At 50.5% G+C, this 522,216-nt stretch overlaps 7 protein-coding genes, 3 long non-coding RNA genes and 2 pseudogenes across 16 annotated transcripts; 6 read left to right on the top strand and 6 right to left on the bottom strand.

The window, feature by feature from the left end:
- The first annotated feature begins 5,317 nt into the window (after positions 1-5,317).
- Positions 5,318-29,613, top strand: Ciroz (ciliated left-right organizer protein containing ZP-N domains). The gene is made up of 13 exons (XM_078027575.1): positions 5,318-5,343; positions 9,087-9,187; positions 11,951-12,070; positions 14,469-14,593; positions 16,360-16,503; positions 20,851-20,889; positions 21,410-21,547; positions 22,052-22,136; positions 23,694-23,890; positions 24,110-24,233; positions 27,072-27,262; positions 27,714-27,923; positions 27,956-29,613. Exons 1-13 carry the CDS (start codon positions 5,318-5,320, stop codon positions 28,739-28,741), a joined length of 2,286 nt encoding a protein of 761 aa, XP_077883701.1. The 3' UTR covers positions 28,742-29,613.
- Positions 29,614-139,942: 110,329 nt separating this feature from the next.
- On the top strand, positions 139,943-282,815 carry Casz1 (castor zinc finger 1). Of its 4 annotated transcripts, XM_078025275.1 has the most exons (21): positions 139,943-140,097; positions 171,369-171,517; positions 218,310-218,361; positions 229,744-229,782; positions 257,042-257,527; positions 260,652-261,486; positions 262,430-262,498; positions 264,022-264,112; positions 264,841-265,005; positions 265,916-266,088; positions 266,236-267,077; positions 269,267-269,402; positions 269,589-269,652; positions 270,808-270,962; positions 271,066-271,188; positions 272,060-272,398; positions 273,858-274,056; positions 274,820-274,991; positions 276,543-276,694; positions 276,802-276,943; positions 279,478-282,815. In XM_078025275.1, the coding sequence occupies exons 4-21, from the start codon at positions 229,767-229,769 to the stop codon at positions 280,578-280,580; spliced, it is 5,262 nt and encodes a 1,753-aa protein (XP_077881401.1). In that variant the 5' UTR covers positions 139,943-140,097; positions 171,369-171,517; positions 218,310-218,361; positions 229,744-229,766; the 3' UTR covers positions 280,581-282,815. The 4 variants fall into 4 exon arrangements, with proteins under 4 accessions (XP_077881401.1, XP_077881400.1, XP_077881399.1 ...); XM_078025274.1 differs by lacking the exons at positions 139,943-140,097; positions 171,369-171,517; positions 218,310-218,361 and adding exons at positions 229,110-229,372; positions 255,013-255,034; XM_078025273.1 differs by lacking the exons at positions 139,943-140,097; positions 171,369-171,517; positions 218,310-218,361 and adding an exon at positions 229,111-229,372.
- LOC110599062 (uncharacterized) lies at positions 175,827-182,180 on the bottom strand. 2 transcript variants are annotated; one of them, XR_013427401.1, is made up of 3 exons: positions 176,733-182,180; positions 176,361-176,523; positions 175,827-176,109 (listed from the first exon to the last, which is right to left on the bottom strand). It is a non-coding gene; the product is annotated as an uncharacterized LOC110599062 (long non-coding RNA). The 2 variants fall into 2 exon arrangements; XR_013427402.1 differs by having other exon boundaries at positions 176,419-176,523.
- Positions 282,816-288,015: 5,200 nt separating the features above from the next.
- Positions 288,016-433,669, bottom strand: Pex14 (peroxisomal biogenesis factor 14). 2 transcript variants are annotated; one of them, XM_005334774.5, is made up of 9 exons: positions 433,520-433,669; positions 409,357-409,404; positions 374,824-374,908; positions 316,489-316,617; positions 299,754-299,839; positions 295,122-295,224; positions 293,851-293,948; positions 290,944-291,035; positions 288,016-289,270 (listed from the first exon to the last, which is right to left on the bottom strand). In XM_005334774.5, exons 1-9 carry the CDS (start codon positions 433,553-433,555, stop codon positions 288,814-288,816), a joined length of 1,134 nt encoding a protein of 377 aa, XP_005334831.1. In that variant the 5' UTR covers positions 433,556-433,669; the 3' UTR covers positions 288,016-288,813. The 2 variants fall into 2 exon arrangements, with proteins under 2 accessions (XP_005334831.1, XP_077881396.1); XM_078025270.1 differs by lacking the exon at positions 316,489-316,617.
- LOC120890622 (uncharacterized) lies at positions 291,629-294,967 on the top strand. The gene is made up of 2 exons (XR_005734941.2): positions 291,629-293,842; positions 294,056-294,967. It is a non-coding gene; the product is annotated as an uncharacterized LOC120890622 (long non-coding RNA).
- Positions 433,670-436,583: 2,914 nt separating the features above from the next.
- Positions 436,584-438,814, bottom strand: LOC101965954 (T-cell immunomodulatory protein-like; annotated as a pseudogene).
- A 1,098-nt stretch (positions 438,815-439,912) lies between these two features.
- On the top strand, positions 439,913-449,666 carry Dffa (DNA fragmentation factor subunit alpha). The gene is made up of 6 exons (XM_005334773.5): positions 439,913-440,144; positions 441,866-442,027; positions 443,499-443,641; positions 447,885-448,074; positions 448,253-448,404; positions 449,091-449,666. Exons 1-6 carry the CDS (start codon positions 440,015-440,017, stop codon positions 449,301-449,303), a joined length of 990 nt encoding a protein of 329 aa, XP_005334830.1. The 5' UTR covers positions 439,913-440,014; the 3' UTR covers positions 449,304-449,666.
- Positions 449,667-457,846: 8,180 nt separating this feature from the next.
- Cort (cortistatin) lies at positions 457,847-461,737 on the bottom strand. The gene is made up of 2 exons (XM_005334772.5): positions 459,308-461,737; positions 457,847-458,131 (listed from the first exon to the last, which is right to left on the bottom strand). Exons 1-2 carry the CDS (start codon positions 459,428-459,430, stop codon positions 457,913-457,915), a joined length of 342 nt encoding a protein of 113 aa, XP_005334829.4. The 5' UTR covers positions 459,431-461,737; the 3' UTR covers positions 457,847-457,912.
- Positions 457,916-479,799, bottom strand: Cenps (centromere protein S). Of its 2 annotated transcripts, none has more exons than XM_005334771.5 (6): positions 479,641-479,799; positions 473,878-474,001; positions 473,027-473,060; positions 468,141-468,207; positions 465,922-466,091; positions 457,916-458,131 (listed from the first exon to the last, which is right to left on the bottom strand). In XM_005334771.5, exons 1-5 carry the CDS (start codon positions 479,689-479,691, stop codon positions 465,951-465,953), a joined length of 417 nt encoding a protein of 138 aa, XP_005334828.1. In that variant the 5' UTR covers positions 479,692-479,799; the 3' UTR covers positions 457,916-458,131; positions 465,922-465,950. The 2 variants fall into 2 exon arrangements, with proteins under 2 accessions (XP_005334828.1, XP_077881397.1); XM_078025271.1 differs by having other exon boundaries at positions 458,089-458,211.
- Positions 475,255-477,227, top strand: LOC101960801 (dnaJ homolog subfamily B member 6 pseudogene; annotated as a pseudogene).
- A 14,085-nt stretch (positions 479,800-493,884) lies between the features above and the next one.
- Positions 493,885-510,740, bottom strand: Pgd (phosphogluconate dehydrogenase). The gene is made up of 13 exons (XM_005334770.5): positions 510,593-510,740; positions 510,046-510,121; positions 508,569-508,748; positions 505,615-505,680; positions 504,666-504,784; positions 503,149-503,218; positions 500,822-500,956; positions 498,868-499,057; positions 496,221-496,351; positions 495,922-496,055; positions 495,116-495,215; positions 494,840-494,962; positions 493,885-494,743 (listed from the first exon to the last, which is right to left on the bottom strand). Exons 1-13 carry the CDS (start codon positions 510,598-510,600, stop codon positions 494,624-494,626), a joined length of 1,452 nt encoding a protein of 483 aa, XP_005334827.1. The 5' UTR covers positions 510,601-510,740; the 3' UTR covers positions 493,885-494,623.
- Positions 510,741-510,802: 62 nt separating this feature from the next.
- On the top strand, positions 510,803-520,573 carry LOC120890621 (uncharacterized). The gene is made up of 2 exons (XR_005734937.2): positions 510,803-515,285; positions 520,178-520,573. It is a non-coding gene; the product is annotated as an uncharacterized LOC120890621 (long non-coding RNA).
- Positions 520,574-522,216: the final 1,643 nt, after the last annotated feature.

Raw genomic sequence — 522,216 nt, 5'->3', positions numbered from 1 at the left:
GTTCAATCCCTAGCGCCAAACAATAAATAAGAAGACACTCTGACCTGACAGAATGCTATGATAAGCCTGAACCTTGAGGACACTGTGCTCAGTGAAATAAACTGGTCACAAAAGGACGAATACTGTGCGAGTCCACTTACTTGAGATAACTCAGAGTCCAATTCGTAGACAGAACGTGGAGTGGCAGTTGACAGGAGCCTGGGTGGGGAGGTGTGGGGAGTCACTGTGGAATGGGGACAGAATCTTAAGTTTCATAAGATGAAAAAAGCTCTGGGGAGGGGCAGAGGGGAGGTTGCAGGACTCAGTGACTGGATCTAAAGCCGCTGCTTAAAAATAGGCACCCATGGGCTGGGGTGGTGGCTCAGTGGTAGAGCACTCAACTAGCATGTGTGGGGTCCTGGGTTCGATCCCCAGCACCACATAAAAATAAATAAAAATAAAAGTGTGTCCAACTACAAAATTTTTTTTTTAATGGGCTCCAGTGAGGATGATCTTGATATGTATTTTACCACCCAAATATTAAAATAATTCTTAAAAAGTGTCTACAGAAAATAAAACAATGATAACAAAACTCAGGTATTAAAATACTTAGCAAAATGCCAATGATGTCACACAAATCCTTCTCTTTTTTTAATTTTAGATGGACACAATACTTTTATTTATTTATTTTTATGTGGTGCTGAGGATCAAACCCAGTGCCTCACACATGCAAGGCAAGTGCTTTGCCACTGAGCCACAATCCCAGCCCAACACAAGCCCTTTTTTTTTTTTTTTGGTGGTGCTGGGGATTGACTATGCATGCAAGGCAAGCACTCTACCAACTGGCTGTATCCCCAGCCTGCAAGCCCTTCTTGATTATGGATAAATTGCAACAGGTTGGTTCACTACCTTAATTCAAAAGTAGAGATGAATGGAAAAGTTATCTGAGGTCGCCATGACGACTGTCACGTGACATGAACATATCTGGGATTTTACTGGGAACAGAGTCACAGTAATGCTGTTGCTTCTTGATGACCTTCACAGAAGCAAATGCTGAATCTCAGTTTGCAGTTAGTGGAAACAGAGAGGTGATTTCCCTCCTCCATCCTAGTTCCAGAACTCCCTAAATTCTGTACGTGTGTTCTTGAGGGTGGGCCCCAGGTAAACTGGCTGTGAATCAAGTGCACAGAACTCTGACTCAGAGGAAGCTCTCAGCAGATCTTAGCAGCAGAAAAACTGGCTCCACTCCTTTAGAGCAAAGATAGTCAAAGATTTGCATCTGCATCCAAGACAGACAACTTACTCCTTAGAATGGATTCAACTATGCTACTTGAGAAAAGGGGAAAAAATGTGTTTTTCTATCACAGTGTATTCATTTCTTGCTTCCCAAGCCAAGAAAGGTTTATTGCTTTATTTATTTTATTATTATTTTGAGCCACATCTCCAGCCCTATTTTTGTATTTTACTTAGAGACAGGGTCTCACTGAGTTGCTTAGTGCTTCACTTTTTTTTTTAAATGTTAAAAATGCTTTTAATTTGTATAAAGTGCAAAGAAACACTACTGAGAAACATAAGAAAGCATATAAAATGGCCAAAGCTAATGTTCATGCACAGGGACACAGCTATATATTTGTTACTGCCTAGACTCAGACACCCAGGAGAGAAGCTTGCTTTTCCTAACTTATTTTGTGTCTCTCCAAAAACTGAAGAGTTGATAGTAGCTTACTGTTGCCACCCTCTGAGTTTGGCAAGAGGTTATACACAGGGAGGGTTCATAGCTGCCATTTCCTATTGCTTTCCTAGTGACACAGCACGGGAGGTTAAGTTACTTCAGGAGACTCATAGTGCTTCACTTTTGCTGAGGCTGGCTTTGAACTCAAGATCCTCCTGCCTCAGCCTCCCGAGCTGCTGGGATTATGGGCATGTGACACCGCATCTGGCTGCTTTATATTTTTATAACTGAATAACTTAGTAGACCTTAAGCCAGACTGGCCATCTCTTGGTCAACCCTCACCATAAAGTGGTAATAATGATTCTGAATCCCACAGAGCAGGATCCACTCAGAATGCCTGGCGATGGGAGCTATTGTGTTTTTAGTTAACTTAGACCTCTGGGTATCAAAGGAGACCAGCAGGCAGATCAGTGATTTCTGATTTTTGAAAAACCGGCTTGGTGGGTAAAAGAGCCTTCAGTTTAAAAAGGGTTTCACAAGTTTTCATTTGCAAGAGAGGAAGGGTGTTCATAAATAAAACCAAAGTGAACACCGTGAGGGGGCTGCGACTGGGCTGATTCTCAGTGGCCGTTGAGTAAAAGCAGTTTTGAAAATGTGATTTTCCCCAAAAGGGGAGATGAAATAGGAGCTCAACTGAAATGTCCTCGGTGAAAAGTGACTTTTTAAAGCATACTCAAGACAGGAGGCCCCACTGTGTGTGCACAAGCAGAGGGTGTTCTGGAGAGTGCGTGTAGGGGCCTAGGTGCAAGGGCTTGGGATGGTGTGTGGGGGTGGGGGGAGGGGAAGGGCGCGTGTGGCCGTGTTTGTTGGTGTGCGTGTGTGCAGGAGAAAAGGGGTTTCAGCGGTCTCCTGGGGCCCCCTCTTGAGTCCCTGTGAAAGTTGAACCAGCTGTTGCTCTGCTTGTTTGCTTCTGTTTGGTGCCATGAGGGCCTTCCTTCCGTCCAGGTGGGCGCAGGCCCTGGGACCACCCGCTTCCACACACCCTCCTGGGGCCCAAGTCCCAGGTCCATGTTTTCTCAGGTGGCTCACAGTCGGTTTGGGGTAAGGAGGATTAAAAAAAGCAGTGGTCAACAGAAAGATGAATTAAAAGAGAGACAACCTCCAGGCTGGGGTGTAGCTTAGTGGTGGAGCGTGTGCTTAGCATGTGCAGGGCCTTGGGTTCAGCCCCCAACACACACAAACTAATAAATGGCTTAAAATGGACGGAGGCGTAGATGAACCATGTAGAGTCCAGGTGTTGGGTACGAGCGTTCGCTCTACATTTCTAACTTTCCATTCTGGGGGCAGTACTAAGGATGGAACCCAGGCAAATGTTCTTTCACTGAGCCACATCCCCAGCCCTTTTTATTTTTTATTTTGAGACAGACTCTCGCTAAATTGCTGAGGCTAACCTCGAACTTGGATCCTCCTGCCTCAGTCTCCTGAGAAGCTGGGAGCACAGACAAATGCCAGCACAACTGGCTACTTCTAGCTTTTGTGTATGTTTGGAATTTTCATATCAACTTGCTGGAGAAGGTGAGGTATCCAATCAAAAACAGGTTGCTGTCCCAAGACCCCCACATTTTGAGGTAACTGGGATAACTTTCCTCTACCTTAGTTAAAAAATACGTATATTAAAACATAACTAAGATAATTGATTAGATTCTAAGAACATAATGGGAGAGGTATATTCCTGACCTTTAAATCTAACTTGTTCTGAGCAGGTAAAGCAAGAAAGTGGCTAATGCCGGGCACCATGGTGTATGCCTATAATCCCAGTGGCTCAGGAGGCTGAGATAGGAGGATTGCAAGTTAGAGGTCAGGCACTGCAATTTAACAAAAACTCTGTCTTGAAGTTAAAAAAAAAAAAAAGACTGGGAATATAATTAAGTGGTACAGTGTCCTTGGGTTTAATCCCAGCACTAAAAAAGAAGAGAGAGAGAGAGAGAGAGAGAGAGAGAGAGAGAGAGAGAGAGAGAGAGAACATTACCATATACCAGTACTAGCTGGGGGTTTGAGATTCCTTGAATTTCAATAATGGCAAGTTTTTGGAGGGGACAAAAAGGGCTCAGATAAAATGGAACAGTTAAAAATCAAGACAGTTGGGGCTGGTGATATAGCTGAGTGGGTAGAGTACTTGCCTCACATGTACAAGGCCCTGGGTTGTTCAATCCCCAGCACCAAAATAAATAAATAAATAAATAAAGATTCTTTTTCCCTTGCAAGGGATTTTAGGAGCCATTGGGTCCTAAGCCCGCATTCGACGGGTGTATTAGTTTGCTAGGGCTGCCGTAGCAAAGTAACGCAGACTGGGTGTCCAGCGCCAGCCTGTTGTCTCTTCTGGATGTGCGAGTCCAGGATCCGTGTCAACAGGGTCAGCTGCAGAGGCCTGTGTCCCTGGCTTGTAGATGGCCTCTGTCTTCTCCCTGGGCCCTGACTTGGTCATCCCTCTGACACCAACCAGATTGGATTAGGGCCACCCTAATGACTTCATTCTGACTCTGTTACGTCTTGAGAGACCCTTTCTCCAGTTTTAGTCCCATTCTAAAGTGCCAGGGGGTCAGGACCTCAATGTGAACATGGAGGACACAGCTCAGCCCATGGCGTGGCGTGTCGTGTGGGAAGGAGCATCCAGGACAGCCAGGGGTCCTCCCCAGCTGGGGAGCCGCGGGACTGGGGCTGGCTGGATCTCCTGACTCTCCTCCCGCCCCATGTGTGGCCTGCTTTGTGGCACTTAGTCATCTTTAAATCTGACAAGATGCCTTCCAGCCATGTGATGACACCAGTGCTGGGGCCTGGAGCAGGCCAGCCCAGCCAGCCTCCAAGGGGCCTGGGAGCCAACTCCAGCCAAGGTGAGGCCGGGAGGCGGGAAGGGCCTGGTGAGGGGGCCGCCTGCCTCTGGAACAGCTGCTCTTCCTGCTCCTTCCTTTGCCCCTTCTAGACCATTCTCAACCCAGCAGCTTAGAGAGGGCCTTCCAGAGCCCCAAGGCAGTGTGGCCTTTCCTTCCTCCTTCGCACTTCCTCCCCCTCGACTGATCCGTTCAGAGGTTCTCCATTCATTCTCCCGAAACTCACCAGGGCTGGGGCTCAGGGACATGGCCGCCCTCCCCGCTCCCTGTGACCTCTGCAGGAGGGCCCTGGTGGGTCTCTGGGAAGCCAGGGCAAGAGAACATGAGTGGGGCTGAGGCCATAGCTCTGTCGCTTGCCTAGCACCTGTGAGGCCCTGGGTTCCACCCCCCGCAGAGAGAGAGAGAGAGATGCCAGCTCCTCCTGCAAAGCCAGGCTCCTCAGTTTCTTCCCGTGTGGCCCCTGGACTGCCTTCTTCACCAAGGCTGAGGCCCTGTCATCCCCGCCCCTTCCACTCAGCCAGGCTAAGGTCGCTCAGTGGGTCCCTCTGCTCTACCCTTCGGATCTGCCTTTTTTTTTTTTTTTTTAACATTGAGCTGGGGCGGGGTAAAGAAATTAACCTCCCAGCAGGTGACAGTGGGTGGGAGGGAGCTCAGAAGCCTAGAGCCTGCCTGTGCTTTCTGGCACCTGGGTGACCCCTGAGTGGAGAGGAAGGGATCAGGCCGAGCTTGGAACCGTGGATACTTTCCTCCAGAGCAGGAAGCCCTGGGAAGCCCGAGCATGTGGGGGTCCCCAGCAGTTGTCTGGTAAGTAAGTAACCCTCAGCCAGGCCCGCCAAAGGGGCCTTATCTGGTCACCGTGGGACTTGGGAGACCAGGGGAGTGCTGAGCAGCCCCAGGCTTCTTAGAGCAGAATCCAAATATTTCCCACTAGAATCCTGAAACCTGTGTCTTAAGAGGGTTGAAGGGTCAAGTGGGGGAGGCCCCACTGGGTCCTAGCGTTGGCGGGGACTGGCCTTCCCAGGGGAGGTCTGGCGGAAGTCACGTCCACCTTTCCCAGGTTCCACGTCATCCCTTGTCCTGGAATTTGAGTCATTCTATCTTAAAAAGGATTTCCAGAATGCTGGGAGGAAGCGGAACACTCTTTGTCCTAAGGGGTCCTTAGAAGAGATTAGAATTCCAGGGAGATGCTAATTTCAAGGGGTTTCCAAACGCCAGGAGCCCTGGTCACTTGCTGTCCAGTCGTAAGGATAAGGAGAAAGTCCTTGCCCGGCTGATAGATATGCACTGATATACTTTTAAACCTCGGAGAGTGGGAAGCCAGCCTCGAACCATCTGGAATGTCAAGATTGTCAACAACAGTTGGCTATTGTCCTCGAGCCCTGCACAGCGGGGCTTTTGTTTAGCATTTTGTGAGGTTTCTAAGTCTGGGGACAAAGAAAGCCCGAGAAGCTGAGTGGTGGGTGGGTGAGGTGCCAGGGTCCCACCCACTTCTCACGGATGCCCAGCTTAGGAATCTGATTGGGGGTGGGAGTGAGGTGGCACATCTACCCAAGGCGGGAAGGGCGAGTTCAGGCAGCCTCAGCTGGCCTGCAGGAGCCCGTAGGCAGAACCCCTGTGAACCCGGGGGAGGGGAACCGGAGCAAGTGCTGAAGGGGGTACCTCTGCCGACCGCACCAGCGGGGATTCCCTGCCAGGACAGTGCTGAGTGCCAGGCAACCACTTCTCCTTTCCTAGGTTCCTTCCCCTGCTCTAGTTTCATATTTACTTGATCTTGAAGATTCTTACTTTAAACCCAACAGTCCCAACCTGGTCTGGGTTTTGCAAATTAATCAAATGATCATCAGGAGACGCCCTGCTGGGAGCCAAAGGAAGCTGGGCATAGGGCGGGTTCAGCATCCAGTAGGGGAGCGGGAGGAGCAGGGGCGCAGCTTGTGGGGGGTCTCCGAGGCGGTCCTCCTGCTTGCTTTGGGAGCGGCCAAATGGAGTCCAGGGGCGGAGCGACCTCCTGCTCCTCTCCACTGTAAGGTTGCGGGCTTAGTCCGGACTCCAGGTTGGGGACATGGACCTGTCATTCTTTCCCAACCCATTCTAGGGAACTTGGTGATTGACCTGCCTGGATTGATCTTAAGCCCTGGCCCTCATCCCACCACAGAATTGATATCAGCCTTGGGTGGAAGCACAGAGTCTCTTTAAAACACAATTTGTGGGGCTAGGGCTGGGGCTCAGTGGTAAAGCGCTCGCCTTGCATGTGGTGAGGCACTGGGTTCGACCCTCAGCACCACGCAAAAATAAGTAAAGATACTATGTTTTCATCCGCAAGTGAATAAATATTTTTTAAAAAATCTAGAGACTAGTATCAACATTATTAAAAAAGAAAACAAAAACGTATGTGGGGGGGTACTGGGGACTGTACCACAGAGCTACCCCCCTTTTTTGGTACCAGGGATTGAACCCAGGGGTGCTTAACCACTGAGCTACTTTCTGGCCCTTTTAACTTTTTTGTTTTGAGACAGAGTCTTGCTAAGGGGCTTAGGATCTTGCTAAGTTGCTGAGGCTAGCCTTGAACTTGTAATTCTCCTACCTCAGCCTCCCGAGCCGCTGTGATTACAGGTGTGATCCACCGTGCCTGGCATCCTCAGCCCTTTTTATTTTATTTTGAGACAGGGTCACACAGAGTTGCCCAGGCTGCCCTGGAACTAGCCATCCTCCTGCCTCAGTGTCCTGAGTGGTTGGAATTATAGGCATGTGGCCCCACACCTGTCCAGTTGAAAGTATTTCGAATTTTTTTCCTTCAGTTCATGAGCACATCTCAATTTATTATTCCAAAGCAAACAGCCATATGCCTACTACTCAGGGCATCTTCTGAGTCTTCCGATATTGCTGTCTACCTCGCTGACAGGAAGCACTATCTGGATTTCCAAACCTAAAGTTCTGTCTACTTTTAAACTTTCTCTAATGTAACCAGAGAGTATGAGCTCTTCTGTGTCTGGTGGGTTCACGGAGCAAATTGCAGTTGAGATCCTTCTTGTAGAGTAGCCAACTCCTTTCCTTGCAGTCAAGTGTTCCGTGGGTGAGTGGACACAAGGCGGCCATTCTTCTATTGGGTGTTTTCCGTTTGGAAAATAACAGTGCTGCTGTGAACGAGGAGGCCCAGGACCTTCTTGTACTTGTCTCTCGGTGCCCTGGGCCCGCATTTCTCTTGGAGTGGAATTGCTGGGGCTCAGGCTGGAGGTGTGATCAGCTTTAGGGGCTCTCCCAGTTTCTGAAAGTGCTCGGACCCCCTCACTGCCCTGGGAGGCAGGAGTCTTCTCTGTGCTCCCTGTTGCTGGCAGTCCTTCCGCCCCAGCTTCCAGGACTATTCCCCCCTCCCTCCTGCCCTTCCCCTCCCTCCCTCCCTCCCTCCCTTCCATCCCTTCCCCCTCCCTCCCTCCCTCCCTTTTCCCTCCCTCCCTCCCTCCCTCCTCCCTCCCTCCCTCCCTCCCTCCCTCCCTCCTCCCTCCCTCCCTCCCTCCCTCCCTCCCTCCCTCTTCCCTCCCTCCCTCCCTCCCTTCCTTCCCTCATTCCCTCCCTCCCTTCTTTCACTCCTTCCTTCCCTCCTTCCCTCCCTTCCTTTCCTCCCTCCCTCCCTCCCTTCCTTCCCTCCTTCCCTCCTTCCTTCCCTCCCTTCCCTCCCTTCCCTCCCTTCCTTTCCTCCCTCCCTCCCTCCCTCCCTTCCTTCCCTCCTTCCCTCCTTCCTTCCCTCCCTCCCTCCCTCCCTTCCTTGCCTCCTTCCCTCCCTTCCTTCCTTCCCTCCTTCCTTCCCTCCTTTCCTCCCTCCCTCCCTCCCTCCCTTCCTTCCTTGATATTGGGGATTGAACCCAGGGTCCCTTTACCACTGAGCTGCATCTCCAGTCTTGCTTTTTTTCCTTCTGGTCCTGGAGATTAAAATGAGGGGGTGCTTTACCACTCAACTATATCTCCATCCTTTTTTAATTTTTAAATTTTGAAACAGGGTGCTGAATGCTGGCCTCAAATTTACAATCCTTTTCCCTCAGCCTCCCCAGTTCCTGGGATTACAGGTGTGCACCACCATGCCTGTCTTGAAAGTTTTTGTCTAATACTGACCTTTACTTTTTCCTCCCCCCAACTCAGGCTTTCTGTATCTCATCCCTCTGTTTTGTTTTCTTTAGAGCTTGATTATCATCTAAGAATACTGGCAGTGCAGCTCAGTGGTAGAGTGCTTGCCTAGCATGGGCGAAGCCCTGGGTTCCATCCCCAGCATTGCACACACACTATACAGATACACACACACACACACACACACACAAACACACACACACACTTCAAGTCAGGAATGTTGAAATTACTTTGCAAATAGATTCAGAACTGGCTTCTTTCACAGTGGGAGAGGGGAGTCTGATTGAACCTCCTGGATGCAATCTATATCAATCAATCTATATCTATTGATTGTACGTATATATATGATTGAATTTAATTGACGGACTGAGGACAGCAGACCTGCAGAGCCTGGCTACACACTTCCCCCCACCCTCTCCTCTTCCCTGCAGGGCCATCTGTCTCATCTGTGTTCAGCCTGCAGTGTTCCCACAGATCCTCACCTTCTGGTCAAACAGGGACAGGCCACGCCCTGCACTTGAAGTTTCCACAGGTAACTCGGTCATGCTTGGTGTTGGAATCAGGCTGGGGCACCTCCCAGGGGTACAGACTGATAAGCAGCCCCGGCATGAAGTGACACCTGCTGGGGAACTGGGAGTAAGAGAGCCCTTTGAGTCTTGCATTCACCCAACAAGGAAGCAGAGGCCAAGTGCTGGAGTACCCCACCCCCACCCCCGCCATTGGTGCCAGGACTAAGGCTGGGCCTGGCATCCTCTGACTCAGAGTTCAGGGCTTGTTTCTTTTTTTTCCCTCCACATTTTTTGTTGGTGCACTATAGCTGTACATAATGATGTAATTTGACCAATCTTGCTCCCTAGCGCCTCCACCCCCCCACCACCTCTAGTGCTTGTTTCTTTAATACAAACCAGCATGTAGCATGGTGTCGCAGCTGGCCTGGCTTGGGGGATTTGTGTCTGTCAGTTCATCCTTACAGCAGTGTGACCAGCAGCTGAGGTCCACAGGAGTGAGTGACTTGTCCATGGTCCCATGAGCAGTAGAGCCAGGACTTCAACACAGGCAGTTGAGTCCCAGGTCTCTGCCCTTAGCCCGTTCAGCAAACAGGACACTGTGATGCCACACACATTTGTAGGACATTTATTCTGGAGCAGGCCCTCTGCTGTGGCTTTTCCATTTGTCAAATCATTTCATCTTTGAGAGAGGAGTTGTCATTGTACTATAAGATTCAGGCATCCCAAGACCCCCCTTGCTTCTGACACTACTTTAAGTCCTTAGACCACCTTTGGATTTATTAATTCTCTAGAAGGACACACAGATTTCAGAACAGCAGATATACTCATGCTTATGGTTCATTACAGTGAAAGGACTCAGATTAAAGTCAGCACAGGGATGGTGCACGGGGAGAGACCCAGGAGCAAGTTCTAGGTGTCCTTCTCCAGTGGATATAGAAGGTCAGCACTGACTTCTAGCAGCAATGTGTGACCATACAGAGCGTGCCAACCAGGGAAGCGCCTCTGAGCCTTGGTATCCAGAAATTTTGCTGGGATCAGTTAGTAGGCAGAGCTGCACGGCTCACCTTGTTTCCAGCCCTCAAGAGACTGAGCTAAGACCACACTGACAAAGGTCCCGTATAGATCAAGTGGCTAGCATAGCTTTCCGGAATGGCCCACTGCCTCCAGGTAAACAAAGTTATTCTGATTAAGTCCAACATTCAGAGGGCTCAGAATTTCCTTCCCGGGTGCTGGGGAGGGACGAGGGTGGCAAAGGGCCAGACTTTTCCATGAGCCAAGCATAATTCTTCCCTGCACACTGTCCATTTTGCAGAAAAGGAAATGGGGTTTCAGGGAGGTTAAATGACTTGTTCCAGGTCACATGGTTAGGGCCCTGATAGTCCAACTCCAAGGCTTGTGTCTTTCTGACAGCTTATATGTCTCTGTTGAGAGAAAAATTAGCCCAGGAGATAAAAACTTACCCATCTTCCCGTCTGATTGTTCATGTCTAGAGTGCATTTAATTTAAACCTCTGTCCAGTCTTTACCATGAGGGAGGCCCAGGCAGGGCTCTGCTTGGGGAAATGCGTCACATGCAATAAGATTACACTTCCTGTGGCCAGACTGTACATTCCACCACTAGCAACACCAACACCACCACTACCATCATTATCGCCCATCACCACCCCCATCGCTACCACCACCACCACCAGTCATGACCACCACAATCATCAGCACCATCCCTACCACCGCCACTACCACCATCTTCACCATTACAACTACCACCACCACCATCATCACCATCATCGTTACCACCACCATCCCCATCATCATCCCTACTCCATCATCATCCTCACCCCCATCACAACCACCACCATTAATACCACTACCCTCATCACTATCACCATCTCTACCACCATCACAATCACCATCACCACCACCATCAACACCATCACCACCATCACCACCATCACCATCACCATCATCACCATCACCATCACCATCACCATCACCATCACCATCACCATCACCATCACCATCACCATCATCACCACCATCACCATCACCATCACCATCATCACCATCACCATCACCACCATTACCATTACCATCACCATCACTACCACCATCACCACCTCCATCACCATCACTACCACCATCACCACCATTATCATTACCATTACCATCACCATCACTACCACCATCACCACCATTACCAACACCATCACTACCACCATCACCACCATTTCCATCACCACCATCACCATCACTACCACCATCACCACCATCACCATCACCATCACCATCACTACCACCATTACCATTACCATCACCATCACTACCTCCATCACCATCACTACCACCATCACCACCGTTACCATCACCACCATCACCATCATCATCATGCTGTTAATTCATGGGAAGAAAATGAGACTAAGCAAGAGGCCCACACAGAGCAGGTGGGATTCGAGCTCAGGTGCTCTGACTGCAGTGTCCACACTCTTACTGTTAAGTCACATTGCCGCCTGTGAAACACAGTGGTTAGATTTAATGAGCTCTGGGAACTTGCTCCTCAAGGTGTGATCTCTGGACCAGCAGCACCGGTGTCACCTGGGGCTTCTTAGAACTGCTGGGCCGCAAGCCCTGCCTCATACCTGCTGAATCTGTGTTTAACAAGTGCCCAGATGATTTGTGAGGCAGACGGATATCTGAGAAGTCTTACCCTAAAGTTCATTCTTCTTGGATGATCTGTGAACTCAACCTTTGCCTGGTAAAGGGTCCTCCCTCCCTTCCTTCCTTCCCTCCCAGAATTATCTCCTTGTCTGACAGCCGAGGTGGAGTGCTTCTCAGACTACATGACCCTGCAGATCCCAAGCAGCCAGGTGCAGGCCTTGAGGCGGTGGCTGGGCAGAATCCTGCACTTGCCAGGTAAGGGGCTGGGCAGGGCTGTGGCTGGGGAAGAAACCCCACGCGTGCCTCACCCAGGGCTTTGGTGCTGCCTTTCTCTGCCTGGAACCTTCCTCTCCTTTTGCTGTCACTCAAATCAGCTGAAATGCCCCTCCCCAGGGCCTCCCTGTCTCTGAAGCAGCCCCCTCCCTTGCTATTGCCATCTTTGTGCTCAGCTCTAGAACCATCCTCATGTGCCCCTTGCAGGGGCCCCCAGCAGAAGGAGGTGCAGCTCACTCGCCCCTTCTGAGTAGCTGCAGCTTCAGGAGAGTGGGAGCTGCCTGTGCTGAGGACACTTGCAAGATGGATGAACAAACAGCCCCAAACTGGGAAGAAGTGCCCACCCTATGCTCCAAGACCCACACTGCCCCGGAAAAGAAAAGGATGTGATTCTAACAGGGCAGTTCTTACCCACTGGAAGCCATCTCCTACTTGGTGGGCGAGTAGTGCACCTAAAGTAGCCAAAACCAAAGGCAAGGCATTACTTTCAGAGACACTTTTGCCATGAGCTTGCCAACAGAAAAAAATGGGAATGGGGGTGAGGACCATAAGGAGATTACCTGGGACCTTCTGGAAACTTCTGGAAGGAACAAGAATAGAGAGATGGGCCCATTGCCCACTTCCTGCTGTGTTTTCCATCTCAGGGGCGGAAAAGTGAGTCCTCAGAATCCTCCTCTCTTTCGCACAAAAAGGGAGCCATTGAGGAGAGGGGCTTTCCCATCACTCCCAGAATTTAGGGGAAACTCCCAGGGGCCCTGTTCATTCCAGAAATTCTTCAAACCCCCTGTGGAACTGGTGTGGCCTAAATCTGTCCTGGGCGGGTTGGCTGCCCGATGGCCACCAGCCCACGAGTCTTGGGAGCGGCATTTGGTATTAAAAGGCCACTTTTCCAGGAGAAATGCTGTGGATACATTAAGCTGTCGCCTGTTCTTTGGAGAGCCATTATTAATGGAAAACAATAGATTAATAGTTTTAAAACGCTTGTTCAATAAGTAATTTTTATGGCTCTGGATAGAGCCCATTAAACATTTCTGTGTGTTATTATAAAGAAGTTTTAAGCGTAAAATCATAAAGTCAATAGTCAGAGAATTAGTCACAGCGGCCAGCCACAGGCCATTAGTTTTAGGCGCTGTCAGAGACACCTGTGGCTTTCGGCGGCGGAGAGTTTTTATTTCCAGCGGCAGCCCGGCAGCGCCAGGTGGGATGCAGAAATGACGGGTGCCTGCTGCCTTCCATAAACTTGAGGGGACAGCAGGCAGGTGCGATCAGCGGGACGCCAGGCAAATATTTACAAAGTGCAAACGTGAATGCAAAACTAAAGCATCCAGGTCAATTTGCACATCCAGGCGGAGACACTTTATTTCCCCAGCGATCTGCCTTCCAGAGCCTGCTCAGGGCCTGGATCTCTTGCTAAAGATAGCGGTGGAAGCTGCGCTTTTAAAAGGAAAGCGTCACCAGAGAGGCTCCCCGCACAAAGGGCTGTTCTCCCCAAGGTGCTCTCCTCTCCCCTCGACAGCTCAGCTCTGCTGAGTCGAGGACCGAGGACCGTTTAAAACACCAGGACAAAAGCGGTAGGATTATGGAAACTAGAGGAAATCCAAGGAAGAGGATAGAACGGCGGCCCTCATTCCTCTCCCCAAGGAGATCCACCCCCCCCCTTTTTTTTTTTTTTTTTTTTTTGCTGTGGAGCTGACATTTGAGTGAGGGCCATGAGCAGTCACTGTGATCCCAAGCCATTTAGACAGTAGGTGAGGAGATGACAAGTGGCGCAGACAGGAGGCAGGAAGTAGAATAGGCTGGTTAAAGGGTCAGGGTGAGCTTCACTGAGAAGGTGACTTTTGCACAGACTTGAAGGAGATAAAGTGAGCTGTGCAGACCTTTAGAAGAGTTCCAGGCAGAGGACACGGCTGTGCAAAGGCCCGGAGGCAGGAGTGTGCCTGGGATGCTTGAGAAACCACGGGGAGACGTGGCAGGAACAGAGGTAGGGAGTTGCACAGAAGTGAGAGAAGAGGTCAGAGAGGTCAGGGGCACCTCACATGGGGCTCCTGGCTGAAAAATGGAGAGGTCTGACAGAGGAGGGACGTGACAGTCTGCTGGCGGCTGTCAGGAGTAGAGCAGGGGGTGAGGGAGGACGCCAGGAGGCAGCTGCACTCCCCAGACTGGGCCCAGGGGTGGGAGACCGGCCAAGTCTGGATATTTTGAGGGTGGCACCATGCTTTCCTGTTGGTGTTCACCTTCCCGGGACCTCGGTCCTGCGTTCCGTCCTCTCCAGGTAACGTGCTTCCTGCAGAACAGGCCTCTGGTCCGTGTCTGGTGTCCATGCTCCTCACCTTCCAGAGAAGCGGGCTCCACCCACACCCGTGTTCCTTTCTCTCCGCAGGCAGCTGGAGGACCCCTGAGCGCCAGGATTCTCTTTTGGTTAAATGCGGCTACTCCCTGCACCCCGCTTCTGGCGGCGACTTTGTTTTCCGAGCTCAGTACTCGGCCTGCTCCGTGCGGAAGGAGGTGGGTTTGGGCCAGATCTGTTCGTTTATTTATTTTTGCAGGGCTGCCCAGGAGGGAAGCCGGGCTAGGCAAGGGCTGGGCCACTGGGCCGCACCCCAGCCTTCAGCGAGACTTGGTGACGTCTCTTGGGAAGAGGCACCATTCTGGGAGACAAGAGGAACTAAACCTGAGCCCAGATGTCAAGGAAGGGGACCCTGTGGCATTTTTCCTCTGTAGAAACAGACTGAGGGAGAGCAGGAGGCTCAGGCCTCGGTGGAGCTGCTGATGGAAAGATGGAGAGGTCTGAGCAGAGGGGGGCCATCACAGTTTTGAACAGGAGCCTGCTGGCGGCTGTCAGGAGTAGAGCAGAGGGTGAGGGAGGACGCCAGGAGGCAGGCAGCTGCACTCCCCAGACTGGTGTGTGGCATAGACGGCAACCACCACGGCCGCCTCCACCCAGGTTAGAAGCCGCCTCCCAGGCAGCGTCCCACGGTCCCTCCTCCGTGCGACAGACCTGTTCTGTCATTGAACTGCCACCCTGACAACAACACCCTGCTCACACAGACCAGGCTGGACCCTCTGAGGGGAGGGGAGCCACTCCCCCAGTGCTTGCCTCAGGTCCTGGCACAGTAGGCACTCAATAAGTGCTTAGTGATGTGAACACACGGTGCTGAGGCGTTGCAGAGGCTGGTGGGCCAGGCTCACTTGCACAGGCCCTGAAGGTGCTCACAAGACCGTGGGATTCTGTTAGTTTTGCAAAAAGTAAGGCGTCGTTGCCCCCACCCCCCCCTCCATGTGCAGGAGCTTCAGGGCCCCCAGGAGGCTCAGATGGGGCGGTAGGAGCTGGAGAGCGGGGTGGGAGGGTCAACTACAGGCCGGAGGGTGAGGGATGACCTGATGGCGGCAGATGGCCGGGAGTGGGGGTGCGGCACCCCAGTCACTTAACTCCTCCCTGCCCCCACCCCGTTCCCATGGGTGCAGACCACCCTGGGACCCTCGTATTTTCCTTTCCTCTTCTCCCCATGTCCTCTGTCTGTCTTCCTCCCTTGCTGGCCAAGCCCAGGGAACTTCCCAAGGGACTGAGGTCCCCCGCAGGGGAGGACTTCAGGAAAGGCCTTACCACTCCTCCTCCTGCTCTGTCCCCTCCCCTTCCACAGCCCCTGACAGCACCCCAACACATGCCACCTCAGGCCCCTGCAGAGCTCAGACGTGGCTTCTTCCTAAGGCTGGTGGGGGTCGGCCTGGCACCCCGGGGGGCCCACTGTGGAGCTCTGTGAGCTCCCCCTTGCACACAGAGAGTGCGGAGCAAGGGCATCAGGCCCTGTGTCCAGCTGCGGGGAAGGCCCCCTGCCTTTCCCTTGGTCACTCTCCTCCACTAAGCCTCAGTGACCTCGTCTGTAAGATGGGAATGAGAAAGTCCCTTGTGAGACATGGGGGAGGGTCAAGGGAGCCAGGGTACGAGCAGGTGTTTGTCCCTGGGAAGACACATGCAGGTGTAGACCCCTGTCTGTCTGACCAAGGGGGACTTCACGAAACCCCCGACCATCCCCAGCCCCAAGGGCTTCCTGGTCGGGCTGTGCCACTGCTGGGGCCCGGACACTGGACCCAGGTCCCCAGTCCCTGGTGGCCTTGGTCTTGCTTCTGTCCCTTTTCCCTGGGACCCCCCGGCGTCCAGGCAGTTGGGCTCGTGTTAGCCATGTTCGCTGTGAGCGGCCCCTGATCTGGGCTCGTGGCCTATTAACTATTTTCTTCTTTCATTTGAACATGCGCATTCGCCCCACTTCCAGAAAGCAAATTACAGGTTGGAAATCAGACTATCTCAAAAAGGGGTGAAAGGGTCGAAGTGGAGTGACGGCTACATAATGAAGTGTCCAGTGGTCGTGTCAGGGCTGAGCCAACAGAGCGTCCACTGCGGCCCCACGTTTATTCAGGTAATGGGTTTAGAGAGCCTGGGAGGGGACCATCACAGGCTGGGCTGCTCTCCAAGGCCCAGGCAGAGGGCCGTGGCTCCTGAGCCTCAGGACAGACTGGGCAGCAGTGGCAGCTGGAGATGCAGAGTGGCATCGTCCTCGGAGGTGTGCGCAGGTCCTGGCTGGGCGCTGGATCCACTGGGCTTTTGTCTGAGCAATAAGGAATGAGATGGGATGAGAGCGCGGAGGGTGTTATCGGTCTCTGAATGGGCTTTCTCAGTTTCCCATTGACGCTGGCATGAGGGAGCCAAACCAGCAAAAGTATGTTGTGTCTTACTCTCTGTATTGAGAGAAGGTGCTGGAAAGATGCTCCTTCCCCCCCCTCCCCCCGCCTTTGAGTTCTGGGGATTGAACCCAGGACTTTTGCACATGCAAGGCAAATACTCTATCACTGAATCATATCTCCAGCCCCTTTTAGTTTGAGTCAGGATCTCACTAAGTTGCCTAGGCTGGCCTCAAACTTGAGATCCTCCTGCCTCAGCCTCCCAGGTTTCTGGGATTACAGGCAGGTGCCACTGCACCCAGTTTAGAATACTCCTTTTTAACCTGGGTCATATCAGGGAATTTTAGACCTCAGGGCTGGGCTGTAGCTCAGTGGTAGAGTTTACTTAACTTGCATGAGGACTGGTTCAATCCCCAGCACTGGAGGGGGGGGTTCTCTTTTAGGTGTAATGCCTCCATTTGAAAGATCAGGGAATGGCGCTTGTCCTAAGAGCTGTGAGCAACTTCACTGCCTGTGTGTTTCTTGAAGTCGGGTTTCTCTCTAGCCCTGAGAGACTTGGGTGGGAGGCAAAGAGTTGCAAACACAAGTCCACAGGGGCCAAACCAGCAGCAGAAGTATGTGCTGAACTGAGGGGTGGGGGGGCGGTCAGGACTTGAGCTCGCCTGCGTTGGTTTACCAGCAGACACTTCCACACCCCACTCCCTGCCAGCATCAGCCCCTCTCACCTGCAGTAGCTTCCTAGGTGGTGTGCTGATGTGAGGACTGAGCGGAGATTAGACTTGCCTGAGGTCCTGCAGCTGGTAAGTGGCCGACCTGTGCTCCCAACTGGGCAGGGCAGTGGGAGCCATGGCAAGCTGCAGCAAGCACAGCAGCCTCCAACCCTGGCCCCCCGCAAGGAGCAGCCAACACAACTCCTGGCTTATCTGCCAGAGTTTCCATATATATATATATATATATCAATACCCCTGTCCCCCAAAATAGAAAGAAAAGAAAAAAACTGTTGGTTTGGGGTTTGGGGTGTAGCTTGGTGGTAGAGCAGTTGCTTTTTACATGGGTTTGATCCCCAGCACTGAAAACCAAATTGCCTTTAACTTTATAAACAATGTGTAGTCCAAAAAAAATGCTGATTTTGGCCTTAGGGTATCAGGAAGGAAGGCGGAGAGGAAGAGGGAAGGGAGGAAAGAGAAAGGAAGAAGTGAGAGGAGAAGGTTGGCATGAAAAGCTGCTAAAAACAACCATTATTCAATAAGTGTTTATTAATCACCCACTGTATGTTGGACACTGCACTGGTGCTAAAGGGGCAGATTTGAATAGTACCTAGACGCCTCAGGAAGCATACACTTTTAATCTCATCGGGTCTGGTTTTTAAAACAAGGGTGCTGTGCCTGGAAGAGCCCAGGGAACTATGGCTCAGAAGAGCTGAGCCCTGGATTTTTTTTTTTTTTTTTTTTTATACCGGGGATTGAACCCAGGGTGCTTGGCCACTGAGCCACATCCCCAGTCTTTTTTTTACATATATATTTTATTTAAAGACAGGGTCTCACTGAGTTGCTTCGGGCCTCACTAAGTTGCTGAGACTGGCTTTGAACTTGGGATCCTCCTGCCTCAGCCTCTTGAGCTGCTGGGCTTACAAGCATGAGCCATTGCACCTGGCTCACCTGCAATTTTTTTTTTAAGTTCATTCTTTAAAATTTTTTTTTTCTTGGTTGTAGTTGGACACAATATCTTTATTTCATTTATGTGGTGCTGAGGATGGAACCCAGCGCCTTGCACGTGCTAGGAGAGCGCTCTACCGCTAAGCCACAACCCCAGCCCTCACCTGCATTTTTAAAAAAAGACGTTGCTTAGTTGTCATTTGACCTTTACTTTATTTATAAGGCATGCTGAGAATTGAATCCAGTGCCTCACACGGGCTAGGCAAGCGCTCTACCACTGAGCCACAACGGAGCACTTTTAATGGCTCCTTGTGGCCACCCCAAGCCTCCTGTGGTGCTCCTAAGAATCACAAAGCCTCGTTCTGGGAGCTCTAGGCTTTGCCGCGGGGCACCACTTTGACTGACATTCTGGGGATGGTCACTCCTTCCTGTGCACTGGGCCTGTAATTTTGGGAGCTGCCGCCAGGGGGACGGTGTTGCCGGTGTCATTTACACTGGGCGGAATTGCAGAGAAGCGCAGGAGCTCCTCGCGGTCCGGCGCCTACAGAGTCTCTAAGAACCTGCCGCTGAAGCCCAGAGGCCCCAGCGAGGTGTGGGAGCCTGCATGTCCCCACCTCCCTGCAGAGTGGCAGAGAAGCGGACGCACACCAGAGACGGAAGACGGGTCTTCTCTGCTTCAGCCCCCCTGCCCGCTACCCCTCCGCCATCCGAGAACCTCATCGAATTGACTGATTCATTCCTGGTGACTTCTGCAGCCGCCGCTTCCGTGGCTGCACCTTGAACTTGCATTAAGTTTTAATTAAAGCCGTTTCACCGGCCTTGCCCTTGGCTAAATGCAGCTGTGGGCACAGGGCACATAGATATTTAATACTTTGCCTCTCCCCGCTGATGGCGCAGGGTGCCCAAGGGTGTACCCGAGCCGTGCCCTGCTCGCAGCGATCCGCCAGCTCGCTTAAGTGTGCCCACAGGCCCCGAGCGGGAGGCCGCGCAATAACTATTCATTGCCCTGGGTTAAGTGTGCCCAGGGGCACCCGTAAACTCAATGCAGTGATTAGCGATTGCTCCCAGTGAAGGCTGCCCGAGGTCCCGCGGAATGTCCGCGGGCCCTAAATATAGCCTGTGCGCGGCAACTTAAAGGGCACGGTGCTTTTTGCCTGTGATCGCATCTCCCCTTCCTTCTTTTAGCAGGACTATTGCCTCTTTCTTCAAGCCTGGCCTCCAGGGGTGCGCTGCCTTCCTGCAGGGCGCAGTAGAGGGAAGGCAGGGGGACCTGGGCCAGCTTTGGTGGTTAACCCGGAAATGCCCAATTCTCCAACCCTCTCATCCAGCCGCAGCCTCTTCCCCATCCATCTCCTCCGCTCTCCAAGAGAAGCGGGCACCTCCAAGGACAAGGAAATTGCAGGGTCCACCCAAGGGGTTCCCTGTGGGCCGCCCTGAGCCTGTTGGCTGAGCCGGGTGGATGCTCTCCGTTCCAGGGGGCAGCTGAGCTGGGGCACTATAAGTGGCTGGGGGTCTCCTCTGGCTACTCCTTTCTGCCCCTGGGACCCCCTTCTCTGTCCCTGTGGGGAGTTGTCCTGGCCAATCAGTCCTCTTTGCCCTCAGTGTCCCCAGCTTGTAGAGGTGGGGGGAGGGGCTCAAATGATCTGCTGGTCTGTAACTTTCTCCTGGTCGCAGACCTCCCTGCCCAGGTCTGCTGCAGAGGCAAGGGGAGCTTTGGAGAATGTAGAAAGAGGAGGTGACAGCTGGGTGGAGGCCATGTTTTGCAGCAGGGGCCGGGTAGACCCTCTGCCCACACCTTGGTCCTCACCTGGGAGAGGGGAGAGTGATGTCACTGTAGAGACGGCTGCAAGGCACCACATGAGACCAACTTTCCCAGTTTGCCTGGGCCTGTTCTGGTTTAACACTGCAAGTCCCACACTAGGGGACACTCAGTCCCAGGAGACCTGGTGTGGTGCCATTGGTGAGGACTGACCACTCTGGCCCTAGAAGTACTCTATCTACCTTTGCTTATTGGATCCCACCTGGAAAGCAACAGGGTCAGGAAACAGTAGGTGAACTCTGGAGCAGGAGGAGGTGGGATGACCTGGCGGGGTCCTGAGGACAGTTCTGCAGGAGAGCTGGCTCTGAACAGCAGTGTCTGGACGCGCACAGCCACTCTGAGCCTCGCCAGCTGCGCCCAGCGCCCCAGCTGCCCCCCTGGCTCAGCCCCGGGCAGCAGCTGAGGCTGCAACATTTCCCTGGGTCTGTTGACACTCGAGTCCCAGAACATAAATGATTTTCTTGTCTTAATGAGCAAACAGCCTCCCGCCTGGCTCTCTTGCTGGCCTCCTGCTGGGGTAACCGTCAGTGCTCTGAGCAGGGGAGGACAGTTGGCTTGCTCCCCTTAGCTAGCCACTTGCCAGGAGCTGTTGCTTCCTCTCTGTTCTGCAGGTCTCCCGGCCCTTGCCTCTGAGGAGCAACAGTGGACAGGTAGGTGAGGCAGGCGTGACCTTCTGGAAGGTTCTTCCAGGCCCTGTGCTCAGGGATGCTCTAAGCATTGTCCTGTGAGAGTCCCCGTGGGCATCACCCACCCTTCTGGGCCTGGGTCTTGGAAGCAGGAACTCCAAGCTTCCTCTGGTGCCCTCCAGGCAGAGGCCGGAGGCATCTGAGAGGAAACTGGAGGAGGGGACCCAGCTCAGGGTGGGAGGCTGGGTTGGAGGCCTCTGGGGTCCTTCCCTGCTGAGATTCTCTCTGCAGTTTCCAGGGGAGGAGGTAGTGCCTTAGCAAGACCCTGGGTTTCTGTACCACACCTCGCCTTCTGCTGGTCCCAGGGGTTTCTACAGCCTCTCAGGAGGGGCCAGGGCCCTTCTCCATCCACTTCACATCCCTTTGAAAATTCGGAGAACACACGTGCCCTGCCTGGAGTCCTCCCCCAACTACTCATTCTCCTCAACCTCTAGTGACTGTGTCTCCCTGGTCAGATGTTTGTGAGTGTGTCCTGTTCCTCCAGACCCCCTGGCTGCTGTCTCTTCGAGGGGAGTTGGTGGCTTCCCTGGAGGATGCCAACTTGATGGGATTGTATGTGGACATCAATGCCACCTCAGTCACCGTCCAAAGCCCAAGACAAGACGTTCTTCAGAGGCAGGAGGTCAGTGGTGGGCAACAGGCCCTGCCAGGCCCTGCTAGGGTGGGGGCCACAGCAGCGTGGCACCCAGATGAGCACTTTGCCACTCCTCCGGTGCCAATTCAAATGTCCACCTGCGAGACTGGACAGATTTAGGCAGGCAGCTTTGAAAATTGGGCCCCATTAGTGTAAAGTGCTCGACTCGGCAGATGAGGGGCTCCTGCAATCATGTATTCAGTGCGTCCTGATCATGGTGGCAGGAGTGTAATTACCATCTCTTTAAATAGCCCAAAGTTGCCGTGTAAGAGAAGACGGCTCACATGACATTTGCTCCGAGCTCGCTTCCTGCTAAAAATATCCCGGCTAAATAATATTTCCTGGTTGCAATGGAGCAATGGTCCCTGACCTGGGCTCTGTAACTCCTGGGGGCTTAGTCCGAGACCAGTTGGAAGGTGGGGGTATGGAGAGAGTTGGCCTCTGGAAGGAGGCGTTTTAGAGGCCACAGGGAGGACCCTTCTGTCTCCCCAGGTGCTGAACACCTCCTTGGAGGTACTGCCGCTCTGGCTGGTGAGCGGTCACTATGCCTACTCCTTAGAGGCCGCTTGCCCAGTGGGTAAGACTCAGGAGCACCCTGAAGGCCCATCTCTCTGACTCCGCTTCTATCCCCCGACACACCTCATTTCCCTGTCTCCCACTCTACCTCCTCTCTTCTTAGTCCCAACCTTGGCCACACACTTCTGAAATGCTTGGGACAAAGAGAAGTTTGCTCTTGCTGGAAGGCGTGGGTACGCAAGCCACCAACTCCCCTCGAAAAGGAGGCAGCCAGGGGGTCTGGAGGAACAGGACACACTCACAAACCATCTGACCAGGGAGACACAGTCGCTAGAGATTGAGGAGAATGGGTAGTTGGGGGAACTCTGGGGAAGAGGACAGGGCCAGGGGTAGATGAGCTGGCACAGGGGACGGGTTGGGGGCCACTTGGCATCCTACAACCCAGACCCTGCACCCACAGGCTTTGCAGGTCCCTTGCAAGGAAGCGTGGCATGCAGTAGGCACAATGTGGGGGGACGCGCTGGCTCCCCTGACGGCAATGCCAGCCAGAGGGTCCACATGCCGCCCAGGGCAGGAACCTGGGGTCCTGTCCTGGGTTCTGGTTGCCATCCTTTAGTGGGACATTGGCTATCGAGGTCTGGAACAAAAGTGGGTTCTTGATGGTGGGAGAGGGTCCCTCAACCCCCATTCTAGAGCCAGAAGGAGGCATTGAGGAGGACTCCGGTCTGGGTGGCGCATGGTGTGGACGAAGGTGGCCGACTGAGGTCTGGGAGCTCCCAGGAGCCTCCCACGATGGGCTCCAGGGGCCCCGAGGACAAGATGGGAGAGGTCTGCAGCCTTCATCAGATCCCTCGGGGTCGTGATTCAGTGGCAGTGGGAGCCTGGTCTAGACCTAGCGCAGGAGAACAATTTTGTTCAGCTCGGGCTGCTGCCCTTAGGGAGTGCCTTATGTGATGCAAAGAGGCCAGGAGCTTAAGTTCTGAAGAAGTCCACATGCAAAGGCAGGTGGGTCAAAGGCTTCATCCCGCGTGGGCAGATCAGTGACGACTAACACTCACACTCGTACAGAATTTTATCACTGACTAGGTCTCAGGCTCCGGGCTCTGGGGCATTCTGGGCTTTGGGGATGGCCTTGCCAGGCTCTCAATCGTCGCCGTCCACTGCTCTGTGATATTTGAAATCCCTTTATTTGGAGACAAATGCTTTCATTTAGCTGTGCCGAGCCAGCTGAAAATGGACCCGTGAGAGAGCTGACGCGGGGAAACTCTTGCTCAAGTGTAAACGACTGATGTGAGCCGTGCGGCCTAAGAGCAGCTTTGATGCTGCAAGGCCCTCCAGGCTGGGTCCCCGAAGCTGAAGGCGGTGTTGGCAGGATATTCCGGCAGCTTCCTAGAGGCAGCCCTGTTCCTAGAGTCCTTTCTCATGGGTCTTGTCGAATGACTTGAGTCCCCTGGGGGTTTGACACTGTCACCAACCCCAGTGGTGTGCAGTGCTGGCCACTGGCATGGCCCCTGGCTACTGTCCTTGAGGGAAGGCATTTGACTCCAGAGCCGGGGAGCCTGGGACCTGTGTGCCCACCCTCATGCCCATGGGCTTGCCTGTGTCCTTCCTGTCCCAGTTTCATCCCAGCCAGAGACAGACGTCTCCGTCCACATCCCCAAGCAGAGGCTGGGTCTGGTCAAGAGAGGTTCCCGCATCGAGGACAGCCTGAACCTGAAACTCCTCCGTGTCCACCAGTCTGACACCTTCACGGTGACTGAGAGCAGGGATTTCGTGATGGTCAGCATCCCGGCGGCCACGCTGCTTCAAGTCCAGGTCCGTGACACCCCTTCTGAGACCCTTCTTTGAGCTACTGACACCATGAGGAGTCAGAAACCTGGAGAGCAGATCTGTGGGTCCAGCGTGGAAAGGACTTCACTTAGCCTCCCCCCACCCCCAGGGCCAGCACCCTTGCTGAGGCGGCCATGTGGGAGGAGAGCCAGAGGACACTGACTGTACCCCTGTCCCATGCCCTAATTCCTCCTGGTCCCACAGCCATGCCAGCAGGCCCGAGGAGCCCCAGGGACACAAGCTTTCTATAAGGTGGACCTGAACCTGCAATTTGCCGAGGTGACTGCCCCGGTCCTCTGGACGGTGGAGAACGTCTTCCAGTGCACGGGTGAGTGAGGGACAGCAGCCAGGGGCCATGCCAGTGTGCCTGCTGGTGACAGACACTTGCCACATGCGTCCTCTTCCCCCAGCCCCATTCTTCTTTTCCTGTGACAGTTACGGCCCTGGGCTGCAGAGGTCGGCTGGCGGGAACTGGCATGAGGACAGGAGTGGCGTGGGGATAAGTGGTCACCAGGTCCCTGGCTCTGGGGTCCATCTGGGATGGGGGGTGGAGGAGGCAGGGGCAGGGGCCCATCAACTTCCCAAACAGCAGAACCTCAGTGAGTTACTTAGTCCCGTTCAGCCCCAGTTTTCTCACCTGGAGAAGGGGAACACAGGCGCCTGTCGGGAGGTGGCGTGGCTCACCAGGCTGCCCCACACAGGACGAGCCATCGCCCTTGGAGCTATTCGGCGAGCTCTGTGTGGATTCCCGTTCCTCGGGTCACTTAGTAGACCTTGGCAAACAGCCATACGCGTCGCAACTCATTTCTTAACCCGAGGAGACCTCCCTCTAAACATGGTGTGTGTGCTCGACACCGGGACACTGTGTCTTGAAAGGGGTTTTCGGTGAAAGCCCAGCTCCCAGACAACCTGGTATTCACACATGCAAAACCACCAGGAGCAAAACCCATTCAAATACAGCATAAGGAAATACACATAATTCACAAATGATGTCGATCACTTTCATCTTAAACTTCCTAACTGTCCTCAATAGAAGACAGACGCGAAGGAGATTTAATTCAGATGTTAATAGCGCAAGAATGCCCGTTACCAGGATATGATGTTTCGGTGCTGCATAAAAATGTAATTATATTCAGAACTATATTTAAAGATTAAAAGGGGTTCTGCCTACCACATCTAGCCCCAAATTCAGAATTAGAAACAAAGAAAAAGGCAGGACGGGGGGGTGGGGGTGGGCGAGTTCTAACCGTCTGCTAAAAATGGAAATATTTCTTGAAAGTTTTTACACATTTCGGCTGTTTTTATTTGAACGGTTTCCTGCAGCGGTGACATTGATTTTGGAAAGGGAGAGCTAGAACTTTAGCCAATAAGTATTCAGTAAGCATTTGCCACATGAGGCTCAGGCCTCAGAGGCCACCAGATTGGGTCCCCCTACTCCATCAGTGTCTAGACTGGAAGGGGAGATAAGAAATGTCCAGGGATTCCAAAGGAGGGCAGGTGGACTCCAGGGGAGACGCCAACGATGGGATAATTTTTATCCTGGGCTTTGAAGAGCAAGTGGGGAGATAATGAAGAAAATTCAAAATTCAAAAATAGCAATAGCAATAAAAACATTTTAAGAAAAGTTTTGGGCCTCCCTGGAAAGATTTACACGGGGAAAGAATGTTCTCTCTCTCATTTTATTAATTTAAAATCAGCAGTCGGAATGAATCTCCCCGCTCCCCGGTTCCCAGAGCACCTTCCCTGTACCTCCCCTGAAGCTTCTAGGCCTTTCTGTTCTTATTATAGTTCGCGGTGCATGCTCCTGTCTCTCCCTCTCGTCGGAATGCCTGGAGATCAAGGACTCTGTCTTATGCAGTTTTTATTCTTTACAACCTTTATTGTACCTCTTTGCCCTTGATAAGCACTTGATAAGTGATGCTTGGACTGAATTTTCACTAGGACTTTTTACAAAATGTTTTAGACAAAGAACATTTTTTTTCCCTTTTGTAAATATGTGACTAATGAGTGGATAGCCTAAGCGCTCTGTGGTTACAGAGTTCTTCTTTATCTCCCTCCTGCCCCCCCTGCGCCCCCCCCAAGCGATTAGAACCTATAGGATGCATCCTAATTGCTTCAGAGGGCGGCTGTTAGAAACAGAGGGAGGAATGGAGAAGAGCTTCAGCCCAGAAGAAAGACCTGGGGAAGGGGGCCACTTACCTCTAGTTGCATTCACAGTTTAAAACGGGTCCGGATAAAAGTGCCTCTAGGAGGCAGGCATGTAAATGGGTGCAGGTGAAGACACCCAGGGCCCAGGTGGGGGGTGATAAGGTGGCAAGGTCAAGTATAGAGCTCTTGGGGAGTGGTGGGAGCTCCTGAGAATTGGCAGTTGCCAGACCTGGCCTGGCTTGCCGGAGCCCCTGCCTGGCTTGTGGGCTTCTGTCTGGTGCCAAGGCGGGCCAGAGTGGCCCAGCGTGGCCCAGCCTTCTGATTTCCCGTGAGAAACTGGTACCTACAACTTGTTCTCAAGTATTGTCAGTTAATTTAAAAAATATTTTAAAATCCCTGCAGTCGAGATCTGTCCAAGGGCTCCAGGGCTGCTCTTTGCAGGCTGTAACCCAGGTGTTCTCACAGCGGGTAGTTTTGGCCTCTCAGGGGACAGTGAGCAATGTCCAGACATTTATGTTTGTCACAAGGCAGAGGATGCTACAGGCATTGAATGGGCAGAGGCCAGGGGAGACGCCCTTCCCACACACAACAAAGAAAGATCTAACCCCAGACATCAGTGGTGTCCAGCCTGAGGGTGGCAGGGCAGGGAGAGCTGCCCAGATCTATTTGGTCCCTGGGGTGGGACTGATGTATTGGACCTCAAAGTAGGAAACGGCTCAAAGACGAAACGGGCTTGTGGCGTTCCAGCTGGGGCAGTGAGTCGGGACCAGATGGTCTTTGCAGAAACCTAAATTTCTGGGTTTCAAGTGTAAAAATGTGTCTTGAGGCCCACGCAGCCTCTCCAGCTCGGAGGTCTGGGAAACTCAGCAGAAGACCCTCCTAACTCAGGCTTGAACTGACCTCCCAAGCTTTTGCTCCTCCACCCCTGGAAAAGGGGTGGCTCCTGGTCCTACAGCAGGGTTTCAGGGGGATTCTGCCTCCTTAGGAGGAAGGCTGACCCCTGCCTCCTTTCTGGAAGGTTCAGGAACAGAATTGCCTGCCTCAACCGCTACGCCGAGGTCTCCTCCATCTTCCCCATCCCCAGGACTGGACACCCCTCCAGCAAGAGTGCCGCTGGCTGCCTCCTCCCCGTTCCAAGGTACAGGACCTGCTGCCCAGGAGCGGCCTTTGCAGGGGCCTGTGCGCTGGTCTTCTGGAGAGCTGACCAAGGTGAGTCCATGGCTGTGTCCTCTGCCCACAACTTCCTCCTGAGGCTTTGTCTCCTTGAGACCTTGGTGAGCCCTGCTGGGCTTGAGGTCTCTCTTTCCCTGCGGTTCTTCCAAGGAGTGGCCCACTCTGACCCCTAGCTGTGTCGCGTCAAACTCAGAAGGTTACCCAGAGAAGCCAGGGTGCCTGAGAGCGCCCTCCATGGGGAGACTCCTGTGTGTCCTGCCTGGCTCAGCTCCCTGTGCCTTGAGACAGGGCAAAAGGTGGTGGCCGGTAGCATCAGCAGCTGTGCCCACAAGTGAGGGGAGGGAAACTGAGGCACCCCCCAAGGCCTTGTGGTGGGAGCCCTGGAGCCAGGCCTGGAAAGCCAGCCCGAGGTCACCGCTCCCACAGGGCCTTCTCTGGGTGAACCCACGGGCGGCCAGGGCCACTTGGTTTTGCTTCTCATGCTCAGGAGGACCCTGGACTGATCCTGCGCACAGCCAGACCTGCAGGAGGAAGCTGGGCGTCCACCATCTCGCCTGTCCCCACAGCAAGGCCAGGTCAGCATGGCCCCCAAGTTCCGCCCCGGGGGAGCCCAGTCACCTCTCCCGACTTCAGCCACCGTCTCCTCAGGGCCCAGGGGGCTGTCCTGGCTGTCCCGGGGCCCTCAGGCCCAGTCTTCCCGGCTCTGACATGACTTGGTCCTCAGCAGTCTCTCCTCGATGGCCTCCTGGGAGGTCCAACCCACCCAAAGTGTCCCTGGGCTCCGAACAATCTGTCACTGAAGATCCAGGACCTACGAGGCCTAAGCAGGACCCCACGCAGCCATTGGGAAGTCCCCTCCTGCTAGGAGGGCATGTGGCTTCACCAGAGCCCCTGCGGGGGGGGCCTCCCCAGGCCAGCAGAGCGCCGCAGCCTTTGACGAGGCACTTGGAGGCCAGGCTGGCCCAAGGGACCCTCAAGGAAAGGTCCTCTGTAACAGGGTCCAAAGAACCACCCCGGAGTGGCCGCGGCCTCTCGCAGGAGGGGGCCGGAGGGAACCCGGGCCCATTATCCCCGGAACCAAGTCAGGACACGGAGGGGCAGGGACCAAGAGAGCAGCAGACAGCCCCCAGGGGCCCTCTGGGGGCCTCAGAACCCGAGTCCTCTAAGGGGCACGAAGTGGACCCAACAGCCCCCCGGGCAGCTCTTGGGGAGAGTCCTCTGGCCTCTTCCTCTGAGGAGCCTGCAGTGAGGGCCCCAGACCCGGAGTCAACCCCCAAGTGGCCCGTGAGCTGGCGTGGGTCAGGGGCTGCTCACACGCCCAGCCCCTCGCCTCTGCAAGCCCTGAGCCCTCGGGCTCCCGCGGAGACCACGTCACCCCCCTCGCTTGAGCCTGGAAAGCCTTCCTCCGCCAATCCGGGGGCCTCGCTGCAGCGGGAGCCGACAGAGCCCACGCCGGCCACCAGCCCTGAGAGTCACGGGACTCCTGGACTCCGGCACGTGGGGAGGGCTCTCTGAGAGCCCCGGGAGGGCCTCCTTGGAGATGCCAGGGGTGAGTCTTGGGAGGCCCCGAGAAGGGGGTGCAGCGGGGTGTGAGGACTGTTTGGGCCGCCTCCGGTCTGCTTGGTCCTCCCAGGGGGAAGGGCAGCTGAGTGCAGGACAAGGCCCTGGGCCTCTCCTGGGCTCTCCTGGCCCAAACCCGTTTCTATGCTTGCTCTTGCAGTTAAAGGGGTGCGACATTGAGGCCAGGTGCAGGCTCCCCGGCTAGGCCTGCTGGAGTCCAGTGCCTCCACGCCGGCTGTGTGACCTTGGCTAGGACCAGCCTCTCTGAGCCTCACTTTGGGATCAGCCAAATTGGGAAGGTTCTAGATCTTCCCTGATGGAGCTGTTGAGGGATGATGAGGAACTGACCTAAGACGGGAATGCAGAGCCCTGCGCACAGTGTGGCCTCAGAACCCCAGCACCCTCTGTGCTGTCCCCCAGGCCCAGGAGGGCAAGGGAGGGCTTCAGCCACAGTCAGACATCTGTGTTGGGGCACGGTTCCGTGGCATGTGACCTCCTGGCATGTGACCCCAGCTGTGGGCAGGACCCCATGGGGGAAGTGGGGGTGGCCCTGCTGTGCTCTCTCAGTGCTCCCTGGCTCCGGTTTCCTGGTGCCATGCTGGTGTGGACAGCCCCATGACCTCTGATGACCCAGTGCCCTCCGGCTGCCTGCCCAGAAGCCCCGCTGTGGCCGGAACCATACTCGGTGCTTCCCTGGAAGGGTGGAGCCCCCTCCCGCTAGGGCTGACCCACGGCTGGAAGTGGGATTTGAATCGGGGCCAAGGAGAGGAGCCATTGGCGACGCCCTCCCGGAACGAGGACTAAATAAATAAATAAATAAATAATCAGGGTTGTCTCGGCTGATAAACGGTCCCTACCTCGAGGACGACTTCTCCCTGCGCTCCCCCTCCCCCGGGCAGACCCATCCCCGGCAAAAGCTTAATAGCCCCATTTAAGGCTTTTCCTTTTCACCACGGAATTGAGCCGCTCTTGCCATTACGAGGTTTTCAGCTTCTCTCTGAAATCAAATTACTGACTCCATTTAATTTTTTAAAAGCTCAGATGATTTCCCTTCTTGAATCTGAGCCGTGACTCCAAGGCCAGGCCTCCAGCCCCACCCCCACCCTGCCAGGCAGCGGGTGCCGGGGATGGGGCCCCCACACAGGGCAAGCCTGACACCCAGAGGGAAGCCAGCAGGAGAGGCCCAGGCCTCCGGACACCCCTGGACGCCTGGCTGTGTGGCCGGCCTCCCTGGGGCCTGCATCAGCTCACAGGAGCCTGGGTTTCTGGGGTCAGCAAGTCTGCAGGCGCTGGGGGGGCCAGTGGTTAGAGCCCAAGGGGAAGCAGGGGCGCGTGTTGGTGGCTCCCCGTTGCCCTCCACGGTGCGTGCCCGGGACCCCATCTCTCAACACGCGTTTCCAGAGCAGCTCCTCTGCCAGGCGCCTTTCCAGCTGTGGGGAGGGAATGTTGTCCGACAGGGAATGTTCTAGTGTGTGCGTGCGGGGGACTGGAGACCAGCGATAAATACATGTGGACAGTTCCAGATAATGCTGAGTGCTCCGGAGAGAACCAGGCGGGCGGCTGCTTGGGTGGGAAGGTCAGAGCGGCCCCCGGGAGGAGGTAAGGAGGCAACCTCAGAAGAGCCGGGGCGGGCATCCGGGCAGCGCCAGGGCCTGGAGGAGGAGGGACAGAAAGAGAGCCAGCAAAGCAGAGCGCGCTGGGGGACAGGAGCACGGGTTTCGTGCTGGCCCCGTGGCAGTCTAACAGGGAGGGGACTTTGGGCAGAGCAGCAGCCTTGGGAGGACGCTTTGCAGAGCCAGCTGTGGCTGGAGAGTGGCATCAGAGGGACAAGAGCAGCAGCAGGGGGGCTGGGGAGTGGGGCTGGTTCAGGGCCCACCTGCCCCAGTGGAAGGGAAGGTGACTCACGGCCCCCTCTTTACACTCTGAGCCTCTCACTCCTGCGTCCTGATGACGTCAGGGAGGTCTGCTGTGCACGCTGGGGCAGATGCGTCTTCCACCTGAACCTTGGCCCTGTCTCTCCATCTCCTCCTCCACCCACCCCTTGCCCATCCCCGCAGGGCCACCACCTTTGGGGCATTATCAAGCAGCGGTGCATGCACACAAGGAAGTCTTGTAAAGCACGGCCGGTCCTTTCCAAAGTCCTCCCTGTGTTCGGCCATGCTGAGTCTCCGTAACAGGAGTGGAGTTCATGAATTCACCGGCTCTTCCTGGCCTTACCAGGGCGGTGATGTGCGAGGCGGGGAAGGTCTGGGCACTCTTACGGGCAGGAATGAGCAGCTGGAATAAGCACCCTTATGTCTCTTCCTTCCCTTTGCTTGGCTCTGTGCCTCTCAGAAGTGGGACAGTCATGTTTAATTAGAAAGTGCTCTGGGGAGGGCTCCCGATCTTCCCCACGATGGGACAACCCCACCTCTGTGACTTGGGCGGCACCTGTGCCCCATTCCCGGGCTGTGCAGCCATGTGCACAAATGTTGTCTCTGCCTTGGGGGTGTCCAGTTTCCTCTCGAGCCCTCCCAGGATGCTGCTGTGAACAGTGCAAGCCCGCAGTGCTGCTCTCTCTCTGCTTTAGCAGCCGCTAGGTGGGATCTCAGGCAGCCTGGGCTGTGATTGGACTCCACCCTCAGCCGCTGGGAGACAAGGATGCGTCCAGTGATCTGTCCTGCCCTGCTAGGTTTAGTACCTCCAGAGCACCAAGCCTGCTTTCATTCCCCAGGACATCAGGTTCACTGTTCTTTCTTGGTCGAAGGACTGAATCCCCTGATTTTAGATGTTTCCCACGACAGACTTCACATCACAGCGTACCCTTTCAGCCTCAGCTGGAAGTCTCTGTTGGGTATTTGAATCTTACTTAAACTGGAATTGTAGTTATCAACTCAGTAATTCTCCAAATTACTGTGTAACCAGAGAGGCGGCATGGAGGGAAGAGCTTCTTGCGGGTGTCAGGAGACCAGACCTGCCTTGCCCATGCCAAGTGACCTTGAGCAAGTGGGTTCTCTTTCTGAGCCTGGATTCATCCTCAGGATGCTTGGAAACAGGATGGCCAGGGACCAGGACCTAGGATATGTGGCATCACCCCTTGGGGACAGCCTGAAGCCTCACTGCGACTCAGGGAGGACACCTCGCTCCTAAGGAACCACATCCCTCCCCAGTGCAGCCTTTCCCACCTCCCCACGCCTCTGCTCCTCGTGAGTCTTGTCCCTGGGGCTGGGGGCTTCCAGAGACACTAGACCAGGGCAGTGGAGAGGACGACATGGGACAGTAGTGTGGACATAAGCCAGGAGGAACCCACCCCTGCTTTGCTCCTCTGTCCTCTGTCCTCTTCCTGGTTCCTCTCCCACGGTGTAGGCTGGGCCGTCCTACAGCTCAGATCTTAAAGCCCCAACAATAGTAGTCCTCATAGTGGAGACCCCCACCCCAACCAGACCAGCAGCCTTAGCAGCCCCTGAGAACTTGTTAGAAATGCAAACTCTTGAGCTGGTCATGGAGCTCAGTCATGGAGTGCTTGCCTGGTGTTCTGGGGGTGGTCACTTCAAAAATGCAAATTCTTGGGCCCCAACCCAGTCCAGAAACTCAGGGGAAGGGACCTGGTGATCTGCACTTTAGTAAGCCCTCCAGGGGCTTCTGATGCAGCATTGCAGAAAGCTAAGAATCTCTGCCTGGGAAAGTGGGATGAGCACCCGCCCCCCCCCCCCCCGCAGTCAGAGAAGTCCCCTGTGTTCATGTGAAGGCAGTGCTTGGCATTCATTCAGCTTCCAAGGAATCGCCACGCGATGTGTTCACTGCATCTAGCATGATCCCATTGAGGAAGAAAGGAATTGCTCTTCCCATTTTACAGATGAGAAGGCTGAGGCTCAGGGCCTTGCCCAGGTCACACAGCTCAAACCCTGGCCTTCTCATTCTCAGGTGAGGGATCTCTCCCAGACACCCAAGGTTTCAGGGGCTCCTTAGGTCAAAGGCATAAATGAATACTGGCCAGAGGGAAGTCCCCCTCCCAGCTCTCTGTTCCCTCCCTGGTTTCTGGTTGTAATCATAGGAAAGAGCATCCTGGAATAATCAATCTTGCCTGGCAGTTGAGTAAGAGCTCTGAAAGGAGTTACACGTCAGGGAGATGGGACTTTATTTCTCAATGAAATAGTCTTTTTATGGCTGGAATAAAAGTGCCAGGGGGAGCCTAATGCCAGGAAGTAGCAAGCACGTTTGATAAACTCCTTCAGCCAGGGCGGGGCCGCTTGGGAGGTGACGGCCAGCCACAACCCCTGCATTTCCACATGCATGGTTCTCTGCAGGTTAGAGCCATGGAAGATCCTGGGGTCCTCAATTAGGGTCACCCAGCTGTGAAAGGACCTACAGCCTGTAGGGCCAACAGGTCCTAGGAGCAGAGCTGCAGTGCAACGAGTGGGCAGCAGGGGGCAGCATAACACATAGTTCCAGCCTGTCCAGTGGGCACTGTTGGGGGGCTTTGGAGTGGGGGTCTCTGGGGTGCAACCCTCAGAGAATCTCAGCAATAACGCCTTCCCTAGGACCTTTTCTTCCTCCCTTCAGCCCTTCCCATCCCCAACCCCTGCACGGCAGGGGACAGTCTGCCATCTTTAGTCTAGTGGCAGCTTCTGCCCAATCCAAACCATAATGCGGATGGGGAATGAGGGGCTGGGGGCTTCTCTATCCTTGGCCACCCTCTGGCCATTTTCTCAAGTTACTCCAGCCTTTGCTTCGTACCTGATTAAAAACTTGGTTTCCTCTTGAGGGGCCTCTTGAGGGGTCTCGGGGAGCATGATGTGTGTGGGGGTGGTTTTTTGGGGTGGGGGGCCACAGCCTTCGTGGCCACTTGGGGCAGGAGAAAATCCTGAAGGACAAAGAGAAAGCGAGGAAACCTCCTCATTTGAGGATGTGCGTGATTGGCAGGTTTACGGCCTCGGGAAGGTGCGTGGTATTCTGCACAATCAAGTCATTTTTAAAAATAATCTCCTGCTTAAGTCGTACACGCTGCTAATTGCATTTTAATAAGTCTCTTAAAATCTTGCCATATTTTTTAATATCCTAATATTAGGTAAGTGATTGCAGGGGACACTGGAGGGCATGGCGAGTTTATATAACGGAGGGAGGGCTGTAATGAAGCTGGGGGTGGGGGTGGCCACCAAGTGGCCGGTGGCGCGTGTGTGTGTGTATGTGTGTGTGTGTTTGTAAGCCTGTCCGTGTTTGTGTGACACGTGTGGGATGTGGGGGTGTGATGTGTGTCCATGTGGCCGTGTGCACGGGGTGTGTGTTCATGGACAGGGCCTCCCGTGTCCACTGCCCTGGACCGTGGTCCACAGGATCCTCCTCCTGAGTCATAGCAGCAAGCGCCACTTAACACTTCGAAGGTCTTCTGGCTGTGACTTCTCTTGACTCCCCTGGCCCCAAACTGGAGCGTCTGAGCCAGAGGGTTCTCTGATGCAGCCCGTCCTCTCTTCCCTTCCCAAAAACCAAGGTCCTGAGCCTGGACAGGGGTTGTGACTTGGGCAAAGACACGGAGCAAGATGGATCCCTGGGGAGAACTCAGACCGCAGTCTTGAGAGAGCAGAGAAAGGGCTACCTTCCTCTTCCTCTTTCTCCAGCTTGGATGCTGGCTTCAGTGTCCCTGTCTTACACATGTGGGGCAGATGGTGGCAGCTGCCACTCACTGAGCCCCATCAGGTGCTTTGCGGGTGCTTCCCCCAGGCCCCTCGTGGAGCGGGTGTTTAGGTTCCTGGAGGGGGACCCACCGTTGGGAAGTGGCCACGCTGGGATTTGAACCCCAGGCTGCTGAGCTGGCTGGGGAGGCTCTGAGCCACAGGGAGCTGGGGAGCTCCAGGAGCTTCCCGTCTCTCCAGCATCCAGGACCCGAGAGGACCGTGTTGGGGGCACAGCGACTGGCAGAGGTGGCAGAGGAAGGTGTCGGTGGCTGTGGCCTCTTGCCCTCCTGACCCATCTGTACTACAGGGCGGGGTCCCAAGGCCAAGGTCAACATCCAACCTTCTCCTTTGAGCCTCCAGAGGTCAGAGGCCTCGGAGGGCCATGCTCAGGGTGGCCGGGCCAGGCACTCTGGCCACGCTCTGGACTTCCGGAGGCCCCCAGGGCCTGGCTGGCCCCGGCCTTCCTCCTGCCTCCTCCTCCTCGCGCCAGCCCCCAGCCCGGGTGGGAGGCACATGTTGAGCGAACTTCTGAACAGGAAGTCAGCGTCCAGGTCGTCCCGAGTGCTTTTCATGTGGTCTCTTTAATCCCCCGGGCTGGGTTTCAGAAGCGTTTTACAGTTTCAGTTTTACAAAGCTGGGCTCCCTTTAATGTCGGCGTTTCGGGAGGTGCGGGAGCGCTTCAGTCAAAACATGTGTGTTTTACACCAGCCAGCTGTGGGCTGCGGGCTGCGGCGGCGGGAGGCGGCAATGTGGCCTCCAGGCTCGGCAGCGGCCCTGGTGGACAGGACGGCCTCCCTCTCCTCCCTCCTGCGTCCGGCACGCGGGCTCCGAGCTCGCCTGGGCCAGCCCCCGGCGGCACCCCGATTCCAGGCCTTCCCTCGGTGGCCCCTGGCAGATGGTGGGTGGTCTTTGCCCCCACTGTGCCCCTCAGACACCCGCAGGCTGAGGTTCCAGCCACTCCTCCTGGCCTGTGCCATCTGCTTGGTATTTCTTCTTCCCTTGCAGAGACACGACGGAAGCAGAGATACCCATGGCATTGTGAGCCGTCCCCTCTGCCTGGCCTCCTAAAAACAAAACAGACCTGGGGCCATTCAAAGAAGAAAAGGCTGACGTCCTGGGTTACTGGGTCCCCCTTCCCTGGTTGACAAGACCAGGGTGGAGAGGTCCCGGGGTTGGTGAGATCCCACCCATCCATCCGTCTCCGAGGCCACTGTTCCTCCGGCTCACGGACCTCCCCGAGGACAGGCTTCTTGGCCCGACAACTCCAGACTTTGGGGGAAACGGCCGGGGCTGCTGGGAGCCCCGAGGCACAGCCCTGGCTGTGCTGTCTCTGACTCCTGGGACCATGGGCGAGTGTGCCCTTGGCTCTGAGCCCCACTCTCCCCATCTATGAAATGGGGACAAGGCCCTGACCTGAACTCAGTGGTGCAAGGGACAGAGACACACCTGGAGAGAGCCCAGTCGCAAGCCCTTTGCCTCTGTCACCGATCCTGGCTTTGCCATCTGTCCCCCTTCTCTCTGGGAGGCAGCACGAGGTCCACAGGGAGAGGTCCTGGGTACAGAGCCGCCTTTGCGTGCCCCCCGACCCTCCCTCCCCGCATCCTGAGTGGCCCCGGGGGTAGAACAAGGCTGTTTGGTCAGGGCTCTGGGGTCGCAAGGCCTTGCCCCAGTGAAGCAGCTGCCCTCACCCCTGCTGGCCAATGCTTTGCAGCCACTCCTCCATCTCCAGTGGCTTATGGCTTGGGGCCCCAAGCATGCCACCTCTGAAAGTGGTAGCTCAGGCTGTAGAGGTCAGCGGTCTGACCTTTCCCAACCCCCTGCCCATGTCAGGGCAGGCCTCTGAGGGACAGGTCCTGGGGTGGGCCGCGTTGCAGCAGCGGCTCTGTTTCCTCCCAGCCTGGGAGCGGTTAAGAGACCAGAGGTCGCCATGAAGATGGTGCAGGGGGCGTGACACGGGCTGAGGTGGCCTCTGTCCTACCCTGCCAGGCCGCACACTGGCGGGCCTCTAGAACAGGGCCTGGCACGCAGCAGGCCCTCGTTGGAGATCAGCCCAGGTGAAGAGGCTCAGAGAGGGGAGGGTCCCCCACCGTGCCACCACACTCCGACATGGAGTGGCGGAGCTCAGGCGTTGGCCGGAGGGCCATGGGCCGGCTTCCTCCCAGGCTCACACGTCACACCTGCCCCTCTTTGGTCCCTTTTGGGTGTGTCTGGGGGAAGGCCGAAACTCTGGGCCCAGGGTGCTTCCTCCACTTACCCACAGCCACCCAGGGGAGAAACGCCCTTGGCCTAGGGCCGCTTCAGCCCCCCGGGCAGTGCAGGCTGGGCGCTGGCCGGCTGCAGCTGTGCGGGGCCCAGGGAGGAGAGAATCAAAGGCAGGCCATGTGGGCCCGGCTTTCATCTCCCAGCTTCAAAGAGGTGCAAACAAACCCTGTCCCCGTGCCAGGCGGCAGCTCCCTCCTCGGCCCCAGCCTGCTCTTCCCCTCTCCTCCTCCCCCCAGAAAACCAGCGGCGCCTCATCCTGGTCCCAGGGGCCCCAAGGGCCCTGACTCCTGGCTGCGCAGGAGATTTTTTTTTTAATTCAAGTTCGGCTACTTGGAATAATATGGTTTTTCCCTCTGGAGAGATGCATATTTTTTTCTTTTTTTCAGTGCACAGGAGACTCTTGGTGGGACTGAGAGGAAGGATGGGAGGGGGCTGAGACCCCCTCGGGGCCACCCTTCCCACTCACACTCCCCTGACGGAGCCTTCCAGCCTGCAGCCACACTGCAGGTACCAGGGCCACACGTGGCCACGGAGCGGGCAGGGCCGGTCGCGGGATGAGGGTAAACACGCGTGGATTTCTCAGACTCCGTACCAATCGAGGGAACCTAGCGCGTTCACTGTTTTTGCATTGATGACACGATGAGATGATCTCATTTGGGTGCTATTGGGTTAAAAAAGAACATCATTAAAATGAATTCCACCTGTTTTTTAATCCCTTTAAATGTCACTGCAAAGAAGTTTAAGATGACGTACGTGCGTGGCCTGCTCTATTTCTGTGGGTCTTCTCTTCCAGACAACGTCCCCACTTTGCGGATGAGGAGCCTGAGGCTCAGAGCGCACGGCTCCCAGGAGGTGCTCCACCGAAACCTGTGGGCTGATGCGTGAAGGAATGTCCAGTGCTGGCCGCCAGCGAGACACAGGAGAACCCTGTCCCTGTTCCCACCTTCAAGGGGTTCCCAGCCCAGAGTGTAGTCCAATGCTGGGGAGAGGAATGATGGAATCAGAGACCCCAGATACCCAGAGGACGAGGACAGCAGGCGTTGGGGATGCCAAGAGGCTCCTGGGCCCAGATCCTGGCCTCATCCCTCACCAGCTGTGAGACCTTGGGTTTCTCTTTACGCCTCATTTTTCTCACCTGTAAAAGGGGGACGATGGTAACAAGCTCACCCTGACCGAGCGGCTGCTCACAGGCGTGCCGTGAGGGTCACAGGAGTGGACACACTTCACTGCAGTAGAATGGGCTTGGTCTGGCTAAGGGGCCCCTGGGAAGGAGCAGTGGCCATGCCAGGTCAGTGCTGGAGAGTGCGTGTCACCGCGTCTGGCTGTGGCTGTCCGCAGGGCTGAGGGCGCCATCCTGGGCTGGAGAGAGCCGCCCCTGCACCCAGCGGCTCCCAAGCCCCTGCACCCAGACAGGAGCACAGGCGACGCTCTTCCCTTCCAAGTCATTCCTCTGGGTCTGTCTGGGAGACAGACACCTGGGCTCGGACTCTCCCCTCTCCTCCATCGTCTCTCCGTCCCCTGCCATCTCCACCCCACCCTATTCCGGCTTGGTCCCTGAGGTCCTGTAAACCCTGGAAGTGGCTTTGGGACCTTCTTCTTTGAAGAGACACACCCTCTGGGTAAGCCCCCCACCTCCTCCCGCCCCCAATCCCTCCCGTCTCCCAGGGCACAGCTTCCTGGCCTGCTCTTACCAAGGACCTGGGGGGCAGGGTTGGTGGGAGGCAGAGCCCAGCACAGATCCTGATGCACAAAAGTGCCCTTCCAAGGAACTGGGGACAGGGCCGAGGGGACAGTGGGGTTCCTGAAAGTCTGGGCAGGGTCTAGATGGGATCTGGAACGCGATGGTAGGCACCCGCAGTGAAGATCTGCAGACACATTGGGGGGCAGGGAGATGACCCATCACATTCATGGGGGGCTGTGGGGAGGCCCACAAGGCTCTCGGGGGTCTGCTGGGCAGGACCTGCTGGAGGCTGAGGGTGGGGCCTGTTCCCACAGCTGGGGGCTGTTTGGGGCGCCCAGAGGTGGCAGCAGGAAGTGGGACGATTGAGACCAAACAGGGCCAATGGGAACCAGATGCGAGGAGGGTCGGGCGCTTGCAGGGGAGATGTTTTCCTTCCCCTTGGAAGCTGGGCCGGTGGGCGGAGGAGAGGCAGCTGAGGCCGTCTGTTCCCTGCTCCCCAACCCCCACCCCGCCCAGTGTGGCATCCGGAGGTTCTGCAGCCACCAGTCCCTGAAAGGTAAGGACAGCCACCGGGAAGGTGACTCAGAACTGCTCCCAAAGTGCAATAGATGGTCGGGGTGGGGGCAGGGCAGGAGCCACAGGGTGCTGGGATCAGCCCCCACCCAGCCCGACTCTCCCTCCTGCACCTGCAGCCCTGGGGGAGCTCGGGGGTCCAGGCTCTGGCAGCAGAGGGGGCCTGGTCCTCCCGGCAGCAGGCGTTGAGGCCGGGGCTGCTCAGCCTCCTGCCCAGCCTCCTGCTCACGTTCCACACCCCGCTCTAGCCGCTTCTTCCAGGAAGCCTCCTGGGTGCTCTGGTGGGATGAGTCACCTTCCCTGGGTTCCCAGAGCTGCCGCGTTCACTGCAGAGGACCACAGCACCCCGCCCAGTGGGCTACTAAGACCCCCACCCCTACCCTGCGGCACTGGACCCAGCGGGTAGCACAGAGCCACAGGCCCTGTCCCCCCAGACCTAACCCCTCCCTCACCCACCTTCCAATGCTCTTTACTCCTGGGGCCATTTTGAACCCCCCACACCCACATACTCACACACACTCACATACACACACTCATACACGCACACACACAAAAACACATATACACACACACTCATACACACACATACACACACACTCACACACATATACACTCACACACACACACTCATACACACACACACTCAAACACACACACACACTCATACACACATACACATACACACACATACACATACACACATACACACACACATACACATACACACACACTCATACACATACACTCACACACACATACACACACACTCACACACATATACACACACACACACTCATACACACACACACTCAAACACACACACACACTCATACACACACACATACACATACACACATACACATACACACACACATGCACATACACACACACTCATACACATACACACTCACACACACATACACACACATACATACACATATAAAATTTTTAAGTCAGGTTTTAAAACTCATGTCAGTCATTTGAGAATAAGTGCTCATTGCAAAAACTCTAATCCATACAGAAACATAAGACAGCAGAATGTGAAACCCCCCTTTATCTGCCCTGACCCCTAATTCCTTCCCTTGCCATGGCCAGCACTTTCAAGTTTGCAGTAGGCTGCCTAAATCGTGTGTGCATGTGTGCGTGTGTGTGTGTGTTTACACTAAAATACATATAACATAAAATAAATATACGCACACATATAACATAGTGGTGTGATGGCACATGTTCATAATCCCAGGTATTTAGGAGGCTGAGGCAGGAGGATTGAAAGTTCGAGGCCAGCCTGACCTACTTAATAAGACCCTGTTTCAAAATAAACGAAAAGGGCTGGGGCTGGGGCTGGGGCTGAGCAGTGGAGCACTTGCCTGCCCTGTGTGAGGCCCTGGGTTCCGCCCCCAGTACCGCAAAACAGACACTCAGGACAAGGAAGGCAGCTTGGTGGCCTTAGCATCTTCACCCTGCTGCGCGGCCATAGCCACCGCCCACCTCCAGGACTTCCTCATGACACGAAAGTACGGGAAGGTGAGTTTTATCCAAGACTGAAGGGAACCGCACGTCTGGCCCTGGCCTTGATCTTGTCTCCCCTCCCAGTGCCCCTGAGATGTCTCCCAAACAGAGCCCAAGTCCGTTCTTTTGAAGATGCTTGGGGCTGCACACTGAGTTGCTCTGATTTTTCCAGGAAGAGCAGTGCCGGGCAGATGTCCCCCTCGGGCCCCTCCGAGCTGGAATCTCTCTGGGCCACATCCCTGGAACAGCTGGGTCAAAGCGCACTTTAAATATTGATAAATGGCACCTGTCAGGCCTTTCAGATCACCACTCCACGGTGGCCTCTGGACTCGGGAACCCACAGGGCAAGGCCCCGCCCGGCAGTCGGTGGTCAAGGCCCCCCAGAGCCACCTCGGATTCTCATCCCATGGCTCTAACCCTGGAATCCGAGAATTTCAAAGTGTGGGCTGTGACCCGCTGACAGGTCACAAAATCGATAGATGGCTGATGGCTGACAGCCAATACGGAAGACAGAGTAAAATAGGGAGAATGGAACAGAAGACACCACATTTCCTGTGTGGGCCGAGCGTTGCTTTCTGCAGCATGAGTTCACACAGGCGTGTGTATAGTGGGCGTCGTTCCTTCTTCCTAGATTTGAGGCATCTCCCACATGGGGAGCCCCCTCCCCTAAGGTGGGAATCAGAAACTCACTTGCGCAGCCTCCCTTGCAGCTATAGTGCCCATGTGACCTTTTCTCCACCAATCAGGTAGAGACCCAGGATTTAGACTGGGCAGAGGCACTGGGCAGGCTCAGGGCTGGGGAGATGGCCAGAGGCCACAGTGGTGGGGTCCCAGCATGGGCCTCCCTGGCAACTGTGGTGGGTGGAGCCGTCTTGCCTGTGCTCAGTGACCACAGCAGAAGCCCTTCCATGAGGGCAGCCCTGGGTTCCAGTCCAGCCTCCAAGTCTGAGACTGGGGTGGGTTGTCTTTCCATTGCTATGACAAAATGCCTGAGGCAAACAACCTGAAAGGAGGAAAGGTTTATTTTGGCTCAGGGTTTCAGAGGTTTCAGTCCATGGTTGGCTGGCTCCATTGTCTTAGACCTGAGATGGAGCAAAGCTTCTTACCTCTTGGTGGCCAGGAAACAGAGAGAGCACACCTTGATAACAAAACCCCTCCTCCAACCCTCCCAGCTACGACTTCATTACTGGATCATTCCACGTAGGAGGTCAGAGCGCTCCCGCTCCATCCCCTCTGGATATGGCTGCCTGGGGGACTTTGGGGGAATATTTGAGATCCAAGCCAAAACATATGGTGACCAGAGAGTTTGCAAGTTACCCAATGCCCTCTCTCTCTCTTTTTTTTTTGCCAGTTTATTGAAGTAAAATTTATATACAGTAATACCATTTTATATGCTTAGTTTTATAGTCTGACAAATTTATATAGTCTACCACCAGGTTTAAAACACAGAACACTTCTGTCACCCCCAAAAGTCTCCAAGCAGGACTGTGTAGTCAATCCCGATGGTGTGCTAGAGCGAGGGGGTCAGCTGGTGAGGGCTGGTCCTCACGTTTCCACACATTTGCAAGCTGGTCATTAAGCAGATCTGTCATTAAGTATTAAAGCATATACACTGACAAATAAGGTATGTTAAAAGCAACAGCAATAGACTCTCACTCCTGACTTATTTTTCTACCTTACACGGTGTGTTCCTGCTCTTGGGATCAGCGGTCCATCGTACTGTCTGATAGGAAGGGGACCCAGTGATGTGTCATCTCTACGCTGAGTTCAGCGACCTCGTGTTTGTAATTCGGAATTGGCCACCGGAGGAATATTTACACCAGAGAAATTGGCGATGCTACAGATCAGGGTTTGATTGATTGCTTTGCTGATTGTCTAGACGCAAGAAAGCAATTGGGACGCGGCTGATAATGCAGATTAAACTTCCAAGTGTGCTGTGCCCACTGCTGTTACACTGGAAGGAGCCCGAAAACTTAAGGAAAGATCCTGCCAGGATTTGAAAACCATCTCCTGACTCAGCAAAGTGTCACTTACATCCGTGATGAACTCATGAAGTTCTGACCTACATCTTTGTGGTTTTATTTTTGTTTTAACTCTTGTTGAGTGACAGCCAGGCCACCCGTAGACCAGGCAGACCTGAGCTGCGGCTGACCACGCTGTGTCTCCAGGTGGGAAGGCACAGTGAGACTGGCATCTTGGTTTAAGGAGGGTCTTTCCAGGCAGAAGTTTGGTTAGGATTGGGTTAGGGTCCAATATCGCAATCCAGGCGGGGACAGCAGAGTGTGGTTTTCTGAGGCAAAGAAGTCTAAGGGTGCAAACCGCCAGGCGATTCTTCCCGTTGAAGAGCGGATGGGGGGGTCTTGAGGATATTCCTACGACCCATCATCAAGTCATCTGCAAGAGTCTCTCGGAACCGCATCAAGATGCTTGAGAGTAGAAACTTGTTAGTGTAGCCTGTGACTTGGGTGGAGGGGGACAGCTTTGGTCTCCAGGGTCCCAGGTGTGTGTCTCACCTCCTGTTCTTTCACGTTGAGGAGAATATCAACGACGTTCGTGCTGGATCCACACCTGTTGTTGGTGACAGCCACAGGTTGGCTCCAGAGAGGGGAGTTTAGCGCAATTAACTAAAGCATTCTGTGGGAATCCGTTGGCTATATGAAATTTATAATTTTATTGCTTGTAGATTGTGTGTTATGAATTCAGCAAAGTTTCAGGGGATGAGATCAACGCACAGAAATTGGTCGCGTTGCTATACATCAGCAACGAGGAATCTGAAAGGGAAATCAAGAAAACAATCCCATTTCCGACGACATCCCGACACCTGGGGGAAAAAATTTAGCCAAGGAGACAAAAGACTTTTCTACTGAAAACTACAAAACATTATGAAAAAAATTACTTAAGTGGGAAAAACAGCCAGGCACGGTGGCGCACGCGTGGAATCCCAACGGCTCAGGAGGCTGAGACAGGAGGATCTCAAGTTCAAAGCCAGCCTCAGCAACGGTGAGGTGCTACGCAGCTCAGTGACACCCTGTCTCTAAATAAAATACAAAATAGGGCTGGGGATGGGACTCAGTGGCCGAGTACCTCTGAGTTCAGTCCCTAGTAGGGGGTGGGGGGGAGTGGAAAAACATCTCATGATCACAGATGGGAAGACAATATTGTTAAGATGCCTGTACTCCCCAAAGCAACCCAGAGACTCAGGGCAATCCCAATGGCCTGGGGCAGGGGTGTGGCTTAGAGGTAGAGCACATGCTGAGCATGATCCAGGCTCTGGCTTCCCCCAGTGACCATGACAACAACAAAATCTAAAGGTCTTTTGGGGCACAGGAAAGAAATGCTAACTTTTTTAGGGGGGGCAGGGGGCACAATTGAACTCAGAGGCACTTGACCACTGAGCCCCATTCCTGGCCCTATTTTTTTGTATTTTGTTAGAGACAGGGTCTCACTGAGTTGCTTAGCGCCTCACTTTTGCTGAGGCTGGCTTTGAACTCACGATCGTCCTGACTTAGCCTCCCAGGCTGCTGGGATTACTGACGTGAGCCACTGCATGCGCTCGCGGCAGAAACGCTAACTCTTATGTGGCATTGAAGGGGACTCAAATAGCCAAAATGACATTGGAAAAGAGAAGCAAAGACGCAGGGATGAATTCGTGGGTCAGGGTTCCCTCAACGAAGTGCCAAAGATGGAGGGGTTTGAACAAGAAGTCTTTTCTCAAGGCTCTGGAAGTTGGAGGTACAAGGTCAGGGCTGGGGCAGGTTTGGTCTCTTCCAGGTCTCTCTCCTCGACTTGAAGATGCCACCTTCTCCTCCTTGCGCCATGGTCATCCCCCAGTGTGTGTCTGTGTCCAAATTTCCTCTTCTTTGTAAGAACACCAATCATATTGGATCCGGGCTGACTGTAGCGACTTCACTGTAATTTAATTGCTCATTTAAAGCCCTGGCCCCAAGGCCGGGGGTATAGCTCAGTTGGTAGAGCTCCTGCCTCACATGCACAAGGCCCCGGGTTCAGTCCCCAGCACCCCATGCCCATGTACAAAAAGCTTTACCTCCAAATAGAGTCACATGCTGAGTTTCTGAGGGCCAGGACTATCAACCTGTGAGTTTTTGGAGGGACCAATTTAGCTCACCACAAAAGGTTACATTTTTTGTTTTCAAGACTTACTACAAGTGACAGTAATCAAAACAGTGTAAACAGGGCGCGGTGGTGCACACCTCTCATCCCAGCAACTTGGGAGGCAACTTAGGGAGAACTTGTCTCAAAATTAAAAAAAAAAAGCAAAAAAGGGCTGGGGATGTGGCTCAGTGGCTCAGCACCCCTGGGTCCAATTCCCAGTACAGAGGGAAAAAATTAAGGCAGGGGGTTAGCAAGGATGGTGGAATGAGATGGACATCATTATCCAAAGCACATTGGTGTGAACATACTTTATATACAACCAGAGATATGAAAAATCGTGCTCTATGTGTGTAACAAGAACTGTAATGCATTCCGCTGTTGTTTACTTTAAAAAAATCAATAAAAAAATAAAATTAAAAAAAAACACCCGACACCACTTCATACTCATTAGGATGGCTGTAGTTTTTTAAAAATAGAAAATCAGAGCCCTCATACACTGCTGGTGAGAGTGGAGAAACAGGAATCCTTGTCTCCTGTTGGGGAATGTCAAACGGGGTGGCCATGGTGGAAACAGCTTGGTAAACAGGCCCTCCAAATGCCAAACAGAACTACGAGATGACCCGGCATTTTCAATCCTAGGGACATCCCAAACAGAAATGAGAACTGTGTCTGCACAGAAACTTGTGTGTGGATGTTTAAGGCCCCATTATTCTTCTAGCTGGCAACAACCCACATGTCCGTCAATGGATGAGTGGATAAAGCAACTGGAATATTCATAGACTGGAATATCATTCAGCCTTAAAAAAGGAACGAAGTACTGATAGATGCTATACCTTGGGTGAACCTTGAGAATCTGTGATCATTAAAGAAGCCAGGCTTAAAAGGTGACGGATTGAATTATCCCATTTATATGAAATATCTAGAATTGGCAGATCCAGAGAGACAGGAAGAAGAACAGCAGTTGCTGGGGGAGGGGGAGGGAGAGAACAGGATGGTGCCTGCAGTAGGGAGGAAGAGTTTTGAAACAAGAAGGAGGAGGTACAACATTGTAGATGCACTAAGTACCACTGAGTTCTAGACTTCAAAAGGGTTTATTATGCTAACGAGAATTTCGACTTCAATAAAACATTGTGCGGTGCATCTACTACATCAATAAAAGGCAGGAGGATCACAGGATCAGGTGGTGCACACCTCTAATCCCAGCAACTTGGGAGGCAACTTAGGGAGAACTGTCTCAAAAATTAAAAAAAAGCAAAAAGGGCTAGGGATGTGGCTCAGTGGCTCAGCACCCGTGGGTCCAATTCCCAGTACAGAGGGAAAAAACTAAGGCAGGGAGTTAGCAAGGATGGTGGAATGAGATATGTGCATGCGTGTACACACACGCACACTCGTACGCACAGCCCAGCTGCAGGGACCTGGTTGTTAGAGGTTGGCCGCCCACTGCTCATGTTATCAAACCTCTGCCTTCACACTCGGCCTCTGGAAACCACTCATCTGATTTCTGTCCCTATAAGTTTCCTTTTCCGGGATGTCACACAGCCTTTTGAATCTGACTTCTCAAGTTAGCATGATGCTTTTGAGATTCATGCACGTTATATTGGGAGTGTGTCACTTATTATTGTTGAGTAGTATTCCATTGAACAGACAGACCGTAACTTGTTTATCCACTCACCAGTCAATGGACATTTGTTTTTTTTTTTCCAATTTTTGGTGATAATGAAGTTAGATGCTGTAAAATATTCCCATACAGATTCTCGTGTGTGTGTGTGTGTGTGTGTGTGTGTGTGTGTGGTGTGTTGTTGTTGTTGTTGTTGCTGAGGATCAAACCCAGGGCTTCATGGTGGCCCACATTCTATACAAATGTTTGCAAAGACACATATCTTCATTTCCCTTTGGTAACCACCTAGGAGGGGTAGGACTGGTGAATCACACGTTAAATGTATAACTTTATAAAAAACTGACAAACAGCTCTCCAAAGTGGCTGTGGCACTTCGCATCCCCACCAGCCATGTGCCAGAGCTCCTGTCACCATGTGGGCTCAGCAACTTGCCAACTTCTGGTATTGGCAGGTTTTTTTTTTTTTTAATTTTTGTTTGAACCATTCTGATAGGTACATAGTGGCATGTCACTGTGGTTTTAACCTTCATTATCATGGTGACCATGATGTGGCTTATTTCCTATCCATAGATCTTCTTTGGTAAAATGTCTATTTAAGTCTCTAACATCCATCCATCTATCTATCCATCCATCCATCCATCTATCTATCTATCTATTTTTTTTTCTTCTTTGTCATCCTGGGCATTGAACTCAGGGCCCCGCACGTACATGACAAGTGTTCTACCACTGAAGTACAAGCCCTTCTCAAATTTGGTGAGACGGGGGCCTTGCAAAATTGTTAAGGCTGGCCTTGAACTTGTGATCCTCCTGCCTCAGCCTCCCAAGTTGCTGGGATTACAGGTACACATCACCATACGTGGCATTAGCCCATATTTTTATTTATTTATTTTTTCTTATTTTGAGTTTCAAGAGCTCTTTATATACCAGCCCTTTTCTATATGGCAGTCCTGTATCAGACATGCATTTGGTAAGTATTTCCTCCCAACACATGGCTTACATTTAATATTTCTTTTCTGTCTCTTCAAAGAACAAAAGTGTTAAATTTTGGTGATGTTTAATTTATCAGTTTTTTTTTTTTTCTCTTACCATCTGTGCCTTTGTGTTCTAGGGAATCTTGGTCTAATGCAAGGTCTTAATTTCTCCTACGTTTTTCCTAGGTATCTTGTAGTTTTCGACTCTACACTTAGGTGTATGCCCAACACGCCTTCCCCCTCAACCTGAGTGGGCTCTGTCACCTGAGAACACTGACAGACGGGAGGGATGGTGGTGGCAGTGATGACATTGGTGCCATCCGGTGGAGAGGATGGAAATGAGGGGGGTGGTGCTGGCCACCTCCTACTTGTGGTCTGTCTTGCTGAGGCAGTCCTGCTTGTCACCAACTTGTCCCTTCTCATTTAAGATCCATGCACATCACAGACTCCAGCTTGTCAAAATCTCCATAAGCCAGGTGCGGTGACGCATGCCTCTAATCCCACTGGCTCAGGAGGCTGAGGCAGGAGGATTGCAAGTTTAGAGCCAGCCTTAGCGATTTAGTGAAGCCCTAAGCAAGTTAGTGGGACCCTATCTCTAAATTAAAAAAAAGAAAATTTAAAGGGCTGAGGATGGGGCTCAGTGGTTAAGTGCCCCTGGGTTCAATCCCTGGTACAAGAAAAAAAAAAAACAAACATAAAATGAGAAGTGGGGTGAGCCTTGATCCACTTCCAGGAATGTGCCTGTGGATACACTGGTTGAAGTGTCCCAGTATCCGTGGGGCGTCTGTGAGGGTGTTCATTGCCACACTGTGCATGGTGGGAAAACGTGAGCACCACCCGAATGTCCATCAACAGGAGCAAGACGCGCTCTCTCCTTGCTGAGAAGTTGCAGGCAGACTTCAAATAAAGCGAGGGCGCTCTTCATGGAGCTCCACGGAGGTCCGCAGAGCATCTCGCTAAGTGTAAAAAGCACACATTGGGGTGATGGAGACAATCCCAGCTCTCAGACAGCATGTGCAGATCTTTGTTTGTGCCTGCGAAGAAGAGACCGTCTGGAGCCACACACCAGGAACAATTAGCAATGGAGTCTCCCGGAGACCTCTCATTGAGCATGCTTCTGATCTGTTGGAGTTCTTTGCCTTGAGCAGTGACTTTCATCTAAAAATAACACACACACACACACACACACACACACACATCACACACACAAGGTGAGGTGGGGTGAAATCTCTTTATTTCAGAATCAGGCGATGGAGGCAGAGAGCGAGGCGCCGTCCCGACTTGCCCAGGTGGGTGGCCCGGGCAGCCGTGGGAGGAGCTGGCTTCCCAGGACTCCTCTGGTCTGGTTTCTGGTTTCTGCCCCACCCACCCTCCTGGGAAGCCACCTCCCTGCCTGTCCCAGGGCAAAGCTGGACTGGGCCCTGCTCAGCCACAGAGGTGGTGATGGAGGCTGTGGCCTGGGCCGGGCCCTCACTCTGTCTCCCTCACCTCCCACAAGCCCAGGGGAAGTCCCCACCGACTGGGGACGCGGGCGAGGAGACTGCAGGACCTTCTCTTGACGTGTGGGCTGAGGTCCAGCTGCCTCGGTATCCCCTGACTCCTGGCCGCCTCCAAGGCCCGCTGCGTCTGAGCCCCCGGAGACGGACCCCGAGGCCTGGGTTTTGAGAACTCTGGCTACAGCGGGAACCATGCCAGGCGCAGTTCAAAGCCGACCCCAGCAGAGTCACCCAGGGTGCTTCAAAAAATACGGGTGCCCTGCTGCCACCCCGGCATCCTGATCTAATTGGTCTGGGATGGACGAGGCTCAGACTTTGGCATTTTTTTTTTCTTTTTCTTTCTCAAAGCTCCTGCAGTGTTCCCAACGTGCCACGGGCTGGGCCTGAAACCACTGGTCTTCCACTGCCCGTGGATGCCTTGTCTGGGTGGGGACCCGGCCTCTGTGGTTTTCAGACTCCACAGATGGTGGTGAGGTGCTGCCAGCCAGGAGCCCCCCTGCTCAAAGGGTGGTTTGGGCCAACAGGAGCAGCATCGCCCTGGAGCTTGGTAAAATGCAGAACCCAGGTTTCGACCTACCCAGCCCCGCCTTGCCCGCAGGTTGACAGGTGTTGGCTGGACGCGGTCTTTTCACAGTAAGGCCATTCTCCTGCGTGCTCAGCCTGGATTTCATTCCATTATGTGTCTTGAGTCTGGGGGCAATTATTTAATCCTGTAGCTTCCTCATCAGTGAAATAGAGAGAATAATAGTCCATCCCTCCGAGGTTGTTGAGAAGGTAAGGCAGGGTCGACCAGGCCTAGGCTGTGCGTGTCTGGCCCGCAAAAAAGCACCTCCTGTCAGCGGCTGCTCTTGCTCCTGCCAGGCAGAGTCTCCAGGTGTGGTCGGCAGGGTGCAGAGGGTCAGGAGCCCTCTGGACTAGGCACGGAGCCCGCTTAGCCTCTCAGAGGCTCGCTCTGTTGCCAGTGCCATCTGGTTGTGTCCACCTCTCCAGGAGCCATCAGTTCATGCCCCCAGCCCCCTGGAAGTCACGCATCCCAGACAGGCACAACTCCACGACATGAGACAGAGAGAAGGGGATCTTTCATGAAGAGTGTCTTAGGGATCAGGGACGATCATTTGGATCACACCTCCCACATGCCAAACTGTCCTCTGCAAGTCTGTTCTTGAACTCCATGTCCCTTGTCCTACCAGCTGCCCATGGCTCCTGACACAGCCTCTGGAAACCATCCAAGGAACCATAGTACAAGGCCCCCTCCACCTCCCTGGGCCAGGTGAGAGCTACCTGCCAGGCCTGTGTGGGTGCTTTATGTGGAGTCCCTCCCTCAGAACTCCCAGCCATCCTGGGAGGTGGATCCAGTCTTATGCCCATTTTACAGCTGAGGAAACTGAGGCAAAGTCTTGGTGACTGTCCTGGGGTCACAGTGCATGTAAGTGTGGAGCTGACATTCTATTCCAGGCCCTGTGCCTGTCCCCGATCTCGCCCATGTCCCCTGCGTCTTTCCTCAAGAGGTGAGGGTTGGGCTGGGGACGTGGCTCAAGCGGTAGCGCGCTCGCCTGGCATGCGTGTGGCCCGGGTTCGATCCTCAGCACCACATACCAACAAAGATGTTGTGTCCGCCGAGAACTAAAAAATAAATATTAAAAATTCTCTTTCTCTCTCTCTCCTCTCACTCTCTCTTTAAAAAAAAAAAAAAAGAGGTGGGGGTAGGTCTCACTCCACCCACCCAGGCTCTGGGGAAGAGCGTTCTGCATACATTTCACAAATATTTATTGAGCACCTACTGTGTGCCAGGTGCTGGGGATACAAAGGGAAGCTCGTAAAATGTGGTCCCTGTCCTTACAGAAAGAGCTCGTCAAGTTATCTGCAAATAGAAGGAAAAAGCCCCATCTAAGCCCAGATGGGCCCCGGTACAGTTCCCAGACCCCCTGAGCCTTCTAGAGCTGCTTGGCCTGGAGCCAAACGGGCCCCTTCCCCACAATTCATCCTCAGAGTCAAGGGGGACAAGCCTCTCCTCCCTGGCCCAGGACTCTGAACCAGGAAGGGTCTCCGGTGACAGGGAGCAGAGTGGGGTCACCTGGCAGCAGGACATCAGCCCCGCAGGTGGGCTCCCTCCCCACCTCTCACCTCCCAACTTCTCAGGCAGGATCCGGGTGCCCCCCGCCCACTTCCTCCCTGGCTGTCTCCCCCCAGATACTGGTAATTGGTAGACAAAGGCGTTTCAGACAGTTGGGGACCTGCGTCCTTTGAGTCCCTGAAAACATGCTATTATTAATTAAAGACTTTGGCTTCGGTGGGGCCGGGCCTGCCTTTTTCTGGCTGGGCCTCAGACTCACGTCTCTCCAGTCGTCTCTTCTTGCTAAATTTTTCAGTGTTTTTAACATCAGACTGATGTTACGTATAATTACCAACTTTGCACCCAAATTATATTTGACATGGCTTGTGTGGGAAATTAGACCATTTCAGCGCCTACAAATTCACCTGGGGAGCCGAGGCGGGGTGCGGGCGTGCCGAGGGGAGCGATTTAAATATTACATGTGCCCTCGCGAAAATGCCAGCGCTCTTGAAGTGCCAGGAAGAGTGCTGCCTTCCCTCTCCTTGCCCCCACAACTGAGGGCACCGGGGGTGGGGAAGAGGGTCCTGGGGGTGGGGAAGAGGGTCCTGCGGGCGAGCCCTTTCCGCTGGTGGCCTGGTTGGCAGGGGTGGGGCCTCCAGAGATGCTGATGGGCCCTGGTGCCAGCTGGGTAGGAACCGGGGGTGACAGTGCTCTCGGTCCTCCACCTGCTCCTCCCTCCCACCTCTGACCCACCCATTCTGTACCTGGGGGAGGAGGCTCCGCCCTCTCTGGGACGGGGAGGGTGTGGCCACAGCAGCACTCCTGGGCCACCGGGCCCAGGGCTCGTGGGCCAGACTAAGCCGTCACCCGTCACGGAAGTCAAGTCCCCTTTGGACCCACACAGCCTTCAGAGTTTTGCTTTTTGTCTTTTCAGTTCCACAGGCCGTGGTCCCCTACCAGGAGCCCGATGTTCCGCTGGGCACGGGGGATCTGGAGCAAAATGAAGCCCATTCGTTCATTCATTCATTCACTCGCTCACTCCAATGTGTATTGATCACAGTTTTCTCCCCAGCTCGGGTGATGCCGTGAGAGTTAAAAGGTTCATTCAGTTTTCCGTTCATTCAACAGCGCCGACCAAGCTCCGTGCTGGACGCGGCAGGCCTGCAGCCCTCGGTGGCTCACGGTGCACCCCGGGACACAGGCTTCCAGGCCAACAGTGAGTCACTGGGTCCCGGGAGCTGGAAGGCCACCCCCTGCCTCAGCCGCTCCCTGCTGATGGAAGCCGGAGACCCATTGGCTGCCGCGCATTGCCGCCTGGACCTCTGGGTCTGAGAGACAAGGCAGGGGCCCACCCCTGTCCTGGCCCTGATGTGCCTAACGCAGTGGGGACATGAGGGGGCCTAGGAGAGAAGCCTTCTTTTCCTTCTGCTTCTTGCCCCCCGACCCTCATCCGGGGCTCCAGAGGGAGAGGGGTGAGCGTGAGAGCCAGGGTCAGGGAGCTGAGGCCACACGCTGCGGCCCCGCAGAGAAGAGGGGCTGCAGGGAGACCCTGCGGGCCTCAGAAGAGCCTGTGGGGGCCCTGACCCTGCCCTGTGAGGGCGCAGGGAGGGACGAGGAAGGGCAGCATCCTTCCTGGCTCACCCAGGGGTCCTCAGGGGACATCAGCTCTGTCCCTGGACTTGTGGTGGTGACCCAGGCTTTCCTGGTCTTTTCCTGTTCCCTGGTTTCCTTGTTTCCCCCTCAGGCTGGGAGAAGCCAGCCCGAGTCCAGCACTCACAGGTGGCCGTGGCCTGTGTGGCCCTTGCTCCTTCCAAAGGGGCCGCAGCATCGCCAGGAGTTCTTCTAGAATCCTCCTCTCCAGTGGTGGGGTCTGTGTCCCCTCCCCTGGCATCTGGGCAGAGCTTTGTGAATGCCCTCACCAGTGGTGCCCGACAGCAGGGACACTGTGACCCCTGAGGCTAGACCTTAAAAGCCACACCCTTCGCCTCGGTCTCTTGAAACCCAGGCACCGGGCGGGCCCAAGTGGAGAGCCACCTGCTGAGGTCAGGCCAGGGTTCCAGCCCAAAGTCCAGCCGAGGTTCCAGCCAGCAGCCAGAGCCGTGAGCCAGGGGGCCTTGAGCGGCCCAGCCCTGGCTACCCAGTCACTCGGGCCTTCCGAAGCCTGAGCCTTCCCAGGTGAGCCCCGGGCTGCTGGTGCACACGGTCGTCCCACCACACCGTCCACACTCCTGACCCTGGGCATGATAAAATGGTTAGTTTACACCCCCAGGTTTGGGCTTGGTGTGACCGCGGTGGTGGAGCACTGTCTCCTGGGCCTCCCTCCTCCTGCTTTCCCTCCGGGGAGGGCTTTGGCGGTCCCTGCGCGGGTGCTGATCTCTGCATTCCCCACCTTTGATGGACCGTGCTCCTCCCGGAGGTTCCGTCCTTCGGCAAAGGTCCGGTCCACCCTGTAAGACTGGGCTCCGACAGGCTGGGAGCCAGGAGGGCTTCTCCTCCTCCTCCAGGAAGCCTCCCCTGACTTCCTGTGGCCAACTTAGGGGCCCCTCTGCATCCCTAGCCGTGAGGCTCACCTCACTCATTTCCGCGGCTGGTCTGTCCCCACAGGCTGTGGGACCCTGGGTTCTTTGCTTCCTGTCCTGTTGAGCACTCAGGAAGTGTCGGGGGGCTTGTTGAAGGTCCAGAGAATGTCCCCTCTTCCCTGAGCCTGGGCAGCCGTCCCTCGAGCTGGGATCCCTCCCCCCTGTAGCCCTTGAGCCCTCACTGCAGGGATCTGGACTCAGGATGCCTCAGTTTACCCACCTGTGAAATGAGCGTGTTGGATGAGGAGGAGACTGGGGGCTCCTTCAGCTCAGTTGCTCAGAGATCTTCCAAGAGACCCAGGGCAGCCTCTGGGTCAGCTTCCCAGGCTGCCCAGACCAGCAGGGGGGAGGCAGGGTGCAGGGGGGCGTCCGTCCAGGATCCCAGCGCCCTCCCTAGTCCTTGTCTAACCTGGGGAAGCCCAGCCCTGGGCTCGGGCCTGGGGCCTGATGTGGGGTCCACCCTAGAGCAGGGCCAGGCCCCCAGATGGGCAAGAATGTGGACAAGCCTCCTCCCTGTCTGTCTCCTGCTCTCCTCGCTCATGGAACGACTCAGAGAGGTCACTCCCTGCCCCACTCCTGGCGTCCTCACGCGAAGCTGACACATGGCAAGGAGGCAGTCACCAAGGAGCACTGGTGGCAGGACTTGAGGACTGAGATGTGGCACACAGCTCCTCCACACGGAAGGCGTTCCACGAATGTACCTATTCTCTCAGCAGAAGCCACCATAACAAGAACCTGCCAGACGCAAAGGCCAAGTGTTGTCTGTTCTGGTGACTCGGTTCCCACCAGAAATCCCCAGTTAAGTACCTTTTTTTTTTTTTTTTTTTGCTGTTTTATGAGGGGGAAGGAATGAGACTCAGAGAGGTTACATGAATTGTCCAAGGCCACACAGCCATGAAAAGTCAACACTGGAAATTAGAATTCAGGTCTGTCTGACCCCAGAGATCTTATAGCCTCCTCTCCCTGGGACCTCCAAGTAGGGCCAGGCCCAGGACTGTGGCACCAAATGCCACTGCCAGAGCCCATCTCAGCTGTGCCCTGATCATGACAGCAGGGACGTGGGGGCATGCAGTCTTTCTGGACTCTGTTCCCCACCCCAGATCAGAGCAGATCTCAGACCCCAGGACTTTTGAAGCATGAGAGGATCCAGAGAGGGCACTGGGTAGACCCTGAGCCTGCCCTGGGAATGGCCTTGACTTGACGGGCAGCAGCTGGGGTGACCCCACCAGGCTGGGGATGGGCTGAACGAAGCGGGTGAGAGAGATCTCCGCTGCAAAGACCCCTGTGGTCCGTGGCAGTGACTTCCCCGTGGGGCCCTGCACACCCCTGCTCCGGAAACCTCCACCCCATCCCCAGACAGCCACAGCCACGGGTGGCCACGCACAGCTGCTCCCGAGCAGGGCATCTGTGGACACACATGGCCTGCACACCTGTCCAGGCCCAGCCCCGGCTCCTGAGACCACCTGGGCATGCAACACGGCCCCGGTGTGTGTGTGTGTGTGTGTGTGTGTGTGTGTGTGTGTGTGTGTGAAGACAGGACAGGGTCTCGCCCACTCACTTGGCCAGAGGGTCCTGGAGCTGAGGTTACTCTAAACACCACTGACCCTCCCTGGGTCCGAGCCTCGTCCACTCCTGGGGATAAGTCCAGGAGAGAGGATCCTTCGTTCCTCATTTTATCAATGAGCTAACGGAGGCACAGAGAGGTAAAATAGCTCATCCAAAGTCACACAGCTAGATGAGAGTCAGCGTGGCAGCTCAGAACCCAAGGCCTCAGCCAGCGGCAACCCTGCCTCAGAGGGGCGGGCTCCAGCTGCCCGGTCCTGCTCCCTGCTGTGTGTCCCGCAGCACTCTACCACCTAAACACCCTGAATTTCAGCCATTGCTTTTCTGCCCCTCGATGCCCCCAGCAATGTAAGCCACGTGCTGTAGACTTTTGCCCTTTGCCCTCTGTGTCCCCGGGGTCTGGCACATGCTAGGGGCTGGGGGGGGACATGTGCTGAATGAAAGGCTGTGAATGGAATCCCCAGGCCAGGAGTGGGGCAGGAGGCCCGGCCACTAGGGGCTGCAGGACTGTCACCAGCTCCTTCCAGCCTCGCAGGGGCTCCCTCTCTCTGGTGGAGGGCAGGCGTCTGGGCTGTGGCCTGGTGGGGCTGGTGGGGGCTTTTGAGTGGGCACAGGGTAAGCCGGAAGCGGCCCTTTCCTGTCGTGTTCTTCCACGTCTCCAGGCTGGTGGGGGCACCTCTTGGGGGAGGCAGGTAGAGGCTCCTCCTGGGCCCTTCCCAGCTCTCTGTATCAGGCCTCCAGCATCTGGCCCCACCCCTCCTGTGCCTGCTGCCCCTGCCCCACCCACCACTAGGTGGCGCCAAGTTCCCTCTGACAGTGGGAAGCTGCCCCAGGGCTGGGTGGGAGCCAGGCTGGCCCCAGCACCCTGCCTTCTGGCTCTGGCGGGGCCTCCTGCAGCCCTCAACAGTGTATGCTGAAAGGTTTCCATCCATTACCTGACAGTCCCTTCAAAGTCTCACAAGGGCCGATGAGGCCGACACCACTTCTGTCCCCATTTTATAGATGAAGAAACTGAGGCACAGAGAAATTGGAGCCACACGGCTAAGAGGCAGCATATTCAGAACGCCACCCTGGGTTCCATTCGGAACTACTGCTTCCCGAGAGCTTGCCCAGGAGGGTCTGGGGCCCCCTGAGTGAACCAGGAGGCCCCAGAGCTGGCCAGAGACTCCAAGGGGAAGCCTCCGGACAGGAGACTGTTGGCAGAGTCCCCGTGGGGGGGAGGGGAGGAGCCAGGCCTGGGAGCAGGATGGAGGATGCCAGGGAGCTGCCTGATGGGGTGCCCAGGAAAAGAAGGAAGGAGTGGGGGGGAGTCGGGGCCTGGAGGGACCCCCCCCCCAGAGCACTGAGAACAGCTGGGAGAAGCTTGGACACAGGCGCCGGATGGGAGGACTTGTCCCAGATGTTCCAGGCAGCGCTGGGCCCAGATGGCACTGAGGTGGGGAGCCCCCTCTTCCGGCGTCCAGGCTTGGGAGGGTGGGCCCAGACGGGATCCTGGGTCCAGTGGGGTTGTAGACCCCCAGACAAGGGAAGATCTGGGGACCCAGGGAGGCCACGGGGCCCGAGGTCCCTGGGGCTCAGATGTGCTCCAGCTGCTGCCCACAGCGACAGCCGCGTAGCAGGGCCTCCCACTGTCCATCAAACACGTGGATCGTGCCAGGTGCCGGGACACTGCAGGGAACTGGACCAGGCAGGTCCCTGCTGTCCCTGGTGCAGGACAAGCACAGTAAGCATGTGAGTGGAGAAGAGAGGGGTGAGACTGAACGCCAGGGGTCTCGTTTAAGTGGGGTGGTGTGGGCAGGGGGACCTTGGAGGCAGCAGGATTCACTGAAAATGGCCAGGAATGACTTTCTGGGCAGAGGGAGCAGCAGGAGCCTGGGCCCGAGGCCAGGGCCAGCTGAGTGGGCTGGAGGGATGGAGGAGGGGTCAGCAGACCCCAGAGAGTGGCCAGGGTGCAGGTGGGAGAGGAGGCAGCCGGAGGGCAGGGCCAGGCTGAGGGGGACCTGTTGGGGTGCAGGTGAGCTCCTGGGGACGGCACATGCTCCCCTGGGCACGGGAGAAACCAGCTGGCATTTTGGAAGAAGACACTTGTTCGGGGGGATGTGCCAGAGGAGGCCACAGGGGGAAGGGGTGAGCTCAGCGGCCACCCCAGGGCCCTGCCTAGGAGGGTCAAGCCCCGGGCAGCTCGGCACTGCAGAGGCGCTGAACTGGGACCCTGATCTGCGGCCACAGTTTCAGTTCTGGCCACACCACTCACTGGCTCTGACCACATTCTGAGCTGTGATGTCTTTATCGGCCAAATGAGGACGGAGGCCGCCTGCTCCTTCCCTGGGATTCATGACAGTCAAGACCGGGAAGTGACAAAGGGCCAGAGCTTGACCGACGAGATCAAGGGGGAGGCTGGGCGTGAGAGGACCCTGTGCCTGGGGTTACTCTGGGGACAGAATGTTCTGGGGGGAGCGGATGGAGTGGTGACATTGTGGTTGAAATCACCACTGGGCTTCAGTCCCTCCCCTACGCGGCTCTGGGCTCCCCAGTCCTCAGAGTCTGGGGTCCAGGAGGCCACCCACCCCTCCCCCACCTTCTGTCCTCCATCTTTTTTTTTTTTTTTTGCATCTTCTTTTTAAAATAAAAACGCCGGCCGCTCGCGGCTCGCTGATGTTTATGCCTCAGTAATACATTATGTATTATTTTGTTTTAAGCACAGCTTTTGCATCCTGACAGTAACAATAAAATGTGACTATGGGATTGCTAACACAGACAGACTAATGTTCCCACCGCCCGCCTCTTTTTTTTTGCGTCCTAAGCACTTTTGAAAAGGCTCCTTTTATATTCCTAATAAAATTATAGCAAAATACATCGATTTACTGGAAAAGAGTTTAGGGTCGGGTTGGGTTCTTCTCCCCCTCCCCCCGAGTGGGCTGCCGCTTCCCCCAAAGCCTGATGGACCTTCCCAAGCTCCCGTCTAAGTGCTGTTTGACCCCCGACCCCGGGTGGCGTCCACCTGGAGGGGCTGCGCCTACCCTGGGTGGGGCAGGGGCCCAGGACTGTGGGTGTGGAGAAGGGGTCCCTCTGTGTTGGGTGTCCCTGGGTGGTGTCAGGTGTCCATGCGTAGGTCGGGATGTCTGTGTGTAGAGGGGTATCCTGCATCGCTAGGCGTGCCTGTGGGTCACAGTGTCCCTGCCCGCGTTGGGGTGTCCGTGTGTAAGTCAGGGTGCCTGTGTGAGTGTCGGGGTGCTCCTGTGTTGAGATGTGGGGCTGTGTGAAGGTGACATCTGAGCTATGTTGGAGGGTGTGCCCGGTGACACTGTCCTGAGGAGGTGTCCTGTGGTGGGAAGCGTGTGCCTGGGTGTGACGCGCTGGTGGGGGCGCAGGGCAGGCACACGAGTGCTGGGCAGTGGGGTGTTTGTGGGTGCAGGGATGTGGGGGTCAGGGGTCTGTCTGGAGTAGGGGGGCCACTGAAGGTCAGGATCCCTGGCGAGCAGCTCTCTGGTTCTTCCCGGTGCGGAGGCAGGTGGTTTGCTTAGGAAGACGACATAATCAGCGAGTTCTCCCCATCTGAAAAACCGGGTCCCGTCCCAGCTGGCCACTGCCTCCATTTCACGCTGGCCGTGTGTGCGCAGGCGGGCGTCTGTCCCTGTACACACAGGGCTGCGAGATCTGGGGGCAGAGGAGGGATGAGGAGCGTGACAGGTGGATCCTCCTGGTGGAGGCCCCTCAGGCCGGGTGGCCATGCTGGGCTCAGAGCTGCCCTGGCCAGTGGAGGGACATTGGGTCTCTGGGATGACCCTCAGCACAGGTGGCCCAGGGGCAGCAGGCAGGGGAAGGGTCCCAGCCATGCACAGAAGCCATGAATGGAGACAAGGACCGGCTCCTTCCTCCCGCCCAGGGCCCACTCCTCATCCTCACCAAGACTGGTGCCAGAGGCTGGGCAGCAGGGCCTCGGGCACTGGGTGTCCTTCAGGGGTGGGCACCTGCTGGCCTGCCGTGGGCTCTGAGACCAGGACACTCTTTCCCGCTATTTCTGCCTTGGTTCCCTGCAGAATCCGGAGTCTAGGAAGGAAAGACTCATCAGACTCCCCCACCCCAGTGTGTCCCCCTCTGGGGAGCCTGAGTCCTCTGAGACCCCCCAGGCCAGAGGGGGCCCCTTCTGGGGCTGGAGCTGGGGGAACCTGGCCGAGAACCCCGATTCCCTGCACCCCAGCCTCCTAGGAGCTGAGTGCCCGAGGATCCGCCTGCCACCGGCACACAGCCTGGCTTCCACCCCCACCCTCCGCAGCCCGCCTTCTCCGGAGTGTATGTGGGTTTGCACGATTCAGAAACAGAGAGGAAAAAAAAAAAAAAAAAAGAATTGGGTTTTGTATACTAAGCACTTTTGAGGGCAATCTGGGGCCCCCTAATCCAGAGGTTTATAACCTCCCCAGCTAATGCTCCCTGTCACTGTGTTTTGATATCATTACTACATTATCCTCACAATTTTTGAGTGAAAAAATACAGTACTTAGAAAGTCGAAATTCATAAATAAATTCATGTCAAACCGCACTTAATATTGATTTTGTTAGTGTTCAGATTCAATAATAAGGTACTGCGTGCATGAATATTTAAATATAATCATCGTTTCTGCATCTCCTAATGGCCTCTGCTCCTCTACACTCAATTTAAACACAATTTAAAAACTATAATGTATTGAAAAATACTAGGATTTAGCAATAAATCATCATCGGGAGATTCCAGGCCTCTTATAGGGTGGCTCGATATGGGTTTCTCTGGGGACCGTACAATTAGATTCATGTTTTTAAACTTCTCAATTATCCATATACCATAATTTTATGTGAAAGTTTGTTTCGCTTCCCCCCCCCTCGCCCCCACCGCCCCCACCCGCTCCTTGGGTAGGAAGCGGTGGGCGCTTAAGTGTCCTCTTAGCCGGAGTAGAGTGGGGTCAAAGGTGGCCGTCCTCAAACTGAATTAGAGGCCGGGCCTGCCAGAGGCAGCCGGCGCTGAGTCACTTAATCACATTATTTGGGGAAAATATAGGGGGGAAAGAGATAAAATGACTTAAAATGAACTTGCCAAGGAGGAAGCGGAGTTTTTTAGATTTATTTAAAAAGCAATCCTTGGCCTGAGGAAATGCACGCAGGGCTGCGGCAGGATGTGGTAGGTCCCCGTGGAGGGAGGGGAGCGGGCGGCCATGCTCTGGGAGCCCAGGGGTTTCCAGCCTGCTCCCCGGGGGGCCCCAGGGCTTTGTGAGGAGCCCCTGGGGTGCAGTAGGCCCAGCCCTGAGGATAAAGGGGTGCCCTAGGTCGGGGATGGGGAGCTGCTGGAGCCCTCTCCTCTGGGAGCCTGAAGGCAGGAGGGCAGGCTGTGGCGGGGCGTGGCAAGGCCCTGGGGCATCTCCCGGTGCCCCGGTGGTGGCAAGTGGCAGCCGATGCAGACAGATGGCAGAGGTGGCACAGCAGTCGGGGTTGATGACAAGAGTGGATGGGTCTAGGGGGACTGGAAGGTGGGCATGCATTGACTCGGGGCAGCCAACTGCACACCTAGTCTATGGGGTCACCCACCCAACTTACCAAGGACCTACTGGGTGGCGGGCGCTTCATGTTCAGCCCAAGGAGCCCCAGAACCACTGTGTGATGTAAGACATAGTCCTGCTCATCTCACAACTGAGAAAACTGAAGCTCAGAGAAGGGAAGCAGTTTGTCCAAGGTCACACAGCTGGTAAGGGATAACGTGGGGATTTGAACCCAGCTCCCTGTAGAACGGATGTTCTTTTTGTCTGGCTTCCTCTTTTGCTTGGGCAGGTGCACTTGGAGGGTGGGTAAGATGTTGGCTCCGAGCCTTGGGCTCTGGATGCTCCAGAATTCTGCTCAGCTGCTCTTGTCCCAGGGAGACATCTGCTCCTAGGAGGGAAGGGGCAGGGACTCAGCACATTTGGATTCTGGAAACTTCTCTGGTCCCTGGTCAATGGGCAGGGTCGGTGTGAGGGTCAGTCGAGTGGGTCCAGGGCTAGACCCTGGACTAGTTGCTAGGGGAAACCCAAGTGTTAGCCTGAGAGTGGGGGGTGCCTTTGGAGCCCTGGGACAGATGGGTGGGTGGGCAGCGGTCAGAAGCGGGGGGCTGGCTTTCTAGACTTGAGACTTCCACATGGGACAGGAACTCTAACTGGGGAGAGGCCTCACGGGGGTGGCCCAAAAAGGGAGGAGCACAGCAGAGGCCAAGCCTTCACTAGGAGGCTGTCAGGTGCGCAGGTGAGATCCAGGCCAGCTCACCGCTGGGTCCAACTCCCACCCTTTTTCTGATCAGCGTTACCCAGGACCCTCGGCGGGGCTGCGGCTGGGGCTGGGTGTCGTGAACGTGGGCTCTGGTTGGGTGAGAGCCAGGTTTTTGCCCTGGTCCTCACGCAGGCTTGCAGCAGGGTCACCCACAGGGCTGTGTGTTGCCTGTTCCAGAACAGGCTCAGGGCGACAGGGAGGTCCGGAGAAGGAGCTCGGGGGGCTCAGCCTCTGGAGCAGCCCACAGGTTCCGCGACCCCAAGGCTGTGGCTCCTTCCTTCATTCAGATTCACCCGTTTGCCCTCCGAGCAGGTGCCTGGCCCAGGGTTGCAGGGAATGAACGCAGCAGAGCCCCGAGCTGAGGACGGAGCCTCAGGTCAGTCTCCTCAGGGTGACGAGGGGATTAGCATCACCTATTTCCCCTCCTTCTGCCTGAATTTTGTGAAGCCACAGAGATGAAAAGGTGCCAGGTAAAGTGGCCCCAGGTGGGCTATTCTCCTTTTTCCAGTGAACAGGCCTGAGGAGCTCCCCGAATGGAATAGGAATAAAATTTGGGAAACTGGGAAATTGGGAGCCATTGTGAGCTTCTTGAGCCGCAGGTCACCGAGGAGGCCTACCCAGTCTCAGCTGTTCCTAAAGGCCGGGGGACACTGGCTCTTTGAAAAGCTGAGATCTCCAGCTATTTCCTGGGTCCCAGTCACTCTCTTTGTCCCCATCAGAGTTAGTGTCTCAGACACCAGGGACTCCAGAGCCTGGGCAGACAGCAGCTCTGGATCCCTGGGGCTGCTCCTCATCCCTTGCTCCCCTTCCAACTGACCACCCAGTGACCTCCCAGACCTTCCCCTCAGGAACTCTCGGCACCTTGGCCCCTGCTCCTCTCTCCAGTCCCCCTCCAGCCCACACACGTTCATCAGCTTTCCCTTGGCCGCAGGGCTGTCACAAGGACCCCGTGGAACAGGAGCATGGAGGGCTTGGTGGCCAGGATAGGGATCCCCCGCACACCGTGGGACCCTGAGGACTGCCAGGCATCAAGTTCTGTGGCCACAGAGGCTGCTGGCTCAGATCCTCAGATGGGCAGGGCTGGTGCCTCCTGAGGCCCTGTCACTCTACATCCAGGGCCTGTTTTTTTCTGGAAAACAAGCGACATTCATCACAAGTGACAGCCAGGCCCTAATGCAATCTCTGCCGGAGCCATGAATTGCAAATGCATGGCAGTGAGGAGGTGCTCCATTAGGACCCCCCGGGGGTCACACGCCTGGGTCCAGGGGGTGCAGGTCACTGATAGGGACACCTCCTATGATCCACAGCTTCCTGATGCCACCCTGGACCAGGCCCCAGCTGCCTCTGGCCCCAGGTCCTCAGTCCTTGGGGTGGGGTGGGGCAAGGCTTCAGAGTGGGTGGAAGCAGGGGCCGGTTCCTGGTGACGAAACCTGATTTTGTCCCTCGTGAGATTCACAGAAGAAAAATAAAACACCAGGGCAATTACTTGGAGCAAGTTGGGTGAGTGTGGGGGGGATGTCTCCAGGCTCCAACTCTGACACCTCACCCGCCTGGCCACCGGCAGGATGGGATGGGGAGTGGGTAGGGGACAGGAGCAGGTAGGTGACCAGGAGGTGCAGGTGGCCCTGAGGCTCTGTGCCTCCCCAAGTAGCCCCTGCCCTCCTGCCCCCCCCCCCAGCAGCCCTCCACTCCACGTTCGCCCACGCCCGCTGTCCTCAGCCTCCCAGCTGGGCCCTGCTCCACCCAGGACTGGTGCCACCTCCGCATGCATGTGCCCAGCTTCCAGCTCTGCACATAGGTATGTGCTGCTTCTCTCTACTCCACAAGTGTGCCCAGGCCTCACGTGTGTGCCCAGCCCACTGCCAGCCCAGCCCTGAGTCAGGGTGCGCCGCCAGCCTCTGGCACCCAGGGTAGACGGGTGGGTTTGTTTTTCTCTGGGTGTTTGGGGTTCAGGGGGAAAATAAAACCTCCAAATGAGCTCTCCCTGGGGCGCTTTCCCCTTCATTTTTTCTGCCCAGGTGTCTCTGAAGGGAACCTCATTGTCTGTTTCAAATTCATTTGCACTTAACTCATCTAGAAGTTTTGCAAGAGCCGTTTGATGTCCAAGGAGCCTCCAAGCACCCCTCCCCCTCCCCACCCTCGTCAGGAGCCTTTTAACCCTTGGAGACCCAGAGCCGCCTTTGGACCCACGTCAAGGGCCGGCTGCCCGCTCAGCTCCTGGGTGTGGGAGGGGACACTCAGCAAGAGCAGGCGGGGGTCGGGGGAGGTTCTGTCCAGCTGGCCCCCTCCCTTGGCACATGTACCCAGCTGGGCATCTCAGCGCCCCCTATCCAGTGGCTCCAGCCCCGCTGGGTGCCGGGCCCAGCTGTTGGAGCTCTGAGCCTCCTTCACTAATTAATGGGTGCCTGCAAGGGCTGACCCAATTGGCCCCCAAATTAATCTCAATTACAGCGATTTGGTAACTGCAGTACCAGCCAGCCCTACCGAGCTGGGATTTCATCACCTGAGAATGGGGAGCCCGGCTGGCCGGACAGCTCAGCTCCCTGGATGTTATCGGCGGGGGCGGAGCGGGGGTGCTGGGTGGCGCTCAGGGGCCCCAGGCGGCACAGCCTTTATCAGCACCATCAAATTAGTTCACACCGGCTAATACGCACATTGGCAGCCTGGCCTGCCCGCCCCTTCCCAGTCCTGGCGGGGTGGGGCCTCTGGTGATCTTGGGCTGCCCGGCCCTGTCCCCGGGTCCCACGGGCTCACAGCCTGGCTCACCATGGGGCCCAGAGCTGTGTGGCTCTGGAGCTCTGAGTCCGGCAGGGTGCCAGGTTCTAGACCCAGGGTCCAGCCGGGCTGCCTCTTCCTGGGCTGGCACGGAGTTGTCTCGCTGCAGGGCAGACGTGGGCTGGTGACGCCTGGTCCCTGGCAGCTCCCTGCAGTTTCCAAAGCCTGCTCCCAACCAGTAGCCCTGGTTTGCTCCCCGCAACACCCCTGCGGGGCAGGGCAAGGGTGGTTACCTCCATTTTACAGACTGGGAAGTAGAGGCCCAGGAGAGCAGAGCTGGCTTCGAAGGCCCATCAGGGGCCAGGGTCTGCCAGGCTGCAGGGCTCCTGGGGCAGTGCTCTACCCAGGACATCCCGGAGACCTTGCAGCTCCCACCACATGCCCAGCGCCTACCCGGGGCACCTCTAACTGCCTCAGCCTGTGGCTGTTTGCTTATTGGTTCAAACAGGCCAAATTTTCTCAACTTCGGTATCTTCATCTGTCCAATGGCGGTGAAGATGATAAAGCCTGGGGCTGGGGATGTGGCTCAAGCGGTAGCGCGCTCGCCTGGCATGCGTGCGGCCCGGGTTCGATCCTCAGCACCACATACAAACATGGATGTTGTGTCCGCCGAAAACTAAGAAATAAATATTAAAAAAAACCTCTCTCTCTCTTTAAAAAAAAAAAAAAAAGATGATAAAGCCTGCATGTTCCCAGCCCACACTCATGGGCAGATTTTCCCTGCTAAAGCCCCGTGCAAATATGAGGCCTTAGCTGTCATTATCGACAGTGCGCGGGGCGGAGGGTGTAGGAGGCCCTCTGCGGGGGAGGGGTGGCTCTAATGGTGGAAGCCAGGCAGTGGCCGCCAACCAGGAAGGTCTGGGGGCTCTTCCTCATGGCCCAGCCCACCCACACCCACAGTCACAGCCCCGGGTCCTAGCACTCCACTGTCTGGCAGGACGTGGGGAGGTTCTTGGATCAGCGAATGACTGGGCGGAGTCCACCCTTCTGCTCCAGAGACACTTAACACAACGTGGGCTGGTTACTCCCACCCTTCACCACGGCCCCCAGGGGCTGCTCTGCATCCAGGGCTGGGTCTGCCCCACCCTTGGCAGCACCCCCGGGAACTCCCACCACCCCACCCTCCCACCCCTGGGCCTGGTTTAGCCAACTGGGAAGGGATCCAGAGCTCGAGGTGGGGGTCCTCTGGGAGCGCTGTGACAGGTGCCCATCCACACCAGCCACCCGGGCCACCACCCTGCACGGGAGCCAGCGCCCTGAGAGCCCTCCTGCCTGCCCCCCACTTCCCGCAAACCCAGTGGCAGGATGATTGATTTTGCGGGAAGAGCAGCCCCGAGGGTGGGGGTGGGGAGCCGGGCGCCAGGGGCTCCTCACTCCATTTGCGCGTGGCTGTGAGTCAAAGCTGGGTCCCTCTGGGCACCGTGCGGGGTGTTCCCCGGCTGCTTGGCCTGGCTAAGGGGGCTCAGGAAGAGCTGTGAATCAGGGCCCTGGGGGTGCCCAGCAGCACTGAGGGGCTCTGACGCCTCGGGCTGTGGCAGTCCCTTAGAGGGTGACTGGCAGCTCACCTGGAGGGGAGAGAGTGTCCGAAGGGGCCTCAGTCCTCCTTGGTCTGAGTTTTGCAGAGCCCCTGGGCAGGGAGTGGAGCAGCCCCCGACTGGGCCGGAACCCTGTTGTGTCAGGCCCAGAGGTCCAGAGAGCTCACTAGGGACTCAGGGGACACAGGAGCTCTGAGCCATGCGACATATAGCCCAGGTGTGTCCAGGATCTGCTCAGGTGCATGCCTGTGCTCTCTCTCATAGGCACCCAGGACCCAGTCTTCCAGGCCCAAAGCCACACAAGTGAGCAGCTCACCCGGAGCGCCGCGCCGTGTGGCCTCGGTGCCTCAGTCAGCTCAGGGCACCAGGAAATACCTCCCAGGACAGCCCCAGGGCGGCTCAGGCAGCAGCAGCTCCAGCAGGACAGGAGACTACAGGACCATTTTCCGGTCCCTCCTGGAGTCGTGGGCAGCCCAAGACCCAGGAAAGGGAATAACTCAGGGAGGACCCCAGCACCCTGGAGTCAGGAGGCCGCAGAAGAACAGGTCCCGGCATCTGTGGATCACATCTGTCCCTGCACTTTGGGGCGTGGCATGTGAGGGGGTGCAGCTCTTTCTGGCAATGCCGGACAAGGGGATTGCCTCAGCCCTGACCCAGAGTCGGGGGGCTTCCTGGAGGAGGGGACCAGCAGGTCACCAAAGAAGCAGAACTTCCTGGGGTAGGGGAGACCAGAAATTTGGGGGTGGGATCCTGTGAGGAGTCTGGGGAAGCTGGGGCCTGGGCTTGGGTGAGGGAGGGAGGAGCCTCTGGAGCAGGAACGGGGTCCTGAGCGTGGGTTTCAGATGAAGACTTTGCACTAGTTCAGGCTGTGCTGGGTGCTGTGGGAGAGCCAAGGAAGTCCCCAAAGCCAGCCTCTTTTCCAGGGACCTTACAGGTCAGCTGGGAGGACAGATCACCCACACAGAGAGGCATCCAAAACAATCTGCTCTCACGGTGTGTCATGGGCGGTCCTGGGAGGCCCCCCATCCCCGGCTCGTCTGAAGACTCCGTGCACGTGACTGGAGCTCAACAGAGCGCCCAGCGTCCTTCCAGCAGTCCTGAGGATACGTGGGGTTGGGGTCAGTGCAGAGGGCGGGCTTCCTGGATGGACAGAGCTTGCAGAGGGGACCCAAGAGAGAATTGCAGGCCTACGCTCCAGTGCTGTCCAAAGAAGGCGGGAGAGACCAGGGCAGCCCCTGGCGGCCGCTTCCTTGGAAAGGGTGGGACCCAAGCATCCCCAGCCACTTAACTCCCAGAACCCCCATGAGCTATTCTGCAGCAGGGGACGGGGCCTCCCTGTGCTCAGGAGAAACACGGTCTTCTGGGAGCCACAGTGGATGCTGCAGTGATGGATCAGAGCAGCCCACAGACCCAACTTCTGGGCCTCTCTCCTCTCTTCCTAGTTTAGGCGTCACTGGTTTCTTATAACAGGGGACGTGGGAATCAGTGACCTGTCGATAGGCTTCAGAACGCCCGTGGCAGGGCCAGCTTCAGAGGGGGCTATTTCAACAGTGATCACTTCAACCTACAAACTTTCCTAGAACGTCACCATCTCTAAGACATACCCAGGGTCCTCTAGGACTCCTCTAGTGTCTCCAAATTCTGGAAGGAGAATTTTGTCTTGAACTTTTCCACCAACTGGCTGAACCTCTCCACCCTTCTCTTTAGAGCTGGTTCCGATGGCTACTACTGCTGCTGGGGATTCTCTTTCCAGAGAGCTTTCTGGAAGCGTGAGTCTCCCTGGGTCACTGTCTCCACTGCGCTGCTCTCAGGCAATATTCCGGAAAAGTGGGAGAAGGAGGTCTCTAACGGCCTGGCTTTGCTCTGGCTCACATCCTCACCCCACTGTGGCCAAGCGTCCCTGTCCCCTGGGAATCTTGTTAACGCACTGGGGGACTAGTGTTTGGAAAATGCTGACCTAAGTCCTTAAAATCTCCCTTTTCCTTGGAGATTTCATGTTCATTTTAACAAATCTGGGAAATGATGGAAAGAAAAGAAGGGTTCAGTCTTTCGAGATCATTTCTCAGGAAGACTCGCTGTCAGCGCCGCTCCACTTCTCAGTCCTTCTCTTCTGCGGTGCTGGGGGTGGAACCCAGGGCCTCATGCACCAGGCAAGCGCCCCACCACGGAGCTGCACCCCAGGCCCCAGTCTTTCTTCCTATGAACGTGCAAGAGGAATACCTGAATGCGCGTAAGTCTGAACTGGGATCACACAGTGCTCTGTCTTGCTTTCTCCTGCATTGTTATGAATGACTTGTTCCACGCAGAAGAATATATGTGCAACCTAAAGAATAACCGTAAAACAAGCAGCCAGGTGTGCACTGCTTGATTTAAGAATTATACTCCACTTTTCTACTTAGTAGTATGCTCTGGACATTTTCTCAGGCCATTAAATATTCTTTGAGAACTTGAATTTTAATGACTGTCTGTCAGGTGTTCCTTCAAAGGGTGGACCATATTTTATTTAACAAATCCCTTCTTCTCAGAAATTTAGATTCCTTCCAACTTTTTACTCTTAAAAGGACACCAGGAAGAACACTATTATATGTAAATTTTTGCCCATCATCAGAACCATCTCTATTTCTTTACTAAAAATGGAAAGAAGCAGCACTATAGAGTCAATGTTATAAAATAGCGATAGGGAATGTGTGTACTTCACACACCTGGCCAGCTCTGGTGACAGCAGAGCTGTGGTTGAGATTTACAAGTCCACGGGATACGTACTGATCTAATTTCCATTATACAGATGGACAAACGGAAGGTCAAGGAAGTTAAGTGAATTGCCCCAATGGTGTCTTCATTCACTCAATGATATTTACTGAGAACCTAACATAGCCCCGGGCACAGCTGCAGAGGACAGGGATATAGCTGTGAGCCGGACAGATACAAAGCTCTGCCCACCTTCTAGCGGAGGTGACAGAAAACTCAACCAGGCAGATCTTCAGACTGTTTAAAAGTCTTCCAGCAAAAAAAGCAACAGAAAAGAGGCAGAGGAATGCAGGAGTACCTGGGTGTCGCTTTAAAACAGGGAGACAGGGGCTGGGGTTGTGGCTCAATGGTAGCTCGCCTAGCATGTACGAGGCACCTGGGTTTGATCCTCAGCAACACATAAAAGTAAAATAAAGATATTGTGTCCATCTAACACTTAAGAATAAATATTTAAAAATAAAAATAAAATAGGGAGGCATAAAGGGCCCCCTGCAAAGAAGACAACATAAGGAAATAATAAGAGAGCACTCAGCTCTGCAGAGACAGCACTCCAAGCAGAGAGGCTGTAAGTGCAGAGGCCCTGAGGCAGCAATGGCTGACTGTCTAAGGAACAGCAAGGAGGCTAGTGGGGCAGGAGAGAGTGAAAGGGAGGGAGTATGAGGAGGTGAAGCCAGAGAGACGGTGGAGGAGGTGCACACAGAAGGGCTCTGTGGCCACTGGAAGGACTTGAGCCTTTCTCTGAGGCAGGTGGGAGCCATGGAGGCAGAGCAGTGATGTGATCCAGCTTCTGCTGTCAGGATCCCTGATAGACTTCCATGGACGGTTGCACAGGTTATGGATTGCACAAGGGCAGCACAAGTGTGTTTCTTTCTGCTCATAGACCTGAGTAGCTTCCAGATCCTGCACCCCTGTGAAGGACTGTGTTCTGCTGCGGTCACACTCAAGGGTCCCCTGAGGTTGCTCCTCTGGCTCGCCAGCCTCTCTTGGGAGCCTGATTTCCACTCTGACCCATCTCTAATCCTGCCACAGCATCTCCCAGGAAGTGTTTGGAGCGTGACCGTCGACTTAGAGCCTGGGTATAAGTGAGCACGAATGTGCATGAGATGAGTCTGGCCAGGCTGCCCCCCACAGGAAGCTCTCCAGGCCCAGGCGAGGCTCAGCAGCGGGGGCCAGCCATGCTCGGCAGTCTGGCTGCTTCTGGTGGGGTGGATGCTCTGGCCTGGGACTTAACAAGAAGCTGATTGATGGAACTGTCATTCTGCGGGGTTTAGCCTGGAGGCCGCTGATCAAACCCCAGAGCCAGGGCCCCGCCCACTTCACACGAGGGCTGGCCTGGGCCGCCAGCTTGCCGGGCAGCCCATGGGGCTCTCTGCTTATTCCCGGCCATCTGCCTAAGGCTGGGCACAGTGAAACGCAGTACCACGCTTTAAAAACTGCTTTGGCTCCACTTAAGGAAGTCACTTTGTCCCAGCCAGCGAGGGGCTGCTGAGCTGGAGCAGCCCTGCCTCCTGTCCCAGAGGGGATGCCCATCAGCCCGGGCGCCAGCAGGAGTTGCAGCGCCAGATGTGAATTTGGGAACTGTCAACAGATACTGGTGTTTAGAGAGCGGAGGCTCTGGGGGCCAGGGGAGGGCTGCAGACTCCCAAGGATGAAGACTCCCGAGGCCTCTGGTGTTTATGGGGGACTAGGAAGAGGAGGTGCAGGGGAGACTGGAAAGGGGCAGCTGGGAGATGAGGAAGGAAGGTCCCCAGGAGGACGGAGTGGCCCCTGGGCCCAGCGTGCTGATGGGGGGTGAACCAAGGGCTGGGAACTGACCCTGTTTGCAGCTGTGTGGAAACATGGGACATGGGTGTCACAGTGGGCAGCTGTGTGGTGCCTGCTCCAGGGCGGGAGGACCTGTGGTTCCCGGGAAGCAGGCGCAGGCACTGTTTTCCAGGGGTTGACCACGGAGGTGGCAGAGGCCAGGTGGGAGCTGGGGGGGGGGGCAGGGAGGAAAATGGAGCTGAGGGCCTGGAGATGGGGACAGTCCCCACCGCCTGAGGTGAGCCGGGGGCTGTTCAGGAGGAGAGGAGGGGGAGGGTCTGGCATCAGGGGAGGTGCCCACATGAGATGGCAGTACTAAAGACCCGCTTCCAGGAACCCACCCAAGGGGCAGCACCTAAGGAAGGGCTGTTTCCTGTACCCACCCCCCACTGGAGACTGGGGGTCCTTTGCAGCCCTGGGGTCTCCTGCAGGGGCAGGAACTCGGATACAGCCAGGACTTCATGAAGCTGCAGATGAGGAAACAGAGGCCCGGCGAGGTTGCACGGTCAGTCCTCGGTCACACAGCTATTAATTCAACCCGATTTTGCCCAACACTCTCTTGCTACCCAAGGAGAAGGGAGGCTGAAGAGCTCCCGGTCCAGAGATCTGCTGGGCTCCGCAGATTTGGCCTCCTGACCAGTTTGGTGTTCATTTCCTCGTCGCAGGCGCCGGTGGCCAGGAAGATTGAGGCAGGAGCAGCCCTTCGGGGCTCCCGGACCACTTAGGGCGGTCAGTCTGTGATCCCCGGGACACACGGGGAGCCAAAGGCTTCCACAGGGGGTGGGGGGACTGCTGGGGGTCGACCGGGAGGTGCAGAGGCAGGCGAGAGTGAAGGGGCTGGAGGGGACCCCAGGCCACCGAGGGGCTGCAGCCTCTCCGCCTCGCCGGAGCCAGCCGGCCCGGGCCGCGGGTGGTCGCAGGGCAGCGCGGGCGTCTAATGGGCCGCCGGCCGCGTCCGTCTGGGGAGGCCCCGCGCTAATGCGCCGGCAGCGCTGCCCCGCGCCATCGATCCAGGCGCAGCCCGCGACCCCGCAGGGCGGTCCTGGGACCTCAGCAGAGCCCGGGAGTCCCGGACTGGGACAAGGCCACGGTCGCTGGCCCTGTCACCAGGGCTAGGACCCGAGGAGAGCACGAATGAATCCCTCCCAAACTTCAGGGGGCGCGGGGGGAACCAACTCGGAAATCAAGATAAGTACCTAAGAATTTCAAAACTGCTGAGCTGAGCCCTGTTGGAGCAAGGACAAAGCCAGGAACACGCGTTCTGGCTTCTCGGAATTCGAGGTATTTTGCTGCTCATGGAGGGTTCACCCTAGGGTTTAAAGGAGGGTGTTGGCGGGTGCTAGGATCCCACTCCCCACTGTGATCGACCACAGGGACACATGAGATGTCAGCATCTTAATGCTCCTTTTTTAAAAAATAACTTTGTTGGGATATGATTTACACACTATCAGTTCACCTGTACAAAGTGCGCAATTCCGTGGTTTTTGGTGTATTGGGAGTTGTGGGATCATCCTGGCCACACACAGATGTTAGGACATTTTCATCACCCGTCACAGAATCCCCAGGACGGCTTCCCATGGCCTTTGTTGTCCCGGGCAACGGCACACCCATCCTGTCCCTGGGGACTTGCCTGCTCGGTGCATTTCCTGTAGATGGACTGTGCACAGTGCAGTCTTGACCTGGCTTTTGCACTTGAGTGTGGTGTTTTCCAGGTTCCCCATGTTGAAGCACGTGTCCATGTTCCAGTGTTGACGCTGCCAAATCCTGTCGGCTCCTTTTTTTGTTTTTGGTACTAGAGATTGAACTGAGCCGCATCCCTAGCCCTTTTTAAGATTTTATTTTGAGACAGGATCTCATTAAGTTGCTTAGGGCCTTGCCAAGTTGCGGAGGCTGGCTTTGAATTCGTGATCCTCCTGCCTCAGCCTCCCAAGCTGCTGGGATTACAGGTGGGCGCCACCGCCCCCAGTCCTACCCAGCCCTGTCCACTCTGTGGATGCACTGCATTTATCCATGTCCCTGTCAGTGGGTGTTTGGGTCATCCCCAAACTTTGGCGATTAGAAGCAATGCTTTTATGAACATGTATATAAGGAAAACATTTATTATATTTTTAGGTGTAGATGGACATAACACAATGCCTTTATTTTTATGTGGTGCTGAGGATCGAACCCGGGTCCTGCCCATGCTGGGCGAGTGCTCTACCGCTGAGCCACAATCCCAGCCCTACGAATACTTAATGTTTTAAGGACCACTAGGCAGGCTGTTTTCCAAAGTGGTTGTACCTCCTTCAATCCCACAAGCATTGCATGACGGTCCCATGTCCCTCTCCACCCCGCACTTGCTGTTATAGTTTTTTTGATTTGAGTTCTTCGAGTGGGTATGAAGTGGCGTCTCGCTGTGGTTTTGCTGTGCGTTTCCCCGATGGCTAATGAATGATGTCGAACATATCTCCGTGTGCTTATTGGACATCCGTACATCTTCTTTGGAGAAGTGTTCAAATCTTTTGCCCGTTTTTCAGATACCTTAATTATGTTTTATATAAGTGGTAACAGCACATTTAATGTTCTGCCCTGCGTCTTTGCACTTGCCAGGTGCTCTAGAGGTCTTTCTGAGTTTTATAGATCTACCTCGCTATTCTTAAGTAGCTATTCAAGGTTTCACAGTGTGGCTTTGCTCTCTTTATCCAAGCTTTGATTGATGGACATTTGTGTGTGTGTGTGTGTGTGTTTTTAAACATTTTCCATTACAAAAAGACAAGGTAATAAATAATAAACATCCTTACACACATCTCTGTGCACCCAGATGAGTCTTTCTGGAAAAGAGAGCCCTAGGAGTAGAATTCCTGGATCAAAAATTGAATTTTGATAAGCTATGAACAGGGCTGGGGCCTACACGTACAAGGCCCTGGCTTCAGTCCCAGCACCACACACACACACACACACACACACACACACACACACACACGTATTAGTAAACTATTCTAAAAAAGTTTAACTCACATACCTTCACCAACGTTGTGGAAGAGTGGCCCCTCCTTTGGGAGTCCTTGTTTATTTTTTCTGCACTGGGAACAGAACCCAGGGCCTCAAAGGCTGCTACCCAGTTCTCTACCACCGAGCTACAGCCCCAGCCCAAGAGGGCCCCCCCTTTTTTTGAATTTTTTTCACAATACCTTTATTCTATTTATTTATTTTTATGTGGTGCTGAGTATTGAACCCAGGGCCTCACACATGATGGGCAAGTGCTCTACTACTGAACCACAACCCCAGTCCCAGAGCGTCCTTTCAATTCAGTCTTTACCAATACTAGATACGATACATCCTCCCTCCCTCCCTCCCTCTCTCCCTCCCTCCCTCCCTCCCTCTCTCTCTCTCTCTCTCTCTTTCACATGGCTATGCAGTGAACCTCACACATGCTAGGCAAGTGCTCTACCACTAAGCCATGCTCCCATCACATTTTTCGTTAGTCAAAAAGACAGATAGATAGATAGACAGATAGATAGACAGACTCCATTGTTTTAATATTTGTTCACCTGATGGCTCCTGAGTGTAGATTTTTTCCTCGTGAGCATTGGCCATTTTTATTTCAATTTCCGTGAGATTTCCCTCTTTTCACCTTTAGTCCATCTTCTCGTGTTTTTATATATGCTAGAGAAGAATAATTTTCCCATGGCCTGTTGCTACATAGTTTTGATGTTGTAAAAAATAGCATGACTCTCTTTTCCTATTTGACTCCTGGGTTGTAGCTTAGTTTTCCTGCTTAATATTGCAAATTATTTTACTTGGATGGTCTTTTTGGGGAGTCAAGGGTACCAGGAATTGATCCCAGGGGTGCTTAACCACGGAGCCACAACCCTTGTCCTTTTTATTTTTTATTTTGAGACAGGGACTCACTAAATTGCTGAGGCTGGCCTCAAACCTGCAATCCTCCTGCCACAGCCTTCGGAGCCACTGGGGTTCCAGGTGTGCCCACCATACCTGGCTCTAATGTTTTTTTTTAATATTTATTTGTAGTTGTAGTTGGACACAATACCTTTATTTTATTTCTTTTTTGTGGTGCTGAGGATCAAATTCAGGGCCTCACATGTGCTAGGCAAATGCTCTACCACTGAGCCACAGCTCCAGCCCTCTAATGTTTTTATGTTAAAAAAGAAATGAATTCCAGGCCAGCCTCAGCAACTTAGCGAGGCCCTACGCAGCTTGGTGAGACCTTGTCTCAAAATAAAAAAATAGAAAGGGTTGGAGATGAACTCAGGGTAAAGAACCCCTGGGTTCAATCCCCAGTACCAAAAAAGAATAAAAAGAAAAGAACTGGAGAGATTATTTTAGGATGCAATAACAATATTAAGATAGAACAACTAATTTTTTTCCTTCCTTTCTTTTACACTAGAGATTGAATCCAGGGCCACTTTACCACTAAGATGCACCCCCCGTTCTTTTTTATTTTGAGACAGGGCCTTACTAAGTTGTTGAGACTGGCCTTGAACTTATGATCCTCCTTTCTCGGCCTCCCAAGTTCCTGGAATTACAGGTGTGTCTCATCATGCCTGGCAAGTTAATTTTTCTTAAACTAACAAGTCAAATGCAATTTTTTGTGAATTTCCCCACATAAATGTTTCTCAAATGTGATAGTCCGCTTGTAGATCCTACGAAAAAGAAGCAATGAAAAATTCTGTCAAAGGAGAATACTCCTTGCAGTTGGACGTAAGTACGAGGGAGCCGATGTCAGGGAGATGGTGGAACCTGTGTTTGGGGCTAGATGAATCCATCGGTGGGCAGGAAGAGGCCGGTGTTGATATCAAAGTTTAGTTTATGACAAAGATGACCTTGCAGTTCAGAAGAATTCGATAAATGGTCTTGGTTCAAATGGCTATCCACTTGAGAGAGAGAAAATGTGTATTCATTTATCTATCAAATATTTATGGCGGCCTCACACATGGCAGGCACCACGCATGAGGACCTGGGATGCATCAGCGGACAAAGCAGACAAAAGAGCAAGTTCCTGGCCTCATGGAGCTCAGTGCTGGCTGCCGAGGCAGTAGGTCCTCCAGGCCCAGGAGGTATGTGGCTGAGTTATGTGACATTTGCAAGTTCTGAGCACTACCCAGGGCCATGGAGGAGCCGTCGGGAGACAGGGAGAGAAACGGCCACTTTAAATAGTCAGAAAAAGTGACATTTCAGCAAAAACTCGAGGGCGAAGGGGCAGCTGGCCTGTGGCTAGAAGTGGGAGGGCTCTCTGGGGCCCAGAGCAGACAGTGCAGGGCCAGAGGAGGGAGGTGTTTGTGTGGCTGTGTTTTGCGCTCTAACATGTGCACTTGTGGGTGCGGTTGGCTAGCATGTGGGCTGTGGCCTGGGCGGCCACCCCTCTGTTTGTTTGGAGGCCACCCCTCTGCGGCGGCTGTGCAGGGCCACCAGAGGCAGTGGAGTCTGTCACGCTGATGGTGGGAGCATCACCTGGTATAGACCGTCCCCCAGCTGACCAGAACCCAGGTGCCTGTATCAAGGCCTTCAGCACAACCATGCGATTTTGGATTCTGTGGTGCTTTGGGCATGACCAGATGCTCTGCGGGGTCACCTTCCATATCCCAGTCCCTCCGAGTGGACAGAGGAACAGTTAGGTTCCCCCGGAGGAAGGGCTGAAAGCGTGGACTCAACTGTCCATGACAACCAGGTGAGACATATTGTGCCTTAAAGTCGCCAATCAAAGTGGTTTGGTCAAGAACAGGAGGGGGGGGGAAGCACTTGGGCTTGAACTTGAACTTTGACCCTGAGGGTCACAGGAAGGTCCTGAGCAGAGGTGTGATGGGAGTCAGTTTCTGCTTTCACTGGACCAGTCTGGGATCTGGGTGGAGCCGAGGGCAAGAGGGCATGTGTGTGTGGAGGCCCAGGAGGAGGTCAAGGTGGGAGGTGGAGGGCAGTGGAGGAGGCAGGAAGTGGGCGGGCCCTGGGTGGTTTTGAAGGCGGAACTGCACTAGGGGTGACTGGATTTGGGGAAAAGTAAGGAGTCCTCAGGAGCCCAGCTCTGTAACTGGGGGTTGAGCGGCCCAGGAGACTTCCGAAAGGGCAGGAGGTCGGACACTGATGGCAGCAGAGGCCCAGCAGGGCTGCAGATCTGCTTTGGAAAGGGTCACTCTAGTCACATTTCCTGCCCCATAAGGCAGCTGTGAGCCACGTGTGGCTTCTGAGCACTTGAAATGCAGCCAGTCTGGTGGTGGAGATGTCTCGCTGAGTGTAAGACACACCTCGGATTTCACAGGCTTAGGATGGAAAAAAGTGCAGTGGCTCGAAAGTGATTTTTTATGTTGATCACAAGTCGATAATATTTTGGATGCATTTGGCAAGATGAAATTCAGTATTTAAATTAGTTTCACTTTTTAAAATGTGTCTACCAAAAAAAAAAAAAAATCTAATTGCCTAAGCGGCTCGCACTGAGTGTGCGTTGGGTGGTGATTGAAGCTCTGAGCTGGGTGAGGTCGCCCTGGGAGTGAGTGGCCAGACACCCAGGGGCAAGTCCTCCAAACCCCAGAGGGTGAGGAGGAAAAGGCGGGGGAGGGGGAGGGCGGGGGAGGGCAGGGGCCTGGCGGCCAGGAGACCAGCCAGGAGAGGTCTCCCGCAGGAGCCAGGGGCGGCTGGAGGGCTGAGGACTGGAGCGAGCCGTTCTCAGGGAAGCAGGTCCTGCGGCCCTCCACTGCCAGGTTCAACAACAGGGAGCAAGGACAGGGGACCCCTGCCCCGCTCCAGGGCTCTTGGGGTAAGGGGAGAGGAGGGTCCCCTGAGTTCTGAGCTCCCAGTCACCCGAGGGGAAGGGGCAGAGGAGCAATAGGAAAGCCAGGGGGCGAGGTTTGGAGGCCCAGCTTAGAGGGCTCAGGAGAAATCCCTACTCACGTTTGAAAACCCACATCCCGAGTCCTAACCCTCCACGCACCCCCAATGCCCCGGGCACAGGGATGGCAGACGGGGGAGGAGCAAAAATAACAAGGGGTGGGGGGGTGGGGAGGGCTTCAGGGTCCAACTGCTGCTAGAAGGGTCAGGATTGGAGCCCAGGGCTGTCTGGCTCCCAGTCTGTTCTTGCAACACAGCTCTCGGTCCCGATGTGCCCAGGGACAAGCATAGGGACGTGGGTGGCTGCCACAGGCTCTTTGTGGCTCCCGGCACTGCAGCGCTTTGTCACCCAGTCTCCTTCGCTGGCGCATCTGTGAAATGGAGCAGTCGTGCCTTAGTGGCCTCGGCACACTGCCTATGAGGGGCACACGAGTCTGGCTGGGGGGCGCGAGCCAGACCGCGCTCTGCATCTGCAGCGGACGCTCGCTCCCCAGGGAGGGTGGTGGAGAAGCTGGCCTCCAGCTCACCAGAGCGGAGGGAGGGCACTAGGGCGGACGGCCTCGAGTGTCCCTCGGCCTGTGCCCTCCAGAGCTCTGAGGCCGGTTTCCAGTGCCCCTGAAGGTCAGGCACTCCTTCTGGCTCTGCTGTCCCTTCCTGCCTCTGACTGTCCCCTCCGCCCTGGATAAATAGTGCCTCCGCCCGCCCGCCTCCTCATTCCCTCACGCTTCACCAGAATTAAATTCATCATTCATTTTTTATGGTTTATACATAGTGTAATTTATGTTTTCAAATATATTGAGGTCATACTTTAGCAGAAAAAAAGTATTTCACATTGAAATTGAAGGCATGTGTGTCCCATTAAATGGGGATGTTTGGGATAATTTTAAAAGGCTAAAAGTAGTAGAAAGTAACATTAAAATAAAATTTGAGAGATGTAATTACCCCTAATCGCACCATAAAATAATCAATACTGCATTCCATTATTTCTGACTTCCCTAGTTATAGCTTTTTTTGTTAAGCTCTTGAATATTGATGAGGTGAAAGGGTCGTGTCTCCTGGTGGAGGTCTGATGGAGGTGGAATTAAGGTGGAGTCCTCTCCGATTGTCCCAGGGAGACCACGGGCACTGGGCGCTGCTGCTTCTGGCGGCGGATCCCAGGGGGCAGCACCGGGCTCCCTGATCTCTGGTAAGGAGGGATCCTGCTCTTCCCACCTAGGGCTGGAGAGGAGGCCGGGGGTGGAGGCTCAGTATGTGTGTGTCCTTGTAGTTTTTGGAGCGCTCGCTGCTTATGGACCTCCATGCTGACCTCATAGACAAGGTCCTTCGACTTTCTTTCTTTATTTTTGGTCTGGGGATTGAACCCCGGGCGCTTTACTACTGAACTACATCCGCAGCCCTTTTGACTAATTTATTTATTTTGAGACAGGGTCTCGCCTTGCTAAGTTGTCGAGGCTGGACTGGAACTTTCGATCCTCCTGCCTCAGCCTCCCCAGTTGTTGGGATTACGGGCGTGAGCTACGGCGCCCCGCATTCATTTGACTCTCAGGCCAGTCCTCCAGTCGGTGTTCGCAGGACTTCCCTTTTTACAGATGGGCACGCGGTGGGGGGATAGTTACCAAGGAGCAAGGCCTGGGCACTTGTCATGGCGTGTGCACCTTCCCAGCCAGCTGGGCCTCGCTCCGTATCATTACCATAAATAATAAACAGGGTAGAGGCGGCGAGGGCTGGAGAATCCAGCAAGAGAGTGCAGGGGTGCTGACCCCCAGGAGAGGATAACCAGCGTTGACCTTGAGGACAGCTGTCACTGGCTACAATGGTGCCGGCCGAGCCGTGAAAGTCTCCGATTCCCTTTGTTGAGGTCTGAGAGCGTCCGCGTCTCTCCGGCACTGTATACAAAGGGTCCACTTCTGAGCCGCCAGGTTCTGTAAGTGGGGGTAACAATAGAGCACCCCCCCCCCCCCGTAGTGTCACCTGCGGAGCCCATACCGAGCACACTGCCGGGCACCTGGGGAGCGCCAGTCATCGGCGGCCGTGAAGCCGCAGTGCTGCTAAGACGAGTTCTCCTCCTGGGCCTCAGCTTCCCCAGCTCTGGAACGCTCCTGGGTGGGGACCGAGCTGGACAGCAGCAAGGCCTTGGGCCTCTCTGCTGATCTGCGCAGGTCCTGCCGTGTGCCTTTGTGATCGCCCACCGGAGCAGAGTCCCTGGGCCGTCATCCCGCCCAGCCTTTGCCCTCCAAGCAGGCGGCCAGTCTGGGGGTGCTCCTCAGCCCCTCTTGTTCCCATCTTGAGGAGTCTGCACCTTTCAAGCTGCAGATGGTTTCCCTGGGGCTCAGGTCTGTGTCCCAGAGAAGGGTCCTTGGGAGCCCACCTGGGCAGGGAGAGTGGCCAGGGGGTCCTCCAGGCCCTGAGCTGGGAGGTCTGGAGTCTGGACACCTCATGCCAGAATACATGGGTGTCCTCATGCCCGCTGCTTCCCCAGGATCCAAACCCCTGCCCAGAGTCCAGGAGGCCCTAGGCTTATTAATTACAGTCGCCAAAATATGGCAACACCCCAAAGCCCACACCGAGTGAGCCTCCGAGGCGGAAGGCTGTGAAGGAGGCCAGACACCAAAGACACGGCCTGGTAGGCTCCATTTGTGTGAAGTCTCCACAACACGCAAATCCACCGAGACAGAAAGCAGATCAGCGGCTGCCGGGGGCTGGAGGAGGGGAAGGTGGGGAACGAGTGCTTCGTGGGCACGAGGTTTCCTTTTGGGGCGATGAAAAGCCTCTGGAACGAGGTGGTTGCATAACATCGTGGATGCACTCGGTGCCACCGAGACGGACACTTTCAAATGGTCCCGCTGGCGCACTTGATCCGTGTGTTGTTCTGTGTGTTTTTCCACAATAGAAATCATTTTTTTTTTTTTTAAGTCAGGACACCCTGGGGTCAGTGACGTGCCAGGAGCTAGACTCAGCCTCCACTCCGGGCCTTGGGGCGGCTGCTCAGTCCCAGCACATCACAAGCCCGGGATACGGGGAGCTGACGGCCAGCCTCGCTCCGTGTCATTACCATGAATAATAAACAACAACAGAGTGTATTTTTAAATCTTTCCCTAATGGAGATTCCCAAGCAGCAACCAAAACACTCAGATGACCCTCCACTCCCTGAAGATACTGACACACAGAAGCCGTGTCACTCCCGCAGGAGCGTACCGAGGGCTGCGCACACCCCGGTCCTGGGCGGTGCCCTCACTCCCCGCGGCCGCCCACCCTGGCTTTCCCCAGAGCCACCAGGGGCAGGGGGACAGGAGGGTCTTCTGCATCCTCAGGGTCCCAGCCAGTGCCCTGGCCCCCTGACATGGTCTCCCCACAAGCTCCCTCTCCTGCCCTCTCACCAGGGCCTGTGCTTGGGTGTTGGGAGGGGACACGGGCTGTAGTTGTCTGGAAACGGCAGTGCCGACATGTCTCTGGTGACACCTGAGGCCCGAGGCACAGGGTCATGCTGGAGGTCTCCTGGCAGGGACGTGGCCCACCAGGACTGGCTCCCGGCAGCTCCTCTACGCTTGTTCTTATGTTCTTATGCTCAGCAGAGGCAGAGCAGAGCAGTTGCCCCAGGCCAGGCCAGCCACCGACCTCAGGAGGCCTCAGTTTCCCCATCTGTAAGAGAGGCAGGGACAGCGGGTGCCTGTTGGATTATGGAAACGATGCACGTGATGTTTCGGGGCTGTGCAGAGCAAAAGGTGACCATTTTCCCTAGGATGAGGCTGAGCCCAGGCCATGCGGCCTTACCGGCTCCCACCCTTCCAGGGTCCACCTGGTAGGCTGGCTGAGGACTGGCCAGAGTGCCTCTGCCCACTGAATTAGAAGTCAGCTATTGTGACAAGGCCCATCCTGGGGTCCTCCATGCATTTTGGATAACTTACATGCTTTGCCAGGTGATCCTCTGGGCAGCTCTGGGAAAGACAGACTGCTGTCCCCATTTTCCAGATGAGGAGACTGAGGTCCAGAGAGGCCGAGAACTTGCTGACTGTGGGATTCAAAAACCACATTTTTGGATCCAAGAAGCATGGCTTCCAAACGCTATGCAGTGACCAAATTGTAGTAGGGGCTCCCTATGGCTGAGAACAGGGGCCTTGCAATGATGCACTTGTCTGGAGTGAGGAGACACAGCTCATCATATTTTTGAAAGAGATCAGAGGCAGTCCTAAAGTCTCTAACCACCTCCTCCTCCTCCTGTGCCTTAGTGTCCCCATTTTTGAAAAGCTGGGTTGGACGGGAACATCTCCAAGGCCTCTCTGAGCACTGATACTCACTCCTTCTCCCATCGTCCTGTGATTCTGTCCTCCCCCACCTCCCCACCCTAGCCTGGCCCCCCTGACACAGCCCTGCAACTAGCCACGGGCCCAGGCCAGCAGCCATGTCAGAGGTAAGAAGAAAGTGCGTCCCTGACGAGGGTGTGTCAGGGAGACGCAGCTGCTGCCAGGCTGGGGCTCTGCTGTTCCCTCCCCAGCTTCCCTGGGTCCCCATTCTCCCCTGCGGTCCAGAAAGGTCCCAGCCAGACCCTGTCCAGAGGCCCCATCCCCTCCAGACCCAGTGACCCTGGCACCGGCCACAACCCAGCACTGGGTGAGATGTAATTGACAACCATAACTAGAAAGCTCTTTTAGGAAACTTGGGAAATGGAAGGGAGGCCATTAGGAAATTTACATTTGCGAATATGATGTTTAATTAGCAATACCAATAAATTAATAGGAGAATCTTGCTGCGGTTCTAGGTTCATAAAACACCAGCTCAGCCTGCGGAGGAGAAGGGAGCAGCTCCTGGCTGCCTGCGGGTAAAGAAGGGAGTCGGGCACCACGGAGGCCCTGCCCGGCCATGCCCGCCCCTCCTCCCTGCCTCTGCCCATCTTCTGATGGACAGCAGGGCGGAACGAGGCAGCACTGACCACAGAGGCAGGAGGGTCTGAGCTCGTAGCCTGCTGCAGCCACTTGTTCCTTGGAGAAGCCAATCAGCGTCTGAGCCTCCATGTCCTTCTCTGTCAAATGGGGATAAGGATCCTAACAGCCACCTCCTAAGGCCATCGTGACCATGAAGGGAATTAATGTGGCTAAAAGCACACGGAACAGAAAGAAGCTGGCACAAAATAAGCGTTGGTTATTAAGCGGCCGCTGCTCCTGCTATTGCCGTTATTAATGGGATAGCGCAGGCTGAGCACCTGGAGAGGCAGGACTTGATAAATACGAGGCCTTGTTGGCTTTTAATTTTTCTTTCCCAAACCCAACCTGCTCTCCCAGCCTCCAAGACACCTGGGGTGGCCGCCCTGATGACCCTTACCACTGGGTCTGGCCCCAGGGCCCTTCTGCCTCCCTCCTGGTTACTGGTTCTGGCTCATTGCGCAGTCCCCGCAATGCATCTGTGAACGATGACAGGCGCTGGATTCTGACGGTGCCTCCGCAGCTTGCAGACCCTCCATGGCTCCCAGCTGCTTTCGGATTTCGCTCAGGCTCCTCCTCTGCTGCGGCCCCACAGTGATCTGGCCGCCTCATTTCTCACCCCGGGGGCCTAAGGCACCACATCCTGCCAGATGCCAGCTTCTCCTGCTCCCGGGCACGCTGGCTCCCTCCTGCCCCGACACATGCGGGCTCATCTCAGAGTGCCCCCCTCTAGCCGATGAACTTCTGCTCTTTTACCAAGCACCAGCCCTAGCAGGCGAGAACCAGAGGCTGAGTCACTAGCTCTTGTCATCTTCCTCCGCCCACCACTGTGGCCAGCACCTGTGACAGGCCGGGGTAGGGCCTGAGTCTGTCCTCGGGGACACTCAGATTGTTCGCCTTAGTGGGTCCTAGAAGATCTGCTCCACGCATCCTCTGCAGAAAAACCTCCCTGGACATTCCTCCAGCCTCAGTGCTCCCACCTGCCTTGGGTCATCTCTCCACCAGTTGTGATCCCGTGGCTGCTGGGTGTTTTGTTCCTAGGTCTCGACTCCTTGGGACCCAGCCTTTCATCTTGTGTCCTTTCCTACTCCTGCTCTGCTCAATGGATGAATAAACATACATCTAGATCGCCTCCCCCAAGAAGTCCTCCCTGACTGCCCCAGCTCTATTGTAACCATTGCCTGTGTTTTTGTCTGTCTTCTCCACCAGATGGTCAGACCTTGTCCTTTTGTTTATTACTGCTTCCTAGCACCTGTCCTTGAGCCGGTCGCATTGGTTTGCTGATAAATATTCCCTGGGTAAGTGAATAAATGAATGGATGAGTAAATGATTATCTGGATGAATGAGGAACCGAGTGAATGGATCAGTGACTCACGGGACAAGCGAATGAATGAACAAAGAAGGGGCAAATGAAGGGACGCGCCCACGATGGCCAGGCGAGGGTGCTTCCCTGGGCTGGGGGCAGACGGCAGCTCCTCTTGAGCCCTGACCCCGCCCCCGGCTTGTTTCCCCAACTGTTTATTCAGCTGTGTAAAGTGCACAGGAAACATGATAATAATTAAAGCAGACACAACAACAGGTAATTAATTGCATTTCCAAAATTTGATCCATGCATATGAATGAACGGGAGGTCACAGACTGTGTGGAGAAGCCCCCATGCTCTCGGAACAGAGGTCCTAGGTCTCTGTGGAGGGAGCACCCAGAAGCTGACGGCTGGGGAGCTGCCTCCTCTGACTCTCCAGTGTGACCCCAGCTCCCCAGGTTCCGGGCAGGGGGGGGTGATTAAGGGTGACCCCGCAGGGAAGCCCAGGGCTGTAGGGATGCCCTCCACAGGAAGTGTCTGGTGGTGCCTCCCGTGAGGTGTGTGCCGGGTGACCACTAGCTCAGCTGGAGCAGGGACCCAAGTCCACGGGCTGCCCGAGGAGGCCTGGGGCTTGGCTAGGTGTGCAGGAGCTCCAACGCCTGCCCGGGGACTCTGAGTTGGGGGATCTGGATGGGTCTGTGTCCACATTTTAAGTAAGACCCTGGACATTCTGCAAAGTGCCTGCTGGCTAGTCTCAGGTAGCCTCTCAGGTCCAGAATGCCCTCCCCAGGAAAGAAAGTCTCCCTGCGCAGAAGCACCAGAGGCAGGATGAGTGCAGCCCGGGGTCCAGGTTGAGTGGCCTGGGCAGGCCCACCCCTGGCTCCAGGCCCCCATCAGCTGCCACAGGCAGGGGAGCTTGGGGGAGCAGGGGAGGGTGGGGGATGAGGTCCCTCTAGGCACAGAGAACTGACTCCCTGTTTCATGGTTCTGCCAAAAAAAAAAAAATGTCACCACCTCCAGGAAGCCGTCTCAGCCACCAGACTGAACTGAATCACTGTCCCCGGGCTGCTAAAAGGCCAGCGCCCACCTCTCTCTCAGCTCATTCTCTGGACGGGAGAGTTCGCTCCTCCCCTCTGGCAGGCAGGGCTGAGGCTGCAGAGCCTGTGCGCGGCCTGGGGGTAGGGGTGCAGCGATGATCAGGTAGCTGGCAGGGAGGTGCGACCAGAGCGCACGCGAACCCCCCTCATGTCCTTTGTTCCGTCCCAGAGGCTACCTTCAGCTTCTGACTCTACCCCAAGGACATCTCTGTAGCCATAAGCATGAGCTTGGCCCCTGCGACCTTCAACCAATGACGGGTGGGAGTCGGTGGGAAAACATCCAGCGGCCCTGGCTGGGGACAGCCTGCAGGTGTGCTCTGCAGTCCTGTGGGACCCGGGACAGGGAAGCCTCGTTGCTCCTGGGACTGCTGCTTGACATGTCAGGCGTCTCCCTCCATTTTCCTTGGGGTCCTTTCTAAATAAACACCCACAAATCCTTGGTCTGCTTTGGGGAAACTCAAATTTTAAAAGCCACCTTAACCTGGGAGGGGTGAGAATCCTGTCTTACACCAAAACTCCCCGGGGGGACCCTGGGCTGCCTTACAGAGCCCCTGCTCATCCCAAGTCTCGTCTGGCCCCCGCAGCCCCAGTGGCAAGGTACAAGGATGACAAAACAGAGGCTCTGAGTGGTCACCGTCTCAGCTGGGGAGCAGAGCAGAGGTAGCCAGGCTGGGCTCCAGGCCTGGTGGAGGGAGCAGGAGTCCAGGGCAAAGGTTGCTAAGTGTTTGCCAGGTATCACCTGAACGGCTGTCTCCCTAAGAGGCAAAACTATTTGGGAAATGATTGGGGACCACGGGTTTCCCATGTGGGGGGCCCATCGTATGCACTTACATTGTCAGACTGGCTTCCAGGGCAGTGGGATTTGTATCTCATTTCTAGTGACCCAGATTAGTGCTGCTCTGATGGGCAGGGCTTAGTGGCACAGCTGGAGGGGTGGCCTGACTTCCAGGGGAGGGGTCCAGGGCCCAACACACAGTAGTCTGGGGGGGGGGTGGAAGGATGGAATTCCTCCTTCCTGTTCCAGCCTTGGACTCTGAGAGGAGAAGGCCCTGTTTAAGTCTGAGCTGTGTGTTCCTGAGCCCATGACCATACCTCTCTGAGCCTTGGTTTCTGACCTGTATCCCAGGGCTCAGGGCCCTAATTTGCAGAGCTGCTGGGACTAGAGATCCCAGTGTGAGCCAGCATTCACCAGGTGCTCAGCAGATGGCCTGGAGAGGCTTCCCAGCCTCTGTGATGTCACCTCTCCCCACTGACTTATTAAGCCTGGGCAGTGGTCAGGTCGGTGACAGCAGGGTCCACTGGGGTTGGGGGTGTCATTAGAAATTGTTCTTACTGAGAAGCCATAAGGCCACAGCCTAACTTCCTAAGGGACCTGTGGGATTGGGAGGTAAACAGCCCCTGATGGTAGGTGGGACCTCTACCTCCTTCTTGTCACCCGCCTTTTAGGAGGTGGTGGCCGCGTGGAGAGCAGCGATCGGAGCCATGGACCCCAGAGATCACAAGCATCCCCATCCTCTGCCACCTGACCTCCCGGGAGGCGGCCTCCCAAGAAGCCCTGGGGAAGACACGTGGAGGATGTCAGATGACAGATGTCCACATATGGTGGGCTTTCCTGTAGAGTATTTTAACTTAAAAAAAGAAAAGCCCAAACATATCTCGGTGTTGTAAATACTCCACAGAAACTTGCAAACACTTGCGAAATCGTTCGCACTCCTTTGTATAAACGCATTAGGCCCGGCTGTCGGTCCTCTCGCTGCGGCACTGTCCAGGCTTGTCCTCGCCGGAGGCTGCACCCTCGGCCCAGCCCCAGGCCCTGGTGACAGCGGGTGGCCTTCCCCATCCCATTCCACCGCACCTGGGGCCACTCGGGCCTGCAGGGCTCTGCGCAGCCTCCCCGCCTCCCCGAACTCGGCCTTGCGGTGGGCGCGAGGCAGTCCCCGGGCCTGGCGCGCTCCTCGGGCGAAGCACCTGCCGGTCCCGGTCCGGGCTGGGTCCGGGCGCGGCGGGCCGTGTCCCGCGCCGCCCGCGGCCGCCGGTAGGGGGCGCCTTGGTCATGCATTATTCATCGCCGCGCCCGCCCGCCTCCCTCGCCTTCCCCCGCGCGGGCTGCGGGCTGCGGGCTCCGCGGAGCGGGAGCGCGGAGCCTTCACAATATTGTGGCAGCTCCGCGAATGACGGCTCCGGGAGGCGGGGGGCGCGCAGCCTCGGGCGGCGGCGGGGGCGAGGGCGGGGGCGGGGAGCGGCCCGGGTGGGGGCGACGCTGGGTCACATCGTCCCGGAGGGGGCCCAGGCCGAGGGGCTGGTTCAGTGAGGGCAGAGGTTTAGCGTCCGTCCGTCCGTTCATCCGTCCATCGGTCCGTCCATCCTCCATCCTTCCTTCCTTCCACCAAGTCAGCTAACGTCTCGCACCAGGGGTGCGATGTAGGGACCGGGTGGTGAGCAAGGTAGGCTCGGTCCTTCCCTTTCAGAACTTAATCTCCAAGTAGGGAGGAAGACAGATGAAAAGCGTGCAAACAGATAATTAAGATAATTCTAGGGAAGAGCGCTCTGCGGAAAAGAAAACTCTGGTGTGTGTGTGGGGATCTCCCGGATGGTCAGGGAGGGCTTTCCGAGAAGGCGACATTTGTGCAGGGACCTGAATGACAAAAATGAGCCTGACCTTGACTAGTCCCTGGGTCTCTGGGGTCTCTCCCTGCCTCATCCTGCCTTTCTAGGGGTGCTGTAAAGGTCAGCTTTCCCCAACCCACCCCCACCCAAGAAGCAGGGAGGAGGGTCTTGATGAGCCCAAAGCGGACTGAGGCCTGGCAATGGTGACACCCCATCCCCCAGTCACTCTGTAGGCCACAGGTGCTGCCGGTGCCAGTCCACCCCTGAGCACTGGGCACAGGACGCCCAGAGTAGGTTCCGGGTGCCCCCTTCCCACTCCTGCTTCCGGCGCTGGGCCGGGGGACTTGGGATTGTGGCGCTCAGCCTGAATGGGGGCGCTGCTGCCCACCCCCCAGCCCTCAGCTCTGGGGCAGGGGGGCCGGGGAAACAGAGGGCGTGGGCTCAGGGTCACCACCAGCATCGGGTTTCCTTTCACTTGTACAAAGACTCGTTGACGCCTGAGCACATCAATATCCTTAATGACAGTGAAGAGGAGCTGGGACTCCAGACGGCGTGCCTCCCCACCTCCGCCCCCTTCCTCCTCCTCCTCTCCCATTCCTTCTCTGTCTCCTCTCTCTGTCCCCCTGTCCTCTTTCCTCTCCCCTGCCTCTCCTTTCTCAATCCTGCCAGCCTCTCTTCTCTCTTCTCCCTTCCTCCTGTCTTGGAGTCTTTCCTCTTTTTCTTCTTTCTTTCCTTCCTCCTGGTCTTCAAAGCCTCCCCTCCTCTTCTCTACCCTCCTTCCTCTTCCTTCCTTCTTCTCTCCCGACTCTCTAGACCTCGTAGCTCTTGTACATCCACAGCTCAGCAGCTCAACCAGGAGAGGCCCCAGCTGGATCAGTCCCTCCGTCTGTCCAGCCCAGCTGGACCCCAGCACCTTCCCATGAGCCCTCAACAGCCCCAAGGCAGGGCCTATGTGTAGGGTCAGGAGAGACAGCTCCACTTCTGTCCTGCAACCTCGGCCCCAGAGGCACCTGGGCAACTGCCCTTCCTGCTGCCCCATGCTATGCTGGGAACTGAGAACGGCAAGTTTGGGTGTGGGATGCCACCGGGGAGGACAGAGTTTTGGGGAAGATTTTCTGTTTTGTATTTTTTATGACCATATATAATTTTGCATTTCTCCCTCAGCCTCTGCCTTCTTGGCTCCCAGATGTGTCCCACATTGAAGAATTATCTCTCCTCCCTGGAGTGAAATAAATGCAATCAATATGAGTATTGCTCTCAGGGCCTTGAAATATTACATTAATGTTCCATGTGGTGACATTTTAGCTGGAATTTTCAAATACATTATGATGGTTCAAATTAATATTTATCAGATCAGCTTTTATATTTTGCAAAAGAGAGAGAGAGTGAGAGAGAGATAGAGAAGGAGAGAGGGAGAGAGAGAGAAAAGGAAAGACAGAGAGAACATTATTAAAATACAAAATGCAGATCAAGTCTAAAATCGATGGTGCATTCTCCCAGAGCATTCCAGGGGCTGTCTTTAGCTTTCTGGGTTTGTTTTTAAATTTATTGGTGTTCTAGGCAAATCTATTGGGCTCCCATGGCCCCCTGGCCGGCCTCCCCTCCTCGCTCCCTCTTGCGGGCTATAGGCCCCTTCCTTTTCTGTCTTTCTCTCTTTATTATCCTGAAATGTAAATTACGACATTAGCCTGGTCCTTATTTTTTTTTTTAAACTCTCCGATGATTAAATCTGCTACACGACATCCTTGTCCTTTCTATAAATTAAATCATCTTGGCTTTGCACCTCCAGCTCAGGGCAGATGCCACACTGCTGTTGAGGCAGCGGGCAGCTGAGGCTGAGGGCTGGGGTCCTTGTCCTCTCCTGGAGATGACACTGGGGGCCTTTGTGTGGGGCAGGGAGGATGTCTCCCCGGCTCCTGGCTTCTCTGTAAATAAGAAATGTGGATTGGAGGGAGGAAGTGGTGGCAATCGTACATTCCACTTTATTTCAGTCACTTCCAAACTGATTACTCTGTGAAGTGGAAAATCCAGGCAGATTAATGGTTTAATTCTCTTTCTCTTTTCTTTTGCTTCCTCCTAACCCGCCTCCTGTTTTCCCCTCTTTCTTCTTTTCACATCTTTTTTCCCTTCTCAGAGTTGTATTTAAAAAAAAAAAAAGGCTCAGCAGCTTTGGGCAGGCGCTCGCAGAGTGGCCACGTGGTTGGCAGAAGGAAGGACAGCGGGTCCAGCTGGGAAGTGGTCCCAGCCCTACCTTGACTCTGACTGGAGCCCTGCAAGGGTTAACAGTGCCCATCTTAGCCCTTAACTTTTTCCTTTTTGGTGATCTTCTGTTTTCTCCCTTTTCAAGTTCTGGGCAAGAGTTTGCACTGGAATGAGTATTGTGAGGTGCACAAAGGCACACACACACACACACACACACACACACACACACACACTTGCAATCACACTCCTGCACACGCCACCATGCCCACAAACGCAGCAGTAGAGACATTCTGAGAAGATCTACATGAAGCAAGCTGCCCTCCTGATTTCTCTCCACTGCTGATCTGGCCAAAAGAACGACAGGAAACTTAAAAAAGAAAAGGAGGAGGGATCGATTATTCGACCTGTACTTGAACCCGACTGAAAGAGATAAAGCGGAATTTTCAATAGGTCCCCTGCCCTTTTCACCAGGAGGGAAAGAGGAGAAGAAAAACAAGAGATATTTATATGACAGCAGCTGCTGAAAATAGCATTTCAGAGCCATAAAAAAAGGCAAAACGAAATTCAATGGGAGAAAAGGCAAGAAACTCGTCGTCTGCTCCCCAAAAGGCGAAGCCGGCGGTGAGCGTCCCCGGCTGAAACGCAGGCGCGCCTTCTATAGATCTGTTTGAAATTATACTTGTCATTGAGGGGGAATTTATGCTTCTATTGATCTGCAAAAGGAAAATATTAAATGGTTTGGTTTTGATCTTTCGGTGACCCCAAGGTCAAGGGTAGTAGCAGATTAGTATTCATAGAATTCATCACGGAATTGCAGCCCGCATCCACTTTATGCAAACATGCGCCCCACACGCCTGGTGAAGCAGGCAGCAAATGGCCAATGGCGAGGAAAAAGGCAGCCGCACGCCCTCCCACCCCGCGGGGCTCTCCCTCGTGCAACCTCGGGGAGGAGAGGAAAGAAACGGCACAGGGGTGAGTGGATGGATGGATGGATGGATGGATGACGACACCCCGTGATTCTCGTGGGCTTGCACAAAAGCCGGGGTTCCCAGGTTGGGGAAGGTCACGGAGTTTGGAACACGGCGATGGACACTGTAGTGTGCAGCTGAAAGAGCCAGAAACCTGAGACCCAGGGGCCCAGGCGGGCAGGAAGGGGCACCCAGACCAGCAGCAAGACATTGCCGGAAGGGCAGGAGCAGCCAGGCGCATGCGCGGGCGCACACACGTGTGCGCGCTCACACCCCGCCAGTGGGAGCCGGGGGCTTTTCTGAAGGAGGGACGTGGAGAGCTCTCTGAAGGTGACATTGTTACTTGTTCCACACCCAGGAGCATCCTAAGTGCAAGACATTCAAGGGCCTGGATGGGAAGCGGAGAAAGGCCCGGGGAGCAGCCTTCCCTGAGCCACCCTAGGGCTTCCCGTTCTCCCTCCCGCCCTGGCCATGGAACCTGCGTTCAGATGTGTGTGTCATAAGGACACGTATGAAGTCCCTGGAGACAGACTGCAAACACCCCTCCCACCTCGCATCAGCCCACAAGTGCCCTCTTAGCAGAGTCTGTCCCCAATGTGGGAACATTTGGTCAGTAACAGAGTCACTTGCCAATGCACTAAAAATAACCCACCCAGCATATCCCTGCAATGGCAGGAATTCTGGCTGGCCCTTGTTCTGCCGGCTGATGGGGGCCCGCGGGGGACAGATCCCCACTCCTAATGGGGGCTGGGGAGGGGGAGAGGGAGCCGACCTCTGGGGGTGAACTTAACAGTGCCTGCCATCTTCATGGGGCACCTTATGCACATTCTCCCCTCACTTAATACAGAAATCCTAGCAAGCGGGACCTGCAGCAGCCCATAGCACAGATGAGAAAACTGGGCCTGAGAGGTGAAGTCACGCTGACCCGGCATCGCTGTGTTGGGACTGAAGTCCACCCTACTCTAACCGCCCGACACTTGCCCTTCACAGTTTGAGCAAATCCCAGGATTGGTCCTTACTCAAGATTCAGAGGGAGGGGAGTTGGGGATGAAGACAGGGCTTGGAGGCCTGGGGGGTGGGTCTTGGGGGTTGTGAGGGAAGGAGAGGAGAGATGGCCCCAGCCTCGCCCCCACATGCCTGCTGAGGAGGACAGTGCTCTACCTATTAATCATGTTTCATTTATATTAGCTTGACTCGATCTACTGTATATTTGAAATGGATTTAATTTTAGATCACGCACTATGGAAGGGGGCCAGTTTGGTGTAAGGAGCATTATGAATATTTTCCATAAGCTGGATATACATTATCCAGGGACAGATATATGAGCAGCGGCCCAGGGCTGCTGGCTGGGGGAAGGGGGCTGCTCTCTCCTTCCTTCCCCCGTGTCCCTGCAGCACAGGGTCATAGGGCTTTAGGGGGACCCCTCTCTGGCCTCTGCTCCTTTGGGGGCTGGTGGGGGTCTCCATCTTTTCCATGCCTGTGATCTCATCTCCACTGACCTTGAAGCCGCTGCTCTGCCCAGCTCAGGGCTGAGTCGTCGGCCTGAGGGGCGTGTGCAGGAGGGAAGAAACTAGGAATGCAGAGGACCCTGGAGGACTGGGTTGCTGGCCTGACCACCAGCCACTTCACCTGGGCTGTAGGAGGCACAGGGCCAGCCTGAGAATAAGAGAGGGGCTTGGGAGGAGAGAGGCTCAGGCCTCCCACCTTCACCCCCCAAGCTCTGAAGGAGGAGAAGGCCGGTCGGCTGGTGGGTGGCACCCTCCTGCTCAGCCAAGCATGAGTGACAGGCCGGGCCTGACTTTCTGGAGAGCCCCTGAGCCTGGGCTGAGATGTCCCTTTCCTGGTGGTGGCCGGGGGGCCTACATCCCGGGACCTTGCACCTTTCCAAGGGAAGCAAAGCCTGTTTTGAGTCTTTGATTCCAGACCCAAGTTGGGGACACTGAGGCCCGAGGAGGATGAGAGCCGCATTGCGGGCCGTAGAACGAGTGGCCAGCTGCACGGGCACAGTACACTTGTGTAACGCTTTGCACGTCCCAGAATGCTTCCTGTCTGTTCTCAGGGCTCACAAACTGGCCTGCCCTGGATGGAACTAATGCCTGTGGTGGTCAAGGGACAGGCCAGTGACACAGCTGGGAAGCAGCAGAACCAAGCCTCAGACCCCCATCCCACAGCACCGCGTGAGCCAGGCGTGGCCGGCAGGAAGTGGGCTCAGGAAGGGAGGGCATCTGTATCCAAACCTGAACCTTTTATCTTCTTTCACCCCCAAATCTGTCCCTTTCCCTGTTTTCCCATTCAGGTAAGTGGCCCCACCATTCTCTAAGCTTCATGAGTCCCAAGTCCAACTTTCGTCCCTTCCACCACCCCTTCCTTCAGCCCCATCACCATGACAGATGCATCCCCAACATCACCTCTTCCAGTCTGTTTGCTTCTCCCCATGCACCCCCCCCCGCCGTGCAAGCCACCACCACCATCTCTCCAGGCCCACGACATGGGCCTCCAGAAATGTCCACAAAGCCTCCTGCTCACTCCAGTCTGCTGTCTACACTGCGGCTAGAGAGATCTTGCTTAACACCAGTGCAGAGCTGGGGTGCGGCTCAGAGCTTGCCGAGCAAGCCAAGGCCCTGGGTTCCATCTCCAGCACCACCAAGGAACACAGACACAGGCAGCCACATGGCACATGGCCCCCGGGGCTGCCCTCTCCTCGCTCCTCTCCAGATGTATTTCCCGCTCTTTACCTGCCATGTACCATGACCCTCCCACCCCAGGACTTTGGCACAAACTGGTCCCTCTACCTGGGCTCCTGCCCTTCTTGCTTTTGCCCCAGCTGGCTCCTCAAGCTCTGCTTTGACCTGCCAGGGAGACCCCGACCACACCCACCGTCCCTCCCAAGTCCACAGGGAGTCCCACACGGGCCTTGTGCAGACCGACAGCCGTGGGAGATGTCTGGGGTCTAGCTGTCCACACCCAGCAGGCAAAACTCTGGGCATGTGCCGGGCCCGTGCCGGGACAGGTCCCAGCTGAGACTTCCGTCTCAGCCCTCCACTCATCTACCAGTTCCTCTGTCGACCACGCAGAGCATAATACACCCATCACCCGCCCAGCCTGGGCTGGCAGGCTTTCAGAAGTGGCATGCGACGCTTCTCTTATTCATTCTTAATTTAAGGTTTTGTGAGTTGTAATAACCCCCTTCCCCCCAAATCACTGGGAATGGGGACCTCCATGACAGCCTCGGGCAGGGGGCTGAGAGTAATTGCCCTGCGTGTGCTGTTGGCGTCTGGAGAGGACAATGGCAGGGGGCCTGGGTGGGGCTTCCCAGTACCCAGAGTGCCGGGAGGGCCACGGGCCAGGAAGGGGTGGGGGCCGGAGTCACAGCCAGCTGAGAACACTTAGAGAATCCTGTGGCCTGTGGTCCACGGCTTCACAGGGGACAGGTGCCCTAGACAAGGGGGGCCCTTCTTCCTCCAATTCCTTCTGCTCTACCCCCAAGGCAGAGGCTGCGCCCTCCTTTTCTAGGGCCAGAGACAGTTGAAAGGGGAAAGGGAGTCTGGAGAGGGGGTTGCCCACAAGCCCTGGTCCTGGCTCCACAAGTTCTGTGACATTACACCAAACACTCCACCTCGCTGAGCTTCAATTTCCTCATCTTTAAAGGTTTTGCTTTACCAGTGCCTGCCTCTAGATTGTTCTGTCCATTAAAATGAGATCACACACAAAGAGGCGAATGTCAGGGTTCGTATGAGACAGGTTGGTCTTCCAGCGAGTTAAGCACTGAAGCTTCTGTAACTGTTAACTTACAACGGGTCTGCCCACAGTCCATGATGAGATAGAGTGGGGGCTCCTGGCTTCCTATCTGGAGAGGAGGTGCTTTCACAATGGAGGAGGCCAGTCATTTTTATTCTTATCTTGAGACAGGATCTTGCTAAGTTGCTGAGGCTGGCCTCAAACCTGCAATCCTCCTGCCTCAGCCTCCAGAGTTGCTGGGATTATAGGCATGTGCCAGTGATCTTGGCTGGAGGGAGGGTCATGAGCCTTCTGCCACCTTCCATTGAGGAGCCCTGTCCACCTACACTGCAGCTGGCCCCTGCTTCCTCCAGCACCCTCATTCCTAAGGCAAGGTTTGTTTTCTGGGTCACTGCCATCCTTCTCTCTGGACTGGGGTTTTACCTGGGTACCTGGAATGGTGCTGGCACATAGTAGTGCTCAATAAATATTTGCCCAAAGAGTAAGTGATGGAATGGGGTGCATGCAGAAGAGTGGGGGACAAAGGGCATGTGAATTGGGGATCAGGTGGGGAGAGTCCCCTGGACCCTCACTGCCTCTTTCTTGAGCCTCGGGAACAACATACCTGTCACACGCTGCCTGCCCAGCCCTGCCCTGCCCTGCCCAGGTCTTGTCCTCATTCAGTCACTGGAATGACCTTCCCTGCCTCCCCATAGATTCAGGGCCTGGTGAGAAGAGCTGACGGGAACCTGGGTGTCCCCATTTCCCACCCAGGTGCCTGGGACTCCTCACCTCCTGGCAGCCTCACCCCCCCCATCCTTAGAGCTGAAGTGTCCCTAGGGCAGTGAGTGGCCCTCCTCATCCCTTCTGTATGAAGGGGTCCCAGACCCTGGTGTGAAGCAGGCTTCCAGAGTGCACATCCTCTTGGGCATGAATTCTAGGAGCCAAGGATGACAACAAAGAATCTGGCCCCGGCGCCCTGCAGCCCTGGTCCACTGCTGTGGTCCTCTCGGTGCCGGGTCACCCAGCTCTCCCACCCAGGGCCTCAGGGGACCCAGTGCTAGAGAGGGTGAGAGGCCGGCAGCAGCTCCGACCCGCGCCAGGAGCCCTCCGAGCCGTCCAACCTGTGTCTCCAGCAGGGGAAGGAGTCCTCCGTGGTCCCCAGACACCCAGAGAGCTGGCCGCCCTGTTCACAGGCCCACGGCGAGGGCCCAGGGCGAAGCAGGGCTCTTCTCAGAAATTCTGAGTGGTGAGGCCGAAGCAGAAAATAGATCTGACGGCGACGTTGACGCCGGAGGACGGGCTGTCCAGTGTACAGAGGCCATGTACTGGGGTGGGTGTTCTGAGAGAGAGAGAGAGAGAGAGGCTGAGCCAGAGGGGGAGGAGAGAGCAAGACAGAAAGCGCTGCCTATCTGGAAACGAGAGGGAGGGTTTGGAGAGAGCAGTGCAAGCCGGTGGGGTCCCTGTGCATGGGCCAGAGATGAGCGGCCAGGGCTGGGGCCCAGGGAGCCTGCGCACGGCTCAGACACGGGGTACTCTGCCAACACTTGTTGAATGGATGGGGGATTGGGAGGTGGGGGCAGGTATTTTGCATCCAGGAGAACGAGTGCCCTCCTCACGTGACCGTCCCCAAGTGCCTGCGACCACGTGGGCAGCGTGTGCATGCATGTTAGTGTGTGGAGGAGGGCAGGGCTCAGTTTCCCTCTCAGCTGTCCCCACGTCCGGGGACGTGTGCAGCCTGCCCCGGCTGCTGGGCCACAGGGCCAGGGTGGTGTCTGGGGGTGGGCGGCCTGACACACGCCCTCGCCAGGGGGAGGCCCCTGAGCTGTCAGCAGCCAAGGTCAGGCCGGCAGCGAAAGTGAACCGTAAAAGGGCCACTTCTCACTCTGTTCACTTGACACTCTCTACCCCAGAAGCCACCTGTTCGGCCATCAGTCACCCACGGAGAACACAGCTTTCCTGAAACTGGGAATTGGACAGAGAGTCCCAGGAAGGAGTGAGCACGGGGCAATGCCCACCCTCTGCCACTCCAGGGGCCTCTACGTCCACCCCACCCCCCGCCCCCGGGCAGGCTGCAGGCCGGAGTCTGGACTGTGTGAGCTAAAAAAGAAAAAAGAAAAGAAAAAGAAAACCACTCCCGATCCAGCACAAACCTACTACATTGGCGGGTCTTGGAGGGCACAGAAGTGCCCACCTGGGGGGGATCGAGCAGCAGCCCTCACCAGGATGGCGCAGCAAGAACTGTGCCCTGGAGGGTGGCCACTTGAGACGCGCCCGGGTGGGGGCACAACGGGGACGGCCTGGGGTGGGGGTGGCCCCGGGGCCTGGCTGGGGCTGGGGGGCAGGCAGGACAGCCAGGGCAGGGAGGGACCTGGCTTGGAGGCAGCCTGGGGCTCTGCCCAGTGGTGGCACCCGGGCCAGCAGAGGCCCAGCCCTGCCGCGCACGCCCCGCCTCGCTGGCTTGTTAATTTCGTCGTTTAGCCCGTTTATGGTGCTCCAGTTGCTGTTGCTTTTATAAACAAGCATTTTGGTGACCTTCCCCTCCGGACATCAGCTCCGCAAGAATCCCGAGCCCTGAACATTTATAAATAAGCCTTCTCTCAAGTTCCACAACAGGTGTGACCTCCCCCCGCCCCCCTCCCCTGTCCTGTCCGAAAACCCAACAGTTTCAACAAGCAAAGGGAAGCCACGCGGGCTGTCTTAAAGGGGTCGAGCAGAGGCCACCCTGCGCCGGGCACCAGGGGCTGGTCCACCTCCTCCTCCACCTCCCCCAGGTTAGGGGTCCTAGAGGAGAGGGCCAGGCCGGTGGGCAGTTGACCCCTGACCCCACTCCCCCCACCCCGGCCCCTGTGGCTGTGGTCTGAGATGCGTCCTTGGCTGGCACAGTGTGTCTGGCTCCTTCTCCCCAGGAAGTCGTATCGGGCCCCCCGCCCTGGTCCCCCCACCGTCCGCTTCCCATGGCTCTGCTCGGCGCCCCCTGATGAGCAGAGCCTTCCGTCCCCTTCCCTGCCCAGAGCTCTTGCTTCGTGAATTGCAGTGTTTCACGAGCATTTACCTCACACTCCTCCGTGGGTTCAGCTGATGCTTCTTGAGCCCCTCCTCTGAGCCAGGCCGGCACCAAGGACAAAACGCTGACGAGGAGCCCAGCATCCAGTGAGGCAGAGGGACAGGCTGCAAGACTGTGAACCCCTCGGTGCTCCAAGTGAGGGAGGGGAGCAGAGGAGGGCCTCTCGGCCCACGGCCCAGACGGGGGCAAGAAGCACCTCGTGGAAGTCATCACCACGGAGGTGACCAGGGGGAAGCGCACTCCAGGCCAAGGAACCAACCAGGAGGGCTCAGAGGCAAATGTACCCGGGGTGCGGGGAGCCCAGGGCTTGGGCACAAGTGGCAGGAAAGCAAGGATTCATCCACAGGCTCGTCCTGACAGTGGCACTGGTCTCAGGTTTGGAAACCAGGAAGCAGGGATCGGGCCTGTGACAGTGGCTCCCTGGGGCAGTGATCCTGGTGTTGGTGGTAGTATCGGCTGTGGTGCCGGTGCTGGTTATGGTTACGGTGATGATGACGGAATGGGCTGTGGAGATGGTGTGGTGATGGAGGCGACCCTGGTGATGGTGGAGGTGTGGAGATCCTGGTCTTGGCTCTGATGCTGGTGGTGGTCTTGGCTGTGGTGATGGTGGTGGTGATGGCTGTCACGATGACAGCTGAACAGAACCATAGGGAGTATTTCTCCCTGCGTGTCTCAAGGCAGGAAGCGGAGACGCTGGTCATGCTTGTAGGGGAACGTCAAGGCCGAAGAACTGACCATTTGGCTACAAGTGTCCAGTGTGATGATGAAGCTAAGGATAGAAACGGGGCAAGAAGCAAAAAGGCCTTGAGCCAGGAGGCGGGCAGAGTTGGGGCCAGTTAGGCACAGGGCTCAGGTTCAAGTCTGGCCACAGGGGACTCGGCATCGGCCTTTGTCTAGCAGCTGGTGTGGGTGCTGGGCTGAGCCTCGTGGCCTAGGGGACTCCTACAGGCCCGACTTTCCAAGTGGACATGAACCACAGCACTGTGAGTCCTGGCATCCTGGGGTCTGACAGAGGAAGCTGGGGACGGAGGACCCCATGCTTCATAAATAAAAGTTACCAAAATGTGTCCTGAGGTTTAAAAAGAACTTTCCCCTCCCTTCTCTTTCAACCCACAGCGACCTTTAGAGGTAGGCCGTGATTCGCTTCACAGACGAGCGACGGCTTTGCCTGCGCCTCCTTTCTCCTCTTCTTACCCTTAGTAACTCTGCCTGTCCTTCTGGCCAGCTCAGTGGTCACCTCCTCCAGAAGCATCCTGATGGTCACCCCAGTCCTCTGGTGTCCTGGTCTCCTCAGTGGCCACAGGGAACTGCTGGAGTCTTGCCTCAGGGTGAGACCGCTCCTGAGCTCAGTGTGGGTAGGGGCCTGCCCCTACCTCCAGGCCAGGTGCCCGGCACAGAGCCTGGCTCAGGGGTGCTCAGGAAATGCCAGACTTATTGGCCTGCCGGTATTCCTAGCTGACTTTGGGCCCCTCTGATGGCCCTGTGATGTCCAGGGTTGGCAATCCCACTCCACTCTCAGTGCTTTCTCCTGGCAGTCGGGACACCGGCTGAGCCCCAGGGGAGACGATGGGACATGGACAGAGGTGGCTCAGCTGCCAGCCCAGGACCAGTGGAGGAAGGATTTGGGGCTGGGAATGTAACCACCACGTGTGGCTCCTACGGACAGAGTCCCTTTTGTATTCTATCGCCTGGCCCAAGGGCTGGCCAGTGGCCAGGCGTGTGAATTTGACAGCATCAGACCCAAACCAGCCTTGTCTGTCCTTGACTTGTCCCTCCCTGGGTCTGGCTTTTCTTTTCTTTTTTTTTTTTTGGTATTGGGAGTTGAACCCAGGGGCTCTCAACCACTGAGACACATCTCCAGCCCCTTTTTATATTTTATTTTGAGACAGGGTCTCACCGAGTTGCTTAGGGCCTCTCTAAAATTGCTGAGGTTGGCTTTGGACTTGTGATCCTCCTGCCTCAGCCTCCAGAGCCACTGGATTACAGGCGTGTGCCCCTGGGCCTGTCTTGAAAGAGTGAGCCAAGCTTTGGGGGACTTGGGTGGGACTTTGGCCAGTGCACCAGGCAGCATCCCGGCTGAGTCGCGACACCTCCCCAGGTGCGCGAGGGCCAGCAGGAGTCTTCCTCACCCTCCCACCTCTTGCCCGTGAGGACGGATGGGAAGGCGCTTCTACCCTATGGAAGGAGGTTGATAAAATCACAGATTCATGGTGTTGTTATTGGTAACAGCAGTAAAATGAGCCGCTCACCTTTTGCACTGTGTTGTAGACTCTCAGAGAGCAGAACACAGTCACATGCGGTGGCCCCTGAGCCCCAGAACAACCCCGAGGGCCGACGGAGCCGTAGTCACAGTAAGAGCAAAGGCAGCCCCCTGCCGGGCGCCAGGCCCTGGGTCAGTGGGGTCTGCTGGGCCTCAGGCCCCCTGCGCGTGGCAGGCTCCGTAGCTCTGACGAGCTTGTCCCCGCCACCTCCGGCCTCAGCCCATTGAGTGGCTGCTGCAGCCCAGCACCCCAACAGCCCACCACAAGGGCAGAGGACACCCTCATCGTCCTGATGTGTCCTCTGCTCCAGGGAAACCAGCCCAGAGTAGGAGCCTTGCTCTACCTCCAGCGCCCTGCGCCCTCAGCAGCCCCTGCCCTGCGTGGTCTCAGCCCCACCAGGGGCACCAGTGCCCTCCAGGGTTCTGTGACTGCATCCATTTAACACTATATTCTGGGCACCTTAACCTCCCCGACTGTCCCAAAGGCTGCAGACATGTGACAAATGGGACCCCCCCCCGGGGGGGGGTGCTGCCTTCTGGAGGCTCGAGTCCCTGTGGAGGTTACAGACGAGGAAGGGAGACAGGCAGGAATGGGCCTGTGGGGGCCGTGGGGGCAGGTGCAGTGACAGTGACCAGGGCTTCTGTGAGGGTGGCGATCTCTGATTCCAGTAATCGAGAGTCACTCCCTGGGAAGGGGCAACAGAGACTGGACCCAGGTCACCTGGCCCCCAGCCCCTGCAGTGGGTCAAAGCTGGCTGGGTGGCCGTGGACGAGCCAGCTGGTTAAGACTGGGGCTCGGCCACTCCGGAGGCCCCTTTCCCCTCCTGGTGCTCGGCCGGGGCTCAGCGGGGGCCGTGACAGCGCTCCTTGCTCTCTTCCTCCTTGGAGGGTCTCTGTCCAGGCAGCTGGCGTGACTCGCTCGGGCTTCAGGGCTGGAGGCTGGGGCTCTGGACTCCACGCCCTCCGCAGTCACACATGGTGGCCCCTGCAGTGGAGCGGAGAGGTCCCTGTCCTCTGGGCCCAGCTGCAAAGAGTCCAAGGCCTCAGGAAGGAGGCAGTGGATGTGGTACAGGGAACTCGGGCCTATGGCTTCACACACCCAACTCAGGGTCACCCCAGGGCAGAGGTTCTGTCTTGTGGATACGGCAGCTGACAGTTACCCAGCACCTGGCCGGGTCAGGCACCTTCCACCTGCCCTCTCCTACAAACCCCACTGCCGCTGGTGGACTTCATTTCACTGGGGAGGAAACTGAGGCTCAGAGAGGTGAAGGAGCTCGCCCCAGATTGCACAGCAGGAAGAAGGCCGAGTCGTGTCCCAGCCCAGCTCTGCTGACATCACCTGCCCAGGGACTCACCTGGTCAGTCAAGTATGGCACCCTGTGTGCAGGTATTTCTTCCCACTTTGCACCAGGGCAGTGTTTTGGGGGCTGAGGACAAAGACAGTGTCCGTTTTCTCAGGAAGCTCAGCTTGGTCAGGGCCGTGGTCTAGACTGACACCAAACAGACCTTTTGCTTACTGTAAACACCATGTAGCTCCTTCTTGCCCCTTCCTCTGGTTTTGACACAAAAGTCACCTTCTCAGATGTTTCTGGGATACTTGGTGGAAGGTTTCACGGTCCCTCTTTCATTTAATTTATTTCCTTTTCATTTTGCTTCTTTCTTTCATTCTTTCTGAGGATTATACCCAAGGGTGCTCTATCTTTGAGCCACATCCCCAGCCCTTTGTAGGTTGAGACAGGGTCTCACTAAGTTGCTTAAGGCTTTGATAAGTGGCGGAGGCTGGTCTTGAACTTGCAATCCTCCTGCCTCAGCCTCCTGAGCATCTGGGACTAGAGGTGTACACCACTGCCTGGTTCTTTCCTTCTTTCCTTCCTTCCTTCCGTCTCTTCCTTTTCCTTTTTGGCTCTTATTATTCTCTAAACACCATGCACCCAGTTCCTGTGAGTTGATTGCTGTCTGTCTCCTCCGCTGGGTCAGAGGTCGGCAAGCTGTAGCCTGTGGAATATACTCACCACCTCTTCGTGTTTGGCAGGGGAGCTAAGAATGGCTTTTACATTTTTAAATGGCTAAAAAGTAATCAAAAGAAGAGTAATATTTTGTGACATGTGACAATGACATGGGATCCAGATTCCAATATTCATAAAGTTTTATTGGAACACAGCTGTCCTCACTCATTCACATGCCGAGGCTGCTTTTGCGCTGAGATGGTGGAGCTGAGCGGCCACCCCGGACTGTCTGCGGCGCCCTCATTGCTGCTCAGAGTACTGCAGATGTCAGTGCGGGGTGGTAACGCCACGTTGCCTCTCAGCCCACAAACCCTAAATACCTTCTATCTGGCTTCTTATAGACGTCTTTAGACCCCTGCACTAAAATGTTGCTGACCATCAGAAAGCAAGGTCCCCTTGGGCTGGGATTGTAGCTTAGTGGCAGAGCGCTTGCCTAGCAGGTGTGAGGCCCTGGGTTCGATCCTCAGCACCACATAAAAATAAATAAATAAAAATAAAGATATTGTGTCCAACTACACTAAAAAATAAATATTAAAAAAAAAGAAAAAGAAAAAGAAAGCAAGGTCCCCGGGCTGGGATGTGCTCCATGATAAAGGGTCTGCCTCACATACAAACCCCTGGCTTCAATCCCTAGTGCCAAGAGAGAGACAGGGCTGGGGCTAGCATGTGTGAGGCGCTGGGTTCGATTCTTAGCACTGTGTGTAGATAAAATAAGGTCCACCAACAACTAAAAAATTTTCAAAAAAAAAAAAAGGAGAGAGAGCGAGCTCGCGTGCTCACCAAGGCAGGGAGTCTGTGTCTGTTCATTTACTGCCATGTTGCGGGCATTTACAACAGCGTTGGGGCTTTTGCTTCCAGACATGATGTAACAAGTGCCAGATTTACTCTCTCCCGTTAAAGTACCAGAAACATGAGCAAAAAAATGCATGAATCAATGGAATTCAGGATTGGACGATAGGCAGTGCAGGACCACGATCCCCAGGCGAAGGCAAACAAAGGACGAGGGTCCTGTGACGGCCCGGGTCCTGCCTGAAGAGCACTGCGAGGCCAGAGCGCCAGGAAGGAGGGAGCAGGCCAGTCAAGCTTGTTAGTCCCACTGAGTCCAGGACACAGAATGGAGTTCAGGAAGGTGGAGCAACGAAAATCTGGGGGGCAAAATGATGAAGAGGAGGGAGGGAGGTCACAGAGAGACATGCAGAGATCCTGTGAGCTGGGGTGAGAGAAAAGACCTCCGACCCCTGGGGAACCTTCTGGATTAGGCCTAGTCTAATTGCAAGTTGTTCCCAAGCAGCTCAAAAGCCAGCCTTGACAACAGCAAACCACTCCCAAATAACTCGACCGCATCCCAGAACAAAGCAGCAATATTTAAAAGAATACAACAGAATCCAGCACCCAGCACTGTGGAATTTAAACTGTCAGCGGAGTAAATAAGAGAACGGCCGAGGGTGAGAGCTGGATCTCTCCTGGTAGGAGGAGGTTACAGACTCACAGGCAGGAAGGCTGCAATGAACCTTGTGGGTCAGCCATGGAGAGGTCAGTATGAACCCAGGTTTAACTTAAAGTAGATTCAGGTGGGCGGATAACAGAAACGATGCAAGATCTGTGCATGAGAGGTTATGTCCTGAGAGGGCTAGTGACGAGGAAACCCTGGCAGCAATGGGCGCCCCCAACCACCTCTCGGATTGTAGCACAGTTCTCCAGGAAGAGGGGAAAGGGCAGGCTGCAGGCCCAGAGCAGGGGCACAGTCAGAGGAGCCTGTGGTACCAGAAGGTAAGGACAGGCTCCCAGCAGCACAGGGCATGTCACAAGCACCCAGGAAACAAGCTGAAAGAGCTCTCACGGGCCAAAGATGGAAGACTTGGGACCATACCATAAAATAAATATTGGATTATACCCCAAAGTACAAAATAAGTATGCGTGAGTCCATATATGAATAAATAAAATGGGGGGTAAATCTTTTTTCCAGAATAATTTCCAATAATATGTGTAGTTGTTAGTGGCCCTAAAGGAGATGGAGCTTATTTCAAATGTTGATTGCAATTTTTAACTGTAGAAGTTTAATTGGAGCTTTCTCAGTATTTCTGAGTCTGGGTTACACTTAGTGTCTTGCTTCTGAAGGATGGAGAGAAATAAAGCAGGGGCTGGGGTGGTGGCTCAGTGGTAGAGGGCTTGCCTAGCAGGTGTGAGGCACTGGGTTCAGTTCTCAGCACCACATATAAATAAATGAATAAAGTAAAGATCCATCAACATTTAAATTTTTTTAAAAAAGAAAACAAAGCAGTGACTTTACCATTCCTAGTGGAGGAAGCTGGCAACCACCACCTCAGCTGGCCCATGAGGGATGACGTCATGTGTCATCGCCTTCTGGAGAGAATGTCACACAGTCCCCAGAAGGATGCCCTGCAAGGGCCCTTCACCTCGGTGGTGTGCCTCTGATGGAAAATAATAAAAAGGTGGATCCCAAATACAGTTTGGAGTTTAGCTAGCATAATGTGCCAACATCAGTGCGGTAGTTTTGAAAAATGTGCCACGGTGACGTGAGACATTAGCAATAGGAAGGCTGGGTGGGCAGGGGGCGGGGCGTTATCTGCACTATCTTTACAACCTTCCAAAAGCATATTTTTGTGGTGCTTGGGGTTGAACACAAGGCCTTACACGTGCTAAGTAAATGTTCTACCCTCAAGTCAGCCCAAAGTTAGAATCGTTTTTTTTTTTTTTTTTTTTAATTCTTCAGTGCTAGATATTGTTCCCAGGACCTCGTCCATGCTAGACAAGCACTCTACCATTGAACTCTCTCCCAGCCCTTACAGCTTTCCTATAAATCTAAAGTTATTTTAAGTTTTAAAGTTTATTTTTTAAATATCCAGCCTTCAGTAAAAATTACCAGGCAAGCAAAAGCAAGGACGGAGGCAAACGCGACTCACAACCAGGAGAAAAACCAGTCAATAGAAGTAGACCTAGAAATGTCACAGAAGGTGGAGCTGCAGACAGGGATGTTTGTGACAGCAGTCACGAAGGCTCCACTCGTGTTCAGGAAGGAACAGAAGCATGAGAGATGCAGAAATACTGAGAAAGCTCCAATTAAACGTCTACAGATAAAAATTGCAATCAACATTTGAAATGAAAATGGACCCACAGGTCCAAGAAACTCAGATGGGCCCCAAACAGAAGCAATCTGAAGGAATCCATAGGACAAATTGCTAAAAACCAGTGAACAACAACAACAACAACAAAATGCCTAAGAACCGTAACGAAAGAACAGTGTTTGGTGCGAATTGGTCAATATGTCAAAGAGTGAACTTAACCATTCTAGAATGTGACCCAAAAGCTAAGGAGCGGGACTAGGGATGTAACTCTGGTAGAGTGCTCGCCTAGCATGCACAAGGTCCTGAGTTCCACCCCCAGCACCACCAAAAAATAAAATAAAGTAGAAGGTATGGAGAAGAATAATAAAACAGGATGAAAGGACAGGGAGGGCTGGGCCCAGGGGAGGGCTCTGCTCTTTCCACAGGGTGGTTTTAGGAATGGGGCATTTGAGTAGACCCTAGAGGAGACCAGGGAGCCGTGGATCTCCAGGAAGCGATCCCGCACAGAGGTAATGGCATGTTCAAAGGCCCTGAGAAGAAACCATGTTCATGTTCTGGTGTGACCAGGGAGGAGCAGGTCAGAGTAGCAGAGCAGGCAAGAGGGAGAGACAGGGTGTGGATGGTGAGACTGGGCTTTGTGGTCAGCGTTAGGTCTTTGGCTCCTACACCAGGTGAGACGGAGTCCTTGGAAATCCTTGAGAAGTGGCAAGATCTGAACGAGGTTGCAGAAGTTTCTCTCTGGACCAGGTGGGGACAGGGAGACTGGTTAGGAGGGCACCACAATGGCCCCCAGGGGGAAAGGATGTGGATGCAGAGAGGGCCGCACCAGTGGGCTTGGCGAGCGATGGTTGGATGGATTCTGGAGGAGTTTTGAGAGCAGAGACACCAGGATTTGCCCAAGGGTGTGGGTGTGGGGGTAGAGAGCCAGGCAGGAAAAGACTCCAGAGTTTCTGGGCCTGAGTTGTCAGAGGATCGAGCTGCTGTGAGAAGAAGGGAAGACCCCACGGTCATGGAGTTTGGGGTGCAGTGGGGACGAGGGGAGCAAACGCGTAGCCGTGTCCTGCCACAGTGGCAGACATCGGCAGGAACTACCCCGCTCGTTCTAAATGTTCTTAGTCGCGGCCTCAAAATCCCCTCCGCACACACTGTGGGTCCCCCGTGGTCTGCCAGGAGACACAGGGTGGAGCATCGGTGGAGTGGCACAGGGGACCCGTCCCTGGGCTCCCATCCTGGCTCCACCCCTGGGGCTTTGGGCTTACGATTTAGGATTAAGTAGCTCATTTCTTCACTCTGAGCCTCAGTTTCTTTACTTGTTAACGTGTTGGAAATTCCTAGTTGCCTGATTATGAAATGGGGTGATACTTGGCACTTCCCTCAGTGGGTTTTTATGGGGACGAGATGGCAGATGGCGGACCTGAACCTGGCGCCTGGAACACAGAAGGGCCCATAAACGGTGGCTGGTACAGGCCACCACAGCTACTTTCCAGGTTGCCAGGCTTTGTGCAAGGAAGAGCCAACTTCATGGCCCCAGGAGCAGGTGAGCAGGGAACAGAGGACCCTGGAACAGAACGAGTACTGTTCTGTTTCATCTCTGCCCCGTGGGTCCTTGGCCAGAGTTCTGGAGAGAGCCCTGCACGGGCCCAGATGAAAATCCTCCCATTTTTGGACAGAGTGGGCTGTCGTGGAAATATAAGAAGTCCCTGTTGAAAAATGTCCCTGCTGTGAGCACCGCTGGGTGGATTAGCTGGCATTCCTTCTCCTCCATTGAGCGGAGTCACAAGCTAATAAATATTTCAGAATTGGCTGTATTCAATCCAGCCCTTGTCCCGTTTGACGTCTGTTCTCTCAGCTTTCAGAAGGAGACAGGTGCAGATGGATGAAGAGGGATTTAATTACTAAACATCTCCAGCTCGCGATATGCGGACACATGCTGTCCCGTGCGCGCACCTACTGCACACGGTCACGCACGCCCCGCGCACCCACACGAGTGTGCACACACGGACCCTCAGCACACCCACGCCAAGTGATCACCCAGTGCTGTGCTCTGTTCAGAGGAGCCACATCGGAGCACAGGGCCAACAGTCCATGTGGACACAGGCATGCCGAGTGTGTGTGCGGGACCCTGGGTGTCCCAGGAGCGGGTTTACAGTCCATGTGCACCATGTACATGTCCGATACGTTAACAACGTGCACACACCCAGCACTACAGCCATGCAGATGTTCATTTCTATGCATATGTATGTGACATGTTTCTGGGACAAGTGAAATCCAAAGGCACTGTCTTTGTCCAGCCGTGTTGCTCACTCCAGGGGACACTGGGACTCAGCAGAAACGCAGATGGACATCTAGGTCCTCACGGCACAGCTTCTATTTTTCTTGACACATCATTGAGCACACGCGTGACACACATGTGCATCTGTGTGATTCGGGGCTAAGATGCACGTCCTCTCTCCTGTGTCCGGGGCTGCCATGAACACCCACGAGGGTGGGTGCTCCTCTATCTGGGCACACTCGTGTGCACACAGGCATGTGCACACACACGCTCGCCCCTCTGCTGGGAGCCTCAGCTTTTTCCTCTTCTGCGAGAACGTGCCCAGCCTCTCGCTACTGGCCCTCCGGGGGGCTGGGGGTCTCAGAGGTCTCATTTCTACTGTCCATCACCAGCACCTGACCCTGAGGGGGAGGGGGAGGACATGCCTCCGGGTCCTGCCTCAGTGGTGATGGTTGGGGCCAGGAAAGGGTTGGGAGAGAGGAGATGAAGATGGGCAGAATGTGACCAGCCACCCCTTAGGGTCCCTCGTGGGCACCTTCAGGGTAAGGACACATCACTAAGACCCATTGCAGGTTGGAGAAGCCAGGACAGCCAGCATCCCCTTTGTCCCCATTCACACCTTGCTTGGGTATTGATGGAAGAGCACCGGGTGTCAGAGAAGACCTGGGGACTGTTATCTGCTCTGTGCTGATAAGCAATCCCTAAGGGGCTGGTTCCCAGTGGGTTAGCCTCAGCCCTCAGGGGCTAGCCTCGGCCCTGCTGTCAACAGAACCCAGCCATGAGGTTTTTTTCCAGATAGAGCCATTGCAAACAGACAGGGGGTGTGAGGCTTCCAAATAACCAATCAGTAGACCCTATGGAAATGCATGCAAATGAAAGATGCAAATCTGCACCGAGTCTTTTTGCATCCGTAACCGGCCCAGACCACCTGCCTGAGGTGATCACTTCCTTCCCTTTGTCAGGAAGGATGGGAGCTGAGTCCAGCAGGGAGCAGGCCGGAGGTCTGAGGACCCTGTGTGCTGACAGGGGCCATTCCCCATCCCTCAGCTCTCTGCACTGCCACACCTGGCAGCCTCCTCCCCCATTCCATGTGCCCACTCACAGACCATGCACACTCAGCTTTGCCCAGTGCACTCTCACAAGAGAAATGCATAGTGCCCCACCTTCGTATTGGCACACACACATTCACACTGTGGCACGCTTGCTCACACATGAATCACTCCGGTGCATCAACATACACACCCACAAAACATGCCTGAACACCCACAAAACATGCCTGCACACCCACAAAACATGCCTACACACCCACAAGACATGCCTGCACACACTTTTCCTTGACCAGGAAGGAGCAGTGTGCTTGTGCCCCATCCAGATCAACAGTCCAGGATCCTGGGCTAGGGTCGTGGCTCAGAGGCAGAGAGCTTGCCTAACATGTGTGAGGTACTGGGTTCGAACCTCAGCACCACATAAAAATAAATAAAATAAAGGCATCGACAACCACCAAAAAAAAAAAAAAAAAGTTCTGTGGATGTAGCTCAGGGGTACAGCGCCCTTGGGTTCAATCCCCAGTACCCACCAGCCTCCCCCCCAACAACAACAAGAAAGAGTCCAGGATCCTGCCAGGCATGGGGCATGGTGGCATACATGTAATCCCAGCAATTTGGGAGGCTAAGGCAGGAGGATCACAAGCTCAAGACCAGCCTCAGCAAGTTAACAAGGCTCTAAGCAACTTAGCCAGACCCTGTCTCAAAAGGAAAAATAAAAGGGCTGGGGTGTGGCTCAGTGGCTAACACCCTGGGTTCAATTCCCAGTACCAAAAAAAAAAAAAAAGAGTCCAGGATCCTGGGGAGGCGGGCAGCGGGGGCACGAGGGTAGCCAAGTGTTCCAGGAGAGTCCTCTTCCTGGGGGCTGCCCAAGGGTAAGTGGTCTAGCCTGGTCCCCTGGGGTTCCCTGATGGATGGAGACCCCTCTGGGGAGGGAGGGCAGGCCCCCCCGGGAGGATGCCTGCCTCGGGGAGCGGTAACTGAGGGGTCGGGAATTCGATAATCAGCACCGCCAGGGACTGGGGACGTGCCCGTGTGGCCCGTGTTCCTCGAGTGAGCAGTCAGGGAGCCAGGGAAGGAGCGCAGCCAGGCTGGGGGTGGCTGGAAGGCGGAGCAGGGTCCTGCCTCTCCCCGCACAAGAGGAGACACTGGGCACTGTCAGGCCCCAAGCCCGCCCTGAGGAGGTCCTGGGGGGTCACCTGGGCCTCCGAGGGACCTGGGACTGCTTCCTTGCCCCTGAGCCACACCATGGCTTCCCCCTGTGCACCAGAGGCTAAGAAGCGCCCAGGATGGCAGAGGGCCCTGGTTGACCCCTTCCACGTGAGCCGGGGGAGCCGCTCCAGCGCTCTGAGCCTCGGGGCCTCCCTGGGACCCTGCCTGCAGGCGAGGTGCCCTTCAAGGCTCACCAGCACTGATAACCAGGTGCATGCCAAGCTCAGAGCCCGTGCCAGGCTGGGCCGGGACCTCGTGCACAGCCCCGTCCAGCCTCCCAACACCAAGAGGCCAGGAAGGACTGTGTCATCATTCTCCCCGTCTCACCTCTGGCCAGACCGAGGCAGGGGCCGTCCCAGGAATGGCAGGGGTGGCACCTAGGCAAGACAGAGCTTGTGCTGCCAGGGCCCTCCATTCCTCAGCCAGGGAGGAGTCCACAGGCTGCTGGACATTGGGTCACCCAGGACACGGGCGATGACAGGCCTTTGAGAAGGAGCAGCGCCTTTTCCTGCCTGACTTTGACCCCCAGCTTCAAACCCCCAACACAGCCCGCGGCCCTGGGCCCGCTCCGCACACCCTCCGGAGCCCCTCGCTGAAGTCCGCCACGCACAGCGGCCCTCAGGGGTTCCTTCAGAGACTCCTCTCCCGCGTGACCTCCGAGGTGCCCCTTCCAGCCTTGAATGGGGGGATTCCTGCACCCCACGGTGCTGGGCCCTCCACCATCACAGCCGCATCACGGTTGCCCCTTGCAATGGCTGAGCCGGGGTGAGCAGGGGCCTTGGTTTCCCTGCTGTCACAGGAGGGAGCTGGACTAGTCCCCGTCCCTCCTCGGATCCTCCCATCTCTCCCCACAGACCCTGGTGCCTGGAGGCCACGCCCCGAGTAAGTAGGAAGGTTTCCCAGCCTGCAAGGGCTTCTGACCACCCTGCAAAGACGGCCGAGCCGGGGCCTGCTGTGGGCATTTGGTCCGAATGCCGCCGCCCTGTTTCCCATCTGGCGCTGAGTGGCGCTGAGCAGGAGCCCCAGCCCAGGGGCCTTACCTGGCTGCACCTTCCTCACCTGATGGGCAGGTGAGCGGGACACACGGCAGGACTCATTCCCTCCCCTCCTCGACCCCGTGTCCTCCTGGGTACAACAGGACGCTCGGGGGCTCCTGGGGTGGACAGACAAGCCCATAAAAGCCGAGTGTGATAACTGTCCCGAGCACTGGGTCCAAGCACAGGAGGAGTCTAAGTGCTTCACTCGCGCCCCTCCTCCCGCCCCACCAGCTCACTATGCCCTTCCCTGGGTCTGGCAGGCCCCGGGCCCTGCCCAGATCTGCCCGGCTTGCTCCCCACCTGGTCTGGGATTGACCTTCCCTGAGTCCTGGCCCCTGGTCCACCTTCCCTCTCCACTTCCCTTCTTCTGGTGGAGTTGATGTGCATCTGACTCTGCCCACAGTGCCCCATCCCACCCTAGGACCAGAGCTCCGCCAGGGCAGGGGGTTTGTGTCAGTTTTGTTCACTGTGGCTCTTCTGGTGCCCAGACCCCTGCCCACCATGTCCACCCATTTCACAGATGAGGAGACTGAGGCCCGGGGAGGTTCTGCGAGCTGCTCAAGTGGGCGGTAGGGACAGAGTCCAGGCTCCCCAGGATTCCCCAGCCCTGTGAGGACCCCCCTGCACCCTCCAGCCATCCCATCCCCCGCACCAGCATGCCCTAAGTGGCGGTGGTGGTAGAGATGGGACAGTCTGCCCACCTGCTCGGGGCTGGAGCTGGAAGGGGCCACTGGAAGCTGTGGAGGAGCCTGTCTGCTCCCTGCCCCTCCAGGCTGCCCGCCCCACCCGAGGCTGGAAACCCGACACCCGCAGCCCATCTGCTTCTAGGCCTCTGTCCTCCGCCCCTGGAGGCCTCTGGGCCTGCGGCTGGGAAGCTGTGATTGTTCGGGGCTGAATGGGCAGGCCTGGCGCCCACGCCAGGTGCACCATTGTGAGGGCCCTGACACCTGCCTGGCGGGGGCACGGACCCTTGGCTGGCTGAGAGGAGCTGCCCACCCGCCTCCTGGGGCTGGGAGTCCCAGCTCCCCCTGCTCCCCAGGGCAAAAGGCCCCAACCCAGAGTCCCTGCCTGTCTGGGGTGGCCTCTGAGGCCCCTCCAGCCCCACACCCCCTTTCCTCTCTCTGCTCTCAGCCCTGGTGAGGCCAGAGACACCATGGGCCATAACAAGAGGCACCAACTCTGGGCCTCAGTTTCTGGTCTGTAAAATGGGGCTAATCATAAAACCTGCAGAAGGAGCATTAGGCGGATCAAAGGCCGAGATCCAGAGGCCATGCTGAGCACGTGGTGGGCGTTGGAGAAAAGCAATTATCACGATTAAGACCTAGCAGTGCGCAGGCAGGAGCCCAGGGGAGCTGGTCTCAGCCCCAGCAGGCCCCGAGCCCCCAGCCGCCCCCCTGCCCGCCTCCCCTTGCCCTGCCTCCCGCCCGCTCTATGAAAATTTAATGCCGGGTAATGACAGTCTGGGCTAATGAAAGAGGCTTCTCTTCTGGCAAAAAGAGAAAAACAAACAAAAATCAACAACCTGCAAGGGGGCATTAACTTTTCATGAGCCGCTCTCCCCGGCGACACCCCGCCCTGCTCACCCGGGCAGCGCCAAGCCCCCTCCTACCCACCCTGCGTCTGGAGCTGGGGCTGGGCGGCCAGTGCGGGGGCAGGCTGCAGGGGGCCCTGGCTTCTGGAGGCTTCTTCTTGGGGTTCCTCCACAGGGCATCTGCAGCCCCAGGAGGGGGAGCCCCCGAGGGCTTCTGGAGCAGGACTTGGGCTCCGGGGTGGGGCGCCAGTCCTCAGGTGAGGGGGGCTGAAGTCCAGGGGTGGGCGGGAGAGGAGAGGGCTGGCGCAGGGGCCGCTGTATGGCCACCAGCAGCCTCCTGCAGCGCCAGGCCCCCGCGCGTGGCTGTCTCTGGCTGGAAGTGGTTGGAGAAAAGGGCACAGAGCCTCCCTCGCCGTCTTTCCCTCTCTTTGTGGTCTCCTGGAGAGCCATTGGCTGCTGCCTGTGATATCCTGAGAGATGTGACAATTAATTTTCTTTTAATCAAGGTCGGATGAAGTAAATTGGTGCGGCTCTGCAGCCCTTCATTTTCTGTTTTTGCAGTAAGGCAAAACAAATATGATCAAATTACGCTCCTCCTCACCTTATTGAATTAGGAGGCATGACGGATCAGAGGGAGCGAGTGTTCTGGGCCACGTAGACCCCCTGCCCCTCCCTGCCCAGCCTCCGCCTCCTGGATTCCAACAGGTCACCTTCCCCAGGGACCCCAGGGGGTTGGAGGTCAGCGCCTGGCGTGGCTGGTGCTCCGTGAGTGAGGGACCCAGGGACTCCTGCGCTGGGCACGGGGTAGAGGCGCTCAGGCTGGGAGAAGGACTGGCCTTGGGGAAACCAGCCCTTGTCCTGTGGTCTAGAGCCGCCCTCTTCCTAGGCGCCACTGGCAGGTGAAGGGTCCCTCCTCTGCGCTCTGCTCAATGAGCTGAGGGAGGGGCTCCTGGGTCCACAGAAGTCCCCCCCACAGCAGGAGTCCGGCAGTGGGGCTGACTTGGGGATGGTTTCAATCCCTCCCCGCGGAGGGGCTAGGGCTTCTGCCAGCAACCGAGGCAGATGCCCATAGCCCTGGGCTCTGTCATTGGTGTCACGCCGAGATCGGGTCTCAGGGCCACCAGAGCTCATGCTGCCAGGTGGGCTCAGGGAGATGCTGAAGGGCACTGGCCCAGGGACAGCAGGGAGGGGACCCAAAGACGGTCCTCAGCAGTGCCCGGACCAGCGCAGGGAGAGGATGGCCAGGTCACCCGGCAGGAAGGGTGCCCCAAAGGGGCCGGCCGTCCCGTGGGGCTGGGAATGTGCGCTGGCACACCAGGGGGCTCGGATCCCAGCTCCCTTCTGGGACATTTTAGATTTTCTTTCACCCTCTCTGCAGTGAGCATGTCCACGGTCACCCATCCCGGAGCCCAGTGAGCACGGTGACCTGTCCAGGCCATGTCCCACGGGAGGCCCCCAGAGGATGTTGGTCAGCACCGGCACCTTCTAGCGTCATGTTCCTAAGGCTGATGTCGCGCAGAGGCCAGGAGAACTGGCTGTACCAGGGTCCCCCCCCCCAGCCTCCTTCTGTAAGCAGAGGACTACCCCCCAGACCCGGTGGGGTCAGTCCCAGGGTCCACTGGCTTATCTGGGCTTTCAGTGTGTGGGACCCTCATCCTCCACTGCGGGCAGAGCCCAGTCCCAGGCAGCACAGGGGAGGAGGCGTTGACACCGCGGTCACTTCCCGAGGGAGCCCACAGCCCAGCTGGACATACACGGCAGGAAATCCCATGCAGAAATCGACAAGGGCACACGGCACAAGAAGGCCGGAGAGGCCACCCGCAGCCTGGGGGAGGGCAGCTGGCCCCAGGGCACCGGGGCAGGAGGCCGGGGAGTTAGAGACAGGGGTCAGGGGAATCTGGAGGCGAGGAGCAGGCTCTGGGTGAAATGGGAGGGACCCGGAGGCTCAGGGCTGAGGCAGGTCCCCAAGGGGAAGATGGCAAGTGGGGTGGCCCAGCTCAATCTGGGCCAGGTCGGCTATGAAGACGCCCACAAATGAGGCCCTGACAGTCATCTGGGAAGCAGCTGCCACAGCCCATAGGGTCCACCTGGACCCACAGAGCTGCTTCTCCTGGGAATTCCAGGTGCTTAGGAGACACATATGTAATTATTTCACTATTTACCAGCAGGGCTAGGGATGGAAGCCAGGGCTCACTCGTGCTAGGCAAGTGCTCTTCCACTGAGCCCTGCCCCAGCCCTGGCTCTGGGCATTGTGGTATAGAAAGGCTCACGCCAGAGCCTCTGGGCATAGACTGGGCAGCCTGCTGTCATGGGCAAGCTTTGGGCTTCCTGGGTCTCTCATATCTGGACTCTGTGATATTGGACAAGTGACTTGACCTCTCTGGTTAAATGGGATGAAGCTCACAGGCGTTGCTATGTGGCCCCAGCAAATTCCTCCAATGCCTTTGGGCCTGCCCTGCCTGGGGGAGTCAGCTGACTGACACCCGGCCCTCAGCCTGGGCTGGGGTATGAAGCAGGGGTAGTGCCTGAGTCCTGGAGCAGATGGGTGACCCTGGACATTGCTCCATGGGCCATTCCTGCATGCGTCTGCTGTGTCCGTGGCCTGAGCTGTGGGACCAGTCTCAGGGTGGGGACTTCTCAGCAGCTGAGTCACTGCCCCTGGGGTATACCAGTCACCCAGATGGGGCAAGATCATGACATATATTTATCTCTGCCACCTCCCCAGTACCTCCTCTTCCCCTTCCTTTTCCTGTCCTTCTTCCTCCCTTCTTCCAGCCTTTGGATGGGCCCAACTGATGCTGCGACTACTCAGCCCCAAATCTTTCCTCTCCTAAACATGGTCTGTAGTCCTCCTAGGCCTTCAGTCTCATCTTCTCTAAGTTCAATGACAGTAGAGTAGCTGCCACTAATTGAGTACTTACCAATTATGAGCTACTTTGCATACATTAAATCTAATCCCTTTTTTTGCCAGGTGAATTGTTACTATTATTATCCCCATTTTACAGATGATGACAAGACTCAGAGAAGTTGAGTGGCCTGCCCAAGGTTGGAACGAGGAGTGGCTAAGCTGGCATTTTAACCGGGTGGCACTGATGTCAGGACTCCTGATCCTTCCAGGATGCACTGTACCATTTGTCTTCAAAGCTCCTAATTCCCTAGGGGTCCTCCCTAGGCCCAGAGCCCCTGCCCCCAGGAGTGTACACCTTGTTCCCACAACACGGACTTGTCCCATATCCTGGCCGGTCCTCAGCCAGTCCCAACCCCTTAGCCAGCCCGTTTAATGAGTCGCCTCCCTCCAGGACCCGGCTACCTCCAGCAGACAGAACCGTCCATAGATGCTGCCCCTAAGGCAGGCCAGTGTGGGGGCGGGTCTCCGGCGCCTGTCAATCTGCGGCAGGCCCGCGGGTGGGGTGGGCTCCCAGGGCCACGCCCAGGGCTGCAGCCGCCCTCCCCACCCAGGCCAGAACGCACGGTGGAGGGGCGCGGGCGCCCAGCTGGTGAGCGGCGATCCCTCCTTATCCGGCATCAGCGCCTCCTTTTGCAGCTGAAGTTTCAGATCAGAGCTCGTTTTCACTCGGATGCTGGTGCTGCGAGGGGAGCGGGAGAGGGATTCCAAGGGGGCGCCCCTCCCCCGCCAGAGCACGTGTCCGCTGTCAGAGAGATGCTCCGGGGACACTGGCCAGGGTGGCCATGGGCAGGCACCGGGAGGAGGCCTGGCCGCGCTGCCTCCAGTGGGCCGCTCCTTTTTCTGTTTTCCAAACCAGAAGGGCTTGGCTGGGTTTCTGTCCCCGCTGATTACTGAGGTCACATCTATGCATTCTGTGAAGTTCAGGCCACGCAGGAAAGAGGTCGCCAGCCCACACTCCCTGCACCGACAGCGGCAGTGCCTGTCCACACCTGGCGTCCCCACAGAAGCCCCTGCCTGCTCTACCGGCATTGCTGGGTGCCAGGCTGCCGGGTTGCTTTCCCCCTTCACAGTGCAGCTTCTCCCGGCCACTGGTTAAAGGCTGTGCCAGGTGACCCGAGGCTCCGGCTCCCTGGCCCTGTCGTGGGAATCGTCGCTGGCCTTGGTCCTTCCTGGCCAGGCCGCCAGCGGCTGCCCCCTATTGCTTTCCCTTCCCGTCCCTCCTGCCAGAGATGCCTCAGTGTCCCCTGTCCTCTGGCTCCATCTGTCCATCCACGGAGGGGGACTCGGCTCACAAGGATGTGAGTTGGTCCAGGCGGCTGCAGGGAGCCTGGGTGTGGAGCCAGGCCCCTGGTTGAAGCCTCGCTGGCCGGGCCACCCCAGGACCAAGGCTCTGTGGACCGTGAAGCCTGATTCCCCCCCCCCCCCCGGAACGCAGGGAGGGGAAGACGGCTCCGCAGGGCGGCCTGGGCGGCCAGGAGCTGGTGGGCACACACGGGCTCAGTCCTGGGCTTAGGGACATGGTGGCAGCTGACAGTCCCCGGCTGGGGTCCTCTGGAGGTGGCAGCCTTAGGGACAGGGGAGGGCTGAGAAGTGGAGGCAAGCGGCCCTTAGGAGGGGACACTCTTCCAGAAGGGAGGGCCAGGAGGGGAGGAGAAAGGGGGCAGGGCGGGACCGTGTGCAGCCAGCAGCCACCGGGCGGGGGGCTGGTGGATGAAGGATGGCGGTGGGCTGGAAACCGCGTGTGTCAGCAGCGGGCATCCCCGCCAGGCGCGGAGCTGCCAGGCAGAGGCCCTCACAGGGCGAGCGGAGAGGGCCGGGAGGGCTGGAGCCATGCATCTTTGGCAGGGCCGCTCACACCCCGAGCTGGGGCCCCTGCCTTTGGGGGTCCCCCTCCTTCTTCCTCAGCCCCTGGCCTTCTTCGTTTCCCCAGGAACGTCCTTCATCGGCCCGCAGGGTTCGTGTCACCCCACGGAACGCGGGCTCCGTGCCACTGTACACTTCGGAGAATCATTAGCAGAAATCATTAGCTGGGATCCAGCCTCCCCCATAAATCTCCCCTGCACCTGGATCATTTGTCCGCGCCTAATTTCCATCTCCCGAACTTTATGATTTGTCCCTCGTTTGATGAGCGTTTCTCCCATCAATTGTGCCGTAAGTGCTTGCAGAGAAGGACCCCCTGCGCTGACCCCATCTCAGACAGACGGGTCTGGGCTCTGCGCCCTGCGTGCCGCTGGAGGCCCCCTCCCCAGCCCCCCCAGCTCGTCCCTCAAAGGGCAGCTTAAAGACGCTGTGCCCGCAGCCTCCCTTGGGAAGGAGGCCCAACAGACCCCGGCGTGTGGCTGGAACCAAGAGGACGGAGGAAGGTGGGAAGGGCCTGTGGCTGGTGGGTAGCCTGGTTTCCTATCATTGCCCCAACTCGCTGTGTGACCCCAGGCATGTGGCTTTCCTTCTCTGAGTCTCAGTTTCCCTCAGGCGCGGAGCAGGGAGGATGCTGCCCATCTTTCACGGTTGTGGTGTGAGCTGAGGTCATTTGTGCTTTCCCCTGTTCAAAGCCATTCAGTGTGTCTGCGCGGCCCCCTGACGCTCCGAAGAGCTATGTACCCCACTCTTTGGTGCAGAAGGAACCGCAAAGAGTCACACACTGGTGAAAAGGGAATCGGCAGCCCCCGTGGCGGTTGAGAGTGAGGCCCTTGTGCCTGGTAGACATGGGTTTGAGTCTGGCCTCTCCCACTAACCAGCTGTGTGATGTGGGGTAAGTCCCTTGACCTCTCTGCGGCTCCGTTTCTCATCTGTAAAATGGAGGTGAAGCAAGCACTAGGCAGGACGTGACCCCCACAGCCACTGTTGTCTTGTCACTGTGAGGCACAGAGAGGGACAGAGGTGTTCCTAAGGCACATTAGAACCTGGAACAGGGAATGAGAGTATCAGAACAACGTAGAGGGACAGGAGCGGCTGGTCCACGGGTTCTTGGGGACAGGATCCCAGGCCTGGCTGAGTAGCCCAATAGCTTTTGGAAATGTCAGACAAACCCCAAGAAAGGGACTGAGAGGAGGTGAGGGACAGGACCCGGGACTCCGCACCCGAGGAAGGAAGCAGGGTGTTCCCAGGAGCTGTCCTTGGAGGCTGTGGGGCCCCCAGGAGGCGCCCGCTCCCCGGGCTGGGGCGGGGACGTGGAGTCTGGGGTGTTGGGAAACACGGCCGGGCCCCTCCCAGGGCAGCTCTGCCCACCTGGAAGGCTCCCAGAAGGGACACGTGTGCCTTTGGGTTTGGGGACACAGGGTTCAGCAGGGTTGCCCGCGGGAAGGTGGTCCTCCCGGGTGGGGCTGGGGGCACGGCCGTGGTGGGTCCCCGGGAGAGGAGGCCGCCTCCGCGGAGAGGAACACCCACTTTAATGTCAGGGCCGGTCCCCACCTGGAGGCAGGGAAGGCCCGGGAGGTGCAGCGCGGCTCCTGGCATTTGCTGGGGTGTCCTTAGCTCACTCCGTGGGAGGCCGGGGAGCCTGCTGGTGCAGTGGGTAGGTCATGTGGCCCCGGGCGGGTTACTTAACCTCTCTGGGCCTCAGTTTCCTCCCTTAAAACAGGGGTGATGATCCGGCAGACTTCACAAGGTTGCCGGGAGGAGTAATTATACCCCCGGGAGGATGGCGCCTGCCGTGCAGTAGGCACTCAGTGACGCTCATTGTCGTCATCCCAAGAACTGCACTCGCTGTGACATATTCTTAAATGCCGGGCTTTCTCGCGAAATTACCAAGGGCGGCGTATTTATGTCCATTTTCAAGGTGGAGAAACTGAGGCCCCAAAGCTGCCCAGAATGGAAGGCGGTTCCCAGCGGAAGCGGGAGGAGGTCCCGCGCCCACTGACTGCTACCTGGCCACGCGGCCTGGCGGCAGACCCCAATTTGTGAATTCCCAGGAGCCCAAAACAGAGCGCCGGGATGTGGATTCATCAACACCCTCCCACGGGGTGACTCACCGAGAGCGAGAGCGGGATCTGCCCCGGCACATTCCCGCCCCCCGGCCTGGCAGCCGCAGCCCTGCTGACCCGAGGGCCCGGGAGACGGGGTGCAGGGCAGAGGGGCACGCTGGGGGGGCCTCGGCCCCTTCGTCCGCCTGGGCAGCCCTGGTGGCCGGGACGGTGAGCACCCCGATCCCGAGGTGCCCCATGCTCACAAGTCCTGGGCCCTGGGGACACCCGGGCAGGAGAGTGGCCGGGGTGGGAGTGGGCGTGGGCTGGCGCCACGGGCTGCAGGAGCGCGGTTTTACGGATCGCATTATCTTTTATGGGATCCTAAAAAGAATGTCAGGCTCTGGAGGGCGGCCGCCCTCTCCTCGCTGCCTCTGATGGCCGCCGTCGCTGCCGCGGCACTTTTATCACAGGCCTGGCCCCCCACCCCCAGAGCCGGGCGGCCACGGTGCCCACGGAGCACTGGGCTGGCGGGAGCTCCGGCCCCTTCAGACTGGGGAGGGCTCCCCTGGCCCCGCCAAGCCAGGATGGTGGCTCCAGACCCGCCCGCGGGGCTCCGTCCACATGGGGGTGGCTCTGCTCCCAGCCCTGTCCTTCCCAACCCCGGGGTGGGCGGGGGTCCCCTTGAAGACCCTGACCCCCCCCACCTTCCCCAGGTGGCTCATTTCCCTGTGGTCCTCTCGGTGCCCGGGATCCCCAGAAACCAGCTTCGGTGCCCAGCGGCCCTGCCAGGGCTCCCTCACCTGCCCTGACCCCTCGGTGCTTGCTCACTACCTCCGGCACCTGTGCTAAGGAAAGCACTGTTCTGGAACGGACGGGAAAGATCTAGAAAACAAGTGTGTGCGTGTGAGGGGGTGAGTTCGTTTCCCCAGGAGGAGGGCAATCAGCATCTCCAGGTGCCCGCCGTGTGGTGGTCAGGGCTATGACCGTGGGTCCCTGCTTGGTCAGGCTCAAGTGGGCCGCCACCGAGGTCACGGTGCCTGGTTTGTAGTAAGTGCTCAACAAACACAGACGACCACGGATAGCGTCCTTAATCGCGGAGTGGGTCTGCCTGAGCTTCTGCTCTCTGTCCCTGGGGACTCCAGGAAGAGGGGACATGGGTTGACGTGGCAGTGAGAGGCGGTGGGGTGACACAGCAGGAAGAACTCCGGGCCACGATACTGGGGTGAGGGGGACGGGGGTGTGACAGCTCTTTCCTCCAAAATGGTTAAGAAAGAGGGGAGACGAGCCAAGAAAGCCGTGCCGCCCAGGGAAATTAGGCAGCGGGCCTAATGAAAACCAGGCAGCGGGCCAAGTGAGAAATGTGGCCTTCCTTCTGCCTCTCCAGTTTCTTCTCTAGGAGCCTGGGGTGGGGCGGGGCAACTACCACAGGACCATGCTGGGGGCTGGGGCAAGGACGGAGGGGAGGGCTGAGGGGAGCCTGGGAGGTGGCCTGGGACTGCAGAGGTGGCCCACCAACTCTGGACCTAGGGTCAAACAGGCTTCAGGGCCTGCTGGCTCCTGCAGAAGTTCTAACACAAGAAACAAAGGCTCAGAGAGGTGGTGTGACTCACCTAGGGTGACCCAGCAGGCGGGGAGAGCCCTCCTGGGCATCTGGGACTCACGGTTTCCATACACCTCTTATTCCCCTTGCTCTGGGCCTAACTCGAGGAATTCAGCCCTTTCCCCAGCGCTTGGGAGTTGTTTGTGTTTGCGGTGTTGAGGCTGGGACCTGGGACCTCGCACCCCCAGGCAAGTGCTCCGCCACTGAGCAGCATCCCGGCCTGGAGGCCTGTCCCTGAAGGTCAGGGCAGCGCGGTTGCTGGGGCACGAGGTCTCAGATTTTCTCCCCATAGGCTGACCTGATGTGAAGACCCCACCTCCACCTGGGGTGTCCCTTAAATTTTACATAAGTTTGATGGTTTTCTCAAGATGCGCTGCTTAAGGAAACACTCTGTCCTCGCAAAACCTAGAATGAGGTTCGTCAGGTTTATCTCATGACCTGTCTCCCCTCCTCCCACGGCGATACCTCCAATGCCCCCAGCGAGTCGGGCCCAGGGTCCAGTGTCCACTCTGGACATCAGGCCCTCGAGGGCCGAGATTTTTGTTAGTTCTATTCGCGGCTGTGTCACCTGTCGGCGCCTAGCACAGGTCTCAGCACATAGTAGGTTCCCAGCAAATATTGAGTGAATAAGTGAATGAGTGAGTGCATCCGTGGAATGTCTGACGAGACCCGTCTGGGGACGTGAGCGTCCAGGGAAATCGGCAGAAGGAGGAGGCATTTAAGGGCAGAGAGGAGAGACGGGCCTTTTGACCAGAGGAGGCAGTCTGTGCAAAGGTCCAGAGGCAGGGAGAGGGCAAAGTTCTGGGAGAGCTGGAATGAGTAGTGTGCTGAAGGGCTGTTAACCCAGTCCCTCTCCTTCCTGGCTGTGTGACCTCCAACAGTGGTTAGTCCACTCTGAGCCTCCGCGTCCTCTGGTTGGTGAAATGGGACAATAGAAAGGTCTACCCCATCGGGAGTTGGGCTGACCTGCCAGTCCATGCCTGGGCTCTCCCCGTGGTCGGTTCTGGAATGTTCGGTGGCTCTCACCATGGTGACAGTGTCCACTATTCCTATGATCCGGTGACTTCGGGGTGCTCTGTCTCGTTTCACACCATGCCCCCCTGCTCTGTCCCCAACCCAGGCCAAGCTGCAGCCAGGGGTGCTTCCTTCCTGTCCCCACCCCTGCTGAAGGTCAGGCCTCCCCAAGGTTATCTCTGTTCTCCTCTGGATTCTGCGAAGTCCCACAGGTCACACTCTAGGGCTGAAAAGTGTTGCTTTTTATAGCCTTCCCTGGTGGGAGCCTGTGGGGCCCGTCCCGGGGCGTCCCGTCCCCGGGCGCAGGCTCTCTTGGGGGCTGTGGTCCCCTCAGCCCACATCCCGGCACTCAGAGGCCCTTCCAGGCAGGCTTCTGGAGCCCGAGTGGCCGGGGCCCTGGCCAAGGAGGCGGAAGCCGGGGACAGGGGCCAGGCCCGCGGGTCCCTCCCCAGGCCTCAGCGTCTCTGGGCGGTGGGATGCGAGCCCGCCTGCCCCTCGTGGGAGTGAAGCGTTGGGGCTTTGGGAGACAGGGCAGAGGGTCAGCTGGCGCCCGCCGTGGCAGGCCGGTCAGGGGAGGGGACAGGGAGACGCCAGGCCGAGGCACACCCGGCCTGCAGCCTGGCGGAGTGTCTCGAAGGTCGGGCAGGAGGGAGGAGTGTCCTGTGCACAAGCTCCTCCTCCCACAGCACGGTCACCCTGCCAGCCTTGAGGGGGGAGGAGGACACAGAGCTCGGGCCACCTGGCTTGCAGGTGGCAGAGCTGGGGTGCCACCCAGATAGGACCCTCCTGGGGTCATTTCAGCAGGCAGCCCCAGGGACGGCGGCAGAGGCCCAGATCCAGGGCCTGTGTACCCTGGGCAGGGGTCTCCTCCTGGGGGTCCCTGCTTGCTTCCACCGGCCGCCAGGCCCCGCTTCCTGCCCCAGGAAGAGGTGGGCTCCAGGGTCTCCCCGGGCCCTGAGTGGGGCCCAGGACGGCCCGGGGCTGGCTCAGCACAACCAACTGCCCTTTGATTCCCCCGCGCCCTGCCCAGCCTCTACCTCCCTTTTAATCTGGTTCTTATCAAACACGATAACATCCAGCATAATAAACCCAGGTCCACTTTCTAACAGCTGATATTGCCCCCACGCCCTGATTCAGAGATACACAAGCCCGTGTCCTGTGCTGGCCTGCGGGGACCTCCATGCCACCACCCCACCCCCTGCTTCTACCAACCTGCTCAGCACCCCACACCTGGCCGGCCCCTGGGGAACCTCTGGGGGCGAGGATGCAGCCTCTGCCCTCTGCAAGTATCTCACACCTGCAGAAAGGTCGCAGGGCCAACCTGCCCATCCCTCTCTCCTAACAGCAAGAGACAGCCATTATTTATTGAATACTTATTTTGTGTCCAGCTTTGTAGCATTTTTGATCATATTCTCACTGAATCATGAATAACAGGTACTATTCTTCACCCTGTTTTATTCAGAGGTGAGGAAACTGAGGTTCAGAGAGGTCAAGTCTGTTGCCCAAAGTCACACAGCAGACGGCTCTAGGGTCCAGACTCTGAAGCACTCTGCATCCTGCCTTCTGCCTGCACCCTGCTAGGTAGAGAGCACCTGCCAGGCAGCATCCCGTCCTCACATTATTTGGGTGGCCCTGCCCCAAGGGGGTGGACCCATGATTCAGATCCATCCCTCTCTTCCCAAGGCCCCAGGTGACATGGCCGGGAGAGAGGGTTCCTGCTCAGCCCAAGACTGGGCCCGCTGCCAGGGCTGAGCCTGGGGTGCATGCACCCTGTGGGGACCTTTGTCCCTTTAATAGGTCCTCCTGGGTACAGGACGTCCTAGGGTGGAGGGCGCAGCTGGAGTGCCAGGCCTGGGCAAGCCCTGCCCAGGGCACTCCCCAGGCTCTGCAGCTGGGGGAGGGCACCCTTGTCTTGACTGCAGCCATTGGCTCCCCGTGGACAAGAACTGTGGCCCTCGCCACCCCCAGCCAGAGAAGGACATGGGGGTCCCGGGTATGGTGGGGGCCGGGTGGGCAGATTGACTCTGCCAAATGTAATTCACAGATAAGACCCGGACCCCGAGGTACAGAGACCCCCCACCCAGCTGCCCACCTCTGCCCACCCCCACCACCCTGGAAAGCCTCGGCCCTCTTCCCTCCCGACTCCTCTGAGCCTCTGCACGCTTCAGGTCCAGCCAGCAGCACCTCCTCCAGGAAGCCCTCCTGACTGCCGCTGCCTGCAACAGTCTCTGCTCCCTGCCTGGCAGTCGGGAAGCCGCTGAGGCAGACGCCCCTGCGAGCTGAGGGAGCCCCCACTGTGTGCCAAACCCAGCACTGTGACCTATGGGGTCGGGAGGAATACAACATTTAGCACCCGTTCGGGTGCTCTCAGACTGTGGGGGAGAGCCCACCACACAGACCCGCCCAGTACGGTCCTCCCCCGCCTGCAGCCCGAGGTCCCTGGGGCTCTAGTCCCCGGGGGCACCAGCAAAAGGCTCAGATCTGGACCATCGTAGGTGCTCAATGAATACGTGTCAGCTAGAGAATGAACTGAAGGTCCGAGCAGTATCCGTGAGCTTGCTTCAGACCAGGGCGAGCCCAGGGAGGGAGGTTGGGGAGCGCCGCCTCCTTGGAGACCTGACCAGAGGGATCGGCAGCCAGGCCATGAGCAGAGGCAGGGGCAGGGGCAAAGCCGGAGGAACGCAGCTGCAGGTGTGAAGCAGAGAAAAGTGAGGACAGGGAGGCGGGGTCCTGCAGCACTGAGCCTCTGATTGGCACTAAGTGGGGAGCAGGGGCCGGGACCCTGTTGCATAGGAAGCAGCCCCTGGGGCGGAGGGTGAGGCACAGAACTTTCTGCTCCTTCCTTAGCTCACAGGGTCGGGCTCCCAGGATCGGCCATGGTGCCCCTGGGCCGCCGTCGATCTGGTCTCCAGTCTACGTGGGGGCGTCGGGCTCGGTGCTGGGGAGGCTCGGTCCTGCTTGAGGATGGCTGGGGCGAGAACCCAGGGCCCAGTTCGCCTGCGCAGGGGACAGAGGAAGCCCTGGACAGGGCGAGGTGGGGCCCAGCAGGCCCCGGGCTGCCCTGGCTCAGGCCAAGGCAAGTATGGCCTCAGAGCGCCGGAAGGCCAGGGCATTTAGTGCTCCAGGACAGGGCTGAGGACCAAACGTCTCCTTCCAAGGGGCAGGAATGGGGCAGGGGGCTGGGTTCGAGTGTGGTCCAGGGTCCCCAGTGCACGGAGCCCCAGCCCTGGACCCTTTCAGCTCTCACAGAGGCCTGCCACGTCACCAGGTAGTAACGTCACCGCTTTGGTTTCAGGTGGAGATGGCAGGCCCTGTGCACGTGTTTCACGGTCACCGTGAGACGTGGTGTTGCCGACCCACTTCACGGATGAAGAAACAGAGGCACAGACGGTGATCCCACTGGGGGCCGAGAAGGGGGAGTCAGGATGACCCTGGAGCCCTGTCGACGCCACCAGGCAGAGCGGGTGGGAGACAGCCAGGCCTGGGGTGGCACGAAGTGACCTCTCCAAGCCTCCGGTTCCTTCCTCCTGCACCAGAACATGGGGATGGAGACGGTGGGCCTCGTGCCGTTGCTGGGAGCTCACAGGAAGGGGTGTGTTGAGGTGCCCAGAGCGCGGGGTGACTCAGCGGCGAGCACTTACCTCGCCTGCACCAGGCCCTCCTCCGATCCCTAAATAAACAAACAAACAAATAAATAAATAAATAAATGGCAAGGTGCCCGAAGCCCAGCAGAACAGGGAGCTCGCTGCCTTCCCCCGGGCGGCCAGCCTGCCTGGCCTCTACCCCATGCCCACACCCCTCTCTGCCCTGTGCCCATTTGCATGCCCGGCTGCCAGCCCTGGCAGCTGAACTGGGCATACCTTCGGCCCTCCCTCCTGTGTGGGGAGGCTGGGGCTGTGGGGTTGCCCACCTTGGAGGCTGGGCCCGGGGCCGGGTACCATCCGAGCTCCTGCCTCCTCCAGGCTGGGCACAAAGGGGAAGCCCCCTCTGAAGGCCCCAGGAGTTCTGGAGAGCAAAGCGCGCCCCTCTCACCCCCAGGCCACTTCCTCAACCCACAGAGAGGTGCTTAATGAGCGAACAAAACAGAGAAGTCCAGTTTCTGGAAGACTCTAGCTCCTCTGCCGTGCCACCTGGCAGTTCCCTGTCCCACCTCCCCTGTGGGCTCAGGTGAGCGCCCTGGCCTCGACTTTCCCCTCTGTAAAGTGGGGGTGAGACTTCCCCCCTCCCTGCAGCTCACGGGGAGAGCGAGGGCGGAGAGCCCCGGCTTAGCCAAACCCTCCCTGCCTCACTCAGCTGCCCGTCTGAAGCCCCCCCTCAAGCACCTCTAGAAACTGAGGCCATGCCCCTGGGCTCCTGGGACGGGTCGGGGTGAGGAGCGGACCCTGGGCGTCCCCGTGCCTGCCCCTGCCTGACCTCCCAGAGCTGCTGCAGAACCCCTCCCTCCCCTGCCACGGGCTCCGAGGTGTTTGGGCAGCCAGGGGAGAACAAGCCCAGCCTAATGGTTTTCATTTTTGTCCTGAACAATGCCGTTTCTGGGCTGATTGTTAAGTAAATATTGCAGGAGGTGGCCCCAGAGCTGACGCAGGCTGGGGACATTATCAGAGATTCAGCTCTCGGGGCAGGGCCCAGGCCTCTGCCACTCACAGGTCCTGCCCAGGACTCCAGATCCCCGTGGTGGCACGGCCCAGGGGAACTCACTCTGGAAACCAGTTCTGCCCAGTGGTGCAGGCTCCCCAGCAACCGCGGACCTCTGGGGAGCCGCAGGGTGTGCTCGGCCGTCCCAGTGTGTGCCTGACGGTGGGGGTTTCTTGTTGCTGGGGACCTTCAGTGCTAACGCCATGGGAGTATTGGACAAACCCAGATGGTTGCTCACCTTGGAGGCTCCAAGAATCATGACAGACAGTGGGAATAGTCCATGCTGCTGTGGAAGATGACAGCAAGTGCTACTAAAAGCCATTTATTGAGTGATTACCGTGTACCATTCACTTCTCATCTCCCAGCCTTATCCCCCCCAAATGGCCCTATGGAGAGCTGTCAGTCCCATTTTATAGCTGAGTAAACTGAGACTCAGAAACTGGCATGAATAAGATTCTGCCGCTAGGAAGCAGGAGGGCAGACTGTCAAACGCAGTCTGATTCCAAAGCCCTAGGTATTAATTACCATCTGCCCCATCTGGGACATTGACCTTGGCCAGTCACAGATGGTAAAATCAAGACCAAGAGAGGTGACAAGCATCCAGTCCTGGACTCCTGCCCCCTCGGTGCAGGTGAGTGTAGGGTACTACTGCCCATCAGCATTGGGAGTCTGGGCTGTCCCTTGGCTGGCCCCTGAAGACACGCACCAGCTGGTCTCAGGGAATAAGATGTATCCTTGTCTAAGTGGCCCCCAATCTGTCCATGACATTGAGAGTCTTGCCTTCCCTTGAGAATCCTTGGCAAAGGTAGACCCCCGAAGTCTTGCCTGTGGCACAAGTCACCCCCAGAGCCCTGGCTCGACAGGCAGGCCAGCCAGCCCTGGAACTCCAGCCCCAACCTGGTTCTGAGGACGGAAGGCAGGGGGCAGAGCTGGCTGGACCCTCCTCCCCATCTGAGCCCCTCCTCACTATCCCCAAGCTCGGCTGGTGCTCCGGCCCCCGTGGCAGGGAGGGCCCTGGCACTCTGGGGGTCTGTCTGAGGTTTCCTCCAGCGGCTGGTGGCAGCGGGTACGGCTCACTAATTAATTAGCGCTTAAGTACTTAGCATCCTCCTGCATCGTGTCAAACGAGGATTTGAGTCTTAATTCCCTGTGTAGGTAACGGTGGGAACGCGGGGGAGGCGGGCGGGACGGAGAAGAAACGCTTCCCCTGGTGGGGACGCAGGCCGAGAAAGCCAGTGGCCGTCGAGGGGGAAGGGGACCCTTGGGGACAGGACCCTCACGGCTGCCCTTTCCCCCCCAGAGCCCCCACCACCCCACTGGGTCATGACACCGACGTCACTGCGGCTGATGGCCGGGGTCCGGCTCCAGCTCCCAGCCCATCGCCGGCTTCCCTTGTGCCCCAGTGAGTCACTCATGTCTCTGGTCCTGAGTCACACGTGTGGAGGCGAGGATGACAGTGCTGCCCGTGGGATTGCTGAGAGGTTGAGCCACTGGGTGGAAATCCTGTGGAAAGCGCCGGCACGTGGTGGGACCCGGGTGACAGGGCCTATCGTCTTTCACAGTCACTCTCGGTCATGTTTTTATTTATTCAACAAACACGGATCCGGTGTCGACTCCACACCTGCCGGGCGCAGGCCGCGTGCTGGGCGCAGGGCTGACAGTCTCCGGCTCTCGAAGCCCCCCTCCAGCGTCAGTGAAGCGCAGGGTGGCGGGAGGCTTGGGTGAGACGCTGGTGTCCCCAGAGCCTGGTCACCACGCTGAGCCTGTGGGTGAGGTCGGTGAGGGAAAGGCCCCTGGCTGCACTCAGCCAAGTAAAGGTTCTCATCCTTGGGAGCAGGAGGAGCAAGGCAGGAAGGGGTGAAGGCCCGGGCCAGAGGAAGGTGCCAGAAGCCGAGCGGAGGGCCTCAGATGGGCCACGTGGCTCTGCTCTATAACCTGAAGGAAGTCACACGCCCTATCGGAGCTTTGATTTTTTTCCTGGGAAACGAGGACGGCAATGCTGTAGGAGATAGCATCGACAGGGAGGGCCGTGTGAACGGACAACATGTCATAAAACTTCAGTGGCTGTGTGGTTTAGGGGCCCAGAAAGGTCCTATAGAAACCTTTACCCGCTACATTATAAACTCCCTTCAGGCAGAGATTCAAATTTAACCTTGTACCCCCTGTGGTCCTAGCCCCGAGTTTCACCCGTAATAAAAATCTGTGGCATTGATGCAGCACCTGCGACAGACCGGGAACTGTGCTGAGCACCAGGCGTTCACCATGTCTCACCACCTCTTTACCACAGACCCCATCACCAGCCATTCTCCCAGAGGGCCAACCCGTAAGGCACGCCCCGAGGCTCTCCCGGGTAGAGAGCCGGGCAGCCAAGATTCAAACCCAGCTCAGCCGCACCTGATGCTCGGCAGATGTCTGTTGAGTGAATAAGTGAACAAATGAGGCTCAGCGGGGAGCCCCACTGGTTAGGAGAGGGGGTGTGCTAATGAAGCTGTCAGAGCAGGGGCCACGAGCAAAGCACACCCCTGCTTTGGGGCAATCTGGAACTACTGCACCAGAAGCCCCGCCCCCAGAAGCTTAAGAGACAGGGGGAGGGGGGAAAATAAACCCAGACCAGAGAGGAGCATGTGGTTCCGTGGGTAAAGAGACACTCAGCTGGTAGCAATGGATTGCCCACTGCCTGCCGCACACGCGCACAGGAGCTGGGGTTGCAACCCCGGGGAGCCAGACCCTGTCCTGTGCCTGCGGAGGAGCTGGCCTGCAGCGTGAGGGTATCTAGACCTGCCCGGCTGGGAGTGTCTCTTCTCCTTGGGACGTAGAGCGTTTAAGGACAAGGACAAGACCCAACCGCCTCACTGTGGCTCACACACCCAGACCCAGAGCCTGAAAGAAACTGGAAGAAGAAGCAGAACAAAGCGGGAGGCAGGAAAACGAAGCCCCGAGCAAAGCTACAATCTGTCCTTTCCCCCAATCGACAGATCGTGGCCACCTGCTGCCCACCGGGCGGGCTGCCGAGACCCTCCGGGGCTTCCCCCGGCTCTGTCCCTCCACAGGCTGCATTTGACAACAGAAAAACCAGCTTAGAGGGGTCCCTTTGTCCAAGGTCAAATGGCGAGTACGAGGCAGAGCCGCGATCAGACCCCGGGTACACATGGTCAGCTCTGCTCGTTCCCTGGGTCAAGGCAGGTCCCTACTGCCTGATGTCCACGGGAAAGTAGCGTGGGAGAGGTGGGCGAGGGCAGGGACAGAATCCCAGGTTGGGAAGCTGCCATCCCGCCCTCGAGGCCACCGGAAGGAAGAGGAGCTGCTGGACAGAGGGGTTTTGGAGACCCACCTGGCTCCAAGTTACCGAGCATCGTGGAAAGCCTCTCTGCAGGTTCCTGGCAATGTCCCTGTGGGAGCCAGCGCGTGTATTTTAAGAAAAAAAAAATCATTAAAGAAGTTAGGACTACAGAGAGGCCGTAAATGTAAAATATGGGTAGTTGGACAGTGGATCCCGAGCAGCCTTATGCAGAGTTCATTGACGAGCCAGAACCTTGTCCAAGAAATTAATCACCGCGGTTTTCCCAGATGGCTCCCAGGATGTCTGGTCCAAAGTTTCAACTTGCCCACCTCGCTCAGGACCCACTAGGGTGGGGGCTGCACCCCTCCACGAGAGAAGGAAGTGTTAGCACAAGGAGGGAGACTTGGGCTCTGGAAGGGTGCCCACGAGGTCCAATTTTCCAGACAACCCCCGAGTCCCCCCTCACTTTGGCTCCCAGCATTGACATTCTGGAGGAGGAAGCCACACACCTCGGTACCTGCTGGGCGCTCCGTGGTGCCTATTGACTGTGGGGACGATTACAGGATTTGGGGCACTGGGTCTGCTCGTCCCTTTGAAAGGCATTTGATCCTCCTTCCTCTGCTCAGCAGAGGAGGTGCCTCCACCCAGACGTCTTTAATCCTGCTCCCTCCTTCATTCCGTGAGCCAAGGCGAAGGGGGTTTAAGGTGTCGGGGACCCCCACCTGCTCTGATCAGATTCAAGTTGGGAAGAGGCCTGGGCCTGGCCGAGGCGGGAGATCCAAGGCTGGAGGGATGAATTCCAAGGTCCCACCCAAGCCCCCAGCCCCCACATCCAGGGTGACTTCCAACAAACCACCTGACCCCTCCCCACCTCCTCTTCCCAGCCAGGAGACAGGAAGGGTGACATTGAACGCCAGCTCTGGGGCGTCCTAAGGGTTAACTAATTAATGGTCGGAAAGTGCTTTGAAAAAATAAAGTGGTGGATAATGGGAAGGGCAATTATGTTGGGAGAAACTCCTAATTTGGCTGGAATTGATGTTAATGATAAAGTATCTGAAACATGTAGCAAGCAAGCGTGATTGTATTTTATATGACAGAGACACTCACGCAGGGGACATGGAGAGCAGTTAATTTGGTTAAATAAAGTGAAAGATAAAAGGAACGTGGACACCTCAGGACTCCCTGTTTATCTGGACTCCTTGTAACACTTCGGAATTGGATCAGGCCCTGGACTATTTATTTATGTGTTGGCGGTGGAGAGACACGGGGCAAGTTGTCATTCTATGGCTCAAAAAGAGGCCAGGGAAAGCAGACTCCAAATAGGAGGCCCAGAGCTTGGGAGCAGGTGCAGGCTGTGTTCCAAGAAGGGGCCAAGGTCACCCCTACTCCGTCCCCCTGGAGTTGAAGCTCTGTCACCTTTCAGGAGGAGAAGCAGAGGGAGAGGGAGAAGGAGCAGGAATCCATGCAGAGGCCGACATTTCCAGAGCACTCTGCTCGCTCGACTATTAGGATCCTTTACTCCTTAAAGCACATCAGTGAGGTGGGTACCATTTTCACATCTTACAGAGGAAGATCAGAGAGGTAAAGCAATGTGCCCGAAGTCACCTAGCAGAGATGGGCTCAGGGCTGCCTGACACTTGACGTGAAACTCCGTAGAGCGACTTTGGGACTGATGAAGTGCTCTTGGTCCTGGGCAGGAGGTAAGGCCAGGTGAGGACGCCTGTCACTGTCCTATGAGGACTCCTGTGGCCACCTCGGGTGACGGAGGCTCCTGGCCCGGAAGGTGCCCGCCAGAGTCCGCGGGAGGGTCCGAGCCTCCGTTGGAGTCCCAAGAAGACGGCATGAGGTTACCCCCAGGAAGAGGAGGGGGCCTTGTTTTCTGGAAGGTCTGGGAGGTCCCTGCAGGTCCAGATTAGTATTCAGTGTTTATAATATTTCCATAATGGTAAAACAAAAGAAAACAAGCCGAGAGAATGCATTTTTAATCACCAATCATTTCTCTTTGTTTGTTGTGAATGAACGGCGAGGTGAAATAGTATTTCATAATCACCCATTCGAATTTTCCTCCCCACAAAGCACCGGAGAAATCTCTAAATAAAATAAATAAACAAGCCAAGACCTTAAAATAAATTCCAGAGGGCAGAGTGCTACGTGTGGGCGATCACAGCTGTGGGGGGCAAGGGCTGGGGGGTGGGGGAGGGAGGACAAAGGGCCTGGCCTCCTCAGTCACCTGCAGGCAGAGACCCAGGTCTGGAGACCTACGGGAGGGGACACGGTGGAGCAAGGGCTTGCAGATGCACAGGTCAGGGTGGGGCTGGGGTAGGCTCCCCACCCTGCATTTCCTCATTCTTCCAGAATCTTCTGATGCTCATCCTCTTACTAAAAAACCAGGGGAATTCCTGTTTCCTGGCTCCTGGAGTTTCATGACCTCCCACTCCTTATCCAGGGAAGCTTCCCTGCATAGCGTAGGCTGCCTCTGAGCCAGTCCAGCCCTCCCAAGACAGAGCAGGAAACTAGAGCAACGCGAAAACCAAGGGGCACAGCCGAGATCCCCTTGCAAGCTAGTGAGGGGCTGGGCGGACACCGTGGACACCGCGTCCGGGCAGCCCTCTTGGACCTTGCTTAGCTCCGGGAAGCTTTCACCGGTGCCTGCCTCTGAGCACCTCGGCTGCCGTTCTGGAGAATTTGTCTTGCGCCTGTCAACATTGCCGGGCCCTCGGGGGCTAGCAGAGGGGCCTGGTACCTGGGGACACTCACCAAATGTTTGTCAGACATACGGGTGGGTAGACGGTTGGGATGGACGGATGGATTACTGGATAGACGAGTGGAAAAGGTTGGGATGGACGGATGGCTTATCGGGTGGACGGATGGGCAGGTGGAGGATGCAGGGGGGAGAGCCTTATGCTTCCTGGGGCTCTCACTGGCTGGTGGAAGAGGTGGCCTTGGAATGGCCACTTGCTACATAGTTAATACCCATCACAGTGCGGCCTCGCCAACATCTGGGTCCTGGTGCCTTGAAATGATGCCTTCAACCACCTCTTGAAGGACTCCAGAAAAGAGACCACCCTTTGCAAAGCAGGCCCCTCCAGGAAGAAACTTGAGGCAAAGGTCTCAAATGAGAGGCAGTTAGACTCCCATTTTCAAGGACGTCACAGGGCGGTAAAAGCACTGGCTGGTGCAGAGGACCAGGCTCTGGCCCGCTCTGCCCCTAACCTCCGGCACGATCGTGGCTCAGGGCACGGCCCCCTCCCTCTGGGCCTGTGAACTGCTGTCAGATGCCAAGGCTCTGCGTCTGGCCCCTTCTCTGTGGCCCACCCGGCCAGGGCTTGGGAGAACACCCTCTCTGGGGCTCTTGTTTTTAGGCAGGTGGCCCTGCTCCCCTGTCCCCCTCCCCTTCCAGTTGAACAGCAATCCCAGCCCTCGTCAACCCTGCCTCCTCCCTGGTGGGAGAGTGAGATGGGTAAGCCAAAGCATCAGGAAGCCAGGCTGGATGTCCTAGCTGCAGCAAGGCCCATACTCCCTCTGAATCCTATTGAAAAAATAATAAAAAGGTAATTACTTTGTCATTACTGAACACTGGTTTGTCTTTTTTTTTTTTTTTTTTAAAGTCCTGACCATAAATAACCAACCCATTACCCTTCAGAGTGGGCGCACGCATCCGCCCAGGACCCGCGGGGGCACACACTGGTCCTCCATTCCTGCCCCACCCCATGCCGCAGAGCCTGCCGCACACCCACTGACAGACGTGTGTGTCGGAGAGGTGCCACTCGTCCCTCGACATTGTCTAAGCCTCCTGCGAGAAGCTGGAATAGTAACCACAGCACCTCGCGTGTGCGACTCCAGGCTCATGTTCTCTCAGTGAACTCTCCCATCAGTGCTGTGAGGCAGACCTTGATTTTGTTGCCATTTTACACATGGGGACACTGAGGCTCAGAAGCCCAGGGTCATACCACTTGTGAATAGCAGAGCTGGAATTTGAACCCAGGAGACCGAATTCAGAAATCCACGCTCCCATATTCAGATTTTAAAAATCACACACACACACACACACACACACACACACACACACAGAGTCTGGGTGGGGGACGCCGAGAGAATCAATTATGAAATGTTAATTATTAAGTGTGCGATGACAGAGAAAACAAAGGGCTTTGGGGGCACTGGCGGGGGCATCTAACCCAGCCTTAGCTGGGGGCACATCAGGGAAGGCTTCCTGGAGGAGGTAGTGCCTGCTTGGTCTTAACCGTGAGTGGGAGGGGGCGGGGCAGAAGGAAGAGCCCCACAGAGGTCTGGAGGCCAGAGCAAGGAAGGCAGGTTGCAGCTCCAGGCTGCTCCCGGGGAGCAGGTGGGAGAGGTGAGGCTGGGTGGCGGGCAGGGCCGACAGCATATCCGGGCCAGGCTGGCAGAGCGGGCCATGCTCCCCGCCCACACTCAACTACCTGGCATTCCTGATGGTGTGACATGAGGCACCTCATCAGCAAACAGCTCTTTCCTGCCTCCCTGGCCATCCCCGCCCTCTGTGAGACATGGTGCCATGGGCGCAGCCAAGACCTGCAGGGCGCCCGACGGGAGGGACCATGGCCACTTCCGGAGTCCCAGGCAGGTTCTCTTTGCTGGTGGCCCTGCTGACCTCAGGCGAGATCCACAAGCTGAACCATGACCACTAGGCCTCTGTGCTCAGAGGTCTGAGCCCACTGCAGCGGGGGGAGGTGGGCAGGAAGGAGGAGCGGGTAGGGGCTGAGCCCCGGGCCTGTGCCCTACGTGGCAGGAACCACAGGCCATGGGAGGGTGGCTTTTACTCTGGGAATAAGTGGAGAGGCCAGAGGCAGGTCCCTTCGACTTCCCCGTCACCAGGTTTACCTTGCTTGACAGGGCCCTGGTGCCAGGCCGGCCCCACCCTGGCAGGCGTGGGAGGGGTTAAGGTGTTGGCCCGAGGATCCTTGGGTAAGAGGTGACGTCAGCGTCAGCCCTGCCCCTCACCTGGATGTACCTCTGTGTATTCCCGTGTCTGCTGACAGCATGGGCATAGTCTGCCAACGTCCAAACAGCACAGCTGTACCTCCCCGGCCCCAGCCCCCCATCTATGAGGGTGCTCACCCCCGTCTGTGCAGATCTCGCCACTTGGCATGAGAAACACTCTGATTCACACCCATGCTCCAGTCTCCCAGGCCGGCTGTGGAGGTGGCTGGGAAGGGCGGACCTGGTGGGCTTCATCTCAATGCAGTCTTTACGTTTCAAATCTAATTCACACTCAAACACTTGGCTCTTGGATTGTGAGTTTTTAAGTTGTCTGCATTTATTTATATTTGAATTTCTCTGTGGTTCCTGAATTATTTGCAGTGAACACCAAGTACCTTTTCTTTTTTCCCAGAAATTTAAAACTTTTTTTTTTTTTTTTTTTTTTTTTAAAGGTAGATGGTTCAGAGAACGGGAGAGCTGGAAGGAGACTAGTAGAGATCGGAGACCCTGGGACAAGGGAACATTTCCTTTTTAAAAAGGAAAATATGACTCACCTATGATTCTTCTCATTTATCTGGCAGCGGTAAACATAAACGCCAAAAAAGTCAATTAATTAGAATGAACTAGAAAAGGAGAAGTTTGACCAGAGAGCGAAACAGCCTGTCCCTTATTCGAGCTGAGCTGAGAGATCAGGAAGGAAAATGAAAGCAGGTACCGTGCGACTCCTGAGCTCAGAAAACAGGTAGTATTTATGGCATAGAAATCCCTAAGGCTTTTCTGTCAAGAGAGGCTTCTGGAAGGTGCAGGCGGATGGCTGGGAGCAGAGGGGAGCTCAGCTCTGTTGAAACTGAAAGATGGAGATGGACCCTACCCTTTTTGGTGCCAAGGCTGAACGAATGCCCAGGAAGCCCGCGCTCCGGTAGCGCCAGAAGCTGTGAAGTGCTTTGCTCTGGGCTCCTGAGCCGTCTCCCCATCCCTGTTGAGACCGTGGGTCTCAGCAAGGCCACTCAAACCTTGAACAGCCCCTGCTTGTGGCCAGCTTGGTTCTAATAAGGATTCATTACTGGAATCGCAGAGTCTTTCACCCATTAAATTAGCAGGGGTTAAAAAAGAGGGGGCGAGAGAGACAGACAGAGAGAGAGATCACCAGAGGTTGGAGAGTGAAGAGGGAGATGGGCTTGCTCATACGCCATGAGCAAAGACAGCCTTCCCCGGGCGGCGATCTGGCCCTGGGTCTCAAAAAGCTTTAAAATGCATGCACACCCTTTGACTCAACAACTCACTTTAAGGAATGTCTATGGTTATTTATGGACAAGGGTATTCATTAGAGTTATTTATAATAATGAAAAGAATTGGAAACAAGTCTGATGTCCAAAATTTCCAATAGTGAGAGACTGCTTAAGTAAATTACGATCAAACTGTACAATACAGCCATTAAAAATCGCGTTGTAAAAGAGTATTTAACAGCGTAAGAAAAATGGGCATGCTACATATACCCAGCAAACAGAGACAAAAGATAATCCGATATGTTCTGTGTGATTCTGATCACACAGAATAGAGGAAAAACAAAAAAACAACCCAAAGTGCATGAAAGGGAATACATGAAAATATCCACAGTGATTATTCATGGGGGGGGCGGTGGGATTAAAGATGATTTAAATTTTCTTCTTCCCGTTGATCTGTATTTTCTGAATTTCCTACAACAAATACATATCGTGTATGCTGGAAGAAACAAATAATTATGTACTTTGCAAAAAGAATAAGTGAATTTTGAATTGGAAGGACTTGTAACGCTCATCAGCCTGGATGGGGTTTGAGAACCCAGCTTAAGAGTTTGGGAACAAGCTCCTGTCCCCCCGCTTCCCTCCCCAGGACACTCCCCAGAGAGACATTTGTAAGTAAAATGAATGAACTCAGCTATTTTTTTTTTTAATTACAACTTGCCCAGTAATCACCATAATCACTTTTCTCAGGCACTTGTTTAATTACTCAGTCATAAGCATGCATTGAGCACCTACTGTGATACCAGCACCACGCTAGGCACAGCCAACTCCCCAAGCACAGACCCCACGCAAGGCAAGAGGGGAGTGAGCTCCCTGTTGGCCATTTCTAAATTCGAAAACAGCCTTCCTTTGTCCAGTGTCTCGAGTGTTTACTGTGTATAAGATCTGAAGCTTTGCCCTGTGATTTCTTTGGTTCCATTTGTCTTTTACGAGATTGAAATGAGATTTACAGTTAAAGGACAGATTTGTTCTGCTTCCCCCTCCTCCTCTCCCCACGGGACTCACATTTAGGTTTCATTTCCGGCTCTCTTTCCAGGCCGGGGACCGTAAGCAAGTGCTCTACCCCTGAGCTGCATCTCCAGCCCCAGGTTTACTCACTGATGAGAATGCAGTAGAGGTGAAAACGCTCTCTGCCATGACGTAAGTTGGGAAGTGAGAATTTTGTTACCTCCCTGCCCCAGCAGCTGGCCCTGGGGGAGTCGGACTGCCTGCCTCAGTGTTCTCATCTGTGTCATGGGTATGTCCCTCCTTGTTCACCACATCATCCGCCGTTACGTGAGGCTGACGGGATGACGCAAATATTTAGCCTGGTGCCTGGTGCAGCAGGACCGTTCAATAAATATTGGCGATTGATGTTCGATCAGGTTTTGCTTACCATCGCCAGAGAGAACTAGAAACAAAAAAAAAAAAAAAAAAAACAACTGTCACCAGGAAGCTGAGCTGTGATTACTTTGGAGCCTTTCCCACTGACACCAACTGAAACAGACTTAAATTTCTTGGTTCCAGTCAATTATGGAGAGGCTCCTGGTGCTGGGTGTGGTGCTTGGCTCCTGAGCTTCTGGGATGAAGGCACAGAATCTGCCATCAGAGTGGTATATATATATATATGGGGGGAGGGTGGCTGCGCACGGGGGTCTCCTCTAGAGACTTGGTACAGGCAGCCCACTTTAAGGACCTGGATAGGTCCACGTCTGTCACCTTCTCTCCCACCTGTGCGGCCTCCTCTGCTGGGCTACAGTTCTACAGAGCCACCTGTTTCCCCACCATAAACTCCAGCCAAATGCCAGGGAGCAAAAACCCTGGCAGGGCTACTGCAGCTACTTGGCAATGCCCAGGTTCTACCAAGTCCAGGGGTCCCCAAAACTTTGTCTTAGGCCCTTTCTGGTCGTTCTCCCCCTAGAGCCCAGGCACTCTTGCCTCAGTGCCCAATTCATGCAGGGAGGGCCTGTGACGTGCCGGGCACTGTGGGAGGTGTGAGGACACAAGGGGACAGTCTCTCTGTAGGTTGCTTCTGTTCTGGGAGGGGCAGCTGGAGAGGGGACATGGGTACTGATGACTGAAACCCCTGTTAGACAAGTGATCAGGATAAAGGGAGAGAGAAAGACTGGGAGCTCCTTCAGGAGGTGGCCACTGTCTATACTACCAGGCGCTCAGGAGGCCGAGGCAGGAGGATCAGGAGGAGCACAGTTCAAGGCTGGCCTGGGCAACTTAACAAGAACCTGTCTTAAAGTGAAAAATAAAATGGGCTGGGGATGTAGCTCAGTTTGTAGAGCAGTTGTCTGGCATTGAGAAGCTCTGAGTTTGGTCTCCAGTATTGCCAAAAGAAAAAAAATAAATAAACAAAAACAAGCCCTCCTGAGGAGGGGAGAGAGGACCCATCAATGGAGTTCCACTGGAAGGGAGAAGGCTGCCAAAAGGGCTTCATAAACAGAGGCACGGCAAGTGCAAAGGCCCTGAGGTGGGGATAAGCTTAGTGTTTCCAAGATAGAAGAAGCCAGTGTGTCTGGAGCAATGTGACCAAGGGAAAGGGTAGAGGGAGGTGAGGCCCAGAGCATGCAGTGACCACATGTTGGAGGACTTGCTGACCATTAAGAGTTGGGATTTGGTTTTAGGGGGAGCTCAGGAAATACCAAAATGTAGAAAATGAGGAGAAAGAGCATGTGGTCTCAGTCCCCTTGGGGGCTGGGGAAGAACAAAGCAGTGGAGGTGCAAGAAGGGACTGAGGCCAGAGGCCTCTCCAAGCCCCTGCTTCCTTGTCCTCTGTTCTGAGTCGGGAGGCCAGAGGAGACTTTCTGCTCCCCAGAGGTGAGGGTCTCCCAGAAAAGGCTGAGAGACTCCTGGGGGAGAGGGGAAGCATCTGACCCCCAAAATGGAGGAAAAAGTTAAGTAGTTTAAGGAAAGTTTGGTGGTGAGACATAACTCGGTGATACTGTAGGGAGGGTGGAAAAGAGTGGGGGGTCCTCACAGCAGTAGAAAGGGGGAGCCTGAGAGAGAAAGGGGGACAGTCCTGGAGAAGCTAGCCAAGTCTGGGACCAGCTCTCCCGGGCAGGGTCCTGTCTGGCTCAGCCTTGTCTCCACCACTGGTAGAGCCCGCCCTTCACTGGGACGCAGCAGACACTGGCCAGATGATTGAAGGCATGAAGGACGGCTGCTGGAGGGGGAGGAAAAAAAAAAACAGAAAAGAAGGAATGCAGAGAGGACAGGAAAAAATGAGAAGTAGAGGGAGCACTGGACGTCCCCAGGAGCAATGACAATTACTAGCACTTATTGATCAGTGTCTTGGCCTGAGCCCTTTTCCTGCATTAACTCATTTTAGCTTCTCAATCACAGGCAGTAGGTACTATTATTATCATCCCCATTTTATTGTTGAGACAACTGAGGCATGCAGGGGTCAAATGCCTTACTCAAGGTCACCCTGTTGGTCAGTGGCTGGGGGCTGACCCCAAATCCCAAGCTGTTCACTGCTTCTAAACACTGCCCCAGGAATGGAGTGAGCTGCGAGCCAAAAGTTAGAAGACCAACTTTGGCACCTCTCGATTTCTCTTGAGGAACGGCAGGCTTGGGCTTGGACTCTCTGGGGCTGTGTTCTGCCATCACTGAGTACAAGGGTCTTATAGATGAGGGAGCAGCACCCAGCCCCTGGGGACTAAGGATGCTTTTGATGGTGGGGGGTAGGAATGGAGAGAAGCAGGCCCATAGTCCATGGGGTCTGCTCATCATTGATGTGTTGCTGCTTTCTGTTAATTGTGGGGATGAGGAGGGACTTGCCAGGTGTCTAAACCCTAATTCTGGCCTTCCTGAATGAACAAATTCTGCACCGATCCCCAGACCTATTCCAGGAAGTTAGGAGCTAGGTTTTTTGAGCTGGTTTCTTTCCTAGCCCCTCTGAAGTCAGCAGCTGACACTGCATACCCAAGGGGCCTGATTGCCTCCATGCCCAAAAGTGCAGGCTTCATTAGGGGATAGGGCAAGTCCTGCCACTTCAGGGCCAGAGGGCCAGAGAGTCCAACGCTCTGTCCATTTGCCGCTGGACCAATTAACTGCCAGCTTAAGGCAGGGCATGGAACACATCCCAGCAGATGTCTGTCGTGGACCATGATGCAAGGCTGTGGGGTCACTTCCAGTGCTGAGAGCTTGGCTGGAGCCTTGCAGAATAGGCCCCCAAGTCTTCCCAGCCCACGACAATGCTTTACCAGCCTGTGGCATTTCCTCTTAGTCTAATGCATGGTGTCGAGCACATCTCAAAGCTGTGGGCCATACTTTGAATTTTTATTCATTTATTCAGCTGATCATTCATCTATTTAGTTTACCATCACGGTCAATTTCTTCTTGATCTCATCATCCAGGTGTTCTCCCCCTTTCTGAAGGTCTCACATTATTTTCATCCTGGCTTTGTGCAGAAGGGAAATAGGTACCCTGAGTAGCTCAGTCCTGGGATGGGGTGGCCTGGCTGGGAAAGGCAGGACCAGGGTTTCGGCAGATGCTGACCCCTAAGCTCAACTCAGTGTGGCCAACTCAAGCCCACTGGGAGGTGGGAAGGGTGGGCGTGAGAAGGAGTGGGTTTTCCTTTGGTGGAGAATTACAGTACCCCTCAAAGAGGCTCTCTGAGAGCTGGGTTTGGGAGGTAGTTCTCCAGAGACACTGCTCTACTGCCTTGTTCTATTTTCTTCGTGGGTCCTTTCACTCTCCGCAATATTATTCGTTTTAATGTTCATTATCTGCCCCTCCCCGAGTAAGGTTCATTCTGCACAGCCTTTCTTGCTCACGTAGGATTTACTTCTTGCACAAGAGATCGAACGAAAACCCCCTTGCAAAGAAAAAGTGCAAAGAGGACATCCAACAGTGAGAACACTGCGTTCCTTTGGTTTTGACAATTCTAATATTTTCACTTGCAAAGAACCAAATGGAAAAGTGGGAACCAAGCTCGGGGTCTCTCGGGGTTCGGAACAGATGAAAAGTAAAGCACCCCCATCCTTTCTCTCTTCTGCCCCAACCTGAACTCCACTCAGTAGCGGGGTGTGGAAACCTTTGGGAGCCGCAAAAGGGAGCGGCGCGCTCAGAAGCTGCTCTGCAGGCCGCGTCTCGCTGCGCACACGCCGAGCCCAGCCGGGGCGGTGGGTGGGAAGAATCCGGGAGGGGAAGGTCTGGGGGTGTGAGGGTGGAGCGGAACCCGGCCCCGCGATCCGGCCCGGGTTTTGCATGCCACCCACTCGCCCGCTCGGCCGCGGAGAATTCCATAATCACAGCGGGCGAGAGCGGAGACTGGGAGCGAAAAATCCGGGATCCGGCAACTTTGGGCAGCGCATGCGCGCCCGCGGCGCTCCATCCCAAACACACACACATTTTTCCCCCGGACTTGGAAAGTCACCCAAAGCCGCCCCAAGTGCAGGTAAGAGACTCGGCGCTCCCTCCGCTGCGGGCTCCCCTGTTCCCCAGCTCCGCGGGCCTCTCGGGGCGCCTCCCCGCTTCGCCCCCTGCCCGGGTGCAGCCCCCCACCCCCGGGGCTGCCGCTTGCAGCCGGGAGCGGGCGAGCGAGCGAGCGAGCGAGAGAGCCAGCCAGCTTGCGAGCGGCGGCTGCCACCCAACTCCGGCCGTGCGGAGGCAGGGGGCACGGAGGGCTGGCACCCCGGCATGGGGTGGCTCGTCGCCCGCTGTGGCCAGGGGAATGCCCGGCGCGCGGCTCCTGGGGAGGGGAGGGCTGCTGCTCCTGGGGGTCACTTACTCCAACTGAGGGGGCGGCAGGGTAGGGGAGAAGAGGGGGAGGTGCCAGGTTCGAGTGCACGACTTTGCAAATAGGGTGGGGGCGCCCCCCGCGCTGTGGGCTCCGGGGGGGGGGCAGGTGTTCGCCAATACTGGGTGATCATTCCTTTCCCTACGCACCCCAACCCCCAGCGACAAGGGGTCGTGGCTCTCCAGGGCAGAGAAGGAGGCAGGGGTGAGGGGCGCTGGGGTGACTTTGCAAGACTTTGCCCAGGGGAAGGGGCGGGTGGGGATCCCCTTCAGCCGGCTCTTGTACCCCGACACCGGGGTGTGTGTGCTTCCGGCAGAGGTAGGCAGTGTTCGCTTAGGCTCAGGGTGCCAAGGGGTGCCCGGGATGAGAAAACCAAGGCAAGAGGTTTGTTGGATGGGGGGAGCGGCGCCCCCTTTTTCATCTTTGCCTGGGAAGTTTATCTCAAGTGCGCTGCTCCAGGCGCGGCAAGTGGCGCTTCTCGCGCTCTCCCCCACCCCCCAGCCTCCCCGGGCGCAGGCTGGCAACGCTGGGCACCGACACAGAGAGTCAAAGCACCGACTCAAAGCCGCTGGGCTGTTGGCCGAAGCCCGCCTGGGTCTGGGAAAAAGTTCCGGGGAGTTGCGGCGGTTGTTGTGTGCGCGGGGAGAGAAGTTGCGCCCGGGGACGTGGGACGCTGGCCGGGCAGGCCAGCTGGCGGGTGGAGCGATGCGATCCCGGGGGCTTCTGCAGCGGTGGGAGAGGGTCTGGAAGGGTCTGTGCCCCAAGGTGGGCAGAGGGTGATCTGGGGGCTTAGCATTTGGGGAGGAAGAACCCTGAATCCGAGAGCACAGGGCTGAAATAGGCACCTGGTGGAGGACAGAGAGAAGAGTAGCTTGTTTGGGCTCAGGGGACACTAAAGGGGAAATGGTTGGACCACCCTGTCTTTTGGGTTCTGGCTTCTTGGCAAAGGAGCGCATGGTGGCTGGCGGAATAGTGTTGGGGAGCGGGGCTGCAAGGGGTGCGCGGGAATGGGGGATTGGGTCAGACGGACAGTCCTGTAGCTGCCGGGGCAGGGGGCCGAGTCGTGCGCTCGGGGTGAGCCGGCCGGGCGGAGCGGCGGCCGGTTTATTTTTACTCGGTGGCATTTGCAGAATGTGCAGCTGATGACCGTCGGCCGCCAGGAAGTTTTGCTTTCTGTTCTTTCTCTCTCTTTGCGAAGCCAGCGCGGCCCGGAGCTAGAGGGCCGCCGAGTCGGGCCTAGGAGGGGAGGGGGCGGCCTCTGGGGTTGCAAGGTGCCGGCAGGGGCGCGCTGGGGCCGCGGGCGGGGGCTGCCGGCGCGGGCGGGCGGACGGCGGGCGCTGGCGGCTGCGGAGCGGTTGGGCGAATATCTGTCCCCAGCTTTGGAAGCTCCTCCGCGAGGGGAACAGGTGTATGCGCCGTCAATCACAGCGAGAGGGACACTTTGGGGGCGTAGATTAAGATCATAATAATAGATTTTTCTCTTGGGGGTGGGCGCAGATTCTTCCAAGTCATCCCAGACCCGGATCCCGAGTTGGGGGAGGAGTGGAGCGCGGAGGGAGGCTGTGGGCCGCTTCTCCTCCGCATAAGTTTTTCCTGACACAGGCTCAGCTTGGGAAGCGGGCCTGGGTGCGGCGTGGACCTCCTTCCCATCAAGCTGGGAAGTGCGGGTCCGGTACGTGTGCCTGTGCGTAAATTTTATCCACCTAGGAAGCAGCAGTAATACTCCTCCTTTGAGCCGGAGCTCCCCCAAACCCCGCTGGATCTGGGAGACTGGCGGGGGTCTGTGTCGCTGCTCCAGCGGAGTCGGGGGACACGGCCCTCAGTGTGTGTGGTTCTGCGCCCACACCCTGTACTCTCGCAGACGTGGGTGCGGGTGGGGGAGAAAGATCGGGTAGTTGTTGGCCAAAGTTGGTAAATTTAGGACGCCTCTAAGCGAGTACAGGCGCACGGGCAGAGCGTGCGAGGGGACTGGAAAACAGACCGCCGGGTAACATTGGGTCCCCCCCATGACACGCGCGCGCGCGCGTACACACGCGCACACACACACACACACACACACACACACACACACACACACACACACCGCCGTCCTAAAGCGAGCTGTCCGGGCTGAGCAGGAGCAGCTGCGCCGGGCTTGGTGGGGGGGTAGTTGGTCCCCGGGGGCTGCGCCCGGGCTGCGCTCCACGTGCCCGGAGGGGGCGCTGGGCCATTCGGCGCTTGAGCGCAAAGCGCCGGGTTTGCGCCCTGGTGGCTGAGAGGCGGTGCGTCCGGGGCGGTCGTCGAGACCCGCGCCATCTCCCGCGACCCACACCAACTCCCCCGGTCCCCAAACGCTTTCCCAGTTGCCAAACTTTTGACTTTTACGGTTTGCCCCTTTCTGGAGCTCTTGACTCTGTAGAGAACTTCTCCCTTCCCGGCCGCGACTACCGTCTCTCTCCCAGGAACACAGCGAATTGGAGAGATGACCCCCCCCCCCCATCTTGTTAGCCACCTTAGAGGCGGTTAACGAGAGTTTATGGGGAATATTGTTGAACTTCAGTAATCAGGTTTCCAGCGATCTTATGCCTCCTGTTTAATTTATTAGACTAGTTATTTATTCTGTTGATGATAATCTGTTGCTGGTTTCTATGGAGATGTTAAACTGATCTCTTTCAGAAATCAAACTCCATATGCACTAAAACGTTTAAAGGGGCAGTGCCTCCCTCTTTTTCCCCCTTGCCCTTTTTTGTTTTGTTTTGTTTTTTAGACTTTGCACCTTGCTGAGACTTCGAGTCTTGCTCTGAGTCTCGGCGCATTTTACTTCCTTCTGACGAAGGAGAGGAGCCCGGGAGACTCACGCTTTGTGGCAAGTACAGCTTATTATGGCTAGCAGAAAGAGAAGGCTTTGATCCCTAAGTTGCATCATCATTTAAAACAGATCATTTCACCACCACCCCTTTCCCCCCATCATAGAAGAGCAAAATTCTTTCAAGATCAAAGAGTCCAATCTTTAAAAAAAAAAAACACAACTATTGTTTAAAAAAATAGAAAAGTCAGTTAAATATGAACCTCCCCATTTATATCTGTTCCCCTTGTGTTTAAAGGATTTTTTGAATAAGAAAAACAAAACTCAGTTCATTTTTCAGACTTATTAATAGTTTATCTAGCCCCCCCCCACTTTAATTTAAAAAGAAGTTCAAAGTTAGATTTCTCTGCCTGTGGGGGTTGAGGTATACTTGCTTTTCTTTTAGATCCTGACCATCTGTTTTTGGAAAATTAGCCTCTGGGAAGAGGGGGAAAGCAGTTTTTACTCAAAGTTAATGGAGTGCTTTAATTAATTTATTTTTTTTTGGAAAATATACAAATATTTAAAAGTCCTATTTTCCTTGCTTTTTAAGAGAATACCAGTAACATCTGTCTGGTGTGTCAGAGTGTATCAACTTTTCCTTCTTCTGTCCTCTTCTCTGCTCAGGTATTTTTTCTGTAGACTTGTGACTTTGGTGAATTTTTTTGGGGGGGGCACAGTGAATGAAGAAATAAAGCAGAAAAAAAATTATCGTGGTTTTTGACACTGAAAAATTGTGAACCTACTCTGGCTCAGATATTTATCATGCTGACAGATATGATACAAAGCGATTGCATTTCCTAATGATCCTCCGAGACTAAGTTGTAGGTAAAACCATTTAATGCATTTTTAATATTAAAGTAAGGCCCAGGTTCCATTTTCTTGGAGGTAGGGGGAGTGGCTGTCCCTGTACAGAGCTGGTGTTCTCTGAATAGGCAGCTTTGCTTCTTCAACTAGACCCCCCCCCATTTCACATTTCCATTACGTTGGGGAGGGGTGAGCCATACAGGGCATTTGGCTTTCACAAATTTATATCCGACCAGAAGGTCCAATACTAAATAAGAGTACACTTAAAACACACACACACACACACACACACACACACACACACACCCCAAGACTCCACCCCTGTTATAGGAAATAAAACATAGGCAATACTTGACCCCCCCCCCCACACCCTTCAGCCCTCCTGCTTCTCTTTTATATTATCTTATTTTGGAGGAGGGGGTGGAATGGTGGTTGCCTTTCAGCTTAGAGGAGAGAGGAGTCATTCTTATTATTTCCCTCTTTGCTATATTTTAAATTTTTGTTTGATTTGGATTGCAAACAGAGCAGGGGCTTAGGAGTAAAAAGAGCACTGTGGCTTTAAACTCAGGAGTTTGCATATTCTCCTTGTATCTTTCCCCTTTGCTAATTATTGTGTTGTTTTCAGAGCAAATATGTCATATCCATGGCGACCGGGCAGGTTTATTGTCTTTCTGAAGCAATAGCTCACATAAGTAATTAATGACTTTCTTTTTTTTCCTCTGGCTTAGGTTAAACAGATCATTCAAGGAAAGTCATATCTCTTCTCTCCCTCTCTCTCCCTTTTCCTCTCTTTCTCTCTCTCTGTCTCTCTCACCTTCTCTCTCTCTCTCTCTGACTCTCTCCTTTTTAGCCCAGTGACATAAGAACATGAGTTAAGAACAAGAAAATACTTTAAGCAAGAAGTCAACAAGCTTATTTCCCCCCATTTCTTCTGAGAGCTGAGTGTCAGCTTTCAGACCTCAGAGTTGTCATCTGGCAGCCCCGAGCAGGGCGGTCCCGCCTGGGCAGGCTGTCCACTGCAGGTCTGCAGGTCGCTCAGAGTGGAGGCAGGGAGGTGGTGGCATGGCTGGGAGGAACCTGCAGGAATTTGCTTTTGAGTTTGGGGGAAGCACTCCAAAATGATTATTTCTCCTGTATTTGGCAGAATTTAATTAAATTGTTTACTGGACAGAATGAACGAGTTGGTAGTCTGTGTCGCCTGGCGCCCTTCTTTTTTTTCCCAACCTGGTTCATTGGGAAGACAAAGTTTTCCTTTTCGACTCACCTTCTTCAGCTTTCTGCGGCCTTTGTCTTAAGTGCTTTTTCCTGGAGGCGTAGCTTTTGGGATTCCCTCTGGTTAATATTTCCAGAATCCTGGTGGGGTTTTTATTTTTATTTTATTTTATTTTTTCTCCCTTTCAAACCTCCAACTCGAAGGGTTTTCTCCTTCTTAAGAATCAACAGCTATCATGATGGACTCTGCTTGGATTTTTTTTTTTTTTAACTTTTTCCTTTTTCTGGTGGGAGGCCCCTCTGGGGATGTCAGATTAGATAGGCAGCCTATTGGCCTTCTGTACCTACATAGTGACAGTGACGGGGAAAGTAGAGGCCATGTTTTTTTTTTTTTTTTTTTAAGAAACCACTTTTTATGTCCTGTGCTTTTCAGGTGGACCTTTGCTACCAGAAGCCTTATGATGTCACCCTTTAACTTTAGGAATTTGCTAGATGTTTCCGCTAGCATGCTCAGCCACCTTCTGCCCTCCCCACCGGACACACATCAAGCACACTCCTGCCATCCTCCGCCCACTTTTAAGCATTTCACATATAGCCAAGGTTTTGTGTGTGTCCTTCGAAAAGGGGAGAGCCAGATAGCAAAGCATCCACGTTGTCCTCAGACACAATTCAAAAGAATATTTTCCTCCCGTCTGAACTAAGTGCAGAAAAGACTGCGAGTTGACAGAATGAATCTTGAGGCTTTCGCCATCAACAGTCAAAATATGAAGAAGAGAGATTTATTTGGTATCTGGTTTCTGAAGAGGAGCAGAGGAGGCCAGGCAAGTCTGAGGCTGAGACTCCAGCAGGGCTGTAATTGAGCCCGTAACCTCTTGATGTCTATATCAGAAAAACAGACACGAGCAGGGAGAACGGAGGAGAGGAGAACCAGCAAGCCGGGCAGAGGAGGGAGCTGGGGGGAGAGTCACAGAGAGAGGGAGATAGATTTAATTTATAGACATTTTAAAAACCGTAATTTCATTAGGATCTGTTCTTCCCTTTCTCTGAAGGGCAGCCCGGCAGACCGATAAGGCCAGTCCCTCTGCCCGGGATGCGTGGTGTGGTTTGTTGGGCGCAAAGCCTCGGCGTCCTTGCCAGGGCGGTTGCCTCTCTGTTCACTGTCCCTGGTCTCCTTATTTTCAAATTTAAAAGCCCCGAACAGTCAGAAGGGCCGTGTGGCTCAGGCTGCCCCGTGATCTCCCCTCTGGTGCCACGCTCTTCTGGGAGCGGGTCTGTCTCCTGTCTGGGCGGTAGCATCTGCATGTCTTCCATCTGTCACCCGGCTGCTGTGGTTCCAGTGGCAACGAGCTGCCAGGGAGGGGGGGGCCCCCATCTCGTCCCCCATCAAGTTCACCAACTTAAGTTGCTGTGGTCCTGTGGCCACAGCTTTGGGGTGGGGGGAAGATGAAGCTTGTCATAAATTCTGCAAAAATTAATCAGCCGTTGAAGCGCTGCTCATGCACGGGGTTTGGCAGGCAAGCCGGGCCCTTCTGCTGCTCCCTGTCCCGTAGAGTGAGGGGGTGTCCTGCACTGTGAGGAGGGAAGGGGGAGCTGAGGGCTTTTTTGGTTTGTTTGTTTAATCACAAAAACTGAGGACAAGTAGGAAGAGGGCAGAAGACAGATGGATTTACTGAATATAAATCCTCAAGTGCCCTTGTTCCATGTTGTTGGAAATTTTCTCTCCCTTTCGGTCTGGATTTGTCCTGTGTGTCTTTGGTGGAACAGACACGTAGAGAAGGAGAGCGGGGTGGGGGGGCGGTAAGGAGAGAGAGAGAGAGAGAGAGAAGGATAGAGAAGAGAGAGAGAGAGGGGCAGGGACAGCCGAGCTCCTTCGGAACTCATTATCATTCTTAATAAGTCTTAAGGAATAAAGAAGAGCATTGAGTGTAAATGCTGGGTAATCCTAACACTTCTCAAGGTGAGAGGAGTGTTGAGGACACAGAGAAAAGAGAGAGCAGAGGAGGGGCTCACAGGGCCTCGGGGTGTGGAGGCCCAGGGCTTGGAGGCCCTGCAGGAGGCCTAGAGGCTGGGGTGGGGGCACCCCGAGATGCCTCAGGTGGGATAGGTTGTCTGAGCTGACACCCGCGGGCATCTCCAGGATAGGGTGATTTGCTGAGGGTCAGGAGGAGGGGTGCAGGGACCAGTCCTGCCTGTGTGTGGGGTATGGACTGGTGTTTGGGGGCCTTTCATTCCTCCTGAGCATCATGTCCCCAGCCTCCAGGCCTCAGACTTTTGAAAAAGGCCCAGAACGGGATGGAGGGGCCTTGTCCTGCTCTAGGCCCCCACCTTACTGTCCCCTAGGGATCCCTCCCCCACCCCCGCAGTGGCCACTCTGGAAAGCCAGAGGGCCAGAGCAGCAGCTAGAGCTCAGCTCTGGACACTAGGTGGCTTAGAGGATCTGCTCGGTTCTCCAAGGCAGCGAGCGGCTGCTTGGCCGCTGGCTTCCCTCCCCTCCCCGCGGGTGGGCTCCGCTGTGCATTTGCTCTGCTGGCTGGGCTGGCAGCCCTGCCCAGGCGCATGGCCCAGATCCCAGGCTGGCCCTCCCACAGCCAGCTCTCAGGCAAAGTGAGGGTGAGGCCGGGGGGCAGCTCCCGGGGGGCAAGACAGCTGTCCAGGGACACTTGCAGGCAAGATGAAGCGAGTCCAGCCGGGTCTCTGCCTGCTTCATCCTTGGCCACCTGGGCATGAGGCACTGCTGAGTGCTTGAGGGGGTCTCTGAGCTGTGCACTTCCCCTTCTTAGTTTATGGGCCCCCTTTGAGAATCTTCTTAATAAAAAAAATCTCATAAGCATAAATATTGCCTATACTTTGAGGGGTTTCACAGATCTTATAAGCCCAGCCTAAGGACCCTCCAGGGTCCCTTGCCCTGGTGGGCTTCCTTCCAGTTCTGTGGGATGGGGCAGCAGGAAAGAGGAGGCAAAACCTGTCCACACCACCACTTCCACTGGCCTGCCTCAGTCCTGGGAGAGGAGAGTGCCATCAGGTGTCACCTAGGGGCCCATAGATGAGGCAGGAGCCTGCGGGTTACCCTCTGTAGAACCACACCTGCTCGGGCAGATGCCCCAGGCCAGGTCCAAGGCAGCGGTCCCCTCCTCTGGCTTACCTCCGCTAGGATTCCTCAGATGTTCGAGGAAGGGTGTTAGCCAAGGTCACGTTCCAACCATAGGGAGACAGGTGGGCATGAAGGACAGCACAATTCAGATTTGACTTACCAGAGGTGAAACAAAAAAAGAAAATTTTCAACTCTGTATTTCTTTTGGAAAGCAACTTCTGGGGAGCTTGCAGAGGGTGTGTGGGAGTCGGAGGTGAAGGCTGGTGACTGAGCTGGTGTGGAGCCCAGAGGGAGCGGGACGGGTTAATGGCGGGTGGATTCTGCTTTGCTCTTGTATAAGAGCAGTAATGGCCAAATTGCATGCCCTGCGTGCGCCTTGCTGACGAGATTTACCGAAAGGAAGCTGAACTGCCTCCGCTGCTGGGCTCTGGGTGGGTGAGCCTCTGTGTGTGTGTGTGTGTGTGTGTGTGTGTGTGTGTGTGTGATCGTGCGCGTGTGTAAATGAGAAGAAGGGGTGGGGGAATGCGCTCTGCCGGGCTGGCACCCTTCCCCAGCACTAATTGCTGGCAGAGTACCCACGGGGGCTGTGCCAGCGTCTCCAGCTCCGCCTGCCCCCCTCGCCCCGGGGAGCTCAGCTGTGCAGCTCACTATCCGAGGGCCATTTCCGGGCCCACTCGTCCTGGGGCTCCTTTGGGAATTTCAGGGAAATCGGATCCTTGGGGAGACTGTGGGTCAAGTGCCTGCATCTCTGGCAGGGACTGGGGTGGATGGGGCAAGCCAGGGGTGGTCCAGGGCTCTGCTAAGGTTCGGCTGCCCACTCCCCTGCCAGGCTCCACGTGCCTGTGCCCACTCAGGGTCTCGTGAACCGTGGCGGGCTAGGCGAGGCATCGGGGCACCCTGCTCCGGTGCTAGCTCTGGTAAATCACTGTGTGGCCCTGGGCAAGTCACTTGATCTCTCTGGGTCTTAGTTTGTTCTCTTGTCGAACGGGTCTGTGACCCTACTGCCCTCACAGGGCTGTCCTGGCTGTCAGCTGGGCTCATAGCCGTGAAAGTCCTTTGAAAGTAATTAAACGTAATGAAGAATTTATCATGGTCATGTTGTCAAGTGCACGGTGTCCCGATGTCAGACGAGCTGGTTTTATGTAATATGGTACCAGTCTCAAAGGGGACCCCTGTGAATTCCATTCCCAGAAAGCCCCGGCCGGGACACGGCGCCTGGGGCTGCCATTACATTTTCATATCAGGTTATGGGTTGGCTCTCTTGTCATCGGGAGTGTGGGGCTGGGTTAGGGGTGGCCTTTTAGACAGATTGGAGGATCCCATCTGGGATATGGGGGACACTTAGCTGTTTTAGCCTATGGGGTGCACTTGGCTGTTTTGGAAAACAGGGGTTCATTGAATGGCTGCATGCACATTATACATTCTAGAGCCACCGAGCTGGGGATCAAAGTCTTATGTTCTAGCATTGGTTGCTTCACTAGCCCGTGCCTCAGTTTCTCTCATCTGTAAAGTGGGAAGAGCTTGCTGCCTATATATCTGGGGACCAGGACTCTGTTAGGTGTGGGGCAGTGTCATATTGGTTGAAAATTCTAAATTTTGTGCTTTACTTCTCTGGCTGCCTTGGGAGCCTCCTGGAATTTGAGGTGATGGGTCAGGAGGGAATGAGAAGGTAAACTGTATCGGTCCAAACTGGGGCTGTGGCCGTTGGCTTCTCTTTCTCCTTGTGGCCTGAGTGGACGTTCCTGGAGCTCTGTAGGGTGAGCGGATCCGTCATGGGAGGTGTTTGGAACAGGAGGCTTGGGATGGGAAGAGGTGGGGGACAGACCCTGGGAACTGGCTCAGGGTGCCTGTAGTCTCTGCACCTAACTCTGGGTCAGGCGATCCCAGGGTCCCGGATGTGAGGGTTCTTTGTGGTGGAGACTGCGCCTGGCAGAGGGCTGAGAGCAAGGGATTTGGAGCCAGGCTGAGCTGAAGGGAGTGTTTCTCCCACTTGGGCAGATTAATCCTCTAATCCTTTGTTTCCCTGTCTGTAAAATGGAATTTGTACCCTGTGGAGTGGCTGTGAGGATTCAATGAGAGAACAGTATCCGTCGCTAATGTCGGATCTGCTGGGTTTCCACCTTGAGCATCGTTTCACAGTCTGCACTCTGCCCAGTGAGCTGCACACAGTAGGTCCACAGGGAGGCTATGACAATTACCTGGCCATCTTAGGCTCAGCCTCAGGTGGGTCCACGGGTGGTTTGGGTGAACTTTGAGGCTCAGTGCTCAGCCAGAGGGTGGGGCCAGGCTGAGCATGACCAGTGTCCCCTTAGTCCCTGCTGTGGTTGGATCCAAGGTTTCCCACCTTCACTTGAGTGAGCCTGTCCTGGAGGCCCCTGGGCCTGGGTGCAGGGGGCAGGGAAAGCTGGGGGAAGAGGCAGTGACCTAAGGAGGCAAGGGCATGGGGCTGTGGGGCGGGGGGCACCAGAGGGGCGAGGGGCACTTATGGAAGATGAGGTGTATGAAACTCCATCGGCCTCTCCCATTTCACTGTGCTGTGCCAAAACATCCCGGTTCTTATTTCACTATCTGAGATCTGGGGGCAGGTTAATTTCCATGACGAACTCCCGGCCACGTGCTTGGAGGATTTATCTAATTAAATTGATGCTTTTTGCTAAGAAAGAATAGAGAGAGGGAAGGAAGGAGGAAAAGAAGGAAGGAAGGTGGGAAGGAAGGGGGGGGAGGGAGGCAGGCCAGCGTGTTGGGGACAGGCGGGGCCTTGGCTTCCAGCTCTCACTGTATTTTCAAAATTTCTCTTGGGCCAGGAGGGACGAGCTGGTGGGTTTGGGGTCTGTAGCGGCCCATCCAGTAGCCGCTAATCCACGTGGCAATTTAACTTGAATTAAAAAATAGGTTCGGCTGTTCCCCGGCCGCGGGTGGCTCCTGGTGCCACTGTGTTGGGCACACGGGGACAGAACATTGCCAGCATTGCAGCCGGTTCTCTTGGTTTTGGCCAGGTGGGTGAGCCCCCCAGGGACCATGATGGACATGGAGTGAGGGGCTGGGCTACAGGGACATCCACTGATATCCCTGAGGGCGCCATACCTGGAGCCAAGGCCCCCGTGGGGTGGGACCACCTTGTCTTTCAGTCCCTGCTCAGGTATCCTCTCTGGGGACAGGGCCACACAACACGGCCAGTCTGGAGTTAGATGGGGCTTTAGACATTTCTCCACTTGGGGCCTTGGTGACCTTGGGCAAGGGTCTTGTCTCCCTGAGCCTCTGGATTGGGCTGATAGGAGGCAGAGCCTGCCTCCTGGGGTTCCTGGGATCACTGACTGAGCTCACATCGTAAGCGCTCAGTCGACTTGGACCACCGTCCCGCCATCAGGACCACCGTCGTCACAATTGTCGATATTATTTTCATAAAGATTATGGAAGAGCTTCTGTGACTGCCCAGGTGTGAGGGACACTCCCCCCCCACCGCCCACCACCAAATGCTGATTTTCTTCATTATCCACGGTTTCCAGGATGAGTTTAAATGAACCCCCCACACCCCTCCTTCCTGGGAGCCTATTTTGGATTTCTTCTCCCCATCCCTCTTTTTCGGAGCAGGAGGAGGACTTGGAGCCGCCTGAAAATTAAAAAGTGCTGCTTCTGGAGAGTTAGATCCCCTGTCACTCCCAAACACACACACACACACACACACACACACACACACACACACACACACACGCTACCTCACGCACTCGTGCCCACACACACCCGGCTTCACTGGCCAAGCCACGTTAAAAAAAAAAAATCCAAAGTATTAAAATAGGGGAGTACAGATGTGGCCCTGGCAGGCTGGCCAGGGTGCTTTGAGTGGGGGTGGGGGTCACTGGCCCCAGAGGGACGTGTGTGTTGTTCCCGGACATTGCCCAGTGCCCTGTGTGCTAATGCGGAGCTCCCCTGCATTGTGCAGACTCCTTCCCCCGTGAAAAGGTAATGGAGTCAGTGAGTTCCGAATGGATTGAAGCTGACAGTAAATGAGAATTTGGCAGTGGGTAGAAAACACGCTCCCCCAGCTCCACTCCGGACCAAAGCCAGGCTCGCCTGGCCCTCCCCGAACTCCCAGCGCCCGTTTTGGTGTTTAGAAAAGAATCACGGTTTCTTTTTTTGTATGCATCAACATTAGCAGCTGGGGTGATGTCCGGACCTGTCCCCCTCCCCTGGATGGCCGAGCCCCCCTCCCCCAGGTTGCCACCTCCCAGCCCCTTGCCGCCTCGGTGGCTCCGCCAGCGATCCCGAACGAGTTAAGGGCTGAATCAACTCCAGACCCAGCTGTACATTTCACTCTGGGCTCCTGAATGGAGCGATGTGCTGTGCTCAGCAGGATTGGAGACGGTCTGCCCCGGTGACCCAGGGCCCCCACCCTCCTGGGCTCCACGGGCTTTCAGGACCTCCTGCCTGGCTAATTGGGGAGCCGGTAGCCCATGTTGTGGGGTCCTTGTCTAGTGCCCTCCCTGTGTCCAGCCTCCATTAGAGACTTTTTTTTTTTAATTTACTGGGGGATGGACACAGGGTGCTCTACCACTGAGCTACACCCCAACCTTTTTTTCCTTTTCTTCCTTCCTTTCTCTCTCTTTCTCTCTCTCTCTCTCTTTCTTTCTTTCTTTCTTTCTTTCTTTCTTTCTTTCTTCTTTCTTTTATATAGACAAGGTCTCACTAAGTTGCTGAGGCTGATCTCAAACTTGCAATCCTCCTGCCTCAGTCTCCTGAGTCACAGGGATTACAGGTGGGTGCCACCATGTCCAGCTCCTTGGAGACCTATTTTAATTTTGAAAGAAAAGGTGCACCATTCTGAGCTGGCATCATCCCTGGCTTGCAAAGAAGGCTGGCAATTTTGAGGGCTTGAATGTGCCAGGGGCCCTGCCCCTCCCCCCATAATTCTTCTTTCGCCCCGCCCACACCCATAGATAACTCCTATCACGAATTTGCCAGGACCCCACATATGTAGGCCTCCCCATTTAAACGCTCCCAAGAATCCCCTGGAGAGAGACACTGTCACCCTTGTTCTTCAGTGCCCCCAGCCATACCCCATTTATACGGTGGCATCTCTGCAGCTTGACCTTCGTGTCCTGGTGGGGCAGGGATGAGCTCTTTCCTATTCTTGGGGGCCAAGAGGCAAGAAGCTCTCATTTCGGCAGAATCATATAGCCTGCTCCTTGCGGGTGCATGTTTCTGTCGTGGCTGGCAATGCCGCCTTAGGGGCCCCTTTCTGTAAAGGCCTAGAGGTGTCTGCTTGTGTAGGAGCCTGGCTGGGAGAAGAGTGGTTAAGTCCATAGGTTCAAATCCCCAGCCCTTCAGTTCTTAGGAGTGTGACTTTGGATATAGCACGGACTTTTGTGAGCCTCAGTTTCCTTATTTGTAAGAGGACAGATGATAGTGCCTGTCTTGTGGGGTGGTTGTGAGGATTCAGTGAGGTAAAGCTGGCAGGGGCCTTGGGACAGGCCTGTCATGTGGTAACAAGGGGTGACTCTTGTTGTTGCTATCACTGCCCGGATTCCATCCTCCCCATCTGTTACCAGGGAGGTGGCAAGGTGGAAGGCTCAGACCTGTCCCTGGGCGTGGGCTCCAGGACCCCCAAAGCCAGGCTAGAGTCCCAGTCCATAGGCTGTGGCCACCAACTGTCTGCCAAAGCACGCTTACCAAACCAGCAAGGCACCTGCCCCTCCAGGCCAGATCTCTACAGGAAGCAGGGAAAGGGCTTGTGATACCCAGGCCTGGGTGGGCACCTTGGACACTCGGTGGCAGCCCCTGCACTGGCCCTGACTGCCTGGCCCAGGGCGAGAGCCACTCCTGGACAGTGCCGCCATCTTGGTTCTCCTTGGCCTCTCCTCTGAGGACGGGAGCGTGGCCCTTGCCCTCCCCCATCAGCAGGTGGCCTTTGCAGCCCGGCACCTGTTCCTGGAGGGCGGCTGCCAGGAAGGCGCAAACCCAGGAATCACCCGCCTGGCGTGTCCTCCGAGTGCTTGCACGAGGTCCGAGTGCTGCCCGGGGGGCTGGCCTGGGCCCGGCCTGGCAGAGAAGGGGCTTGTTCTCTGGCCCCTGAGCCCCCTCCTCGCCTTCCAGGTGAGTCACAGGGTCTGTGCTCTGGGCTTGGCTGGGGGGGAGGAGAGGCAAAGGTGAGTCGAGGGTGCGGGTGTCCCCAGGGGGCAGCCAGCGAGCTGAGGCCCTTGTACATAGGCATTTTACTAAAAGAAGGAAACAGACAGGTCCCAAGTGCTGACTGTGTGTCGAGTCCTGTGTTGTGACCGGAGGGCAGAACACAGGCAGGAAGTGCTTCTGCCGCCCGGGAGCTGGCAGGAATAAGCCCCGAGAGGGGCAGTCGCTGGCCTGCTCCTGCAGCTCAGGGCACGAGGGCCAGGTTTGAACGGGTGAACTGACTCCAGCCCGAGACGCGCGCTTTCCTCATGCCCTTGGAATCGTGGGACCATATTTCCAGCGTTTATTTGAAAACTGATAAAGGGAGAAATACTCACCTGTAACGTCACTCTGGAGATACAACCTGGTTTAGTATTTAGTGTATTTCCTTCTCGTCCCCCTGCCCCCCGCCTGGTGACTGGGTATATTTATATAACATGTATTTTACATAAATTACCATCGCAGGAGAGTGCAGTTGGGTTGAGACCCTGGATGAGGTGGGAGGGTCTCCTGAGCCGAGGCCGCCCGGCAGTGATGGATTCTCGGCGCAGTGGAAACCGGGGCTTGGCCCTGAGCCATCCCGCGGGTCACGGGCGCCTGAGGTGTGCTGGAGAAGCCCTGGGTGAACGGACAGGCAGGCAGGACCCCCGAGCGCTCTGTGGGGCTGGCCCCGCTCAGTTCAGCGGTAGAGTTTTCCTTCTAACTTGCTTCCTCCTGGCTTTTGACAAATGGGAATATTTGTACCATTTCCCCGAATGACCTCCTCTCCTTGGGGTAATGGGAAAATGAAAGTCTTCGCTAAGTGCTTTGAGATATTCAGATATAAAAATGGAGAGCGGGCCATGTCAGGGGCCTTTGGCTGCCAGGGTGCTTTACGGAGAGGAAGCGCAGTTGTCGGGAGTGAAGGTCACCAGGAGGCTGAGGGCCTTGCTGGAACCCGGTCCCTCTGGGCTGGAGGGCAGCCGAGTTGGGGCCGGCTGGGCATGGGCGAGGTTGGGGTGGAGCCCCTGCCCTCCTCCAGGCCCATGCACCCAGGTGAGGCCCCTTTGGCCAAGGTGATCTCGATGCCCGGGCAGAGCCCGCTCTGGGCCTGGGTCTTGTGGCTAAAGGATCCCATTCAAGGACAGACTCCTCCTCTCTCTCCCTAGTGTCAGCCCAGGAGTAGCACAGTGGAATAAATACTGTCACCTATACAAACAATCATCCCGAAGATGATTTCGAAACATGGAAAAATGTTTATCATGTGGATGAAAATGCTCCCCGAGTGCGGAGCGCGGCGAAGGCGCCTTTAGGAGCTGGATCTCCGCACCCCGTGCTCCTTCCCGGCAGAGCCCAGAGGTGCTCCTCCAAAATGGAAATTACAGCGTGAGGGCGCCGGGACCAGGGTGATTTGTTTTTTTATTTCACAACATTTTATTTAAATTCCCCCCCTATGATTAAAAACCAACAAAGCCAACGAGGCGGCCCAGCGGGAGGCTGGCAGGGTGGGGGCGGGGCGCGGGAGAGGGCGCTGCACCCACGGCCCCCGCAGGGCGCTGAGCTCACCGGCTCTGCCAGCCGCAGAGACCTATGAGATCCCGAGAAGCCGAGGCGTATCGGTGACTCAGAACTCGGTGTTGTGCTGTTCAACAATAGCTTTTGTCCTTTGCCCAAAACCCTAGGCCAGTGTGTGAAAAAAAAAAAAAATTATAAAATTATGAGATAGTTTGTACTTTCCTTACCAGCCGGTGCCAGCTTTGGGCGCTTTATTTATTCAAGGTGGGGAGGCAGGGAAGGCGGGGTGGGGGGGAGATAGAAAGGAAAAGAAAAACAAGGGAGAACTCGGACAAGGCCCAAGAGAGGTTTGAGCCTCAACAACAAACTTTCTTTTGTTTGATGGGTGGGGAGGAAAAAAATAAGGAGAAAACATGCAGAAGGCCGGTTCGAACCAAGCGCAGCTCCCGCATGCTGCCTGTGTGGGGTTGCCCCAGCCTCCTCCCCCAGGGCTTTGCTTTTACTGGTGCAACTGGAAAGCTGTTTGGGGGGAGCTCATCTGGTGAAGGGGGCGATGAGGAGGGACGTAGGCAGAAAGGGCTGGAGCCAGTGGCCAGGATGGAAGCCAGGAGGCAGGGTTGGTGTCTCTGTTCAGGCAGATAATGCCCAACTGCCAGCAGCCTCTGCCCTTACTTCCGGTGGGGTTTAAAGAGGATCCATACCTCCTGGAGTCCCAGATGCCACGCTCTGCCAGTGGGACTCAGAATTCCCAGGGGCTCGGGGTGAGGAGGGGTTTGCATCTGACTGAACTAGTGTCCCTCTCTGGTGTCCACTGGAACACGTTCGGGGACTGAGATTCAGGAAGGCCTTGGTGGGGCTGGGAGTGGGTGTGTGTGACAAAGTGTGTGCAAAGGAGTGTGTGGGTGGTCGTACCTGAGCTCGTGTGAGGGATGGGTGCCCCTGGAGTCTGGCTTTTCTCCCTGGTTATGACAGCCAGATGGGTACAGTTTGGGAGGAGCCTTAAATCTAATTATTTCGCATGTCACCCCATCCCCTGCCCCAAACTGAGTGTTCCTATGAGGTGGCCTGGGCCTGAGCCGATGGGCCATGCTTCCTACCACATTAGCCCAGATGATTCTATGGGTCTTCAATAGTGGTTGGACCAGGAAGAGAAAGGTTCGTGGGTCCAAGGAGAAGCCCCTGAGGCTGGGGTGTGCTCCCCCCGGGACTCAGATGCTCACACTGTGGTCCCCATAAGGATCCCAACCCCCTGGCTCAGGATGGTTCCCTCATGACCTTCCCTCAAAGAGGCCAGCTAGGGATTACAGACCTTGGAGTACAGACAAACTGAGGCCAGGAGAGGGGAGGCCCCTGAGCCAACATCCCCCAGCTAGTCTGTGACACATCTGGAAGCAGGACCAAGCCTGTGGGCTCCTGGGAAACATGCTCCTCTCCCCCATGGCTCTAGGGAGGCCAGCCGGGTCCCAGCGCGGAGCTGTGCTTCCTTCTACTTTCTCTTTTTGCTACTGAGGCTGAACCCAGGGGTGCTCCATCACTGACCCACATCCCCAGCTCTTTTTTATTTTATTTTGAGAGAGGGTCTCACTAAGTTGCTGAGACTGGCCTCCAGCTTGTGATCCTCCTGCCTCAGCCTCCCAGGTCACCGATTACAGGTGTGCCACTGTGCCTGGCTTTTCCACTCTTAGGGTAGGCAAACAAACCCTCTGGGGGGCATCCGGTTTTGTGACTGTGGCTCAGGGTGACTGATCCTCTGCTTTCTATGGAGGAAAGAGCCCTGGACAGAGAGATTGGCAAGAGGTTTCCAGCCCCACCTCTGCCACTGACAAGCAGCAGCCATGTCCCAAGACCTGGGCTTTGTCTACATGGAGCTGGAGGGCTGGACCCGGAGGTTCCTCATCTCTGCCCACTTCAGGACGCCTGGAGCTTTCTGCCACCATCCAGAGTCCCCAGCTGTGCCATGCAGCAAACCCTCTCCCACAACCTGTCAAACCAGAGATGCCAGTTCCCCAGGGCTCCCGGGAGCTCCCGCCCCTCTCTAGTACCAGGCAGAACCTCTGCAGGAAGGCCCCGGCCTGTGCCCCGTGCACCTGCTTATTGATAACTGTGTGTCTGCATGTGCCTCGGGTCAGAGCCCTTTGGTTTGAACTTGCCTTGTACCGAGAGGCCGGGACGTGAGAAAATTACGAGCAGGGGAGAGGAGTGGTACCCTGTGACAGGAGGCAGCTGTGGAGAAGGGGCAGGCTCCATGCCCAGGGTGAGCGCCATCTGGGTGGGAGGCCTGGCTTCCAGCTGTGGGGGCTCCGGAAGGGCAGAGGCTGGGAGGAATGATTCTGAAGCCACTACTATGGAGATTAAGGGGATGAGAATGTAAATCTCAAGTAAAAAGGTAATTGAATGTAATAGCAAACACTGCTCGCTCTATGTTAATTTTAGCTCTTCCCCTGGATACAAGACGCTGTATTAGTGTTTTATTACCATTTTGTTTGCACTAATAAAATAGTAAAATTTATTTCAAGGAAGTTGAAGGATGGTTTTACAATGCAAATTTGAAGAAATTGGACTTTTCATTTATGCCTCTGCTATTTTAAACCCTGACGGGTGTAAATTAGCTACAGGGACTGAGCAGACCCCACTGATGGGGACTTGGGAGGCGGGAACCCTGGCAGGGGTGGCCAACTGGCTCAGGGCAAAATGTAGAGAGGGCTCCACGGAGAGGCTGAGGCCACTCAGGGGCCTGGCTGGGTGGGACTGTCCAGTGGGTGAGGGTGTCAGGTGTGAGTGACTGGCCGTGGGTGGGAACGTCACACGTGGAACCACTGGGGGGACACTCAGGCCTCGGGGTTTCATCTTTGCCCTCGGCCCTTTGGTTTCCTTCTTGTCCTGACATGGGGCCTTGGTTAACCTGGGGAACCCCCAAGGGAACTGAGCAACCTGTCTCCTTGGTGTCCCCCAGGGGCAAGCGGGCCACTTGTCCAGGACACAACCGTCCATCAAAAGGGGCTGCAGATAGAGGAGAAGCCATCAGAGTCTGCAGGAAGGACCCCAAGCCCAAAAGGAACCAGGGGAAAGACCCAGGCCAGGGCTCTTTCTGAGGAAGCCAGCATCCCTTCAAAAATGAGGCCGAAAAAGAATGGCCAGTGGTGTCCATGAACCGAAAGGCCAGATGACAGAATTCAAAAAGAAAGACCAAGTGGCCTGAATCAGGGAAGCAGACAGCGAAGGATGTGGGTGGAGAAGGAAGGGAAGGGGTGATGGCAGAGGTTCCTTTTGAGTTTGGGGTAAAGAATTCAGGTTGGATCTTGTTTTATCCAAACCGGTTTGTTTATCTCTAAAACATTATCGGCAGCAATGGCCCAAAGGGATGCATTGAGGGGACCCGCTCCCCAAGAGTAGGGAGCCCAACAAGTGTTCTAATGTCTGGCGGAGTCGGCAGCTTGTATCGCCCAGGGTTTGCTGGCTGCCTGCCCGGGTTGGGGGGAACAGTGAGCCCGGGGTGCTGGTTCCTAGCTCCAACCCCAGGTCTTGTGGGGCTTCTCTAGTGTGTTCTGTCTCCCTTGGTGGGGTGTATTTTGTGTGTGTTTAAGGAGACGATTCAGACTGTCCACACTAGCCAGGCCAGGGGATGCAGGCTGCAGGGGCCTGTCACAGCCCCTGCAGCCGCTGCACAAACCCTGTGCGTGCCCTCGGTGGCCGAGTGAGAGCTTGGGTGTTAGGACTTGGCTGGTGGCTTGCAGGGAACTTGGTCCTGGGGCAGAGGAGTTGGGCACAGGCTCTCAGCCTCTTTCCGTGGCTCCTCTAGGCCTAGGGAGCCACATCTGGAGCCGAGGAGGCCTGCGTTGACTGGGGTCAGAGGTCACTCCTGAGGGTCAGGCCTGTCTGTGGCAGCAGGCCCAGCACTCCATGTGGTTGGTGGAAGAGCAGGAAAATTCTCCAGCCAGGCTTCTTGGGGGTCCTTCTGGAACAAGGGGCTGGGGGTGGGATTCCATGGGGGCATGAGGTTAGGTGTGCAGGAGTCAAGGTCAGGAAACAGGCCTTGAACCTCCTCTCTTCCACTTCTGAGCACCCAGGAGGCCCTCGAGGCTCTGGGCTGGTAGCTGAGGGGCAGAGAGGGAGGCGGCCAAGGCGAGGGCAGGCTCGAGAGCGTTGCTGAAAGGAGGGAGAGAGGAGGACATTTAAATGAGGGAGGCCCGTCACTTAGCACTGGGCATGCTTTCCAGTTCTCCAAGAGGGGGAGAGGCACCGCTGTGTGCCCAGGGATTTAGAGAGGCATCGGGCAGGGGGTTCCACTCCAAGTGCCTTTCAGCCCACAACTGTAATTACCCAAGGAGCAGACGGAAATGGGAAAAGAGGATTAGCGGGCGCCCTGCTGGGCCTGGTGGTGCAGGTGGCACCCGGAGTGCCCAGCCTGGCACAGCACCTGCCAGCTTTTAGCTCAACTTTGAGGCTGGGTCAGAGCCACGGTGGTCTACCATGGGCAATGGACCCCTGGGCACCTCTTTCCTTGGCTGTCCTGCCTGGCCACAGCACACCCTGGAAGCAGGATCTGTCTCTGCTGCCTTGTCCTGGGTGGTCTGGAGGGGCCTGTCCTCTGGTGCCCAGCACTTCCCCAGTGGTCCCTTCAGTTGGAAGAAAGGGAGGCCAGAACCCCGTGGTTTTTTGTACTCCGTTTCGCTCAGCCCCCCGGGGGGGTGCCGGCATCCCTGGGTGCTCTGAACCCCCAGCTCACCTTCCGGCTCCTGCCCCGCTTCCCTGCACCTGTCAGCTGTCTCACTGACTGTCTGGCTTGGCTGCCACCCATCCTCTCCTCCCAGGCCGGCCCCGCCCCCACCCCTCCCCCAGCCCCATTCCCTCCCTTCCTGTCTCTGCCCACGGCTGTCTCTACCTGCCCGGTCGCCGGCACACCTGAGGATCCGAAGCTGCCTATCGGAGTGCGGGCACGGTTCAGGGTGTTTACCAGACAGCCAGGATAAGGTATTAAATCCTGTTGCTGTCTTCCCAGGGCCGGGTTCCTCAGATGGTTTTCCAAATTCCTAATCTCAGTGCCCGCATCCCTGCCCAGCCTGTGTTTGATGGGAGCGTTCCCTTCCCATTGAAGCTGAACCCGGCAGGAACTGTCATGGGGCTGGGGCTGGGTTCCCACCGGGGCACGATGACATGGGTGTCCAGCCCCTTCCTCTCTTTTGGTTCTTCCTTCCTTCCTTTCTTTGGGAATCTTAGCAAGACAGGGCCAGGATTCTGCCATCCAGTATTCTAGAACCTTCTTGAGCCCCCTCCCCATGCCCTCACCAGTATGGGTCTGAGGCCACCTTCTAAAATTGGGGGTGCCTGTTGAAGATGGGGCTTACTATCAGAGGCCAGGGGAATCCAGTTTGAGGAGGGTCTGGAAGGGAGTCTGCAGGCCGACAGCCCTGCCTGGGTTCTAGAATCGTCCCTCGCATTCTTCATACCCAAAGATCCAGAGGGAGCCTCTGGCGTGACGGGAGGTCTCCGGTGAGCCCTGTGCAGGGGAGCCTCCTCCACTCTTTCTTTCCTCATTTTGCCTTGCTAAGGGTGAAACCCGGGCCTCACACATGCTCGGCAAGTGCTCTACTAACAGCCACGTCCCCAACCCCTTTTATATTTTATTTTGAAACCAGGTCTTGCTAAATGGCCCTGGCTGTCCTTGCATGTGCGATCCTCCTGCGACAGCCTCCCAAGCTGCTGGGACTAGAGGAGTGTGCCAGGCCCCTGGGCCCAGTGATCGCCATTCTTGATGTGGAGCAGAGGTGGCTCCCACGATCTTCCTTTCTGTGGGACACCCCGGGACTTGTCTGCCCACCGAGGATGGCAGGACTGTCCAGAGGGCAGGGAGGCTCTGCCATATCCTTAATCCCCTCTCCTAGGAACCAGGCTGTGAGAGGCCCGTAAGCTCGTTCCCTGTTCCCCGTGCTGGGGAGTCTCTGGGAGGGAAGGAGCAGGACTTTGCAAGGCAGGGACCTGACCAATGGTGGGGGGGCTACCTGGTTCCAGTAGGTGTGTCCCTTCTCCCAGCTACCACGAGACCTGGACAGACCCTTGTAGTCCCCTTGTCTCTCTCCCTGGCGGTAGACCGCCTCTTCTTTCTCTGCCCACTGCTCCCTTCTCCCTCCAGGCAACCAGAGGGCTCTTGGCTTCACAGCAGAGCTCCCTCTTTCCAGGTCTCCTCACCTGTTCTTGCTGGGTTCCAGGTGGCACATGGCCCCACCCTCCCAGGTGGCCTCTGCAGCCAACACTGTTCTGGGCCTTTCCGTCCCTCTCTGAGACTGCACTACAGGCGCTCTGGAGGGCTCCACCGGGGGGGAAGGGGTGCAGGGTGCTGTGGCATCACCCTCTCCATGAAGGCTGCAGGCTGGGCACTGCGGTTTCTAATTTTATTTGGGATCTGGCTCTTCTTTTTCTAATATGTGCTGAGAAATGATCAAAAAGTAGGATAAAATGGGGGATAGGAAAAAATCTTGAGAGTGATAGTTGGGCTGGTGAGGACAGGGAGGAGGGGGATGAAGAGAGGGAGGAGGAGGAGGAAAGAGGTGAAATGAATTCATTAGAAAAACTTGTTTACTGGCTTTGCTTAGGCGCCTCCATTTTAAAAGTCTACGTTTACAATAAGTCGCTAATTAAAATACGAAATTAAGCAACAGCTATGTTTTTTTTTCCCTTACACTTTAATTGCATGATTTTTTGTGATGTAATTTCTGGAAACACCCAGCGTACCTCACAGGGCTGATTGTTTGATAAACTAGAAGCACCTGAAACCAACCCAAAAAATAAATATATAAATATCCAAGGGGAACTTAAGGTAGATTGGAAGTGACAGAGAACTGCAGACAGCAGGGAACCACCAATCCAGGATGATAATAACCAAAAAACTTCCAAGTAAGGACATTATCCTCCTGCCCGCACCCCCCACGGCACCACCGAAGCCAGAGCACTCCGCGTGTCTCGGGGAGGGGAAGCTGAAACAAGCCAGATCAGGGGGCAGTGGCGCCCTGGCCCCTGCCCCAAATTGGTGCTGTGGAAAACACCAAGACAGAGTTGTATGTCTTTCTGACTTCATTTCTAGCTGGGCTCAGAACTGGGACCTTTGAAGGGGAACTTCTTTGTCCCCGTTGCTCTCGGCCCAGGGGCCAGTCCCAGAGGGGAAGGATTGGGGGACCATGACTGTCCCTCCTGGACACAACAAGAGCCCCCATGCTCATGCCACAGCAGGGAGGTGGCCCAGGCCTGGTGGCTGCTGGCCCTGTGTTCCTGACGGCCGTGGAAGCACAGGCTCTTCCAGAAGGTGGTGGAGAGGGTGGTCCAGGGCAGGGGAGATGTGTGCTGACGCGGCAGACAAACCGTGGCCTGCTACCTTTAAGATGTAGACCCAGGCGAGATTGCAAAACCGCCGAGAAACCTGTCAGGAACTGACTCAGGGTGGGGCGGGGAGGAAGCTGGATCCCATGGCAGCCTGGCTGCTGGGGACACTTCGGCCCAGCATCGGTGGGGACTCTAGGCCTCCTGGGCATGGGGCACAGGGCAGCAGGAGCTTGTGGGACAGAGGGAACCACAATGCTGGCTCCTTCTTCCATGTACCAGCCAAGGGCCCAGTTGGCCAGGGCCCCAGGAACCTCCTGACGTGCTCTGCTCTTGGGGAAAAAGGAAAGGCCCTGTTTCAAGGTCTCTAAAAATTACATTTTCTCCCCAATTGTAATTTATGCTTGTGGCTAATTGGAAAATACAAAAAAAAAAGTATAAAAAATAATTAAAAAGTGGGTAATGTAGTAATTGAAAGTATGAGTCAGGGAGATGGAAAGATTTGGTTGTAAGCCCCAGATCTGCCACCCAGCCGCGTGACTCTCGGCAAATTACTTAGCAATTCTGAGCCTCAGTCTCCTCATCTATAAGTTGGGAGTGATGATAATACACACCTCGTCAGCTGCTGAGGATTGGTGGGATCATCCACATAAAATATTTAACACGGGCACCCGGCACACTTAAATATCAGCTATTCCTGTTACAATAGTTAATAATGGTTATCCCCACTGCCTTGGGATAAGAGGCTTTTTAATTTTTCATTAAGAAAAAAATTTTACATGGATGAGATTATTTATCTCAACCTGTGATGTCCAGTACAGTTAGCCTCTGGCCACATGTGGCTATTTAAACTTAAATTAATTAAAATTAAATAAAATTAAAAATTCTGTGCCTGTCACATTCACCACATTCCAAGCGCTCAGTAGCCACATGTGGCCAGTGGCTGCTGATCTCAACAGCACCAGAAATTCTACTGGGCAGCTATCTGAATGACATAACCATCTGAGGTTTTCCACTGGACCATTTCCTCCTTTTTAAAAAATGCCTCTTTTTAAAAATTTGTTGTTATGATTTTTTTGCGGAGCTGGGAATCGGGGCAAGGGCTCTGCTGCTGAGCTACTTCCCCGTCTTTTAAAGCATCTCTTAATAGCTGTGTCGTGGTCCACGATGGGGCCCCATCCACTCTTCCTGGTCTGGTCTTTGAACATCCTCTGGGCTCTGATTGGCTGTGCTGGGTCCTCCCTTCCTCACTTGCATTGTGCTGCTCTCTGATTGGTGCTAGGCACTGAGGGATTCTGGGAGAAGCAGACCTCTCCTGTTGATTGGCTCCCAGCAGAGATGCCAGGGCAAGGGCGGGGCACTCTTCTCCCCTGCCTGGGAGGGCTGGAGGGGCTGCTCCCCTTGGCACCCCATGCCTCCCCTAGACCTTGTCACCTCACAGGGCCGGAGACCAGGGAGAGGAGGGACTTGCTTGAGGTAGTAAAAATGAGCCATAATTACCCACCATCTACTTTCCAGAGGGTCCAAGCCATACCCAGAGCCCCCAGAGTACCCCCAGGAGTAAGGCAGCCTTTCTTGATGGGGGATGCCACCTTGGGGGGGGGGCTGCTGGCCTGGTTCCCCAAGGCCTGTGCAGTCCTCCCGAACCTAGAAGGATCTTCAGCCTTCCAGAAGCACCTTGACTGAAGATGGTTGTGAGATTCCAGGGTGGGAGTGTCGGGAGATCCCAGGTTGGAGAGCCACCCTAGGAAGATCGTGCAGTGGCTGCGACCATCCTGTAGCTGGGTTGGCCGAATGAGCATTGGGGTGATGCTGGGGTCATGGTCCTCCCAGTGTGGCCAAGGGCAGAGCGCTGGGTGGAGGGCTTTGGGCAGGGTCGGCAGGGGAAGTAATCCCCGGGGCAGTGGGCAAGACAGATAGGGAGAGCCGAAACCGGACCTGCTGATGTGGCCCTTTCTGCTCGCAGCGGATCATAAAATATGGCTCAGATTTTCATTACGGGCTCTATCGATTATCTTCTGGGACGGATGAATTATAGAGAACATTAAATTTTTTTTAAAAAGCAAGTGAGAGAGGAAATATCTGAATGAGTTTGGGTGGTCGATGGCAGAAAGGGCTGAGCCACCAAACCTGGTCTTGGAACAGGGTGAGGACAGAACCTCCCAGGGCCAGCATCCTCTGGCTGTGGCTCTGGGCCTCTAGGCCTCCCTGTCTGGCTCTGCAATTGGGGAGGCCTGTGCTCCCCTATACTCTCCTTACTGTGCTCTGGCCCCTCCAGGGACCTGCCTGGCTCTGGGAAGGTGGAAAATCGGGCTGTTTACAAGGCTCTGACCTAAACCTTTCCCAGGCTTTGAGACTCCATTTCTGGGAGCTGGGCCCCCAAGTCCTACTGTTTTCCCTCCAAGGACAACCTAATCTGGAGCCTGGGCGGAGGGAAGGTTCAGAAGGCAGCATTGGTCTCCTAGGGTCAGGACCTGGGTAGGAACGCCTGAGCCCATTAGCCACCTCATCTTTTCCCAGCTCCCGCAGTCACGTCACGGAGGATTTCTAGTTTCCTTCGTCATCTTGGGAAGAGCAAGTTGGGGTTCACAGCTGTGCATCCAGTTGGAAAGAGCCCCCCAAAAGACCACCCTCCTGCCTCGCTCTACACCCCTCTTACTTCTCCTCCCCTTGCCAGGCAGTGTGGCAATTAGGTGTCAGAAGGTTCTGAGTTCGAATCACTTCCCAGCATGTGACCTTGGGTGGGACGTGTCCCTCTCTGAGTCTTTGTTTCTCAACTCTCCAGTTGAGATAATCATCTACCTCATTGAGTTCTTGTGATGATTATATGTACTGATGTATTAAAATCCTGAGTACACAGTGCTTAATAAACATGAATGGTTATTATTTTCCTCCTCTCTTATGGCAGAATCTAGAAACCTCCCCCTACTTCATTTAGGCTTTTTGATTTATTGGGTTTATCAAATGCTTTATGGCACGTACGAAGTGCTAGGTACTTTTCTCAGCATGTTACATGTAATAAATCATTTAATCCTCACGACTGTACTCAGGAGGAGCGATCACGTCTCCATTTTGCTGATGGGGAAACTGAGGTACAGACAGGCTACAGGAGCTGAGGAGTGGTGGAGCCCGGGTTCCTACCTGGAGCTTGTACCCTTCACGCCCTGGGCATGCCGATCAGGGATCGGGAGGGTGGCAGATGTGCATACATGTGTGAGTGTGCGTGTTCCTGTGTGTTGTGGGTGTGCAGGCGCAGGGGGGCACATTCAGGCAGCCCCGCCCTCCAGGTGGTCAGCTGCTCAGCAGTCCCAGCCTTTTCCAGGGCCCTGTTCTGGGTGGAGTGTGGCCCCCACCCTGCACCGTCCACCTCACCCCGGCTTCACCTAGGCTCTGTGAAGGTGGTGGTTACCATGGATACCCGTCTCCCTCTGGCGACACGCCCTTTTTTGTCTAACTCTGCTCCCTGGAGTTGATTGTTTTTGGCACATGGCTCTGTAAACTCATCCAACAATTAAAAGGCGGGTGGGGGTGGAACAAAATGGAGACAGATAGTTACACGGTGGGGCCAGTGACACTTAGGAAGGGCCCCTGGGCTGCGGGTCCCCTCCCTGTCCCCTGTGGGCAGCATGACAGCACCCAGGGTGCGGAAAGGCCACGGCACCAGCTGGCTGGGAGTCACTCCTGCCGGGTTCTGGTGCCTTCCCTGGGCACTGTCTCTCTCCCCTTCTAAGGGGGCCCTTCCTGGAGTCACGCAGCCATCTCCAGAGGCCGCTGGAAGCCGCGAGGTGCCGGCCTGGGCCGATGGGAACGCGGCCTGCCCTTGTTTTGGTGGAGCGTGTGTGTTTGCCGTGTGTATCATCGGGTGCCTCCTGCACTGGGCGGACCCGTCGTAGGCTGTGTGAGATCACAGTTGAAAAATGCGGTGAAAAACATTTTCATGCCGCAACACATCGTGTAGGATTTTTGTATTAAGATGTGGATTTTTTTATTGTTTTTTTTTTTTTTTTCCCTCCTTTTCCATACGGCCCCGAAGTTGGGCAACGCACACGTCTGTGTTTTTGTATTCACTCTGGGTGGTTTGTGAAATCTGCTCATTAGCGCGGTTCCTTCCCCACCCCAGCTGATCTTCTGCTGTCTGTCCTCACGAATGTGGATCTTTCCCCGCCATCTCCTGGTGTCTCCTCTCCTTTGAAGAGGTGGCGGGGCCTCCCCACCTGTGCACATTCGCCGGGTGAAAGTCAAGGGCTCCTGTGGCCCTGCTCCTCAACCCAGGGTCTCCTAAGCAGGTGTTGGCGGTGGGAGGTCCCGATGTGGGCAGGCAGCAGAGACTTCTGCCTCCCTCCGCCAAAACACCCTTCCACCTGCCCCCTTGTCTGTAGAGACGAAATGAAAGTTGTCCTACCCACTAGAGCCTCCTTGGAGTGGCCCTCTCCTGATGGCTTCCTCGTCCCCATCCCATCAGATGACAGGTAGCGATGAGCATGCCCACAGCTGAGACCCCATTTCCCAGGCAGGCTCAGGGTTTGGCCTGCACACCAGGTGTGTGGCCCTGGGCCTGTCCGTCCCCAGGTTCAGCCCAGCCAGAGCGGCTGAGCGTGGCCCTTGTCTTTGGCTGTGGTGTCCAACTGAGCGCACTCTGGAGGCCCTGGGGGACTTGCTGGAAAGCTGTTCAAGGCTGTGGGAACTGAGATTCAGGAAGGGAAGTGGCATCAGGTGGAGTGGGTGCTAAGGTCATGGGGAGAGAAGGAGGAGGAGCAGGTGAGTTTGTCCCGCATTCTCCAAGCCCAGGCCTGGCTTCAGCTCCTGCGAGTGGTGTGACCTTTGCCCCGTTGCTCCGTATCTCTGTACCTGCTATCCCTGATCTCTCCCTGGGGACCGTAATTGCTCCTGCCTTCGTGTTATAAAGACTGGGCAGGATCATGCTCATGTAGAGCACTTGGCATGGGGCTTGGCATCTGGTGAGTTCATATTAGTTCTCACGCAGGCCGATTGGCAGAGGGGAGAGCCACTCATCCAGTGCTCTCTATTCCCAGCATGCTCCCAGACACAGAGTAGGTGCTCAGTCAGTTCTTCTTGGAATTGATGGGAGGAGGATTCAAGTAGCCAAGTGGTCCCCTCAGGCCTGAAAGTGGTGAATTCACAGGGATTACCAGGGAGGCAGAGAAGCCAAATCGCAGGTTGGGGCCTAGGGAGCTCAACGGAATGGAGAGTGGAAACTGCCCAGGAAACTTTCTGTTGGGGAAGAGGGAGAAGCCACACCAGGCCCTTCCGATTCTGACGTGAGATCAGGGACTCCTTCAGTTCCACCAGCACTTAGGCCACCCACTGTGGGCCAGCTGTTCTGCTAAGTGCCGACACAGAGGTAATTAAGACCTGGTCTCTGCCCTCAAGGTGTTAGGAACCCAAGGCGAGACAGACCCCTGAACAAATCATTTCAGTCCAGCAGGGATCCAAACGCAGGGACTACAGATGTGCCAGCAGCAGGGGCGAGGGGCGCGTGGCCTCTCGAGCGCTAGATTCCCTGAAGCGTGGAAGGAGAAGGTGGTGGCAGCGCCCCTCTCAGCCTTTGCCAGGTCTCCCCACAACCTGGGGGGCCTCCTCTCCTTCCTTCCTTCTCCTTCCGGGTGACTGGTGAGGAAACTGAGCCCTGGGAGATTAGCCGGCTCGGCGAAGGGCCCACATCTCTGATCCTTGGCCCAGGGTTATTTCTGTAACTGCATCTGGCTTCTCGCCCCTTCCCCCCGGGGCTGCTGGTGGGAGATCCGCGCTCTGGGCTCTTACCTACTGACCGGGATTTGTGCTGCCGCCATGGCCCCTGGGGCCTGCGTCGTGGGAGGACCCCAGTGCATGGAAGGCCCCCAGGCCTGTGCCCTGGTTTGGTAAATGGGTCAGGCCACTTGGTTTGAGGACAGTCCCAGAGTAAGGCCACACCCTGGCTGGGCTGGGGGATGGCAGGAATGGGGAAGACTGAGGAGGAGCAGGAAGAGGCCTGGCCACACCCTTTATTTGATTGAAGCTCCCTCTGCCCCTCAGGCTCCTCTGTTGGCAGGAAGAGGTCAGACTAGGCTCCCTAGGGTCTGGAGACCCCGCTTACCCTGTCACTAGACCCCCCTTCAGAACCAGGCGTGAGACACTGGGAGTGCAGCTTGGGTGTGGGGTCAGACCCTGGTCCACCAGCTCCTTCCAGAAGTTGGGAGGTAGCCTGTGTCCCTTGACCTTTTCTCTAGGGAAATACCGTGTCCCTTCTGCAAAGCTGGGAGCTGGGAGTATCACCCCCCATGTCAGAGTCTGAGCACCCTGGGGTGGAACCCCTGCAGGCAGGCATTCTGGGGGCAGCAGCCGTAGGTGGTCCGAGGCACCCCTTCCTCCCACCCAGAGCCGTGAATCCGTGGGTGTGCTGCGGGGGCTTCGGGGGATTCTGGACTAACGGGAGGAGGAGTGTCAGAGCCCAGAGGACTGAGTCTCCCAGTGGCCCTGAAGTTCCCATTAAAGTGTTTTTTCCTCTTTTTTAAAGAAAAAAAATATTCCCAAACTGGAAAACAAAGGAAATCCACTTCCCCCAAATCACACGAAACTCACATTAGGGGCCTGGCAGGACTCCATGGAAACCAGGAAACCCGCCGTTAACCCTGTGTGGTGCTGAGGGTGGGGTGGGAGCCAGGCCAGTCCACCCTGGACTGCTGTCACCTTCCATCTCTACACTTGGCCCAGGGAGCTGGCCTGGGTGGCATCGCCCCACCAGAGGGGAGGAGCTTGTGCCGAAGCCTGCCGAGCCCACTCCCTTCCACTCGGGCCCAGCCTTGGGTGGCAGGAGAGGAGCACTCAGCTCTCCAGGGAGGCCCCCTGGGGCCTCCGAGGGCTGGGCCAAGTTGGAGAACCTGCCAGGCAGCTGCCCACTCCATGCCACTCACCGCAGTCAGGGCCAGGCCCGCTCACACACTTGGGAAGCACACTGCCATTGACCGTCGCAGATGTCACAGTCCCCCAGGAGAGGAGGAAGGAAAGGACCCGGATTTCAGTGCCAGCTTCATACGCAGGGTGGGGGTGAGAGTGGGCAGAGTTGCCCCGGGATTCCCTGCACCCTGCTCTTACATCAGGAGGCTGGGCCGCCACTTGGGGAAGTTGTGCGCCAGGTTCGGGCGTGTGTTTGTGTTTGCACGCACACGGGCTCGTTTTTTCTCAAAAGGCTGAAAATATTTACAGGTTTGAAGTTGAAACGCAAACAGGAAAAGCCCTTTAAAAAGTGAGTGTAGTGGATATTCAAAACAGGGATCACCATGGAAACACCACAATATTTGCTTAAATTGACACAAAGGTTGCCGGTAGCAGGGCACCAACTTTCTTTGGCCACTTTTTTTTTGTTTTTTTGGCCCAGCACCTATCACAGATGAATCTCAGCCGCCTCCTTCCAGGGCGTTTGCCCACACCCTCTTTTCTTTTTTATGAGATGACCCAGCTCCGCAGCAGCAGAGGGGAGCGGGGAAAGGGAGACAGAAGAAACCGAGTTGACCATCCCGCGCAGCTGTCCAGGCCCTGCTTAATGCTGGTCTGCAGACTCCATGACCGCTGGGGGTCGTGGGGCAGCCGGGAGCTGGCCCAGAGCAATCTGGAGGGCAGCAGGGTTAGGGAGCTCAGGGGCCCGTTCTGTCGCATTGGGTCTCATCTGTTTCCAGTGTTGGCTTGATTCATTCTCAGGCTGACCTTTCACCCCAGGTACCAAGCCTTGGGTGTGACCCCTCTGTTGTTCCCAGAGTGGCACCTGATTGGCCTAGTATTGTCTCTCCCTGTTTGATTCTTAGCATAGCAATTGGCTAATAATTGTGCAAAGGGCACACTGGTCACCGGGTCAAGTGTGGCATGCACGGTGGCAGTGCCACCTGCTGATTGGCAGGCAGGGTCCAGGAGTCACACGTTGCTGGCTTGTTACCACCCGAGGTGTCGGAACCTTGCCTCCTTTGTTCGCCTATGGGCAGCAGGTTTGTGGGCACCAACTATAGCCTAATCTGTTTTCCTTTCTCTTTTTGGTAGGCACACAGACCTTGGTGACAGAAGACAAAGATCCCATTGGCCCTTCCAGCTGCCCTGGCCACCAACCCCTCCTTCACAGGGGGGTCCTGCAACTCCCAGGTGGTGCGTGTTGGAATGGACTTCAGACCCCAGCCTCTTGGGATGCAAAGGTAGCTGCTCTTGGTTCCCAAGGTGCCCCTGGGAAGAGTGGGCCGGCCAGTTTGGGGGTTGCGCCTTAGGCTGGGAAATGCGTAGGCCCTAGGCCACCCTTTCTCAGTGGGTTCCAGCCTGGGTGGTGGTGGCTTAGGCAGCACAGGTGAAAGTGGAAAGAACATGAGGGTGAGGAGAGGGCCCTGGTCTGGGAGCCGGGCACCTGCAGCTCACTGCCGGTCCCCCCTGGATCTCCGTTTTCTTACCCGCAAGTTGGAGTAACTGACCCTAAAGAGTGCTCCCAGTGGTCCTGTGGGTGACACTGGATGGCATGGCGTGGGCGGGCCAGGGTGTCAGGTGAGGCCTCCGCCTGTCAGATGCCATCCTGGATCTTCATCTCAGGGACCTTTCTGTATGGGCAGAGGCTTCTCTGAGCTCGGGGCTCAGCCTGGGGAGACCCACTGGGGCTCTCTTGGGTGGCTCCAGCCCCTTCTCAGAGGCAAAACCAAGGTGCCTTTGATCCAGGCTTGGAAATAGCCCCTTACCTGAGGCCAGCCCTGGGGAGTCTGGGGCTACAGTGTCAGATATTTACCTTGAGGTAGCAGACGTGCCAGTCCTTGGGGTGGGGCTTGACACGGCAGGTGACTCATTGAATATTGGTGGTTATTCAGTATTCTCTTGGGATCCTGAGGGAACCTAAAGCCAATGGACACGGACTTATGGTAGAGCCTGAGGTGGAGGGTCCGGATGTCGTCCCGAGAGGCCAAGGCTGGCTGGGGGATGCTCCTCTTCTGGGTGCCAGGCTGGAGTCAGCACCCCGGCTCAGCCACCCTCAGACATCAGGGGCAGATGGGTGCTGCCCCTCCTCCTGGCTCTGCCACTCTGAACTTTGAACTTGCAGAGAGGAAGCACTGCAATGATGGGTACCAGGATGCCTGCTGGAGGGGTCCCCAAAGCTGCAGGCCTGCTTCGTGTCAGGCCAGGCCTCCTTGGGGACTAGTAGGAGCCCTGAATACAACCCAGGGTTTGCAAATCAGATGCAAACTTGGCCTTTGGTTGCTGGGGTGGAGCGACATGTGGCTGGCACTCTTCTTCCTGGCATCCAGGATGTGATCGGGCTCCAGGAATCGGTCCATCTGTGCCTAAGGTGTGCTGCTGTTGTCCTGTTGTCACCTGAAAAAGGCCACGTGGGGGGATGGGTGGCTGCGAGGTCTTGCTTGCATTCGGTGCCAGCATCTTACCTCGGCATCTCCCGGAGCTCTTCCTGCCATCTCTGCCCTCTCTGAGGATGTCTGTTGGGAAGGCGGGAGCCTCAGGTTGGCTCCCAGCCCACCCTGCGCCCTGCTCCAGAGGCTGCAGAGTGCCCCTCTGAGGGGACAAGTTCGCCTCTTCTCTTCTTGGTGGCAGGCTTTTTGTTTTCCTCTTTCTCTGGGCAAAACATGCCCATTAGTTTTTCCCTTTCTGAAGTTTCCACTCACTGTTGGCTCCCAGGGGCCGTGCCAGCTGGGATTTGCACCCGGCACAGGGTATGGGCCCAGCAGGTCCAGTGGGACTCCCACATCCTGGCATCGGCTATCTTGGGCTTGATAATGAAGCTTGGGAACCCCGCGGGCTCCGAGAGGGAGTGTGGTCGCCGAGTCCCGCCTCACTTGCCCGTCCGTTTCCAGTGACGGGCTTGGCCACAGCCTGGGGTTCTCGTGGCAGGGTGACCCCTGGTCTCAGAGGCATCCAGCCTCACCACAGCATGGGCGAGGGAGCCAAGACTGGGCTCATTCTGGTCCACAGGCCTGGCTTAGCGTCTCCCAATTTCTGGCTATTCTCTGCAAGATCTGGTCACATTTATCCTACAGTCACAGAGGGTCTGGTGTCTGCCACTCTCTCCCCCGTAGACAAAGTGGACAAGAAACCCCTGCTCTCACCAAGTTCCTGTAGCAGAGGTGACAACCAGCACACCCACAAAACTGAACAAAGACTTGGTGCTGAATGGAATGTGCCCGGGTCACTTAAGGCAGGATGCACAGAGGAGGCCTCTGAGGTGACAGCTGAGATGAAGGACAGGAAGTGGACAGCCATCGGAAGAGCAGGCAGGAGAATATTCCAGAAAGGGAGAACAGGTAGTTTAAAAGTCCTAAGGAGGGAGGAACTCACTACATTCAGTGTCCAGGAGGAAAGGCCAAGTGGCCGGGAGGTAGACAGGGCAGGGCCTGGATGTGTAGGGCATAATGTGTCAGGGGAGAAGGTGGGATTTTATTCTTGGGTGACAGGATGTCCCCTAGGGGCGCCTTAAGGAAGGAGGTAGTGAGTTGCTTTTTGTTTTTTAAAGACAGCTGGAAACCAGATGCCCTGGCGCATTCCTGTAATCCCAGCCACTCAGGAGGCTGAGGCAGGAGGATCTCAGGTTGGAGGCCAGCCTGGGAAACTTATCAAGAATAAAATAAAAAGGGCTGTGGGTGTGGCTCGGTGGTAAAGGGCCTCTGGGTTCAGTCCCCAGTCCCCAGAAAAAAAAAAGTGTGAGGGTGTCCTGGGAAGAATGCATCAGAATGGCGGCAAGGGAAGAAACCAGGAGGCCAGGGGGCGGGAGGAGTGAGGGGCCTGGATGGAAGCCGTGTGCCCAGAGGCAGAGTTAGTGGAACTTACCAGTGGATTGAATGGGGTGAGGGAAGGAGGGGTCAGCACGCCTCGAGGGTTCTGAGCCCCTGGGGTGTGGCCTGCGTCTTCTTTCTGACAGTGCCAAGAGACCCATGGCTCTGAGACAGTTACACCTTGTGGGTTGGAGGAGGGGCGCCATCTTGGAACCAAGCCGGTGGCCAAGCAAGTCCTGAAGGGCTTGGGTGCCCCTTGGTCCGTCCCCAGCAGCCAGCCTTGGAGTAGGCTGTGACTTCCATGCTGGCGATGCTTTCAGCCCTACGACTCTGCCCGACACCAGCTTTGGGCTTTTGCTCCAGGGGTCCTGTGCTGGGTCTGAGGTTGGGCACAGACATCCCTAGAGTTTCCTCTCAGTGGGGCTGTACGTGTGGTCTGTCTTCTGAGCTCCTGAACCTTTTCCTTCGTGCCTGGTCCTATAGACCCTCAGTTGATCAGCTCTGAGGCTGAGAAATGGGACTGTCTAAGACCTGGTCAGGTCCATGGGTCCCATTTCAGCTGCCAGCTCTTGCACATCTGCAGAGATCTTGGGGGTCATCTATTTATTTATTTATTTATTTATTTATTTATTTATTTATTTATTTATTTTAGTCGTCGATGGCACGATATTTTTCTTTCTTTATTTTATGTGGTGCTGAGACTTGAACCCAGTGCCTCACACATGTTAGGCAAGCACTCTGCCACTGAGCTACAGCCTCAGCCCTCTTGGGCGGGGGGTTTCTTTCCTCGTGGAAAGCTGTGCATTGCCCTAGGTGGCCCATCAGACTTGAACTCAGGCCCTGTGACTTTTTCTGGGGCCTCTGATGTGGACTCCACTACCCCAGGTCCTGACATCATGTGCAGGGACCAGGCAGGAGGAGGCAAGCCCAGCCTGGTGCTGTGATAGCGAGGCGATCCCCGGCTCCCCCCACCCCCACAGGCTTGGTGCAGCCCTGGGTACTGCCGTGTAATTCGGTAGCAAGCCAAAGGCCTGGCTGGCACAAGTGTGAAGCTGTCACCACCGGCTGCTGGGCCCCATATGCACTTGCCCGTGCTGGCAACACACCCCCAGCCATATGGGCCAGCTCAGCCCTCCAGGAAGCTCTGGAGGCCTGACCTCCAGGGGGCGTGACAGGAAGGGCAGGCCAGCGACGCCTCGCAGGGGGCATCAGGGGTGTCCCGAGTGGGAAGCAATCTGTGACACAGCAGCTCAGTCGTCCAGGAAGCTCTGGAGACCTGACCTCCGGGGAAGTGATGGGAGGGAGCAGAAGGCCAAGCTGGTGGCGGCTGGCAGGGGGTGACGGGGATGTCCCAGGCCCACAGCTGGTGCCTCAGCCTGGCTCGGAGGGGGCCGCCAGCCAGTCCTCCTGGGCGTGCCTGCTGGCCCTGGGGGAGGGTGCGTCTGTGCCCACGTGGGAGGCTTTTCTGCTTTCTGCCTCCATGGTCTGCACTAGATCCATGACCTTCACTCCTAACTGGACTGGACAGTTCTAATGCCATCCTCCGGGGCTTTGATCTGATGTGAGGCTGGCAGCTCCAGAGCACGCAGCTGCGGTGGGGGAAGCAGAGAGGTGGGTTCCGGAGAGGGATGTGGGGCCGTGTTCTCCACCACCCTGGGTGACGCCGCGAAGCTCAGGAGGATGAGTGGGTTCCAGGGGTGCAGCCCCGCGAGGGGTTATGACGGGGAGAAGGTTTGGAAAGAGCCACTGATGATTCTGGTTCTAATCTGGGTAGGAATTCTGTCTGATGGCACAGGCGCCCCGCCCTTGGCCCTTCAGTTTTTCCTGATAGAATTGGAAGCCCCTGCGACCCCAGGCACTGACGGAGGGACGCAGGCTGGCAGGTCTGGCCGCACCTGCCCTGTGTAGAACTCCTGGGGGTCTCGTCTGGTGCCGGGGTGGCTCGAGCAGAACAACGATGGCTTTAGGAGCGCTGACACCTGAAGGACCAGGGGAGATGCTCGGCCTCAGTCCCTGTGGCCTCTGGGTGCCTGCAGCAAAAAAATACCAGTAACAGAGGAGCCCCGGGGACTGGGCACACGTTGTCCCCTTCCCATATAGACCTGCCGGCTCCTGCTGTCCCACCAGCGTCCCCTTGACCTCTTTCATTCCAGAATCTACAGAGAAACAGACCTGATCCAGGTGAGAGTCCTTAAGCCAGAGGTCACTGGACCAAGGCACGAGCCACCAGTGGGACCCTTGTAGCCCATCCCCCAGGTCGTTGATGGTGACACACACTCACCCCCCCACGCCATTTGCTGCTTGTTCTCGGTCACACGGGGCCTTGGAGTGATCCTCACCTTCTGCTCCCCGCCCACGTTTTCTCTTGGGTTTGGTTGACCTCCCTCGGGAGCAGGAGGCTTGTCCCACCCGAGCCTTGCTCTGCTGGTCTGGGGTTGAGACCGCTGTGGCCAGGGCGGGAGAGGAGAGGAGGTGTAATTAAACACTAGTTCCTTTTCCAGAAATGCTAATCGAGAAAAGCAATTAAAAGCAACTTTTTTTTTTTTCCCTTAGTAATCTGGGTTAAGAGCTGGTAATGAAGTTTAGGGCCATTGTGACTCAGTATTTCAGCTTCACCGACTCAAGTCAAAACAATCCAAGCCCAGGAGCTCACCAGCCGCTGAGTGGGGCCCGGGAAGCAGCTGTGCGTCCTGATGTTCCCGCTTGTCACCACCCGGCACTGTTCCCCGGGGCAGTTCCAGCTGGGGAAGGGGATCTGAATGGCATGTAGGTGGGTCCCCGAGGTGACCCCTCAGAAGACCAGAACCTGGAAATGCAGCTGAGCGGAAATGCTTAGGAGCAGGGCACGTGTGGCACCGAGTGTAAGGGCCAGAACCGGAAAGGGTGGGTCAGATAGGGTCAGGGGACAGGAAGTGGTCCTGGGGTGGACAGGGCTCAGCCACATGGGCTCGGAACCAGAGGAGCTGGTGGTCCAGTCCTGACCTCCAACCTCTGCCCGTTCACCTCCGGTTTCATTCATTAATCAGTTGCTGCCATTGAGCACCACTGCATACCCATGTTTTAGACACCGAAAGTGCAACAGTACACAGAGAGGTGAGGATTCCCACCCTCGTGGAATTTACATGCTGGTGGGAGGGAAACAAACGGTCCAGGGCATCAGGAAGGAAAGGAGATGTTCATTGGCGACGTGTTAAAGAGAAAATTAAAGCAGCTCCCGGGAATGGAACGGGGTAGGGTGGGCAGGTGGATGTTCGTGATTTTAGATGTGGCTTCTGGGGGAAAGGGTCACTGAGGTGGTAACACCAGGGCGGAGACAAAACAGAAGGGAGGGCGTGGTCACCCTGGTTGGAATCTGGAGGAAGAGTGTTCTTGTCCAGGGGAACAGCAGCTGCGAGGCCCCAGAGGCAGGCGGACAGCAGGGAGGCCAGGGTGGCTGGGAAGGAGTGACCTGGAGATCAAGGCTGGGGCAGGGGGGTGCGGTCCACAGATCCTACAAGCCTTGCAGGCCATCGTGAGAACTCTGGCTGTTACCCCGAGTAAAACGAGATGCTTTTTGAAGAGCTCTGACTGACGTGATCTGATTAGGCACAAGCTCTTTATTAAAAAACAAGACCCTATTGTCACTGGCCCCTCCTCTCATGGTCCCCGATGTGCAGAGTCCCCCTCCCCACACACACATACCCCTCGGAGGCACTCTAGCAACATTTCACCTGGGATGGGCCAGAGGGTGCTGGGGGGTGTATCTGGAACTCACTCAGCCCCAGCCTCAGCCTCCTCCCTGGGAGCAGTTCCCCATCAGGGTCTTGTCACTTTAAGCAGCCCCCCGCCTGGTTTCCTTGGCCTGCTTTATCTGAAGTCCAAGCGCATGTTGTTTCAGGACCGATCCGCTTTAGCTAATTAATAATCTGACAGGAGCCACCCAGGGGATTAGCCTCGGAGCTGAGCTCCACCAAGCCCCAGCAAATGAGCCCCATGCTCCTCAGGGACATGGAGGTGACTTTGGGGGGGGGGTTCATGGAGGGGGGACCCCCATAGGTGAGCCATGGCATGGGGCAGTTTAGGAGTGGCCAGTGAGGGAAGAGGAAGGGGAGAGATGGGAAAGGAGCCTCCTAGAGGACTCGCTGTCCCCAGACAGGCAAGGACTCTGCTCTCCTCTGCTGCCTCTTATGGTCTTGTCACCTGCCAGAAACTGTCCCCACCTGAGGAGCCGGGATACCGTCGTCAGCATTAGCAAGTATAGATGCAGGACCCGGGTGTGGCCGAGCCTCAGGTGGCCTGCGCCCCATCCTCAGCACGAGTACGTTCCCTGGGCTGTTGGCGATCGGCTCCCACTAAAGGTGTCTTCGTTGAGTATGAGACATTCTGCTTCCACGTTTCCTCTGGCGAACCTGAGAGCAGGGCCAGAGGCTTTGGGGCTCCCTTTGGAAGAGGTGGCACTTCCCGGGGAGCCACCTGGGGCTTTTTCAAGCAGGGTGAGGCTGGGGTCCTGGTGACCTCGTGGTCACAGTACAGGGAGAGGAGGACGAGGAGGACAGATGTCGGCCACTTGCCTGTCTTCCAACCTGTTGGGCCCAGGTGGTCCTTGGATGCTTAGAGTCTAAGTCCCCTCTGGAACATCTGTGGCCCCAAGCGAGGGAACAGTGCCCCCTGGCCACCTGTCCCAGGGGAAGCTGGCATCTAGGAAATCCAGCCTGCGCCTAAGGGGAAGGCTCGAAGTTCCGGGGTCATCTGGGTTGGGCGACAACCAGGGCATTTGTTCTGAGCAGGGGTGGCCTCCTGTGTGGGAGGGGCCAGGCCAGGTCACATACAAGGTCAGGGACAACAGCCTGCTATTCAGGGCCCCTCCTTGTTCCAGGTTTCTGGGCACTGAACAGAGATACCCGTTGCTGACCTCCCCATGCCCACCTGCACGGCCACAGAGCAGAGTGAGTGCTGGCTTCTCAGGAAGGACACACCGTCCAGCCGGGCTGGCTGCCCAGGATGTCACTCTCAGGGCAGGAGGGGCGCGCCTTTATTGGAAAGCTTGATGGGGTCCAGCCTGCTGGCTCTCGTGACCCCTGTCACCCTGGCTCTGTTCCTCGTGGTCAGGGAGCTCAGGGCAGCGAGAGAGGCCAGCTGCCAGCTGGTGGAAGTCCAGCCTCCTGCAGCCAAGGGGCCCGATGCCAGGCGGGCACTGCCCTGAGGTGGGAGCGCGCGGGCCCCGGCTCTGTGCTCTAGGAGTTAACAGCATCTGCGCCCGCGGAGGCCCCCTCTCCCCGTGGGCCGCCTCCTCCGGCCTTTCCCGGCACAGCCAGCCAGGGAGTCTGTGGTGCAGCAGTCGGGCCGGGGGTGCCGAGCTGGTGGGAACCTCTTCCGCTTCCTGAGCTCTCAGCCTCTTCCCCAGCGTGCCCGGTGGTTTGGCCCTGGTTCTCGAGCCGTCTGCTGCCCGTGCTGCCTCTGACCGACATCGTTAGCGTGGGTATTTATATTTCATTAACGACATTAAGCCCAAATGGCATTAAAAGCAAAGCTGGTGATAAATAGCTTATTAATAAACAGGGAGTGCTCCGTGCTGCCTGGCCTATCCCAGCCCCGGCGTTAACCCTTGCTGCCCTAGATAAATATGTTTCACCCCAAAGACCAGCCCCCCAAAAGATGGGGCCGGAAGTGCCTGTCACCTGCCCGTCCTCTACTGGATACTCTCAGGTCCACGCATCTTGGATCCCGAGTGGGCTAGTTCTGGGTCACTGTGGCTCATGTGACCTGGCCAGATCCCTCAAGGCCTCTAATCACATTCCCCTCACCCCACCCTCACTGATTTTGATTCTGGGGATGAAGAATTTAGGAAATACGGCTTTTGTAGGCTGCAAGCTCAGGTCTTCTCCATTTCCTTGAAGTTCAGTCTACAAGGACTTTGGAATCAAAGACAGTGATGCTGCCGGGTGCGGTGGCAGGCACCTGCAATCCCAGCAGCTCCGGAGGCTGAGGCAGGAGGATGGAGAGTTCAAAGCCAGCCTCAGCAACTTATCGAGGACCTAAGGAACTCGGTGAGATTCTGTCTCTAATAAAATACAAAAAAGGGCTGGGGATGTGGCTCAGTGGTTAAACGCCCCTGGGTTCAATCCCTGGTACTAGGAAAAAAAAAAAAAAGAGTGATGCATATGAAAATATTAGCAGTGACAACAGTGACAAGCACAGGTAACATTTACGGGGTGCTAACTGTGAGCAGGCCTTTCACTGAGCACAGGCCCCCATCCTGACAGCCACCCCAGGAGTCCCACTGAGCCTCACTGTATAAGCGGCAAGGCACTTCCTGGAAGAGCGAAGCAGTTCTACCCACTGAGGCCCAGGTCACACAGAGGCTAGGCCCTGGTCATGGTGCAGGACTTGGTACGAGGGTGGGGGGTGGACGTCCCTGACTCCTGGGCCTCGGACCTGCCGAGGCTACCCAGGGCTATGGCTCCAGGCCTTGCTTGACTCTGCCTCTGTTGAACCCCTGCCCACCAGGACTCAGTGTTCTGTTAGGCGATGTCACTGGCCAGGTGAGCCCGCCTGCATGCAGGCTGTCTGACTGGAGGCCACAGACACGCACCACAGAGTCCACCACCTCCTCTAGAACTCAGGAGCGCCAACAGGGATGTCCGCGGTGACCCCAGTGAGCAGAGTCCCGCAGGCCTGGGTCGTTTGGGGTTTCGGTCAGTGTTTTGTGGCTGTCATCTCTTGACGCTTGGAAGAAGCAGGGGCAGACTCGGTCCTCCCTTGCCCCGGCTCCCTGGCTGGATCCCTGAAGGTAAGAGGAGGAACCGGAGCCTCACTTAGAACGTCTCACCCCGACCAACCTGAGCAAGAATTCTTGTTCCATGCCCTGTCTCTTCGGAGCTGTCTGGGCCACACGGGGTTGAAGGGGGCCAGGGACTCCCTGGGAGTTTTGCGGTATAGAAAGGAAGGAGGAGGGAGAGCCGACAGTGACTCGCCGTGGGGTCCCAAGCAAGAGGGTGGGGCAGAGGGCTCATCGCTTCTGTCCAGTGACGCAACTTCCCACTCGCAGGAGAGTGCCGGGACTCCTGCTGCCTCAGCCAGGGGCCAGGCCTGCTTCTCCCAGCCCATCCCAAAGCTGGGAAGGAAGTGGGGAGGCAGCCACTGTCAGGGTCCTGGTCAGAAAGTTCCCCTCTCACCTGGATGGCTGGACCTGACCCTCACGCCCCAACCCCCACCGAGGAGAATGACGCAGGAACCAGCGAGGCCCCGGCTGACCGCTAGGTGCTGTCAGGGCTGCCCCGACGGCCAAAAGACCCGGCCACTTGCTCTGGCCATGCAGGCCTTTGTGGTCACGGCAGGGCGCAGTGTATGGCAGAATCACAGTTGTCACCGACATTGTACTTAAAGTGCACTAGGTCTCTAGGCCCGTCCCTCCTGTAGCTAGCTGGTGGTCAGGAGGGAGAACCCACTGGGAGGAAGATGGGAGAGATGGGCTTTGAGACAGGCCACCCGAGTCGCTGTTTCGTAGAACTGTGGCCATCCCTTCGCCATGCTCAGCTCCACTGTCCTCTGTGACATGATTGTGCCTTCTCTGCGGGGATGCAGTCTCTAAAATGCCTGTGATGGCCTTGGACCCGGGAGGCGCTGGGCGAGGGCTGGTGCCCGCATTCCTGCCCTTACCTTGTTGTCGCTGATATTCTGTCTGAGAAACAGGGGAGGAAGTGGGTGAAGACTCACATCCACAGCAGGGCGTGGCCTGCCGCTCCCTCTGGGGACTGACGGCAGCACTGGTAGGGATAAGTCCATCCATCCAGTCGTCCACTCATCGTTTCTAGGACATCTCCTCCGCTAGGCTCAGGAGGAGTGAGGACAGGGTGAGTCTAAGGGGAATGTAGCGGGGCTCCCAGCCAGGGCTCCTGGGGAGGGGCAGCCGGCTGTGGGTGTGGCCACTCTGGTTCCAGGCAGCTGCAGGGACCAAGGGAGAAGAGCTGGCATCTCAGCATGTGGCCCTGCTGCGTGGTGGGGCAGGTCCCTCCCTTCCCGTGCCGTGCCCACTGTTAGTGGGCTGGCTGTTGGCGGGCATAAGCCACCTCGTCGTCCCTCTGCTGTGCGAAGCCCGGAACCTGGGCAGGGCTTCTGCTTGTCTGCCTGCCAGGTGTTCGAGTGCTGTGCTCCAGGCCCTTCCCTGGCCACCCGGCTGACGTGCCGTTCCCCTGGCCTTGGCGGAACATGAGTGGCACGGTTTGGCCCAGGCTCGACGGGCACTTAGCAAGAGCCTCCGCCTGAGGGATGAGTGGTCCCCTTGGTTGCATCAGTTTCTGAGGGACGGGGACGTGCAGACCCCTCCCCTCTGCAGACCCCTCTTTCCCAAGGCAGCTTGCCCTCTTCTTCCCCTCCACCCTCTAAGGTGTCCTGTGTTCTCCAAGGGCCAGGGCTCAACAGGGGCCGGGGTGGGACGGCCAGTGGCTGCTGTGCAGAAGGTCTGCGTGGGCTTACCTTGCTTTAGTGGAACGTCACAGCCGACTGGGTGGCCTCCCTCATGTGCCACTTGTCACTCTAAGGATTCTGAGTGTCCACTCCTGCTTGAAAGGGACCACACGGGGAGAAGCTATGAAGTCATCTGTTTTGCCTCACGTGACCTAAGGAAAGGGGCTGGGGGTACAGTGGGTGACAGCTCTGGGGACTGGGAGATGGTGGGTATGGGCAGATGGCTCAGTGTGCCCAGGAGCAGGGCCTGTGGCCTCCTGGGCAGACCTTCAAGGGGGGTCAAAGGCCGCTCCATATCCAGAGCACTCTCTCTGCCTCATTCCTGGGCCCAGTGGTGCCCTGACAGGAGGCCAGCCTCCCTGGGCTGGGCTGTGGGCAGGGAGGCCCTCAGAGAGGCCTGGGCCCAGAGCTGGCCCTCAGTCGGGCTTAGGGTGCCCTCTTGGCTCTGGGCAGTGCAGGCCTGTGGAGCCACAGGCAGGGTGGCGACCACAAGGAGCCAGGAGGGGGACGGCAGAAGGGGTCATGCGTGTTCTGTCCTCTGGGAGCTTCTCCTACTTTCATTTTCTTTTTGCCACTGTTTTTTTTTTTTTCCTTGGGGTCTAATTAAAGACTTGGAGCCGTTTACAGCCTGTGGTTGGCTTTTTATTTGGAGCCTTGGCAATTACCTCCTGCCCTAAAATAAGTTTCGATGGAGCAGGGGTAGGCTTTTTCTTTTGGCCAAGTTCTCAGCTTTAATTTTGCCGCGTGTGTGTGCGTGTGCGTGCGCACGTGTGTTCCCTCATGCTCGAGTGTGTGATGGGGTGTCACGACGCCTGTCCCTCCTCCCCTTTCCAAATCCTTGTCACTTGCCCCATCTCAAGTGTCCCTTGGCCAAGGCAGAGACCTGGACAGTGGGAACAGTATGTCCTCAGCCTCACCCTGCCTGGAGGCACCTCGGTGACAACAGGCAGGTCATCTGTTGACTCTGTCCCAGTTTCTTCACCTGCAAATGGGGCCAGCGGGCTGGGCATGACGGAGGCTTTGGTCCTCACCACTTTGGAAACAGACCTCTTGCCACAGCAGCATAGAGTGGGGGAAGCCACCGCCGGCGGCACCAGCACCCCGGGCCTCGTTTGCCCTCTTAATCAACACCCTTTGAGTTTGATAGGAACCTGTTGTCGTGTCCCCATTTTATCCCTCTCTGTTCCCCTGGCCACTGTGTGAGCAGATGTGATCACCCCCAGTTTATTGCTGAGCCCTAAGGCCAGGGATAATTAGTGGCTTTTCTGAAATCACTTCGCTTAAAAGAGACAGAGTCTTGAGATTCAAACTCAGGTCCTGTGATCTTCCAAAACCCAAACCCAAGACTTTGTGGGGCTCAGTGCCAAATGAAAACGTGGAGCCCCTTGTCCTGAAATAAGAATTTCAGGACCCCAAGAACACGACATGAGACTGAGTGGGTGCCCTTCTGAGCACCCGTGTGGCTGCAGGGGTTGCATGCCCAAGAAGCTAGCCCTGTCCGACACCCCCTCGAGTCTCCTCCTATCTGCTCTGTTCCTACCCATGAGGTGATGGCAGGGAAGTCACATAGGCCAGTGGTGCCCCCCTGGCCGCTGTGACCACCCCTTTAGGGGGGCTGGAATCTGGGATCTCCCAGCCTCCTGAACTTTTCCATGAGCCCTGCACAGGATCTCTGGGTTCCCTGAGTCTCCTGGGGTCCTTTTCAGTTAGAGGTGAGGAACTGAAAAGTGGGTGCAATAAGAGCTCTTTTTCCTTGGGGTAGAGGTTGAAGTTTTGAGGACTTGGTCTTCCGAGTCCCATTGAGGAGCTCAATGAGATTCTTTCTGTCAACCCAAAGCAAGTGGTGACCTGCCAAAAATATACAGGTCATCCTGGGCTCCAGTTATTCCGCTTTGGGTAGGAGGTTAGGCAGCCCATTCCTTGGGCAGATCTGGAAACTTCCTGGCTGATTGCTGGGGACTGGGATTGCCATGGAAACTTATGGATGGATGGATGGATGGATGGATGGATGGATGGATGGATGGATGGATGGATGGATGGAGCGAGCACATAGCTGGGTGTGAGCCCGTGCGAGTGCCCATGTGCGTGCACACGCGTGCCACAGAGGACATGGCTCTCCTGCAGCAGGCAGCTATTTACACAAGAGCTGTCAGGATGATTGGCTTTTACTGAATTTCCCAGATGGAGCGGCCTTTGCCTACCCGTCCAGTGTGCTCCTGCCCATAGCCCCCTTTCTGTCTTCTGCTAGTGCCCCCTCAAAGATGTCTGAGTGCCAAAGTCCCCGCCGCAAGAGCCCATCTGGACTCTCTCCCAGGTGCCCCTGCTCCCCAGAAGCCTTCTAAATTCTGGACCTTGGGTGTGCTTAGGGTGAACCGTGTCCTGAAAACCATGGCAGCTGTTTTTATGGGGGGAGGGGGAGGGAACAACTTTGTGTAAAATGGGGGCCAGGTGGGGGTGGGAGTCCCCCAGGCGCGAGGTCTGAGGCAGTTGGAGTATAGGAGGGCGAGGTGCCCGAGTTTCCAAGGACTGATTAGATGGTATGCCAAGTGTATTAAATTTTGCAGACATTTTAACAGCAATATGCTAGATAGTTGGGTGTCCCCTGAGGCGGCTGGATTTTTTATATCCTTCACAGAAGGTCAGAACCCTCTTCTGCCTGCCTCCCCCTCCATCCCATGCTCTCTGCTCCACGGCTCACCCTCCCCTTCCTCAACAATTTCCCTGGCTTCTCACTCTCTGCTCGTCAGGAACCTAAAAGACATCTCTGGTCCCTGCCAGAAAGAGGCAGCACCGGTCCCTCCCGCCTCGCCATTGGGCTGGTGTCAGGGGTCTCCAAGGCTGGGGAGGGCTCACGCGGGAAGCTTGATTTCTGCTCTCTCTGCCCCGCACCCCTCCCCCCACTTTGGAGACTGTTGTCAGACCTGCCCCCTCCCTCCTTATTTTTATAGAAAAAAAAGGCAGGAAAAGCATCCATCTGGCATATGAATAATTGAAATGGCTCAACCCTGTTCCTGTGGCTGCTGTTTGTTCTCAGCTCCCCCCGGCCCGGCCCATCCCCCTGAGCATGGGTCTCTGAGCGGAGGCTGCGTGGGCATTCTTCGAAGGGTCTCCGGTGAGGCCCAGGGCTCTCCTTAACCTTGAGTCCTTTCTCCCTGGGGACCAACAGGTCTGAGTGGGGGACGTTTGGAGATGTGGTTTCCTTCTCACTGTCCATGGGGACAGCCAGCCCCTGGCTAGAGTCTCCCAAGTATCACTGCAGCTCAGTCTCAAGGGCCAGCTTCCCTCACCCTGGCCACTCCCAGAGCCCCCCGGGAACCTCTGATGTATGCCCAGCCTCCTCTTATCCCCATCCTGAGGGCTCTGGTGACCTCCCAAAGGTTCGGGGGCTCTGGGGACTCCTCTGTGGGGAAACTGGCTCTCTGGCAGTGCTGTCCCAGACTTCTGATCAGGCACCTTGCCCTGAGGCCTCTGAGACACCCACGTCCCGTCCTCTGCCCCAACTAGCGTGCCCAGCTGGGGCTGCCCTGGCTGGAGGTGTCCCCTTCTCTGTGTCTTCATTTCGCCTTTGGGTTGGGAGCCAGGAGAGAGGAGATCCTCCACTTTGCTTTCTGGGAGGAAGCACACGGCGGTGGGAGGGCGGGCCAGAGGCGGGCTGGCCGAGCTCAGGGCCTGGCCCCATCACTCCACGGGGCTGGGACCAGCTGCACACCAAGCCCCGTGTCCCGGCCCAGAATCCACTGTCTCTTTAAAACCCTTTAGAGGAAAAACAAAAGAACTTTAGTGCATTAATTCTAGATGAAGATGGGCCTCCAGATGATGGCCTGACCCTCATGGCTCCCTTCGCGCCCACTTCCCTGTCCTCCTCCCCCTCCCACCCTCCTGCCCCGCTGCCCCGCCCTGGCTCTCCATTCCCATCCCTTGTTCTTGCCCTGTGAGAGGCTGACGTAAGGGTTGCACGGAGTGTGGGCTTTCTGTTTGAAAAGTCAATACTTCTGTTTGTCTGTTTGGGACATCATGTTTGTGTCATGTGTGAATATCGACTTGCAGCCGTGGGCCCTGTGGTTATTAAGTGCCGGGAGCCAGGGTGCATTTCGGGACCACCGAGCGGCTGCGGTGGGGAGGGGCTGGCACGGGCATCACCACAAAGTGGTGAGAGGCCTCAGAAGACGCCCCGTAGGAAGAGGGTGCGAGCAACACCAGAACCTTCTAGATCTCTTCCGGGTTCATTTACAAAACTGCCCAGTCAGCAAAAAAAAAATAATTCGGATGAAATTCAAATCAGGTTTGTTAATATATGACCATAAATATATAAATATATAATAAATAGAAAAGTCGTTTGTAAAGACTCCTACACATGTTATAAAAGCTGCAAAATGTCTGACATTCCAGGGCCTGGTACGAATAATTAGATATTTATATCCAATAAAACTGGTTTGATGGGGAAATCGTTTCCCCGTGTGGATTCTCAGTGGAGGACGAGTTTCGGTGGTTGGGTTTGTTTTTTTCCTGACAATAAAACCAGGGGTTTGGCACCAACAAATGTATTTCCCGTAAATATCTAAATCTCCGTTTTCCAGCGTGAGCTCTGCTGGACGGGCCCCGTCACGCCCGCCGCTCTCCTCGCTGGCCTTTCCATTGTCCCTGGAGAACAGTGTGCACGGCCCTCCTCCCTGCACCCCCGGCCTGAGCTGCAGCCAGGACCACTCTGCCCCCCGCGCCCCTCCGCGCCCAGACTGCTGCTGTAGGCGCTTCACTCTGCTCTTTTTGGGGATCAGTTTCTCAGCCTGGGACTTCTGCTCTCCTGCGCCCTGGAAGCCCAATCTAAGCCCCTCCTACCCCCCACTACCATTTTTAATTCCCGTCTTCACCTCCTGCTCCTAGACCCTGCTCTCCCTTCTCTCGGGAGCTCTGTTTGACCCCCTGGCCCATAGCCTTCAGGGCCTCTACCGCGCGCCTGGAGGCCCTGGGGAGGCAGTTTGCCTTACAGCCCTGGCTTGGGGACATCGCCCAGCCCCACCCTTGTTTCTCTTCCATCTGTTCCACAGTCACGAACAGATGGAGCCAGGAGCCAGAAGGTGCCGGGGATGACTGTGACCTCTCTCTCCCATTATACGGATGTGGAGCTGAGGCCCCGAGTGGGGCAGATGGCCTGGGTGAGGGGCTGGTTTAAGACTCCTAAGTGGGACAGACAGAGCTGGGCCAGAAGTACAGCCCCTGGCTTGACCTCCCGCTGGTTCTGGGCGAGTGGAAGGGGAGCACACCTACTCCACAGGGTAGGGACCCCTGGGGCAAGTGGCCTCCCTCTCGGAGCCTTGCCTTTCTGACCAGTGACGTGGACTCAGTGCTTACCCCGCTGTAAGGCCACCCAGAGGAGCAACTCAATGAGGTGTCTCCGAGTCACACCTTGGGTTCCGGACCGACGGGTCCGTTCCCCAGGAAGAAGGTAGTCAAGTTGACCCCGTGGCCCAAGCCCGGACCTGCATGTCACCGGGTTGCTTGACACTGGGGTGAGGGCCTGTCTATGGGCTCCCCCGGGTGGTGGGATTGCTTTTGCCTGTCTCCCAGCTTGGCTGCGTCTCACCCTCTCAGGACGTTCTGGCTGGGTTCAGGGAGCCTTAGAGCTTCCCAGGGGTCTGCTGTGACTTCACGTCAGCCAGGAAGGAAAAGCCGTTGGTGGAGGAGCAGCACCCGGGCGCTGGGGTCTTCAGGTTCCTCAGGGACGCACCCCAGAGGCAGGGCCACAGAAGCCGCAGGGGTGGACTGCAGCGCCTTCGCAAAGACCCAGCCCAGCTCTGTCGGGGACACTTGGGCCAAACTGTCACCTGGGCCCTTCGGAGGCTGGTGGCCCTGACGTTCTGACAGGCATCTTTCAGATCAAAGAAAAGGAGTCTCCTGGCAGCCAGCAGGGCCAGGAGGAGGGGAGAGGGCTGGCAAGGAGGGCTCGGGGGAAGGTCTGCGGGCCCTACCGGGAGCCTCGGAGCTTGATTATAGAGCTCTGAGTAGTGACAGTAGACAGCCCTGGGTACCGCTGGGGCAGCTGAGCGGTGGCACTGCCACATGCCACGAGCCCACACTCTTCCTCCGCTCTCATCCTCCTGCTCCTTGCTGAGGACCCTGCGTGTTCGTGCTGGGCGTGGCCAGCAGCCCGCGCCCCCCCCAGGATAACCCTTAAGTGACACAGAGTGGCATGCCAGCTTCACCTGTACCCGTCCCCGGAGCGGAGAGGCCCAGAGCCCACGGGACCACCCTCCAGGGGTGGCTCTCTTAGGCCAGTAAGTTTCAAGACACACTACTGCCCAGGGGACGGGACCCTGGCCTGGAATTCAAAGCCGCCCTCCAAAAGACACCTGGGTGGCTTGTTTTTCCATGTTGTCTTTTTTCTTCCTCCTTTTCCCCAACCCTCGCAAAACTAAAAAAAAAAAAAACTTGGAGAAGCAGAGCCCAGGCTGCCTGTGACTGGCTCACAGAGAAGCCAGTCAAACCTCCCCTTGTTGAGAACATTTTGACAGCATAAAATTGTTGCCGGAATGTGACTTTAACGAAAAGTAAAAAAAAAAAAAAAAGAAAGAAAAAAAAAATTCCTTCCTTCATGCATATGGAGTTTTTTGGAAAAAAAAATGGTATTTTAATGCTTTCTATTAAATTGGGACTAAAAGTGGTGTCTTAATTTGCATGCATTAGCATATTTGCATATAGATCACTGAAATGGTGGAAGAGAGAAGAGCCTTTAAATGAAAATTCTTTTAAAGGCACAGGCCCGCTTCCCTCCCCACCTCCCTCTGGGATTTATCCTTGATCTTTTCCTCTCACCTCCAACCCCACCTTTATGTCTTGATTAAGCTGTGAATGGACAGGAGAGTCAAGGCTCTACTTCTTAGGAGCCGATTCAGGGTGGAGTCGAGGGGCCAGAAAGTCCTGGCCCTTGGTCACCCCCTGGCAGAGCTCTGAGCTGGCTGTCCTGGCAGTGAGTGGCTCTGAAGAACGGGCCTGTGTTCATGCCAACAGGCAGGTGGCCTGGACCCCTGGGCCTCTTCCAGCCATTGTCCTGCCCTCTTTCTGGCTCTTCCCTTCCCACCCACCCCCCCCACCTGTTCTGCCAGCCCCTGTCCTGGGCCTGTGACCACCTGGCTCCAGAGGACGGGATGCTCTTCTTCCTCTGGGGTTCTTTGCTTATCGGCCACGCAGGACTGAGACCTCAGCTCCCCTTCCCACGTTCCTGACCCATGCCCAGGCTGCCGTGGTTTCTGTGTCACTGGGCCTCTGGTTGAAAGGTTCCTCCTTGAGGGTGGAAACCCCACCCATCTCCATCCTCCATCCCTCTCTGCCACTGTCCTTGTTTCCCTGTCGGCAGAGAACTCACTAGTTGTTTGTTTACTTGATGATTTGTCTCTTCCCGCCAACGCCACCCTTGCCAAGGACAAACTCCACAGAAGCACAGCCCGGTGGCCAACTCATTCATAGCTAGACCCATGGTGCTACTGACAACGCCCAGCGCATTGTGGGTATTCCGTAACTATCCATTGAATGAGTGGAAGGGGGCTGGGACTCCTGCCAGGCTGAGCCTTTCCCAGTGCCATGGTCTCATGGTACACAGTGCCACACCCCAGCCCCCTTTAGATGTCTTCAGCCTTGCTGGAGGAGCAGGATGTGGGAATTGTCCAGGGCCTTCCAGGCTGATCCCAGGCCCTCAAAGAATGCTTTAGCCCACCCTTGTTCCTTTGGATGGCAGGCTGGGTGGAGTGCGGACCTGGCCTTCGGGAGCAATCGGGCAGGGTGGCCTGTAGGAAATGTTCAGCGTGGGGGAAAGGGTTGGGGCTGATGGAGCTAGGGTCACCTTGTGCCAACACAAGGGCCTCCGACCCTGTAGCCAGATAGATCTTTACTTGGCACCCTTCCTCCCAGAAACTTCAGGGTGCACCATCAATGCCCTGGTTTCTGTACCTCAGTTGTGCTGCTGGCTGTCCCTAGTCTGGGTGAAAGAGTCCTGGGAAACCCCACCATCCTCTCTGCATTCCAGAGGGACGGCCCCGGGAAGTGAGGTCTAGCCACTGAGCCCTGAGCCATCCCTCCCTTCCCTACTGGGGTGGGCTGGGCTTTCCAAAAGGCCCCTCCAGGCTGACAGCAGCCTCGGGCTCCATGCCCAGCCTGAAGGGGGAGGGCCGAGAAGGGTGAGGGGGACGCCCAGGGTTGGAGCGGGACTGTGCCTCCACCGCTAATGAAAATCGGAAACCAATTGAGCAGGACAAGGTGCCCCGCCAGCAGGTTGTGGGAACAAGGGTCCTAATGGATGTGGCTGGTGGGGGGAGCGGATGCCTCATTGATCGCCCAGTGGCTATATTTATCCACCTTGGGTCTGTGGCCCCAGCAGCTGGATGGTACAGGGATAAATAAATGGCCACTGAAATATTCATGAGCTGCACATGCACATCCGTGGTCAGGGGTGCCGCCAGGGCCTGCTCTTCCTTCCTTCGCCCATCTCTCTGCAGAAGCCTTTCAGGAAATTCCTCCCACCTGGGCCAGGTGACGCGTGGCCCAGCCCCACTGGGCACCCAGCCCAGCCACAGCCCTGGGAGCACCTGCAGGCCTGGGCACCTTCTATCCTGGGCCAGCTGACTGTTCTCAGACTGGTCCCTGCCTGGCCTTTGTCCCCTCCATTGCCCCTCTGTCCCTGTCCCTTAGTGATGGATTAGACACGTGGGGCCGTGGCTATTTGCTTGACCCTGTATGCCCTGCTAGACCGTGTCCTACTCCTGAAGGACAAGCTTGTGGCTCATTTGTCCCTGGATTTCCCCTGTGGCCTGGCACGGTGCCTGATGTGTCCTTGAGAAGAGCATCATCTGAGTGAGGCTCAGAGGTGGGCTTGTGTCTCAGGTCTGTCCTCTCAGGTCTTCTCCTTGCTGAACTCGGAGTCCTCATCTGCAAAATGGGTTTAGGAGCAGTGCTGGGGTGTCATTGAGTGTGGGCCTGGGGCTTCCCAAATCAGAAGCCCTAGCAGGTTAAGGACACCGTTCTGGGGCCAATCCACACTGCTGAATGAGGCTCTCCAAAGGAGGGACTGAAGGCTTAGTGAGCTTGTTGGTTTGCTGCTCACTGAGGTGTAGAAGTCCTGGCTTTGACCTTCCAATGTCTTAGTCCAGGTAGCCTATGGCTACCAGGTCTACTCTGAGTTGTTCAGCCCCTGGGAAACAGGGCCAGGAGGACAAGGGAGAGAGGATGATTCTAGAGGGTCTGGAAGCCAGGCTTCTGGTAAAGCTGCCTGGTGTGGAGTAGAGCTGCCAGAGACTGAGCAGATGGGCCAGTAGTGCCCTGAGGTAGGGTCTAGAAATGCTGCGGGGGCTGCCCATAGGCAACAGGTGGGTGGGGCCAGGGCAGGGACCTGTGGGCATCCTCCATGATCTGGAGGTCTGTTGTGGGCAGTGCCCAAGAGGGTGCCGATGTGGTGCTCTCTGGGGTTTCATCTGCCTTTAACCTCACAGCTCCTCCCCGGGGGAAGGAAGGGAAGAGCTCGGCCCCTGGGCAGGAGTGAGCAGTGTCAAGAGCTATGGGTGCTTGCCCAGGGCTGGTGGACAGCACACTCTCCAACCAGATTGCCTGTGGCACCACAACCACAAGCTGCTGCTTCTGGGTGCCCTGGGTACCGCAGCTCACGCTGCCCCTTAGGTGTACTGCTGACCTGTTGGTGGCCTGGGCCCGTCCCCTGGTAGGCAGATGCCCATGACTGGAAACCGTTTGACCCCGTTTAACCGAGGGGACTGAGGGTTCAGCTGACCATCTGTGGTGGGTCTCTGAGGGCTCCGGGCACAGAGACCAGGAGAGTCGCAGGGGATGGGTGAGGGCAGAGCTTGCGTCGGCGGCTCAGCCAGGAGGAGCCAGCCTTCCCTCCTCCCTGCCAGCCCACCTCCTCCCCCAGCCAAAGTTTGATCCAAACAGAAGCAAACTTTGGGGACAGCCCTGGCTCTGCGTGGAGCCTGCGGAGCCTGCGAGTGGCAGCGAGAGCAGAGGGAGGCAGCCCCGGCAGCCTTGGCGCCTGACTCCACGGTCCCCTGTCCCCTCCCAGAGCTCCCGGTCCGCGCCCGCGTTTGCAGGCGCCTCTCTCGTCAGCTCAGAATGCAGCTTGGGGCCCGTGGCGGCTCAACCTTTCCCTCTCCCAGAGCCCCGGTCTAATCAACCCCTATAATTTATGCAGAAAATATGATTTATATTTAATTTCACCACACTTGCATTGTTAATTTGAGATGTAATTAACCCGTCGCCATGACAACTAATTTTGTGATGCCGTAAATTACCGCCGTCTTTTCATCAAAATTCAGTTACTTTGGCTCCTGTGTGCAATGTACTGATGCAATTAGGTTGCTAAGGGCAACTCAAAAGTGTTCAATTTCTTTTGTGCAACTGCAATGGGGTAGAAGCTCCCTTGCGTCCTCCCAGGGTCCTCCTGGCCACGGGGCGGGGAGCCCAGGGTCCGAGGCTGCCCTAGAGGAATGCTGCTGGAGAGCCGGGCTGGGTGGGCGCCCGTGGCCTCTGCTTCTCTGCCTCCCACCCTCTTTTCTCCAGTAATTGTTTTTAAGCAGTGGCCCCTGGACGCATGCTCCCTGTGCCCCCCACAGGACCTCAGGGCAGCCAAGGGGCGCTCCCCTCGCCAGCTTAGGCGCTGCCTTGCCCGGTCCTGTCCCACGTTTTGGTGCTGCGCTTAGCAAGAAGAGCACCTTGCTTTCTTCCTCCTGGTGTCTAACTTGTTTTTATAGATCTTCCTTCTCCCTCTCTCTGTTTCTCTCTCTCTCTCTCTCTTTTTTTTCTTTATTTAAAACAAAAACCCTCTGTGTTGCTTTTGTCACGTTAATTCCCATTTTGCCAACACCAGGGGCCCAGGCAGACGAGTTACCAAGGAACACAAAATTTTAATTAGTGTATTTTAATCATTCAGGCTTTCCGAGCTAATCCACATGCCCTAGAGAATTCCCGAGATGCAGCTCTGCCCTGCTTTACCATTTATTGTTGAGTCTATTATAATTACTGTTAGCAGGTGGGGACTGGGAGATGTTTATTATGAGTTTTTCATCTTTAGTATAATTACCGAAAAAAACAAAATAAAAAGATGTCGTTGTATTTTGTTTCCTAGAATTTTTTTTTTTTTTCCAGTGGAGGGCATGGCCGTGGGATATTTTTTCCCTGCCTCTTCCCAGGCAGGTGACTTGGAATTTCAGTGCAGGAAGAAGCACTCCTCAGGATCAGGGCTGAGTGCTGCCCAGCACTACACAGGCCCAGGAAGGTGGGCGGCTGCCACCTCTGCTTGTCATCTGCTCAGACAGGCCCTGGGGCTGCCCCCTCCCACCCGTGTGTGGTGGCTGAGCATCGATGGGGGCTGAGGCCGATAGGCCAGCTCCCAGTGTTCCTGCCTCAGCCTGGTGGCTTTGCCTGGTACGGGTCAGTCTGGGGGTCAGCCAGTGTGGACCTGTTGGAGGTCAGAACAGCACCTGTGTGACTTTAAATGTAACTGTCAGCGTTTATTCAGTGCTTAGTATGTGCCAAGACCCGTGTCGCGCTCTTTAGCTGCATAATTTCACTTAATCCCTCAGCAGCCCTCTGAGGCAGATACCAATATCAACTCTGATTTATAGAGCAGCAGCCAGGCTCGGGATCACAGAGCTGAGAAGGAGCAGCAAAGGATTCAAACCCAAATCTGTCCCCAGAGCACAGGTTCACGCCAACTATACCACATTGGCTCTTCTGCGTAGGTCTTCCGGGTCACACCAGAGATGCCGCCTTCTCCAAAAAGCCTTCCAGGATTGCCTGAGACTGAGTCAGGGCTCTCTATGTCACTACAGCCTCACAGTGTCAGCACCTGTCCCTCTGAGTTGTAGTTGCCCGGTGACTTCTTTGCTGGCCTCTGATAATAGGGAGCATTGAGGGCAGAGGGCTTTCTGCCATTGTCCCTGATGTAGCATATAATGTAGTCCCTGGCACAAAGGCAGCTCGGGAAGTTTGTGGGGCAGGTGGGCACGCTGGTTCCTGATGGTACTGCACTATAACCTCTGCTCGGCAGGTCACGTGTCAGGATGCCGACATCCCTCAAAGACACTACTCTCGGCAGAAGCCACAGGTCTGTGGTCCCTGGGTTTCCAATTCCTGCAGGAAGGGGTACCCCGGGCTTCTAGGCCAAGTTTGGATCCTGTCCTGGGAACTCTGGGTGTGAAATGGGAACTCAGCTTTGGCTTCCGTTTGGCCCCCCCATGTTGGTGGTGTCCCTGGGAAACCTGGCCTGCCCTCTTACTTCTCTTTCTCCTAAGATCAGTTTTCAGATGTTTTCCCCAGGCCGTGATGCTTTTGAAGTTTTCCTGGAAAATTCCACATCTCTGCCCTAGAGCTGGGCTCGGGGCCGAGGGCCGTCGGTTTCCCCAGGCAGGTGGAGCGGAATGCTGGAGCTGGAGCCTGCCCGTGCTCCTCTCCAGCCTGGTTTCCCCCAGGGACAGTGGGAGAAGATAATTAGCACGTCCCTGGGAAGGGGCCCGGGGCAGGCTGCGAACTGCACACTGATGGCAGGACTCCCTGTTCAGTGCCACATTCTTGGGCACCCCCTTTGCCAGCTCCTCTTTGTATTCTGATGGGGCAGTGTGACTCACCTGCACCCCAAGCAGCTGCCCTCCCGTGGGGGTCCAGACCCTGCTCAAGCCAAGGGCAGAGATGGCCACTTCCCCCAGTGGTTGTTCCAATACTTGCTGGGAGCATCTGGCATTGGGCCCTGCCTAAGCCTCTGCACTCCCCAGGCACATGATCCTACTGGGGCTGAACATGACTAATGTGAGAATACAAAATTCCAAATGCTCCAAAATCTGAAACTTTTTGAGCACCAACAAAACACCACAACTGGAATTCCACACCTGGCCTTATGTGACTGGTCACAGTGCAAGTGAAGAGGCACTAAAATTATATAAAATTACTTTCTGGCTGTGTGTAGGAGGTGCCCATGAAACATGAATGAATTTGGTGTTCAGCTTTGGGTCCCATCCCGAGATACCTCATATGTCTGTGTAAATATTCCCAAATCCCCAAAAATTGGAAATCAGAAATGCTTCAGATCCCAAGCATTTTTAAAAAAAAAAATTTTTAGTTGTTGATAGACTTTTATTTTATTTATTTATACACGGTGCTGAGAATTGAACCCAGTGCTTCACATGTGCCAAGCAAATGCCCTACGGCTGAGCCCCAGCCCCAGCTCTGGATCCCAAGCATTTTGGAAAAGGAATACTAACCCTGCATCAGTCACATAGGATGTGAAGTGGGGCCAGTGGTTTTGTCCCTGAGGTGCCTCATCCCACATCCCCTACATAGATTTTCTGCTCCTACTGCTCTAAGAGAGTAGTTCTTGAATTTGTTGGTCTTAGGACCCTGTTATATTCCTAAAATATATTGAGGACCCCGTTTTGGTTCATGGGAATTTTATTTTCCAATATTTATCAGGTTAGAAATTAAAACCAAGGCATTGTTAAAAAAAAACATTTATTAATTCATTTTTAAAATAACAATAATAAATCCATTACTATGAGGAATATATTTTTGTAACTATCTTCCAGAATAAGTGTTAGCAAGATGATTGGTGTTGCATTACACTTGTGCAAGTTTCTTGGATGTTTGACTCAAGAGAGGGTGGCTGGGTGTTCCCTTGGGTCTCTGCTTGCGGGCTCAATCCTTTCCATTGGGTTGTTTAGATCAAAGGCAGTGAAGAAAACCCAGCTTCATGTGGGCCTCGCTGGACAAGGGAGGAGGCGTTGCATGGCCGTTGCAGACGGTTGAGCACGTTCTTCTTTGATATTACACCAAAACTCAACAAGTGGTTTCTCAAAGATTTGTTGTACCTGGTCGGTGAACCCACCCCATCACAGTAAAACCCAGTGGGCTCACTGGCTCTGGGAAGGACTCATTCCCTGATGTGAGATTTCGTAACCTTGTATGGGTCACTTGGAAAACACGAGTTCCCTGGGGAATGCAGATCTTTGGAATGTTGAGCATTTCATTACATGGCATTTGGTGAACGGAGTCATTAGTGTCACCACTGATCTCATCAGAAGGGCTGTTACGTGCAAGGACACTGTCTAAGTCAGAGTGACAGATGTAAGTTCTCCAAAAGTCTTCATTCTCCCTTGAAATCTCGGGTTTGATCATTGGCCACAGATACTGTCCATCTTTTTCTCTTGAGGTACAGGCTGACCCTTTTGAGAAAGTAGCTGCCAACTACTCAGATCCAAAGTATCGCAATGTGTCTGTCAGTGGCTCCTTCCTGGTGTTCCCTATGGCGGTGGCCCATTCTGCTTTCTGTTTCTCAGGCAAGTTCACTTCCCCCATCAATTCTTGGACTTGGGTTTGCTGCAGCAGAACGCCAAGTGTGCTCGCTTTCATCCCTTAGACTCTCTCTCTCTTTTTTTTTAATATTTATTTTTTAGTTGCAGGTGGACACAGTATCTTTATTTCATTTTCATGTGGTGCTGAGGTTTGAACCCAGTGCCTCACATGTGCTAGGCGAGCACCCTACCACTGAGCCACAACCCCAGCCCCCCTTAGACTCTTAAACAGACACATACTCGAGGGCCCAGATTCCATCAGAGTCACCAGTATTTTTGGCTTCATCCGGGACATTTTCAAGTGAACGTGGTGGGGTGTTTTTTGGTTTTCCAGCCAGAAGTACATGGGGCCGGGGATCGCGGCGGCTGCTCCTGCAGCAGCTGCAGCTCCTGGTTGGGAGCTGGCGCTTCCCCCACGTCAATGCAGCGTCACCACGTGGAGGAAGGCGCGTGGCAATGTGGGATGATCACAGAAGGCGTCCTGCCTTGATGGAGCTGCTGAAAGGGTCCTGGGAGCCCACAGAGACCTGCAGGGGACTCTTTGAGAACCATCACCCTCAGCCTCTGGTCTGTCTCTCCCTGCGGGGCTCCAGCCCATCTTCCCCCATCAGAAAGCCCACATCCTTGGCCTGATCATTGGCTCAGCCGCCTCCTGGGCATTGCCCATCTGACGCTGCAGTGGGGAGAGCAGCAGGGGGACACGGGGTCCTTAGGGGGCAGTCTGGGAGAAGGAGGGAAGCCCCTGGCCTGGCCACTGCAGTGGACAGATGCTCAAGTCCTGGCACGCAGTGGGAAGGGCTTGGAGGCCATCTTGCCCGCTGTGAGGGCTCAGGCCCGTCTTGCATTGGGGACCTCAGTGCCTCCACCCTGCGGTGGCCCGGTTTCCCATCGGCCACCTGCCTCCACACTGGGGGCCATGGAGCCAAGGGCAGGCCTGACCCCCTCCTCCCTGTGGCCTCCCTTTCCTTCCCACTCCCCTTCCCCCAGCTGCCTCCCCCAGCATGGCAGCCTGTCCAAGACACTGGGTTTTGTCCCCTCGATCCCGGCACCCTGAGAGTGAGAGAAAATAGCTGTCCAGTGAGTGGGGGGGAGGCCTCTTGTTTTCCCCTCTCAGCCGCTGGTTTTCCCAACTTTCCCATCCCATCTCCTATGGAACAAAGGGCCTCTGGCCCCGTGTGCTGGGCTGGGCCCAGCGAGGGGACTCACCAGCAACTCTTTATTGAGTCTTCAAGCGCCGGCCAGGCACTCCATTAAAAAGCCATTCCCCTTTGTGCTGCCCGGCCCCCAGCTGTCCCCCCTCTCATGTGACGGTCGGTCACAGTTGTAAAACAACAACACACAGAGTTGGCAACTAACGAGGCTTTTTTTCAAGCCAGGGTCTCCATGGCAACCCCCGTCAATCACCCCTCAGGAGCGCTTTAACCTGACCAAGAGGGGGAAATAAAAAATAAAATAATAATAATAATAATAATAAAGAAAGCAAGAAAGAAAGAGTTGGAAAGCGAGCGAGAGGCCAGGAGACAACTGGGGAGGGAAGTGATTCAGAAAGTTTCTGGGGTTTGGAACACAGGAAAATTGAATCAGCTGGACAGGATTGCCTCAGTGACCAGAGGGGAAGGATGTTCATTTTCAATATTTTCACATAGACTTTGTACATTGAAACTGATTTTATGAAGACTCCTGACGTCTCGTTCTGTGGCCCATAAAATGATGGAACATGTTTGTCAGCAGTCGGAGCGGGAGGGAGGGTGGCTCCCCTGGGCACATAATAGTGAATAGATGGTACCAGGGACCCAAACCAAGAGGTGCCCAGTTGATGGCCTCAAGCCAGTGGGGAGAGCCATTCGGAGCTTGGCTTGAGTCCAGCAGGGTGTCTGAGTCCTTCCATGTGCGGCCCAGTGCCAATGGGGATAGCCCACGGTACGTGACGGGCATGGAGCCAAGGGGACACTTGGGGGCCCCCATCCTTGGTGCCATGTGGGGAAGGAGCAGACCTACCATCACGATGGGTTGAAGGGGATCATGGGGTGGTGGGACCCCTCGTTCTTCACGTGCTGCCATGCCAGCAGATGCCCGGTTTCTGGGCACGTGGCATTGCGCCCAGGGTGAGTTCAACCTTCCTCATGTTGGCATGGTGCCGGGGCATGGCAAGCTTGAGTTCTCCCCCCAGCTCGCCCCCTGACACTCATACATGCTGCCTGGCAGCTAGCCAGGGGCTCCACAGGTTCCCAGGTTTGCGCAGTCTGGGCACGGGCTGTGGGCAGCCCTGGCAGCTGCCGCCTGGCCCTTCTGACAACTCAGATCAGGGAGGAGGAGAAGGCCAGCTTCTCAGCCAGCTGCCCCGGCTCAGCACCCGCAAATCTACTGTGCAGACACTCATTCTCCCTGGAAGCGGCAAGGGGACAGGGGTTCAGTCATGGCTCCTGGCACCTTGGGAAGGGTTTTCTCACTCTTGGAGTTTGGGAACCTGGCTAGAGGCCCGAGTGCATCAAGGAAGGGGATCGGAAGAACAGAACCTTAAGAGTTTCCAGACTATTTCAAAGAGTGGGCATCAGGTCAGCGTCAGGTTGGGTCACTGTTGGGTGGTGCTGGACCTCTCAGGGCCTGGGGACAAAAGGACTGGAGGCACCTAAGTCTGTGAGTTTGGGGTGAATTGGGGGGAGGTTGGACTTTTTCTTGGACTTCAAAGCCCTGCACAAAGCTGGTACCTGGAGGAGCAGAGAGCGTTGTGAATGCATGGGTGATAAAGGGGACGTGGCCGGAGCACATGGTCCCATGGGCTGCTTCCTATAATATGAGGGCTTTGGGCCGGGCTCTCATGACAGGTGGCTCATGGCTCTGCAGCCCCTGTTCACTGTGGCACGCTGTCACCCAGGATCTCCCAGGGCTGACCTGGAACCGCCACGGACCACTCCCTGGGTCTGCCCAGCTCTCCCTCTCCGCCGCTGCTCTTTCTGCAGTGTCCCTCTCCGCCTTCTCTTGGTCCTCAGTCCTTTCCACTCTCATGCTCTGATCATTTCCAGAGGCAACCTCTCAGGTCACCTGTCCCCAACCTCTCCCTTGCCCCAACTCTAGCAGTGGGAAGCTGGGTGGGAGCCCCATGCAGTGCCAGGTATGTGACATCTCAGTGGCTTTACAGGAGCTGACTCACTCTCATTTCCTCCAAGGAAAGAGCCAGGACAAGGGAGACCCTGGCTTCCTGAGAAGTCCCTGTGCACCCTCTCCTGGCTCCCTTTGGAGCCCTGTGCCACTGCTGCGGGTATGGTGGGGACCCTCCAGGGACCAGAGCAGCTTTGGCAGTGCCCCGTCTTTGCATCTCCATTCCTGGGTGCCCTGGGAAGCTCCTGCAGGAGAAGAATGCTAGCAATCTGCTGGTGTAGTAAGCTGGCACCGCACCCAGGCAGGGCCACACGGTGCCAGGGCCTAGTAAAGACGTTGGCGAGGGCTGCCTTCCCCGTGCCTGGAGTTTCCTCCAGCCGGGTTGGCATGTGGCCTTCAGCTCAGCCTGAGGCAGCTCAAGGGCGAGGTGGCCTCCTCGGCAGGCCACAGCCCTGCACCCCTGCCTGCCTGGGGGACCACACCTCCAGTCCTCCTCCTCCTGCCCCAGCGAGAAGGACCACAGTGGTGAGGAGTCTGTAGCGTCTTGCCGAAGGAGGAGCTGAGTGGGGCTAGAAGGACAGTGTCCTGCGTCCTGGCTGTGGGTCAGTAGCCCCGGAGCCAGGAGGCCTGGCCTTCCAGTTCCCAGCCTCTTCTCAGCAATCGAGGATGTGGGCCCAGCATCTCTCTTGTAGGGTTTCTGTTGCCTTCGAATCCGGGAGCATCCAAGAAGGACTTCGCGCCGCCTGGGACACTAAACATTAGTGATTGCTGCTAGTGGTGGTGGGGGGGGGTGAGACAGCGCCCACCCCTAGGTGGCTTGAGTCCTGAGCTGACTTAGGAGAACACTCAGTATGGGGCCCGGTGTCAGCCGACATCCTGATTATCACCGCCATGATCATTTCCCCATGCACTGAGGTGGAACCTCACCTTGCTCTTGCTACTGAAGGACCTTGAGGGTGCTGCCCCCACAGAGCCCAGCCCATCCTTCTAGAACATTCAGCAGGTCCCTTGCTCTGGCATCCACAGCCCTCCCCTCCCACTCACCTGTCCAGGATTCCCCCAGGGCACCAGCCTCTCTGGGGTTTCCTAGCAAAAAAAAAAAGGCTTCCCAGATCCAGCCTCTCCTCCTCCCCCCAAGTTCTCCCCCAGGCCTGACTGTGTATGGTAACATAGTAGCTGAATGAACTCCGGTTTCAAAGGTTAATATCAAAATCTGGAGTGGATTACCTAAAACTTACTTACAACACCATTAAAATTCTGAACTCTTTTTGTTGTGGCTGTAAATTAATTTAAAATGTCAGGTTTTTTGAGAAATCCAATAAGAAATTGAGCCAACAGAGCAATCTGCAAAGTGTCTGGCAAAGAGGAAAGTGTGTCTCTTCAATCGACAGGGAAAAATATGGAGCTTAACTGGAACCATATGGCTCAGTACTTGAGAGAAGTCTGCGGAAGAGGGAGGGCGGGAGGGGAGGGGGCGCTCAGCTGACAGCCTCACGCACGCAGCAGGCTGGCCGCGGCGTTGGCATCGACGCTGCAGAGGGGCCTGGCAGACGCCTGGCACACGGCCTACTTGGCTGCCCAGCGTCCACGGTCACCAGGCGGCCCTGGACTGCAACTGGTCAGGGCATGGTCTTAACACTTTCTCTCGTGTCTCTCCAGGACTCCCGGCCAGCTCGGGAGTCCCACCCCCGCCCCTAGGGGACCCCAAGCCCTGTCCCTGGTGGGGAGGGGCCTGGGCATCCAGCTTGTGCCTGCAACAGCCACCTGCGTCTTAAAGGCTGCCTCCCCCAGTCCTCTGTGGGCTCCCTCCCAGCCAACATGTGGTCCCCATTACTCCTGAATTCCCCCAGATTTACAACACATTAAGTAATTTGTAGGTTATTTCAACTTCAATCTGCTAAAGTTGAGAAAATCAAAATTAAATTCAAACCACAAGGAAACTTCAAAGAAAGAGGAGGAAGAGAAAACCCCCAGAGCCTCCTCTCCTCCAGGTCCCGTATGTCCCCCTTCTGTCCTGATCTGAGGCTCCCGGCCAGCCCCCCGCTGCCTGCCTTCCTCTGAGCCTCCCCTTTCCTGGCCTGCACCTCACCCAGGGCCCTCCCCTCTGTCTCTGGACAGGCTGTGCCTCAGTTGCCCTCTGCGGGAGCCTGCGGGCGCAGGGGCTGCTGTGGGGCTCACGCTGGGGATGGGTGGGTTTGGTGTGGGGAGAGGGGGACATGCCTCTCCAGCTTTCCATATTCTCTGCACCCGTTCCCTGGGCCCTTACCGTTTCCGGGCTTCAGAGCCTCTCTGTTGGCTTTCCTGGCCCATTTTGGGGGAGCCTCCACGGCTCTGTTCCAGCTCCTGCCATGCCTGGGACAGCTGGCAGCTAGGAGGTACCACCTGGCCCCTCGGTTTATTAGCTCAGTTTACCTTATTTTGCTTTCTACCCTTTAAAACAGCCTTGTAAATAAGCAAACACTCGGTGCCAAGCACCTTCGGCACTTCGCCAGGCTGGTAAATATTTTAGTAGTGACTTGGTAACAGTTGTGTTCACTTTGATTTCCTCGGAAAGGTTCTTGGTGCTGGGGAGGGGCCGTGGCTTGGGGAAACCATTTGCTGGTTATTTATAGTCCAGCTCTGACCACGTGCCCTTAGCTCTGACCCCGTGGACTGTATGCTGGGGTATTTTTGAAGTTGGAGTGACATTGGCCTCACACCCCTGTTGGCCAAGATGTGGAGGCCTCCCCCACTTTCTCTAGGAGTGTCCGTGCAGGCAGAGTTGTGGGGTCTGGGATTTGGGAAATTAGACTTGTTCCCACCAGGAACCTGAAGAGATCTGGGAGACTTGGGCAGCTGGGTGTGAGTTTGAGGGCAGCTCCCAGTGACATGGTTCCGACTTGGGAAGAACCCTGAGCAGCAGGCTAAGGAGGGCTCTGGGGTTGGGGTGCTTGATGCTTAGGTCAGAGTTGCAATGGCCACCTAAGATGGCCAGAAAAAAGCTGACCGTGCCTGTCGCTGACTGCAGAGGCGAGTCTGGGGAGCACGCCACAAGTGGATGAGTTTTCTAGAGAACCTTTACTGTGGGGAAGAGGAATGCAGAAGATTGACAGGGGGAGCAAGCTACCAGCCAGGGCTGCTAATAGATGCCTGGGGTCTGGGCCTTTCCTCCAGGCCATGACAGGGACACCTGTAAAGTGCAAAACCGCCCTGCCCAGTGTCAGGAAGCTGGTCTAGCTAGACCCAACTTTGCCATGTCCAGCAAGGCACATGCTGCCCCAGGCTGGGTACCAGGGGAAGGAAGGGCCAGGCAGAGGGGTGGCGCAGGCGTCTGGCTTTAATAGACTGCTCTGCGCAAAGCCACTTACTCCTTTGTTTTACGGGCAGTTTTAATGTACAGATGGGTTAGTTTTAAAGGGATTCGAAATCAGGGTACAGGGAGAGCATAGCACTGTGCCCAGCTTGCAGTGCCCCCAACCTGGGTGGTGAGTGCCCACAGCTGGCCAAGAGCAAAGTAGGAGTGATGCCCGTCTTCTCTCACTTAGCTCACGATGGCGGGCAGGCTAGGGGAAAGTGGGTGCCTCTGCCTTGGGTAGGATGCGCTCGGTGTTAGGATAAGGACCCTTGCTCTGCCCACCCACCATCCACACAGGTGGGCGGAGCCTTCCCACGACAGCTTACAGCCAGGGCACTGTTCAGCTGACCAGCCAACCTGCTGCCACTCCCAGCCGCCTGCCCTTCCTCCCTTGGCTCCTGGCGCCATGATGCGCGCCTCCCGTCTGCACCCACGCACACCCCATTGGTGCTCGGCCGCCGTGGGCGCGAGTCAGGTGAGCGGCAGACAGAGTGGCAGACCCAGCTCACCTCCTTCCCGGCGGGACTGGTGCCAGGGCTGTGCTCTTCCCGGAAGGCTTCCAAGCTCCCCCGCACGGCATCCTGTTGAGCCTGTTCTTGGGGTGCGGGGGCAGGCCTTTTTGGGGGGAGAGTGTCTGCCCCATGCTGCCCTGGCGCCAGCTCTTCTTGGAGGCCCATGGTGGTGCCTGAGGGCAGCTCTGGGCTGGGGCAGGAGATGGGGGTGTCTGAGACGGGAGTCAGGGGAGATGCGGCCATCTTCTGCCATGCTGGGGCCCCACTGCGGACAGCTGCAGAACCCTGGGCAGGTCTGCTTTGGTGCATGTTGCCTAGTGGCCCCTCTGTCCAGCGTTCTCCATGATGACCGGCAAGACCCAGAGCCTCTGTCTGTGCCCTCAGCTGGGCCCAGCACCCATGGCAAGGCTCAGGGAACCTTATGACTTTTTGGCCTTGCCTGCTCTGGCTCTCCAGTTTTCAGTGTTCTTAGAATCTTGAGGACTTCTGGGGAGGTGACAGGAAGGTAGAAGAGGCCTTTTTCTGAGCATCTGGGACTTTCGAGAAAGAGATCTGCCTCCCAAGATTGAGGACCCCAAGTCAGGGTCCCGAGGTCTCCCCTCCTGCTGGCCCCTGTGTGGAAAGGAAGGCTGCCTTGGAGAACTTTTGACTGCCCTTGGCCTTGGGTTTCCAGGATGCTCTTGTACGGGTGTGAGTATCTGGAAATGCCTTTTCCTTTCCCGTGTCCCCCAGCCTTTGGGAATGGGGTGCCCATCATCACCACTCCCCTCCCCACTGTCGCTCAGGCACAGGTGAGAAAGGAAGACCCTGCAGAGCCACTCAGGGAACTAGTGGCTGTGACGTGCGCACTTCAGTGGCAGGCACTTGGGGCAGGACGAGGCACTGGTGTGTGCCCAGCCTCAGCAGTGCCTGGAAGTCTCCAGGAATTTAGACATTCCCTGTGTCTTCTGAAGGAGACGATGCTGTGCTGTGCCTCAGTTTCCCTAGGTGGCCTCTCAACAGGCACGGTGATGACCTTTAGGAAAGAGAGGCAAAGGGTAGTGATTGAGATGACCCAAAGAGGCCACCTGGGCCTGCTCCTCTTCCCTGTAATGGGCCTGCCTCTGCTTTCTAGCTGGTGAGATCAGGGGCAAAGAGCAATTGGCCTCCACCAAGGCTGGAAGGTTTGCTGGGCTGAGGCCACTACATGAGGCCCCCTCCAGCCTGCTAGGTCCCATACAGACCAGAGCCTGCCAGGTCTCAGTTGGTGGGCCAGCACCTAAGCAGTAAAATACAGACTAGGAAGGAAAAGCCACTGGTCAGAGGCAGACGCTGTGGGCCCAGAGCCAGGCAGACCCTCCACTTCACCAAGCCCATTGCTGGGTCTGGTCGCAAGGGGGACGAGCTGGCAGGTGGCCAGTTGCCCTGTTTCTCCTTGATGCCTGCGTGGAGGGAGTCCTGGTTTCGAGCTCCCTGCGAGCCGGGAATGGAGGAGAGCCTATGAAAATGATGATATGTGACAATCAGTCACAGCAATTAGTGTTTTGGTTAACAGGCCTTTTTTGTTTTCTCTCACCCAGACAGAATGTCACAAATAAATCCTCTCCTGCATTTGCATATTAATTGGATCGGAGACGTCAAGCATCTTTCATTAAAGAAAATGATCTGCATATTTGGAGACATAAAATAGTTATTTTGATGGGTTTTTTTCCCTAAGATCAGGGGGTGGGGGAGGTAGGTGATGGGAGCGGCAGGATGGAGGTAGAGTGAAGGCAGAGCCAGCCTTCTGTCTGGAGTTAACCCTCTGCAGACTGGGGCCGAGGGGCGAGGCTGGGCAGAAGGATAATTAGTCCATAAATAAACCAAAGAGCCAAGGGTCCCAGGCCCAGCCTGACGGCTATGCAGAAGGGACCCTCAGCAGAGTTTTATGCAAGGAGGTGGGCAGGGGGCCTCAACCTTGCCCTTGAACTCCTCCTCTGAGCGCCGTCCTGCCCTGGAGTACTTCCCTGGAGCAGTGGACAGGAGGCAGAGGGCGTGGCCAGGTGCCCACCTTGTATCTTGGAGTCCCCGGCTTGTCCTGTCCAGCTCCGTGTCCCCCTCACCTTGGCCCCTGAGTCAGCTCGTTCCCCCAGCCCCTGCTCTTCCTTTCTGGTAGTGCACGCAGCTGTGCCCACTTTCTCCCCACTCTCTGACCTTGGGCTTCCTGTGCCCTTCTCGTTCTCTGCCAATCATCCTCCCTCTCCTCTCCCCAGATGGAAAGTTTTCTGGGGGCAGCAGAAGTGAAGCCTGGAGTCATTATCACATGTACTCGAAATAACCCAGAAAGCTGCAGGGCCCATATTAGGGCATGAGTCCCCGTGGAAAGCCGAGCGAATGTACAGTTTTTGATAGGCAAATGGGACTGCCCAAGTCATCCCTGTTCACCCTCCTGCCTACACTCTAGGCCCTTGTCAGCTGTGTTAGCCACTGTTCTGGGTGGGCGGCAGGGATGGCTGGTGGCTGATCTTGGAGACATTTCTGAGCCCTCCCAGACAACATCCAACTTGCTTTCCAGTCTGCCGTCCCCAGCCCCAAAGCCATGCTCTCTGGCACCTTCTCCTGGTTAGGAAGTGTTTAGGTGACGATGATGATGACAATGATGACTGCCACTACTTTTTGCACGTGGAAAATGTGTAGACACTTTGCTAAGTGCTTTGCACTTGTCTCCCGGCATCCTCGCTACAGCCCTCTGAGATGGCCATGGTCATTGTGCACACTTCAGAGATAAGGAAACTCAACCTCAGAGAGGTCAGATAGCATGCTCATCCGTGCCCTTCAGAGTTCAGAACTTGCAGCCAGAACTGAGCTCCACAGGGCCCAGCTGGGGGGCCTCTGATGGAGCAACGGAGATCTGCAGTGGTCTGGCTCCTTGTTTGATCCCAGTCCCTTGCAAAGACACTCTGACTGTGGTGCAGAGTGTAAGGCCTGTCTGCACTGTGGCCTCTTCACCCCACTAAGAAGACAAGATCTGCTTTCCCTTGGGGACTGCGAGTGACCTTGGATGACTTCTGTGGGGCCTTTAACCCCAGAGGTGCCTGTTCCACACTTGGTCCTTGCATGCAGCTTTGCTTAGAATTAAGTGCCCGGATCTTCTGTTCTCCTCTGATCCTTCTCACGGTGCCGGGCTCCGGGGCTCAGGCCTGGGATTCAGCAGTACCTGAAGGCGTGGCCAGCTCTCTGGTGGAGCTATATACCAGCTCACCTCTGTCCCATGGCCTGGGTGGGCCTGGGTTTCCCTTGGTAGCCTGGGGTTGATGCTGCCTCCCCAGCACCCAGATTCTAAATCCATGGTGTGTGCAGCCTTAGGTCAAAACCTTGAAATTCAGGGTCCTTTCCTTTGGCCCCCTTCTTCCTCTAGCCAGGGTGCATGAGCAGAGCGTGGCTCCCAGGTCCAAAGGGAAGGTGTGAAGTGTGGCCAGAAGGTTTTGGATGCAAACTGAGTCCGTGTGGGTCCTGCCTTGCTGTTTTTATGACCCGTGTGCCTCGAGCAGGTCATCTCCCTTCTCTGAGCCTCAGTTTCCTCCTGGCTCCGACGGCTTTGCCTGCCCCAGCTCTTTCCTGGACCACCCTCTGACCCTCAGTGACTTTAGCTACATGTGCTTTTGGCAGGGCAGGAACAGTAGCAGGGATCCGGTGGCCCTCAAATTTTGGGTTCTTGGACAAGGGGCTTGGGGTGCCCTCTCAGGGAGCAGGTGGACAGGCGGGGTGTTTTATGGAGTCTGGGGAGTCCTGCGGCAGCTGTATCTGTTAAATGCCAAGAAGCCAAGTTGGTTTAATATGATTGTAGCTGCTGCTTTGATAAATCAAAATAATTAAAAATAATAAATTTGATTCCTCAACCAACAGGCCGTGTGTGGGCGCAGGGCCTGGGTTGCGGAGCTAGGGCCAGGGAACTGGGAGGGGACACTAGAACACAGGAAGGCCTGCCTTTGTGGGATCATAAATGGGGAGGTGGACATGAGCCTGGCCTAGAGGTCAGCTCTGCAGATCGACAGGGGGGAGCGTCTTTCATGAGAAGAGCGTGGTCCAGGTTGGGCCAGAACCCTCGTGGGACCTGCCCCTGCCAGCCTCAGTGTCCTCATCTGTCAAGTGGGGCAGTAGTCCCGCCTGCCTCACAGGGCTTTGCTGAGCACGTAGAGCGTGGGTCAGACCCTTGTGTGCCTGTGTCAGGCCTTGTGGCCCCCTCAGCTCATCTTCGCACTGCTGGGTACTGTCACCGCCTGGGGCTCACTGCACTGCTACCCGCAGCTGCCCGGGACTCTTCCTCAGCTGCCGGCTGTTGTCCCAACACAGGATTGTTCTGTTTATGAGGACATCCCCCGGTGCAGGACATTTCTATTGATAGCTCCCTTCTGGTTCCAGAGTTGGGTCAGGAAACAGCATGCCACACCCTGGGACAGTCTCTGGTTCAGGGTGCCGGCAGCTCAGACCACGGTGGGTGGGAGCTGGAAGGGTCAGCCCCCCTCTCCCCCTCCCTCCCCTCACCTCCCCCCATCCACATCCTCAGGAGCCCTGTTTGGTGTCTGAGCTGCTGGAAATCTGAACTGAGTGGAGGGGGAGGGCCTGGGGGGAGGGAGGGACAGGGTGTCTGTCTCTTTAAATGCACTTTGTGTCAGTGCGATAAGGAATTTGATGGCTTTATCAGAAATACCAAAGCTTTATTTAGCAGGGTGAGGCTCACACCACTCGGCTCCACGCAATCTGCAGATAAATAGCAAAAAAGAAAAGGAGAAAGGGCCCAGCGGCTCCCCCAGCTCCCCAACACCCCACCTCGGCAGAGAAGCAAGGACAGGCCAGGAGAAAGGCGGAGGAGACAAGTTGGGAGTTTGGAGGATCCCGGAGTCGCTGGCAGGGTGGGGTGCGTGCAGTGGGACCCGCAGGGCTTTCTGAAAGTGCTGACAGGCCGGCTTCTGCCCCTGCTCCACCAGAGGCCTTCCTAGATTTTTCTGTTATCGGGCACAGACACTAGGACAGTCCTAATTCTTCCAGAGAGAGGGCTTGCAGGGAGACACGCCCTCCGGCCTCCCTCTACCTCCAGCCCAGCCAGGTCTCTCCAGGGCAGTCCTCAGGCCCAGCCGTGGGCGAGGAGGAAAGGCTGGATGACTGGGCAAGGAACCACCAGGGGGCTGCCCCTCACTGCAGCTCTGAGAAGGGGGTCCTGGCTCCACACGATATGGCGGAGGAAGCTGCGGAGGGCAGGGCTGGGGGCCCACGGGACTCTGTGCTCAGGGCCGTCTCAGCCCTGGTCACATGGGGATGCCAGAGGAGCTGCGGCATGGCCCTGCCTACCTGTGGCATTCCAGGACTTTCTGTGCTTTCTGCCAGTTGGGCAGCTCTGAAGGACCCCCCACCCCCATCCTGGCCAGTCTAGACTTCCCTCTTTTGGAAGGTCAGCAAACCAGCAAAATGACATCTTTATTCCCTTCTTCCTCCTTGAGCCTCCTCTTTGTACCCTCGTGTTTGTCTTCCTGCCCCTCCTGGGGGCCCCTCCCCAGAGATCCAGCTTCATGGTCAGCACAGGGCAGCGGTGGCTCAGGCATGGCAGTTCTGAAGTCCTCCCGACTCTGCCCTCCTCCCTTTGCCCTCCACCCCCAAAGGCTTTTGATGGGAGCAAAGCAGATTGAAGCCTGGTCCCCACCCAGGCCTCTGCGTGCCCTCCGCGGTTCTCCCCTTCTAACCCTGGAGACCCGGGCAGGCTTGGGCATCTGTGCTCACAGGAGAGCCTCCCGGGTGGCAGCAGCTGGGTGCTGTGGGGCATGGAGGAGCCTCTGCCTCCTTCCTCAGCTGGGTGCACAGAGATGCTTCTCCAGGCCCCACTGGCCAGCCTTTGGGCTCCTCGCCCCTTCCTACTGGCTCCACAGTCCAGCAGAGCCAAGGCCTGCGTCCTGTGCAGACCCTGCCTACCCCGGCTTCAGGGCTGCTTCTGCCTCTTGGTAGGCAGCAGAGTTGGTTGAGGAGAGGTCTCTGCCCAAATAGGTGTCTCCAAAAGTGGCAGAAGGACCAAGGCCTTCCAGAGCCCACAAGCTGGTCCCTCAGACAGCAAGGAGGTTGGGCGAGGACAAGGGACACTTCGGGGGTGGTTACGGGGAGTCCAGCCTCGGGCTGGCTGAAGGCCAGGTGAGCAGACTTTGAGAGTAGCTCTGGACTGAGCATCCTCTCCCTGGAGCAGAGAAGGAGCCGAGCCCAAGCTCCCAAAGTAAGTCAACGGCAGGGAGCCCGAGAAAGCCGGCCAGCAGGCTGAGGGCCAGCCAGGTCAGTCTCATAGGGATTCCTGGGCTTTGGGGAGTGGAGCAACAGGATTAGCCTGGCTGCTTGGGGAGGGGAAGCGTGGGGCGGGGCGGAGAAACAGGGGAGCTGGGGGGCGGGTGCTGGCCAGGGCAGGGCAGAGGCTGGAGGAAGCTGCAGAAAGGCCGAGGCCCAGAGACAGACAGGAGGAATAAATGGAAGTGACAGGGTCAGGCCAGACCTTTGTCCTGCAGCCTGATTAGAGAGTCTGCCCTGGATTTCTGAAACTTTGGGATGTTGTCGGACAAACTGGAGCTTAATTCTGTCAGAGCGCTGGGGAGATTAGAATTGACATCCTGGGAGCACATTCCTGGCTGGGCAGAAATCCAGCCCCCGCTGGGAAAAACCTGTGAAAGCATGGCTGGCCCGTGGTGGCGGCGGGGGTGCCCCTCAGCACCGGTGGCCACTGCAGCCTCGTGGGTTGGAGCCAGGAGCCTCTGGAAGCCTGGGCTGTGTCACTGGAAATCACAGAGGCTGGGCACGGCCACTTCTGAATCTAATTCCTTTTCTGGGTCCTTTCCTCGCCGCCCTGCCTGGGGCAGAGAACTAAAGTTGGTTGGACCTCCGTTTCCCCATCTTTCAGTGGGGCAAGTTCTGCCTTCCAGACAGCCCACCTCCCCAGCCTTCCTTTCCTTTGAACTTGGAGGCCTAACTCTGGGCGGGTGATGGGGACTCTTCCCCACGCTCAGCTGTGGCCGAGCCAGAGCCTGCTGGGAGACAGTGAGCCTTCTCTTGCTCAGCTCCCTGGCGTGGGGTGGCAGGCAGTGCCCATCAGCACCGTGTTCCAGCTGGTGCAGGTGGAAGGCCCCTGACACTGAACACGGTGGGTCCTTTCCATCGGCCTCTGGGAGCCCCTTGAGATGGGCTTGTCCCTCTATCAAGGACTCCAGGAAACCCCCACCCAGACTAAGCAAGCTGAGGCCAGCAACGCAGGCCACGCCGCAGGGGCCCCAGGCAGGATGGCCACCCTCAGGACCAGAGAAGGGACTGGAGGACGGGACTGCAGGCCAAGCACCGGAGCCCCAAACGGGGCTGTTTCCGGAAGAATTGAGTACCCCTCCCCACTTCCCCCCTGATTCTAATGACTTTTAAATATTGGTAAATATTTTGGCTGGTGCAGGCTCTCGTGGCAGAGAGCTAAGCTCTCTACAGTTCAGGACCTACAAATTATTTATTAAAGATCTGAGATGCGGCGCAATTATGTGGAAAGGGCCCCCAAAATTAAATAAATAAGTAACAAAATAAATAAATAACAGCCCACTGGCCTCTTGAAGGCTTGGGGAGCTGCACACATGATTGTCGGCTTGATGAAATCCCCCCGGATGTAATGAGCTGATTTTCTGCTGTTAATATTGCATCTGCTGATGAAGGATTCGTTAGGATAATGGAACGAAGCTAAAATATAAATGACTCCCTGTCAAGAAGCAGCTTTTGTTTGTTGATCTCCTGACAGTTCCCGGGCCAAGGCAGGGGTTTCTGTGTGCTCACGCATTCGGGAGCAGGCAGGAGGGCGGGGTGAGGGCCTCCGGGACCCCTGAGCACCTGGCTCCCGGTTATCCTGGGCTTTCCCTTTGAGGTGGGACTGCCCGACCTTGGGAAGCCCTGGGGGCGGGGAAGTCATCCATCAGACCCACCGGGGCCTGTTGCACTAAGATGCTGGGCGGCTGCACAAGTTGTCTGGGGAGCCAGGCCGAGGGATGCACACGCACGAGAAGACACGTTGCCTGTGTGTGGCGGCACTTGAGACCTGCAGTCGCGGGTACCGGCCTGGGGCCATCGGGAGACACCCAGCCTTTCCTGGTTTCTGTTCCTTCCACCATCAAGGAGCACATCTTGCCCAGGCCCAGGAACACCTGGGCAGTGGTTCGGTCAGTCAGGCGGGGCTGGAGGGAAAGGACCCATTCGAAGTGAGGGTGTTCACCTTTGCGCCCTGCCTGTCTTAGCTCACCTTTCTGCTGAGCTGCCACATGGGCCACCCACTGTCCTCTTCCTAACAGCATTTGTTTTTTTCCTTTTTAAAAAAAAAATTATATCATTTTTTGGACTGGGGACATAGCTCAGCTGGAAGAGTGCTTGTCTCACCTTCACAAGGCCCTGGGTTCAATCCCCAGCACCACACACAGACAAACAAAAAAAGTGGTTTCTTTTTTATTGTGAGAAAATGCACAGGCCAGAACATTTCCCTGTGTGACTATTTTAAAGTATACAATTCAGGGTCATTAAATACATTTCCTAGAGTTGCCTGTCACTGATACCTAGTTCCGGAACTCTTTCTTCACCCCCAACAGAAATGGCACCCATCACACTCCCACTCTCCCCTTGCCCCAGCCCCACAACCACTAACATGCTCTCTGTCTCCATGGATTTCGTCTCTGTTAGGATATTTCATATGAATGGAGTCAGCGTGTGGCCTTTCCTGTCGCATCTTTCGCTCAGCTTGTTTTCCAGGTGTGCCTATGTTGTCGCATGAGCCAGGACTCTGTTCCTTTTTATGGCTGTGTGATAGTCCATGGTGTAGATAAACCACATGTTGATCCATTTATCAGTTCATGGACACTTGGGTTGTATCCACCTTTTGGCTATTGCCAATAGTGTTGCCATGAATATTTGTGTCCGAGATTTTTCTTGAGTCCCTGTTTTCCCTCCTTGGGGTCTATAGCTAGGAGTAGACGTGTTGGATGTCTCCCAGCTTTTAAAGACGGGGACCCTGGCAGCAGAGAGCAGGTGCTTACCATACCAGACATTGTGCTGAGCACATCTTCAGTGGGGTCCTCCCAGCAGCTGGCAGTAAGTTTCGAGGCATTGTTCAGATCAGCTGCCACCAGCTCTGTCTCGGATCTCTCTTACTTTTTCTTCCCTGTGCCCAGCATGGCATGGTGCACACAATATGTGCTCAATAAACATGTGATGATCTCGCAGAACCCGGCTGGGAGAGAGCTGGGGTCAACTTGGGAAAGGGCTGGGAGCAGTTGCTGTCTCTCTGGGCATCTGTCTGGCCACTGTGCCTACCGGTCCAGCAGTCCCATATTCAGCCCTGATTGGTCAGAACGCTGCTGAGCCCCTCCCAGCATATGGGACAATCTTGCTGACTCCTTGGCCAGTACTGCTTCTCATCTTGACCTTGAAGGCCCCTACAAAGGGAGCAAACCAGGCCACAGACTCAGACCCTTCTTCCTGGGAAGGAGACCAGTACTGCCCAGAGGCACCTCTGTTGATCGATAGGCCCCCTGGGGAAATGGTGGCATTATTTTCTCCTCCAGAGGGGTCCCAGGAGGGGCCAGAGGGCACCTCTTCTCCTGGAGCCTTGAGCATCTCCCATCAGCCCCAGAGTCCCTGGCCATGCGTGGGAATCATTTGAGACAGCGTGCAATAGGACATGAAGGCCTGAGTTGGGAAGGCCCAGGACAGACTGGGAGAGTGAGAGCACCCAGGGCCAACCTGGCCAGCAAGGTTCCTAGCTGCAGGACAGAGGGGCCAAGCTGGGTGCCTCTCTGCTTTTTATTTTATGACTATTGTTAAAAAAAAAAAAAAAATTCTTGAAGGGCTGGGGAAGGGGCCCCAGTGGTAGACTGGCGAGGTCCTGTGTGCAGTGGCCAATACCACCAACAAACCTGGAGCCAGGGCTTAAAAGAACACGTTGGCAAACCCCTTTCCTGTTCCTGAATCCCTAGGTCCTCCTTCTTGACCCTGTGCAGACTTTTCAGGGTTCTGGACAAATGCCCGTCAAGACTGGGAAACAATGCCAATCCAGAGGCCATCTCCAGGTGCTGGACAGACACAGCCACCTGGGCCTCCCTGCCTGGAGGTCTTGGCGCCCTGCCCTCTGCGGGTTTGGGCAGCTCACTCTGACTGCCGTCCCATCCAGACCCGGCACCTGCTGGACCACGCAGAGCCCGCGGCCCCTCATTGTCCTGCTAACCACTGTGTGAAGGTTCCGGGCGTCCTGTGACCTCTCCGTCTTGCCTGGTCACGCTGTGGATGGCCCACTGACACACATCCCCGGGCGGGCGGGCACTGCGCGGGCTGGGGAGGGCCTGCCTGGCCCCTGCGTGGCCTTCTCTCCCCGGCCCTCCTCCCCTTCGCTCTTTCTGTTCTTTTCTTTTCCCCTCTATTTCTGCCTCCCTCCCTCTCTTTCCCTCTCTCACTCTCTCTTTTTCCCCTCTTTTAACATGGTTTTCCTAAAAAGTTTTTTAATCAATCAAATTTGAGGCAGAAAATAGGTTTTGTCACGCCTGGTCCTGGGACAGTGTGACTCTCACCCAGACTCCTGACAGCTCTTCAATGCAGGGAGGGGGCCAAACAGAATATTTCTCCGGGAAAGTGCCCGTTTCCATGACGCTGCCCCTTGTTGTCTGTCTGCCCCCCTCCTCAAGCTGCCACTGACATGGCCCCAGCCCCTGTGAAAGGGCCAGGCCTGGAGAGGGGGTGTGCGAGGACGGGAGGCCGAGGGGGCAGGGGAAGGAGCCAGCACTGGGGGGAGCCGGGCAGCCCGACAGCTGTCCTGAGCCTCCATGGCCCCAGAGGGTTGGGAGCAGGTAGGAGAATGGGGACAGGGGCCTGGCCTGGGCTGCATAATCAGAGGAGCCTCATACATACGGAGCTGGTGAGGCTCCGAGGCCGAGCCTGGCCAGGCACTGGCTCCTGGTGACTGCGAGGGATGAGCCTTCTCCAGGTCCTGGTACGCTGGCCCCTGCCCTGCCCCCCTTCACTCTCCACCATCCTTCCTGGACCCTGGACTCCAGCACCTCTGCCCCTCCTGGCCCTGCCCACCCGGTGCCCCACTGAGCTCCCAGGCCCCTGCTCTTCCCTCTTCCTCCTCTCCATCTCCGTCTTTCACCCTCTCCTCTCTACTCTTCTCGCTCTCTTTTATAATTAATGATTAGTTTTAATTGGTTTGCTTAGGCCGCCTGACAGCAAATTAACAGAAGCCAGCCCAGGGCTGCCAGGCTCGGGTGGGAGACCACTGAGCTTCCGGCCGACCGGCCAGGGGAGGCATGAGGCAGGCTGCCCCACGCACTCCCCTCCTGGCCAGTGGGCTGGGTGAGCTGGGCAGAGGTCAGGCCGCACCGACAGGCAGCAGCCGGCAAGAAGAAGGCAGAGCGTGCTTCGCGCGGGAGGGCTCACTGGGCCCACCGTCCCCAGCTTTTGTTTCTGTCCTCTTCACTGTCACACACTGGGGTCAGGCTGCTGCCTCTGGTCTGGGGCAGGGTGCGCTTTTGATTCCGCCATCCTCACCTAGACCATGGGCCAATAGGGCTGGTAGCTTGGCACCTCTGGAGCCAAGATCTTTCCCATGGACAGGAGGAAGGGGCCGCGAGGTTGCTGTCACCATGAGCTTTGTTAGCTGTCCTCAACCTTCTGGTCCTTGGTTGTCTGATGCGAGTAGTTAGGATTAAACACTGGGTGGACAGACGGACAGGAGGATGGATGGAGGGGTGGGCCGCTGACGGTGTGGGTACGCTGGCATTCCTTGGGCACTTTCTGCCATGACCCTCGAGCATATTCCTTCCCCTTTCTAGCCTAGAAGGGTCTTGCTTATCCTGAGCCTCCCTGAGAGGAGGTCCCCCACTCTCTGGTTTTCCCAGCTGCTCTACCTCTTCCTGGGCCTGGCAGAATCCCTCCTGACCACATCCACTTCCTGACTCTGCCAGTCCTTGGGTATGCCACCTACTCATAGGGGCCAGAACAGGCATCAGGCACAGAGAAGGGCAGACAGGAGAAGATACTTTGGCAAGGAGAGAGAAATGGTGCTGGGATGCAGCTCGTGGTAGAGCGCGTGCCTAGCGTGCTCAAGGCCCTGGGTTCCATTCCAGGCCCTGCCAAATAAAAGAGAATTGAACATGTAGTACTGGGGACTCCTCGCCCCCCCCCCCCCCCCCCGCAGGGACCTAGAATCCACCAGTGTCCCAGATCCACCCAGAGGCAGCCTCCTTGCTGTGATCCACCAGGCCACCTGCCTGGGGCCAGTGCATCCTGGTCCTGGAACGTGGCATCTCTGCCCCTCCCCCCTTCCCCTAGCCCCAACCAACTCCTAGAAAGTTTCCTGATTGTTCTGTGCGATCAGATCTGCAAGTTGCTCTCTAAGCTTCTTGTCACATTTTGACTTAATGAAGTGCAACTGCTGAGGGATTTGGGTTCAGCGCTCCGGTCTCTGCGCTCCCTTGTTGTCAGAAAACAGGGGTGGTTGGGGACGCCAACACAGCGCTGCAAGTCGTTATCATTCCGGTCAGTCTGTTTAACACAAAATTAAACAAAGAACTAATTAGTGCCTCATGAATTAATAAATGCACAGTTGCCGGGGAGGATGGGAGGGGAGAAAAAGGTGGTAGAAGGGAGATACTGGAGTTGTGGAGTTGGGGGGCTTTGGGGGTCCAAGGGAGGCTGGCCGGGACTCCTTGAGAGAGCACAGGCAGAAGAGGATGGACAGGAAAGTGATGACACCCCAGCCAGGGCCCAGACTGACTGGCCAGGACGTGAGCTCGGCCAGCGGAGCCCACCTGGTGCCTCCTGGTGGAGGCCTGAGGTCCCGGTGCCTGGTCCTGCGGCCTAGTGTGGGGTCCTTCCACTTGACCCAGCTAGCCTCTCCTCTGTGACTCCTCCCTTTTCCACGCTGGGCCTCCGCTGGCCTCCTCTGCTCCCCCTTTCTCTCTGCTGCCCCCTATCTCATTTGCCTGCCAGCTCTCTGCAGACCCTCAGCTCTTACCATCTGCATCAGATAGGTGGGTGTTAGAAGCCTGCAGGGCGGCCCTCCACAACCACTGCATGCCCACCACACCCTTAGTCCTCCCAGAGGCTATACTGGCAGGGTGGGCTCTGCCCCGGTGGGCACCCCTCTGCCCCAGCCCAGCACAGGCAGCAAACACCAGCAGAGAGCCGAGCCCTCCTTAAGAGGGCATGTCAGGTACAATTAGCATTATCTGTCTAAATATGTCCTGGGAACGGAGAACGGCTGGTGGGACTGGGTGGCATTCCGGGAGCCCTGTGCAAGGTCACCTCATCTCCCACAATCCCCCCAATCTGATTTGGGGATTACACGGCCTAAGGAAATTGGTGTTATTCCTCTTGCATCATTGATAAGCCACAAAGGAGGGAGAGGAAAGAAAAAACGTAGCCAAGAGCACAGGGCCGGCTCAGCAAGGGCAGGTGGGGCCAGGTGGGTGGGCAGAGGCCTCCTTGGGTTTTCCCTCCGTGCTGGGGGTCTCTCCTGAGTGAAGCTTCTCACACTCCTGCTGTTGGCTGGGGGGGCCTCAGCCTGAAGGCCAAGCTGAGTCGTGTGTTGATTACAGACCCTCGACATTGTTGGGCCATTTCTCTCTCCCTACGTGGACCTCCAGTAGTTGTGGGGACTTACTGGTGGACTTCAGGTTGGGAGGTGCTATCCGCAGCTTGTTCCTGAGGAGTTGAGGCCTCTTGGTACCTGCCCTGGTCCACCCTTGCCCTTTGGACACCCACTTCCTCTAGCAAAAGCTTGGCATCTGTCACTTTTATGTTCGGGGGGTGGGTTGGGGAAGAGTAAAGGGGTAGCCGGTGCTGTGTTCTGTGGTCTCCAGGCGTCCCTTCTCAGCCACTGCAGCTCCACAGGAGCTGGTAGTCCCCATAACCGGAGCCCCCCATAACCAGAGCCCCCCCATGCCTGATTCCCTTCTCTCTCTGTGGACAAGAGTGGGAATCATGGTCTGACTTTCCTCCTCTTGGTTCGGGCTGTCCTGAGATCTGTATTTCCCTGGTGATCGGCCCTGCTGCTTTCTGAATTTTCAGACTTTGGTTGGTACATGCTTAAGTGGGTCAAAATCAGAGTCTACTCAGCATGTCTGACCCCTGCAGCTGGCCTCAGAGCATTGACCCCTCAACCCACAAAGTGGCAGGGAACCCTGGGAGCACAGAGAGTCTTGAAGGGCCTGCCCTGGAGAGTTGTGGAGTTCCTGACTGAAAAGGCTAAGGGGAACGTGGCATGGTGTGTAATCCCAGAGTCTTGGGTATCTGAGACAGGAGGATTGCAAGTTCAAGGCCAGCCTCAGCAGCTTTGAAAGGCCCTAAGCAACTTTGAGAGACCCCGTCTCAAAATACAAAAGGCATGGGAGAGGGGGATGGGAATGTGGCTCATTGTCAAAGTGCCCCTGGGTTCAGTCCCCAGAACCAAAAAAAAAAAAAAAAAAGAAAAAGAAAAAAAGACTAACAGGCTCCTCTCTCTTCCTCCCCAGGATGAAGTGACACCCCATCAGCATCTGAGGCACCTCTAGGACCCGTTAGGAGGTAAGGCATGCACCTTCTCCATAATCCTGTGTCTTCTCTCCTGCTGGTGACCACTCGCATGCATGACACACGTGTCATCCTGAGTACCCAGGAGAAGTGGGAAAGGTGGGGGGGACAGGAAATGGGAGCCATGCTGCCCATTGGAACCTGGCAAGAAAAGATGAGCCCCAGCAGAGCTTCTCTGATTGGCTCTTTGGCTGGAAATGGGCGGGGGACTCATGGATTGCGGACAGGGGCAAGGACTGTGCTCCAGGCAGCATGGGACAGTGGGACTCTGGGGCCTGGGCTTGGGCTGCCGGTGGTACCATGCACCGCTCTGGCCGCCACTGCTGGCTCTCCCTGGAAGCTCTGCTGTGGCCCTGCCAGACAACCCTGTGGGCTTGAAGCCCTGGAACTCCCCCTCTGCCTGTCCCCTCCAAGGCTGGCCACCCAATTGGCCTGCTCCTTCCTCCCACGGAGGGGAGAGCAGACCACAGCACCCTGCCTTTCCACAGCCCAGGACTCCCCCTGGGCTGGGCACATGGGGCTGCCCTGGTCTACCCAACTTCACAGGCTGTCACAGTCCCCCGGTGGCTCGAGGAACCACAGGGCCACCGGGCCTCGGGCCCCAGGCAGTGCCGTGTCAGAGGTGACCGGTGGAACGCCAGTGTTATGTAAATAGCGGGGCCTGCCTGGCGGGCGAGCTGGCTGGCTGCAGCCATCCATCATCTCCTCTCCGCGGGGCGGGGGACAGACAGGGCACCGTGCGCTTGGCTCCAAACCTGTTTGTTTTCCCTTTGTCTCTTGCATTTCGGGGGCCCGGCTGCGACCGGCTCCGGGTTTTGTCCTGCTGACCCCCTCCCCTCGGGAGGACGGGGGAGGGAGAAGAGTCCCCAGGCTCCCACTGCGGCATCCCTTTCGTACTTCAAAGGCTACCCCAGCATTGTCTGCGCCGGCGGGCAGTGGCCCTGAAAACGTGATCAGAGGCGGCCCGGTGTAGGGCAGGCCCGGCCCGCGCCCTGCGCTCTCGCTGGGGCCTGTGGATTCCTCCCTTTGCCGCCAGCACCACCCTGGTTACAGCCTGCTCCCGGGTCCTCTTTGGCCTTTCTCTCCCTGCACCCCTTCTCACCCCCTTCTGGCTGCTCCTTCCTGCTCTCTCAGCCTCAGCCTCCTCTCAGGCCTTTGAGAATCTCCACCCCTTCCTATCATCCCTGAGAATCTCTAGCACAGAGAATCGCTTCCCAGGATGCTGGGAGCTGGAAGTTGGCTTCCTGTGCTAGGACTTGTTCTTCCCCTTCTCCTCTCCACTTCTGCTCCTTTGAAAGTCCAGGTTGAACATTGGAGCAGGCATGCAAGTCCTGAAAGTTGGTCCCATGAGCCTCCATTTTCTGAAGCAGGCCTGGGCTAACTCTGGCCCCTGAGCCACATTTGGCCCACAGTCTGTTTTTATAAATAAAGTTTTATTGGAAACAGCCATGCCCATTCATTTGCATACTGCCTACGTCTACTTTCACTCCAGAGGGGCAGAGTTGAGTGGTTACAACAAACTGTTTGGCCTACAAAGCACAAAATATTTCATATCTAGCCCTTGACAGAAAAGATTCTGGCCTCAGCCCTGGAGGTTCTGGCTGCTGCTCTCTGTCTCTCTGTGTGTGTCTCTCTCCCTGGTAAAATATATGTAACGTGAAATCTGCCGTCGTGACGATGTTAAGTGTATCATTTCCTGGCAGTACATGCATTCACAGTGCTGTGTGCCGTCATCATGAGCTCAGTGAGATTGCTCTGAGGGGCGTGGGCGTTTGTCTGGGAGCCCTGTGCTGGGGGTTGCAAGCTGTTTGCTGTCCTGGTCTCTTGGGGAGCCCCCATCTCTTCTCTCCTGAGGGCTTCACCCTCTGCTCAGTCTTCCTGCCTATAAGTCCCAGCCCTTCTCTCCTCATCTGAGCTCCCTCCCAGCTCCGACTTCCAGTACCCAAGTAGCCTTTAGCAGGCTGTTTAACCTCAGACCCAGTTTCCTCTTCTGCATGGTGAGAAGAGCATCTACTTTGCAGGGTTGTTGGGACAAGTGAGTGAGTTATGGCTAAAAGCCGCCAGCCCAGGACCCAATAGGTAGCAGAAGTACATGGTTCCTCCTCCCTCCCAGAGTCTGTGTCTCCAAAGTGGGCCCACAGTGGGCTCCTTGGCCTGGGTCCTTGACAGGCCTCTGGGCAAGTTCCACGGAGCTGCCCCTGCTCTGGGCACCTCTGAGTTTGATCCCTTGAGAAGGCATGGCTTCTGATTCCAATGAACCTGTGGAAGAGAAACACCCCCTGGGCAGTGTACTGCAGATGGCCTTGTAGATGACCTCTCTGAGTGCCAGCATCTCAGTCTGTAAAACAGAGTCCTGACCACCATGCTGTGCTCTTCGGACTGTGGCTAAGAAGAACCGGGTGTTTGGGGACTAGCCCTGAAGGCTGTGGTAGGTATTGCCAGCAGGGAAACAGGCCAAGAAAGAGTCTGGGTCTGAGCTTGGTCCCATGGGGGTCAGGCCATTGTGCTAGCTAAGAAGTCCCTGGAACTTATTTGGTGGGCAGTTAGTTGTTCTGTCAAGGGTCACGGCCAAGGCTGTCCTGGTCCAGCACCATGACGGTGGGCTAACCTGGGGGCCAGGCTCCAATCCCTAGAGGAGAGGCTGGCGGAACGGGGAAGAATGAAGTTTTACATGTCCAGCTTCTGGGGCTGGAGCTGAGGTGCGCACTGGCCACCCTCTCCTGCTGGTTCTCCGCAGCCTCTTTTCCTGGCCTCTGTGTGGGCACCGGCCTTGGGTGCCTCTCTCCTCTCCTCCAGTCCTTCTCTGTACCCCGGGAGTTTTTCTCCCTCCCTGCCTTGCCGCCACCCCCCGCGACTCCGGCTCCCTCTCCTCTCCTCTCCGCTCTCTCCTTTTCATCTACTCGGAAGGCTTTACTTTACTTCCTTGTCACCCTAATTGATTGCATTAACCTTTCAGCGTATTGGATTTCCCCGGCATCGTGCAGAGAAGCCCTGTGCAATATGCTTATAATCTGAGCCATAATGGACAGTTTGCAGTCAACAAGCCCCTTCTCCCATCGGCCCCGTTGACATCTCTCTTGCCCAGGCCACCCTGGCCACTTCCCTGGCTGGCAGGGGTGGGGCAGTGGAATGGGGCCTGGAGGAAGTGAACACACCCTGGGACCCACCAGTGCGTTTCCCTGCCTCTCCTTTGCCCCAGCCTTGCTTCTCTTTTTCCAAGCTCCTTGGCCTGGGTCCTTGACAGGCCTCTGGTCTTTAAGAGTCCCCTTGGCTTGGCTTTCTGCTCCTGGGACTCTCTGCCTGCTGAGTGGCTGGTGGGGCCAGCGTGGAGTTGGTGAAGGCGAGGGTTCCCTGTTCCCCAGAGCAAACTGTCCCTCTGTCACTTGCCTGGGAGGCTTTGGAGAAGAATGATGGGGATGACTGCAGGAGGCAGGGGGTGGCTGAGAGATGAGATCTTTGGCCTTGACAGGACCCTGAGTCAATGGCAGGCCTCTGTGCGCTTCTGGCAGCTGGACCACTGCTGCAAAGGGTGTAGGGGCACAGGGAAGACAGAAGGAGGGGATCCGTCGGAGCCGAGGGAAGAGAGAGGAGCACTTCAGGGCTGGCCGCCCCTGAGCCAGGCGGCAGCAGCTTTTCCCAGCAGCGAGGACCTAACACGTGCCTCAGCAGCTCTGTCTCCAGCACCAGTGTCATGCTGTGCGACTGGGTAGTCAGTGAGACATCTCAGGGTCTCGATGTCCCACCAGATGTTTAGCAGTAGCTTTGAGCAGATCCATCTGCCTTCATCAGAGGAAGAGGGATGGTGCAGCAGCAGGCAGTGCGCCAGCAGAGCCCTGTGTGGAGCAGTCCCACCTGGCCTGACTTGGCTCCCTCAGCTGGGCTCCTGGATGGCACCTGCTAGTCCAGCAGTAACAGAGCAGCCTGCCCCATGCCCGAGTCCCAACCCCATCCATCCTGGCCAGACCCTCTGTCCAGCAGCCTGGTCAGCCGAGTCGTCACTCAGGACAGGATGGGATGTCAGGTTGAATACATTAGTGTCAGGCTGGAGGAGCAGGCGGAAGCTCCCATTAGCCCTGGTGGTACTTCTCTCTCCCACACTGTTCTCTCCCGGCCCTTTGCCCATCATCTTCTCCTTCCGACCATCCCTGCCTCCTCCCATCACTCCATCACTCTGAAGGGCAAGCTTTGGCAAGAGAGAGCTGGACCTCGGTCCTTCCCATCCTCTCCCAAGGATTTCGGGGGTAGGCAGAGGGCACAGCAGGGAGAAGCCAGGCTTCGAATTAAAGTTTGTGATTGTCAGTGTCAGGAGAAGCTAAATAACCCTGTAACTAGTATGAAGGTGAATTCACGGTCTGCTGCACATGGAGAATACGAGTGTCTGCCAGACGGGCGAGTGCGCAGCCCGGGAGTCCGCCTGCCTTGGTGGGTAGCCTCCTCTCCAGGGACCCAGCGAGAGGCAGGAGGAGAGCCATGAACTCTCCCGCCCCTGCCAGGGAGCAGCTGCCGGGGAGCCCCCACCAGGCACCCGGGGGGCAGCTCAGTGGCTTGACAGCCTGCAGGCCCTGGCAGCAGCGACCTAGGGGGACGTTTGTAAGCACCAGCAGTATACACTCACCAACACCATCCTCTACTGGCAATTGCTGTGTGCTGTGTGCCCACAACTCCCAAGCAGACAGTGCTGTTGTGACTCCTGCCTTTTCTCCCCACTTTTTTATAAGGGCTTTATTGAAATATAATTCACATACCATAAAATTCACCCTTTTAAAATGTACAATTCAGTGGTTTTTAGTATATTCATGAGGTTGGGCATCCATCACCACTATCTAATTTTAGAGCATTTTCATCCCCCTGAAAGAAACCCCAAACTCATCAGCTGTCACTCTCCATCCACCCCTCCCCACAGGCCCGAGCAACCACTAGTTATTATTCCCTTCAGATGCTGAGGAAATGAAGGCTCAGAGAAGGCCAGTGACTTAGTGAAGGTTGCACAGTCAGCATATGATAGAGCTGGGAGGCTCCAGAGCCAGTGCTCCAGGAGGGACGACCGTTCCACGTCCTGGCTACCCCCACACACACACACACACATACACACACATGCCCTGCCACATGTTTCTGATAGTTTGGACTCAAACATGTACATGCACCATCCAAATATGTAGGCCCAGACAGAGACACACATCTCTCTTCTCCCCAAATAACTTGCGACTCCATGCACAACAGCTTCACACTCATCCCTGTAAGGACGGCTGTTGTCCCTCCCCCGGATGCTCTCCGGCTGCCCTTGCCCAGCCACACTCCTGCAAGGGAGGATGAGCACAGAGACCAGCAGCAATCGAGGAGCTGAGTGGCCAGAAAGACCCAGGTGGTTTTGAAGTTTTAAAATGAGAAATCCCCATGGATAATTGTAGCTGAAATAAAAGTGACAAAGCAACCTTCCCAAACAGGTCCCTGCCTTGGCTCGTGCCATTGGTGGTGCTGTGCCCAGGGGGCAGTCCCAGCCCTCTTCCCTGCCTCCCACCCTCTGCCTCCCTGTCTCTCCCACTCGCCTCCCTTCTGTTCTGTGTGCCTTACCCGTTTCCTTCCCGCCTGCCTCTCTCTTCTCTCACACCTCACTTTCCCACCCAAAACTAAAAAGACAAAACAACAACAACAAAAAACACAAAATTTCTGTGGCCAGGCTCTTGCATCTGCAAAATTTAGGAATTAATGTGAAACCCTCCCGGTTTCAGATAAGAGATAAATAGGAGGCCCAGAGACAAAGGGAAAAGTAGGCACGAGAGAGTCTGCTGCATTTGGTTTGGGGTGTTTTTTCCTCCTTCTTCTCTCTCCCTCCAAAGCGGAGGATCCGGCCGGGCCAGTTTGGATATTTATTAAGAAAAAGCCAAAGATAATTAACTTTTTTGTTTTTGTTTTGTTTGCGGTGCCTCCCCTGCTGGCACCACTGACTGCCTGGCAAATCAAACCTCCTCCCTGCTCCTGGGTGCTGGGCTGCCGGCAGACCTGCCGCTGACTGCCCTGAGCCTGCTGGGGCCATTGGCTGCCCACTCAGCCACCTGCCTTGGGTTTTAGACCCCAGGTCCCTTTATGCCACCACCGTTGCCACGCCCCCAGGCTCTCCTGACTAGAAGAGCACCCTTTAGAGGCGGGTAAGTGGTATGTGGGGGAGGGGCTACTGCTTGGGGTTATGTCCAGTACTTCCCTTAAAGGGGGGTGGTCAGGCTGAGCCTGTCCCGTGGGGAAGGGGCATGCCCTCTGGCCAGTTCAAGTCTACTGACTTCCCAGGAGAGGGTCAGGAGAACAGAACGAGCTAGAAGTGCAGGGAGTGGCCAGATTTGGGCCAAGTTGATCCCACCCTTGTACCAGGAGGCTGGTATTCTCCCAGAATCAGTGGCCCCTCGGGAACGCCCAGGAGAAGACTCTGGCCCACAGAACCACCCTGTGGTGTCTGTCCTCCTTCAGAACCAGGCTTTGTCCTGTTTCCATTTCCCACACGGCCTAGGCTGCCAGGGGGCATGGCACAGTGGCCAGAGAGCAGGGGCTCGGGTGAGAAGCCAGCTGCCTCTGATCAGCTGTCCTGGAACCTTGTAGATCCCTGGTGTCAAGCTGTGGCCTGAGCCCAAGCCCAGCTTCTGGCCAAAAAGATGCCACTGAGAGTTAGAGACCTCTTGAAGGGGGACAGAGCTGAGATCTCAGGAGCCAGAACAGCCAGAGTGAGGAAGGCCACCACGGTGTTGTGCTGAGCTGCCTGGGACTGGGGGTGTGATTCGCCCCGGCAGGGCCCTCCCCAGCCAGGCAAAGGGCAGCCATTGTGAGGTCCTCTAGGTGAGGATACTGCTTTGGAGCTGGACACAGAGAGGAGGACATTTTTCAAGGATTTTTCTGGCCCCCTTTTTTTTTCTCTGAAATATAAGGATGTGCAATTTTTTTGGTTTCAATTTAGCATTGGAGAATTTTATAATTTAGTAATTAAAATCTCTGATAGGCTTTAGAAATTGCGGCTAATTGAATTTAATGGGAAGATGATTTTCAATTTTATTTGATTACCGGGACCCCTGGCATCGGTATTTATGGGAAAAAAATGGGAAATGTGCTGTGTGGGCTAAGATGGCATAATTGAATTAGGGATAATCGGATTTCTCCGTCATGAATTTCACTATAATTTTCCTATAATTTTCCATTAGATATCTAGTTTACAAATATTCACAAAGAAATGAAGCTCTTTCGGAATGGAGATTGCTGGCTAACAGGATTACAGGGCCGAGCGTGCGGCTATGCCAGCCCCTACCCTACCATAATGCGATCCCTGTGTCTGCCTTACGCTTAGCGTGGCCTCGGCCCTTCGCTCTGCCACCCACTCTGTGGCTCTTTCCTCCCCTTTGTTTCCTTTTCATCCACATTTGCCCCCCCCCACACCCACCTGTCCGTGCCCAGGCATGGGCTCTGCTGGCTGATGAGCCCGGGCCGTGGCCCAAGCCGTGGCACCTCTGTCCCCCAGCTCCCCACACTTCCCATCCACATTCTGCTGGCTCCCCACTCTCCCAACACCCTCCCTCTATGAGCCTGGGGAGTGCGCTCACACGCAAACACACAGACTCCCTCACAGGTGCGAACATGCTGGTTCACATGCACACTCGGTCCTTTGGCCGGGGCTTTTGTGCCCTGGCCCAGTCGCCTCAGAGGGAACCAGTTTATTGGGATCCTAGGGTGGGGTGCAGGAACAAAAGGAGCTTTGTTCAAGTTTATGTGAAAGTTACAAATTCAAAATGAGAGCAGATAAAACATGAGATACCTGGTGTGTAAACAGGTCGGTGAGTGAGAAGGCCCCAGGCTCGGGAGGGAGAGAACGAGTGGGCACACTGGGGGTGCGGGAGGACAGGAGCCAGCCCGGCAGCTTGTCTGGGGAGAGCAGGTGGCTTTCCTGGGTCCTGGCAGAGCCGCTGGGTGGGAGGACTGCTGTAAAGGTTTCCACTTCACTTTTTCTCTTAGGGTGGGGTATCTGAGGAAGAGCTGGAGGTTTTGGGCCCAGGTTCTGGGACCAGAAAGAACTGAGGCATTAGGTATTGTCTCCAGGCATGAATGTCCTTACTGTGGCCTGGCCTCAGGGTCTCAGAGGTGTAACCATGTCAGGGTCATCAAGGCAGAAGTAGGCCATAGTCTCAAGAGATGCCTCTCCCCTTGCTTTGAGCACACACACCCAGAGACAGACAGAGGGAGAAATCTGGGGACCTCTTCATTACACGGCCTCTGACCAGTGCATGCAGTGCCCCCACTTCTTCTCCGACCTCAGATGCTAAAATGCCAAGTTGGCCTCAGTTTCTTGCTTCTCCGATCTGTTCTCTTCTACCAAAGGCCCTTGCTTTTGGGAACATCCCACTCCGCCTGCGGTGACTGACTAGGGCCATTGTCTCAGCAGATCAGATGCTCTCCAGCAGCCCAGGTCTCCCCCCACCATAGGCGGCACATGGCAGCCCCTCTATCTGGCCCTGCCTGCACCACCTCCTCCCAGCCCTCGTAGTTTTCCCTGCCAGTCTTAGCCCACCAGAGGACACAAAGTTACGTGATGGCCAACCCAGTGGGCACTGCCTTGGTAACTGGAAAGAGAGATACTTTCCTATCCACCCAGGCACTCCTCAGGGGTCACTCCTGACCATCCGCCAAAGCCCAGAAGGACATTCAAAGCCAGCCAAAGGCACACAGGTCCCCTATGCCAGGAGCTCCTGGTCTGAGCAGACATCTTCAAATGACCTTCCACTGTCACCAGACTTTCCCTATACTCAGTTGCCCACCCTAGGACTGGGATCAATGGCCTATTGTTATAAGCCAAACCTGCAAGAGGGCAGAATCCTTGCTTTGGGGTGCCCTAGGTGGCAGCACCCAGAGGTAGGTGTGTGCCCCAGAGCATTCCTGGACACAAGGATGCCTTCTCTGAAACCCCCACGGGGAGCAGAGCACGTGGTCCCCCCTGACTGGTTTCCCTGAGCCTCCAGTTGATTCTCAGGCCTGGCTTTGCGTAACACGGGGCTTGATTGGGTTTAGGAGTTCTGTCCCCTTACTCAGGGTTTTAGGTCCAGGGGACTCTCAGTAAAGACTTTGAGCCTCTTCAGATATTATCTGCATATAGTGTTGGGGATAGGGGGAGGTTTGTGTGACAGCTAGAAATGGGGTTTGCCAAAGAAGTCATCAGAGAGGGCTGTGGAATAAGTTCAAGATGATACACTCTTGTGAGGCCATTTAGAACCAAAGAATAATTAGGAAAAAAAAGAAGAAAAATAAGGGGAAAGTAGGAGAAAGAGTAGATTGACATCTTTGCCCCAAGGCCTCCTCTTTGCAAAATATAAATATTGCAGAAATATGCCAGCGCCATTTTGCTGAATGCCACCTGAGACCAGAGAGAGAGAGAGAGAGAGTGAGAAGGGCCTGTTTCCCTCCCTTCACGGAAAGGGAGTGTGGCCCCTCTGGAAAATAGGAGAGAAGGGAAGTAGGGAGAGAGAAGACCTGGCTTGCAAGAGGCAGAGAGCTGCCGACAGTGGGAACAGGTCCTGTATTAGCAAAATTGCCCTCGAGGCCCCATAGGTAACTTGGCTTATTAACATACATGGCTGCAGCAGGGACCTGGGGTGGGGGGGTGGGGGTGCTGAGACACTCACCAAACTCTGTGGGAGAAAAAGGAGAGTAAGGATACAAGTTAGTGCCGGAAATGAAGTCTGGAATGAAGTCCAGTGTCAAAGTGGTCCTGACTCCCAGGGCACAGAGGAAACAGGTGGAGGACCCTGGCACTTTGGTTGAGGGGTGCCTGTGCTCTGGGAATGCAAGGGGGACGCGTTGGGGAACCAGCCCCAGTGATGGTAGATGAGTGGAGGCGCGTCCCGAGGAAAGACTGCCCGAGGGCCGGCCCAGGGAAAGTCAGGGGGCACCAGACCCATTCGCGTCGGGCCGGGGGGCTGTGGCCCAACTGGAGGTAGGAGGAAGAAAAAGAAAGGCCCGGAGACCAGGGACCTGCGTCGCAGGGAGGGCGCCGGGACCCATTTCAAGGGCAAAAGTAAAGCGAAGCGGCGGAAACCCCAGTGTGTCCCGGGCGGGCCCGCGAGGCCGACGCGCGAGTTTCCCGACACGCCCAGCCCCACCGCCCGGGACTCCTTTTTCCCTCGAACTCAAAGAACCACAACAAAATGAGGGAATCGGGGTACCCAATGTCTTGGATACCTCAGAAGCCCGGGGCCACCGGGCAGCGCCAAGGGGAGCGCGAAGGCGCGCGTCCCGGCGGGCGCGGTCCCGCGGCGCCTCGCACCTGCGCCCGCCCGCGCGGAAAAGTTTGCACGGCCGCGCGAGGCGGTGGCGCGTGGCGAGCGCGGGCGCGCGGCGGCCGTCGGATCGCGTTCGCGGGGCCGGAGCGGCGGAGGGGAGCGTTCGAGCGCGCGCGCCAGCGGCCGCCGAGAGTTGGCGCGTGCGCGCGCGCCGTGCCAGCGCCTCGCTCCGGCCGCGCGACAGCCCCCCACACACACACACACACCACCCCACCTCCCCCGCCCGCGCGGCACCGAGCGCAGAGTCCCCGCCTCCCTCCTCCCGAAGTCAAAGGTTTGGGGAATCACTGAGCCAGTAAGGCCGCCCGCCCGCCAGAGTCGGTGCGCGAGAGGCGCGCACGGGGGCGAGCGCGCGGCGCGGGCGAGCGCGAGCCCATTCACTTCAGCACCTCCGCGAGGCGGGCGGGCGGGCGGGCGGGCGGAGCGCTGATCTTTCACCTGCCGGAGCCGCGCGGGCCCGGCGAGGAGGCGGCGCCGCGGCCGCCCTGCCAATCACCTCGGCGCCTGGCAGCGCCCGGCCGCTCCCGCCCGCGCGCTCCCTCCTGCCAAACTGTTACCCTGAGTGTTACCGTCAGGAGCAATGACATCAGGGTTTTAAAACAACTTGTTATTCGGGGAGTAATCAGTTGCAATTAGGCATTAATTAAGTATTATGAAAGTTGATTATTTAAGTGAATTCGGCTTTCGACTCTCCGACTATGGTGAGTACCGGGAGCGGGCCGGGGGAGGGCCGGGCCGGGCGCTCGGCGGCGACCCCCGCGGGGCGGCGGGCCGGGCCGGGGCGCGGCGGGCGCCCCTGGGCCTCGCGGGCCTCCCCTGCCAGGCCGCGACCGCCGGCGGCTCCGCTCGAGTTGGTGAACTCGGAGCTGCCGGGCGCGCGCGGCCGGAGCGTGAGAGCGAGCGGGACGGGCGCGGAGGAAAGTTTGGCCGCCCGGCCCGCCGGGCCCGGCCCGCGCCCCCGGCCCGGGATGCGCCGCGGCGGCCCGGAGGGAGCGCGGCGGGCGGGCGGGGGCCGCGCAGGCACTAACCGAGTCTTCTCTCTCCCCTCTGCTGCCCGCGACGTTCCTCGCAGAGTTTGGGACCAAGGAGCGGAGAATGGATCTTGGAACAGGTACCGGCCGGTGGGAGCCCCGGGAGGCTGTTTCGCTTTTCTTTCGGTTCTTTTACGGAAGTTATTATTTTCAGCCCAATCAGCTAGCAGCTGGGCCCGGGTGCGGGCCGGCGCCGAGGGTCCGGGCCGCCGCCCCTGCGCCCTGCTTTCAGGAGGGCCATAGTGTTGTCATTATTTGTTACTTGCCTAGTGACTGTGACTAATTTGATGCTTGTCATTATGAAAGAACCGAGAGGACGGGGAGCTGGGGGGCACCCAGAAAGAGGATTTAGGGGTTTTTTGTGGGGGTTTTTGATCTCCGTGTTTTTTTTTCTTTCTTTCTTTTTGGTATGCCTCCGTATTTTTGTTTTGTTTTGTTTTCCTGTGTGTGTTAAAAGTAGTTTACTCCCCTCCGCAAAGATCTCTGTGTGTCTGGCAATGGGGTGTGTGTTTTTATTTTTTTAGTGGGGGGTGGTTTAGTTTTTGAAAGCAGCGTCCTGTTGGGAAAGGTGGTTAGTCTGGTTTCGGGGCGACTGTCTCAAGGTAAAGGAATTTAATTTATTTGGGACAAGGCTGTGTCGGATGATCAAGCTGCTTATTATGGCTAATGAGTGTTTTTCACCTGAGAATCTGTGGGCTGAGGCGGCTGTTATCAGTTCAAAGTGAGGGGCCCAGGACTCTCCCAGCCCCCTTTTAGCTGGCACCCTGAAGTGGGTGATGACCAAGCACCAGACTTAGGCACCTGGGTCTGGAACTTGGGTTTGGCTCCAGGTAGTGAACCACTGACCTAGGCAGAGTTTGTCTTGAGAATTCAGTGTCTTAGTGGTTGTGATCTAATAGTTCTTGTCCCCTGTGGGATTCCTACCTGAGTGGGTGAGGGCTGCCCTAAGCGCCTCAGGCTTCCTTCGGACCCTCACATCCTAGGGGGTCAAATGCAACTCTCTTCTTCCAAAGTGTCTTAAAAGAAACAAACAGGCTGATAACCCATTGGGACTAATCACTGAGCCTTTCTGTTTCATTTATGGAAGGAAAGGTGGTATCAGAGTTAGTGTCAGACTTTTTGTTTGTGATAGGCCCAAGTCCATGACATGGTCACTTGGCACCCAAGAGCTGACATTCAAACGAACTCTGAGGTCAACTGGAGTAGATTGCACTGGGGGGAGGGATCAGGGCAGGTGACATGGTGGTGGGCTTTGGAGCTGTGTGAGGTGGATGGAGGGCCCTTCACAGAATATTTAGACTGTGTCCCGACAGGTGTGATCTTGGCTAATGGGCTGTGGAGGTCCTCGGACTTCTGTGCCCAGGAAGGGTGTGATGCCCCCTGCTGGGAAAAATTGTGAAGGTGTCTGAGGCCAGCTGCCACCCTGCCCCTCCCTGCCTTCCACGCCCACAGAGAACCAGCTCACTCCTACCTCTAATCAGGTGTCTCATCACCTCCCTCTCAGGCCCCACCCCCTTTTTCGAAAATGGGACCCCCACCCATCCAAGCCAAAGGGGCAGACTTCAGAGTTGGGCCAGGTGTTTCTGCAGTGGCCCCTACCTGGCCCAGGTGAGCCTCTGCAGCGGGTGGGCATTATTCAGTTGGGAGACAGGTCCTCCTGTCTTCCTCCTTCTAACTTGGGTGCCAAGTGGAGCTGGCGCCAGTCCTCCTGCCATGCCAGTCCCACCAAGGCTGCTGTGGGGGCACCACTCCACAGAACTTCTGTGGGTGTCCTGATGGCCTGGCAGGAGACAAGTGACAGAGCCTCCTGGGGCACCTCCCAGAGCCCTGGGGAGACTTACTTCTCCCAGCAATCCAGGGACAGGCTCTGGAAACTTTTCCTAGAAGCCAGAGGGCCCTGGAGGTCAGCTAGAGCAGGGCACTCCCAATGGGACCCAGGCTGGACTCTGGCCATGCAGAGTCCAGGGTGTCAAAGTTCTGGCTGTTTCCTGGAGGAGTCATCTGACGATATCATCTCAGCCTCTTCTCTGAACTTGGAAGTTTCACTTAATCTCAGCACTTCAGAAGAAAAACACTTTTTCCTCACTTCACAAAAAAAGGGGAAGCAGATAGGGACTTTGAGGTCCGTCCCTTCTGGGTCTATCTCTGGGCCAACTCCGTGCTTCCGGACCTAAGAGCATCCCCCTTGACCTTTGACCTCTGGGACTCACAGGGGACACTGCCTCATCTCTGGCCAAGGCTCATTGCTGGTGCAATGCAGGGCTCTCTTCCTCTGAGGGCAGCATGGACAGCTTCAGCAGAGGGCCTCCTGGCACACACAGTACAAGGCTGGAGACACGAGCCTCAAGAGTTGCCAGCACAAGCATTGGTTCATGGGTTAACATCCCCTGTGGCCCAGGACACATCCAGCCTGAAGCACTCTGACCATAAGTAATTCAGTGACAGGAGAATCCAGGCTTCTCAGGAAGGGACAGCAGGACCTCAAGACCTTCAGGGGCCATGTGGACCCCGTTTCCCCCACCATGGTTCAGCCAAGGGCTGGATCAATCTGGACGTCTTTAGCAATAAAAAATGCCGATGTCGTCCTAATTCACCAGGCCCCGAGATGACAGCAAATTTACATTTTTTAATTAAACTAGCAGCCAGTTTTTATGAGAGGGGGTTGGGTTATGCAAATCAAATGGTTGTGTACGGAAGATTAGGAGAGTTTGGGAATAAATTCCACAAATGCTAATAAAAAAAAAAAAAAGGAAAGAGAGGGAGGGGGAGGAGAGAGAGGAAGAGAGGAGGACATAGTTCCATTAGGCCCTTTTAGAGTGATTTCCCAGGGGGAGGGAGCTGGACGGGGGAGGGGCAGGGAGGAAGCTTTCAGATACAGGTAAACCATTCTGCTTGGGAAGCTCCCTGGGATTGGGCCCCCACCAGGCTGAATCCTGGGTCTGAACACAACTGGAAGCCAGGGTGAAAGCCGCTGTGAAAGAACCACTTTGAACTTGCCCTTGATTATCTGAGTTATGAGTATATCACCTCTCTCTCCTAAAAGTAGCTGGGGAAGGAGAGGGGCTGTCCAATAGAGGATCCAGAGTTGACTCTGCTGGGTAAAGGGCCCAGTAGGCAAGAGGGCAAGTTCAAAGGGATGGCCATGGAGCACAGGGGGAGCTAGTGAGGGGTAGCACTACCCACAAGGGGACTGTGGCTAAAACCCTGTGGTCCAGTTGTTGGAGGAAGTAGTGTCACTCTCTGAGGCAGGCCCATTTCTCCGCTGCTAGGGCTCCAGGCTGGTACCCCTTTGCTGTATAGACAGACCCTCCTGTTGCATATTTGCCCAGCCTTCCACTGTGGGGAGGCCAGGAAGGGTGGGGTCAAGAGAGCCCAGACAGGTGCCTTCGTTAGCCTGGTTCTTGAAGTGGAATTTCCTAGTAGCTACAGGTTCTGAGGACACCCAGGCTGCAGGCAGAACAAGGAAGATTGTAGACCACCCTCCCACGTGGTATCTGAACCCAGGGAGCAAGGAGCTTGGCTTTACCAGCTCAGCTCAGCTCCTACTGTGCCAGCCCACCTCCTGATTCACAGAACCTTTGGACCTCTCCAAGAGTGGAAGTTTCTAGGAACCTTGCTAGCTCTGGTTACACTCTCAACCCAGCACACACCAGGGATTGGGAAGGGTCTTGTGCTGTTTCTGTAGGGGGGATTTCATGCTAGCTTTGCTAGGTAGGGCAGATTGCTCTCCATTTTCCTTCCTCCCATCCACACTTGTACTTGGCCAGATATACCCACTCAACCAGTCTATGCTGGGGCCAGCCCCTGCAGTCAGGTTGGGCACCGGTTTTGCCAGTCTGCTGCAGGGGGTAGGAGCTCTGGTGCCATCTTGGCAGGAAGGAGCATCAGAGCCAAGGACAGAATGGGCTGTCTTGGAGTAGTAAGTTTCCTGGTACCATTCAGACAACCTGGCTTTGCACCAGGGAGTGACGCTGGGCCTGACTTGAGCATAAGATGACCTTTAAGGTCTTTGGCTCTCCAACTCCCAACTTGATTTTGATCAATGGGGCAGGCCTGGGGAAGAGTCATACGGACAAGGTGAGAAGCCCGTCATTTGGACCTTCTCTATGGCAGAAAGCATTTGAGACATGCAGCTCTGGGATAGATGGCCTTGAGCCAACCTGGACACTAGTCATAAGACAGTAGAATTAAGGGTAACAGGCCCAGTATAGCTATTCTTCTCAGAAGGCAGAGAGGGCAGGTCTAGGAAGGTCCATAGAGGGACCCCACCCCAGGCTTTTGCTCCCTGCTAGGGACAAGCCAGGGGAACCCAGTAACTCTTCTCTAAGAAAGGCAAGGGGCCGGCTTCAGACAGTCCTCCTGCCCTCCTCGCCTTCCTGGGCTCTGCCATGTGCCCCACCCCCACAGCCAGAGAATCTGGCTGAGTTGCAACTTGGGTTTTTATGATGGAAAAATAAAATAAACGAAGGCACCTTTGGAGGGCTGAGTCACAGCAGCAGCATCTCCTCATTAAAGCTGCTGCCGTGGCCCAAGTCCCTGCCCACTGCCCAGGGCAGGGGATTGGGTGGCGTTCAGAAGGCTTCTGGCCCCTACTGCTTTTCTTCCTGGAGCCTGCCAGGTTAATAGTGTGTCCCCACTGCTCCATCAACCTTATGGGGCCACCAGCCCCAGGGCCTAGGTTTGTTTAACTCTGCCCTCCCAATGCTGGTTTTTACACCTTGACCACCTGGTAGCTGCTACATAGCCCTTCCTCCTCCTTCTCCTCCTTCTCCTCCTGGTTTGCACCTTCAGAGAGGGAAGGAAGTTGCTCTGAAGTAATTCCTCTCTGTAGGTCCCCAAGGCCAGGAGCAATGCTTCTTGGGGGGGCTGGGCCAGGGTCAGCAGAGGAGGAAGGGGGTGAGGAGGAGGAAGGCTGGCAGACACAGCCCTGGCATGCAGAAGAGAGTGTCCCTCCCTGGGAGGGCTTAGCAAAGGTGGCAACCTTGTGGTCCAGCACACACCCATTTGGCTGCCTGATCATAGACGGGCACCTCACCCCTGGGGCTCCCAGGATACGTGTTCCCCATTGAGGAAGAACCCCCAGGCAGGTGTGAGGCCACAACTGAGTGAGCTCTTGGGGGCAGTGTGGGATGGCTGAAGAGATTTGTGACCCTGTCAAGGAACCAGGGACCCAAGAGCTATGTGAAGGAGTGGCCTTGTGGGCCTCTCCACTACCCACATCTAGATGTCTTCCCAGCCTTTTCTCTGCCTTGTCCTTACCCCCTCTGTGAGCAGCCCCTGCTTCCCCATTGTTCAGCCCAGGGTTTCTGCCTTCCTCGACAGGCCACCTGCTCCAGGCAGCCCTTCCTACTCACCTTTCCTGCCCAGTACCTTGCTAGCCTCACACCCAGTTGATCCTGGAAAGAGATAAAAGAGGTCTGGGGGCTCTGAGGATCTGGTTATTGGTATGCCATTCATGTACTGTGGTTCCCAGGAGGTCAAAGCCAAGGACCTTGTTTTCTTTTGTGATTGCTGCCCCTAATAGTGACCATTAGATGTGACCATTAGCCACTGTGTTGACATCTCCTCCCAGTGCTTGATACCAGGCTGGGTCTCATGCCTTCCCGCTGTAAGTGCTAGTGCGATTGATTGATGGATGTGCCTCTTCCCTGAGTGCCTGCCCAGCTTCTGAGTGGGGGCAGAAGGAGGAAGGCAGGAAATGTTGACTGATTCCCTTGGGAGCTGGGTTTTAGCTCCTCAAGAGCTTTCTAGAGCTTGGTTTACAGGAAGAAATAGGGCTGGGATCAAGGATGATGTGAAGGGCCAAGGGGGCCTAAGGGCAGAGACAGGAGTTGTAGGGTTGGATGGGCGCCCACAGCCGCTCTTGGCCAGGACTGTGGTTTGCAGCAGGGAGGGCCTGGGGCAGGAGGTCAGACTGCCACGCCAGGGTATAGGAGTCCAGTAGCCAGTGGCGTCTGCACTTCTCTACCTTCTCCCTGGCCCTATCTCTACCTTCCCCACCATGCAACCCTCACTGGAGCATGTCTGTCTGTCCTCTCTAGGCCAGGACCTGCCCCCAACTCAGCTGACAGACCCAATACAGGCAGTAAGGCCCAAAAGGGGGCCATGGGCTTATGCTTAGCCCATACTGCCGCAGTCCACCCCATAGTCTCGGGTTTGGGTTGCTTCTGAGCTAAATGTGGGATCTGCTCTTAGAATATCCAGCGGGCCTATCCTTTGGGGTCTCTTCCTTCCTTATCTTCAGGCCTCATAGACTTTACCAGTGCCATAGGTGCTTGGCAACTGAAACTGCTTCCTACTCTTGTTGCCAAAGCCAGGGTTCTACAGATCGGGCACATTCAGATACATCCTGTGGCTCCAAAGTCCAGGGATTCCCAGAGGGAACCTTCTCAAGGTGCACTTTTCTATTAGGCTTTGTCCTTCAGTTAAGGGGGCCCCTGGGAGAGAATATGCTGCATGAGAGCAGGAGACTGAAGGAACCAGGCAGAGCCCCAGGTGGGGATCCCCAATGCAGTGGGGAGGCAGGAGCATCCCAGCCTCAGCAGGGAGAGACTGCTGGAAGTTTGTGTTACAGAGAAGTATGTCCTCTCTGTGACCTCCATACTCACCTCCCTTTGACCAGTGCCTCTCTCTCTGCTGCCCCTGCAGCCCCAGAGCCCAAGACTACGGCAAGCCAGGGGGTCCTGGTCAGCCAAAGAGGTCTAAGGAGGTGCTCCACTGCCCAGCAGGGGGCACCCCCTGTATCTGCCCCAGGCCCTGCAAGGACACACTGTGTGGTTCCACCTGGCCTGGGCCTTCTGGCCCTTGGTGGGGGCAGGGAAGCCTACCTTCCCCACCCCCAGAGGTTCCTTGGCTGAGTTTGTTTGGCCAGGGTGACCTGTTTAATCATCTCATTTTCTGGTGGCCGTTTATTCCTCGTTTCCACGGTTACGGCCCCATTAAGGGGAGAAGCAATAAGGCAGCGAGTCAAACAGGTAATAAAAACATTAAAGCCCATGTGCACAGAGGGAGGATGGGGCGGGGGAGGGGGCGCAGCGAGGTGAGACGGCCCAGGGCACCGCTGCTGAGGTGAGGCCCAGCCTGGTCCCCAAGGCTGTAGGAAGACTGCTCCCAAGTTCCAGTATTCAGCTTAGAAAGTCCCCAGCCCTTGTCCCCTGGGTAACAGGCTCTACTTGAAGGTGAAACAGGAAAGAGCAAAGAGAGGGAGAGTGACAAAATCTCCCTGAGGACTGTCCCCAGCTGGTTGTATGACCTGTTTCCAGGCCCCACCTTACCCTCACTGGGTGGGGGTGGGGGTGATTTCTGACATTGTTTGGAGCTCTAGAATTTTTTTTTCTGCCAACTTTATCAGAAAGCATATTTGTGGTGAGTGCTGCTAACAGGGCCAGTCTGGTGAGTAAATATTCCTTGTGTGGACAGCCTGGTGACCTTGAGAGGGACGAGCATGGTAGCAGGGCCAAGGGCGTGCAGGGAAAGGATGGCCAGGTGGGGTCTATCCCAAACATAAGTGACACACAATGACTTGCCTGTTGCAGATGGGCTAGGGACCCTTGGTGGTGCCCACAAAGGAATTGCTGGCCAGTGCTTCTAGGGAGTGCCTTCCTCTCGTTAGTGGAAGCTGGCATGTTACAATGGTCAGCCTTCTGGTCAGTCCCACTGGGCACAGGGCATGTGCCTCCTCTCAGTATCCCCTTCTTGTGCTTCCTGGGTGTCCCAGCCCTCTGCCCTGCCCTCAAGGCTGGCCAGTAAGCAGAGCCAGTGCTGACCGAGGGGGTGTGCCAGGAAGAATGGGGTGGGTAGGAGTGGCAGTGCCTGTGGGTACTGCCCAGGAGCAGAGGAGCATTGCTCAGAGAGCAGAGAGGAACAAGCCTGTAATCTCAGCACCTCTGGAGGGTAAGGTAGGAGGATTGCAGGTTCAGTGCCAGCTTCAGCAACTTATCAAGGCCCCAAGCAACTCAATGAGACCCTTTCTCTAAATAGAAAATAAAAATAAAAAGAGCACCCTTGAGTTAAATCCCCACCATCCCCCCATACCCCCCCCCCAAAAAAAAAAAAGAGCATGGAAAGCTGAGACCAGCTCTGGGGCCTGAAAGTGGAGGAAGGAGCCTCCTTCCTTCCTTTCTTCCATGCTGTGATCCCTTGCAAATGTACAGAGGCCTGTATCTCCATTTATTAATTTCAAAGTTGATTCTGACTCGGGAGGAGAAAGAAGGTATGGGAAACGGGGAAACCCTTTGGCTGGGGACTGTGCCTTGGGAACAGGCCTAGATGAGTTAATATTCTGATCAAACAATTAAAAATAGAAAATGCTCCCGAGGCACCAGCTGCTGAGGCTCTCGGCAACTGTCACCAGCGGGTTCAGGGGCAGGTGGTGCTGGAAGGAGCTTCTCTCCACAAACAGCAAATTTCAGAGGTCACTGAGTGCCCACTGCCCTCCCAGTACTAGGGAAGGGTCTGGGGCTCCCAGTTCTCCATGGTTCCCTCAGGGGCCTCAGTGGGGCCTGTGCAGCTTCAGGGCCGCCCTTCTCCCCTGCAGGGCTGGCCACACGGTGAAGTCATCGCCAGATGCCTTGGTAATTGCTTTAAGAGTCCAACTTAAAATAAGATGAAAACTTATATTCCTGGGTGAGGAGTAATTTCCCATCTAATAGTAAATTAATGAAGGGATTATAGCAGGGGGCCTGGCTGGGAGGCCCCGCTCATCTGATAAATCCAGGGTCTCCAGGCCTACCGGCTTTGGAGTTTGAGACTCTCACCCCTAGACCTGGCCCTGCTCCTGGGTTCTTCTTGGGCTAAACCATGGCCTGCTCAGGTGGGAGGACACATTCCATGTGTGCTCATGGTCCCTCTTAATGGGAACCAGCTTTTAAAATCCCCATGTTAACTGTGGGTGGTGGTGCACACCTGTAATCCTAGCAACTCAGAAGGCTGAGACAGGAGGGATCACAAGTCCAAGGCCAGCCTCAGTAATTCAGTGAGACCCTGTTTCAAAACTTAAAAAAGGACTTGGAACATTGCTCAGTGGTAAAGTGCCCTTGGGTTCAATTCCCAGTACAAAATAATAATAATAATAACAACAACAACAATACCTCCCATGGGAGAGGCTCAGATTGGACCCTCTGTGGACCTGGGAATGTCCCCATCATTAGTTCCCCTGAGGATGGACCTTAGAAACAGATCCTACTCAGACTCTGGTGAGAGTCTCCACCTGTCAGAACTGTGTGGTGTCAGTGTGGTGACCAGTCATACCATTTTGCCCAGGATTAGAAGGACCCACATCCTGTTAATCTCCTCTGTCCCAGGCAAGCTGGGAAGGTTGATTGATCTGGTTTGGAGGGTGGAAGGTGGGCTGCTTAACACAGTCCCTCCCTCAGGGTCCTGGAGAGACCAGGGACCTCCAGAACTAAATATATTCTGTCCAGGAAGGGTGATGTACAGCTGGCTCCTGAGACTACCGTGCCCTAACCAGGGCTCACTCCCTCCACAGGTTGTTCACTAGGGGCTTGTGCCCTGTGTGAGCTTGTGCATGCCTCCTAGAGACCAGTGGGCATAGAATAGGGCTTGCAGCTGTGGTCCTTCCACAGACCACAGTCAGAGCGGGGCTTCTGAAGAGGAATGCAACCCACAGCCCTCCTGCCAACCTCCCAGCACCTTTTTTTCTTGGAGATTGAGCTTGTGCCACACCTAATGCTCCACTTCTCCTCACTCTCAGAGAAAGACAGGAATTGTCCTGTTCCCAACTGGGGAGGGCAAGGATGGGATTCAGTGGTAGAGCTCATGTCTGGCACCAGGAGGGAAAGAGGATGGACAGAGGAAAGGAAGACACAGGTGAGAAGTGGGAAGCCTGGAGACTGCTGGATTTGTTCCCAAATGCCAGGAGATAGGCACAGTGTAGTGCTTCCCTCCCTGGGGAAAGACGGGCTTCCCGGAGGACCACACCACATGGCATGTTGAGTGGGGACACAGGGCTTCCAACCCTGGATATTTACTGTGCCACCTGCCTGCATTCTGGATGTCCCTGGGCTCCACCATAGTCCACCTGCCATCCATAGACACCTCCCTGGCCTTCTCCACGATGTGGTAGTTGATGCAGGTATGCTGGGAGCTTTCAGCAGCAGAGCTCACCTTCCTGAATCCTCCAACCTGCTCATCTCCTGAAAAAGGGGTGTCCCTGTCTGTAGGGGGTGGGGGGTGGGAACACATGGACAGCTCTTGGCTGAGGTGGAAGTGAGCAGGATAGATACAGGGCTCTTCAGAAGCAGTCTAAACCCATAGTGTCTTTAGAGATGGCCCCTGAGTGCATTTTGTGTGATATATTGCTGTGAAAGTGGAGACTGTGCAGGGAAGGAAGGTGGGACACTTTCCCTGGTTCCCTGGAAGACCACTAGAGCTCAGCTCAGGAGCACGGACCCCCACGGGCCTCCCCTGGCACCATTACAGGGCTACCTTGGAAGATTCCTAGGACATCCTTTTTTTGCAGACAATTGTCCCTAAGTGGGACCTTAGCCTGAGGGCTTTCCTGAGTTTCCCCTGGCCTCTGTTCGAGTGGATCTCAGAGAGGATCTAGCTTCCTCCCCAGGGTGGACCACGCTGATCTCTGAGGTGGGGAGTAGCCCGTGCTGTTGTAGAGACAGGTGCTGCCTGAGTGGCCTGTCTCCCTCCACTCCACACCTAGAGGAAGGAGTTATGGAGCAGTAGGGCTGAGAATTCCTAGTCTAAACAACCCGGGGAAGCGTGCTCAGGGAAGGGAGCCACGCCAGAGCCACAGATGGCTTGATCCGGATGGATCGTAAGGGGGAGGAGGGCGGCTTTGAACAGTGGATGTTGTGTGGCAGTTGCTGTTCAAGCAGACAGATTGGTGAATTCCAGGCTGCGGGGATCTGAGCGGTCCCTTCTTTATCTTCTCTTACCCTCAGGCTCAGGAAGTGGGTGCCATGGGCAGGAGATGGGCAGTGGCCTGGGAGCTCCCAGGCCAAGCACCTATCGCAGGCCAGCCAGGTCACCATCCACAATACCATGTGGGCCCCTCCTCGGCCTGCCTGATAGGAAGGGTCCCTTTGGGGCTCCCCAGGAGACCTTGTGGAGCAGAGGCCGCTTCTCTCTCAGGAGCCCTAGCAGGTCCAAGAGCCCTGAGGAGGAACTAGGGATGCTTTCTGTTTCCGGGTCCCTCAGGGGCCCAGGGGCAGATTGAGACAGGCTCCTTGCAGGGAAGGTGTTAACAAACAGCAGGTGATTAAACATGACAAGCGGTGACATTTCTGTTCAGGGTTCTCAGTCCCGGCAAAGCCAAGAATGAAGCTATAAACCCTGACATTTTGTGTTATGCACTGAGAGATTTTTAATAGACCTCGTTCCCTCTTCCCCAGTCAGCCTCTCCCTCCTTCAGCTCCTTCACTGTGCCCACTGCTCCAGTAGCACCCTGCCACTCTGTCCACCTGGCCTCCAGGGCCCTTTCTGCCTCCCCACCCCCCGTTTTCTTCCCTCATCCTCAGACCCCTTTGCACCTGCAGGGCCTGGTGGACACTGCCCTCTTCCCCCTCCTTTTCTTCCATCCGTCCTGTGGCCCCTTCTGTCTCCCCCTCGCCTCCCCTCCTCTCATCCTTCATTCTCTCACCTCCTTTTTTTGGGTCCTGATCTCAGCCTCTCCCTTAGCTGCGGCTGTCCCAGTTGTCTGGGACAGCAGGTGGCTATCCTTGTGCCCTCTTTGTGCTCATAAGGTTTCCAGACAGACTTAAGAGCGGGTGTAGGGAGACTGTGGGGCTTGGTGTGGGATTTTCCCCCATCTTTTTTTCAATCCCCTTTTCTCCTTTTTGGGACAAGGAAGGAGGTGGGGGGAAAGAATTGCACTTCATAGCAAACAGTTGCTGGATTTATTCAGAAAGGGACTGGCAGCAACAGTTGTCCCTCTCACAGAGCAATGTCAGAACAACTGGGGCCTCCTTTGTTCTCTGGGAAGAGCCCTGTGAAGGGTGTTTGGAGGTGAGCCTGGGGCTCAAGAGGGCAAGAAACCTATGGGGGTGGTTTCAGCTCGGTTGCACCCAGGTGCCTCCATCCTGGCAGATAGAAAAGGATCCTAGAGGTCTGAGGGTTTTGGTGAAATCAGGCCACACCCTGGGTCTCCTCTCTGCCTAGTGAACTTGAGAAGCACTTAGTTTTCTGTATTCATTCAGTAAATATTTACTGGGCCAGACGCTGTGCTGAGCAGTGGTCCGTCCCACAGCTCCAGCAGCGTAGCAACGTAGAGGGGTGATGAGGCCGGTCACCGCAGACCTACAGCAAGAAGACGGAGGGGTGATCCAGAGGGCTTCTCAGTGGAAGTGACATTACAGCTGGGACCCCTGAAGGATGCATGGTAGGCGGGTAGCCAGTCTGCCCAGAGCTGAGTGGCAGTGTGCTGAGGTCTGGGGGTTTCTGCTGCCCCTCAGGTGCCACCTGGCATGGAGTCAGTCTGGGCTGTGCCTCCCCACAGTGGGTGTGCCCTTTGATCTTTGTATAACTGACTCCAAATTTGCTATTCCATCCACCTTCCACCAGACATGTGGGTGGGTAAAATGGGAATGAGGCTCAGCCCTGCCTTCATGGAAGGAAAGTGCCCATGACAGGGCTGCCGCCTGTTGTACCTCCTAGTCCCCTTGCTGATGACTCACAGGGTATAGGCCTGTGTGGAGGGCATGGGGGAGGAGCAGGAGCCAGGAGACCTGCCCTCTTCACCCCTCATGCTGCCCTCACCTCACTTCCCTCTCTGCTCGCAGTGGTATGTGAGACACTGGTGCTGAGTATCGTTCTTTTTAGACTCTGGGCTCCTTGAGACCCAGGGCCAGAGGAGGCAGTGCTCCTAGGTACTCAGGATGTAGTGGAGAACCTCCACCAAGCCAGGAGGGGATTGAGTTAACCTAGGAAAGCAGAACCATGAGGACTGTGGGCCTGCAACCCGACCCATGGGCCTCTAGTGGCCAGGAAGAAAGGCCAGAGGCCCACATTCAGTTCATCATCCATTCTGAACTGGCCTCACACCCAGCACCATTCAGCCACGGAGCAGCTGGAGGGGTCTCAATGAGCCTTTAGAACCTCTCCCTCATCTTGCTCAGCCTTTGCCCAGGGGTTCAGGCCCAGCACACCCTACCTCCACACTGGCTCCCCGAGGAGGACCAGTTTGGCTGCTGGACCCAGGAATAGCGTAAAGGGTCCAGCATAGATTTCAGCCATGATTCCTCCTCCCCATCCCAATTCCAGCCCCTACCTTTCTACCCTTTTGGCCTGAGTCCTTCAATGCCATCCCTTGTCACCCACTTCCCAAAGACTAGCCGGACCTCCTGTAGGGCTGAGAGACTCAGCCTTCCTCCCTCACTTGGCAGCTGGGCTGGGGGTGGGTGTAAAGGGAGGAGAAGGGAGTCCCAGAGCCAGGACTTGGCCTGCTGCCCCTGTAGATCCAGAGCCAGGTTTTACTGTAATCCCTACATCCTGTTGCAGATCCTTAATCAGCTGGAGCCCAGGTTGGGCTGGACCCTGTGGTGACACTCAGGGCTGTAGTGTGGAAAACCTGAAGTGGAGCTTCTAGAGTTGGGGTTGGCTGTGAGGTTGAGGCCGGTGGAGGGGAGCAGAAGGGAGCCAGTTCGGGCACAGGATGTGGACAGAGCCCAGACCCACCACCTACCCAGCCTGGGCTGGGTGGAGGAGCAGCTGTTACAGACTGGGAGGCAGGCTACAGTGGGGCATGTGGGGCCCCCAAAAGGACACCAGAGTCTGTAGGGACTGCTGCAATGCTTCATCACCCCATCGAGACAGCTGACGTGAGAGTTGCTCAGACAGTGGCTCCAGCCAGAAACCGAAACCTGGGTGACGGTGGTTCCAGGGTTTATACCCATAGGTACTTCATGTCCTCATCAGGCTAGAAGTACCTATCCTGCTGGAGCCCTGCTTCCTGAGTAGGGGTGGGGAAGAGGGCCCAAGAGACCTATCCTGGGTTTGGGCAGCCAGGGCTTGAGGCTCTCTCCAGGAGACAGGGGTCCCTTAGCAGGGAAGGGAGACCCCAGGATCACTATTCCTTTTGCCACAAGCAACTGGCCCCGGACAAGAGCTCCATACCCCATCTGACCCCTTAAAGTTCAGCCCAACTCTGTAGTCCCTGCCTGAATCTTAGGAAAGAGTTAGGGGACAGAGGGAGTAGACCCCACCTGGACCCCAACTCCTCTCAGCCCAACATGCAGTGGTGGAGGAGAATGAGGGAGAATGCATAGGCCAGAGAGCCAGCATGGAAGCCAGGAGTGGGCTGGCTGGCAGCGGGTGGGCAGACGGGCGTCTGTCCTGCCAGGGGCCCAGGCTGGCTCTGCAGACAGCCTCTTTTCTATATGGAAATGAAGAATTTAGGCTAATGGAGCTCAACCATCTCTAATTTTGCGATGGCAGGAGGATTTTGATTGAAAGTAATTAAGCAAGCTAGCTGTAAAATTAATTAAAGCAAAAGGGGGGGATTTTTTATTGGATTGGATAGCGATATAGCGTCTGTCAGGCGGGGGACGGATGGGGGTGACCTGAATCCTCTGCCCTCCCCCCTCCCACTCGGGACGTTTATGTCACTTTAATCTCCTTACAGCGGCTGCTGTGCATTTGTTTGAAATAATCAAGGAAATATGGTCAGAAATTGTCAGCTTTCAGATCTAATTTACCTGACGGCCCCTGCGCGAGCCGGCGCGGCCTGGGGAGTGAGCGTGCGTGAGCGGGTGGGGGAGCCGAGTGGGCTCTGAGCACGCTGGAGCCGCAGCCCATGGCCAGCCCAGGCTCCCTCCAAAGGGGCAGGAAGGTGCTGCCCAGCCTGTCGGCACCTCCCTGGGCTTTGCCCCTTTCTGGAACAGACTCCCACCCCCACCCACCTGCTGCCTCTTCCTCATACTGTAACCAGCTTTAGGGTTTAGGGAATATAGGATTAGGGAGGTGATTGTAATTCCTTATTCCAGATGGCTGACAACTGCTAAACCCCTCCACCAGGGCCACAGTTTTAAAAATACTCCTAAATTAGTCCCCTCATGTCCTCATCATTGGCCTCAGCAAGGGGATTGAGGAGATGGGCTGGAGGGAGGGCGGGGTGACCTGTCATCCCCAGGTCCTCTGCCACATGCTGCACCACCCCCCCCACACCCGGGGCTGTGCTTACTGCCTGGGCCTCTCTGCCCCAGGCCCTTCCCCGACTTCTAGGGTAATGCTTGCCCTGTTTCCTCTTTGTAGCACACTCATGAAATCTGGGATCTCGGTTCCTGCAAAAAGATGGCCACTTCCCAGTGCCACAAGGTCCTACCCATTTCCAGTGGATAAACCAGGCCACAGAGCCGCTTTCCTTGGGGTAGCTGACTTCCAGTCCCTGCACCCCAGAAGTTCTGGTTCAGAGCTCTTGGAGTCCCTGCCCAGGTGGGCCAGTATGCAGCCCTCCCCAGCAGGGAACCCTTGAGATGTCTGGGGTCCAAGGGCCCTGGAGCAGTCTCTGAGGCTATGAAAAACTCCGGCTTAAATGGAAATGTGTAGCAGTCTGATCTGCTGGGCGTGAGAGGGCTCCCAGTGAGAATTGAGTCCCTGAATCTGTCTAATGCTGACCAGTGAGTGACCCCAGCCTTCACCAGACCTGTCCATCACCCTTCCAGTTCTGAAGTTCTGTATAGTTCTAGGACAGCCTCTGCCCTGGTAGCTGTTCCCTTTTACAGTCAATTCATGGGACCTGAGTGCAGGCTGCCTTTGGGGCTTGCACACACCCCTGGCACAGGGGAGAAGGCTGGGGATTGATGATGGTGAGCAGCCAGCTTCCCATTTGCCCACCAGAGAGCATACCCACTAGAGGCCTCCATCCCCACCTGCCCTCCTCGGTACCACCCAAACACCCTCTGCCTTGTCCTCCACTTTTGCCCTTGAGGGAACCCCCCTGTCCCCAGCCCACTGTGGGACAGCCTGACTCAGGCTGCCTCCTCCGGCAGCAGTGAGGGAGTATGAGCTCCTGTCTGTCCTTCCAGCCTCACCCTCAGCACAGCAGCTGGAGGCAGGGGAAGCAACACCTGCCTGCTCCTTGGGCTCTTTCATCCGCAACCTCCTCTCTCCCTAACCATGAGTCACTCACTATTGGGGTTAGGGGATGCAGCCCCAGAGAATTCTACCCAAAAAAGAGGGAGGAAAAGCTACCTCGGGGGATAGTTGCATGTACCCCAAGGCCAGGGGGCACTGAGGTCTGTGGGGCCCTGCTGTACTCCCCTGCTCCCTGTGCCCACAGGTGCCTAGGCCATAGGCAGCAGCATGAGGACCATAGGGACTCAGCCAGAAACACTGCCTTTTGTTCCCGTTAACTACCCAGGACCCAGATCCCAGGAGACAGGAGATTAGCGGGAGTGGTTTCAGCCCAGCCTCTCACCTCCATGTGTGGCTCACAGCTGCTTTCCGTGTGCTGCTGGGACATAGAGGGACCAGCGGGGACCTGCACCAGGGCAAGGAGCTTATTTCTGGCTTGCTCTGGTAGGTGCTGAGGTAGAGGGAGACTCCTGCAGAAGGGACCCCAAAGCAGGCTTTGGCATGGGGGAGAGGGGGAAGCCCAAGGGGAGGAGGGGCCTCCTCATGTTCTCCTAGTGTCCCCAAGACCACCCTTTGCCCCAGAGGGAAGAGCATGAGTTGGAAGTGCTCCACTGAAATCCACTTCTTGGAATCAGCCCCCATGGTGAGGAGAGAAACTTTGATTCTGCAGTGGCTCCTTGGAGAGGAACAACAGGGATGGCAGTGACAGACAAAACTGGCCACCGACCCTGGGGTGTGAGTCAGAGGACAGCCCTGGGAGGCTGGGAGAGGGGAGAAGTAAGAGGGTAACTTGGGGGCCTGGGGATCAAAGGCTAGCTCAGCAGGGCCTTTCTGTCCTCTGTCTGGCATGAGATGGTTTCTACCCCTGAGGTAACACGTGGTGGCCTCCCTGTTGTCCCTTGTTCCTTAGCTCCTAAGCCTTTGAGGAAAAAAACATACTGGCCTCCCTTTCCCAGGACCTGTCCCTGGCTGACATGTCTCTGCCTTCCTCTGGAGCCAGGGTTCTGGGCCTCTGGAGTGGAACATGGGGGGAGAAAAGGCAAGGCCAAGGACAACCTGCCTGGCCCTGCCAACCCCCAGGCCCAGCTCCCTGAAAAGCTTGAGGACTGGAGACTTCCCCTGGCGGGTGGGGGGGGGGTCGGTCCATCTGGCCTGGCTAGGGGTTCTTTCTCCTTTTAGGTGGGCCTGAGGGTTGGCTGGTCTCCCTCTCTCAGGGCAGGGGAAGGCAGGCCTTCCTGAGTCCCCATTCATACTTAACGAGGACCAGTGGCTTCAAGAGTTCTCAGTGTGCCCTGGCCACAGGGGCTAGGGGTGGGGGAGGCACCTGCCCCACTGGAGGAGGAACCCAGGTGTCCAGCCTCAAGAGTCAACTGCAGGGTCTTCTAATGACAATGTGAACAGAGAGAACATCTGATATAGCTGGGGACCTGACTCCTCCTTCATCCAGGTCCGTGCCCAGAGTTGGCATGATGTGACTGAGGCCCTGGGCTCCCGGAAGTGCCTGTGACCAGGCCGGGCTTGGCAGTCACTCTTCAGTCTCGTGAAGCCTCCCCACCAAGTCTGGTGGATTCCCTGCTCTGTAGACTTCTCTCCTGCCCACACTGGGCCCACCTGCCACCCCAGACCCCTCATCGCTTCCTTCCAGTCTGGCCTCTGTTTCTTGCCTTTTGGGTCTCAAGTCTCACTGCCCCAACCATGGCCCGTCCTCCGTCCCCCCTGGCTTCACAGTCACATTTTGCTGCCAGCGCAGGGCACTGAAAAACTGCTGGCACTGCCAAAAACCCTGTGTGCGCTATGACTCCCCAAACATCCCTTTATTTTTATTGTTCTGTTAATTACTGTTTAAACTTTAATAAGTCACTTCGTCAGGAGGGGGGACCTGCCGTGAGCTTTTCTGTGCAAACACGGGCCGGGAGTGACTCGGGTGTAATATAACCCTTTATGCGATGTGGGAATGTTTAGATTGTAACAGAAACTTGTTATTTTAATGACAGTTGGGGGGATCTGAGCGTGGTAAAGGAGGAGGGGTGGCGTTCCCTGTCAACCCCTCGGAGGGCTTGGGGTGGCCTGGCCCTGCCAGCGTTGCCCTCTGCCACGGCAGAGGGCCCAGCTAGCTGTGCACCCTCCTGGGCTGCCCACTGAGCCCCCTGGGCAGACTTGTGTAGAGCAGTGCCTTCCGAGGGAGGCCCAGGGCCTGGGGCAGGAGAGCCTGGGCTGGGCAGCTTGGGTGGGTGAGGGCCTGAGGAGAAAGTTGGGCTTTCAGGGATGAGGAAGCAGGAGGCCCCGGGCAGTTCTCTAGTCCCTGGGCAGAAGCAGGCAGGGTTGCGAGAGGCTGGACTCCACACCTAGCCTTCCCTGACTCTGCCCAAGAGTCAGTGGCAGGTGCCCTGTGCTCTGCAGCTCTGTGCCAGACCTGTCACTCACAGCATCCCTTTGACATACTGTTGCAGATGGGACACTGAGGTCCAGTGCAGAGAAACTTGGTTAAAGTGGCAAGCTTTAAGAGGATGGCAAATCTCAGGTATTGATTTGTTTTATTTGGAAGCCACTAAAGCCCAGGTGCCCCAGTGTGGTCTCGGGCTGGACACTATCCCATAGTCGCAGGGCATGGAGGGGCACAGGTCCTTGTCAGCCATGGAGGGGCTTGGGCAAGGCTCACCCTCCATTCTCCCCTCACTCCCACCAGGAGGAGGAACTGGGAGATGAGGTGGGGTGCCCTGGTCACCATCTGCACTCTTTCCCTCTCCCAGGAAGCAGGAGCTCAGCCCAGGGCAGGGCAATGGCAGCAGATACCCTGATTCTCCTCTCAGCAGCCCAGACCTGCTTCCAGCAGACACCTGGAAGGGACCCCTTGCCCCCAGTGTTTGTGAGGCTTCTGCCAGGACCTCAGGTCACCTCAGGGTCTGTTTTCCTGCTTTGTCTTCATTTGGTCTGTCTGTCCTGTGTAGCCAAGCCTCTGCTGTTTTCCAGACACTGGAGTGATATAAAAGAAGGAGCCCTGTGCTCACCCTGAGGGCCTGTGACCTGCTGCTGTTAATAAAAAGATTTCAGGGGTCTTGGGGAAGGGCAAAATCGAGGGGCCCCGCCTCTGTCCAAGGCCTGCCCCGTCCAGTCTAGCCATAGAGAAAGACCCTTGCACTCTGGGCTCTCCTGCACCTTTCTGGCTGCCTCCCACTGAGGGCACCACATGGAAGCTGGCCCTGCCCTGTCCCCCACCTCCTGCTGGGCAGGGCCAGAGGTTCAGGGCCTTGTGCCCTGGGTCTGGAGGGGAGCCCCCAGATGGTGGTGGCAGCTCGGGCCACGAATCGCTGAGGTTTTCCTTTTCTGAGCAGTGCGTTTCCCTAAATTGTCTTTGACTGCGTGCATGGGTAATGAAAGTTTATGCCCTTGTTAGAAGGACAGGCGGCCAGTTCCAGTTAGAACTGGGGCTGTCTCCCTGCCAGGCCGGCAGCCCCCTCCCCAGCAGGAAAGAGCAGGAGGGCAGAGTGTATGTGTGTGTGTGCGCACACACACACACACACACACACACACACACGCACGCGCGCTTGCGCTCGCACACACTTGCATACCCCTCCCCAGTGAATAAGAAGCCTGTTAAGGGAAGGGAAGGGAGAGAGGATGGAAAAAAAGAAAAAAATTTCCATATTTGTGTAAGTTGCTTTAAAAGCATTTTATCATGTCATAAAAAAGGGAAAGTACTCTCAGAAATTGATCCTCTCCGCCAGCCCATTGGACAGAAGGACGTTGGGATGTTAATGGCCATCCTGCTCCAGGGTGGCTTATTAAAAAATTTATACATAAATGCTTAAAATTGCATAAATTATTTAAAAAAAACCAACAAAGTAAGCAATTTGAATTCCCTCTTTTCCTCCCCTTTACTCCGTCCCCCCTTTTCCAGCCTCTCCTCAGGGCTCTCCTGGTCCCTGGGCTCTGGTCCCCTCCTTGGGGCAGTCCCCCTCTTTTCTCCACTTCCCGCTGCGCCCCTGACGCCCGCCGTCTGCCCTGCCCTCCTCCGGGGTTTCCCTGCCTCACCCACAAATTAATGAAACAGCCAGCCCACCACCAAACGCTCACACGCACACGCGCTAATAAAAACACCACTAATAATGCCCCAAATCGCAAAATTAAATATTAAGGCCAAAGGAGGCGGACGTGGAGCGGAGCTGCCGCCACCGTTGCCGAAGTTGGAGCTGATGAGTGTGTCTCTCGCAGGCGTGGAATGTCACCCACACATCCTGGAGACTGGAGTGGGGAGTTTTATGATGGTTTTTCATTGATTTGTTTCCCCAGCGCAGCTGCCGACCTCTATTGAGGGACAAACATAATCAGCACTGACGCAAATTAGATGGTTATTCGTTTTGAAAATTGACAGAAAAACAATAAAAAAGATGAAATGCTCCCAAATCAATAGATATAATGAAATTCAAATAATCCGAGAGATGAGGTCTCCATGGCAACTGATAATGTGGAAAAGAAAACAATTTAATAAAGGACAGACACACTTTGAAAACAGATTGGGCCCGGGGAGGGGGGCGGGCTGGCGGGCGGAGGGCTGGAGCGCGGGCTGGCGAGTGAAGGATCACTGTCCGTCCCAAGGACACCCGCCATAATTAAGCGAGGCTTTCGGCCCCAGAAAGTGCAGATTCAGGTTTTAATACACAAAATTATTTCAGGAGCAGTGAATCGGAAAGTCGTTTGTAATGACCTTCCTGAGAGGCCCGGGCGCGGGGCATGTTGGAGGCTGGGCGGCCGGGCCGGCTGAGTTATGGCATATTTGTGTTTTTATAGTGCGGAGGGGAGGGGGTGGGGGGGGAGGGGGGGAGAAGGTTAAACAGTATTTACAGCTCAGTTGTTTTCAGAGAGGAAAGAGAAATAGAGTTCATGGGGAGATGCAGTGGGCAGGCAGGGGGGTGAGCCAGGGAGGCCTCTGGGCAGCAGGGAGGGGAGGTAGACCTGAGCAGGTCTCCCACCTCAGGCTGCCTCACCTATGTCCGCCTCAGGTCCAGAGGAGATGCCAGACCCGCTTCCCCTGCTCCAGTGCCTGGTGAGGCTCAGGCAGTGCGGCCTTCTAGGTCTGGGGCCTCTCTGACGGGGTGGGAGCCGAAGTCCAAGCCGTGTGGACACCCAGCTGCACCTATCAGTAAAAAGGTGGGGCATTTCCACAGCTGCCACGAAAAGTGGCTCTGCCCTTCGTCCTCGCCCGCACCCTCCATTTCTCTATGTGGCAGTCGGTCATCCATCCAGATGGTGCTGCCCTTCAGGGTGCAATAGTTGAGGGCCGGACGAGCATGTAAGGACGGCATGCCCCACTGCAGTGGCCTGCAGCTCCCTGCCTTCTCTTCTTTGGTTCCCCCTTCATGCCAAGTGCCCACCTTGGACATGCAGAAGTGGGGTTCCGTGGAGCTGGTGGAGGCAGAGGCCACAGAGGGAGCAGGGGATCAAGCATCCCTGCCCCAGCCCTGCAGAGCCCCTAGCCTGCAGCAGACAGCTCAGGCACTGGTGGCCAGGCCATGGGAGCCTTGAGACTCCCCCTCAGGCTCCGTGTCCCCTCCACCCCCCGCTGTGGGAGTGCAATTGTGTTTCATCACTGTGACCACACAGAGAATTTCTAGTTTGTGGGCTGCTCTAGATGGGCACGTGTGAACACGATTGTACAGAGATCCCTGAGTGTGTGTGCACATAGGCGTGCACACCGTCTGTGTGCTTTTGCTCGGTGTGTGTATGTTTTAAATCTCCCCTGGGTGGTAACTCTCTTTTTTCTCCTCTTCCTGTTTGGCTGTGACCTGGGGGAGATTGATAGCCAGCCTGTGTGGTGGATGCTAACAGTTCCCCTGATTTATAGAGTTACTTACGCTAAGTGAGGCCACTTAGACGCGTCTGGATAGTAAACCTTTTAACTGGACTAAAAAATCATAATAAATAAATAAACAAAGCGGGGTAAGCTAGGGCCCAGTGGCCAAGCCCCGCCCACTCCCCAGCTTAGAGCCCTTGAGGACCAGGGACCTGCCTGAGATCCCAAGGGGAGCAGTGGCCATTCCTCCCTTCAGAAAAAACTCAGAGGCCCTTCTGTTCTGAGCTGGAGATGGGACCAGGAAGGACCCCCTCTCCCAGGGGGCCTCTCAGGGACAGGTCTTGGTAGGAAATGAGGGAAGGGAACTGCTCGGCTGGAGATGGGCTCTGAGGGGGAACGCATGGGCCTAGCAACCTTCCCTTCTGCTCTTGTGGCACCAGTGCTCCATGTCAGGGAGATGGTCTGGTAGTGACTTTTGAATATTGTTGCCTTGTCTGAACTGCATAGTCCCTGATGTAGGAACCAGGGTGACGTAGGAACCAGGGTGACGCAGGACCCAGGACTGCCTGTCTTGCTCACATCCTAGCCTCAGAATTCAGCCCGAGCCTGGATGGAAGTAGGTGCCCCATGCGTGCCACTGAATGGGGGCTTGTGGTCTGTGAGGTTCCAGTGCTCAAGTGCAGCAGGGTGGGAGCTCCCCTAGGCACCCTGAGACTCCAGGATGGCCACTTAGAAGACCTGGAAGGCACCTTGGAAATCTGAACTTGGTGGGAGCTGGCTCCAGCACTGACGGGATAATTGCCAACCTCATTACCTCTGCTGCCTCACCTGGAAATGGGGACAGGACAGCTGGCCTGCAGGGATGCTGGGGGATCACCCAGGTGACTAAGTGCCCAGCATACTTTCTGGCACAGACAAGGTGCTCAGGAGGCACCAGGTGCCATGTACCTGTAGATGCCATGGGCTAGCTCAGCCACCGGTGTCCGGACAGTGTCTGTGGCCCCCAGAGCTGCCTGGCAGTAGGCAGGCAGAGCCAGGTGCACCCCCACCCCAGGAGACTGGCTCCTGGCCCCTGCCTCCCTTCCTCCTGATATACAGCGGGCATTAGGCCGCCCAAAGGGGATCCTGCATCCTTAGGAAGAAATATGTCCTCATTTTTCTTAAACACCGTTTCCACTGAGTGAAATGTTTAGAAGGGACGCGCAGGGAGAACTTTATTTCCTACCAGGGAGTTCAGAGCCACCAAGCAGAGCCCATAAAGCACCCGGAGCCTGGTAGCTGACAGGCAGCCCAGCCCTGAAACACATTACTCACGGTGGGGAGGGGCTGCCAGGCCTGCCCAGACCCCTGGGACTGCCCCTGCCCTGGCAAGACAAGCAACTTCAAGACCCAGGGCCATGGGCAGTGGGCACCACGCCTCTTCTTCCCTTGAGCCCAGACTGCCTGCAGGAGAGGGCCTGGCCTGACCAGGTGCCGAAGGAGTAGTTCTTCCAGCTTCCCACAGCCCTTTACCTCCCAGGTCAGGAAGACGTGGGGACAAGGGGCCCAGATGCAGCTACAGGCACCCCCCTTTCTCACCCAGAACTGGCAGGAGCCCTGGCCTTCCCTAGCCTGTGCAGGGAGTGATGAGATTCATGCCATAACGGGCCCCTTCTCCCAAGGCCCTCCCTTCATTCGATTTCTGAAGCTGGCTGATTTGAATATTTATAAATATCAGTAAATTATTTATTGTAGCAATCTGCTGCACCATTTTACCCATCGCAGTTAACACTTTAGGGGGCTCTGTGTTATGGGAACAGGAAGTGGGGGTATGGAGGAGATGGGGCGAGGGAGGGAAGGAGCCCCTGCAGGGAGGCTTGGGGCTTCCCAGAGCTTGCCTCGGAGCCTTCATGGGGATGAGGCTGAGCCTCAGCTCCAGGTATCTAAAGCCAGGATTAGCTTCCTCCTCTGTCAAATGGGTTGGCACAGGGCTCAACTGGATCATTTTTGAAGCTTTGGTGAGATTGTGATGGACAGTTAGTTTTCGCTTCTCTCTCCTGCACCTTAGTTGGGTCTGCTCAGCTCAGAGACTGATGGGTAGTGCTTGTTGAGTTTGGAGGCCTGTAGGAAAGCCAAGGGGACCGTTTGCTGGAGCAAGGGAGAGGGCTGCAAGGATGGCCCCAGGCCTCCTGCCTCTCCTTTCCCTCTTCCCTCTTCTGGGCCAGGTGAGAATTCCTTATCTTGGAATCTTGGGCCAGACATGGCACCACATCTGCCTGTCGTTCTCCTCCTGGGCTCAGCTGTCTTTTCCCAGGTCCTTCCTTGCCAGGCCCTGTGCTTTGCCCAAGGAGGCACCTTCTCACCTTGTAGCCCGGCAGCCCTTCCATGAGAGATAGCTTGCCGGGGCCGGTAGCTCCCAGGGGTAGAGCCAGGCTACATGCTCCTGACTCTGACCCAGGGGCCAGACTGTAACCTGAGCTGTGCCTTCTGGGGTTCAGAGCCACTGGGGCCAGGAGCAGAGTAGGTGCTTTGCTGGGCCCACCTCAGCTGCCCCTCCTGCCTCTGTCCCCCCAGTCTGCTGGTCCCTGGGGGAGCAGAACAGGAGTCCCCTTGCCTTCCCACCCTCCTGCCCAAGCCTGCCTCCTGGGCAGTATTGTTCCCAGAGGAAGTGTCCAGTGTAAATAGAGCAGCGGGCAGGCTGGTGGCGGGAAGGAGATGAAAGGGGCAGTGACAGGGCCGGGGACTGATGGCTTCCTTCCATTGAGGCCTGGCCACGCCGTTTATATTTTAGGGAAGAAAGTCAGAGGAATGTTTACATGGACAGGAGTCTGGGGTCAGACCATGGGGGTGGGTAGTCTGGAGGTCCCAGGGCCTTTGATGGAGGGGCCAGCAGCAAGGCCCCACGGGGTGGGCCGGAAGGCACAGGGCAGCAGCTCAGCCCTCAGTTCATACATGCCCTCCTCCTGCCATCCCAGCCTTGCACACATTGGCACTGACAACCATCAGCCCTGCCTCTGCCTCTTGCCCGTGTCCCAGGCCCAGGTGCCGTCTCCACCTCCACCCTTGGGACCAAAGTAGAGTCAGAGGGAGGGCAACATCTGGAATGCAGGTGGGTTGGGTCAGAACAGCAGCTGGAGGGCAGGTGTAGAGGGAGTCAGCAGGAGCAAAGGGGCCTGGGGGCTGGAGGTGGGCCTGGTGCACAGCTGCATCACAGCTGGTGGGGGCCCAGGCTGGGACTGAAGGGGCACATGGCTGAGATGGGGAGAAGGTGGGCTGGGTTGGGTGAGCCGAAGTTCAGGGAGGCTCCAGGATGGGTGGGAGCCCTGGGGGGGGGGGTGTCACTAGCAGCAAGTGCAGCCTTGGGAGCTTCTGCTTCCCTCTTCCTTGGGATAAATATTTATAGATTCATTTGCCGTCTGCCATACACACTTGGCTGCTTACCTCTTGGTAAAAATAGAGCAGGCTCCTCACTCCCGCTCTTTTCTTCCCCGTCCAGGGCAAGGGACAAGGAGGACCAGGTGAGGCTGCTCCCCTTGAGGCTGTTGGAGGAAATGTGGTGTCACAGACCCTGCTGGCCTGCCCAGCAGTTGAACTGGGTGGGGTTGTGATTAGGGGCCCTGAAGCTGAACTTTGAGAGGAACCTAGTGTGCATACATAGGGATTTGGGTGCAAGCAGCACAGACTTGGAGCTGTGGACAAACATGAGTTTGTGGGCATCTGGCTTGGCCAGGGTCCAAGGCCCTGGAGCCAGAGCCACAGGACTGGGAACTGGCTGAGCAGACCTTTCTCTGACAGTCCCCAAGCAAGGCCACACATTCAGCAGCTGGTGATAAGGCAGGATCTGCAGCCACAGGGCATGTATATATCAAGGGACTATTATTTGTGCATAGAAATCAGGTCGACCTGTGGGATGAGGCCCTTGGGCAGACACAGGTGTGGCTTCTTTGTGGGCTCTCCAGGATGTGGATTTCATGGTGGGCTTTTGTTTTGTTTTGGTACCAGGGATTAAACCCAGGAGCGCTTAACCACTGAGCCACATCCCTAGCTCCTTTTTATATTTTATTTAGAGATAGGGTCTCACTGAGTTGCTTGGGACCTTGCTAAAGTTGCTGGTTTTGAACTTGCCATCCTCTTGCCTCAGCCTCCCAAGCTGCCGGGATTTCAGGCACGCACCACCACTCCTGGCTCATGGTGTTTGATCCATGGAGCTAAGGCACAAAGCCCTCCTGCCCCCCAGCCTTCAGACCTATATGAGACATGCCCATTTCCTTGGCTAAGGCCTGGGGGAGCACTCTTTGACAGGGACCTCCCTATGCACAAATCGAGTATGAACTGAGTCTGTCACATGGCCATTGCCTTGTCCCCTGATCCACCATGGGGTGTGGCACATGGCAGTACACTAGATGGATGGACGGCTAGACAGATGTGTGGCGTCATTCGTGCATATGTCCAGCCTTGTAGGCCTTCCTGGCCACCTGCCCTCAGGACCTTCTGTCCCCTGACAAGGTTTGGTTTCTAGCTGCCTATGTGCTGTCACATCAGGAATCAGAAATTAAGCCCTTTAACTGCAGTTTCTGGGCTTTCCATGAGGAACCTAAGCAATCCAAGCCTGTCCCAGCTGGGGCTCCTAGGCTAGACCTTCCCAGGATATAGGAGTGGGCCACAGGAATTGGAGGAGGAGGAGTGTGGTGCTGGGATAAGAGACTGTAGGAGGGGCTGCGAGGATCTCTGTGGAACAGCAATAGGAAATGGCCAGAGGCCCAGTGAGGCTGGAAAGAAGGGCCAGGAAGACCCTCACAGGGCAGGTGACTGAGAAAAAAACAGAGGCTTTTTTTTTGGTGGGGGTGGGGGTGGGGGGCGGTGGTCCTGAGTAGCTGGGAGCCAAGGAGAAGAGCTCTGCTGTCCTGAGAGCAGACACTGGAATTGGTGAGGCCTATGGACTGGGCCTGGCAGAGGTGCTGCCAGGGGATAAGATGCTCAGGTGGGGACAGTGCCATCCAGGTGCTTACTGGGACAGCAGGGTAAAAGGTTGACACAGGCTAGAAGCTGGTTGTCAGCTGACTCCTCCCCAGGGACCTGTGGTGAGGTAGAGCCAGGCCACCAGCAGTGCAGTGCTTCCTTTGCCAGCTACCCTCACCACCAGCCCCTCATCTGCCTGTGCTCGGGGTTCTGAATGACACAAGTCATACCACCTCTCAGGAGCTATTTAGGGCCAAACAAGCCTAGAAAATGCTTCCAGGTACCAGGTGCTAGGAAGAAGACTTGTATTTGAAGAGCCTTTCTTTCATCCATTTTGAACCACCTACTCCATGCCAGGCACTGTGCAGGCTCTGGGGATGGAGTGACTGGCTAGCCCAGCCCTTGAGCTCCCAGTCCAGAGGGGAGATGAGCAATGCTAGGCCACTTCAGGACAGCATGATGGATCTGTGATCACCTGGGGAGACTGACTTGGGGGTACAGGGTCGTTCAGGGGTAGCTGTGCTTGGCATGTGGCCCCTCACCTCTGTGTCCCTCCATCCCTACAGCTGAAGGCACCCGGTGCACTGACCCACCTGCAGGCAAACCGGCCATGGCGGCCAAGCGCAAAGGCGGCCTCAAGCTCAACGCCATCTGTGCCAAGCTGAGTCGCCAAGTGGTGGTGGAGAAGGGAGCAGAGGCTGGCTCCCAGGCGGAGGACAGCCCGCTGAGGCCCCGGGACAAAGAGCGCAGTGGCCCTGAGTCTGGGGTGGCTCGGGCCCCATGCAGTGAAGAAGACAAGAGGCGGGCAGTGATTGAGAAGTGGGTCAATGGGGAGTACAGCGAGGAGCCGGCACCTGCACCCGTGCTGGGGCGGATCACCCGCGAGGGCCTGGAGCTGCCTCCCGAGGGTGTCTACATGGTCCAGCCTCAGGGCTGCAGCGATGAGGAAGACCACGCGGAAGAGCCCTCCAAGGATGGCAGTGTCCCAGAGAAGGACTCAGATGGGGCAGCCTCAAAGGGCGACAGTAGCCCCGGCATCAAGCAAGCTTCAGGTGGGTGTCTGGCCTTTAAGAGGCAGGTGGAGGCTGGGAAAGGGTGCTACACTGTGGGGTGACCCAGGAAGGAAGGTCCACGTGTCCAGGTGCCCACCTGCCTCCTCTTCATTCCTGCCCCAAGCACCAGCATCATGTCCAGTGAGAACTCTGGGGGTGGGGGCAGAGTAAAGGGACTGAGAAGGCAGCTTTCCAGGAGTGTGAGGGGGCAGGGGGGACTGCCCAGCACACAGTGGGTCCTTAAAAAACAACCGGTGGAGGGACAGATGGACGGATGGCCAGACATACAGAGGAATGGACAGATGGTGGGTGGGTGGGAATCAATAGGAATGAGCCTTCTGGGGGACCAGGGTCCCTGACCACCAGTGTGGGGAGCAGTGGTTGTGGTGGGGCAGCAACATGAACCCCGTGAGCTGCCAGCTGCAAGCACTCTCGCTCCGAGAGACTTCTCTGAGGATCCTAGAAAAGGCTTTGCCCCCTGCCTGTGCCCCAGCATTCTCCTTCCCTACGTCACTGCCCCTGGCCCTCCTAGATGGGAACTCAGGCCCGTGAGGCTGGCCAGGCCCAGCCAGAAGATCCCCTTACACCCAGCCACCCCAACATGGTCCTCTCGCTGACCTCTTCCCATGAGATGGCCAAGGCCTGGCTTCTCTAGTGTCCACATGTCCTTGGGACTTAGAGCAGTCTCCAGCTCTTTCTGCTCAGGAGAGGACCAGCCTGGGGTTTACGGCAGGAGAGGGGCCCCCCGCTAGAACTAGGTCTGGCCTTTACTCTCACCCCAGCCTCCTCCCAGGTTGGTGCCTGGAGCTGCACGCCTCCCCTGCCTCTCCCCTGTCCCTGTCCCCCCTGCGGCGAGGGGCGCATCTCCTCCCTGTGCGGGGAGCCCTGCACAGCCACATAATTATGCATATAAGATATAAACAGAGCTGTTTAATTATCCTTCGCCACATCAGTGACAGAGTAATTAACAAACATTGCAAGATCAATGAGGAAGAGTGTGACCTTCAGTTTCCTCTGATAGGAAAGCCCTTGCCGTTGCCAGACACAAGGTGATTGTGCTAGGCCTGAGGAGAGAAAAGGGACAGCAGCCCTTGCTGCTGTCCCTCTGACACTGTCTACACTCGGCTCTGCCCACAGTGGAGGGGCTAGAGGAGGCCTCACCTCCTGAATCCTCCCTTCCTGGGAGAGGAGCTGGAAAGGCAGGAGGCAGAGATCGAACTGCCCTGCGCCTCGTGGCCTGAGCTCTGCTTCCCTCAGCCCCAGGTGGCTAGGGAGCCAGTGGAGCCCCAGCTACCTTCCGTGGCCTTGGCTCCCCAGGCCAACCTCTCTGGGCCTGGGGGTCAGGAATGCAGGGCTCTGGAACTGCCTCTAGGACCCTGCCTGGCCCCCTCCCTGCTCCAAGTTGCCTGCCCTTCAGAGCCTTCGGTTTCCCTGCCATATATAGTGAGGGTTCAGCTGCCTCCAGCTATTTTTAGCCCCTTTCCCTGGTCCCTGAGCCACTGTATCCAGCAGCCAGAGCCCACTCCTCCCAGGCCAGGCCCCCATCCTCTGTGGCTGGTGTTCCAGACTGTGGCTGACCCACCTGCCCTGCCAGGGGAACAGCTGTCTGAGGGTTCCTTGAGTCACTCTGCCCAGCCTGGGTGCCAGGGAGCTGCCTGTGACCCTCTCCTCCTTAGCTAGTGGGCTCCCAGTCCTCCCCAGAAGCTGAGAACACCTCCTTCCTCATTCTGCTGGGTTTTCTCTCCTGCCAGGCCCTGCCTGCTCTGCTCCTTTGGACTCCCTCTGCCCCTTCCATTTGTGCTCAGAGCACCTCAGGCCTGGCAGGTTTGGGTGCGGTTGGGAGGAATCCCCGCTGGCATGCCTTCCTTAAGCTGTACTGTCAGGACCCACAGTCTGGGTCCTGCTACTATGAGTGTGCCCAGGTGGGCAGGCTCAAGCTGAGTAGAGAACACTGTGTCCCCTGGACTGTGTGTCTCACTTGTCAGTATGTGCCCAACCCTGATGGAGGGCGCAACCTGCCGTAAGTGGAAGAATGAGCACCCTCTCACACGTTGGAGACCGCCTGTCTGCCAGGCCGAAAGGCTGTGTGTAGAAGGCACATTAGAAAGGGCCACGTTGGCCTAAGACTTGTCCTGGGGAGCTGGCTGTATCTGCAGAGTTGGGAAAAGCAGCTACGAACGTGAGCTTGTGAGTCCATGTGTGTGAGCACATGTGTGAGTGTGGTGTGTGCATGTGTGTGAGCGTGCATGTGGTGTGAACATGGGGGAGGGGGAGTGTACATGTCACTGTGGGGAGGTCCCTCCAGGGTTCAGTGTGCCTTAGGTGCAGACAGTGGGGAGGATGGATGTGCCCAGCCCAGGCCTGCTACCCTGGGCCTACAGTGCTGGCTGCTCCCACCTGCCCTGGTCCTTGCTCTCCCAGGTGACCCACCTTAGTGTGCTCCGTGTGGTAAATCTTGGCTGGAGGAGGGGCCCTACGTGAGTTTGTGTGGGCACGTTGGCACAGTCCCTGCCCTGCTCAGTTCTGTGGTTGGGGGGAGGCTGGGAAGCCAGGTCATGAGGCATCATGGGGCAAGGCCCTCATCAGCCAACGAGATCCATTTGTGGGGCTCAGGGCAGTTCACCATGCCAGGTTCACCCCAACCCCACCCAGAGCATCTCTCTCAGCTTCTGGGATCTCTCCTGACTGTCCAGTCACCATCCACATCCCTACCTGTCCCTGTGCCTGTAACTACTGCCCCCACCTCCGGAGGCAGGTTGGGATTTGGCCTTCCTTCCAGTAAGATGACTTCTCTTTCATATTAGGCCAAGGCGAGAGAGCGGAGACATTTATGAAACTTTGTTTAATGTACTGAAAAGCCATCGGCCAGAACATTTAGGAAATTGATTTTCCTGGCATTGATGAACTCGTTTTATTTTACCCCAGTATTAATTACTTTTTTTTAAAACAAATTAATTTAAGAGTCGTAAAACCTAACAAGTGGGCCGAATGTCCATAGATCATGTCCTGCTCTGCCCCTCCCCACACAGGCCCCTCTCTGTGGTGGGGGCTCGCAGTGGGGGGCCTCTTGGCCCTTCCCCACCCCCGATTCCTCCCAGAGGTGACCACCCCCTCCTCCTTGTAGGAGAGGCCTCCTCGCTAAGGGACTATGCGGCCTCCACCATGACGGAGTTCCTGGGCATGTTTGGCTATGATGACCAGAACACGAGGGATGAACTGGCCAGGAAGATTAGCTTTGAGAAGCTGCATGCGGGCTCCCCCGCTGAGGCGACCCCCTCTTCCATGTTACCCACCTCTGAGGAAAGCCTCAGCAAGCGGGCGCGCTTCTCCAAGTATGAGGAGTACATCCGCAAGCTCAAGGCCGGCGAGCAGCTCTCCTGGCCAGCCCATGGCACCAAGGCTGAGGAGCGGGCAGGCAAGGAGATGGTGGGCCCTCTGCCCGGCCTGCGGCTGCCCAGCAACACCACCCACCTGGAGACCAAGGCCACCATCTTGCCCCTGCCATCACACAGCAGTGTCCAAATGCAGAACCTGGTGGCCCGGGCCTCCAAGTATGATTTTTTCATTCAAAAACTGAAGACCAGTGAGAACCTGCGCCCTCAGAATGGGAGTGCCTACAAGAAGCCGTCCAAGTATGACCTGGAGAACGTCAAGTACCTGCACCTCTTCAAACCCGGGGAGGGCAGCCCCGACATGGGCGGGGCCATCGCCTTCAAGACAGGCAAGGTGGGGCGCCCCTCCAAGTATGACGTCCGGGGCATCCAGAAGCCAGGCCCCGCCAAGGTTCCGCCCACCCCCAGCCTGGCTCCTGCACCCCTCGCCAGTGTGCCCACTGCTCCCAGTGCCCCCGGGCCGGGGCCCGAGCCACCTGCCTCCCTGTCCTTCAATACTCCCGAGTACCTGAAGTCTACCTTCTCCAAAACAGACTCCATCACCACGGGGACCGTCTCCACTGTCAAGTAAGGCACTCCCCATCCCACTGCACCCCAAGCCCTGAGGCAGGACACCCATTTGTACGCCCAGACCCGGGCTCAGTCGACTCTCATGCTCATGCTCACACACGCAGCGTGCTCACTCACTGCGTGCTCACTCCGGGGGCCCTTCCAGCTCGTGCACGGTTCCTGGCCCTGCACCTCCACCCCTTGCTGCAGAGCCTCACATGCTCACACAGCAGGCGCTGGTGTGCACTGCGTACCTGCTGACGTGAGTGCCAGCGAGTGCCATAACCCCTGGTTGCCACCACTGGCTTCCTTTGCCTGCTGCCACTAGAGCTGTGGTCGGCTGAGAAAGCCCCATCTGGGGGTGAGGCTGCTGGGGTTTCTGCAGTGGCCCTGGTGCCTGGGTTCAGAGCCTGGGTCTTGGAGGAGGCAGAAAGAAGAAGGCCTTTTCAGCCTTAATTCAGGGACAGGGCACTGGCCCTGCCAGTAATATGGTGGGGGCCTGAGGCAGAACAAGACCCATCCCAAAGCCCTTATCTGCACTCCACCCTGGTGGCTGTGAACCCAGGCAGATGCAGGCAGTGCCCCCTGACTTGAGGCTGATGTGCTGCCCTTCCTTCCCCTTTTCCTCCCTGGGATTCCTGATGCTTCTCAGCCCTCACCTTTTGATTCTCCCTCTGTGCCGGGGGTCAGGCCCTGGCTCCAGGGACCTTCCACCCAGACAGACTCTAGGCCTAGCTGGGCCTGAGGTGCAGACCTCCGGCCCTGCCTGCCTGGGGTGGCCCAGCCCTCCTTAGCTGGGCTAATTGAACCTCTGCCAGGCTTCTGCCAAGGGACTTTCTTAGTCCTACCCGTGTGCCTCGGAACTCTCAGCCAAGGCAAGAAAGGCGAGAGCCAGGGCAGGGAGCTCCCCACCAGCTCTTGGGCCTGCGGCTGATCGGCTGTGTCCCGTGTGTCTCACCAGGAACGGATTGCCCACAGATAAACCAGCTGTCACCGAAGATGTAAACATTTACCAGAAATATATTGCCAGGTAGGCCCCTGGGGAGGAGACTATGTGGAGAGAAGGTGGGGGGCCAGGAATGCCCAGGGACTGTGGGACCATCCCTGCTCTCCTTTACCACTAGGGCCAAGACTGTCTCCTCCCAGCCTCCACCTGCTTCTTTCCCTAAACTCCCCATGGAAGCTGTCCCAGGAGCCCAGCTCAGACCTGCCTCTTTGCTGTGGTCCAGGCCACATGATCCTTAAGCAGCTTCTACCTCCAGGGCCAGGGTGTGAGAAGGAGCCCACAGCAAGGCTCAGCCATAGATGAGTTCAGGGTCCCCCTCCACAGCTGGCCTCCGTCAGGCCTTCACTGTGGACCCCAGGTGGAATGCAGACCACCATAATTGTCAGTTTCGGGCAGGGGTGTGGCTCCCTGGGCTGCCCAGGTAAGGCCTCACACCACCTGACTCCAGATCCATCCCCTCCATCCCAAAGGCAGCGGGATTGGCAGCAAATTCCCCTCCATCAGGCCCTCACAGTTGCTGCCTGGTGAGGTGGCACATGGTGGGGGCTGTGCCCTGGTGGCATCGTTCTGGGCTCTTCCAGGTCCCTCCCATCCTCTCTGCCTCTCCTGTCCCAGTGTCTTTCCCCCTTTGCTCTCTTTGGTCTTCTCTTTATTACTGTTGCTATCATTATTATTAGTGCCTCAGCAGATGGCCCTGTTGGCAACTTCAGCTTAAATATTTATTTGCAAGTGGTCCCCCCATACATGGCATGGGTTTCTCTCCCCTCCTGCAATCACGTCATCCACAGAGGGGCACAGGCAGGCCGAGGAAACATCTTCCCTGCCGCTGTCATGGTTTGCTCTCCCAGGGCTGGCCCTCACCAAGGCTGTAAGAGCCACACCCGGCAGTGTCAGGTCTGGAGAGCGACTGGGGTTTCCTGGAGGCAGGCAGCATGCAGGCAGCACGGGGCTCCTAGCTGTGCACTTGGCTGGAGAGCGAGCTCCCTGCCACAGGAAGCCAAACAGATGCTGTGCTTTAAAAATTCATAACTCTGGACTATTTCAAGTGTCAGGAAAAGCCCAGAACAGAGAGAGCCCTTTAACACCTCTCAGCAACAGAGCCCCAGTTCACCAGCCAGGGCCTCCTCCCTGGACAGAGCTGGGCATAGTGTCGGTCAGGCAGCTAACTGTAGGAAAGGCAGTTGTGGGGACTTCAGGTCTCCTCCTCACCTCCCTGGTCTGTGTCTACTCTGGCTGTGGCTTGTGGCCTGCCCTAGCTTCTTCCTCCCCATCTGGGTGCCAGGCCTCTACCTCACCTGGCACTCACTACCTGGAAGATGCAGCTTGAGGAACCTGGGATTCCTGACAGGCCTAGCCACTGGCCCTGGCATTCCCAAACCTCTTCCACTTCACCACTGTCCCCCATATCCCCAACCAGGCCCACAGAAACCCAGTAGCACATCTCTAGAACCTGGGCAGAGATGGCTGCTCAGGTTTTAGGCCCTGGAGGAGTCCTCATGGGGCCTGGCACCCAGAAAGGGGCCTGACCCGACCCCTCTTCTCTTCAGGTTTTCAGGCAGTCAGCACTGTGGCCACATCCACTGTGCCTACCAGTACCGAGAGCACTACCACTGCCTGGACCCGGAGTGCAACTACCAGGTACGAGATGCACCACTGCACAGCACAGCGGCTCTGGCTAGAAGTGAGGCAGCAGGTGCTTAGTACTCCATGGGTCACCTGAACTTAACTAGGGTGGGCAGAGAGTATGGACCCACTGCCAGCCTGTGCCACTAGTAGGTTCTGCAGCCATTGGCATCCTGGTGGTGATGATGCCCATGCAGCTTCGCTGGGAATCCAGTGTGGACCAAGGCCCATTCCAGGCGGCCTGTGTACCATAGCTAGCTAACTCTTCACGGGGCCTTCTAAGGTTGGCATCACTGCCCCACTTCAAAATGGAAATTGAGGTTCAGATAGAATGCCATTATGTAAAGGCCACGACCTGCAAATGCAGAACCATCAAAGAGGTGGCATTGACAGTGTGCATAGGCTGCTCCTTCGGTCTCACCTGGCTTTGCTCACAGGTGCATTGGGCAGAATGTACTGTCACCTGTCAGAGCCCTTGCCCTCAGGGATCACCCTGTTCATCCTCTGCTTGGGCTGTGGCTGTTGGGAGGCTGGGGAGAGGCCAGGGGAGGGTCTATGGTTTCTGGCTTGTTGGAATCCCTGCTGCTGAGGGAATTGGCTGGGCAGTCTGTGCTGTCCTGACCACAGGCGGGGTTAGGTTTACGAGGTGACCTGAGGACCCTGAGGCCGGCCCCCTGGTCCAGGCTTTCTTGGCACACGGGTGGGGATGAGGGCTCCTGCCAGCTTGATACTCTTCCTGGCAGAGGTTCACGAGTAAGCAGGACGTGATCCGGCACTACAACATGCACAAGAAGCGGGACAACTCCCTGCAGCACGGCTTCATGCGCTTCAGCCCCCTGGACGACTGCAGCGTCTACTATCACGGCTGCCACCTCAACGGGAAGAGCACCCACTACCACTGCATGCAGGTGCCCGCCTCCCCGTCCTCGCCCTGAAGCCCCCCACCACAGCAGCCATGGGCAGGGTCTCTGGGTGCAGGGTGGAGGTAGCTGGTGAGCCAAGAGCCACTGGGCATGCTGAGGGAGGCTCTGGGGGAGTAGGGAGCAGAGTCTGGTGGCCGAGGCGGGGCCTTCCCCGTGGCCATACTTGGTGTGGGGGAAATTCAGTGAGCTGTTTATACAGACCGACATTTTTCAGGCTTTAACACCAAGAGCGGCATTGCAAATGATTCCTGAGGAGGTTTTTGTTTAATTCTTTGTTTTAATGCCACACTGAGTCTGGGCTTTTTCAAGGTGTCAGGCCCAGGAGGAGCGACTTTGGGTTGCAAATAGCAGCCTCCTTGCCTCCCCCATATTTGTCAAGGGTTGTTATGGCCTCTGGGGAACAACCTGGGTGTGAGGAGGGGGGCCACCCTGGGCCTGAGACGGTGCAGGCACTGGCACAGGCCAGCCTTCGAGGGTGCTCAGAGGCCACTGGTTTTTACTCAATATGGCAACATTGTCTGCCTGGCCCAGTGCGGGGGGAGGGGCCGTGCCCAGAAATCATCCACTAAGCAAGTCCCTGAGCTAAGGTGACCTCCAGGACACAGCCCCTGTCAACTCTGGGGACTGCAGAGGTAGGGCCACAGATGGGGATATAAAACCCAGCCCCTGAAGATCGTGGCTCCTTCTTCTGGGCCCGAAGCCTCGTGGTCTGAAGACAGCCTGGCCCTCGGGCAGGTTCCAGGTGCTGCCTGCGGGGGTGGGGGTGGTTGGAGGCTTTAGGCCTCGGCCCAGGCACACCTGGGGAGTCTGAGGATAGAGGTGTCAGCTGTCCCGAGAGGAGACCTCGGCCCAGCTGTGCCAGGACTCAGATGGCTGCCCGCCGTCCTGGCTGCAGGTGGGCTGCAACAAGGTGTACACGAGCACGTCCGACGTGATGACCCACGAGAACTTCCACAAGAAGAACACCCAGCTCATCAACGATGGCTTCCAGCGCTTCCGAGCCACCGAGGACTGCGGCACGGCGGACTGCCAGTTCTACGGACAGAAGACCACGCACTTCCACTGCAGGTGAGCCAGCCGGCCACCGGCGCCCCAGGCTGGAGGAGGGGCAGGGGATAGCTTGCTTAAGGCCCTGGTTTGGTATCCAGACTGAGTTTTCTGTCACGGGGACTGCCCCCTGAGTGCCCCATGACAGACCCCCAATGTCCCATCCAGGCGTCCTGGCTGCACGTTCACCTTCAAGAACAAGTGTGACATCGAGAAGCACAAGAGCTATCACATCAAGGACGACGCCTACGCCAAGGACGGGTTCAAGAAGTTCTACAAGTACGAGGAGTGCAGGTACGAGGGCTGCGTGTACAGCAAGGCCACCAACCACTTCCACTGCATCCGCGCCGGCTGCGGCTTCACCTTCACCTCCACCAGCCAGATGACCTCGCACAAGCGCAAGCACGAGCGCCGCCACGTCCGCTCCTCGGGCGTGCTGGGGCTGCCACCCTCGCTGCTGGGCGCCAAGGACACGGAGCCCGAGGAGTCCAGCAACGACGACCTGGTGGACTTCTCTGCCCTGAGCAGCAAGAACTCCAGCCTGAGCGCCTCCCCCACCAGCCAACAGTCCTCTGCGTCCCTGGCCACTGCCGCTGCCACCACCGAGGGCACGCCCAGTGCCACCAAGCCTCCTAGCAGCAAGATCCAGGGGCTGATGCCCCAGGGCCTGCCAGGCTCCATCCCCCTGGCACTGGCCCTCTCCAACTCGGGCCTGCCCACCACCGCACCCTACTTCCCCCTTCTTCCTGGCCGTGGGAGCACCTCCCTGCCTGTGGGTGCCCCTGGCCTCCTGGGTGCCATGTCATCTGGGGCAGCAGCCTCAGCAACCCCCGACACACCTACCTTGGTGGCTTCGGGAGCTGGAGATTCGGCCCTGGTGACTGCCACCTCTGTCCCGGTGCCCCCTGCCTCCATCATGGAGAGAATCTCTGCGAGCAAGGGCCTCATCTCACCCATGATGGCCAGATTGGCCGCAGCTGCCCTCAAGCCCTCTGCCACCTTTGACCCAGGTGAGCAGGCCAGGCCCTGCCCAGGAAGCAAGCACCTTCTGGGTCCCAGAGGCTCCGTCCCGGCACTCCTGCTGCAGAGCAGAGTAGGGTGGTGCGGGGGAGCCGTCTGTCTGATCTCCACCCTCCAGTCTTGCACCAAGCAGTGCCCCCTCTCTGCCTGGTCTCTGCCTCCCTCCTGTGTATTTCCCCCTCAGAGCCCCACCTGGGCCCCTGCCCAGGGAGTTCTCGCCTGTTTCTCCTGAGGCGGGAACCTCCCTCCTGGGCTCCTCTGCATTCTGTTGGCTCGCTGTGTTCTCACCTCCCACATCACAGATGAGTCCCTGAGGAGAGCTGTCCCTGGCCCCCTTCTCCTCTTGAGTCTCCTGCAGATGACCTGGAGGGGGACAGGTCCAACACAGTGGCAGGGTGACTGCACCTCATACCTGGACAGCCCTCTAGGCCGAGGGACACCTCTGCAGCTTTCCCCCAGCAGAACTTACGTGGGGAAAACCCACCCTACGCTCTTCAGCTTGGCAGCCACTAGCCAGGTGGCTGTGGAGTGCCCAGCTGGTCAGAGTGAAGAGGCACTGGGTTGCAGTGTGATTCATCTAAGCAGGCGCACTGGCCAGTGCTCCCTGATGGACAGTGTGGCCTGGGGCCAAGAGTGGCTTCTTCTGGTCTGGCACTGGCTTGCTTCAGGGTGGCCCCCTCCTTCCTCCTTTGCTTGCTTCCTTCTTTCTCCTGGTTTCCCTGGCTCCTCTCCCCTTGCTTCCCCATCTGGGAATTTGTCTTAGTTGAGCCCTTGAGAAGTGTTCGGCTCCATCCAGGAGGTGGCTCATTCATTCACTCAACAACCCTTGGTGCTTGCTGGGTGCCTGCCTAGGGCTACCACTGAGTGGGTGCTGGGGACACACAGGCAGGAGGAAGTGGAAGCCAGCCCCGTCCTGTGGTGCTGATGGAGCAGTGGGGTGGCCCGTCCCCATCACACAGCTGAAAGTGACAAAGTTGAGACGGTCCTCAGCACCTTGGCTGCCAGGTCCAGATACTCTGCTCCCATTTGAGACCATCTTGGAACCGGCCAGGACAGACAGAGGGTCCCTTCGTCCCAGCTTGGGGCTCTGCCCATACCTCCTTGAGAGTTGCAGCCCTGGAGGATAGGGAGCCAGGCCGGTTTTCCTGTGACTGGGGATAAATGACTTCAGGAGCTGCGGGGGTGTGGACTCCTGAGGGCTGAGAACCCTTTCAGGTCCCTGGTGGGGCACTCAGATCCCAGGGGGCAGTTTGGAGGCCCCACCTTCCACTCCCTGGCCACACCCCCAACCAAGAACTGAGCCCTCCAAGGCCACCCTGGGCTCAGTGGCCAAGCTGTCAAGTACTTTCTTTTTCCTACAAAAGTCTCCTTCCCCTCCCCCGCAAAAGAAAGGTCAGGCGCAGGGGAGGGAGCCATTTTCCTGTATTTTTAATAAAATGCCACTTGCAGTCTGAAGCAGTCCTGTCAGCTGTAGCGCCTTGGGGCAGATTAATATTTCAGTCACTTGGGGATTGTGGAGCTGGGCCCAGTGGACACCTTCCTGTCAGCTTCTTTTGCCCCTGATCTGCTCGGCTTCCTACGGCCTCTTCCCACCCAGCTCCCCCTCAGACCCATCCTGGCCAGGCCTTGAGCCCCTGCCCTGGACAGCTTGACGGGCGAGGTCACACAGTTTGCTGATTGGCCGTCAGCTCGGTAGCCCTGACACAGCAGATGCCCTCTCTGGGCATGCTCAGTGCAGGCAGGCTGTCTCCCCGGCAACAGCAGGCCAGGGACCAAGGAGGGGCTGCTCTGTCCAGATCTGCCACTTTCCCTCAGCATTAACAGAGTCTTTAATAAAAGCTTAAACGGCAGCCCCACAAATCGACTGTGACAGTTGGTGAGGAAAACGAAGGGCCCCTGCACCCGCCCCAGCCCCCTCCTCAGCCTCCCGCCCTTCTCCAGGAGGCCCTGAGCCAGGCCAACTTTGACATAATTTTGCAATAATTATCACTTGAAGAATTGCCACACAGGGGTAAGCGTCTCAAGCGATCGCGTCAGCAGGGAGAACCGCTGACCAGCAGTGAGGCCTCCCCAGACCCCTGGCCTACCAGGCTACTGCCCTCCTTTTGTGGGGAATAGGGTTTGTGCCCGTGTGAATCCTGGGCCCCTCTGACCCCATCTTCCCTCCCCTCTCCTGCAGGAAGCGGGCAGCAGGCCACCCCTGCCAGGTTCCCTCCAGCCCAGGTAAAGCTGGAGCCGGGTGAGAGCGCTGGCACCCCAGGCCCCCTTGAGGCCTCCCAAGACCGCAGTCTAGACCTGACTGTAAAGGAATCCAGGTGAGGTGCTGCTGGAGAGAGAAGCCCTTGATAAGCACCCTGGGCTGGACCCTGGGGTTCAGCTCGCCCTCCTGTCCAAGCCCACCTCCTGCCAGGCAGCCGCAGCAGGCAGGGCTGGGGGCGGGTAGGCTCTGGGTTGGTCCCACGGACGTCGGAGCTGAAAGCCCCTTGGTTTGTGTGTTCTAGTAATGAATCAGATGGCCACGCAGCCCCGGCAAATTCATCTCTTTTATCCTCGCTTATGAATAAGGTAAGAACCATCCATCACACGCCTCCTGCTCCCCCACCCCAAGAAATTAAAGCTGTGCTGGGGGGTGGGGGGATGTGTTTGTTTTTTAATGTTTTCCCTCTAATAAGATGAGTTTGTACCATTTAAATTTTGAGGCCATTTTTCATCGAATATAATTTCAGAGCCACTGCTTACAAATTAATTTAATGAACTGGCTGAAGAAATATATTCCAGCCTCTGACACCTTTTTTTTCCCTTCAGATGGAGGGCTCCAAAAGCTTTTCCGGAGCCCTCTAACTTCTCTCACCCTTAGTTATTAATGTTATTTATTTATTTTATATATTTTTTGTTTGTTTAAAAAGGGGTCAGGGAGGGGGGACTAAAGTGGGAGCAGCATCAATTTCCACTTTTCGGGTTGAGTAATGGTCTCGGACGCCTTCCGGAGAGGTCGCTCTGGAATATTTATTTTAAATAATGCAGGGTCTTTGTAAATTATACATCATCTCAAATATATTTTTCCCCTTCACATGATAAACTTGACTGCAGCAAGATTAATTTGGTTACTGTACACAGTGATGGGGCTGAAGAGGGAGCTGGCCCAGGCTGGACCTTGTGGGGTGGGTCCCAGCTGGGCACTTGGCAGGCAGGAGCCTGCTACCTCCTCTCCTCTCCTGCTTGCTCTCACTCCTCTGGCCACTGCCCACTGCACGCCTTCTTCCTTCCTGGGGAGCCTGTGGGCTGACCCCCCTCCCCAGCAGCGAGCCTGTCTGCTCTCACCCCATGAGTCTCCCTCCCTCCCCACACCTCCTTTGTGCGCCTTCTCTGGTTCTCAAGGAATTCATAGGGGTTCCCCCCATCCCTCCTCCTCCTGCACTTCCTTTGAAAAACCTTCTGGCAGGAAAATAACCAGGGAGCCACGAAGTCTGGGGAAGATGGGCCACAGTGTGCACCCTGAGTGGCGGCCTCAGCGGGAGCAGCGCTCCAGCAGCACAGGATTGCTTGGAGAGGCCCTGCGCCTTCAGGCCAGGCCCCCAGCTGTCCAGGCAGGGCCTTTCTCTAGCTGCAGCCCAGGGGGGCCACAGATTCCCTCCTCCCTGCCCGGAGTGCTCTGGTGGTCACAGAGCAGCGTGTCTGTCCTGAGGCTCCCAGAGCCGAGCTTGGCCTCTGTCTTCACAGATGTCTCAGGGCAACCCCAGCCTCGGTAGCCTGCTAAGCATCAAGACAGAAGCAGAGGGGAGCCCCGCCGCGGAGTCCTCGCCCTTCCTGGGCAAGGCTGCAAAGGCTGTGGTTCAGGAGAAGCTCTCAGAGCCCTGGAGAGGGTACCTACGCAGGTGAGGAGCTGCCCGAGAGCAGGGAGGGAGGGAGGGCTGGCGGTGGCCCCAGCAGCAGCCCCTCTCTAACTGGAGCCTCCTCCCTGCTGGCTCATGTGGCTAGGTTTGGTACCAAGGACTTCTGCGACGCCCAGTGTGACTTCCTCCACAAGGCACACTTCCACTGCGTGGTGGAGGAGTGTGGTGCACTCTTCAGCACCCTGGACGGGGCCATCAAGCATGCAAAGTGAGTGGGGACCTGGGGGCCCTGTCATCTCTCGCTCAGGGCTCTGTGGGGCTGGATACCACACAGCCCGTTGCAATTCCCACCAGACCACAGAGCGGCTGGCTCCTCAGGAGGGAAGTGCCCAAAGGAGGATGGGCTTCCGGTCTTCCTTCCACACACTTAGCCCCCAGCCAGCTGTGTCCAGAGAGCCCTGCCTGGGCCCCACCGGATACCCTAGCGCCAGCTGCTCCCAAGCCAGGACCCGTGGAGCTGGCAGCATGCCCTAGGTGCCCCTGCAGAGTGGCCAGAGACTCAGTGTGGACCCACAGTAGAGACTCAGGGCAAAGGCCTTTCCCATTCCACTGTGACATCTTGAGTCCCTTTGACCCAGAACAGCAAAATGAATCTGTGAATGCCATGGAGTTTAAAAGCAGCGAGCCCGGCCACTACTTGTAACTGACTCAAAACCTGTAAGCCTTCCAGACAGATCTCTGTGCCCTGAGCCCCACCCCAGGCCTTTCTCACCACGTGGGCATCTTGTCCCAGCCGCTGGCCCTGCACAGGAGCCTACTGAATAGTCAGAGCAGGTTTCGTGAGGCAGGGCTACTCTCACACATACCCAGGGAGGCTACCGCCTGGACAGAGGCAGGGCACAGGTAGGAAGTCAGAGTTAGGGCCAAGCCCAGAGCCAGGGCGCAGCAGTTGTTCTGAGGCTTCCTGTCTTGGCGGGATCACGGAGAGCTTGCTGAGCATGAGGTCCCTGTGCTGGGCCCTGGTCTTGCGATGGGGTCACACCACGCCTGCAGCTCCTGTGCACCGGCAGCCAGGGAGGGGCTGGGCTGCAGCGGCCTCTTAGCTCCCCACCTGACGTGACCTCTCCTGCCCATTCCAGCTTCCACTTCCGGACGGAGGGCGGAACAGTGAAAGGAAGCTCAGAGGCTTCCTTCCCGGCCTCTGTTGCTGAGACCAAACCTTCCTTGGCACCCTCACCCCCTCCGGCACCTCCTGGCACCACAGTCCCGGGGACCTGTCTGGAGGGACCTGCTCCCAGCCCGGCCTCGGTGCCCTCCACCCCCACCCTGCTCGCCTGGAAGCAGCTGGCTTCCACCATACCCCAGATGCCTCAGATTCCCGCATCAGTGCCTCACCTGCCCGCCTCACCCTTGGCGACGACTTCTCTAGAGAATGCCAAGCCCCAGGTCAAACCCGGATTCCTCCAGTTCCAGGAGAAGTGAGTCCCTCCATGAGCCGGGCGCCCCATCCCCCAGCGTCTTGGGAGTGGGTGTGGCAAGGGCAGGAGGAGGCCCTGTTCCTCACCGTGCAGAGTTAACACTGGATGTCCCCACCCTCTGGGAAACGGCCTCTGGGCCACATCCTTCTAGCCAAAGATGCTGTGCTTGCGCCACCTCTCTGCCCATCCCAAGCAGCCAGCCGGTGGCAGGTAGCAGCAGTGGTCCCCAGGACCAGTTGGGATGGGCTGAGAGTGGATTCGCAGGTCTCCTGGCCCAACAGGGAGGGTCTCCCTCGCTGGCCTCTTCAGTGGCTCGAACCTGCTGAGATTGCAGGGCCGGGGAAGTCACAGGTGGGTGTGATGGGCTAGGCCCCTCCCAGGCCTGCACCCCCTGCATAGTGGCCTGAGTCTCGGGTGGAAGGGACCTTTCTCACTGAATGGTGGTGGCTCCTTGCGGCGAGAACGGTGACTTTGTATCGTAATGTGTGCGGCTTCCTGTTCTCAATAAAAGTAATAAATTGGATTATTTATACCGCCTGAGTGGCAACTGTCCTCCCTCTCTGAGCACCTGGGGCTGGGCCCGTGATTTGGAAGGGGACAGACTCCTCTCCGTCCCTCCCCCTCGCCCCCCCAGAAGTGGTGCCCTCCTAGTTTCCTGGTTGCTGTCAGAGCCCCCACCAGGGCTGCGCTCCTTGGCCAGTGCAGTGTTGCCTGCCAGTCAAAAGCTAGAGCCCCTCGTCCTCCCATAGCCCCCTGCAGCATGGGAAGCAGGGCTCCCAGGTAGGGGCCCGCTCCACTCCTCTGCCCTCCCAAGCAGGCCAGCCATAGGGGATGGCCCAGTACTCCCCGCCCATGCCCACCCATCATCCCTTACCACTCCCCTGGCTCCTAGGTCTCTGAGCAGGTGGGTATCATAGGCCTCAGCTGATCCTAGGGAGTGCCATCAGCTGTGAGCCTCAGCAGGCCCTGACACACGTTCCCACTTACTGAGGTCCTTGGTAGCAGCACTCCTGGTAGGGCCACCCACCCATCTGCAGCCTGTCAGTCAACCACATCCAAATCAGTGCCATGCCATGCCAGCCAGGCCCTTGATGGCATCCTGCCAGGGCTGGCAGCACCATCCCTTATTTTCATTTCCAAGAAGTTATTGCAGCCATCCTTATCTATAATCCCGAGGTGTGGCCGTGGAAACTACGTGTCCCAGCATGCAACGCTCTGGGCACCCTGCATATTGCAATCCCTGTGCACCAGGCAGAACTCCTAAAAGGAGGCTGGGATGCATGCTGGGATCTGTAGTCTCTGGTTGAATCGTCCTGCTAAGCAGGAGGGCAATCTGGGGACATTTCTCTTGATTGTACCACTGGTGACAGAGGAGTGAACCCCAACACAGCACAGTCAGGACACCAGCAGGGAGGGCTTGGGAACACCAATGACCTTCTGGGCTGTGGTTTCCTTGCAGCGACCCTTGCCTCGCGACAGACTGCAAGTACGCCAACAAGTTCCACTTCCACTGCCTCTTTGGGAACTGCAAGTATGTCTGCAAGACCTCCGGCAAGGCTGAGTCTCACTGCCTGGACCACATCAACCCCAACAACAGCCTGGTGAACGTGCGAGACCAGTTTGCTTACTACTCCCTGCAGTGTCTCTGTCCCAACCAGGTCAGCACAGCGGGCGGCCCAGCTGTGGGGGCAGGGGAGCCACAGGGCCTGGGACCAGTTCCTCCTGGCAGAGACTCTGCTTTTTGCACCCTTTTTAAGTTGGCTTCCACCAGACCCTGGAAAGGACACTGTCTGCCCCTAGGCCCCTGGAGGCCCCTGGGCTGGGGTCCAGATTGGTACTAAGTTAGTAAGGTCTATTATTTTAGTCCTAACCCCCAGTGGCAACTAAACACTATGCTGATGCTGTGTACTTAAGATCATTCATACCCATCTTGAAATTGGCTATTTCCCTTTTCTCCAGATGCATAAAATTTCTAAATTGGCCCATTGGATAGATAAAGAGAACTGTCCATGCCCAGACAGAAAGAGCAGATAAAATTCACTTTAAAGGCCTATCCCCAAGATAGGGGCTACCTGAGGACTCAGAGCAGAGGTCTGAGTGTGTAGAAAAGACTGGCTGGATAGATTAGTGGTGCCTACCTAGGTAGGTCCAGCTATGAAGGGAAGATGACTGGGATAGATTAATGATGTCTGCTCTGGGTGGCATTGAAGGATGGCAAAATAACTAAATAGGACGTTTAGTGAAATGACCGAAAGGACATGCTGCTGTTTGGCATGTGAAAGTTCTTTACAAGATTGCATTTTCTGATTCTGGGTGTGGAAGAACACAGGTGCCAAGGGCCTGCCACAGCCCAGAGTCCCAGTTCAGGCAGCAGCCCACACAAGTCCCCACGTGTCCTGATCTTCCCGTGCTTCCCTGCAGCACTGTGAGTTCCGAATGCGTGGACACTACCACTGCCTGCGGACTGGCTGCTACTTCGTCACCAACATCACCACCAAGCTGCCCTGGCACATAAAGAAGCATGAGAAAGCTGAGCGGCGGGCAGCCAACGGATTCAAATACTTCACCAAGCGCGAGGAGTGCGGCAGGCTAGGTACTAAGCCAGGGTGGGTAGGGACTTCTAGCAGGTACAGGCCAGTTGTCAAATTCACAAGGTGTCAAACCTAAAACATCCCAGGGAAGAGGACGAGAGTCACTCTGGCCTCCTCCATGCAAGCAGGATGCTGGAGCCTCACTGAGCCTCAGGGCTCAGCTTGATTCTCCCCTTTCCAGAGGGCAGGCAGGTGAGCTTCTCAGGGGTTTGGAAATCACTCGCCCTGGGTTGCTTTCCATAGCTTCAACTGTAGGGTTTTGTTTAAAATATGCCATTGTTTGTTCGTTCATTCAGCAGTAATTTACTGAAAAACACCTGTGTGCCAGAGCTATTGCAGGGACACGGGAGTGGTGACAGTGGCAGCAGCTAAGAATTTTTGAGTGTCTGGTATGTGCTGGCATTGGACTTGGTGCTGGAAACCTGGCGAAGATGTGTGGGCTCAGCTGGAGAATCTGATTGGCAGGATACTCAGGAAGGAGGTAGCCATGGGTCTGGGAAGAAGAGGTCACCCGCAGCCCTGAGCTTGGTGACAGATGCTGAGATCTGAGCCCCACAGGGAACAGGGCCTCCTTCTGGGGATGCCCAATGGGATTGGGGCTCTAGGGCCAGCAGGCAGAGAGCAAAGCCCACCCTCCTGCCTCAGGATGGAGCCCCGTGTTCATAGGCCTGTCGATGATGGGAATCATCGGGAAGAGACTGGGATGGGAATCTCCCTGGGAATAGACTGGAAGCTGAAGGAAAGGCAGGAGAAGGTGTCAGCATGGACACCTGGGCTGCAGGCTGCAGGCCAGGCTGGCTGTGGCCTGTGGTCATGGTTTCAGGGGCTGGTGGCAGAGGGAGGCTGCAGGCAGGCCCTTCCACAGAGGAAGGGCAAGATACTCATCAACTGCCAGAAAAGAAAGGAAACAAATCTTTCCTTCAAGTATTAATTCAAAAAGGATTCATGGCCAGGAGAGGGCTGGTAACCATGGTGACAGGTGTCAACACTCAGAAGTCCATGCTGTTACGGAGCTCAGTTTACAGATGTCAGGGTATTCTGAAGTTGCCGTTATTTGCTCAACTTTTGGTGTTTTTGGTGGTAGCTGGGGCCAAACAAAGCCGGGGGATGATATAAGACACCTGGCCAGCTCGGTGCCATGGTGACGGGCAGGCCTTCACCTGCCCTCAGCTGATGCTGTTTTGGCCCCACCTGTTCTGTTTGTTCTCAGCCTGGAGCAAAGGAGAGACATGGGGGCAGGGTGGAGGCTGGCTGCCACACCTACCAGCCCAGGTCCCCAGAGAAGGTTTTGGGGACAGGTGGCATGCTGTGGACAGGGCCCACTAGGTTTCCTTCCTACAGTATGTGGGCAGGGAGTGGGTCTGGACAGCCTTCGTAGCCTTGGACTTCCTGCAGGTGGCTGATTGTAAGCTTTCCTCAGAGAAATGCAGTTCAGGGTGCACATGCCACTGGCCTTGTCGATCACTCCCTGTGCCCAGAACAGTGCCCAACACACACTGGCTGTGAGCACTGGCTGCCTGGGGAGGCTTATGCAGATGGGGCCGTGTCCACAGGCTGCAAGTACAACCAGGTGAACAGCCACTTCCACTGCATCCGGGAGGGCTGCCAGTTCTCCTTCCTCCTGAAGCACCAGATGACCTCCCACGCCCGGAAGCACATGCGCAGGATGCTCGGGAAGAACTTTGATCGAGTGCCCGCCTCCCAGGTGAGTGCCTCAAGCAGGCCTGTGGGTGGCTCCACCAACCCGACAGAGGCCCTGCTGCCCCTAGCGAAGGCAGCAAACAGCTCCTCAGGCACCCTGCTTCCTCCCAGGGCCCCCCAAGCCTGATGGATGCTGAGACAGATGAGGGCATGGACTACACGGGCTGCAGCCCGGGTGCCGCCTCCTCCGAGTCCTCTACCATGGATCGCAGCTGCTCCAGCACCCCCGTGGGCAACGAGAGCACAGCGGCAGGTGAGCGCAGGACCCCTGCCTCCAGCCCCACTTTGCCGAGTCCATCCTGGACACAAGGTTCACAGTGAGGTAGCCCTGAGGAGGACAGGCTGGTGTGCAGTGGACCAGCTGGTGTGTGGGATGTGGGACACTGAGGCCACCTCCTACCATCCTGCCACCTCCCCAGCACTCTGCCTTGTGCTTCAGTTTCCAGGAGAGGAGCCTGGGCCTGTCCTCCAGAGTTCCAGGAAGGCAGTACAGCCCAGCCCTCCCGCCTGCCCTGGCCCCCCTCAGGCCCTGGCCCCGCTCAGGCCCTGGCCCACTGCAGACTGGGCCTGGGGTCCAAGAGAGGCACCCACCTGCCAGGCCCACCCTGACCGCTCACAGCCGCCCTGCGGCCTCCCTCCTCTCGCTCCTCTCTCTGCTCCTCTGTCCAGTGTCTCCCACCTGCTCCACCATTGGTTTCTCATTTTGGTTCTTTTTGTTTGTTTGTTCTTTGTTTTGGTTCTTTTTTTTTTTTTTCTCTGCTTTTCTCCACCCTCTCCAGGCGGCCCGGCTCCTCCTCCTCCTCCTCTTCCTCCTCCTGCTGCCACTGGTGACGAGGCCGCCCGTGGGGCCCCACGGCCCCCCCTGACTCCACCCTTCCCACCGGCTGCGCTCCGGCCGCCCCTCCCCCCCCTCCCATGCCTCTTCTCTCCGTCCTGTCTCTCATACTCTCTGCTCAGTGCCACTCTGGGAGCCAGTCGCGGCCTGGCCCACCCCATCAGCAGCCCGCCCAGCTTCCCGCCTGTCACTGCCACTCCAACTCCAGTAAAAAGTGACGTCCCCCTAGTTCAGGACGCCGCAGGTAACTCGCACACACATTCTCAGCAGTATCTGTCACCCCACCCGATCCTTGAGACTGTGGTCCAGGACCTGACCCTTTTCTGTGGCTAGCTCAGTCAAGGACAGGGCCACCCTGCATCCTGATGGCCAAGCACTCCTGAGACCAGAAAGCCTGGCTCCTATCCCAAAGACAGCTCCTGTGACTCCTGCTCAGACTAGAGCATTCTGCCAGCCATTTGCCCCTGCTCAGCAACTGGTCAGCCCAGAGTAGGCATGCCAGATTCCAGCTGGCTGCTCAGGGTGGCCTCACCTTGGGCTTGGGCTTGGGCAGAACAGAGCCTGTCCCTGTGGCTCTCAGGTGTTCAGCTTCCCACCCAGATTTGAGGGTCTTGATCTGGCCCCACCCCTCCCTTAAAGCTGAGCCAGGGGAAGAAACCTCGGGAGCCTCAGGCCTCGGGCTGTGCTCTGTGATAGAAGCTCTTCCTGCCCCAACTCCATATCTGGGGTCCCACGGGGAGGGTCTGCTGGCCCCTCACCTTGCAGATGGCACACCACCTTCCATGCATTGTCACCTCACATTGTGCCTGAGCATGGCTTTGTGCCAGGCCCCCGGTGGCTGTGGCAGTAAGTACATGGGTTCTGCCCATTGAGAGCTGTCACCCTGTGACTTCAGACCCAAGAACACATCATCCCTGGTGGATTTCCAGGCCTGAGGCTCTCCCGTGGCCCCTGCCTAGTGCCCCCACCCCATTCCAGCCCTCAGTTTCTCTTCATCTGCTAAGGGTGGGTGACTGGGCCTGTTCTCCAAATCAGCAAGGCAGTAATTTGGTGGACAGAGCGGTGGCCAGGCATTCTGGCAGACTCAGAAGGGCCATGGCCCTCAGCCAGCACAGGGAGCAGCCTGGAGGATGCCCCCCTCTGGTGGGTCTGGGCCTTGAATCCCTGATTTCTGGGGAGTGCTGCCTCCCCCCTGTGTAGCCAGTGGGTGCCTTCTGAAAAGGGTGAGGAAGCAAGCCCTTGGCAGTGGGCTCCTAAGTCCTGGGAAGCATTCTGGGCCAGCCTGGGCGCTGATTGGGTGCCTGTCCTCTAGCTAAGCCCTTGTCTAGGTCTGGCCCAGCGAGGAGACTCTGAGCAGGGGGTTGGTATCTTTTTGATATTTAGTTCCTGAGGCCTGGCCTAGGAGGCCCACTAGGGGCAGAAACCTTAAGACCTTAAAGAGCCTTCTGGTACCAAGGAGAAGGTGCTCCTCAGGGCAGTTACAGCCCCAGATGGCCTAGGGCACTTGATCCCGGCTGTGAGTAGGCAGGTCCCCATGCAGACAGGCAGGCAGCCGGGGAACTGGTTTGCCTGTGGCGGGAAAGGAGCCGGCCTGTCCCTCATTAGAAGCAGGCGTGTGATGGGCCCTGGCCCCCCTCCAACTTGGGTAATTACACTCTGCGACCTAGATTTTCCCTTCAGCTTCAATTAGCACCAGGACATGTCCTCACTTCCTACCCAAACTGGTCAGGAAGCAGCCACCACATCCCGGCAAAGCTGGTTGGTCTGCCACCCAGGGATGCACGTGTGGTGGTCTGCAGGTCTGGATGACAAGGGAAGCCTGGGACTCCTTTGCTGTTCTGGGGGTGGGGAGAGGCGCCCTGGCCACTAGACCAGGGTCAGGGCCCTGTGTGAGTGTGACCCTGGCAAAAGAGGCAGCCTTCTGCACTGACTGCCCTGTGCCCCTTCCCCAGGGAACACCATCTCCATGCCCACAGCCTCCGGTGCCAAAAAGCGCTTCTGGATCATCGAGGACATGTCGCCCTTCGGCAAGCGGCGGAAGACGGCCTCCTCGCGCAAGATGCTGGACGAGGGCATGATGCTGGAGGGCTTCCGGCGCTTCGACCTCTATGAGGACTGCAAGGACACGGCCTGCCAGTTCTCGCTCAAGGTCACCCACTACCACTGCACGCGTGAGAACTGCGGCTACAAGTTCTGCGGGCGCACGCACATGTACAAGCACGCGCAGCACCACGACCGCGTGGACAACCTGGTGCTGGACGACTTCAAGCGCTTCAAGGCCTCGCTCAGCTGCCACTTCGCCGACTGCCCCTTCTCGGGCACCAGCACGCACTTCCACTGCCTGCGCTGCCGCTTCCGCTGCACCGACAGCACCAAGGTCACGGCGCACCGCAAGCACCACGGCAAGCAGGACGTGATCAGCGCGGCGGGCTTCTGCCAGTTCAGCTCGAGCGCCGACTGCGCGGTGCCGGACTGCAAGTACAAGCTCAAGTGCTCGCACTTCCACTGCACCTACCCGGGCTGCCGCCACACGGTCGTGGGCATGTCGCAGATGGACTCGCACAAGCGCAAGCACGAGAAGCAGGAGCGCGGTGAGCCGCCCGCCGCCTCGCCCGGCGCGCCCGTCAGCCTGGACGGCTCGCTCACGCTGGCCGCCGAGCCCGGGGGCTCGCTGCTCTTCCTGCAGACGGCCGCCGCCGGCCTGGGCCTGGCGCTCGGCGACGCCGGCGACCTCGCTGGCCCGCCCGACGCCGCCCCCGCGCCACGGGAGGTCCCCGCCGCCCCCGGCCCGGCCGCGGGCGCCGCCGGGGAGTCCTCGCAGGAGGACGAGGAGGAGGAGCTGGAGCTGCAGGAGGAGGAGGCCGAGGACGAGGATGACGAGGACGACGACGACGAGGACGACGACGAGGACGACGACGAGGACGAGGACGACGAGGACCTGCGCACCGACTCGGAGGAGTCGCTGCCCGAGGCGGCGGCCGAGGCGGGCGCGCGGACCCCGGCGCTGGCGGCTCTGGGCGCCCCCGGCCCCGCGCCCGCCGCCGCATCGCCCTAGCGCGCCTCTTCCCGCGGCGTCACTGTCCCCACTGTCCCCGGCGCGCTTTAAAGAAACGCTGTCTCCATGTGAAGCCCCTGAACAGAGCCGCTCGCCCGCCCCGCCGGGCGCCCCGCAGGTGCTTCCGGACCCCGAGTCCGTCTCAGGACAGAGGCGGGGACCCCTCTGGTGCTCGGGCCACCCCGCCCGGAACGCGCAGCTCCGCGGCGGAGGACAGGCCACCCGCCCCCTGCCCGCCGAGCGGGGTCTTCAGGGAACAGCAGGTGCTCGCCCGGGCGCGCGCTGACCGCCGCCAGCTCTTTGCTCAGGACCCGGGCGGGCGCTGGAGGCCACTGGGACCCCACCGGCCACCGGGGGCGGGGCCGCCACCTGTAGCGTCTGGCCGGGGGAGCCCCCTTAATGCAGCTAAGACTTCCCCCCTTGCCCAGGGGAAGGCGGGCAGCACGGGTGACAGTACAGGGACATCGAGGAAATCTGAAGATAGCAGCAGGCGGGCCCTTCAGTGCGGCTGCCCGGTGCTCCAGGGCCAGGCTGCCGTCCCTGCCCCTGCCCCTGCCCCCGCCCCCGCCCCCGCCCCCCAGCTGCGGTTGTCCCAGTCCCCCACCCCACCCCCACCCCGTTAAAAAAAAGAGGCTGTGTCCCAACCCACCCAAATGGAGCCTTGGGGACTGGGGGTATCAGCCACTCTGGTGGTGCAAACAGGAAGGATGCGGCTGTTTTGGGCTTTAATATTCAAAATGGAAAAAAAATACAAGAAGTTGTACAGTATTTTTCCTGTAAAGGTTATTATTCTACGTAGAGCAAAGGAAAAAAAGACAAGCAAAAGCGGGCGGCGGAGTGCCACACCCCGCGGACCAGCCTGAGCTTGGAGAAGGGGGTGCGACTTCTCCCGTGGGATGTTTAGCTTTGATTTTAGAGGCCTTAGCAGTTTGAGGCTGTCCGTCTTCACACTAGCACTGATGGGAGCTGCGTGATTCCAACTTTTAACTTGAATTTTGTAGAGACAAGAAAAATGGACTATTACTGTTGACACGAGTTTGTAGTTAATTTAACATTGGAGTTTTCCTCTGTTGGTTATGCGTGTGGCTTTGAGGGCTTCTTGCTTGTTGTCCCAGTTTGTCTTCTTATTTTGCTCGGGATGCTTCTAGGCTGGTGCAACCCACCCAGATTCAGCCCCTTTTCAAACCCCGCCTCCTGGAGGTTCTGAGGCTGTCAGCCCAGTGCAGGGCTACTGTCAGGCTCACACCTGACCTGGCTGCTGCAGTCCCCAGAAGGGACAGGCTGCCCTCCAGCCTCTGTCCAGGCCCAGCAGGCATTAGAGGGGTGGGGTAGAGTCTTATCTCCCTGAAGCCCCCACCCCAAAGGGCTTCAAGGGCAGTGGTTTTCTTTTTCCTCTGTGTGTGTGTGTGTGTGTGTGTGTGTGTCTCCTCTCAGCTGCCCACAGCTAGAAAGCCAGGACCCCCTGAGCTGGAGAGGGAGCAGGGAGGGAGGAGCAGTCAGACAGTGCACCTGATTCAACAGGAAGTCAATTGATTTCTAAACAGCCCCTACCAGAGCCTCCTGAATCCTGTGGGCACCACGTGCTGCTGCTGAGCATTTGCCCAGACTCTGACCTACCACAGGACTCTGTCTAAGGAGTTTTGTAAAGGAAAAAAACAAAGACAAACAACAAAAAAAAACCATTTTTCAATGTAGCAAAATCAAACAAAAAATTTAAAAAAAAAAGAAAAACGAAGATGCCGACAGTGCGAAGTCTAGCCTTTTGTAACCTTCATATTGCACACTAGGACTATAAGCCATTGCTAGCTCATTTTGAATTTTAATGTGTAATTTTTGTTTTATTTTCTTTCTGTGGGGAAAATGATGCTTGATCCACCAATGCTCTTTTTAATGTTTTATAACTATGTATGTGTATATATATAAATATAAAATAATATGTATGCACATATGTGTGTATATATCTATATGTATATACATATATAGATATATAGAGATGTATAGAGAGGTTTTGAGACAAAAAAAACGCAGAACGTGAAACCGAACTGAACAGCGCGTGCTCTGATTACTTGAATCTGGTCTCCTCGGCACCTGGTTATTAAGAACTGAATATTTTTCCACTTGAATTTAGTGCTATTAGAAATTTAATATATGTGTTTTATTTATTTGATTTTTTTTTTTGCATGACTGATGCAAGGTTTGACATTTTCACTCAATAAAAACTGGAAAAAAAATCCATCAAGTTATCTTTTATTTTTAAAATCGCCCCCAAGCGGCTGGCCGTGACCCAGCTATGTGGGGTGGTGCAAACAAGCCCTGCTCCATGTGCCAGTGAAGGGAAGGGAGGAGGGTGCTGGTCATCTTCAAGCCCAGCGGGGAGACGGGGGACAGACCAGGCCAGGTTCTTCCAGCTTGCTGATGACAGCGGTGGGCTCAGGACTTGCCCTGCTGGAAAGTGGTCTCCTCCCATCCTGGGCCCTGCCTGAAACCCAGCTGGAGGCTCAGGAGCACCCTCAGGTAGGGCCATCCAGCAGTGAGGCTCAGGCCTTCCCGAGACCCCGTCCTACCCTGTCCTAGTCAGGGCTACCGAGCGAGTGCTTGGCAGGGTCATCCTGCAGCCCCTCCTTCAGCGCCTTCCTCCTTCCTGCAGGGACCTGCCCAGGCCAGGAACGGCGCGTACCCGGATCCAGTCCGGATGCTGGCGAGGATCCGGCTCGAGGCTCGTCATGGCAGAACTGGGGGCTAGTTCCTGGGTCCGTAGCCACGGGCCAGGGCCTGAGCTGCGGGCTCTGGTGGCTCCATGGCGGGGGCGGGGGGTGTCCTTGGACACCAGGAAGTGGCCACAAGGCCTGGCCCAAAGTGCAGACCTAACCGCTCCTCGTTTGGCTCCCATGTGCCTGACGCTTATGAGGGTCCTCTTCAAACCTCATCATCCTGTCGGGCCTGTCCCGAGCTGGCCTCCAGGTGGCCCTGGGAGCGGACATGTGTGGAGCCACTCTTGCCCTCCATGATGAAGAGCATCTTGCTGGCTTGCCACATCCCTGCCACAGGGGAAGACACCCACTTTTCTGAAGGGATCAAGAAGTTGGTCCCTGGGGCACACTCATCCCCCTCACTGCACCTGGCACATCTGAGCACCAGCCAGCTGCCTGGGGACCACAGCAGAGCAGCTTGTCCCCTCAGAGCCCAGCTTGGTGTCATCTGCCACCACAAAGCCTCTCTGGCCAGCCCAGGCCTGGCGCACAGGGCCCTTCCCCGTCGGCCTTCCTCCTGGACCGCGGCCCACAGGCTATTTACATAAATATGTTTGTAACAGACACGAAAATATATACTTTTTTCGGTCTTATTAAAATGTTCAAGTTGGAACTCGCCTATTGTTTGTGGATATCTTGAGTCTGTTAAATAAAACAGTGACTAATTTATGGAATAAAACACAAGTTCAACAAATTAAAACCATTATTGGAGCTTTGTAGGCCCTGGTGGGCACATGGCCTCCCATGGGGCCTTAAGGAGGCAGGGAGCCAAGTCCCAGCCTGGGTCGGCAGGGGGACTGGGGGGTGGCGTGGCCACAGGGCTCCCCCTGGACACCAAAGCAATGGGCAGCAGAGAGTGGGGGCAGGTCTTGGACTCCTGGAAGCTAGAGCCTCGGAGCAATTTGATGGTCTTGACTCGGCCCCCAAACTACCCCCTGTTCCCAGATCATCTGGGCCTGGATGGATTTTGGCAGATCCACACACCCCGGAAATAGGAGGTAAGACCAGCTGCCCAGCCAGCCTCCTGACAGGGTCCAGGGAAGGGGCACTGGGTCTCACGGCACCCCTCCAGAAAGACCCAGGGAACAACAGGCTGCTGCTCCTAGAGGGCAGAAAGAAGGGCCCACCCACCTGACCCACTCAGCCAGTGGGGAGCCGGCTGCTGCAGGTGGCACCGCTCCCTGCTGGGCAGCAGGCAGTGGGCAGGGGCCCAGGAAGCTGCCCGTGGCTTGCTGGACCCAGTAGGAAATGCAGTCGGGCATGTTTTCCTTCTGGGATTTAATCAGCTCTGGTGGTGTGCAGTCAACACCCAAACTGGGGCACAAGCAGGAGCTCTGGAACCTCCTGGCGAGAGCCAGAACCAGCTGCACAGGCTCCTAGCTGAGCATGGTGGCCTGCCCCTCCCCAGTGTGGTCCTTGGAGCAGGTCTGGCCCCAACCAGAGAGTGGCAGGCCACTGAGCAAGGCAGGCTGTCTATCACTGTTCTGAGGGTCAGACCTGGCCCCACAGGTGGCCTTGGCCCAGGGCCAGGGCCCAGGGTAGGAAGAAAACACACTGCCCCAGCCTGGATCAGACCTCCAAGAAGCAGGACCGACCACAGCGTCCCTGGAAAGCACTGGAATCTGGGGCCTTGCCAGAAACAAAGAGAAGCCAGGCCTGTGCCATCCTTCCTGGGAGGAACTGCCCTACCCTCTGGGACAGATCAGACAGGAAGTGGCTCCAAAGGCCCCCAGCAAGGGCCGGAGGCAGAGGACAGTTGATGTGGCCATCGCTGGCTGCTTGATGTCCCCTGGGCCCACAGCCCACACCTGGAGGGAGACCCCAGTTCCCTACCAAAGACTCTCCATAAACTTGTGCCGAAATTTCCAGCTGGGGCTACTGGCGTTCACCAGGGGACCCAGCATCCGCCACTGCGAAGACGTCCTTCCTGGCAGCACTGGCCATGGAGAAAGAAAGGCTCAGGCCACTGAGATGAAGGCTGCGGGGAGGGGGAGGACTCACAGGTGCTCCTTCCGCTTCAGGTCGAACCACCCCAAACGCTGGCTGAGATTTCAAACTCATTTCGATAAGAGCGTCAAGAGCAGTGGCCTGGTGTGGCAGGCGCGGGGCGGTGCCCGCGGAGGCCGGCGGCTCCTGCCTGGGCCTGGCCCTGTTTCTAGACACTCTCCTTGGCCAGGAGACCACTGGCCCCAGGGTAAGACACACCTGCGCTGAGCAGGGACAGAAGAGTGGCTTTGCTCTTCCTGTTGGAAAGGAGGGTCAGGCCCGTGGGGCGGCCAGGGCCTGGTGCCGCCCCAGGTGGATGCTTCACCTGAGGGGGTCTCACAGGCACCTCTGCACTGCCCCACGCCCCCTCCCTCTTCTCTGCAAGCAGACAGCGCCAGCATGGGCTTTGGGAGGGGGCAGGGCGGGGGTGTGAGGACCCCGAGGACAGCCAGTCCGCCCACTGTTCAGGACGGACAAGCGCACAGCTCTGAGGAGAGCTTCTGTTTTTATTTTAAAACAAATTACGAGACCCACCACACCGCACAGCAAAACCGGAGGGGTGGGAGGGGACTCTCCTTCCCTGCCCTGTCCACTGGCCGTCCTCATCAGCAGACATGTACTTCCGCAAAAGGAAAAAGGTCAACACTTGGGGACACAAATTTGGTAGCCCCTTCCCCCAACTCAGAACGCCCCCTTTTCCCACCCAAGAGGTCCCGGGACACGGGCTGCAGATGGTCACCCCAGGAGCTGAGATTTTCATGGGCGACTACCTGCTCTGGGCCTGGCCTGGGGCCTCCCTGCAGGAGGGTCAGGCCCGCGCAAGCCCCTGGGATGCTCCCGGCCTGGCCTCCTCTTTAGGTGTCTCGAAAGCCAAAGGAGGGCCCCTGTCCTTCCCAAAAATGTCCCTGTCCAAGGGAGTCCCACAAGTCACCCAGTGCTAGGGAGACCCCAGAGTCGGAGGGGAGCCTGTTGGGGGGTCAGGACAGCTGGCCCGTGGCCTCCAGGCGCTGGGCTAGTCTGTTCCTAACGGCGCTTTATAAAAAGACGTTGTAATTGAGTTTAATAATCTACTCCCTTCCAGAGAGGGCCTGACAGGCGCTGCCTGCTGCTCACTTCTGCCCCATTCCAAATATTTTTACCTTATTTGGATGAAATGCATTATTTTTCTAATGAAAGGCTTTTTTCCGCAGGGCCGTCCGCCCTGGTCCAGCAACAGCCTTTATTAGGCAGCACTTGTGCGTTTTGGGGAGGGGTTTTCCTCTCCCTGAAGTCATGCCAGACTCTCTGTCCTCAAGAGCAGAACTCGGCGCTCAGGACCTGAGGGGCAAAGGCCTGGGGCCCCAGGTTTTCAGCCCTTCTCCTCCCTGCTTCAGCTGGGGACTTTCCGTCCTGCTGTGCTGACCCCTGGGCTAGGAGTAGGTGCCCTGAGGTGGCCCTGCCGCCCCCACCTCGGGAACGGTGAAGCCCAGGACCCCTCTTTCAGGGCCCAGGTCTTGAGGGGGAGGGATCGCGAGGTCCTGGTGGTGGCCAGCGCCTCCCCTGCCTCGACCCTCCCCTGGACACCCGCTCTCTGGTCTCACTAGGAGGGACCCCGGAAGTTCAACAACTATGACAAATGGTGGCCAAACCCAAGGGGGCCCTGTCTTCTCAGCAGCCATGTCCCCCTCACCATGGAGGGTCAGCAGCACAGCAGCCAGAGGGGGAAGGCCTGGCACCAGCTGCCCCGGCGGGGCCACGCCCTGCCCTCTGCTGGAGCAGCCAAGGTCCGTCGGCCGGGCCACCAAGGCTGGGATTCCTTGGGTCCCTGAGAACACAGGGTCCCCTCGCCGGCAGGCGGTCACCCCAGAGCTGAGATTCTCAGGGATGCAAGGAGGCAGGGGACGAAGCAAGAGGACAAGTGCAGGGATGGCTCTCACCAGGCTTTGCAGGTCCCTAAGGGTCACATGGCTGGGGAAACAGACCTGAGGAGTGTCACCTGAGGTGATGAGGACAGAGGACAAGCCTGCCCTCCCGGGGCCAGACAGGCAGGGCCACTTGCTGCCTCGGTGGGCCCCGCAGCAGGGCTGTGACCTCTCTCTCCTGGAATAAAACTGCCCTGAGGCCAAGTCCCTCAGTCTGGCCAGGGACTGGGAGGCCACTGGAAGAGCTTGCACCCCGCTGTGGCCACCTGCAGTGGTGGCCAGGGCCTGTGCCATTTCTGGGCTGTGTCCACAGGAGGCCCAGACAGGGCAGTGCCAGTAGTCCCAGGCCCGGCCCAGGCGGACTTGAGGAGCGCCGAGCGGCCCTTGGCAGGAGCTGCTGGCTCAGGTTCGCGCTCCATGCTCTGTGAAGGTTAGAGGGAGGCAGGGAGGGCGCGGAGACGAGGCAGAGGACACCCGCTCCTGGGAAGGCGCGTCCATTTAAGGAAGAAGCTCACCACGCTCACACCAGGTCTGCACCCAGCCAAGGAGGCCCTGCGGCTCCCAGGACGTCGCCCCTGCGGCTCCCAGGACGTCGCCCCTGCGGCCTGCACAGGAAGGACTCCTGCAGTTCCGGGTGAGCAGCCCTGGGGAAGGCCCCGGGGTCGGGGGGCAGAGGCTGCCCAGGCCCCTCGCCCTCCCCACGTCCCTCAGGCCCTTCTTGGGGCTCAGCTGGGGTGCTTCCGAGTAGTCCTCAGGGGCACGAAGGGCCCTCAGCAGACAGGGAGCCACAGGCAGGAGTTAAATAGTGGCAACTCGTATTTATTACAATTATATACAATCATATCTTATATCCTGAAATCTATACATGATCACACAAATGAACATGTTCCTTGGTGGGAAGGACAGACATGGCTGTTGGTCAGGAAGGCTCTGCCGCCTGGCCCTGCCGTGGAGCGAAAATCACGTCTCCCCACGGGATCAGCTGAACCACGACACAGCCGGCGAGGACGGTCTGAAGCGCAGTGTGATTTCATTTGTTGGAGATTATGCCAGGGCGTGAGGGCTGGGGTGGGGACAGGTGCCCACCTGTCAGGCAGGGCCCAGCTGTGGGGAGGCTGGCCGTGGCAGGCTGTTGCTGAGGGGGAATGGGTCCAGGGCTCTGGCTTCTGGAAACAGCTCGAAGAGTGAGCCATGGGCCAGGCCTAGAGGACAGAGCAGGGACAGCAGAGACCAAGGGGACTGTGGCTCCTCCCCACCGGGAGAAGGCAGGTAACCACACGAGCTCTTGCCATGCACGGTGTCAGCTCAGTCCGGCCAGCACCCCGAGGAGACACTTCCGGGGGCTGGGGCTCCGAGGCTTGGTGTCCTCGGCCTGGCTGTGAGGAAGGCAAAGCCACCTGCTTGGGCTGGGCTGAGTGGGGTGTGGGCTGGGCCTGGGATGCTGCTCAGGTGAAACGCAGATGTGGACAGAAACGTGAGCCTCACGCTCTGCAGCCAAGCACACCTCTGCCCAGACCTTGGCTTGAGGCCATCCCTGCCCAGAGCCAGAGCCCAGAGCCCAGAGCCCACAGCTGGACGGTGTCCCTGGGAGAGGCCCTAGTCCCGTTCATTCTCGTTGCTGGCACCCTCGGGCCGCCGCAGCTTCTCCACCTGCTCGTTGATCTGCCCGTCCCCACCTCTGCGGTCCTCCCTCTGCACTCCCAGGACGTCCTCCTCATCCACGTGGCTCACATCGTCGTCCTCCTCGTCCTCCTCATCCTCCTTGTCCTCCCTCTTCTCCTCCTCGCCCTGCACCTCCATCCTCACCTGGCCCTTCACGTCCACCACACCCTCGCCTTCCTCCGGGGGGCCTAGCAGGTGGTAGGTGGCCGTGGAGCCCTCAGGACTGTGGCTCTCCTTCCCAGGCGAGGGGGACGTGGACTCGTTGCTGACTGGCGAGATGTCACTGCTGCTGTGGTGGTTCACGGCTGCAGGGCTGGAGGGTGACGGCGATTTGACTGGAATCTGCCAGGAGGGGATCTTCGGGGCTGACGGGGATGGCGGGAACTGTCTCCTGGCAGGGGAGAGCAGGGGGCCAGGCCAAGGTTGGTGACCCCAGCTGGGCTCCCCATCACAGCCCCTCCTTCACTGACCCCCGAGAGCCATGATGGGAACAGTGCCCCCAGGGATACCCAGCAGGGGACCAGAGAACAAACCTCTTGGCCCAACGGAGGCTGCATCAGCTAAGAAGGGTGCCAGAGCCCCACAGGATGCCCGGCCGCACTGGGGGCTCTGGGGCCTCCCCTGCCTAGAGTGAGGCTGTCGAGCTCCTGACCCAGCATTGCCCTGCCTCCACCCCAGGGGCAGCAAAGGAAGGAAGCCGGGCTTCAAGGGCTCGGATCAGGGCTCGGGACACACGGACCTCAACACTAACTTGTCTATGGCCTGGGCAGAAGGTGGCCACTGGCCGAGGCTCAGACATCAGCATTAAGAGGTAACTTGGTGCATGTTGGTAGAAAGCCTCTGAGCCCAAGCGACAGGGAACAGACAGGTTTCCCTTTCTGCTTCCAAGTTCCCTTCTAGGCCCTGGGCCAGCAGCCAGCCCAGACTAAAGCCCATTCCAGGGGGGACCCGGGAGGCCAGGCCTGCTTGGCAACTGCTTGGAAGTGAAGTTCTGTGACTTGCAGACCCATCCCTGTATGGACCCAGGGGACAAAGCCCGGTTCCCACTCTGGGCAGCCAGCACTAGCTGCAGAAACAGCCTCCACCTCAGGGGACGCACACCCCAGCCTTCACTAGCCTCAGCGGCACAAAGCCAGCGAGGAACTCCACCTGCTCAGAGTTCCCCAACTGCCTGGTCTCTCCACCACCAAGGTCAGGAAAGATCTCTTCTACTAATCACCCTCGGCCCCGGGCCCCGGCCCCTCACCTGTTCTGAGGACATGTTCTCTTCCTCAGGGAGCACAGGGCGGGCGTGTTTGAAAATGAGGTCTCTGGCTACCCAATCCCTACACCCTCCATCCCTGATCCCTATGAAGGTCCCACACTGGGCGCCACTGAGCCCCAAGTCCAGCGGAGGAAGGACAGCATCCAGATAAGGGCTGCCAGGGTGCCGCTCGTGTGGGATGACCACGCTTCCTGGTTTCCCAGGACAAAGAGGCTCCTGGGACACTGGACTTCCAGCTTTAAGATCAGGTCAGGCCTGGGCAAACCAGGAAAAGCTGGTCACCTTACCATCAGGGCTGCCCTGTGGAGGGACAGCAGAGGGATACCAGGGAAGGTGGAGGGAGGCGAGGACTGTTCTGCTCGTGGAGAGCTCCTCGAACTAAGCGGCCCTCACTGGGACTTCCTCTGGGCAAAGCTGTCACTGAGGTTGTCTGGGCTCAGGAAGGGGGAGGGGTAGCCTGCCTCTAGGAGCCCCTGCTTCAGGAGGAACCGAGCGGGAATGCCCACTGCTCCTCGCCTGAGAGGTCCAGAGAGCCGCTGCTATTTCAAAACCTTTGTGGGTGCCGCCGCCGACGGTCAGCCTGGAGGGAGAAGGGCTCTGGGGAGGGAAGCAGAAGCTCCCAGGTCTCCGCACTCAGTGCCAGAATCCCACAGCTCAGTCAGAAGCTGCCTGGGGAGCCCTGGGGGAGCCCTGGGGGAGCCCTGAGCTCCCCACCGCTCGAGGCCAGCCCAGGAGCTCTCTCCTGCTTGCTGTCCCAAGCAGGGACCTAGATAAGGTGGAACCCGAGCCTTCTCTCCTACCGGTTTAAAAGAAGCCCTTTTAAGGAGTTAATTTCCGACTTGAGTTCGTTGATATTCTGGGACTCCAGGATCCAGTTGGTGGATGTGGTGGCCTGAAAGTCAAAACACAGGAGATGCAGGTCAGAGTGGCACCCCCACGCCACCCGAGTGGGCAAGGTGTGGCTTAGGAGCACCCTGAAGGCAACAGCAGCTGGCACATTTTATCTGGCCACAGCCTGGCGATCCTGCGTGAAGGGCCTGGCACTGCCAGAGGCGACTCCCTTCAAACCCACACTCCCTGAGCTCTGGGTGTCTAAGGGCACAGGACCTGCAGCACCGAGGTACTGTGGGTTTGTAAAGTGACGTGATGCGTGAGCTCTCATCTTTCAGGGAGACTCACTGTGGTATCTGAAAGGAGGGGTGACACCTGGAGGACGGGCAGGGTCTGCTGGAGTGAGCAATGCCCTCCCTTCTGTGTTTGAAATGCTCATTAAAACAAAAGAACAATAAAAACTAAACCCCACTCCTTCCAAAAGAAATGCCCCCTCAGCAAGGGGCTGAGCCGGGGTGGCCTCAAAACTGGTGTTCCTGAGCCTGGAAGCCACACTGGGCATCAGAGAGGCTGGGGCACCTCAACCCCTGCGGGCCACTCCTGCAGCCTGGAGGACAGGCTTCACCACATGCTGGGCTGCTTGGGGCTGCTGGGGACCTCCTGCTCCTGCTAGGTGAGGTCTGGTCTCTAGAGGGTCCTGGGGGCCAGAGGACATCCCAGGACTGCTCCTCCCTGTCTGCAAAGCCACCTGCAGGTCATGCTACCCAATCACATCCCTTCTTTGGGATGACTCTGGTTGCAGAGCAGAAAAGAGAACAGCCCTGGGCTCTGAGCTGCCCTTTCCCCAGAGGGCCAGGACAGAACCTCCTTCACACAGGGCTGCTGCACATGGCTTTTGGCAAATCCTGTCAGGACAGATGGACAAGAGGGGAGCCAATCCCACCACCCCGCATGGGAACTTCGGGTGGCCAAGCCGCCGGGGTGAGTGTGGTGGGTATATAGTGGTCCACCCCGGCCAGGAGGCCTCAGCTCAAGTGCCTGCCTCCCTGAGCTGGAGGCTGCCTCCAGATGGGGTGAGCCTGGCTCTTTCCCCAATGCACAGTGGCGACTGCAGGCCCACCAGCTGAGGCCGCCCAGGGGAAGGAAACCTGCAGTCCGGGAGAATGCGGGCCCATGTCTGCCACCCTCACACACAACCCTGCAGGGTCCCCACTCCAGATCAGCAGATGATGAGGGCACAGAAGCCGCTGATGAGCTCCTCCGCGCCCTGGAAGCTACAGCAGCCCATCAAGCAGGAGCCACTACCACTCCGGGCCGCACAGGACTCGGATTACCAAACACATGTGCTGCCAGACGCCAGGATTCAGAAATAAAATCTGACATCTGGGGCTTTTTAGCCAATCTCTTTAAAAAACAGTTGTCGAAAACTCGCAGCCTTCAGTTTTATGTAGGTTTTTTTAATTACTTAAAGCTCTTCTTTTTAATTTTTTACAGTGCTCCAGTAGGAGTTTGGAAGCCAGATATAAAAACTTACATCACAGCTGAGAAAACACAGCTCTGAGTCTTTGGTTTATGGGGTAACCAAAGTCCTCCCATGTGTTTAGATGCCAGGCTGGAGAACCCCACTTCATCACCAAGAGGGGGACAGAAGCCTGGAGTGGGAGGGGCTTGAGAAGAGCAAGCGGAGGAGTTCTATGGGGCCACCTCAGCCACCAGGACAAGCCCACCCCACCCGCCTTCAAGTCCAACACGTGGTCTTAATCTTAATATTTAAGGTCTGGAAGCAATTTCCCAGTTTCCAGAGTGGCTGCTGGCCACTGACAGGCCACTGATCCAAAAGATAACCAAGTGGGGTGAAGGCTGCTGCCACAGGGACCCACAGGGGCTGCAGCCACCTGAGGAGGGGATGAGGCAACACCTGTGTGTGGGAGAGACATGGGGAGGGGGTTCTTGAGTCTTTAAAAGAGGCACCTCAGACTCTATCAGAAGCAGGAAGTGATCCACTTTCCTGGTTTTGCAATCTAGTGCATTGAAGGTGTCTTCCCTGAGCAGAACAGGCAGGGTGAAATCCTTTAGAGGACATTATGGAGCCACCGGACCACTGTCTCCTGGGCCCTGTCTGCCTAAGTCATGATGATGCTATCATACACTCATGAAAACCAAGGCCTGCAACCCTGAGACCTGACCGCAGTCAGGCAACGTTCTAAGCACATCCACAATCCAGCAAAGCAGGAACCATTACAGCTCCATCGTATACATGAGGAAGACTCAGAGAAGTTAAGTAACTTGCCTGTGGTCCCACAGCTAGCAAGTAGGAAAGTGAGGATTCTAACCCAGCAGAGGGATCCCTCAGTCTGATACTGCCTAGACTGCTGCAGATTTGGGCAATAAGGCACGGAAAACTTCCTCAGTCGATCCTGGGTGGTTCCCATTCCACTGGGATCACCCAAGCCCACGTACTTGAGGCAAGGTTAGCCCATGCGCCTGGGGCGGCCACAGGGGTTGCTGGGAAACTGCACACTTCTCCCTTCTGTCCCCTTATATTCTCCCTGTGACTTACAGCCCAACTACAGGCACCTACGATGACGGCGTCCAGAGCTGTGGGGGTGTGGCTGTCATCAGAGGTCACAGGGAAAAGGGCAGCTTTCTTCCCTCCTCCTGTTGGGAGGTGACCGGAAGGGTGGCCTTAATGGGTAATTGCCATCCAAGTGTATGGTGATGCCTCCCTTTTCCACAGGAAAGGTTAGACAGCAGATGGCAGGTGAAGGACATTCAGACCTTGGAAGACAACTTTCAGACCTGGGGCACAAGGACCAGGGCGAAGAGCTGGACAGGACAGACCGGGCCTGGGGGAACCAGGGCCCAGAGGTAAGTACCTTGGCGGTGGCGAGCTCATGGGCCAGCTCCTGGACCTTCTGCTGCTGCTGCCTCAGCAGCTCCTGGACAGAGGCCAGTGTCGTCTGTACCTGAGTCACTGGGGAAGAGAGTGTGGCGTCTGGTGAGTTAGTGCCCACAGACTCCCTCCTCAGTCCCCATGCCTGTGGGCAGCCCCTATTCCTGCTTCGGTTCATTTATCTGCAGGCCCTGCCCCCTCACCTCCGATGACTCATCTGCGCCCTGGTAGCCCACCTGCGCTGGACCTGCCCTCCGGATTTCCACTCTGTCTCTCTACTGTGTGCTTGTCCGTGGTCAACAGCACACCGGTCCAGCCTCTCCCTCTAAGCACGCCCGGCTGCGCTGTCCTGGCTCTCCCGGCCCCGCTCACTGCCTCACGCATCTCATGGGCCTAGCCGTGTCCTTGGGAGCTCAGGGCGTGTCTGGCCTGGGAAGGCCGAGGCTCAGGCTTCCGCCACATCCAGGAGGAGTGCAACTGCGGACCCTGTCTCCAGTGCGCCTTCCTATCCTACTCCCACCCTGAGGCTGTCTGCCTAGACCCCACTGTCACATGGCCCCTGGGACCAGTATCACCGCGTCACCCTCCGAGGAGCAAATGCCAGTGTGACAGATAAGTGCTACCGACTTCTGAGGATTTCACGAAGGTGCCCCTGAGGGACATGGGCTGCCCGGACAGGAGGCTCCCGCCTGCCTCGGGGTTTGAGATGCAGAGCTCCACCTGGTAAACAAGCTTATAACGGAGCAGAGCCACCTCTGGCGCGACAGGTCCCAGCTAATCTGGGCCATCGCTGGGGCAGCGGGTAATGAACGCCAGCCCTGTGGAGTCGATAACAGAGGAGGTGGCCGGGGTCCCAGGAGCCACAGTAATTACAGACTCTCCCGACCCTGCCTTGGACTCTTAGAGGGAAGGGGGGAAATCACTGAAAACCCCCCTGAAAACCTCATAGAAGCAGAAATTAAAAATGAACTTTACAGCCCTTAGAAAGGCTGTCATTTTATTCCCCTTATTAATATTCTGAGGTTGGGAGCCTTTCCGTAAAAACATAATTAATTGAGGCCGCGCCGACAGTAAACAAGCAATTTCAAATTAAACCGAAATGACGGCGGCTTCATTTGCAAATGTGAACAGATTCTCAGAGCAGATAAATGAAGTCACCACATAAAGTGGAGACGGAGGGAGAGGGGAGGGGCCGAGAAGGGGCTGCGTGGAGAAGGCTTTGAGGGGTGACTTGATGGAGTCATTAATCTTTACCTGTCTGGGCCACGCTGCCACTCAGCTCAGAGAGACTCGCCGCCATCCTCTCCAGCTGCTTCCTGTCCTCGCGGCCGCCCAGGATGAGGGGCAGCAGGTACTTCTGCAAGAAGCAGAGGGGCGGGAGCGGTGTGCACACAGGTACCTGATATCCGTCTCTCAGATCCCGACACCCAACTTTCCCTCGTCCTCCCCAGGTTTGGGGAACCCTGGCACATGCGTAAGCGAACAAAATACTTGAAAAAGTTACAAGACTGCGATTATAACCATCTAAAATTCTGTCTGAATAAGGACAAGGATGGGGAGAGAACAGGGACGAAGAAAGCCAGTGTGCATGTGCACATGCGTGTGCGCTGGGGACAGAACCCAGGGTCTGGAACCTGTCGGGCAAGCTCCACCACACAGCTGCAACCTGGCCCCAGGAAAACCAGTCTGGTCTGCTGTGATAGGAAACTTTTATTAGTGATGTCATATTTTTATGACAAAAATTTTAAATTCTACTTTAAAAGTTGTAAGATGAAAATGTAGAAGAATATATAGGAAAACAATGCTGTTGGCAGCCTCCTGTTTCACCCTTCAAAACAAATTATTAAAATTAAATGAATAAAAACTTACTCAAGAAACTAAAGGGAAATCAGCTGCAGACTTCAGGGCCCTGGCTTTTAGTAGGGGATGATACTGAGGTCTCCCGAGATCACTTGGTCTTTGCTAAACCAAGGCTGAATCCTCAGAAGCACCTCCTTCAGAGACAAACAACTCACCCTCACAGGTACCCCAGGGGGTAAGCTGCACCTGGCGACTGTGATGCCACCAAATAAGAACCCTGAACACCCGGTCCTCTGAGCACTGGGAAGAAGGCGAGGGCATAGCCGGACACCCTGCCGTGGGGCTTGGAACAGGGGCGTGGAAGGGCAGAGGTAGGCGGCAGGCCACTGGAGAGCAGGATGAGGAAATGTCCTTCGACCCACGAGGCCCCCTGTTTGAGGGGAGCGAGACCCAGTGCAACTTGAAAAGGAGGGTGCTAGAGCTCACGCGGCGTGGGCCTGGCTGGGCCACACAAGGGTACTTTGTTTCTTAGTCTATTTGGGCCCCAGATGGGGAAAAAAGATGGAAACTTCTCCATTAAGGCTTCTGTATGGGGAAGGAGAAGGCCCTTCACAGGGGGTTTGTGGGAGAGCTCATTTCAGGAGTGACTCCCAAGTGAAGACCATCATTCAGCTTAAGTGTAGAAGCATTTTCTATTTTGCAAAGTGCTTTTCAGCCACCCTGTGAGTTATTACTCACAACTGAGCTAAAACTCATCAAATGTGGTCTGACGTTGCAGGTGGAAAATTCCCCAAGTATGAAAGTCAAGAAACTCTCACACGCGTGAACAACTGTGGGCTCCATGTCTGAGGTCAGAAGTGACCAGAGGCACACGCCCTGTTCAGCCTAAGTCTTATGCATGTGTGCAGCAAGAGGGTGGCTTCTTCCCACTTTCTTTTTTCTTCTTTTAATTTTTTAAAAAATATTTTTTAGTGTTGATGAACTTTTATTTTATCCATTTATTTATATGCAGTGCTGAGCACTGAACCCAGTGCCTCAAAACATTTGAGGCAGGCACTCTACCACTCAGCCACAACCCCAGCCCCTCTTCTTTTAATTTAAAAAAAACTATTAACAAGTATTCTAGAAATTCTTTATTTTTTTCATTTTTAGTACTGGGGATTGAATACAGAGGTGCTGTACCACTGAAACACATCCCCAGCGCTTTCTTTTGAATTTTGAGAATTTCTTTTGAATTTTAAGTTGCTCAGGGCCTTGCTAAAATTGCTGAGGCTGGCCTTGAACTTACAATCCTCCTGCCTTAGCCTCCCATGTTGCTGGGATTACAGGTGTGTGCCACTGCGCCCAGCTCTGTTCCAGAAATTCTTCAGTCATCATTGTGACCGACATTTCAATGTCTTTCTTCTTTTATAAAGCAGGTGAGAGGGGCTGGAGCTATATAGCTCAGAGGCAGAACACTTGCCTAGCATGCGTGAGGCACTGGGTTTGATCCTCAGTACCTCATAAAAATAAACAAATAAAATAAAGACATTCTGTCCATCTACAACTTTAAAAAAAAATTTTAAAAACCAAACAAACAAACAAACAAACAAAAAAACAGGCGAGAACCCCGAGCGCTGTGGAAAGGGACAGCAGCCCTTTGGTGCACCTACACCAAGGGCCTGCGCTGTGGCCTGTGGCCTGAGCCTGTGGGGCTCACAGGGCCGAGGCACTCACTGGAAAGCTGTGTGTTGTCATATTATCCTTCCTGGTGCCTAATCTGTGCCAGTGATTTGGAAGAAGCTGTCCACACACAAGAAATGGGTGGGTATCCACTCAGAGGAGGGAGTCCTAGGATCCAGAACATTTTGCTTCCAGATTTTTTTTAAATTAATTAATCTATTTGACAGCAGAATGCATTTGACACACTTTACACAAATGGAGCACCACTTCTCCTTCCTCTGGCTGTCCACGTGCAGAGTCACTCCTCCAGTGTAATCGTGCATATAAACACAGTAATAATGTCTGTCTCCTTCTACTGTCCTTCCCAGCCCCACAACTCCACTCCTCTCCTCTCACTCCCCCCTACACAAACCAAAGTTCCTTCATTTTTCTCTATCCCCCCACCCCACTATGAATCAGCATCTGCTTATCAGAGAAAACATTCAGCTCTCGTTTTTGGGGGGATTGGCTTACTTCATTTAGCATGATATTCTCTAGTTCTATCCATTTACCTGCAAATGTTATCATTTCGTTCTTCTTTAAGGCTGAGTAATATTCCATTGTATATATGTACCACATTTTCTTTATCCATTCATCTGTTGAAGGCATTTAGGTTGGTTCCATAGTTTAGCTACCGTGAACTGAGCTGCTATAAACATTAATGTGGCTGAGTCACTACAGTAGGCTGATTTTAAGTCCTTTGGGTATAAACCAAGGAGTGGGATAGGTGGATCAAATGGTGGATCCATTCCAAGTTTTCTGAGGAATCTCCATATGGCTTTTCCTTAGTGGTTGCACCAATTTGCAGTACCACCAACTATGTAGCATACCTTTTCCCCCACACCCTCACCAACACTTATTATTGCTTGTATTCTTAACAGCTGCCATTCTGACTGGAGTGAGATGAAATCTTAGAGTAGTTTGATTTGCATGTCTCTAATTGCTAGAGATGATGAACATTTTTTCATATGTTTGTTGATGGATTGTATTTCCTCTTCTCTAAAAGTGTCTGTGTAGTTTCTTAGCTGAACTGATTGGGTTATTCAGTTTGTTGTTTTTGTGTGTGTGTGTGTTAAGTTTTTTGAGTTCTTTATATATCCTGGAGACTAGTGCTCTATCTGAGGTGTGTGTGGTAAAGATTTTTTCCCATTCTGTAGGCTCTCTCTTCACGTTACTGATTGTTTCCTTTGCTAAGAAGTTGCTTCTGGATTTCTACATGGCAATTTCCAACTACAGCAACAGATGTTCCACTGAAAAAATGTTATTCTGCTATAACTCTGCCATTAGCTTTTGTATTAAGCCCCAAACTAAGAATCCCAGGATGCAAGGTTTAACTGCATTTCACTTGCTAAAAGTTACAATGGTGAGTCTGGAATTCATTCAGGCCTTGGGTGGCCTCCAGGTTGAGCAGATCTTGGACCTGAGACCCAACCTGGCTCTTCACCTTCTAGAAAAGACTCATTTCTTCAGATCCAAGGTGGGCCTTTTCACGGGTGTCAACAAAGTAAACATTTGCTTGGTGCCTAGGTTCTGTGGTAAGCAATCAACTCTGCTTATGAGTCCTAAGGAGTCCTACGTTATACATTCCCTGGAAGATAAGGCGATCCCACGAACATACACTGAGGTTCCCCAACCTGGCTTTAAATGCGAAGGCAGAACAATGGAGTTTGGGGTGCTTCCAGTGAGTGAGCCGCTTGTCTCAGCACTTTCCTGTGCTCTTCATTACAATCTTTCGAAGCAGGTACTGCAGCTGCTCCTCAACGATGAGGGGAGGGAGTCATGTCACAATGAAGCACTGGACATCAACAATGATGCTCTACACCTCATCTCCCAGGCTACCTTCAGTGTGCCTAAAACATGCACATCAGCTGACGGTGGGTAAAATCGTCTAACAGTCTCTCTTACAATGAGATGTTGGCAATCTCGTGTGATTTACTGAATATTGCACTGAAGGTACACAGCAAGGGTTGCAATGGGTGTGCTTCTGCACCATTGTGAAGGTGACTATAGTAAGTTGGGGACCATCTGTATTATCCCAATTTTACAGATGAGCCTGTGGTCAGTTTCTCCGGGCAGAGCCAGGGTTTAACACAGGCAGATGGCCCCCAGCGTCCATGCTCTTAATTTGTCCCTCACAAATTATACATCAGGCACCATTCTAAGTGCCGGACCCAGATTGCAATGGACAGACCTCAAGGTCGCCCTGTGAGTGGAGCAGGAGAGGAGGGGCCTGTGCCTGCCAGGCCTGGGTGCGCATTCCCTCCTGCGCCTGCTGCACCCCGAGGACAGCATCTCTGTGCAGGAGGTAAACCAAGAGCTGGGAGAGGGGAGCTGACTGCCAGGGCAGCAGGTAGAGCACCTGTAGCCTCTGGGAAGACAACTTACCTTGTAAAGCTGATGAAAGCCAAATGCAATTCCCGCCATGATGATGGCCAACGCACCATAATCTCGCCACCGGGAACCTACAGGGCCTGATAGTGGGAGAAAGGAGGCAGAGTCAGGGGGGACACCCAGCATCCTGCCCTGGGGAGAGGCAAGTGTGTGACTCAGCAGATGGGCAAGTGGGGTACACAGCTGTGACTGTCAGAAGTATCAGTTCAGCTCTTGTCCCTTCTCTTCCCACGCTTTCCGAACCATTTGCCTCACTGGGGACAGCAGAGACAGCTAGTCATCTGGCCTCAGCTGTGCATGCTGGGCAGAGGTATGCAGCAGCAGTGAGCTGAGTGCCCAGCATGGAGCCAGGAGGCAGGGCCCTGTGAGGATGGCATGAATACACCTTGGTGTACAGAACCTCATGTGCAGACGCCCTACTCCAGAGAAAGATCATCGAGGGCACCACAGACCAAGGTGACCTCCCTGCTCTGCTCTCACATGGAGCTGGGGAGAAAAGACAGAAGACACGAGTCTCCGAAGGACGGAGCAAGGCAACTTTCACAGAGTGACAGAGCCTATCCAGGGCATGTGCCTGTGGGGGTAGCGGGGGGGAAGAGACCAGGGGTCAGCAGGGTCTTGGAGGAGGTAAAGACCAAGACCTGTGATTCTGGGGACAAGGGAAAAACAGGCATAAAGTAAAGAGAGCGGGTCAGTGAGGACCTGATGAGCACCTGGGCCTCAGCAGGGGAGAAGAGATGCTGGTCAAAAGACCTGCAGGAAGAGTGTCCAGGAGAACACAGGGAGTCAAGTCTACCTGTGGGTGGGAAGGAAAAGACAGGGCTCAGGAGTCTGAACACCATTTCACCAGCAGGGGGGAGACACTGCAGGATCTGGGTGAGTGTCGTGATGGGATCTGCTCTAGGATAGCAGCGTGGGTGGCTCTGAGGACAAGGCAGAAGTGGAGTCCTGGAAGCATGAAAGCTGGGAAGAACTCTGCAAGGACACACAAAGGCAACGAGGGTCTGGGCTAGGATGGAGGCCAAGGAATGGAGTTGGGAGCCATCTCAGAAGAATTTGCTGCTGTTGTTGAGGAACTGGTTCCTGAACTAATTCCCTTTAGATCAACCCGCCCCCTCCCCCTGGGCCCCCATTACGAGTAGCGTGGTGAAACCTCAGCTGTCCCGCCCTGTCCCACCTAGCTTGTGGATCACAACTCTGTCCGTCAAAGCCATGCTGAATGTGCTCCCTGCCCTTTAGTCACTTAGCCCTCTCGGTTATCAGACGGCTGTCTCACGGTCACAGTGGTTACGTTCAAGTCACCCCCCATGTAACTCAACAATGGCTCCAAAACATAAAAGTAGTGAGGCTGGCAATCTGGATATGCCAAAGAAAAACCTTTATGGCAAAAGTTCTCAATACAGAAAGAAAAATAATCATATGCTGAGCTTGCTAAAATCAATGGTATGACACAATATTTTAAGAGAGAACATATTCAGATAATTTTTATTATAACATATTGTTATAATTGTGCTATTTCATTACTGTTCATGTTACTGTGCCTAACTTATAAATTAAACTTTATCATAGATATGAATGTATGGGGGAAAACTATACACAGAAGGTTCAGTCTTACCTACAGTTTCAGACATCCACTGGGAGTCCTCCCCCATGGAAAAAGGGGGCCTAGCACATCCGAGTCCCCACAGCTCCTGAGGGACATCCCAGGTGCACAGGAGAGATCTCCCGACTGCACTCCCCTACACAGAGTTCACAAAGTGCTTTCATGATCTGATCCCAGGAGGCACCACTGTCCACTCCAATGCCCTCAGCTATCTCTAGGCCACCTAGAAAACACCCTCCCTCCTAATAGGAGACTGTCATTAAAGGAGGGGCAGGGGCTACTGTTCTCAGAATGTTGGGTGGCATAGGCCCAGTGCCACTGGGAGGTTGACCAGAGGGCACCCCCATGCATGCTGCTGTGCTAGGGAAGCGGGGCCCTGAGTGATCTGAGAAAGGGTGAGGAAGGAAGAGAAACATCCCCAAACTCTAAGAGGGGGCACCACTGCCCGGCCAGCGCTGCCTGGAGACACCAAGTGCTTTTAGACACCTGAGTGCTTCTGCTTCTACCTCTCCCCCCGTGCTTGCCAGCTCTCAGAGGTTACCTGTCCCTCCTGGTGTTTGATGACCAAAGCAGAGGAACAGGACTCCTCTTTTAAGCTCAGTGGCAGGATGTGAGTGCACAGGGAGGGAGGGTGGCCAGCATGCAGCCTAGCAGGGGGATTCGAGTCTCAGAGACCTTTAAGTGGGCAAGAGGGAAACCCCTCCTCCCCGGGCCACTGGGCTCTCAGGAGACAGAGGGGACAGACAAGAATCTCTCCTTAGCCACCACAGTCCCCTCTGTCCTCCACCTATGGATTCCACATGAGATTCCCCAACATGGCTCAGCCTCACCTTGTTACAAAACTGTAATCCACACGTGGCCTCTCCCAGCCTCAACCCCCATTTTTTTGTTTCCCATCTTTGGTCAGGCAGCACACACGCCCTTCAACGTCCAACAGCAGGAGCCAGAAAGGTCTCCTGCGAAAGGCCTCCCTCTCTACCACCACCAGTCATGGAGAACAGTTTCTTGTTTATCCTTCCAGAGAGTTTGACACACATATAAGACAACACAGATGTGACTTGGATTTCCTCTTTCCCACCTATTTTCCAATTTTCTTTTTTTCCTACAGCTCTATAATATTCTATTTAACCTGTTCCCTGCTGGGGGCACCTAACTCATCAGTGACCGTGCACACGTGTCAGCTCCCAGATAAGACAAGTCGTCTGTAAGCCTAAGACTTCCTAGGACATGGGTCAAAGGCATGGGCCTCTGTCATTTGAGAAATCCTACAAAATGGCCTCCATGGTGTTCAGCGGACTCATCCCGTCAGCCACGCACCCGGTGCTGTTTCCCCACAGGCAGCCCAACATAGTGTGTCATCAAACACGTATTTCTGACAGTGGCAGAAGGAGAGCGGTGCTTCACTCTGGTTCTAGCTTGCGTTGATCTTATTTTGAGTGAGGACTGGGCGTCTCTTCAACAGCATTTCCTTTCTGGTGTACTGTGTGTTCTCCACTTTTCTACTCGACTTCTCTCCCTCAGCACTTCTGTAGCACAGCAGGGATGTTAGCCCTTTATGACACAAATCATAAACAGCTTCTGGTTCATATTTCTTTGGGTTCTTTCATGGCATGCTGGCATTTTTTGTGTTCGTGTAAATTTATCAATCTACTTTTTGGTGCATGCTGGGGTTCGTGTTAAGGACAATCTCTAATCCCTTTCTAGGCTATGTGACACCAGCAAGGTATTCAAGTCTGAGAATCCATCTTGGAAAGTGGAGAGTATGGCTTCGCCCTGTTGCAGACATCCCCACGCCACATAAGCCACTTCTTGTTAAACAGGAAGCTCTGAGACCTCAGAGGTAGACTATCTTTCACCCTGACCCTGAGACCTGGGCCTCTCAGTCCCACTCAGGTCTTTACTTCGTCGTCTGCTTTCTCTTCTAGCCAGCTTTGCTGTGCGCCAGATGCAAAATTCAACATCTGGTACCAGTTCATTTTTAGGAGGAAAAAGGGCAGAGTGGCTTTGCCATCCCTAGAGAAAGCCACACTTGGGAGGGCTTTAATCCACACCCAGGATGTCCATCATGTGGCCAAAAGCCTCAGAAAGAACCCCTTCCCATGGGGCTTGCATTCAGTAATCATGCACCACTGACTCTCAGGTACCCTCTAAATAACTTACCAAGAAATTAGCTGAAACCAGGTTAAAAACTTGATCAGAGGGGCTGGGGATACAGCTCAGTTGGTAGAATGCTTGTCTTGTAAGCCCAAGGCCCTGAGTTCAATCCCCAGCATCAAAACAAAACAAAACAAAAAAATTTGGACCAGAAGCCCAAGTGTGCTAGATGATTCTGCTTCTTTGCAAACATATCCACTGCACCTCACGCAGTGCAGCCTTCTCCTGGGGACTCTGAGCTGCCAAGGCTGAGCAGACACTGCATCTTGGGGAGCCAGGAGCCGGGCCCCTGTACACCTGCCTACCTTGTCAGAGCTCTGCCCTCCCCAGGCCCGAGAAACACCTGTGGTTCCTGCAGCTCACCCTTCACCCCTCACTGCTGCTCCGTTCCTGCTGGGCTCACGTTAAGAACATTTTATTGCCCCCTGGTTTTCATTATTAATGAAAAGGGACCAGAATGATCTTTCCTAAAGTTCAGAGAGTCTATAAAGACAAGAAGCTGAAATGCCATTTTACTCGTTTTGGAGATGTGTGATACAATTCCTTCTTGTGGCAAAATGAAGAAAGAGGAAAGACATGGATGGAAATGACTCTTACCCATTGTGTGGCTTCCAAGGGCAACAGACCAGGGCCACTGCAAATCACTCTGGTGGCCCCAAACCAGCTCACACCCCAGCCCAGCACCTGGATTCCTGTCCCTGTGCACTCTGGGGCCAGTATTTCCCAAGTCCAGTGCAGACCCTGCACAGAAGCCAAACCAAGGACTCCTGGGACAGCAGACTCTTCTGTCGCCCTGCTCCCAAAAGTCCAAGGGCATAATCTAGGGTCAGTCACTCTTCTGCTCCAGTTAGGAAGGAAGAGAAGTGGATTGAGTGAGTCCAGCATGCACATGTATGTACGTGTATTACTGAGGATTGAACCCAGGGGTGCTTCTGCACTGAGCTACATCCCCATTCCCTACCCCACCCCTTTGTTTTTTGAGACAGGGTCTCACTTGGTTGCTGAGATTTACTTTAAACTTATGATCTTCCTGCCTCAGCCTTCCAAGCTGCTGGGATTACAGGTATGTGCCACCGTGCTGGGCAGAAATGAGCTTTTTAAAAGCTTCAGAGTCTCAGGCCTGATGTTGGCCAATCAGGCAGACCACGCAGAAAAGGGGTAACAACCTGGGGTCAGAGGACCCAGTGCCACTTCTCCAGCCAGGTGGTTCCCTGATGTTTTCTTCAGCTTATGAAGCACAGACCACTTGACTAAAGGTGGCAGAGCTCTGCCTACTACGAAGAACCCAGGAACAATGACATCTCCTGTATCTGTAGTGCTTCCCCTGAGGGCTCGATCAGCTGATGGGCAGAATGGCACAGCTCCTGTCCAATACCACTTCCTTGGTGTTTTCATGGAGGACAAGGGACAGACGACTCTGGTACCAAACACTATCCTATACAGCAGAGAGTCACACCATGGGCTGCAACAAGATCAGGGGACAAAGTGCTGCGGGAAAGGGGCCTTCCTTCAACTTCCAGGGACTCCACGAAGCACCTTGAGCCCTGGCGGTCTCCATGGAGGTCTGCCCACCCCGAGGCTCGGGTTAGGCGGCCACAATGGTCAGTAGCTGTGTCAGGGGCAGGGGAGCTGCACCTCCGCTCTGTAACTATTCACTGGGTGTATCAAAACCGACATGGCTCAATTTCTTTAACTATATCTCTTATCAATCAAAAAATTCTGACAAAATCAGCAAGAACACACTCGTGGGACAGGAACAGTGTGTCCAACGCAGCAGCACTGCGCTGGCAGTGCCAGGGCCACGCAAGCAAAGCCCACGGTCCAGGAAAGTCTCATCTGCAGCACAGCGCTGTGGGCGTCACCAAGTCACCAAGTCATCCTGCTGATCAGTGCTCTCCAGGGAAGAGGGAGCTGGCAAAGGCAGCCAACAGTCACACCCCTGGGGAGGCTGGCAGCCCAAGCCAAGGCCTGGCTCCATATTGCACCCTATGAGAGCCCACTTTCCATTTCTCATGGGCTACAATGCTGCCTGCAGTGTCATCTCCAGGCAGGAAGGACACCGAGCAGTGGGCATCTCTTTCCCCTCTCTACAGAACAGAACACAAACTCCTGGAGGAGGCTGAGGCGGAAGGATCACTTGGCCCAGGAGTTCAAGGCTGGCCTCGGCAACCTAGTAAGACTCCTCATCCAAAACCCCAGCCAGGCATGTGGCACACTGGCACACTCTGTAATCCCAGTGATTTGGGAGATTGAGGCAGGAGGATTGTAAATTTGAGGCCTTAGCAATTTAGCAAGACCCTCCCAGATTCTAAAGGAAAAAGAAAAAGGTTGGGGGCTGGGGATGTAGCTCTGTGGCAAAGTGTCCCTGGGTTCAACCTCCAGTGCAAAAAATAAGCAAACCCTCCACACAATTCAAAACAGTGAAGAGAGTGAGCGCTGCCCAGCAGGCATGGGAGCCCTAGGCTCAGCCCCCAGCACTGCCAGGAACAAGGCTCAAAAGAAGGCCTAACAGACGGCCCTGAGGCAGAGCACAGAACTGAGCATCATGACCCACACCTATGATCCCCACAACCTGGGAGGCTAAGATAGGAGGATCCAAGACTGAGGCCAGACTCAGCAACTTAGTGAGACTTTGTCTCAAAATAATAGAACAAAGTAGACTGCGGATATGACTCAGTGGTAAGGTGCCACTGAGTTCAATTCTCAGTATCAAAAAGAAAAAAAGGAATTCGAAAGACTCCAGAAATACACCTATGCTTATATGGCTGTTTTCTTTTTCTTTTCTTTCTTCTTTTTTTTTTAGTTGTAGATGGACACAATACTTTTAAATTTTACTTATTTATTTTTATGTGGTTCTGAGGATCAAACCCAGTGCTTCATACTTGTTAGGCAAGTGCTCTACCACTGAGCTACAACCCCAGCCCTATCTGGCTGATTTCTAACAAAGAGGTCAAGGTATTCTATGGGGAAAGGATAATCTCTGCAATGATTATGCTGAAACAACTGGCTATTCAGAGGGAAAAAAAATGAACCTCAATCCTCACACTAAATACAAAAATTAACACAAGACAGATCACACATGTAAACAAAAATCGAAAACTATAAAGATTCTATAAGAGGGCTGGGGTTATGGCTCAGCAGTAGAGTGCTCGCCTAGCACTCTTTGAGGCCCTGGGTTCAATCCTCAGCAGCACATAAAAATAAATAAATAAAATAAAGGTATTGTGTATAACTACAAGTAAAAAAATAAACATTTTTTTAAAAAGATTCTATAAGAAAATACAGAAGGAAATCTTTGTAATCTTGGAGCAGACAGATATCTTGAAATACAAAAAGCATGAACCATAAAAGGAAAAATGATAAAATAAACATCACTTATATTTACAACTTTTGAAAATCAAAAGACACTGTCAAGACAATTAAAAGACAAGTCATAGAAAATATCTGCCAAACATATACCTGATAAAGGACTTATAAACTAAAATATATAAAAAGTTCTGATAATTCAACAATAAAAAATAAGTTTTTTTTTTAATGGGCAAAAGATTGTAAGAGACTTCACAAAGGATATAAAAATGACCAGTAAGAAAATGAGGGGCTGGGGATGTGGCTCGATCCTCAGCACCACATACAAACAAAGATGTTGTGTCCGCCGAAAACTAAAAAATAAATATAAAAAAAAAAAAAAAAAAGAAAATGAAATATGCTTGACATCATTAGTCATTAGGGAAATGCAAATTAAAAGTACACTAAGGTTGTATTACATACACGTTAGAATGCCTAAACTTCAAAACCAATGACACCAGACTCTGGCAAGGATGGAGCAACTGAGGCCGTCACATATTGCTGATAGGAATGCAAACCGGGACAGCCATTGGGAAAACAGTTTGACAGTTTCTTATAAAGTTAAATACAAACCTAACATGTGGCTAAGCCAGCCCACTGCTGGGTACTTACCCAAGAGAAAGGAAAGCAGATGTGCTCAAAGACTTGTACTCCAGTGTTCCCAGCAGCTTCCCCATGACAGCCGCCAGCTGGGAACAACCCAGATGACCACCAACTGGTCAACAGACAAACAACCTGGCCAGCTGGTTGACTCCCACCTTGGCTTGCTTTTACATGGCCCTGAGCTAAGAAAGGACTGTAAGGAGAGGAGGAGGAAGAGGAAGGAGAGGAGGGAGAGAAGAGGAGAATACGTCACACACACACAGGTGGCTCATGACATCTGGCCTGTTTGAAGAAAAAGTTTGCTGACCCCTGGATACATACAACTCAGCAATAAAAAGGAATGAACTATACACATATAAGTAGTTCATTCAACAGGGATCACGCTCAAAAACGTCATGCTAAGAAATCAAACATAAAGACTCCACGCTGGATGATTCCACCTGCATCAAGTTTGTAAAAAGGCAGAACCACAGCGACAGAGGCACAGGCCGAGTTAACAGAACCAGGGGTGGAGGGAAGGGCCTGAGATAAGGGGCACAAAGAAACTTTCTAGGGTAGTAGAAGTTTTCTACATTGTTATTTCGGGCTGATCATGTCAATTAAATGAAGTCCAACTCACCCGTACAACTTATCAAATTATACATTTGAAATCGATGAATCTTATTTATGTAAGTTGAACTTCAAAAAAGCTGATTAGAGATAGGCATGTTGCTACACACCTGTGATACCTGCTGCTCAGGAAGCTGAGGCAGGAGATTTCCAAGTTCAAGGACAGCCTCAGCAACTTAGTGAGGACCTACCTGTCTCAAAATGAAAAATAAGAAGGGCTGGTGATGTAGCTCAGAGTCAAAATATCCTTTGTTTCCCCAGTACCTCCCCTTTGTCCCCATACACAGACAAACTATCAGGAAAAAAAAAAATCAAAGATCCAGAAATATAAAAACTACTACATTCAGCAATTCCACTCCTAGACATCTACCCAGAAGGAAAGAACACATTTGCACACACGAGACCTGCATACCAATGTTCTTAGTAGAGTTATCAGTGTTAGCCAAAACAGGAGACAGGGCTGGGTGTGGCTTAGGGTAGAGCACTAGCCTGGCATGGCTTGGCAAGGCCTGGCTCCATGCCCAGCTCCAGAATAAAAACAGAACAAACAGGAGCTGACCTATCTAGAGAACAGACAAGCAAAATGATGTGTGTCCCCATACGGAGTGCCATTCAGCAGTAACAGGAACAAAGTGCAGATCCTGCTACGACAAGGACGAACCCCAAATTCTTACATTAAGAAGCCAAAAACTTGGGGCTGAGGCTGGGGCTCAGCGGTAGAGCACTTGCCTGGCATGTGTGAGGCACTGGGTTCAATTCTCAACACCCCATATAAATAAATAAAATAAAGGTCTATCAACGACTAAAAAAAAGAAGCCAAAAACTTATAATGACTCCATTTACCTGAAATGCCCAGAGAAGGTAACTTACTAGTGATGTGAAGTAGATTAGACGTCACCTGAGGCTCAAGGCAGGAACAATATTAATAGTGGGCCAGAAGGATCTTGGGGGGGGGGGGGGAAAGTGCTCTAAAACTGATTTACAGTAATGGTGCACCATTCACTAAAGTCACTAAGAATCACTGAATTGTATACTTGAAATAAATGCTTTTCAAGATATGTAAAATGTACTTCAATAGCTTTATTTAAAAAAAAGTAGGGCTGGGGATGTAGCTTAGTTGTTTTATTTAGCATGAAACAAGGCCCTGGGTTCAATCCCTCTATAGGGGGCGGGTAGTTTTAAAAAAGAGAAGTCTAGAAACAGACCCACGTATCTATGGTCAACTGACGTTTCATAAGAGACAAGTAACAACAGTGCGTAATGCCGTGCATGGTAACAGTATACTCCTGTAATCCCAGCTGTTCTGGAGATTGAGGCAGGAGGATTCCAAGTTTAAGGCCTGCCTGAGCAATTTAGTGAGACATTGTCTCAAAATAAAACTTAGAAAGGCTGGAGGTAGAGCTCAGTGGTAGAGCACTTACCTAGCAACATGCAGGCTCTGGGATCAACCCCAGCACCACCCCACCATACAACCCCAGCACCACCCCACCATACACACCCAGAGAGATACAAGTAACTCAGTAGGGTCATCTTTTGAACATAAGATGCTGGCTGACTGAGCAGGACAGCCATACAAAGTGTCACCTCACACCATACAGAAAAAGAAACAGAACGAAGCACAGACCTAAAGAACTGATGCTGCAGGAGCACCTGTCTAGGCCCGGGGTTATATCTCCAGCACCACAAAAACAAACAAACAAGCAAACAAAACCAACTAACACTGTGAAACTTCTCTGCAGAAGAAAGCATAAGACAAAGTCTTTCCAACCTTGGGACAGGCAAAGGTTTCTTAAGACACAAAAAACATGATGTAAAAGGAAGGCAGCAGGGAGGGGTAAAGGTATGGCATCAAAAATAGAATCTTGCTGGGCATGGTGGCACACACCTATAATCTCAGCAGCTTAGAAGGCTGAGGCAGGAGGATCTCAGAGTTCAAGGCCAGTCTTAACAATTTAACAAGGCCCTATCTCAAAAATAAAAAGGGCTGGAGATGTGGCTTGGTGGTTAAGTGCTCCAGATTCAATCTCTGGTACCAAGAAATAATAATAATAAAATAAATACATTTTTTTTAAAGGCAATGTTAAAAAACAAAAAGGTACCCACCACCGCCCCCACCACCTCAAAGTCAAAGCCCACAAGGTAGGCTGCAGGCCGACTGGAATCACTCATAATACACCTCTGGCTGAGGAACTGAAACAGAACGTAAAGGACTTTTCTAGTTCAATAAGACAAAAATAAGGGGGAAATGACTAGAACAGACTCTTTACAAAGGATACACAAGTGAGCAAGAGAACACCAAGATGTTCCACTGACCAGTCACCACAGAAGGCAAACCAAACCCCCAGGGACACCACAACACACACCCCTCAACTGATGCAATCAGAAAGGCAACCAACCATGGGGAGGAGAGAGGAACGAGAACTTGAAGGGCAGGTGGGAGGGTAAACTGGTACAACCAGTGGAGAAAGTGGAAGTGACGAGGGCAGTTTCCAGGAGGAGTCTAGAAGGTGGCTTGCCCTTTTCCGTCTTTCTGCCTGTTCTTGTTGAGTGTTCAGCAGGGGATAGCTGGAGCTGGAGCAGTGAAGCTGGACCACAAGATTACTGCCAGGCAGCTGCTGGGGACGTGGCAGGGCTGGAGGAGTACGGAGCTCAGTGGTAGGATGCCTGCCTAGCACGTGAGGCCCTGGTCCAGCCTTCGCATTGGGGTTGGGGTGGGGTACAGAGCAGGGGAGAGCCAGGTCTCTGAGGACTGAAGCACCTCCCTCCATGGCAGCCCAGAAGGCCTGCCTTTATGTAACACAAAATTTTCTTCCATTTTCTTAGATGCAGTCGTGACTCTTAAACCCCATTTGAGTCCTGCCTCCTCTAGAAAGCCTTTCCTAAGACTACCATTCTGGGGTCTGCTTTATTCCTAATTCTGTCATGGAATTCTCTCAATAGTCCCCCCATAAAAGAAGGCCTCTGCCTTTCCCCAAGCATTGGGATTCCCTCTCCGTCAAACAGTGACCTCCCAAAGGTGAGGCAGGCCTGTCCTTACTTCTTCCCTGCCTGCCCAGAACAGCCCACATGAGCTAAGCACACAGAAGGTCTCACCAATGGGCTGCCTGGGCAGCTGGCCCAAGCTCCTGCTATTACAGGGCAGCCTTTCAATTCTCAAACACATTTCTATCACCACTGATACATTCAATAAGCATTTCTAGAACACCTGCTAAGTCGGAGCCTCAGGCCACTAGATTAAAAAAGAAAAATAAAAGCCTCCGAATTGTCAGTTTAGTAAGAAAGACACTGAAATAAACATTGAAGTGAGTGTGGTGGGACACAGCGGGCTGAGCAGGCCAGGGGTCACTTCTATACTATACTGATCAGAACAGGGCATTGGAAAGATGCCCTGGAGGAGTCAACAACTGACCTGGGACTTCAGAGAACAGCAGTGAGCTCTGGGCAAAGATGGGGAGGAAGGCAACGCTGACTCAGATTGGCGCGCCCCCAGGTGTCTGCCAGATAATACAAATAATTTTAGTACCAGTCTAATATGGTCAACATGGACAGCTTCAAAAATAATCAGACGATGCAGCTGTAAGTCAAACATCACTGCGCTTTTGGCTATCTGTCAGGTAGGGGCATGCTACCCCCAGCCCCCTGCCGTACCCCTGACCAGCAGCTCAGAACCACCCAGGGCTTCTTAAAGTCATCACATACCTTCATGTCCATGTGCTCCTGTCCACCCTGCCTCGTCACTGAGTCAGTCATCCCCAGCCAGTTAGACATCTGCTCTCTGAAGCTGCCCTTTCCCTCTTCTGTACCACCTCCTCCCCTGGGCCTGTCTCACAGGCACCTCAGCTCTTGCTTAACACTTTTCCCACCAGAACAACTGCAGAGAGAGCCTTGTATTACAGTTTGGATAGTCCCCCACTCCCCTGTAGTACTGGGGACCCCACATGTGCAAGGCAAGGTCTCTATCACTAAGCTACATCCCTAGCTCTGTAGTTTGGATTTGGCATGAACCACAAAGGCCCATGATCTAGAGGTTAGATCCCTAGGGAGGTAATGGAACCTTTAGGAGATGGGGCCTGACGTGAGGTCTTCAGGCCACTGTGGGTGTACTCTGAAGGAATAGTAGGACCCCAGCCCCTTCTTTTCTCTTCTTTGCTCACTAGTCATAATGTGAGCAGTTTCGCTCATCATGTACTCCCTGCCATTGCTATCTGGCACCCCACCCAGAGGTCCAAAATCAATAGGGCCACACAATCATCAATTAGAACTCCCAAAGCTGTTAGCTAAAATAAACCTTTTCTATTTATAAACTGATTATCTTGGGTATTAGGAAAGCTGGCTAACATATCTAGTTGATCTGTTCATCCTGGAGTCCAGCATAGTGCCTGGCACACGGTAGTCATTAAATAATAAATGCTTGCTCACGAAATAAGATCATCAGCCAGGCACAGTGGCACATGCCTGTAATCACAGTAACTCGGTAGGCTGAGGCAAGAGGATCTTGAGTTCAAGACCAGCCTCAGTAACCAATAGCAACGGCGAGACCCTGACTCAAAATAAAATAAAAGCACTGGGGATGCAACTCAGTGGTTAAGCGCCCCTAGGTTCAATCCCCAGTACCAAAAATAAAAACAAAATTAAAGGAAAAGAAATAAGATAATCAGAGTTGAGTATTTTGTTACTAAATGGGGCTAAAAAAAGAAGAAAATAGTGAAAGCACTTCCTCTCATCTCAGGATCTCTAATCAAATAGTTCCAAGCCTTTTACCAGTCTCAGACATTTACATCCTATTTTAACAAGAGGCAACGGAAGCTACAGGTCAGTCTTCGAAGGGGACTAAAATTGCTTATCAAAGACAGTGGGGGGGAAATATTCAAGACTGAGAAAAAATTATGGCCCTACAAAATTTATACCGGTCCTGCTTATATCTCAAAGCTACTTGCTCCTCGTCTGTCTGGGATGAAAGAAGACAAAGCAGCTGGGTACAAATCACCCAGCTGGCAGCTAACAGGACCCTGTGTTCAGGACCATGCCGGCTGCACGCATGTGCAGGCACTGGCTCCCAACTCAAAGTCCAACAAAAAGGATCCAAAGTGAGGAACAGAGAATGTCAACCCCCAACCCCCTTCGATCGCAGTTCCACTTTCCTGAGCTCTACCTGACTTTCTCTTAACCCATTTTTTCCCAATCGTTCCAGATGGAAACACCTATGAAAACTTAAACTGGGGGACCAATATGGGGTCTTCGAAATAATATTTTAATATTTATTATGTTCACAGAATTGAAAACTTGGGAGTTAATGGGTTAAGCCCTGAGAACACTGGTTTATTCTCACACCAGGTGACACAACATTCTCCTGGGTGTCAACCTCCTGCCACTTTCACAAAGCCTCCCTGCCTCTCTAGCCCACGTTAATTTTTCTTTTTTGTAATCTTGTGGAATTTCTTGTCTGTGTAATTAATTTTGGCATTAAGTCTTAAGAGTTTATCTTCCCTGAAAAGCCTATAAAAAAAGGGGCTGCGGTTGTGGCTCAAGTAGTGGAGTGCTCGCCTAGCATGTGTGAGGCACTGGGTTCGATCCTCAGCACCACATAAAATAAAGATATTGTATCCACCTAAAACTAAGAAACAAATACTTTAAAAAAAGAGCCTATAAGATTTTTAAAAATCATGTTTTGAATCTCTCACCTGATATAGTACTAATCACCAAGTAGGTGCTAAATAAATACTGATGTACCTTCCTGGTACATCTCCATGTTCTCTTTGCTGAACCTGGCATTTACTAACAACTCAAGGTCAAGCACATTCACCAAAGAGCAGAGATATCAAAAGAGGCACCCATCAGCACGTCTGCCACTGAGTAGGCAGGCCAGCAGGTCCAGAGGTAAAGCTCTGTGAGCACTGAACCCTAGGGTGGTCTCAAATCTGACACATGAGCATTTGGGGCTGGGTCCAGGGAATCCCACTTCATAGACTGAGACTCAAGAAATGGAATGTCCTTAAAAAGCCACAAAATGGGAAGGAAAGGGCTGCCAGGGATCTAGACATAAAATCGGCAGGAACACACATGAACGGAGGCCATAAATCCCTCCAGGATGCAGACAATGCCTCAGTGATAAGCATGCAGATTGCACACCTAGTTCAGAAACTCCCCTGAGTTTGCTTGTAATTAAGGGGGTTAGAAAGGTAAAAAAAATATATAAACCCAATTAATCATTTAAATATTTAAAGTCAGATTTTTTTCCTCACTCCAGGATTAGTATATTTCATAACGCCAGCCGTCGACAGCCCTGGTTTTTACTGGGGTTCATTTTAGAGCATGTTTAAACTAGTCAGATTGAGTGATGCTTCCAGCAACTAATCGCATGTCAAATAAAAGATATTTTATGTAATAAATTACCGCTACAAGTAATTCAAATGTCATTTATCAGTTTTATTATCAGTCAGGCAAAGTCTTGTTTCTCTATATTAATCAAAATCAAGCTTTTTTTTTTCCCCCTGAGCAGTTTTGACACCTCTTGGCAAAAGTACAGAAGTGAAGAGGCAGAGTCACCCCCAGAGCTGAAAGGAGCAATGTTAACGGTATAAGAAGAATGAAGCTCAATGGTGACAACTAAAAACTTCAGGTATTTAAAATTACCATTCCCATTGTTTTTATACTAGTGTCAAAGCAGGAAGAAGTCTGTCTCTGAGAAGATATATTTTATTTTTAGGGCTAGGAGACTCAAAAATACTTTCACCTAAATACCTGAGCGTGTAATGCATTTTCTCAGAGCAATCTGGACATGAGAACAATTTAAATGACTGAACTGCCCGCTATCTGCCCCACTCTTTTGCTCCTTTCAAAAAGACTAACAGTTTAACTCTTTGTGTCTCTGGAAAGCAGGCAACACATGCCACTTTAGGCCAACTCCATGACTAACCAGAACAGTTTGCTCTGAGCAAGAAGTTCTCAAATAGTCGAGAGACCTGTTTGGTATTAAGCCTTAGGAGGAAACAGCTGGAACAGAACAGATGTGCATCTCAGAAAATTCTGTACCCCAGCTGCCACTGCCTATCCTCAACAAATCCCATTAAACGGCTTGGCCGAGGGACTCAACTAAGGAAAAAGTGTAGAAACTTAGCCCTTGGCTAAAAAGAAACACGTAAAGTAAGTTTAGAACCTGAAGCAAATCTCAGTGGACTGAAAGAATGCTGGCCAGAAAAGAGAGACGCGTGCCATGGACAAGTGGCAGGTTCAGGACCCAGAAGCCCAAACTAGGGTTCGTGTGGAAGCTCTGTCCCTTGCGTCTCAGTCAGGACACCTGCAGGCTGTCTGGCAAGGCTCTGACTGCGAGACACTTGAGTGCATGTGCGCAGGCCTCACCCACTCAGCCGTATCCAGAAAGCAGAGGAGGAGGCTATCTAAAGGAGATCTGGGACACCCAAAGTGGACTCTCACACAGTGCCAACCTGCAGGAGGGAAGACCCTGCTGGCTGTGTCAACCTGCCGCCATGAAGCCAGGTGAAAACTACGGTGAAGGGAGAGAAAGGAGGAGCTTCCAACTGTGTGTTCAGGCATCTAAATCAATCTTTTGTTTAAAAATACACCTTTTAAAATCTGGTATCTAACACTGTTTTATATCATTTTCTGAAAAACTAAAACTTCTGAGATAGACAATTTAAATGAAGACAATTATTTAAAAAGGCATTTTGGAAGATAATAGAGCTAATGCTAAGATACGTTAAAACAACAAATTGAGTGATTTTTCCATAGCTGTGGAGTCAATTTTAATCTTTTCAGACTTTTTTTGTGAGTGATTAAAGAGCTGTATCTTTACTAGAATACATTTACTAGAATACATTTATTACTATGATAGCTTTCATTTAAAAACAACAGAAACCTCCCCTGGGTTATGACATCATGTAATAATTAAAAGCAATGTTCAAAAGGAACCTTCACATTAAATCTGAAATTCTCTAACAGACTGCCACAACATGAATACACTTGGTAGAGTCAGGACAAGGGAGGGACTGGAGTGAACACTGGACTGAACCTATGAATGTTAACTTAAAAAAATAAATAAATAAAAGTAGGAGGTGAGTTCCTTCAGTGAGCAAAGACGAATGCACTGGCAAATGAGACCTTCACGGTGTGACCTGGTGCAGTTCACTGCAGTAATCAAAACACTGGAAACAACACAGTTTATTTATTCTGGCCCCTCACCTCCTCCTCAACCTTTGCCACAAACCTAAAAGTCTATCTAAAAGAGCACTGGGGTTTGTCACTTTCAGAGACACCCTAGAGCTTTCTACTCAACCAGGGAGAAACCCAGCTTCTCTTGGTTTGTTTGCTGAATCTGGGAAACACAAAACACTGCTCTTTGGCCACAGCCCTGAGTCCCAGTCATGGTTAAAGAAGGAGCAGGAGCAGATGACTTACTGTATGGCTGCGAAATGAGGTGAGGGGGCTGGACAGGAACCACCTGTGTGGCTGGGCCCAAGGACGAGGGCTCATCCACAGCAGTGCCTGACTGCTGGAAAGCCAGATCAATCTCTTCATCGGTCAGCCCTGGGGAGAAGAGCACAGAACAGCAGGTGAGTGAGTACCTTTGGGTCAGTGTCCACGGCTGCCATAAAATCTGTCTTGAGAAAAGGGCCCCGTGGCCAGAGTGCCTTGCTCCTACTACCAAGTTGCCTTCCCGATTTCGGATTCTCCAGAACCTCTCTCAGTTGCAATTTAACCTTAAGCGACAGAATATTAGCCTCAACACTGCTTCCAAATGTGGCTCATTCAATTTCCTTAATTTATCCTTGAGTTTATTGCTGCTTTTGAAGTCGCTCCGTACTGCAATTCTCCATTCTTCCCCCGAAAACAGATACCATCAACTGCAAATGTGGCTCATTTTAATCTGTAATGGTGTTAAAAAAAGAGGGGAAAAAACTAACAATAATGCATGAAAACAGACAGGGAAACAAAAAACTAATTATTGGGTGAGACGACTAATTAGTCTAGATCGTTTCCGAAGACGGGAATAATTTGCTTTATTTTATGACAAATGCAGAAATAAAAAGAAAAATCAGGACTGACTGTGATTAGTATGAATGGGATATAGAATGTAAAGAAGAAAATAAAACAAGAAAACAGATCAAAACAAGGCCAGCCCCAAACTTTCAGATGATTATTGCTCTAGCCTGTCACAGGCTGCCTGGATCGCCTTTGGCTAGTTTTTCTTTTCCTTTTTTTTTTTTTTTTAAATTCTCCTAACACTCTAAACCACACTGCACTGGAACAGCAGGAAATAGCAGGGCGCCATCTGCAGTGGCTCTAACACGTGGAGAGGATTTACCCGTGGAGGGGTAAAAGGCAAGTGAGAACCCACGAAGACCCTGTGTGTTTCCAGTGGGGGTTGACGGGTCTGAGGTTGACTGGTGATGCTGACCCTAGGCTGGAGGATGAGGGTGCCAACCAACCCACAGAACAGGAATGACATGTGGTGCCCAGAACAACTTTCCCACAGGGCCCACCTGGGAAGTACTGAACCACAGTGGGGGGAAAGTAGGTGGGAGGTCACTGCTAGTCTGCAGACCACTCGGGCCAGCCTGTGCTGTTCCGGGAATCCCACTATTCAGGCGAGCCACAGCACAGAGCTTTTAAACCAGAGCCGAGAGTTTTTCCACATCTGGTCAGCAGCTCTCCATTAGAGAACCCACAGCATGGTACACCTGCCCCTGGGGGTAGATGAAGTATGAGGCGGTTCTGAGGATCAGCATCTTCAAAGCGTGGTGCCTGGCACACTGTGCCTCGGGGCTAATAGACGGTGCACATTAGTGCTTTCGAGTGCAGCTCTGCCCTGCACCACGTTGGCGTGTGCCGGCTGCAGCCATTCCTCAAACTCCTCAGGCCCTCCCACAATCGGTCAAGGGAGTGCCCGTGCCGTCTGGAATGGCCCGGGACCATTTTTTTCTTTTCTCTGCGCTGAGTGGATGAGGTCTGTCTCCATTTAAAACTGCAGCTCTTCCCCTCTTTCCATACACAGCTAGTAAGGAGCAGAGAAGGCCCCCCTGCAGGAAGCCTGATGTGCTATTGGGTGGCCCCTGACAGCACTTGCTCTCCCCAGATTAAGGGGAAGATGTCAAAGCTCCAAGAGTACTACTCACTGGCGCTTACCACCTTCCCAGTACAAGAGGCTAGAGCTGAACGCACTGGGGCCAGATGGGCCTTGGTCCCCCTGCCTCCCCAGCTGGCTGCAAAGGGGCTAATTTTCCCATCATTTCTCTTCCCAAGCAGACCAAGGTCAGGACAGACGGACAAGCCAAGCAAGAGTAGAGGACCTTCTTCTCCAAAGCTTTGCCTTTCAGCCTCTCACAGTGTAACGACTGCAGATTGTGCTTCCTAAATAGGAAGGGCACCCCTCTCCAAGTGCTGGGAAGGGAGACATTGTTTTAACCAGTTCATAATCGGCCACTAGAGAAGAAAGCAGCATCTGCGACGTCAGCACAGACTGCTGGTCACTGGCACACTATGGAATTCTGTAAACCTGGTGGCTGGTGTGCCTTGTCAGCCGCTGGTTGCAAACGAGGATAATTTTCCCAAAAGGAGCATTCGGTTGCTTTCTCATTTTCCCTTTTGGCTCTTTCAAATATAAACAAGTACGATAATGTTTAACGCTGGGGAAATATACAGTAAGTCACAGGCTGTGCCGTGGCCCTGGGAGCTGGAGCTGGTTAAAGGCACAGGACTCCCTGCCCATTGCTCTGCCCTCTGGCCCTGAGTTTTTGCAAAGCCTATTTTCCTAATAAAACGTGTTCCTTGCGTTATCACAGTCCAGTCCACCAAGGAGGCTGAGGTTTAAAGGGCATCAGCACTTCCTTCCAAGCTCTTGTTTTTCAGAAACCTTATCATTTGATGCTCTAAATTTACATGGGCTGCAATTCTGATATCCCTATTTCTCCGAGAGTCAGGGCTCTGATTTCGTTATAATAAATGAGTCATTTTTTCCTCTTTTAAAAAATAAGCATTTTAACAAGCTCACTGGATAATATAATTTCAGAGCTGGAGTATTATTCCAGCCACTGCTCTCTCTAGTGATAAAAATCCAAGGTCCAAAGAAGGTGGAAACTGCTCCACATCATACTTGTCCTAGAAAATGATAATGCTAGTACCAACCCCCAGATGTCCATCTCCAACCCTGTTACAAAAAATCAGGTGACCATCCAGAAGTTATGTCTTAAGTCTTCAGTCTGTTAAAGAGGGTCAGAGGAGGATTCTACTTGTCACCACCCTAGGGACCCCCACCTACAAGTGAGAGCCAATAAATAGTTCAGGGGATACACTGAAACAACTCAGAAACTTAACTTTTGGATTCTATTTGCAAATGACACCCCAGGCAACTTTATGAACAACAGAGTGAAAAAGGCAGAGCGTCCTCATCCTTGACGTGTTCTAAGACCCAAACCCTAAATCCAATCCAGGCACCATTCACAAACTGGTGCCTCTGATTCCAAGTGCCCTCTTCCTCTTGAGTGTCCTCAATGTAGACAGGACTGGCCAGCTTCAAGACTATTTATAGGACTCAGGTAGTTCATCTGGAACTTACATTGACAGTGCGGACACTCATCTTTCCCCACATCACAACCAGTTACCCTACCCGGTCACGTGGTACACAGAGGACCCCACTTTTTGGAATAAGATGCTACCAGAGGACCAAGTGCCCTAGTCCCATCTTTCCCACCCATCTCTGCAGAGATAAACAGTGCAGATCTTTGATTGAGACCTTGCAGAATCCAAAAGGTTAAAAGGAATAATAAAGGAAACTGCCAATTGTAAGTGAATTATATTTGGCTCTGAAAGCTGAGGCACAAGCTATATTATAAAAGGCATCTCTTTGCGTTGTTTACCATCACCCTGACTAATGCAGACTTTTTTTTTTGTTTTAAATAATCTCATGCAAATTAGACACACACACTTCCTTCCAGTTGATTGCTATCTGCAAGGAATAATCTAACCACAGAGGGACTGAGCAATGTCTGAGGAGCAGAGCAGAGAGACGGGAGCAAAGGATTTCACCGTCCTGTGGCATGTAAACCTCCTCCCCTCCTCATCTGCTTAAGACTTCCTTTAGCTGCTGCCTTTGGAAGAATTAGTCCATTTTGATAAAGTCTAAAATGTTCTCTTAGTTGAGGTGTCAACTTGCATTATCTGATACCACTAGCACTTAGCATTTAGATGGTCTTCCAGTAACTTCCCTTCTGCCACTCCATGATTTTCAAGAGCTACCACCTCCCAACACAATCTGTAGTGATGACAATTAAAATATATTATTGATAGAGAATAGCACTAAGAAAGTCCTGCTCAGTTATTCCACTCACTTACTAGCATTAGCTAAGAGGAGGAGGAAGGGACAAGGGAGCAGGAAAAGCAGGATGCTGGGCTTTGACTCTGAGAGGCAGAGAGTGCCACCTCACCTGCCAGCACCACAGCTGCCTGATCTGCAAAACAGAGAGCTAGTTCACTTTCAGGATGCGGGAAGTACCCACGCACTCCGCCAGGGTGGACGTCCTGCTCCCTCAGTCCTCTACACTCTACTTCCAAAAATGTCCAGAGCAGTTAGTACCCTTCACCAGATGTCTGCGGTCCCTGTGCAGACACTCGGCCAAGGATTCCTTCTCCAACACTTTCTTCAGGGTGGGCTGCTTTTGAAAGAATAGAGCAAGTGGTGACATCCTATTGATCAATAATGTCGGCTTTTAGTGCCATATGAACCAAATGCCTCAGGGTGGCCACACCTGCCTATTTTTATCCCCTAATATGTAAACAAATCTGTTTTCTTTTTCTAAAGGTTTCTGTTCAAGTGAAAACAAAACCAAAGGGATGGAGGTGAGCTGCTGCACCCTCCTGGGAGGAACCTGATGCCCCCACGACTCAGGCCAAACCAGACACCAGAAGGGGCAGTCTTCTTTTTCTGCAGGATAGGCTGCACAAGGGCTTCTCAGAACAAGTAACTTCAACACTGTCCTCAATGACTGCTGGGCACTGCCCAGGCCGGGCCCTATGCAGGTGAAGCAAAAAGACAGATGACAGAAGATAGCAGCGTCCTCTGCATCTTTCAGGTCCAACACCAGGTGAGAAAAGGTTTGAAAATGTGCAAATGAACGCCTGGCAGCAGCCTCCAGCCCAGGCTGAGCTCATAATAAAACTGTGGAGACTGTCTGAGACAAGGGCACAGGCCCCAAAGCCACAGCAAAGGACGGGAAACTCGGCCACTGTCCTCTGGTCCACTCCCTCCATTTCTAGGACTTGGGCAATGCATCTGGGACTCTCAAAGGTTGAGCAGAGGGGTCACCTCTCTTAGAACACAACTAGTCACCTGCCCCAGCACTCTCTGGGAGGACAGAAGGCAGAGAAGACAGCTGGCTGAAAACACTCCCCAAATTAAAAGAAACATCAACTCTCCCAGAAGAGGTTTGGGGAGGGGAAAGGGAAAAAGTATTTTTATTTTATTTTATTAACATTTTGTTGGAACAGTAGAGTACAATAAGGACTCTCAGAGCCTCTAAAAGTCGTTGGATGACCTGTAGACCCCTATTTCCCAGTGCCTTGTATAAAATTGAATTTTTTAAACATAAATTACACGTAATGACGACACTGTAAAAACTAACAGTAATGGAAAGCTGTGCTGTATTTCATTAGCCTGTATTATTCCGTGCCACCTGATCCAGCCGGGCCTTGTTTATGAGTTAGTGTGCTAGCAGATGCCGATGGAAGCATTTGCTTCGACCTTGCTCTTCTCATTGGGGCATGAAATTACGACGGCAGCACCTTGATATTACAGCCATAAATACAGTAAACTGCAAATTTAAGCCAACGGCTCCTATTGTCTCTGAACATAAAGCTGATCGGTATTTATTTAAAAGGAGAACAAAAAAAATATTATATATCACCTTGTTTATGGGGCTGCCCCCACCCACTTTCTTATTCCTTGCCCCAACCCCCCAACCTGTCTAATTCACTTGGCTAAAATATTAAGCAAAAATGCCAAATGCTTTCTTCTCTACTGATTAACTATTCTCAAGCAGCAAAAACAGTTTTTGAGAAAACTAGTTCTAAATATCATTAGCCTGAATGAAAGAGTTTTTATACAAACTGATCTGATGGGGTGGGGGCTGGTTCCCACCATCTGGATATTCGTACATAAATTCACAAACAGGAGGGAGACTTTCTGGCTACTTAAATGAAGACGTTCAAACAACAGGAGAAAAAGTTGCTGATAATGCCCTGAAACTGAATGTCCTCTCAGTATCCTTCCAAGAATCATTAGGTAGAAATGCTATTTCAAAAAGCAGCAAAACACTGCCTCCTGCCACCTAAGGAAAGAAAGATATCTACCCGAGAATAGAATTCTCATCCCAGCACAGAACACTGGGGGCCTCTCATTAAAACTTGCACCAACCCCCTCTTTATCCCTGTAACCATAAAGACAGCATATCCTTTAAATACATTATATGTGGAAGAAAAATAAACACAAAGACAAAAGGACACTGGATATCACCCAGCCACGTCTCCTAGTATAAATCACCGAGTAAAAAGCCAATGTACAATGTGTCTCACTGCCAGCTTAAAGACTGAGGGACCTGGCAGGTTCGCTGCACTCGCTGTCTAGAGAAGGCAAGTCTACTTCCTAGTGTCCAGGAAGAGGGTCTCTGCTCTCCAAGGCAGAGGGGATGTGAAAACCCAGCCACCTCCAAGTTCGAAGGTTAGTGGTGAAAACTAGAATGTCAGCAGGCAAGCGCGGAAGTCACTACTAACGGAGCACCTAGGAGGACCATTTTAGCAAGTCTGAACTAAATGCAAGTTTGGGGTAGCAGTTTTAATTCCCAAAGCAGACAGACTGGAGGGTCACAGGGCCGGTGCCCAGTAACATCAGTGACATGGCCAAATGAACCAAGATCAAAGTTTCTGTACATTTGCTTTTGACAGGTTATTCCACAAGGCAGACTCACTCCCCTGGAGCCCTAAATCATATCAGACACACCAGGCACTGAGCTTAGCTCCTTCCACATAAGGAGGAAACTTTCCTATAAAATTTATTGAGCTTCTCTGGGGAGTAGTATAACTGGTGAACAAGACAGAAGTGAGCCACCCCTCTGTGTAACACAGATTGAGATCTCTCATATGAAAGACTGGGAGGGGTTCCAATCAGCATCCGTGATGTCTATTTTTAAATCTATACAGCCTCGAGATTTTTTTTTCCTTCTTTTAATTTCTCTGCTAAATTAAAAATAAAAACAAAGAAGGGTTACTTTGGGTATTTTATCATCAATTCCAGAGGATAAGGATTGTTGCCTTCTGAAACAGTAGTCTAACCCAGCAGGTCGTCAGCAACAGGCCCTTCCCATAGTACGCTGAACAATTCCCCAGGAAGCAACTGTGTCCTTAGAGAGAATGGCAATCAGGAAGCACTGCTGCACGCATGCCAAAGACCAGGTGAGCCCAGTGCAAGTTTGAGCAAGTATGGAAAAGTCAAACTGATAAACACTTTTAACCCCACCTGTCCTGTTTCAGAAGGGACAGTGAAGGTTATTTTGGGAAAAAATAAAATGAACAAAAAAAACCTCTTTGCTTTGACAACCAAGTTTATGTGGTCTATTCCCTACTGCTCCCCCTACCCCTTGTTTTACAGATCAAGAGAAAAGGACCTGAGAGGGGAGGAGATTTTCCCCCAGCCCAGAAGTGCTCCAGAAGTAGAACTGAATGTTCCACCCAGAGCCTCTGTATTGCACCAGGGCGGGCAGAAGCAGCCTGGTAAGCCTGTGTCCTCTGCCACCTGACATAGCCAGCACAATGCCAAAAAGCAGAGTCTTAGAATGAATCTCTCTCCCAAGGAGAAGAAAAACTAAAAGAATAAATGAAATAAGAGAAATGAGATAATGAGTACATGGGACTTTCAGGTTGATCAATGTATTCTAAGTTATAGTTAGATAGGGTTAAGAAATTCTTGTGTTGCACAGTACTGTGACTAAACATAACAATCATGTAATGTATATTTCAACAAGCTAGAAGGATTTTGAATGTTTGCACCATAAAGAAATGATAAGTGTGTGAGAAGATAGATACATCATCCTGATTTGGAGGTTATATAATGTGCACACGTGTCAAAACATCACATGGTACCCCATAAAAATGTGCGATTTGTATCAGCTTAAAATTTTTAAAATAAAATGTGCAAAAATTTTTTAAAGAATGCATATGTAGGGGCTGGGGATGTGGCTCAAGCGGTAGCGCGCTCGCCTAGCATGCGTGCGGCCCAGGTTCGATCCTTAGCACCACATACAAACAAAGATGTTGTGTCTGCCGAGAACTAAGAAAAAATAAATAAATGTTAAAATTCTCTCTCTGTCCCCCTGTCTCTCTCACTCTCTCTTTTAAAAAAAAAAAAAAAAAAAAAAAAAAAAGAATGCATATGTATCTATATAAATGCCTATTTAGTTGCATACATGCATGAAGTAAAAAGAGAATACATAAGAAACTGGTAACCGTGATGATATTACGAGAGGGAATAAGTAGCTAGGACATACTGAAGGCAGACTGTTTACTGTATATTCCTAGTGAATTCTGTTCTCTGTGAATAAGTTTGATTCAAAAGGATACACTACATTTACTTTTAAGAACAAAGAAAATATTAGGGGGGACTCACAAAAACCTTGTTCCTGAACAAAATCACTTAGCATGATTATCCCCATTTTCTGGAGAGAAAAACCAAGGCAGAAAAGACATGGAGTGATGTCCAGGAGCTTGGACTAGAAGACACATTTCTAGTTCCTTGCTTAATCCATTGTGGCTACAACCCCAGCAGTCAAGTACAAGGTGGCTTTTTTCCCAATGTGTTTTCAAAAGGCAGACATCTGTTCTATTTTGACACATCCTGGCTGCCCAAATGTTTCTTTCAGCTCTAAATATTTGCTTCATCAATGAAATGTTTCCATCGCTGCAACAAAACAAACATTTGCTTTGGGGTGGGAGGGATGGCCATACGCTGTTTCATTATGTTCCTTGAAACAGCCCGATCTGGGAAGCAACTCCACTGTGGGACACAAATCAAGATGGAGATTTCTGTTCCTCAAAGAAAATCTTGTCACAAGACTTCACTGCACCAGGACAAACACTCCAGTCACTCAGCAGAATGCTACAAATGCTCCTTCAGGGTTTTCTTTTACATCTTGAATCTTAAATCCAAGATCAGAACGTTTAGTATTTGGCATTCAATTTACTTGCTAAAGTTTTAAACTGCCATGCAGCTATCAGGTTTTTTAAAAATCCCCACATTAATCTGATACTAACACATTACAACATGCCATATCCTAATGGGTCAATACATAAATTATTTTGTCACCTACCTATCTGTATAGTTCAAATGAATTTGGTATTGGTTGCTATCATCAGTATTGTAGAATAAACACACAGCACTCAATCAAATCCATATACATGTGAGTACTTACTTACATACACAAGGTGAGAGAGCCAAGATCTCACTTTTCCCAATTTATTAAGTGAGAGCCTCCCTGAGGCCCCTTCTCCCTAATTCCTTTGTTGAAAGAGTATGTTATTTATTTGCACATAATATATAGACCTATCATCTAAAGTATAGCTGGGGCCCCTGTCTCTAAACAACCACAAAAAAACCTAGTTGGGGAAGTAGCTCTGTGGGAGAATGATTGTCTACCATGAGCCAGGCTGTAGGTTTGGTCTCTAGTACTGGGGGGGAAAAAATTAAAATATATGTTTCCACAGATACCTCTATCTACTGGTAATAAATATAATCCATGTCAACTGCAGAAAACATGGAAAATAAAGAAAAGCATACAGAAAACAAACAAAAAAATCATGCATATCATCTCTCTCTACCCAGAAATGTATTTAATCACACTGCCAAGGGTGTTTTAGGAGCTTTTTATATTTTTAACTCTTCGAATTCCACATTAATCCTGTGCAGTGCCCAGCTTAGGGTTTCGTGCCCAGCATGTGGTACTTCTGGGAACTGTGCAGGGCCTAACCTATGGCACTCAAGTGGCAGCAGAACCCCCATGAAAAGAGTGGCTTACTCCTTTCATTTACAGGGGAGGAGTCGAGGCTCACAGGCATTAACCAGCCCACCTGAGCTCCCACTGCTGGTGGACTGAGGGCAGGGCTGGAACTCAAGCCCAGGCTCCTCACCACCACTCTATACAGCACAAGGGGAAAATATTCCACCTCTTGTTCAAGCCAAAAGGGAACACTGACTTCCCTACTCCCAGTATATAGTGTAGATGCATTGGTGAATTTACTAAGATGGAAATTTTTTCGAATTTAAAACTTTTTACATGAAAAGGCCCAATGCTAGTGAAGGTGCATGAAAGAGCAAACTGAAAAACTTCTGGAAGATAATGAGATACTCCAGTTTAAGAGTTTAGTTTACCCTCTAACTCAATACACTTTTACGAAATAATAGTGTAGTGCTAAGACATTTGGACAAAGATGGTTCATCACCATATTTTAAATAGCAAAAAAAAAAAAAAATTTAAATGTCCAAAGAGGAATGATTAAGCAAATTGTGATACATTTCAATAATGTAGTATTATTCAAATGTTCACATTCATATGAACAATTTCTGATATGGGAAAATGCTTTTAATACATTAAGACATAAAAAGCACATGTTATATTCATAGCATGATCTCAATTATATTTTTTAAGAAAGAACAAAGGAGAGCAACAGAGGTACATCATTTTTAACTTCATCTGAAGGGCTAGAGGTATAGCTCATTGGTAGAGTACCTGCCTAGCATCCTAGCATGAACCAGACCCTGGATTCAATTCCAAATGGCACTGTGCACAAAAAAAATAAATAAATAAAAATAAAAATAAAAAAGGAGAAGGGAAATGTCCCTGTAAACAGTGGGGGAGGCCCCACCATTTCATATCATCCCACAAATGCCCACTGTGTCTTCCACTGAGCAGGAGGCACAGGCTTGAATTCATTCCCTTCATCCCTCATTTCTCCTGCCCTGCAGTTGGGGCACCTTGCCATGGCCTGTTTCCCCCAAACTTCTTGGCATCCATATGCAAAAGCCCACAGTGTTGCCTGGTATTAAACCAAAGATCTGCTTCGATTTGGAAGAAATTGTGACTATACAGAACTTTAATTAGAGATAATACTCCACTCGCCTGTTTAAGTTCTTTCTCAGGGATTTTTTTTAACTATTATTTTATAAATTAGTATGTAATAGGTATATTCCTATAATACCAATTCTAAAGATATGAAAGTTATGTGGTGGAATGCAGGCTTCTTTCCCACTCCTGCCACCTGGCCACCCAGTTACATCCTCCAGAAGTAACCACATATGCTCTGGTTTCCATGTAGAGCACATATTTGTATATGTGTGTGTATATAGATGTATATATTTTATACAAACCATAACATGCACCCAGCAATTCTATTCATTTTGCTTTGTGTATGTTGAAGCTATGTTGTTAGGCATGTATTTACTTAGAAATGTTAAATCTTCCTGATCAACTTTATTTTTAAAATACATTTTTTTTAAAATTTATTTTTTATGTGGTACTGAGGATAGAACCCAGTGCCTCACAAGTGCTAGACAACCACTCTACCACTAAGCCACAATCCCAGCCCAGCTTCCCCCCCCTCCTCATTTCTTTTTGAAATTTCTTGATCTCTGATTCCACTTTTAAATCCACCTTGCCTAATATTAGGAGCAGATTTCTTTTGCATAGTATATCTGTTTCCATCATTTTACTTTTAATCCCTATGCATCTTTAAAAATGTGTCTCATGTAAACAGTGTTGAATGGGGTTTGGGTTTTTTTTTTTTAATCTAATCTTTACAAACTTTGCTTTTATTTATTTATTTATTTATTTTAGTTTTGGCTATATATATATACACGTGTGTGTGTGTGCGCGCGCGCAAGTATGTATAAATTGTAGATGGACAGCATGCTTTTATTTATTTACTTTTTTTTTTAATGTGGTGCTGAGGATCGAACCCAGTACTTCACACGTTAGGCAAATACTCTGCCACTGAGCTACAGCCCCAGCCCCAACAAACTTTGCTTTTTAATAAAATATTTTGTCCATTTACATTTAACAGAAATGTTCATATCTTTCACCTTGCAATTTGTTTCCCTTTTGACCTGTTTAAAGCCCTCTTTTCTTGTCTTTTAAATTCAGCTTTTACTTCTATTGGCTTGTAATCTATAGTAGTTTCTGAGAGATTCTCCAGTATCTTTTCTTTTCTAATTATTAGATAGCCTGGGGGAGATACTTTGCTCTCTGATCTCTTCAAATTTCCACTCTCTAATTTTGCATTCACCAGTGGACCTTGCCTACAACAATTACTGGGTGTCTGCCTAATGGGGATCCTCAATTTTTTTTTTAGAGTAAAGGCATCCTAGACTAAAAAGTTTAAGAACCAATGCCTGAGTTATCACAATCCATGCATGACACGTTTCTTATAAATGAGAAATTTTGCCACTTCCCCAACAATCCTAGCACTTAGAACACTTTCCCTCCATTCTTCCTTTTGTGTATTCACATGAATGTTAACCACAATGTATGCTATCAGATAGGCATCTATTTCACACAGCCAATATTCATTTATATGCATCCTTTTCTTTGCTCTTCACACCTCCCTGTGTTTCCATGCAGAATCATTTTCTTTATGCCTAAAAACTCCTTTAGTATTTCTTTCAGTGCAGGTGAATTCTAATTTTGTTTGTGTGCAAATGTCTGTATTTCCTTAACTTAAAAAAAAATGTTCTGGGGCTGAGGATGTGGCTCACCTGGCATGCGAGGGGCGCTGGGTTCTATCCTCAGCACCACATAAAAATAAAATAAAGATGTTATGTCCACCGAAAACTGAAAAATAAATATTAAAAAACTCTCTCTCTCTCTCTCTCTCTCTCTCTCTCTCTCCCCCCTCTCTTTCTCTCTCTCTCTCTCTTTAAAAAATGTTCTAGCCAGGCATGGTGGCACACACCTATGATCCCAGCAGCTCAGGAGGCTGAGGCAGGAGGATCACTGAGTTCAAAGCCAACTGCCTCAGCAAGGTCGAGGTGCTAAGCAACTCAGTGAGACCCTGTCTCTAAATAAAGTACAAAATAGGGCTGGGGATGTGGCTCAGTGGTTGAATGTCCCGGAATTCAATTCCCGGTACCAAAAACAAAAAAAGTTATAGCCGTGCATGGTGGCACATGCCTGTAAATCCAGCAATTCAGAAGGCTGAGGTAGGAAGATGGCAAGTTCAAGGACAGCCTCAGCAACTTAGTAAGGCCCTAATCAGCTTAGTGAAACTGTGTCTCAAAAATAAAAAGGGATGGGGATGTGGCTCATTAGCTAAGCGCCCTTGGGTTCAATCCCCTGTACCAAAAGATAAACAAAAAGAAATTCTACTGTGAAATAATTTCAGAAAAGTTGCTACACAGTAAAAGAAATCCCACATAGCACTCAGATTCTTTAACTATTAAATTTATCATATTTGATTTTTTATTCTCTATCAATCTATATAATTATTGTCCCTGAGTGCAATTTCCCTGTCATCCTCAATATTTTAGTATAAATTTTCTGAGTTGTGTGTTGGAGGGGAAGCTCATACTTATACCCAAATCAAGAAGTTAATACTGGGTTCTGGGCACAGTGGCTGGCTGGGGATATAGTTCAGTAGTAAAGCACCCTGGGATTCAATCCCCAGGAACAAAAACACGTTAATGCTGTCATATGTACACCCATAGTTAGTTTAGACCTCTCCTCTGAGCTAGGTTCATATTATTTACCTGCATATCTAATGCTTTAACTTTAATGTCTAATAGATATTTTAAATTTAATGTATCTAACACTGAGCTCTTGATCTTGCCCCACCAAACTGACCTATTCCTAATTAACGGCAACTCCAAACTTTTAGTCAGGAAAGACTGAAAACCTTAGAGTCATCTTTCATTTCTACTTGTCTTTCATATTCCATGGCAGAAAAATCAGGATATTCTGTTGCATTTACTTAAAAAAAAAATTTCAAGAATCTGAGGCCTTCTTACCAATTGGTCTCCTGGATTCTACCCTTGCCTCTACTTTCTTGGGGAGGGAGAGGGGTACTAGGAATTGAAACCAGATGCACTTTACCACTGAGCTACAGCCTCAGCCCTTTTTGAGACAGGATCTCACTAGTTACTTAGGGTCTTGCTAAATTGCTGAGGCTAGCCTTAAACTTTAGATCCTGCTGTCTCAGCCTCCTGAGCCACTGGGATTACAGGCATGTGCCACCGCACCTGACTCTACTCTCTACTTTTAAAACAGCAGCTAGGGTGATGCGATCAAAGCTTATATCAGGTTGTATTACTCCTCTCCTGAAAACTCTGATGACTTCCTAATGTGTTCAAAGTAAATCCAAAGTCCTCACAAGGATCAGTGCTGCCGACAAAACCTTGGTTCTTGTCAGTGCTGACTCTACTCTCACTGCTGCCCCACCCTGCCCTACACTGGCCTTCTGGAATTTGCCAGACAAGTTTTCTTCAGGCACAAGTCGTTCCCTTTTCCTAGAATGCCTTCTCTCCAGAAATCCTCATGGCTCACTTCCTCATTTTCTTCAAATTTTTGCTCTAAATGTCACCTCGGAGGGGCCTTTCCAGATCATTCCATTTAAAATTGCAACCTCCCACGAACTCTCATTGCTCTTACTCTATTTACAGTATGTCTCCATTTTATTCGATCTATTGCTTTCTCACATCCTCCCTGCCACTGCATGTAGAGCTCAGTAGAAGCAGGGATTTGGGGGCTACTTTACTATGTTCCCTGTACCTAGAACACCTGGGTTCTCAATGAAAATGTGAAGAAAGAATAAATAAACAAATGTAAACTCAAAATACATACATTTGAAGTAATGCTGCTCAGATTCTGGGAGAGCCAATGAGAGAATGAAGAAAACCTAGAGTCCCACCCTCTTGTCACTGAAAACAACTCTTTAGAATTCCCAAGGGTCGCCAGAGACCGGGATTAAAATTGTTACCAGATACTCATCCTGTAGTAAGGCAAACCAATTTATTATCAGCGCCCGTCCTATCTTGTACTCTGCTGCCAGGGGCCAGTCTGCCGCCCCATGCTCCACCATCTCCCATGCTCCACCATTTGAGCAGCTTTCTTCCAGCCCCTCAGTGCTCCAGGGCTCCTCTTTCACTACCAGTTTTCTCAGACTGCCCCAGCCCAAAGGAAGCAATTTCTGTTCTTTTCCTCCTAGTTAATTCTTTTCTTCTTCTTCTTCTTTTATTAGTTCTAATCAGTTATACCTGAGAGCAGAAAGGTCTTCTGATTCATTGTACACAAATGGAGCAGAATTTTTCACTTCTCTGGTTGTACATGAAGTAGAGTCACACCATTCATGCAATCATACATGTACCTTGGGTAATGATGTCTGTCTCATTCCACCATCTTTTCTACCCCTTTTTTTGCCTCCTTCTCCCTCCCCTTTGCCCCATCCAAAGTTCGTCCACTCATCCTATGCTCCTCCTCCCATCACGGATTACCATTCATTTATCACAGAAAACAGCTCCTGATTTGGGGGGATTGGCTCATTTCACTTAGCATGGTATTCTCCAACTCCATCCATTTACCTGCAAATGCCATAATTTTATTCTCTTTTAATGCTGAGTAATATTCCACTGTGTATACATACCACAGTTTCTTTAACCATTCATCTATTTAAGGGCATCTAGGTTGGTTCCACAATTTAGCTATTGTGAATTGTGCTGCTATAAACATTGAAGTGGTTGTGTCATTACAGTATGCTGTTTTTAAGTCCTTTGGGTATAGACCGAGGAGTGGGATGGATGGGTCAAATGGTGGTTCCATTCCAAGTTTTCTAAGGAATCTTCATACTTCTTTCCAGGTTGGCTGCACCAATTTGCAGTCCCATCAGCAATGTATGAGTGTGCCTTTATATCCTCACCAATACTTATTGTTGCTTGTGTTCTTGGTACCTGCCATTCTGACTAGAGTGAGATGAAATCTTAGAGTAATTTTGATTTGCATTTCTCTAACTACTAGAGATGTTAAACATTTTTTCATAAGTTTGTTGATCGATTGTATGTCTTCTGAGAAGTGTCTGTTCAGCTCCTTAGCCCATTTATTGATTAGGTTGTTTGTTTTTTCTTGGTGTTAAGTTTTATGGTTTTTTTTAAGTTATAGATAGACACAATATCTTTATCTTGTTTACTTATTTTTATGTGCTAAGCATCAAACCCAGTGCCTCACATATGCAAGGAAAGCACTCTGTCACTTAGCCACAACCCCAGTCCTGGTGTTAATTTTTTTGAGTTCTTTATATATCCTGGAGATTAGTGCTCTATCTGACCTGTGTGTGGCAAAAATTTGCTTCCAAATGTAGGTTTTCTCTTCCCTCATTGATTATTTCTTTTGCTGAGAAGCAGCTTTTTAGTTTGAATCCATTCCGTTTCGATTCTTGGTTTTATTTCTTGTGCTTTAGGAATCTTGTTAAGGAAGTCAGGGCCTAATCAGACATGATGAAGATTTGGGTCTACTTTTTCTTCTATTAGGTGTAGCGTCTCTGGTCTAATTCCTAGGTCCTTGATCTACTTTCAGTTGAGTTTTGTGCATGATGAGAGACAGGGGTTTAGTTTCATTTTGCTGCATATGGATTTCCAGTTTTGCCAGCACCATTTGTTGAAAGAAGCAATTTCTATAGCAATTACTAGCTATAAACTATTCCTCTGGTTGTGGGCTGGGGCTGTAGCTCAGTGATAAAGCACTTGCCTAGTATGTGTGAGGCACTGGGTTCGATTCTCAGCACCATTTATGAATAATTAAAATAAAGGTCCATTGACAACTAGAAAAAAAATATTTAACAACAAAAAATAGACTGCTTTATAACCTTCCTTTTATTTTCTAATATTTTATATTGTTTTTTCTTTGTTTTTCTAGGATTTAAGTCTTGTTGAACTTCTACTGTCTATCTATCTAAACCATCACTGTCTCTCCAAAGCCTAAAAGGCTAGTTAATTTGTAGTGGGCATTCATTGAATATTTGTTTACTATGTGAATAAATGTTAATAAAACAGACTGATACTTAATGAATTACAAGTTTTTGGTAGGGAGGGGCAGGTTGAACTCAAGGGCGGTTAACCACTATTTAGCCATATCCCCAGCCCTTTTTTTATATTTTGATTTAGAGACTAGGTCTCCCTGAGTTGCTTAAGGTCTTGCTAAGTTGCTGAGGCTGGCTTTGAACTCACGATCCCCCTGCCTCAGCCTCCCAAGGATTATAGGCATGCAACACTGCACCTGGCCAAATCACAGATGTTTAATGAATGTAGATGTATTTGTAGTATTTTGTGACAATTCCTTTTCCTCCTATTTCAAAATATATATGCATTATTTATCACAAAACTCTTTACATCTATCACATTGACATTTAACATTCTTGAAGTTTCAACCCATGTAATAAGGCAGGAAATAAAATTAAAATGCCTGTGAACTGGAAAGAATTCCACAAAATAATCATTTATTGTAAACAATATAATTATATATGTAGAAAAATCAATTTACTCTAAGAAAGTTTAGTTAGATGGCCAGATATGCAACATTTTATATATATATATATATATATATATATATTTTCCAGTTGTAGATGGACACAATACATTCTTTTACTTATTTATTTTTATGTGGTGCTGAGATAGAACTCAGTGCCTCACAAGTGCTCTACTGCTGAGCCACAACCTCAGCCCCCATAACAGATATTTTTAAAACTCAGTAGCCCCCATGTAACAGCAATAATTAAAATGAAAATTCCTTTCATAATAGTAATGAGATGTATAAAATTACCATGATAATCTCAAAGAATGTTAGTTCTATAAAAGGAAACCTTGCAAAGATAAATAAAAGGAGATCAAAATAAGCGGAAAGGTTTTCAAATTAGAGTTTTAACACAATTCCAATAAAAATTTCAATCATTTAAAAATTTCTCATATGTTCTTCATAATTTATGAAAGAATGTGTAAGAATAACCAGAAATGTTTGGTACTTCATTCTGTACTCGCTATTGGGTACTTACGTGGATTTCTTTATATATTTTTTAAAGTGGTTCCTGTAGAAACTGTAATATGTATTCTTTCTTTAATATTTATTTTTTAGTTATAGGTAGATACAATATCTTTATTTTATCTTTATGTGAATATGCATTCTTAACTTATTAGAGTCTACCACAAATTAATATCATACCATGTTACATATTAAGAATCTTGGGCTGGGATTGTGGCTTAGTGGAGAGCGCTTGCCTAGCATGCATGAAGCACTGGGTTCGATCCTCAGCAAACCACTTAAAAATAAATACTTAAAATAAAGGTATTGTGCCTATCTACAACCAAAAAAATATATATTTAAAAAAAAGAATCTTAATAGGATACATATAATTATATGTATGATGGTGTATGTATTATTATATGCATCAATAATACTTTTAATGATTCTACTTATACTTCATTCTGTCCTTTGTAATGTTCATTTTATATATAAATCGGTAACATGTTATAAATCTGACAATACACTGCTGATATTGTCCTAGTCAACTGACTTTTACAAATTTTTAAAAAAATTTTTTTAGTTGTAGATGAACACAATACCTTTATTTTATTTATACGTGGTTATAAGGACCGAACCCAGTACCTTCCACATGCGAGGGGAGCACTCTACCACTGAGCTGCAACCCCAGTCCAACTTTTACAAAATTTAATAATAAAAATTAGAATAAAATAGAATAAATAACACACATTTAACACCACCAGTTCTTTTCATTCCTTCCTGAGGATCTAAATTTCCATCTGGTATTTTCTCTTCTGAATAAAGATGTTACACTGTTGTTCATTAAATGCCTGACTGCTGATGACAACCTCTCTCAGCTTTTATCTTAAAATGTCTTTATTTCTTCAGATTTGATGGCTTTTTTTTTTCACTACATGCAGAATTCCAGGCTGACCTATTTTATTTCTGTCAGCATTTTATAGACATTATTCCATCATCCAGTGGGCTACAGAGTTTCCAATTATTAGTCAGCCATATTCTGATCATTGTTCCCATTTTCTTTGACTTTAGTTTAGTATTCAGTGGTTTGACTATGATACACCTAGATGTGATTTTCTTTGTATTTATCCCGCTTGTTAGAGCCAAGGGTGTGGCTCAGTGGTAGAGTGCTTGCCTAGCATGCACAGGCCCTAGATTCAATCCCCAGCACCACCATAAAAGTGTGTGTGTGTGTGTGTGTGTGTGTGTGTGTGTGTGTGTGTGTACACACATATATATCCATTCTATTTATGGCTATGCTTCCTAGGTTGCTGTTTGTGTGTACACTTTTGCTTTGTTTGAAATTAAAGGATAAAAAATGTTAGCCAATCTTCTTTCAAACATATATTTCTGCCACATTCTCTTTCTGACAACTCCAATTACCTATGTTAGTCAACTTGATTTTGTCCCACAAGTTATGGAGACCCTGGTCCTGTTTTTTTTCTTTTTTTCTCCATGTTCTTTAGTTGGATGACTTCTACTGGACTGTCTTCAAGTTCATTGAACCTTGCTTCTGTTATGCCCAAACTGCTGTTAATCCCATCCCGTGGAATTTCAATGTCAGATTTTGTTTTTTAATTCTAAGATTTCCATTTGATTCTTTTTGTTTTGAGAGAAACAGAGAGAGAATTTTTTAATATTTATTTTTCAGTTTTCAACAGACACAACAACATCTTTATTTTTTATTTTTATGTGGTGCTGAGGATGGAACCCAGCGCATGCCAGGCAAGTGGGTTACCGCTTAAGCCACATCCCCAGCCCCCCATTAGACTTCCATATCTTTAGAACAACATTCCACCTGTTCAACTTTTCAAGCATTTTTTTTCATGTAAATTCTTTTAACGTATTTTGAGTTTGATGTTCTTATTAGTCTGTGAGTCTATACTGATTAGCTTTTATTTCAGTAAAAGTCTGTTTCCTCCCACATCTAGCAATTTTTAATTTCATACTCGACATTGTAATGGTAGTTTGTAGAGACTCTGGATTCCATTTTCATCTGAAGAACTGAGTTTTATCTTAGCAGTTAAATCAATCACTAGCAGATCACTTTGATCTGGTTCAGGCTCAGTTTCATGCTTTATTTATTTCTTTGTACCCTTAGTCCTAGAAAAACTGCCATAGTCCTGGGGAACAGTATTTGCCCTTAAGGGGTGGCCCTTCTGGGGTTTCAAAGGGAAGTCCAAGATGTTTACCAAATCCCCTCTAACTTGACATGCCTCAAACTCCAAATTCTGCTTCTCCTACAGTGGGTAACTGCTGAGGTCTGTGCATAAGGCAGTTCATGAGTTAGCCTAGCATTTGAAGGATATTAATATGCAGTTTGGGGTTTCCTCCGATATTGTTCTTTGCTTTCTTGAATTTCTATCCAAGTTCCAGCCACTCAGGCAACCTCAAAATCCACCCTCCATTTCCTGAATTTCTGTTCTAGTTTTATTTGCTAGCACTTGATAGACTAGGGAATGCCATATTTAAAAAAATGAAAAGAAAAATGCCATATAAAGTTGGCTCTCCCAGACTACTTATTTCTTTCAAGAATCAGAACCACTCCAATTTTTTGCTTGTTTTGTTGGCTCTCCAGTGCCTTCAAATGATGATTTTAAAATATTTTGTCCAAAATTTATATTTGTTATTGGTGGAAATAATATTCTTATGTAAGCTACTCTATTATTACGGAAAGCCAGAAATCTATCTCTGAACGTTTTCCTAAGAGAAGAATGACGAGGTGAGCCTTGTTTTTATTAAAATTGATAATGAAGATACAGCAATTAAAAGACAGTGGCTCTTGTGTAAGAATGCATATAGATCAATAGAAACAGGATAGATATCCCTGAAAGAGATCTTGTTATTAAAATTTAGTATATAATAAAGGAAGCATAACAAGTGGGGAAAGAAATGATTTCTTCATTGAAGGACAGTCCTGGGAAAAGTAATGTTTGGAAGGAAACTTCACTTCATACCACTTCATAAATATCAGGATTAAAGAGTTAAATATAAAAACATAAACTATAAAAACCAAAATAAAATATGGGTGAGTATTTAACTTATCACCAGTTCTATTTATGGACAAACTAATCTCTCTCCTTAGTTTCTTTCTCAATGGATAAGAAGAGAGATAAAATCTCCCTTAGAGAGTTTTTGAGATTAAATAAAATAAGGGTACTTATAGCTCACTGCCTAACACATATTCAGCCCTCAATAAATGTTAGCCATTACTATAATTATTATTATTATTTAATAATTATGGGGAAGGAGTCTCTTACCACAAAAATAATAGAGGAAATATTAGAAGACTGATAGATGTGATTATGTGAAAATAATCAATTTTATATATTAAAAAACATAACAGGGAAGGAACAAAGGAGAGAATGTTTGCAAACATGACAAAGAATTAATATTCTTAATATATAAAGGGCATTTAAAAAAATCAATAAGTAAAGCATTAATATCCTGGTTGAAAATGGGGGTGGAGGAAAGTATTGAATAAACATTCCTAAGGAAAAATAGACATATTTAAAAAGTTCACCTGAGTTACTCATCAAATAAATGCAAATGAAAATCTGCAAAAGAGGTTTTACTGCTTGCTGTCTGCTCTTCTTCGGTAATCACACACAAGTAGTAAGCTGGGATAGGCACACTCACTCCCGGGGGAAGGACTGGTGTTCCCTACTTGGAAAACTAAGGTTGTGCATCTCAAGTTTCAGAATGGCTACTCCCTGTGAGTCCACAGTCCCTTATTTCAGGAATCTATTTTGAGGGAACATTAGTTCTATTTATCATTTTTTTCTAATTCCTTTAAATAAAAAATAAAAAAGAAACTAAGAACTCGGCTCAAGAATCCAGAAGAATGTTTCTAGAAAGATCTAAACAAAGAAGATGAAAGGAACTGTGTAGAAGAGGGCTTGGAATTTTCTCAGTGGTCAGATTTCTCTTGCAGGGCTTCTGACTGTAAGCGTTGGCTTTATTGCTTCAAGGTTAAAGAAGGAGACAAGAATTCTGCCTTTTGAACTTTTGAGATTTCTCATGATGGCTGACATTATAACTACAACATGGGTGCTGAAAATTTTAACATTGCCTTCTTTATGTGTATAAAATTCTATTTATTTCTATATAAAATAAGTGCATTATAATTATGTCATATAATTATTTCATAGTGTCTTTCTTTTTGCCTGTTGACTTATTACACTTTGAAGTATTAATGTCATCAACCATGTGGCTTTAAATTCTTATATATATTTCTAACAAACAACTTTTGCTTTAGAAAAGGTACTTTCCAGGGCTGGGATTGTGGCTCAGTGGTAGTGCGCTCGCCCAGCATGGGCAGGGTCTGGGTTCGATCCTCAGCACCACATAAAAATAAAGGCATTGTGTTGTGTCCATTTATACCTAAAATATAAATATTAAAAAAAGATACCATAGAATATGAAGAAGTTTAAAAAAAAGGTACTTTCATTTAAAAAATATTTTCAGCCCTGAATTCTATCTACCTAATGCTAGTATTGATATTTTTGCTTCTTTTGGTTTGCATATATTTGTTCACTACAGATATATGTTGCCCATCCTGTCTTCGGTTTTTCTATTGTTTTATCTTATGTACGTCTTTTGTTTAAAACCATAAAATTGGCCTTTGCTTTTTTTTCCAAGTTATACTCAGTTTGGGATTTGTCCTTCAATAGAGCATTTCTTAAATCCCATGAATATATATTGTGTTTGGTGCCTCTTGATTTTTTCTCTTTCATGACCTTAGCTGATCTGATCATCTTTTCTGCCCTCTAAATGTAGCTTAAAAGTTCTAAATCCTATTTTCCTCCATCTAATAATTTAAAAAATTTAGGTAATAGTCATAGTTAAATTTACAAAGGACACCAATCTTAAGTGCACAGCTTGGGAGACTTGTACATATGCATGTTCTTTTTTTATTTTTTATGTTTTAGTTTTAAGTGGACACAATATTTTATTTTTATGTAGTGCCCCATGCATGCTAGGCGAGCACTCTACCACTGAGCCACAACCTCAGTCCCCATATGCAGTTTTTGGGTGAGAGACACTGAGATGGAGACCCAGAACTCTTCCCAGAACTCCAACAGACAGCTCTTTCAAGTCTGTGCCCTCCTCCAGAGGTAACCACCACGACTATGATCATCAATAATACTTTTGCTTGTTCTTGAACTCCATAAAATTGTATATTCTATTATATCTATCTTCTTCGATAGAATTAAGATTCACCCATGTAGCTGCATAGACCGTAATATACTTTTCCCTTACTATGTAATATTTCCTTGTGTGTCTGCTCCATAAATTACCCACTGTTGTGTTGATGGACATTTCCCCCAGACTTTGCCTATTTTGAAAAAAACTAAAAATAGCATACTATAGGGACACAGCCACATCAATGTTTATAGCAGCACAGTTCACAATAGCTAAACTGTGGAGCCAACGTAGATACATGTCCTTTAGTGGATGAATGGATTTAAAAAATGCGGCATTTCTACACAATGGAATATTACTCAGAACTAAAAAAAGAACAAAATCAATGGCATTTGCAGGTAAATGGATGGCATTAGACAAGATTATGCTAAGTGAAGTTAGCCAATCCCAAAAAAACAAATGCCAAATGTTTTCTCTGATATGAGGGGGGAGATTCAAAGTGGGGTACAGAGGGAGAGCATGAAAGGAAGATTATTTCTAGATAGGGAAGATGGGTGGGAGTGAGAGGGAGGAGGAAGGGGAATAGCAAGGATGGGGGAATGTGATGGTCATCATTATACAAAATATATGTAAGAAGAGTTCAAGCTGGTGTCAACATACCTTATATAAAAACAGAGATATGAAAAATTGTGGCATATATGTGTATTAAGAATTGTAATGCAAAAAAAGAGTACATGTATAATGGCATAATTTGGCGTGAATATACTTTATATACAGAGTTAAGAAAACTTGTGCTGAAAATGGGTAATAATGAATGTAATACATTCCACTATTGTCATGTATGTAAAAAATAAATAAAAATAAATAAAAAAGCTGCTACTCCCCTTCTTGTACATGTCTTTTTATGAATAGATGTACTCATTTCTCTTAGATTTATACCTAGTAGTGAAACTGCCAAGTCACAGAACAAGTGCTTATCTAGTGGAAGGTGCTAGTTTTTCAAGGCATCTAAACTCTCATCAGCAATACATGAGGGTACAGCTGCTCCACATTCTTGCCAAGACTTGATATTCTAGTCATCTTAATTTTAGTCTTTCTAGTGGGTGTGTAGCTATGACCTACTGTGGTTTAATTACATTACCCCAAGGGGAACGGTGTTAGGCATCATTTAAATGCTTAATAACCATTTGGAAATGATCTTTAATAAAGTACCTGTTCAAGTCTTTTTCATACCTCTAAAAATTATTTGGCTTTTTCTTGTTGGTTTGTGGGAGTTCTCTAAATATGATCCAGGTCAGATAATATATTATGAATATCTTCCAGTGTGTGGCTTGTCCTTTTGCTTTCTTTTTTTTTTTTTTAAGAGAGAGAGAAAGAGAGAGAGAGAGAAATTTTAATATTTATTTTTAGTTTTCGGCGGGCACAACATCTTTGTTTGTATGTGGTGCTGAGGATCAAACCCCGGCTGCTCATGCGAGACGAGCGCGCTACCGCTTGAGCCACATCCCCAGCCCCTCCTTTTGCTTTCTTAACGTTACCTTTGGATTACCAGAAGTTTTCAATTTTCATGTATCATTTTTTTTCTTTTAGAGGTGTTATGACCTAATTAAGAAATCTGTGCCTACTCCTAGGTCAAGGAGATAGCCTCCTGAGATTTTCTGGAAGCTTTATGTATTTAACTTCTTCATTTATTTATGTTGAAAGGAAAAGGTCAAGGTCACTTTTTACATACAGGCATCTGATTATTCCAGCACCATTTTTCAGAGCATTGATATACTGCGATGGTGCATCCTGTATTCTTAGCAATGTGAGAGGCTGAGGCAGGAGGATCACAAGTTTGGAGTCAGCCTCTGCAACTCAGCAAAACCCTGTCTAAAAATAAAAATTAAAGTAGCTGGGTATGTAGCTCAGTGGTAAAGCATCCCTGGGTTCAATCCCCAGTACCCTGCATCCTGACTCCCCACCCCCCCCAAAAAAAAAATAATAAGAAAACAAAACAGTTTATAAAGAAAGGATATCATGCCCTATAAATTCTTTCTAAAAAATGATTTCCAATTTGAATTCTAAGCCCAGACAACCAAAAATGAAACATGAAAGTAGATTAATAACATTTTCAGACATGCAGATCTAAAAAGGCTTCCCTCCCATACATAACTTCTCAGAAAGTTACTGAAGGATCTATTCTACCAGCCCTAGAAAGAATGCATGGAGCAGGGTGCCACGGAGCCCACCTGTAATCCCAGTGGCTCCAGAGATGGAGGCAAGAGAATCACGAGTTCAAAGCCAGCCTCAGCAAAAATGAGGCACTAAGCAACTCAGTGAAACCCTGTCTCTAAATAAAATACAAAATAGGGGTGGGGTTGTGACTCAGTGGTCAAGTGTCCCTGAGTTCAACCCCTGGTAACCACCTTCCCCCCAAAAAGAATCCATGAAAGCCAGAACCAAGGAAATGGACTGTAGGAGAGAGACAAGGGGACTCCCAGAGTTATGGAATATACTGACAGAGATACAGCAGCTCTAAAAAACAAATGGTCCAGGCAGGCATGGTGGCGCATGCCTAAAATCCCAGCGGCTTGGGGGGCTGAGGCAGGAGGATCATGAGTTCAAACTTAGCCTCAGCAACAGCAAGGCCCTAAGCAACTCAGTGGGACCCCGTCCCATAAATAAATTACAAAATAGGGTTAGGGATGTGGCTTAGTGGTTGAGTGCCCTGAGTTCAACCCCCAGTACAAAAAAAAAAAAAAAAAAAGGTACAGGCTAGGGCAGGGGGCATAGGGCTCCAGGAATGGCACCAAAAAACCAGCAAGTTTCTGACATTTTTGATGGTGCTAAGGAAAATTCTACAGATCCAACCAAGGGTTTGAGGGTTACTTAGGATAAAAACACAGCTAAGCAGTCTGCCCCTACTACCAAACAGAGTCCACTACTAACTCTAAAAAAAAAAAAAGAAAGAAAGAAATATTTATTTGCAAGAGAGAGCAAAACTATCACACACTACATGGCTCATGTGAAAAATAGTTAATTTCATGTTTATTCTAATTTGTATTCATAATTTTACTAAAATACGAATACTATTTTAGAGAACATTTAGAATTTTTATATTTATAATAGTAGCAGTGTTTAGTAATTAATGCATCTTATACTAGTAAATTAAACTAGACCTTCATCCTTTACCTCAATGTTACCAAACACTCTCAAATTCATTATGGCTAAGGGTATAAACAGAGAAAACCAAACTTAGGGCTATTTCTGCTAACTGCTGTATAAAACAATAGCATACAGAATCTATCATATTAAAAAAATACACCAAGATGATCTGAAATTTTTATTAATCATATAATAATGAGCCAGGTACAGTGGTAGATGCCTGTAATCCCAGAAGCCAGGGAGACTGGGATAAGACTGATTCCCAGTTCCAAGCCAACCTGGACTACTTAGCAAGACCCTGTCTCAAAAGAAAACTTAAAAAGGGCTGGGGCTGGGGTTGTAGCTCAGTGGTAGAGTGCTTGGGTTTGATTCTCAGTACCACATATAAACAAATGAGTAAAATAAAGTTCCATCAACATCTTTTAAAGAATTTTTAAATAGGGCTGGGGATGTGGCTCAAGCGGTAGCATGCTCGCCTCACATGTGTGCGGCCCGGGTTCGATCCTCAGCACCACATACAAACAAAGATGTTGTGTCCGCCGAAAACTAAGAAATAAATATTTAAAAAATTCTCTCTCACTCTCTCTCCCCCCCCCTCCCTCTCTCTCTCCCCTCCTCTTAAAAAAAAAAAAGAATTTTTAAATAAATAAACAATAAAAAGGGCTGGGGATATAGCTCATAGCTCAACAGTAAGAGTGCTTGCCTAGCATGCATGAGGCCCTGGGTTCAATCCCCGGGACCACAAAAATAAATGAATGAATGAATGCATATTTTTTAAAACAATGATTTATCATTACCTATTATTATATTTTTAAAAGACCAAAAGACAACAATGATATGATTATTTCCACAAGTGATAAAAGGCAATTGATGTGATTAGATATTCATTCTTGGTGAAATCCTAAATAAAATTATTAATTCCTTAATATGATGAGGGTGGGTGCCACGCCTGTGCATAAGTGTTAGTATCACTCTCCAAAGTTGGCATTATCCTTCATTAAAAAGATGTAAAAACATTATTTTAAATCAGGAACAAGACAAGTATGTTCACAATTTTGTTTTATTTATCATGGCCTGGATGTATTAGCTGATGCAACTGGGCCAAAAAAAGAAGTAACAGATATAAACAATGGAAAAGAAGAGGTAAGAATATTATTTTCAGATAATACCTGAAAAATGGATACGAACAATCTACTATACCCAATTTAAGCATTTGGCTAGGTGTCTACATTTGAAATTAGCATGTAAAAATTGCCTTCCATTAAAAAACATTTGGGGGCTGGGAATATAGCTCAATTGGTAAAGTGCTTGCCTCCCAGGCACAAAGCTCTGGGTTCAATTCTCTGCACTGGGTGCAGCGGGGAGAAGACAATTGGGAAACATGCTCAAAGCAGCAACAGGCCGGTGGTGTACTAAGTGAGGAGCAATTGCCCAGCAGCATTCCAGAGGCTCTCGGTTCAATCCCAGCACCACAAAAACAGAAACCAACAAACAGAAAAGAGTAGCAAAGAGAAAAAGAACACATTAATTTAAAAATGAATGTACAGGGTCTATAAAAAGATAACAAAGGACACTAAAGAAAGGTAAGTAGGTTGAAATCATTGCCTTTTCCTTCTACAGGAAGAGTCAATATTATAAGCATGACTTCTTTCCTAAACCAATCTATGAATTTCATGTGATTCCAATTTTTATGATATCAATGCTCTTAATTTTTCTTTTCTAAATGGACAAGCTAATTTTGAAAATTACAAAAAATAAAGGAAAAAACATGAAGCACCAAGAAAATCTGGATAATTGAGAAGACAATAAGAGAAGATTAATTCTAACAAATAATAAAACATAAGACAGGGACTGGGGTTGTGGCTCAGTGGTAGGGCGCTTGCCTAGCATGCGTGAGGCACTAGGTTCGATTCTCAGCACCACATACAAATGAGCAAAATAAAGATCCATCAACAACTAAAAATATTTTTTAAAAAATAATAAAAATAAAAATAAATAAAACATAAGACAGTGTGACACAGGAACACAGAGAGGTATGAACTGAACAAAGTCAGTGCGAATGTACCAGCAAGTGAGTGCAGACAAGCTTTCACTGCAGGTCAATGGAGGAAAGCTGCAAGGTGGGCAACCACTGCCAGCAGATGAATTCTGCCTTTGGTCTATTTTGGGATGGCCTGTAAGCCAAGAATGGTTTTCACATTTTTAAACAGGGGAAAAAAAGAATTTGTGACACATGAAAACTATATGAAATTAAACTGCAGTGTCCATACATAAAGTTTTCTTTCTTGTTGGTCTGTGATTGGTCTAAGGTGCCTTTGTGCTACAACCGGTAGCACTGAGTAGTTTCCACAGAGACCATGGGGCCTACCAGTGACTATCTGGCTCTTTATTGGAGAAGTTTGTCAACTCTTGCAGTAATGAATGCTGGACCACTCTTATTAGCTAGAAAAAAGGAAAAACAAAACAAAACAAAACAAAAAATGGAGTGGAATCCTTACACTCCATACACCAAAATAAACTCCTGATTACCAAAGCCTAACTGTGGCATAAAACTTAGAAGTCCCACAAGAAATGATGGGTAAATCAAAACCTCTGCCTGACAAAAGCAAACAATTGAGATAGATTTTAAACTTACAGTGCATAGTTGTAACACATTTCCCAGACACAGGGCTAATTTTCTCAGTATATAAAATTACAAATCAATTTTAAAATACTAATCTCCTAATCCTAAAGGGGGGTAAAATATATGAAGAGAAAGAGAACTTCAAATTGAAACAATGAGAGCTGTCTATTTCTAAGATGGAGTAGCTTGTAAAAGTCCAATAATTCTGCCGAGAATGACTCAAATATAAAACTATTTTAAGGTACAGGGGCACTGCCAAGGCAACTAAGACTTGAGAGTCCAAGATCCAAGAAAATAGAGAACTGCAGAGAGGTGAGCAAATACCCTACAAAGTCCTAAGAGGCAGAGGCCTGTCTGTCTTAAGATGGACTAGTGATTGACACACAGGCTGAGCCTGAAAATCCAAAGTCTGACTTTCTGAACTCCAATCACAATGTCACAGTAGAAAATTCTATTCCTAACCTCACATAATAGGCTGCCCTCAAAACACAAGGGCAATCAAACATTCTGTAAAATCACCCTCTGGCTATGTGTACAATATGGAACTATACCAATTCCCTAGTTAGTCTTGGTTTTCATCCCCAAGATATTTACTACATATATGCCAATATTCCAAAATCTGAAAAAAATCTGAACTTTGAGACATTCCCTATTCCAGGTATTTTGGATAAGGGATACTCAACCTTAAATATCAAATAAATAAACAGACATATAAACAGATTAAACCTGAAGTTTGCAGAGCAGATAGGACTTGAAGAAGCTAAGATCCTCAGAAGGAAACAAAAGCACAAGGCACAGAAACATGTTTCCCACTGGAGGCAACAGCGAGATTTCTTACACTGAATCAAATAAGAGGCTAAGAAGCAAAAGTGAGGAGCAACTGTTTTATTATTTTTGCAATGCTGGGGATCAAAAGAACTGTGCACGTGCTAGGCAAGCACTCTACCACTGAGCTCTAACTCCAACTCAGAAGAACTCTAAAAAGAAAAAAAGAAAGGGTGGGGTTGTTGCCTCAGAGCATTAGGAGACAAAAGGTAGAATTCATCCACCAAGGAAAAGGAGCCCCACTTAGCAGCTCAAGCTCTCAGCTGGGCCCTGTGGAGGGCTACACACGGAGAAGGGGCCAGTCAGAGGAAGACCAAAACTTATTTAAAAACCTGCGATCTGATTCAGCTCAGGCCTTGACTGGATCAAGGTCAGATGTACCCACTCGACTCAAGTATAAAGTAAACTTCAGAGGATAACAACTCTCACAGCTTCTCAATTATTCATGTGCAATGTCCATCATTCAATTTTTTAAAAAAGCAAAATGTATAGAGAAAAAAAGGCAAAAAGGAAAAAAAAAGCAATAAAAACAAACTCATAGATAACACAGTGTTAAAGCTATCTAAAAAAAAGAAAAAAAAGCTATCTAAGCTTTGAAAAAAACTGATTAATATGTTCAAAAAAAGAAGTGGTGAAAAAGAGTTTACTAGAAAACTAAATTTTAGCAGCCGGGAATGGTGGCACATACCTGTAATCCCAGTGGTTTAGGAGGCTGAGATAGTAGGATTATGAGTTCAAAGCCAGCCTCAGCAACTTAACAAGGCCCTAAGTAATTCAGCAAGACCCTGTTTGAAAATAAAAAATAGAAAAAAAGGGCTGGGGATGTAGCTCAATGGTAAAGCATCTCTGGGTTCAATCTCCACTACCCACACACCTCTGAGAAAAAGTATTACTTTTGTGATAGTCTTATCAAAAATTTGACTAATTCTAGCCATGAGGAAACATCAGCACAATCCAAATTTAGATCTGTGTGCAAAACCAGCCTATGCCCTACAAAAAAAAGTCTAGGTCATACAAAACAAAAGACTGAGGTGCACTGTTCTTAGTTAAAGGAGGCTAAAGAGATACAATAAACATGTGCAACAAGTTAGCTTATGGACAGAATTTTTTTTTCTATAAAAGACATTATTAGGACTAAGACAACTGACTAAATGTGAATAAGATTTGTAGATCAGATAATAGGGCTTTTTTTTTTTTTTTTTTTTGGCGGTGCTAGGCACTGAATCCAGGACCTTGTGCATGTGAAGCAAGCACTTTACTGACTAAGCTATATCCCCAGCCCAGATAACAGGACTTTTATCAAGTTATCTTTCTGATTTTGATACATATGCAGGATGGGAGAAGGGAGGGAGGAGACAGGAGAGGGAGAAGCGAAGAGAGTATATGATGAAATAAACGTTAACATTTCAGAAATCTGAGTAAAAGATACATAAGAATTCTTTTTATTACTCTTGCAATTGCCATTTATTTTAAAATATTCTTAAGGAGTAAGAGATTTTTTTCAAATAAAAAGCTTTTTATTTTTTTAAGAAAGGGAGAGAGAACTTTTTTAATATTTATTTTTCAGTTTTTGGTGTACACAACATCTTTATTTTATTTTATGAGGTGCTGAGGATCGAACCCAGTGCCCCATGCATGCCAGGTGAGCGCGTTACCACTTGAGCCACATCCCCAGCCCCAAAAAAGCTTTTTAAAAAGTAAAAATAAAGAGCTGGGGCTGGGTCTCAGAGGTAGTGCATTTGCCTGGCATGTGTGAGGCACCAGGTTCAATTCTCAGCACCACATAAAAATAAATAAATAAAATAAAGGTCTATCAACATATAAATAAATAAATAAATAAATAAATAAATAAATAAATAAATAAATAAATAAATAAATAAATAAAAAGTAAGAATAAGGGCTGGGGTTGTGGCTCAGTGGTAGAGCGCTTGTCTAGCATATTCAAGGCACTGTGTTCAATTCCCAGCACCGCATATAAAAAAGTAAATAAAATAAAAGTCCACGAACAACCAATAAAAATATATTTTTTAAAAAAGTGAAAATAAATTTTCATTTTCAGATAGATAAATTTTTCACATAGAATTCATCACTAGCAGACTATCTCTATTAAATGAAATACTAAAGGAATAATTCTGACAGAAAAAATTATCCCAGATGGAAGTGTAGAAATGCAAGAAGGTATAAGAACAAAGGAGAGCAAATGCAAATGAATATTGATTGTATAAAATAATATATTTTAAAATAACATATGTTAGGGTTTAAAATCTAAGCAGTAGTAACCTCCAAAGATCCCCACAGTGCCACTGCAGGCGGGGCAGGAAGTGTAGCGAAGTGGTGTCCTCACTGACAGTGGTGAAGGAGACGAGAGTGGCGCTGACCCAGAGCAGTAGTGCTCCAGCACTTTGCTCTCTGGATCCTTCACTCTCTCAGAAAGAACCAAGGATTCCACAGAACTCTATTAGTAAGGATCATATATATTTATACTCCAAACTATATTATATTAGGTATCAAATTAAGAGATTTGGGGCTGGGGTGGCCCTGGGTTCGCTTCTCAGCCCCACATTAAAATAAAGATATTGTGTCCACCTACAATTAAAAATATTTTTGAAAAAACGAAGAAATTTTAAAGTATTAACTTCTTTAAATTAACATAAGCATATTACAAGTTAATATGAATACCATTTACAAAAAATAACTTGCTTCGAAAACAAGAAAATAATAATTAGTGAGAAGAGTGGCAATGCTCGACTTTTTTGCAAAGCTCTTTTTGCGTTTGGCCTCCTAGAGGACAGCTGGGTTTTCCTATTTTTGCATCCAATCTGTTGTGATACCCTGCTTTGGCTCAAATAAATAAATAAGGCACAGTCTATCACAAGCAAGAAGTAGAGGAGAGGAGGACCTTCAAGGCTTCTTCAGAAAGTTGTGAACAGTCTTCTGTGACACTACACCAGATCCAACAAGAGGTACTTTGCAGTGTGGAATCTGATGTTGTTATCGATGAACCTTCACACCGCTACAGTCCAATCCACCAATCTACCTTGCACTTTGATTTTGTAAAATCATGTATTGATCTTTAAGAAAATATTGAGTTCAGTAAAGTATGCGGATCTCCTAAATGTTGATTCTTACATTCTACTCAAAAAAACATACTCATTAATTCCCAGTACCACCAAAAAAATAAATAAATAAAAAAATAAGAAACATACTCATTAATCAGGTCTTCCAGTCTTTTTTAAAGTACAAGGGAGTTGTCCAGCTCACAGGGTAGTTATAAATTTTCCAAAATTTGAATTTCATTTGAAAGCTCAGTTTTTTCATTTTCATATTTATTTCCTTATAGATTGGCTTCACTATTTGACTAGGTTGGCTTCTGGCTTCAAACTCCCAGATACAAGCGACCCTCCCCCACCTCAGTCTCCTACCCAGCTGGAACTACAGGCATACACCACCACGCCCAGGTTCAAATTTTATTATTGACAACAAATAATGTCAGTTGATTTCCTTGAAACGACAGGCTCACTATGTTCATTTTTGAAAAAATATCTGCCAAAACCCAAGTCTGAATTCTCAGTTTCTCACTTGTTCAAGTAGGACCCCAAGAAAAAGGTAGCTGGCTTAGCTCACAACTCAAACCACCACACACCCGAGCTTCTCCTCAAGACAATGAGCTTTGACAGGCTGAAGTGCTTGCTGCATACTGCCTGCTTTGTCACACAGAATATTAAAAAGATGCGTACTCATGTGGCAAAACATTATAAAACTGATAATTTTTACTCTTCCATCAAGGAAGACTCTAAGTGAAATGGGCTTTATTGTTTTAACAGCAAGTACATCATAGGGAAGAACATACTGACGGGTCAGGAGTTGTACCTGACATTGCGCTACACCATCACTGCAAATGCGAAAAAGTGGAAAAGGCAATAATGCCTTACTCCTGGTTATGAAATTGTTTTGACCTTGCGGACCCCTAACAGGGCTGTGGGGAACCCTAACAGGAAGCCCCATAGCTCCACAAACACCCTTTGGGAACTATTCAATTCACCTAAGGGCAAAAAGAACTGTGCAAAAAAAAAAAAAAATCTTAAACTTTACTGGGTAAGATAAATGTCGATAAGAATGTTAATTTGTAATTTGGGGAGTTACTGGGCATTGAACACATGGGTGCTTAACATCCCCAACCCTTTTTATATTTTATTTAGAGGGTCTCGCTAAGTTGCTTAGTGCCTTGCTAAGTTGCTAAGGCTGGCTTTTTTGGTTTTTTGGTTTTTTTAGTTTTTAGTTTTAGGTGGACACAATATGTTTATTTTTTATTATTTTTTTTAACAACATCTTATTTTTTTAAAGAAAGAGTGGGGGGGAGGGGGGGAGAAAGAGAGAGGGGGGGGAGGGAGAATTTTTTAATATTTATTTTTTAGTTCTCGGTGGGCACAACATCTTTGTATGTGGTGCTGAGGATCGAACCCGGGCCGCACACATGCCAGGCGAGTGCGCTACCGCTTGAGCCACATCCACAGCCCCCTCTTTATTTTGTTTTTATGTGTGCTGAGAATCGAACCCAGCGCTTCAGGCATGCTGAGCGAGCATGCTACCACTTGAACCACATCCCCAGCCCAAGGCTGGCTTTGAACTAGCAATCTCCTGCCTCAGCTTCCAGAGCCGCTGGGATTACAGGCATACACTGCCACACCCAGTCAGTTTGTAATTTTTAAAATTACTTTATATTACAGCGTACAAATGATAAGTATATCAAACTTCAGAACCAAGTTTCACTATATGATGCAATATAGAATAAGAGATTTAAGTAAAATCCTATATTAAATTTGAACTGTATGTGAACATGTGTATCATGTGACTAAACATAAATAAAAATCATGTGTATGTTGGTGATTCTGCATACTAAGCAAAAGAAGAAAGTGGCAACAGCCCAGAGCAATATCTATAACCAGTGTCCAGATTCTGGTTTCTAAGTATCATTCCCACTAAAAGAAATCTTTCAGAGAATGTCTGATTTGGGGTTTGGAGTACAGGCGATCCAAGATGCGCCTGAGATATTCTGCACCATAAGGCAAAGAAGCCAACATGAACAGGTGCCCACTGACCAAACACGGAACTATGAGAGCATGAGAGTATATGATATGGTAATAATGAATTATAACACTCTGGACTATGAAATAAATAATGATACCCAAATGGAAGTGAAAAACAAGACAGACAGCAGAGGAAAGATGAGAAAGCTCTTTACAGAAGAACACTAGATAATAAATGTTTGAGATGTAATATACTTATCAAGTACAATTTCTTAAATCAATTAAAGCAAGGAACTCCAATAGATGTTAAAGTCACTGAATGAAAGGTTGTTGAGTAACCAGACAACATGATCTCAAAGAAGCCTTCTTAGATTACCTGTTAATTACAAGTGGGAAAATGTACTTTTACAATGCAGAGATCTGGTAATTACCACATTACTAATGACCAAATCAACATCACCACCAATGGAAAAATCTGACGTCTCCCCTCCTAATATGATACAACAATAAGTACATGACATTACTTGTTAATTATTCTTGCCAAAAAACATTTACTCTTAAATCTCATGAAGAAGAAACAATGCAAAAAAAATGTATGTGATATTCAATAAAACAGCTAATCTGAGCTCTTAAAAAACAGTCATGACAAGTAAAAAAAGGAAAAGGCAAGAAGCAAGTTCTACAGGAAGAAGCAAAGCAGTGAGATGCACAGCATGACCCTGACTGTCCCCTGAAAAGAAACCTAGGGGCAATTAGGAAAATTTAAATATGGAATATATATCAGATGATTTTATGAAATTAGTGTTAATTTTCTTCTACATGGTAATATGATGTGGTTACAGGGGAGAATGTCCCTATTTGAGGCGATATGTGCTAGAGTTGAAGTGTCATGACATCTACAACTTCTTTTTAAAGAGTCACAAAAAAGTGTGTGTGTGTGTGTGTGTGTGTGTGTGTGTACGCACACGTATGGAGAGTCAGAGACAGATAAAGTCATGTGAGAAAACTAAGAACTGGATAAAGAAACTAAGAAACTGGATAAATGGGGCTGGGGTTGTGGCTCAGTGGTGGAGCACCTGCCCACCAGCATATGTGAGGCACTGGGTTCAATCCTCAGCACCACACAAAAATAAATAAAGGTATTTTGTCCATCTAAAACTAAAACTAAAAAATTAAAAGAAGAAAAAAAGAAATTTGATAAAAGGTATCTAGGTAATTGTGCACTATGAAATTTTTCTGTAAATTTGAAACAATTCAATACCCAAATTTGAGAAGAAAAAATCATCAAAGAATTAAGCAGATGGGACTTGACTCGCTAAGCAATAAAATGAGCTGAAAGCAAGGCTAGAATTTCATCATCTGGTGGCAATGAATAAAGTGGACCAAAGGAAGCAAGACTGGAGCCAGAACCCTCCCCCTGAGCTACTGGGGGCCTGAGTGAGAACAACCCACTGTCCCTCCACTGCCATCATCTGTACATGGGGTGTGAAGCTGCTCTTGTTGGGTGTCCTCTGAGAGTGGTCTCTAGGTCTATAGAATAATCACTTCCAATGTCCCACAGTTGCCCTCTTCCACTTGGACTTTACACTGTTTTGTGCTGGCCAACTGTGGCAGTTGATCAGGAACCCCCAGCCTCTCCTGGCCCTCTCAGTGGCCATGGCTTTGTATTACACAGGAGTCGTAGTCACTGCCATGTTTGCCAAGTAAAATATTTCCATTGTCCTGTAGCTTTTGTGCTCAAGAAAATAGAAATAGTACTGACTTTCTTTTCTTTAAGGCAGTTATAAGCATGTCAGACAATTTTAGCCAAAGAAGAAGTACCTGCCAAGATAGGTGAAGAACAAGAGTCCCTTTGGGAAGCAAAAACTTTGAAAAGGCTAGGGATCATTATGACTATTTCTTTGGTATTTCCATGACCTTCATCTCTATAAATTAATGCTCTGAAGATAAGGAGGTAGCAGAATTATACCCATTTTACCTCCCTGAGCACTCATATTTAATTAATACTGTTCTGGAAGGTCTAGTCAAAATAATAATAAAGTCATATTGCATTGGAAAGGGAAAAATAGTTTCCATGTGATCTGCTACTGAGAAAACCTCATATCACCAATAAAAACAATGAGTATGAAAAGAATAATTTTTAAAACCAGATATCAATAGTTGTCCTAAATATTAGCAAAAATCAATTTAGAAAAGATAGTGGAAATAAAGATTCCAAAGCAAACAATAAATTCAAAAATACTTAGTATTAAAGGAAATATTCAGGAACTGGGCGCACACCGTGTAAAACCCTCAATGGGGAATGTATTTCACATTACGTTTAAGGATGGAAAGCCTGCAGACTGCAAAGATGTCAACTCTTTCTAAGGTAATTTCTATGTTGAATGTAATTATAATCAAAATTCCAAAGAGGCTTTATTCTTTGATTGGCAGTGGGGGTAGGGGAAGAAGAAGGAGAAGACATGATAAAGAGATTCTAAAATGTCTTCAGAAGTATATAAGGGCCAGGAAAGAGTAGAATTTAAGCTAACAAATAGAGGAAGTAACAAATCTATAATAATAAAACATGGCAGTATTAGCATAACAGCAGACAGGTATATCAATGAATGAGAACAGAATGTCCCTGATCACACATAAGTACAGTTAAGAATTTAATATATGAAAAAGTGACAAGTCAAATGAGTGGGGAAAGAAATAAATTGTTCAATAAGCGTAACAACCAGGTGGGTCACCAGAAAAAATAAAGTTATATTCCCTGTTGCTCAGCCAACAAAACAAACTCCATACAAGAAAAACCATTTTAAAAAAGAAGTGAATATTTCTGTGCTTTTATGGCGTGGGTAGGGTTATGCTTAACTGAAAAAAGGAACTGTGAACTTGAGATCTGAAAGTTTAAAATCTATGTTCAAGAGCACTGATCAGCTGGTGTGGAGGTTGTCCACTAGTATAACCTTTCTAAGGGGCAGTTCAGCAATACACATTAAAATGAAAACAAATTCACTCTCTTTAACCCAAGATTAGCAACTCGACAATTTTTACTGGAAAAAGGTAATCACAAAGTAATACCTATTTCTTGAGGATATTTAAAGAGGGTTGTTTCATAGTGAAAAATGAAAATAATCTAGATGCCCATCAAAGGGCTGATTAAAATAAGTCATGGAGTATATTCCCACCAGAACACCAAGATGTTATTAAAAGTGATGACAGAAATCCACATATACAAACACAAACTATGCCCAAGACAGTATCGAGTGGGCAAAAAGGAGAAGAGACAAAATCTAGGATGATTTACTAAATGACATTAAGGTAGAGCCCAACAGTTCCGAGAAAAATCAAAAGGCTGAGGGCTCCTCCAGATCTGCACATCCCTCTGGTCCAAGTCACAGACTTTTCTAGGTCCCTCAGTCTCTCCATCCATAAAATGGGGATAAAAAGCACCAGTGCCATTATCACACCCTCTACTGCCCCTAGGGTGCTCCAAGGATTAATTAGCTGGTACTTGTCACATATGTTGCTATATACTAGTTATTACTGAAAATTTTCCATCAGGCTCATCAGCTCTTCAAAGTTCTTAAGCAAAACTAATGAAGTTTTTATGAAATGCCCCAAAGACAAGCAAGTGTAGTAATAATGAAGCTGTAAGAGAAACACCCTGGCAACCTGCTCCCCTAACCCCCCACATCGGGTACAGTGCTGGGCGGTAAGGTCTAGCCAGAGTTTCATCAGCACTCCCCCAGGATGAAGTCAGCATGCTCTGACCGCCTCTAGCCCTCCAAGGGGACGATTATCACACTGTCACCAGCGTCCCTTGGGGCTCCTTATTAGTATAATAGAAAGCCTTCATGCCCACATGGAGACTGACAGAGATCATGAGCCTAAAAGGAACACGTGTACAGGCAGCCCCCCACCCCAGGTCCCTCGTGAGGGATTCAGGGACAGATGTGCACAGCTCCATTTAGTCTGTATCAACTCAACCTGTGGAATTCTGATCACAGCTGCCCTGCTCTGGGGACATCTAGGGAGAAACAGGGCAGCTTCCAGTCTATACTGCAGTCCGTGCAATACCACAGACTGCAGTCAGGGGCACAGAATGACACATGTGATGCCACTAAAGGGCAGAGGGGACACTGCTGGTCCCTGTCATTTCATATAAGCCCAAACACTAAGCCACAGCAGGGTAACAACTGGCCAAGGTTGGCAGGGAACACTGCCAGAGAAGGGCTGGGCAGCAGCTCCGAGCTGTCCCTTCTGCCCCATGTTGGGTGGAGCATGTACTCTAGCTCATGAGTGCAGCTCAGGAAGAGGCGAAGCTCCGTCCCTGTGAGGCCTGGGCCAAGCACCTCCTTCCTCCTCCCCAATTCCTGTGTCTTTTTCCCTGTCTCTCAAATCTATTCCTGTGTGTCCCAGGGGGCCAGAGTGAAGCAAGTTCTACTGATATGATGCAAGGCCCAGCCACAGGTGAGCCCGGACTCTTCTGGAAACCTAATGAACGGGCAGCAGCAGCTTGTGTGCTTCTTGACAGCACACAGGTGCCGATAAATACCCGCCCCAGGGTATTCTTGGTAAACACAGGCACCCGGCCCCCCACCCTCAAGGCACTCACACCTCTGCTCTCACACCTCAAAAACAAATTATTTAACCATTCTCTTCCCTGAGGATTAGAGCTCTAATTTCACACACACAGCTCCTTGGCTTGTCTCTCACATATGCAGAACATTCTGATAGGTTAAATGCTGCCATTTAATTACTGTAATGAGAGGTGCTTTTTTTGGGTTTCCGCAAACATCAATTTTTCCCCTCTCTTATTTTACACTGAAAATCATTTTTAACATGTGTTTCTCCACAATTTCCCCCATGCTTTTCCCACTCCATATGCAGGGAAAAGAGGAAGGTTCTTCAGGTCAATGTCCTGAAGTTACTAGAGGTGAGTGGATAACCCTGATAACTGTTCAAATCATTTATTTAAAATTTAAAATATAAAATTTTAATTTAAAAAAGACAAAAGCACAAGGGAGAAGTGAGAGTCCTCCAAAGAGAACCACCACGATAACACCAGACAGATGCCATTACTGAGAAAGAGAGGTGCTGCTGAGAAGTGGGGGTCCAGTCCTGTAAGTGGTTTGGAGAAAGGGAGGGGAAAGTTCCAGAGATGTCCAACACCTGGTTTAAAGCCGCCTCAAATCAAGGAGGAGGCTGGTTTCCATGAAAAGGCTGGATAAAGCAGACTGAGCAAGATGCCTACAGAGAAGAAACTTGCTTTCAGATATTTTTTAAAAAGCATATAGCCTATATGCTTTTCAAAACTGCAAAGCATAAGCCAGGCGTGGTGGCGTATGCCTGTAATCCCAGCGGCTCCGGAGGCTGAGGCAGGAGGATCTCCAGCAATGGCGAGGCGCTTAGCAACTCCCTGTCTCTAAATAAAATAGGGCTGGGGATGTGGCTCAGTGGTCAAGTGCCCCTGAGTTCAATCTCTGGTACAGAAAAAAAAAAAAAAAATGTAGAGCATCATTCACCAGCAAAACAGAGTCCACCTTCTGTCCAAGCATCTGAGGGCTGCTGTGGAAGCTGGAGAGGAAGACCTGGACACAGCTGCAGCACCACTCTAGCGGAACCAGCAAAAGAGGAAGGATTTTAGAGAGTAAAAAAATGCTCCTCTCCAAGCCTCTGCAGGGGGACCTGGAATTAGTATCATGAAGTTCAATGACTGAGGCGAGCTCTGGGAGCTCCCAGGAAGTCAGCTAATGAACTGAATGTCTTTTTCCTCCTCCTCCCCTTCCTCCTCCTCATGGAATTTCTGACCTTTAGGCTCTGTGCCTCCACACCACACTTTTATATCCCTGACTCCATCAATTTAGGAGTAAAGAAAGGTACCACAAATCCTACCTGCTTCCAGAAAACCAAAGCACATACAAGGTCAGGTAACTAACTATCCCATCGAACAGTGCAGGAAGGACCTGAAAACTGTTGAGGCCACATCAGCAAATCTATCAACTGTCACAAGAAAATCAGTGGAAAAGCATACAGATGTGACACAGAGGACAGATGTGGGGAGGAGCAAATGAGGAGCAGATGGTAAGGGGGAAAGAGCAGCTCTCTGCAAGGGAGGAGCAACAGTCCTCTCTGATCATGGCCCAAAGCTATGGGACCTTCTCCTATTGGCAAGAAAGGTTTCACTAGGAGGCAGTGACAAGGCAGAGAAACTATTTCCAGATAAAAATAACACCTGCTTCACAAATGCCATCTTCTCTTTCTTCTGAGAGTCCCCAGGTTCAGTGAAATCACTAAACAATGACCCTGTGAAGAGAGCAGACCTAACAGTCACCCTGTCCAAATAACTGAGAACCAGAAGCCAGTGACAGACACTGCCTGACTTGTGTGCTGCCACCTCTCCCTAAGCTCTCAGCATTTCCCAAGGACTTCCCTCTGCTCCTGCTCCTTCCCCCTCACTGTCTCAGACTCCTGGCCCAGAGCCCTTTCCACTCTCAGCTGTTGTTTTTCCATGGCAACCTCTACACCAGAAACCTGGACAGTAAGCCTAGACTCCTCCCCCTTCATTCCCTGCATCCATTCAGTCACCAGGTCCTCAAGATTCCCCCTCCTCGTTCTCTAACCCATCCCTGTGAATCTATCACCCCCACTCCTAATGGCCCCCTTATCTTCAGAGAGGGAATTCTGAAACACCAATATGACACTTCACTATTCCACACAAAACTCCCTGGTTTCCAAGCTGTCCACATAATAAAATCCAAACTCTTGAGTTCATAAACATGGAATTACTTGATCTGACCCCTGCCCCTCTCTCCCACTAAGCAATCTACTTCCTGCATCTTCTACCACAGAAACATCCCAAGGCATTCTCTGCATGGACTAGAGTCGTCACCCTTCCCCAAACCTTAAAGTCAACTGATCCTCTTGGAAGGCTTCATTGGGGGAACTCCTACAAGAGGCGCTGTTTTTGCATGTTTGTTTGTTGCATTACTGGGTATTGAATCCAGGGCCTCATGCAAGCTAGGCAAGCACTCTACCCCGAGACATATTCTTTGCCCCTCCCACCCTTTTTTTGAGATGGGGTCTACTGAATTGCCCAGGCTGACCTCTAACTTGCAATCCTCCTGCCTCAGCCTCCTGAGTAGCTAGGATTACAGGCGCTTGGCTTAGAGGTGCCTTTTTAAATTCTTCCCCATTAGTTTTCCTTACCCACCCTCCTCTGAGCCTTCATACGTATGCTCGTGTTATCACCTATTACTGTAACTTGTTTGCACATCATGGAACCCCAATCAATTAAAATTTTGAATCACTTTGTTGAACTCTTGGTGCTTAGCACAAATGTTGGGACATGGAGTAAATGGACATTTGGTAAAAGAAAATGAATGGATGATTTTTCCACTCAATCATACTGCCTTTATGTGCTGAACTGTCTGGGATCTAGCCAATTACATGAACACACACACACACACATACACACACACACAAACAAATAGATAACAGACACAGGAAAAAGAACAAACTCAAAGCAAATGATTCTAAAAAGCAGACAATTTTAAAAATATTTATGTGTTCATTTAAGTGTACTATGTAACTTTCTGATTGTGTTTCTGTTAGACTAACAGTTTGTATCCCTGGTACCACATTGGTTGGCAGGGGAAGAGAACTAAAGAGAATTAAAGAAAAACTGAAGCCTAGCCCAATGGCCTATGCCCATAATCCCTTGACTCAGGAAGCTGAGGCAGGAGGATTTCAAGTTCAAAGTTAGCCTCAGCAATTTAGCAAGGCCCTAAGCAACTAAGCAAAACCTGGTCCCAAAAGTTTTTTAAAAAGTAAAAAAGGGCTGGGCATGTGTCTCAGTGGTTAAGCACCCCTGGTTTCGATGCCCGTTACCAAAAAAGAAAAACTGGTTTAAGATAAAAGTTTTGTGATGAATCATTCATAAATCCACAGCAGAGAACTGACCACACCCAAATATTCTTGGTTCACCATGAAATACTTTTAAACAAATACTTTCCATTTCCCCAAAACAAACAATATAATGATGGTAAAGTCTTGTTGGTGTTCGGGCAGCATTAAGTGACATACATTTGCTGCCCCAAATCCACCTCTCACTAATCTCCAAGCCAAGCTGCACTGCTGGGCCAGGCTTCCTGAGGCAGCGGCCTCCAGTGCTCTGTGTAATGACATGGGAACTAATGGAGATGAGCTCTGCTTCATGGAGGTTCTGTGAAGGTTCGACTCCTGAGGATGGATCTTAAAGGTGAGGCACAGCAGCTTAGGAGAAAGTCGATTTAATTTGTTTAACATCATAAAAAGGGACATTTCCACATGGACAGCAAGGACATGAATATCATGTGTGTATGGCAGAATTATAAACGCATTTTTGGCGAAATTCAATAAAGCTGATTCTACTGCATAAGGTCAGCAATTTACTATAAAAAATGATATGATTGCAATTTTTAATATAACCCATGTATTTGCTGCAAGATGCTCTAGAAGATTGTGTAATGTAACCATTCGACCTCTCCACAGAAGCACAGATCACCCTATTTACCCTTCACTGTCCTGATAAAAGCATCCATACAGAACAACAAAGTCAAGAGCACTTACTAACAGCCATATTCTTAAAGTGTAAGACTTCCTTCCTCTTCTCAAGCCTAAGAATGGAGCTCTGGGCTAGAGTCCTCATGGCAGCCATCAAGAAAACCTCCAGAACTAAATTCAACCACAATTAAGGTTATTTTCTATTCCTGACGATAGTGAAACATATAAGAAAAGATATAGATGAAATAAGTAATCTCTAATGGTCACTCAAGTTTTTAGTCCTAATGATGTGGTTCTTCAAGGACAGAGCTCTAAATCATAGTGAGCAGAATATACATTGAAATTTGACAACTCAGTGATGAAAACCTTGGTATTCACTGGGCTGTTGTAAGTCTCCATGCCCGTGTATATGCTTTTTGAAGAAATAACTTAGGTTACTCTTAAGAATAAATGAGTAAATAAAAGTGGGAATGCTTTTCAGCTATAACAGGAAATACAAATGTCAGTGGTTATTATACAGTCTGTATCATATCATCTCAGGCTTGCCTATAAATTACAGTCTGACTAGCAGCTTCTATTGTCCATCACCAGATCTTTCAGGGCACGGACATTCACATGCCCAGTGCACTCGGCACCGTGTTTGGCAGACAGGAAACTAGGAAGGTTTGGTGAATAGAGCTGAATTTAGTTAGGGATGATATGAAAAATTCTAGATCGAAGGATATGAAACTTTAACAGACCTTCTGCTTTCAACAACACCTGCAGATAGATGTTACTCTTGTTATTACAGTCCCACCATGGGTTCTGGGATCCAGTCAAATTCCTTCCCTGCCTTGGAGTCTTTTGAGGCTACTGTCCCCTCTAATCAGATGTTCTTATTCTTCATATAAACACTTTGCATTTTTCAGGTTTCAGCAACCTCCAAAGCCAATCTAACTCACCCTCCCCATTATCGTCTATCATGGCACCTTACTTATCTGTAATCATTTTTTCTTATTTGTTCACATTTCCAGAGAATTCTATCTCTACCACAGACCTCAGGTTCTATTCACCATTATATCCTCAGTTTTAAGGTCGGAACAGTGCTTTGTGAAATATACACACTCAATTCTTGTTGGGTGGGTGGGTGGATGGATGAATGGATGGACAATAAAAATCTTTCAAAATCAGCTACTAAGATTTTCCAAAAAACAATGCATTTTCTGTTACTTCTATTTTACTACTTAATGTCCTCTTTTTAGGACTGTTTAAAGGAAAGCCTTTCATTGGGGGAAAAATGCAAGTAAACAGAAATCATAGAGCTCCATATTTATTCTCTTTCAATTACACTCTGTGCAAATTATCTCCAGTTGTAAATTAAACTGATTTCCTAACTGACTCTTCTTCAAACTCAACCTGTATGTGTTCTTTTGGCCAAGACTCCAAATTTTGCAACTGGAATAATTTAATCCACAATTCTGTTTGTGACTCCCAAAGCTGGGGAAGGTATGACTTTGTTCTTTAATTTCATAACACTGGCAGTGGTAAATATTTTTTCTTGTTGGTCAAGAGTACTGATATAGCTTGAAGCCAAAAAACAGACTGAAAGAGAGCCCCATTCCTATACACTTTAGGTTTCATTGAAAAGATGACATTTATGTGGTTGTGATATTTAATTTATCACAGAGGGTCATGATGTTGTGTTTTTTTTTTCTGAAATACCATGATATGGTAAACTTTATGAATGAAAGCCTTTGCAATCATTTAACAAACTGAAAAGGACACAAAATTTAAAAACCAACATCTTACTAAAGATAATCTACTCAACAATCTAATTACAGAAAGATTACTTTAAAGGGCTTTAAAACTAAAAAGAATAATTAACGTTAAGAGAAAAGAATATTCCCATGCCCTGTGTCTGATGGTAGGGGACAGCTCTGAGAAGATAGGCTCCTATCAGAATGATTTAGAAACAAAACACAGGTCGATTTAAAGTTGGGAGGGAAGAGTGAACTGAGGTATCCAATCTCAGCACAGTTTGAACAGAAGCCTGTGTGTCCTGCTACTCTGTTCACTCAGGACCTCTGTGTTGCTTCTGCTCCCTTGAGAATGGAAAGAAGACAGAGCTGGTGACTGACCAGCTCCTCCCTCACCATAAATTTAAAATAAAAGCACAGTATTTTCTGCTTCAAAGACGCAGACACTATAATACACGTTTGTGTGTGTGTGCGGGCACACCCAACAGATAAACTTATTTTTATAAGACAGACACAAAAGTGTTGCCTATTAACAACGGCTTGGTAAATTAATGAATTCTATCCAAAGCTATTTTTAAATCTTTCTAATTACAGTCCAATAAGCATAAAATATTTTTTAACAGAGATTGCCTTATGGTATTCCTTATGTCAAGTTTCAAAAATCCTGGCTTCCAATGTTTTTCAATACTTCTAATAAAACCACGCGTCATATAGTCCCTTTAGCTGAAACTCCCTCATCTACCCCTAGCAGATAAATTTTCTTAAAAGAACCCCCCCATCCCTAAGTAAAGGCCAATAAGCATATAAATACTTAAGTGAATCCCACCATCAATGTCCACCCACAAGAATGGGGTCCTAAGTAGAATAAGATAAATCCTATGCTTGTGTAATCCTATCAAAATGGATTCTACTGTCATGTATAACTAAGAAGAGTGAATAAACAATAAAAAGAGTGATAGCTTTCTTAAAATCATCTCTGAAAGCCAGTGGTGATACAGAATAAATCAATATTTATCTCCTGAATTCACTGGAAGCCCATCACTACAGTGTTTGTAAACAGTGAAAGACCCTGATCCTTTAAAAAAAAAAAATGGCTGACTAAATAAGTACCCTTTCCTCACATCCACATGCAACTGGCTCTATACTGAATGAAACACTTTCCTCACCTTGTAGGCTGTATATCTAAATGGCTTTGAAATCCCAAGTTAAGCCTTCCATAAGAAAGCAGCTCATAGGATAAATATGCTTGTACTCTGTTTTGGGGGCAAATCTCTTCTATTTGTGAATTTCCTCCACTAGCACTTATCATCCATCCATTCCCACTTTTCCCATGTGCCTTCCCTTATCACAGAGATTGGAAGGATAAAAGCTGCATTTTCCAGGCCCCTTGACAGCTAGAGTTCTAGAAGAGAATTAGGTTTCACCAACTAGCTGTGTACTCACAGGCAATGTGGAAAGTGAAAATGAGGCAAAGTACCTGTTTCTGCTGCCTTTGATTGTTGCAAATACCAGCCAGTGGGCAAGCAAGCTACGAGTAACACCTTGGTTTCCTACTGCAGTGCCCAGTCTCCAGCCTCCAGCTTCATGGGGTTCAAGAGGCGATTTTAAAAGTGGAAGCCTTTCAAGATCCCATTTCAAGGTACTGTCACTGTTTTCCTGGGTACCAGAAGACACCTTCAGTGGCAGCAGCAACTTCCAACTTCCCTGGATCATAGCCCCAAGGGCGTGCTCTTGGAGTCAACAGCTCCAGGGGCAGCTCTCTGACCCCACTGCCTCACCAGGACAGGCAGTAGCAGCTCCCCTGGCAAGTCAGTTCTTCAATGTTGTGGAAATTCTTCATTCTCGGAGGTCTGGCCTAGATTTTGTTCCTTTAGCCTTTTCACTAAGTGTGTAAGCTGTAACTTCCTGTACTATATCCCTCTGCTCAAAATTCCTAGAGGTTCTTATTGTATGAATTTTTATGACACCAATAGTCTAACTTTTTAACATAACATTACAGCAAAGGACTCCGGTGGTCCACCTTCTCTATGGGGAATGTGACCTGAGACTCTCAGTGGACAGTATTAAGCCCTATGTATACTATATTTTTTTCCTACACATATATAGTTGTAATAAAATTTAATTTATAAGTTAGGCACAGTAAGAGATTAGCAACTAAGTTGAAGCACAACAATAAAAGGTGAATGTGGTCTCCTCCCCCACCAACATCTTACTGTACACTACTCACTCTTCTGTGATAATGTGAGATAGTACAATGCCTATGTGATGAGATGCAGGAGGTGAATGACACAGGTCCAGCGATGCAGCTTCGGATTACCTGAGCACAAGTACTTCAGTCCCATGACAGTTTGATAATCAGGCTGGCAACTAAGTGATGGGCACATAGGATATACACAGCAGACCCACTGGACAAAGGGATGATTTCTGTCCAAGGAAGGAGTGGAACAGCTCAAGATTTAATTATGTTACTCAGAATGGTCTGCAATTTAAAACTTACGAATTGTTTATTTCTGAAAAATTTCCACTTAATATTTTCAGTACAAGGTTAACTGCACAACTGAATTACAGAGCAAAACTGCAGGGAAGTGGGGGCTTATGTCATCTTAGAGGATACACATTCTGTTGATGATTACTGTTGTCAATTAAGCCCTCATTTTAGTGCTAATATTCTGCTAAGTACTTTTCATATTATTTTCATTTAATTCTGAGAAGAATTTTTTTTTTTTTTTTTTTTTTTAAAGAGAGAGTGAGAGAGGAGAGAGAGAGAGAGAGAGAATTTTTAATGTTTTATTGTTTAGTTCTCGGCGGACACAACATCTTTGTTGGTATGTGGTGCTGAGGATCGAACCCGGGCCGCACGCATGTCAGGCAAGCGCGCTACCACTTGAGCCACATCCCCAGCCCCTGAGAAGAATTTTTTTCAGTAAATACTATCATTAACCCCATTTTACAGAAAAAGAAACCAAGATATGATGAGGTTACACATTCCATGCAATATCCAGAACCAGAAAGCAATGAAGTTGGGATCCGAAATCAGGCAGTCTACACACCACAGACTCGCCTCCCAGGCTGAAGTACTGCAAACATGACCCATTATTTAGTCACTTGTAAGACTGCTTCCATGAGGAAAATGTGATGCCTGCATCTTCCTATTTTCTAGACTCAAAATGCTGGTCTACTTATACATGAATGGTAAGAATGTAAAATGGGGGCTGGGGTTGTGTTTCAGTGGGAGAGCACTTGCCTAGTATGTGTAAGGCACTGGGCTCAATTCTTAGCATCCCATAAAAATAAATGAATAAAATAAAGATTCATCAACATCTAAAAAAAATATTTTAAAAAAATGTAAAATGGTACACCCACTTTCAAAAACAGTTTGGAAAAAATTTAAATATACTCCTACCACATAATTCCACCCATAAGTATTAACTCAAAAGAAAATGAATTGTATATCCTGACAAAGACTTATACACAAATATTTGTTAACAGTCCTATTTTTGATATTCAAAAACTGGATCTCAAAGTCAAGGCAAAAGTCTGGGGAACTTGGCTATTCCCTGTCTCAAAACAAAAAAGGGCTGGGGATGCTGCTCACTGATTAAGTGCTCCTGAGTTCAATCTCCAGTACTGCAAAAGAGAGAGAGAGAGAGAGAGAGAGAGAGAGAGAGAGAGAGAGAGAGAGAGAGAGAGAGAGAGAGAGAGAGAGATTATGTCTACAATGACAAAAGAGAAAGAAACTGTAATATGGTCATATAATGGACAACTACTCAGCACTAAAAAGTAATAAACTACTGATACACAAAAAACATGGCTGAGTATCAAAATAATTATGCTGAAAGAAAAAACTAGACAAAAACAGTACATACGGGATGATTCCAATTATATAAAATTCTAAAAAAACACAAACTAATTTATGGTGATAGAAGATAAATCCATACTTGTCTGGATACTGGGAATGTAGGGCAGGAAGAAATTCATAGGGTACTGGGTAATTAATTATCTTAATTGTGGTGATAATTTTACAAATACTTGTATATTAAATCAAAGTTGCTTCTTTCTCTTTCTCTAGCTGTGCCGCGCGCGCGCACACACGCACACACACACACACACACACACATACAAACACACACCTGGAGACTCGCGAAGCCTCCCTTCACCTCTTGTATCCTATCCAAAACTGAGCAGTCTAACTTATTCTTTTACTATGTCTGTGGTTCTGTCCTTATTTTCCAGAAAGTTATGTGGTACAGGGCAAAGAACCCTGGTCCGCAAACATAAGTCCTACGTCTGTTTTTGTCACTGATTAGCTCTAAATTAACCTCTAAGAGCCCCAATCTGTATAATGGAAGAAAAGAGATGCTCTGAGGTCTATTAAATCATATACTCATTCATTTAACAAATATTTATTTACCTACTTACTACATATTAAGATTACAGTGAAGGTGGGCTGGGGTTCTGGCTCAATGGTAGAGCGCTCACCTAGCGCGGGAGAGTCCCTGTGTTCGATCCTCAGCACCACATTAAAAAAAAACAAATAAATAAAACAAAGGTATTGTGTCCAATTACAACTAAAAAATAAACATTTTTTAAAAAAAGATAACAGTGAAGAAATTAACTAAGATGTGTGAGAGTGTTTCATGAATTGCAAAATTCTTTACAAAACCATGCTATCATTTCTATTTTCCATTTCTACTGCCAAGGTTCCCAGATCCTCTACACCTGACAACAAGCAAGTCTTTCTCGAGGTAGCTGGTCTGACTGTTGCCAGGCCAAGTCAGTTTGGATACACAGCCTAGAGTAAACTTCCTTAAGCAGAGTTTCACTGTATTTCAAGTGGCCCAAGTAGTACCATTGACAGTAGCTGTTAACACTGGATCCTACAGCTGGCTCCTCCCTCACTAGCTAACCCACCAACCTCAACTCTTTTCCTGCTCGCAGACCCTACAAGCCACTCCTGCTAACTGCACATGTGCCCCCCTCACTAATGATGTCCTTCCGACTCTTCTCTCTCTGCCCCTCACTTTCCTCAATGCAAAGCTCTGATCTCCTCAGTAACCTTGGAGAAGAGTGTTCTGACTAGATACTGTAAGATTAAAGACAAAACAAGCAGTGTACACATATAAGCACTGTATTTTGGTAGAGGCCTAAATGTTAGTAATTCTGAAACTACATGTGTACTAGGGTTGAACAAATAAATTGTAAAGGGGCAGAGGGGAGAACTGAGTTCCTTTTGAAACTGTTACTGGGGTCTTCCAATTCTAGCCATCCATTCCTTCAGTCCATTCACTCATTAGACTCAGTGTGGGATGGTGCAGCTGGACACTGAAGATGCTAGTAAGAATGTTAAGACCTCTGCCCTTGAGGAGCTCGGTCTAGTGAGTAGCATTATACTCCAGCTTCCCCCTAATCTACTTTGCTGACTTTTTGTGTGAGCGTGTGTGTGTGTGTGTGTGTGTGTGTGTGTGTGTGTGAGAGAGAGAGAGAGAGAGAGAGAGAGAGAGAGAGAGAGAGAGCCTGCACACAAACACGCTAGGGCTCAAACTCAGGACCTCACGAATGCTAGACAAAATACCACTGAGCTACACCCTCAGGCCCCGCTTTGTTGACTACTACTGAACTACTGCTCTTTTTCGTGGATAACATGGATACCACTGATAAGGACTCCGTATCCATTCCTACTTCCTCCTAATGAGCTTTTGGTACTAGAAAAGATAGGTCTCCGTTTTTCTTTCATAATGTATCTAATGTAATAATACTCTGCACCAGATAGGGCTGACTACCCCACCAATCTACATAGGATCTACAAAGCACCAAGTCAAAACCAAAGAGAACTGAGTACATACTTCATTTGAATACAAATCAGATCGGCTTTCCATTTGTTTGAATGTTTACTTTGAATCAAAAGTTAGATTTATGAGCTGAGTGCAGTGGTGTGTGCCTATATTCCCACCTACTGGGGGAGACTGAGGCAGGAGGATCGCATGAGGAAAGGAGCTCAATGAGAGTCTGGGTAACACAGAGAGACTTTCTCAAAAAAAATCATTTTAATTAAATTTATAAACCTATATCCATTCAAAAGATGAGATATGAAGGAAATTCTTTTAAAAAGAAAGCATGTCTTGCCAGGCATGGTGGTGGATGCCTGTAATTCCTGCATCTCTGGAAGCTGAGGCAGAGGATCAGAGTTCAAAGCCAGCCTCAGCAAAAGCGAGGCACTAAGCAACTCAGTGAGACGTCTCTAAATAAAATACAAAAAATAAGGCTGGGATGTGGATCAGTGGCCGAGTGCCCCTGAGTTCAATCCCAGGTACCCACCCCACCACACACACACACACACACAAAAAGACAGAAAGCATGTCTCACATAATCAATAATCAGAATGCCCATCCCCTCAAAACCTAAATGTGCTAAGCATTAATAGCAATTTGTTGCACTTTTTTTTCTCCCTTTCTCTGGTGGGAGGAAGGGTGCTGGGGATTGAATCTGGGGATATTTTGCCACTGAGCTATATCCCTAACCCTTTTTAATTTTGAGACAGGGTCTTCACTAAGTTTTTTAGGACCTCACTAAATTGCTAAAGCTGGCCTCAATACCTGCAATTCTCCTGCCTCAGCCTTCTGAGTCGCAGGGATTACAGGCATGCACCACCATTATAGGCTCTCTTTTCTATTAGTAATTTCCTTCTATATATAGTTATGTTTATATTAAAAGATAGCTTTATTTCCTTCTCTAAGAAACATAATCCCATGAAATTCTAAGTAAGAAAAATATCCCGTAGCCTGCTCACCAAACACAAAAATACTCCTTTTAGCATGGCACCATGTTCAACACTGACACATGTTCAACAATATATATCCAAGAATATCTATCAGACTATTCTTTGAAACAGCAAAAGAGAGGAATCAATCTAAATGTACACAAACTTGGGACTGGTTAAAGAAAGTATGATGCAGGAAAACCATGGAATACTATGCAGCCAATGAAAAGATTAAAATAAATCTGTATGTATCAATGAATGACAACCAAGATAAAATGCCAAGTGCAAAGATAAAGAGTAAAATACGCCACCACTCTGTTTAAAAAGTGTTTCTATGGGGGAATAATAAATGTTAATATGATTTTATGTGGCTAGACTATCTCAAATGATACCTAACAAACTGTTAACAGCAGCATTCTCTGGAAAAGAAAATGGGGCTGCCGGTAGAAACAATAGAAACAAGAAGGAAAGACAAGTTATTTTTCACTGTTCATCCTTCTTGATTGTTTCCATTTTGGCAGGGGTGGGGAGTAGTACCAGGAATTAAACTCGGGGGCACTTGACCCTGACTGAGCCACATCCCCAGCCCTATTTTGTATTTTATTTAGAGACAGGGTCTCACTGAGTTGTTTAGCACCTTGCCTTTGCTGAGGCTGGCTGTGAACCCGAGATCCTCCTGTCTCAGCCTCCGAAGCTGCTGGGATTATAGACATGCACCACCATACCCAGTCCTAACCCTTTTTATTTTGAGACAGGATCTCTAGCCCCTTTTGTTTTTTAATTAATTTACTTTTTCTGTGGAGAGAGGTGAGTACCAGGAAGTGAACCCAGGTACTCAACCACTGAGCCATACCCCCAGCTCTATTTTGTATTTTATTAAGAGACAGGGTCTCACTGAGTTGCTTAGCACCTCGTTTTTGCTGAGGCTGGCTTTGAACTTGCGAACCTCCTGCCTCAGCCTGCCGAGCTGCTGGGATTATAGATGTGCACCACTGTGCCTAGCTTGATTGTCTGCATTTTTAAAAGTATGTACCTTACCTTTTGAAAAAGTTAAAAAACAAAACAAAGACATAACACTACGATACACAACAATGTTACTTTCACCACTTTATTATTCTTTGCAGTATTGTTTCAGGTACCCAAGATTAAGAAAAGAATCATTCTACGGAAAATATCAAAGTAACTGAGAAAATCCAAAAGAGCTCACCCCTCCCATGCTCCTCTGCCACTTCCCCAAGTGCAGGGTGAAGTGCAGGAAATTGCGGGGCTTGGCCTCCTGGGGCAGCAAGTGCCAGCAGTTCCCTCTGAATGGGGAAGCCACGACATGGCTACTGCCAGCATTCAGCTGGTCTAGCTGCTGTAGGTCTCATCCTGGATGCTGAGAAAAATCTGTGGAGTTCAGACAAGTTTGGATAACAAGGAGAGCAGGAGAATTGATGGGGGGGAACCAGTCAGTGTGATGAATGGGCTGGTCCAGAACAGCAGGTGACGGATATGCAGATGCAAGACTGGCAGGGAAGGAAGATGGTCCATGCACAACAGATGGATGAAGATGCTCAATCATCCTCAGGAACAAGCATGCGGCTGCCACACCGCCTTGTCTGCTCCGGCCCAGGCTCCTGACTCACCTGCAGGATGCAACCCCCTCATCAGGACAGGGCCCATGGCAGGAAGAGCAGGAGGTGGTAGATGCCACCCTAATGCAAGCTAAACTCAGAGCCTATTGCTAGGGGTGGCCTCTTTTCACTTTGCTTTCTTCCTCCAGCTTCCAAAGACACACCAATTTTGTCTCTCTCTGTGGCTCCCACTCCTGAGGAAGGCTTTACAGCTAGGGTAACCTGTTTTCCAGCCCACTTCTTGCCCACTGTCCTCTCTGTTTTCTCTTCCTCTTCACAGTTAATGACAGAAAACTTAAACAAGTGTCCTGTTTGGTTCAAGTTCATGATCAACTAGAACTCCTCAGGTAAGGATACTTGATTCTTTCAGTCATCTAAGACTAACAAAGAATTAAGGGCAATAGGAAAAGCCATTCAACTCCTACCTATTCTCAGAACAGGCACAACTTTCAAAATGACCATGATATATACCCAGTTTAATCACTCCAGCAAATATAGGAGTGCACTGAAATCTTGATGCCATAATCCAGGTCCCCTTAACAAAGGCTCAAAAGGGCCAGACGGCCCCTCACAGTGCCAACACTACTCCTTCCAGCTCAGCTGCAGGAGTTCCAGGGGAAGAGGCAACAGCCGCAGTCAACAAAAGGGTGGTGCTGGCAAGCCGTCTGCCCCGACCCCCAAGCTATCTGCTGGACCCCAGCTCCTGGAACAAAAGCATTGTAAAAAGATTTCTGGCTTCACCAAGACACTTAAAGAATTAATTATAAAGTAAAGCTGAAGGAGAAAATTAATTTTAGAAACACAAGAGGTTACTTTTTTTTTTTCTTTCTCCTGGAGATGGGGGAGGAAACACAGTTATTTTCGTTTTCATCCTTGGGGCACAAGCTGGGAGCTGTCCAGTCGATAACCTGGCCATCAGAACAAGGTTTGTAATTAAAAGGTCAGTGACCTGGAAAGCCAGGGCCCCACTCCCAGAGCTTCTCAGTAATGACGGAGCTATTAAATTAAGACTGTTATGAAATCAATGCTAAAAAAGCTTTCATGGTAACGAGATTCCATTCAAGGACATGCAAACTACCTCATGAAATGGACGTAAATGATAAAAAAAAAAAAAAAGAAAGAAAGAAAGAAAAGTAATAAAAGAGAGTTAAATTGAAATCTGTGTAAGAATTCACTCCCCCTTAAAATACTCCATGGAGAGTAAGCCCTTCACCTCTATCTACTACCAAGGTTGAGACCATCAGGTTCCTTCCAGCAAGGAGGCAGTTTTGCTACTGGGTTCCGCTTCCAGGAACAAAAAAAAGATTAAGATCTAGTTTCACCTTTTAGTATGAGAAAGTATGGTGGTATGTTTTATTTGTTTAGTTTTCCTTCCCTACCCTCATCCTGGACTCAAGGACTATTTATTAGATGAAAGAGAAAAAAAGCCCTTAACTTCAGAAGGACACAACAAGTAAAAGTGTCAGCCAACATCACCCCCGGCCCCACTGGGCAGACTTCTGCAGGAATGTGTGCGATGCTCACCCTGCACTAGAAGCTTGCTCTGTGAATGGCATGCTAGTTAACAGATAACGCCATCCCCTCCTCACCCCGTCTTCCTTTGGCTCACCTACATATCACCTTAACCCACCTGGTACTCAGCCTGCTCAACAAGACTGGAAACAGACTGCCTCCAAACATTTTGGGGTTGGACAGGGTGTCAAATCAATACAAGCCTACTGATAAGCATCTCCAAGCTTCTAACTTCCTGGACTGATCCTGTTGCTAATTTTAGGGTCCTCTGGCCCCCTAGACTGCAGCTTGCTTAAAGCCCCAGATAAAACAGCATGCCAACAAGAACTGTTTCTATATATAGACCAGTTCTGTGAGGGCTTAAACCCCACACACACCCCAGTCGTCATGTGGGGCTGACTCGGCAGCTGATGATCTGCAGAATCGGGTGGCTGGAAGGAAAACAAAAACATTTATTCTAACACTCTGAAGGTAAACAGCTGCTTTTCCCTTTCATCCAAAAACTTCCTGATAAAAGGAAGAAATGCTGTAAATTATACAAAATGGCAGCACAAACTTGAAAGAAAATGATAAATGATTCTAATAACTCCATGTTTCTCATTAATGACTCCATATTCAGACTTTAAGGCATCCCAAAGAGATCTCAAAACAAAATAAGACAGACCTTTGCAAACCAATGCTTTTCCATTGCTAGCCCACTCCCTCCCCGCCACCCCCACACCCCCAATCAGAAAGCACAACACTTAACCTGTCAGTAACAGAGGCAGCATTCGGCCACTCCAGGCTGCGCTGTGGTTTCACAATAAAACAAACTCAGCTGATGCGCCTAAAGTAACCCTCATTTTCCACTAACTGACATGCACTACAGGGACCTCAATTTCTATATTAAATATTAAATAATATTAAAAGAAAAACAAAATTGGATTTGCCTTTTCAGGACAGAGATGTTTATTAAAAAAAAGAAAGTCAAGATTATAATTCAAGTCAGTGCTCCACTGCAATTCCCTGAAGTGACATTTGCTAGGAAACGCCAAGCCCACAGTAGCTGAGAGCACTCCCAAAGCCAGCGCCCCAAACACACCACAGCAATGATCCTGCAGGGAGACCCCAGAGTGACGGTGCCAGAACCTTGCTCTCTCCTGCCCCTGACGGCCAGTGAGCCAACTCTCTGCCCTTCTACAACTACTGTTAGTTGGGGACAGGGTAGCTGCTCTTCCCTTGTCCCCTTCAGAGATAGTGCCAAGCTGTGCTGGTCATGTAAGCCTGACCCAAGGAATAGCGGAAATTTAAAAAGTGAAGTTTAAATCCACAGAGGGGCTTTTCTTCCCCAGACGCCAATCAAACCTTGGGATTCTCTGCCCAGAAAGGGTCCTGCCAGAACTTACCCTTTTGGGATTCAACTCGGAAATGGATAATTACCAACTGAAGCAGCATTTTAGAGGATAATGGAGATGGGTGATTAGCTTCAGTGATTCTGGGTCTAAGTACAGGGAAAAACTCCCATGGTTCTCTTTAGAGAAAGAAGGGTAGGGTAGCGTCTTACGGCTCCCCTAATTCTAAAAACTCCAAGCCAAATTTGGGTCCACTCCATCAACAATATTCGTCTCCTTCAGGTCCCTGCTCACACACTACCCTCTTAGAGAGACCAACAAGCCCTGTGTGTGACTATCCCACACCAGCCCTGGTGTCCCTCATCCCCTCACTCCCTGCTCTGTCCCTTGGCACTTCCATTTGATATCCCACAGACTTCGCTGTTCCATTTGTTCACTGCCTGTCTCAGGACTGAAGCTTGGCAAGGGCAGGGATTCTATCTGTTCTGTTCTTAGTACATCCCTGTGGGGGAGAGCAGGGCATGGCACAGGGTAGCCACTCCCCTTGGGTAAACTGATTGATTAATCAGTTGGGTAAGAGCAACAAATAATAATTGCACCAAACAGTTTCCTCTCTACAGTAATTACGAGCCAAGTGACTCAAAAGAAGTATTATTTGGTCCAGAGTTTCTCTCTCTCTCTCTTTTTCTTTCCCTCTCCCAGTCAGGGATTTATTAAAATTAAACAGATTAGATGGAGCTCCTGATACTAAAACTGCTCAGCAAAGCCTGCGGTGGGGAAGTGCCGAGCAAACACCAGAGACATTTGTCTCTAAATTGCTCTAAATACCTTCTGCAAATGAAATTCTAACCCAGCTGCGTTTGAGAGAAAATGAGGACTAACTGGTCATTGTCGGTGGAAGAGAAGATCAGACAGTTATAATATTGCACAATATACTGGGCTAAGGATCTCTGGGCAACCATAGATTTTGTCTCAGGTTACCCCGGGTAATCAGCTCAGCTTTTAGGCTCAGCTTTCCCCTGCTTCAATGCTTTGATGAGAGAGCTGAAATCCCTAAGCTTTTATGATTAATTACTCCCCATAGGTACACATATTTCAAGGAAAAACTCTTTTATGGCATGATGCTTGCCGAGTGGAGAGGCCAGCCAGCACACTCCAAATTTTAATAATCTCCTAATGACGGGGTAAGTGAGACACAGCCAGAGAGCACACAACGCCCTCACCAACTCCATCACAGGGACCCAGCTTTGGGGCTGCTGCTAAGCAGCTGCCTGTGAATGAGACATTTGGGCTTACTGTGCCCAAACCTTATGAGCAGGCCCTGGGCTGTGAGCAGGAGAAGGGATCAGCAGGATCTTACAGCACCACTTTGGTGGAACATCATGGAGCAGCCCTAGGAAATGTCACCAAAACATTCAATCATCTATTCCAGGCAAAAGTGACTGAAACACCAGAATTTCGAGGCCAACACTCTAGCTTTTTTTTTTTTAATTCATTTTTTAGTTAAATTTAAACACAATATCTTTATTTTATTTTTATGTGGTGCTGAGGATCAAACTCAGTGCCTCACGCATGCTAGGCAAGTACTCTACCTCTGAGTCACAATCCCAGCCCCCCCAACACTCTAGCTTCTAAAGAAAAAAAAAAAAAACAGGTCTTTTTAGGAGGGGAGGAGGCTTACTTTTCTCCTCTTATGTTACATAAAGGCCTTTAAACAACTTCCAAGATTTCCATAAAATTAAATATTCCAAGAATGAAAATTCCAGCTTCTTTTTTGGTTGGTTAGTTGGTTGTTTTCATTTCACAAAAAAAAAAAAATATCCTAAATTCCAACAGAACCAGAATAGATTCTGTTTCAGACAATATTGAATATGTCAGTATCCATTTTATTCCTGCTTACAGAAGTACCATAAACCAGTAATTTACCACTTCAATTCGCAAATCAGACTGACCCAGAGCTTGACCTTAACCTGACCTTGTTCAGTCAACTTGTTCCCCTTGTCCTTCACTTTTTTCTTCCTCATTCCTTACTGAAGCAGCTGGCCTCCTAGAGCCAGGTTTCTGCAGCCTGGGTTGCTGACATGAGACGGGACCAGAAAGCAGAAGTCTTCCAGTCTTACTCAACAGCCCAATTCTGCTATGAAGGCTCCCTCTGCCAAGCTGGTCTTGGCCTTATAGCTGGTGCTTAATTAACCAAATCATGTAACCTCTTTGCTCCACTGCTAGGGAAGAAATCTGCATTCCCCAAGTGGGGGTCGTCTCACTCCCACTCTCCAGGCTTAGACAAGAGGACTTCCCCGGGCAGGCTGAGAGCCTTCATCTCCATAACACCAACTTCCGCATTACAGCCTCACCCGCCCCATCCTCAGCCCCTTTCTGCAGGTCACTCTGCCTGGCTGGGGAAACCTGTACCTTTCTTCTTAAGGAATGCTCTCCTGGTCGCAAGTGGACTCTGGCGAACCCGGGAATTCTGTAGAAACTTCACTGCTGTGGCAATCTGGTGGGGAAGATAAAACAGAAAAGAGTTAACTTCAACAGTCTGAATTTCAAGATGAAAATCCTCAAGTTCCCAGGGCCACAGAAACAAGTGTACGACTATCATAAAATGTATAACTAGTTATTTCTTAGGTTTAAAATTGACCTAAATGTAAGATCAGGTCATTCCCAAGTCTTCCAGCATCTGAGTGATCAAATATAACCCCTCACCTTACATTCTCAGACTGGCAGTGTGTCTTTCCTGTCTTCCCTGTTCAAGCTGGTTTTTTTTGGCCACTCACCCAGTCACTACCCTTGTGCTATGCAACCCTCTTTCTGAAGTCCTCCCTTTCCCACCTCTACCCGACTATGCCCCCGCCCCCCCCCCCCCCGCGCGCGCGCACACACACACACACACACACACACACACACACACACAACCACCACCACCACCACCACCACAGCAGTCCTTCTAGAGCCTGTTCTGACTCCTCGGAGCATTCCCTAAATAAGCAAGCTCTCTCTCATCTCCCTCTTCTTATTCCTCAGTGCTGTGGTGTGTGCAAATAACTGAAGGTGTGATGACACTGTCTTCGAATGTCAGGCTGCCTCCCTGGCCACACTGTAAGTGAGTGCTGAGCACTTACCAGCCAAAGAGGACTGTATAAGAGATGACACATGTAGCTGCCACACCAGTTCCTCCTGTGCAGCACAGCTGGAAGAGCCATCAAAGGGCAAAATTTGGGGTTCCCTGGCTAAATGCTGTAGACTAACAGATCATCTCCCTACCTCTGGTGAGGAATATTATTTAATGAAATCTTGTCTACAAATAAGCCAAATAGGGGATGGAAGGGAGACCCCTAAAGGCATTAGTCTCCACTGTCCCTCAGCACCCTTGAGGCACACGTTCACATGGCCTTCTGCCGCCCAAGACGCAAGGATGGAAAGCACCAACCTGCCCCTGGGAGGAAAGGGGGCTGTTTTGAATGAATGGCTCTGTTCAACTAGTGAAAACCAAAAGAATAATGGTCTCCTGTTACAGGTAAAGCCAACAAGCCCCGCAGTTCACTCTTAAGCCTTTGAAAGAAAACACTTCTCAGGAGGCAGATATAAAGAAGTTTTCTGTGATCCTTGAAAATAAGGGAGCAACTGTACAGCAATTCAAACAGCACTGGGACTGCAGACAAAATGCAAGTTATACATCATCTTCTTCCCCACATTTTAAATAAATTTAATCCTGAGAACAGGATTAAACAAAAGATAGGAAGGTAATCAGAAAAGGGGTGGGGGCAGGTGCAGAAAATTCCCTTATTTTCCTATAACCTCTCTGTGGGAGGCTCACCCTAGACTTCTTCCTAAAGGATGAGCTCAGTGTCCTGACCTTCCTGACCTGGGCCTGTCACCCATAAGACATACTAATATTTCTTGACAGCCACAATCATCTCCCTACAGTTCTTATCTGTCCTCCAACATTGCGAATTCACTGAACATGTTCACAAACCGCAAAAACAAACAGACAGTTCTGGACTAAAGAAAGATCAATGCCTGACCTTCTAGAATCCCAAAGTTAAATGCCCACCCCTCAGCCCCTCAACCAGATGGCCTCAGGTTGCACCAAAATCAAGCAAAATCTAACAACATCTATAATAGTGGCTCATTTTAATGAAGAGATGGAAGAAGGGCAACAGGAAGGAAAGAAAGAGAAAAGACAAAAGGGAAGAAATAAGGAGGGAAAGGGAAAGGAGGAGGCCTTAGGACAGGAGGAGACAAGACAGAAGGGAGGAGAGGGGAAAAAGGAAAGAAGGGAAAAAACAAATGAAGAGAGAGGCCCACACTCTGTAAAGAGAAGGACAGGTACACATCACAGGCCCCGGGGGTCAACGCCAATCTGCACTGCTCAGATGGCTCTGGGATAATTGTTCTTCACCTGGAGGAAAAAATGCACCTTCAACACACAAGAAAATGACAGTACTGGTATCATGTGGCAGTCTCTGCCGCTCTGATGTGTGTACCAGGTGTCAGAGGAAATGTGGATGAACAGGTCTTAGGCAGGAGGTGCAAACAGCACAGCTTCTATTATTCACCCTCTCCCGCATCCTCCCAAAATTTCCCATGACAGAAAGAAAAGAGAACCCCACTACTAAAATGCACGGGTTTCACCTTGCTTTTTTAATATAGTCCTTGGTATATGCATTTCTGGTCAGAGAGCAAAGTTCTGATGGGTTTAATGGTGCACTCAATGCAGTGCTTGGCGCATTCCATCAATTTTTTTAAAAAAATTGCATCTCTTATTTCTTTAAATACATTAATCAGCCTAGTGTAGGCAAAACGGATCCATCGGACAATGCAATAAACATGAATTATCATCTATCCAACACGCATAATGGCTTAAAAATACATAATAGCAGGTGTAGTTTAAATGATTAGTTATTACACCTGTGGTGGGTCTGATTCAATTGGGAAAAATCATCTTTAATAGGTTAAAAGGTTTAGATCACCATGCTTTCCTTAAAGTGGCTGCAGAGAGGGAATGATGGAGTGCTCTGTCATTAGTAATTCATTTAAGAAAAACGTGGGGGATATAGCAAAGAACAGCATAAACGAGCGAATCCAATTTAAACATCAGGTAAAGTAGAAAACACCTTTTAAAAAAGCAAGATAAATGAATTTGGAAGGGAGACGAAATTGACGTATTTATTTTAACGGGAATTTGACAAAGTCCCGGCACACTTCAAACTTGCAAAAATATTAACAATTTCTTTTAAAGTTTCCATTCACTAATTTCAAGTCATATAAAATAATACTGCCGAACACCTACATAAAGTGTATTTGGGGCTTGTTTATGTTCCTCTTGATCTTTGAAAATGCAGGTGACAGGCAAATCACATATTTAACAGCGTGGATATCACTATACCAGATGCAAAAATATAAAGCACCCAAACTAATAGCCTCCACATAATGTGCTGAATAAGAAAGATACCAGATAAGCAGCTACATGCAAGCATGAACATCCAAAACCTCTCTCCTCCTTTCACTTACTACTTCTCCAGCTACTCTTCACTCTCCTCCCTCCCCCACAAGACTGGGGCTACGATGGAGGGGAAGGACCTGTCCAATCTAGAATTTTATAGCTCTGTGACTCATACATCAATAGTAAAAGATTTCCCAAAATTCCTTACCCATAAAGCTAAGATCTTCACCCACTGAATAACTGACAGGGTGCTGCTTTGGGCCTTTCACCAGCCTATTGTTGGACACTTTTCATTAACTTCATAAAGCAATTCAACTGACTTTCCTCTGCAGAGGTCCAACACACACAACATGCTTTTGTTGGATTCAATGATGGGGTGCCTGCAGCCTGTCCCATATTATCATTTGATTTTCTAATTAGACGATGAATGTGACTATTCATGGGTTATATTTGTGCCCAACTAAATTACATAAATTCAGGCCAAATCTTCCGCCTCAATGTCAAAGATGTAAAACGGAGACAGGAACTTTACTGCGCATGTTGTGGGAGTGCAGCAAGCCAGGGGGAATTCTAGTGCAAAGCTGATGCCACTGTTGAGCCACTTGCTGGAGTCCATGATAAACATGGAATCGGCTCTCCTCGCCTTCCCCTTGCAAGGCAGTGTTCTTAATAAGTGCACATGGAGTTACGAGTAGCTAGTTTAATAAAAATAAGATGAACTCAGAAGAAAATAGAAGCAAAGTTTCCCACTCCCACAACCCCTCTGGCCCTATTGTCTCTCCTTCTCCCCCCACCCCAAGCAAAAGAAAACAACCCTGCCACCACAAACTCCACAATTTTAGGAAAATTCGGTAATTTTTACTTTTCCTCACTTTAAAGGTAGAGGAAAAGACTGAGATACACAGGAGAGGAGTAAAATGTCTTTGTAATCTGTAACAATGGTTATGCTGGAGTCCCTGCGAGCAGTCTGGAAAAAAAGGGGGGGACTTCGGGTTGAAAAACATCTTTGGATTCAAGATGACTGGCCAATTGAGAGAGATTTGTGTTTGAGAGACGAGGATTTGTAACTGTATAAATCAATGGAGTACAGTATGCTCAGGGGTTATCTGCTATGAACTACGCACTGTTAAATGCATTGTGTGGGGTAAGTAATCCCTGGTGGGAAGAATCCAGGTTCCTGACAGTCTTCACTGAAGAGATGCTTCCTATGTGTTTTCCATTCTCCCACAAAAGACCCGCACGTCGTAATCTTCACAGCACACACTTTATTTTCTACACGAGGGGGACAGGAGAACAGAGCCTGCCTAATAACAAACCTGGGGTTTGAGGGAGCCTTAGCACTTTGCACCTGACATGTAAACCTGATGCATTGTCTCCGGTGACACTTATTTGGAATGCCACCAATTCCAGCACTCCTGTGTACTCTATACACATCTATCTCCTAAAATGTGAGCATTCATTAGCCATTTTAAAATATTAAAAATATTCAAAAATTAATGACACTATCGACCAGAGCCAAGTCCTTTTTAACCCAGGGAGATCGCAACTAGAAGGCAAGGGAAAATGACCAGGATGAGGACCTGAAACCCCACTCCAGCGTCACGACCATGCACTGCTCACAAGATTAAATTGCCTGTGAAAGGTTCCTCCGCTCCTGCTCTAAAGTAGAAACCCCAGAATCCTGTTAACAAGCGTTAGACCAAAGCCAACTCGAGTTTTAACAAGGGTTGACTTTATAAGCCACACAATGCTGAGAAGGAGAGACCCTTCTTGAAGCAGAAATGCTGCATTTTAGTAAGAAATCAGTACTCTGTCAGGAGTTCCTTGACAAATATGGTCATCGGTGGCACAAGGAAATAGTTGCAAAGCAGCTGTTAATCAGAGAAACACATCGTAGAACGCTGATGCTAGCACTTGTGAAAAAATGCGACGGGCTAATTATGAAGCTATATATCTCACTAAAGAGCCCGCATTCCCTGAGATTCCAGACAGAGCACTCTCGGATCCAGGGTCCTAGGACAACAGAATTCTGGGTTTTCTGCATCCAGTTTCCTCCATGATCTAACATTCACAGCCCAGGGCTTCCATTTTTTCTCAATTCCACACACTCTCTTTTTAGCTGGGGCACAGGCTGGGGAGGGAAGGAAACAGGGGCAGTCACAAGTCACATTACCAAGATGCTGCACAAATTTATCCAAAAAGTGACAGATCCTAAATGAGAGCATAAGAAAACTCTGTGATATGCAAAAGAAAGGAAATATTGAATCACACTCTGAGTGTGGCAGGAGGGCAAGTGTGTGGGGGCTTCACTTGAGGAGCGGCTGCCATCAAAATCAAAAGAAATAATAAAGAGCAGCAGCAATAAGTGAACGGAGATGACTGTCTAAAATCTCAAAGAAGGAAGGGAGCTTCCAGAAAGCAGCTCTCAAGAGTGTGGAATCCAACTCAGGGATGCCCAGGGTCTCAGAGTTGGGTAGGATGGGAAAGTGAATATGCAAAGAAGCTCAGCCAGCCAAAATTCAAATGGTCCTCTGCAAGGACAAATAGGAATGTGCTCCCCAAAACCAGACCAGTGGGAGAGGGCAACGCAGCACACTCAGAGCAGAACCACTGGAATGGCAAGAGGGGAATAACCTTGAGGTGGACAAGAAGCTCAGGCAGCCAAAGCACAGTGCCAAAGTGCCCCCTAGCCGGAGCCAGAGGAGGCGCAGACCAGAGGCGTCCGCTCCGCTAACTCACACAGCCCAAATTAAGTGTTTTCACTCAGGGAAAATGAAATGTTTTGCAAGATGAAACAGAATGAAAATTGAGGTTTTAGGTAATTACTAGTTGGCATTTACATATCACGGGCTGGTTCAACACCTATTCATTTTCCTCTTTTATTTTCAATTTTTTAAAATTGCTCATTAAAAATGAACAGATGACAGTGACAGGATTTTTTTTTTTTTTTTTGGTACTCTTTCCCCCTTGTCTGAGGGTTAACAAAATCAGAGGTACTTTTTAGCCCATTTATCTACAATTAACACACACACATATGTGCACACAACACACACACACACACACACACACACACACACACACACACACACAGACACGTATGTTCCATTTACATTTTGTTTACAGAAACCAGAAGTTCAAAACTAGTGAGTTGTATTTGAGCTAGCCCTGAACCTGGGGAGGAGTAAGCTCAAAAGTGTGTGGCACACAAAGAGTTAAAGGAAAGCGACTCTCTTTCAATTGGAATTTCCTGGTTTTGGTCATTGTGTCCTTCCCATTGTTGATTTGGGTTACAACCCTATACTAATTAAGCAAGTGGGCCCTAATTTCCTTTGTTTGACTTTCCTCTGTCCTTTTGTTTTTCATATAAAGAAATAAAATACCTCTGGTAGAAGTGCACAAGAGTTGGCATGATAGAAAATGATATATTTTAGGGTCTATTGTATGAATCTGTATTTAGGGAATTCTAAAGCATGCATTATTGACCCTAGTCTCTCTTAAAACACATTGATATATGAAGTAAAAGCCTTTATGAAAAGTGGCAACTTCACATGAGCAAAAACTACCTTTCAGAGTGAAATATCTCTGCCATCTAAATTTTTTTTCTTGGCCCTAGTTAAAAATATTGCATGAATGGCTTGCCAGAATGTCATTGTTTTGTTATTTTATTGAAGTAGTTCTTCCAGAAATGTATGTGGATATAAAAAGCTTTTGAAACCACCGCGCACTATTTAATATCAAGTGATGGTTATCTTAGGGACAGAAGGATGACTTTGGAAAGGTTTTCCCGTCCAGCAAGCACTTTGGGTGACACATTCCAGCCCAAAGGGCGCTGCAGGGCCCGGGAGGCAGAGTTGTAAAGGGGTGCTCCACTGTACCTCCACTGCAGAAGAGCTGGAGAAGACACGCTTGCTGTAGAGGAAATGAAAACCCCTGCTTCTGGGTTGATGAGATCAAAGTTCCTTTTTAGGAAAGGTTGAGAAGGAAAAGGATTTTCTCCTTCAGGGAGAAAGAAAAGCAAATTTAAATGCCTTGTCCCCATGCATCCGCACCTGAATTTAGATAGCAGTCTCTCTAATTTTTGATGCAACCAACAAAGCAGTTACCCAAAGAGGGGAGAAAAAAAGGATGACATTTGCCTTTTCCTTGGCTTTGAAATCCAACTGGCAGCAAATTGTTTGAAGTCCTGTTTAGAGAAGAAACTGTAATAGCCTCCTTACTGAAAAGAGGAGGAAAATGCCATTACACACGGATCACGGTAGCAGTGACCTCCGCAGAGAAGGCAAACGAGCTGGCTGTAAGCCGGAGTTTCAGCTAGTGTGCCAGGAACAGAAATAAAAGGTTTATGTGCCAGAGTCGAGTGGCAAGAGTTGGGCACTCTGTCCCAGGAGGTACCAAGGAAAGGCAAGAAGTTCAATTTCCTAATAGTGTTTTTCGGCAGCTCTCTGACTGCTCCTTCTTCCAGTTTCCCTTGGTTTTATATTTTCAATATTCCTCTAATTTCCCTGCACTGTTAAAGAGGAAGCAGAGAGCACTGGGCTTCATGTTGTAAAATTAATGAAGGTGTCAAGCTGTTGAGTTGAATCACTCCAAAGGAATGTAATGACTCAGTGTCCAAGATGCTCCCTAGGAGAACTGTGAGCTCACACAGTGACGGTGGCTGGTGACTCCAACGCTAAAAATATGTGTTGCACAGTCCCCAGGACCTTCCTAATGAAATGATACCACTGCTTCTCATTCCTAGCCTCTTTCTCTCCACCACTAGCAGAATTTTATGCCTTCTCAAAGTTACTTCTCCACTCTTGGGCCTGGAGCACTGACTGACTTCTTTTGAAGTCAGGGCCAGATAGAAACTGGTGACCCACTAAGCTATGGGATGATTAGAAAGAGAATAAAAGGGCTGGGGTTGTGGCTCAGTGGTAGAGTACTTGCCTAGCATGTGCCTAGCATGTGTGAGGTTCGATTCTCAGCACCACATAAAAATAAATTTTAAAAAATAGAAAGGGAATAAAAAACAGCAGCATCCTAGACAGCGGCCACCTCAAGCATCAAGTCATCACTGAGGTCAGATACTGAATAGATGACTTCCAGAATATATGAAGCAGTGTGCTGTTCCTGAGGATTTGGCACCTTCTGCTTATAGGGCAAGATGGGCTCCTGAATTCCAAGGAAGATAAGCTCCAGACCAAGAAATCTGTCCTACTGTTACCAACATGTGCCACAAAACAAAACCTCTGAGGAGTCATTCACAAGCACTCCTACCAGATATCTCATAAGAAAACTGGAGAAAAACTAAAGATTACCAAATAAATTTGAGTACAAAAAAAGAACTAAGTGGGGCACGTGGTGTGCCTCACATTCACATGAAACAAGTCGGTGACCACCTCCTATTTTGTAAGAAAGGGGTCTCTTATGTAGATCCCACCTCTGTAGCCAGTTTCAGAAGTAACTTATCTAATCAAAGTGTGTAACCCAGAGAATACATGCTAAGCCTCTAATGAAAACAAAGAAAATACCATCTTTTTTTTTTTTAAATACATCTTTTCAGAAGCACTGAAATAAGGACTGTGGAACAGTCAAAATTGTACCCACAGCTGGGCTTGGTGGCACACATCTGTAATCCTAGTGATTGAGAGGCTGAGGCAAGAGAACCACAAGTTCAAGGCCATCCTCAGTAATTCAGTGAGGGCCTCAGCAACTTAGCAAGACCCTGTTGAGGGCCCTGGGTTCAATCCCCAGTAGAAAAAAAAATTGTACCCACAGAGTACAACATTAATACCAAGGTACAAATTTGGAAGAAAAACTCAGTCAAGAGATAACAAATCAGCAGCTACTCTCATAAACCTCAATTTAGAAATTTTCAGCTCAGCAAGGAAATCTATCACACACAGGAATAATCCTGTGCTCATGGTTTTGAACCATTCAGCAACCTTTCACTAAACATCATAAACATTCCTGTTAGTAACAACTACAGTTACGGATAAACAAACACGCACTTTAAAATATAAATGATTCCACAGAAGCCAGAGCCATCTTGGCCATGAGACTCTGCATTCTACCACCAATGGGAAAATGTAAAGGAGTCTGCCAACTGCAGTACTGAGCAGGTGATATACTTAAAAGTAACACAAAACTTACACAACTCTCACCATTAAGCAAATCAGTTCTACTGAGCTTCCACCTCCCCCACCTCTAAATCAAGGGTAACTCATCTCAAATTCCACCCAGCTCTGTCTGGACAACACAGAGAAGTTCAATTTTGTTATCAGAAAGGTGATGAACCACCATCTTGCTCTGCAACCTTCTTGGTCTCTGCGCCCACTCATAGGGGGAGACACTTGGAAGTTATAAAAACCCCTAATGTCCTCGATTTAACAAAAGCTTCCTGAGACACAGCTTATCGTTTTCTGCTCCTTGTCCTTTCTCTCTCTTCTTGCTTGTTTAAACACATGGACACGGAGTTATTAACTTTTACAGGAAAGACAAATAAAATAATGTGGAAGCAAGAACGCGGTGATGTCAGGCTACAGCTAGCACCACTCATCTGTGGGAATTTGATTAGCGCTCGAGTGGCAGAGCTACCTGGAAAAGTGCTCACAATCAAATAAAAAAATGATACCAAAACATTAACCTGATGGCTAAAAACTCCACATTTAAACAGTTAAAGTAATAAAGGAGCTTTTATTGAGTATTTTTTATATTTCATTATACCCCAAATTGACGAGGACTCCCGGATACATTTTCTAGACTTTTTGTTCCTCAAATCAAATACTGTCTTGGACTTTTTTTTTTTTTTTTAAACTAAAAGGAAACAGCATTTCTTGTAAATTTGAATGAGAGGATTAAAGCTTCTCCTGCAATAATGACACCAGCCTTGAGAGCAAACAGCCAATCGCAGTCACAAACAGAAGCCTCTTTGGTTTATGTACTTTAATTCTGAACCTGCTCATAAGCCAGCAAAGAATTTTTCTCCATGATATTTTTTTCAACCTTCCACAAACATCTACATTTCATCGTTTACACATTTATGTTCAAAATCAGTAGGAACAGAACTGATATAGGACAGAAAGCCGGGTGGGTCTCAAGAAATCCAAGTGCTGAGTCTGAACCTAACACTAACATATCATGAAACTTGGCCTCCCACACTTCTACTCTGTGTCTCTGATTCCTTCTGTTCTGTTACATGGTTAAACAGATGACCTTCAGCACTCCCTGGCTGTACCATTTTATAATTTCTCAGTTGATCCTGTGAGGCAGTCTATATTATGTAGACCAAGAAAATGGGCTTAAGTCAAGGAAGGGCAAGGGCAAGATTCAGCTTTTCCAGAGCTCTGCTGTCCAAGCTCACACCCAATTCAAAACAAGAAAAAAAATCAACAGAGAGAGGGGAGAAGAGAAGGAAAGGGAGAAGAAATCACCGTCACACATGCCAAAAAAGGGTATTACAATTCCATATATTTTACACATAGAGAAGCTTTATTCACACCATTTATTTTATATACAAGCTTAGTTATCTTGTGTCCAAACACAGAAGATTAAAAGCTGCAAATGAGAAAGGAGCCAGCTAGTACAGGGACACTTAAGAACAAAGACATGAGAGCAAAAAAGCCTAACAGCTAATGTCAAGAGAGAAACGACTAAGAAAAGCAAACAAAAAAATTCAAAAAGCTTATTAGTTTGGGGTCATTTAACATCAGCAGAGTCATTTTGGCATACAGGCCAATATACAACATATCTATATTTCAATGGGTTTTGAAAACATCTACACTTACAATACAATGTAAACATTTACATCTAAAATGATGATGGTTGGGCCTGGTAGCACATGCACACCTGTAATCCCAGCAACTTCCAAGGCTGAGGCAGGAGGATTGCAAGTTCAAGGCCAGCCTCAGCTGTCTCAAAAAAAAAATAAAAATAAAAAGGACTGGAAATGTGGCTCAGTGGTCAAGCGCCCCTGGGTTCAATCTCTGGTACCAAAAAAGGGGAAAAAAAAAATAAAGCAAGAAAGTATACAATCCTTGTATTAATTCCCAAAAGTTTTAAAGGGTTTTTATTTTGTTCTGTTTTCATATGGATCTCAACAGCCATTCAGAAGTGGCCATCCAGAATGACTCATTCTGGGTGCGGGTGGGGGCCAGAGATGGTGGTTTTCTTCAACTGAACAAGAACAGTTGTTATTGAAGTTAGATTAAGAAGCAGGAAGCCAAAGATTAAATAATGAATACTTACTGAGCATTCACTGGGTCCTTGCAGTACATACACCAGGCACTTACACAATCAAAATGAGCAAGCAAAGATGCTGCTTTTGCTGTCATAATCTAGGACAAGGAAAGAGGCCAAAAGCAATCTGGGGCTACCTGGTCCCACTCAAGATCAAGGACACCCTGACAAATGATCAGCCAGGCTCTGCTTGAATGCTTACAGTGAACGGGGAACTCATTCCCTTACTCGCTCACTAAGAAACTGTGGATTCATTTCAGGAGTCCCTTTTTTGTTTGTTTGTTTTTGCTTTCTGAGACTGTGTTTCACTGTCACCCAGGCTGGCCTCGACTCCTGGGCTCAGCCTCCCAAGCAACTGAGACTACGGACACACACCCACATCCGGCTTGGAGTCCTTCTTTAAACTGAACTGAAATCTAGTTTCCTGAACCTTCTATCCATTGGCCCTGTCCTCTGTATCCACTTTCTGAAACAATGCTGGGTGAGGAACTGGGATAGGCGTCTTTTCTACAAAAGCAATTCCCCTAGTCTACTTAGTATAAGTAAATGTGAGCACAAGTCTCACTATACAACAGTTTCATGGATTCTGCTCTTTCAGAACAGCCTTGCCCTTTCTGGGAGAGCCAAGGCTACCTGTAATGTCAGGATGCATTAGCAATAATAAAGGCCACAGTAATGCATGAGACGACTTCACGTACACGTCATTCCAAAGTGGCTAAATTCAATCAAACATGGCAGCACTTCCTACAACACTATGGTCACTGGGGCCAGCAGCGCGTGTGACGTGGACCCACTTACTGGAAGCTGCTGGAAACAGAAAGTGAGCGCTCTGCTTTGAGACTGTAATGGACAGGGTTTTACCAGCCCATAAGTGGTTTGGCATCCTTCTTTCCCAGGAATTACCTAGAAATTCATTTAACAACTAAAGACTGCAAATGAAACTTCAGAAGGTTAAAAGTACACAAAGAAAAGGGGAAAAGGGAATGGTATTCTTACCCTCACTTTAAATATGTGCAATTCTTACAGGGAGAAATGTGAACTCCAATAAGATGGTAATCAAGAATCACATTCAAAGGTGACCTGACCATAGTTCTAACTCAGTCACCAACTTCTCTAGTGACTTTCAGAGTTACCTACCTGTTTCCTGATTCCTCATCTGTAAAATGGAACTAACACTGCTTAGAGACTCCCCAAAGTATTACAAGGAATAACTAGTTAGCATTTATATAATACTTTTCATCTTCAAAGTAGGATTATTAGACTATAAAGTAGAATAGACGTGGTTCGAAAAATCTTTTTAAAATCCAAAATAAAGCATGCAAGCAAATTCAGAGAAGCAATATCGGCTGACATCATCTCGCAGTAGCCAGAGAGCTCTGCCTCCACAGGCACCCCCTTCCTGCCCTAATCTGTATCTGCATGTGCAGACAAAGGTAAGGATACATTTTATTAGGAAAAATGGGAGGAGGCTGAAAGAAGAGAAAATGAAGAAAGGAAAGGTTAGAGGAAAAGACACAGCAGAAAACGTAAAAAGGAAGAGAGAAAAACAAAGGGAAAGAAGGGAATAGACACAGCAAGAAAAGACGAATCTTATCCACCAGAATAAGAGCCAAAATAGGAAGAGAGGAGAAAAATGGAAAACAAAGAGAAAGGGAAGAGAAAATTTCATTAAGGGAATATTTTTCCTGTTTTCAAAGAAAAAACAAGGCCAAAGGTTGGGGAATATAGCTCAGTGTAGAGCACTTGCCTAGCGTGTGCAAGGCCCTAGCACCATGAAAAGACAAAGAAAAAAGGTTAAATTTTTAAGTTTAAAATTTAAGGGGAGGTGGGAAAGAGAAAGAGAGAGGAAGACAAAGAGCAGAGGACAGAAAAAGAGAACATAAAGCTTTCAAGAAAATGTCTGGAAACCAGAAGGCTGGAAGAGAAATCATTAGCAAGTCCACAGAGTGTCTATAGTGATACTGTGTGGATCAATTCATTTAACGCTGCCCTGTACATTTACAGAAAAGTACCTCTGATATAATAAAGGCTCATAAACACGCAGAAATTGGGTTAGACCCGTTTCGAATTCCTGCCAAACAATGGTTCAGAAAAATGAAGCTCTATTTTAATTAGCTGGGTTCACGAGTGATTTGATAACAGCAGATGCTGTCTGGATGCTTTCAGCTTGATGGCTCCACATACATGAACTTAGAGTGGTTTTGATGCAATTAGGCATTTCTTTCTGCTCCAACATGCCAGGTCTAAGGACCAGGGCCTGAGTGTAGCCCCAACATGTTACTACATTTATCTGTATGTTAACATTTCAAATCACAAAGATGAGAAAAGTAACCACATGAGATAAACAGAAAAGTCGTTTTTAAAAGCAGCGATGGTGGGTAGAAGAGAATACTCTCACAATGAACATTTCTTTCCACTGGAGAAAGAAAAGTTGGGTAGGAGAGAGAGTCAGGCAGGGCATCATCTATACAGAAAAGCTCAACACCTGAGCTGAAACACAACAGACTGCACATTTCCAATTCTGCAATTCCAAGCCAGTGTACAGCAAAGGATTAGTGTGCCTAATGCACAGCCTGACCTGGGACTAAGTGGCCTTCAAAATGTTCTTTGCAATCAAGCATCCTATTAGAAATCCAGAGCACCATTCCCTGAGACAGGCAGTGCTATTCAGGATCGCAACCCTAAAAGTCCAAGTATCTTCACCAGGTGCTTTCAAGCTGGCCACCTTGCTGCCCCTTCTCTCCCTTTTAAGCACTCTCTCTTCCAAAGAGCATTCTGTTTGCTTTTCCCAAAGCACTCACTGCCCTCTACTATGACCACTTAGTGCAGCACCACCCATGTGCACAGAGCAGCTAAAGACCTGCAGAAAGCAGAGCAGCTTCCAGCATCAGGACGCGCCTAATAGGAGGACCTGATCAGTTAATTATCTGTCAGTTTGTCACGGCTGGGCTGAGAAGGGGAGGACCATGGAAAGGGGGGTCTTGGGGGGGGGAAGCTCTCTGCTCAGTGGTATGCTACTCTTCCTGAAATTCTAAATTAGTCTTTCAAAATAATTCACCCCTGTTGGATGATATGTAGTAAAGAAGGTGAAGAGAAGACCAGGAGCACAGCTGACTCAGAATGGGGGCACTCGAACCCCACCACGACAGAGACAAGCACAAAGGAAAACACACACCCCTCACTTTCTCCAAGAGAGGACAACGAGGACGGAAGGACCTTCACACCATCTCCCCTTTGCCAGTGCTAACAAGCTGAGCCCTGTAAATCAAGGAGGAAACCTCTGTGCCAGGAAGTGACGGAGAGGCATTTCTTTTGTAAAGGGTGCAAAGACGCTGCCTGCATGGGAACCAGCATTTCAGGGAAATGTTTTGGAAGGCAGGGAGCACCAAGCTGGCAAGTGAAAGAAATACATATATTTATTATATACAATAGGCCTCCTTCTTCAAAAATTATTTATTTCATAAAACCACTCTGCTAAATAGAGGTTTCAATCTAATTGAATTGCAATCTGCATATTGTAAATGCACCAAGTGAGAGTCCTCAAGACTTTTGTTCTATTCCACAGTTTATGGGTCCACTAGGAGGTTTCCCAATATATACGCATACAACAATGTAAGAAGAGTACACAGAACTGTCCCTTTGAACACTTATTATCTGTTACGGTTTAGGCCCAGAAATGGGATGATGTTTCCAATACCCCAAAGGACACAGCCAAGAAGGCAAAGGGAAGCTCCCTAGCACCACATCTGCAGTCAACATGTGCAGTGTTCATCCCCACTCACCACTAGGTACTTTTTTCTTTCTTGGGGGGTAGAGGCAGGAAATAAACCCCTCTACTCATCTAACCCTAACTCTCCCCACTCCAGTCTACATCCCAAATTAGCCATGGTTAATTAAAAGAAATGCAAATAGTCCTGGATTAAAACAAAGATTTTTGACAAGAAGCAAAAAGGGTCATCATAAATCACACAGAAACATTTTTGTTAAAAGGAGGGGGAGAGAAAGCACCCAAAGCAAAAGGTCACTCTACACAAAACTGAGGAAATGAAAAAGAAAAGGGACAGGTCAGGACTTCCCATAAAGGTCTGAGAATTTCTGGGTTCACATCAAAAAGTGACCTATGACAGGGGAAAATACTGTTCTTGGGAAGAGAAGTAGGGACAAAGATTTCAGAGTCCAACATTAACCCAGGGCTACTCTATCTGCACTGAGTTCAATTTGGGTTTCTGCTCTCTGCTCCCCTTGCTCATTTCAAAAAAGAAAGTGTTTAATTTTTTTCAAGCACTGCATCCGAAAGGCCCAAAGACATCCCTGCTTCCATAAAAACTAAGCACCTTTGTAGTTTACAGCAACTCCTCTCTGCCCTCCACACATTGACAATACCAGCCTCTCTCTCACCTTTGATGAAGGCTTAACCTTCATCAAAAAAAAAAAAAAAAGAAAGAAAGAAAGAGAAAAATCACAGGTTCAGCTTCCCATTTAAAAAAATATAGAACGAATAAATATGAATTTAAAGGGGAATTCTGCCAAAACCTGAACCTCTCAAATCTGGTTCAGCCACATTCTTGCCCGCAACCTGTACTTCTTGGTGCCTCCCTAACATTTTTCAAAATGCAGCTGCACAGCCCTCTTAAAATTCAGATTTCTAGCACCTCTAATTACAGGCCTCTCAAGCCAGGCTCCTTTAATTAATGAACCTGACTCCTCTCTCTTCAAAGGAAATCTACATACGGGATATATCACAGGGGTGAGCTGACCCCGATCAGTGCTATCTGATCACTGCCTGATGGCAGCTAGCACTCTGCACCCAGAACAGAAGTGAAGGTGTTCTCCTGCCTCCACTGCCCGGTTCAACATGCCCCAGTCTGGCACAAGACAATTGTGCAGTTAAGCCAGAAAACATTTCTTGGAATTTAAGGGAAGAGAAACAAGCTTTCCTGTGTGTGACCAGCAAAATCCAAAGAGAATTTGATTCTCCCTGGTTTGTGTGCTCCCGATCTCACTTTCTTCCCTCTAACAGGATGAATGTGGAATACAGGCAGGAGAACTGGCCAGTGATCACAGCTGGACAGACCCCAGAGGAAGCAGGCCTATCCTTTGAAAACTCTGAAAAAGAAGAAAATACAATAGACCTAGAACTGACAGTTATCCCAAGACTGAAATAAAACTGGCTAGAAAGGCTCTGCTGCCTTAAAACAAAGCAAGTGGACAAGGGCTCATGAAGCAAGCTGTGGTTCACGAGTCCTGGAAAAGAATCTGAGCACATCCCAAGGACGGGGATGTGGGTCCTCACCCATCCTCCACACCACTCCTTTCTAAACCAATGCCTGACAACTAGTTTCTAAAGAACTGGTTTTCCTTCTGGCTGTCCTGGGCAGCACAACCTGATATGTTTGCATTTGCTGCACACGCCAGTTCAGCCTACAGCCCCACTCTCCTGAGTGTGGTTAAAAACTGGATTGTAACCACATTAGCTGGGAAAGCACACTGCCTGTGGCTGCAAGAAGGACTGGAAACAGTTGCAAACACTCCTAGATTCCAGAACAGGCAAGGTTTGGATCACATCAAGAGGAGCACAGGTAAAGTTTCAGGTAGGATTTGAGAGGCAGTAAAACCTCCCACAGATTTGGCAATAATGAAAACAGGTTTTGTTGTTTCACTACAATCTGATAATTGTTTCTCGAGGGTCCTGTACCAAACTCGCTGGGACATTGCCCTATATTGAGCAAATAAATACACCTCCTCCATATGAAGAGAAGTTCTCAGAACATATATCTAGTAACAACACACTCTCTATATCTATGGCTTTCCCAGTTTCTGTCCTATGATCTGGGCTATAAAGCCAGGCTGACAAACAACCAGACAATAGCACTGGGGTTAAAATGAAAACTTAAGGCACAGAGTCCTTTCCTATTTCACAATGCAGATATCAAAAACAGAATCAGGTCACTTAAGTATCTGCCAAAATGGGGGTGCCAACATTTCATTGAGTTTTTGCCACTGTGAATAAGATTTTGGAAGAAAGAGAGGAAAAACAGTAACATCAGGCTATTCAATGGTTAAACCCTCATATCAAGGCAAGGCATGCTCACTGGCCACTGAGTCTAACTACATGGCACCTGTCTTGCTTCCTGGCATGGCTGGCTGCCACTATTATGCCCAACGCCTAGAGGCTAATATAGGCTATCATTTCTGTGTCCCATTAGATCCGGTCTCCAAATCTATTAGAATGTTGCAACCTGGGCCCACTGACCACAGCCACTGAGACATGACAGACTGATTATAAGAAGCAACCACTTCCTTATTCCCAAATCACAAGCAGCCAGAGCTGGCTGAAAGATTTTTTAATTTGTTTTGGTTTTCCAACCAAGACATTCTCAAAGTTCATTGTTCTTTGAAGTGGAAGCATTTAATTTTCTAACACACAAACAAAGTAGAGGCATAGAACTAGAGAACTCAGAACTAAAGACAAAAGCCTCAAATAAGGAACCATGGGCAGCTGAGCTCAGGAATGTCCAGGGATTCTTGGCATGGGAGGCCACACCAGCCAGCCAGGCACTTTCTTTCCAGGGTGTCTCAAGGGGAAATCACCCATCGATCCTAGGACACATGCGTTCTAGGACCAATCCCTTTCCTCAGAACAGCCTCTGCCTCAAATTCCTGCTTGAGCTTTAATGTTTAAATTATTAAATGCATTAATGTATTTACATTATTCAAGTCTTATGTGCATTTTTCTAAGATAATTTATGTATAAGAGTTTGAATGTCCATGACTGTTAATGTCTACAACCCTTCCTGTTCATTATTGATTCTGGAAGAAAAAAAAAAGTCAGAGTTTTAATGCCTTATTTTTAATGTATTAAGAGTCTGAATAAGTGCATTCTCTTTTTTCTTTTGTAATTTCATAATTTAAGTAGTGCATTTATTAAACTGACACAGTATGAATTGTGGTGAAGTCTGGCACGACTCCATGCTGCTGAGCAGCCGCTCCTCTGCTCCTATGCGACCAAGCGGCAGCCCGTGCTCTCAGCGCTCTTCCCACCTCCACAAGGACCAGCAGCAGAGCAGGGCAAGCACTTGCCCAATTTATACTTCTGCAAGGAGATTTTCTTCCTCCTTTTTCAAGTTCTTACCCAAATCAGCTCTCCTTATTACCCAGGTTTCTAGAATGCTACTGAGCTGCATCAAGGCGGGGACCTTCTCTGCTCTTCGGAAGTCCGCATCTAAATGCACTGTGGGTTGTATCCAAACAGAGCTCACCATCATCAGCACACAATTTTCACGAATAATAAATATGCTAGAAGCTTAGCACAGAAAAACAAGCAAATAAAGCAACTACTTTCTAAAAGAGTTCTCAAACATTTCACACAGACAATACTTCCAGCTTGGCAAAAAAACTTTACTTCTGAAATCCAGTTTCTCTAGCAGAAAAAAAAAAAAAAATCTCTTTCAATTATAGCCAGTAGAGCGACAGTGACACCCAATGGCCTATTAGCTCAACCCCAACAGCATGCCTCAGTGGCTGTCCCCAGAGACTGCCCAGAGCTCCTGTGTGAACATGGAAGTTCACATGAAAATCAGCTACTCATCATGAAGCTGAATCACTAATGGATAAGCAAACGTCCTGCTGCTCACACTCCCCCCCCCCACACACACACACACTATAGTAATTATGCACACAGGCACACACTGGACAGCACAGTGCATATCACTTTTGGTGGAGAACTTAAGCACACATGCACATACACACACTTGCATGCAAGTACACAATACGTGGACTGAGCAACACCGTATAAGTCAACTTTGAAGAGAGGAAGCCAAAAGTTGCTCACTGCTGTTTTAGAACCTCATGTCACACACACACACACACACACACACACACACACACACTCTCACATATGCACACACCGCACACAGAATGTGTACATGTTATTTTTTATATATTTTCTCTCTTTTTTTCTATGTTTTCCTGTTTCCCTCTTTTCTTTTTTCTTCTTCTTTTCTTTTTTGGTTACTCATTACTATTCTTTAACTGTTACAATTTATATCAGCATATAATGTTAAATAATTACAGGGAGCAGAGCTCACTCTAGTGAGGATATAAACGCGCTGTGGGAATCTACAGATTTAAACAAATAACACTCACAGCAGGGGGTGAGCGGATGAATTAGCATTAATATCCTGCCTGGGAGATCCCAGTGCACTGGTACTGCTTAAATACAGATCTTTTCTGTAACAGTCAATATGACAGCTCCCGGCAATACAGCCCCTTTCCCTTTCCCAGTCAATATAGCAGCCAGTGAAAATAGAAACGTCCCTATAGCAATCAATATAGCAGCCAGCTAAAATAAACCCTTCCCTTTTAAGGGCTATATAATAGTCAGCTAAATGGAAGAATTGGCACCCCTGCCGGATAGCTCAGCAGAGAAGCCAAGGAATGAACAGGCCATGAGCACTAAATGATCCTTCTATCCTCAAAGAGGCCCTGCCCAGGAAAGAAGAAGCTATCCATAGGCATCGAATCAAGAGGGAGCTTGTAAGGGGTGCCTGGCAGGTGGCTCCCAGCCCCTAGGAGTAATTACCCATGTCATAAGTAGAGTACAGAGCCACTCCTCACTGAGGTTTAATTAAGATGACCAGAAAGTTTAAAATCCTTGTTCAAACTATCAGCTGAAACTAGGAGCATCTACCCTCAGTAGAAAGTGAGAGTACTTTGATTCCAACACCACCAGCCCCAGCACACACACTGATCCCACCTCAGCCCTATAAGATTGGGAGCTGGAATATTAATAGCCTGTGGTTTTCTGTTTTCCAGCATCAGGGACAGCAGTCGTATCAGAGTCAGTCACCCAGCCAAGTAAGTGAAAAGCACAACGTTCTATATTAAATGCCACCCCATGTATACATGGAACTCCTTTCTAAAACTCTCAGTCATCAATTTTTTTAGCCATCAATTTATTGAATATTGGGATGATAGCATACTTTCCTCACTCATATCATGAAAAAAACACTCTTTCCTCAGAGACCTATAAAGAAGTTGTTTTAGATAACAGAATTCAGGGGATGGCTCCCCTGCAAGCCACACAGACCAAAGGACTTTTAAAAAGGAGAAAGGACAAGAATCATCTAATTAAAAGAGGTTCGTACGCATCTCAAGCTTCTGTGCTTTTTCCATTAGAATTAACAATTTCTAAAATTAGTTTCACTGGATTTAAGGGTTTGACAAATGTGGAATATAACCACCACTGCCACCACCAGCCAATTTCCAACTAACACTCCTGGAGCTGATGCTGGGATTCTGTTGTGCTCCAAAGCAGATGAACATCAGGGACCTACCCCACCTTCATTAAAATTCGACAATCTGTCTACCATCCTTTGGGTAAATCCACAGAGGGTCCCTATTTCCCTGGCCAGGTGTTTTAACACCCAGTGATGCTCATGTCATCAATCAGGTGACTTAATCAAGTGCCACAGCGTTGAATATCAGGAAAAAAAAGATTCTGTAAGTCCTAGCTGAGAGTGCTGGCCCTTAAAAATTTAGATCTCCACAGCCCACCTAAGCCATAAGAGCAGGTGCTCTTTTATTTCAAGAATTCCAGTTAAATAACATTTTCTGAGTAAAAAGATTAATACACTCAAGGTCTTCTCGAAGCAATACATATTTTGATGAGGTCTTAAATCCATAAATGACCTATAGGTCAGAGATCCTATATTCCATAGAAGTCACAATTAAAGCCATAAGTCTCACAATTCCTAGAAATCACAGATACTATAGTACCTAGAAATCAAAGGCTCCACAGCCCATTGAAGACCTTCCTAGGAAGTCCTAGAGCTCTGTCCTATAGTGATCATGGCAGTCATTCAAAAGAGGAAATGGGTAAGTAGGACAGACCTGTGGTGCATCCATTATTTTCCAAAATGTGATATCATAAAATGTGAGTTACTGTTGTGATTTGACATCGCAAGCTTCTAGCACTGAATTCAATGAGTACTTTATAAACTTTGACATGCATGGTCAGTTCCATTTCTAAACCATACACTAAAATTTGAGGGTATACATTCTCAGACAGCATTAAAGCTGGAGAGAACACACCATGATGTTAGCAAAAATTCCATCAACTACAGATGCCATTATAGTCATCAAAGGTTGGTGGGGGGAGCAGGAAGGAAGGGAGGGACTGAGAAAGAGAGAGTAATGAAAGAGAAAATAATTCTGAAAGGGAAGGGGGAAAGAGAAACATAAAAGATGAGAGATAACAGAAAAGATAACCAAAAAAAGAAAAAAAGAAAAAAATAACACCTCACTTTGGCATTTCAGTTTAAAGTTTTCAGGGCATTTTATAAAATGACAGTTGCAATAAAACAAATAGAATGGTGAGTCATCTGGTTTCCAACTTGAGTCAAAAGAGGCTGTTTCTAGACAAACTGAAAAGCAGCTCTGCTGCCTGCACATTTAACGCTGCCTATCGGTGCACCACAGCTACAGAACAGGATGTGGGGAGAAAGAACGAGGAGGTGGGAGTGAGCATTGTCTTTACTGGTCCCAGTGTCGCTGCAAATAAAGACTGTCAAGATTTAAACCATAATAATGATAAGGCTATAAAGGTCTCAGTTATAATGTTTCCTCTGATGTTCCCTTTCATAAAATGCTCTCTTTATGCTGCCTACGTGGCAACGATTCACCAAACATCAGCGTGTGTGTGCCCAAGTGGGAATGCTGCACCCTAGATTCCTAGGAGGGAGCCAGGCAGTCAATGTGCAAGCCAGCTCCTTAGCTCTCCATCTCCAACATACAGAAGTGAGCATATACACTGATTCATGCCACAAATGTATACTGAGTGTCTACTTTCTGCCAAGAGAGGAGCAACATGGCATATGCCCATCCAGCAGAAGGTTTATTAGCAAAGTGCCGAGGTGCCAAATACCTGGGAGACAAACAAATGCAAAAAGTATTCCACTTGGAAACGTGGCCATACAACATAGGGCCTCCTTTCCTACTTCTGCACCTAAAAGCCTTACACAGCGCCTGGCAGCCTAGTAGTGAAAAGGGGCTTTTCCCGCTTTGTGCCACAGCAAAACAGATATGGTGGGATGCAAATAGGTTCTCAAAAAAGGGGGATAAACTGGCACCCACAAATACACCTTTACTTGAACTTGGCAGACAAAAAATGTACAGAAAACCACTGGTTTCAAGAGAATCATTTATCTGCAGCCACCTAAGCATTCTAGGCACCAGAGAACCACACACACACAAAAAATAATAATAATAATAATAATAATACAGAGGGTTGGGAGTGTACTCAGTGGTAGAGCACTTGACTAGCAAGCATAAGGAACAAGGTTCAATTCCCAGCACTCTCCATCTCTGCAAAATGTAAGAAACTCTCTGAAAATTGATATTTTATACATATGAATTTTTGTACATGACATGGAAGTATGAACTAGAAACAAGGTGGATGCAAGAACCACAGATAGGGATGAAATGAGACCAAAACCTGTCAATCAGTAAGACCATGAGAGGCAATTGCAGAAGCCAAAGTACAAAATTAGGAAAGGACCAACCCAGTCAGTTCCAACTTGGTGGCAGATACAGAATGGTAGTTCACATATGCTAGGTGGGCAGCCAGTGCCAACCACAAACCATTCCTGGGCTGCCTTCCCTGTTGATCTATAATTGGTGTGCCTGTGATAAAGCTACCAATTACCTTCAGGCCCCTGTATTTAGTTCACAGACAAAGGGAAGCAGGAGAGACCAGTTAGTAATGAGTAAGTAATGGCCATGAAAATACATTGTATTTTACAGAGCTGCTTCTGCAGGAAAAGCCATTCGGAAAATAAAAAGTAAAAAGAACAGAATAAGCTAGAGAAACTCAATTTTCTTCTCCCATCCTCCCAAAGCCACACTTAGGATAAAATGAGGTTTGTGCAGGTTAATCCTTATGAGGTAAGAAAAAAAATGATTAAATACATTAAAAAAATCAATTGTACATTAAACCAAATCCAGGAACTGCAAAAACAAACACCACAGCGCTCCTCCAGCCAGTATTAGCTCCGCCAGCCTGGTCAGTTGGGGATACCCCACCTGACGGAGCCTGCTGAGGTAATGGAAGAGAAGCCCAAAGGAAGGGAGAGAAACAGAGCTAGGGCAGGGGGCCGAGGATCTGGATTTCACTGGAAATAAAGTTATTTCTAGAGAGTACAAAGGAAGAAATAAAATGTCTTATAAATGGGGCTCTGGAGACCAGGCTGAAATCTTCGAAAATCCAATAGAAATAACAATAATGATAATGGTAATCATTTGATAAACAGAAGTTATAAACCACTCCACTGTCAAATGATTTGCCACTATTTCTAGCTATTTCTTCTCTTCATTAACATTTTCTATTAACTGTCATTTCTCAGAGAGACAACAGAGAGAACAGGAGATGAGGTTGAGGCATGGCTTTGTCGTCAATGAAGCCCCTCTGGAATGGGGCTGCACGGAAACTCCTGCCCTTCCCCAGTGCCCCAGGATCTTCAGAGGAGGGCCCAAGAGGATGCAAAGCCCAAGAACAAGGTGCAGGCAGCCCGCTCCTCCTGCAGGGGAGTCATGACTGAGAATCCTTAGCTAATCTTAAAAGGACCTCAAAGGGCCGAAGTGCCCCTGCCCAGGTCGGCCTGCAGCCAGCCTTTCTCCTTTCTGGCACTTGTTTTAGCCACATGGCTAGAAAGATCTGCGGGCAGGCAGGAGCACTCAGGGCCAGGGCGAAGCAGGTGCTTCTGAGAGGGGCAGCTAGCAACTCATTCCCAACAAGACCCAAGTGGCCCATAAAGCAGCATTGGGCCCCAATGTCTAAACAACTGGCAAATCCAAAGTTTTCCTTTCCATGTGCTTCTGAGAGAAGTCATTTGGAATTGCAGCAAAATCTCTGTAAGCCTGGGTTGGCCACAGGGAGTGACTGACGGGCGTAGGAGTGAGGACAGAAAAACAGCTAATCCACTTTATGACAGTGGTATTCCCAACAGAATAAAAACTTGGGCCCACAGGGAGAGTTTCAAACCCTCAAAACATTGTTAGAGCGAGTTATCACTGTCCAGCAGTTAGCAGAAAGTAAAATCTGACAAGAAGATTCTACTCTCTTAACTCATCACCGTTCTCTTATCTTCGAAGCAGGTGAGCGTTGCTGCTTTAACTGACTATGAATAATGTGTAGATGCTGAAGGGGACACAGATAGAGGGTTTTATCCGAGAGGCAGAGAAAGGAGAAATGGAGGATCCTGGATACTGTTTACTCACGCAGATTCAGGTGCCTCCCTGAAAACCTGCGTGGCACTTCTAAGAGCTACAGTCAAAGCATATAGCTTACTTGTCCAACCTCCTCTTTGCCAGCGGGAGATGGAACAGCAGGCGGCTGCTGCCCCCTAGAAGCTACCAGAGACATAGCACCATCTACACAGACTTCAGATGAAAAGATCCTATTATCTCCCTCTATCCCATAACCTGTCATTAGTGAGGTACATAGGTGCAGACGCCTCCTCCAAGCCTGAGGAGGCACACGTCACCTGTGATAAATTAATAGGTGCCTTTTCAACAGCTAAGATGCATACAAAAGACTCCAAGCAGGGAAAGCAGAGTAAGGCAGCAACTTCAGAGAGGAAATGCAGATCAGCCAGCAGCCTGGCCGGGCTGAGGCCTGACCACAGAGCCCCCTCCCACAGTGCCAGCGCTATTGTCATCGAGGTCCACACTATACCCAGACATGTGCTCCATATCTGCTCAAGTTGGGCAGTATAGATACGGGACTTCACAATCCAGTTATACCATTTTTAGCTACAGTACCTTGACTGACCTTGGCCTCAGTTTTCTCACTGTAAAATGAGGACAGGGATAATCCTCACAGGTGTGTGAGAATCAAATAAAATAAAAACAAAGAAACCAGTGCCAACATCAGTGTATTACATAGTAGAAACCCTACCAGCCTATAGGATTAGAGCTAATAATTGCTCAGTTAATCAAAAAATCAGTTAAGGCAGAGAATCATTAAAAATGGGTCCTAACTCTACATACCTTCCACATTTTATATTAACTGAAAACCTATAAATGTACAGTCATTCACTAATCTTTTGATGTAGAGCCAACAGCTTTCTTTGAGTGTGGGCCCACAGACTGAAGTTCCCAGACGCTTCTCTTACATAAACCCCACCCATAACGCACCCTCCACAATTTCTAAAGCAAAGCAAGAACTTACACACATTAGTAAAGTAATCAAAGTATGAAATCCTTCTAGATTTTTATGATCTTGCCCCATGTTTAACTATTGTCATACACCTAACTTCACAGCAATCTTTTTAGCAGTTTGCATTTACCAAAGCATTTAACTAGTTTTTATAAAACACTCTTTTCACATTAATCTTTATAGACTATATTATACTTTAGAATCTTCTTTCTACATATCTATTTCACCTATTTACACCATATTCAACAAAATGGCCTAGTTCAATAACAAGCACACTTGGCACACATGGTTTTAGGAACAGGCCACCAAGTGTGGGAGCGACTGGCCAAGCTGCCTTGTCAGAACACAGACCTGGGGAGTGGGTTCCATGGGCCAGATAGCAAGTCAGTCAATTAGAGGAGTGTGTCCAATGCAAGCTCTTGACACATTTTTAAAAATAGATTCCTGCTACCCTACTTCTTCTCATAAGAGATTTGAAGGGCTTTCCAAAGTACACACAAAACAAAAGGGCATGGCAGGGCTGAGGTTGTGGCTCAGCGGTAGAGCGCTTACCAAGCACACATGAGGCCCGGGGTTCAATCCTCAGCACCACATAAAAATAAATAAATAAAATAAAGGTATTGTGTCCAACTACAACTAAAAAATAAAATATATGTTTAAAAAATAAAGACATGGCAATGGGAAAACACAAAGAATGGGACAAAAGATGTTTAATAAATGTTTGTCCCCGTTCTCCACTAAAATCTATTTTCATTGAAGTGTGGAACAAACTAAACCAATTGTACAAACAATCAACTTTCATGCTAGTCTCCGTTAGCACTTCCTTGAGACCACAAAGCTGGGGAAAATGGGTCTGGCTGGGCAACAGCTGACACAGCCAGAGAACAGCCTCTTGGCAGATGCTGCGGAGAAAGGAAGCAATCGCTGACCCCGAGAACCACCCCATGAACTCTGCACAGATGGGGAGCTGTGGCCCAGGGTGGCCGCTAGGACACGAGGTCACGAAGGTGGAGGCCTGCCTTCTTCTCGACAGAATAATTTATCCACACTGGCGCTCCACTGGGGGTGTGCACTAGCTCCTCTCTGCCTCCAACTGACAGGGAGTGCCCCCGGGTAGATTTACCTCAGGAATCACTCAGTGTCGGCCCCATCTCTAGACTGCTCAGACAAACTCATAATGGCAGAGAGAAGATTTGTGGAGCAACAAGCATAAATCTTGGTTATAACTACAAACCATAAAAGAAAGGAGAGCTGGGAGGGAAGAAGGAAGGGCGGTGAAAGCGTCCTTCTCCAAAGCACCACTTTATCTTCCTGCGGCTTTGCATAGCGCACAGGGGGATTAACTACAAGATCGTATTTTTCAAACCAAAAATCAGTCTGCCCAGTTTGACGATGGGCTCAAATGTTTTACATTGAAATGATCCTGGAAAACGTAGGGCACATGACTGTCCCACATACAACACAAAACTCCATGCTTTCAAAGTGGGAGCTACAGGGGGTTCACCTGATGCCACGCCCTTTAGGCGTGATACTTCTTTTATGTGAAAATTTCAAATAAGATGATGATGGAGTTTAAACAAAGGAAAAATATTTTAGGACTGTCCTTCTGCCCAAATAAGAATTGTAGATTCAGTCTTCAACAGTGGTAGGACAGCTAGAGAATTCACTCTAAGCTACACCTCCAGGAGCAAAGGCAGAAGAACGATTCCTTCTGAAAGAATGATGCTGGGACAAGATGAAAAACCCAATTCCCCCATCACAGTGTGGCTCTAAGAAAAGGCACATAAATGCCCAGTACCTCAATTCCTACATCTCCAAAAAAAGGACTGTGCTCAGTTATCCAAGAGGCAAAGCTTCTGATTACAGGAACTGTAGCAAATATAAAGTATTACTATGAAAGCCAGAGGCCTGAAATATAAACAAAGGTGAAGAACTATTTCAAATTCCATTTCTTTAATTATTACTCCTAAGAGTTTCGATTCATCTAATAATTATTTGTAAAAGGATACCTCCAAACTGAAAAACAACCTCTTCATTTACCTGAAAGAGGAAACAACTTAAAGGGCACCGCCTAGTCTTTTCCATAAACTACCTCAGACTATAATAGAAAGGATGGAGCAGGAAGAGGCAGTAATTTCAAAATCAGTAAGTGGCCTAGAGATTATAACCATCCAGAAATGAAATGAGGCTTTCCTCAAGTTCATCCATTTTGGCGTTTTTTTCTAACCAGTTTTCCTTCCTGCATCCAGCAGAATAGGTAGGAGCTCAAGCACTCTCCCAACCCAGAGCTGGTATACATGCACATTAGCATTTTAAAGAAATGCTTTCTTCCATGAAGATTTATACTGGTGAAGAGCCACTAAGGGGTAGCAGGAAAGCCAACATTTTTTTCTATCTAAAAATCTGAGCTGAGCCCACACGGCTTGGGAGGCTGAGGCAGGAGGATTGAGAGTTCAAAGCCAGCCCCAGGAAAAGTGAGGCGCTAATAAGCAGCTCAGTGAGACCCTGTCTCTAAATAAAATACAATAGGGCTGAGGATGTGCCTCAGTGGCCAAGTGCCCCTGAGTTCAATTCCTGGTACCCACCCACCAAAAAGAATAAATTAAATTAAATTAAAAGTTGAGTCTGAGGCTCAGTATCCTGCATCTAGTCACATAATGACATGCTCACCATGAGCGATGTACACCATGAGCCCCATCCTTCAGTTGTTGTTTACATTGGACTTCCATTCCAAGTTTCTCAGCAATAATTGTGAGGAGTGCCCCCTCAAGAAATGTTACTAGTAGCAGTTTAAGCAGCAAAATCTGTACCCATTAACTTTTTTTTTTTTTTTTCAGGGCTAGGAATAGAACCCAGGGCCTGTGCATGCTCAGCAAGCCTTCTACCACTGAGCCACTCCTGCAGTCTGATTTAATTTTTAAAAATAAGAGCACAGTCAAGAACAAAGACACACTCCTATGGTCCCAGGTATTTGGAAAGCTGAGGCAGGAGGATCATGAGTTCAAGGTCAGACTAGGCAACACAGTGAGACCCTATCTCTTACATACATACTTACATACATACATAGATGGATTTTGGACTATCCCAATAATGTTCCCCCTATGGGCAATAGGTAGAAGTGACAGCTACTTCAAAAGCCCTAACTGCACAGAAATCAACCAATAATATTTAATATTTTAAAATTAGGATTACCATATATATTTATTTATCCTAGAAAAGTGACAATTTCTTGAAATCTCTAAGTGGCTGGTTTCATTACTCATGTGCTTGTAAACCAGTTTCATGAATACAGTATCAACATCAATTTTATTTTCCCACAAAATGCTTTGAATTTTATAAAATGAAATATATGTATTATGCTATCTACATGCATATATACATGAGCATACATGAGTATACACAAAATAAGTGTATCAAGCATGTGAATGTTATTCTTCAGAAATGTTTTTGTGAGAAAAAAAATGAGAATCACAGTGGGCCTGACAGCCAGTATACCAAGGTTTTCTAACCACAAAAGTTGTAAAGAGTCAGGCACAGTGGTGAACACCTATAGTCCCAGCAACTCAGAAGGCACAGGCAGGAGGACTGCAAGTTTGAGGCCAGCCTCAGCAACTTAGCAAGACCCTGTGCCAAAATTTTTTAAAAGGACTAAGGAGGTAGCTCAGTGTTAAAGCACCCCTGGGTTCAAACTCCAGTACAAAAAAAAAAAAAAAATGATGAAGATAAATACTAGGGGGCTGCAGCTGTAGCTCAGTGATAGCGCATTTGCCTGGCATATGTTAGGCACTCAGTTCAATTCTAAGCACCACACAAAAAATAAAATAAAATAAAGTTATTGTGTCTGTCTATAACTAAATAAGTTTTTAAATAAATAATAATATAATATTTTTTAAATAAAATAAATTTTTTTAAAGATACAAATACCAGGGAGACTGTGCCAGCAACATGCTAGAGATCTTCAGGAGACAAGAAACTAGCTATAGCGATCCTTTTTTTTTTTTTCAAGTGGGATTAGGGAAGTGACAGGGTACTAACCCCAGAGACACTTTATCACTGAGCCATATTCGCAGGCCTTTTTATTTTTTTATTTTGAGACAGAGTCTCACTAAGTTGCTGAGGCTGGCCTCAAACTTACAATCTTTCTGTCTTAGCCTGCAGTGTTGCTGGGATTACAGGTATGCACCACCATTCCCGGCCAAGAATAAAGAATCCATCAAGATACTAATAGTCATTTGATTATCCTAAAAACCAAAAAGAAAAATCTTAGGCACCCCAAGTATAAAATTTAAGGGCTTCTTCAGAGGGACTGAGCTCAAACACATACAGTAGAACCTCCTGGACAGGATTCCACTTATTCTCACAGAAAAACCTAAGGGTACAGGAGAATCCTTTTGTACCCCAAGGGCAAAATTACTGAGATGGAGAAGTTTTGCAAAGCTCTGGATCTGCAACTGCACAGCATCTTTACATGTAAAAATTAAGAATAAAAACATTTATCCTAGTAAAACTGACAATGTGGAAATTATCATTTTTTTAAAAAATACATGGAATTGGATTTGGAATTATTTTGGAGGATCTGCAGGGACAAAATAGAAAACCAAAAAAAAAAAAAAAACCCTATATCTATAAGTTAAAGGAAGAAAGGATGGCAGAAGACTCATCCATTGGAAAGAACCCAATGTCAAAGAGCAAAAAGCTAAAATTCTAGTTGAGCCAAAACCACATGCACTGTGTAAAGTGGGTGAGCAACAGCACCGCCAAATGCCAAGAAGCCATGCTGAGACAAGTGAGCAGATACGTAACAAAACCTTTGCTATTGCTTACTTTAAGTGACCAAAAATCATATAACCAAAAGAAAACCTCAAAAGGTATCCAAGCAAGACAGGAACCAAGTTGCCCCATTCAGACAACTGTCCATTTCATGTGTGTACCAGCTCCCCCCAACACACACACACACACACACACACACACACACACACACACACACACGATGGAAGCCAAGACGGCAAGCAAGCACTCCAGCACTGAGCTATACCCCCAGCCCTTCACCCCATTCTTACAGACCTACCAGGCAGGGCTTCAACCTGCCAGGGCTGCATGGGAACCAGATATGTGAGCCTGACGACAAGCACGTGTGCAAAAGGCTGTAGGAAAATCACAGATTTTCAACAGGTCTGGGAGAAACTGGAGGTCAGCCCTCTGGAGGGCTATCAAAATTCCTGTCCTAGGAAGCAAAGCTTATGAAAAGAGTATAAATTGAGAAAAGTAATTAATAATTTCTATCACTAACAATCAGAGAATTTCAAATCCAGTTTACTGAATTTATCAAGACCGGTCTAATTCAGCACTCCCCAACACTGAATGTATTATAAACCAACTATTATCCCACTAATATGGTCTGGGTGGTGTGGTTGGTTTTATTTGAGAGCAGGATGCAGGGGAGAACTGAAGGGACCAGAGAAGGCAACATGTAGGGTTACTTCTCAACTAGAATCAAGTCCAGGGAATGGCTATAAACACAAATGTGTCATTTAGAGACTACACAATTATACTTCTCACCACTACATTACAAGACATTTTTTTTATGATCCAGAGAGGACAGGAATGAAAATTAGGCCTTCCCACCTTAGCAAAGAAAGCAAAACAATAATGCAGATGCCAAGCTGGGAGTGTTCGGACACGCCTACAGTCCCAGCTGCTGGGGAGGTTGAGGCTGGAGGATAACTTAAGCCCAGGATTTCCAGACCAGACTGGGCAACACAGCAAAACCTCATTTAAAAAAAAAGGGGGGGGGGCTGGGATTGTGGCTCAGCGGTAGAGCACTTGCCTAGCACAGGCGAGACCGGGGTTTGATCCTCAGCACCACATAAAAATAAAGGCATTGTGTTAAAAAAAAAAAAAAAGCAGATGCTTCAAAATTTTTGTGGTGCTAGGGATGGAACCCAGGGCCTAGGGTCTCAGCCATGCTCAGCAAGCACATTACCACTGAGCTACACCGACAATCCTTCTTTTTTTGTTTTTCCTTGAGATTGAACCCAAGGACTTCATCCCCTGGGTACTAAGCTACATCCTTTTTATTTTTTATTTTAAGACAGAGTCTCACTTAGTTGCTTAGAGCCTGCCTAAATTACTAAGGTTGATCTCAAATTTGCAATACTCCTGCCTCAGCCTCCCAAGAAAACAGGGATTACTGGCTTACACCACCACACACAGCTCCCTCGCTTTTCTAATAAAGAGAAAAATTACTTCAAAGAGATCATCTAGTTCTGGAAAAAAAAAATAATAAAACAGGGTTATTTGCCTTCAGCATCTGATGCTTAATCCTTTTAATGTAGAGACCAGGCAGCTTCCATTAAGGAATTTTGTGAGAAAGGAGCAATCAGTTAAAAACAAAACAACTCAGCAGGATATTCCCCCAATACTGGAGTATGTATTCCTCAAGACCTTGCTTGAGTGTCACAAAAACCATCCCTAAATCCCCACCCACCACCCTCTTCCTTCTCCGAATAACTAGGATCCCGCTAAGATTCCCAGCCAGACAATTCTGCCCAAATTATATACGATTTGTGCTGCTTGCTAAAATTATATACAGTCTTGTGCTAATTGTTTCATGTGTACAAATGACTTTTCTTCCCCAAATACAATATGTGAATTAAGAACAATGCTTACTTTTACTCTTCAACTGTCTGCTCTCTCATCCTCAAGGCAGAGGTGAGCCTAGCCCCAGGAGACAGTTACACAGTAGCCTGAGAAACCCCCCGCCCTGAGGAAGGGGTTGACCACTTAAGTTTCTTCAAACCTCAGCCCTTTGCAGAGCTGTGGGCAAGGGCTGGCACCCCATAGCCTCTCCAACACCCTGAGACTGTTATCTACCTAGCTGGCTGCCAGTCCACAGCAGCCACAGGCTCTCCTCCTACTTGCCCTGTGTCTCCAACCTGCCCCACAAGCCATCCCTCAGAGGGCTTGTCAGCCTGACACCCTTCCACTGCCATTCCCAAGAGGAAGAAGTTGTTCACACAAGACCATACAACTCGGCTGGTGCCCTCATTTAATCAGGCTGCTGCAAATGGTTAGCCAAAAGCAATAAGGGCATGACTGAGAGACTGTGGGAGTTTAATATAAAAAAATTAATAAAAAAGGGGGGGGAGGGTCTACCTTTTAATAGGGCCCTAATTACCCAACTCACAGGATCAGCCCAAATGAGATGGGAGTTTATTTCGGGTTTTTTTTTTTAATTATTGTTTTTTTATATATATATAAATTGCTGCTATGTGTTTTCTTTCCTCTGAGCAATTATGCAGCAAGTACGTAAAGAGGAGAAAAAATATTAATTAAATATAAGGTAATTGTAGAGTTGGCCTGGAGAGAATGAGTCTGAACTCTGGACGATCACAGGCTACTAGGGTTTGAAGACTGCTCAGGGCCTCCCAGAAAAGAAAGAAATAAAAATACAACCGACCAACAAGCAGATGCATAATACAGCAGGAAAAGAGCCATGTACAGAAATCTTAACAGAGCAAAGCCCTGCAGGGCTCCCATGCCCAGAAGTTAGTGAGGATGCCAACTACACAGGGTTTCCAAAGAGTTTGCACAATCATGCCCCAAAAGATGGGCTGGCCACTCTTTTTTTTTTTTTTTTTTTTTTGTACCAGGGATTGAACTCGGGGGCACTTGACCACTGAGCCACATCCCCAGCCCTATTTTGTATTTTATTTAGAGACAGGGTCTCACTCAGTTGCTTAGCGCCTGGCTTTTGCTGAGGCTGGCTTTGAACTCATGATCTCCTATCTCAGCCTCCTGAGCAGCTGGGATTATAGGTATGCGTCACCTCGCCCAGCTAAGAGCTGGCCACTCTTTTGGTGATCAATAGTTACATCAATAGATCGAAAAGAAACTAAAGAGACAAAGATTGAAGAGGAGTACTGTGTTCAACCTGGACTTCAGTCTAAATCACAACTTCAGCCTGAGTGGTTCTGAGGCTAACCCCATGGGACACACTCAAGCTTCCCAGTTGAGAGGCTGGGAAAGCCTTCTCTGCCTCCCACCCCAAGGAATAATACCAAAGGGCAAAATGAGGCCACTGTGGGAGAGCTGGAAGTGAGCCCATATTGGTAAGAGCAGGTGACACAAATGATAGTACGCCTCTGAAATAGTCCTAGCAGCACTTGTACCATCTCAGCCTGTCTACAGCTCAGCCAGATCCATGTCACCCTCCACCTAAGAAGGCCTTCAAACACACTAGAATTTGGACCTGATCATACTAGCTAAGGACCTCATGTCATCTCCTCCAACAGCTGTCAGGAAGAGAGTGAAGAAAGCAGGTGCAACTGCAGGCACTGCTGAAAAAAAACCTGTGCAGTGCCCCCTCAGCTTGCTGTCACCACTAAGGGAGAAAAGCCTCCAAAAAACTGAACCTAACACTGGCTCTTCCCTAAAGTTTACCTGGTTTGTAAAGAACCAGTCCTACTACCCAGCCAACAGGATTTGCAGCAGGCCATAAAATGCCAAACAGAATGAAAATGGGGCAGGCAGGCAGGGATTCTGATTCAGAGCACCACTCAAAAGCATCTGGCAAAGAAAATTACCTTTAGTACTTAGTAGCCCTCTTCCCTATCAGCAGTCTATAAAGATAGTAGTGTTGGTAATGCCTGTCACAGCCCTATGGAAAAATCAGAATTCCCTCCCTTATCTGTTCCTTAAAGGCCAAAGAAGCAGAGAATGGCTGTTTCATACAAACCAGGACAGACTGGCTGGGCCTAGCAACCTTGTTCCAACACTGCCTCCCAGGTTTCAGACATTTCACTGTCACACGCAAAGTAGTGCATAATCATTTAGGGTGGGTACTTTTAGTTCTGGAAAAGACCAGGCTTTAACAAGGAGAGATTTCACTAACCCCTACATGCTAGAACAGAAGACAGAGGTCAGAGGTCATGCACAGGAAGTCTCCATATAATATCTACTTTTGAAGGGACATTGCTGGTGCAAACCATGGGATTGTAAGGTTTCTTTAAACTCACATGGTATTTTAATTACTAGAAAATGATACTATATCTTGGGTACTTACCAAAGGTTCTCGAGGCACCACATTTTCACCTCCTGGAGTAGAGCTTGGCTGCAAAGAGAAACACAAACAGAAAATAAGATCACAGTGCCACCCAATGGACAACAAAAAACCAAAGATGTTCTATTCTCAAACACCCACAAATGCCCCTTTCTTATATTTCCCACTGGTTTCTCAAAAATTGAGAGTGTTTTACGGTGAGCTGTCAGTAAGAAGTAGCCCACGAGTGTGAATTAGCCAAGAAACATAGACTACTGTTGGATTTACTGTCACAGCCCTCAAGAACAAGGCTTGATTTTATCTGGGAGGACTGAAGTCAGATGTTAAGGAGAGGTTGGGGACCATCACAAAATCCATGGAAATAGCAAAGCCAGAGAAAGGACCAAGGAGAGAGCTACCTCTTTTTTGCTACCTCCTTGGCTCAAGGTGACTAGAAAGAGCTCAAAGCAAAATTGGAAAACCAGATACAGCCACAAGGGGGCACCATTTGCCCATACTCAGGATTTTCTTGAGGCATCTATTTGGAGCCAAGAACAAATATGTATTGCCTGTCAGGAAGAATACTACCCAACAAAATAGTTAAGAAAGTCCCAGACTTAAGTGTTTTATGGAAATAAGCTAGTGACAGGCTAGCAAATAAACAGACCAATTTACAGGCAGACAAACACCCCTGGCCAACAGGCCTGGCCCCAGTTGTTTCCTTCTGGGGACAACTACCTCACCCTCACAAGCAAAAAACCTCAATCCTCAATTAAGCTGACCAAAATTTAGAGAAAAAAGAGAGAGACAGACAAATTTCTAAAGAAATTTACAAATTCCCACAAGAAAACAAGCAGTTTGAGTGAGTTATGATTAGTTTACTGTTTCTGATGTTAAAGTCAATTGCCATTTATGTGCAGATAATATCCGGACAAGTGCAGGCAATGTGCATTCCAGAAGCCAGCATCCAGCCTCCACTCTCCTCCCAGCCAGTTCAGACAGCCCGTGCCAGCCTCCTTGGAGACAGGGCCAAAGGTGAGTCTGGTTGCCACTTCACAGCTGGCCCATGGCTCAGTGGCAAGGCCTCTGCAGGATGAAAGACCCTATCCCTCCATGCAGAGTCCGGTCCCAGGACAAGGTCAACCAGCATGAAACTTAGTAGAAGTGGGTCAATCTAAAATCTGAACAAGCTTTCCCTGCCTTGCCCTCCCAGAACACTGGGCATCAATAAGCTCACTGGGAGATCTCTAGGCCTGATCCCTCTGAGCACCACATAACCCATAGCAGTCTCACAACCCCCTCCCTCTACCACAGGAGTCCTATACCATTTCAGTGTTGCCTGTCTAGACAAAGGGCACAAGCTTCAACAAAATGCACACGTAAGAATCTGAAAGGACTCCTCGAGATCTGCTCCTCCTCCTCTTTCACTTCCCAGAGCTAACCCATGATCACAGTCTGTCAATATTCCTCCCCAAGTATCCATGGAATCAACCCCCCCACTTTTCTCCATCTCTACTACCACCCTGAGTTTAATCTCCAGCACTGCCAAAAAAAAAAAAAAAAGTCTACTACCATCACTTTGGTCTTGCCTAGACCACTGCAACAGCTTTCTAATTAGCTCACCCACATCCATGCTGGCTCTCTTCCAAAACATTTTCCATGATGCAAACACACTATCATTTCCTGTGGTAATCATAATCCTGTGCTTAGGGGCACACACCTGCAATCCCAGACATTTAAAAGTCTGTGGCAGGAGAATCACAAGGTCAAGGCAGTGTGGGCAACTTAGTGAGACCTTGTCGCAAAATAAGAAAATAAAAATGGTTGGGGATGTAGCTCAAAGGTACATCCTGGGCTTTACCCCTAGTACAGCAAAAGTAAAAATAATCAGATCATTTCATACCTTATCCACCCCAGTAAGCAATAACATCATATTCATACACACACACACACACATATCTACACACATGTGTGTGTATGTGTGTGTGTGTGTGTGTGTATTTTTTTTAAAGTTGTCAATGGACCTTTATTTTATTTATATGTGGTGCTAAGAATCGAACCCAGGGCCTCACACATGCTAGGCAAGTGCTGTACCACTGAACTACAACCCCAGCCCCAGCAATAACATCTTTAATGGCTTTTTATGGCTAGAGAAGACAGAAAAAAACTCAATGTGGCCTTCAAGGCTTCACATCCACTGATGATACCTTGGGTCTCCAGTGATAACACATTCCCCAGCTCCATCTATAACACATACTGGCCTCTGTTAAGGGGCCTTTGCATATGGTGCTCCTTTTCCTGCCACTTCAGCAACTAGCCAGCTGCAACTCCTCCTGAGGAAAACAGTCTTTCTCTGACATCCATGATCAGGTCGAAGCTCCCTATTACACACCCACAAGACACCATATCCCTCTCCTTCAAGAAATGAGCAGAGGTTGCTGGGCGAGGTGGTGCATACTCAGGAGGCTAATGCAAGAGGATCACCAGTTCAAAGCCAGCCTCTGCAACTTAGTGAAGCCCTAAGCAATTTAGCAAGACCCTGTCTCAAAATGAAATTTAAAAAGGCTGAAGATGTGGCTCAGTGGTTATGTGCCTCTGGGTCTCATCCATGGTACTGCTAAGAGCCACAGCCAAGTAATATGATGCATGGCACTTTTGGTTGAAAGGTGACGCCAGCTAGCCATTGAGATGATATGATTATGTTAAGATTTACATTCATATGGATATTGGACTCCTGCTACAGGACTCCTGGAGAGTTCCCATTGGTTGGGGAAGTGCGGTAGGAGGGATTTCCGGAGGAGGAACTTCCTCTTGGGATCCGGGAGAACGCCACGTGAGCCGCCTGCGTCCATCAGCAATTTTTTTCCCCCCGGGAGCGTCCAGGGCATTGGCGGCAGTTTCAAAAATAAAGTTTGTTCCTGCTTGAGTGGCTCATGATTTTGTGCCAAACGCCTGAAGCTTGGAGGTGAGTAAAATTGCTCGCCTCTGAGGGAAGGCTAGAGAATGGGTGACCATTTCAAAAAACAATGTGTTCTTGTTTTGATTTATTTTGTTTTTGTTTCAAGCTGCCTATCCCTAGAATTTTCTCAGGCAAACTGGGAAAAATGGTTGGCTCAAGGTTTGAAGTTGTTCGGCCCTGAGAAAGAGAAAATTGATACAACTATTTTTTGTTCCGTTTTTGTTTCATTCTGTTTCGGTTTTGTTTTATGCTATCTTATTGGGTTGCATTACCTTTATAGCAGATTAGAAACTAGTAAAAAACAAACTGAAAAACTGTTAAGTAAATTGTTAGAGGTCCAGACTATGGTAGAAAACATGTTAAGTCAAGCAAAAGAAAAGGTCTCTCAAGCTAGTCAGACAGAGAAAAATTTAAAAGAAGAAAGCTTAGAGGAAAAGCAACCATGGTGGGGGGGGGGGGGGGAAGAGTTACAACAGGAGGCTGCTACTAACTCCGTTCTATCACCAGAGGGCATAATTAGTACAGTAGTACTCTACTGTTAGAGCAGTACTAACTCCAGAGATGGGAGTTCAAATCATTCCCACAGGAGTAAAAGGACCATTTCACTAGGAGACAGAATAGCACAGTTATTAATAGTACCCAGCCTACATGATAAATTTTCCAGTCATACTGTAGAAAGAGGTTCCAGGGGATTAGGCTCCACAGGTGTAGATTGGGCTATGCTGTCTTTAAATTTAGATTCTCGCCCCATGCTAAAATTAAATATTCAAGGACATGAATATAATGGGCTACTGGATACAGGTGCAGACCTTAGCATCATATCTCCTCAAGAATGGCCAAAACATTGGCCATTACAACAAGCCACTCAAACGCTTTGAGGCCTAGGAGTGGCAACTAATCCCCATAGAAGTGCAATGGTATTAGATTGGAAGGATCCTGAAGGATGTGAAGGAACTATACAGCCCTATGTATTGGATCATCTTCCTATAAATTTATGGGGACGAGATGTCCTAGATCAATTAGGTTTGACATTAACAAATAACATCAGTCCTTCGTACCCACTACTAGGACTAAACAAGGCTTTAGGAAAGAAAAAAGATTAAGAGAACAAGAACAAGGTATGACAGCATCAATTCAAATAGATCAAGAAATCAAGAAATAAATAGACATGGATTGGGTTTTCAGAAAGGGCCACTGAGACAATCAAAATTACTTGGAAATCAGAAAGACCAATGTGGGTTCCTCAGTGGCCCCTGACTAAAGAAAAGATACAAGTAGCCCATGACCTGGTCAAACAACAATTAGCAAAAGGACATATACAACCTTCCATATTTCCCCATAATACTCCCATTTTTTGTCATTAAAAAGAAATCTGGTAAATGGAGATTATTGCAAGATTTAAGAGCCATTAATAATGAGATGGTTATTATGGGACCTGCTCAATCAGGGATTCCCCAATTGTCTGCTTTACAAAAACCTGGTATGTTTTAGCTATAGATATTAAAGATTGGGATTTTTTCAATTCCAATTCATCCTGAGGATAGTACACATTTTGCATTTACTATCCCTGCACTAAATCATGAAGGTCCTGATCAGAGATATGAATGAAAAGTACTCCCTCAAGGGATGGCTGACAGCCCAACTATGTGTCAAATTTATGTTAACAAAGCAACCCAGCCACTTAGAAATCAAAATCCTGAACTACAAACATTTCACTATATGGATGATGTGTTATTGGCACATAAAGATAAAAACACATTACTAGAATGTTATGCCACACTTACAAATTTATTAAAAAATTATAATCTAGAGATAGCAATAGATAAAGTACAATTAAGTCTTCCAATTAATTATTTAGGAGTTCTATTATCCTCAACCATGGTCCATCCACCAAAAATTCAAATACGAGTAGATCAACTCAAATCACTTAATGACTTTCAAAAGTTATTGGGAGACATAAATTGGACAAGGCCTTATCTAGGCATACCAACAGGAGAGCTAGGACCTTTATTTGATATCCTAAAAGGTCCATCAGATCCAAATTCACCCCGCATCTTAACGCCTGAAGCAAGAAAGGCATTAAAAATCATTGAAACATATATGGAAAATATGCATTTGGATAGAATTGATATAAGTTTGCCTTTATTATTTATTGTACTACCAACAAAAAATATTCCTACAGGAGTATTTTGGCAAGAAGGTCCATTACTGTGGATACATTTATCTTATTCTCCTAACACTATTCTTACTAGATATCCTGAGGCTGTAGGACAATTAATACTCAAAGGAATAAAAGCAGCAAAGGGAATGTTTGGGATTTCTCCCAATAAAATTATTACTCCATATACTATGGATCAAATTGATGAGTTAGCTAATGAGTTAAATACTTGGGCAATAATCATGTGTAAATCTAATGTTTCATTTGATAATCACTTACCATCTAATCCTTTGTTGTCTTTTTGGTCTAAGCATCCTGTAGTTTTTCCAAAAATGACAAGAAAAACCCCTATCATGAATGCTCCAAATATATTCACTGATGGGTCAAATAATGGTACAGCAGCAGTAGTTACCCCTGATCAAACTTTTACATTTTTAGTACCCAAACAATCAGCTCAAAAGGTAGAGCTTAATGCAGTTTTATAAGCTTTTGTGACGTTTAAAGATTGTGTATTTAATTTATTTTCTGATAGTCAATATATAGTTAATGCTATTGAATCCCTTGAAGATGCTGGTAGGATTTCCACCTTCTTCTACTGTTTTCTCTTTGTTTTCCACTATACAAAGTCTAATCTGGGACAGAAAAGATCCATTCTTTATAGGACATATCAGGGCACATACAGGATTGCCTGGAGCCCTTAGTTTGGGCAATGAATTAGCAGATAAAGCTACACATGACATACATATTTTCTCCACAATAGAAGAAGCTATAAATTTTCATAAAAGGTTCCATGCCAATGCTAGTACTTTACAAAAGCGTTTTAAAATAACTAAAGAACAAGCCAGACATATAATAAAACAATGTCAAAATTGTGTGACATTTTTACCACAAGTTAATCTTAGAGTCAATCCTAGAGGACTGATACCTAACCATATTTGGCAGATGGACGTCACACACTTGCCAGAATTTGAAAAATTACAATATTTGCATGTTACAGTTGATACTTCTTCCGGATTTTTGATGGGCTCCCTTCATGCTGGCGAAAAAACTAAAGATGTTATAGCTCATTTCTTACAAAATTTTGCCACTGTGGGCGTTCCAAAACAGTTAAAAACAGATAATGGTCCTGGTTGTGCTTCTACCTCTTTTAAACAATTTTGCTCATCATTTGGCAATACTCACATAACAGGAATTCCATACAATCCACAAGGACAAGGCATAGTTGAAAGAGCTAATCAAACTATTTAAATGTACTTATTAAGACAAAAGGAGGGAATTGGAAAGGGGTATATATCCCCCAAAGATAAACTTAAAATAACCCTTTTTACTCTGAACTTTTTAAATTTGGATTCATCAGGGCTTAGTGCTGTGGAAAGACATTTGTATCCTAAAAATGTACATAAGCCTAAGGTATTTTGGAAGGATATTCTAACAGAACAATGGAAAGGTCCTGACCCAGTGATTATCTGGAGTTGGGGCTCTATTTGTGTGCTTCCACAGGGAGAACAGCAGCCGATTTGGATTCCAGAGAGATTAACCAAAACAATTTTTTTTTAAAGACTCAAAGTGAGTTCCTTTATGTTTTTTTAATATTTATTTTACAGTTTTCGGCGGACACAATATCTTTGTTTGTATGTGGTGCTGAGGATCGAACCCGAGCCGCAGACATACCAGGCAAGCACACTACCGCTTGAGCCACATCCCCAGCCCCCCAAAACAATTTCTACAGACCAAAAAGAAGATGATTTGACTCAAATCCATAATAGCTGATATCCAAAACTCCAGCTTGGCTATTCTTACATCTTCGACAGTGATTGACCAGGATGCTTTTTTTCAATATCTATTTTATTATTGCTTTTTCCCACATCATAAAGTTCTATTTTATTTTTGAGCTCATACAGACCTAGGTTAATGTTTTTCTGATCAGTTTTATTTTTTGACTGTGGAGTTTTTAAACATTACAATGGAGATTTCACCTAGGTAAAACTACAAGGCCTTTACTATTGTCTTATGTGTTGTATGTTACGTGTGCACACTTCTGTTTTGTGTTATATGTCTATATGTGCATATGTCCATATATCATATATGAGGAGTGCTCATGAATAAATGGATCCAAATTTTTTTTTATTATTCACGTGATTTTAATGGTTTAATTTAAATTGGGTAAACAGCTGTTGAGGAGTGTTTTAATATGTGTACAAATAAGCAGGTTAACAGATCTGTTTGTTTACTTTCACCTTTCCTTTTCATTATATTTAATAATTATGTTCAGGATAATGTAAATTGTTCAAAAAATTGTTTTCTTAGTACCTGTTGGAATGTTACATAATTTTTTTTTAGCATCATTGTCAGAATTCCTATCTTCATCCCAGTGCTGGTGAAGACAAAGATGAAACCAAACTACAGTTTCTTCGATAGTTATCACAACAAACTATATAAACTGATGCATCAATGAATAATAATAACTCAACAAGTAATGCTCAATCACTGAGTCGATTTATTTTGGGAGGAAATGGACATATTGATAGATTCCTCCGCTTTGAACTGCTTACAAAACTTGCCTGGACTATGTATCACATGTATGCATTGTGCTCTATCTGTTGATGCAGCGAGTTATGGTAGTGCTGGCGTATCTTTGCTGATGTGTCACCAGTGTTGCAATTTTTCCTAAAGAGCCATCAATTGACTTGGTGTCGTGGCATTTCTGTATCCTCCTCCCTTCTACTAGTGATGGTCTAATTTTGGGGGCCAACAGAGGTGAGGCAAAGAACCTCACCCCCCCACCGGCACCAAGGCCAAATCTGGGGGCCAACAAAGGTGAGGCAAAGAACCTCACCCCCCCCCACTGGTGCACAGGCCTATCCACAAGTATGGCTATATGCTGGACCGGTAGTCAGTGACGGGTATGATCCAATTACAGTGGTATCAACCTAAGACAAGAGGCTGACACCTAGAGGTCAGTTTTCCGATGACAGGTAAGAACCATATGTTGAATTGGACAAACCTAACAGGCAGGGTCCCTAGCCACATTACTTGATGCTTAATTAAACAGAAGGGGGCAGATGCTAAGAGCCACAGCCAAGTAATATGATGCATGGCATTTTTGGTTGAAAGGTGATGCCAGCTAGCCATTGAGATGATATGATTATGTTAAGATTTACATTCATATGGATATTGGACTCCTGCTGTCCACCTCGGCCTGCTACGGGACTCCTGGAGAGTTCCCATTGGTTGGGGAAGTGCAGTAGGAAGGATTTCCAGAGGAGGAACTTCCTCTTGGGATCCAGGAGAACGCCGCGTGCGTCGATCGGCAATTTTTTTCCCCGGGAATGTCCAGGGCATTGGCGGCAGTTTCAAAAATAAAGTTTGTTCCTGCTTGAGTGGCTCGTGATTTTGTGCCAAGCCAGACTGCGGCATGGTACCAAAAAAAAAAAAAAAAAAATGAGCAGAGGGCTAGGAGTGTGGCTCAGCCCCACGCTTAGCATGCTCAAAGCCCTGAGTCTAATCCCCAGCACCAAGAGGGAAAAAGAAAAAAAAAACTGAGCAAAACTGCAATTTTATATTTTTGTAATCATGTGAATGATGTGTCTCCCTCATCAGTAAAAATCTCCATGGGTAGAAACTGTTTGCTTATCACTGTATCCCTGGGGCCTAGAAGAGTGCCAGGCACAGATTAGGCCTTCAAAACAAGAACAGATATTTGACAAGTAAATGAATAAGCCACAAAGAATAGAACAATGGTTCTAACTCATTAATACATAATGTGTTATATATTAAAGTTCATTATCTTCCTAAAGGCTTCCTTCAATCCATCTGGCAGATCCTAAGTGCTAGCATTTATTTATTAGTGCTTTCTTAATTCTCACAATATTTGCACAAAATAATTGCTAATAAGGAAACTGAGGAAAGGGAGGTCAAATAACTTGCCTATGACAACTAGTCCTACAGGGATTTGAACACTTCTACTTAATAAAAACAATCAAATTTTGTTTAGATCACACATCACTATAACTCACTGTCACTAAGGAACTTTCCTCTTGGGTGGGGTGTGTAGTTCAGTGGTAGAGTATTTGTCTAACAATCACAAAGCTCTGGATTTCATCCCATCAGCATAAACAACAACAACAAAAAAAAATAGTTCACCTCTTCAGTAGTTAATATTTGCCAGAGGAAAAAACTTCAAACAATATACAGTGACAACTAACATCTACCCTTTAGCACCTTTTTTCAACTATGAGCCATGTAAATGTATTGTTTAAAACCAAAATTTATGGGCTGGGGTTGTGGCTCAGCGGTAGAATGCTCGCTTAGCACGTGCTGGGTCCTGGGTTCAATCCTCAGCATCACATAGAAATGGATAGATAAAGGTATTTATCCAACTACAACTAAAAAAATAAATAAATATTTTTTTTTTAAATTTAGGGCTGGAGTTGTGGCTCAGTGGTAGAGTGCTTGCCTAGCATGTGTGAGGCACTGGGTTTGACTATCAGCACTGCATATAAATAAATGAATAAAATAAAGATCCATCAACATCTAAAACAAATAATTAAAAAATTAAACATTGAGAATAAAAAAGAAAGCTTCCTTCTCATTCCAACCCTACAGGACCACCACTGACATAGGTTCCTTATCAACTGAGCTATATCCCAGCCCTTATCAATTCTTCCAAGGACACACAAAGCACGAGATCCCCACCAAGGAACTTCACCCAGTAACACCCTCCAAAGTCCTCCAGTCTTGGCTTTCCTATCTTCTGGACAACACAAGCCAGCCCTCTAAGCTCAATGTTAGGGTTGCTAAGAGGAGACAGTATTTCCCCAAACTGCACTCCAACCCACGTGTTGTCCCAGACCAATTAAACAACATTAGTGAACTAAGAGAGCTTTGCACCAATCTGGGAATTGCCCAACACCAATTACATTCTAGATGATTCTAAGCTCATGATGAAATTTCTGCTGTCCAAAAAGTACTAGCACCCATTTCCTGTCTAGTGTTCATTAGAAAAAAGTTTCTTGATGACTAAATCCAAAATAGCCTCCATCCTTACTTCCCTGGGAATACCTTTGGATAGTCTTTGTTAAATAACTAGTTTGCCATCTTTCTCTCCCAGTAGATTTTAAGCTTCTTGCAGACAGACATTTTATCATCTTATTAAAGTATCTTCAGCAGCCAGAATATCACTGGTACTCAATAAATACGGACATCATTAAGATTTCTTATTTAAACAATCAAAACAAAGGAATCAGTTGATATATATATGCCCAACAAAAGCAAGTACAGGACCAGGGCAGGGTCTTTCCCTGGAACCTAACATAAATGTGGCCTACTCTTAATTTAATGTTATGGACAGATAATTCTCTACTGGGCAGTATCATTTTCATGGGACATTTAGAAATACATGGAGGTGTTTCTGGCTGTTGCCATAACTCCGGAGGGTCCCAGTGGCATTTAGAGGAAAGAGGGCTAAATACACCCAAAGATGACCTGTTCCATCTTAAACACAAAGAGGACTCTCTCCAAGGAGACTCCTGACCAGTCTGCTTTCTCATACAGAAGGACAAGTTCCCATCACAAACGTATAACTCCAGGCACTTCTTGAAAAAGTGAGTAGCTGACCGCCTGTATGGGGGTGCATGCCCAAGCTCAGCTGGCCTGCTAGCCTGACCAGTCCAGCCTTATGAACACCCAACACATTTTCAAACACCTACCCCCATATCTGCCCCTTTTAGTGGTCAAGTCCATTTTCTGGCTTGAGATGGATCCCTACAAATTAAATCCCAGCTTGACCCTGGATATCTGACTACAGGGTAGTCAGTCCATGACTTTAAAAAAAAAAAAAAAGTAAGTTTTTTTATAAGCCACCAGCTGAGACCTATAACAAAAATATAAGAAAGAAGCTCCAAAGTCATCAACTTCTGGATCTTTAGAGGCCAGGATGAAGACAGCAGGAAGAGAAGAAAGCAAAAGATTAAGAATGCTTAAAAAAACAAAAAGTCAGACAAATAAAAACAGACCACAGAAGCAGACAGAGAAATATTTTTATTGTAACAGAGACAAAGGTGCCCTCACTCCTGCGGCAGAAGCATTGATCCTACATCCACTATGTGACTGCCACTCTGGTTATGTCCTGGAAGTATAAGATACAACCCACAAATATTCTTTAAGAGGCAGAGGTAGAGTGGAAAGTGCATGAGTTTTGGCATGAATAACTGAGTGACTTGGGTATGCCCCTGAACTTCTTTGAGCTTCAGTTTCCTTGTCTACAGGACTAATGGAAATAATACTACCACTTCACATTGGAGTTGGATGAGATAGTAAAAATTATATCACATCACTCTTGAAATCAACTGAGGAGTAACATACCCTCCCACAGAAAGCAGGGAGAAAACTAAGCAAACAACTGAAACCACTGTTTGTAGATATTGGACAACGGGCAGCACAGGACTGTGATCCTGTGAACACGGGATCAGAACAGAACAGAACAAATGATCTGGGCCCGAAAACCTCTCTGGCTTTAAGCCAGGAGGCACATTTCAGACCAAGAAGTGGGGTGGAGGTTCCCTGAAGACTATGGCAGTCTCAGTGAGTAAAGAGGTCAGAGATTTCACTGAGTTCAGGGAGGAAAGGCAGTTGAGAACTGCAGAACACAGTTCCAGAGTGGAAACGGCTATGAGGAAAGAGAGCTCCAGAAGTCTGCAAGGAGTTCCCTTGAGGCTCTGTTGAGTATTAAAACTTGCATACGAATAGGGTGAAACTTCATAAGGGTAAAAAAATGAGTGATAAGGAAGCTGTGAACTCAACAGCTCTCAGAACTCCCACAGGACTCAGTAATCCCAAGCACCAACAGAGGAGTATCCTTCCTGCTCATCAGGGCATTCAGTTAGAGACCTAAAAGGTGAAGACCCTTGGTAGCAGGGTCAGATTATCCCAGCAGCAAAAGTTATCCGAAACCCATCCAAACAAAGCTTAAAACAGGACTTGAAAGAATCACAAATAGGCTGAGCATAGTAGCCAAAGTCTGTAATCCAAGACCTGGGAGGCTGAAGCAGGAAGGACACAAGTTCAAACCCAACCTCAGCAATTTAGCAAGGCCCTAAGAAACTAAGACCTTGTCTTGCTAAGGGCTTGGAATGTGGCTGAGTAGTTAAAAACCTCTGGGTTCAATCCCTGGTATCAATTAGTCAATCAGTTAGTTACAAATAATTACCCACCAAAACAAAGCCCAACCTTGTTTCAAGACCACAAAATCCAAACTCTCAATGTGAAATTTACACACAAAATCTAGCATTCAACCAAAATTCTCAACATGTGTCAAGAAACAGGAAAACGTGACCAATAATAATAAGAAAAAACAAATTATATAACTAGCAAAGAACACTAAGACAGATACACTGCATCCAAATACATAAAGGAAAACATGATCATTGTAGGAGAAAAATATAATAAATAAATATAAGAAATAAAAGATTATAAATAAAAAGAAATTATAACCAGGTATGGTGGCCACACGCCTATAACTCCAGCAACTCAGGAGGCTGAAGCAGAAGGATCACTAGTTCAAGGCTAGCCTCAGTAACTTAGCAAGGCCCTAAGCAATTTAGAGAGACCCAAGCAGTGGTGCATGCCTATAATCCCAGCAGCTGGGGAGGCTAAGGCAGGAGGATTGCAAGTTCAAAGCTAGCCTCAGCAAAAGCAAGGCACTAAGCAACTCAGTGAGACCCTGTCTCTAAATAAGATACAAAATAGAGATGGCTATGATGGCACAGGTGGCCTGTGTGCATTCCTGGGTGCCCGGGACCCCCCACACACCCTATCCCAGCCGTAGTGGTCTTCTGTGGCTCTTTCTCAGTACCTGGTACACAGCCCCTGCCAGTGACATCCAGGTGACCATATCTGACCCCTACCATGTAGTGATACTATTCCAAACTGTGATCCTGTACCTATCAGATGACCACAACCCTCCCAGTGCCCATTGTAATCTAGAAGTACAAGTCCTTCTTCCAGGACAGCATTTGCTGATACCTTCTCCCAGTCAGTGTGGACAACCAGATTAATGCCCAGCTTGCAGCAAGCAATCACAGCTGCAACCTCTATGTGGAGTGTCAGGACAGCGTGTGTAAGTCAGCATTGTGGCCACCAAGTAGGATAATGCTGTGACCCTGGGAGACCACTACCAGGGCCAGAGATCACCATCCACAGTAAGTATGTGGGGCCAGGTGGCCTGGGAGGTTGGCTTGGGTGGGTGGTAGGGCAAGCTTCCTGATGCACAGCCTGGAGTCCTTATCTGGAAGTTCTTGAGCATCAATACCTGAAAGAACCCACAAAAGGAGAATCCTTCCATCCATCTATTCCTTTATCTATACAACACAGATTTATTGAGTATCTGCTATATATGTTCTAAGCTCTGAGAACACAGCAGTAAACAAAACCATTCAATCACTTCAAAAAAAAAAAAAAACACAAAATAGGGCTGGGGATATAGCTCAGTGGCCAAGTACCCCTGAGTTCAATCCCTAGTACCCAAAAATAAAATAAAATAATTTTTTTTTTAATGAAAAAGGCTGGAATTTGGCTCAGTAGTAAAGCACCCCTGGGTTAAACCCCCAGTACCAAAAAAAGAAAAAGAAAATAAAGGGCCTGGGATTGTGGCTCAGCGGTAGCGCACTTGCCTGGCATGTATAAGGTACTGGGTTCGATTCTCAGCACCACATATAAATAAATAAATAAAGGTATCAACAACTAAAAAAAAAAAATTAAAGAAAATACAACTTCTAGCATGAAACATACATCTAGAATAAAAATTTTACTGAATGAGAATAATAGCAGATTACTGCAGAAGAAAAGGTAAATGTACATGAAGACATAGAAAGAGAAGCTAACCAAAATGAAGAACAGGAAAAAAATCAGAAGCTGGGCCCATGGTAGCTCACATCTGTAATCCCAACTACTTGGGAGGCTGAGGCAAAAGAATCACAAGTTCTAGGCTAATCCCAGCAATTTGGCAAGCCCCTCTCTAAATATAAAAAGTAAAAAGGGCTGGAGATGTAGCTCAGTGGTAGAGTGCTTGCCTAATATACACACACACACACACACACACACTAGACCCTGTGTTCAATCCCAGATAGTTCAAAAAAAGAAAAGAAAAAGAAGAAAGTCAGAGCCTCTATGGTCCATCAGGCACTATAATATATATTTAATTAGAGGCCCAGAAATTAGGAATAGGCAGAGTAAATGCAAAATCGCACTAAGGCAGCCAGGTGTAGTGGCCCACACCTGTAATCTCAGCAACTCCAGAGGCTGAGGCTTAACACAATTTTGAAAAAGAATAGCTGGAAGACTTCACACTAACTGGTTTCAAAATTTATTAAAAAGCTACAGCAATCAAGACAGTATATTAGTTGCATTATGACATATAAACTGACAGAACAGAGTTGAGAAATTAATCTATGCATATTATGATTATTTGATTAACAATGGTGGCAAGACAATTCAATGGAGAAAGGGCAATCTTTTATAAAAAGGGTATTAGAATAACTGATACCCATGTGGGAGAAAACATGAACCTCAGCACAACAAGCACATGAAAAGATGTTCAACCACTATTAATTATCACAGATATACAAATTAAAACCACAATGAAATACCACTCACTAGAATGGCTACAATATCAAACCAACAGACAATACCAAGTGTTGGTGTGCATGCAGTCCACCTGGAACTCTCAAACTGCTGGTAGGAATGCAAAACAGTTCAACTTCACAAAACACTTAAGAATCTTATAAAGCTAAACACTTACTGTATGACCCAGCAACTCCACTCACAGGTATTTAAGAAGAAAAAAATGAAAATATGTTCTTATAAACACTTAAATATAAAGATTCATAGTAGCCCCAAATTAGCACCAAAGCTGTGGGGAATAGACTCTAAAGCGCTCCCCCATCCCTATCTCCTAGTATTTATACCCTCTTGCCTTTCCTTCCCTGTGGCGTTGGCATCTGGCCAACAACACACAACAAAGTGACAGGATGCATGTAATTACATTAAGTAGGTATGATACATGATTATAATGTTCATTTTGCTAAGAGATTCTCTCCCTTGCTAGCTTTGAGGAGATACATGGTCATGCTGGGAATACCCATGTGGGGGAAAACTAAAAAAAAAAAAAAAAAAAAAAAAAGGATGGCCAAGCACAGTGGCACATTCCTGTAATCCCAGCAGCTTAGAAGGCTGAGGCAGAAGGAGCATGAGTTCAAAGCTAGTTTCAGCAAATTAGCGAGGCCCTAAGCAACTCACCAAGACCCTGTCTCTAAATAAAATATATAAAAGGGCTGGGGGATATAGCTCAGTGGTTAAGCACCCCTGGATTCAATTTCCAGTACCAAAACAAAAAGGGGGGGTGGGTGACAGCCTACAGCTGCCTCTCAGTAACAAACTGAGGTTTCCAATCTACAATCCATAAGTAACTGAATTCCAAGAATGCAATTAGGAAGCTGATCATCCCCCTAGCAGAGCTCTGAATGAGACCACAGCACCAACAGACCCTTTACTGCAACCTGGTGAGACTTAGCTAAACTTACCCTGACTACCGATCCTAAGAGATAACAAACTGGAGTTGTTTTTAAGCTGATAAATTTGTGGCAATACTGTTATATAGCAATAGAAAGCTAACAATTCAAACATCCATCAACTGGTGAACAGATGAACAAATTGGGGTATATCCATACACTGGAGTACTACCCAGTAATAAAGAAGCAATGAATTCCTGACATGCATAACAACATGGATCAATTTCGAGACATAGAGAATACTTACATTATTAATTCATTCATATAAAACTCTAGGAAAGACAATCATAATCTACATTAATAGAAAGTAGTTCACAGCTGGATGGCTAGGGATGAAGCTCAGTGGTAGAGCAGGTGGTAGCATGTACAAGGCTCTGGGTTCAATCCCCAGCACCACCAAAAGAACAAAGAAAAGTGGAGAGAGCTGGACAATCCCAGCTACTTAGAGGCTGAGGCAGAAGGACCACAAGTTCAAGGCCAGCCTGGGCAACTTAGCAAGACCCTATCTCAAAATAAAAGAAAAAGGGCTAAAGGGTAGCCTTTAGCCTTTAGCTCAGTGGTAGAACACTTGCCTAACATATGCAGGGCTCTGGATTTGAGCCCCTAAATCAGAAAAAAAAAGAAAGATGTTTATATTTCCTGGTCTCAGGGGCAGGAACTCACTGGAAAGGAACATAAGAAAACACTTAGGGATACAGGAATTGTTTTTTTGTTTTGTTTGTTTTTGTTTTTTTAATTATTTTTTTATTAGTTACATATGACAGTATAATGATCTTGACATTTCATACATTTGAATCAAATGGGGTATCTATTTCTCATTTTTCTGATTGTACAGGTTGCAGAATCACATTGGTCATACAGTCACGTATATACATACAGCAATAATAAAGTCTATTTTATTCTGCTGTCCTTCTTATCCCCCCTTCCCCTCCCCTCCCCTGTTTTTGTTGTTTTATGGTGCTGGGGATTGAACCCAGGGCCTTATGCAAGTGAGGCAAGCACTCTACCAACTGAGCTAACATTACCAGCCCATAGGAATTGTTTTGACATTCATTGTGGTGGGATTACACAGATACAATATCATTTGTCAAAACTCATTGAACTGACTACAACACACCTATTAGAATCCCACAGTAAAGCTTAGGCCACAAGGATTTTGTCACTCAATAATAAACTTAAGTTATTAAAAATATCAGCAGGGCTGGGGATGTGGCTCAAGCGGTAGCGCGCTTGCCTGGCATGCGTGCAGCCCAGGTTCGATCCTCAGCACCACATACAAACAAAGATGTTGTGTCTGCCAAAAACTAAAAAAATAAATATTAAAATTTAAAAAATAAAAAAAAAATAAAAATATCAGCAAAATTGGAAGGAAAGTGACTAGTTCAGAAAATTACCTTTGCAATGGAGAAATGTAATAGTCACCACCTTAACCAAATGATAAAATTTATCCCCAACAATGGGACAAACTGCTATCATATGCCTTCAGATGCAATTCACTGAGAAAAATACAATGTCATTGATAAAATATTTTTTATTTTATATTTTTAATTGTAGATGGACAGTATGCCTTTATTTGCTTATTTTTTATGCGGTGCTAAAGATCAAACCCAGTGCCTCACATGTGCTAGGCAAGTGCTCTGCCACTGAGCCACATCCCCAGCCCCCCATTTACATAATATTCTTATAAATAATTATTAACCTGGGTCTATATATGAGTAAACAAATCAGAAAACTCCAGATAGTAGAATGCTCTATAAAACAAATGGCCTAGACTCTCCAATCAATGTCATAAAAAAAAAAAAAGACTCATGAACTGCCCAGAAGTGCATACATATCTTCACAAAAGGAGATGCACAAATATTTTTACAAGCTGGGTGCAGCGGCACATACTTATAATCCCAGCAACTTAGAAGGCTGAAGCAAGAGAACAGCAAGCTCAAGGTCAAGCTCCACAACTCAGTAAGACCCTATCTCAAAATATAAATTTTAGAAGCTGGGGTTGTGGCTCAGTGGTAGAGCGGATGTTTAACACGGGCAAGGCCCTGGGATCGATCCTCAGCACCACATAAAAATAAATAATAATTTTTAGGGCTGGGATGTAGCTCAGTGGTAGTAAGCCCCAATATCATGAAATAAATAAATAATAAAAATAAAATGGGGGGAGCTGGGGATATACCTCAGTTGGTAAAATGTTTGCCTTGCATGCACAAGGCCCTGGGTTCAATCTCCAGCACCACAAAAAAATAAAATAAAATGGGGGCTGGGACTGGGGCTCAGCAGTAGTACCCTTGCTTAGCTTGTGTGAGGCACTGGGTTCGATTCTCAGCACCACATATAAATCAATAAAATAAAGGTCTACCAACAACTAAAAAAATATTTTTAAAAAAATGGCCTAGGAGCTCAGTTGCAGAACATCCCTAGATTAAATCCCCATTGCCACAAAGAAAAAAAGGCTTGATGGGGGGGGGGGGGGCACTTACAGTACTGCAATCTATAAGTGCCTGTAATTGAGAAGCTGAAGCAAGAGCACTGTAAGTTCAAGGTCAGCCTGGGCAATTAATGAAACTCTATCTCAAAATTCAAAAGGACTGGGAATGTCTCTCAATGGTAAAGTACTCCCTGGGTTCAATCCCTAGTACTACCACAAAAAAAGTCAAACACATATAAAGTTCAAAACAGACAAAATTAAATTGTGGTAATCTAAGTCAAGATAGAAGCAACCTTTGGGGACTAGGATAGTGAAGGAAGAGATAAAGGGGCTACTTCTGAGGTCCTGGTTATGTTTCTTGGGTTTTTTTGATTTATTATTGTTACTATCATTTATTACATTTTATAGTCATTAATCATAATTGTAAATTTATAATTTTTGTTAACCAAACAACACTCTTCAAATAACATTTTTTGTTTTAATTAGTTATACATGACAGTACAATGATCTTGACATATCATACATTTGAATCAGATGGGATATGATTTCTCATTTTTCTGAGTGTACAGGTTGCAGAATCACATTGGTCATGCAGTCACGTATATACATACAACAATAATAAAGTCTATAAGTCTATTTTATTCTGCTGTCCTTTCTTCCCCTCTCCTCCCCTCCCATCACTTCTCTCTACCCAAACTAATGTGACACACTTCTTTTTTTTTTTTTTTAAATGTTTGATTTCTTACTGTACTAATGGAACCCAGGGGTCTCCATCATGCTAGATAAATGTTCTGCCACTGAGCTACACTCCCAGCCTGATATATCAGTTATCCAAGTATACTGACTTGGTGAAGTCACCAACCTGTACACATACTTTTAATACTTTAAGATATGTAAAACATTAGTTGAAAGTTTACCTTTTTTTTTTTTCCTTTTTCTTTTATCCAGGGAACCATTCTAGATTAAAGTGAACAAAAAAACTAAACAGGACTGGGGTTGTAGCTCAGTGGTCGAATGCTTGCCTAGCACCCGCGAGGCACTGGATTTGTTCCCCAGCATCACATTAGGGAGGAAAAAAAATTAAAAAAACAAAATAGAGGCTAAAAAAGGAAGAAACTAAAGAGACAAATCAATGCAATCCCTGTTTCCTGACTGGATCCTAGCTTTTTTAACTGGGCAAATTAAACATATTAATTGACCATGAATATATTAAATAATACTTTTTATCAATACTAAATTTCTTATGTGATGATGGTATGGTGGTTATGCAGAGGAATAACCTTACCCTTATGAAAGACAAATATTTCTAGTATAAAATATCTTGAGCTAGGGTTGTAGTTCAGTGGTAGAGTGCTTGCCAAGAACAGGTGAGGCCCCGGGTTTGCTCCTCAGAAACACATATGAATAAATAAATATCTTAATGTCTGTAACTTACTACAAATCCTTCATATATTTATATACGTGGAAGAGGGAAGGAGGGAGAGAATCAAATTCAGCAAAATGTGAAGCATATCTTGGTTAAGTTTTTATGTGAGTTTTACAAGAGTTCCCTGTACAATTCTTTCAACTTTTTTGGGAAAATGTTCAAATAAAAAGCTTGAGCGGGGGCTGGGATTGTGGCTCAGTGGTAGAGTGCTCGCCTAGGATGCATGAGGCCCTCGGTTCAAACCTCAGCACCACATAAATGTAAAATAAAGATATTGTGTCCACCTAAAACTAAAAAATAAATATATATTAAAAAAGAGAAATACTTTAAAAAAAAAACAGTTTTCAATTTCTTTAAAAAAAAAAAAAAAAAGCTTAAGGGGAAAATACCGTGTCTGAATTACTGCAACTCAAGAGTTAAACAGACTTCCAAAACTATACATAGAGGCTTAGAGAAGGAAACTAAGACTCACTGAGCACTTGCTATGCACCAGGTGCTCTTCATACCTATGATTTTGGTCAACCCTCATAGCAATATTACATAGCAATTAACCCTTCAGGTAATATTATTGCTAATTACTATTGCTCTCATTTTAACTTATGCTCAGAAAGGTAGAGTACCCTACTTGGGAGGTTGAAGCAGGAAGATAGCAAGTTTGAGGCCAGCCTAGACACCATAGCAAGACGCCAACCTTGAAAATAAATAAAATTAGAAAGATGGCATGCCAGCCAGGCATGATGGCACACACCTATAATCCCAAGAGTTTGGGGGCTAAGGCAGGAGAATTTCAAATTTGAGGCCAGCCAGGGTAACTTAGAAGGGTAACTGTCTCAAAAATAAAATAAAGGAGCTAGAACGCAGTGGCACACACCTGTAATCCCAGCGGCTCAGGAGGCTGAGGCAGGAAGATCAAAAGTTCAAAGTCAGCCTCAGCAAAAAGTGAGGCGTGAAGCAACTCAGTGAGACCCTGTCTCTAAATAAAATACAAAATAGGACTGGAGATGTGACTCAGTGGTCGAGTATCCCAGAGTTAAATCCCTTGTACCAAAATGATTAATTAATCAATTAAATTTAACTAAAAGGCTTTGGGGGTGGCTCAGTGACAGAGCACTTGCCTAGCATGCCAGAGGCCCTGGGTTCAATCCCCAGTATTGGAGGGATGGAGGGTTTTACAAATGAATAGATAAGAAAGTGTCAAGTTCAATGGTGGAGTATTAGAATGTCAAACAAAATTTGGCAGGGCAGAAAGCCACAATCTGCCATTCCTTCACTAGGCTCTTCCCCCTTCCCTGCGACTATGTCCTCTCAATCTGAAACTTAATATGTTAGGTGAACCACAACAGATCTGAAATCTGTCTGTGATAATCCTCAACAGTCAATGAATCTTAAGTAATCAGATTGAATGATGCCTCTATTCTTCACAAAAGATAGTGTACAGCAATATGATAACCTTTCCCCTGCCTCTGGGGCACAACATGTACAGCCTAGAAGGGACTTTGATAAGAGATTAGCCATGCAAAACAGAGTAATGCGAGGAAAATAGAAAAAGGATATAAGGCAATAAATAAAATTCCAACAAATTGTCTTAAGGATAGACTAAAAAAATTAGACTTTACCATTATAAAAAAAAGCAAATATGTCTCTCAAATCTAAAAGTCATCAAGGACAGCTAGCATAAAGATCATGATAGAGGGCATTCTTCTGAAATTTCAAGGAAAGTACTTCAGAACAACAACAACAACAAAAAAAAAGAACAACTTCACAGAATAGCAGTCAATATGAGAAATCAGACCTCAGAAGGTGTAGTAGTGGGGTTTGAGGAAAGTTTTTCATCTTCTTTTTTTCTTTTTAATGTTTTTTTTTAATGTTTTTATTTTTTAGTTCTTGGCGGACACAACATCTTTGTATGTGGTGCTGAGGATCGAACCCGGGCCGCACACATGCCAGGGGAGCGCGCTACCGCTTGAGCCACATCCCCAGCCCCGTTTATCATCTTTAGAGTGAAAATCCAGAACATATTAAATGTTCTGGATAAAAACACACAAGACATTGTATCCAGTATTGTTCTAAGCACAATAAATAAACTCAATCCCACAGCGATCCTATAGGATAGGCATTAGTATTATTTCTATTTTACAAACAAAGAAATCAAGGCTAGAAAAGTAACCTATCCAAGACACATAGCTGGTACAAATGGGGCTAGGACTCTAAGCCAGAGGGGCTGGCTTTAAAACATATGCTTATAACAATTACTTTTTGCTACTTCTCAAGGGATGGCTTTCCACCCATCATCTTTTGAAACCAGAAGTTGATCCCACAAGGCCAACTAACAAACTTTCTACCAGACGCAGAACACTGGCTCCCGCCCCACAGGTCTAACCCTATGCAATTCTTCTCACATACAAACCAGGTTTGGGGGAGTTATTCAAACAGTCTTTTCAATCCTGTTCCGTTCAGACTGGAGAAATGGGAAATCAGATTGTTAGGGACTTGAAAATGAAAGGACAGACAGGTGCTAAAGAGAATTGGCTCACTTAAAAAAGTATGCATTTGCAGCTTATTGTTAGACAGTGATAATCTGGCAAGAAGAGTTCAAGTTTTTCCTTAGGCTACCAGCATACTCTGATGCAATCCCCTCTGTCAGCTTTGAAAAGGAGGGCAAAGGAGAAGCAGGGCTGAAAACCAAACAAGTGCTGGCCAAGCCCCCTAAAAGAGCCTTACCTAGATCCTTTTCCACAAATACAGAGAGGGCAATTTCCAGAACCAAAGTAACCTTCAAGTAACTTTATCTCCAAGTGGCAAGTTTTTAGTGCTCTTCACAATACTGGCAAATTAAAAGTCCTAGAGTAATCAGACTGAGAGCACACCCTCAATACCTATGGGCATTCCTAACACATAAGAGTTCAGAAAAACCCAGATTCTAAGGAGCTTGGGCATTTCAGCAAACTAAGTAGGGTAGACAAGAAAGGATGACTGCTCTTCTCAGACACTTTCCAAAGTCCGGAACCTCTGACAGTAAGAAGCCAGAACCAGTTGTCTCCCATGTTTTAACAATCCAGAATCTTCTTCCTGAATCACTCACACTAACAAAGGCTGATCTGGGGAACATGTTCAGGTATTTCAATTCCCTCAAGTGTAATTCTTCCAACAGGTTTATTGTGGAGAAAGAAACAAAGTGGTGGTCATTTGGCCGGGAAGAAAGTTAAATGCTAGTAAACTGCTAAAAACTTTTCTCCTCCTGGGGACTGAATACAGGGTCAAGGAGCAGGCTAGGCAAGCAGTCTACCACTAGGCTACATTCTCAGTCTTTTATATTTTATTTTGAGAAAAGGTCTGGCTAAGTTGCTCAGGCTGTCCTCAAACTTCTGCCATCCTTCTGCCTCGGCCCTGCAGTAACTGGGATTACAAGCGTACACTACCCTGCCCCACTTGGAGAAATCCTTTAAAGGTGTTTCAAGGAGGTGAAAAGGTCCAAGGGTGAAACCATTTTTTCTTTCGAGGTCTAGTCTTAACTAAATTTAAAACATGAATGGGCTAATAAAAGATATCACATATATCTAGAGTCAAATCAAGACTCAAAATAGGCACAGGATTTTGAGCATATTACAACTTATGCGAAATGGGGGTTAGTAAATAGCCTGTACTTCCTAAAGGTTGTAGTGAGCACTGAATGAGAAAATAAGCGCAATTTGCCTTAGCAATGACAGCACACACGCAGTCAACATACGCTCTCCCTTTATATATATATTAGTTGTAGTTGGACACAACACCTTTATTTTATTTATTTTTATGTGGTGCTGAGGATCGAGACCAGGGATGCACGTTCACACGTGCGAGGCGAGTGAGCTACCGCTGAGACCCAGACCCAGCCCCTCTCTCTTCACCTCACCCCACCTTGGGACTATTAACCCCTTGGGAGACCTTGTCACCGCTCCCCGACGACGGAAGTCGTCCCGGCGTCAACACTGGATCTCGTGGTTCCCTTACTGGGCTGGGATTGGGCTAAACCTGTGGGTGAAGAGCTAGAGAGGTACGCCGGCCAAGAAGCCACCGCCAAGGCAGCGAGGACGCAGACTCGACCCAATGCGTGGTGGCGCGCGTGGATTACAGAGCGTCCCCATCCTACCCACGCACTGCGAGGGTCCCAGCCTATTTCGGACCCTCCCACTCGGCGAGGGGAGCGCAAAGGACACCGCAGGCAGGGAGGCCGGCGGAGGCCACTCCCGCAAGCCGAGGCGGAGGCCGCGGAGGTGGGAACCCCGAGGACGCCAGGGCACCCCCCCGGGGGGGCAGCCGGCACGGGCGCGCCTCACTAGAGGGGCCCTCGCCGCTCCAGGCCGGGAACCTCGCGAGGGTCTCCTCGCCCTCCGCACCGGACTGAAGTGGGCCCCGAGGGGCGGGAAGGCGAGGTGTGGAGCCCGGCGGGCCCGGCCGAGCCCCCGAGCCCGGCTCGCAAATGTGGTCAAAGAGGGGTCACCAGGGGAGGGGCCGCGCGGGGAGGTCCCGGAGAGGGGCGGGGCCCGCGAGGGGGCCAGAGGCCGGGGCCGCGGCTCAGGAGACTCGAGGTTCCCCCGGCTCCCGGCCGTGCGCCTAGCGCCCCTTCGGCCGGGGTCCCCGCCGCCGCGGCGGGGCAGTCCCACTCCCCTCTTACCTGGCTCGGCTGCTCTGCCTGCTCCGAGGACGCCATCTTTGTGAGGCCTGACTAATCTATCGCCGCTGGGCAAGGTTTCTCCCAAACGCCCTCGCTCGCAAGCTCCGGCCCAGACTAAAGTAGCAGTAACTGAGCCTGTCGATGGGGGCGGGCTCGGGGCAGAGGGCGGAGCCGGCGCCCGACACCTCGCGCAGATCCCAGGAGCTCTGTTGACAGGCCTGATTCTTTTTTCGTTGTTGTTTGTGCATTATTATTTCTTGAATCAAATCTCTGCCGTCCCCAATAAGCATTTAGTAAATGAATGAATGTGAAGAAACTTGTAAATTATTTTTTTTAACAACTCAGTACAGTACTATTCATTGAGTGTCTATTATTTGTCAGGAACTTTGGCAAGAGCTAGAAATTAAAGGATCCAAGATCCAGGTCTCAAGCCCGGGACAAACACACACGCACACAATTACAGCATTGTTGGAGATAGAATTTTGAAAAGTTTTTTTTGTTTTTAAATATCTATTTTCCAGTCGTAGTTGGATACAATATCTTTATTTTATTTATTTATTTTTATGTGGTGCTGTGGATGGAACTCAGGTCCTCGCATGTGCTAAGCCAGCGCTCTACCGCTGAGCCACAACCCCAGCCCAAAGAACGTTGGTAACTCTATGCAGATCTATTGCCAGAACACAAAAGAGGATGCTTCATAGGGAGGTGTCTCTTAACTATCATTACTTTATAATGGTTGAGATTTTTAAGCTAAAGTTGAAATTATATGAACAAGGATGCATATGTTACCATCATTATTCAACTCCTATCATAACTGTGTTTTGACCAAATTGTAGTTCTCAAATGGGCTACACTAACAATTCCTCTTTACCAAATATCTGATGTGCACATCCATGTTTTCAAAAACAAAATATGAAAGAGACTGACCCTGAATGAATATGGGCCATTATTTCTACTTCACATAAAATATCACCCTCTAAGCAAGGATATTTTGGGACTGTTTAAATTACTATCTATTTATTTATTTATTTTGAACTAGGGATTGAACCTGGGGGTGCTTTACACCTGCACTACATCACTAGTCTTTTTTTTTTTTTTTAATGACACAGGGTCTTGCCAAATTGCTGAAGGTCTCACTAAGTTGCTGAGGCTGGCCTAGAATGTGTGATCATCCTGCATGGCTGGGATTACAGATGTGCACCACTGCACCCAGCTAAATATTAGTCTTTCCGGAAGAAAATTACAAACTTCTGGAAGCATACTATTAGAACAAACACACCTATATTCCCAGCTACTTTGGGGTTGAAGCAGGAGGATCTCTTGAGCCCAGGACTTTGATATTAGCCTGAGAGACATAGTGAGATCTTTATTTCAAAAAAAAAAAAAAAAAGAGCTGGTGGCGATACCATATGCCCTTAATCCCAGCAATTCAGAAAGCTAAGGCAGGAGGGCAACTCAGGCCTACTTGGGCAACTTAATGAGATCTTGTCTTAAAAAGTAAAAAGAGCATGGGATGTAGCTCAGTAGAAAAAAGTGCCCCTGGGTGGATTCAAACTAAAAAGCTTCTCAGCAAAAGAAACAATCAGTGAGGTGAATAGAGAGCCTACTAATTGGGAACAAATTCTTATCACATGCACACCAGATACAGCACTAATCTCTGAGTATATTAGAGACTTATATATTCTTGACATTAGAATATATAAAGAACTCAAAAATATTAACACCAAAAAAAAAATAAACTAAACAATAAACGGGCCAAGGACCTGAACAAACACTTCTCAGAAGAAGATATACAATCAACAATTATATGAAAAAATGTTCATCATCTCCAGCAATTAGAGAAATGAAAATCAAAACTACTCTAAGATTTCATCTCACTCCTGTCAGAATGACAGCTATTAAGAATACAAACATCAGTAAGTGTTGGTGAGGATGTGAGGGAAAAGGCACACTCATACATTGCTGGTGGAACTGCAAATTGGTGCAGCCAATATGGAAAGCAGTGTGGAGATTCCTTGGAAAACTGGGAATAGAACCACCATTTGACCCAGCTATCCCACTCCTTGGTCTATACCCAAAGGACTTAAAAATAGCATACTACAGGGAGTATGTATCAATGTTTACAGCAGCACAATTCACAATAGCTAAACTGTAGAACCAACCTAGATGCCCTTCAGTAGATGAATGGATGAAGAAACTGTGATATATAAACACAATGGAATATTACTGAGCATTAAAAGAGAATAAAATCATGGTAAATGGATGGAGCTGGAGAAGATAATGCTAAGTGAATTTAGCCAATTCCAAAAAACCAAATGCTGAAATATTTCTCTGATTTAAGGATGCTGATTCATAATATCATAATATGCTGAGGGGGATTAAATGAACTCTAGATAGGCAAAGAAGAATAGGAGAGGGAGGGGAAAGGAAGGGACATGGGGGGGAAAGACATGGAATGAGATGGTAATCATTACCCTGTGTACATGTATGAAGACACGAAGGATGTGACTCTACTTTGTGTACAACCAGAGATATGAAAAATTGTGCTCTATATATGTAATATGAATAGTAATGCCTTCTGTTGTCATACATAACAAATTAAACATTTTTAAAAAGTTCTCCTCAGTTCAATTCCCAGTACAAAAAAAAAGAACAACAACAACAACAAGGAGGAGTTGTTGTCAGGAATATCTGAGCAATTTCAAACAGTGCCGTTGTTCACATTTTCCCTTTTCTGATTTACTTCAAATCTTTGTTTGTTTTGGAGGAGACTGGGAATTAAAGCTTAATTTCAGCTTGGCTAACCACAACAAATTGGAGTAGTTAAATTGTTACTTCAGATCTTAATGTTTAGTCTTTTTTAAACTATATTTATTTTAATATTTTCCAATAATTGCCAAGAGATGCAAAATTTATAAATAATATTCAAAATCCCCTATTTTTTTCTATAAGCCAAAATTTAGTATTTCAACTAATCAAATGAAAGATCACTCCTTTATATAATATTAAAGCCAAGTCACAGAGCATTGCTTGAAACCTATGGGCCTCTTGATCATTTTCTCTATCATCTGCTTTCTTTTATTGCCTAAGCAAAATGCCAATTATTGCCAAGATGGAAACATAGACATCCATGAGATCTATAGCAGTAAGTAGAAGGATGTTACTTGGTGTAACATAGTTTGACACCCCAGCTTCACAAGACACTGTGAAGGTATGGAATGACAATTAGCTGGGAATTTGGAATGATTGTAGTCCACTCTTGTTTTTGTACAGATGTCTCTCTAGAAGGACAGGGAATTCCAACATAAAGATGGTCAGGAAAGTTTTCGCTATGATCTGAGCCAAGTACATTGTATGGTAGTTGGGAAGCTAAATGTGCTGATTGTCCAAGTTTTCCAGCTGAGACATTTTTCAGTTATCCATTGGCATCTACAGCTGTATACACCATACATGGCTCAGGTTGATTCACTCCAAAAGGTGTTATCTTATGAAGACAGTCATTAGAACACAGACCACTAGGAACACACAATTTTACAAAATACACATCTGCTTCAAAGTTATTTTTTAATGTATAGATGGCAAAATCATTCTTTGTGTAGACTTTCCTTGGGACTACAATATCCAAGATCCCATCTTCCTAAATGTCAAAAAGGTGGCAATCATGGTATGTGGGCTCTCTCTCCTCCAGTGAGGAGGTCTATGGAACAGGGTAGAGGAGAGTGTGGCTACAGATTCATGAATCAAGACCTCTGGAGACCAAGCCAGAAACAGGTCTGATTTTATTGTGTAGTTACCATGTACTCGGGCAGTAGCTAAGCAGATTATAGGCAGTCACCAATACAATTTTTGGCCAAGTGTCCTTGCTACGACCAATTGAGAAGGGGACATGGAGCAAGCGCTGGGACCACAACACGTGGCCTCACACCCAGGGATGTGTCTAAAGAGTAAGCAATTTGCTGCTCATGCACCTAGCACAAGGGGAGTGGTTTGCCACTCAGGCACCCTTAAGGTATGTCACATATGCAGTACTCCATGCACTTGTCCCCACACCATGGCATCTCTGATTTGATTTAGGTCCATTAGTCCAGTAAGATTTAAACATTGGATATGCCTCCTTACAGCTCACATTATTACCAGGGTCATTCTCTAGTGAAAAGTTCTGTTGTTTGCTTCCAGATGTATGTATGTCTTTAGTGTGGCAGGAGTGTCTGATAGCCATCCATGTTATAGTCTCCAATATGAAGGAAAACTGGAAATGGTATTTCAGTCAGTCATCCTTCATGCACAAATGGCACAAAGGCCCAGAGTGCGTCCTTATTGCTGAAATCCTGTAGGACTGGAACCCACTGCTTTATTCCAGATTTCAGTAAGGAATTGATGATATTTTGGCAGTTTTATCTTCACAGCCTGGAAGTAAGTGATCCTTTGTCCATCTACATCAAAGTCTGCAAATGCTGACTGTCCATCCACCACTATATTTTGAGGTTTTTGTGGACAGAGAACTTTCCACCCCAATTTTCCCATATCTCAAACTAGAAGGTACTACAGTCAGACAATGTTGTCAGGAATCAATCTGCTGCAAAATCTTCAGTCAGATCAATAAATGAATGAGAATGTGGAATTCACATATTCTTATTAGTGGTCAAAGCAGAATGCCATAATAAATTTCCTTCTATTAGTATCTTTGGCTTGGAGCTGTGGCTCAGTGGTAAAGTACTCATCTAACACGTGCAAGGCACTGGGTTCAATCAGCACCACATAAAAATAAATAAAATAAAGGCATCTTGTCCAACTACTATCCAACTACAACTAAGAAAAAAAGTGTTTTAAAAAAATAGTATCTGTGGCTGGCTGGATCCATTTGTGATACCAAATGTATCATGAATTAGATCACCATTGAAGTCCATAATTAGTGGCTGATCTTGAAAAGTCCTATTGAGTATGGTTATATTGTTTGATTTTGTCCACAGAAGATAACAGCTCGTAAGTAATTCATTGTTGGCATGTTTCTGGGGAAAATATGTTAGAAGGACATCCATTTGTGAATCACCATTATAATCCCCAGAGACTACACTTGTTATCAATGCACTGTGATTCTTGAAAGATACCTTTACTTTGGGTTTAAAATAGGGTGCATTCTGATCTGTCATAAAAGATGATGAAATCATTTTTTCCAGCTGGCATACTTCTTAATGTTTAGTCTTGCCAAAGAACAATTTTTCTTAATTTCAATTTTGATTTATTTTTAGTTCTAAAATCAGGCAACTCTTCATTCCATAAAAGAGAATAAGTGCTCCAATGAGCACAGCATAAGAGGTTAGTTTTATAAGCAGAAACAACAACAAAATAGCAGATTGGTCATTTCAAAGTTACTTTCCTTGTAAAAACAAGGACAGAGAGAGAGAACAATAAGAAAATAACTGATTGGTCAACATTACTTCAAGTTTCCTTTCAGTATAAGAATTAAGGAAGAGGGAACTTCACCATCATGCCAGTTAAAACTGACCTGTTTGAGAAATTTGGCTGTTATCTTTATAATCCTGATTTCTGGGAAATTGAGATTAACAGTTTAGTTTCAGTTTGGTAGTGCTGGGGACTGAATCCAGGGACTTGCACATACTAGGCTGAACTACTGAGCTACACTCTCAGCTCTCCATTTAGATTTTTAGTCAGGTCTATTGCAGCCTGGTGCAGGAGCTTAGTCCAGAATAGTGACCTCTTGTACTTTTTTTTTTAACAGCCTATTTATGTATTTAAGCATTTGTTCAGCAGGTCCAATCTGATTTGCACAGGTGGAATCGAATGACAGACTTATTTAAGTATTAACATTATGCATCTATATATGCATGTAAGGACCATCTAAATTTCAAGGAAGTACGTGTGTGTGTTTCATAATGCAAAATAAATCCCCGTTGAACTCACTTGTAAACGTTCAATTGCAACTCCTAAAGAAAACACTAAAAACTGGTCTGGGGACTGTATGACCAATATGATTCTATGATATGTATACTCAGAAAAATGAGACATTATGTCCTATCTATGTATGACATATCAAAGTATATAAGTGCATTCTACCGTCATGTATAACTAATTAAAACAAATAAAAAATTTTAAAAAACTGGTCTGGGGATTAGTCAGTGGTAGGACATATGCTTAATGCGCATGAGACCCCGAGTCCCATTCTGCAGTACGGCCAAACGTCTTTCCTTCTCCTCTTTCTCCTTCTCCCCCTCCCCTTCCCTCTCCCCGACCCTCCTCATCCCCCGCCCCACAACCCCGTCTTTACACACAGACACTACAGATCCCAGCAAGCTCTGGGGCTGCATGTGACTGACTACAACTAGAACTACATCTCCCGGCGTGCCTTGATCTCACGCTTGATTTGCTTCTGCGAGAACTACATCTCCCGACAGGCCACGGGAAGCGGTGGGAGTAAGAGGAGCGCTCTACACGGTTTCCCAAGACTTCCCAGAGTCAAGTTCCACCTGGAAGAGGATGGAGGTGACCGGTGGTGCTCCGGGACCCGACGAGATCCGGCTTCTAAAGCCATGTGTGCTGCGCCGCAATCAGAGCCGCGAACAACATGGCGTGGCGGCCTCCTGCCTCGAGGAGCTGAGGAGCAAGGGTTGGCCCGGGACTGGGACCGGGGCGGGGACGGGGAGAGCGCCACGGGTGAGGATGTCCGGTGGAGGCAAGGACGGTCGGGCAAAGTGTCGAGTATTCTCGCGGCTCTGGGAAGCCCTGGGACAGAAATGCCCCAAGGTATAGCGATTGACAAGTTTCAGGCATTTATCTCATGTGAGACGTAATGGGCGGGGGCGGGGCGCGGAATGGACTGCAAGCAATATGTAAGGGAAGACCGACTCCACTTAGGTGTCGCTTAAAACAGATTTTGGACCTCAAGGAGTCTAGTGCATTCTTGGCTCACTAAGGTGGTGCTGGGACCCCCAGCTGAGCCCACCGTGGAGTGGAGGGGGTTTCCATCGTCAGCTGCTACTGGTACCTGTGCCACAAAGAGGAAGTTGCAAATGACAACTCCTGTAGGGTCCAGGCAATGATCTTGAGCTGATGGAAGTTCTGAGTCCAGCCCCAGACTGCTTGAACTTGCACTTAATCATATCTGGACCCTTAGTTTTCTCATCAGCGAAGTGAGTATATTTCCAGCTCTGATACAAAAGATTCTGGGATTCTCAAATGACACAATACATTCAAATGAATTACAAGTGTTAGTAGCCCCTAGCAACAAATTATGTATCCAAAGAAGTTCTGCAGGTTTAGCGTGTGAGCCAATCCCAGACATGCAGTCAGCCTGCCTGAAGGTGTACACTGCTTCCTCTGAGTCTCAAAGCTCCAGCAAATGTCTTATAGAAAATGTGAGACTCAGGAATACCCCAAGCACTATAAGTGCTTTGGTGACATGGATTTTTTTTCTACATAAGCATTTACATATTTCTTCCTGGCATTAAGTTCCATGATTTTAGTTCAACTTATGTGGACTGGATGGATAGCCTTGGCTAAGACTTCTGTGCTCTGGACCTATACAGGTTTGCTGTTCTATCTTGGTTGATAGATAGCATTGCCAAAGGATATTTATAGTCTCAGCTTTTTCTGTTTAGTCCAATCTTGGTATTTGACGAATTGCCATCACTTAGCAGGATGGGGCAGACTGGCCCTGGAGAAAGGATCTTGCTCAGTGATGATAAAAATGAAAAGCTCTTGATACAAGCTTCTGCCTTTTATATTTTTCTTTAAGCTAGAATACTTATAAAGGAAGATACTACAAAGAACAAAAAGTATTCTTTTTTTTTTTTTTGGAGACATTTGACACATAGGAGAATTTTATTTTTTATTTTTTTGCAATCCTAGGGATCAAACCCATACACAGGAAAATTTTAGATGACCGCTGAATGAATAAATGAAAGAACACATATGCATAAGGAATCAAACCAGACTTGTGTTGGTTGGTTGTTCATTCAAAGACAGACTCAATGTCTCTTGGATGGGGAAACACATTTTCAGAAGCCATACTGGGCTTAAATCCCAGTTCTGCCACTTATTCTGTGATCTTGGACAAGTTACTTAACCTCTCCAAACTTTGGGTGACATGGATTGTCTGTAAAATGGAAATAACAACAGTACCTGATTACTACTGATTATGAAAAGCACTTAAAATAATATCAAGCACATGGTAAGGGTTACTTTAGTGTTAATATTTATAATTGTTATTGTAGTTACTATTGTCTACAGGGATTCTGCTCAACTTTGGGGGGGCCATCCATATTGAGAGTACTGGATATAATTTCCTTATGGATATTTTTCAGTTGCCAAATATTTTATTCTTCTTAGCCTGTGACATTCTGGCCATTGACAAGTCCCTGACACCAGTCACTCTGGTCCTAGCAGAGGATGGTACCATAGTGGATGATGATGATTACTTCCTCTGTCTGCCTTCCAACACCAAGTTTGTGGCATTGGCCAGTAATGAGAAGTGGACGTACAGCAATTCAGGTGAGGAACACTGGCTGTATATGAAATCATTGTCATCGTAATTGATTTCACTGCACAGGCATCTGATTGCCATTTTGTTGTTTAAGCATTTATCCAGCAAATGTTTACCTGAGCACCTTCTGTGTGCCAGACAGGTACCAAGTCCTGGGGTTATTTATTTATTTATTTTTTAAAGATGCAGAGAGAGAGAAATAATTTTTCAATATTTATTTTTTATTTATTGGTGGACACAACATCTTTGTTTTGTATGTGGTGCTGAGGATTGAACCCAGGCCGCACACATGCCATGCGAGCACGCTACCACTTGAGCCACATCCCCAACCCCGAGTCCTGGGGTTAAAGAGGAGTGTGGTGTAGTTCTCAACTCATTCACAGTACACCAGACTGGATCAGGCTGCTTGGGTCTGATCCATTTACTAGCGAGGCTAGTAAAAAGGCTCTGCCATTTACTATCGAGATGATACTTACTGTCATGATAATTTCAGTGCCTGTCCCTAGGATCAACATACGGATAATATAGTACCAACCAAGGCTTCTCAATAATACCATTGACATTTTAAGCCAGAGAATCCTCCATTGTGGAGAGGCTGTTGTGTGCATAGTAGAATGTTTAGCAACTTCCTTGCCTCTTATCACTCAATGTCCCCTGCCCCAGCTTTGACAACCAGACATTGTCAAATGCATTTAGATCCTACCTGACACATGGTAAGGGCTCAGTAAATGTTACCTATCATTGTCATCATCATCACTTGAGATGCAAAGGCAACTAACAGAGAATCCCAGGAACTTGAGAGGTTGAGGCAGGAGGATCACAAGTTAAGGGACAGCCTCAGCAACTTTGTGAGACCCTGTCTCCAAATAAAACAAAATAAAAAAGGACTGGGGACATAGCTCAGTTGTGAAGTACCCCTGGTTTCAATCCCTGGTCCCCAAAACATAAATAAAAGGTAAATACTATTAGCAGTCAAGGATCAAAGAATTAAAAAAATATATTCAGAAAAGTCATTGCTACTAAATTGGGGAAATCAGCCTTTAGCAATGGCTCTCCAGCCACTATTGTACTTGTGCCCAAGGGGCAGCAAGCAATGGCTTGCTCTTTAAGGATGGAACCACTCCACATATGGGAGAAGCTTTGGTGAGAATGAGTGTTTTCCTATATAAAAGCAAAAAAAGGGAGGTGTGGTAGGATCCTGGGACCATACATGATTACGTGTTGGGGTTAGATGTCTCTTCCATAGAGGAATACAGAGCAGTTTCACACAAAAATAAACTGAAGAAAAAAAATTTAAGATCCTAGATAGAGATTTTTTACTTTCCTGAGAATCCTTAAGAGCAGGTACTTTCTTCCTCATTGAAACTGTCCTTAGTGGTCAGTGGGAGGGACACACACATCCTCCAGAGGTCTGTGCAAACCCAGGAGGTGAAAACGGTACTTGAAGTGACTCTGACAGCATTTTCTCCTAAATATCAGATGGAGGTACAGCTTGGATTTCCCAAGAGTCCGTTGATATCGATGAAACAGACAGTGGGGCAGGACTGAGGTGGAAGAATGTGGCCAGGCAACTGAAACAAGATCTGTCCAGCATCATCCTGCTATCAGAGGAAGACCTTCAAGTAAGCCCTTGATTAAACCCAGCGCTCACCCAGCCTCTGTAGTCCCCAGCCCCTTCTTAGCTTCTAGGCCTCTTCCCATAATAATTTCATTATTTCTTAATTCTTAACTATTATTTTTTCATTTTTTATTTTTTGAAGTCCTGGAATTGAACCTAGGACTTTGTGCATGGTAGGCAAGCACTGTACCCCTATCATTTTCCTAATTTTTAAATAATTTTTACATTATACCATTTTTTTTGAGAGAGAAGAGAGAGAATTTTTTAATATTTATTTTTCAGTTTTCGGGGACACAACATCTTTATTTTATTTTATGTGGTGCTGAGGATGGAACCCAGTGCCCCTCGCATGCCAGGTGAGCGCATTACCACTTGAGCCACATCCCCAGCCCAAAGAGTCTTCATTTTATGATGATCACCTACAGTAGGTTTTTTTGAGGTGAGGGTGTTTTTCAACAGTACTGGGGATTAAATCTAGCACCTCACACAAGCTAGGCAAGCACTCTACCACTGAACTACAACCCCAGACCTTTTTTTAAAATTTTCATTTTGAGACACCATCTCATAAGTTGTCCAGGCTGACCTCAAACTTGCAATCCTCCTGCTTCAGCCTGCCAAATAGCTGGAATTACCGGCCTGCGCCTCTATGTCAGCTGAGTAGCCCTTATTCAGCCCTCACCATGCATCAAAGTCACCTGTGGATTTTTTTTTTTAAATACAGATGCCCCGGCTCCACCCTACACCTGTCTAGGTGGACATTGGAGGTTAGGGATGTGCTGCTAAGGAATGTGGAGTTGAAGTAGCTGGACTCAAATTCCAGCTGTCTTTTTGACTATGTGGCAGTAGCTTGATTTCTTGCATTCCTCTCCAGTGAAGTTAGGTTTAAGGAAAAAAGTATGTTTTCATTTAAAAACTATTCATTGACTCTCTCTCCTGGGCTTCACCTGGCTCTGAGCACTGGGAGTATGGTACTGAATTGGTATGGAAGTGACTTTTTGGTCATTTTTAAATTTACATATTTATTTGGGAATAAAGGATATGAATATATTCACATGTTTCAAAATCCAAGAGGTATAGAAACATAGTTCTACAGATAGCCAAAAAGTGAAAATTACTCAAATGTCCATCAATTGATGAATGAATAAACAAAATATAGGAAGTCTATACTACAGAATCTTATTTGAGGGCTGGGGATGTGGCTCAAGCGGTAGCGTGCTCGCCTGGCATGCGTGCGGCCCGGGTTCGATCCTCCAGCACCACATACAAAGATGTTGTGTCCGCCAATAACTAATAAATAAATAAATATTTTTTTTAAAAAAAGAATCTTATTTGGCCATAAAAAATGGAATATTAGTGCACATTAAAATAGGATGATCCTTGGGACTAGGGATATGGTTTACATGGTAGAGTGCTTGCCTCACATGCACAAGGCCCTGGGTTCAATCCCCAGCACCACCAAAAAATAAATAAAATAGGATGAGCCTTGAAAACATTACACAGAGCGAAAGAAGCCAGTCACAAAGTGCACATAATTCATGATTACATTTATATGAAATGGCCAGAATATGCAGATCCATAGAGAAGGAGAGTAGTTTAGTGTTGGGCTGGGGCACTAAGGAAGAATATGAAGTAATTGCTAATGGGTTTCTTTTCAGGGTGGTAAAAAAATGCATATGTGTATGTATGTTTTTATTTAGTGCTGGGGATTGAACCCATGGTCTCACACATGCTAAGCACATGCTCTACCACTGAGCTATACTCCAAGCCTGTGGTGAAAACATTCTAAAATTGATTGTACTGGTGGTTACATAACACTATGGGCATACTAAACCTATTATATTTTATACTAAAACCCACTGAATGAATGAATCAAATGGCATATGAATTATATTTCAGTATGTTGAACAAAAAGGACTCACAAACCAGGTATAGTGCAGCATGTCTATAATCCCAGCAACTTGAGAGGCTGAGGCAGGGGGATCTCAAGTTCAAGGTCTCAGCAATTTAGCAAGACCCTGTCTCAAAATAAAACACAAAAAGGACTGGAGATGTAATTCAGTGGTAAAGTGCCCCCTGAGTTCTATTCCTAGTTCAAAAAGAAAGGAAAAAAAATCTCCCAAACTTGGACATTTGGATTGCCGTCTGTCTTGGTATTCCAGATAGTACTGCAAGAGTGCATACCAAGGTCATTTTGCACAGTCACTTATCCGTAAAATAAATTTACAGGTGTAACTGCTAAATTAAAGGGTGCATGCATTTGATAAATATTGGCAGGTTCCCAAGAGGTGACAATTAAACTAAAAGCTACAGGACAAGATGGATCCTGCATAGGAAGTTTGGAGCCAATGTTCCAAGCAGAGGGAAGTCAGGAGCCTTCCTTATTTATTTTTTTTTTAAAGAAACAGAACAGGCACACCTGTAATCCTAACTACTCTGGAGAATGAGATTGGAAGATCCAAGTTCAAAACTAGCCTCAGCAATGAAAAATGGGCTGACACTTGCTTAGCACATGTGAAGCCCTGGGTTTGATCCCCAGTACTGAAATAAAAAGGAAAGAAAAGAGCCAGATGCGGTGACACACACTTATAATCCCAGCAACTAGGGAGGCTGAGGCAGGAGGATTGCAAGTTCAAAGCCAACCTCAACAACTTAGCAAGGCCTTAAGCAATTTAGCAAGATCCTGTCTCAAAATAAAAAAATCAAAAAAAGGGCTGGGGATGTGGCTCAGTAGTTAAGCACCCCTAGGTTCAATCCCTGGTACCAAAAAAGAAAAGAAAAAAAAAGAAAGTGATCACGACCTTCCTTCCCACCTCAACAGACTAGCATGTTGCAATGGATCCTTTGAATGGGAGCACCATAGGCCTTACTTGAATAGAAACATCAGCTTGTGAGTTGCTGGTCAGAGCCTGAACCCTGAGGGAAACTTAGGACACTCAAAGAGAGCTTATGAGGCTGGACACCCACAGATAAAGGAAAAACTTGAGGCCAAGGGCACTGAGGGCCTTGAGGACAGGTGAAAGGGAAGGAAAGAGCATAGAAATCATTTACACATGGTGAGAGTCTTAGAATAAGACTGATTCTTGGGAAGTCACTTGCCCTCTCTTGCCTCATTTTCCACATCTGTAAAATGGGATTATGCTAGTACCTCTCTTGTAAGGTTTATACCTCTTGAATTCTGAATCTTGTGAATATATTAATATTACCTTTCAATAATTGATGCAACATAAAATTTAAAACTAAAGTCTTTTCCTCAGAGAGGCCCTTCCCAATCTAGTACTCAAGAAATGCAGGCTTTTGATCGGAGTGTTTTTATTGAGCTCCATCCACATGAGGGCTGACACACAGCTGACTTTAGAGCCACTGCCCAAATGTTAGCAGTCTGGTCTTTTTCTTTTTGTGTGTGTGTGTGTGTGTGTATGTGGTGCTGAGGCTTAAACCCAGGGCCTTGTGCATGCAAGGCAACACATCTACCAACTGAGCTATAACCCCAGCTCTGGTCTTTTTCTTGTAAAGATTATTTTTAATCTAGTGCTGTATATACAAAAAAAAAAAAAAAGAACCACCTTTTTTTACATGTCTTCATATGTGTACTTTGGATAATGATGTTCATCACATTCTATCATCCTTGCTAACCCCCTGCCTCCTCCCTTCCCCCCTCACCCCTCTGCCCTACCTAGAGTTTACCTATTCCTCCCATGCTCCCCCCTCCCTACCCTACTATGAATCAGTCTCCTTATATCAGAGAAAACATTCAACATTTGTTTTGGGGGGATTGGCTTACTTCATTTAGCATTATCTTCTCTAACTCCATCCATTTACCTGCAAATGCCATGATTTTATTCTCTTTTAATGCTGAGTAATATTCCATTGTATATGTGTCACATTTTTTTTTTTTTATCTATTTATTTACTCCAGCCCATGGTTTTGTTTTTAATGAGGCACCAAAGTCTCGCCTTCCCAGTTTTCACACTGGGAGAGTACTGGAAACATCACAGGCCCCCTCTTGACCCTCAGCCAGCCATGATAAGAACTCTGGGGAAAATGAAATGGGTTCTGTGATAGATATATTTTGAGAGAGAACACCAGGTTTAGAAAGTAGTTTGCTAGGGCTGGGGATATAGCTCAATTGGTAGAATAGCTCAGTAGGTAGAATGCTTACTTTGCATGCACAAGGCAACCCTTGGCACCACAAAAAAAAAAAAAATTAAGAAAGTAGTTTGCGATCTCTTGATGTGTTTGTTCATTAGGTGCTTATCAACGTTCCGTGTACAGACCTGGCTCAGGAACTCTGCCAAAGCTGTGCTACTGTCCAGGGGCTCCAGAACACACTCCAGCAGGTGCTTGACCAGAGAGAGGAAGCCCGTCAGTCCAAGCAGCTCCTGGAGCTTTATCTGCAGGCCTTGGAAAAGGAGAGTGGCATCTTGTCAAAGCAGGAAGGTAGGACTCTGCTGGGGCTACCCTGAGCACTCAGGAGCCTTCCCTCAAGAAAGGACCCACGCACAGGCAGCCAGGAACACTTCAAGTGACATTTATCTTTTGCCCAACCAGTTGCTCTACCTGGTGGGCTGTCTGTGTGATTGCAATTGTGCTCATCTCTCTCACATCTGCTTTGCAGAGTCCAAAGCTGCCCTCGGTGAAGATGTGGATACAGTTGACACAGCCGTCAGCAAAGAGATCACCTCTGAAATTACACTTAGGGGCCAGATCCTCACAGTGCTGAAAGAGAAGCCTGTACCTGAGCTGAGCTTGTCTAATCAGGATTTGGAGGTGGGCGAGACCCAGGGACACTAAGCTCAGGAAATGACCTGCCCTGGAGAAGTAGTATGACCAACCATGGAGGGGCACGTTTGGGGTTTCTTTTCACCTCTGCAGACCTCAAAACATAACTGCCAGTTTGCCTATCATATATGTCAAAGCATTTACAAACACCTAATTTAATTAAATGAGAATGGCTTTAAAGAGAAAACATGTGCACGTCCTCAGATCATCAAAGGCCATTCTCTGGTCTTGGATTGGTAATGAAATGACTAAAGCTGACAGGGAGAGAAAGCAGGGCTTGAGCTTCTGAGATGGCTACCAGTTCAGTCCTGAGGTCTGTAAAATGGCACATGAGAAGGCAGAGTTGTCAGCCATCTAAAGCCAGGCAACAAGGAGCTGGACAAAGGAAGCTCATCTGGGTGGGTGCTCCTCCTCCTCCTCTGTCCTTGTCCCTGTCCCAAGCGCCCTTCTATTGTAGACAGAAGGAAAGGAAGTTGTTGTTGACAGGAGCTTGGCTGAATTTCCTGGTGGTATTGAATGGTAAGAGAAAGCACTTGAAGATTTGCTGTGAAAGAAAACTGGCCTTTCGGCCTAAACATGAGCTGATGTTGCCTAATCTACTCCCCTAAAGAAAATCACAAAAGCACAGACAAGAGCACAGGAGTGGTTCTCAGTGGTTCTTATTCTTGCTGCAGTTGGTGACCAGGGAAGATACCAGAGTATTGGCTGCTGCCTTGAACTGGGACACAAAGAAGGCAGAAACGGTTCAACGGGCCTGTGATCAGGAGCTCACCCTGCGCCTGCAGCAGGTACAGAGCTGGTGCTCACTCAGGAGTCTTTCAGCAAGGAGGAATTCCCTGCCTGAAGACCCACAGAATCCTAAAAGAGCCAAGCATGACCCCACATAGCTACAGCCAGAAACATGGAGGAAGCCTGCGGCCTTGGCTTGTCATCAGTGAAATTCTTCAGCCTGATCTTTTTATTGCCTGTGTCTTGCTCTGCCCTCTGCCTTCGATCATGCTCTCCTGGCTGGGCTAAGACACCAGCTTACGCCCACTTCAGAAAAGTAAGCCAGGTCTCTACATTTGCCCTTCTGCCTATTTTGAATGATCCTGCCTCCAGAGTACACGCGCTCATGATCTTGCTTGTCAGGGCCAGGGGCGTTGCTCAGTGCTTGAGCACATGCTTGGCATATGCAAGGCCCTGGGTGCCATCCCCAGCACCCAAAAATGTAAGTAAATAAAGTGCTCGTTAAGGGCAGTCAAAAGAAATTGTCATGTCTGGGACTCACTATCCTTGTTCTACAGATTGAACTGCAGAATTTTAGACACAAATAACAATAGAGAAGGTGACTAACAGAGCATTCATTGTGGCCACAAACTTATTTCTCAAATTAACAAATTTTTTGTTAAAAGGCACATATTAAGTATGCAGACCATAGGGACATAGAGAATCTAATTCACCATTTCTAATATCTAACTCAGTATTGTAAAATTATATATGTTACCATTGTGAAACTCTTTTCAGTTTTCTAATATGTTTTATCAGCAGGGGGTATAGAAGGCCATTAAAGTGATTTCCATGCAATATGGCTCCGAGTCTCTCTGGGAGCAGAGCAGAACATTCTAGTTTATATTCCTCCTATTTCTGTACAGATTTGTCCGGCAGGTTTGTAATCTGTACAGTCTCCTTGTTGGGAAAGGAGGATGAGTTTCATGGACATATATGACTTTTTTTTAAATAAATTTATTTTTTGTAGTTGTAGATACACAGAATGCCTCTTTTAATTTTTCTTTTAAATATTTATTTTTTAGTTTTTTTAGGTGGGCACAATATTTTTATGTGGTACTGAGGATAGAACCTAGTATCTCATGTGTGCTAGGAAAGCACTCTGCCACTATGCTATAGCTCCAGCCCATATCTGACTTTTTAATCCATGCTTACAGGAAAACACAATGCCATTGAGAGATGTACACATATTTTTGCTTATGTCTTTGTTCTTGGTCCTGGGATTGAACGCAGCACCCCACACCTGCTAATGCTAAGCACATCTCTACCCCCATCCCCATGTTGGCTGGTTATTAAGCAAAGAAATGTGACATTAAGTCATGGGGTGAAGGTGAGGTAAAATAGAATTGTCTCATGGGCTGGGTTATGGCTTAGTGGCAGAGCATTTGCCTAGCATGTGTGAGGCACTAGCTTTAATTCTCAGCACCTCATATATCAATAAATGAATAAAATAAAGGTCCATCAGTGACTAAAAAAATAATATATCCTTCTCCTAGAATGTTGAGGGGAGCGCTTAGACCTCTTTAGCCCTTTATTTATTTATTTTTTATGCTAGGGATTGAACCCAGGGGTGCTTTACCACAGAGCCATATCCCCAGCCCTTTTTTAAACTTTGAGATAAGATCTCACTAAGGTTGACTTGAACTTGTGTTCCTCTTGCCTGAGTCTTCTGAGGTGCTGGGGTCATAGGCTTGCCCCACAATGCCTGGCTCTCTTTGGCATCTTCTACCTCATGCTGTACCTTAGCGGTTCTCTCTCAAACCCAATATTTCCCTTTTTATAAATTATTTTGTAATATCTTCTTGATTTTTTTTTTTTTTTAAATAAAAGCCATAGCTGAAAACCGATAGCATTAAGGGGGGTACTAGGGATTGAACTCAGGAGTACTTGACCACTGAGCCACATCCTCAATCCTATTTTATATTTTATTTAGAGACAGGGTCTCACTGAGTTGCTTGGCACCTCACTTTTGCTGAGGCTGGCTTTGAACTCAGGATCCTCCTCTGCCTCAGCCTCCCAAGCCACTGGGATTACAGGTGTGCACTACCACGCCAGGCTAAAGCATTAATCTTAACACAAGAATAATATTTCATAAAATGCAAGAAGAAAATAACAAAATTTCATGTGTTTCACTGTCTGAATGTGATCAAAAGCACTCCAGGTCATTAGATGCCTTTACTTCCACATCGAATTACTGTGATTTTGTTTTGTTTTCTATTACTGGGGATTGAACCCAGGGTGCTTTCCCACTGATCTACAATCTCAGCCCTTTTTATTTTGAGTATTTATTTATTTATTGGTATTAGGAATTGAACTCAGGGGTACTTAATTACTGAGCCACATCCCCAGCCCTTTTTTATATTTTATTTAGGGACAGGGTCTCCCTGAGTTGCAAATGCCTCGCTAAGTTGCTGAGGCTGGCTTTGAACTCGTGATCCTCCTATGTCAGCCTCCCAAGTCACTGGAATTACAGGCATATGCCACCATATCTGTCTATTTTGTCTTATTTTGAAACATTCTTGGTAAGTCACCCAGACTGTCCTTGAGCCTGTGAATCTCCTGAGACAGCCTCCTGTATCATTGGAATTACAGGCATGGGCCACCATGCTTAGCTGAATTACCATGAATTTGACAAAGGCAGAAAGGCAGAATATGTTGTGATGGTGAATCAAATACAATAAGCAGCACTTGGTAATGGGTTTTCTCAAAGTTATAGAGCTGGGGTTGTAGCTCAGTGGTAGAGTGCTTGCCTAGCATGTGTGAGGCACTGGGTTTGATCCTCACACCACACAAAAAATAAATAAATAAATAAAATAAAGGTATTTGTCCATCTACAACTAAAATATATTTAAAAAAAGAGTTATCAACAAAATAACAATTCTTTCCTTGAGTTACAAGGTAGCTATTACATTCCTAGAAAATCCAACTTATATTAACACAGAAAAAAAAACTATTAACATATAAAACAGAATTAGGTTTCAGGCTAATTTTTTTTAATATTTTTAAGTTGTTGATGGACCTTTATTTTATTTATTTGTATGTGGTGCTGAGAATCGAACCCAGTACCTCACACATGCTAGGCAAGCACACTACCACTGAGCCACGATCCCAGCCCCAAGACTAATTTTTTAAATATTTATTTTTTGGGGCTGGGGATGTGGCTCAAGCGGTAGCGTGCTCGCCTGGTATGCATGCGACCCGGGTTCGATCCTCAGCACCACATACCAACAAAGATGTTGTGTCCGCCGAGAACTGAAAAATAAATATTAAAAGTTCTCTCTCTCTCTCTCTCTCCTCTCTCACTCTCTCTTTAAAAAAAAAAAATTAAAAAAAAAAAAAAAAAAAAATATTTATTTTTTAGTTGTAATTGGACACAATACCTTTATTTATTTATATGTGGTGCTGAGGCTCAAACCCAGGGCCTCACACGTGCCAGGCCAGCACTCCACCATTGAGTCACAACCCTAGCCCATGTTTCAGACTAATTTTGAAGAGGTTTTCATCAATATGAATATCAAACATGATATCCAGAATCCATGCAGGATGTGGGACTACTTTGTCCTTTGTATTGCAAGAAAACTAATATCCACCGACATCTACTCAGTGCCAGAAGTAACTTCATCAGTGAGACAACTAAAAGCATCCACATGCTTCCAGATGCCCTGGAGGGATAATTATGCCCACTGAGGATTTTTCTAGAAGTTTTCAGTCTATTGTGTCTTAGCTTTTAGCACATTGGAGCCTCACAAAACTGGATGAATAAGAGACTAGGGTTGTGGCTCAGTGGTAGAGTGCATGCCTAGCACATGTGAGTGAACTGGGTTCAGTCCTCAGCACCACATAAAAATAAATAAAGATATTGTGTCCACGTATAATAAAAAAATATTTTTAAAAAACTGGGTGAATAAGTAGTACGTAACTTGTGTCATTCTGTACATGAGCAAAGGGGCTCAGTGAGGTTCGGTGACTTGCCTCAGAGGGTGGGGATTCAAAGGCAGGTATTCCAGTTTCTAATGCTAGTATTCTTTCCACTTCTTTTTTCTTTATTTTTATGTAGTGCTGAGGATTGAACCCAGTGCCTCACATGTGCAAGGCAAGCGCTTTGCCACGGAGCCACAGTCCAGCCCTCTCTTTCCACTTCTTTATATCTGTTTTAGGTCTGCACACACTTGTTTAGTCTACCTCCTCCAGGTCACTGGGATTTGTATACCTATGTGGCAAGTTGGAGTCAGCTCCAACTGGGAAAAGCCTGATATGTCTATAACTTGCCAACACCCACAGCCTTCTTGCTGGTGGTACCAGAGCAGTACATAAGCTCAGTCAATTCTGAACAGTTTGCATGATAGTGAACTTATGAAAATGTAGAAAGGTTCTTCTATTCACCAATTATATGGACACCCCATATTTGTCCTTCTAGAAGAAAAATGTCTATTTCTGTCAATGGATCTAAAGGGCAAAGACCTCAGTCTGCAAACCAGCCCAGGTGTTAAGAACAGTTGCAAACATAGATAGGCCCTGGTACCATTCACCTTCCCTATGCCGCTGTGCCTTCAGGCCTTCTAGAACATAACAGCACAGCCATATGTCTAAAAATAGGAGAGAATAAGTGGGGTCTGCCTGTTCTGGTAGGAGAAAAGAACGTCAAAGAAAGCAGCTGGGACTAATGAACTCTCCATTAGCCGTATTCCATTCTTTGAACCTGAGTCAAATGTCGGTCCCCATTAGGCAATTGGCTTTGACAAGAGCTGTGCTAATTACCACTTAGCAACCTTTAATTTCTGGGTAAAAGCAAGAGGAAAAAAACTAATGGATTTTTCATTTTCCAGAGAGAAAGGAATAAAATAATAGTAGTCTATTTAAAAAAAAAACTGTTAATTACAAGAATTATTAATGTGCCTTTACTCACCAGATTGTTTAGCTGCTTAATTTCCTAATTAGCTGTTCAATTCATTTTCCTTCAGTTTGTCTCTCGCTTGCTTTTTAAATTTTTTTTGTAGACTGAGCTACATCCCCAGTCTTTTTTTCCCCCCTGCTTTAATTTTGAGACAGGGTCTTGCTATTATTGAAGATCTCGAAAAATCACTGAGGTTGGCCTGAAATACTTTGCTGTCAGCCCTGAAAGTTGAATGTTATGAAGGAGTTCTGCGAGATGCTCATCAACTCAGTTCTTTCTCAAAAGCTAAAGATCTATTCTGGTGCCAAATACCAAAAATAACAAGTGGTGAATTTGAAGCTGTTTAGTGCCTGATGACCCAGGACTTGCACTGAACTACAGAAAGGTAGCTTTAAGAAAAGCCTGCCAAAAACCTGATGGAAGGAAATCACCATTTAGCCTTAATTTACTAATCATGAGCATTTTAATCTAGTTTTAACATTCAGACCATGCCAGCAAACATTTTATGAAGTTCCCTGTACTTGTTGGACTTCTTGGTGGTATCACTAGTGGAGTCTCATTATTCTCAGATACTTATTAAAAGGTACAAATACAAGGCACAGTGGCTCCCTTCTATAATCCCAGCAATTTAGGAGGCTGAGGCAGGAGGGCAGAAGTTTGAAGGCAGCCTTAAGCAATTTAACAAGGCTCTGAGAAACTTGGTAAGACTCTTTCTCAAAAATTAGAAGGGCTGAGGATGTAGCTCAGAGGTAAAATGCCCCTGGGTTCAATCCCCGGTACCAAAAAGCAATAAAAGCATAAAGAGCTGGGCATGGTGGTACATGTCAATAATCTCAGCTGCTCAGGAGGCTGAGACAGGAGAATTGTGAGTTCAAAGCCAGCCTCAGCAAAAGCGAGGTGCTAAGCAACTCAGTGAGACTCTATCTCTAAATAAAATACAAAATAGAGCTGGAGATGTGGTTCAGTGATCCAATGCCCAAGTTCAATCCCTGGTACCTAAGTAAATAAATGAAAAAAAGCTAGAAAATATATATTTTTAAAGAACTACAAAAATATATTTTTAAAAAACCCAGTCTTAAGGATTGTGCAGCAGGGAGGACCCCATTTAAAACTGAAAAACAAAGAGTCTGTTTTCTTTTAGGAAAATCTTGAGACAAAGTTTTGGAGGTTAACTGGCCTTTGAGGCAGGCGTCCTCCACCAGTGCACTGACCCAATTACGGCTCTCTTGAAGCTGCTGTGTTTGGAAATGTGGATGCTATTAAGTCTCTTCCATCACATTAGACTTTATTCAGCTAGTAATTATGAATATGAGCTCAGCTCTGTGGAAAACAGAATGGAATGGTCAGCAGTCATACTTGGAGAGTCTGCTCCCTGGTGTCTAGAGAACAGGATAATATTCCAGAGTCCTCCAGCCAAGCTTGGCTGGTTTTCCCAGTGTTAGGCCGCAGAAACTTTATAAACTCAGGGTGTGGATCTCTAAGCTTTAAAGTTTAGCATCTAGGGATTTGAGCCCAAACTCCCAGCCCCCACAAGACCCCATTGCATGCCTCCCCCACCTGTTGCTGTGCCATTCTTGAATAGTCTGTCATACAGTTTGGCTTCTGAACCTTCAAATTGGATGTTTCCTTAGAGTCTATGTCTCCAGAGTTATAAACAACATGTGTCATCAAATGAGGATTTAAGTGCTATGAAGGAGAATTAACATGTGAAAGGGCTTTGCAACCCAGAGACTTATTTACTAGGAGATCCTGCTCAATGAGGATGTGTTACATCACAGAAAACAGAATTCTACCTCATTTAATCATCATTCCCTGGAAACCACTGAGGAATGGGTAAACCAGTCTGACAAATATTCAAAAAATATATATTAGTCACTGAACAAAGTCTATACACAAGACAGCGGAGGTCCTAGTCTTATAAATTCAGGCACCAGAACTAGGTGTGGTGGCCACGCCTGTCATCCCAGGCCAGCCTCAGCAATTTAGCAAGATTCTGTCTCAAAATGAAAAATAAAAAGGACTGAGGATGTAACTCCTGGGTTCAATTCCCAGTTAAAAAAAAAAAAAAGGAAAAAATAAGTTGAGGCACCAGGCAATAGACTGGGCAGTAGCGCAGCTTGGTGCATCTGGTTTGAAATAATATTTTTATAAGTAGACATCTTTCCTCACAAAGCAAAACTGAAGCTATAATCCATGGAAAGAATTGTAACAAATTAATATTAAGTCACTAATTAAAACTGGTACATAACAGCAAATTTGAATTTAACTTTTATAAACATGTCAGCATGATGTCTATTTAATAGCATAACATTTGTTTAAAAATTAATTTTAGCTAAAACATGAGGAATAATCAATCATTTTGCTCTTTGAACACATGTTAAAAATTTGCTTGTAAAGTTTGCAGTGCTGGGATGGAACCCAGGGCTTTTTTCATGCTAAATAAGCACTTTACCATTGAGCTACATCCCCAGTCCCAGAAACATTGTTTTAAATTAGACAATTCATATCAAAATGAACTGAAATAAGATGCTATTCTAAACTCTTAAATGTGCAGCCTTTAACTTTTAAATTCAAAGGAAGACAAGGACACAACTGACTGTCAAGCACCAGAATGAAGGTGGGAAAAAAAGCCCAATGACATGGAACCCAGTTCAGCAAGAACCACCAGAAAGTGTGTGTGTATTACTGGGAATGAAACACAGGTCCTTGAATGTGCTAGGCAAGTGCTGTGCCACTGAGCTGCATCCCCCAGACACTGATTTTATTTTTTAAACTTTGAGACAGGGTCTCACCAAAGTGCCCAGGATGGCCTTGAACTTTCAATTCTCCTGCATCAGCCTACCAAGTCCCTGAAGATTACAGGTGTGGGCAACTGAATCTGGCAAGAACCACTAAGATCTTTATCAAAAATATTCACCCAGCCAGGCATGGTGGCACATACCTGTGATCCCAGAGGCTCCTGAGGCTGCGGCAGGAGCATCCAGAGTTCAAAGACAGCCTCAGCAACTTGGTGAGTCCCTGTCTCTAAATCAAATATATAAGAAAAGGCTGGGATGTGGCTCAGTGGTTAAGAGCCCCTGAATTGGATCTCAAAAAAAAAAAAAAAAGTATTCACCCAGGGGGTGGGAAATGGGGGCAAGTGCTGGAGAGTGAAATTAGCCAAATTATATTGTTGTTACATTATAAACCTTCAAATATATAACAATTAGTCCCATCATTATGTACAATTATAATGCAACAATAAAAAATGTGGAAAACCTTTTTAAAAATATTCACTTGGGCCAGACTGCAAGGAAAGTCAGGAGGCCATTTTTCTTTACTTCTGCTACTTCCTGTATATACTTTTAAAAAGAAGCAGATGACAAGAAAAATCTACCATCTGGCACACCTATAATCCCAGCAACTAGAGAGGCTGAGAAAGGAGGATCATAAGATTGAGGCTAGTCACAGCAACTTAATGAGTTCCATTATCAAAATAAAATTTTAAAAAAGGCAGGGGATGTAGCTCAGTTGGTAGAATGCCAAAGTTGAATCCCCAGCAACACTTACAACATACAGTATTCAATTGGGTTCCCAATTACTGCTTTAAATACTTTCAGTATTGGGTATCATTGAAATTTTCTCTTTCTACTTTTGAGACAAGGTCATGCCAAGACGACACACAGGCTTACCTCCAACTTGCTATTTTTCTGTCTAAGTTCCCAAGAAACTGAAAAATACTTTTTGAATAAAGTGGGAAGAAGAAACTGCTTCACAAAGAAAGAACCCTGCTGCTTAATACACTTTATTTGGGTCCACCATTATACTTTACATAAGTAAGTAATCCTGGGTGGTTCATTTGCAGGAGGAGAAGGTCTTCCAGAAGAAGTTCTTGCAGGGCGTTTTATCTTGGCGACGGGGCTGCTGAAGGGGTGGGCCTTCCTGCCGTTTGGAAACCTCACTGGCATCCCCTCCAGTAAGGGCTCCAGGACTGGCCTGAGAAGTCCACTCATGCCACCAAGCAAGGAAAGTCAGGAGGCCATTTTTCTTTATTTCTGCCACTTCTTGCATATGCTTTCAAAGAGAAGCAGATGACAAAGGAAAGAAAAATCAACCATCGGGTTCAGTGGCATTAAAGGGTATGTGAATTCTCACTTTAAAAAAAAAAGAAAGAAAAGATTCCTTAACACAAATCACATTTGTATTCAAAGGGTGAGAAAGTCAACTCCTAGCAGGCACAGAGCCCTGGGTTCTAGCACTACAAAGAAATAAAATAAAGGATGAGAAAGTTAAGAGAATACCTTTAAAAAATTGCTCTAATTAGAGGAAAGTCAATAATTGTCAGACAAGGAAAAAACCTGATAGTTCTGTCCCATAATCTTTGCTGAGGTGCTTAATTAGAGGGGTGGGGAAATCTGTCACCACAACCTCCCTAACACCTCCCAGACAAATGACTGGCAACTAGGAAGCCTAAGGTGAATCAGGCTAATTTAGTTTGTCCCACCTTAGGGCATCTTTCTCTGATACAGATCAGATTGAGATGCTAAATTGTGGTCTCTTATTTATTTATTATTTTGAGGGGCAATATTAGGGATTGAAACAGTGCCTTTCACTTAGGAGGCAAGTGCTCTACCACTAAGCTTCACTCACAGCCTGACCTTTCAAATCCACTGAAAGCTTCTAAGAGTAATCTGATGATAAATGACCTGTCTGAAACTCATCTGGTAATTGTGGAGAAAAATCCATTTTTAATGGTCAACTTTATGAACTCTTCTTGGAACCTTTTCAAAAAAGGAAAAAGAGAAATAAATTACCCATGAAATTACAAATTCTCATGGTGGAAAATGTAATGATGTCAATTAATCTGAGAATATGGCTACATAAGTAAATGAAGGCTCTAGAAGTAGGCTCTAGAATACAGGCAGGAGCCACTCCACGAGTGCAAAGAGATGGCCTGGAGTACTCGCAGCATATCAGACTAGCAGAGGCAGAGCCGGCACAGGAGAGAGGCTCCCCATGAAATGCCGAGGTCTCTGACAAACTTCCCGGGCTGGAACAAGTGAAGTCATGAAAATCAATAGTCTGAATGGGATAGGGCAGCTGAGGACACTGGAGTTCAGCATTCTGCCCTGCCCTGTGCACACACACTCGGCCACGCAGATGCTGGGAGCCCACAGGGTAGCCAAAGTGCCAGGCAAAGAGATACATTGGTAACAGGCTAGCATGTGGCCAAGCAGAGACTGTACTCACCGTGCTGTCCTGGCGGCTGGGGCCACTCTCGAGGGGAAGAGCAGTGGCTGTGGCCCCCCAGAGCAGCAGTAGCAGCATTGCACAGGCCCATGGCCACTTCCCTCCGGCTCTACTGCCGCCCATCCTTCTTGGCAGCCCTGAAGTCAATGTTTTGTGGATGTGGGTCTCTTCTTTGGAGACTGGGGTATTTTAAGCTCCAGTACCAGCTGTTTTGGCATCTATACATGTCAATTGAAAACCTGTGGCCCTCTTTCCTCACACTCACGCATGAGTGACGCATGAGCTTGAGCAATCAGTGCCCACAAAAGCATTTTGGGGATGAATTTAGCCCCTTAATTAAAGCCTCAGGTTTTTTCCTGTGTTTAGAGTGAATTTGCTCTTATTCTGGAATCCATGTGTGCTTGTTTCTGAGGAAGTTCTACTTCCTCACAATTATGTCTACAACAAGCAGGAAGCCATGAGAACAAAACCAAGTGATTTAACATAATATACAATTAGCCTTGAATAAAGAGTTTAAAATGTAAAATTTTTGCCCATATAAAAGTATGACTGAGGGACTGGGGGTATAACTCAGTGGTAGAACACGTGCTTAGCATGCATAAGGCCTTGGGTTCCTTCCCCAGCATCCACAAGAAGTAAAGTAAGACTGAGTCTGCTATAAGCAATAGAAATCAGAAGCAAGCTAGGTGCAATGGCGCATGCCTGTAAATCCCAGTGGCGCAGGAGGCTGAGACGGGAGGATGGCGAGTTCAAAGCCAGCCTCAGCCAAAGTGAGGCACTAAGCAACACAGTGAGTCCCTGTCTCTAAATAAAACACAAAATAGGGCTGGGGATGTGGCTCAGTGGTCAAGTGCCCATGAATTTAATCCCCAGCATCCCCGTCACACCCCCGCCAAAAAAAAAAAGAAAATCAGAAGCAATGAAGGCTCAGAGTGACACAGTGACAGCACCACTGGCTTCACCCAATTGTGGGAGAGGACCACACCCCAGCATTGCCCTCCACCTAGCAGGCCAGACCCACTGGACCCATGCCAGGCCTTCTCAAACTACCAAGTGAGACCTAAGTGCAGAGGGTGAGGCAGGTGCAGGGAAAAGCCAGGAGCCCTCAGCAATCCAGCAGATGCCCAGGTGATGCAACCGGAGCAGCCAGGCCACTGAGAGATCAGAGACCAGCACTTTTTTTTTTTTTTTTGGATTGAACCCAGGGTGCTTAACTATGGAGCCACATTCCCAGTCCTTTCTATTTTTTATTCTGATACAGTATGCCACTAAATTGCTTAGGGCCCCTCTAAGTTGCTGAGGCTGGCCTTGTGAACCTTGAACTTATGATCCTTCTGCCTTAGGAACTGCCTCCCAAACTGCTGGGATTTTTTTTTTTTTTAAGGAAACAGAAGTGAGAGTGCTTCACATAAAGTCAAATATCATTTCACATTGCGTGGATGTGTCATATGTAAGGCACCTTTCTGTAGGTCATAGACACGTTTGAGAAACTATGTATGCCAAAATGTACTTGGCCAGCTCCCAGGACCACCCTGCTCCCAAGGACAACACCAATGCCTGGAAGCAAAGTCCTTCTCTGCCACCTCCTGGCTTCTCTTCAGGGTTGTAGTTTCAGACACACAGACAAATGCATGGATCCCTTCACCCAACTGAGACAGCTAAGAGATCTGAAACCCTACCCCAGACCTTCCTGATAGGGCAGCATCCATGGCAGGCTCTCAACTGAAGCAAAGAAACAAGAACTGAAAGCTCTTTCCAGAAGTCAACATGGGCATTTTCAGTTTTTCTAAAGTCCTGATTCACACCCTTTTATTTATTTATTTTTATGTGGTGCTGAGGATCGAACCTAGGGCCTCGAACACTCTATCGCTGAACCACAACCCCAGCCCAACACCCTTTTAAACAAGGAAAATCTCAATCTTGAATTTGTCATAGTTTGATTTTTTTTTTTTTAATTCTTTTTGGAGTCCTGGGACTCAAACCCAGGGCCTCACATGTATAAGCAAGTGCTCTACTACTGAGCCCCACCTCCAGCCCCTGCACAATTATGGTAACATTCTAGGTAGAACTAGCATGCCCTGATGACCTGCAGCTTTACACAGTATGTTTAGTTCTTTATTTCTATACCAAAATATTTTTTTTTTTACCTAAAATAATCTCAGCAAATTTTTAAATTATCCAGCTGGGCGCAGTGGTACATGGCTATAATCCCAGTCACTTGTGAGGCTACATGGGAGGATTGTGAGTTCGAGGCCAGCCTGGGCAACTTAGTGAGACCCTGTTTCAAAATTAAAAAAAAAAAAAAATTGGGGGGCTGGGGTTGAGGCTCAGCAGTAAATCGCATGCCTCGCATGTTTGAGGCACTGAGTTCGATCCTCAGCAACACATAAAAATAAATAAAAATAAAGGTATTGTGTTCATCTACAACTAAAAAAAATTTTAAAAATTTTTTGAAGTATTCTTGCAGAGGGAAATTCATGGCAGCTGAGCCATGAATATGATTAGTATATTCTTATATGATTAGTATACTTTGTATATTTTATTCAATGAACACATTAAACATTCTGGGCACTTAGCCTGTACAAAGAACTCACTTTGGAGAACAGCAGTGGGCACTGGGGATTGACCTAAAGGTTTTTCACCACTAAGCTACATCCCCTGCCCTGTTCACAGAACACAAGTACACAAGGACCCATGCCACCTCCTCCCTGACAGAGCTATAACAACCTGGGGGCATATGAAAGATAAGAAAATTTCTGGGGGGATGAGAAGTGTGCTCTGATAGCTTATCACTGGCTATTTTCAAGAGGTGGCAATAGGCAGGTAAGGTGGCAAACACTTGTAATCCCAGCAGCTCAGGATGCTGAGGCAGGTGAATCTCAAGTTCAAAGCCAGCCTCAGCAACCTAGCATGGCCCTAAGCAACTCAACGAGACCCTGTGTCTAAATAAAATACAAAATAGGGCTGGGAAAGTTCAATCCCTGGTACCTCCTCACCACACACAGACAAAAAGTCCATATCTTAGGACTTCATAGGGTTCAAGACTACAATCCTGAATTATCACTGGATTAACCTATCTGTAGCCTCAGTTTCCTCATATACAGTGGAGCTAAAACAATGTCAACTAACCACTTCATCAAAGTTATGAGGATCAAATGAGACCATATAAGCAACTACCACAAGCAGAACACAAAGCAGGTACTCAATGTGAGGAATTCTCACTAAAACACACATAATCACATACTTCCCTCCCATACCAAGGTGAGCTCCTCACTACAAAATATTTGCATTCAACACTTTTCTGTCAATAAAACAAAATACTTGAGATAATTAGCTTATAAAAAGAAAAGGTTGGGCTGGGGATGTGGCTCAAGCGGTAGCGCGCTCGCCTGGCATGTGTGCGGCCCGGGTTCGATCCTCAGCACCACATACCAACAAAGATATTGTGTCCGCCGAGAACTAAAAAATAAATATTAAAAATTCAAAAAAAAAATAGTTTATTTAAAAAAAAAAAAAAAAAAAAAAGAAAAGGTTTATTTTAGCTCACAGTTTTGGAAGTACCAGTCCATAAATGACTGTTCCCATTGTTAAGGGCCTATGGCACGGCAGCAGTATCATGGCAGGAGGACTTGGCAGAGTAAAATTATTTACATTATGAGTCAGTGAGCAAAGAGGAAGGAGCCAGGGTCTCATAATCTGCCTTGAGGCCACACCCCTCAATGACCTAAGGACCTCCTACTAGGCTCCAAAGGCTCAACCACCTCTCAAACAATGTCACCCTGAGGTCAAAGACCAAAAAAGCTCTAAAGGTGGGATAGTCAAGATCCAAGCACAGCACTATTGGAAACTCCTGATTAGAGGCACATAACCTACACAAAGGCTTCTGCTCATTAGACCATGGCAGCGAGTATTCACAGGGTACCTATCACGTACTAGGCATCACACAAAGCACTGAGTGACCACTGTTCACCACCTCAAGGCCCACCCTCCTGGAGCTCTTAGTCTAATGTTTTATACAAGGACATGTTTCTGAAAAGATGAACAATGGGAACTTTGATGAAAAGGAGCTCAGTTCTGAACTACTACAAAAAATAGGACTGCTTATCCTAATGGACAGAACTAGGACACAGATTGAAGTTTGAAGATCAAGTCTTCTCTTTCCATTAGAAAGAGAAACTTATAAACTTCAAGTCTACTAATGGAAAGAGCTCTGTCCTTAGAGGTGTTCAAGCAGGTGCAGCAGGAATGCTATAGACTGGTTCCTGCATTAGTGGGGAGATGGACTAACCTTCCTCTGAGGTTCTGCAGAGATCTCCTAATTCAGCAAAGGGCATCAGCATGACCCAATGAGCCTTTCATTTTTGGGGTTCCTGGGATTGAACTCAGGGACACTCAGTCACTGAGCCACATCCCCAGCCCTATTATATTTTATTTAGAGACAGGGTCTCACTGAGTCACTTGGCACCTCACTTTTGCTGAGGCTGGCTTTGAGCTCGCAATACTCCTTCCTCAGCCTCCCAAGCTGCTGGGATTACAGGCATGCGCCACTACACTTGGCTTGATAAACTTTTCTTAGATATCTAAGTTTTAAGATATCAGCCATCATATAACAAATTAGAATCAAAAAATAAAAATAAAAAAGATATCACTCAACAAGCTGGGCATAGGGGCTGGGGTTGTGGCTCAGTGGTAGAGTGCTTGGAGGCACTGGGTTCAATTCTCAGCACCACATAAAAATAAGTAAATAAAATAAAGGTATTGTGTCCATGTACAACTAAAATTATTTTTTTTTTAAAAAGTGGGCATGGTGGCACACACCTGTAATCTCAGTGACTTGGGAGGCTGAGGCAGAAAGATCACAAGTTCAAGGCCAGCCCCAACTACTTAGCGAGGCCCTGAGCAACTCGGGGAGACTTTGTCTCAAAATAAAAAATAAAAAGGACTGGTGATGTAGCTCAGTGGTTAATCACTCCTGGGTTCAAATCCCTACTATCAAAAAAAAAAAAAAAAACAGATGTCAGCCATCTACAACCTGGTACAGAGCTTTCTCTGCACAAGGAGATATTTCTAATCCTTCCTGGCTCCTGTTAACGTCATTAATAAAAAATTAGCTCAGGATTGTTTATTTCAAGCTTTTTGAGGAATTGGTCTAAGTAGGACAACTACCTTAAATGTAAACTGCCTTGTGTTTCCAGGCCACATTTTTTTCAGACATCAGCCTCTTCACATGGTCCTACCTATTTCCTTTTATTATCACACACAACCTTGTTATAAGGTATTTTTAACCCTATTTCACTGATAAAAACACAGTTTCAGAAAGTAATAGCTATTAGGGTTGCTGAACCAAGATGCAGACCTAGTTTTATCAATCTTTGGGAAGTACATAGTGCCCACACCCTACACTTTTTTTGAGGAGATATTTAAAGAAAGTTTATCTGCAAATACAACTTTTTCATGCAGATCTTTGGCTGAATGTATGTGAACAATGGAAGGCCTTATGATTCACTTTTCTGTCATTGATGTGACATCCAGATGTTACAATTAACATATGGGCTCAAATGATTGGTTCTTTGCAGAACCTGAATCCATTAAGTGTGAGGTCAGTGCTTGACTCTGACCATGGCCAGCACTTCCCTTGGGTCAGACTGTGGGGGTATCTTTTGCTGCTATTGGAGGCATAGATGGTATAAATTCTACCCAAAGTGCATGCCCTTTCACTCTTTCCCACAAGAGAGTCAACAGCCCTAAATGCAAATTCCATCTCTATTGATAAACAACCTGGTGATCCTGGCAGCTGGTTAACTGTGCCAAGACTCAGCTTATCAATAAAAAGGGACAGTCATAAAGTTGTAAAGATCCAAAGAGACATTGTGTTGAGACATTGTGTTGAGAACATTCTGTATGTGCAATCTCTATTGCCCCATAGGAGAAAGGCTGGTCCTGGACCTCTAAGAACCCAAAAACATGAAAAGACAGTAGAACTGGTGCCCTTGGCAACATCATCTCTCAAAAACTAAAATGGAGGACAACATCCTGAAATGTTTTGCAGTGGTAGCTCCAGATCTTCCACTTAAGCAAAATTTCTACACAGTAGAACCACAGTTGAATTACAAAATAGCCAGAGAAAAGTCATGTGGACTGTGTTTCTGGAGAAAATTGCCTTTAAAAAGCAAAAAGAAGCATTCCAAAACATCATCTTTTTATCTGTGATCACAGTGGCATGGATTTAAAAATACTGGTAATCAGACAGCTACATAAGTACAGCTTTATTCATCTTTCAGAGATTGCCTTTTGGCTAAGAAAATTACATAAAAGAATGAAAAATAACTATGATTTCTGTTTGAAAAAGGCTATCATGCTTACTTGCTCACACAATTTTATTAGCCATAGTGTGTGTAAGTCCCAGGATATACCATTCATACACATGCCTTCTTGTTGTGCTTGAGGAATACACAGCAGTATTTGCTGGACTTTCTGGGTGTCTTTTAAACTAGCTTCTGCAGTTAATGGCTTGGAGAATTCAGCACACAAAGCTGCCTAGCCTCTTTTTCTTTTAAATCTCTACTTATCACTTCAAAATTCTCTGAGGCAACAGAAAAACCCAGAGGCTCTACCTGCAGAGGGCTGCCTCAGTGGTGAGAGCTCAGTCCTCACTGTCCGCTGCTTCAGCTTCTACTGTTTCCCTTGAGCTTTTGTTAACATCCTCTGACTTGTTTTTCTTCTTTGCCTTCCGTTCCAGGTTAAACTGAGCAATCTCATCATTTTTCTCTGTGATATATTTTAGCTACAAAAAAAAAAAAAACAAAAAACTTAATCTGCTTGTAAATCATTAAACCTAGAAATAACAGCCACACTGTCCCCAACCACTCACATCTAGAGAATTTGGATAGAAAAGCCTGGGTTACCCCTCTTAGAGTTAAAGGCAGCTTCAAAACTTTTTTCTAGAAAAAGGAATCAACTATAAAAATCAACTGAGTGCTATCCACGTATCTTCCAAACAGTATATTTCAGTGTAAGAGTTCCTTGAATAATCGAAAGAATCTAAAATGGGAAGTTTGCATGTGGAAGGCCCCAGTTGAAAAAAAAAATGAAGTTTGTAGAAATTTACTTCATAAAGTAAAAGTGGAAGGCCGGGGTGGAGCTCAGTGGCAAAGTGTTTGCTTAGCATTCATAAGGCAAAAGGGGTTTCCATCCTCAACACTACAAAAAACAAAGCTCGAGTATAATCAACACCCCTTAAATTTATGCAACTAAAGTTTATTGGGCAACTGATATGTTGCAAGTACTAGGGATACAAGATAAATAAGAAAAGTTCCTCCTGCTCTCGGAGGACTTGGTCTAATGCACAAATTTAGCTATACTCCTCTGTAATAAGGTGTATTGGGTGAAAAAAAAAATTAAAAGAGTTCAAAATAAAAACAATATTATGAAGTAAACAAATATACAAGGAAATGACTTCCCAATTAATATTCCTAGATGAGGTGAATGATCATCCCTTTGCAACAGAAATTGATAACTAAAAGAGACCAAATAAATTATAATTGTGCAGAAATTACAAAGAGAAGAATGTCTGCCCAATGCCACATCCTTAATCTTGACTTAAACTTTGGAGAAAGGATATTAAGAGAGGAGAGTAGAAAAGATAAGGTGAAGAAAACAGCACTGGATTGAGGGCCAGAAGGTTAAGCTTCAAAACTTCCTATTTAACTTTGGGGAGTTACTGAACTTCAGTTGCCAAGCCTATAAAGTGGGACTAATAAAGATATATTATTAAAAACCCACCCAGGCGGAGTGTGGTGGTGTGTGCCTATAGTTTTAGCTATTCAGAAGGCTGAGACAGGAATTTAAGTAAAATACTACACAGATTAATTCATGAACAACTATTTATTGAGCACCTCTTTTTTGGCAGGCACTGTTCTAGAAGTAGTGTTAATGGAGCTGAGAACAAAAGCAAAAAATACCCTGTCCTTGTGGAGACCACATTATTGGGGCCATCAGTGTATTAATTGCTAGCATTGGACTTAGGACACCTCCTGGTGTCCTGGGTCTGCTGTCAGTCAAGCCACTAGCCTGGGATGATCATAGCATCTCTGTCTTTACCTGAAAAATGAAAGTTTAGTCAAAATAATTTCTAGACTTGAAAAGATAGAAAATGTCACCAGATGCCGTGGTACACGCCTGTGATCTCAGCTACTTGGGAGGCTAAAGCAGGAGAACTGCAAATTCAAGGCCAGCCTGGGTAACTTAACAAGGCCATAAGCAACTTAGTGAGACCCTGTCTTGAAATAAAAAATAAAGATAGTTCTTTATTCTATCTTTTTATATTCTATTTTTATATTTTATATTCTATTATCACTCCTGGCCTGATTTCCCAATACTCCTTCCCACACTGCGCTACCCCACCAAAAGAAAAATGAAAGAAAAAGAAGAGAGAGAAAATGCTTTTTCCTGCACATTCAGCCTCATAGATACTCTTCCACACCTTGCCTGTGAGGAGAACTATGGGTACGTAAAGAACCCTCCCCACAGATTAGCCTGTGACCAGTCTCTGACATCATGCTGTAAATGAAACATGGAACCAAAGTTTTGAGAGATTACAAAGAGGGCAAATTATGAAATTCAGAGAGTGCTGATTAGAAAATTTCAAATTGGCTTCATAAGATTCATCATCATGAAAGAAAGATCATAAATTTCAGGCAGGTCTGCATAGTTCAACCATCTCTAGTTTTTAATGCAAGGTGCCCTAGGGATTAACTTCATGGCTTCAAGTGATTAATTGGGAATAATGTATTCTGATGGGAAAGGGGAATGAGCAAAGAAATTCATCTCTCACCAGTGAATTACTCCTCCTGGCTAAGAGCTTCACGTCCTCAGTGTTAATTGTGCTTCTTTTTGCATGTCTATGGAAAGGGCAGAAACAAGTCACCAAAATGTTTGCTATTTAAGGTTCTGATGAACTTTAATCCTAACTTCAATCCTAACTCACGGTCAGACTTCAAACTAGCCAGTACCCCTAAGTAATCATCTTGTTAGATAGTGGTCACTGAGCAACAGTAACATTTAAAATGAGTAAGGTTACTAGCAAGACACCAATTAGACCCAAGAAGACCCAGAGAAGGCAGAAACCTAACTGTTCACCTTGCCCAAGGGCCACAGGGGCCAGAGATGCAGAAGGAGATGGAGGAGTTAAAAATCCTTCCAAAGTGTCTTGCGTGATCACAGTGAATACCACAGAAAGAGCAAGAGAAATGTCAGTGTACAACTTTAGAGAAAATAAGCCTCAAAATACAAAGAGAGGGCTGGGGATGTAGCTCAAGCGGTAGCGCGCTCGCCTGGCATGCGTGCGGCCCGGGTTCAATCCTCAGCACCACATACAAACAAAGATGTTGTGTCCGCCGAGAACTAAAAAATAAATATTAAAAATTCTCTTTAAAAAAAAATACAAAGAGAACTTCTGCTTAAATACAGATTAAATAGAAGAGCAAGAGAATTTCCATGAAGAGTGGCTTTACTTATAGCAAGATCCCAAAGCTCTTTTCCAAGGCATAAATGACAGGAAAAAGCATATGCAGGTGCCTCCCAGCACCCATCTCTGGCAACTGTTTCTGCCTCGCCTCCACAGCAGCCTCAGCAGAACAAAGAACATCCTTTAAGTTGAAGTCGGTTTCTTGCTCACAGCTTGGACCCAAAGTCTCATTCCAGTCCTCTTATCCTTGCTATGAAAGATAATTTCAGATAATGAGCTCTATTCAATAATTTATTACTCTGATTAATCCTTTCTTGCCATTATTAACTTTTGCTCAAAATAAATAAGAACTTTGTAATCAGGAATAAGTAAGAATCAATGTATCCTTAATAACTAGCAAAGTGGTCAGCACATATTAGTCCTCACTGAATAACTGCTGAGTTAAAGATAAAATCACACAGAAATTATCTCCCGCTAAATGTACAGTATCACATGTCATTTCATCATGAATGACAATATCTGCTTGTCATGAGATAATACCCGTTTTAAGAGGGAACTTCTAGCTGAATGCAGTGGCGAACACATACAATCCTAAGTACCTAGGAGGCCAAGGCAAGAGGCCAGCCTAGACAACACAACCAGACCTTGACTCCAAACAAAATTTTAAAAGGGCTGGGGATATAACTCAGTGGTAGAATGTCCTGGGTTCAATCCCCAGTACATAGGAGGCAGGGAGATAAGTGCTAATCAGCAACCTGCAAGGATCAGGACAAACAGAAGGAGATATAAAGGCAGCCACAAAGTATGAGGCCTGACTACAGACGACCTCACTGGAGTACCAAGTACACAGTAGGGCCCAGTCTTAGTCACACCATTGGACCACTCTTATCTGTGTTTACTTAAAGTGCAATGAAAGAAATAAGTGATGGGGCTGGGGTGGTGGCTTAGTGGTAGAGTGGGGTGGTGGCTTAGTGGTAGAGTGCTCGCCTAGCATGCATGAGGCACTGAGTTCGATTCTCAGCACCACATAAAAACAAACTAATATATTCACCTAAAAAATCTAAAGATACATAAATAAATAAATATTTTTAAAAAGAAATAAGTGAGGGGCTGGGGATGTGGCTCAAGCGGTAGCGCGCTCGCCTGGCGTGCGTGCAGCCCGGGTTCGATCCTCAGCACCACATACCAACAAAGATGTTGTGTCCGCCGAGAACTAAAAAATAAATATTAAAAAAAAATTATAAAAAAAAAAAAAAAAGAAATAAGTGAAAGGAATATGCACACCATTCTAAAGAGTGACCTTATCTATTCACAAGGAAGTTCTGGGGAAACAACAAACTCAATCCTAACTCTTGGTGTGGTGTCTGGTATTTGCACCAGATTTTAAAGTTAATTCTCTCCTACATGGAGGAACAGGTAAATCCCACACCAACCACAAAACATCAGACTCTCCTAAGACAAACCTCTGATTCCCGAAAATTACTCTATGGAAAATAACAGCAATTTTTCTTTCCTTTTCTTTCCCTTTTGCAGTATTGGGGGTGAAACCCAGGGCCTCAAGCATGCTAGGAAAGTGCTCTACCACTGACCTAAACCCCCAGCCCAGCAATCTTTCATATAATACTCTAAGCAACACAGGTTCATGTTCTAAAAACTATTTCAAAAAGATTCCCAGAATTTATTTACTATAGAATATCTACCTTAAAAGTTTTGAATGTGAACATATTAACAATATGAGAAGGCCTGGGGATGTGGCTCAAGTGGTAGCGAGCTCGCCTGGCATACGTTCGGCTCAGGTTCGATCCTCAGCACCACATACAAACAAAGATGTTGTGTCCACCGAGAACTAAAAAATAAATATTAAAATTCTCTCTCTCTCTCTCTCTCTCCCCCTCTCCATCTCTCTCTCTCACTCTGTCTTTTTAAAAAAAAAAAAAGGGGCTGGGGATGTGGCTCAAGTGGTAGCGCTCGCCTGGCATGCGTGGGGCCCGGGTTCGATCCTCAGCACCACATACAAACAAAGATGTTGTGTCCACCGAGAACTAAAAAATAAATATTAAAATTCTCTCTCTCTCTCTCTCTCTCTCTCTTTAAAAAAAAAAAAACAATATGAGAAGACTAAAAATTCCAAACTAAATAAAGGAAACTTACAATGTAAACTGGGAAACGGTTTTGCCAAGCTTGCAGGTAAATTAGTTATTTAGAATGTAAATGCATTTTTTCATCAAAATGTTATAAATGCTGATTAGGTTCCCAGACCAGTCTACAAAAACTGTTTAAAATACAGCTGGCCTGAAATACATAGTTAGATTTCTCAAACAGGGGCCTTTATAACCCTGGGATTATAGACTGTGACAGAGAATACACAAAGCTCCAAGAAAAACAAGTGACATTTTCAGAACATCAGTCTTATTCAGCAATAAGCTTTAAAAGAATAATTTTTTACATGAAAGCAAGCTGGAATATCACAAAAAGGTAAAATTCAGATAAAGAATGAGTCTTCAAAGAAAATCTGCACTTGTGGACTGTCCCAGGTAGAAGGGATGCATACCCATCCCAGGCCAGCTTGCTGGGTTCTGCACGGCTCTGGCTCTAAGGAAAAGTCTGGGGGAGCTTGGGAACACACAGGTGCCAATGAAGTGAGGAGAGCCTCTAACAGTAGGATTCAGAGAAGAGCTGCTGAGAGCCTTTTCAGAAGCCCTCTCATTAAACATTTTTTGTTTTTGGTGCTGGGGATTGAACCCAGGGGCCTTGTACATGCAAGTCAAGCACTCAGTCAACTGAGCTATAGCCCTAGCCCACTGAAAAGATTTTTATGTAAGCTGTGAGCTCCTGCCTTCTAGAGCTCCGGTCTTAAGTCTCACACATACCACTTCCCCATAGGATGCAGCAGCAGATTAACCTTTCATGAAATTATGAAAAACACAAAATAGAAAACTTAATATGTTTCTATGCTAAATATTTCTAATTTCTTCCACCACCACCTTTTTTATTTTATTTTTTTAAAGAGAGAGAATTTTTTTTTTAATATTTAGTTTTTAGTTTTCAGTGGACACAACATCTTTATTTTATTTTTATGTGGTGCTGAGGATCAAACCCAGTGCCCCACACATGCCAGGCAAGAGTGCTACCGCTAGAGCCACATCCCCAGCCCACCTTTTTTATTTTTGATGGCGATGGAACCCAGGGCCTCCCACATGCAGAGCACACACTCTTTCACTGAGCTATACCTTCAGCTCCTAAATGCATTTTTCTTTCTAGAATTTTTACAAAAAATATTTGAAAATTTTCCTTGTCTTTTTCCACATCTAACACAAAAATGGGAAACAAAGGTGATAAATGTACTTAATGTGGAAGGCCACACAGGAGCAGCCCAAGTGAACAACGAACAAGCCATTTAAACTATGGATATCCCATAATATCCCTCTTGGCCAAACTGACAATACTAAGCGGTTTTTAGGGACTAATATATACAGGAGTAGGAAAAATTTAGAACCTGCCCTCTGAGAACCTAGTGCTTTAATTCATTCAAAATATTCATTCCAGAAAGAAAGAGCTAATAGGAGCAAGGTGAACAGGGTGGGCATGGGAGGCACTGGCACCAGCTCAGAAGTGATAGCGAGAAAGCTTCAGCCTTCTATGCCTTAGTCATTCCAGCTGTTGCACAAAAGCAATTTCTTGCAATTGTTTTCAATTACCTGAGCTACTAATTGAAGAGATGAACATAAATCACTTGTAAAAGCTCAAGCTTTACCAGCTGAAAGCAAATCGCCCCTTTCCACAGAGCTTGTCTTACTCATTTGGTAGCAAACGAAAGCCTCTGTTGTCCATCACTATCCATACACCTTCGAGCAATCACTGCAGTGGAACCCAATGGGCCCCCTCAGAGGGCAGACAGCCCACACTCAAGACACAGAGCAATCAAACCATCCTCAAAGCATGGTTCTTAGAATAGACACCAGCACATTCAGAGTCCTGGAGATATCACTCAGGCCTTTTCAACCTGGAAATGAGTAACTTAGGTTTTTTACCAGAAAATACTTGGAGAACTTCCAAAGATGCCAAGTCTGAATCGGAATGATTAAAGCAGATGCTATATTCCTGCAGAATCATGATTAGAGACGAAGCATCTACAAAGTTCTAAAACACAACAAGCCAAAGCTCTCCTGACACACACATACACACACACCCCGGATGGAGAGCATCAGCAGAATATAAGCAAGCAGCACTACATCAGCAAGCTCTCGACCCACCTGGCAAACATTTCCAGGTCTTTGGCAAAATTTTCTGAAAGAGAAAAAAAGGGATACACTTTAACCACCCTGAGCACAGTCTCATTTCAGGAGAAGGGGGATGTGGATGCTGCACCGTACTGCCAGTGATTAAGTGGAGGCATTTCAGGCAGCCTCATAATTTGGTAACAGCCCTTAACTTTTATTTATTTATTTATTTATTTTAGTTGTAGTTGGACCCAATGCCTTTATTTCATTCACTTATTTTTATGTGGTGCTGAGGATCAAACCCAGGGCCCCGAGCCTGCTAGGCAAGCAGCTCTACTACTGAGCCACAATCCCAGCCCCACAGCCCTTAGCTTTTTTAATCATGATAACCTCCCTGTCCTTCTCACACCCTCCACCCTTTATTATAAGCCTTCCATTAATTATGACCACCTTTATTTCTAGAAACTATAGGAACTATACTCTAATATTAAATTCTGCAACAGGTTAGGGCTTGTGAGGGCACTAATTTCCTCTAAAGTTAAGGAAGTACCAATACCACAAATTCAGCTGTCAAAATACGTGATATAAAAATGTTACAAAGCATTGAAATAAAAAATTTAACGTCTAATGTTCTAGCCATCAGGGCAGTTTAAAAGATAATAAAAAAGGTGTTAATACCTTAGTGTTGGTGCAATAGGAAAAAAACTCTAATAGTTCTTCCCATAAAATGTCCAAATCTCACAGCCAGGAAAAGTTTTTCATGAAGAGTGTGATGATCATGACATCCTCCGTGTGTGGGTAAGAGACACCACAGTCCCACCCACACACTGCTCCCAGGCAGACCAACCCAGATAGACACAGAGAGGAAGACCCTGGCTTCATACCGCACTGTCGAAAAGTTAACTCTGAAATTGCTGCAATGGTTTGTTTGCTGAACTGCATCTCTTTGTCCGAGGTGACTTCCTCACAAAGACAACCCACCGTGTAGTGAACAGCAGCTTTTAGCCTCTGGAGAAAAAAAAAAAAAAAGTCAAAATACTTTGCAGGGGAGGGGGGATGAGTTTACAAATAAGAGCTTTCCACACCTTTAAGAATTAAGACCAGCTGGGCCGGGACTGGGGTTGTAGCTCAGTGATAGAGGGTTCACCCAGCACGTGCAAAGCCCTGGGTTTGATCCTCAGCACCACATATAAATAAATAAAATAAAGGTATTGTTGGGTTGGGGATGTGGCTCAAGCGGTAGCAGGCTCGCCTGGCATGCATGCAGCCGGGTTTGATCCTCAGCACCACATACAAAGATGTGTCCGCTGAAAACTAAAAAATAAATATTAAAAAAATTTTTTTTCTCTCTCTCTCCCCCCCTCCTCTCTCTCAAAAAAATAAAATAAAATAAAGGTATTGTGTCCAACTACAACTAAAAGATAAATACTAAAAAAAAAAAAAAAGACCATCCAGGTGCAGTGGTATATGCCTACAATCCCAGCTACTTGCGAGGGTGAGGTAAAATGATCAAAAAGTTCAAGGCCAGCCTCAGCAACTTAGCAAGACTCTGCCTCAAAATAAAAAATAAAGGTCTGGGGACATAGCTCAGTGTACAGTACCCTGGATTCAATCCCAAATACCAAAAAAGTAAAAATAATAATAAACAATAAATAAGCTGGGTGTACTGGCACACATCTGTAATCCCAGCAGCTCGGGAGGCTGAGACAGGTGGATGATGAGTTCAAAACCAGCCTTAGCAACTTAGCAAGGCCCTAAACAACTCCGTAAGATCCTGTCTCTAAATAAAATACAAAAATGGGCTGGAGATGTGACTCAGTGGTTAAGTACTACTGGGTTCAATCCCTGGTACCAAAAATAAATAAATAAATAAATAAGACCAAAAAGATCTGCTCAGCCTAATTTCTTCAGCACTTTCCATAATGGTTGAGTGACTCTTCACGTGTCCTAATCAATTAATGAGATCTTCTGGAGTATGACTTGTAGAAATATTACTTTCAGCTATTGTAATGACTTATGTCATGTAAAAATAAGGAATTACGACAGCAGATCAGTAGGAGATGTCAGACTGGTACTTGCCAAGTATCAGCAAACCTTCCCTCAGTTATTCCACAACTATCAGCCAATTACTTGCAGTGTGCTACGTATTGAGAAACACAATGACAAACCAAGTCAGAGACTATGCCCTTTAGGTAGTTAATTGAGTAAAGACAGAAGGAAATCATGCCTCTGCTTCAAGTCCCTGGCAGAGCTAGGCCTATATGAAACAGGATAAAAGTAAAGAACACAGGGAAAGACAGGTAAGGGCACATCTGACCCCCTTTTGATTAGCAGGTTTGTACCACCTCAACAGCCTTCACTGTTCCTTTGCAAATTACCTCCACACTTTTTTTTTTTTTTTTTTTTTTTTTTTTTTTTTTGCAGTTCTAGGGAACAAACCCAGAGCCTCATGCATGGACAAGAGCTCTACCACTGAGCTACGCCCCCCAGCAGCCCTCAGCAACCCTTGAAGATACCGAAAACTATTCCTTCCTCATGCAGAGGAATAAAGTACCAAGAAAAACCTCAAAGCAGAGCAAAACAAGCTTAGCAATGGCCTGGGATGAAGTCAACAAACTTTTGTAAGCCTATCTGTGAGTCATCTATCTCTGCTGAAGACACAGATGAAGTGGACTTGGGGACAGCTGAACCCAAGAGAGCACTATCCACCAGCAAGTATTCACTGTACATGCAAATGAAAAGGAACTCCAAAGGCACAAGTCCAGTTTGTTGTCAGATAAAGGAGAAAAAGAAAATGATAAAGGAGAAAAAGAAAATGGCAAAGGAGCCACTGCTGCTGCTGCCACCAGCACAGCCCTGCCAGACCTGTCCTGCCCACCACACCGTCCTGGGACTTGTTCCAATAATCAGTTAAAACATGGTAAATTATATGAAGTGCTAGGCATGCAGAGGCATGCCTCACCCGAAGATATCAAAAAGGCATATCAGAAACAGGCACTAAAGTGGCATCCACATACAAATCCTCAGAATAAAGCAGCAGCACAGAGAAAACTCAAACAAGTAGCCAAGGCACATGAGATGTTATCGGATGCTAAAAAGCAGGACATCTATGACAAGCATGGCAAAGAAGGATTAACTGCTAAAGGAGGGGTGGAAGTCATTTTGACAGTCCGGAACCCAGATGATATCTGCAGGGAATTTTTTGGTGGAAGGGACCCATTTTCATTTGACTTCTTTGAGGACCCATTTGAAGACTTTTTTGGGAATCGAAGGGGTCCCCAAAGAAGCAGAAACCAAGGTGCAGGCTTGTTTTTCTCGCTTTCAGTGGATTTCCATCATTTCGAGGTGGATTTTCTTCATTGGGTCATTAGGTCACAGTGGCCTCATTACATTTTTTTCTATATGATTTGGTGGCAGTAGGATGGGTAACTTCAAATTTATAGCAACTGAAATCATACTAGTGGCAAAAAATAATTTGTTTGTTTTTAAGTACTTAGTAACGTAATGAAAATTATTACAAAGAGAATTATTGAGAAGGTAAAGAAAGAGTAGAAGTTGAGATGGCCAGTAAAAGTCCTTAGTGATAAATGGCAAGGTGCAGCTACTATGCTTGGATAACAAGTAATTCAACACATGCACTAAACAGAAATGTTAAACTATAACAAGCACCATTTGAGGGTTAACAGGAACATTTTTTAAAAAATTTATACAAACTTGACTTTCAGTATAATTGTGCCTAAAGTATTTATAAACAGCTCATTGGAGCTCCTACTTGTCATAGACTTTGAGTTTATTTTTGGGATCACACAATAGGACCATTTTTTTTGTCTTTAAAATTGTTGTAATTTCCATATGCACTTTGCTTTTGTATAAAATATAACACAACATGAGCTTGGCATTGAGTACTGCTAGGCCAAGACTGCATTCTAACACCAGCACAGGTCTGCTCTCCATGTGTCTGACCCGTGAGCCAAGTAGTGCCGCCCCGCAGTGAGCTAACACTGCCAGGATACACCTCCCATAGAAATGATTCCACTTAAAAAAGCAACTATAGGGGGCTGGGGATGTGGCTCAAGCGGTAGCGTGCTTGCCTGGCATGCGTGGGGCCGGGTTTGATCCTCAGCACCACATACCAACAAAGATGTTGTGTCCGCCGAAAACTAAAAAATAAATATTAAAAAAATTCTCTCTCTCTCCCTCTCTCTCTCTCTTTAAAAAAAAAAAAAAAAAAAAAGCAACTATAGGGACACAGTCACCTCAATGTTTAGAGCAGCACAATTCACAATAGCTAAATTGTGGAGCCAACCTAGATGCCCTTCAATAGATGAATGGAGGGCTGGGGATGTGGCTCAAGCAGTAGCGCGCTCACCTGGCATGCGGGCGGCCCGGGTTCGATCCTCAGCACCACATACAAACAAAGATGTTGTGTCCGCCGAGAACTAAAAAATAAATATTAAAAAAAAAATTCTCTCTCTCTCTCCTCTCTCACTCTCTCTTTAAAAAAAAATAGATGAATGGATAAAAAAAATGTGGCATATATACACAATGGAATATTACTCGGCAATAAAAGAGAATAAAATCATGGCATCTGCAGGTAAATGGACAGAGTTGGAGAAGACAATGCTAAGTAAAGTTAGCCAATACAAAAAACCGAATGCCAAATGTTTTCTCTATAAGGAGGCTGATTCATAGTGGGGTGGGAAGGGGGGGCGTGGGAGGAATAGATGAACTCTAGGTAGGGCAGAGGGGTGGTAGGGAAAGGGAGGGGGCAGGGGGTTAGAAATGATGGTGGAATGTAATGTCTTCATTATCCAAAGTACATGAATGAAGTCATAAATTGGTGTGAATATACTTTGTACATAATCAGAGATATGAAAAATTGTGCTCTATATGTGTAATATGAATTGTAATGCATTCTGCTGTCATATATAGATTTAAAAAATGAATAAAAAAATATATAATTTGTTTTTTAAAGTATTTATAGTGAAAGATATTAATGCATTAATGGTAATACATTTCTGGTTTAATATAAATGTAAGGATGTTTTCCAGTTGTGCATGAATGCAGACAACTTTTAAGTTTTAGCAATTGTTTAAATATGTAATGTTAAGCCTTGGTTTAAAAAGTTGGTAAACTGGGTCTTTGTCATTTGCTTAAAAAAAAAAAAATGGGTTCAGTAAGGAAAAAACATGGTGCATGTCTATGATCCCAGAGACAGGAGACTGAAACAGGAGGATCCCAAGATGGAGGTCAGCCTTAGAAAGACCCAATCTCATAAAATAAGAAGGGCTGGGGACGAAGCTCAGTGCTATGGAGTTCAATCTTCAGTACCACACACACACACACAAACACACACACACAAAAAAAAGATATTTGGAACAAATGGGGATATGGGAATATGTACTGGATGCTTGATAACAGAATTTTATCAATATTGAACTTCCTAAATGTGATAATTTATTGAGATCATGTAAGAGAACACTTTGTTCCTGTGAAATGTGTTTTCAATTTTTAATATTTAAAGGACCGTTGCTGGAGTTACAGTTCAGTGGCAGAGCGCTTGCCTAGCATGTGTGAGGCACTGGGTAGAACCTCGGCACCACATAAAATTAAATGTATAAAAAAACACATAATAGTAAAAAAAAAATTAAAGATGGGGCTGGGGCTCTCTGTAACTATTCTTAAATAATTCAGAACAAAACGATTATGGGGTCTTTTCCCCTAACCCGTAGTTCTGGGGATTGAACCCAGGGCCTCAGGCATGCTAGGCAATTGCTCTTGGGTCCTCTAAGCAAGGTCAGGCCTCGTTAGTGCTTGGGATGGGAGACCACCGGGGGATACCGGTTGCTGTCAGCTTAAAAAAAAAAAAAAGACGCAGCGCAAGGTCACAAATGGAGCAAAATGCTAACAAGCAATGAATGGAGATGAGTCACCTGGGTGTTCCTGGCACGACTTTTGCACCCTTTCTGATGGTTACGCAAAAAAGAGGGAGGGCAGAGGGCGGAGGAAACTCGACACTGCGAAGGAACACAGGGAGGAAACGTCCAGCGCGCGTGTCTTCGGTCAGTCCTCTCTGAGGGCTGCCTGCCACCCAGGGTCCCTTCCCGGGACAGTGATGTTCTCATGACTCTGCACCCTGCAGTCCCCGTGCCGCTGAAAGCAACGCCAGCACGCTCGATACCACCCCAGAGGGGTCACTCCTACTCGGATTTCGCCATAGAGCACACTGCGCTTGGGCCAAGGTCAACACAGACGCGAGCCGGGGAGCCGAGACCAGAGCCCAGGTCCACCTGACGCGGTGGCCTGGTCTGAGTCTCGCCTGCCCGGGTTCCCATTAGCGCCGGCGCCCAGCCTCGGACCGCGAACGACAAGGCGAGGCTGCGGCTCTGACTCCGAAGCCAGCCCCGCGCGCGCCTGGCTCCCCGGGAATCCGCCGTCGAGCGCCGCCGCGCGGGTCCCAGCCGCATTACCTCGGAAACCGCCTCCCAGAACCGCCCGCGCCGGCAAGTCCGGCGCATGCGCAGATACGAGCGGCAGCCGACCACTGGGGCGCGAACCCCCAGAAGTGAAACGAGGCCTCGAGGTCTTCTCCTCTTTCATGAGCTCGACGCCGTGCTTGCCCAGCCCGGCCCCGGTTTACGCTGTACCTGCTGGTAAGAGAATCGCTGTTGCTCCTCGGCCTCCGCCTCCTCCTCCATCACGCGGACCAGCTCAGGAAGACGCTCCAAGGCAGAAAGAGGCAGTGGCCCAGACGGTCTGGTCAGATTTTTCCCGCCGCAGCGACAGGCGACGGGCCGCGCCGGGGGTCAAAGCGCGAAACTTTTCTCTGTCCTGCGCACGCCCCCTGGCGGCGACTCCGGGAAGGGGTCTTGGCGGCCTGCTCCATCCCCCTTCCTCGGGAAGGTGGCCCAGCGACGGCGGGGTCGTGACTGCTGAGGTCGCTCCTGCACCACAGGCCCTGACTGAAGAGCCGGCACGTGCTTAATACCCTGCTTTTCGCGAAAACGTGTGGATATTGGTACAGAGTTCGTTATAATAAATCGTACGAGCAAAAGGGAGGGATGGGCCCACAACTAACAAATTACGAACCGCAGTACTCTGTACCCGTGTAACTTTGTGTACCCTGCAAAATCCACCATGAGTGTTTACAGTCAGCATCCATAGTGCCACAAAATCACTGCACAATCACTACCGATTCAGCGAGTGAGCGGCTTACCCCACGCCATCCCCAAAGGAGCAATTCTGTCGCCAGTGTTGATGCCTCCAAAGCCAGTAGCGGTGGCTCACATTCTGGAGGCTGAAGCAGGAGGGTGGCAAGTTCAAGGCCAGCCTCAGCAATTTAGGGAGACCCAGTCTCAAATTCCTCAAAGGGCTGGAGATGTCGCTCTGTGGGAGAGCCTGAGCCTAACACGGGGAAGGCCCAGGGTTCCATCCCCAGCTCAGCAAAAAGAAAACAAAGTTAAAAAAAAAAAAAAAAAAAAAGGCAAGTGATAAGAGTGAAACCCAGGATTGAATCTTTACTCCTTTCAACCTTTCTTCAGTTATTGTCTTCCTTCCCAACTTGCGTTTTTCAGGGCTTCACTCATACCTTAGTGATGTGAGCAAAGAAGTTTGCTAAGTCAAACAGTACTCAAGTAGGAGAACTTTAATTTTTTGTTCTCTTCACAATGTAAGACAACAAACATGTTGTCACATTTAATCTGCACTATGAGCATTTCCTCCACCACACTCCATGTGTGTTTAAGTAGGATAAGAAAAAATAGGTAGGAAGGAGACGTAAAGGAAGGACAAGGAAGTAAGATTTTAATTCAGAAATTCCACCTACTTTTCCAGGCCTGTCACTTTCTTTTTTTTTTTTTTTTTTAATTCCTAAGTTTTAGGTGGACACAATATCTTTATTTTACATTTATGTGGTGCTGAGGATCGAACCCAGTGCCTCAGACATGCTAGGCATGCACTCTACCTCTGAGCCAAATCCCAGCCCTGAGGCCCATCACTTTCCAAGCCAGTCTGTCTTCCAAGCCGTTTATTTCCATATTCCTGGAAAATATGTATACCTACCTAGGCATTTTTAATTAAGCCCCAATAAACAAAGAGAGATACAATATTTTGAGAAACCTATAATTTAGGGGACTTTCCAGTACTATCTACTGATCAGGTAATGAAGACCACATCTTCCTGGGAGTACAAGATTGACCAGTCCAACAGAAACCACCCTGAGGCCACCAGACCGCTATCTTTCCTACATACCTCTCCATACCCCTCAGACCTGCCTCTTACTAAGTTTTCTTTAAATGAAGAGCCGGGAACCCCAAGACCACATCTTTCACCCTCCAGATGGCCACATTTTTGCTTGAATGTGTTTCTACCTTCTTAAATAGATCTCTATTTGCTCTGACTGGCACGTGCTAAAATTCTTTTCCGTCATGCCAGGTCTTGAGTGGAGTTCCCCCTTCTCTCTGGGAGACACCTCTTCTCCCATGTCAATACAGGAGTGGAACCCAGTGCGTCATGCATGCTAGACAGGTGCTCTACTACTGAGCCACATCCCCAGCCCTTTAATTTTTTATTTTGAGACAGGGTCTTGCTAAGGCTTGCCTCCATCTTAACCTCCTTCTGCCTTGGCCTCCTGAGTAGCTGGAATCACAGATGTGAGCCACGGCACACAGCCAGCATGTACTATTTTTTTTTTTTTTTGTACCCAGGATTGAATTAGGGTTGCTTAACCACTGAGCCACATCCCCAGCCCTTTTAATTTTTAATTTTGATTCAGGATCTTGCTAAGTTGCTGTGGCTGGCCTTGAACTTGGGATCCTCATGCCTCAGACTGGGATTCCATGTGTGCGCCACCACGCCCAGCACCATGTATTATTCTTTTTTTTTTAATATTTATTTTTTAGTTTTAGGTGGACACAATACCTTTATTTTTTATTTTTATGTGGTGTTGAGGATCCAACCCAGCGCCCCGCGCATGCCAGGCGAGGGCGCTACCGCTTGAGCCACATCCCCAGCCCACCATGTGTTACTCTTACAATTAAAAATACGCACCTAAGCTGCTACTTGTCTTCCTTTCCCAGGGAAGTCCCCCCAGACCCCCCAAGTGTATGGAGGGATAAGACCCAGAACTTCTGTGGTAGAATAAACCTTCTGAGCAACTTCTGACACATCTGACTGGTGGGTGGCATCCCGAGAGGAGAGTTCGGGTGGCTCTGGCCTCTTGCCACTGCTCCCTGGGGGTCTTAGCCTACTGGGATGGTCTTCCATCCGATGCAGAACAGGCCTCAGCAGGGGCTTCTGTCCTTTTGTGGCCACCCTCCTCCCTAACTGCTGTTGCAACAGGGCAGGTGATCCCAGGTGATCCCTTTGCAGCAGCAAAGAAGGCAGAACCGTGCTGAGCAGTCCCACTCCAGAGCCCTTCCGCAGCCTGGTGACCCTGAGCAGGTCACAGAGCTCCCCCAGCCTGGGGTGCCTCGCTCGGACAACGTGGGAAGTCCTGCGTTCGCAGAGCTGTCCTGACGTCTGGATGAGGCGATTGCCTCCCGTGGGGGACTGAGACATAGTCTCAGGATTCATGACCATCATTCTGATGACATGTGTGGAGGGCTACTCAGGGACGAGAGGGTCTGGGGCAAGGTGCAGGGCTGAGTGCTGCCCTGCAGAAAGTGGCTGAACTTGGTGGAACCTGTTGGTCTTGGTGCAGCCGTAGCCATTTGGTCGGCCACTAGATGTCACCATTGCTCCACACCAGGAGCAAGGTCACAGCCACCAGCTTATAATATCATAATTCACATCCAGTGGGCACTTTGCACCTGTGTGGTTCAAGGCGCTCCTTTTCTGTCTCATCTGTCCTCAAAGATAGAAACACAGCTCCGCTTTACACGAGGAGACAGCCCCAGGGTGAGAGGACTTTGCCTGGGATTAAACTGCTTGGATTTGGTGGAGCCAGATTTGATACTGAACAGCCAGGCCTCTGTGTCCTCGATCTTACCTTCTGCTCTCCTCTCACTGCTCACACTGTAAATAAGATAAGGACATTTGCAGATTGCTTGAATCATTCTAAGCTGCATTAAATAGAATACCATGTTTTGTTTTGTTTTTTTTTGGTGGGGGGGCTACCAAGGATTGAACTCAGGGCCACTCAACCACTGAGCCACATCACTATTTTGTATTTTTTTTTTTTTTTTAGAGAGAATGAGAGAGGAGAGAGAAAGAGCGAGAGAATTTTTAATATTTATTTTTTAGTTCTCGGCGGACAGAACATCTTTGTTGGTATGTGGTGCTGAGGATCGAACCTGGGCCGCACGCATGCCAGGCAAGCGCGCTACCGCTTGAGCCACATCCCCAGCCCCACTATTTTGTATTTTGTTTAGAGACAGGGTCTCACTGAATTGCTTAAGACCTCGCAGTTGCTGAGGCTGGCTTTGAACTCTCAATCCTCTTGTCTCAGTCTCCCGAGCTGCTGGGATTATAGGTGTGTGCCACCAAGAGGTTTACCATGAATATTTAGATCAATAGAATTCATCACTTATTTTCCCTACAATTGCACTGTGAAATGTCAACTTGGAAATTCATCTCCAAGCCAGGTGTGGTGGTGCCTTCTTGTGATACTGTTGACTCTAATTTCAGCAACTCAGGAGGCTAAGGCAGGAGGATCACCAGTTCGAGACCACCCTCAGCAACTAAGCAAGACCTTGTCTCAATAAAAAGGGTCAGAGATGTGGCTCAGTGTTAAAGCACCTCTGAGTTCAAGCCTCAGTACCAGTTAAAAAAAATCAATATCCTTCAATGGGTAGGACTTTCTGCTCCTCAATGAATGAAGATATGAATTGTATACATGAGAGGAAAAATAATCTGATGACGAAGCGCCTGGACTCTGGTATCGGGTGACTGGGGTTTACGTTTTAGTGTCCTTCAGTAGTGACATGATCCTGACAAGTTACTTAACCTTAGGTGCTTCATCTGTAAATTTAAAATAATAACAGCATCTATTTCAGAGAGGTAAGTATGAAATGACTTAATGTATAGAGACCTTAGAACAGTGCCCAACACATTCTCTGTTAGCTGACTTTTTTTTTTTTTTTTTGGTACTGGAGATTGAACCCAGGGGGCTTTACCTCTGAGCTACACTTCTAGTTTTGTTTATTTATTTTCAGACATGGTCCCACTAAGTTGCCAAGGTTAGCCTTGAACTCCTGACACATATACCTTCATACTGCAGGAGACTCTCAGGAAAACCCTCAACTTGGGCCAACTTCCTTGCTCTGCCATATGACAAATTTTTCTTTCCAGAGGAGGCACACATGGAAGATGGCATTTTCGGAAGATGGCAGGACAGTGTCCCCTGACGGGTGTGCTCTTCTGAACCCTGCCATGCCCCCATTAGACAGACAGTCTAATTTTCCTCCCCTTGAATCTGAGGGTTGTAGTTGCTTCGGCTGAGTCAGTGTGACTTCTCAGCACTGGCACCTTGGCCAGGTGCGAAGCACAGTGCAAGTGGTGTACTTCTGCTGAAGCCTCACCTGCAGAGCCTTGAGCCACCATGTCATGTCTGCCCAGCCCAAGACCACCGTGAGGTGAAGCCCATGGCCACATGGGGAGGCCACCTGGGAGAGTCTTCCAACGGGCAGCCCTCGGGAGGTCCCCATATCCCTCCAGTCACCCCAGCTGTCTCTTTGCTGAGTCCTCAGACATTATGGAGCAAATACCAGCTTTTCCCTGTCCTCTTTCCAGATTTCCAACCCACAGAATTAAGAGAATCATTTTAAAAAATGGTTATTTTTCATCACTGAGTTTGGGGTGGTGTGTTACACACCAGTCAGGGGTAACTGGAACAGCCTGTAACTATAATCTAAATACAGTTTGCTGCAGGTCTCTTCCAAAAAGCTGGGTCCCACATCTGCCTCCAAGAATGGGGAGGACTTGCAGGTCCCTGCCTGGAGACTGCTTAGAAATCCCCTCTGACCCATGTCTTTATTACTGACCCCTTTGTGCCACATACAGCAGGAGGAAGTTGAGGTTGAAGTCCTGGTAAGCATACAGCGGCTTTCTTTTTTTTAAGTAAACACCTCAGTTCACGTTGATGGGATTTGTTGTTACATATTCCTACATGCACATAATAGAACAATGTGACTTGGTCAATATCACTCCCCAGTACCTCTTCCCTCCCTCCCTGCCTCCTGCCCCTTGGTTCCTGTCCTGTACTGATCGCCCTTTGATCTTTAGTAGATCCATCCCCACCTTTTTCTTTTTTCGTCTGTAATTTATACATATGAGAGAAAACATATGACCCTTGACCTTCTGAGTTTGGCTTATTTTACTTAACATAATCGTCTTTAGTTACATCCATTTTCCTGCAAAGACATAGTTTCGTTTTTCTTTACGGCTGAATAAAACTCCATTGTGTATATACACCACATTTTCTTTATCCATTCATCTGTTGATGGACACCTAGGCTGTTCTGTAGTTAAGCTATTATAAACGGTGCTGCTATGATCACGGGTATGCATGGATCACTGCAGTGTGATGACTTGAATTCTTCAGGATAGACACTGAGGAGTGGTAAGACTGGGTCAGATGGTGGTTCTATGCTTGGTCTTTTGAGGGGCCTCCAAACTGGTTTCCATAGTGGTGGACTGATTTGCAGGCCCACCAATAGTGTAAAAGAGCTCCTTCTTCTCCACGTCCTCTCTAGCACGTATTATTATTGGTATTGGGGATTGAACCCAGCTTAACCACGAAGAACACCTCAGCCCTTTTTATTTTGAGACAGGGTTTCACTAAGTTGCTTAGGGCCTCACTAAGTTGCTGAGGCTGGCTTTGAACTCACGATCCTCCTGCCTCAGCCTCCCAAACCACTGGGATTACAAGAATGCTCTATTATTTGTATTCTTTTTTTTTAAACTTTTTTATTTTAATTTTTTAGTTGTTGATAAACCTATATTTATTTATTTATATGTGGTGCTGAGAATTAAACCCAGTACCTCACACATGCTAGGCAAGAGCTCTACCACTGAGCCCTAGCCCCAGCCCCTTATTTGTATTCTTGATGATTGCCATTCCGAGTGGTATGAGATGAAATCTCCTTGTTGTTTTGATTTGCATGTCTCTAATTGCTAATGATGTTGATGAATATTTATTCAAAATATTGTTGGCCATTTGTATTTCTTCTTTTGAGAAGTGTCTGTTTAACTCATTTGCCCATTTATTAATTGGGTTTTTTATTTTTTAGTGTAAATTTTTTTGAGATATTAACTCTCTGTCAGAAGAGTAGCTAACAAAGATTTTCTTCCATTCTGTGGGTTCTCCAAATTTCTAATTGTTTCTTTTGCTATGCAGAAACTTTTAATTGATGTCATCCCATTTATTAACTCTTGGCCTTATTTCCTGAGCTTTAGGGTCCTATTGAGAAAGTCTTGCCTGTGTCTAAAAGCTGGAGAGTTGACCCTATGTTTTCTTCTAGGAGTTGCATAGTTTCTGGTCTCATTCCAAGGTTCTGATCCATTTTGAGTTTTTGTGCAAGGTGAGAGATAAGTGTCTAGTCTCATTCTTCTACATATGGATCACCAGTTTTCCTAGCACCATTTGTTTTTTAGGCTGTCTTTTCTCCAGTATCTGTTTTTGGCACCTTTGTCAAGGACCAGATGACTATTGATATTCTACCATTGGTCTATATGTCTGTTTTTGTGCCAGTACCATGCAGTTTTAGTTACTATAACTTTGTAGTAAAATTTGAAGGCAGATATTGTGATGTCTCCAGCATTGCTTTTTTGGCTTAAAATTGCTTTGGCGGGCTGGGGATGTGGCTCAAGCGGTAGCACGCTCGCCTGGCATGTGTGGGGCCCCGGTTCGATCCTCAGCACCACATACAAACAAAGATGTTGTGTCTGCCGAAAACTAAAAAAAATAAATGTTAAAATTCTCTCTCTCTCTCTCTCTCCCCCTCTCTCCCTCTCTCTCTCTCCCTCTTAAAAAAATAAATAAAATAAAATTGCTTTGGCTACTCTGGGTCTTTTATTCTTCTAAATGACTTTTAGGATTGTTTTTTCTAGTTCTGTGAAGAATGTCATTGGTATTTTGATAGGCATTGTATTGAATCTGTATATTGCTTTTGGTAGTACGGCCATTTTGACAGTATTAATTCTGCCTATCCATGAACATCTTCTGAGGTCTTCTTCAATTTCTTTCTCCAATGTTCTACAGTTTTCATTGTAGAGGGCTTTCACCTCCTTGGTTAGAGTTATTCCTAGTTTATTTATTTATTTATTTTTTTATTTATTGAGGTATTGTAAATTGAATTGTTTTTTGATTTCTTTATCAGCAGATTCATTGCTAGTATATAGGAAAATTATGGATTTTTGTATGTTGTTTTGCCAAATTTATTAGCTCTAGCAGTCTTTTAGTGAAGTTTTTTGGGGTGCTTCTAGGTATAGGATCATATCATCTGCAAACAGTGATAATTTGGCTTCTTCCTTTTCTATTTTTATCCCTTTTAAATTCTTCTCTGGCTTAATTGCTGTGGCTAGTACTCCTGGCACTATATTAAATAGGAGTGGCGAGAGTGGTCATCCTTGGGCTGGGGATATAGCTCAGCTGGTAGAGTACTTGCCTCGCATGCACATGGCCCTGGGTTCAATCCCTAGCATCACCAAAAAAAAAAAAAAAAAAAAAAAAGAAGAAGAAAGAAAGAAATAAAAGAGAGTGGTCATCCTTGTCTTGTCCCAGATTTTTTTTTCGGGGGGGCACTTGGGATTGAATTCAGGGATGCTCAACCACTGAGCCACACCTTCAGTTCTGTTTTGTGTATCACTTAGAGACAGGATCTCACTTGAGTTGCTTAGTGCCTCGCTTTTACTGAGACTGGCTTTGAACTTGCATTCCTCCTGCCTCAGCCTCTGGAACCACTGGGATTACAGTCATGCACCACTGTACCCAGCTTGTCCCAGATTTTAAAGAAAATGCTTTCAGTATTTCCCAATTTACTATGAGGTCAGCTTTGGGTTTTTCCTGTGTAGCCTTTATGATGTTGAGGTAGGTTCCTTCTATTCCTAGTTTTTTCAATTCTTTTTTTTTTTTTTTTTTTTTTTTTTTTTAAAGAGAGAGTGAGAGAAGAGAGAGAGAGAGAGAGAGAGAGAGAGAGAGAGAGAGAGAGAGAGAGAGAATTTTTAATATTTATTTTTTAGTTCTCGGCAGACACAACATCTTTGTTGGTATGTGGTGCTGAGGATCGAACCCGGGCCGCACGCATGCCAGGCGAGCGCGCTACCGCTTGAGCCACATCCCCAGCCCTCTTTTTTTTTTTTTTATCATGAATGGGTATTGAATTTTGTCAAAGGCTTTCTCTACATCTATTGAGATGATTAAGAGATTTTTGTCGTAATTCTGCTAATGTGATCAGTTACATTTATTGATTTGCATATGTTAAACCATCCTTGCATCTCTAGAATAAAACCAACTTGGTCATAGTGTAGTTTTTAAAATATTATTATTTTTACCTTTATTTGTTTTTTGTTTTTAAGTGGTGCTGAGGATGAATCCACTGCCTCACACATGCTAGGCAAGTGCTCTACCACTGAGCTACAATTCCGGCCCTAATATTATTATTGAACACAATTTGCTAATATTTTAAGTATTTTTACATCTAAGTTCATCAGGGATATTGGTCTGTAGTTTCTTTCCTTGATGTGTCCTTAATCTGGTTTTGGTAAAAGGGTGATATGACTTTATAGAATGAACTCATAAGTATTCCATAAAAAAATATTTTTCATGGAATAATTTAGGAGTATTGGTATTAATTCTTCTTTAAAATTTTGGTTGAACTCAGCTGAGGTGCTATTCTGATCCTAGGCTTTTCTTTGTTAAAGGTTTTTATTGTTCTTTGTACATTATTACTAGTTATTGTCTGTTTAGGTTTTCTATGTCCTCTTGATTCAGTTTTGGCAGCTTGTATTTGTCTGGAAATGTATCAGTTTCTTCTAGCTTTTCTAATGTATTAGAGTACAAATTTTCAAAATCATCCTTTATGATCTGTTGGATTTCTAAGATGTCCATGGGGATTTCTCCTTTTTCATCTCTGATTTTATTAATTTGTCTTTTCTCCCCTTTTCTTTTGGTTACTTTGGCTAAGGGCTTATCAATCTTGTTTAAAGAATCTATCTTTTCAAAGAACCATCTCTTGGTTTCATTTTATTGTTGAGAACCACAGCCAAAGGGGCCCCAGCAACTGCTGATGATTCCAGCTGCCGGCTGATGATTGGCTCACAGCGGCCCCAGCAACATCTAGCTGATTGGCTCCTCCACAGAGCTGCTCGTTGGGGGACTTCTTTGGCTCCACCCACACAGCCCAGCCAATTGGCCTCAAGAGCAGGAGGATTGTGGGAGGTTGAGAGGCTGGTGTGAGGCTTGTGGAAGGGGTGAGAGGCTTGTGGAAGCCAGTGGTGGCAGTTGGGCTCTGAGGGTTTTTTCCTGAGGAGCTGTTTTGTTTGGCGTTTTTAGTTCTAAAAATAAAGTTAGTTTCTTTTGACAAGTGGCTCCTGAATTGTGCCCAGCCAGACTCTGGCAATTGGTGGCCCGTACGGGATATCTCTGCACCAACGATTCGCTTGGTCATAAGCCAGTTGTTTTATTAATGGCATTGCTTGTTCTGTATTCCAAAAATTTTGGTAGCTGTTTGAATAAGCCTATCTACAAATTCAGCGTAAGGTTCATTAGCTCCTTGTATTATCTTAGATAATTGACCTTGTAAACCTCCATGTCCTTGTAAAGTCTTCCATGCCTTAACTGCATCTACAGCAATTTGTAAATATACACCAGGATCATATGCAATTTGTTGCTGCCGATCCTCATAAGGTCCCTTTCCTAACAACATATCTAGATTTCTCTGAGGATAACCAGCTGCTGCATTTCGCCTAGCCGTCTCCTTGCAAAATTCCTCATTGGCAACCTTCCATAACAGGTATTGTCCTCCATTTAGCACAGCTTTACAAATATTAGCCCAATCTTCTGGTGTCATGTTTAAGTTGGTAATGGATTCGACCAAGCTTACAGTGAAGGGTGCTTGAGGACCATAGGTTGTTACAGCCTCTTTTAGCTCCTTCACTGTTTTCAAATTTAAACCCTGGTAAATTCGCTCCCCTTCTACCTCAAATACAGGGCATACTTGAGATCCTGTCTCAGGATCCCAACTATCAACTGCGGGGGTTGGGGGCCTCCCTGCATATGGAGGTGGTGCTGTTGATTGGACACTTATGCCCTCTGGTAGAGGTGGTGCTGTTGGTTGGACACTTACACTTTCTGATAGAAAGGTGTTATTAGCAGTCTCCTGTTGTAACTTTTCCCCTGATGGCTTTTTCTGCTCTAAACTTCCTTCCTCTGTCTCACTAGCTCGAAAGACCTTCTCTTTTACTTGAATATTTTCCTCTTTCTGACTAACTTGAGAGACCTTCTCTTTTACTTGAATCAATATGTCTTCTCCTTCCTCTACCTTTGTCTGAACTGAAGGCTTTGGACTAAGCAAACCAGATATGAATGTCCACAATGGCAATGTGCCAACTGGCAGAGTCCCTGGGTTGTTCTTTTCTATTCTTTTTAAATCTTCACCATGATGGTTCCATTGTGATATATCTAACAACTCCTCCTTAAAAAGCCATGGGCTACATTTTTGTATTATATCAATGTATGCCCTGACTGCTCTTGATTTTACTAGGAAGCCTCCTTCCTCTAATAATTTACTTAACAGTCTTTTGGTTTGTTTTTTACTAATTTCTGATCCCGTATTTCTACTATAATACAACCCAACAAGATGACGCCAAACAAAACCGAGACAGAATCCAATAAAAATGGAACAACAAAAATTCATTATAGCCTTTCTATCCTCCTGACATGTGCATCCATCCTTTCTCCCTATCTGTTCCTCAGACGCAAATAGTTTTTCCTCAGATGTGAGCGGTTTTTCTTCCATCTCACTCATCTTTAGGGACAGGCAAGTTAAAACAAAAATGAAGCAAAACAAAAGAGGAAACTTAGAATGGCTACCCATCCTCTCACCCTGCCCTCAGGGGCGAGCAGTTTACTTACCCTTAGTCGCTCCCCGTACGGGCCACCAAATGCCGCAGTCTGGCTGGGCACAATTCAGGAGCCACTTATCAAAAGAAACTAACTTTATTTTTAGAACTACAAACGCCAAACAAAACAGCTCCTCAGGAAAAAAATCCTCAGAGCCCAACTGCCACCACCGGCTTCCACAAGCCTCTCACCCCTTCCACAAGCCTCACACCAGCCTCTCAACCTCCCACAATCCTCCTGCTCTTCAGGCTGATTGGCTGGGTTACATAGGCAGAGCCAAAGAAGTCCCCCAATGAGCAGCTCCGTGGAGGAGCCAATCAGCTAGATGTTGCTGGGGCTGCTGTGAGCCAATCATCAGCTGGCAGTCTGAAGGGCAGGGAAACAGCCCAATGAACATCACCGCAGAGGAGCCAATCAGCTAGATGTTGCTGGGGCCACTGTGAGCCAATCATCAGCCGGCAGCTGGAAGTTTGCTGGGGCCCCTTTGGCTGTGGCTCTCAACACTTTATATTTTTTTATTTATTACTATTCTCAAGTTCATTGATTTTGTCTCTGATCTTAATTATTTCCTTCCTTCTACTGGGTTTGGAATTGGTTTGTTCTTTTTCAAGAGCCTTGAGATGCATCATTAGGTTGTTTATTTGGAAGCTTTCTGATCTTCTTATGGAGACACTCATAGCTGTGAACCTTCCTCTTAGAACTGCCTTCACAGTGTTCCAGAGGTCCTGGTGTGTTGTATCACCATTCTCATTCAAGTCTAAGAATTTTATAATTTCTCCTTGGATTTCTTCTATTACCCATTTATCATTCAAATCCCTATTGTGCCATTTTCATGTATTTATATAGCTCCTGTAGGGTTTTGTGTTAATTTCTAATTTCATTCCAGGATGAAATAAGATGCAAGGAATTATATCATTTATTTTTTGTATTTGCTAAGAGTTGCTTTGTGACCTAAAATATGGTCTATTTTGGATAAGCCTACAGTTTCTGCCTGAGGGAAACCCTTTGCTGGAGTAGCCACTGGACTATGCCCGTCAGACTGGGCAGGACTGACCTGGCTGAGGGTAGCCTGTGTCCACCTCCACCCAGGCCCAGTACTTTTCAATGACCTCAGCAGGAGGCAGACACTCACCAGGGAGCAGTGGCAGGCCCTTTCCAAGGGCCTGTCGGTAACCCTCAAGCAGCTCTGAGATGGGTGTTGTTTCAGCCTTTTTCAAAGAGGAGAAGACATATCCAAAGAGGCTAACGACCATGTGAGGCAGCACATCCAAGAAGGAGCCAAGAGGGCAGGACAGACCCAAACCCAGGCTCCCAGACATGGGGCAAGGCTGTCAGTAAAGCCAAGTGGTTTGTTGTACTGGACGGAGGTGGAGGTGCTGGGACAGGACCCAGCGCTCGCGTGGGTGCCCAGTGCAGACCAAGCACTGAGCTGTTTTCTCTTGGAGCAGCATCAAATAGCCTGCAGGAGGCTGGTGCTCTTAGCCCCATTTTACAAAGAGAAACGGAGACCAGAGATGGTAAATAATTTCCCCTAAATCCACACAGCAAATAAAGGAGTTGGATTTGAAACCAAACTCCATCATTCACAGCTTTTTTTTTTTTAACCTTATTTTATTCATTTATTTTTTCAATGTGGTGCTGAAGATCAAACCCAGTGCCTCACATGTGTTGGGCAAGCATTCTACCACTGAGCCCCAACCCAGCCCCCATTCACCGTGTTTTTTGTTCCCCCAGTGGGCTGGGGGTTGAACACAGGGCCTCACCCATGCTAGGCAGATGCTCTACCACTGAGTCACATTCCCAGCACTTATGTTTTGACAGGGTCTTTCTAAGTTATCAAGGCTGATATATTAAAAAAAAAAATATATATATATATATATTTTTTTTTAATAGAGAATTTTAATTTTTTTTTTTTTTTTAGTTTTCTGCGGACACAACATCTTCATTTGTATGTGGTGCTGAGGATCGAACCCAGGCCGCACGCATGCCAGGCGAGTGTACTACCGCTTGAGCCACATCCCCAGCCCCTTTTATATATTTTTTAATATTTATTTTTTAGTTGTAGGTAGACAATATCTTTATTTCATTTTTATGTGGTGCTGAGGATCAAACCCAGTGCCTCACGTGTGCTAGGCAAACGCTTTACCACTGAGCCACCATCCCAGCCCTCAAGGCTAATCTCAAATTTGCCACTCTCCTGCCTCAGCTTCCTTACTTGCACAGTTATCAGGGAGGGGCTGCAGTTGGTTCCCCTTCTGATGGTTAGCATTTCATCTTGGAGCAGTCAGCCTTCCTTCAGGTCCTCTGACACAGAGCCCCCAGTGGCACTACTGTTCTTTTAAGGGAAGACCAATATTGGGTCAATATTGAGTAATTCTGAATTATAGCTTTTTTGCTCCTTCATCTTCCTCAAAACTCCCTTAAGGAGGAACTTGTCTCAGAGTTGCAGTGGGAGAGGCACAGGTTGGGCTAAAGTTCTAAGCTGACAATTAATGGACACCGTTGCCTCTTCCATGACAGCTCTGGCTATCCCTGCAATCTTCTGATTGGGCCAGAGGTCAAATGATAAACCCCAGCTGTTCAAACACACCGTTTTCTCTCACTATTCTCAGGCCACTTTCTAAAGCATTCCAGAAAAATCATCTGGGAATGGAACTAAACTGCTGGCGTGAAGCAGCCCCAAGGCCCCAGCCACTTGACAAGACAGAGTGACTGAGCCTGGCTCAAGGAGCAGCTTGACCTGCTCAAACCCCCAAGGCAAAGCAGGGCTTGACCGAGCCACAGAGACGGGCGTGGGAAAGGACAAGACCAGACCACAACGAGCCCCGCACTTGAGTAGAATTCTCTAAAAAGTTTATTATGAAGCCTGTGACAGACAAGAAGGCGTAAAAGGAATGTTACAACGAACATCCATGTACCTGTTGCCCAAGGTAAGAAGGAAATATAACCCGAAGGCCCTGTCCCTGAAGGACTCTCCCATCTCCCACTACATTTGATCATTATCCTTAATTTGGTGTTCCTTGTGCTATTCTGGAGTCTCTTCTTTATTTTTAAGAAAAGAAAGAGGAAAAATTTACAAGGCTACAAGGAAAAATTCAATCCAAATGTAATAAAATCACTGCAAAGCTTTCTGCTAAATAGGTAACGGCCCAGTGTGGCCAAGGTGAGACTCAGAGAGGAAAGGCATAAATCCAGGTGCTGCGACTGAGCAGGGCACAGGGAATTCCCCTGCAGAATATAAAGCTTCCAGTTTGATCAAACCCCATGAGCCCCTTCCCCATGTGCCAAGAGCTGCTGCCTCACCCACACGCAAGGCACAGCTGGCAACAGCTGTTTCAAGTGGTTCACGCTGCCACACATCTGGCCAGCTCCTGGGCGGTCTCAAGAGCAAGGCAGAGGGCACAGTGACTCTCAGAACTACTCTACAAATAAATGTGTGGCTTTTTTCAGGAGTTGCTTGAACACTGGGCTGAAAGTCCGAGCAGAGAACAGGGCAAGGGCCAGGTGAGGAGTGCTATGTGGCACCTGGAATGTCCCGGTGCACATAATCACATGAGCAGGACCGTTCCATTAGGCATTGTATGAAGATGATGACACACTGCCACCATGGCCCGTCCAATTGGTGTGGATAAACTGTCCTGGTTTGTCTAAGAGTTCATAGGTATGAGCTCCAAAGTAATCCCGCTGAGCCTAGAAAAGAAATTAAGTTGTGAGGGTGATATGCAGGCATGGACCCTCAGGACCAGCCAGGTTCAAGTTGAACTCCAATCCTTCTCCGCAGCTTACCTGGATGAGGTTGGCTGGCAGCATCTCGTGTCTGTAGCCATCATAGAAGGAGAGGGCAGTGGTGAAACAGGGCATGGGAATGCCCACCTGGACCCCGGTGCTGACCACCCGCCGCCAGGAGTCCTGCACACAGAAGGCAAAGTCAAGGACAAAGGACATTCTGAGGGACAGATTCCACTCTAAAAGACAGATTTTCACAGGCAGATGAAACAGATGCCCCAGTGGTGCAACCCACTAACACGATTCACAGGCCACAGCTCTCTGTTAGTTATGTACCTGGCAGTTCTCAACAGCCGACTTAAAGAAGTCATCTAGCAGCAAGTTCTGCAGCTCTGGGTTTCGATCAAAGGCTTCTTTAATCTTTCCCAAGAATACACTGAAATAATGGAGGGGGAAAAAAATCAATGGATCTTAACCCTAGCCAGCTGAATGCCTGGCAGGAGGCAGGGGAACAGACTGATGTCTGCCCTCAAGAGCCCAGAGTCACAATCCCCACCCTCAGGGCTGGCTGAAAGGTCAGTGAAAAGTACAGAGCCCAAGCCTGGGGAGGCCAGGCCAGAGACACGGGGCAGCTAGGAGCAGCTTTCCCAGGCAGGCACTCAGCGGCTCAGCACAGCTGCCCCTCAGTCTGCACAACGCAGGGTTCTAGGACCCCACGGACACCAAAATCCACAGACTCTGAAGTCCTTATATGGCCCAGTGTCTGCAGGTGACCTTGCACGTCCTCCCCCATGATAACTCCCCTCTGGATGATGTACCACACCAAATACCTACTGCAGGGTCAATGCTGCTCGAACGGGTGCTATACCACACTGTTGGGGAACAGACCAAGAAAAAGGCCTGTGTGTGTTCAACACAGACACGGGTTTCTCTCCATGGCACTGGGCACTGGGCCAGGGCCTTGCACATGCTTAGCAGTTGGCACTAAGCTACATCCCAGCCCTAGACTCAATATATATGTATTTTTTTAACATTTTCAATCCGCAACTGTTGAATCCCCAGGTGTGGAATCCGCTGGTACCAAGGGCTGACTACATGGGACAAAAGTAACCCCCATGTGCCCCAGGGGGCCACGCGCTCACCTCCTGATGATGCAGCCGCCTCGCCACATCAGGGCAATGCCACCATAGTTGAGGGTCCAGCCAAATTCAGTGGCTGCCTGTCTGAGCAGCATGAAGCCTTGGGCGTAGGAGATGATCTTGGAGGCATACAGGGCCTGGAGGACACGGGGCCTGTTAGCGCGCAAAGCAACCCCCGCACAGTACAGGAACAGGCTGGAGTCCAGGGCCCGGAGGAGGCTGACCTCTGTGCCTCCTGCCAGCTGCCCGGCCCCACCACCTTCCAAGGGACCCTTGAAGCCTGTGGCCAGCAAATGTCCCACCTTTCGAATGTCCTCCAGGAATGACTTCTTATCACCCGCAAACTGGACCTTCTGGGGCCCCTTCAGCTTTCGGCTTGCTTGGGTTCTCTCGTCCTTCAGAGATGATAAGCACCGCGCAAAGACAGCTTCTCCTGCGGAGGCATGGGGGTGGGGGACATCAGCAAAGTTCACACCAACTGGAGGAAGGAGGGAGCGGGGGAGGGGGTGGGGGGTGGAGGGTGGCGGCCAGAAACCCTAGTTTTAAAAGAGCTCAGATTTCAAGGGCTGGGGCTGGGGCTGGGGCTGGGGCTCAGTGGTAGAGTGTTTGCCTAGCATGTGCGAGGCCCTGGTTCGATCCTCAGCACCACATAATAAATAAATTGATAACAAAGATATACATATATATATAAAAGCTCAGATTTCAACCTTTGGCCACAAAATTCAACCTTGGTTGGAATAGATTTTTATAAGAACGTCTGAACAGTTCATTTGACGTCCAAACCTCCCATCAGTCTCCCAACATGGATATAAATATTCAAAAAAAGACCAACTTGAGACTCAAGGGAGTTTTGAGGAAGATGAAGGAGCAAAACAGCTATAATTCAGAATTACTCAATATTGACCCAATATTGGTCTTCCCTTAAAAGAAAAAAATTCTTTCTTTCAAGTTTTTGTTTTTCTGGTACTGGTGATCAAATCCAGGGTGCTCCACTACTGATTTACATCCCCAGCCCTTTTCACTTTTTATTTTGAGACAGCATCTCACTAAGTTGCTGAGGCTGGCCTCAAACTTGCAGTCCTCCTGCCTCAGCCTCCTGAGTAGCTGGAATTGCAGGTGTGTGCCACCGTGCCTGGCTCAATATAGAATTTTAATATTAAAACATTCAAAAATCCTCAAAAATTATCCTATATAACGTTTAATTGGTAATAATTCTAATAAATTACTCTTTAACTGCTCCCCACCCAGACAAAACACATTGAGATCTCTGGGACTAACAGATTTTAGTTTTGAGGAAAGAGTATCACCATAACCTGAGAACACCAGTAGAACTCCAAACATCTCCTAAGCAGATATCCGCCTGCCCTTGCCCAACCACTTTCCTTCCTTGCAGGCACACTCAGGATGACTTAGCATTTGTGGAAGGAAGCTTCGTAGGGACTGTGCAGTGGGAGTGTGGCAACTCTCCCGTTACTCAAGTCTGGCCAGGTCAGACTCACTTCCCTGAGCTCACCACCCAGGGACCCCCCTCTTCCTTGCCTGCCTCTTGCCACCCAGTGCTTGCCCAAGGTGAGGCAAACTCATCAGGAGATGAGAGAGGAGACGGGGAAGGGAAGGGCTACTGGAATCAGGAGCAGCAAACAGGAAAGTGTGTGGCCTCGGGGAGACCTTCAGCCAGGAGCAAAGACCGCCTCTCCATGGGCGTGGCCCCTGCTTTCATTCCTCTTTCCAGTCTTATCACAAGTACCTCGATTGCATTTTGTTTTGCAGTGCTGGGGTTTGAACCCAGGTCCTAGATGCGCTGGGCAAGTGCTCCTCCACTGAGCTACCTCTCCAGCCCATTTTTAACTTTTTAAAAATATTTTTAGTTGTTGGGCTGGGGATTTAGCTCAGTTGGTAGAGTCCTTGCCTTGCATGCATAAGGCTCAGAGTTCAATCCCCAGCAACACAGAGACACACACACACACAATATATATATATATATATATTTTTTTTTTTAATTGTCAATGGACTTTTATATGTATGCAGTGCTGAGAATCGAACCCAGTGCCTCACACATGCTAGACAAACACTGGGCTACAAAACAGCTCTAAATTGCCCAGGCTGGCCTTGAAATTACGATCCCTCTGGCCTCAGCCTCCTCAGCAGCTGGGCTTACTGGTGGAACCACCACACCTGGCTCTTGCTTTATTCTTAAGAACCAGCATTTACTTTCCCTAATTCTGTCTTCTGTTTACTTCTGCTTTTTTCTATTTCTGTCTTTTTGAGTTTGATGTTTAGCTTGGATTGCAACTTCCTTCTAGATGTCAAAGAGGAAGGAACTTAAGAAAAGGATATTCAAGGACTTCAAATGTATAGACTCTGCTCTACATTTTTAATATCTGGGAGAAAACTCCTGCACAATATTCTGAGTACATAAACATGTTATTCTGTGAACTTCTCTACAAAAATTATAGTTACCTGACCCGCTACAGAGATCCTAGGTCACTGGCTACAACTAAATCACAAATGCTAAAATATACCAAAAGTAAAATTGACCAGAAGGACAGGAACTTCTGCATTTACCCCCCAAGCCCACAAGGACAACAGGATCATGGGAGACCCGGAAGCAGGGTCAGCCTCTCACACTGTCAGTTTTCTCATGTGCAGAAAAATCAAAAAGCAGCCTGATGCCAGGCAACGTAGCACACACCCATAATCCCAGCAACTCAGGAGGCTGAGGCAGGAGGATTCCAAGTACAAGGCCAGACCTTGTCTCAAAATTAAAAAACAAAACAAAACACTGGGAATACAGCCGAGTGGTAGGCATCCTGGGTTCAATTCAAAACTTAAAAAAAAACAAAACAAAACTCTGAAAGCTGACTGGAGATCCGTCTAGATCAGTATTCCTGAAGGATGTCAAGACCCAATGTTGGGACCAAAGGGCTCAGGGGTAAAGCAGGACATTACCAATGAGGGTGACGGGAACGCCGTACTCCAGGGCTGAGATGGCGGTCCACTTCCCGGTGCCCTTCTGCCCCGCACTGTCCCTGATTTTTGGCAGCAGATGTTTGCCATCCGTATCTTGGAACTTGAGGATATTGGCAGTGATTTCAATCAGGAAAGAGTCCAGCTCTGTCTTGTTCCATTCCTCAAATGCCTGGTGCAGAGCAGAGAGTGAGGGAGAGGCAAGCGGGTCCCCGCTGACTCCTGCTGCCCACTGCCCTGTCCTGTGCTCACATGGCCAACACTGCGGCCAGCAGCTCTGGCAGGAGGCCTGTCAACGTCCACTCCTGCCCACTGAGTCTTGTGCCTACGTCACTCAGCTGTGCTGGTGTCCACCTGGGAAGCCGCTCCCTCCTCAGGGGCAAGCCTCTCGCTTCACTTGGATTTCCCAACACACATCACCTCCCAGGAAGCCTACAAGACCCCAGACCTGAAACCCGCCTCTAGAGCTGGGTGGGGCTCAGTGGTGACGCACTTGCCCAGCATGGGTGAGGCCCTGGGTTCCACTCCCAGCACCTCAAAATATAAACAGATAAACAAATCCTACCTCTTACCCCAGTTTTCTTTCCTTTGTTAACACCTATCACTAGCAAATTTTATATAATTTCATTTAAAGTCTGTCTTCCCAGCTCATGAGGCTAAGGACTTTGTTTCCTTTACTACTGTGCATTTATTTGTTTGTTTTTGCAGTACCAGGGGCAGAACTCATGGGCACTCCACTACTGAGTAACACCCCAAGCCTCCCACTCCTCGTGTAAATCTTTCATTTTGACAGTGTCTTCCTAAGTTAGTAAGGTGGCCTTGAATTTGAGATCCTCCTGCCTCTGCCTCCAGAGTAGCTGGGATTATAGGTGTGCGCCACTAGCTCGGCTATATTCAAAATTTAGAATAGTGCTCCACATGTAGTTAAACACTCATGTTTACTGAATAAATGCACTAAGTATGTAAACCAATTAAATATGAACACAAAAGGAAAAGTGCTACTTCTATGGAAACTTAAATGTTTGGGGAAGAATGAAGGCAAGTGAGCAAAACAGGGTGCAGTAAAGAGAAGAGGGTGAGGAGCTGGCCAGGGCTGGGGCCCAGACACAGCAGCCAGGAAGCCTGGGCTCTGTCCCTGCACTTCAGGAAAAGTCAGAAAAAAAAAGGCCTTGGCTCTATGATGGTGGGTCAACGTGCTTTCCTGTCTTTGCTCCCCTCATGCCGCTGGAGGACTCAGAAGCAGGGCCCCTGCCTGCAGCTAACTGAAATGCAACCAAATCCATGAAACTGGCAGAGGCGGCGGCGCAGAGCAGGGTGCACCCACGCTAGGACCCTTTCCCGCTCTTTGAATATATTCATAACAAAATGCCAGGGAACTGCTTCTGCTTCCACTTGGACCGACTTTTAAATTAACTCTCAAGAAGCAAATCCCAGCCAGATGTGGTGGCAACCCCTGTGATCCCAGCAGCTCTGGAGGCTGAGGCAGGAGGACCGAGTTCAAAGCCAGCCTCAGCAACAGCAGCGCTGAGCAGCCCAGTGAGACCCTGTCTCTAAATAAAATACAATAGGGCAGGGGTGTGGCTCGTGGTCAGGTGTTCCTTAAGTTTGATCCCTAGTTACCAAAAAAAAAAAAAAAAAATCAAATGCCAGCTTGACTGCAAAGGAAGCCAGTCCTCCCAGGGGGCCAACTGCAGGGTCCAGGAGGGCAGCATGACGAGTGTGTGGGCTCACCAACAGGGCTCCTGGAACTTCTGCTTCGCCACAGCTATCCTAGTTTATGGTCCCATTACTGATGGCTTCCCTTAAATTAGCTGAGGCCACGCAGACCAGCAGACAGCCCGGAGACCAGGAAGGAAGAAGGGCTAATTGCGGGTGCCAGCCCCTCTCCTCCGGGCAGTGATTACTCCCTGCAGGCGGGGCAGTGCCCTGGACCTACCTGGGCCATCTCCTCATGCCCCATGCCCAGGACGTCCCTCATCAAGTGGTAGGCCTCACAGATCAGCTGCATGTCGCCATACTCTATCCCGTTGTGCACCATCTTCACGAAGTGTCCGGCTCCTTCGTCCCCGACCTGTGACGACAGCAAGCACGCAGAGCTTCAGGGCACAAACAGTACACCTGAGAAGTCCTGACGGCAAAGCTCCCTCCCTACACACAAGGGCAAACGTGACACCCAATCACACAGCAATGCAATGCCAGCTTCAGTTCCTTCAGTCTAATGTCATTTAAGCTGATCCCTGACTTGTCCCATAAAGAGGCCTTCAGGGATCTTCCGTCTTCTCCAGCTCTAGCCCATGTCTTCTGACTGCAGTTTAAAGCTACCTCCCAGCACCTGCCCACAGGTCAAAAGAAGTTGTCTTTTTCATGAACTTACACTTTTTAAAAAAACATTTATTTTTTAGTTATAGGTGGACACAATATCTTTATTTTATTTTTATGTAGTGCTGAGGATCAAACCCAGTGCCACACGCATGGTAGGCGAGCGCTTTACCTCCGAGCTCCAGCCCCAGCCCCAAACTTATGTTTTTGTTTTTTTTTTTTTGGCAACTGGAGGTTTAAATAAACTGGCTAGGGCTGGGGTTGTGGCTCAGCGGTAGAGCACTTACCTAGCACGTGTAGGGCCCTGGGTTCGATCCTCAGCACCACATAAAAATAAAATAAATAAAGATATTGGGCCCAACTACGCTATGACCACATTAATAAATAAATAGGCTAATTAAACCACTTGTACTTTCTTCTGGACATAAGTGTACTTTTTGTAATGACTGCTGAGGATAATGGCCTCGGTGCCACATTCTGGCCCAACCCTGGGACATCTGGAGTGTGCTCTCCTGGCTCCCATCCTGGATGTTGGAGTAAAATCAGAACACAGAATCTGAATTTACAATGGGAAACTTAACAAGGGATCTTAGTGGTGATAAGATCAATACATTCTGTCCCTACAGATACACTACCTGGGAAGCCAAAATTTCTGAAATTGTCTTGTGGGCAAGTTAAAAGCACAAAGTAAGGAGTCCAATCCTGCCTGGCCCCAGGGCCTGCAGTCACACGCACCACTGCACGACAGGGATGCAGCTGCCTGGGGCGTGGGGTCTCTCCCTGTGGTCACGTGGATCTACACCATGCTGTTCACCGAGACCTCATCTGCCTGCGCTCCCACTGGCTGACCAGCCCCTTCTGATGGTGACACTGGCCACACAGCGCTGTGGCCAATCACAGCTTGCTTCACCCTTCCTGTTACTTCAACAGTGAGCTGAGGGGCGCCTGCTTTAGTCTCTTGACGTTTTTTTCGGAGACCTGAGCCTACCCCTGGAGGCCAGGAAGGTCAACCTGGCTTGATCCAGACAGTGCAGTCTGCTGTGACCTGTGACTTATCTTAGGTGTATCCAAGCAGAAGTTGCTCTCGCCACACTGTGTCTGTGGTGTAGTCAAGGAACAAAAGTCCCTTCTAGCCCTTTAGAGGAGAAGACTGCTCAGCCCTTCACAGCCAAACTTTCCACCCTCGGCAGAGGCTGCACCCATGCTGGCCCCTGGGGAAATGGCTGCTGTCACCACGCATCCCTCGAGCCTCACCTCAAATAAAACTATAATAATAATCGCAGCACATAAAACAGCTGATAGAAAAAGAAAGGGGTCAGGAGCTGGAGAGACCTTGAGGATCATCTAGCCCAACCCCCATGCTGTCCAGAAAAAGAAACCAAAGTCCATGGGGAAACTGGCATGCCTGCTGTCACAACACCAGCTATAACTGACACCAGAACAACAATGCCTGTCTGCCCCAGGCTGCCGTTCTTTCCCACCTAAAGAGTTTTCTTCCAGCAACAGGAAACACAGGAAGGGGGGGGTCTGAGCTGGCCCTGGCCTCCGCCATGCAGTGAGGGTCTATGCGCTTGTCACTCAGAAAACCCAAATCCCCAGGCTCAGGATTCTCCCACATGCTGGGCAGGACACGGCAGCAGAAGCCATCCAAGCCCCTCCTGCACCCCAGCAGCAAACCCCACTTCGGTTTTGACTTCTCTGGCCATGAAATAACATGGCTAAGCAGTTCTTCCTTTTTACAGACTCTCAGCTGAGTGAGGAAAGCCGCTTGGCACCCTGCAAGGGCCAACAGACGTGCACACATAAAGACACAGGCGTGCGCTCAGCATCAGCCAGGGCCTCGAGTCACACAGCTAACCCCTGGGATGACAAGGTGCTCTGCACTCAGCTCTGACTCGGCACTCAGACATTGCCAGCTGGCTTCCAGGGTGGCCCGGAACTTGCCCAGTCACAGCAGGGTTCTCCAGTTCCCACTTTTGCAGCAATGCCCTGGAAGATGGTCTTGATGTGAGGCCTGCGGAGAGAACGGTGTGGTTCAGCTCACATGCGCGTGCGCGTACACAGACACCAGAGAAATTTCCACGGTAGCATCAGAATGAGCCGCGATTCCCAAGAACAGGCCTCGTGACAGCTCCTTAAGACCAGGCACAGCACGATCCTGCGCCGTCCATCCAAGTCCAGACAGACTGCGCAACATTTTAAGAGCCGCTCTTATTCGGAGAGCAAGCAGCTCCTCGTGGTCCCTTCCAGAGCTCCACTAACTCCCTCCCTGCCCTACCCGCTGCTGACCAGGAAAGCCTCAGAGCTTCAGTAGGCTGGGGCGTAGCACCAGGGCACAGTGGTCACCTCCAGCGTACAGGGGCCTGGCTGCCATCCCCAGCACTGCCAAAGAAAGTCCTCAGCAGACACAAAATCCGACAGGGTTCACCCAGGACTGGGCTGCAACGGGCACACCTGAACCTCTGAGCGCCACTGACAGTTAGTGCGTCCTGCAGCAAAGGAGCCACTTCTCTCTTTTTCATTTCTTCCCCTACTCCTCTGTCGCACTGGGGATGGAACTCAGGACCTCATGCTTGCCAGGCATGCGCCCTGCTGCTGAGCTACTCCCCAGCCCTGAAAGGGCCATTTCTGCTGATGCCAGAGCAGCCCGAGGACAGGAGCACTTCTGCACCCCAGCAGTCTCCAGGAGCCACCATCCAAGAGCCATAGGAGGCGCCCCAGGGTTAGGGTGTTCAAGATTCTGACAAGCAGGAGGGCTCTCCACCTCCACATTTTAACACGCCGAAAAGACTCCCAGACTCATGCATCAGAGATAACTTAAAGACAATCTTCTGAAATCAACCCTCCATGGCTCAGGGTTAGCTGTCAGTGGTCCTGCGCTTACCTGATACAGCTCTGGGGTACCTGGGAATCGACACCTGGAGTCACACTCCCTTCCCACCCCCCCACAGGGTCCCTCCTTCACTGTTGCTTTGAGCACCGTTTGGCTTCCTCTTTCCTGCGTCTAGCAGCAGGGTTTGTCTCATCCACGCTGTGCACGGTCTGCTACTCGCGTCCCTCTGTCTGCATCTTCCTACCCACACTGTCGCCTCTTAGGTGTCCGCATCCCAAGTCCACCCAGCAAAGGCCTCCCCTTCCTCTAGGTGGAGCAGAGTGAACAGCATCAAGTTTGCTTTTTCCCCAAGTAAAAGAACGTCTGCCTCCTTCCCAGGTCTCATCAGACTTTCCCATTACTCGCAATTACTGGAGTCACTTCCAGACCACACGAGTGACCGTGGGCCTGACACCCACGGTCAGTGCCCAAGACAAGCCTGTCGGACCCCCAGCATCGGCTCGTCTCGCAGGGAGTAAGCGGAGGAGGGCAAGGGTGGCGCGTGCACAGGCACCACGTCAGAGGAACGCAGGTGCAGGAGGAAGAGGCCAGGCTCAGAGCTGCTCTGGGTGGTGCCGAGGGAACTCACCACGCCTCCTTGTTCCCTCCCGGCATGAGCGAGGGGCCATACCGGGCCCCTTCCTCGCCACCACTCACTCCGCTCCCCACAAACAGGATTCCCTTGGCCTTGAGGTCTCGACATCGCCTCTGAAAGAGAGAATAACAATTTCAAAAAATTCACTTCCTTCCAGTGAGTGAGATGAGGTACAGGGCAGGTCCAGACATCCCCTGCTGCCCGGAGTGACCCACAGATCTGAGGATCACTGATGTACCCGGAACCTCAATCCCCTCAGTGCGGCCACGAAAAACAAACAGCTCGAGGAGTATTCTAGATATCTATCCTGTCTCCTTGGGGAAAATAATAAAGCCACCCCCCCCCCACTTTACTGGACAAGGTCTCGCACAGTGAGACACACTGAATTCAGAGTGGGTCTAGCTGGTCACAGTGGCGCACCCCTGGAATCCCAGCCACTCGGGAGGTTGAGTCAGGACCCCAAGTTCACAGCCAGCCTGGGCAACCTAGGGAGACCTCTCAATGTTTAAAAAAGAAAAAAAAAAAGGGCTGGGCACCTAGGGGTGCACGGGATACGATACCCTGCGCCAAATAAACCCACAAACAAAACAGAGGAGGCTGACTGCAAGCACGCCTTACCGCCACTCAGCGCCTCCGACCACGCAGGACGCCCTGGACGACAGCTCAGAGGTTCTCAAACACAGAACACGCTGACAGAAAGGGAGGGGACAGCAGACACAGCCTGCCGAATCTACCAGTTGTCATTCCCAGCTGCAGGTGTGACTGAGAACCTTATTCGTCAGGTGTGTCTAAGCAGGAAAAGGCTGAGTACTAGCACACCAGCACCAAGCCCCAAACTATCAGGACCACAGGGCAGTTCACCACAGTGTCACATGAGCAATTCACACACCTCTTTCTAGAGTGCTGTCAGCACGTGGAAGGGTCTGGCCTGAAGAACACTTACTATGGTATCCCGATATTCAGAATTTCCTCCATCAATGATGATGTCACCAGCATCTAGCAATGGTACCTGTAATCAGACATTAGCATTAGGGTGGATCAAAGACAGAAATAAAATATACCTTGGCCAGTTTAAACAAACAAGAATTTATCCCAAATAAACACTATGAAAAAGCATACATTATTTAATTTTCAATAATCCTCTATGGCTACAGCTACATCTTGCTTAAAAGTGTAAGGCTGGGCAGGATGTGATGGCTCACACCTGTAATCCCAATAACAAGAGGCTGAGGTAGGAGGATCACAAGTTCGAGACCAGCCTTAGCAATTTAGCAAGACCCTGTCTCAAAATGAAATAAAAAGGGTTGGTTGGGGATGTGGCTCAGTGGTAAACACTCTTGAGTTCAATCTGTGGAACCAAATAAATAAATGAAAGACTTTACAAAAATTAAAACTTACCTGGAAAATTTGTACCTCCATGGGTACCACCTATACAAACTCAAAGTCTAGGGGGGACTAGCTCTAAGAGATGAAAAGGCTTCTGGTATAACCTGTGCTGCACCAGAGGCAAGCTGAGTCCGTACTCCCCCAGTGGGTCAGGGTCGGGTAAATGCAGCTCCCCAGCTGCTGCTGGCAGGAAGAACTCAACAACACCCCCAGAGAGCACCCAGCAGGCGGGCTTCATTAGTTCTTGCTCAGTCTCCCTCCCACCTGTAATACCTTCCTATGTTGAAGACACAGCACACTGGGTCTAGTCATGGGCAGCTTGGCCTCTCGCTACACAAATGGCTCAGTATGTCTTTTCTTTATCACAGAGTCCTTCCTTTCTAGGCCACTTATTTAAAAAATGATAGCACAGTGGTTACAAATTCCTCTTCTTGTTGAAAACCCACTGTTAACACCACTTTCTCAAAAAGGAAGGCTTGAGGCCAGGCATGGTGGCATACAACTGTAATCCCAGTTGTGGGAGACCAACCTTGCACATGACTGAGTCACACTCCCCGGCTGGGTGCTGAGGCGCTCAGTCACAGAAATGTGGCAGAGCTTTCCCCACCCTTCTTGGGTTCAAGGGTCAACGTCTTGTGCATGGGTGTGTCTTGTTACAGCCCCATGAGTGGAGCTACGCTCACCTGTTCCTTTGTAATATAACCCCTTGCCCTGTTTAGGATAGAATCTTCCATGGAAGGGCCTTGTGTGTGTCCCCTTCTCTTACTGTGTCCTTGGGTGTGGCCTACCCAGGTGTCAGTCAACCTGCTGACAGTGGACATCATGAAGATAGACTCAGCCCCCTGAAACCTGACCCCTTGCCTCATTTGAACAGCTTCTCCTCAATAAAAGGGGTCAGCGCGAGCTCTCGCTCTCTTCCTGCAGACCCTTAAGGTCAGAGGAGCTGTCACAGAGACCCCAAATAAAACGGTATGGTGTCTCTTGTGTGGTTATTTTGCGCAGCCCAGTCAGCCCAGTTTACCTGGAGTGACCCCTGAGCCTTTTAGTCGCCAGAACAGAAAACTGGCACCAGTGGCTCAGGAGGCTGAGGCAGGGGATCACAGTTTCAAAGCCAGTTTCATCAACTACAAGGCCCTAAAAAACTTAGTGAGACCCTGTCTCAAAAAAACAAATAATAGGGGCTGGGGATGTGGCTCAAGCGGTAGCGCGCTCGCCTGGCATGCGTGCGGCCCGGGTTCGATCCTCAGCACCACATACCAACAAAAGATGTTGTGTCCGCTGAGAATTAAAAAATAAAGATTAAAAATTCTCTCTTTCTCTCTCTCCTCTCACTCTTTCTTTAAAAAAAAAAAAAAAAAAACAAATAATAAAAAGGGCTAAGGGGGCTGGGGATGTGGCTCAAGCGGTAGCGTGCTCGCCTGGCATGCGTGCAGCCCGGGTTCGATCCTCAGCACCACATACCAACAAAGATGTTGTGTCCACCGAGAACTAAAAAATAAATATTAAAAAATTCTCTCTCTCTCTCTCTCTCTCTTAAAATAAAAAAATAAAATTAAAAAAAAAAAAAAAAAAAAAGGGCTGAGGATGTAGCTCCATGGTTAAGTACTCCTGGGTTCAATCCTTGGTACCAAAAAAGACAAAACAAACAAACAAAAAAACCCTCCCCTTCCTTTTGTTGCTCGTCTCTGCCTTTCTTACAACTACATGTTGGGCAGTAGTGCCTTGTTTTTTTTTCAGAGCTGTTACTGTAGCATTTTTGAGTATCTAAATAAATTAGTTGCCCTCCTTCCCAGCATTCATGAGTATTATTTTTTCTTTCAAAAGAGATATAACTGCTAGCAGAGCAAGCATGCCTGTAATTCCAGTGACTTGGGAGGCTGAGGCAGGAGGATTGCAAGTCCGAGGCCACGCTGGGCAACTCAGTAAGATCCTGTCTCAAAATAAGAAGGGCTGGGGATGTGGCTCAGTTTAATCCCCAGCACCCTTCAAAAAATACAAGTGCTAAAGCCAACAAATTGGTACAAAATAAGTACCCAGTTCCTAGGATTCCCTAAGGAAATCTCTTATGGTTCATACTAAATTATACAACTCGTTAAGAATTGTTGTATTATGCAATCAAACTGCAAGATCTCGGGGTTGGTGGTGGAGTATGTGCTTGTGCCTGGCAGGCAGGAGGCCTGGGTTCACCCCCTGTGTGGGGTTGGGGAATGGACACTAATAAGATCTCTTTGAATATCAAAGACAGAAAGACCATTAATGGACTGCTGTGGTTCAGATTCTTACAGTCAGCAAATTCTTATTGAAATGTCTCCTAAGTGTCCTCTAGTTATTACCACCCTGACTACCCCAAGGATATACTAGGACTTAATTAGCACCAATCAAGTTAACCAACACAGAGAGCTGAACAGTTCATATCCAGAAATGGAAACTAAAGAAATCTCTGAAGTAAAACAGCTAGGAGACACAACAGCAACTGTGACAGAAGCAGCAGCTGAGAGCAACTGGCCTCACCAGTTTTTCAATGAAATCGTCCACGGCCTGGCCAGCCTTCACAAGCAGTATGACGCGCCGGGGCTTCTTGAGCTTGGACACCATCTCCTCCAAGGACCGCGCACCTACCACTTTGGTTCCCTTGGCCTCATTGGCCAAGAAATCATCAACTTTGGAGACTGTCCTATTAAAAGCGCAGACCTAAAGCAACAAAAGACCTGCTTAGTGACAGGACACACTGGGACCAGAGACCAAGTGACAATGCAAGTTCTATTCAGCCCCAGGTGGGGGAGGCCCCATCTGCCTTTGCCTTTCCCTCCCCCACCTGCAGGCTGATCCCAATGGTTAACTCCCCTCATTGGGACACACAGCAGAGGACTGAGGCAAAGACCAACTGCCCACAGCACATCAGGCTGAACCTTCCCTACTGGTTCAGAATCAGAACTGAATCTAGGAACATGGGGTTCAGTCTCTGTATTTGATTTTTTTTTTTTCCTCCAGTGCTGGAGATTGAACCCAGGGCTTAACACACATAAGTCAAGTGCTCCACCACTGAGCTACACCCCTAACCCCTTTTGTCCCTGATAATCCTGGCAGCTAAGCCACTTGAGTATCTAGAAATAACATTTAGATCTCACTGGTTGCCCTCACTTGTAGTCCCAGCAATTCAGGAGGCTAAAGCCAAGAGGATCACTAGAGCCAGGAGTTTGAGGCCAGCTTAGGCAACACAATGAGAAGTTGTCTCAGAAAACGTGAATAAATAAAATAAAATTAATTCTCCCCCGATCTCACTAGGGAATGCGGTTGGCTCTAGCTGTGCGTAGTGGCACACATCTGTAACCCCAGCTACTGGGTAAGCTGAGAACTGCAAGTTAGCCATCTCAATTTTTCTTTTTTTAAAGGGATGGGGATTAGCCCTGTGGTAGAGCGCTTGTCCAGTTTGTGCAGAACCCTGGGATTAATCCCCAGCACCAAAAAGGGCATCAAAGCTGTACACCCAGCAGGAGCTCTCCTCCCTCCCATTCATCTCTACTGAAAATAATGAACCTTACAGGAGTCCTCTTCCTCTAAAGCACACCCTTCCACACCCACAACTAAAGTGACAATTCTTCTTTTCCAAAATTCCATAAATGCTGATGGGGTATGTCTGTAATCCCAGTAACTCAGGAGGCTGAGACAAGGGGATCACATATTCGAAGCCAGCCTGGGCAACTTAAAAAGTTCCTGTCTCAAAATAAGAAATAAAGGGTTGGGGTTGTAGCTCAGTGATAGAGCGCTTGCCTAGCACCAGGTTTGATCCTCAGCACCACATATAAATAAACTAAAGGCGTTGTGTCCACCTACAACTAAAACTTAAAAAAAAAAAGCAAGCCATGAGCCGCAAGCAAAAGCGATCTTGAATAAAGCACGTTCGGATTCCGTGGGATCTGGGAACTGGGCTGACTGTGCTAATGCACAAGAGGATCCACAGGGAAGGCACTGTGTCCCCACCACTTACCACAAAACCATGGTCATTCATATTCAAAATTAAGTTCTGGCCCATGACGGCCAATCCAATCAGTGCAATATCAGCTCTGAAAAGCCAGAGAAAGAACAAAGAAAAATGTCAGTGCCACTCGATCACTTCGGCGGGATTGGTGACGGACTTTCCCTCGTACCCCTCCCCATCTGCACTTGTGAGGCCAGGCACCTTCCCCCGCGGGACCTCTTGAGCTGCAATGGGCGCTAGCGCCCGCGAAGCCTCGCTCCTGCCCAGACTCTGGCCATCACTTTCACTGCAGGCGCAGTGCACGGTCAGGTGTGGTCTGCAGGCAGTCGCGCAGCGGTCCCCGCGGGACGGGAGCCTCCAAGCCTCCACCGCTCCCAGAAGGGACCCGCCCCAGGCCGCGTCCGAAGAGCGGCACCGGGAGCTCCCCGGCCCTAGGTCGGGTCCGGGCCCCACGCGGCAGGCGCAGGCGACCCGCGCGGGAGAGGACCAAGCCGACCCGCCCCCGGGGCGTCCCGGCAGGCCGAGCCGAGCCCTGCGGCGCGGGAGGGTCACTCACTGAGCCATGGCGGCGACAGGCAGAGCAGAAGCGAAGAGGGAGAGGCACGGACAGCTCTCAGCTCGCGGGCAAGTGCGCTGAAGTCCGGCTCCCGCTGGCCCCCGGAGCCTGCGCCGTTCCCCGCCCCGCTTTCAGCGCCAGCCAATAAGAAGGAAGGGGCGGAGTCTTTAACCATGCCATTGGTTCTCTCCGGCGCCTGTTACACCACCTGAGAGCAAACGGGCACGCCTACCCCCGGGGCCGAATCAGTAGAGCACCGAGCACCTCGATGACACCTCCGGCGCGCCAGGCCGCAGCGCCGCGCCCTCGACCCGCTAAGTCGACGTGGTCCGCGGCCCGCGGCTCCCCGCTGGCGCTCGCGTCCCGGGTCTGCAGCGCCGCGCGGAGGAGGAGCTCCAGCGACCACCGAGCACCTAGATGCCTTTTGCTCGAGTCCATCGCTGCTTCCTCCCATCACTGCCTCGCACTGTGGGGCACTCACGTCGTGTCCCTCGACTGCCGGGCAGGGGCCAGGTCTATTCGTCCTGCCATGCGGCACGGGGAGTGGGGACAGGAAGTGTGGACCCTCAGCGATCCGGTGTGAAACCGGGCACCCGCTTTCTGCCGGTGAAGAAAATGAGCCGTAGAGAGCAGGCAGTAGACGTAGGGGTTGGAGTGTGATGGGGCCAGGACTGAGTCTTGCTGATCAAGACTTGGGGACCATCCAGCCCCGTCTGGCGTGTGTGTGTGTGTGTGTGTGTGTGTGTGTGTGTGTGTGTGTGTGTGTGAGTGTGTGTGTGTGTGTGTGTGTGTGTGTGTGTGTGTGTTGATACCGGGTGTTGAACCCTGGGGCGCTTTAACCATTGAGCCACGCCTCCAGTTCTTTTTAAATTATTTTTTGAGACAGGGTCTCGCTAAATTGCTAGCTTTTGAACTTCTGATTCTCCTGCCTCAGCCTCCCCCCTAGTCGGTGCAATCACAGGTATGTGCCACCCGATCCCGTTGTACAGAGGCCACAGGACCTAGGAAATGGACCCCATTAAATGCAGAGGCAGATACGGAACGGCAAACCTTAAGCCAAAACATTAAAGACATTTGGAAAATGTCAACAGTATTGATCTTAGTGAATTTCTTGTTTTAAAGAAATTGGTTTTCTTCTGTGTGTGTGTGTGTGTGTGTGTGTGTGTTTAACTTAGGGCTGCTTTATCACGGAGCTACACCCTAGCCCCCTTTTATTTTTGAAACAAGTTCTTACTAAATTGCCCAGGCTGGCCTCCAACTCCCCATCCGCCTGCCTTAGCCTCCTGAGTTGCTGGGATGATAGGTGAGCATCACCATGATCAGTGCCAGGAAACTGTTTTTTAAAAGTTTCTGAGTTTCAGTTTTAAAAACTGTATATTCTGATATAATTTACTTAACAAAAACTCTTTGGGTCCTCAATAAGTTTTAAGAGTGTGAAGTGGTACTAAGACCAAGAAGTTTGAGAACCACTGTCTAGCTCAACTCAACTTATATCTGAGAGATGACTCGCTGAGTCCCGTGGTGACAGAGCTACTGGAGAACAGCCTCTTGGAGACAGCTTGCTCTCCAAGGTTCCCTTCATTCACATCTGGTTTTCAGACACAGATGCATGTGGTAGGGCAGTAAGTTCTCACAGATGTCAGATCAGATGCTGGGCTTTAGTTCTTGGAGACTGCCTGATAAAGAGGGGAAAGAATGGGTTTAGGTTCACGCTGATAGCTCATTCTGCTTCCATTCATTTCATATATGTATATTTAGTTGTTGATAAACCTTTATTTTATTTATTTATATATGTGCTGAGAACCAAACCTAGTGCCTCACACATGCCAGGTAAGTGTGCTACTGCTGAGCCACAGCCCCAGCCCTCCATTCATTTCTAGCTGTGGGATTTGGGAAAGTTTTTGAAAGTTTGTTTTGTTGGTGCTGGGGATTGACCCAGGTTACTGTACCACTGAGCTTCATCCCCAGGGGCAAATTATCGAGTCCTTCAGTAAGAGAAATGATACAACCTCACATGGTAGCTAGAAGTTTAAATTAAGCAAATGGGAACTTGTGCCTGGCATTTGGTACTTGTGTATTAGCTTCTATTGTTGAGGCCCAGAGCACCAGACCCTCCAAATCCGGCACCTTGGTGTGCTGAATACTTTGGACTGAAGAAACCAAAAAGGCCTGATCAAGGTCTTTCTGACCTCAGGTCTTCCTGTCTCAGCTCTCTTACTCCTTTGGAGGGAATTCTGCAAACCAGAATTCCTCTTCCCTAAAATGGGTCATAGAGACTAGAACCCCACTTCCCTAAAGCCAGCCATAAAATCCTAGAAATATTACTCAAATCTACTTTTTTTTTTTTTGGTGTTTTGGGAATTGAACTCACACATGCTAGGCAAGCACTGTACCACTCAAGTACCCCCCCAAGCCTGGTTCTCCTACCTTTTGGGGCAGGAACTGCCCATAAAGGAATTCCACAGCCTACCTTGTCTGTGGTAGGGTTCCAGAGGGGTCCTGACCCATCCCTGGGGAAAGAAGGAGTGCTGTGCAGAGAAGCCTAGAAAGAAGCTGGGCAGGAATTGCTGAGTCCCCTCTCAGTCTGTCACCACTAGGTTAGACTCTCTGTGCAACCACTTTTCTTCTTGGCTGTCCATTCCTCACTGGACCTAAGCATAAAAATAACCAGTTTTCCAGGGTCTTTGGAATCTTCATTTCTGAAGGCTCCTGTGTTGTGTAAAACTTGGCTTAAATAAATCTGTTATGCTTTTGTCTTGTTAACCAGTGATTCGTTACAGGAGGTATTCGCTGTGACCCTCATGGTGGGTGAGGAGAGGGACCATCCTTTCTTATCTCCATTCTCTTTTTTAATGGATAGTACTCAGAATGAAGGGACATATGCTGGTACATGCCATCAATCCCAGGGACTCCGGAGGCTGAGGCAGGAGGATGACAAGTTTGAGGCCAGCTTCAGCAACTTAGTGAGACCCTGTCTCAGACTAAAGATAAATAAATAAAAAGTGCTGGGGATTTAGCTCAGTGAGGGAGTGCCCAGCTCCCTGGTACCACACACGCAAAAAAAAAAAAAAAAAAAAAAAAAAATAGAGGAGTCACAAATTACATTGGGAAGAAAATTCTCCCAGCTTTCTTTGAAACCTTCCTAAGAGGTAAAAGCATGGCTCTCCTAAGTGGTTCCCAGAGCTTGTCCTGAGCTGGGGACACATGGAAAAAACAACATTCCCATTTGATGATGGCAGAGCCAGGCACACCTCACCCCCCATCACTGCCTCTCCCCTCACTGCCACTTCTGCATTCCCTTGGGAGTGGGGTGTCCAGCATGTCCTGTTACAAATATCCATGTTTTTTAGTTTGTTTGCTTTCAGATGGGATCTGGCAGTGTTGCCCAGGCTGGCCTGGAACCCCTGGGCTCCACAGATTGCCTCCGCCTCCTGAGTCACTGGGACTACAGGCATGCACCACCACTCAGTTATTGCTTTGTTTTCTAGAGCATTCCAGTACAATGACTGGGACCACGGGCCTCCGTCTGGGCTTATGTCCCAGGGGTGAGATGCAGCCAAGGTGGAGGAGCAGCCCTGTCTTTGCTCGAGCCCCACATGGTGGTCTGCGGGTGACTGACCACTCTGCAAGATCAGCTGTGCAGCGCCTCTTCACCAGACACACCAGTGAGGCAAGGACTCGCCTGCCTCCCCCTCTCCCTGCAGTCCACTAGGTTCCAGAGACTGCTTTCTGGCTCCAGAACTGGGCCTGGGGTTCTGACACATGATTTTACTTGTGTCACCTCTCTGGCTCCTTCCAGCTTGCCCTTTCAGCTCACAGGAGGTGTCCCCTCTTCCTGGCTGGCATCCTTAGCATGGTGCTGGTCACTGCTGGCTTCTGCTCTGATTCCCATTAGACCATTCAGTGTGAGAGGCCAGTGGCGTGTCTGCGTGTTCAGTGTGTTTCTCTCCTCCTCCATAGGCCTTGTGCACGGCAGGCAGCACTACCTGTTGCTGGTGAATGGCTGGTTGACACTGGCTTTTTAAAGGGGGAATTACTGGAACTGGGCTGGAGCTCAGGGATAGAGTGCTTGTTCAGCCCCTGCAGAGGCCCTGGAGTCAATCCTCAGCATGTTAAAAAAAAAAAAAAGGGACAGAAAGGGGCACTAACTATTCAATTCCATTTGGTGAAAGTGGTCTTAGTTGTACCTCCGTCTCCTTGTGTACCTATGAATAACAATTTCTTTCATTCTAAAAACTGTTCTGCTTGGATGATAAATTATATTGGTGTCCTACTTTGATACCATATGTCCTGGGGTTGGGGACTTGGTGGAGAGTGCTTGCTTAGCACACACAAAGCCCTGAGTTTAGTCCTTGGCCCCGGGAAAAGAAAAACAAACAAATAAAAACCCACCCTGTGTCCCAACGTCAGATTTCTTTTTAGAAAATATATTTATGGAGGTGTCAACTAATTGCTATATCATCGTATGCTGTAAGTATAGGCTGGAGTCGGCTTTCTGTGGCCCTGTAGGCCTCACCATAATCCAGCTTCAGTGCACTCCCGCTGCCCAGGTTTCCTCACCTGTTAGCTCCCTGCCCAGTCCCAGGCAACCTCTGATCCACTTTGTTGTATAGTAGAATCTTCCCCTGCCTTTCTGACAGGTAAGCCCCTGGAGACAGCAATGTTTGCAGAGGGACCAAGATGATCTCAACAGGTAGGTCCTACCAGGTTTCCTTACTCTATTAGGACTTTGTCCAATCACTTTTTTTTTTTTTTTGGTACCAGGGATTGAAGCCAGCAGCACTTAATCACTGAGCCACATCCCTACATCCCTGGCCCTTTTTTTATATTTTATTTAGAGATGAGGTCTCGCTAAGTTGCTTAGGGCCTCACTTAGTTGCCGAGGCTGGCATTGAACTGGTGATCTTCCTGCCTCAGCCTCCCAAGCTGCTGGGATTACAAGGTGCACCTGTCTAATCACATTTTGACATGGCTGTACCTGCTTCAGACACACAAAAGGACACACAACCGAGAGGGCAAGGAAGCTATATCTTGCCCAATGCATCTCTTCATCCATATTCTTTGAAATTTCCTTGAGAATGGACCAGAAGACATGTTTCTATGAGTTCTGTTAACTGCTTGAGTGGATTAGTCCAACCTGGGGAGAAGGCTGTGGGAACACTGATTTGTAGCTGGTTGGTAAGAAACACAGGGGCTTGCAGTTGACATCTGAAGTGGGGGTAAGTCTTGAGGACTAAGCCCTCAACCTGTGAGCTCACAGGTTCACTGAATTAGGGGACACCTGAGAGCGAACACTGGAGTTGCTTGGAAACCCCTGCATCTGGGGTTGGGGCGATTTGTGTGGTGAGAGCGTAGAAGCAGCTGTGGCATTTGCTCTTCTAGAGGTTTGTGGCGTACAGCGTGCTTCATTGCTCCTCATGGCCAAGTGCTTATCTGCTGATAGACATCTGGATTGTTTCTAAATGAGCATCAAAGAAAAATATGATTGTTTTAAACTCAAATTGCTGTCCACGTGTATGTTTTCATTTCCCCTGGATAGATACTTAGGAGTGCAGTTGCTGGGTTGTAAGTATGATTTATTTTATGGAACTTAGGATGGAACCTGGGGTCATGTACATGCCAGGCAAGTGCTCTACCACTGAGCCACATCCCCAGTCTATGTATATAGTTGTTGATAGACCTTTATTTATTTATATGTATTTATATTTATCTATATTTTTATTATTTATTAATCGAACCCAATGCCTCACACATGCCAGGCAAGTGCATTACCGTTGAGCCACAGCCACAGCCTGTGACTTTTCTTTTTTTAAAAATTTCTTTGAGCTGGGTGCAGTGGCACATGCCTATAATCCCAGCAGTTTGGGAGGTTGAAACAGGAGGATCATGAGTTCAAAGCCAGCCTCAGCAACAGTGAAGCACTAAGCAACTTAGTGAGATCCTGTTCTAAATAAAATACAAAATAGGGCTGGGGATGTGGCTCAGTGGTTGAGTGCCCCTGAGTTCAACTCCCAGTACCAAAAAAATATATAGGGGCTGGGGATGTGGCTCAAGCGGTAGCGCACCCGTCTGGCATGCATGCGGCTCGGGTTCGATCCTCAGTACCACATACAAAGATGTTGTGTCCGCCAAGAACTAAAAAATAAATATTAAAATTCTCTCTCTCTCTCTCCCCCCTCACTCTCTCTTAAAAAAAAAAAAATATATATATATATATATATAAATAAAATTAATTCTTAGAGAAGGGGGTCTTGCTATTTTATCTAGGCTGGGCTCAAACTGTCCTCCCTCCTCAGCCTCCCGAGAGCTGGGACTGCAGCTAAGCACTGCCATGCCCAGCTGCTATAATTACTGATATGTGGGTGCTTTTTGCTATTTGTTTTCTATAGATCTTCCCTTTGTTCCTTTGTACTGCTCCCCCTCCCCCAGCCACACACTGGGGATTGAACCAGAGGTGCTTCACCACTGAGCTACATCCCAGGGTGTCAGTAGATTGCTGTGGCTGGCCTGGAATTTGCCATCCTCTTGCCCTAGCCTCTTGAGTACCTGGGATTATAGGCGTGTGCCTCCCGATGCCTGGACTTTTGTTACATTTTGTGCCTGTGTGTGCTATTTGAATCCTATGGTTGGTATTTCTTTTTTCCTCTTTTGTTTCCTCTCTTTTCTTTGTGGTTGTGTAGGGATTACAGTTTGTATCTTTCATTTATTATACTATATTCCAGTTTAACTGACAATTCTGGTAAACTGTAACTTTTTACTCCAGTACTGGGGATTGAACCCAGGGGTGCTGTTACTGAGCTACATCCCCAGCTCTATTGGAGACAGGATTTTGCTAATTGACACAGACTAGCCTCTAACTTGTGATCCTCCGTCTCAGCCTTCCTTGTTGCTGGGATTACAAGTGTGGCCATCATGCCTAGGCTACTTTTCTTTTGAGCTTGACTTTCAGAGAGCTGCCTGTGTGTGTCTCCATCACTCAGAGCCATAGATTTGGGAAGAGGTTTTGCTCAGACCTTGACCACTGTGGTTGGGCTGGGAAGTGCATTCTCAGCTTCCTTCGTTCTTCAGTCTCCCTGGGCCTTGGAGTCCCACCGGGCACATGCCATGTATAGATGGCTTCCCAGTCAGCCGGGGCTCATCTGGTCCTTGAATTCGGCACTCACCTTTCCTGCCTTGCCCTGCTGATTCTAGCTCCTCTGCTGCTTGCCTTGGAAGCCTCAGGCTGGCAAACTCACGGCTTTCCCACTCCTTTCTCACCAAGCTTCCCAATTTAGACTGATGAAGCCCAGGTCCCTGCCTTCCCATCGCCCAAACCTTTCACACACCAACCTTGAGCTAGTGAGACTGTCCCCCTGAGGCGGTGCAGCAAGTGGAGCTGTCCCAGGCAGGAGTCTGCACCCCCACCCCTTGCCTAGCATCTGCAAGGCCTGGGGTTCAATGGATCAACACACAACCAAAAAAAAGAAAAGAATTATTTTTTTAATTTTATGCTTTTTAAATTTTCAACTTTTTGTGGTTCATCCCCCCCCCCCGCATTCCTTTACACTGCCACAGCCAGCGCCTCTAAGGCACTGTCCCTCCTTTATCTGTGGCTAGGGCCTTCTGGAGTCCATAGGCTGTGCCTAAAGGTACAAAGCTCTTGGGAGTCGGTTCGGTCCTGGGTGCCACCACCACTGGCATTTCTGCCCCCCAGACCAGGCTTAGCATCTCACCTCATGGCAGAGACCAGGATCAGAAAAGGCAAGGAAAAGCTTCTAGAAGACAAGAAGCTGGAGCTTTATGGGCTTGTAACAGCCCACCTGACTGCAGAGACTCTGCTGCTTGCCAGGTACGGGCATGTCAAAATGACCCATGTGACAAAGAAACAGCTCAAGGAAGTTGACTATCCCAGCCAGTCAGCAGCAGAACTGAACTTTAACCCAAGTCTTCAGGGACCAAATCCAGCCCTTTCCTAACAGGGCGAGCAGGACTCAATTGTGCATGCTCACGACTGACTTCCAGCAAAACTGGGCATACCTGTGGACTGACCATGTTTAGTTGACTCTAAATGAAAATGTGGATTGAGCTCTGAGTGACTAGAGTCTGGAGAACCCAAAGTGGCTCCCTCAAGAGGCCCTTGCTGAAGGACACAGCTTTCAACTGTACTGCAACTACTTCCTCTTTCCGTGGGCTCAGTTACAAGGGAAGCTTGCTATCAGACTTTGCTGAGGAAACAAATTGATTGCTCTAGTCTGAGATTTGGCAAGGCAGGAATTATGCTGAGTCAATGTGACTAAACATCTGAACTTCCTCAGTCACCTCTGGGTAGGCACCGACTGCTCCAGCAAACAAGTAGAAATCTAATCATAAAGCCATTAGGGGTTTCTTTCTTTACTGTCACACACTGCATGGACTTACCATTTCTATGTTAAGCAGCAGAAATAAACAAAAACTCAAAACTGCTTTCCCAGAGTATTGAAAACTATGGCCAAGTAGCTTAGGAGAGAAGGACTGGGACCTGAGTGAGTGTCCCTCAGAGACACACATAATGCTGGAGCCAGAATCTCACCCTGACCTGCTGTTTTTAGAAAATCCACAGATACTCGACATGTCATGCTTAAGAAAATCAACCCATGTTACTATTCACTTAAAAAAATGTCTGGCTTGCTGACTCCCAGATCCCAGATCAAAGCAAGGGCTTGAATTCTACAAAAACAGCCTTCTAGGCACACCTCCCAGGGAGGAACCCTTTGTGTGTGAGCACTCTGGGTTGTCCAGACGTGAAAATCCCAGCCCTGCTGCAATTCCTATTACTGAACTGAAATGGCTGGATGCATGCAAGAAGGCGCAGTGCTCAAAAATTCCTGAGACATGAAACCAAAAGCCAGAGGAGCAAGCACATAAGGTGCTCAGAAGAGCTACTCGGCTGTGTAGGGATAAGGAAGCGGGACCCTCCCCATGCGATCAAAAGTGGAATGACAAGAAAAATCAGACCAACAAGTACTGTTGCAACATGAGCCCTGTTCCACTGACCTCCTGACTCTAGGTGCCATCAGCTTTGCCAGCGACGTGCTGTCCTGGTTAAGGTCTAGCTGTAAGGTACAATCAGCTTCCTGAGAACAAATTCAGGGATGATGATCCAGTTCAAACTGAACGTCCAGCAGGGTTCAAGGGAGACACGGCCCGATGTACTCTATTCTCTAGAGCTGACCTAACTTTCAAGACTGGGAAGGCACCCAGTCAAGTAGGTCACTCCCGTCATCTCTCCATCCTGGTCTCCTCCCAAAGCCAGTTTTCCTTCCCAGTCATTTCACTACAATTAGCACACAAACAGGCTGTGGCCCCATGTCCCCTTCCAGAAGGTTAACCTTTTTCTTCTCCCGTTTTTGGTAAGCATCTCTGAAATAATTGCCTGTTCTCCCTTGGAACTTGCCGCTAGAGTTTTTCTCCCAACAATACTCTGCTCACAGGTGACCTTGCTCTGGCAGAGGCACTTATTTTCCTCCCCCCACCCCCACCCCCACCCCGGACTGGGAAACAAATCCAGGGGCGCTTTACCACTGAGCTACACCCACAGCTTTTTTTTTTTGTTTTATTTTGAAACAGGATCTTACCAAGTTGCTGAAGCTGGCCTCAAACTCACAGTGCTCCCTGGCAGAGGCACTCCTGAGGCTCCATTCTAGACCCTTCTCTAGGTTTGGAATGAGACCTCAGACCTGGGTAGGCCAGTTGCCTTCTCCTCCTCAGGACCTCTGCTGCCTTCAGGGATCACACTGGACTGACATCACCTGGAAGATCATGAAACAGGCCGTCCCAGGCCCTACCAAGACCACCTCAATCAGAATCTGCATTTTGGCACGGTGATCCCAGGTGATTCAGAGGTGTTACTCCAAATCCTTGAAAACTGAGTTTCAGTATCAGAAAACCCATTTTCCCTCAGACATAAGTTGCATCCTCTAATAGCAGTTTTATCACTAATAAAGGTGATATTTTGGTCTCCAATTGGCCTTATCTCACTTGGTTCTGAAACTGGGAAATAGTGATAAGATTGGCTCCCCCAAACTTCCTCCACCTTCCTGTTGCTGAAACCTGTGGTTCGCCGCTTCAGTTTATCGGCTGCACTGGACACAGTGATGGCATCCTGCATCTTCCAACACTTAGTGGCCACCTGTGGGAGACCAACCTTGCACTTGACTGAGTCACACTCCCCAGCTGGGTGCTGAGGCGCTCAGTCACAGAAATGTGGCAGAGCTTTCCCCACCCTTCTTGGGTTCCAGGGTGGGTGTCTTGTGCATGGGTGTGTCTTGCTACAGCCCCATGAGTGGAGCTACACTCACCTGTTCCTTTGTAATATAACCCCTTGCCCTGTTTAGGATAGAATCTTCCATGGAAGGGCCTTGTGTATGTCCCCTTCTCTTACTGTGCCCTTGGGTGTGGCCTACCCAGGTGTCAGTCAGTCTGCTGACAGTGGACATCATGAAGATAGATTCAGCCCCCTGAAACCTGACCCCTTGCCTCATTTGAACAGCTTCTCCTCAATAAAAGGGGTCAGTGCGTGCTCTCGCTCTCTCTTCCTATGGACCTTTAAGGTCAGAGGAGCTGTCACAGCAAAAAAGGTATTTGTGTCTCTCGTGTGGTGGTTATTTTGCACAGTCCAATTAGCCCAGTTCAACTGGAGTGACCCCTGAACCTTTTAGTCCGAGAACAGAAACCTGGCAGCCGCCTGTCACTCTTCATGGCCACGCCTCTTCCTCTTTGCTGGACCAGTCTTCTCTCTCTGACTTCTACCCGCTGGAGTGCTCCCCAGGTCTCCAGCCTCTTTGAATACCACCAGTTTACCCAACTGTCCCGCAGAGTACACATGCAGGTGGAAGTGCTGGCATCTCAAAACAAACACGACCAACCCGACAGCTGTTTTTCTACCATTTTCTTCATCTTGGGAAATTGCAATGCTGTTCTTTGCCCAGGCATGCATCTTGTGAACTACTTTCCTCCTTTCTTTCTGACTCCACAAAAAGGCTCTGAGCAAATGTTGGTTCCGACTTGCCGATGCTGGTGTCTCCGGACCCGTCCTGCTCTGACCTTGGTCTAGGCACCATCATCTCCCCTGGAATACTCCTAGTTTGTTCCTTTCCTACTTTTGTCCCTCAACCCCCAGCAAGCTATCTTCCACTCGGCAGTCAGAATGGTCTTTTAAAAACACAAATAACAGGACCTGCCTCCTTGTTTCAGAAACCTTCACTTGCTTCCCATTTCACTCTAATGAAGACCCAAGTCCATCCTAAGCCCTGACCCCTGGGAGCTGGCTATTTCCTGAAGTCCCCATCACTCCCCTAGTACTCATTCCACACCAGCAGCCTTGTTACTTCTGGAACCTACTTAGGACACTGTTAACCCTGGGGCTTAATTTTTCTGCTTGAGACCTCCTTGCCCAGGGATCTGTACAGCCTCCTCATCTGGCGATTCAGGATTCTACTTACTTATATGCCATCTCCCAGGAGAGCCTTTCCTTTCTGCATGGTGTAAGCAGAGGCCTCCTCCCCATCCCTCTCATTTTCCACTTGGTTTACTGTCTACCGTGACCCTTACTGCTCGACATTGTGAATATGTTTTGCAGATACTGTCCCCCACTGGAACAGAGGCCA

The sequence above is a fragment of the Ictidomys tridecemlineatus genome, chromosome 11 (assembly GCF_052094955.1).
Source record: "Ictidomys tridecemlineatus isolate mIctTri1 chromosome 11, mIctTri1.hap1, whole genome shotgun sequence".
Lineage (NCBI taxonomy): Eukaryota > Metazoa > Chordata > Mammalia > Rodentia > Sciuridae > Ictidomys > Ictidomys tridecemlineatus.
Note: the sequence above shows the minus strand (reverse complement) of the source record. Positions and strands in the feature narration are given on the sequence as shown.

What these genes read in the sequence shown, in the direction of transcription:
- Ciroz (XM_078027575.1), top strand. Translation starts at nt 5,318, where the DNA reads ATGTGGGGGTCCCCAGCAGTTGTCTG. An exon ending in TGAGGAGCAACAGTGGACAG is followed by an intron (nt 20,890 to 21,409) that starts GTAGGTGAGGCA and finishes CTGTTCCTCCAG; the next exon opens with ACCCCCTGGCTGCTGTCTCT. An exon ending in AGAGGCCGCTTGCCCAGTGG is followed by an intron (nt 22,137 to 23,693) that starts GTAAGACTCAGG and finishes TTCCTGTCCCAG; the next exon opens with TTTCATCCCAGCCAGAGACA.
- Casz1 (XM_078025272.1), top strand. Translation starts at nt 246,094, where the DNA reads ATGTGTGGCTCACAGCTGCTTTCCGTGTGCTGCTGGGACATAGAGGGA. An exon ending in CTTATTTCTGGCTTGCTCTG is followed by an intron (nt 246,191 to 257,041) that starts GTAGGTGCTGAG and finishes CCATCCCTACAG; the next exon opens with CTGAAGGCACCCGGTGCACT. An exon ending in CGGCATCAAGCAAGCTTCAG is followed by an intron (nt 257,528 to 260,651) that starts GTGGGTGTCTGG and finishes TCCTCCTTGTAG; the next exon opens with GAGAGGCCTCCTCGCTAAGG.
- Pex14 (XM_005334774.5), bottom strand. Translation starts at nt 433,555, where the DNA reads ATGGCGTCCTCGGAGCAGGCAGAGCAGCCGAGCCAG. An exon ending in AGCATTCCTTAAGAAGAAAG is followed by an intron (nt 316,618 to 374,823) that starts GTACAGGTTTCC and finishes TCTTCTCCCCAG; the next exon opens with GGCTGACCGATGAAGAGATT. An exon ending in ATGAGCTCGCCACCGCCAAG is followed by an intron (nt 291,036 to 293,850) that starts GTACTTACCTCT and finishes TTTGACTTTCAG; the next exon opens with GCCACCACATCCACCAACTG.
- Dffa (XM_005334773.5), top strand. Translation starts at nt 440,015, where the DNA reads ATGGAGGTGACCGGTGGTGCTCCGGGACCCGACGAGATCCGGCTTCTA. An exon ending in CATCTTGTCAAAGCAGGAAG is followed by an intron (nt 448,075 to 448,252) that starts GTAGGACTCTGC and finishes TCTGCTTTGCAG; the next exon opens with AGTCCAAAGCTGCCCTCGGT. An exon ending in TGTCTAATCAGGATTTGGAG is followed by an intron (nt 448,405 to 449,090) that starts GTGGGCGAGACC and finishes TTCTTGCTGCAG; the next exon opens with TTGGTGACCAGGGAAGATAC.
- Cort (XM_005334772.5), bottom strand. Translation starts at nt 459,430, where the DNA reads ATGGGCGGCAGTAGAGCCGGAGGGAAGTGGCCATGGGCCTGTGCAATG. An exon ending in CCAGCCGCCAGGACAGCACG is followed by an intron (nt 458,132 to 459,307) that starts GTGAGTACAGTC and finishes TCTCTTTGAAAG; the next exon opens with CATATGCAAGAAGTGGCAGA.
- Cenps (XM_005334771.5), bottom strand. Translation starts at nt 479,691, where the DNA reads ATGGAGGAGGAGGCGGAGGCCGAGGAGCAACAGCGATTCTCTTACCAG. An exon ending in AGCGATTCTCTTACCAGCAG is followed by an intron (nt 474,002 to 479,640) that starts GTACAGCGTAAA and finishes TTTTTTCTCCAG; the next exon opens with AGGCTAAAAGCTGCTGTTCA. An exon ending in CCAGGAGGAGTAATTCACTG is followed by an intron (nt 466,092 to 468,140) that starts GTGAGAGATGAA and finishes TTTTTTTTGTAG; the next exon opens with CTAAAATATATCACAGAGAA.
- Pgd (XM_005334770.5), bottom strand. An exon ending in TGAATGACCATGGTTTTGTG is followed by an intron (nt 508,749 to 510,045) that starts GTAAGTGGTGGG and finishes TTGTTGCTTTAG; the next exon opens with GTCTGCGCTTTTAATAGGAC. An exon ending in ACGATTTCATTGAAAAACTG is followed by an intron (nt 505,681 to 508,568) that starts GTGAGGCCAGTT and finishes GTCTGATTACAG; the next exon opens with GTACCATTGCTAGATGCTGG.